Source organism: Hemitrygon akajei, chromosome 2 (genome assembly GCF_048418815.1).
Source record: "Hemitrygon akajei chromosome 2, sHemAka1.3, whole genome shotgun sequence".
Classification (NCBI taxonomy): Eukaryota; Metazoa; Chordata; class Chondrichthyes; order Myliobatiformes; family Dasyatidae; genus Hemitrygon; species Hemitrygon akajei.
Genome location: NC_133125.1, coordinates 212,222,572 through 212,799,287, shown reverse-complemented (window position 1 = coordinate 212,799,287; position 576,716 = coordinate 212,222,572). Strand labels below are relative to the sequence as shown.

Sequence of the window (576,716 nt, the reverse complement as noted above, 5' to 3'; positions counted from 1 at the left end):
AACACGTGACTGCAGGACAAAGTAAAGGACAGGACATCAGGGTGAAAAAAATCAGCTTTTGGTGAAGTCCTTATTTCTCCGCCCTTCCTGTGAAAAAGCATTCTGACATTTCCCCCATGTCCGCCTGGGCTCCATTGGAAGGCCATCTCTCCCTTACTCTGGACACTGGCGACAAGTTAAATTATTTTATCAGAATGCATTTTATTCACAATAAAATATTCACAAGAATACTCTGAACCGTTCCATAGCTTTCCTTACGTATTCACACAGTTATTGTGTTACGTAGTTTTTACTACATTCATTAAGAACAATCGGGCTGTTGTATCTCACACGGCTCCCGGGGGTGTTCACTACTGCAGTAATTGAGGTGCTTCCTCACCCAACCAGGCCGCTCCCTGTCCAGAGGCGGAAACCCCCTATACTGTACCTTCAAGGCGTTCCACGGCACCTACTCCTACATTCTTCATGCGCCAGTCGCCAGCATCCTCTAGATGAACAAGTTTCGGGCAGACCAAAGGGCGTCATTCACCGAGCTGACACTGGATGTCGTTTTTCTGTGCGTCGCTGGAAAACAGCCCCTAGATTAGAGTGCCCTCTGTCACGCATCTTCTCGGGATGAACCGTAACACAGGCCCCGCATCTCTCTCCACATCCTGTATGCAAAGCTCCAGTCGGGAAAGAGGTGAGCGACCGTCCTTTCCCTGCTATTGTCATCTCGGGGCAGCGCATAGTGGGCGATGCTTCGGGCCTGCAGCGTGGACCAGACTGGGGGGGAGGGTCCCTCACCACCAGCCAGGCAAGGTCTTGGTGCCATTTTGACGATGAGGCGTTTTGACAGATGATCTGGACAGGCTGCTGTGGGAACTAACACGCTGGCACCAGAACATCTGCAGATGCTGGAAATCCAAGCAACACACGCAAATTGCGAGAGGAACTCAGCAGGCCAGGCAGCATCTGTGGAAAAGAGTAAAGAGTCGAGGTTTCGGGCCGAGACCCTTCATCAGGACTACCACACTGTGTCAATCGAGTCATTCTCCTGGCTTGTCTGCAGGATGTTCGCTGCGCACACAAAACGCTGGGAATCTCAGCATCTAAGGAGAACAGACGACGTTTCGTCAGTCGTCAGGACCGGAAGCTCGGCTGTTTACTCTTTTCCACAGCTGCTGCCTGACCTGCTGAGTCCCTCCTGCATCTTGCAGGGATTTCTGTGATGCGCGGGTTTCCATCACCTGCTGATCCGTCTGGATGTGCCGAGCTGACCACTTCCTGAATGACAAGTGGCCGAATGTGTTGGCCCGGAGCAACTGCGACCAAGTTCATTAACGCAACCTTCACATCCAGGAGGCAACGTTACTGCCCGGAACTTGCTCTAATTCTGAGAACAAACTCGGCGCTTCCATCAGACTGAAATCTACGGTCCGTCACTCAGGCATATTCAGAGCCGAGGAGTGAGCCCCTCCCAGTGTCAGTGGGCTGAGCGTTTGGAGTGAACAAGGGCCGGAGTTTGCAACCGGCAGCGAGTGGGTCTGGGGGGAGGCCGGAAATCGGGAGTGGCGTCTCGGGCAAAATTCATCTACACGGAAGATAGCCGGCTTCTGTTTTCCACCGCGAAAAGGGCCTGTTTTCTGCAGCCGCCTCCTGCTGCTGGGAGCGGCCGTGCTCTCACCGATCCCCTGTGCAAGCCGACAGACTGGAGGGCAAGGCAGAGCAAGCCGAAAAGGTAAACACGTATTTAAGGAATTAAATTTTATTCACAATTAGCATATCTACAAAAGATTGAAACAGTTCAAACGGCATTTTAAATTCTTAGTGCCAGATGGTCAACACATTAACACTATTTAAACCATTGCCAATCAGCTAGTCTCGGGGTAGCCGAAGAGATTGTGGAGACATTATTGGTGATCTTTAAATTTTCACCGGATTCCGGAGTGGTTTCGGAGGACTGGAAAATTGCAAAAGCCAGGAAATTAAAGGCCGGTTCTTCTAACTTCACTGGTCGGGAAGACGCCGGACTCCGTTATTAAGCACAAAGTATCGGGCACGTAATAGGTTGGACTTCAGTCCAGCATTCCACACAATCGTCCCTCAGAAACTGATTGGAAAGCTGAGCCGACTGGGCCTGAACACCTCCCTCTGCAACTGGATCCTAGACTTTCTGACTGGGAGACCTCAGTCAGTCTGGATCGGGAGCAGCATCTCCAACACCATCACACTGAGCACGGGGGCTCCCCAGGGCTGTGTGCTCAGTCCACTGCTGTTCACTCTGCTGACCCACGACTGTACTGCAACACACAGCTCGAACCATATCATCAAGTTCACTGATGACACGACCGTGGTGGGTCTCATCAGCAAGAACGACGAGTCAGCTTACAGAGAGGAGGTGCAGCGGCTAACGGACTGGTGCAGAGCCAATAACCTGTCTCTTAATGTGAACAAAACAAAAGAGATGGTTGTTGACTTCAGGAGGGCACAGAGCGACCACTCCCCGCTGAACATCGACGGCTCCTCGGTAGAGATCGTAAATAGCACCAAATTTCTTGGTGTTCACCTGACGGAGAATCTCACCTGGTCCCTCAACACCAGCTCCATAGCAAAGAAAGCCCAGCAGCATCTCTACTTTCTGTGAAGGCTGAGGAAAGTCCATCTCCCACCCCCCATCCTCATCACATTCTACAGGGGTTGTATTGAGAGCATCCTGAGCAGCTGCATCACTGCCTGGTTCGGAAATTGCACCGTCTCGGATCACACGACCCTGCAGCGGATAATGAGGTCAGCTGAGAAGATCATCGGGGTCTCTCTTCCCGCTATCACGGACATTTACACTACATGCTGCATCTGCAGAGGAAACAGCATTATGAAGGACCCCATGCACCCCTCATACAATCTCTTCTCCCTCCTGCTGTCTGGGAAAAGGCTCCAAAGCATTCGGGCTCTCACGACCAGACTATATAACAGTTTCTTCCCCCAAGCTATCAGACTCCTCAACACCCAGAGCCTGGACTGACACCAACTTACTGTCCTCTACTGTGCCTATTGTCTTGTTTATTATTTATTGTAATGCCTGCACTGTTTTTGTGCATTTTATGCAGTCCTGTAGTCTAGTGTAGCTTTGTGTTGTTTTTTGTTTTATGTAGTTCAGTCTAGCTTTTGTACTCTGTCATGTAACACCATGGTCCTGAAAAACGTTGTCTGGTTTTTACTATGCACTGTACCAGCAGTTATGGTCGAAATGACAATAAAAGTGACTTGACTTGAAGCAGCATTATTTTCCTAAGGGGAAATCTTGCCTGACAGATCTGAAGAAGGGTTTCAGAATGAGGTTTAATATCACCGGCATATGTCGTGAAATTTGCTAACATCGGCGACAATACAATGTAATACATGATAATATATGTATAAAATAAGTAAATCAATTACGGTATATATTAAATAATTAAATTAAAAATGCAAAAACAGAAAAGTGAGGTAGTGTTTATGGGTCCATTTCAGAATTGGCTGGCAGAGGGGAAGAAGCAGTTCATGAATCGCCGTGTGTGCCTTCTCCCAAGAAGACCCCCTTCCTGACGGTAACAATGAGAAGAGGGTATGTCCGGGGTGATGGGGTCCTTTCTGAGGCACCGCTCCTTGAAGATGTCTTGGATACTACAGAGGCTAGTACCCAAGACGGGTCTGACTAATTTTGCAACTTTCAGTAGCTTGTACAGTAGCACCCCCCCCCCACCCCGACCTCCCCAGACCAGACAGGGATGCAGCCTGTCAGGATGCTCTCCACAGTACATCTGTAGAAGCTTCAAGTGTTTCAGACGACATACCAAATCTCCTTAAACTCCAAATGAAATGTAGTCGCTATCTTGCCTTCTTTATAGCTGCATCGATATGTTGGGACCAGGTTAGATCCTCAGAGATCTTGACACCCAGGAACCTGAAATTGCTCACACTTTCCAGTTATGATCCGTCTATGAGGACTGTTATGTGTGTGCCCCACTCTCATCATAATCAGCTTTTTGGTCTTACTGACGATGAGTGCAAGGTTGTTGCTGTGACATTGCCTAGCTTGCTGGTAGATCCCACTCCTGTACAACCACTTGTCTCCATCTGAGATTCTGCCAACAATGGTTGTATAAACAGTGAATTTATATATGGCATTTGAGCTATGCCTAGCCATGCAGTCCTGGGGATAGACAGAGTAAACCTAGGGGCTGAGCACCTGTGTTGATTGTCAATGAGGAGGAGGTATTATTACCAATCCACACAGATTGTGGTCTTCTGGTTTGGAAGTCAAGGATCTAATTGCAGTGGGAGCTACAGAGGCCCAGGTTCTGTACCTTATTGATCAGGACCGTAGTAGTGATGGTGGTAAACACTGAGATATAGTCAATGAACAGCATCCTGATGTAGATGTTTGTATTGTCCAGGTGATCTTGGGCCATATGAAGAGACATTGAGATTGTATCTGCCACAATTGGCAAATTGCAGTGGGTCCAGTTCATTGCTGAGGCAGGAGTTAATTCTGGCCATCACCAGCCTCTCAAAGCATTTCATCACTGTAGGTGTGAGTGTTACTGGATGATACCCATTAAGGCAGCTCACACTACTCTCCTTGGGTACTGGTATAATTGTTGCCCTATTGAAGCAGGTGGGTGCTTCCAACCACAACAGTGAAAGGTCGAAAATGTCCTTGAGTACGCCTGCCAGTTGGTTGGCACAAGTTTTCAGAGTCTTACCAGGTACTCCATCAGGGCCTGCTGCCTGGTGAGGGTTCACCATCCTGAAAGACAACCTGATATTATTGGAGTATAAATTTTGCTCAGTTCTGAGTTTGCTATTTGCTATGCATGTATCCTAAAAATGTAGAAGACAATGGTGTGTTAATGAGAGGTAGCTAAGAGATGTAGATTAGAACATGATTAAGTCAATGGGTAAAAACAATAGGGGCAAGATGTACGTGTGGTACGTGTGATACGCACCTATAGATCGATTACATATGCTAATGCAACTGGACCAGGAGATTGCTATAAAAAATGCTGGGTCCGAGGATCGGTGGGCAATCAGCGACTAGCTCAATGACTGTCTCAGCTTTGATTTGCAAATTAAAGTTTAACCCTTCTTGAAGAATCTTCTGTGTCTCTTGGTCATTTGTGAGGCACGAGAAACCACGACAAAATTGGCGACTGCGGCAGGACCGGAAAGAGACCCGCGGAAGGGAAACGGCAGATTGGGGATGCTTCCCAGTCCTCTAGGGACCCCCACAAGGCTAACAGAATTAAGGGTGCACCCAAACAAAAGGTAAGCACTTTTTGCGACAATTTGGACTAAGAATTCTGTTGGCTTTGGGGAGGTCTGGGAGTCTCAGAAGTGTGGAACCACTGCCGAAGGGTCTCTCCGGTCCAAAGAATCTGGCAGAATTGGGGGTTAACAGGAGGCTCAGAGGATTGATCAAGAACACTGCAGTGAGGGTAAGTACAAATAAGTTAATAAGAAGTTAAGTTAAGAAAAATTCCACGTGGTGTTGGTAAATCCCTGTGGGTACCGCTTCATATGAAACGAAGGGCTGAACGGGCAGGGAAAGGAAAATAGAATAGAATTAGAGTAGAAAATCCTCGTGGATACCGCCTTAAGAGATAAGGGTCTGAACAGACGAGGTGCAAAGAGCAAGTTCTGTGGGTACCGCTCTGAATAGAGGTCTGTACGGGCAGAACAGAATAGGAAACAAGGACAGTCCAATATATAGTTTAAAGCGCTGGTAGATAGACGATAGACTAGGCATAGAATTAGAGTAAATATTATCCAGTAAACGAACTGTGAATCTCTGAAATACCTTAAAAGAGAGAATAACATGACAGGTAAAGGAACGGCAGTAGAGATTCTGAGCAAAAAATTCCGATAAATAAATGTGAGATCACAAAAACTTCAGAAAAATGGGAAAAAAGAACCAAAAACCTGGTCACAAAGTGGCCAAGAGAAGGAACGTTTGATGTAAGCTTGTGCGAAGAAATGGAGGGACTAATTAAAAATTACAAACCAAAAGATAAATCTAAAAAAAGGGCAAAAAAGAGAACGAGAAATGGAAGTGCTAAAACTCTTCAGAACGGAGGGAGAAAGGCTGAGGAGGACAGGTAGAATATTGATTACAAGCGAGGAAAACACTAAGGTGCTGGAGAAACAGCCTGTTAGAGAGAGAGGGAGGTACAGTGAGAAGCTGGCTTCAGATCCGTACCCGGATGCGAAAGAAGCAGAAAGACCCCCTCCCTATAATGAGGAAGGAACCCCTAAGCAGTGCCCCCTGCTGACGGGAACAGTAAACATGCAGGGAGAAGTCCAAGTTTGGGATAATGAGGAGGAAAAAAACAATACGAGAAGGAAAAAGCGGCGATATGGAAGGAGATACAGGCAGAAAGGATAAAGGTGGAACAGGCACAGAGAGAAATGGAAGAAGGGATTGAACGGATGAAATACTTAAGAGAGGAAAAGGAGTATGAGGAGTATCGGTTATACTATAGAAATAAACAGACTAGAAAGGAAAGTGGCTCATCAGGGCAGGAAGAGATGAGGCATTCAAGAGGAAGTGGAAAAAAGATAGGAGATGAGAGTCTTGGAGAAACACAAGAGAGAAGGGAATCAAGCACAAGTAAGGATCATGAGGAGTCCCTGCCACAGGTGTACAGACACGGACAGGAAGAAAGAGAAAGTGACTCATTGGAGGAGCAAGAGTTAAGTGGAGAGAGAGAGAGGATGTGAGAATTTGTGGGGAAGAGGTAGGAGGCAGAAACCTAGAAGAGGAGAAGGAGGCAGTAGGGGAGCAACTTGCGGAAGTAGAGAGAGAGCTAGATAAGTTACTGAGAGGGGATTGCCAGAAGAGATGCGAAAAATACTCCAGGGGCCAACCAAGTATTGAATCAGGACAGAAAGGAAGGACTCCACAGGGAGACCGAGGGAAGAAGAGGACCCCGGAGACATTTGTGTGGGAGGCAGTAAAGACATACCCTGAGACAGATGGGGAGTCAGGTGAGGAGGAGAGCCAGGGAAGGTGGGAAGAAGGAGGAAGAATGATGCCGTTGTTAGTAAAAGGATCAGGACAAGTGCAGTATATCCCTTGGGGATCCCAGGACCTAGAAGGGCTGAAAAACACTCTGCACAATCTACATGAAGGAGCAGGGAAATGGATTAGAGCCTTTGAAGAAGGAACAGCGGGACGATTATTGGCTATGGGAGATTTGAAGGCACTACTGATAAGGTTGATGGGAACCTCCAAATTTAATGAACTAATGGAAATGGCTGGCATAGTAAACTCGAACGACCCAAGAACTGATGGAGATGGGTTTGACAGAGTGAGGCAGAGGGTATGGCAGGCCCTCAGAAAGCTTTATCCACCCAAAGTGGACCCCAAAGCCTTAAAAGGGGATCCACTGGGAGACACTGAAAACCCAGCAGCCTACGTAGAAAACCAGTTGAAAAGGTGGAGACTGGAGACTGAGCAAGAGGTGGAGAATAGCTTATTTATGACCTCACTGTTCCAACATCGCATTTTGGATGCAATGCCTCCACAAGTAAAATCCAAACTGGAGGAAGTGGTTGGGCTGACGTCAATGACCCCACAAGAATTTAAAGACCATGTAGTCCATGCGGTTGAGAAATACCGGAAAGACAAACGAAGGTTGGCTGAGCAGCAGGAAGAGGTGCAAAGAAAGTTAATACAAATGCAGCTCGAAGAACTCAAAAAGAAGGAAAAAGAGAAAAACAAAAAGATGCTGCCAGCAACCACCGGTCCGAGTACAGCCATCGAACTGGACAAAGCACTGCTATATGGAGGGACCGATCATACTGTAAGTCAAGGGCTGGAAAACCCCATGCCAATAATTGTCTTTGGGGGAGCATTCCCACAAATGCCCTATCAGGAACAGACTAAATTCAAACAGCCCAGACAGGACTGGAAGTCCCAAGGAGGGGGACAGAGGAGCTATGGGCAAAGGGGACCAGTGAGGAAACAAGGGGAAAGAGAGGTAGAGAGATTGTGCTGGGAATGTAATCAGCCAGGTCACATGAGAAGAGATTGTCCGTTTACACTATGGCCTGTCACATACCAGCAGGAACCGATAAGAAGGGAACCAAAGTTTAGCCAAGGACCAGCCCCCACAGGCCCAAGCGGACCTGTGAACCCCTATGCAAGGTATTAGGGGTGCCCCGAGAACTTGAGTGGGAAGGGACATTACCCAATGATAACAAGGGAGGCAGATGAGGAACCCATTATTCAGGTTATGTTAGAAGGACAACTGACACCAATGATGATAGATACTGGAGCCACGTACACTTGTGTACAGCCACAGTATGCCCTTCACCTTCCCATGTCAGGAAAGTTTATTAAGACGGTAGGGTTCTCAGGGAAAACACAGTTGACACAGTGCACGGCTCCAGTGCGGTTGAGAATGGGAAATAAAGAAATTGTTTTGCCGGTGCTAGTATTTAAAGGAACTCCGATTAATTTGTTAGGCAGAGATGCCTTATTGAAACTGGAATTAAAATTAGAATGCACCAGAAATGGGCTGAGTGTGGAAAGAGCAGGGGCTCAATTGATAGTGCGATAAGACAAGAAGGCTAATGTCTTTTGGATAGGAGACATCGCAGATCAAATTCAGGAAACCTGGGAAAAATGGAAAAAGGGCGTGCAGGCTATATTACCCTGGGCTGTAATGCCCAAATCTGAGCTACATTGTACAGTGATTTTTGACGAGACTCAGAACAGGGAGTTAGAGGAGAAATGGCACCTGGAGGCATGTACCCAGCAGCACCTGGAAGGGGAGGCTGTGATAATTGGAAAGCAAGGGGCAGCTTTACAAGTTAAGTGGAACACCTTTTTAGAAAAATGGTACAGGATACCGGAGGCTGCGCCCCACGTAACGTTGTTGGTAAATAAGGGATATCAGTCTAAAGACTTAGGACCTTTAGTTAAGAGTGCTGAAACCGTAACAGTGTGGAGGAAAATCACGCCAGAGGTGTGAATATCAGAAGACAACAATTGTATTAAAATAATGGTAAGTGTAGATATGGTAGGGACAGTGAGAGAGGTCGAAATAACTCCCCAACCACACTTGCCCGTGCTGGGAAAGGAAAGAGGCCAGCAGAAAGATAAAAGTTGAGATGAGTTGCCGTCTATTCTGTGGTCACAGCATGACACGGACGTAGGGAAAATAAAAACAGCTAGTCCAGTGGAAATAAAGCTGAAAAGGGGAGCAATTCCACCCAGGAGACCACAATACCCTCTTAAGACCAGAAGCAGAAGGGGGAATAGCATCGACAGTGCAGGGGTTGCTTGAAATAGGAGTGCTTAAAAGAACAAACAGTCCATGCAATACCCCGTTGCTGCCGGTCTTAAAAGCAGATAAATCTAAGTGGAGATTGGTGCATGATTTGCGAGCGGTAAATGATGTGGTAGAGGACTGGCCAGCGGTAGTCCCCAACCCACACACGCTTTTGACTAATGTTCCACCAGAAGCAAGTTACTTTTCAGTGATTGATTTGTGTTCGGCTTTCTTCAGCATTCCTCTAGCCGATCAGTGTCAGTATTTGTTTGCATTTACTTACAGAGGTGCTCAGTATACCTATACCAGAATGCCGCAAGGATTTAAACATTCACCACACATTTTTAATCAGGTATTGAAGGCAGACCTAGAGGGCATGCCATTGGAAAGTACATTGTTACGGTATGTGGATGACCTGTTGATTTGCTCCCACAGCGAGGAACAGTGTGAGCAGGACACTATAACTCTGTTAGAGAAGCTAGCGCACGGAGGACATAAAGTATCCAAAAAGAAACTGCAATTCTGCACGCAGCAAGTGGAATACTTAGGCAGGGTAATATCCAAGGGAGTGAAGGCGATAGCACCAGATCAGATTGAGGCAATAACTAAGGCCCCAAAACCCCAGACTGTAGGGCAGATGATGACGTTTTTGGGAATGGCAGGGTACAGCTCAGATTGGATAGGAGAATATGCTGAGATTGTGGCACCTTTGAGAAAGATAATGAAAGAAGCAGGACATACAAATTTGAAGAACGGCTTACAGTGGAATGGAGAGGCGGAGATAGCTTTCAATACTATTAAGCAGGAATTGCAGTCAGCACCAGCATTAGCTTTGCCTGACTACGAGAAGGTTTTTTATTTGTATGTATCCAACCGACAGGAGGGTTCTGTCACAGCGGTTCTAACACAAGAGACAGGCACAGGAAAAGCAAAGCAGCCGATAGCATACTACAGTACGAGACTAGATGAGGTGGCTCAGGGGTACCCACCCTGTTATCAGGGATTGGCGACGCTGTACTATGCATATGAAAAGGCATCATCGGTAACCCTGGGCTATCCTGTGACTCTGTACACACACCACAAAGTAGCAGAATTGCTAGAAAGGGGGAAATTTGTGCTGACACCAGCCAGGGATAACAGCGTATCAGATGCTATTGACATTTCCAGATATAACTATACAGAGATGTACTACCAGTAATATAGCCGATTTTGTCCCTTTGGGCTATGAAGGAGAACCCCATGATGGTGTAGGGAAGATGATGGCTTTTGCCAAATTGAGAGCAGATTTACGGTCAGAACCACTAGAGGATATAGATAAAAAGGTTCTGTTCGTAGATGGCTCTTGTTATAGGGATTATGATGGAAATCACGCAGGGTTCTCAGTAGTGCAGCAGGATCAGTCGAGCTATAAGATTATTAGGATGGAGTCCTGTCCCCAACCGTGTTCCGCCCAACTAGCAGAAATCAAAGCCCTGACAGCTGTGTGTGAAATGATGAAAGGTGAGAAAGTAGACATCTATACTGATTCGGCATATGCTCATGGAGTATGCCATTTGTTCGGGGCAGTGTGGAAGCAGAGAGGTTTTAAAAAAAGTAGCGGAGATCCCATACAACATTGTCAGCAAATTCTAGACTTAATAAAAGCCATAATGAAACCTAAAGCATTGGCTATAGTAAAATGCCAGGCACATAAAAAGGGAAATGATGTAATAACAAAGGGAAATCAAGCTGCGGACGAGGCAGCCAGAAAAGCGTCTGGATGTACATCAGCTGTCATTGCCCCCCAGGTAAGCCTAACTCCAGAACCTGAGGTAGAGGACCTAATTGAAATACAAGGTAAGGCAACTTTGGCAGAACAGACAATGTGGAGAAAAAGGGGGGCCAAGCAGAACCCGGAAGGCTTGTGGAGCACGGAAGACGGTTTGTTAGTAGCACCCACCCCTCTACTGACGATTCTGATTTCAGAAGCACATGGGATGGACCATTGTGCAAGGGGGGAAGTGATAAAGAAAATAAAGAAGGATGGTTTTTGGTCACCTTATTTACAGGCTTCAGTGGACTTTGTCTTGTCACAGTGCGAGGTATGCGCACAGAATAATGTTCGGAAGGGAATTACAACCCCAATAGGTCACATTCCTGTACCCGAAGGACCATTTAAACATCTAGTGATCGATTACATAGACATGATAAAGACAGTGAGAGGGAAAAGATACATGCTGGTAGTAATTGATCGAATTAGCAGATGGGTGGAGGCGGTACCTTCAAGAGATCAAGGGGCAAAGACAGTGGTAAAATTCCTGACAAATGAAGTGATCCCAAGGTTTGGAATACCTACAGAAGTTAGCTCAGACAATGGTTCAGCTTTTATCCAGAAAGTGGTCAAACTGGTACTCAGGCACTGAGGATAAAGCAAAGATTTGGATGTGTATACCACCCTCAGTCGCAGGGCATGGTAGAAAGAATTAATGGAACCCTGAAAGCCAAACTAAACAAAATTTGTGCAGACACTAAACTTAATTGGGTCGATGCTTTACCGTTAGCATTGATGAGTTACCGCATGCAAACTAATCAAATAACATGCCTGACACCGCATGAGATGCTCACTGGGAAGCTATCATACCCGTGATAGGGGTAAGCAAAAATGTTGAATGGATAAACTATATATACTACAATCAACAGAGATTCATCAACTACACCGATGATGCACTGGAGGCCTTAGGGCAACAGCTGGATGCAACTAGCAGGATGGCGTGGCAAAACAGACAGGTACTGGATTGGCTTTTGGCAGAGAAAGGGTGTGTGTGTGTAATGTTTGGAGAACAATGCTGCCCAGAAGGGTCTTTCACCAGAGCAATGAATAAATTAAAGAATCTGCGGACGGAGGTCAAACAGAATGCAGGGTTCGGACATCAGTTCTTTGATTGGTTAGAAAGTAGACTCGGAGGATGGGGAGCATGGCTGACTAAAATAGCAATAACTGTCAGTATTATATTGTTGAGCTGTGCGTTTGTGCTGTGCTGTTTTCTTCCTTGTCTCAAATCTCTTGTAGTGTGTGCTGCAACCAAACAATTTCCAATGCTCGTGGCAATTACTGAAGCAAGCTTAGTGGAGAAAGAAACACCGAAAATGTATCGTTACAGCCTACAACACCTGCAGGATGAACAAGAGCAAAACGACAGTGTGGGAGTAGATTGTAAGGGCTGCTGAGTCTTTTTCCCTGTCTCAGATACAGAGGGACAGGTTTTTGGCTCAGTGGCCCAGGGTAACAGGGAGAGAATACTTTGAGGTCTTGGCGCAGAAAATTATAGTTTAACCCGAGATTTGGGAATAAGTGCTTGAGTTTATTGGGGCTTTTGTGCGCGGACTCTTAGTCTTTTCTCTGTGTGAGACCCTCTGGGTCTCAAAGGGGGATATATTGGAGTATAAATTTTGCTCAGTTCTGAGTTTGCTATTTGCTATGCATGTATCCTAAAAATGTAGAAGACAATGGTGTGTTAATGAGAGGTAGCTAAGAGATGTAGATTAGAACATGATTAAGTCAATGGGTAAAAACAACAGGGGCAAGATGTACGTGTGGTACGTGTGATACGCAACTATAGATCGATTACATATGCTAATGCAACTGGACCAGGAGATTGCTATAAAAAATGCTGGGTCCGAGGATCGGTGGGCAATCAGCGACTAGCTCAATGACTGTCTCAGCTTTGATTTGCAAATTAAAGTTTAACCCTTCTTGAAGAATCTTCTGCGTCTCTTGGTCATTTGTGAGGCATGAGAAACCACGACAATATCAGCCTCTGAGACAGAGATCACAGGATCACCGGATGCAGCAGGGGTCTTCACAGGTACAGATATATTCTTCCTTTCACAGAGGGCATAGCAGGTGTTGAGCTTGTCGGGTACAGTACTGAAGCATTGGTGCCATTCATGCTATTGGGTTTTGCTTTGTAGGAAGTAATGGAATGTAACCTCCTACCTCGCTCAGACTTGTTACTTTGCTCTTGTAATAGCCTTTCATAAATCATACCTGGTTTTCCTGTACAGATCTGGGTTGCAAGATTTAAATGCCTTAGAATTAGCCCTCAAGCGGCTCTTGGTTCACCCATGGCTTTGGGACTGTACAGCAAGTTTTTTGTAGGCACCCACTCACCCACACAGGTTTCAACTGTGGCATACTCGTCCAGATTCGAAGATGAATCCCTGAATACTGTGGGGACCAAGAAGGTATGGACAAGGGAAGCTCAGGCGCGCTTACAGGACTGCTTTGAATAGGAGGGCTAGACAGTATTCAGGGATTCATCTTCGAATCTAGTACAACCAGGTGATCAGACTTTCCGAAGTGTGGTGTGGAATAGTACGACAATTCCTTTTGATCTTAGTGTAACAGTGCCGTAGTTTCCTCTGTTACTACAAGTGATTTGTTGATGATAATTATTTAGTGATTTTTTTCAAGCTGCCCTGGTTAAAATCCCCCAAAATGTTGGGGAAGGTGTAAGGTTCTGCTGTTTGGTGCATGTTGATCACATTGTTGAGAACATCTGGGAGCCTGTTTTACATTGCCCTGAAGTGAAATGTACAACGTGACCAAATTCACCACTGAAATCTGCCACGGCGGATAAAATGGCCTGCGCTTGATTGAGAGATATTCCAGGTCTGATGAACAGAATTGAGACATCACTGAAACATTTGTGCACCAAGGGGAGTTTTTTAAATGCACTTGTCGCCCAAAGCAGCAATATTTCTGATGAGAAGTCGTCCTTTGTTGGATTTAGACAGTGATAGATTGTTCTATTGCATTAAAATGCATTTACTAACTTTACAGACCTTGGATGCAGTTGTGATTCTCTATAGCAGGAATATTTAATTGCATCCTTTGAGCTGAGCCACTTCAAGTTCGCCATTGAAGGGGACCCAGAAGGTCCAAAACGATGACTGCTTACTCGTTTCCATAGATGCTGCCTGGCCTGCTGAGTGGGTGTGTTGCTTTAGATTACCATCATCTGCAGATGTTCTTGGGCTTGTGACAAACCTATTGCACTCTTGTGGAAATAACAGGCAGGATAGACAAAAGAGAATCAGTCGATGTTGTTCACTGGGATGTTCAGAAGGCATTTGACAAGGAGCCACACATGAGGCTGTGAAACATGGTACGACCCCATGGTATTACAGGAAAGATACCAGCATGGAGAGGAGATTGACTGACTCTCAAGAGGCAATGATTGGGAATAAATGGGGACTTTTCTGGTTGGCTGCTGGTGCCTAATGGGATTCACTGTGGTCTGTGTTGGGATATCTTTTCATGTTTTATGCAAATGATATGGATGGCAGAATTGATGGTTTTGTGGGCAGGTTTACAGATAATATAAAGATAGCTGGTGCTCAGGAAGCAGGAAGTCTGCAGTAGGCCTTAGACAGATTAGCAGAATGGTCAAGGAAGTGGCAGCTGGTATATCGTGTAGGGAAGCTGATGGTGATGCATGTTGGTAGAAGGAACAAAGGTACAGACTATTAAATGGGTAGTGAATTCAGAAATCGGAGGTGAAAGGGGTCTTGTGTTGATGCACCATCAATAACTCTCGCAGACGGGAGGCAAAAGATAGGCTTTTATTAGCTGCACATTGACCACAACATCTTGGAGACTGAGGGAGGAGCAGTGCTTCCAATCGCCTTTATACAGGGGTCTGTGGGAGGAGCCACAGGAGCAGTCAGCAGAGGGGTGTGTCCAGACAGGTATACACAGAGTTTACCACATGGGCATTATTACCTAAAGGTTAACATGCAGGTTGCAAATACAATGCTCACGTTAATTTTGAAATGACTGGAATGTAAAAGAAGAGTTTGAATGCCGAGTCTTTATAAGGAGGTGGTCAGACCACATTTGGAATGTTGTGAGTAGTTTTGGGCTCCTTATATAAAACAGAATGTAATAGGAATGGAGAAGGACCAGAGGAGGTTCAGAAGGATGATCCTGGTCAGGAACGGGTTAGTTATGAGGAGCATTTAATGGCTCTGTGCCTTTATATACTGTAGTTTAGAAGAATGACAGGGTATCTCAATGCGACCAATCAAATATTGAATGGCCTACATAAATAGATGAGAGGATGCCTCCAATAATGGGAGAGACTAGGATCAGGGGGCACTGACTCATAATACAAGGACATCCCTTTAGTACAGGGGTGAGGGGGAGTTTCTTCAGCTAGGGAATTGTTAATCTGGAATTCATTGTCAAAGGCAACTGTGGAGGACAAGTCATTTGAGTCTATTTAAAGTAGAGGTTGGTAGGTTCTTGATTTGTAAGGGAGTTGAAGATTACAGGAAGAAAGCAGGAGAATGGGGCTGAGAGGGGAAATAAATTTGAGTAGCAGAGCAGATTCGATGGCCTGAATAGCCTAATTCTGCTCCTATGTTCTATGGTCCTATTATCAAGTGCTGTTTGATCCTGTCAGTCATAAACTTTTGCGTCACTGATATTTGGCTGAGCCCCAGTTCCCTGTCTCCGCAGCCTCTTGTGTGACCTCACCAGAGTTTCATACAGCCACAAGATGGCGCCAGTGAACCACGGTGCCGTTGTGATGGCTGCAGACAAGACAATGAACCCTGACGAAGGGTCTCGGCCCGAAACATCGACTGTACTTCTTCCTATAGATGCTGCCTGGCCTGCTGCGTTCCACCAGCATTTTGTGTGTGTTGCAATGAATCCCTCAATTGTATATGTTGACATTTTATGTACTTTGATAATAAATTTACTTTGAACTTGCCAACTTCCACACTCAACGCACTGACTGATGAAGGCAAGCATGCCCTACACCTTCCTGACTGCACTCTAACTTGTGTCGCCACATTGAGAGAGCTGTGGACATGGATCCCAAGATCCCTCTGTACATCAATGCTCTGACAGTGCTGCCATTTGCTGTGAACTTTCCCCTTACATTTAACTTTCAATAATGCATCCTCTCTCACATGTCCAGGCTAAACTCCATCTGCTACTTCAAAGGTTTCAATAGTACATTTAATGTCAGAGAAATGTATGCAATATACATCCTGAAATGCTTTTGCTTCGCAAACATCCACAAAAACAGAGGAGTGCCCCAAAGAGTGAATGACAGTTAAATGTTAGAACCCCAAAGCCCCCCCAGCTCCCCTTCCCATGCACAAGCAGCAGCAAAGCAACGACCATCCCCCCTCCTCCACCAGCAAAAAAAAAGCGTCAGCACTCCCCACCGAGCACTCAAGCATGCAGCAAAGCATCAATAAAGACACAGACTTGCCGTACCCCAAAGACGACTCGTTCACCCGGTATTCGACATAACACAGGCTCTCACTCCCTAAAAAGGGAAAAAGGGGTGTCCTCGTTTCGCATCGAGAGGGGAGACAACAAACAACGTGCTGATTTACAATGTTAAAATTCTGTTGCGTTGCTTTTTCTGCTTTTTCTCCTCTGCCATGGAATTTCTGAACAGTCCATGAACCTACAAACACTACCTCTCTATTTTGCTCTCTTTTACAGCATTCATTCATTTATTCACTCTCCTTGTATTTACTAATCTACCTATTTATTGTCTGTCTACTTATTTGTCTATTTATTTATTTTTATTATTGTAATTACTTTTTATGTATTACTGTGTATTTCAGCTGGAAAACAACAAATTCTGTGCGATACTGTAAGTCAATGATAACAAACCTGTTCACAAAGGAAAATCTGCAGATGCTGGAAATCCGAGCAACACACACAAAATGCTGGAGGAACTCAGCAGGCCAGGCAGCGTCTATGGAAAAGAGTACAGTCAATGTTTTGGGCAAACCTAATTCTGATTCTGACACACTGGCTGTGGTGAACTACATTCACCTGTCTGGACACGCCCCCCCCCGCTGACTGCTCCTGTGGCTCCTCCCACAGACCCCTGCTGACTGCTCCTGTGGCTCCTCCCACAGACCCCCCGCTGACTGCTCCTGTGGCTCCTCCCACAGACCCCTGCTGACTGCTCCTGTGGCTCCTCCCACAGACCCCTGCTGACTGCTCCTGTGGCTCCTCCCACAGACCCCTGTATAAAGGTGATTGGAGGCACGGCTCCTCCCTCAGTCTCCAGGATGTCGTGTGGGGATCTCTTGCTGCTGACTGCTCTCTTCCAGCGAATAAAAGCCTATATCTCGCCTCACGCCTCCAAGAGTTATTGATGGTGCATCACTGGATACTGGGGGTTGAAAATGAAGCTGAAAGCAACAATGAGGAGGAAAACTCCACCTTGACCTTTATTGCAAAAGGATTTGAATCCGGATCGAACTTAGACTACATTAGTCTATTTATGAAAAAATTACATAATTCAAACATGTTTCTGATCTGACAATGAGGAATTGTGGTTCATTGCATCAAAGCAGGGCTGTAAGAGATGAAGTCAGGTAGTTTTCCTGTGTCTGAGTAATCCCAGTGTATCCAACATCTTACAATGTCATGTTGTCTCCAGACGGCCCTTTTTATTGTAATTGTTTGCATGCATTTTACACTATTTAAATCACAATTCCCCAAACATTATACTTAACCACTTTTTCACCCTCCTGCCTGACTCCTCTATGTATACCCCTGCCACACGTATCTTCCCTCAGTTCAGTCTGTCCCCTGATCTGAAGAACATCAGGAACAGAAACAAGAGGAGGCTATTCAGTTCCTCACACCTGCTGTCTATTAAATAACGTCAACACCATTTGCCTGTGTTGATGTCATTTCCATGATTTCCTTTGCTATTAAGAAAATCTACCACTGACTCTCCTGAACATACTGGCTCTCTAAAAATCCCCACACCAAACCCACACCTGGACCATGAGCTCGAAATATTCACTCCTTCTTGGTGAATTAATTTATCATCTTCGGAATGGTCATCCCCTCACTGTGACCCCTCCTTCTAGATGCTCCAGAAACCAGAAACATCTTCCCTGTGAAGTCAGGAAGAAGTTTGTAAGTTTCAGTTTGATGGCCACACAATCTTTGAAATTATAGTTTGTGTGATTTTGTTCCTGACAGTCCAACAGAAGAGGTACATGGGGATGTGGCCATCACCTTAGGCATGCTCCACTCCCCACTCACGCCACACACACACACCTGGGCTGAGGCACAGAAAACATTACCCACTGCCTCCCCTCTAACTCTCCAAAACTTGATCCTCCCTCTGACTCTTCCCTACCCCTCAATCAACCGTCCTCTTTCCTACATCTCCACATCCCACATTCCCCAGCACAGGCCCTCATTCCCTCTGCCCCCCACCTTGATCCTTGGCGCTCCCCTTTCCTCTCTGCATCCTCTCTCACCCCACCTCCATGCACTCCACAACCCCAGTCCTTTCCATTCACTCACTCTCCAGCTCTGAGAACTCGACTCCATTTGCCAAAAGGCCCCTACCAGGGAGTCAAAGGTCTTCACACACTCCTCCCAGTGTGGGTTTCTTTCTGCCCCTCTGACTCTCAGATTTCCAGCGCCTTGTCCTCTCCATCTGGGACAGTGGGACACAAGATTGTGATTGAATAACTGTACCAAAACAATTTTAATGGATGGCCAGGACTGGCAGCACAGCAGCCTCAGGTGTGATAGAAATGGAGACCAAAGATTGGGGAGCAGGCAGGTCACGATGTTGGTTAGGGAGTGCATCACTTTACAGCTTACAGAGATATTCCTGCGGGAATGTGCAGTGAGGTTAAATTGGTCGGTTAAAAATAAGAAGGAGGCAAACATTGAAGCAACTTTCTCTACAGTATCTCAAGAGATATACTTCGGAATGCATCCAGCGAGACTATATTGGTCGAAGTCAGAAATGAGAGGAGGAGTATCACTTTGTTGGGATTTAAGTATAGGTACCCAAAAGTCAGTGGGAATTGTGAGAACCCAATTGAAGGGAGATGGCAGATAATTTTTGGAATAATAAAATTGCAATCAGAGGTGATTTCAACATCCTTAATATTGACTGGGACAGACATAGTGCTGAGGGATCTGCCAGGGCACAATTTGTAAAATGTGTTCCTGAAATTTTGACAAGATATATGTAGATAGTTCAACTAGAGAAGATATTACACTTGACTGCCTCCTAGCTGGGGAATGGTTAGTCTGTCAGTGGGAAGCGTTTTGCCCAAGTGAGCTTCTTTTTGTGAGTTTTAAAATAATTATGGAGAAAATGGGCTTGTGCTGAACCTGCATCTACCTGGAAAGACTCACTCACTCACTCTCTCTCTCTCTCCCTCTCTCTCTCTCTCTCTCTCTCCCCTCTCCCCTCCCCCTCCTCCCCCTCCCCCTCTCCCCTCCCCCTCCCCCTCTCCCTCTCCCCCCCTCCCTCTCCCCCTCCCTCTCTCTCTCTCTCTCCCTCCCTCCCTCCCTCCCTCCCTCTCTCTCTCTCTCTCTCTCTCTCTCTCTCTCTCTCTCTCTCTCTCTCTCTCTCTCTCTCTCTCTCTCTCTCTCTCTCTCTCTCTCCCTCTCCCTCAGACAGACACACACACCATGTGAGCTCAGGCACCTACCTTTATCCACAGCCTCATCTTCACGTGCTTACACGCAGTCTCACCTGAACCTCCCTCAGCACTGATCCCTCCTGTCCTTTCCTTCAGTGTTTCTCTTGGCCCTCCTCCGTATGCCCTTCCTCAGACCTCATGCCTCCAACACTTCCCCATCCCTCCCTTTGCTGCACTCTGTGCTACCTTCCTGTGGCCCCTGCGTTGGGCTCTCCTTCCCACCCAGGTGGGTGACACGATCCTTGCTTGGGTGACCCAACTGTCCCAAATGATCATGTGAGTGAGGCTGAGTGATGGATGGAGCGAAAGGGGCAATGAAACACTGAGTGAAGGAGGGGCAGAAAAAAATCCACATTGAGAACAGCGAGTGACCTTTGATCCTTCACTCCCTGCTCTCCCAGGGCTGGACGATGGGTGAGAGAGGAAAGGGGTTTCCATGTCACCCACACCTCATTCATCTTTGTTCATGCTTGAATTCAGGACTCTGCCAATCCAGCTCATAAATGTTTCAAAAGGTCAGTTCATGGCAGCACCGCGTTCAACCAGAAGATGGCGATAGAAGGCTGCCCAAAGTTTCACGACGAGAATCCCTGCCTCGGGCCGGGATCCTTTGTCAGGACTGAAGAGAGGGGGCAGGGACCCTATAAAGAAGGTGGGGGGAGGGTGGGAAGGAGAAAGCTAGTAGGTGCCAGGTGAAAAACCAGTAAGGGGAAAGATCAAGGGGTGGGGAAGGGGAGAGGGAGTGAATAGGCAGGAAAGGTGAAGAAGGAATGTAAGGGGAAAGCACTTCTTCCTGCACTCGATCTTTTCATCTCTAAACTGTAACCATCGCGGAGACATCAACCATCTCAACTTCACCACTCCTCTCTCCTGTTCCAACCTCACTCCTGAACGCACTGCCCTCTGCTCTCTCCACAGTAATCCTAACCTCACCATTAAACCTGCAGACAAAGGTGGTGCCGTAGTAGTCTGGCAGACGGACCTCGACCTCACTGAGGCCAAACAACTGCTCTCTGACAAGGACACCACCAAAAAACATCAAACCATTGTCTTCCGTACCATCACCGCCCTTATCAACTCCGGAGACCTTCCATCCTCAGCCAAATAACTCATAATTCCAACACCCCGCACTGCTCGGTTTTACCTCCTCCCCAAGATTCACAAGTCTGACCGTCCTGGTAGACCCATAGTTTCAGCCTGCTCCTGCCCACCAAACTTGTATCTGCCTACCTGGACTCCATTTTGTCACCCATAGTTCAGTCCTTCCCTACCTACATCCGGGATACATCCCATGCCCACCACCTCTTCAATAACTTCCGGTTCCCCGGTCCTGACCGCTTCATTTTCACAATGGATGTCCAATCCTTATACACTTCCATTCCCCATCAAGAAGGCCTCAAAGCCCTCCGCTACTTTCCTGACAATAGACCTCACCAGTTCCCCAACACCAACACACTCCTCCGGTTGACGGAACTGGTACTCACACTTAATAACTTCTCTTTTGGCTCTCCCCACTTTCTTCAGACCAAGGGTGTAGCTCTGGGCACTCGCATGGGTCCCAGTTATGCCTGCCTCTTCGTGGGTCATGTGGAACAGTCTATGCTCCAAATCTATACTGGTACTGCTCCCCAACTTTTCCTTTGCTACATTGACGACTACATTGGTGCTGCTTCCTGCACCCATGCTGAGCTCGTCAATTTCATCGACTTTGCCTCTAACTTCCACCCAGCCCTCAAATTCACTTGGTCCATCTCGGACACTTCTCTCCTCTTTCTCGATCTCTCGGTTTCCATCTCTGGAGACAGACCATCCACTGATATCTTCTATAAACTTACTGACTCTCATAACTACCTCGACTATACTTCTTCACACCCTGCCAAATGTAAAAATGCTATTCTCTATTCCCAGTTCCTCTGTCTCTGCCACATCTGCTCCCAGGATGAGGCTTTCCGTTCCAGGACATCTCAAATGTCCTCTTTCTTTAAGGATTGTGGTTTCCCTTCTGCCGTCATTAATGATGCCCGCACCCGCATCTCCTCCATTTCCCGCACTTCAGCCCTCACCCCATCCTCCCGTCACCACAACAGGGACCGTGTTCCTCTCGTCCTCACCTATCACCCCACCAGCCTCCGGATCCAGCATATTATCCTCCACAACTTCTGCCACCTTCAACAGGACCCCACCACTAAGCACATCTTTCCCTCTCTACCCCTCTCCGCTTTTTGCAGGAATCATTCCCTCCGCGACTGCCTGGTCCACACGTCCCTCCCCACAGATCTCCCACCTGGTACTTATCCCTGCAAGTGTAAGTGTATCCCTACACCTCCTCTCTTACCACCATTCAGGGCCCCAAACAGTCCTCCCAGGTGAGGCAGCACCTCACTCGTGAGTCTGTTGGAGTAACCTATTGCATCCGGTGCTCCTGGTGCAGCCTCCTCTACATCAGTGAGACCCGACGCAGACTGGGGGACCGCTTCGTCGAGCACCTCCACTCCGTCCACCACAACAGACAGGATCTCCTGGTTGCCACCCACTTCAACTCTGCTTCACATTCCCATTCGGATATGTCCATACATGGCCTCCTCTACTGCCATGATGAGGCCAAACTCAGGTTGGAGGAGCAACACCTCATATACCGTCTCGGTAGTCTCCAGCCCCTTGGCATGAACATTGAGTTCTCAAACTTCCGGTAATTTCCTCCCCCTCCCTTCCCCCATCCCAGTTTCACTCAGCCTCTTCCAGCTGCCTATCATCTCCCTCATGGTTCCATCTTCTTCTACTACTTATAGTGCTTGCCCCTTACATTCCTCCTTCACCTCTCTTGCCTGTCCCCTCCCTGCTTCCCCTGCCCCACCCCTTGATCTTTCCCCTTACTGGGTTTTCACCTGCCACCTACCAGCCTTCTCCTTCCCACCCTCCCCCACCTTCTTTCTAGGCCCCTGCCCCTCCCCCTCCAGCCCTGACGAAGGGTCTCGGCTGAAACATTGTCTGTTTGTTTCCACGGATGCTGCCCGACCTGCTGAGTTCCTCCAGCGTGTTGTGCGTGTTGCTTTGACCCCAGCATCTGCAGAGTATTCAGTGTTGCTGCTGGAAACCGGTACTGCAGGAAGAGCCGAAAAAATGTCGCAACTCTGCTGGAACAGGAGTGGGAATTTGATTATGGAATGTGGGCATCGGCAACAGGACCAACACTTACTGCCCACCGACTGCCCTTGAGAAGTCGAAATGAGCAACCTCAACTGATGCAGTCAGTGCTGTGTCATCTATTTAGATCAGATCTTCGACTCGATGGGCCGAATGGTCTGCTTCTGCTCCTATATCTTGTGGTCAATACCTCAATAATAGTGCTTACTGGAGCTAGTGTTCCATTAACGGCAGAAGTCATTACATAATTAGCAAGACTATTAGTGCAATTTACTATCCCAACTTCAACACCAATCAGCCTGACAATATCCACCAACCAATAACTTTGTTCTTCCCTGTGACTGTGTGGTTTTATTCTGGGGGCTCCGGATTCCTCCCATGGTACAAAGTCATATGGTTAATAGTCCACTGTAAATTGTTCTGTGATGAATTGGTTAAATGCGTAGGCTGCTATTTGGTGCTGCTCACGTGTTGGAATGAGACAGTCCTCACCATGGGATCAGAGGTGGGGAGGGTTAGCAACTCTAAATTTCTAGGTATTACTTTTTCAGTGAACTTGTCTTAGGCCCAGCATGTAAGTGTAATTACGAAGAAAGCACAGCAGTGCCTCGAATTCCTTAGGAGTTTGTGTTGTTTCTGCATGATATTTAAAGCTTTGACAGATTTCTATAGATGCGAAATGGAGAGTATATTGCCTGGCTGCATCACAGGAAGGTACAAAAGTCCTAGGACTTGCACCATCAGATTCAGGAACAGCTGTTACACCTCAATCATCAGGCTTTTGAACAAAAGGGGATAATTTCACTCAACTTCACTTGCCCCACCATTGAAATGTTCCACAATGAATGTACTGGCATTCAATGACTTTTTACCTCATGTTCTCCTTATTTATTGCTATTTATTTATAATTTCTTTTGCACAGTTTGTTGTCTTCTGTACTCTGGTTGAACACCTTAGTTGGGTGGTCTTCCATTGATTCTGTTATAAGACCATAAGATACAGGAGCAGAATTAGCCCATCTGGCATATCAAGTCTGCTCTGCCATTCAATCATAGCTGTACTTTTTTTTCTCTTCCTCAACCCCAGTTCCCGTCCTTCTCCCCATAGTCTTTGATGCCATGTCCAATCAAGAATCTATCAATCTCTTCCTTAAATACACCCAATGACCTGGTCTCCACAGCTGCATGTGGCAACAAATTCCACAAACTCACCACCCTTTGGCAAAAGAAATTTCTTTGCATCTCTGTGTTGAAAGGGTGCCTCTCTATCTTGAAGTTGTGCCCTCTTGTCCTAGACTCTCCCACCATGGGAAACGTCCTTTCCACATCTACTCTGTCTAGGCCTTTCAACACATGAAAGGTTTTGATGAGAACCTCCAAATCCTTCTGAATGCCAGTGAGGACAGACCCAGAGCCATCAAATGTTCTTCGTATGATAACCCCTTCATTCCTGTAATCATCCTTGTGAACCTCCTCTTGACCCTCTCCAATGCCAGCACATCTTTTCTAAGATGAGGGGCCCAAAACTGTTCAGAATACTAAAGGTGAGGCCTCACTAGTGCCGTATAAAGCCTCAGCATCACATCCCTGCTCTTGTACTCTAGACTTCTTGAAATGAATGGCAACATTGCATTTGCCTTCCTCACCGTTGACTCAACCTGCAAGTTAACCTTCAGGGTGTTCTCCACAAGGACTCCCAAGTCCCTCTGCATCACAGATTCCTGTATTTTCTCCCCATTTAGAAAATACTCCACACATTTATTTCTACTACCAAAGTGCATGACCATGCATTTTCCAATATTGTATTTCATTTGCAACTTTCTTGCCCATTCTCCTAATCTGTATAAGTCCTTCTACATCCTACCCATTTCCTCAACACTACCTGCACCTCCACAAATCTTTGTATCATCTGCAAACTTGCCAACAAAGCCATCTACAAACACTTGTATTTCATCATCCAAATAATTTATATACAGCATAGAAATAAATGGTCCCAGCACTGACCCCTGCAGAACACCACTAGTCACGGGCAGCCAACCAGAAAAGTATCCTTTTATTCCCACTCACTGCCTCCTACCAATCAGCCAATGTGCTAAACACGTTAGTAACTTTCCAGTAATACCATAGGCTCTTAGCTTGGTAGGCAGCTTCATGTCAAAGGCCTTCTGAAAGTCCAAATGTACAACATCCACTACATCCCCTTTATCTATCCTACTTGTAATCTCCTCAAAGAAATCCAACAGGTTCATCAGGCAGGATTTTCCCTGACGGAAACCATGCTGACTTTATACTATCTTGTCCTGTGTCACCAAGTACTCCATCACCTCATCCTTAACAATTGACTCAAACATCTTCCCACCCACTGAGGTCAGGCTAACTGGTCTATAATTTCCTTTCTTAAAGTGTGGAGTAGTGACATTTGCAGTTTTCCAGTCCTCTGGCACCATGCCACAGTCCAATGATTTCTGAAAGATAATTTCTAATGCCAGCACAATCAATAACAGTACTTCTTTCAGAACCCTAGGGTGCAGTTCCTCTGGTCCGTGTGACTTATGTACCTTTAGTCTTTCAGCTTTTTGAGCACCTTCTCTCTTGTAATAGTAACTGCACCCACTTCTCTTCCTTCACACACTGCAACATCAGGCATACTGTTAATGTCTTCCATAGTGAAGACTGATGCAAAATAGTTATTTAGTTCACTGGCCATTATTGGAGTATATAATATTATGGAGTATAAAACTTGTATTATTTGCTGTGTAACCAAAACTATGTGAAATGCTGAAGACAATGGTGTGTTAATATATGCTAATGAGAGGTAGTCAGCTTTGAAGTTTGCTATGTGCTCTGCATGTATCCAATTGAATGTAGATGACAATGGTGTGGTAATAAAAGGTAGCTAAGAGATGTTTTGCTTTGAACTTGTCTGCTGTGTAACTAAAGCTATGTAGTCAGCCTTGATGTAGATTATGTAGTTTGAACTTGTTATTTGAAATCTTAAGAATGTAGGAGACAATATGTGTTAATAAAAGGTAGCTAAGAGATGTAGACTAGAACATGAATAAGTCAATAGGTAAAAACAATAGTGGCGGATGTACTTGTGATATGCACCTGTAGACCGTTTGGATATGTTAATGCAGCTAAACCAGGAGATTGCTTTAAAAAGCTGCTGTGTCCGAGAATCGGTGGACAATCAGCGACTAGCTCAATGACTGTCTCAGCTTTGATTTGCAAATTAAAGTTTAACCCTTCTTGAAGAATCTTCTGCGTCTCCTGGTCATTTGTAAGGCACGAAAAACCACGACACCATCTCCTTGCCCTTGTTATAATTTCCCCTGCCTCATTTTCTAGTGGTCCTATATCCTCTCTCATTTCTCTTTTATTTTTAATATACATGAGAAAACTTATACCATCCACTTTGATATTATTTGCTAAATGCTTTCATATTTAATCTTTCCCTGCAAATGATTTTTTAAGTTGCTCTCTGTAGGTTTTTAAAAACTTCCCAATCCTCTATCTTCCCACTAATTTTTGCTTTGTTTTATGCCCTTTCTTTTGCTTTTACAATAGCTTTGACTTCCCTTGTTGGTTGTACTATTTTACCATTTGAGTATTTCTTCGTTTTTGGAAGAAATGAAGAAATACTCATGTCCTGCACTTTCCTCATTTTTCCCATAGCTTTGACTTCCCTTGACAGCCATTGTTGTGCTATTTTACCATTTGGAATACACATGTCCTGCAGCTTCCTCATTTCCCCAGAAACACACACCATTGCTGCTCTGCTGACATCCCTGCCAGCAGCTCCTTCCAATTTTCTTTGAGCAACTCCTCTCTCATAGAAACATAGAAAATAGGTGCAGGAGTAGGCCCTTCGGCCCTTCGAGCCTACACCGCCATTCAGTATGATCATGGCTGATCATCCAACTCAGAACCCTGTACCTGCTTTCTCTCCATACCCCCGATCCCTTTAGCCACAAGGGCCATATCTAACTTCTTCTTAAATATAGCCAATGAACCGGCCTCAACTGTTTCCTGTGGCAGAGAATTCCACAGATTCCCCACTCTCTGTGTGAAGAAATTTTTCCTCATCTTGGTCCTAGAAGGCTTCCCCTTTATTCTTAAACTGTTACCCCTTGTTCTGGACTTCCCCAACATATCACTGTAATTTCCCTTACTCCACTGAAATACTGCTACAACAGAATTTATTTTCTCCCTATGAATTTTCAAGTTGAACTCAATCATAATGTGATCATTGGTTCCTAAAGGTTCTATTACCTTAAGTTCCCTAATCGATTCTGGTTCATTACATAACACCCAATCTAGTATAGCTGATCCACGAGTAGACTCAATGACAAACAGCTTTAAAAAGCCATCTCTTAGGTATCCAACAAACTCACTCTCTTCAGATCCATTACCAACCTGATTTTCCCAAATGACCTGCATGTTAAAATCTCCCATGACTACCATAACATTGCCCTTTTGGCTCACCTTTTCTATTTCCTATAGTTACAGTTATAATTCTGTAGATTTGTTGAGTATTCCCAGAAGCAAATTAATTTCAGGGTTGTATGCAGTGACATTTATGTACTTTGATAATAACATTTGATTTGAACTTTGAAATAACCCTCTTCACTGTCCACTATATCAGCAATTTTAGAGTCCTCCACAAACCTACTAAATATGCCACCTACAATCTCTTTCAAATCAATTCCTGCAGTACACCACTGTTCGGAGACCTCCACCTAACTAATTCTGTATCCAATGAGCCAATTCATACTGTATCCCACGTGATCTTACTCTGTGGGGTAGCCTACCATGAGATACCTCATTAAATACTTCCCTGAAGTCCATGCAGACAATGTCTACTGCACTTCTATTATCCATCATCTTTGTTACATCTTCAGGAAACTCAGTCAACTTCATGAGACATGACTCTCCATGCTGAAAGCCAAACTGGGTGTCCCTAATTAGTCCTTGCCTTTCCAAATGACTGTAGATCCCATCTCTCAGAATCCCTTCCTTTAATCTATGCACCACCAATGGTTTGGAGGGTGGCTCAGTTTGAGGCCTTAGCTAAGAAGGGATGGAAGGTCCTACCAGGGAACTCCAAGCTGTCATCAGTGGTGGGAAAGTTTCTGACAGTTATGATCAAACTGATTAGGGACTGTTATGCATGGGAAATCATGTCTCACAAATTAAAGTTGTTTGAAGAGGTAACAGTGAGGATTGATCAGCACAGGGTGTAGTGATCATCCACATGACTTCACTAATTCTGTTGACGTTGATTGTGGACCACACTTGGAGTATTGTGTGCATTTCTGCTTCCCTAACTATGAGAAGAATGCCATTGCACTGGACAGGAAGCTTCAGGAGGAAGTTACCAGGACTGGAGGGATTGGGTCAAAAGGATCTGGATAAGCTGAGGCTATTTCCTTGGAGAGTAGAATGTTGAGGCAATATCCCTTTTCGAGGTATATAGGTTAGGTGTAAGCTCATGGTCTTTGTCCCAAAACAAGGGAGTCCAACCAGAGATCATATATTAGAGGTGAGTGGGGAATGTTTAACAAGAGATCTGCAGGGCAACCTTCTCACTGTTAGGAAGGTTGGTATATATAGAATTTGCTGCCAGAAGAAGTTGTAGAAACAGGCATAATTAACAAAATATGTAATAATTTTTTCTAGGTACACGGATAGAAAATGGTTCGAGGGAAATGGAACAAACCCATGGAAACAGAACTTCCTCAAGAAGACATCTTAGTCCGGATGGATGAGTTGGGCTGTGGATTAAACATCTGCCAAACCCCTTCCCAGATCATCCTCCTGAGGAATCTCACCCTGGAGCCTGGCTGTGAACTGTTGATGTGATGTCAGTTCAGAGGGCAGTTCATGGTACAGAGAGACTGGATATGGCTGGCAGATTCCATATCTAACAAGAGATTTGTGTCTGTGTCCCGGACTGTGTGTCCCACTCTGATGGAGTGTGTGTGTGTGTGTGTGTGTGTGTGTGTGTGTGTGTGTGTGTGTGTGTGTGTGTGTGTGTGTGTGTGTGTGTGTGTGTGTGTGTGTGTGTGTGTGTGTGTGTGTGTGTTTGTCTGTCTGTATGTATTCAGGACTATTGCCAGGGATTTTATCTGGGCCCACAGCTTTTGCAGTATCCACTGCTCTCAGCCATTTCTCGATATTACATGGAGTGAATCGGATTGGCTGCATTCTGACATCAGGGACGCTGGGGACTTCTGGAGGAGGCCGAGCTGGATCATCTACTCGGCCCTTCTGGCAGAAGATTGGTGCAAATGCCTCAGCCTTATCTCTTACACAGGTTTGCCTGGCTCTTCTGTCATTGAGGATGGTGATATTTGTAGAGCCTCCTTCTCCAGTGAGGATGTGGCAGGACTAGAGCTTAGATCTGATCCGTTGGCTGTGGGACCACTTAGCTCTATCTATTATTTGGGGTGCATGGGGTGTCAGGGAGGGATAGCACCTCTGATGGGGGAACATGTTGTGTCCTTTTCAGGGCGGTTTGTCCACCTTTGGTCCCCACCTGGCACTCAGCTCTCACCTGTGGCTCCCTGTAGCTGTTTACATGCGACAGCGGCCACACCCCGGGCAACGGCTTCGACAAGCCGGCTAAATCAGGTGAGGGTAGCTGAGGGGTCTCAAACCCTCAGTGAGATAGGGAGATGCTTATCCCAGCATGTGAAGACAGACTCTGGCGGATTGAGCGGACGAGACCAAGGGAAGGTCCAACGATTGAGAAGACGGTCTCTGCAAGCATCGTGGAATGTGTGGAGCAGGACAAGACACAGAAGACGTCCTGGTCATCCACTGTACCTGGTCCCATCTCCAGCCGTCTCGACTCATCTTGCCACTGGATCCAGATGGGAATTGGGAAGAGACAGTGAGGCTGATGCCGCGCAACTCTCCCTCACTTAAATCCAATTCAAGTGCTAGTTCATCGATGACGATGGACAAATCCCTATCTGTTACTTGCTGCTTATGGTGTTTGGCATGCAAGTAGTCCTGTATTGTACCTTCACCAGGGTGTTGCCTCATAATGATGTATGACTAGTATTGTTCTTGGCATGCCCTCCTGCACTCTTCATTGAACCAGGGTTGATCCCCTGGCCTGCAGGTAATGATAGAGTGGGGAATATGCCGGGCCATGAGGTTACAGATTGTAGTTGAGTACAATTCTGCTGCTGCTGATGGCCCACAGTGCCTCACAGGTGCGAGTCTTGGGCTGTTAGATCTGTTCGAAGTCTATCCCATTTAGTGGTAGTGCCACACAGCACGGTGGAGGGTTTCTTCATTATGCAGACAGGATTTAGTCTCCACAAATACTGTGCGGTGGTCACTTGTACCAATGCTGTCATGGACAGATGCTTCCACGGCAGGCAGGTTGGTGAGAATGAGGTGATGGACATTGATGTCCCCTACCCAGAGTAGCTTCTATACCGTTGCCACCCGCAATGCCTCTTCCAAGTGCTGCTCAACATGACGAAGTACTTATTCATCAGCTGAGGGAAGATGGTACCTGGTAATCACTGGAGGTTTCCTTGCCCATGTTTAACCTGGTGCTGTGAGACTTCATGGGGTCTAGAGTCGATGTTGAGAGCTGCCAGGGGAATTTACTCTCTACCATATACCACTGTGCCACCATCTCCGCTAGGGCTGTCCTGCCAGTGAGACGGTACATACCCAGGAATGGGGATGGTGGAGTTCAGAATGTAAGGTCTGATTCTGTCAGTACAACTATGTCAGGCTGTTGGTTGACTAGTCTGTGAGACAGCTCTCCCAACTTTGGCACAAGTCCCCAGATCTTACTAAGGAGGACTTTGCAGGGTCAACAGGGCTGGTTTTACAGTTGTCATTTCCAGTGCCTAGTTCAATGCTGGGTTATCCATCCGGGTTCATTCCTTACTATTTTCTCTTTAGCTGATGGTGTATGGGGGATTTCAATGTGCAGGTAGATTGGCAAAATCAGGTTGGTGCTGGATTCCAGGAGGGGGAAGTTCAAGAGTGCTTGCGAGATGTTTTTTTAGAGCAGCTCATGGTTGAGCCCAATAGGGGATCAGCTATTCTGGAGCAGGTGTTGCGCAATGAATCAGAATTGATTATAGAGCTTAAGGAAACAGAACCCTCAAGGGAAAGTGATCATAATATGATTGAATTCACCCTGAATTTTGAGAAGGAGAAGCTGAAGTCAGATGTATCAATATCACAGTGGATTAAAGAGAATTACAGAGGCATGAGAGAGGAGCTGGCCAGAATTGATTGAAAGAGAACATTGGCAAGGAGGACAGCAGAGCAGCAATGGCTGGAATTTCTGGAAGCAATTCAGAAGGCACAGGATTGATACATCCCAAAGAGGAAGAAGTATTCAAAGGAAAGATGACACAACAGTGGCTAACAAGAGAAGTCAAAGCCACTTTCAAGTCAAAGTCAAAGTCAAAGTAAAAGCCAAAGAGAGGGTATATAATAGAGCAGAAAACAGTGGGAAGTTAGAGGATTGGAAGCTTTTAAAAACAACAGATGTCATCTAAAAAGTCATTAAAAAGATAAAGATGGAATACAAAAGTAAGCTAGCCAATAGTATTAAAAGGATGACAAGAGGTACTTCAGATATATAAATTATAAAAGAGAGGTGTCAGTGGATATCGGACCAATTGAAAATGATGGAGGGGCAAACAAATAGTGGAGGAACTGAATTAAGTATTTTACATCAGTCTTCACTGTGGAAGACACTGGCAGGGTGGTGGAAGTTTCAGCTATCAGGTCATGAAGTGTGTGAAGTTATCATAACTACAGAGAAGGGTCTTGGGAAACTGAAAGGTCTGAAGGTAGATAAGTCACCTGGAGCAGATAGTGTACGCCTCAGGGTTCTGAAATAGGTGGCTGCAGAGATTGTAGAGGCATTAATAATGACCTTCAAAAATCACTAGATTTTGGAATGGTTCCAGAAGACTGGAACATTTCAAATGTCACTCCATCTTCAAGGAGGGAGAGAGGTAGAAGAAAGACCAGTTGATCTGACCTTCATGGTTGGGAAAATGTTGGAGTCAATTATTAAGGTTGAGGTCTTGGGATAATTGGAGGCACATGATAAAATAGGCCATAGTCAGCATGGTTTCCTCAAGGGAAAATCTTGCCTGACAAACCTGCTGGAAGTCTTTGAAGAAATAACAAGCAGGATAGACAAAGAAGAATTGGTTGATGTTGTGAACTTGGATTTTCAGGCCTTTGACAAGATGCCATATATAAGCCTGCTTAACAAGGAAAAGCCCATGGTATTACATGAAAGATTCTGACATGGATAAAGCAGTGGCTGATTGGCAGGAGGCAAAGAGTGGGAATAAAGGGAGCCTTTTCCGGTTGTCTGCCAGTGACTAGTGGTGTTCCACTGGGGTCTGTGTTGGGACCAATTCTTTTCATATTATATGTCAGTGATTCAGATGATGGAATTGATAGCTTTGTTGTAAGGTCTGCAGCTGATATGAAGACAAGTGGAGGGGCAGGTCGTTGGTAGACGACTGTTTACAAGAAAGGAATGAACAGATTCTATTTCCTAAGAATCCTGAGATCCTTCATTGTGTGCAGCGGGATGTTGGGGACCTTTTATCATCTGTTGTAGCGAACAGGAGAGTGTCAAAGAAGGCTCATGAAAATCATTCCAAGATTGAATGCCTTGTCACATGAAGTGCATCTGATGGCCCTGGGCCTGTGTTCACTGGAGTTTTTGACTAGTTGCTCTATCACATCTTACAATGAATGCTTTAATGTGGTGGTTTGAAAACAGTGAAGCTTGCAACCCTAGCAGGGGGCAGACCTGAGTCACAGAGTCTGCAGTCACAGAGATCAGACAGGGTGAGCGTGGCAGGAAGGATGGTGACAACCCCTGTCACCATAGTGATGCCAGTTTTTATCCCCTTTAATGGCATTAATTGCAGAACTACTGTATTAGGATTCACACTCACGCAATGGCACGTTTGTCCAGCACCAATGGGATGGCTACAGTGGTTCACTTAACAGTCATAAAAATTCATCAGGAACCTACATTTCTCTGTAGTATTTGACCTCAGAATCAGAATCAGGTTTATTATCACCAGCATGTGTCTTGATATTTAGGAATCAGATGGCAGAGGGGAAGAAGCTGTTCCTGAATCGCTGAGTGTGCTTCTGTACCTCGTACCTGATGGTAACAATCAGAAAGGGCATACCCTGGGTGCTGGAAGTCCTTAATATGGACACTGCCTTTCCGAGACAAAGCTTCTTGACGATGTCCTGGGTAGTTTGTAGGCTAGTACCCAAGATGGAGCCAACTAAATTTACAACCCCCTGCAGTTACTTCTGGTCCTGTGCATTAGCACCCACCCTACCCCTCCATACTAGACAGTGATGCAGCCTGTCAGAATGCTCTCCATGGTACATCTACAGAGGATTTTGAGTGTATTTCTTGGCATACCAAATCTCTTCAAACTCATAATTGACATCTGCTGCTACATTCTTCCTGTATTGATGTATGGCTGTGAGTCATGGACCATCACAAATCCAGTGGAAAAGAGAGTCGATGCAGCAGAGATGTGGTTCCTCAGAAGAATGCTCTGCACATCATAGATGGACAGGATAAACAATGAAGAAATTCTACAGAGAACGAAAACAAAACGTACGTTACTTAAGAAAATCAGAAAACAGCAATCAAAATTCTTTGGACACATCATGCGAAGAGAGACAATAGAACATTTAGTTACGACTGGAAAGCTGGAAGGAAAAAGAAGCAGAGGCAGACAGAGAATGAGAATGAAGACGGATTAACATCACGGTTAGAAACAGGGGGAGGCAACAGCTACAATTCGGAGGGTCAGGGACCGTGATGGTTGGAGAGACATGATCACCCATGCCGAACGACAAGGCACCTGAACTAAATTATCTCAATCTGACTGACAACCATTTCTCAATGCTCTCTGTAATTTACTGTTTTCACTTCTGATCCTGTTTTTCTGCCGTGACTCTCCTTATCTGATGATAAACTCTCCTGCCGGTCTGCAATCCAAACTCCACCTGTTTATTCAGAGAAATTCAAAGACCGGCAGAGGAGGACAAAGGGCTTAATTAGGAAAGGGAAAAATGATTATGAGAGAAAGCTGACAGGGAACATAAAAACTGACTGTAAAAGCTTTTATAGATATGTGAAAAGAAAAAGATTGGTCAAGACAAATGTAGGTCCCTTACAGTCAGAAACAGGTGAATTGATCATAGGGAACAAGGACATGGCAGACCAGTTGAATAACTACTTTGGTTCTGTCTCCACTAAGGAGGACATAAATAATCTTCCGGAAATAGTAGGGGACAGAGGGTCTAGTGAGATGGAGGAACTGAGGAAAATACATGTTAGTAGGGAAGTGGTGTTAGGTACATTGAAGGGATTAAAGGCAGATAAATCCCCAGGGCCAGATGGTCTGCATCCCAGAGTGCTTAAGGAAGTAGCCCAAAAAATAGTGGATGCATTAGTGATAATTTTTCAAAACTCCTTAGATTCTGGATTAGTTCCTGAGGATTAGAGGGTGGCTAATGTAACCCCACTTTTTAAAAAAGGAGGGAGAGAAAAACTGGGGAATTATAGACTGGTGAGTCTGACATCGGTGGTGGGGAAAATGCTAGAGTCGGTTATCAAAGATGTGATAACAGCATATTTGGAAAGAGGTGAAGTCATTGGACAAAGACAGCATGGATTTGTGAAAGGAAAATTATGTCTGACAAACATTGAATTTTTTGAAGATGTAACTAGTAGAGTGCATAGGGGAGAGCCAGTGGATGTGGTATATTTAGATTTTCAAAAGGCTTTTGACAAGGTCCCACACAGGAGATTAGTGTGCAAATTTAAAGCACACGGTATTGGGGGTATGGTATTGATGTGGATAGAGTATTGGTTGGCAGACAGGAAGCAAAGAGTAGGAGTAAACGGGACCTTTTCAGAATGGCAGGCAGTGACTAGTGGGGTACCGCAAGGCTCAGTGCTGGGACCCCAGTTGTTTACAATATATATTAATGATTTAGATGAGGGAATTAAATGCAGCATCTCCAAGTTTGCGGATGACACGAAGCTGGGCGGCGGTGTTAGCTGTGAGGAGGAGGCTAAGAGGATGCAGGGTGACTTGGATAGGTTAGGTGAGTGGGCAAATTCATGGCAGATGCAATTTAATGTGGATAAATGTGAGGTTATCCACTTTGGTTGCAAGAACAAGAAAACAGATTATTATCTGAACGGTGGCCGATTAGGAAAAGGGGAAGTGCAACGAGACCTGGGTGTCATTGTACACAAGTCATTGAAGATGGGCACGCAGGTACAGCAGGCGGTGTAAAAGGCAAATGGTATGTTGGCATTCATAGCAAAAGGATTTGAGTACAGGAGCAGGGAGGTTCTACTGCAGTTGTACAAGGCCTTGGTGAGACCGCACCTGGAGTATTGTGTGCAGTTTTGGTCCCCTAATCTGAGGAAAGACATTCTTGCCATAGAAGGGAGTACAGAGAAGGTTCACCAAATTGATTCCTGGGATGGCAGGCCTTTCATATGAAGAAAGACTGGATCGACTAGGCTTATACTCACTGGAATTTAGAAGATTGAGGGGGGATCTTATTGAAACGTATAAAATTATAAAGGGATTGGACAGGCTAGATGCAGGAAGAATGTTTCCGATGTTTGGGGAGTCCAGAACAAAGGGTCACAGTTTAAGGATAAAGGGGAAGCCTTTTAGGACCAAGATGAGGAAAAACTTCTTCACACAGAGAGTGGTGAATCTGTGGAATTCTCTGCCACAGGAAACAGTTGAGGCCGGTTCATTGGCTATATTTAAGAGGAAGTTAGATATGGCCCTTGTGGCTAAAGGTATCGGGGGTATGGAGAGAAAGCAGGTACAGGGTTCTGAGTTGGATGATCAGCCATGATCATACTGAATGGCGGTGCAGGCTCGAAGGGCCGAATGGCCTACTCCTGCACCTATTTTCTATGTTTTCTATGTTACCTTTGATCCAGTGAGCTTCACTTTGCTGACTGAACACGTCCACAGTCTAATCACTGCACCGACTGTCATATCGTCACCTTTCAGTGACCTTCTCTCTTGGTCTAATTTTACCATAATTTCCCAAAATATAAGCACCTAGTTTAAACATATTACACACTTTCCCAATTCTCATGATTCTCAGAGATCCCTCCCTCAGACATCACTGCCTGACACTGTGTGGTGTGATTGTCACTTGCCTCCTATCAGCCCAGGCCTGGATATTGTCCAGGTCTTGCTGCATTTGTGTTGTAGGCTGCTTCATTACCTGAGGGGTGGTAGATGGTGCTGAACATTGTGTTGTCATCAGTGACCATCCCGACCTCTGACCTTACGATGGACAGAAGGTCGTTGAGGAAGCAGCTGAGGGTGTTTGGGTCGAGGACTCTGTCCTGAGGAGTTCCTGCAGAGATGTCCTGTGGCTGAGATGATCGGCTCCAAACACCACAACCATCGTCTTTGTGCCGGGGATGACACACAGATTCCCACTGATTCCCCCATTATTCCTTCACTTGCATTATTTATTTTATAATTCATAGTGATGTTATGCCTTTGGTGTCAAAGTGGTCATTGTGATGAGCTTAGTGTGGTAGTGTAGTGGTAGTGCTTTTAGCTCTCACTTTCAGCTTCCACCACGGGCTGGCAATTGTGTGAAAAGGAGAGCTGAATGTGTAAGTTTCTCCCTGCCAATACAGAGCCTCTCCAACAACAAGTCTTCTGTAGCAAGTCCATCACCGTCCTTATCAACTCCAGAGACATTCCATCCTCAGCCAAAAAAACTCATAATTACCGCACCCCACACTGCTCGGTTTTACCTCCTCCCCAAGATCCACAAGCCTGACTGTCTCGGTAGACCCATCATTTCGGACTGCTCCTGCCCCACTAAACTTGTATCTGCCTACCTGGACTCCATTTTGTCACCCATAGTTCAGTCCTTCCCCACCTACATCTGGGATACATCCCTTGTCCTCCACCTCTTCAATAACTTCCAGCTCCCTGGTCCTGACCGCTTCATTTTCACAATGTATGTCCAATCCTTATACACTTCCATTCCCCATCAAGAAGGCCTCAAAGCCCTCCGCTACTTTCCTGACAATAGACCTCACCAGTTCCCCAACACCACCACACTCCTCCGGTTGGCGGAACTGGTACTCACACTTAATAACTTCTCTTTTGGCTCTTCCCACTTTCTTCAGACCAAGGGTGTAGATCTGGTCACTCGCATGGGCCCCAGTTATGCCTGACTCTTCGTTGGCTATGTGGAACAGTCTATGCTCCAAATCTATACTGGTACTGCTCCCCAACTTTTCCTTTGCTACATTGATGACTACATTGGTGCTGCTTCCTGCACCCATGCTGAGCTCGTCAATTTCATTGACTTTGCCTCTAGCTTCCACCCACCCCGCAAATTCATTTGGTTCATCTCGGACAATTCTCTCCCCTTTCTCGATCTCTCAGTCTCCATCTCTGGAGACAGACCGTCCACTGATATCTTCTATAAACTTACTGACTCTCATAACTACCTCGACTATACTTCTTCACACCCTGCCAAATGTAAAAATGCTATTCTCTATTCCCAGTTTCTCTGTCTCCACCGCATCTGCTCCCAGGATGAGGCTTTCCGTTCCAGGACATCGCAAATGTCCTCTTTCTTTAAGGATTGTGGTTTCCCTTCTGCCATCATTAATGATGCCCTCACCCGCATCTCCTCCATTTCCCGCACTTCGGCCCTCACCCCATCCTCCCGTCACCACAACAGGGACCATGTTCCTCTCGTCCTCACCTACCACCCCACCAGTCTCCAGATCCAGCACATTATCCTCAGCAACTTCCGCCACCTTCAACGGGACCCGACCACTAAGCACATCTTTCCCTCTCTACCCCTCTCCGCTTTCTGCAGGGTTCGTTCCCTCCGCGACTGCCTGGTCCACACGTCCCGTCCCCACAGATCTCCCACCGGGTACTTATCCCTGCAAGCGCAAGGGCTACACCTGATCCTACACCTCCTTTCTTATCACTATTCAGGGCCCCAAACAGTCCTCCCAGGTGAGGCAACTCTTCACTTGTGAGTCTGTTGGGGTCATCTATTGCATCCGGTGCTCCTGGTGCGGCCTTCTCTACATCAGAGAGACCCGACGCAGATTGGGGGACCGCTTCGTCGAGCACCTCTGCTCCGTCCGCCACAACAGACAGGATCTCCCGGTTGCCACCCACTTCAACTCTGCTTCACATTCCCATTCGGATATGTCCATACATGGCCTCCTCTACTGCCATGATGAGGCCAAACTTCGGCTGGAGAAACAACATCTCATATACCGTCTAGGTAGTCTCCAGCCCCTTGGTATGAACATCTAATTCTCCAACTTACGGTAATTCCCTCCCTCTCCCTTCCCCCATCCCACCTTCACTCTCTCTCCTCTTCTAGCTGCCTATCACCTCTCTCATGATTCTGCCTTCTTCTACTACCCAGAGTGCTTTCCGCTTACATTCCTTCTTCACCTCTCCTGCCTATCCCCTCCCCCACCCCTTGATCTTTCCCCTTACTGGGTTTTCACCTGGCACCTACCAGCCTTCTCCTTCCCACCCTCCCCCACCTTCTTTATAGGCTCCTGCCCCCTCCCTCTTCAGTCCTGACGAAGGGTCTCGGCCCGAAATGTTGACTGCTCATTTCCACAGCTGCTCCCTGACCTGCTGAGTTCCTCCAGCTTGTTTTATGTGTTGCTTTGACCCCAGCATCTGCAGTGTACTTTGTGTTTAAGTCTCATGTAGTGCCCCTCGCTGGTGACACACAGAAACTAAACTCCTTTCAGACTAAGGCTGAACAACAGGGAAGAGGTCTGGCCCCTACAAATGTAGCTCGCAGGCTGCCCGGTGGCTGGACACGCCCTGGTGCTCATGAACCAGATCCCCAGCCTTGTGGGCAGCCTCAGGAAAAATGAAGAACATCTGGAGTGGAGCCCGAATTGCGGCCGGATGTCATTGAACATCCTTCCGGCAGCTCCTGCAGCCAAGCTTGTGCCAAACAGATTGCTTCATAAGCTCTTCTTTGGTGAGGCCGAGAGGGGGATCTTAACAACTGGACTCATAGGATCTCCATACTTTCTGCCCAGACTTGTGATGATCATCACCATCACCCATGGTCCTTCCAGACAGATGAATGCCAACAAAGTATGTCTTTGCACTGCACTGCTGCTTCTAAGCGACTCATTTCACATCATATAAAACAGAGATAACAAACCCGATTCTGATTCTGTTTCTGCAGATTCGTCAGGCCCAGTGACCTGTCTGATCTGACCTCTCCCAACCAAGTGTGTAAACCCCTCCCAACAGCCCGATAATCTCTCCATCTGTCCGTCAGATCACCCCAGCCCCTGCACAACTCCTCTCCTCCACAACAGTGGGGTATTACAGAAGACAGGACCCTCAAGTGAGATCAGGGGTCCTACGGGGTGTAACATTTCAGCCTCCCTCTCAAAATGAGACCTGCCGCCCTCAGTGCAGATGTTCCTGTTTCCGGTGATCTCAGTGTCATTGAGTCATTCAGCATGGAAACTGCTGCTGGAAGATCATCAGCTTAGAGAGGGACGATCTTTGGTCGGCCCGAAACCTGTTGGTCTCTCAGCACAGCGAGATGTCCGTCAGGGAATGCCGCCAGCTGGCACAGTCCAGGCGACAGAAGAAAGTGCTGAGGGATGAACTAAATCTCAGTGTAGCCAAAGCAAAAACTCTGTGGAAAAAGACCTTAATTGAGGCTCCTTCTGCTACCAGACATGGAGGGGTTAATTCAAGTGGCGAAGCTCCACAAGCATTGAAAAGTTGCATCACCTCTGAGGCAACCTGAGTGACAATGGTGCAGTGAGTCAGGAATACAGAAAAACCTACAGCACAGTACAGGCCTTTCGGCCCACAAAGCTGTGCCAAACTTGTCCTTACCTTAGAAATTACCTAGGGTTACCCATAACTCTGTATTTTTCTAAGCTCCATGTACCTATCCAGGAGGCTCTTAAAAGACCCTGTTGTATCCGCCTCCACCACCATCGCTGGCAGCCCGTTGCACGCTGTGGTGAACTAGATATACCTGTCTGACTGCTCCTGTGGCTCCTCCCACAGACCCTGCTGACTGCTCCTGTGGCTCCTCCCACAGACCCCTGTATAAAGGCGACTGTGGGCTGCTGCTCTCCCTCATTTTCCCCAGGATGTAGTGTTGTTTATTCTTCCAGTCAATAAAAGCCGATATCTCACTTCCTAAGTCTCAGCGTGAGTTATTGATGGTGCATCAATTTTATTGACTGGAAGTTAAAACATGGAAACCGTTTTACGCCCAGAACGCTTAGATTTGGACCCCCAAGACCCTGAAGCAGCTCTTACCTTTGAACACTGGCTTGTATGCTTCCAATCATACTTGAAGGAGGTTCGTGCCACCGACTCAGCTGTTAGGCTCAGACTTCTCCTCTCGAGGGTCGCCCCAAAAGTTTATTCATTCATCAGGGACCTCTCGACCTATGAGGGGGCGCTTGACGCCCTCAAAAGACAGTACCTGCGGCCGGTGAATGCAGTTTATGCCCCGCATCGCTTGGCAACACGAAAACAGCGGCCTACGGAGTCGACTGCTGAATTTCTCCGAGCTCTACAGGCACTCGTGCGGACTTGTGACTGCAAGACGCTCACAGCGGAACAGCATGCGGAACTCTTGGTCCGAGACGCTTTTGTGACTGGAGTCAGGTCAGTGTATTTGCGCCAGCGGCTGCTGGAAAAAGCTGATCTTACCTTACGCTCAGCGATAGAGACGGCTGATACGTTGGAGGCTGCACAGCTGTACGCCGAGGCGGTCCAGCCGCGCGATTCCCCGGTTCCGAGCGAATTCGCCAACGCCGCTGCCAGTCGCGGTATCACGAACTCCTCGAATTCGCCAAGCATAAAACTCTGTTACTTTTGTGGGCTTCAGAAACATTCCAGAAACAGCTGCCCGGCTCGCGAAGCGACTTGTTCCAGCTGCGGGAAGAAGGGCCATTTCGCCAAGGTCTGTAAATCTAAACCGCGCCCGGGGTCGAGCAGCGCTGCGTCTGAGACCTGGGGGCCGCCATTTTGCATGCCCGGATGTGGACAACCATCTTTGCCGGCGTCACCATGCCCCGCCCCTACCTACCCGTGTGCGACCTGGGAGCCGCCATCTTGCATGCCCGGATGTGAGCGGCCATCTTTGCCGGCGTCACCAGGCCCCGCCCCCGACTCGCCATCTTGCATGCCCGGATGTGAGCGACCATCTTTGCCGGCGTCACCAGGCCCCGCCCCCGACTCGCCCCGTTCAACGCTGGCTTCCGTGACCCTCGACCAAAGCGCTCCGCACCAGCTCGCAAGGTCAATGATGGACATCCTGGTGGAGGGGCACAGGACTAGCTGCCTGTTTGACACGGGCAGCACTGAGAGTTTTATTGACCCGGCCACAGTGAAACGCTGCGGACTCGTGACACGGCAGAAGATCACCTTGGCTTCAGGGTCGCATTCCACAGACATCCGGGTGGGTTGTGTAGCGACATTGGTGGTGCAGGGCACAGAGTATCGGAACTTTGCGTTCCTGGTCATGCCTCGACTGTGCGCACCTGTGCTGTTGGGGCTCGACTTCCAGAGCCATCTCAAAAGTGTGACTATGGCATATGACGGGCCCCTCCCACCACTCACTGTCAGGAATCCTCAGTTTGGTGGGACTTCGCCATATACTCCGTTACCACACGCACATACACACCGAACCACACATCCCGCCCAGCACCATGCCGATAGCTGTGCTACTGACACTACTTGCAGCCTCTCCACCCTCAAGATCCCTCCCCCATCGCTGTTCACCAACCTGACCCCCGACTGTAAACCGGTGGCGACTAAAAGCAGGAGGTACAGCGCAGGGGACAGGGCCTTTATTCATTCAGAGGTGCAGCGGCTGCTCGGGGAGGGGATCATTGAGCCGAGCACAAGCCCATGGCGGTCCCAGGTGGTTGTTGTTCGGACTGGGCAGAAAAATAGGATGGTTGTGGACTATAGCCAGACCAACAATAGATTCACGCAGCTTGACGCGTACCCCCTACCCCGCATCGCGGATATGGTCAACCAGATAGCTCAGTACAAGCTGTACTCGACAATAGATCTGAAATCCGCTTATCACCAGCTCCCCATCCGCCCAGAGGACCGCCCCTACACCGCCTTCAGGTGGGTGGCAGGCTCTATCACTTCCTGCGCGTCCCATTTGGTGTCACAAATGGGGTCTCAGTCTTCCAGAGGGAGATGGACCGGATGGTGGACCAGTAGAAACTGAAGGCCACATTTCCCTATCTAGATAACATCACCATCCGTGGTCGCGACTGGTCGGATCACGACGCCAACCTCCAACGATTTTTCCAAGTGGCCGAAGCTTTGAACCTCACTTATAACAAGGACAAGTGTGTGTTCAGAACCACACGACTCGCTATCCTTGGGTATGTCGTGGAGAACGGAGTCATTGGCCCTGACCCCGACCGTATGCGCCCCCTGTTAGAACTCCCTCTTCCCACCACTCTCAAGGCCCTCCGGCGGTGCCTGGGGTTTTTTTTCCTATTACGCCCAATGGGTCCCCCATTACGCAGACAAGGCCCGCCCCCTGGTCAGGTCTACCACATTTCCCCTCTCTGCCGAGGCCCGCGCGGCCTTCAGCTGCATTAAAGGGGACATTGCCAAAGCAACGATGCATGCGGTGGACGAGACCATTCCCTTCCAAGTAGAGAGTGACGCCTCTGACGTCGCGCTGGCTGCTACCCTCAATCAGGAAGGCAGACCAGTGGCGTTTTTTTCTCGTACCCTTCAAGGCTCTGAACTTCGGCACTCCGCGGTGGAGAAAGAAGCCCAGGCCATAGTGGAAGCTATTAGGCACTGGAGGCACTATCTCGCCGGCAAAAGGTTCACCTTGCTGACCGACCAGCGCTCGGTTGCGTTCATGTTCAGCAACCAACAGCGGGGCAAAATCAAAAATGATAAAATTTTGCGATGGAGAATAGAACTCTCCACCTACAATTATGATATCCTGTACCGGCCTGGCAGGCTCAATGAACCCTCTGATGCCCTATCCCGGGGAACGTGTGCTAGTGCACAGCTCGACCAGCTGTATGCCCTTCATGCCCATCTTTGCCATCCGGGGGTCACCCGATTTTACCATTTCATTAAAGCCCGGAACCTGCCGTACTCCCTGGAGGACATCAGGACGATGACCAGGGACTGCCAGATCTGCGCTGAGTGCAAACCGCACTTCTACCGTCCTGACACTGCGCAGCTTGTCAAGGCCACCCGCCCTTTTGAGCGACTGAGTGTTGACTTTAAGGGCCCCCTTCCCTCCACCGACCGCAATGTCTATTTTCTCAGTATTATTGACGAGTACTCGCGATTCCCCTTTGCCGTTCCCTGCCCCGACACTACTACCACGTCGGTCATAAAAGCCCTGCGCCAGCTCTTCACTCTGTTCGGATATCCCTGCTATGTCCACAGTGATAGCGGGTCCTCCTTTATGAGTGACGAGTTGCGCCGGTTCCTGCTTGCTAGGGGCATTGCTACTAGTCGCACCACGAGTTATAATCCCCGGGGGAATGGCCAGGTGGAGAGGGAGAATGCCACAGTGTGGAAGGCCACACTTTTAGCCCTTAAGTCAAAAGGGTTGCCGGTCTCCCGATGGCAGGAGGTCCTCCCTGAGGCACTCCACTCTATCCGCTCCCTGTTGTGTACGTCCACTAATGCCACCCCTCACGAACGCCTATTCTCTTTTCCCAGGAAGTCTGTCACTGGGACCACTCTACCAGTTTGGCTGACGTCCCCGGGGCTAGTGCTGCTACGTAAACATGCGAGGAGTAATAAATACTCCCCGCTGGTCGAGAGGGTTCACCTCCTGCATGCTAATCCCCAGTATGCCTACGTGGTCTTGCCTGATGGGCGGGAGGACACGGTCTCTGTCCGCGACCTGGCGCCCGCCGGAGCAGCAGACCACTACCCGAACATTCCACGGTAACTATGCACCCTGTACCCGAGGTGACACCGCACACACCGTGCCACACCCAGACTCCTCACGACGCTCATGTACCGGGCATCTCGTACGCGTCTATTCCGGGGACCTCGCACACACGCGAGGGATCCCTGACACCTCCAGTTGGGACAGAACCAACCCACTCTCCGCCTCCGGTGCAAACACCACCTCCGGCACCTGTGCAATTGCAGCCGGAGCTACGTAGATCGCAGCGAACGATTCGACCACCTGATAGACTTAACCTGTAAATATACTTGGGGACTTTTTTAAAACAAAGGGGGGCTGAATGTGGTGAACTAGATATACCTGTCTGACTGCTCCTGTGGCTCCTCCCACAGACCCTGCTGACTGCTCCTGTGGCTCCTCCCACAGACCCCTGTATAAAGGCGACTGTGGGCTGCTGCTCTCCCTCATTTTCCCCAGGATGTAGCCGATATCTCGTTTCCTAAGTCTCAGCGTGAGTTATTGATGGTGCATCACACGCACTCACCACTCTCTGCGTAAAAAACTTACCTGACATCTCCTCTGTATCTGCATCCGAGCTCCTTAAAACTGCGCCCTCTCACGCTAGCCATTTCAGCCTTGGGCCTGACTATCCACACGATCAATGCCTCTCATCATCTTATACAACTGTATAAATATGACTGAATGTTTTGACCAGATGGCACTCAGAATGTGAAACAGTTTTCACATCAGGTTTAATACTTTTATTACGAATAAAGCTGAGATACAGGCCCTTTCATCACCAAGTCTCATCAACCATAAACCACACAGGTACTAATCCCACACTGCAGATCCCACATTGGCCTCATCCGTCACCTCATTTCTGGAGTGGAATCGAGTCATCCTCAACATCAGGAGACTGCTGGAGAAGGCGCATTTCCCTGTGTGAGGAAAGAGTTAATTGTGATTCCTCCCTGGCACATGCCAAAATAAAATGGAAGTTTGAAGACAAAATGGCATCAGGTTGGAATGTGATAATGGCCTATTTTCCCTCATATTGACCAGTGTCTTGCCTCAATGTTGAATGCACATCATTAAGATACTGACAAAGAAAGTTTTCCTCTTTACATACCTGTTGTCGTCGTCTTCCAAAATTGTGTGTCTGGGCTGAAGGTTGTAAGAGATAAGAGGGTGCAGCAGGTCCCACCAAGGTATGGAAAAATACTGGGCTGATAATTATTTAAAAACGCAAACACGAGGAAATCTGCAGATGCTGGAAATTCAAGCACACACACAAAATGCTGGTGGAACACAGCAGGCCAGGCAGAATCTATAGGAAGAAGTACAGTCAACGTTTTGGGCCGAGACCCTTCGTCAGGACTAACTGAAAGAAGAGATAGTAAGAGATTTGAAAGTGGGAGGGGGAGGGGGAGATCCAAAATGATAGGAGAAGACAGGAGGGGGAGGGATGAAGCTAAGAGCTCGAAATTGATTGGCAAAAGGGATACAGAGCTGGAGAAGGGAAAGGATCCTGGGACGGGAGGCCTAGGGAGAAAGAAAGGGGGAGGGGAGCACTAGAGGGAGATGGAGAGCAGGCAAGGAATGCTTGTGAGAGGGACTCAGGGCCCCAGACAGTCCTTCCAGGAGAGGCAACACTTCACCTGTGAGTCGACTGGTGAGGTATACTGCGTCCGGTGCTCCCGGTGCGGCCTTCTATATATTGGTGAGACCCGACGCAGACCGGGAGACCATTTCGCTGAACAACTACGCTCTGTCTGCTAGAGAAAGCAGGATCTCCCACTGGCCACACATTTTAATTCCACGTTGCAATCCCATTCTGGTATGTCTATCCATGGCCTCCTCTGCTGTCAAGATGAAGCCACACTCAGGTTGGAGGAACAGCACCTTATATACCGGCTGGGTAGCCTCCAACCTGATGGCATGAACATTGACTTCTCTAACTTCCGTTAATGCCCCTTCTCCCCTTCTTACCCCATCCCTGATATATTTAGTTTTTTCCCCTCCTTTTTCTCTCTCTTTCTGCCCATCACTGCCTGCTCTCCATCTCCGTCTGGTGCTCCCTTCCCCCTTTCTTTCTCCCGAGGCCTCCCGTCCCATAATCCTTTCCCTTCTCCAGCTCTGTATCCCTTTTGCCAATCACCTTTCCAGCTCTTAACTTCATCCCACCCCCTCCGGTCTTCTCCTATCATTTTGGATCTCCCCCATGTCCCTCCCCTTCCCAAATCTCTTACTAACTCTTCTTTCAGTTAGTCCTGATGAAGGCTCTCGGCCCGAAATGTCGACTGTACTTCTCCCTATAGATTCTGCCTGGCCCGCTGCGTTCCACCAGCATTTTGTGTGTGGGCTGATAATTATGTTATGATTTGAAGGACTTTTAAATGGTGTTAAAAGGGTACATCCTTTGTGGAATTTTGTCTGTGGCTGGGTCACAGGCATGATCAATCTACAGGGGCCACAAACAATGCCACCTATGGCAATCAGTCTCTGCTTTTCCTTTGAATTCATCATGAGCAGCGTGGCGGGAGCCTGCTGCACAGGCAACAGCTTGTGTACCGTATCATACAGCCCTGTCTTGCACACCGGCATGTGAAAGATAGGATACACAGGCAACAGCTTGTGTACCATATCATACAGCCCCGTCTTGCACACCGGCATGTGAAAGATAGGATACACAGGCAACAGCTTGTGTACCATATCATACAGCCCCGTCTTGCACACTGGCATGTGAAAGATAGGATACACAGGCAACAGCTTGTGTACCATATCATACAGCCCCATCTTGCACACCGGCATGTGAAAGATAGGAAGCAAATTCCATGGTCGACCTCGACCAACAGAACAACTCTCTTATTGTAACTTACAAGTTTTTAAAATCTTGCGCTGTACTTCTGTCACTAAAACATTTCACAGCCTAACAATGATAAAGCTGATTGTGATTCTCATTCTCACTTCCTTTCGTGCCTTGACAATATCCTTTCAAAACACAGCTTCTACAGGTGGCAGGGACCTTCCCACATCCCCCTTATCCCTCACCTTTCACAAAAGGTGTCAACATTTCTTTGGGGCATTGGGATGTGCAATAAATACTGGCCCCATGATGCTATAAGACCATAAGATATAAGAACAAAAGTAGATTATTTGGCCCACCAAGTCTGCCCAGTCATTCAATCCTGGCTGATTTATTACCCCTCTCAACCTCATTCTCTTGCCTTCTCCCAGTAACCTTTGACACCCTGACTATTCAAGAACCTACCAACCTCCGCTTTAAATAAACTCAGTGACTTCACTTCCACAGCCATCTACGGCAATGAATTTCTCAGATTCACTGCCCTCTGGCTAAAGGAATTCCTTCTAATCTATGTTTTGAATTGATGCCCCTCTATTCTGAGGCTGTGCCCTTTTGGGCCTAGACTAACATTATAGGAAATACCGCCAGTCTGGTTCAACACGTGTGGATGAGGCCCACATGGTGTGACAACCTCCCAGGATGGGACGCCAAAGGCAGTGTAGGAAACAGCAGGTGTCCATGCTGGGTTGGGAGATGACCCCTCCCATTGGCTCTGCTCTCCGCCCGGTGCGAGGCGAGCTGATTTGCGTTTGTCTGCTGAACCGGTGTGGGATGAGGAACTGCTGAGTGCTTGTTCTTGGAGACACATGGCTCAAGGCCAGCATCCCATGCACCAACAACCTACAGGCCATGCCACTCACAGACCTGGGGTGAATTATTTGTTGTGACTGTTTTCCTGCTAGTGTACTGACATGTGCATTGTGCTGTGTGTGACTGTATGTTCCGTTTTGCAGAGAATGCCATTTCGATTGGCTGTATTCCTGTGTAAGGCTGAATGACAATGAATGGAATTTGAAACTGCTCACTCTTTCCACTGCTGAACCCTCGATGACGAGCCGGTGTGTGATCTTCTTACTCCCGGATGGGGTGGAGTGGGGTGATTTGAGAAGCTGGGATTTGACGGGCAGAGGAGGCTGAGGAAGGACTCTGACAGGAGAGGACAGTGGACCTTGGAAGAAAGGGAAAGAAGTGGGAAACCAGGGGGAGGAGATAAGCAGGTCGTGTCACTGGGAGAAGGCCATCAGAATACAGGAAATCAAAGGGAGATAAACAATGTGGCCGTGAACCTGTACCTGTGGTGTGCTGTTCTGTGAGCTAAACAGATTCTACCATTTACCTGCGCACTATTCCCAGTCCTGATGAAGGGTCTTGGCACGGAACATCGACTGTTTATTCATTTCCTTAGATTCTGCCTGGCATCCAGCACTTTGCGTGTTACTCTGGATTTCCAGCATCAGCAGAATCTCTGGTTTTGTTTCATAGAACATTACAGCACAGAAACAGGCCTTTTGGCCCTTCTTGGCTGTACCAAACCATTTTTCTGCCTAGTCCCACTGACATGCACCTGGACCATATCCCTCCATACCCCTCTCATCCATATACCTGTCCAATGTTTTCTTAAATGTTAAAAGTGAGCCTGCGTTCACCACTTCAGCTGGCGGCTCATTCCACAGTCCCACCGCTCTCTGTGTGATGAAGCCCCCCTAATGTTCCCTTTATACACAGAGAATTGAAACTTCGATTCCAACTAATCTGAAAAGGAGGATGTTCTTGAAATTAACATAAGTTTAACTGTAAGAAACAAAGTTTGCGTGTCTGTGGACCCTGCTCCGTCCCTATCACTAGTATGCTTTCACTTTCCCTGACACGCCTTGGCCAGTGGAGAAGCGGCCGCTCCCGGGTTTGATCGGGTGAGTGGGGCTGGGGAGGCGCCGGGACAAAGAGGGTCACCTTCAAGTTTCCCAGCGGGGCTCCGTGAAAGGGAGACCCGCGGTCTCCCCCCTTCCTCCCCCCGAAGGCGGCTCTGGCCGAGACTTCGCTTCGTTCGCAGAGCTGGGAGCTGCCCAGTGTCAGGGAGGCGGAAGTCGGGCACTAGATTGTGCAGAGATCGCGGCGCAGAGTTTCAGTCTGGGCTGGGAGGATTTTCGCTGAGAAGCCGCGATGGCGTTGATCCACTCGGTGACTGGGAAGAGCGGGTGGAAGGGCTTTTAACCTGTAAAGTGGTAAGAGTTGAGGAGTTGTAGTGAGTGCGGGAGGGTGGTGATACTGCGCAGACTCCAACGTTTCGGTTCAGGAGCACCGCAGTAAAAAAACAAGTAACTTCAGACGGGCTGGCGAGAGAGTGGGAACAAAGTTGTGTTTTTAATGAACATCAAAAGAAAGTTTATTTAAATCAAATATAAAAGGAAGAAACAGTGAAAAGATTTCATAGCGCACACACAAAATGCCGCAGGAAATTGAGGAAGTCAGGAAGAAACTATGGAGGGGAATACAAAGTCGACGGTTCGGGGCCGATACCCTTCATCAGGGCTGGAATAGAAGGGACCAGAAGCCCGAATATATAAGTGGGGTGCGGGGAGAGTGAGGAGTACAAGCTAGCAGGTGAGGGGAAAGGTGGAGGGATGGGTTAGTGTGAGGAGGGAGGAAGGGGGGAGTGTGGTGAACTAGATATATCTGTCTGACTGCTCCTGTGGCTCCTCCCACAGACCCCTGTATAAAGGCGACTGTGGTCTGCTGCTCTCCCTCATTTTCCCAGGATGTAGTGTTGTTCTTCAGTCAATAAAAGCAGAGATCTCACTTCCTAAGTCTCAGCGTGAGTTATTGATGGTGCATCAATTAGGGAGGGAGACGGGACGAAATAAGAAACTACGAGATGATTGGACCATTTCCGATACCCCTCCCCTTCCTTGATATCTCTGTCTGTCCCTGGGGACAGATTACCTACTAATCTATTACAAACACACGGACTCTCATCGCTACCTGGACCGTACCTCCTCCCACCCTATTGTAAAAATGCTGTCCCCTTCCCTCAATTCCTCTGTCTCCGCAGTATCTGCTCTCAGGATGAGGCTTTTCATTCCAGAACAACTGAACTTGCTCAGGTGTCAGATCTCTCAGTGAGAGAGCATTTTGGAAATAGTGATCACAGTTCTATCTCCTTTACCATAGATTTAGAAAGGGACAGGAATAGACAAGTTAGGAAAGCATTTAATTGGAATAAAGGGAAATATGAGGCTACCAGGCATGAACTTGGAAGCATAACTTGGAAACAAATGTTCTCAGGGAAATGTACGGAAGAAATGTGGCAAATGTTCAGGGGCTATTTGCATGGAGTTCTGCACATGTACTTTCCAATGAGACAGGGAAAGGATGGTAGGGTACAGGAACCATGGTGTACAAAGGCTGTTGTTAACCTGGTCAAGAAGAAAAGAAGAGCTTACGAGAGGTTCAAAAAACCAGGTAATGATGGAGATCTAGAAGATTATAAGGCTAGCAGGAAGGAGCTTAAGAATGAAATTAGGAGAGACAGAAGGGGCCATGAAAAGGCCTTGGTGGACAGGATTAAGGAAAACCCCAAGGCATTCTACAAGTTTGTGAAGAGCAAGAGAATAAGACGTGAGAGATTAGGACCTATCAAGAGTGATAGTGGAAAAGTGTGTTTGGAGCTGGAGGAGGTAGTGAAGGTACTTAATGAATACTTTGCTTTAGTATTCACTATGGAAAGAGATATTGGAGACTGTAGGGATGGCTTACAGCAGACTGAAAAGCCTGAGCATGTAGATATTAAGGAAGAGGATGTACTGGAACTTTTGGAAAGCATCAAGTTGGATAAGTCACCAGGACCAGACGAGATGTACCCCAGGCTACTGTGGGAGGCGAGGGAGGAGATTGCTGAGCCTCTGGTGATGATCTTTGCATCATCAATGGGGATTGGAGAGGTTCCGGAGTATTGGAGATTTGCGGATGTTGTTCCCTTATTCAAGAAAGGGAGTAGAGATAGCCTAGGAAATTATACACTAGTGAGTTTTACTTCAGTAGTTGGTAAATTGATGGAGAAGATCCTGAGAGGCAGGATTTATGAACATTTGGAGAGGCATAATATGATTAGTAATAGTCAGCATGGCTTTGTGAAAGGCAGGTCGTGCCTTATGAGCCTGGTTGAATTTTTTGAGGATGTGACTAAACACATTGATGAGGGTTGAACAGGAAATGTAGTGTATATGGATTTCAGCAAGGCATTTGATAAAGTACCCCATCCAAGGCTAATTGAGAAAGTAAGGAGGTATGGGATCCAAGAGGATGTTGCTTTGTGGATCCAGAACTGGCTTGCCCACAGAAGGCAAAGAGTGGTTGTAGATGGGTCATATTCTGCATGGAGGTCAGTGACCAGTGGTGTGCCTCAGGGATCTGTTCTGGGACCCCTACTCTTGGTGATTTTTATAAATGATCTGGATGAGGAAGTAGAGGGATGGACTAGTAAATTTGCTGATGACACAAAGGTTGGGGTGTTGTGGATAGTATGGAGGGCTGTCAGAGGTTACAACAGGACAATGATAGGATGCAAAACTGGGCTGAGAAGTGGCAGATGGAGTTCAGCTCAGATAAGAGTGAGGTGGTTCATTTTGGTAGGTCAAATGTGATGACAGAATACAGTATTAACGGTGAGACTCCTGACAGTGTGGGGGAATCAGAGGGATCTTGGGGTCCAAGTCCATAGGACACTCAAAGCTGCTACTCAGCTTGACTCCGTGGTTAAGAAGGCATACAGTGCGTTGGCCTTCATCAATTAAGGGATTGAATTTAAGAGCCGAGAGGTAATGTTGCAGCTATATAGGACCCTGGTCAGACCCCACGGTGCTCAGTTCTGGTCACATCACTATAGGAAGGATGTGAAAACCATAGAAAGGGTGCAGAGGAGATTTACAAGGATGTTGCCTGGATTGGGGAGCTGCTTTATGAGAATAGGTTGAGTGAACTTGGCCTTTTCTCCTAGGAGCGATGGAGGATGAGAGGTGTCCTGATAGAGGTGTACGAGATGATGAGAGGCATTGATCATGTAGATAGTCAGAGGCTTTTTCCCAGTGCTGAAATTGCTAGAACAAGAGGGCACAGTTTTAAGCTTCTTAGGAGCGGGTACAGAGGAGATGTCGGGGTAAGGGTTTTTATGCAGAGAGAGGTGACTGCGTGGAATGGGCTGCTGGTGACGGTGGTGGAGGCGGATACGATAGGGTCTTTTAAGAGACTCCTGGATAGCTACATGCAGCTCAGAAAAATAGAGGGCTATGGGTAACCCTGGGTAATTCTAATGTAAGGACATGTTCGGCACAGCTTTGTGGGCCGAAGGGCCTGTATTGTGCTGTTGGTTTTCCATGTTTCTATATTTCGTAACAAAGGAGATGTCCTCCATCTTAAAAGAACTGGGATTTTCTTCCTCGCCATCAATGCTGCCATCAACCGCATCTCTTTTATTTCATACACGTCTGCTCTCACTCCATCCTCCCGCCACCGTATCAGGGATAGGGTTCCTTTTGTCCTCACCTACCACCCCACCAGCCACCACAACCAGCATATAATTCTCCATAACTTCCACCATCTCCAACGAGATCGCACCACAAAACATCTTTCCCTACCCCCTCTCCCACAATTTCTGCTCTCCGCAGGGATCCCTTATCTATTACAAGACCCTTATCTATTTGTCCCTCCCCACTGCTATCCCTCCTGGCACTGATCCTTGCAAGCAGAACAAGTGCTACATCTGCTCCCTCACTACCCTTGAGGGCCCCAAACAGTCCTTCCAGGTGAGGCCACACTTCACCTGTGAGTCCATCAGGGTCATATACTTTGTCCAGTACACTCAGTGTGGCCTTCTGTATATCAATGACACCCAACACAGACAGGGAGACTGTTTCACTGAGCGGGATCTCCCAACAGCCACCTATTTTCATTCCACTTCCCATTTCAGTTCCGGTATGACCATCCGTGGCCTCCTACACTGTCGTGATGAGGCTGCTAATTTTTGGACCTTTGCTGTTTCCTAGCCTTTGGCCCTCCCTCTCTGATATCACTGTTGCCCATCTCTTCCCCTTGATAAAAATAATGCCTTTTGTTTTCAGCAAACATGCTGTGATAGAAAGTGAATGGCGATGGATTTGTAAAGTTAGAAAAACAAATGCAGAACATTAACACAGACAAAATTTGGAATGTTTGTGAATATTATTGAACAAGGTTTCTAAAGGTTGTTGTCATTCAATTACACATTGCACAAGATAAGATAATAGTAATATCTGTATGTTAATGTATGCAAAATATAATGATTCATATTCAAAAACCATGCAATTTTTTTTACTAGGGGATCTTTGTTTTCCACCCATCTCACAAACATGGAACAAATATATCTCGCTGTGTGATTACTTCCTGTGGTTCTCTATTCTGCACATGGTAAGCACCTCTGGCATTTATTTATTTTACATTATTAGTGGACAGTGTTTCAAAGTCTAACGAATAATTGAGTCATAGTGTTACAGAACACTGCAGCAGAGAAACAGACCCTTCGACCCATCTGATCTCTGCCACACTGTTATGCTACCTAGTCCCATTGACTGAACATGGAGCAAAACCCTCTATACCCCTCCCATCCATTTATGTGTCCAAATTGTAAAAATATTACAATCCAACCTGCATCCACCACTTCTCTGGTAGCTCATTCCACACTCGCGCCACCCTCTGAGTGAAGAAGTAGTTTCCACTTAAATATTTCACCCTTCACCCTTAGCAGATGACATCTAATTCTAGCCTCACTACACCTCAGTGGAAAAAGCCAGCTTGCATTTACCCTCTGTGTACCTCACAATTTTGTATGTCCCTGTCAAATCTCCAATCATTCTCATCTGTTCCATGAAAATAAGTCCTAACCTATTCACTCTATCTCTAACTCATGGCCTTGAGTCCTGGCAACATCTCTGTAAAAGTTTCTCTGTACTCATTCAGTCTTATTGATATCCACGACCAGAACTACACACAATAATTTTGCCTTACCAACGTCTTATACAACTTCAACATGACACCCTATATCCTTTTCTCAATACTCTCCATATTAAGACCCTATCGTGCTGCTGCCATCAGGTAGAAGGTAGAAGAGCTTCAGGACTCGCACCACCAGGTTCAAGAGTAGTTACCACCCCTCAGCCTTCAGGGTCTTGACTAAAAGGGAATAGCCACACTCAACCTCACTTGCCCCATAATTGAAATGAACCCACAACCAGTGATCTCGCTTTCAAGGACTTTTTATCTCATGTTCTCAAAGTCAAATTTATTGTCAGAGTACATGCAAGCCTGAGATTCATTTATTGATTCTATTTATTTGTATCTGCAGTTGCACAGTTTGTTACCTTCTGCACTCTGGTTTATTCTTCATTGATCCTGTTACAGAATCTGAATGAGATTATCGCCAGCGTACGTAGAGAAATTTGTAAACTTTGCGGTAGCAGTACAATGCAATAGCAGGGGCATCGAGATGGAGCTCTTCAGAGACCGTGTTAGAGAGCTGCAGCTCGATGACCTTCAGCTTGTTAGGGAAAGTGAAGCAGTGATAAACAGAAGCTACAGGGAGGTAGTACCCCAAGGTTACAGGAGACAGATAACTGGGTGACTGTCAGGAGAGGGAAGGGAAGCACCCCTAGGGCCGTACCCCTCAACAATAAGAACTCCATTTTGAGTACTGTTTGGGGGGGTGGAACCTGCCTGGGGGAAGCAACAGTGACTGTGCCTCTGGCACAAATTCTGGCCCTGTGGCTCAGAAGGATAGGGAACCAAAGAGAATGGCAGCAATAATAGCGGACTCGATAGTCAGGGAGACAGATCGGTGATTCTGTGGATGCAAAAAGGACACTCGGATGGTAGGTTGCCTGCCAGGTGCCAGAGTCTGCCACGTTTCTGACGCATCCACAATATCCTGAAAAGGGAGGTGGAGCTGCCAGAAGTTGTGGTATATATTGGTACTAATGACATAAGTAGAAAAAGGAAGGAGATCCTGAAAAAAGAATACAGGAAGTTCAGAAGGAACATATAGTACAGCACTGTATAGGCCCTTCGGCCCACAATGTTGTGCCAACCCTTAAACCCTGCCTTCCATATAATCCTCCACCTTAAATTCCAACATATATCTGTCTAGTAGTCTCTTAAATTTCACTAGTGTATTTGCCCCCACCACTGACTCAGGCAGTGCATTCCATGCACCAACCACTCTCTGAGTAAAAAACCTTCCTCTAATATCCCCCTTGAACTTCCCACCCCTTACCTTAAAGCCATGTCCTCTTGTACTGAGCAGTAATGCCCTGGGGAAGAGGCACTGGCTGTACACTCTATCTATTCTGCTTAATAACTTGTATACCTCTATCATGTCTCCTCTCATCCTCCTTCTCTCCAGAGCGTAAAACCCTAGCTCCCTTAATCTCTGATCATAATGCATACCCTCTAAACCAGGCAGCATCCTGGTAAACAACACACACAAAGTGCTGGTGGAACACAGCAGGCCAGGCAGCATCTTTAAGCAGAAGCACTGTCGACGTTTCGGGCTGAGACCCTTCATCAGGACTAACTGAAAGGAAAGATAGTAAGAGATTTGAAAGTAGTGGGGGGAGGGGGAAATGCGAAATGATAGGGTAGACCGGAGGGGGTGGGTTGAAGCTAAGAGCTGGGAAGGTGATTGGCGAAAGTGATACAGAGCTGGAGAAGGGAAAGGATCATGGGACGGGAGGCCTCGGGAGAAAGAAAGGAGTGGGGGGGAAAACAGGGAGATGGAGAACAGGCAAACAACTAAATATGTCAGGGATGGGGTAAGAAGGGGAGGAGGGGCATTAACGGAAGTTAGAGAAGTCAATGTTCATGCCATCAGGTTGGAGGCTACCCAGCCGGTATATAAGGTGTTGTTCCTCCAACCTGAGTTTGGATTCATTTTGAGAACAGAGGAGGCCATGGATAGACATATCAGAATGGGAATGGGATGTGGAATTAAAATGTGTGGCCACTGGGAGATCCTGCTTTCTCTAGCAGACCGAGCGTAGGTGTTCAGCGAAACGGTCTGCCAGTCTGCGTCGGGTCTCACCAATATATAAAAGGCCACACCGGGAGCACCGGACGCAGTATACCACACCAGCCGACTCACAGGTGAAGTGTCGCCTCACCTGGAAGGACTGTCTGGGGCCCTGAATGGTGGTGAGGGAGGAAGTGTAAGGGCAGGTGTAGCACTTGTTCCGCTTACAAGGATAAGTGCCAGGAGGGAGATCGGTGGGAAGGGATGGGGGGGACGAGTTGACAAAGGAGTCGCGTAGGGAGCGATCCCTGCAGAAAGCAGAAAGAGGGAGGGAGGGAAAGATGTGCTTGGTAGTAGGATCCCGTTGGAGGTGGCAGAAGTTACGGAGAATTATATGTTGGACCTGGAGGCTTACTATCTTTCCTTTCAGTTAGTCCTGACGAAGGGTCTCGGCCTGAAAGGTCAACAGTGCCTCTCCTTATAGATGCTGCCTGGCCTGCTGTGTTCCACTAGCATTCTGTGTGTGTTGTTTGAATTTCCAGCATCTGCCGATTTCCTCGTGTTAGCATCCTGGTAAATCTCCCCTGTCCCCTTTCAGATGCTTCCACATCCTTCCTATAGTGAGGCGACCAGAACTGGACACAGTACTCCAAGTGTGGCCTAACTAGAGTTTTATAGAGCTGCATTATTACCTCATGACTCTTAAACTCTACCCCTTGACTTATGAAAGCTATCACCCAATAAGATTTCTTAACTACCCTATCTACCTGTGAGGCAACTTTCAGGGATCTGTGGACATGTACCCCCAGATCCCTCTGCTCGTCCACACTACCAAGTATCCTGCCAATTACTTTGTACTCTGCCTTGGAGTTTGTCCTTCCAAAGTGTACCACCTCACACTTCTCCGGGTTGAACTCCATCTGCCACTTCTCAGCCCACTTCTGCATCCTATCAATGTCTCTCTGCAATCTTCGACAATCCTCTACACTATCCACAACATCACCAACCTTTGTGTCGTCTGCAAACTCCGCCCTTCTACCCCCACATCCAGGTCGTTAATAAAAATCACAAAAGCAGAGGTCCCAGAACCGATCCTTGTGGGACACCACTAGTCACAACCCTCCAATCCGAGTGTACTCCCTCCACCATGACCCTCTGCTTTCAGCAGGTAAGCCAGTTCTGAATCCACCTGGCCAAACTTCCCTGGATCCCATGCCTTCTGACTTTCTGAATAAGCCTACCTTTTGGAACCTTGTCAAATGCCTTTCTAAAATCCATGTAGATCACATCCACTACACTAACCTCATCTATATGCCTGGTCACCTCCTCAAAGAAATCTATCAGGCTTGTTAGGCACGATCTGCCCTTCACAAAGCCATGCCGACTGTCCCTGATCAGACCAGGATTCTCTAAATGCCTGTAGATCCTATCTCTAAGAATCTTTTCCAACAGCTTTCCCACCACAGATACAATGCTCACTGGTCTATAATTACCTGGATATCACAACTACCTTTTTTGAAAAAGGGGACAACATTTGCCTTCCTCCAATCTTCCGGTACCATTCCTGTGGACAACGAGGACATAAAGGTCCTAGCCATAGGCTCAGCAATCTCTTCCTTCACCTTGTGGAGCAGCCTGGTGAATATTCCATCAGGCCCCGGACACTTATCCGTCCTAATGTATTTTAACAACTCCAGCACCTCCTCTCCCTTAATATCAACATGCTCCAGAACATCAACCTCACTCATATTGTCCTCATTGTCATCAAGTTCCCTCTCATTGGTGAATACCAAAGAGAAGTATTCATTGAGGACCTCGCTCACTTCCACAGCCTCCAGGCACATCTTCCCACTTTTATCTCTAATCGGTCCTATCTTTACTCCTGTCATCCTTTTGTTCTTCACATGATTGAAGAATGCCTTGGGGTTCTCCTTTACCCTACTCGCCAAGGTCTTCTCATGCCCCCTTCTTGCTCTTCTCAGCCCCTTCTTAAGCTCCTTTCTTGCTACCTCAATAGACCCATCTGATCCTTGCTTCCTAAACCTCATGTATGCTGCCTTCTTCCAGCTGACTAGATTTTCCACCTCATTTGTCACCCATGGTTCCTTCACCCTACCATTCTTTATCTTCCTCAGTGGGACAAATTTATCCCTAACATCCTGCAAGAGATCCTTAAACATCGACCACATGTCCATAGTACATTTCCCTGCAGAAACATCATCTCAATTCACACCCGCAAGTTCTAGCCTTATAGCCTCATCATTTGCCCTTCCCCAATTAAAAATTTTCCTGTCCTCTCTGATTCTATCCTTTTCCATGATAATGCTAAAGGCCAGGGAGTGGTGGTCACTGTCCCCAGATGCTCACACACTGAGAGATCTGTGACCTGACCCGGTTTGTTACCTAATACTAAATCTAGTATGGCATTCCCCCTAGTCGGCCTGTCAACATACTGTGACAGGAATCCATCCTGGACACACTTAACAAACTCTGCCCCATCTAAACCCTTGGAACTAATCAGGTGCCCATCAATATTATGGAAGTTAATGTCAGCTATGATAACAACCCTGTTATTTTTGCACCTTTCCAAAATCTGCTCCTCTGTATCTCTACTGCTACCAGGGGTCTTATAGAATACTCCCAATAGAGTAACTGCTCCCTTTCTGTTCCTGACTTCCACCCATAATGACTCAAGAGAGGATCCTGCTACATTACCCACTCTTTCTGTAGCTGTAGTAATATCCCTGACCAGTAATGCCACCCCTCCTCCCCTTTTCCCCCCTCTCTATCCCTTTTAAAACACTGAACTCCAGGAATATTGAGAATCCATTCCTGCCCTGGTGCCAGCCAAGTCTCTGTAATGGCCACTACATCATAATTCCATGTTTGTGTCCAAGCTCTCAGTTCATCACCTTTGTTCCTGATGCCACTTGCATTAAAGTACATGCACTTTAGCCCTTCTGCCTTACTAACTTTACACCCTTTATTCTGCTTCTCTTTCCTCAACGCTTCTTTATAAGTTAGATCTGGCTTTACTCCATGCATTTCTTCCACTGCTCTATCGCTCCGGGTCCCATCCCACTTGCAAATTGTGGCACTCCCGAACCATGCTAGCAAACCTACCAGCAAGGATATTGCTCCCCCTCAAGTTAAGGTGCAACCCATCCAATCTGTACAGGTCCCGCCTTCCCCAGAAGAGATCCCAATGATCCAAAAGTCTAAAACCCTGCCTCCTGAACCAACTCCTCAGCCACGCATTCAACTGCCATCTCCTCCAATTCTTACCATCACTATCACGTAACACTGGCAGCAATCCTGAGAACGCCACCCTTGAGGTCCTGTTCTTCAGCCTTCTGCCTAGTTCCCGAAACTCACACTTCAGGACCTCATCCTTCTTCCTGCCTATGTCATTGGTCCCAACATGTATCACGACTTCTGGTTGCTTTCTCTCTCGTACCAGGATGTTGTGCACCTGGTCAGAGACATCCCAGACCCTGGCACCCGGAAGGCAACAAGCCTTGCAGGTGTCCTTCTCACGTCCACAAAATCTCCTGTCTGCTCCCCTGACTATAGACTCCCCAATGACAACAGCTCTCCTCTTCTCCATCCCACCCTTCTGCACCACAGGGTCAGACTCAGTGCCAGAGGCCCTGCCACTGTGGCTCACACCTGGTAGGTCATCCCCGCCAACTGTATCCAGGACGGTAAACTTATTATTCAGGGGAATTGCTACAGGGATGCTCTGCACTACCTGTCTACTCACCTTCGCTTTTCCCCTCTGACTGTCACCTAATGACCTGCTTCCGGCAGCCTAGGTGTGACTACCTCCCTGTAGCTCTCATCTATGACAGCCTCATTCTCCCTTATGAGTCGAAGGTCATCCAGCTGCTGCTCCAGATTCCTCACACGGCCTTCCAGATCACCCAGCCGCAAGCACTTCTGGCAGATGTGACTCTGCTGAGCTATTCAAATCTGGATTGCACAGTCCCACTGTCAAAACTTCCAGAATCTCTCAAGTCAAAGCCTCAGAGCTCCAGTCCTTCACTGGCCCACTCACTCACTGGCTGCTTTCCACTGAGAAGCAGGACCTCAAAGGTAGTAATCTCGTGATTTCTGACTGTGCCATGAGACAGTGAGGATAGGAGTAAAAGGAGGTGGCAGATAAATGCGTGGGACTTGTGCAAGAGGGACGGGTTGCACTTGAATCCAAGGGAACCAATATTCTTGCAAGCTGACTTATTACAGCTGTTGGGAGTGATTTAATCTTAATACGGCAGGGGAATGGGAACTAGTATGTTAGAGCAGAGGATGAGCTGGAAGATTTACTAGTAGATGATGGATATAAGGAAGGACAAGCCAATGAGAGGGTACAAATGCAGAGCAAAGAGGTAAGTTGTACCACAGAGGCAAAATTCAAAAGGGCGAAGAATAGAGGACATTAAAGTGCTGTATTTAAATGCACATAGCTTTTGGAATAAGGTGGACGAACACATGGCACAATGGTCGATATGATGTTATGGGCATCACTGAGTCGTGGCTGGAGGAGGACCATAGTTGGGAGCTTAACATCAAAGCATATACTTTGTATGGAAGCAGCAGGCAGGAAGGCAAAGGCAGTGGTGTAGCTCTGTTGGTACATCATTAGAAAGGGGTGATATCGGGCCAGAGAATGTTGAATATTAGTGGGTGGGGTTAAGGAACTGCAAGGGTAAAAAAACTTTATGGAAATCATATATAGGTCTCCAAATAATAGCCAAGATGTGGAGTTGAGATTGCAAAGGGAGCTGGAAAGGGCGTGTAATAAGAGTAATGTCACAATTGTAATGGGGGACTTCAATATGCCAGGAGGTTGGGAAAATCAGGTTGGTGTTGGATCACAAGAAAGGGAATTTGTTGAATGCCAATGAGACGGCTTTTTGGAGCAGTTTATGCTCGAGCCTACTGGGGAAAGGCTATCTTCGACTGGGTGCTGTGTAATAACCCAGATGTTATTAGTCAGCTGCATGTAAAGGAAACTCAGGAGGCAGTGATCATAATATAATTGAATTCGTACTGCAATTTGACGGGGAGAACCACATCTCACACGTATTAGTATCACAATAAAATACAGAGAATTACTGAGGCATGAGAGAGGAGATGGCCCAGGTGGATTGGCCGAGGATACTGATGGGGATGACAGCAGAGCAGAGGTGCCTGAAGTTTCTGGGAATGGTTGACAAGGCATGGGATAGATATGTCCCACAGAGGAAGAAATTCTCAAATGGCAGGGATAGGCAGCCGTGGCTGACAGGGGAAGTTAAGGACTGCATAAATGCCAAGGAAAGGGTGTACAAGGTAGCAAAAGTTGGATGATTGGGAAGCTTTTAAAATCCAACAAAAGGCAATTAAAAAAGTGGTAAGAAGGGGAAAAGATGAAATATGAGGGCAGACTAATGAGTAATATAAAGCAGGGTACTAAAAGTTGATTTTTTTCAGCTATATAAAGAGTAAAAGGGAGGTGAGAGTTGATATTGAACCACTGGAAAATGATGCTGGTGAGGTAGTAGAGGAGGACAAAGAAATGACAGATGAACTTAATGGGTACTTTGCATCTGTCTTCGCTGTGGAAGACGCTAGGAGTGTGCCAGTGGTCCATGAGTGTCAGGGAGCAAGAGTGAGTGCCATTGCTATTATAAAGGTAAAAGTGCTGGGCAAACTCAATGGTCCTAAGGTTGATGAGACACCTGGACCAGATGGACTACATCCCAGAGTCCAGAGGGAGGCTTGGAAGAGATAACAGATGCATTGGTCATGATCTTTCAAGAATCACTTGATTCTGGCATGGTCCCATATGACTGGAAGATTGCAAATGTCACTTCACTCTTTCAGAAGGGAGGAAGGCAAAAGAAAGGAAATTACAGGCCAGTTAGCCTAAACTCAGTGGGTGGAAAAGTGTTGAAGGCCATTTTTAAAGATGAGGCTTTGGGGTATTTAAAGATTAATGATAATTATGTCGAAGGCTTCTGTGAAGGAAAGTCTTGCCTAACAAATCTATTTGAGTTCTTTGAGGAAGTAACAAGCAGGTGGACAAAGGAGAGGCAGCGGATGTCACTTACTTGGACTTTCACAAAGCTTTTGATAAGCTGCCACACATGAGGCTGCTTAAGATAAAATCCTGTGGCGTTACAGGAAAGATTCTGGCATAGGCAGAGGAATGGCTGACAGGCAGGAGGCAGCGAGTGGAGTAAAAGGAGACTTTTCTTGTTGGCTGCCAGTGACTAGTGGTGTTAAAACATAGAAACATATATGCAGTGCCGAACATATACTTACTCTAGAAATTACCTAGGAATACCAATCTCCCTCTGTTTTTCTAAGCTCCATGTACCTATCCAGGAGCCTCTAAAAAGACCCTATTGTGTCCGCCAATAGGGTCTTTTAAGACCTATAGTGTTTCTCAGGGGTCAGAATTGGGAACCGCCGCTTTTCACATTGTTTGTCAATGGTTTGCATAATGCAGTTGATGGATTTGTGGCAAAGTTTGCAGACGATGATATGAAGATAGGTGCAGGGGTAGGTAGTGCTGAGGAAACAATGCGATTGCAGCAAGACTTCAACAAATTGGAAGAATGGGCAAAAAATGTGGCAGATGTTGGGAAATGTATGGTGATGCATTTTATTAAAAGGAGCAATAGTTTCTCAATGGGAAAAGGTTCAAACATCAGAGGTGCAGAGGGACTGAGGAGTCCTCATGCACATAAATAAAGATATGGAACAGTTTAGAGTATCTTTGTGAATATTTTATTGTGAATAAAGTGCATTTAAAAAATTTTTTTTATTTAATTGCATTTTTAATTGATTACAAGTGTAGAAAAAAAAGTATGTGTCCCTCCCCCCTAACTTCCCTATATAAAAAAAATTAAGAAAGAAAGAAAAAAAAGAAAGAAAGAGTGCCTGGTTGTTGGAAGGTCTCCACATGCTCCATGGAGTTCTTAATAACTTTAGTATATATATTTATTTCTTTCCCCAAGTAACCATTAATTTCCTCTTCAGAGCACCTATATATTTAATCCTGTCTTTTGTAAATAAGGGCCCCAGATTTTCAAAAATGTTTCATATTTATCTCTTAAATTATAAGTAATTTTTTCTAATGGAATACAGCCATAGATTTCTTTTTTCCAACAATCTATACTTAAATATGTATCTGATTTCCAAGTAATTGCAATAGCCTTTTTGGCTACAGCCAGTGCAATTTTTATGAATTCTTTCTGATATTTATTGAGTTTGAGTTTCGGTTTTGTCCCTTCAATATCACCTAGTAAAAGTAATATTGGATTATGAGGAAGTTTTAATCCCGTAATTTGTTCCAATAAAAGTCTTAAATTTGTCCAAAAAGGTTGAATTTTAGAACAAGACCATGTAGAATGTAAAAATGTACCAGTTTCTTGTTTACATCGGAAACACTGATCAGATAAACTTGGATTTAATTTATTTATTTTTTGTGGTGTAATATATAATTGATGTAAAAAGTTATATTGCACTAATCTTAACCGAACATTTATTGTATTTGTCATACTATCAAGACATAGTCTTGACCAATTTGTTTCTTCAATTTTAATATTCAAATCACTTTCCCATTTTTGTCTTGACTTATGGACTCCTTGTTTAGTTGCCTGTTTTTGAATCAAATTATACATACAAGATATAAATTTTTTAATATTTCCTTTTTGAATTAAAATTTCTATTTCTTTAGATTTCGGCAATAACATTGTTTGACCTAGTTTTTCTCTTATATAAGCCCTTAATTGAAAGTAACAAAATAAAGTGTTATTTGATACTTTATATTTATTCTTTAATTGATCAAATGACATTAATATACCTCCTTCAAAACAATCTCCTATGTATTTAATCCCTTTTTGAAACCAATTATATAAAAGTTGATTGTCCATTGTAAAAGGAATGTCTATTTTGAATTAAAGATCTCTTTGCTAATAAAGATTTTTTTGTCTCATCATCAACACTTATCTTATTCCATAAATCAATCAAATGTTTTAATATAGGAGATTCTTTCTTTTCCCGTATCCATTTAGATTCCCATTTATATATAAAATCTTCTGGTACGTTTTCTCCTATTTTGTCTAGTTCTATTCTAATCCATGCCGGTTTATCTTTCTCAAAAAAAGATGCAATAAATCTAAATTGATTTGCTTTATAATAATTCTTGAAATTTGGAAGTTGTAACCCTCCTAGATCAAATTTCCATGTCAATTTTTCCAACGATATTCTTGACATCTTACCCTTCCAGAGAAACTTCCTCACATATTTGTTTATCTCTTGAAAAAACTTCTGGGGTAATTGTATTGGTAATGATTGAAATAAATATTGTAGTCTCGGGAATATATTCATTTTTATAGTATTTACTCTACCTACTAATGTTATTGGTAATGCCATCCATTTATCAAGATCCTCCTGAATTTTTTTCAAAAGTGGTGAATAGTTTAATTTGTATAAGATTTTAATGTCATTGTCAACTCTTATACCTAAATATTTTATACCATTTGCCGGCCATCTAAATTGAGTTATTAATCGACATTGACTATAGTCTCCATTAGTAAGAGGTAAAATTTCGCTTTTATCCCAATTTACTTTATAACCTGATATTTTCCCATATTCTTCTAATCGATAAGATAATTTACCTAATGAATGTAATGGATCTGTTAAATAAAGTAGAACATCATCAGCAAATAAATTAATCTTATATTCTTCCTGATTAACTCTGAAACCCTTAATATCTGGGTCCATTCTAATTAATTCAGCTAATGGCTCTATAGCCAACACAAACAAAGCAGGTGATAATGGACAACCTTGCCTAGTTGATCTTGTTAACTGAAATGGTGTCGAAATTTGACCATTTGTCACTACTTTTGCTTTGGGATTAGTATTTAAGGTTTTAATCCATCTTATAAATGATGTTCCTAATCCATATTTTTCCAATACCTTGAATAAAAAATCCCATTCCAATCTATCAAATGCTTTTTCTGCATCTAAAGCAACTGCCACACTCATTTCCTCCCTCTTTTGCGCTAAATGGATTATACTAATTAACCGGGTTACATTATCTGCCGATTGTCTATTTTTGATAAATCCTGTTTGATCCATATGCACTAATTTTGGTAAGCATTTAGATAATCTATTAGATAAGATTTTTGCTATTATTTTATAATCAGTATTTAATAAAGAAATAGGTCTATGTGATGCTGGTTTTAAAAGGTCTCTATCTTTTTTTGGCAATACTATTAAAACAGCTGTTGAAAAAGATTCTGGAAGTCTATGCGTTCTTTCCGCTTGATGTATTAACTCCATAAAGGGAGAAATTAATAAATCTTTAAACTTTTTATAAAATTCAGGCGGAAAACCATCTTCTCCTGGGGATTTATTACTTTGAAGTGATCCTAGAGCTTCTTCAACTTCCTTCACTGTAAAAGGCATACCTAATCCCTTCTGTTCTTCCATATCTAATTTTGGAAGAGTTATTTGTGCTAAAAATCTTTCTATCTTAACATCATCATTTTTTGATTCTGATTTATACAACTCAGAATAAAAGTTCTTAAAAGCCTCATTAATTTCTAGAGGCTTATAAGTAACTTTATTCACTTTTGTTCGGATTGCATTTATTGTTTTAGAAACCTGATCTGTTTTTAACTGCCATGCAAGGACCTTATGTGATCTTTCACCTAGTTCATAATATCTCTGTTTAGTTCTCATAATTGCTTTTTCTGTTCGATATGTCTGGAGTGTATTATATTTTAACTTCTTATTGATAAGTTGTCTTCGTTTTTCTTCTGTCATATTTCTTTGAGATTCTTTTTCTAATTTTATCTCTTTTTCCAATTGATCTATTTCTATCATATATTCCTTCTTAATTTTAGAAGTATAACTTATTATCTGACCTCTCAAATATGCCTTCATTGCTTCCCACAATATAAATTTATCATCAACTGAATGTAAATTTGTATCTAAAAAGAACTGAATCTGTTTTTTCATAAAATCACAAAAATCCTGACGTTTTAGTAAAATTGAGTTAAATCTCCATCTATAAATTGATTCCTCTTTATCTATCATTATCATTGTCATTATTAAAGGAGAGTGATCAGACAATATTCTTGCTTTATATTCCACATTTTTCACTCTATCTTGAATATTCGTTGATAATAAGAAAAAATCTATCCTTGAATATGTTTTATGTCTATTTGAATAAAATGAATAATCTCTTTCTTTTGGATTGATTCTTCTCCATATATCAATCAAATTTAGGTCTTTCATCAATGATAGAGTTAGTTTTACTACTTTTGATTTTGTAATAGCCTTTATTGATCTATCTGAAACTGGATCTAGACAAAAATTAAAATCTCCACCTATTAATATTTTATCATGTGCATTAGCCAAATTCAAAAAGACCTCCTGTATAAATTTTACATCGTTTTCATTTGGTGCATAAATATTCATAAGAGTCCATAGTTCTGAAAAAATTTGACAATGTATAATTAAATATCTTCCTGCCGAGTCAATTAATACATTTTGTATTTTAATTGGTAAGTTTTTATTAACCAATATTGCAACTCCTCTCGCCTTTGAGTTAAATGAAGCTGCAATAACATTTCCAACCCAGTCTCTTTTTAATTTCTGATGTTCTATGTCCGTTAAATGAGTTTCTTGTAGGAAAGCTATGTCTATTTTCATTTTTTGAATATATGTTAAAATTCTTTTTCTTTTTACTGGTCCATTAAGCCCATTAACATTAAAACTTAAAAAATTCAATAAATTAGTCATTATTTTTAATTATGTTACTCCAATCTATAATAATACCTAATCTTTCAACTTTCATGGTATCCTGGGAAATCTTTTTAGAAGTCTCCATGTTGCTATGTGTGTCCCCACCAATCATCCAGGCAAAAAAGTAAAAGAAAAATAGAGTATAAGGAAAAAAACAAAATACCCCCCTACTAATGTTGTGAAAGAAAAAAAAACACAACATTACCCCCCTCTGTTGTACGGGTCATGGCAATCGCCATGATTACACACGTGAATCCCGTAGTAACCAATTCAAAGCTCCCCATCCCCCCCGCAACGTAAAAAATGTATATATAAGAAAAGGAAAAAAAAAACAAAAAACATATTCTTCTCAATTAACATTTCTAAAATTTTACTTTTCTCCCTTGTATCATCCTTAAATGTCCATCAGTTCCATTCGCTGTCTCTGTCTTCGTCTTTAACCATTACGTTTATAAGTCTCTACGTTTAATTAGTGAGTAGATGGAAGTTTTTGTGCGAACACCTCCGCGTCTCGATAATCGGAAAAAAAATTTTTTCCCTCTTCCAGAAAAATTATCAATGTTGCTGGGTGGCGCATTAAAAATTTATAACCATTTTCCCATAAGACTTTTTTTGCTGAATTAAATTCTTTCTTTCTCTTCAAAAGGTTATAACTTATATCAGGATAAAAAAGAACTGGTTTCTCTGCTATCATCAATGGACCCTTTCTTCTTTTGGCACCTTGGGCAGCCGCCCTCAAAATCTTTTCTTTATCCTGGTATCTTAAACATCTTATCAAAATTGATCGCGGATTTTGTTCATCTTGAGATCTTGGTCTTAAAGCTCTGTGCACCCTTTCAATCTCAATTGAAATTTCTTCCCCCATTTCCAATTTTTCAGGGATCCATTTTTGAAAAAATTTTATTGGGTCTTCTCCTTCAATACCTTCTTTAAGACCAACAATTTTGATATTGTTACGTCTACTAAAATTTTCAAGTTTATCAATTTTTTCCACGAGTTGTTTTCTTTCTGATGTCCAGGCAATATTATCAACTTCCATTTCCTTCATTCTTCCATCCATGTCTTCCATTTTCATTTCCAAATCTGTAATTTTCTTTTCCATTTTTTCTTGTTTCTTTGTCATATTATCAAACATAGCCTCCATACTCATTATTTTTTCTTTAATTACTTTTTGGTTACTTTTAATTACTTTTAATGCATTTAATTTATGCATTATTTGCCTCAAAGTCTTTTGTATATTTTCAGAGGAATTCTCATCTCCATCTTCACCTGATTTATCCAGAGAGTCTGATTCTCTCTCAGAGTCGCTGTCACTTTCAGTTGAAGTCCCTGTTGGGATTTGTAGTTTTTGTTGCTCTCGTTTGCGCATGCTCGCTCCTTTACGCTTGCGCAGTTCTCGTTGATCTTTTCCTTTCGAAATGGCCGATGTTGCAGCAGTTTCCTGTTCTGTTTCGCCAGTAGTGTGTTGTACCTGAGTCCGCGGTTCTTCGGTAGAAGTAGGCCTTGATTCTTTTCGAACTTGAGCTGTCTTCGCGGTAGTATTTTTCTTCGTCCTCTGTCTATGAGGCATAGCTTAAAACAATCCAGAGTAATTTATAAGTAACCTTATGAAAGCATTGGCTAATTTTTCTTCATTTAAGCATTGATTTATTGATTTTTTACGGGAGGGCTGGGTTCCAGCGTCTCGATCCTACGTCATCACGTGACGTCCCCCAATAAAGTGCATTTTGATAAAATAATTAAACTTGTCGGCAGTGTCCAGTATAGGGGAGAACTGGCCTTCCAGTGGAGCCAAGACAGATATGGGGGGGCATGCGGGGAGAAGTCAGAACGCTTTTTCACAGGAAGGGTGGAGAAATCAGGACAACCAAGAATTAATTTTTTTCCACACTGATGGATAATGTCCAGTCCTGTACTTTGTCCTGCAACCACCTGTCAGTCATCGCCACCTCTCCTCACAACACAATATTCACTCTACATCTCCAAATTGCATGGAATTATATTCTAGTCTGACTCTCATTAGCTCGCGATCAAAATAAATAAATAAACAAACAAATAAGTAAACATAGAAAACCTACAGCACAACACAGGCCCTTCGGCCCTTAATGCTGTGCCAAACATGTAATTACTTTAGAAATTACCAAGGGTTACATATAACCCTCTATTTTTCTAAGCCCCATGTATCTATTCAGGAGCCTCTTAAAAGATGCTATTGTGTCCACCCCCACCACTGTCGAAGGCAGCCTATTCCACTCACCACCCTCTATGTAAAAAAACTTACCCCTGACATCTCCTCTGCATCTACCTCCAAGCACCTTAAAACTGTGCCCTCTCATGTTAACCATCTCAGCCTTGGGAAGAAGCCTCCGACTATCCACATGATCAATGCCTCTCATAAATTTATACACCTCTATAAGGTCACCACTCATCCTCAGTCGCCCCAAGGAGAAAGACTGAGTTCACTCAACCTGTTTTCATAAGGCATGCTCCCCAATCCAGGCAACATCCTTGTAAATCCACTGTGCACCCTTTCTATATTTTCCACATCCTTCCTGTAGTGAGGTGACCAGAACTGAGCACAGTACTCCAAGTGGGGTCTGACTAGGGTCCTATACAGCTGCAACATTACCTTTCAGCTCTTAAACTCAATCCTATGATAGATAAAGGCCAATGCACCATATGCCTTCTTAACCACAAAGTCAACCTGCGCAGCAGCTTTGAGTGTCCTTTGGACTCGGACCCCAAGATCCCTCTGATTCTCCACTCTGCCAAGAGTCTTACAATTAATACTATATTCTGCCTTCATATTTGACCTACCAAAATGAACCGCCTCACACTTATCTGAGTTGAACTCCATCTGCCACTTCTCAGCCCAGTTTTGTATCCTATCAATGTCCTGCCGCAATCTCTGACAGCCCTCCACACTATCCACAACACCCCCAACCATTGTGTCATCAGCAAATTTACTAACCCATCCTTCCACTTACTCATCCAGGTCATTTATAAAAATCATGAAGAGTAAGGGTCCTAGAACAGATCCCTGAGGCACACCACTGGCGACCGAACTCCAAGCAGAATATGACCCATCTACAACCATTTTTCGCCTTCTGTGGGCAAGCCAGTTCTGGATCCACAAAACAATGTCCCCTTGGATCCCATGCATCCTTACTTTCTCAATAAGCCTTGCATGGGGTATCTTATCAAATGCCTTGCTGAAATCCATACACACTACATCTACTGCCCTACCTTCATCAATGTGTTTCGTCACATCCTCAAAAAATTCAGTCATGCTCGTAAGGAACGACCTGCTTTTGACAAAGCCATGCTGACTATTTCTCATCATATTGTGCCTCACCAAATGTTCATAAATCCTGCCTTTCAGGATCTTCTCCTTCAACTTACCAACCACTGAAGGAAGACTCACTGGTCTATAATTTCCTGGGCTATCCCTCCTCCCTTTCTTGAATAAGGGAACAACATCTGTAACCCTCTAATCCTCCGGAACCCCTCCCATCCTCATTGATGATGAAAAGACCATTGCCGGAGTCTCAGCAATCTCCTCCCTCACCTCCCAGAGCTGCCTGGGGTATAGCTCATCCAGTCCCGGAGACTTATCCAACCTGATGCTTTCCAAAAGTTCCAGCACATCCTCTTCCTTAATATCTACATGTTCAAGCATTTCAGTCTGCTGTAAGTCATTTCCCTACGATTGCAAAGATCCTTTTCCATAGTGAATACTGAATCAAAGTATTCATTAAGTACCTCTGTTATCTCTTCCGGTTCCTTACACACTTTTCTACTGTCACACTTTATTGGTCCTATTCTCTCATGTCTTATCCTCTTGCTCTTCACATACTTGTGGAATGTCTTGGGGTTTTCCATAGTCCTGTCCACCAAGGCCTTACCATGGCCCCTTCTGGCTCTCCTAATTTAATTCTTAAGCTCCTTCCTGCTAGCCTTATAATCTTCTAGATCTCTATCATTACCTAGTTTTTTGAACCTTTCGTAAGCTCTTCTTTTCTTCTTGACTAGATTTGCAACAGCCTTTGTACACTAGGGTTACCATCCTTTCCCTGTCTCATTGGAACGTTCCTATGCAGAACTCCTCGCAAATATCCCCTGAGCATTTGCCACATTTCTTCCATACATTTCCCCGAGAACATCTGTTTCCAATTTATGCTTCTAAATCCCTGCCTGATAGCCTCATATTACCCCTTACTCCAATAAACGCTTTATTTCCCCTTACTCCAATTAAACACTTGGTTCTTGCAAGATTATTACTAATCTCTTCAGCCACCACTTTCAGAACCATCTGACCAGATGACTTGTCTACCTCCAGACCTTAAAGTTTCCTGAGAATCTTCTCTAGTTCTGGTAACTTAATACACTTCATCACCCCACCACCTGGAACTTCCACCAAACTGCTAGTGTCTTCCACAGTGAAGACTGACTCAAATTATTTATTCAGTTTGTCCACCATTTTATTGTACCCAATTATTCCCTCCCCAGCATTGTTCTCCTGTATTCCAGTATCTGCTCTCCCCTCTCTTTTATACTTTATGTATCTAAAGAAACTCAGAGTATTATAGGACTCACATGATAAACAGAGGGCTGTGGGTAACCCTAGGTAATTTCTAAGGTAAGGACATGTTCGGCACAGCTTTGTGGGCCGAAGGGCCTGTATTGTGCTGTAGTTTTTCTGTGTTTCTATAAATGCAGAATTTTTTTTTGTCTGGGGTGTCCACAACCACGGGTCACAATAAAGGAAAGTTCATTCTTGGCAAAGGCAAAAAGAATTATTTTCCTCTCACAGGCAGGGTGGTGATAGTTTTGAAATATGCACCCAAGAGGGTTCTGGTAGAATATTTAAGCCATAGGTTCAGCCATGACCTTATAGAATGATAGAGCAGATATGAGGGGCCAAATGGCCTACTACAACCATTTCTTACATTGTTATGTGTGTAACACACACAAAATGCTGGAGGAACTCAGCAGGCCAGGGTCTCGGTCCAAAACGGCAACTGTACACTTTTCAGTCGATGGTACCTGGCCTGCTGAGTTCCTCCAGCATTTTGTATGTGTGGCTTGGATTTCCAGCATCTGCAGATTTTATGTTGTTTGTTTTTACATGGGTACTGCAATTTGTCTTACTGTTCCCATTCCAACGTGCCTGTCCATGGCTTCCTCTACTGTCACAGTGAGGCCACTCGCAGGTTGGATTAGCAACACCTCATATTCCATCTGGGTAGCCTCCAGCCCGATGGTATGAACATTGATTTCTCCAGTGACGGGTAAGTTCTCCCCACTCCACTTTCTCCCTTTCCCATTCCCCATTCTGACTCCCTTCATTCCCCTTCTTCTTACATGCTCATAACCCTCTATCTGTTGCTCTTTCTCCAGTCCTTTCTCCCATGGTCCACTATCCTCTCCTCCAAGATTCATCCTTCTTCAGCCTTTATCTCTTACATGAATCTTCTCCCAGTATCTTGCTTCATCCCCTCTCACCCGGCCACCTAATCTCACCCATCATCTGCTCGCCAGTGCCCTTTCCCCTCACCCCACCTTCTCATTCTGGCTTTTTCACCCTTCCTTTCCATTCCTGATGAAATGTCTCAGCATAAGATGTTAACTGCTTATTCCCCTCCATAGATGCTGCCTGACCTGCTGAGTTCCTCCAAAATGGTATGCATGTTGCTAATGATTTCGAATATCTGCAGAACCTCATGTTTATGGTTGCTTTCCTCTTTTGTCTCTCAGATTGGTAGAGAAATATTTACCAGACAAACTTGTAGAATCTTTCAGGTTAATTTTGATGCATTTAAAGTAGAAATATTTACCAGCTTGAGCCCATAATCATTTTGAGCAAAGGTATATTTTAGTTTTCCCCCAAATTAAAGATAATTATAATTAATTAATAATATATTCAGGTGTGATAGAGTAGGAGGGGCCAGAGGAGGAGGTGTTGCATTGCTTGTCCGAGAAAATCTTATGGCGGTGCTTTGGAAGGATAGATTACAGAGCTCCTCTAGGGAGGCTATTTGGGTGGAATTGAGGAATGGGAAAGGTGTAGTAACACTGATAGGAGTGTATTATAGGCCACCTAATGGGGAGCGTGAGTTGGAAGAGCAAATGTGTAAGGACATAGCAGATATTTGTAGTAAACACAAGGTGGTGATTGTGGGAGATTTTAATTTTCCACACATAGATTGGGAAGCTCATTCTGTAAAAGGGCTGGATGGTTTAGAGTTTGTGAAATGTGTGCAGGATAGTTTTTTGCAACAATACATAGAAGTACCGACTAGAGATAGGGCAGTGTTGGATAGGGAATGCGATAGGTCAGCTGACAGATGTATGTGTTGGGGAGCACTTCGGGTCCAGTGATCACAATAGCATTAGCTTCAATATAATTATGGAGAAGGACAGGACTGGACCTAGAGTTGAGATTTTTGATTGGAGAAAGGCTAACTTTGAGGAGATGCGCAGGGATTTAGAGAGAGTGGATTGGGTCAAGTTGTTTTATGGGAAGGATGTAATAGAGAAATGGAGGTCATTTAAGGGTGAAATTATGAGGGTACAGAATCTTTATGTTCCTGTTCGGTTGAAAGGAAAGGTTAAAGGTTTGAAAGCGCCATGGTTTTCAAGGGATATTAGAAACTTGGTTCGAAAAAAGAGGGATGTCAACAATAGATATAGGCAGCATGGAGTAAAGGAATTGCTCGAGGAATATAAAGAATGTAAAAGGAAACTTAAGAAAGAGATTAGAAAAGCTAAAAGAAGCTACGAGTTTGGTTTGGCAAATAAGGTGGAAGTAAATCCGAAAGGATTCTACAGTTATATTAAAAGCAAGAGGATAGTGAGGGATAAAATTGGTCCCTTAGAGAATCAGGGTGGTCAGCTATGTGTGGAGCCGAGGGAGATGGGAGAGATTTTGAACGATTTCTTCTCTTCGGTATTCACTAAGGAGAAGGATATTGAATGGTGTAAGGTGTGGGAAACAAGTAAGGAAGTTATGGAACCTATGACAATTAAAGAGGTGGAAGTACTGGCGCTTTTAAGAAATTTAAAAGTGGATAAATCTCCGGGTCCTGACCGGATATTCCCCAGGACCTTGAGGGAAGTTTGTGTAGAGATAGCAGGAGCTCTGACGGAGATCTTTCAGATGACTTTAGAAACGGGGATTGTGCCGGAGGATTGGCGTATTGCTCATGTGGTTCCATTGTTTAAAAAGGGTTCTAGAAGTAAGCCTGGCAATTATAGACCTGTCAGTTTGACATCAGTGGTGGGTAAATTAATGGAAAGTATTCTTAGAGATAGTATTTATAATTATCTGGATAGACAGGATCTGATTAGGAGTAGCCAGCATGGATTTGTGCGTGGAAGGTCATGTTTGACAAACCTTATTGAATTTTTTGAAGTAGTTATGAGGAATGTTGACGAGGGTAAGGCAGTGGATGTAGTCTATATGGACTTCAGCAAGGCCTTTGACAAAGCTCCACATGGAAGGTTAGTTAAGAAGGTTCAGTCGTTAGGTATTAATGCTGGAGTAATAAAATGGATTCAACAGTGGCTAGATGGGAGATGCCAGAGAGTAGTGGTGGATAATTGTTTATCGGGATGGAGGCCGGTGACTAGCGGGGTGCCTCAGGGATCTGTTTTGGGCCCAATGTTGTTTGTAATATACATAAATGATCTGGATGATGGGGTGGTAAATTGGATTAGTAAGTATGCTGATGATACTAAGGTAGGAGGTGTTGTGGATAATGAGGTGGGTTTTCAAAGCTTGCAGGGAGATTTATGCCGGTTAGAAGAATGGGCTGAATGTTGGCAGATGGAGTTTAATGCTGAGAAGTGTGAGGTTCTACATTTTGGCAGGAATAATCCAAATAGAACATACAGGGTAAATGGTAGGGCATTGAGGAATGCAGTGGAACAGAGAGATCTAGGAATAACAGTGCATAGTTCCCTGAAGGTGGAGTCTCATGTAGATTGGGTGGTGAAGAAGGCTTTTGGAACGCTGGCCTTTATAAATCAGAGCATTGAGTACAGAAGATGGGATGTAATGTTAAAATTGTACAAGGCATTGGTAAGGCCAAATTTGGAATATTGTGTACAGTTCTGGTCACCGAATTATAGGAAAGATATCAATAAATTAGAGAGAGTGCAGAGACGATTTACTAGGATGTTACCTGGGTTTCAGCACTTAAGTTACAGAGAAAGGTTGAACAAGTTAGGTCTCTATTCATTGGAGAGTAGAAGGTTGAGGGGGGATTTGATCGAGGTATTTAAAATGTTGAGAGGGATAGATGGAGTTGACGTGAATAGGCTGTTTCCATTGAGAGTAGGGGAGATTCAAACGAGAGGACATGATTTGAGAGTTAGGGGGCAAAAGTTTAAGGGAAACACGAGGGGGTATTTCTTTACTCAGAGAGTGATAGCTGTGTGGAATGAGCTTCCTGTAGAAGTAGTAGAGGCCAGTTCAGTTGTGACATTTAAGGTAAAATTAGATAGGTATATGGACAGGAAAGGAGTGGAGGTTTATGGGCTGAGTGCGGGTAGGTGGGACTAGGTGAGATTAAGAGTTCGGCACGGACTAGGAGGGCCAGAATGGCCTGTTTCCGTGCTGTGATTGTTATATGGTTATATGGTTATATTAATGAGTGTAAGATATTTGCTGAAATTGGTCTTTCTTTTATATGTAACAGGTAAATTCCAAGTTATTGGCCCAGAGCGTCCTGTCATAGCCATCGTGGGTGAAGATGTGAGGATGGACTGTAAAGTTGTGCCAACGGAATCGAGTCACAGCATGGCACTCCAGTGGCTTAAAACAGACCTCCACTCTGCAGTTCACGAGTTCCGAGACGGAAGAGATGCAACTGCTAATCAAGATCCTGCTTACAGAGGAAGGACTGAGCTGTTCAAAGACCAAATAGATAAAGGAAATGTGTCCCTTCGAATAAAGAACATCCGAGTAGCTGATGAAGGGACATACATCTGCTCAGTTGATAATGGAATTGATTTTGAAGAAACATCTATTGTCTTGCAAGTTGCAGGTTAGTGGGCATGTCTAAAAAGTGAAAACTCATCCGTACAGATGCAATGAAAAACTTACTTGCATCACAACATCACAGAGACACAGCATCACGTAAGCAGCATTTGTCAGTAACACACCAGTTGGACAAAAATTATCCAAAACTTTTACAAGAAGAATACAGTTAGATCAAAATAAATCTCCATTTTACTGTATGGTGATCAACGTGTTCACAGTATTGCAAAACTGTGGGATTTGGGTTGTACCTGTAGGTTGGTGAGAGCAGCGTGGTAGCATAGTGGTTAGTGTAACGCTATGATCAGATCCTGGTTCAAAGGTTAAATGTCCGTTGCAGTCTGAAATGAGTTTATACGTTCTCTCTGTGACCATGTGGGATTGCACCCACATTCCAAAGGAACGTAGATTAGTGTTAGTGAATTGTGGGCATACTATGTGCCACAACAGTACACTCACTCTGTGAGTCATAGTAGTAGCTACATGCCTGTCTGATAGTCTCTTAAGTGACCCAAACATATCTGTCTCAACCCCCATCCTGGCAGAGCATTCTACACATCCACTACTCTCTTAAAAAAAACAACTACCCCTGAGGACATCTCCCCTATACTTTTCTGTTACTTAAAGTTAGGCCCTCTTATATCAGCCAACTTAATATTCATTCAGAAACATTTAAGAGGCTTGAAAGTTGGCAAAGCTGGGAGATTTTATTGGTAGTTCTGCATCAGGTTCACCCTAATACATTGTTGAAGGTACATGCACGACACAGAAAATCACTACTGAGCTCCACAGACCGTTTCAAAGTTCAAAGTAAATTTATTACCTAACTACATATATGCCATCCTGAGATTCACCTTCTTGCGGAGATTCACAATAAGTAGAAAGAGACCTGCACACAACCGAGACAGACAATCAATGTGCAAAAGACAACACAATACACAAATAATAAAATAAGTAAAAACAAACAAAATAATAATAAATAAATATGTAAGCAATAAATGAGATGAAGAGTCCTTGAAAGTGAATTCATCAATTGTGGGAGCAGTTCAGTATTGGGGTGAGTGAAGTTATCCCTTCTGGTTCAAGAGCCTACTGTTTGAGGGGTAATTAATGTTCCTGAACTTGGTGGTGTAGATCCTGAGGCTCCTGGCCTCCTTCCTGATGGCAGCAATGAGAAGAGACAGACAGAAAGAACAATTGTTTTGGGTTCAAACTTGGCAAACTGGGGCAGTGAGAAAGCACAGCAGAGAGTGCACAGAGTGGATCTAAACTGACAACCTCGTGCTGAACGTTTCTCATGTTTTACACAAAGAGCAGTTCATCACAAATATTATTTCTAAATTTGTTTGTTGATTCTTGCAGCTTTGGGATACGAGCACTGGATCAACATTGGAGGATATAGAAAAAATGAAATTCAACTTGTCTGTGAATCTAATGGATGGTATCCTAAACCACTGATACAATGGATTAGTGGTGATAAAAAGAATTTGACTTCAAAGTCTGAAATAAATTACAACCAGGATTCCAAAGGCCTGATAAATGCCAAGAGCAAGATTTTTGTATCAAAAGATGCAACCAACAGGTCCAGGTGTATCTTAGAGAATCAAGTACTGAAGAAAGGACAAGAAGCAACTATCGAGATAGCAGGTTTGTAAACTACCTAATGTAGTTAATCACAATTGATTTGTATAGCTAATAAATTGAACGATGAGAGACAACAAAGTAACTACACTGCCAAGATAATCTCACTCTACAAACAATCCTGTCTGCCCTTGATGGTTTTGTCTCATGCCTAATGAGGATAGGTTGAGTGAAATAGGGCTTTCCTGTTTGGAGTGAAGGAGGATAAGAGGTGACTTGATAGAGGGCCGAAGGGCCTGTACCATGATGTAATGTTCCATGTTCTGTTTTCCACAGGAAGGCTCTATAAGTAGGTTGGTCCTGGATATCAGCTCAGAGCTGAAATGTGGTGTGGTGGGATTTCTTGATTTGGATCCCTCCAGATTATTGAAGAGGGATTGTTCACACATGGACAGTGGCTAGTTGTGTCATTTATAATGTTTCCTCTGCCCATTCCAGACTGACCAGGAATAATCCCAGGGTGATGAGTCCTTGAAGCAATTGTATGAATATTTTTAACGAGCTGTTCCCCATTTGGAGCAGTGAACACGGAACATGCAATGTAGAGCAATACAGCACAGTACAGGCCCTTCAGCCCACATTGCTGTGCTGACCATTTCACTCCGTGACTAATCTAACTCTTCCCTCCCACATATCCCTCGATTGTCATATTTCCCAGGAGAATCTAGGACACTGATCATCCCTTCTGTAAAGGAACTCTTTGTGATGTACTGAACTAATTATTTTGTGACTTCCAACACCATCATTTTATGTTTCTTTACAAACTACTCCTTTGTATGATCATCATAAGTTCTTACTCCTTGGTCTAACTACACCACTGTGCAGCTGGGCATTGGTCTTCCAAACTAACAGACCTTGGATAGTCAGGATGCATAACAGCAACTCCCTCCCCATCATCCTCAAGAGGGGTAACCCCCAGCACTGTGCACTGAGCCTTTCTCTGTACACTCTGCTCACACACAACTGCCCAACCAAACACCCGAACAATCACATTGAGCACCCACGAACCCACCCCTCCACGCCCCACTGCTTTATTATTTCCTGTCACTCACCATCTGTATGACACTCCTATGGCTGGCATCACTTTATGGACATACAATCTGTTTTTGCAAATAAGCTATATTATAACCATATAACCAGATAAAAATTACAGCATAGAAACAGGCCATCTCGGCCCTTCTAGTCCATGCCGAACGCTTACTCTCACCCAGTCCCACCTACCTGCACTCAGCCCATACCCCTCCATTCCATTCCTGTCCATATACCTATCCAATTTTTTTTTGAATGACAAAATCGATCCTGCCTCTACCACTTCTACTGGAAGCTCATTCCACAAGGCTACCACTCTCTGAATAAAGAAGTTCCCCCTCGAGTTACCCCTAAACTTTTGCCCCTTAACTCTCAAGTCATGTCCTCTTGTTTGAATCTCCCCTACTCTCAATGGAAAAAGCCTATCCACGTCAACTCTATCTATCCCCCTCATAATTTTAAATACCTCTATCAAGTCCCACATCAACCTTCTGCGCTCCAACGAATAAAGACCTAACTTGTTCAATCTTTCTCTGTAACTTAGATGCTGAAACCCAGGTAACATTCTAGTAAATCTCCTCTGTACTCTTTCTATTTTGTTGAAATCTTTCCTATAATTTGGTGACCGGAACTGTACACAATACTCCAATTTTTGCCTCACCAATACCTTCTACGATTTTAACATTACATCCCAACTCCTATACTCAATGCTCTGATTTATAAAGGCCATCGTACCAAAAGCTTTCTTCACCACCCTATCCACATGAGATTCCACCTTCAGGGAACTATGCACTATTATTCCGAGATCACTCTGCTCTACTGCATTCTTCAATGCCCTACCATTTATCATGTATGTCCTATTTGGATTATTCCTACCAAAATGTAGCACCTCACACTTAACAGCATTAAACTCCATCTGCCATTTTTCAGCCCACTCTTCTAACTGGCCTAAATCTCACTGCAAGCTTTGAAAACCTACTTCATTATCCACAACGCCACCTACCTTAGTATCATCTGCTTACTTACTAATCCAAATTATCACCCCATCATCCAGATCATTAATGTATATGACAAACAACATTGGACCCAGTACAGATCCCTGAGGAACACCACTAGTCACCGGCCTCCAACCTGACAAACAGTTATCCACCACTACTCTCTGGCATCTCCCATCCAGCCACTGTTGAATCCGTTTTACTACTTCAATATTAGTACCTAACGATTGAACCTTCCTAACTAAGCTTCCATGTGGAAACTTGTCAAAGGTCTTACTGAAGTCCATATAGACAACATCCACTGCTTTACCCTCGTCAACCGCTTCAAAAAATTCAATAAGATTTGTCAAACATGACCTTCCACGCACAAATCCATGTTGACTGCTCCAAATCAGACCCTGTATGTATATATATTCATATTTATTGTGTTAAGGTGTTCTTTATATTTGGATTTTTCTTATGCTGCATTGGATTCAGATTAACAGTTGGTTCAATCTCCTTGTGTACTGGAAATGCCATTAAGCAATCTTGAATCCTGAATTTTGTGTGGAAACAGGCCCTTCTGCCCAACTGGTGCATGCCAACCAAGATATCTATCTATGCTGGTTCCATTTGCCCATGTTTGCAGTTTAAATCCACCCAGTCCATATCTAACTGTTATTCTCCACAGTTCCATCAACCTGCACCTAGACCATAGCCCTCCAAACCCTGTTCATCTGTGTATTTCTTAAAACTTCTCTCAAATGTTGAAATCAAACCCACATTCGCTGCTTCTGCTGGCAGCTCACACCATCCTATAAGCTCCTTCTCAAGTTTCCCAAAAATATTTCACCTTTCACCCTTAATCCAGGACCTCTAGTTCTAGTCTCACCCAACTTCAGTGGAAAAGCCAGCTTCTGTTTGTCCTATCTATACCCCTCATAATTGTGTATATCTTCATGGAATTTCCTCTTTATTCTCCTGTGTTCCAGGGCACAAAGTCCTAATCTCGTTAGCATTTCACTGTAACTCGGGACCTCACTTTCTGGCAGCATCTTTGTAAACTTTCTCTGCACCCGTGCAATTTTATTCATATCTTCCCTTGTGGCTTTAGAAATACAGGACACTTCCTAAAGTAGCCATGCACTTTCAGCCTTATTTTTCTTAAATAGAAAATGAATGATGTCTGTGGGTTATTTTCAAGGCAATGTTGTCTAATCATTGGCATTTGCTTTTCAGATGTTTTCTTCCCAGTTGTCTCGGGCTGGCTGGTGTTCTTGTGTCTGCTCCTCTGTCTTCTGTTGATAGCTCTTGGTCTTGGCATTTTCTGGACCTTAAGAAGACGAAAATACATGAAAGGTATGGTCTTGGTCTCACGCAGCCATTGGGCAACACCAAGTCACAATTTAACCCACTTTATTTTTCATGTTACCAATGAAATTAAAACACACCCAGTGGCTACTTTATTTGGTACAGGAGTGGAACCCGGTGTTGTCTTCTGCTGCTGCAGCCCATCTGTTTCAAGGTTCGATGTGTCATGTGCTCAGAAGTGTTCGTCTGCACACCACTGTTGTAACGCTTGGTTATCTGAATTACAGTCAGCTTGAACAACTCTGGCCACTCTCCTCGGATCTTTCTCAATAACAAGCCTTTATTAGTTATTTGCATTAATGAGCAGGTGTACCTAATAAAGTGGCCACATCGTGTAGCTTGAAATAAGTAGGGGAAGCGGCATGTGTGCAGAAATAGTCTGACACTCTTTTGGATCTTTGCAAACCATGAAATCCCGATATTTTGGGTTGAGGTTGGTTGATGTAGGGGTGGGGTTCCTGTGGGAGAGAATTCAGAGAGGCCCATGTAGCAATTGGCTTCGAAGTGGTTAGGTGTCTGCAGGCCCAAATCCATGTGGGCTGGATGCTTGTCCTGGGGTTGAAGGACGGTGAATGTGACTGTGGGAGGAAGGAGTGCAGCTCCTTTTGCTGTTTGTTTTGTTGCTTTTTGTGTTCTGTGTTGTTCTGCTGAACATTGTCTGATATGTTGGAGATGGAATGTGGGGTAACACGTGCGGGCTGCCCCCAGCACATCCTTGGGTCGTGTTGGTTGTTAACACAAATGATGCATTTTGCTGTATGTTTTGAAGTCAACGTGATGGACACCACGGTAATGTAGCATGGTACTATTAAAGCACAGAGCATTTCTTCCACGCTTCCCTCAAGTTTACCTGATCCCTTTCCGACACCTCCCTCCCCTTTCTCAATCTCTCTGCCTCTATGTCTGGAGACAGCTTATCTACTGATGTCTGTTATAAACTCTCTGACTCCCACTGCTACCTGGACTATACCTCTTCCCACCCTGTTACTTGTAAAAATGCCATCCCGTTCTCTCAATTTCTCCATCTCCTCTGCAACTGCTCTCAGAATGAGGCTGTTCATTCCAGAACTAAGGATATGTCCCTGTTTTTCAAAGAAAGGGGTTCCCTTCCTCCACCGTTAACACTCCTCTCAACCATATCTCTTCCATCTCATACATATCTGCTCTCACCCCATCCTTCTGCCACCCCACCAGGGATTGGGTTCCTCTTGTCCTCACCTACCACTCCACCAGCCTCCACGTCCAGCAGCTAATTATCCACAACTTCTGCCATCTCCAGTGGGATCCCACCACCAAGCACATCTTTCCCTCCCCACTGATCTCCCTCCTGGCACATCCTTGCAAGCAGAACAATTGCTACACCTGTCCCTACACCTCCTCCCTCACTACCATTCAGGACCCCAAACAGTCCTTCCAGGTGAGGCGACACTTCACCTGTGAGTCTGTTGGGTTCATCTATTGTATCCGGTGCTCCCGGTGTGGCCTCCTGTATATCGGTTAGACTGGACGTAGATTAGGAGACAACTTCGCCGAGCACCTACGCTCCATCCACCAGAAAAAGCGGGACTCCCAATGGCCACCCATTTTAATTCCACTTCCCATTCCCATTCCAACATGTCAGCCCATGGCCTCCTCTACTGCACAACGAAGCCACACATGTTGGAGGAGCAACATCTTATATTCCGTCTGGGTAGCCTCTAACCTGATGGCATGAACATTGATTTCTCAAACTTGCAGTCACACCTCCGACCCTCCTTCATCATTCCCCATTCCCATTTCCCTCTCCCTCCTTACCTGCCCATCACCTCCCTCTGGTGTTCCTCACACTTCATCATTCCCCATTCCCATTTCCCTCTCCCTCCTTACCTGCCCATCACCTCCCTCTGGTGTTCCTCGCACTTCATCATTCCCCATTCCCATTTCCCTCTCCCTCCTTACCTGCCCATCACCTCCCTCTGGTGTTCCTCGCACTTCATCATTCCCCATTCCCCTCTCCCTCTCCCTCCTTACCTGCCCATCACCTCCCTCTGGTGTTCCTCACACTTCATCATTCCCCATTCCCATTTCCCTCTCTCTCCTTACCTGCCCATCACCTCCCTCTGGTGTTCCTCACACTTCATCATTCCCCATTCCCATTTCCCTCTCTCTCTTTACCTGCCCATCACCTCCCTCTGGTGTTCCTCACACTTCATCATTCCCCATTCCCATTTCCCTCTCCCTCCTTACCTGCCCATCACCTCCCTCTGGTGTTCCTCACACTTCATCATTCCCCATTCCCATTTCCCTCTCTCTCCTTACCTGCCCATCACCTCCCTCTGGTGTTCCTCACACTTCATCATTCCCCATTCCCATTTCCCTCTCTCTCCTTACCTGCCCATCACCTCCCTCTGGTGTTCCTGGCACTTCATCGTTACCCATTCCCATTTCCCTCTCCCTCCTTACCTGCCCATCACCTCCCTCTGGTGTTCCTCACACTTCATCATTCCTCATTCCCCTCTCCCTCTCTCTCCTTACCTGCCCATCACCTCCCTCTGGTGTTCCTCACACTTCATCATTCCCCATTCCCATTTCCCTCTCCCTCCTTACCTGCCCATCACCTCCCTCTGGTGTTCCTCACACTTCATCATTCCCCATTCCCATTTCCCTCTCTCTCCTTACCTGCCCATCACCTCCCTCTGGTATTCCTCACACTTCATCATTCCCCATTCCCATTTCCCTCTCTCTCCTTACCTGCCCATCACCTCCCTCTGGTGTTCCTCACACTTCATCATTCCCCATTCCCATTTCCCTCTCTCTCCTTACCTGCCCATCACCTCCCTCTGGTGTTCCTCACACTTCATCATTCCCCATTCCCATTTCCCTCTCCCTCCTTACCTGCCAATCACCTTGCCTGAAGCATTGACTGTTTCATTTTTTCCTTCGATGCTGCCTGGCCTGCTGAGCTCCCCCAGCATTTTGTGTGTGTTGCGGACACATTTCACTGTCTGTTTCGACATAATGAAATAAACAAATCTGAATCGGAATCCATTCTGTTTCTGAAGTGGCCTAGCAAGCTGCTCAGTTGTGCTACATCCAGTGTTAAAGCAAAAGAACGATATAAGCTGATACTCCACCTGGTGTCAACCCACGTGCTGAATTCTGACATCGTCAGTTCCAGTCCAGTTGTCCTTGCAAAGGTCTCCCGGAGGACATTTGAGGACAGTTGTTTGTATTTTCAGAGATCCCCCACAAAAGGGATCTGCTGGCCATTTAAAGCAAATTTAGTCCACTCAGCCCTTCTACCATGCCATCCTGTCTAATTTATTATCCCTCTCAACCACGTTCTCCTGCCTTCTCTCTGTACCCTTTGATGCCCTGACTAATCAAGAATCTATCAACCTGTCCTGTAAATATACCCAATGATGGTCTCCACAGCCATCGGTGGCAATACCTCCTCATCTCTGTTACAAGGAACATCCTTCTATTTTGAGGCTGAGTCCTCTCATTCTCGTCTCCACCACTATTGGAAACATCCAGTCTATCGAGCAATATTCAATAGCTTTCAATAAGAGCCCACCTCATTCTTCAAAACACCAGTCAGTACAGGCCCAGAGCCATCAAACTATCCCCACGCGTTAACCCTTTCATTCCTGGAATCACTCTCGTGAAAATCCTCTTGACCCTCTTCAATGCCAACACATTTTTTCTTAGAAAAGCAGCTCAAAGCTGCTCTCCGTATTCCCGGGTTGATGTGACCAATGCTGTGTAAAACCTCAGCATTACATCCTCGACTTTGTATTCTAGTGCATGCCATTGGAAGGTTGGGGTACAGTTCCTGCCACTCTCTGTAAGCAGTTTGTACATTCTCCCTGTGAAATACAGTATTCTGATTTTTTTCCCACATTCCACACATGAGCTGTTAGGGTCAGGATGAGTGAGTTCTAGTCATGCTGTGTTAGCACAGCATCACTTGCGGGCTGCCCCCAGCTTTTCACAGACTGTATTGGTCATTGATATAGACAATGTACCTCACTGTGTGTTTTAATGTACAGGTGATAAACAAAGCTAATCTGTTATACTGACCAAGGCAGCCCTTGTAGGCAATATTCTGGAGTTGACTGCTGTTGTTGTTAGGTACTCCCTGTCCTGCTGGCAAAACTGCCCCAGCAGTGAGACCGATACTTATGGGAGCAGGTAGCACTGGAGTCCGAGCATTGACTACCGATCCCGTAATATCCAGTAGAATTGGGTTCAACATGGACATGGACATCTCCTGCCAACTACCCAGCAGTGACCTTCTCAGCCAATGGAACCGTACTGCTCAATGTTCAACATGTATGAAAGAAGCACTGAAAATAGTAATTGTACAAAACAAACCCTGGGTAGAGGGCCTCTCCCTTCAGGAATCACTTGGCAGCATGGTCACTGATCAAAGTGGTCAAGGCACGAAGGACCAGGATGCCATATTAGGATGGTAGTGATTAGCGCAATGCTGTTACAGCTCGGGGCATCGGAGTCCAGTCCGGTGTTCTGTGTCCTCCCTGGGGAATGTGTGGGTTTCCTTTCGGTGCTGCAATACCCGTTAATAGATTGATTGGTCATTGTAAATTATCCTGTGATTAGGCTCGGGTTAAATTGAGGATTGCTGGCAGCACTCCTCGAAGGGCAGGAAGAGCCTATTCTGTGCTGTATCTCTAAGTAAATAAAAATAAGTCTAAAAAAATTGGATCCGCAAGTGGAAATGTGCAAACAATCGTGAGGGGATGAACTTACTTGATTGGCAAGAATGACATCTCCCTATGGCAAATGGATCTGTCCATGGCCACATTACAAAACTGACCACGTATGGTGTTTCTGGAGATAAGGTGACACCTTCACACTGGAAACTCTCCCCATTGTCCCCGAAGCCTGGAGATCAAGTTAATGCTCAGTGTTGCCAGATGGTGCCTGGTCCTGTAGAACTAAAGTCTAACAGGAGTAGAGCTCATTAATCTAATTTGTCTTCCTCCCAGGATTCCCTCCATCCCAGAAGTCAGTTGTCAGACAATAGGATTCACCCCATGGGATATCAAATAATGACTGATAGCTTTGGATACAGCAATAGTTATGGACCTGACATTCCTTCTGTAGTACTGGAGTTTGCACTCGCTGGTGCAATTACTCGTTCAGTTTTGAAATGCAGAATTCACTCTATTCATTCATAATTATAAGCAAAAATAGATGTTAATGAGAGCTGCTGGTGTTTATATTAACTACAATTCCCTTGTTGAATTTTCTAGGTCTAGAAGATGATGAATCCGTCAAACAGTATGGTGAGTGTATAATAACTGAAATAAATGCACTATAACAATGAATAAACTCCCAGCTCTTGTAGATGTGCCTTGTAATGAATTACTAAGGTATAGTAATTCATTAGGCCATTCAGGCCATCGAGTCTGCTGCACCATTCCATCTTGGCTATTTTATTATCCTTCTCAACCCCATTCTCCTGCCTTCTCCCTGTATCCTGGCTAAAGGAATTCCTCCTCATCTCTGTTCTAAAGGGACGTCCTTAATTTTTTTGAGGCTGTGCCCTCCAGTGCTAGACTCCTCCACTGTTGGACACATCTAATCTACCTCAGCCTTGCAGTATTTGACAGGTTTCAGTAAGGCACCAGCGGCTGAAGCTGCAGTACAGGGTTGTTAAATGAAGTACTGAAAATTGACAGAACATTTAGACCATAAGATATAGGAGAAGAATTAGGCTATTTGGCCCATCAAGTCTGCTCCACCATTTCATCATGGCTGATCCATTTTCCCTCTCAGCCCAAATCTCCTGTCTTCTCCCTGTATTCTCTCATGCCCTGACTAATCAAGAATCTAACAACTTCTGTCTTAAATATTCTCAGTGTCTTGGCCTCCTCAGCCACTTGTGGCAATGAATTCCACAGATTCACCACTCTCTGGCTAAAGAAATTTCTCCTCATCTCTGTTCTAAATGGATATCCCTCTATTCTGAGGCTGTGTCCTCTGGTCTTTAGGCTCCCCATCATAGGAAACATCCTCACCACATCCACTCTGTCCAGGCTTTTCAACATTCAATCAGTTTCAATAAGGTCATTCCTCATTTTTATGAATTCCAGTGAGTAGAGGCCCAGAGCCATCAAATGCTTCTCATATGACAAGCCTTTCCGATCCGGAATCATTTTTGTGAACCTGTTTGAACCCTTTCCAATGTCAGCACATACTTTCTTAGTTATGAGGCTCAAAACTGCTCACAATACTCCAAATGAGGCCTCACCTACTGATTCTTGAAAGATCATTATATGTGCCTTCACAATATCTTCAGACACCCCTTTCAGAACCCTGGGATGTATACCATTGGTTTAAGTGACTTATCTACCTTCAGTTTCCCAAGAGCCTTCTGCCTGTTAATGGCAACTTCACACACTTCTGCCCCCTGACACTCTGGAACTTCTGGCACACTGCTGGTGTTTTCCACAGAGAAGACTGATGCAAAATACTTAATCAGTTCATCCACAATTTCCTTGCCCCATTACTACCTCTCCAGCTTCACTTTCCAGCGGTTCGATATCTACTTTTGCTTCTCTTTTACACTTTATCTGTCTGAAGTATCCTCTTTAATATTATTGGTTAGCTTACCTTCTGGTAAGTATCTGGGAGTACAGTTAGACGAGAAGCTAGACTGGACTGCCAACACAGATGCCTTGTGCAGGAAGGCACAGAGTCGACTGTACTTCCTTAGAAGGTTGGCGTCATTCAATGTCTGTAGTGAGATGCTGAAGATGTTCTATAGGTCAGTTGTGGAGAGCGCCCTCTTCTTTGTGGTGGCGTGTTGGGGAGGAAGCATTAAGAAGAGGGATGCCTCACGTCTTAATAAGCTGGTAAGGAAGGCGGGCTCTGTCGTGGGCAAAGTACTGGAGAGTTTAACATCGGTAGCTGAGCGAAGGGCGCTGAGTAGGCTACGGTCAATTATGGAAAACTCTGAACATCCTCTACATAGCACCATCCAGAGACAGAGAAGCAGTTTCAGCGACAGGTTACTATCGATGCAATGCTCCTCAGACAGGATGAAGAGGTCAATACTCCCCAATGCCATTAGGCTTTACAATTCTACCGCCAGGACTTAAGAACTTTTTAAAAGCTATTATTAATGCTTTTTGAGATAGTGATTTAGATGCATATCATATTTTTTACTGAGTTAAGTATTGTATGTAATTAGTTTTGCTACAACAAGTGTATGGGACATTGGAAAAAAGTTGAATTTCCCCATGGGGATGAATAAAGTATCTATCTATCTATCTATCTATCTATTCTATCTTTTCCTTCTTTATGATTTTTTTAGTTGCCGCCTTTTGGTTTTTAAAAGTTTCCAAATCCTCTAACTTCCCACTAATTTTTGCTCTATCATGTGGCTTCTCATTACACATCGGTGATTATATAAAATTATAAGCAAGCATAGGAAAGGTAAACGACAAGAAAAATATCAGCTCTACACTCCAATCCCACACATGCAATGTCAACTCTTTACAGTAACAAAACATGACAAAGCCCTATTCTCCTACAACATCCAGCTAAAAAGCTTGGTGGTTAGCTAAAAGGTTTGCTAAAAAGCTAAAAAGTGGAGGGAGATTTGTAAGATTACTTAAACACACAGCCTCTGTTTGTAAAGGATAAGGAGATCTGTATCCCAGAATAATGCATTTGAGGTAATGCATCACCTCAAATATAGAGGTGAGTCATTTAGGACTGAGGGTCTGTTAGTTCTCTGATCATCTGAATTTGATTAGAACATAGAACCTACGGTAGAACAGTATAGCACAGTACAGGCCATTCAGCCCACAATGTTGTGCCAACCATTTACCTACTTCAAGATCAATACAACCCTTCTCTCCCACTTAACTCTCATTTTTTTCTTTCATCCATGTGCCTATCTCACAGTCTCTTTAATGCTTCCAATATGTCTGCCTCTACCAGCACACCTGGCAGTGCCGAGGTGTATGCCGAGGAACTTAAAGCTGTTCAGGCTCTCAACTCCAGATCCGTTTACGTCTATAGGGTTTACCCTGTCTCCATTCTTCAAGCAGTCCGCAACATTGAGGGAGAAGTTGTTTTCTTGATACCACTGTGTCAGGGTGATGACTTCTTCTCTGTAGGCTGCCTGGTTATTATTTAATCCAACTCTGTAACATCAGTGTGGATCTGTAAGTACCAACCTTTGTTTCAAGATCTGTTTCTTTGTGAGATATTGCATGGGGAAAGGCTCTTTCAAACTGTACAAAGATGTGACATTCAATTTAGTCACACAGCAAACACAAACCGTTTTTGCTTGAATTTACATAATATAAGTGACTTGCATCTTTTCAAAATGGGGAATAAAGGAAGAACAACCTGATGTTCATTTCCCATGCCTCCAGAGTCATAAAAAGAATCACAGAGCACTACAGCACAGATACAGCGGGACATTGATAGCGGCAGCTCAACAAGCTTTTTGAGGATGTGACTAAACACATTGATGAAGGAAAAACTGTAGATGTAGTGTATATGGATTTCAGCAAGGCATTTGATAAGGTACCCCATGCAAGGTTTATTGAGACAGTAATGAGGCATGGGATCCAAGGGGACATTGCTTTGTGGATCTGGAATTGACTTGCCCACAGAAGGCAAAGAGTGGTTGTAGACAGGTCCCATTCTGCATGGAGGTCAGTGACCGTGGAGTGCCTCAGGGATCTGTTCTGGGACCCTTACTCTTTGTGATTTTTATAAATGACCTGGATGAGGAAGTGGAGGGAGGGTTTAGTAAGTTTTCTGATGACATAAAGGTTGGAGGTGTTGTGGATAGTGTGGAGGGCTGCCAGAGGTTACAGCGGGACATTGATAGGAAGCAAAACAGGGCTGAAAAGTGGCAGATGGAGTTCAACCCAGATAAGTGTGAAGTGGTTCATTTTGGTAGGTCAAATATGATGGCAGAATATAGTATTAATGGGAAGACTCTTAGTAGTGTGGAGAATCAGAGGGATCTTGGGGTCTGAGTTCATAGGATGCTCAAAGCAGCTGCACAGGTTGACTCTGGGGTTAAGAAGGCATGCGATGTATTGGCAAGCGGTAATGTTGCAGCTATATAGGACCCTAGTCAGACCCCTTGGAGTACTGTGCTCAGTTCTGGTCGCCTCACTACAGGAAGGATAGGGAAGCCATAGAAAAGATGCAGAGGAGATTTACAAGGATGTTGCCTGAATTGGGGAGCATGCCTTATGAAAACAGGTTGAGTGAACTCGGCCTTTTCTCCTTGGAGTGACGGAGGATGAGAGGTGATCTGATAGAGGTGTATAAGATGATGAGAAACATTGATCATGTGGATAGTCAGAGGCTTTTTCCCAGGGCTGAAATGGTTGCCACAAGGGTACACAGGTTTTGAAGTGCTGGGGAGTAGGTATGGAGGAGATGTCAGGGATAAGTTTTTTACTCAGAGAGTGGTGAGTGTGTGGAATGGGCTGCCAGCAACGGTGGTGGAGGTGGATATCATAAGATCTTTTAAGAGACTTTTGGATAGGTACATGGTGTTTTAAAAAAAAAAAGAGAGCCCAGTAATTTCTAAGGTTGGGACATGTTCAGCACAACTTTGTAGGCCGAAGGGCCTATATTGTGCTGTAGGTTTTCTATGTTTCTAACCGTTAGTTTTTAAAGTTAGGTTTAAAGGCTTCTGCGTGTCCTAGCTCACTGAGATGTAGATGTCTTTCTTAAGGAAAGACACTGGCTCATGTATGGTCACACAAACATCAGTATTAACCAGATATGTTGAAGGAGTACAAACCAGTGTAGGCCTTGCACTGAGGATGGTTGGGCACTGAAGAGTGTGGGAGAACAGCAGGATCTCCTCCCTCGGAGTGTCAGACACCTACAACTCCTCCCTTGGAGTGTCAGACACCCTGAGCCCATAGGCTGGTCCTGGACTTATTTCCACTTGAAATGATTAACTTATTATTATTTAATTATTCATGGTTTTATATTGCTATATTTCTACACTATTCTTGGTTGGTGCGGCTGTAACGAAACCTAATTTCCCTCGGGATCAATAAAGTATGTCTGTCTGTCTGTCTGTCTGGGAAAATAGATCCATGATTTCTTGAAAGTGGCATCACAGACAGACAGGGTCATCAAAAGATCTTTGGAAAATTGCCCTTCTTAAATCAGAGTATTGAGTGTTGAAGCTGGATGTCATGTTGAATTTGAATAGGGTGCTGGTGAGGCTGAATTCGGACTGTTGTGTGCAGTTCTGATCACCCACCTACAGGAAAGATATCAATAAGATTGAAAGAATACAGAGAAAGTTTACAAGGATGTTGTCAGGACTTCAGGATCTGAGTTGTAGGGAAAGTGTAAATAGGTTAGGACTTAATTTCCTGGAGCACAGGAGAATGAGGGGAGATTTGATAGAGGTAAACAACATTATGAGTGGAACATATAGAGTAAACCAAGCAGGTTTTTCCACTGAGGTTGCATGAGACTACAACTAGAGTTCATAGGTTAAGGGTGAAGGGTGAAATATTTAAGGGAGAAACTGAGGGGGAACTTCTTCATCAAAGGGTGGTGTGAGTGTGGAACGAGCAGCTAGCAGAGGTGCTGGACGTAGGTTGAATTTCAACATTTAAGAGCAGTTTAGGTAAGTACACGGATGGGAGGGATATGGAGTGCAGGTTGATGGGATTAGGCTGACTGACGTTTTGTGGACTAGATGAGCTGAAGGGCCTGCTTCTATGCTGTAGACACAGAGAACTCTGTGGAGATGTCGACTGCAGGATATCAACTGACCAACAAACCGAGAGAATGACCCTGTTATGTTTCGCTCCAACTGAGAAAGCGCAGTCTGGGCCTCCATTTAATATTTCTATGAAAAGATCACTTCTCCATCAGCACAGCACCCCACGGCATTGCATTGAAATGGAGTCTGTACGTTGAGCCTGAGTCTTTCACTTACGTTCACCTCCTCTGCCAGGGAAGTGAGGTTACCCACCCTGACCTTGGGCTATCATAGAAAATGACCAATAACTTTGCACCAATATGGTTATTAAAGTATATTTTTCTTAATTTTTTTAGGCCACTGGAAACCTCTTGTTGAGTCAGGTAAGTCATAATATTTAACAGAAATGTTATGAAAATGTTGAGGAACGTAGATTCCCTGTGCACCATCAGTTTAAACTCCTCTAAGCTGCAGAATGGTGAAACTCAGAACAAACAGTGGCAGGGCATAGTTAGAGAGGGTGGGAAGTAGGTTGGAGGGATATCACCAAGGAAGACCATCTCAGTGTTATCATATGATAGACGTCTGAGTCAGTGAGCCCTCTGGAAGCTGGAGGCCAGACATGTCCTGAGGCTGGAGGACTGACTGTGAGTGAGTGGGTGGATGGGAACGGGGGAGCAATGGCCTGGCTTTACTGTTATTGTTGTTGTTGTTAGTGGAGGTGGTGTTGGTGGAGTTGGTGTTGGTGCTAATATTCTTGTTGCATGTGTTCTTCTGAACATTTTGGTCAAATTATGTTGGCCCTGGAATGTGCAGTGACACTGGTGGGGTGTCCCCAACATATCCACAGGATGTGCTGGTTGTTAACACAAGTGAAGCATTTCACTGCATGTGTCAATGTACATGTGATAAATAAATGAATCTGAATGTAGTAATGGGGGATGTTTGTGAATAAAACTGAAATGTTGAAAATAATTAACAACAATATGATGTAAGAGCATAAAGAGGCCATTTGGCCCTTCGGTCTGATCCACCATTCCATCATGGATGATTTATTATCCATTTTAACCCTACCGACTCTGTGTAACATTTCACCCTGACTGATCAGGAACCTATGAACCTTCATTTAAAAATACCCAATGACCTGGCCTCCACAGTTGTCTGTGGCAATGAAATCCACAGATTCACCACAACCCTGCTGAAGAAATTCCTCATCGTCTCTGTTCTGGGGGGATGTCCTTCTATTCCTTCTCCCCTTTATGTGAGCCTTTCAAGATGTTAGAGATTTCATTGAGATTCTCTCTCCCCCACCTCCTCCAACACACCTATTCTTCCAACCCCCTGCGAATACAGCCTCAGAGGCATCAAACACTCCTCATGTGTTGACCCTTTCATTCCTGGAATCAGATTATATTTCAGTCCCTTTGCACCCATACAACTTCTGATTTTTTTAGAACAGTGTCTGTGCTGGGGTTGTTTACTTTGGAAATCAGATTCGGGTGAGACTTCAACTTTACGTGCCCCCAGTTAGTGTAATTATGCAGTCTGTTCTACACCCTTCAACCTAGTTATAACATGACCTACCTCGGGGGCGACCCAGCTAAATCCAATTTCAAATTTGATCGTTGCTCTCTCAAAGAAAAATGAAGATTAGCTTTACTTGTCACATGTACATCAAAAACACAATGAAATGTGTCCTTTACATCAAATCGAATCAGTGAGGATTGTGTTGCCCCTTAACTCAAATGATGTATTTCACAGTATGTTTTGATATAAAAATGATGAATTAGTTGTGGGCATGCTACACTGGCACCGGAGCATAACGATGCTTGCGAGCTGTGCCCAGTACATCAGACTGTGTTGGTCACTGATGCAGAGGTGCATTTCACTTTGATTTCATGTTTTGATGTACATGTGACAAATAAAACTAATCATAAACTTCCAATTAAAATGAAGGTTGAACATTATGAGGAGAATTGCATGGTAATTCAATGTACAGGGAAAGTTTTTCCATACTAACTGGCTGTTTTTGTTTCCAGATTGGGAGATCATGTGTAAAAATCCAGGTAAGATATTTGATTGATTACGATGGGTATTTTGGCTCCATCTGATGTCGCATCAGAATCAGAGTCAGGTTTGTCTACATCTGCGGCGTATGTTGAGAAACTGTGGTCTTGTGGCAGCAGTACATTCCAATGCATCATAATAAAAAACCTATAAGTATATATATATATATATATATATTAGACAAATTAAATAAGTAGTGCAAACAGAGAGGGAAAATAGTTGAGGTAGTGATCATAGGTTCACTGTCCATTCAGAAATCTGATGGCAGTGGGGAAGAAGCTGTCCCTGAATGTTGGGTGTGTGTCTTCAGGCTCCTGCACCTCCTCCTCCTCTGACGGTAGCAATGAGAAGAGGGCAAGTCCTGGGACATGGTGCTTCCTATGATGGATGGTACCTTTTCAAAATTCAAAGTACATTATTATCAAAGTATGTACATGATATACAACCTTGAGAGTCAACTACTTGCAGGCAGCCACAAAACAAAGAAACACAATAGAACCCACTGAAAGAAACCGCACAGAACAAAGACCATCAAACACCCAATGTGTGAGAAAAGATCAAATTCTGCCAACAGTAAAAACATAAACAAATCACAGGTCGAGTCTCCGAAAGTGAATCCACAGCCACGGAGCCAGTTCAGCAGCACAACTGCATCACCTTTATATCTCCGTGATGGTGAGGAGGCTGGTGCCCATGATGGAGCTGGCTGAGTTTACACATTTCTGCAGCTTTTTTCCCATCCTCTGCAGTGGCCCCTCTACCAGACAGTGATGCAACCAGTTTGAATATTTTCCACAATACCACTATTGAAATTTGCCAGTGTCTTTGGGAACATACCAAGTCTCATCAAACAAAAGAAAGATAGTCATTGTCAGACAGACAGACAGACAGACATACTTTATTGATCCCGAGGGAAATTGGGTTTCGTTATAGTTGCACCAACCAAGAATAGTGAAGAAATATAGCAAAATAAAACCAGAAGTAATTAAATAATAATAAGTAAATTATTCCAAGTGGAATTTAGTCCAGGAGCAGCCTATTGGCTCAGAGTGTCTGACACTCCGAGGGAGGAGTTGTAAAGTTGTAAAGGAAAATCCTCTTTTCAGACACCACCGTCAGAGAGTCCAGTTCCACCCCACAACATCACTGGCCTTGCGAATGAGTTTGTTGATTCTGTTGGTGTCTGCTACCCTCAGCCTGCTGCCCCAGCACACAACAGCAAACATGATAGCACTGGCCACCACAGACATGTAGAACATCCTCAACATCATCCAGCAGATGTTAAAGGACCTCAGTCTCCTCAGGAAATAGAGATGGCTCTGACCCTTCTTACAGACAGCCTCAGTGTTCTTTGACCAGTCCAGTTTATTGTCAATTCATATCCCCAGGTACTTGTAATCCTCCACCATGTCCACACTGACACTGGATGGAAACAGGGGTCACCGGTGCCTTGGCCCTCCTCAGGTCCACCACCAGCTCCTTAGACTTTTTCACATTAAGCTGCAGATGAATCTGCTCACACCATGTGACAAAGTTTCCCACCGTAGCCCTGCACTCAGCCTCATCTCCCTTGCTGATGTATCCAACTATGGTAGAGTCATCTGAACACTTCTTAAGATGGCAAGACTCTGTGCAGTAGTTGAAGTCCGATGTGTAGATGGTGAAGAGAAAGGGAGACAGGACAGTCCCCTGTGGAGCCCCAGTGCTGCTGACCACTCTGTCTGACACACAGTGTTGCAAGCGCACGTACTGGGGTCTGCCAGTCAGGTAATCAATAATCCATGACACCAGGGAAGCATCCACCTGCATCACTGTCAGCTTCTCACCCAGCAGAGCAGGGCAGATGGTGTTGAATGCATGGTGTCAAAAAACATGACCCTCACAGTGCTCGCTGGCTTGTCCAGGTGGGCGTAGACATGGTTCAGCAGGTAGACGATGGCATCCTCAACTCCTAGTCGGGGCTGGTAGGTGAACTGGAGGGGGTCTAAGTGTGGCCTAACCATAGGCTGGATCTGCTCCAGAACAAGTCTCTCCAGGGTCTTCATGATGTGGGAGGTCAATGCCACCGGTCTGTAGTCATTGGAGCCACTGAGGCACGGCCTTATTTGCCTTATTTGTAACTGCATCAAGCTGTTGGGCCCAGGCTAGACCTTCCGAGAAATAGACACACAGGAACTCGAAACCGCTCACCCTTCCCCCACTGATTCCTCAATGGTGGGTGTTCTCTCAACTTCCTCTTTCCAAAGTCTACAATCAATTCCTTAGCCTTACTGACAATGAGTGCAAGGTTATTGTTGTAACACCACTCAACCAGCTGATCTCTCACTCCTGTGCTTCTCCTCATCACCATATGTAATAGTTGTGTCATCAGCAAATTTACAGATGTTGTTTGTGCTGTGCCTAGATACATATTAATGGATGCAGAGAGACTAAAGCAGTGGGCTAAGCACATGTCCTTAAGGTGCACCAACGCTGTTGATTGTCCACGAGGAGGACAATGTTATTTCCAGTCTGCACAGGCTTTTGGTCAAGGATCTAGTTGCAGAGGAAGGTCCAGGGTTTGGAGCTTGTTGATTAGAATGAAGGATATGCTTTTGTTGTAATCAATAAACAGCAGCCTGACGTAAGTACTACTATTGTTCAGATGACCTAAGGCTGATTGGAGAACCAGTGAGATTGCATCTACTGTAGACTGATTATGGCAATTGGCAACTCTCAGTGGGTCCAGGTCCCTGCTTAAGCAGGAGTTGATTCTAGTTATGACCAATCTCTCAAAGCACTTCATCACAGTAGGTGTGAGAGCCACTTGGAAATAGTCATTACCAGTTCACCCTGCTCTTCTTGGACACGGGTATGATTGTTGGCCTTATGAAGCAGATGTGAAACTGACTGCAGCAGTGAGAGATCAAAGATGTCCTTGAACACTCCCACCGGTTGGTTGGCACAAGTTTTCAGAGCCCTACCAGGTACACCATCAGGGCCTGACACCCAAAGTGTTCTCACCCTCTTGAAAAATGTTCTGACATCAACTTCCTAGGTGGAGATCACAGGGTCACCATATGCTTTATGGATTTGCACAATTGTAGTTTAATTCTCCCTTTCAAAGCATGCATAAAAGTCATCAAGTTCTTCTAGCAGTGAAGCATCACAGCCACACATGATGATAGCTTTTGCTTCATGGGAAGTAATGCCCTGCAAACCCTGCCAGAGATGATGTACATCTGATTCCATCTATAACCTCAATTGGAATTGCTTTTTTGGTCTTAAAATAGGCTTCCATAGGTTGTACATGGACCTTGAATAATTCTGGTTCATCATTCTTGAATGCCAGAGATCTGGTCCATATCCAGTATGTTCTTGAAGGCATACACTCATCCATTAAGGTCTTGATGAAGTTGGTGACAACTGTGCCGTACTCATTCAGATTCAAAGATAAATCCTTGAATATTGTCTAGTCCACTGACTCAAAGCAGTCCTGTAAGCACTCTTCTGCCTCTCTTGTCCATGCATTCTTGGTCCTCACCACTGTTGCTGTTAGTCTCTGTCTATACACTGGAAGTAGAAGTACAGTCAGGTGATCAGACTTTCCAAAGTGTGGTTGTGAGTGGCATTGTAAGCATTCTTCATGGTGGTATAACAGTGGTCATATTTGTTGGCTCCTGGGGTGCCACAGGTGATATTTCGGTGGTAGTTATTCAGAGACTTCTTCAAGTTGGCCTGGTTAAAGAACCAGGGACAATGACTGGGATGGCACTGAGGTGTCTTTTTGTGCTTGCTGAGTATAGAGCTTAGCTCCTCCAGTCATTCCCTGACATTGGCCTGAAGTGGAATGTACACAACTACCAGAATTTTGGTAGAAAATTCCCTCGGCAGATTAAAATGATGATACTTGACAGCCAGATGTTCCAGGTTGGGTGATCAGTACTAGGATAGAACTACCACCTTTGTGCACCACAATGAGTTAATCATAAAGCATATTCCACCGCCGCTGCTTTTAAATGACAGAACAGTCCTGTCTTTGCGGAGAATGGTGAAGCTGCATCTAAAATGGAGGGTGGTAGCCATGTTTCTGTGAAGCAGAGTACACAGCAGTCATTCCCTGATGTCCCTCTGGTACAGTAACCTTGCTCTGAGGTCTTCAGTTTTATTTTCCAGAAACTGTACTTTCACCAGCAGGATAGTCAGCAGTGGAGCACTAAAGCTCTGCATTTTAATCCTATCTGGGTAGACCAGCTCGGCTTCTGCAGTCTATTTTCTGAAAGGGGAAATGCACTCTTGACCTGGCTCTGCATTCTGGGATCCACCAATTATGAGTCTCTACAGAATTTTTACGTGTCTTAAAATGATGTGATTACTGAAGTACCTGTGGCTGTGGATTTCAGCTGTGGTAGTCTTGAATGGGAAAATTTGACAATTCCAATTAGAGGTGCACACAAAGAGTCGCCGAATATTGGCAACATCTTGATGATCCATTTTGATCCATAAGCACCAGAATATGTATTTGAAAAGATGCCTCTCAACCCCCATGATGGGTACTTTGTAGTTTCTGATTTAGTGCTGCTGAAGGGGCTTCAGACACAGTTGGTATAAAAGGAAACAGGATATGCACCATCTGAATGTTCCAGCTGGAATGAACGGCCAGTTGATGGCAGCTGCAGGGATGTAATATTGCCAGGAGCCAGAAATGAAGAGCTGCAACACCAGCTCTTAATAACTCTGGGATTTCCCTGCAGTGAGAGTGAGACCCACCCACAATGTGCCTCAGCATCTGTCATCCTCTCTCTGCCTGACTCTTGTTGCCCTCCATTCCTTCCAGGTTGCATTCTTGTTTCTATTGATGTCATTCACTGATCACGTTGCTACTCAGTCTCTTTGGATCTCAGCTGCTCAGCAACATTTCAAATGTCATCTCTTTCCAAATTACCTCTGAGCTTTGTCTCCAACTACCAGACTGTGTCCATTTTTTCCCTTGCAAGGAGCAGGAATGCATAATGCCTCATCAGTCTAACCCCACCTCTCCTATCATTTCCTGTTGGTGACTATCTATGTCAGTGTCAGGCCACTCATCCTGAGAAGTGAGATCCTAGAACGCTGCCTTTCTATGACTCCAGGTTCCTCTTTCTCAGACTATCAGTGTAGAACAGTTGGATCCAATTCCTGATTCCCTCCTAAAGCCTGTTTTGGAGAATTTACCCATCCCATTCATGTGTGTGCCCTGGCAAAGGTGTTCTCCTAGTCCAAGCTGACCAGGCAAGTATCCGCCCACTCTCTTGCACGTAGGTAGTTTGTATCTCTGAGGATTACATAGAACATAGAACAGTACAGCACAGGAACCAATTAAATTAGTAATCGAGTGACCAACTGAACGAATCTCTTCAGCCAACATAATGACCATATCCTTCCACTTTCCTCACTTGCAAAAGTCTATCTAAACAACCCTAGAAAGTATGTAAACGTTATTTTTGTAAGTCATTTTCAATATGAATAAAGTATATTTTAATCCAAAAACGTATCAGGACTACAAAGTAATAGTATGAAGGGGACTGGGACTGATTGGGATTGCTCTGCTGGAGCCTGACACAGTCTGAGGATCACAATGAGGAACTGCAAACAGTCCTTTCAGGTGAGGCAACAAGCATGTCCACACCATCTGCCAAAAGTGGGATTTCCAGGTGGCCAACTGTTTTAATTCCTATTCCCACATGTCAGTCCATGGCCTCCTCTTCATTACGATGAGACTGATCGCTCTCAGGTTGGAGGAGCAACACCTCATATTCCATCGATTTAGCTCCAACCTAATGGTATGATTATCAATTTCTCCAACTTCTGGTCATTTGTTCCCCATAACCCTTCCCTCATCGTCAATTTCCTGTGCTGGCCTCATAAATAGATTAAAATTATTTATTTATTCTCCTCACCTGCCTATCACTCCTCCTGGGTTCCCTCTTCCTTCCCTTTCTCACAAGTTCCACTCTATTCTCTCAGATTCCTTCTCCTCCAGCCATTTACCATTATCACCTATCACCTCCCACCTCCTTATTTCCTGCCACTGCCCTACCCACCGACTCCACCTATCAAGTTCTAGCTTCCCTGACAACAAGTTTCCTGTCTGATCCTTCACTTACTGACCTGGTGCTCTGGTTCCCATCCCCCTGGAAAACTGGTATAAACCGTCCCGAGTGGCATTAGCAAACCTCCTGGCCAGGATATTGGTTCCCTTCCCATTTCAGTTCAGGTGCAACCCACCCATCTAGTACTCTAGCCTAATTACAGGACAACTTTTAAAATGACCAATTAACCTACTAACCAGTTAATGGGGAGAACGTACAAACTGCTCCCAGACGGCGCTGGAATTAAACGCTGAACTCTGTAATGCCCTGAGCTGTCATAGTGGTGAACTAATTGCTATACTACTGTGACAAATATGTAATTTGATAATAAATTTGCTTTGAATTTGACGTTTTAATTGAATGTTGCTGCTGGTTACTCTTAGCTTATAACCTACATTATAACTGTTATCAATTTTTCCCATTTCTTGCAGCCTCTATAAAACTGGACCCAGAAACAGCACATCGACAGTTGGAGATATCTAAGGATCAGAAGAGTGTGAGACTGACGAACTCCCAGACAGATGTTCCTGAAAATGAGGAGAGGTTTACAGCCTGGGAATGTGTGTTGGGATCAGATGGATTCACATCAGGGAAACATTATTGGGAGGTAGAAGTTGCGGGAAATCACAAGTGGTCTCTGGGAATTGCTGGAGAGAATGCAAATAGAAAGGGTGACCTTACATTAAAACCAAAGAATAAATTCTGGTCCATTGGGCAAAATGAGAAAGAGATCCATGCGAACGCTAATGATAAATTGGATATCTCTTATCAAGAGATTCCCAGGAAGATAGGAGTTTATGTTGATTATGATACAGGGGTAGTTTCATTTTATGATGCAAACACCAAGTCTTTCCTCTACACATTCAATGAGAAATTCTCTGAGAAGCTTTACCCTTTCTTTCACACAACACATCAGAAGAGATGGCTGAAAATCTGTTCCAAGCAGGAATCAAAACCCAGTAATCATTCTAAAAATAATGTCATTTAACACAGCAGGTCTGTGCAATATGGATCAAGTATGTGTGGCTGAGAAGCTGGGGCAGGGGCAGGGCTCGGGTTCTTGGATCATTGGGATCTCTTCTGGGGGAGGTATGATCTGTACAAAAGGGGTGGGTTGCACATGAACCTGGGGGGGGCAATATTTTCATGGGTGGGTTTGTTAGAGCTGTTGGGAAGGGTTTAAATTAATTTAGCAAGGGGGTGGGAACCAGAATGAAGGGACTCAGGTTAGGACAGATAGCAAGAAAGCAAAGATGGCATGCAGTCAGACCGTCAGGAAGATGATAGGACAAAATTGCAGACGGCAGGGTGAGTATCAGTGCATTAGGGGAGCAGAATCAAAAAGGGTAGCAAATACGGTACTCAAAGTGTTATATCTTAATGTACGGAGAGTAAGAAATAGGGTGAATGATCTTGTTGCACTATTACAGGTTGTCAGGTATGATGTTGTGGCCATGACTGAATCGTGGTTGCAGTTGGGAGCTGAATGTCCAAGGTTACACACTGTATCAGAGGGATAGGAACGTAGCTGGAGGGGGTGGAGTGGCTCTTCTGCTAAAGAATGGCATCAAATCAGTAGAAAGATGTGACAAAGGATTGGAAGATGTTGAACCCTTGTGGGATGAGTTGAGAAACTGCAAGGGTTAAAGGACGCTGTTGACAATTTTATGCAGGCCTTCCAACAGTAGCTGGGATGTTGAATACAGATTTCAACGGGAAATTAAAAAAAGGCATGTCAAAAGGGCAATGTTATGATAGTCATGAGAGATTTAAACCTGCAGGTGTATTGGAAAAATTAGGTTGGTAATGGATCTCAAGAGAGTGAGTTTGTTGAATGCTTACAAGATGGCTTTTTAGAGCAGTTTGTCATTGAGCCTACGAAGGGATCAGAAATACTGGATTGGGTGCTATGTAATGAACCAGAGGCAGTTAGGGAGCTTAAGGTAAAAGAACCCTTAGGGGCCAGTAATTAAAATATGATTAAGTTCAACTTGAAATTTGATAGGGAGAAAGTAAAGTCTGATGTAGCAGTATTTCAGTGGAGTAAGGGAAATTACAGTGGTATGAGAGAGGAGTTGGCCAAAGTAAATTAGAAGGAGCTGCTGGCAGGGATGACGGCATAGCATAGCTTGAGTTTATGGGAAAAATGAGGAAGGTGCAGGACAGATGTATTCCAAAAACAAAGAGATACTCAAATTGCAAAATTGTACAACCGTGGCTGACATGGGAAGTCCAAGCTAATGTAAAATCAAAAGAAGGGGCATACCACAAAGCAAAAATTAGCCGGAAGATAGAGGATTGGGAATCGTTTGAACACCTACAGAGTAACTAAAAGAATCATTAGAAGGGGAAAGATGAAATGTGAAAGCATGCTAGCAAACAATATCAAAGTTGATAGTAAAAGCTTTGTCAAGTACGTAAAAAATAAAAGAGAAATGAGAGAGGATATAGGACTGCTGGAAAATGAGGCCATAGAAATAATAACGGGGGACAAGGAAATGTCAGATGAACTAATTGAGGATTTTGCATCAATCATCACTGTGGAAGACACTAGCAGTGTGCCAGGTGTTGTAGTGTGTGAAGGAAGAGAAGTCAGTGCAGTTACTATTAAAAGGAAGAATATGCTCAAAGTGCTGGAATACCTAAGGGTACATAAGTCACCTGGAGATGAACTGCACCCTAGGGTTCTGAAAGAGGTAGCTTTAGAGATTGTGGAGGCATTAGCAATGGCCTTTCATAAATCATTGGACTCTTGCATGGTGCCAGATGGCTGGAAAATTACAAATGTCACTCCACTCTTTAAGAAAGGAGGAAGGCAGCAGTAAACCTGACCTCAGTGGCTGGGAAGATGTTGGACTCAATGTTAAGGATGAGTTTATGGAGTACTTTGTGACACAGGACAAGATAGGACAAAAATCTTGCCTGACAAACCAGTTGGAATTCTTGGAGGAGATTGCAAGTAGGATGGATAAAGGAATGCAGTGGATGTTGTATTTTTGGACTTTCAGAAAGTCTTTGGCATGTTGCCACACATGAGGCTGCTTACCAAGTTAAGAGCCCATGGTATTACTGAAAAGTTACTAACATGGTTATAGCATTGGCTGATTGGTAGGAGTTAGTGAGTGGGAATAAAAAGATCCTTTTCTGGTTGGCTGCCAGAGGCTAGCAGTATTCCACAGGGGTCGGTGTTAGGACCACTTCTTTTTATGCTGTATATCAATGATTTAGATGATTGAATGGCAAATGAAATACAATGTTGGAAAATGAATGGTCATGCACTTTGGTAGTAGAAATAAATGTGCAGACTATTTTCTAACTGGGGAGAAAATCCAAAAATCAAAGAGGCAAAAGGACTTGGGAGTCCTTGAGCTGAACACCTAAAGGTTAACTTGCAGGTTGTGTCAGTGGTGAGGAAGACATTGCAATTTTAGCATTTATTTCAAGAGGTCTGGCAGACAAGAGCAGGGATATGTTGCTGAGACTTTATAAGGCACTGGTAAGGCCTCACCTTGAGTATTGTGAACAGTCTTGGGCTCCTCATCAACAAAAATATGTGCTGGTATTGGAGAGGATCCAGAGGATGTTCACAAGGATGATACCAGTCATGAAAGGGTTATCAGAGAAGGAATATTTGATGGATCTCAGTTTGTACTTGCTGGAATTTTGAAGGATGAAAGGGGATCTCATTGAAACATTTCAAATGTTGAAAGGCCTAGACAGAGTAGATATGGAAAGGATGTTTTCCATCGTTCAGGAGTGTAGGACAAGAGGGCACAGCCTCATGATAGAAGGACGTACATTTAAGGTACAGATGCGGAGAAATTTGTGAATTTGTGGAATTTGTTATCACATGCATCTGTGGAGGCCAGGTCGTGGGTGTATTTAAGGCAGAGATTAATAGGTTCCTGATTGGACATGGCATCAAAGATTACAGGGAGAAGGCTGGGGAATAGGGCTGAGGAGGGGGAAAAAAGGATCAGCCTTGATTGAATGGTAGAGTAGACTCAATGGGCCAAATGGCCTACTTCTGCTCCTATGTCTTATAGCCTTATGGTCTTATAAATATGTAAATATGGGAGTTCTTTGAGCAACACACACAAAATGCTGGCACCATCTATGGATGGGAATAGATGGGTGACATTTTGGACTAAAGCATCATCAGGAATAGAAAGGAGGGAGGAAGACAGAATAAAAGATAGTCTAGGGGGAGGAGTACAAACCGGCAGGTGATCGGTGAGACTAGGTGAGGTCATATTCCATCTGGGTAGCCTCCACCCTGACGACATGAACATCAATGACTCTAAATTCCAATATTTTCCCCCTTCAACTTTTCTTTTGCTCCATTTCCCATTCTGTCTCCCCTTTTACCCTTTCCCTTCTCTTCACATCATAAAATTAAGGTAACCAATAGAAAACAGTGAGGTGATATTAATGATAGATTTTAAATATTAAAGATTAGCTTCATTTGGTGCATGTACATTGAAACATATTCACTGTACTCAGTGATGCGTTGTTTGAATCAAGGACCAACACAGTGTGCTGGGGACAGGGGCACCATGTCTCTGGCGGCAGCAACACATGCTACTAACCCCATCGCATACATCTTTGGAATGAGGTAGGGAACTGTATCAAGACTGATGAAGGGTCTCAGCCCAAAACATCGACTGTTTACTCTTTTCCATAAATGTTGTCTGGCCTGCTGAATTCCTCCAGCATTTTGTGTGTGTTGCTTCATCGAAACTATCACTTATTTTATTATTCTGTTTCACAAAGTTTACTGCCTCCTCTGTAAGCAACAGTAAGATTCTATTTTATAAATCGAAATAAACTTTTTTAATAATAAAAATATTTACAAAAATAAACCATGCAATGTCTTTAAATTCTTACATTCATAGTCAATGCATTACACATTGTTTATTGCATTCCTTACAACCAATAGGACTGGGGTGTTAACTGCTACAATAATTGAAGAGCTTTCTCATCCAACCCAGACTTGTCCTGTCCAGTAGGGGAAGAACCCTATACGGTACCATGATGAGGGCAACATCAGATGTGTTTTTGCCCCTGTTGTCCAAGGACTTACCCACTGTGACCCATCTGACTCACTCCATTTTGCATCCCAAGGCAGTTCTGGGGATTCCCAGCAGGAGGATTGGAGGATGTTTCACAGTTGCATCAAGTACAGCATCCCTGAGAGCACCTCACACCTGATGGGTGTTCTTCCCAGTTATCGACAAGGAACACCCTCCCACAGTTCCAATTTCTCTTCTACCTTCCCAATGCACTCCAGCCAGTACTTGTTGTGTTGGTCCAATTGCCAAAGAGCATGGCCTCACTCTTCATTCAGTTAACCCTGGCCCCCGATGCCAACTCAAACCAATCGCAGATGCTGATCAATTTGTGAACTGACCTTGGATCTGACCAGAAGATGGTGATGTCATGTACTGGGAGGATGGGTTACTTGGCCAAGTAATAATGACCTGTGCTGATCAACTGACTACGGTATTCACTACAATCTTTAACCTCTCGCTTCAGCAGTATGTGGTACCCACCTGTAATCAGTATTACAGTTGAACAAAGGGGACTATGGAGCTATGAGGGAGGAGCTGGCCAAAGTTGACTGGAAAGATACCCTAGCTGCAATGACAGTGGAACAACAATGGCAGGTATTTTTGGGAATAATTCAGAACGTTCAGGGTCAGTTCATTCCAAAGAGGAAGAATGATTCTAAGGGGAGTAGGGGGCAACCGTGGCTGACAAGGGAAGTCAAGGACAGTATAAAAATAAAAGAGAAGTATAACATAACAAAGATGAGCGGGAAGCCAAAGGATTGGGAATGTTTTAAAGAGTAACAGAAGATAACTAAAAAGGCAATATGAGGAGAAAAGATGAGGTACGAAGGTAAGGTAGCCACGAATATAAAGGAGGATAGTAAAAGCTTCTTTAGGTATGTGAAGAGGAAAAAAATTAGTTAAGACCAAAGTTGGGCCCTTGAAGGCAGAGATGGGTGAATTTATTATGGGGAACAAGGAAATGGCAGACGAGTTGAACAGGTACTTTGGATCTGTCTTCACCAGGGAGGACACAGACAATCTCCCAGATGTAATAGTGGCCAGAGGACCTAGGGTAATGGAGGAACTGAAGGAAATTCACATTAAGCAGAAAATGGTGTTGGGTAGACTGATGGGACTGAAGGCTGATAAATTCCCAGGGCCTGATGGTCTGCATCCCAGAGTACTTAAGGAGGTGGCTCTAGAAATCATGGACGCATTGGTAATCATTTTCCAATGTTCTATAGATTCAAGATCAGTTCCTGAGGATTGGAGGGTAGCTAATGTTATCCCACTTTTTAAGAAAGGAGGGAGAGAGAAAACAGGGAATTATAGAGCAGTTAGCCTGACATCAGTGGTGGGGAAGATGCTGGAGTCAATTATAAAAGATGAAATAACGGCACATTTGGATAGCAGTAACAGGATTGGTCCGAGTCAGCATAGATTTACGAAGGGGAAATCATGCTTGACTAATCTTCTGGAATTTTTTGAGGATGTAACTATGAAAATGGACAAGGGAGACCCAGTGGATGTAGTGTATCTGGACTTTCAGAAAGCCTTTGATAAGGTCCCACATAGGAGATTAGTGGGCAAAATTAGAGCACATGGTATTGGGGGTAGGGTACTCACGTGGATAGAAGATTGGTTGGCAGACAGGAAACAAAGAGTAGGCATTAACGAGTCCTTTTCAGAATGGCAGGCAGTGACTCGTGGGGTACCGCAAGACTTGTTGCTGGGACCACAGCTATTTACAATATACATTAATGGTTTAGATGCAGGGACTAAAAGTAATATTAGGAAATTTGCAGATGACACAAAGCTGGGAGGCAGTGTGAAATATGAGGAGGATGTTATGAGAATGCAGGGTGACTTGGACAGGTTGGGTGAGTGGGCAGATGCAGTTTAATGTGGATAAATGTGAGGTTATCCACTTTGGTGGCAAGAACAGGAAGGCAGATTAGTATTTGAATGGTGTCAAGTTAGGAAAAGGGTAAGTACAATGAGATCTGGGTGTCCTTGTTCATCAGTCACTGAAAGTAAGCATGCAGGTACAGCAAGCAGTGAAGAAAGCTAATGGCATGTTGGCCTTCATAACAAGGGGAATTGAGTATAGGAGCAAAGAGGTCCTTCTGCAGTTGTACAGGGCCCTGCTGAGACTACAGTTGGACTATTGTGTTCAGTTTTGGTCTCCAAATTTGAGGAAGGATATTCTTGCTATTGAGGGAGTGCAGCATAGGTTCACAAGGTTGATTCCCAGGATGGCATATGTCGAAAGATTGGAGCGACTGGGTTTGTATACACTGGAATTTAGAAGGATGAGAGGGGATCTGATTGAAACATGTAAGATTATTAAGGGATTGGATGCGCTAGAGGCAGGAAACATGTTCCTGATGTTGGGGGAGTCCAGAACCAGAGGCCACAGTTTAAGAATAAGGGGTAGGCCATTTAGAACAGAGTTGAGGAAAAACTTTATCACCCGGAGAGTTGTGGATCTGTGGAATGCTCTGCATCAGAAGGCAGTAGAGGCCAATTCTCTAGATGCTTTCAAGAAAGAGTTAGATAGAGCTCTTAAAGATAGCGGAGTCAAGGGATATGGGGAGAAGGCAGGAATGGGGTACTGATTGTGGATGATCAGCCATGATCACATTGAATGGCGGTGCTGGCTCGAAGGGCTGAATGGCCTACTCCTGCACCTATTGTTTATTGTTTATTGTCACCTACTTCAAGCAGGTTTCAATTATACCAGTGGCCAAGAAGACATGGGGAGTCCTCTTGCGCTTATATCCACAGTGATGAAGCATATTAGCTCCTGCCTAAGAAGCAGCTTAGATCCGCTCCAATTTCCCTTCCATCACGCAGATCCACAGTACATGCCATCTTATTGGCACTTCACTCAACCCTGGAACATCTGGACAGCTAAAATGCATACATCAGCTTGTAGGCAGCACGGCACACGGCAGCAGCGGCCTTTCAGATCTGGTGCTACTTTAATTTAGTTTTTTAATTTAATTTAATTTAAATTAAATTTACCACATTGATGTTGCCCTAATCTCTGAAGTTAGAAACATAGAAAAACTACAGCACAATACAGGCCCTTCGGCCCACAATGCTGTGCCGAACATGTACTTACTTCAGAAATTACCAAGGGTTACCCGTAGCCCTCTATTTTTCTAAGCTCCATGTACCTATCCAGAGACCCTAACATATCTGCCTCCACCATCTTTGTCGGCAGCCCATTCCACACACTCACCACTCTGCGTAAAAAAACTTACCCCTGACATCTCCTCTGCACCTACTTCCAAGCACCTTAAACCTGTATCCTCTCGTGATAGCCATTTCAGCCCTGGGAAAAAGCCTCTGACTATCATGAATGAGTGAATGCCTCTCATCACCTTATACACCTAAGTTGTGTTCTTTAGCCTCTTCTATGACTTAGCTTTCAGTCTGTGATGCGTGGTAATTGGCTGCAAGGATGAGAGCACCGAGTGTAGTGTATCTACATTTGCTGATGATACTAAATTGAGTGGAAAAGCAAATTGTGCAGAAGATTCTGAGGGTCTGGAGAAGATATATATAGGTTAAGTGAGTGGGCAAGGGTCTGGTAGACAGAGTACAATGTTGGTAAATGTGAGGTCATCCACTTTGGAAGGAACAATGGAAGAGCAGATTATCATTTAAATGGTAAAAAATTGCAGCATGCTGCTCTGCAGAGAGACTTGGGACTGCCTGTGTAAGAATCACTGGAGGTTGGTTTACAGGTACAGCAGGCTATCGAGAAGGCAAATGGAATGCTGGCCTTCATCGCTGGAGGGATTGATTCTAGGAGCTGGGAGGTAATGCTGCAAATGTACAGGGTACTGCTGAGGCTGCACCTGGAGTACTGTGTGCAGTTCTGGTCTCCTTACTTGAGGAAGGATATACTGGCTTTGGAGTCGGTGCAGAGGAGGCTCACCAGGTTGATTCCAGAGATGAGTGGAGTTTAGAAGAATGAGAGCAGATCTTAAACATACAAAATTATGAAAAAGCTAGATAAGATAAAGGCAGGAAAGTTGTTTTCACTGGTAGGTGAGACTAGAACTCGGGGACATAGCCTCAAGATTCGGGGGAGTAGATTTAGGTGGAGATGAGGAGGAACTGCTTTTCCCAGAGAGTGGTGAGTCTGTGGAATTCTCTGCCCCAGGAAGCAGTGGATGCCACATCAGTAAATATATTTCATACAGGGTTGGATAGATTTTTGCATAGTAGGGAATGAAGGTTTATGGGGAAAAGGCTGGTAGGTGGAGAATCAGCCATAATCTTATGGAATGGTGGGGCAAGCTCGAATGGCCAGATGGCCTACTCCTGTGCCTATTTCTTATGTTCTTACATTCTGACTGTGACTAACCAACATTTCCCAGCTACAATTTCCATTGGACTTACCCAGCGATGGTCAGTGTTGTTGAAGTTTCTCAGCAGTTTCACTGGGGAATCTTCCAGAGAAACTGAAATAAACCCACACAGGAACAATATTTTTACTAATATGATACTGTAATGCTTGTACCTTTATTTTATTGAACACTATACTGTTTTGGAGTATGTAATAAACTTTACTAATCTAATTATAGAAACCTTGACAATAATTCCACTTTTTTAATACAAGTTTGTTGGTTAGAAATGTTCCCTACATTTCTAAAGTGAGGTGGGGTCTCCGTGCTGAACCTGGTGCTGCTTTGCCCAGTAACTTGATCCCACCTTGTGTGGAGAGGCCAAGGGCATTTTTCACAGGTTATTGGGAGTGGGGTTGGTGAACATTGGTGCTGAGGATAGTGGGGGAGGGGATGCTCACAACTTCCCACCACTGACAGGACTATTCTCTCTTTCTCTCTCTCTCCCTCTCTCCTCTCTTTTCTCTCTTCTCTCTCCTCTCTCTTTCTCTCTCTCCCCTCCCCTCACCCTCTCTCCTTTTCACCCCTCCTACTCCCCCTCACTGCCACCATCACTCCTCCCCCTCTCCCAGCTTCTCAGCCTCTCGACTCTTCTGCTGTTACTTCCTTCACGTCTGGCATTCACCAGAAGTCCAAGGAAGCAAAACATCAGCACGTCCTCAAGAATAATTGATGTAACAGTCTTGTAAATTGAGAAAGCAAAGTTTGGTTTGCATCCAGCAATATTTGTGAGTCTAGGTCATCATTAGGCTGTATGCCAAATTGATGGCGTATAAATGATATGATCCTGCAAAGGAATGTTAAACAGGGTGTGAACAGCAATTCAGGAACATCTTGTTTCAAACACCCTTTACTGTAAAATCTGCAGTTTGGGTTCTGTGCGTCCGAAAGTCGAGCTTCCATACAAATCTATTAGAGAACACTGTAGGTTTTCACAAATAAAAATAGTGAAGAAGCCATTTTATGTTTAAGAAAAGCCATAACAACTCATTTATTATACTCCAAACCCTGAACACAAAGTGTGGTTAAAAAAAATTACATAATTATATCAGACCAGCCTCTTAAAGTGAAACGCCAACTCAATATCAGGGGTTGTGAATTATATATGTTTCCATTAATTACATTACACTACACAGCCTTCCCCCTCCACATAATTCACTAAAACCGGCATTGTGAACCTGTCCGGAGTTTGGACGAGCCTCCCAGCTCAGGTTCTGTGTTCCATGGGAGGAGGAACAGCAGGTGCCTCGGCTCCTCCAGAGGAGTGTCATGTGATGCAGGCCGTGCTAGTGGAATTCTTGGTGGGTCTGTTTAAGGCGATCTATGGAAGTACATTCAGGATTACCCCTCTTCTCTATGATAAAAAGTGTCTTCTCCCCATTCAAAATGGGCCATCATAAGGGCGTCTAAGGGGATGCTGGTGTGCATCATGGCAGGCTAAAACAAACGAGGTGGAATGTAGGTCAACAGGAACCCAAGAGTGCTGTACACCATGATGGGAGGTAGGAATAGGTGGAAAGGAATTGAATTTACTGAGGAGGGTGGAACGCTTTGAATGGCCGACAAGGCAGTTGTGGTGTCAGGAGTGAAATCTCCTGGGTCTCGTAACGGTGCCCTTATACCAACAGCCGTGGGTGACAGCAGGCCCTATTTCAGAGCTGTTCTGAGCCCCGCAGATGATCATTCCCACGAGATAATATAGTATAATATATTCACATACTATATTGTATATTACTAAACTATTACTATACTATAGTATAGTATAATACATAGTATAGAATATGGTATTAATGGTAAAACTCTTGGCAGTGTGGAGGATCAGAGGGATCAGGGTCCAAGTCCATAGGACACTCAGAGCTGCTGCACAGGTTGACTCTGTGGTTTAGAAGGCATACAATGCATTGGCCTTCATAAACCGTGGGATTGAGTTTAAGAGTCAAGAGGTAATGTTGCAGCTATATAGGACCCTGGTCAGACCCCACTTGGAGTACTGTGCTCAGTTCTGGTCGCCTCACTTCAGGAAGGATGTGGAAACTATAGAAAGGGTGCAGAGAAGATTTACAAGGATGTTGCCTGGATTGGGGAACACGCCTTATGAGAATAGGTTGAGCGAAGTTGGCCTTTTCTCCTTGGAGCGGCAGAGGATGAGAGGTGACCCGATAAAGGTGTACAAGATGATAAGAGGCGTTGATTGTGTGGATAGCCAGAGGCTTTTTCCCAGGGCTGAAATGGCTAACGTGAGAGGGCATTTTTTAAGGAGCTTGGAAGTAGGTACAGAGGAGATGTTGGGGTAATTTTTGTTACTCAGAAAGTGGTAAGTGCATGGAATAGGCTGCTGGCGATGGTGGTGGAGGCGGATATGATAGGTACATGGAGCTTAGAAAAATAGAGGGCTATGGGTAGCCCTAGGTAATTTCTAAAGTAGTTCGGCACAGCTTTGTGGGCTGAAAGGCTTGTATTGCGCTATAGGTTTTCTATGTTTCCATGCCAACATCCATCGGTCAGGGAGGCCCTGAGACCAGCTTTTAAGAAGAGCTGAGACAGCTCACTTAGGCTACTGGGGTGTGGGGATCCGCTGTGGTGAGAGACACCATCTCTGCTAAATTCATCAGGAACTTGCAACTATCTAATTCTGCTATTTATCTCCAAGCAATCAGTCATAGAAGAAAATGTCACGCAAATACTTAGAGCAGCCTTTCTCAAACTTTTGGCCATGGAGGCAACGTTGAAATAATTTTTAGTTCTCAGTGAACCCCTGCATAAAAATTATATCTACAGCTCATGGTACGTTAGTGTAATCAGTAAGTTGTTGATATAATAAATCAAAAATAATTGTCAATGCTCTTTTGAGCAGGGAATGAATGTTCAGCTGACCTTTCTTGAAAATATAACAGATCATTAAGCTTAGCTTACCTTTCTTGAAATTAATCTTTCCTTCCATTTCATAAATTTTAAAATCCCATAAGGCAAACATAATAAAGTTCTCAATTTTTGGTCGAACTTGAGATAAGCACACCTTCAACTGAAATAAGAGTATTTCTATCCTTGCTTTTGTTGCTTATTAAACAAGAAAAGTCTTGCTCACACATGTAAGAAGTTAAAAGCCGAAGCAAAATGTTCATTGCTTTCCGATGAATGGCAGGATACTCTTCTACAGAAATCCAGAACTTGTCCAGGGTCAGGTCAGTAAATCTAATCTTGAGTGCATGATCAGAGTGCAGCTCACAAAGTTCATCCTCTTCTCTCAAAGTCAGGTTCACAGGCTGAGCAGAAGATTCAGAGAAAGATTCCCTCAACCAGTCATACTCTTGTGTTGAAATGGAGAGAAATGACTGTTCAATTTTGTTCTGCAGTTCTTCCAGGTGGTTTTCAACAAGATTCGAGACTTTCTGATATCCTTCCTCACTCTCAAATCCAAACAGCAATGGAAACATTACAAGATCTGCTTTTGCAACATGATTTTTCCAAAGATTCAATTTCCTTTTAAATCCAAGAATCTTGTCACCTGAAGTCAAAACATTTCCTTCAGGACATTGCAGACGTTCAATTGGTTCATTTGATGGAAAATGTCTGTTAAGTAGGTTAGTTTCTGCAGACATTCTTCATCTGCAGAGCACTCAGCAAAATCTGGCCTACTATCTTCTAGAAAGTACACCTGCAATTCGCCTTTCACTCAAACACCCCGTTGTGCTCTCTTCCTCTGCTCAGCCACCAGATTTCTGTATGTAGCAGGAGATCGGTGTGCTCTTTGTCCAGGGTTTCACACAGTTCTTTAAACATTCTCCAGTGAACTGGTCTTAAAGCTACTGAGTGACGTGCTTCCTGAACTCTTTAAATGACTGTGACTTTATTTTCAAAAGCTTTAATCTTTTTTTATTGAGATTCCAAATGGTTTTTTAAAATAATCAGCACAATTATGTGTCAAATGGCTGTGATCTGTAGTTAAGTGTCTTTTCAATGTTTCTGGAGCCATTGCTGCATTTGTAAGTTGTTTGTTACAGACTAGGCTCAATGGAATTGGACAACGTGGATCACCAGTCCATGTAAAACCCATTGATGAGCAGCTCTCATTGTATAAACGGACTTTTGTGTGCCCACTGTTGCTCTACCGCAGTGAAATGACTCAGAAGATTGTAATTCCGCATCATTAACCTTATCAGAAATGACCATAGGCCTAGGCCAAGTATCCTCTTCCATCTCACACATCCTCTCAAAAATCGCCACACTGCACCGACTTCAGAATGAAAATTTCCCTCAAGTTTCCATCACACCAGTAGTTTGTTCGCTCCCAAAAATCAGTTGGCAGCACGTAAGGGGAAATCAGGGGAGGTAATTCGGGAGGGAGAGGCTGACATTACAGCCTGTTGGGCAGGTCCATTCAATGCTCGGAAGAAACACATCATGCTCCTCCCCTCCGTGAGCTCTCCAGATATTAACGGCCTCCCCATCTCACATCAAAAACTGAGATGGATTCTTCCAAATAAACACAGTCCTACTGCCCACTGCCATACTGGACTGAGGTTGCTAATGGGGCTGCTCGGTCACTGCCCACCACGGTGGGCGCTAGCATCATGATCTCTCACGGATCCCCTAAGGACCTCCAATGGAACACTAGGGATCTGTGGAACCCTGGCTGAGAAACCCTGATTTATAGAAATGAGTTTGGAGCCACGGTTCCCAGCCCACCCCTTCAGCCTACAATTTGATCCAAACTGATCAAACTGTAACCATCTGCAAGTGTTCTCTGGTTGAAGTACTTGGCTCAGGGTGATGAGCTCCAAACACTTCAATACATCGGGGAGAGTTGACATGATATTCCAGGAGGCAGTCACACCCTTCAATTCCCATCACTGAATTGGTGAATGATCAGGGACAGGAAGATGTGACTGTAGAAGAGTGGGGTAGAGGATCTGGATCAGATGGCAATCAGTGGGCATCGGGGTTTTATTTCTGTTTGGCATGATGCCGGGAGTGATGTTTGATTGGGGGTAGTGATAGAGCTTCAGCTTTTTTGCAGTTTATATTAAAAAATAAATGATGACTGGACAATGAGAATATAAAGACGTTACTTCAACCCTCAAAAGTTGGACTTTAAGCACTTGGAATGCAATAAACTTTTCTCATCAATTGTCTTGTTTGTAATTTGGGCTTTTCTGTCCAGCTGCCACCTGGTTGGATTTCACATAGAGATTTCCGTGCTGAGTTCCACCCACACCATTACCCACCCTCAGACCCAAACCATCCCTTTCTTCATGCCTGTTGGGTGGGTTGTGGTGGAGTAGCTGTGGGATGTTATTTTCCACCCCGGTGCTCTGTGGGATGCCAAAACTATTTTGATGGTTAGAGGGGGTGGGGTAGAAGAGGGGCAGAACCAATATTCTTTAACATTGTTATTATAATCTGCAGTAAATTTATATACAAACTTGTGTTAAAACCAGCTACACACTTACCCATTTCAATTTGATCGTTTGTAATCAATATCGTAATACTTGTTGAGATTCTTTTCATTTGAGTTCACAGTCCTGGTTGTGTTGTAGTTGAACTGTATATTGGGTAACAAGTTCCTTATCAATGTTCAATATGGGTTCCTTGTCTTATCAATTATTTCTCTCCAGGTGATTTTATCCTACTTGTACCCGAGGAGCCTTTTGTAGCCATTGCAGGTGAAGATGTTGTACTGGAATGTGAGCTGCTCCCACCAACCTCTGCCAGCAACATGGCAGTGCAGTGGCTGAAATCCGGTCTCAGCTCACCCATCCACGTGTACAGACATGGACAAGATGACCCCCTCGCTCAACACCCGGATTACAGAGGAAGGACAGAACTCTTTAAAGATGAAATCACCAAAGGAAACGTTTCTCTCAGAACGTAAGGCAGGATGATGAAGGGCGATATTCCTGTTCAGTTGAAGACAGAACTGACTTCGAGCAATCTGCAGTTGAACTACGTGTTCTCGGTGAGTATTATTGCCATTTGTACCAAGGTATAGTGGGAAGCTTTTGTTCTGCATGCCATCCTGATAGATCATTTCATACACGAGTATATTGAGATAGTAAAAAGAAAACAATGTGGAATATGGTGCTGTTGCAGAGAAATTACAGTGCAAGTAATTACACAATTACACAATAATGTGTGATGGCTGCATTGTGTTAGACTGGAGGGTACGTGTTCATATTTTAGAGTGTGAGAGGTCTATTCAGGAGTTTGATAACCGTGTCATAGAAACTGTCCTGGAGTCTGGTGGTTTGTTCTCTTGGGGCTTTGTATCTCCTACTCAATGGGAGAGGATAAAAGAGAGAATTACCAGAGTGGGTTGGATCTGTGATTATATCAGCCACTTTCCCAAGCCAGTGGGAAGTGTGGAGAGAATCTGGTTTGCATGAAGGACCAGGCTTTGTTCACAACTCTTCAGTTTCTTCTCAAACCTTAGTCACAGAGTCATAGAAAAGTACAACACAGAAACAGGCCCTTTGGCCCATGTAGTCCATGCTGGATCATTTAAATTGCCTACTCCCATCGACTTGCACTGGGACCATGGCCCTCCACACCCCTGCCAACCATGTACAGTCCCTAACCAAACTTCTCTTAAACATTGAAATTGACCTTGCATGCTCTGCTTGTGTTGGCAGCTTGTTCCACACTCTCACGAACCTCCGAGTGAAGAATTTTCCCCTCATAAGCCCATTAAACTTTTCACCTTTCACCCATAACCCATGCCTCCCAGTAGGTCATTCCCCCAACACCACTCAGAGTGGTATACTAGTTATTGAGGGGAATGGCCACAGGGTTACTCTGCACTGTCTGTCTACTCCCTTTCCCTCTCCTGACAGTCACCTCACTACCTGCCTCCTGGAACTTTGAGCAGCCTCCATCACAGAGGTTGAAGCCTGAGAAGGGGTGGTTCACTCAGGTTCACCAATTGAGTAGAAAAGACAGCGACTTGTGACAGATTGGAGCTTTGAGCAGCACAGTGCCCAATCAGTGGGATTGATTGACAGAAAGAAACTAAATGTAAGGCAGCGAAAAGTGGAGCAGCCATTGTTGGAATGACCGTCGATGGAGTGGACGGAGATAAGAACATAAGAACAGAAGAAACAGGAGCAGAAGTAGGCCATCCGGCCCATCGAGCCTGCTCCGACATTCAATAAGATCACGGCTGATCTGTCCGTAACTCAGCTCCATCTACCTGCCTTTTCCCCATTACCCTTAATTCCCCTACTATGTAAAAATCTATCCAACTGTATCTTAAGTATATTTAGTGAAGAAGCCTCAACTGCTTCCCTGGACAGAGAATTGCACAGATTCACCACTCTCTGGGAAAAATGGTTTCTCCTCATTTCCATCCTAAATCTTCTCCCCTGAATCTTGAGGCAATGTCCCCCTGTTCCAGACTCATCTACCAATGGAAACAACTTTCGTACTTCTATCTTATCCATCCCTTCCAAAATTTTGTATGTTTCTATAAGATCCCCTCTCATTCTTCTGAATTCCAGAGAGATTAGTCCCAGGTGGCTCAATCTCTCCCCATAGGTTAACCCCTTCATCTCTGGAATCAACCTGATGAACCTCCTCGAGCCTCCTCCAAAGCCAGTATATTCTGCCTCAAGTATGGAGACCAGAACTGCACACAGTACTTCAGGTGCGGTTTCACCAGTACCCTGTATAGTTGCAGCAAGACCTTACTGCTCTTGAATTCAATCCCTCTAGCAATGAAGGCCAACATTCCGTTTGCCTTCTTGATAACCTGTTGCACCCTCAAGCCAACTTTTTGTGATTCATGCACAAGCACCCCAAATCCCTCTACACCACAGCATGCTGCAATCTCTCACTATTTAATAATAATCTGCTCTTCTATTATTTCTTCCAAAGTGGATGAACTCACATTTAACAAGCAACACACACAAAATGCTGGTGGAACACAGCAGGTCAGGCAGCATCTATAAGGAGAAGCACTGTCAACGTTTCGGGCCGAGACCCTTTGTGAGGACGACAATCTGTATTCCATCTGCCAGACCTTGGCCCACTCACTTAACCCATCTATACCGCTCTGCAGACTCTCCACATCCTCTGTACAATTTGCTTTTCCACTCAGATGAGTGTCATCAGCAAATTCTGCTACACTACACACAGTTCCCTCTTCCAAATCATCAATGTAAATGGTAAACAGCTGCAGGCCCAGCTCTGACCCCTGCAGCACCCCACTCACCACCGACTGCCAACCGGAGAAACACCCATTTATACCAACTCACTGCCTTCTATTGGTCAACCTTCTATTGGTTGACCAATCCACTATCCATGCCAATACACTTCCTCTGACTCTATGTATCTGTATCTTATTTATCAGTCTCTTGTGCAGCACCTTATCGAACGCCTTCTGGAAATCCAAGTATACGACATCCACCTGTTCCCCTCTATCCACTGCACTCATTATGGCCTCAAAGAACTCCAGTAAGTTTGTCAAACAGGACCTGCACTTTCTGAATCCATGCTGCGTCTGTCTAATGGAACCACTCCTTTCTAAATGTTTTGCTATTTATTCCTTAATGACAGCTTTAAACATCTTCCTGACTGGAGATGTTAAGCTAATTGGCCTATAGTTGCCCATCTTTTGCCTACATCCTTTTTAAAAAAAGTGGCATGACACTAATTAGGGAGAGTATCACAGTTGCAGAAAGGGAGAGTGTCATGGAGGGATTGTCTACTGAGTCAGTGAGGGGGGAGGTTTGAAACAGGAAGTGAGCAATCCCTCTATTTGGAGCATTCTATATACCCTCAAAAAGCAACAAAAACACTGGGGAACAGATTGGGAGGCAGATATTTAAATGGTTGAAATATAACAGGGTTGTTGTCATGGGAACTTTAATTGCTTAACATTGATTGACCTAGTGCAAGAGGATTAGATGGGTGAATTTGTTAGATGTATCCAGGAAGTTTTAGTGCACAGTCTGTGAACAGGCTGACTAGAGACACTCGCTGAGGAGGGAGCTCAGGGAATTTGGTTGATTGTTGGGATGAAGGGCTTGTCTTCTGAGGAAAGATTGATCAGGTTGGGCCATGGTCCCTGGAAAATGAGAATATTTGGCAGTGAAACAAGACTCTGAGGTAAGAGGACCAAATCACAAACGAGAAAATCTGCAGATCCTGGAAATCCAAGCAACACACACAAAGTGCTGGAGGAGAGCAGGCCAGGCAGCATCTATGGGAAAAAGTACAGTTGACATTTCGGGTGAGGCTGTGCTGAGAATGTTGTGCAGAGCTTTGTTCTTGTTACCTAAAATGAGATATAGTAACAATGCAGTCTGTCCAAAGGTTTGGTAGGCTTACCAGATTAATAACTGTGAGAGTTATCACAGCACGAGAGATCAGATAGTTTAGTTACTTTTTCCCTTGCAATTTAGAAAAGAAAGATTGACTTGTGTACATATTCAAGTAACATCCTAATTGTGCAGAGGTTTCCATTAAATAGCTGTACAGCACAGAACAGGCTCCTTGGACAACAATATCAGTGTCAACCAAAATGCCTAATACAACCAATCCCATGTAATTGCCTGTGTTTCATATTCCCCATTCCCTGCTTGTTCTTCTTCCTGTCAGAATATATTTTAGATATTTTGTTTGTACCCACTCCTCTCAGTTACCTTGTGACACATTCCTGACAATTTCCTGCTTCACCCTCATCCCATGTCCTCTAGTACTTGAGATTTCCACCTGGGAGGAGAAAGCTCTGACTAGCTAGCCTATGTATGCCTATCATATTTAAAATACTGTACTTCAATCAGGATACCCGTTGGCCTCCAACACTCCAGAGTAAACAATCTTTTTGTCCGACTTTGTGCTGCAGTTGAGACTCTGAGACAACATTCTGTTAAACCATTCTGCCCTCTCTCCTCTACTGCCCCCACATACCTTCTGTAATGGGGCAAACAGAATATTCCAACATTGGCCTGACTAAAGTTTTGTGCAGCTGCAACATGACTTCCCGACTTTTCTGCTCGACGTCCCAACAGGTGAAGGCAACGATGCTGTAAGCCACCTTTACCACCCTATTTACCTGTGTTGCCACTTGCAGGGTGCTGTGAATTTGCACCGTAAGATTGGTCTGCACATCAATGCTTTTGAAAACATGAAATACTACAGATTAGGAATGAGATTTTTGGCTCTCAGCATCTAAGCCAAATTAAGTTAATCTTTCCCACTTGTACATGATCCACATCCCTTCATTCCCTGCACATTCTTATGTCTATCTGCAAGTTGCTTGGATGTCACTGTCATAACTGCTTCCAACACTATCCCTATCAGCCTCTTTCAGGCACATAGTTTAAATAAAAACAATGTCCTGCATATCCCTTTAAACTTTTTCCTCTCAACATCTGATGTTTCTACTGAGAGAACAATATTCTGACTGCCTTCCTTATCTATGCTTCTCAGAACTTTTTAAGCTTCTGACAGGTACCCCTCCTGCCAACGATACTCCTATGAAAGCAATCCAAGTTTGTCCAAACTCTCCTTGTAGCTAATACCCTCTAATCCAACCAGCGTCCTGGTACACCTCTTCCACACCCTCTCCAAAAACATCATATCCTCCCTGTAATGGAACAGGCAGAATTGCACATAAGGTTCCAAGTACTGTTGAGATAAAGTTTTCTTCACCTTCTTTTTCTTCTTCTGACTTTTAATGGCGGTTGGCAGTCCAAATTAAAGGTGCATTCCCACCACCAACTGGACTGGAGTGTGGAATAGAAAGTTGGGAAATAAAACCCCTTAGTTCTTTATCAAATGAAAACTAAATTATCCCAAAGAGCACTATTGCTTCTAAATAATGAAAGACAATATTGTGAATTAAATTCCAGTCACTTCTATAACTTAGTAAAGTTTTCAAATGAAAGTAGTAATGCAGCCTGCATTTGCTTTCTTTCAACCTTATGTGTTTCATATTGTATCACGCACCATTTTTGAAATCACTTATGTTTATTATTACAATTCATAATTCAAGTCAATTAAAATGTTGCCTACAATATAAGCTGGAAAGTTTCCTATCTTGTCCAGGCATGCTTGGGCATGCTTAGGCAAAGCGGCTGCTGCATGGCAGGACAGGTTTTAGGAATAATTATTGGGTTCAGGACTGTAAGGATGGAATTTGCTATCACCAGGCACAAAAATTTTTATGAAGGATTTTGATATTTGAGACAGATGCTTCCCAGAATAACCGATGCCATGATTAAGGAAAGCATTTTTGTTGGTCCACAAATCAAACAGGTCACCAATGACAGGCAATTTGAAGAATTCCCAGTGGGACCGGAGAAAATCATATGGAAGGCATTCAAGGAAGTTGTTGAAATTTTTCTCGGCATCTACAGAGCACCAAACTGCACGCAGCTGGTTGAAAGCATGCTTCAAGCATATAAAACCATGAAATGCAACATGTCACTAAAGATTTATTTCCTGCATTCCCATTTAGACTTCTTCCCTGCAAATCTTGGTGCTGTCAGTAACGAGCATGGTGAAAGGTTTCACAAGTACATTGCGGTCATGGAGAAAAGATACCAGGGCATCTGGTATCCATCAATGCTGGCAAATTATTGCTGGACACTTAAGCGAGAAGCCTCAGACACTGAGTACAGATGAAAATCATTAACAAAATATTTTTAATTTAATTGAACTATTGCAAAGCATCAGCACCATTATGCAATTAAACACATTATATTCAATAAAAGTTAATTTGTTGTTTCTCCAAATTCCTACATGATACAAGTAGTCTGAAATTATATTTGTGTTCATCTTCAAGCAGTCTATCATAAACAAAAAAAATTCTGAGGAAGCAACACTTTTGAAAAAAATTTGTTGTCCAGATCCTGATTCTGATTCTCACTGAAAAAAGAATTCTAGTCCAAGTTCACATTCGAAATGCAGAAAACTTGGGCAACACCCTCCAGGCACAGCGGCAGGCCTTTCCCTCTCTGGCAGCGAGCGATCCAGAGACAGGCAGCCGGTGCTCACCCTCCACATTCACCTCAATCTTAATTATCCGGATCAACCCACCATGAGAGGCCATTCAGTTTCCTTCCCATGTAGTCAACATCCACTACTCCACTGTTATAAATCACCTTCTTCACCTCCTCCAAAACCTCAATCAAATTTGCAAGGCATCCAAATGCAAGCAAATCCAATCCCAGAGAATACTCTCCAATAGCTTTTCTATCACTGATGTAAAACCCATGGGCTATCACTCCTAGATTATTCCTATTTCCCCTTCTTGAACATTCACTATCTCCAATTCTCCAGGACTTCATTTATGGCCAGCATTTCACCATTATCCCCATTATCACCATTATCTGGAGAGTATGACATCGGTAGCAGAGCGAAGGGCGCTGAGTAGGCTACGGTCAATCATGGAAAACCCTGAACATCCTCTGCATAGCACCATCCAGAGACAGAGAAGCAGCTTCAGCGACAGGTTGCTATCAATGCAATGCTCCTCAGACAGGATGAAGAGATCATTACTCCCCAATGCCATTCGGCTTTACAATTCAACCGCCAGGAGTAAGATATGTTAAAGTGTCGGGGTTAGGACTGAGCTTAAGTCACCATTCAATGTATTTTAGTAAACTATTTAAGAACTTTTTAAAAGCTATTTATTAATGGTTTTTTTTTCTTGAGAGGGTGATTTTAGATGCATATCATATTTATACTGAGTTAATGTATTGTATGTAAGTAGTTTTGCTACAATAAGTGTATGGGACACTGGAAAAAAAATGTTGAATTTCCCCATGGGGATGAATAAAGTATCTATCTATCTATCTATCTATCTATCTATCTATCTGATTTCAGAGGGCAAGACAGAGCAAAGAGTTTTGTCAAAATCCCAGAAAACCTCAGAAATTTTCTCTCTTGACTCTCTCAGTTACTGGTTGTGATGAATCAGCATACGGAGGGAAATTGAAAATTTGGCTGAGTGGTATCACAACAACAACCTCTCTCTCAATGTCAGCAAGACCAAGGAACTGATTGTAGACTTCAGAAGAGGGAAAGCAGAGGTCCATGAGCCAGTCCTCATTGGTGTATCGAGGTGAGAGGGTTAGCAACTTTAGATTCCGGATTATTACTATTCTGGAGGACATGTCCTGGACCCAGCAAGCAAATGTATTTGTGAAGAAAGCATGGCAGTGCCTTTTCTTCCTTAGGAGCGTGCAGAGATTCAGCATGACAGCAGAAATTTTGACAAAATTCTATAGTTGTGTGGCAGAAAGTGTATTGACTGGCAGCAACATGGCCTGATGTGATGTGGGAACACAAATGCCTTTGAACAGAAAGTGGATTTGGCCCAGTATATCATGGGTAAAGCCCTCCCAATCATTGATCACATCTACATGAAATACTGTCTTAGAACAGCAGCATCCATCATCAGAGATCCTCACCACCCAGGCCATTCTCTTTTCTCACTGCTGCCGTCAGATAGAAGGTACAAGAGCCTCAAGACTCACACCACCATGTTCAGGAACAGTTATGAGCCCTCAACCATCAGACTCTTGAACAAAAGGGGATAACTACACTCACTTGCCCATTCATTGAGATGTTCCCACAACCAATGATCTCTCCTTAAAGAGTCATGTTCTTGTTATTTATTGCTATTTATATGTTTTTGCATTTGCACAGTTTGCTGTCTTCTGCACTATACTTGATCTTTCATTGATCCTGCTACAGTTACTATTCTGTAGGTTTACTGAGTATGTCTGAAGGAAAGTGAATCTCGGGGCTGATATTGTCATGGTCTGGTCCATGAAGTCCATGTTCCGGTTCACGGTCCGGTCTGTGATACTCCGGACTCCGAGTCTTCTGGCTGTCCATTGTTTCAGTTGGGCTTGATCACAGGCACCTGATTCTCATATTGGGGCTGGAATGTAAGTGGCCCTGGATTCAAGTGTGGTGGCTGGTTCGTCTCGTCAGTATCCTGTCCTCGCCTCTGTGGGGTAAGTCAGGCCGTTCTTGCCATTACCCTACAGTGGGATCTGTCCCTTCCTGTCCTTGCTTCCGTTGGGTAAGTCAGGCCATCCTTGCCATTACCCTACTGTGGGATCTATCCCTTCCTGTCCTTGCCTCTGTTGGGTAAGTCAGGCTGTCTTTGCTGTTGCCCTGAGGCTGGACTGTTCCCTTCCCTCCCTCTGAAGCCCTGCCTGCAACCTACGCATGTAGCCCTGCCGGCTACCCACGCCTGAAGCCCTGCTGGCAACCTCGCCTGCATCCTCGCCTGTATCATCATCAAGTTCAGCCGCTGGAGTGAGACTGGAGCCTTGCCATGCTAACAGAAGGAACTATCTGTCGTTGAACTTGGAACTGTCTCTTTGTGTCCCTGTGTTTAGTGTACGTGTATGAGTCCCGGCCCTATGTCCTGTCCCCAAGGAGGGGTCCCAGCTCTGTGTTCTGTGTTCCTGTGCTCCAGTCCAAGGCTCTGTGGAGGTTCCAGTCCGTGTCCAAGGCTCCGAGGAGGATCCATTCCGTGTCCAAGGCTCCGAGGAGGTTCCAGTCCATGTCCAAGGCTCCGAGGAGGTTCCAGTCCGTGTCCAAGACTCCGACGAGGTTCCAGTCCGTGTCCAAGACTCCGACGAGGTTCCAGTCCGTGTCCAAGGCTCCGACGAGGTTCCAGTCCGTGTCCAAGTTGTCGCCTAGGCCCTGAGTCCTGGTCTCGTCCAGGGCTAGTGTCCGTGTCCAGCTACGCCTCTCCCCACTTCTGCTTTGCTGTCCCTCGATCTATGCTCTGCGTTCCTGCTCTCCCTCGATCAAGACCAAGTCTGAGCTTCATGTCCTCGTCCAGCCCTGGAGTCCCGCGTCCTGCCCCCACGTCCAGTCCTGTTGCCTTGCCACGTCCAGTCCTCCCCTGGATCCGGAGTCCGATCCTGAGTCAAGACCCAGGTTCCAGGTCTCTGTCCAGTCATTGGCTCGGATTCCTTGTCCACGTTCCTAGTTCCCAGTTCCCAGTTCCTAGTTCCTCGTCCAGGTCCCACTTTCCTACTCTAGTCCTAGCCTGTGCCCTGTCTCCTAGTCTTGTCCAGGGCCTGTGTCTTGTCCAACGTCATTTCTTCCCCACTTCCCTTGCTTTCCTCTCTCCAGTACTTCAGTGTCTGTGTCTTGTATTTGGGTCCGTTCCCAACGTCAACCTTATGACAGATATATGTACTCTGATAATAAAATTTACTTTGAATCCCATTGGATTTGTCCACCTTATTTCTCTTTGAAAGACCCAAAGCACCTTCTTCTTTATTTCAAAATGTCTTGGCACAGTAGGATTTCCCAGAGTGATTTCACTATCTTTCATAATCAAATCCTAAGCAAATAACTGTCATTAACTGCAGGTTCAGGGAGTGAACCTCGGATTCAGTTGGAGTGATACCGTGGAGAGGGAATCCAGCTTGTGTGTAAATCCAGTGGATGGTATCCTGATCCAGAGATCCAGTGGATCAGTGGGGATGGAAATGCATTAACAGAGGCTGAGACAAAACACCACAGAGACTCGGGTCTTGTAAATGTTGAGAGCAGTGTTGGAGTAATGAGGCAATCATCGGGCAAACTGAAGTACATTATCAGGAGCAAACGTTTGAAAATTGAACATACGGCAATTATTACAATACAGTATCAGGTTTGTAAATTATGATGTTTGATCATTGAAGGGCAAAGGTGGTCTAATCTCTACTGAAAAACTAACTACCAAAGAATAGTTTGTCTCCATAATGTCTTTGCCGAAATCTTATGCCTGCTGAAGATTGTCCCTTGTTTTTAAACAAAGTCTGTTAGTGACAGTTTTGCTATTTGTGCACCTTTTAAATCTAGCACACCATTAAAGGCCAGTTGAATCCAGAACTTGTCCATTTGGGTTGAACGTCAACACAGATATTTTCAATCCGTTGATACGCTGGTGAAAATTAAATTTTCTCTCAGTGGATAAAACTTGGAACATTCAAAAAGCATTGGCATTACAAAACATTTCCAAAAGCATTAGCATCTGCTATATTGACCTACCCGTGAACCATTGACATTGCTATGCTCAAGATGAAAGTTCTGTTGCTATCACAGGTATGGTCCAATTGAAAATTAACAACCATAAAAATAAGTGCCCAGATTACTACTTGAAAATTTCATAAGTTGGCACAAGGCAAATACGATCAGAGCAGAATTCCTGGTACAATGATCAGTGTGGGAAAACCCCTCATAATTTTGTATAACTCTATGAAATCTCCCCTCAATCACCTACATTCCAGTAAATACTCAAAGCAATTCAAACACCACATCTTATTCAGTTTCAACCAAACATTCCCCTCTGCTGTACTTAATACATTGATGTATGAAGGCCAATCTGCCAAAAAGTTTTCTTTATGACCCTATCTACTTGTGACACCACTTTCAAAGAATTATGGACTGTATTCCCAGATCCCTCTGTTCTACCACACTCCTGTTCCCTACCACTCACCGTGTAAGACCAACTCTGGTTGGTTCTACTGAAGTGCAACGCCTCACACTTGTCTGTATTAAACAGCATCTGCCATTTTTCATCCCATTTTTCCAGGTCTTCCAGATCTGCTGTAAGTTCTGATTGTCTTCCTCAATGTCCACTAAGCCCCCCCCCCCCCAATCATGATGCCATCTCTAAATTTGATGATGCAGTTTACTACATTATCATCCAGTTTGTTGATATGGATGACAAACAACAACGTACCCAGCACTGATCCCTGCAGCAGTCCACTCGACACAGGCCTCCAGTCAGAGAGGCAGCCATCTACAATGCTCTCTGGCTTCTAATGAGAAATCAAAGTTTATTGCAATCTTGAAGGCCAAGCAACTGAACCTTCTTGACCAAACTACCATGTAGGATTGTCTCAAAGGCCTTGAAGAGGTGCATGTAGACATCGTCCACTGCCATGACTTCATCAACTTTCTTTGTAACTTCCTCAATAAACACTATAAGATTGGTTAGACAAATATGTGGAAAGTCAAAATCACTCACTACCACAAACATTTGTTTCTAGTAACAATGTGAAGCCTGTCTACAAATTTGCTACTCTACATTATAGTCATAGAGAGAAGTACAGCACATCTAGTGCATGCTTAAAATATTTAAATTGCCTACTCCCATCAACCTGCAATGGGACAATAGACTTCCATATTACTACTATCCATGTACCTATCCAAACTTTTCTTAAACATTGGAATTGTGATCACATGCACCACTTGTGTTGGCAGATCATTCCAAAATATTATGACCATCTGAATGAAGAAGTTTCATCTCATGTTCCCCTTAAACTTCTCACCTTTCACCCTGAATCCATGACATTTGGTTGTAGTCCCACCTGCATTCACTTTATCTATACCCCTCAAAATTTTGTACACCTCTGTCAAATCTCATCTCAATCTTCTATGTTCTAAGAGTACAGTCTTAAGCTATTCCATCTTTCCTTATAACTTGGGTCTTCCAGATGCGGAAACATAGTTGCGAATGTTCTCTGTACTCCTTCAACCATGTTTACATTTTTCCTGTAAGTATAGTAGGTGACCAAAATGAAAACATTACTCCAAATTACACCTCACCAATGACTTAAAGAAGTTCAACATAAAATCAATACTCAATGTATTCAATGCATTGATTTATGAAGGCCAATGTTGCAGAAGCTTTCTTTATGGCCCTATCTAACTGTGACATGACTTTCAACAAATTATGTGCCTGTATTTCCAGATCCCTTTGTTCTACCTCACTCTTCAATGCCCTTCCATTCTCTGTGTAGGTGCTACCCTGGTTAGTCCTACTGAAGTACAAAACCTTGTATTTATCTGCACTAAATTCCCTCTGCAAGCCATGATAGCCTTCCACACAGATCACTATAACCCCAATCTGACCGTCATCCGAAAATATGTTGATCCAGTTAGCCACATTATCATCTAGATCATTGATATACTGTAGATTGCAAACAGCAAAGGACCCAGCACCGATCTGCAGGTACACCACGAGTCACAGGCCTCCAGTCAGAGAGGCAACTCTCTGCTACCACTCTCTGGCTTCTCCCACACAGCCAATGTCTAATCTGATTTACTACCTCATCCTGAATACCAAGCAACTGAACTTTCTTGACTTTCCTCCCATGCGGGACCTTATCAAATGCACTGATCAACAGGAAAGACTCTTTCATGTAAAGTGAAGGCAAATTTCTACAAATTGGCCTAATTTTATTTCAATTATTACAAAATTGAAATACAAATTGGCCTAAATTTATTTCAATTATTACAGAATTGATCATAGGGAACAAAGACATGGCAGACCAATTGAATAAATACTTTATTCTGTCTTCACTAAGGAGGACATAAATAATCTTCCGGAAATAGTAAGGGACCAAGGGTCTAGTAAGATGGAGGAACTGAGCAAAATACATGTTAGTAGGGAAGTGGTGTTAGATAAATTGAAGGGATTAAAGGCAGATAAATCCCCAGGGCCAGATGGTCTGCATCCCAGAGCGCTTAAGGAAGTAGCCCAAGAAATAGTGGATGCATTCGTGATAATTTTTCAAAACTCCTTAGATTCTGGATTAGTTCCTGAGGATTGGAGGGTGGCATTTCCCACTTTTTAAAAAAGGAGGGAGAGAGAAACCGGGGAATTATAGACCGGTTAGTCTGACATCGGTGGTGGGGAAAATGCTAGAGTCGGTTATCAAAGATGTGATAACTGCACATTTGGAAAGAGCTGAAATCATCACACAAAGTCAGCATGGATTTGTGAAAGGAAAATCATGTCTGACGAATCTTATAGAATTTTTTGAAGATGTAGGAGTAGAGTGGATAGGGGAGAGCCAGTGGACGTGGTATATTTAGATTTTCAAAAGGCTTTTGACAAGGTCCCACACAGGAGATTAGTGTGCAAACTTAAAGCACACGGTATTGGGGTTATGGTATTGATGTGGATAGAGAATTGGTTGGCAGACAGTAAGCAAAGAGTGGGAGTAAACAGGACCTTTTCAGAATGGCAGGCAGTGACTAGTGGGGTACCACAAGGCTCAGTGCTGGGACCCCAGTTGTTTACAATATATATTAATGATTTAGACAAGGGAATTAAATGCAGCATCTCCAAGTTTGCGGATGACACAAAGCTGGGTGGCGGTGTTAGCTGTGAGGAGGATGCTAAGAGGATGCAGGGTGAGTTGGATAGGTTAGGTGAGTGGGCAAATTCATGGCAGATGCAATTTAATGTGGATAAATGTGAGGTTATCCACTTTGGTTGCAAGAACAGGAAAACAGATTATTATCTGAACGGTGGCCGATTAGGAAAAGGGGAGGTGCAATGAGACCTGGGTGTCATTGTACACCAGTCATTGAAGGTGGGCATGCAGGTACAGCAGGTGGTGAAAAAGGCAAATGGTATGTTGGCATTCATAGCAAAATGATTTGAGTACAGGAGCAGGGAGGTTCTACTGCAGTTGTACAAGGCCTTGGTGAGACCGCACCTGGAATATTGTGTGCAGTTTTGGTCCCCTAATCTGAGGAAAGACATTCTTGCCATAGAGGGAGTACAGAGAAGGTTCACCAGATTGATTCCTAGGATGGCAGGACTTTCATATGAAGAAAGACTGGATCGACTAGGCTTATACTCACTGGAATTTAGAAGATTGAGGGGGGATCTTATTGAAACGTATATAATTCTAAAGGGATTGGACAGGCTAGATGCAGGAAGATTGTTTCCGATGTTGGGGAAGTCCAGAACGAGGGGTCACAGTTTAAGGATAAAGGGGAAGCCTTTTAGGACCGAGATGAGGAAAAACTTCTTCACACAGAGAGTGGTGAATCTGTGGAATTCTCTGCCACAGGAAACAGTTGAGGCCGGTTCATTGGCTATATTTAAGAAGAAGTTAGATATGGCCTTTGTGGCTAAAAGGATCAGGGGTATGGAGAGAAAGCAGGTACAGGGTTCTGAGTTGGATGATCAGCCATGATCAGACAGAATGGTGGTGCAGGCTTGAAGGGTCGAATGGCCTACTCCTGCACCTATTTTCTATGTTTCTAAAATAATTGATTGCACAATTACTTTCCCCCTTCAAAACTCCCCAAGCTCTGTCAATTTATATGGTGATTATCAGTGAACAGCCATTTTCAAGTCCAGCCACAAACTCTCAAATGTGGTCTAGACTCTGACTTGGCCACTTCAGGACATTAACTTTGTTGTTTTTAGGCTATTCCAGAGTAGCTTTGGCTTTATGCTTGCGGTCATTGTCTTGGTGGAAAACAAATCTCCCAAGTTGCAGTTCTCTTGCAGACTGTATCAGATTTTCTTCCAGGATTTCCTTGTATTTTGCTGCATTCATTTTACCCTCAACCTTCACAAGCCTTCCAGGGCCTGCTGCAGTGAAGCATCCCCACAGCATGATGCAGCCACCACCATGCTTCACGGTCGGGATGGTGTGTTTAGTCTGATAGCCGAAAAGCTCAATTTTGGTGTCACTGGTCAATAGAACCTTCAGAATCACAATCAGGTTTATCATCACCAGTACGCGTCGTGAAATTTGTTAACTTAGCAGCAGCAGTTCAACATAATATATAATAAAGAAGAATAAAATAATATTATAATAAATAAGTAAATCAATTACAGTATACATATCAGGTGGGTGGGGGAGCAGGGGGAGCAAATCAAAATCAGAATATAAAACTCACCACTCCGTTCGGGGTACAGCAGCTTAGAGATATTGCTAAGGATATCTGGACATGTGTGCTCAGAGACCATCCTCGAGAGCTTTTCCAAGCAACTAGTCATTAGAGAATAATACACGGCCTAGACGACTCTGAGGAAAGGAAACTGATTATAATGTGTTTACACCCAAATATACATAGAAACATAGAAAACCTACAGCACTATACAGACCCTTCAGCCCACAAAGTTGTGCCAAACATACCCCTACCTTAGTAACTACTAGGCTTACCTGTAGCCCTCTATATTACTAAGCTCCATGTACCTATCTAAAAGCCTCTTAAAAGACTCTATCGTATCCGCCTCCACCACCGTTGCTGGCAGCCCATTCCACGCACTCACCACTCTCTGAGTAAAAAACGTGCCCTCTGATATCTCCTCTGTACTTATTCCCCAGCACCTTAAACCTGTGTCCTCTTGTGGCAACCATTTCAGCCCTGGGAAAAAGCCTCTGACAATTAAAGAGGTGGAAGTACTGGCGCTTTTAAGAAATTTAAAAGTGGATAAATCTCCGGGTCCTGACTGGATATTCCCCAGGACCTTGAGGGAAGTTTGTGTAGAGATAGCAGGAGCTCTGACAGAGATCTTTCAGATGTCATTAGAAACGGGGATTGTGCCGGAGGATTGGCGTATTGCTCATGTGGTTCCATTGTTTAAAAAGGGTTCTAGAAGTAAGCCTGGCAATTATAGACCTGTCAGTTTGACATCAGTGGTGGGTAAATTAATGGAAAGTATTCTTAGAGATAGTATTTATAATTATCTGGATAGACAGGATCTGATTAGGAGTAGCCAGCATGGATTTGTGTGTGGAAGGTCATGTTTGACAAATCTTATTGAATTTTTTGAAGTAGTTATGAGGAATGTTGATGAGGGTAAGGCAGTGGATGTAGTCTATATGGACTTCAGCAAGGCCTTTGACAAAGTTCCACATGGAAGGTTAGTTAAGAAGGTTCAGTCGTTAGGTATTAATGCTGGAGTAATAAAATGGATTCAACAGTGGCTAGATGGGAGATGCCAGAGAATAGTGGTGGATAATTGTTTATCAGGATGGAGGCCGGTGACTAGCGGGGTGCCTCAGGGATCTGTTTTGGGCCCAATGTTGTTTGTAATATACATAAATGATCTGGATGATGGGGTGGTAAATTGGATTAGTAAGTATGCTGATGATACTAAGGTAGGAGGTGTTGTGGATAATGAGGTGGGTTTTCAAAGCTTGCAGGGAGATTTATGCCAGTTAGAAGAATGGGCTGAACGTTGGCAGATGGAGTTTAATGCTGAGAAGTGTGAGGTTCTACATTTTGGCAGGAATAATCCAAATAGAACATACAGGGTAAATGGTAGGGCATTGAGGAATGCAGTGGAACAGAGAGATCTAGGAATAACAGTGCATAGTTCCCTGAAGGTGGAGTCTCATGTAGATAGGGTGGTGAAGAAGGCTTTTGGAACACTGGCCTTTATAAATCAGAGCATTGAGTACAGAAGTTGGGATGTAATGTTAAAATTGTACAAGGCATTGGTAAGGCCAAATTTGGAATATTGTGTACAGTTCTGGTCACCGAATTATAGGAAAGATATCAATAAATTAGAGAGAGTGCAGAGACGATTTACTAGGATGTTACCTGGGTTTCAGCACTTAAGTTACAGAGAAAGGTTGAACAAGTTAGGTCTCTATTCATTGGAGCGTAGAAGGTTGAGGGGGGATTTGATCGAGGTATTTAAAATGTTGAGAGGGATAGATAGAGTTGACGTGAATAGGCTGTTTCCATTGAGAGTAGGGGAGATTCAAACGAGAGGACATGATTTGAGAGTTAGGGGGCAAAAGTTTAAGGGAAACATGAGGGGATATTTCTTTACTCAGAGAGTGAAAGCTGTGTGGAATGAGCTTCCTGTAGAAGTAGTAGAGGCCAGTTCAGTTGTGTCATTTAAGGTAAAATTGGATAGGTATATGGACAGGAAAGGAGTGGAGGGTTATGGGCTGAGTGCGGGTAGGTGGGACTAGGTGAGATTAAGAGTTCGGCACGGACTAGGAGGGCCGGAATGGCCTGTTTCCGTGTTGTGATTGTTATATGGTTATATGGTTATACACACGATCAATGCCTCTCATCATCTTATACACCTCTATCTGGTCACCTCTCAATCTCCATCGCTCCAAGGAGAAAATGCCGAGTTCACTCAAACTATTCTCATAAGCCATGCTCCCCAATCCAGGGAACATCCTTGTAAATCTCCTCTGCACCCTTTCTATGGCTTCCACATCCTTCCTGTAGTGAGGCGACCAGAACTGAGCACAGTACTCCAAGTGGGGTCTGATCAGGGTCCTATATAGCTGCAACATTACCTCTCACTCCTAAACTCAATTCCACAATTGATGAAGGCCAATACACTGAACGCCTTCTCAACCTGCGCAGCTGCTTTGAGTGTCCTATGGACTCGGACCCCAAGATCCCTCTGATCCTCCACACTGCCAAGAGCCTTACCATTAATACTATATTCTGCCATTATTTTTGACCTACCAAAATGAACCACTTCACACTTATCTGGGTTGAACTCCATCTGCCACTTCTCAGCCCAGTTTTGCATCCTATCAATGTCCTGCTGTAACCTCTGACACCCTCCACACTATCTACAGCACCTCCAACCTTTGTGTCATCAGCAAACTTACTAACCCATCCCTCCGCTTCCTCATCCAGGTCATTTATAAAAATCACAAAGTGTAAGGGTCCCAGAACAGATCCCTGAGGCACACCACTGGTCACCGGCCTCCATGCAGAATATGACCCATCTACAACCACTCTTTGCCTTCTGAGGGCAAGCCAGTTCTGTATCCACAAGGCAATGTCCCTTGATTCCCATTCCTCCTTACTTTCTGAATAAGCCTTGCATGGGGTACCTTATCAAATGCCTTGCTGAAATCCATATACACTACGTCTACTGCTCTACCTTCATCAATATGTTTAGTCATATCTTCAAAAAATTCAATCAGGCTCGTAAGGCACGACCTGCCCTTGACAAAGCCATGCTGACTAATGCTAATCATATTATACCTCTCCAAATATTCATAAAACCTGCCTCTCAGGATCTTCTTCATCAACTTACCAACCACTGCCAAGATTCACTGGTCTATAATTTCCTGGGCTATCTCTACTCCCTTTCTTGAATAAGGGAATAGAAGGAAGAAAGAGAAAAGGCAAGCACAGTTTGTGAGAGATCCATTCAGCTTCACCAGGACTCTTCTCAGTCAACAAAAATCTGATATACTATCCAGCTCGAAGCAAGAGGTAGAGGAGTTCCTGCAGGAGGCACACAGCGACCCACGGAGGGATCAGGGACTAGGAACCAATCGGGCTGTGCGTAAACCGGAAAATCCATCAATTGAGCTGAATGTGAAGGAGCCTACATGGCAGGAAATCCAGGACATCATCCAGAAAGCTGAAGCATCACTGCCCCAGGCCCAAGCAGCATACCTTATAAGGTGTATAAAAAATGCCCAAAACTTCTTCAGAGGCTGTGGAAGGTCATGAGATAGATCTGGGCCAAAGGTACTATTCCATCAGGTTGGAAATTGCCAGAGGGATGCTTTACTCCAAAGGAAGAGGGTTCTTCCACAATCGCCCAGTTTAGGACAATTACTCTCCTGGTTGTGGAATGTAAGATTTTCTTTGCTGTACTTGTAAGAAGGCTGACGTCTTACATGATGCAGAACTGTCGGGCGGCCTATAAAAAACACACAATAAAGTTATTGACCCCCTCCTGTTCCTAAACTACACCCACAGAGACTCCGTAGACAATCCCTCCATGGTGTCCACCTTTTCTGCAGCCATGACACTACCTCTGATCAACAGTGCCATGCCCCCACCTCTTCTGCCTCCCTCTCTGTCCTTTCTGAAACATCTAAAACCCGGCACTTGAAGTAACCAATCCTGTCCTTGAGTTATTCAAGTCTCTGTAACTGCCACCACATCATATCTCCAAGTACTGATCCACACTCTAAGCTCATCCGTTTTGTTCACAGCACTCCTGGTCTTAAAATAGACACATCTCAAAGCTTCAGTCTGAGCGTGTCCCTTCTCTATCACCTGCCTATCCTCCCTCTCGCACTGTCTACAAGCTTTCTCTATTTGCGAGCCAACCTCTTCTTCCCCAGTCTCTTCATTTCGGTTCCCACCCCCCAACAGTTCTAGTTTAAACTCTCCGCAGTAACCTTAGCAAACCTCCCTGGAGGATATTGATCCCCCAAGGATTCAAGTGCAAATCGCCCTTTTTGTACAGTTCACACCTGCCCCAAAAGAGGTCCCAATGATCCAGAAATCTGAATCCCTGCCCCCTGCTCCAATCCCTCAGCCATGCATTTATCCTCCACCTCATTCTATTCCTATACTGACTGTCACGTGGCACAGGCAGTAATCCCGAGATTACTACCTTTGTGGTCCTGCTTCTCAACATCCTTCCTAACCCCCTGTAGTCTTTTTCTCAGGACCTCCTCCCTTTTGCTACCTATGTCATTGGTGCCAATATGTACCATGACCTCTGGCTGTTCTCCCTCCCACCGCAGGATATCTTGGACACGATCAGAAACATCGCAGACGCTGGCACCTGGGAGGCAAACTACCATCCGAGTTTCCTTCCTGCCAGAGGCACGGACACTGTTGCTTCCCCCAGGTAGGCTGTTGCCCCCAACAGTACTCAAACAGGAGTACTTATTGTCAAGGGGTACAGCCACAGGGGTACTCTCTAGTATCTGACTCTTCCCCTTCCCCCTCCTGACTGTGACCCACTTGCCTGTCTCCCGTGGCCCCGGTGTGACACATGCCTGTAACTCCTTTCTATCACCTCCTTGCTCTCCCTGACCAGGTGAAGGTCATCAAGCTGCATCTCCTGTTCCCTAACTCGGTCTCTTAGGAGCTTCAGATATGGCCGTCCGGGAGTTTAGGAGACTCCAGAACCTCCCATATCTGACACCGAGCACAGAAAACCAGTCTCATACACATAAAAACACAAAATGCTGGCAGAACTCAGCAGGCCAAACAGCATCTATGGGAGGAGGTAGTGACGACGTTCCAGGCCGAAACCCTTTGCCGGAAATGTCATCACTACCTCCTCCCACAGATGCTGTCTGGCCTGCTGAGTTCTGCCAGCATTTTGTGTTTTTATTTATTTCCAGCATCTGCAGATTCACTCGTGTTGCCTCATACACATACTTCCTCCTTTCCACAAGTAACACAGTTAAACCTACCTCGCCTTGTCTCGTTACCGCCTAAGCCCGATCACTCTGCTGCCTCTCACTCCGCTGCCTGCTGGATAAGACTGTCTTCTTTTTAAACCTTTCGTGCTCCAAATCTGATGCACCATCAATAACTCACGCTGAGACGTAGGAAACGAGATATCGGCTTTTATTGACTGGAAGAATAAACAACATTACATCCTGGGGAAAATGAGGGAGAGCAGCAGCCCACAGTCGCCTTTATACAGGGGTCTGTGGGAGGAGCCACAGGAGCAGTCAGACAGGGGTCTGTGGGAGGAGCCACAGGAGCAGTCAGCAGGGGTCTGTGGGAGGAGCCACAGAAGCTGTCAGCGGGGGTCTGTGGGAGGAGCCACAGGAGCAGTCAGCAGGGGTCTGTGGGAGGAGCCACAGGAGCAGTCAGCGGGGTTCTGTGGGAGGAGCCACAGGAGCAGTCAGCAGGGGGTCTGTGGGAGGAGCCACAGGAGCAGTCAGCAGGGGGTCTGTGGGAGGAGCCACAGGAGCAGTCAGCAGGGGGTCTGTGGGAGGAGCCACAGGAGCAGTCAGCAGGGGTCTGTGGGAGGAGCCACAGGAGCAGTCAGACAGGTATATCTAGTTCACCACAAAATCAAAAACCGTTGAAGATTCCTTGCCTTTTTAAACCTTTCGCCCTCTACTGGCTGACGTCATGCACCTGTGCAGTCTCACCTTTCTTTTGCCCCGAGTAGTAAAAAACTCACTTCGCTCCAAAAATCAGCCAGTCACTCGCAGCCTTCTTGCTCTGAATACACTTAGTATTGTCAGATATACAACACAATAATGACTGTTATGGGTGTTAACTCTACAAAGCTCTGGTGAGACCACACTTGGAGTATTCTGTTCAGTTCTGGTCACCTCATTATAGGAAGGATGTGGAAGCTATGGAGAGTGTGCAGAGGAAATTTACCAGGATGTTGCCTGGTTTGCAGAACAAGTCATATGAAGCAAGGTTAGCAGAGATGGGACTTTTCTCTTTGGAGAAAAGGATGAGAGGGGACTTGATAGAGGTCTACAAGATTATGAGAGGTATAGATAGGGTGGGTAGTCAGTACCTGTTTTCCAGGGCACCAATAGCAAACACCAGAGGGCATATGTACAAAGTTAAGGGAGGGAAGTTTAGGGAGACATCAGGGGTAAGTTTTTACACAGAGGGTTGTGAGTGCCTGGAATGACTTGCCAGGGATGGTGGTGGAGGCTAAAACATTAGGGGTAGTTAAGAGCCTCTTGGACAGGCACATGGATGAAAGAAAAATGGAGGGTTATGGGGTAGTGTGGGTTTAGTACTTTTTTTAAGGAATATATGGGTTGGCACAACATCGAGGGCTGAAGGGCCTGTACTGTGCTGTAGTGTTCTATTCTAGTGTCTAGTGTCTAGGGGACCCGGTAGACGCACTAGCCAAATGAGGAGAGGTGAACATCCCACTGCTTATGCACCCCGTTTATGGACTGTGTTCCAAGGGGTTTAATGGACAGCATTAAAGCGGGCCCATTTAGGACCAGAGGCCTCAAACAGATGGTTGAGGACACTGGTGTCTCATTGTACCGATGACTCTAAAAAGGCTCTGGAAATGTTTGATTCTTCTGAACCCACAATACGGAGGCATGGGTACTGAGGAAAATGTGTAGAGTGTGGGAAAAGGAGATACAAAGACCAACTACACTCCCCAGTGGGAGGTGACACCTATTAGAAGTCAGACACTTGCCTGGAGAAATGAGGGCAGGGGACCCACCCTGAGGAACTGCCTGCCACACTATCAAGGGGCAGCTAAGGGCAGAGGAAATGGAACAGGGCCAGGAACAGGGAGAACTGAAGGTGGAGTAATTAAATGCTTTTACTGTGTTCAGGAAGGGCACATTAAGAGAGAATGTCCAGACCTGAGACGAGAAAGAGCAGAGCAGTGCGGTTTCACCTTGGAGGGTCCAGAAAGACGGAGCCCACAATAACATGATGGAGACACCACCATCCAGGGAATTGTACCCTGAGCTTCAGTGACGGTGTCAGGCCTCACCAACATGGCTGTGTGACGCAAGGTGGGATGAAACTGGAAGACCGCTGGTGAGTGATTCGGAGCAAGAGGGCTGTGAGTGAACGGCTGTTTTCCGGAGTGAAGGCAGTTGTTTTAACTACTCGGGGTAAAAGAGAGACAAGACTGTGCAGGCGTGTGACGCCAGCCAGTAGAGCGCGAAAGGTTTAAAAAGAAGTCGGCCATATACAGTGGGCAGCAGAGTGATAGGGCTTTGGCTCAATAGGCTTAGGCAGTTATGGGACGAGGCGAGATAGGTTTAACTGTGTTATTTGCAGAAAAGAGGAAGTATGTGTATGAGGCCAGTTTTCTGTGCTCGGTGTCAGGTGTGGAAGGTCCTGGAGTCTCCCAACCTTCCGGACAGTCATATCTGCACCAGGTGTGTTGAGCTGCAGCTCCTGAGGGACCGTATTAGGGAACTGGAGATGTAACTCGATGACCTTCGCCTGGTCAGGGAGAACGAGGAGGTGATAGAAAGGAGTTATAGGCAGGTGGTCACACCGGGGCCACAGGAGACAGACAAGTGAGTCACAGTCAGGAGGTGGAAGGGGAAAAGTCAGGTACTAGAGGGTACCCCTGTGGCTGTACCCCTTGACAATAAGTACTGTTGCGGGGGACAGCCGACCTGGGGGAAGCACCAGTGGCTGTGCCTTTGGCACAGAGTCTGGCCCTGTGGCTCAGAAGGGTAGGGAACGGAAGAGGAAGGCAGTATTGATAGGGGACACTATGGTTAGGAGGTCAGACAGTCGATTCTGTGGATGCAGGAAAGAAACTCGGATGGTAGTTTGCCTCCCAGGTGCCAGCGTCCGGGATGTTTCCGATCGCATCCAAGATATCATGCAGTGGAAGGGAGAACAGCCAGAGGTCGTGGTACATATTGGTACCAATGACATAGGTAGGAAAAGGGAAGAGGTCCTGAAAAAAACTTCAGGGAGTTAGGAAGGAAGTTGAGTAGCAGGACCGCAATGGTAGTAATCTCAGGATTACTGCCTGTGCCATGCGATAGGAATAGAGTGAGGTGGAGGATAAATGTGTGGCTGAGGGAGCAGGGGGCATGGATTCAGATTTATGGATCATTGGGACCTCTTTTGGGACAGGTGTGACCTGTACAAAAAGGACGGGTTGCACTTCAATCCCGGGGGACCAATATCCTGGTGGGGATGTTTGCTAAGGCTCCCGGGGAGAGTTTAAACTAGAATTGTTGGGGGGTGAGAACGAACTGAAGAGACTGGGGAAGAAGAGGTTGGCTCACAAATTGAGAAAGCTTGGGAGTGCGAGAGGGAGGATAGGCAGGTGATAGAGAAGAAACACGTTCAGACCAAAGGTCTGAGGTGCGTCTATTTTAATGCAAGGAGTGTTGTGAACAAAGTGGATGAGCTTAGAGTGTGGATCAGTACTTGGAGCTATGATGTGGTGGCCATTACAGAAACTTGGATGGCTCAGGGACAGGAATGATTACTTCAAGTGCCGGGTTTTAGATGTTTCAGAAAGGACAGGGAGGGAGGCAAAAGAGGTGGGGATGTGTCATGTTGATCAGAGATAGTGTCACAACAGCCAAAAAGGTGGATGCCATGGAGGGATTGTCTACGGAGTCTCTGTGGGCGGAGGTTAGGAACAGGAGGGGTTCAATAACTCCACTGGGTGTTTTTTTATAGGCCACCCAATAGTAACAGGGATATCGAGGAGCAGATAGGAAAACAGATCATGGAAAGGTGTAATAATGACACAGTTGTCATGATGGGAGATTTTAATTTCCAAAATATCGATTGGCATCTCCCTAAAGCAAGGGGTTTAGATGGGGTGGAGTTTGTTAGGTGTGTTCAGGAAGGTTTCTTGACCCAATATGTAGATAAGCCTACAAAAGGAGAGACTGTACTTGATTTGGTATTGGGAAATGAACCTGATCAGGTGTCAGATCTCTCAGTGGGAGAGTATTTTGGCGATAGTGATCATAATTCTATCTCCTTTACAATAGCATTGGAGAGAGATAGGAACAGACAAGTTAGAAAAGTGTTTATTTGGAGTAAGGGGAATTATGAGACTATCAGGCAGGAAATTGGAGGCTTAAACTGGAAACAGATGTTCTCAGGGAAAAGTATGGAAGCAATGTGCCAAATGTTCAGGGTATATTTGTATGGAGTTCTGCGTAGGTACGTTCCAATGAGACAGGGAAAGGATGGTAGGGTACAGGAACCATGGTGTACAAAGGCTGTAATAAATCTAGTCAAGAAGAAAAGAAATGCTTACAAAAGGTTCAGAGAGCTAGGTAATGTTAGAGATCTAGAAAATTATAAGGCAAACAGGAAGGAGCTTAAGAAGGAAATTAGGAGAGCCAGAAGGGACAATGAGAAGGGCTTAGCGGGCAGGATTTAGGAAAACCCCAAGGCATTCTACAAGTGTGAAGAGCAAGAGGATAAGACGTGAAAGAATTGGACCTATCAAGTGTGACAGTGGGAAAGTGTGTATGGAACCAGAGGAAATAGCAGAGGTACTTACTGAATACTTTACTTCAGTATTCACGGTGGAAAAGAATCTCGGTGATTGTAGTGATGAATTTCAGCAGACTGAAAAGCTTGAACATGTAGATATTAAGAAAGATGATGTGCTGGAGCTATTGGAAAGCATCAAGTTGGATAAGTCTCCGGGACCGGGTGAAATGTACCCCAGGCTACTCTGGGAGGTGAGGGAGGAGATTGCTGAGCCTCTGTTGATGATCTTTGCATCATCAATGGGGACTGGAGAGGTTCCAGATGATTGGAGGGTTGCAAATGTTGTTCCTTTATTCAAGAAAGTGAGTAGAGATAGCCCAGGAAATGATAGACCAGTGAGTCTTAACTCAGCGGTTGGTAAGTTGATGAAGAAGATACTGAGAGGCAGGTTTTATGAACATTTATAGAGGTATAATATGATTAGGAATAGTCAGCATGGCTTTGTCAAGGGAAGGTTGTGTCTTACAATCCTTATAGAATTTTTTGAGGATGTGACTGAACACATTGATGAAGGAAGAGCAGTAGATGTAGTATATATGGATTTCAGCAAGGCAATTGATAAAGTACCCCATGCAAGGCTTATTGAGAAAGTAATGAGGCATGGGATCCAAGGGGACATTGCTTTGTGGATCTGGAATTGACTTGCCCACAGAAGGCAAGGAGTGGTTGTAGACAGGTCCCGTTCTGCATGGAGGTTGGTGACCAGTGGTGTGCCTCAGGGATCTGTTCTGGGACCCTTCCACTTTGTGATTTTTATAAATGACCTGGATGAGGAAGTGGAGGGAGGGGTTAGTAAGTTTGCTGATGACACAAAGGTTGGAGGTGTTGTGGATAGTGTGGAGGGCTGTCAGAGGTTACAACAGGACATTGATAGGATGCAAAACTGGCTGAGAAGTGGCAGATGGAGTTCAACCCAGATAAGTGTGAAGTGGTTCATTTTGGTAGGTCAAATATGATGGCAGAATGTAGTATTAATGGTAAGACTCTTGGCAGTGTGAAGGATTGGAGGGATCTTGAGGTCCTAGGCATTAGGACGCTCAAAGCAGCTGCGCAGGTTGACTCTGTGGTTAAGAAGGCGTTCGGTGTATTGGCCTTCATCAATTGTGGAATTGAGTTTAGGAGCGAGAGGTAATGTTGCAGCTATATAGTACCCTGATCAGACCCCACTTGGAGTACGGTGCTCAGTTCTGGTCGCCTCACTACAGGAAGGATGTGGAAGCCATAGAAAGGGTGCAGAGGAGATTTACAAGGATGTTCCCTGGATTGGGGAGCATGGCTTATGAGAATAGTTTGAGTGAACTCGGCCTTTACGCCTTGGAGCGACGGAGATTGAGAGGTGACCAGATAGAGGTGTATAAGATGATGAGAGGTATTGATCGTGTGTATAGTCAGAGGCTTTTTCCCAGGGTTGAAATGGTTGCCACAAGAGGACACAGGTTTAAGGTGCTGGGGAGTAGGTACCGAGGAGATGTCAGGGATAAGTTTTTTACTCAGATTGGTGAGTACGTGGAATGGGCTGCCAGCAACGGTGGTGAAGGCGGATACGATAGGTTCTTTTAAGAGACTTTTGGATAAGTACATGGAGCTTAGAAATATAGAGGGGTATAGGCAAGCCTAACAGTCATTTCTATGGTAGGGACATGTTCAGCACAACTTTGTGGGCCAAAGGGTCTGTATTGTGCTGTAGGTTTTCTGTGTTTCTATGAGTGGTAGGGTTGGAGGCCACCCTGTTACCTTTTTATGGGTTACTGAAGGATCCCAAACCACCATCAACACCGCTAATATAATTAATGTAAATTGGGAGATACAAGGTAAAATTAAGTGGATTAATGGGACATTCACAAGTGGGACATGTGAGTGTACCATTGGAAGTCAGAACAGGAGACATAGCATTGAAACATTCAATAGTGTTGGTGGAATTACCCAGGAGACAGGAACATATACTGGGGAGTTATTACATGGCCAAATCGGGCTTTGTTTTGACCCAGTTAATTGTATGATTTGGCAGATGCTAACTGGGATGAATAACATGCACAACATATAGATCCTAGCAGGAGAATATAAGGATAGAATATATATAATGGGTAAAATTTGGATAAAACCAGAGGAGATGAGCAATGATCAGATGGTGTAGCAAATCATTGCACAGAACTCGGGGGCATTTGCAAGGCACAAGCATGACAGTGGAAAGATGGCTGGCAGTGTATGCATACAATGTCCAGTCCCTGTTATGAGCCTGTGGACTGTGTCTTTCAGAGGGCCTAAGTGAGGCAGGACTGTGACATCAGTGACTGACTGCTTACAGCTACAGCTTGCTTTACCTAAGAAGAACAAGGACACAGACAGACAGTCAGAAGAAAGGAGAGAGAGAAAGAGAGAGCAAAACATAAAAGCTAGTGACTGCTGGTCACTGTTCGGATCTCTCCTCTGCCCAAAACGTTTGGGTTAATTGACGATACTATGAACAACGAATATGTGGCTGTCACTTAGTATAATCCAGAGAAGTGGATTCTGGAATATCCTGTGGGATCACTTAGTGTTTAACCCTTGTCTGGGTATGTTGTGTGGTTACCACTCGAGGACGATATTCCTGTGATAGATCACTTGGTGATAATTCGTATGTGGATTCGCAAGGATTCGATGGACAAGAACTTCGGTGATTATTTTCGTGAAACCTGTGGAATACTTTGTAATTACCCTCTCTCTCTGCATTATCTCTGCATCATAACGTGGTTACAAATATCTCTCCATTCATTTATTCCCTGGATTGCTGAGCTTTAGTAATTTGTCATCTGAAGACTTTAACAACTATTCCTAAGCTTGATAGTTATACACACATAACACTGTTAACTGTCATTTCTCTTGTTAAGTTGCTATATTCTGAGTAGATACTAATAAAAATAGTGCTTTTAACATTAAAACCTGACTCAGTGTGAAATCTCTTGCTGCTGGGTTGTTTCTAAACCATTACAGTACGTAACAAATTGGGGGCTCATCCCGGAAAGAACAAATTTGGGGGCTTATTTATTGATTAATTATTGATTTGACTGGGTAAAGGGAAATACCCAATCCCTTTTGATTTGCTTGTGTGCGGAAATCAGCAGCAATGGATGTTAGGGGATTTTTGGCATTGCCAACTCCTGAGGCATTACAGAAAGCCAAAAAGGATGATGTGCTAAAAATTGCTAAAGAGCTGAAGCTTACTGAGATAAAGCAGGTTATGAAAAAGCCAGTGATTCAGATGAAAATAGTTGAGTACTATATACCTAAGAAGGAATTTGATGAAGAGGGGGTTAAAGAGGTTTCTTGTAAGTACAGAGGAAATCCAGTTACGATTGGAACAAATTAAGTTTGATAGACTTAGAAGCTGAGGAAAAAGAAAGACAGAGGCAAACTGATGCGAGTGAAACAGACAAATGGAGGGAAGAAGCAGGAAAAGAGAGGGAGTTCGAGCTAGAAAAGATAGAGAGATTGCAGCGAAGGGGTCTAGTGTTAGACTCTGGTGATAAGTTTGTGGCCAGTCAGGAAGTAAAATTAGTCCCTTCATTTAATGAGGCTGAGGTTGATAAATACTTCCAGCATTTTGAGGAAGTTGCTCAGAATTTACAGTGGCCAAAAAGAAGTAGGTCTCTTCTCTTACAAAGTGTAATTAAAGGTAAAGCACAACAAGCTTATACTGTGTCATCTGTTGAACAGGCAGCTAATTATGACATTGTGAAACAGGCTGTGCTGAAAGCTTATGAAGTGGTTCCAGAAGCTTATAAACGAAGAGTTAGAAATTTGAAGAAATCTGTGAACCAGACTTATGTGGAATTTGCTAATGAAAAATCTGTGTTTTGAAAAGTGGTGCACATCTAAAAATGTGGATGATGATTTTCACAATTTGAAAGACTTGGTTCTAATTGAGGGATTTAAAAGGTGCGTTCCTAATGACGTAAAGGCATATTTAGATGAGAAGGTTGCTGCCACATTACAAGAATTTGCTAGATTAGCAGATGAAACATAGAAAACCTACAGCACAATACAGGCTCTTCGGCCCACAAAATGGTGCCGAACATACCTTAGAAATTACTCGGCTTACCTATAGCCATCTATTTTACTGAGCTCTGTGTACCTGTCTAAAAGTCTCTTAAAAGTATCCGCCTGCACCACCGTTGCTGGCAGCCCATTCCACGGACTCACCACTCTGAGTAAAAAACTTACCCCTGACATCTTCTCTGTACCTATTCCCCAGCACCTTAAACCTGTGTCCTCTTGTGGCAACCATTTCAGCCCTGGGAAAAAGCCTCTGACTATACACACGATCAATGCCTCTCATTATCTTATACACCTCTATCTGGTCACCTCTCAATCTCCATCACTCCAAGGAGAAAAGGCCGAGTTCACTCAAACTATTCTCATAAGCCATGGCAATCCAGGGAACATCCTTGCAAATCTCCTCTGCAGTCTTTCTATGGCTTCCACATCCTTCCTGTAGTGAGGCAACCAGAACTGAGCACCGTTCTCCAAGTGAGGTCTCATCGGGGTCCTATATAGCTGCAACATTACCTCTCAGCTCCTAAATTCAGTTCCACGATTGATGAAGGCCAATACACCGTACGCATTCTTAACCACAGAGTCAACCCGCCCAGCTGCTTTGAGTGCTTTGCATCATCTTCACTGTGGAAGACACTAGCAGTGTGCCAGAGGTTTGTGAGTGTCAGGGAACAGGAGTGAGTGCCATTGCTGTTACAAAGGGATAAGTGTGAGGCAAGCTCATAGGTCCTCAGGTGGATAGTTCACCCGGACCAGATGGACTACATCCCAGAGCCCTGAGAAAGGTTACTTAAGAGATAATGGATGCATTGGTCATGAACTTTCAAGAATCACTTGATCTTGGCCTGGTTGCAGACTGGGAAATTGCAAATATCACTCCACTCTTTAAGAAGGGAGGAAAGAAAAAGAAAGGAAATTATAGTCCAGTTAGTCTAATATCATTTGTTGGGAAAGTTTTGGAATCTATTATTAAGGTTGAGGTTTCGGGGTACTTGGAGACTCATGATAAAATAAATCAAAAGACAGCATGGTTTCTGTGAAGGGAAATAGTTCCTGGCAAATCGTCGAGGAAGTAACAAAAGGCTGGACAAAGGAGAGGCAGTGGATGTGATTTACTTGGACTTTTAGAAGGCCTTTGATAAGGTGCCACACATGAGGCTGATTAACAAGATAGTATCCTCTAGCGTTGCAGGAAAGGCATGGATAGCGGAATGGCTGACAGGCAGGAGGCAGCGAATGGGAATAAAGGGGGCCTTTTCTGGTAGGCTGCCAGTGACTTGTGGTTTCCTCTGGGGCCAGTATTGGGACCACTGCTTTTCACATTGTTTGTCAATGATTTAGAATGGAATTGATGGCCTTGTGGCAAAGTCTGTGGATGATATGAAGATAGGTGAAGGGGTAGGTAGTGCTGCAGAAGCGATGTGATTCCAGCAGGACTTAGACAAATTGGAAGAATGGGTAAAAAGATGTCTGATGAAATGCATTGTTGGGATGTACGAGAATGCAGTTTTGGTAAAAGAACAGTAGCACAGACTATTATCTCAATGGGGAGAAGGTTCAAACATCAGAGGTGCAGAGGGACTTGGGAGTCCTCGTGCAAGAATCCCAGAAGGTTAATTTACAGGTTGAGTCTGTGGTAAAGAAGGCAAATGTAACTTTGACATTTCTTTCAAGGGGAATAGAGTGTAAAAGCAGGGAAACCATGCTGAGCCTTTATAAGACACGAGCCAGGCCGCATTTAGAGTATTGTCAACAGTTTTGGGCTCGGTATCTCAGAAAGGATGTGTTGTCATTGGAGAGAGATCAGAGGAGGTTCAGGAGGATGATTCCGAGGATGAAGGGGTTAACATGAGTGTTTGGCAGGTTGGGCCTGTACTAACTGGAATTTAGAAGTATGTGGGAGGATCTCATTGAAATCTACCGAATGTTGAAAGGACTAGATAGGGTGGACGTGGAGAGGATGTTTCCAATGCAGGGGGGTCCACAACGTGAGGGCACATTCTCACAATTGAGTGGCCGCCCTTTCGAACAGGAGCAATTTGTTTGAGCCAGAGCCATAAATCTGTGGAATACTCTGCCATGGACTGTGTTGGAGGCCAAGTTCGTGTGTATATTTAAGTTGCAAGTTGATCGTTTTCTGATCAGTCGGGGCATTGAGAAGGATATGGCAAGAAAGCTGGCTTGTGGGACTGAGTGGGATTCGGGATCAGCTGTGTTGGAATGGTGGAACAGACTCAATGGGCTGAATGGCCTAATTCTGCTCCAATGTCTTGTGGCCTTACTGTCAAAAGGCAGAGAAACACCAGTGTTAAATTCCTGACGGCTGATACAAATGAGGAGTATCTGTATGATAATGATGAGGGCTGTGCCTATATTAAACTGACAGGAGACTGAAACTCCAGGCTTACACTCGCAGGATAAATGGAGGTTTATTGCAATCCTGCAGCGGATGCTACAGATTTTAGTTTTCCCAGAGTAGAGAGCACCACACTGTGAGCACTGAACACAACAGATCTACTCCAGTGACCAGAGCTTAGCACAAATAGCTGAAGCTTGTCACAAGGGGATTTGACTTTTAAGTCAGCTTTGAAATTTGCCTACAAGGGTACCAAGGAGCTGGTACGCCACTCTAAACCAGGGAGGTGCTGTTCAAAAAGTCCACACAGCACCCTGATGCAACGTGTGATAAACATTGAAACCGACCTCCGGCACTTTACCAGCAACTCCGGGTTCTCAGAAACATGAAATGCAAATGAAGGCCATGTGACACAAGCATATTCATGCTGTGCTGGAAACCACCAGCAAATGTTCTGTGGGTTTCATCAGTAAAGGCGATGGGGTTTGGACAAATGTCCACACAAAGTGTGTAAAAGTGCACAGTGCTGTGTTTCTGCAAACTATGTGATTGACATCAAACCCAACAATGAACTGTTAAGAATTAACTGTCTACACAACAGTGAAAGAACTTATTTCTGCATTGACCTGGCATGAAAGTTAGTACGATGCTGAACATCGGGCATCTGTGTCACTCAGGCCAGAGCACATTTACAAGGAGAGACTGACCACCTGTCTCTTGCAGCCAAAATGCTTTCACTGCTTGTCACTTATGGACCCAGATTTCCTGTTGTGGAGGAGTTTCATTTCCAGTGAAATGAAGAGCAGAGGCAGTAAATGGATGCTGCACCTGGTGGGAGTTAAGGGGCAGACTTGTATCACAGGGTAAAACTGGGTAAAAAGTTCACCTTAAACTCAGAAAACATATTCAGCTCAGAAAGGAAGGAAGGTGTTTGACTCCAAACCCCCCACCCCCCACAACCAAATTTAAAGGATTTCAATGTGAAGATCCATGTGGAAGTACAAGCCACTCACACCTTCCACAAGACCCAAACTCTTCTCTGAATCTCAAAAGAAGCAGTTGTGCATGAACTGGGCTGTCTGAAGAGACATGGTATTCTGTCCCATTTGAGCAGTGATTGGGCCGCTCCGATTTCCAGTCATTCCAATGCAGGGTGAAACTGTGATGCTGTGGGATGAAAATGCTACATGGAATTTGTCCCCAATCTAAATAATTTCTGCTTTGGATCCTCCCACTTCCATCAAACAAAAGGGGCTGCCATGGGCATGATGCACCATCAATAACTCACTCTGAGACGTAAGAAGTGAGATATCGGCTTTTATTGACTGGAAGAATGAACAACACGACATCCTGGAGAATGAGGGCCGGCCTCAGGCCTCATTCGCCTTTATACAGGGGTCTGTGGGAGGAGCCACAGGAGCAGTCCAGACAGGTATATGTAGTTCACCACAGGGCACTCCCATGGGTCCCAGCCATGCCTGCCCATTTGTCGGCTAAGTGGAAGAGTCTGTGTTGCAGTCCTGTGCTGAACTCGTTGATTTCATCCACTTTGCCTCCAACTTCCACCCAGCCCTCAAATTCACCTGGTCCATTTCTGACACCTGCCTTCTTTTTCTCGATCTGACTGTCTCTATCTCTGGAGACAGCTCATCCACCAAGGTCTATAATAAACCAACGGACTCTCACAGCTACCTGGACTATACCGCCTCCCAGCCTGCTACTTGTAAAAATGCCATTCCCTTCTCTGAACTCCTCCACCTCCACTGCATCTGCTCTCAGGATGAGGCTTTTCATTCTAGAATGAAGGAGATGTCCTACTATTTCAAAGAAATGGGATTCCCTTCATCAACCATCAATGCTGCCCTCAACCACATCTCTTCCATTTTATGCATGTCTGTTCTTACCCAATCCTCCCACCACACTACCAGGGATAGGGTTCCTCTTGTCCTCACCAACCCCCCCACCAGCTTCCACATCCACCACATAATTCTCCAAAACTTCCACCATTTCCAACTGGATTCCACTACCAAACACATCTTTCCTCCCCCCAACTTTCTGCTTTCCACAGGGATCTCACCCTACGTGACTCCCTTGTCCATTTGTCCCTCCCCACTGAGCTCCCTCTTGTCAATTACGCTTTCAAGCAGAACAAGTGCTTCACCCACCCCTACACCTCCTCCCTCACTACCATTCAGGGCCCCAAACAGTCCTTCAAGGTGAGGTCACACTTCACCTGTGAGTCTGTTGGGGACATATACTGTATTGGGTGCTCCAAGAGTGACCTCTTGTACATCGGTGAGATCCGACGTAGACTGGGGGTTTCTTCGCTGAGCACCTATGCTCCATTTGGCAGAACAAGCAGGGCCTCCCAGTGGCCACCCATTTTAATTCCACCTCCCATTCCCATTGCATTATGTCCATCCATGGCCTCCTCCACTGTCGTGATGAGGCCACACTTAGGTTGGAGGAGCAACACCTTGGGTAGCCTCCAACCTGATGGCCTGAACATCGATTTCTCCAACTTCCAGTAATGCCTCCACTACCCCCGCTTCACCATTTCCCATCCCCTTGTCGCTCTCTCATGTTATCTCCTTGCCCGCCTCCCTCTGGTGTTCTTCACCCCCCCCCCCCTTCTTCTTTCATCCATGGCCTTCCGTCTCTTTAACCAATCAACCTCCCAGCTTTTGTATCATCCCTCCCTCTCCAAGTTCACCGATCACCTGGCATTTCCCTCTCTCCCTCCCCGCTCCCCCCACCTTTCAAATCTACTCCTCAGCTTTTTTCTCCAGTTCTGTCGAAGGGTTTTGGCCTGAAATGTCGACTGTACTTTTTTCCGTAGATGCTGCCTGGCCTGCTGAGATCCTCCAGCATTTTCTGTGTGTTGCTCGGATTTCCAGCATCTGCAGATTTTCTTTTGTTTGTGCTATTATCAAAGTACCACCTTCAGCTGATTCAGCCAAACTCAGGTCATTCTGGAGTTTTTTTTTAAATTGTTAGATATTTCCTCATCAACGTGTCAGCCTTCATGCGACCATTTCAGGAGTCAACATGGCCAGAGGCCAGATAGAATTGGTCTCCTGCATTGCTGAAAAGCATTAGCTTTTACAGGTGACTGGTACACGACAGTTCAGAGACGTGTTGCTGAGGCCGTATAAATGCAGATTGCTCAACTGCTGTGCAAAATCATCCAGGAAGAATCAGATTCAGATTCACCTGTTCATCACCTATACATCTGTAATGAAAAATTTAAATGTGATTCTTCCTTGACTATATGTTAATATGTCAATTGAAGCAAGAGGCTGAGAGTGGAAGACTGAAGCATTCTGGAGGGAAGGTTGTTTTTCTTTAACTGATCGGGGAAAAGAGGCTAGACTGCGCAGACGCGTGATGTAGCGTGCCAAGGGTTAAAAGAAAGAACACCATATACAGTGGCCATCGTTGGAGTGGACTGATTTGGAGTGGGACGGCTTTGGCTCAATCAGGCTTCAGTGAGAAACAGGCAGAGGCGAGGATAGGTTCCGGTGAGTTTCTGTTTTTCCTTTTTGTTTTGTTCAGACTAGAGAATATGCCAGGCAGGATGTTGGAATGCTCCTCTTGCAGGATGTAGGAAGTCAGGAAGACCTTCAGTGTCCCTGACAACGATACCTGCAAGAAGTGCATCCAGCTGCAGCTCCTAACAGACCACGTTAGGGAACTGGAGCAGGAGCTGGATGACCTCCGAATCATTCGGGAGACTGAGAAGTTTATAGATAGTAGCTTCCAGGAGGTAGTTACACCTAAGGAACAGGGCACGGTTAATTGGGTTACCGTCAGGCAAGGGAAGGGGAAAGGGCAGGTAGTGCAGGGTTCCCCTGTGGCCATTCCCCTCCAGAACAGGTATACTGATTTGGATACTGTTGGGGGGGGATGGCTTACCTGGGACAAGCTACAGCAGCCGGATCTCTGGCACTGGGTCTGGTTCTACAGTGCAGAAGGGAGGGAGGAAGAAGAGGAGAGCGGTAGTGATAGGGGACTCCATAGTCAGGGGTACAGACAGGAGATTCTGTGGTCGTGACAGAGACTCCCGGATGGATTGTTGCCTCCCGGGTGCCAGGGTCAGGGATGTCTCTGATCGCGTGCACAGCATTCTGAGGTGGGAGGGTGATCAGCCAGATGTTGTGGTACACATCAGTACCAATGACATAGGTAGAAAGAGTCAGGAGGTCCTGAAGAGTGAGTACAGAAAGCTTGGTAGGAAGTTGAAAAACAGGACCTCGAGGGTAATAATCTCCGGATTGCTGCCTGTGCCACGTGCCAGTGAGGGTAAGAGTAGGATGCTCTGGCAGATGAACACGTGGCTGAGAATCTGGTGTAGGGGGCAGGGCTTCAGATTTCTAGATCATTGGGACCTCTTCTGGGGCAGTCTTTTACGGGTTACACCTGAACTACAAGGGGACCAATATCCTTGCAGGGAGGTCCTCCACATGCCAGAGAAGTGAGATGCAGAGCAGGAGTAGTTCCGTCCAGGCTATGGAGCCACTCTGTTAAATAGCTTAGAGCTTCCCAATCTGGAGGAGAGTACGGGGAAAAAGACATATGACGTGTTGGGCAGCAGATCAAGAGCCCAGTCACACTCACTGCAATTATAAGCAAATGCTTTGAGAGGCTGGTTAAAGACTACACCTGCAGCTTGCTACCACCCACACTGGACCCCCATAAAATTCGCCTACTGAGAGAACCGGTCTCCTGATAATGCCAGAGCCACAGCACTACGCACCACCTTCACTCACCTGGGGAAGAGGGGTGCATACGTTAGAATGCAGTTCCTGGACTACAGTTCAACATTCAACTTCATAATTCCCTCCAGATTTGACAGGAAGCTCAGAGACCTTGGCCTGCACCCCACCTTGTGCAGCTGGATCCTGGACTTCCTGTCAAATTGCTGACAGTTGGTAAGGATTGGCTCCCTCACCTCTGCACCTCTGACCCTCAACACAGGTGCCCCCCAGGATTGTGTCCTGAGCCCCTCCTCTACTCCCTTTACACCCACGACTGTACTGCCACACACAGATCCAATCTGCTGATCAAGTTTGCAGATGACACAACTTTGATCGGCCTTATTTCTAGTGGTGATGAGACAGCCTACAGAGGAGAGGTTGACACCCTGACACAGTGGTGCCAGGATAACAACCTCTCCCTCAATGTCCAAAAAACAAAAGAGCTGATTGTGGATTACATAAGGAACGGAGACAGGCTCGGCCTGATCAACATCAATGGGTCTGCAGATGAGAAAAAATGATTTACTCTGCAAACTATGCAATGGCTTTTCATTCTGTGGAGAGTTGCACAGAGAGCATCAGGTCTCCTATTCCAGTCCCTCCCTCTCCTCGTACATAGAACAGCAGACAAACACCGCACCTGGTTTGCAGGCAGCTTCAGTCACTGGAAAGCCAGTGTACAGGGGTGGAAACGCACTGCATTAAGTTCAGTCACAAATAAATTTACAGCAACAGGTCAAGAGAAGAGCTTCATGGAGAAACCAGCTGCCTATTTTAAATCGGGTCTCGCCCAGATCTGGAAATATGACAGGTTGACTCCTGCCACAATAGCAACGATTGAACTATAGTTGGACATAATTCAGGTCCTTCAATGCCAATTCTTTGCACGAGTGCAGATCAAGTCCATACCCTGCAGGGTTTGCAGAAATAACCAGTTGTTGAGGGAGCCCACAAGTAATACAACCGGATAATGGGTCTCATTTCTCAAGTCATGCCACAAACAACTGGCTGCAAAGGCAGTTATTGTCAAAGTAAATTTTATTATAAAATACGTATCAGGGAGAGCCTTGTTGGCAGCTGATGGAGTAACATCGTTTGAGATTGCTCCTACCCTATTTACTTCATTGTCTCCTACCAGTTGTTTTTGAAACCTTATTATAATACTTTAATACTGCTCTCCTATGGCTGGGGAAATAAACAAAAGCTTCTGCAAAAGGAAGGGAAACAGAAGATGAATCCCCAGTCACTTTCGATTCAACCAGTGACTTCCTTAAACGGCAAAAATCAGAATTTTCTGAGGAGTTTAAATGACTTATTGGCAAATTGGATACAATCCAACAAACTTTAACTGAGCATGAGAACTGAATTCAGGAAAATACTGCAAAGCTGTTGACACTTGAAGAGGATGTTGAAGATACAATTAAACTCTGCAGAGAGTTATTTTTATCCAATGAAAAAATAATGAAAAGGATTATCAATCTAGAAAATAGAAAAAGGAGAAATAACTTGCGAATTCTGTGTCTTGAAGAATCAATTTAATGCGTTGACCCTAAGAAGTTCTTTGCAAACTTTCTGAAGCAGTTATTCCCTGTTTTATTCACTTCTGAGCCTAAGCTTGATCGAGCGTATTGCTCACCGACTTTGAAGCCACTGTCATCGGCAGCGAGACCTAGATCGGTCATTCTAAGTTTTCATGAATTTCGTATTAAGGACCTTTTAATTCACCATACCCGTCGACAAGGAATGATAGATTTTCATGGTTACAAGGTCAGATTTCTGGAGGACTATTCGCCTGAAGTTATGGCTGATCATATGAAATATAAAGCGGTAATGTCGGAACTTTACAATAAAGAATTTAAACCATCTCTTCGTTTTCCCGCCCGTCTGAGTATTGTTTTGAAGAACGGATTGCAAAAAAGAATAAAGTCAGTTGAAGATGCAACAGAATTTCTGAAGTCTGAGGTCTAATACCATTATATTTCTTATTTGATCAATTTTTTCTTCTTTTAATATGAATTTGAAATAAGGTTTCAATAAGCTTACATTTTGGCTGTTCATATATTGTTTTTTGTTTTTTTTTGATACTTTTTTATTATATCCATTTTTGAGGCTTTATTTTAATATATCTTGCTTTGAATTTGTTTAAATTGATCCTTTTATATTTTTGAATACTGAGTTATTTTGCTTTTTATGTTATGTCTTGGTAGGGATATAATTGACCTTGAAGGACCGGAGTTTCTGTCAACAGGATTTTTTGGGGAGGGAACTTTTTAGTTGTTAGCTCGCTGACTATCTATTGGTCGGCCTTCTGGCTTTGGGTGGGGGAGGGGGTAGGCCCTATTTCTCTCTGGGAGCTGTGTTGCGTTGATTATATGATTGTCTGTTTGACTACCTTACCCTATGGTTTGCTTTCTAGTTTTAATAACTTATGGCCAGATCTTTTAATTATATGATGGTTGGTATTTAAAATGGTTCAAAAAATTAACTTAATTAGTTTGAAAGTGAAAGGGATGAATCACCACATTACACGGAACAAAGTGTTCGCTTATATTAAAAAATTAAAAGCACCCCTTATTTTCTTACAAGAAACACACATATGCAGCTGTGTTAGCTTGCGGTTTTTTACTCGGTGCAAGGGTATGCAATTCCATTCTTCGTTTAATGCAAAATCAGGTGGAGTTTCGATTTTTGTAGTTAATACAGTTTCCTTTGTTCAGCATAAAGTTGTTTTGGATCCTAATGTTGATTTATTATTGTATCAGGGAGTTTAGACAGTAAATTGATTGTTTTTGCTAATGTATAGGTGCCCCCAATGTAGACGACCCAGGAATTTTTGAACGTCTATTTTCGTTTTTGCCAGATTTGTGTACTTACTCTCTTGTGATGGGAGGAGATGTTAAATGCTGCTTAGATACAGGTTTAGATCGCTCGTCTGTTAAACCATCCACACTTAATAAATCAGCTTTATTTATTCAGTCCTTTCTAATTAAATGTGGTATAGTTGATGCTTGGCTTTTTCTTCATCTGACGGACAGGGAGTATTCTTTTTCCTCTGATATCCATCATTCTTATACCAGGATTGACTATTTTTTTTATTAACAGTCAAATTATTCCATTGGATCGATCGATCAAATATAAAGAGTTTACTAATTCTGACCACTTTCCTGTACTTTTATTTTTAAATCTTCCTGGTCCTGTCCCTATGAGTAGATTTTGGTGATTTAATTTAATTCTGTTATCCGATGAGGACTTTTTAAAATTTATGGAGAATTAAATTACTTTTTTTTTAAGAAAATACGTTGTAAGAGATGTCTAGTCTTATTATTTGGGATACTTTTAAAGCATATATCCGTGATCAAATGATTTCCTATACAGCAAACATCATTTAAAAAGTTAACAAAGAGAGAAATGAACTAGCTAATCAGTTAAAACAACTGGACTGTAAATCTGCTTCGGTACCCGATCCTGAAACATATAAGAGACATAATGAAATCAAAACTAAATATGATCTTCTTTTAACGTATCCAATTGAAAGAGAGCTTTTAAAAGATAGAAGTCAAATTTATATTCACGGAGATAAAACTGGTAAGCTACTGGCTAATCAATTGAAGACATTTATAGCCAAGCGGCAGATTAAGGAAATACGTAAAATTAATGGGGACTTGACAACTGACCACTTTGAAATTAACGACACTTTTAGGGAATTTTATTCCAAAATGTATAGTTCTGACTCTGTTAATGATAATATTGCAATGAATATTTTTAGATCAATGAAATATTCCTAATTATTCAATAGATGATCGTAGGCATTTGGATCAACCTATTTCCCAGGAGGAAATTTCTCAGGCTATTCAAGAATTGCATTCTGGGAAATCCCCAGGACCGAATGGATTCTCTGGAGAGTTTTACAAGGCTTTTTGCTCCTTGCTTATACCACATTTATGTTCTACCCTTACAGATTCCTTTAAGGTAGGAAGGTTACCACAGTCTTTTTACGAAGCTTCCATTTCGCTTATTCTTAAAAAGAATAAGAATCCTACTGAATGTTCTTCGTATAGACCTATCTCTTTACTCAATTTTGATACTAAAATTTTATCTAAATTGTTGGCTTGCAGACTTGAAAATATTATATTATGGTGTCCCACTTTCCAGCACACTCGAACCGGCTCACAAAATGGCGCGCGCCAGCAGGGAGGCCGGCCCCAAAAAGGGCGCCAGGCTTTCTTCACCGGCAAGGGGAAAAGCCCGCGTGCGGGAAGGGACTGTGAATATGCGCCCCTACAGCATTCCCGCCCGGGGAGGGCGGAAATGGGAAGGCTTAATAGCGAGGCCCCGAAGTTTGAATAAATCTTTAACGCAACTGCAACTCACCATCTGCGTGTCGTTATTCCAGCGCTGTGTATAGCACTCCACTACAATTGGTGACCCCGACGGCCCGAACAATATTTGGACCAGAGGTGAACGACGCAGCATCTGTTCATGCAGTTTCATTAAAACTGACAAGCTTCAGGACGCTGTGACCTCACCTATGGTTCCAACAAGCAGAAGCCCAATTCCACGTTCGGCAGATAACCTCGGATTCCACACGTTACTACTACGTGGTGAGCACCCTCGACCAGGAGACAGCCGCCCAGGTTGAGGAATTCATACAATCGCCCCCAATGGACGGCAAATACACAGCATTCAAAGCCCTGCTCATAAGGAATTTCGGACTCCCACTGCGCGAGCGAGCTGCCCGCTTACTGCACCTGGATGGTTTGGGAGACAAGTCGCCATCGGCTTTGATGAACGAGATGCTGGCCCTGGCTGGAGGACACAAGCCCTGCCTCATATTTGAGCAGGCGTTCCTAGAGCAGCTGCCCGAGGACATACGCCTGCTGCTGTCCGACGTAGATTTCAGCGACCCCTGGAAGGTGGCGGCCTGGGCAGATGTGCTGTGGAAAGCCAAGAAGGAGAGTGGGGCGTCCGTCGCACAGATCACCAAGCCCCGCGCCCAACAGCAGACCAGACCAGGCCCAGCAGCAGAGCCCACAAAACCCAGAGGCAGGAGTGTGGAGGCCAACGAACATTGGTGCTTCTACCACCAGCGGTGGGGCGCAGAAGCCCGCCGCTGTAGCCCGCCGTGCAAGCTCCCGGGAAACGCCAGGACCAGCCACCGCTGATGGCTACGGTGGTTGGCCATCAGGATAGCCTCCTGTATGTCTGGAACAAACAGTCGGGACGCCGCTTTTTGGTCAACACCGGGGCCGAGATCAGCGTCTTACCTCCAACGAGTTATGACACCCAAAACAGAGAACCGGGTCCCACCCTGCGGGCCACAAATGGCAGCGAAATACAGACCTACGGCACCCGTACGGTGCGGCTACAGTTTGGCTCCAGTCGGTTCACGTGGGACTTCACACTGGCTGCCGTGGCCCAACCACTCCTGGGGGTGGACTTTTTTGCGAGCTCACAGCCTGTTGGTCGACCTGCAAGGGAAGAGACTAGTCCATGCCAAGACTTTTCAAATGTTCTTCCTGGGTGAAGCCAAGTTGACTTGGTGCAGCCGGTCGGGGCTCAGGCACCGCGGCACAGAGGCAGACCTCCCAAACAGAGACCGACTCAGACTGTGGACATTGGGCAGTGTATCGCCAGTTCTGGGGGAGGGGGTTATGTAGTGACCCACTTCCCAGCACACTCGAACCGGCTCACAAAGTGCCGCGCGCCGGCATTGAGGCCGGTCCTGAAAAGGGCGCCAGGCCTTCTTCACCAGCAAGGGGAAAAGCCCACGCACGGGAAGGGACTGTGAATACGCGCCCCCTACAGCATTCCCGCCCGGGGAGGGCTGAAATGGAAAGGCTTACAAGCGAGACCGCGAAGTTTTAATAAATCTTTTATGCAACTGCAACTCAGCGTCTGCGTGTCGTTATTCCAGCGCTGTGTGTAGCACACCGCTACAGTATCGTCTATAGTTTCGGATGATCAGACAGGATTTGTTAAAAATCGATATTCCCATTTTAATATACGGCGTTTGTTAAATGTTATGCATTCTCCATCTAAGGAAATATCGGAATGTGTGGTCTTTGACAGAGTTGGATGGAATTATCTTTTTACATCCTTAGAAAAATTTAACTTTGGACCTAATTTTATTCATTGGATTAAATTACTTTATTTATTTCCCTCTGCTCGGGTTCTTACTAATCTTCAGAATTCTAAACTCTTTAAATCCAACGTGGGACTAGACAAGGTTGTACTTTGAGCCCTCTGCTTTTTGATTTGGTATTAGAACCCTTAGCAATTGCTTTTCGAGAGTCCAAAGAGATTACTGGTATTTTAAGGAGAGGTATTATTCATAAAGTGTTGCTTTATGCTGATGACATTGCTTCTTATATCTAATGTTACAACCTCTTTACCATTTGTGTTCCGTTTACTGACTAATTTTAGTCAGTTCTCAGGATATAAATTAAATTTACAAAAGAGTGAACTGTTTCCTTTAAACAGATAGACAGACAGACAGACATACTTTATTGATCCCAAGGGAAATTGGGTTTCGTTACAGTCGCACCAACCAAGAATAGTGTAGAAATACAGCAATATAAAACCATAAATAATTAAATAATAATAGGGAAATTATGCCAAGTGGAAATAAGTCCAGGACCAGTCTATTGGCTCAGGGTGTCTGACACTCTGAGGGAGGAGTTGTAAAGTTTGATGGCCACAGGCAGGAATGACTTCCTATGACGCTCAGTGTTGCATCTCAGTGGAATGAGTCTCTGGCTGAATGTACTCCTGTGCCTAACCAGTACATTATGGAGTGAATGGGAGAATTTAATACCAACTGATATTAACCTTCCTTTTAAAATTTTAAGAAAACAATTTACATATTTAGGAGTAACAATTACTAAGAATTATAAAGATTTATTTAAGGAAAATTTTTTAACTTTAATGAATTAAGATAAAAATACACTTTCTAATTGGTCGCCTCTCTCTTTATCACTGATTGGCCAAATTAATTCTATTAAAGTGAATATCTTACCTAAATTTATATACCTTTTTCAAGCTGTGCCTGTTTTTATTCCTAAATCTTTTTTTGACTCTTTGGATTCAATTCTTTCTTCCTATATATGGAAGAATAAAAAACCTCGAATAAATAAAACTCACCTTCAAAAAACCAAACAGAATAGAGGCTTTGCCTTATCCAACTTTAGGTTATATTACTGGGCAGTTAATATACGAAATATTACATTCTGGATATATTACATTAACCATGAGAATTATCCAATATGGGTCTCTTTGGAAGTCAACACTGTTATGAAATTTTCCATTATTTCTTTACATGGATCCTCACTTCCTTTATCTTTAAATAAAGTAACTGACAATGTGGTGGTCAAACATACTTTGAAGATTTGGTTACAGTTTAGAAAACATTTATTGAGATTGTCCCTCTCGAGTCCCATCTTTTCTAATTGTTTTTTAAAACCATCTATAATTGACTTATCTTTTAAAGAATGGGATAGATCGGGTATTAAACAATTTCAGGATTTATTTGATGGAGGGAATCTGTCTTCTTTTGTGCAACTTTCAATGAAATTTAACCTTTCCAATACCCACTTTTTTCATTACTTACAGATTAGAGATTTTTTAAGATTTCAATTACATACATTTCCTACAAGTCCAGATAAGAATATAATAGATACAATTTTTAATCTGAAACCCTTTGACAACGGCTCAATATCTTACATTTACGGTCTGCTGTTGGACTGAAAAAAGCTTCTTTCGATAAAATTAAAGGAGACTGGGAAAAGGATTTACAGATTTTCATATCTGAAGGGAGCTGGAAGATTATTTTAAAATTGATTAATTCTTCATCGTTATGTGCTCGTCATTCTTTATCAAAGTGGTACATCGAGTTCATAAGTCTAAAGACAAGCTCTCTCGTTTCTACACAGATATTTCACCTTACTGTGATAGATGCACTAAAGGAGTGGCCACACTAATTCATATGTTTTGGACATGTCCGAGCCTTGAAAACTTTTGGAAAGATGTATTTCAAACCTTTTCTGTACTTTTCAATGTTACTTTTAAGCCCAAACCCTTGACTGCCATGTTTGGTATTGTTGAGGATAGTGCTACAATACTGAAGCATCTAATTTGCGGGTATCGGCCTTTATGTCTCTTATGGCCAGGAGGGCGATCTTGCTCAAGTGGGAGGGGGCCGCCCCGCCCACATGCTCAATGGCTATCTAATCTTATGTTATGCCTAGATCTAGAGAAGATTCGTTGTTCTATTTCTGATTCTAAACCTGATTTTCTAATGTATGGGGACCCTTTCTGAGTTATTTTCATAATCTTTGAACTGTTATTAAAGTATGGATCTGAGCCATTATTATTATTTTAATATTATATGGTGAGGTTTTTTTTTCTTCTCATTTTTTTTTCCAACCAGCTTATTTTGGTAGTGGGGGTAGACATTTTTTAATAAAATAAAATAATTTTATTTTATTTCAATTCATAATCCAACCTTTTTTTCTACCTGATTGATTTGGAATATGGGATACTGTGATCATATTACTGTGATCTAAATGTGATGTAATTCATATTACTTACTTGTATCCTTATGAATTTTGTATTTGTATTCAGCAATTTATATAATTTTAATAAAAATATTGAAAGAGAAAAATACATGTATGTCATCATATACTGTACAATAGATGACCTCAACAGACTCACCAGTGGAGTGTTGCCTCACCTGGAAGGACTGTCTGGGGCTCTGAATGGTAGTGAGGGAGGCATGTAGGGGCAGGTGTAGCACTTGTTCTGCATGGAAGGATAAGTACCCGGAGGGAGATCAGTGGGGAGGGACAAATGGACAAGGGAGGTGCATGGGGTGAAATCCCTGCGGAAAGCAGACAGTGGAGGGTGGGGAGGGAAAGATGAGCTTGGTGGTGGGATCCCACTGGAGACGCCAGAAGTTTCAGAGAATGATGTGTTTGACACAGACACTGATGGGGTGGTAGGTGAGGACAAAGGAAGCCTACCCCTGGTGGGATGGTGCTTGCAAATATCTGTAGGGTCTTTATTAGACTGATAGAGTGAGAGGTTGTTGCATTGCTGAATAACTCTCACTGCAATCTGAAGAATGGAATTTCCTTTTCAGCAATGTAATTTTAGATCAACTTAATGATCTACAGATTTCACAATCTCACAGACTTAGCTCTCAAGCAAGCAGGTACGGCACCTTTACAGTAAGTGGATGAAGGTTCTCGCCATGGTGAGCAAACGTGCAGTTGCTGAAGAACAACTTTGAGGACTCGTGGCAAGATCGCTGTAAAGAAGGACAACCAGGGACTCTTGTATTCTATGTTTGAACGAGACATAACTTACTAACAGGGTGCCAGGTACGGTGATCAGACCTAAAGGCTGCTTGATTCACAGGATGGACTGAACTGCTGATTCAGGAAAGGCAAAAGGTGGAGATGTGTGTTTCATGACAAACTCTCGTTTGTGCTCCAGTGTGGCAGTTTTGTGACCTCGTGTCCACCGACCTTGAACACCTAACAATCAAATGCCAATTGTTCCATTTGCCTAGAGAATTTTCATCTATGATCCTAACCACAGATTATATACCACCAGTGGCCAATTATAATCAGTTGCTTGAGATACTGCATGATGCCATCTCCAAACAAGAAACAGTCCATCCTGGTGAATCTCAAATCATTGTTGAATATTTCATCCAGGCTTGCTTGATGAAAACCCTGCTCAATTATCATCAGCATATAACCTGTAGCACCAGAGGCCACAACAGACTAGACCACAGCTATACTAGGATGAGGAGTGCCTACCACTCCATGCCCTGAATGTATTTTGATAACTCTGGTAACTTGACTACATACCTACATACAGGGAGAGGCTAAAGAGCAGAACTCCGGAGATTAGGATAACAAAGAGGTGGTCATTGGAGGCAGAGGAGTGGCTATGGGATTGTTTTGAATTGGTGGACTGGGCCTTGTTCAGGACACATCTGTGATCTGAATTAATACACCATGGCTGTAATTGACAGTTGTAGATGAGTGTGTCCCCACAAAAGTATTCAAGTCTTCCCCAACCAGAAGGCCTGGATGAACCACAATCTACTGAGAGCCAGATCAGAGACATTCAGATCTGGTGACCAAGAAAGTTTGTTACGAGCCTGCGGTCTCGTTTACTGTGACTGTTACTTTAAGAGCGCCTGAGTGAGGCGGGACTATGACGTCAGTCACAGGCTGTTGCAGTCTGTGTAGATTTAAACACATGCAGGGAGGGAGGGAGGGAGAGAGAGAGAGGAGAAGGAGAAGGAGAAGAAGAAGAAGAAGAAGCAGCTAGTGGCACTTCTGCTTATCACTGTCTGGAACTCTCCTGTGCCCAAACGGTTGGGTTGATCATCGGATGCAGTGCACAATGGATATGGGACTCTCACTTTGTATAATCCATATGTGTGGATTTTGTGGAGTTTCTCGAGTGGTATCACTTTTGTTAACCCTTAATCGGGGTGTTATGTGGTAACCACTGTGAAGACGATATTCCTGTGTGACTGTCACCTGCTGTTATTCCTGAGTGGATCCGGAATGACTCGACGGACAAGATCTTCGACGATCGCTATTTTGTTTTACCAGCGTGGTACCTGTGGAATTCGACGTAATCACTCTCTCTCTACGTTCTACTCTGGATTACAAATCTCACTCCTATCACTTTTTCTGTGGATTACTGAACCTTACCAAGTTGCCATCTTGAGACTTTAATTACTATTACTAATGAGGAGGAGGAGAAAATGGCGACGCCACGCAGCGTGAATGATGAATCTCTGGAGATGGATATCTGTTTCGTGTTCAGTAGGGATCCGTGCACAATCCTGATTTGATGGAGACAGACCTCGGCTTTGCTTGTTTCGGCGGCCGGGATGAGGTCAAAGGCGCTCGGCAGAGGATGGCGCTCGGGAGGCTGTATCGGAGCCTCAAAGTTTTCGGACGGACTCAGAGTCTGCTGTCGTCGGGTGCTTCCAAGTCAGTGCCTGGAAGTTTATGGCAGGGAGAGTTTCTCCCTTTTGCTGCCTGATATCGGGACTACTGGAGTCGATCGGGACTTGAGACTTTTTCTTTTAACCGGGCCCATGGTCTGCGTTTATCGAATTATAGTATTGCTTTGGACTGCTGTAACTATATGTTATAATTATGTGGTTTTGTCAGTGTGAGTCTTTGGTTTGTCCTGTTTTTTTTTGTGATATCACTCTGGAGGAACATTGTATAATTTCTTAATGCATGAATTTCTAAATGACACTAAATGAGGACTGAGTGTCCTCATAATCTAATCTATTCCTAAACTTGATAGTCAATCACACACAATAACACTGTTAACTTTTGTTTATCTCATTAAGTTACTATATTATGAGTAGATTCTAATAAAAGAAAGTGGTTTTAACATTAAAACCTGACTCCGTGTGAAATCTCTTGCTGCTGGTTCGTTTCTAAATGTTACAAATACGTAACAAGCTACAAGAGGTCCAAGTACAATCCGATGTCTGCAAAACCATCTCACCAATGAAGTTGCAATTCCGGACCAAGTGAAGGTTGCTCGACAGTGTGGCAGGGCTTGAATAATGTCAGCTCATAAAATTAAATCAGGTGACATAGGTGGCAACAGAGATTCGCTTCCAAATGAGCTCAAAGCCTTCTCTGCTCACTTTGATGATCAAAACATGGAGAAAAAATCACAAATTCTCACAGACCCCGATGATCCTGTGATTCCAGTCTGCGGCCGATGTGCAAGCGATGTTCAGGAGGTTGAACCCGTGTAAAGCATTTAGCCCAGATCGTTACCTGGCCAATTATTATAGACCTGGGTTGATAAACTGGCTGGAGTAGTCACTGAGATCTTTACCCTCTCATTCTGGCAGTCTGCTTCAAGCAGGCTTCAATTATACCAGTGTCTAAGAAGAACGTGGTAACTTGCCTCAGTGACCAGACCAGATGAATGGCACCCCAGGGTTCTGAAAATGGTAGTGTTAGAGACTGTGGAGGCATTAGCAATGATCTTTCGAAAATCATTGGACCCTGGCTTGGTGCCAGAGGACTGTAAAATTGCAAATGTCACTCCACTCTTTAAGAAAGGAGGGAGGCAGCAGAGAGGAAATTACAGAATCAGAATCATGTTTATTATCACCGGCATGTTTTGTGAAATTTGTTAATTTAGCGGCAGCAGTTCGATGCAATATATAATATAGAAGAAAAAGAACAATAATAAATAAATAAATAAATACATTTACAGTATATATATCGAATAGATTAAAATTGTGCAAAAACCAGCAGTTTTACTATTGGGCAGTTAATATTAGATATTTGATATTTTGGACAAGAATCGATTATAGTATCTTGCCCACAATGGGTAAATTTGAAATGTAAATCTGTACAAGACTTTTCATTGTTTTCTATTTTAGGATCTTCGCTTCCTTTTGCTTTATCTAAATTGAATAAACAAATAACCAATCCTATAGTTAAACATACATTACGAATATGGTTTCAATTTCGTAAATTCTTTGGCTTGAATAAGTTTATCTTGTCAAGCCCTATTATATCTAACTTTTCTTTTCGGCCCTCTTTTATGGATCAAGCCTTTGTATTATGTAAAACAGAAGGTATAACATGCTTTCGCGATCTATTTTTAGATAACAGTTTTATGTCCTTTGAACAGCTATCTAATAAATATAATTTGCCTAAAACTCATTTTTTTAGATACTTGTAAGTTAGAAATTTCTTGAATAATATGTTACAGTTTTTTCTGAAATTATGTCCAATGGACATTACAAAAAAAAATTAGCTCTGAATCCTTGCCAGAAGGGTTTAGTAGCCATCATTTATAATATGATCATGAAAATACAGCCAGAAGTATCAGGAAAAATTAAGAAAGAATGGGAAAATGAACTTCATTGTCTTATACCCACTGAGCAGTGGGAGAAAATTTTACAATTAGTCAATTCTTCTATTTGTGCTAAACATGCCTTAATACAATTTAAGGTTATACATAGAGCTCATATGTCTAAGGATAAACTTGCTCAATTTTATTCTTATGTTAATCCAACTTGTGACAGATGTCATTCTGAAGTTGCTTCGTTGACCCACATGTTCTGGTCTTGCCCCTGCTTGCAAAATTATTGGAAAGATATTTTTGGTATTATTACAAAAGTTCTGAATATTAAATTGCAGCCGCATCCTATTACTGCAATTTTCGGTTTACCAATGGTGGATAATAGTTGCTTATCCCCCTCAGCCCGGCGGATGATTGCATTTGTTACGTTAATGGCTAGAAGATCTATCCTATTGAATTGGAAAGAAATCAATCCTCCAACTATATTTCAGTGGTTTTCTCAAACTATTTCTTGTTTGAGTTTAGAAAAAATTAGAAGTGTTGTTTTTGACCCTTCAATTAAATTTGAAGAAACTTAGAGACCATTTATTCAACATTTTCATATAAGCTAAACTGACTTTTCCTAAATCTTACTTTTATTATCCTTAATTATTTGGATGGAGGTATGGAGTTATTGACGCTGCTGTGTATGTTTGACATAACACAATGGCCCATGTTGGTTAGGTTTTTTTTTGGAGGTTTTTTTTCTTATTTACTCCTTTTTTCGTAATTACTATGAGTTTGGGAGGTTATTATATATGGATTATCATCTATTTGTGTTTATACTTTAACCTATTAATTATGTACTCTCAAACTCTCTGTAACCATGTTTCTCTTGTTAGTTTAAAATTAATAAAAAGATTTTAAAAAAAGAAAACAGCAATGATGTATATTTAAAAAAATGAGCTAGTGTTCATGGGTTCAATGCCCATTTAGGAAACAGATGGCAGAGGGGAAGAAGCTGTTCCTGAATCACTGAGTGTGTACCTTCAGGCTTCTGAACCTCCTACTTGATGGAAAATGTGAGAAAAGAACCTCAGTGGTTGGGAAGATGTTGGAGTCAATTGTTAAGGATGAGGTTATGGAGTACTTGGTGACACAGGACCAGATAGGACAAAGTCAGCATGGTTTCGTTAAGGTAAAATCTTCCCTGGTGAACCTGTTGGAATTCTTTGAGGAGAATACAAGTATTTTAGATAAAAAGGATGTTGTATATTTGGACTTTCAGAAAGCCTTTGAAAAGGTGCCACACATGAGGTTGCTTACCAAGTTGGGAGCTCATGGTATTACTGAAAAGTTACTAACATGGTCAGAGCATTGGCTGATTGCTAAGAAGCAGTGAATGGGAATAAAAAGATCCTTTTCTGGTTGGCTGCTAGTGACTAGTAGTGTTCTGCATGGGTCAGTGTGGGGACTGCTTCTTTTATGCTGTATATCAATGCTTTAGATGATGGGATAGATGGCTCTGCTGCCATGTCTGCAGATGTTAGGATGCTTGGTAGAGGGGTGTTGAGGAAACAGGTAGGCTGCAGAAGGACATACAGATTAGGAGTATGGCCAAGAAAGTGGCAAATGAGATACAATGTTGGAAGATGCTTGGTAATGCACTTCGGTAGTAGAAATAAATGTGCGGTCTATTTTCTAAATAGGGAGAAATTCCAAAAATTTGAAATGCAAAGGGATTTTGGAGCCCTTGAACCAAACACCCTAAAGGTTAGCTTGCAGGTTGAGTTGGTGAGTTGAGGAAGGCAAATGCAACGTTAGAATTCAAGAAGTCCAGAATACAAGGGCAAGGATGTGATGCTGAGGCACTGGTGAGACCTCAGCTCGAGTATTGTGAACAGTTTTGGGATCCTTATCTACAAAAGATAGTGCTTGTGTTGGAGAGGATCCAGAGGAGATACACAAGAGTTATCGTATGAGGAATGTTTGATGGTCTTGGGTCTGTACTCACTGGAATTTAGAAGAATGAAGGGGAATCGCATTGGAGCTTTTCAAAGGTTGAAAGGCCGAGAGAGTAGATGTGGAAAGGATATTTCCCCAGGTGGGGGAGTCTAGGACAAGAGGGCACAGACTCAGGAGAGAGGGGAGTCCATTTAAAATGGAGATGCAAAGAAATTTCTTTTGCCAGAGGGTGGTGAACTTGTGGAATTTGTTAACACATGCAGCTGTGGAGGCCAGGCCTTTGGGTGTATTTAAGGCAGAGATTGATAGGCTCTTCATTAGACATGGCATCAAAGGTTACAGGGAGAAGACTGGGGATGGGGTTGAGGAGGGGAAAAAGGGATCGGCCATGATTGAATGGTGGAGCAGACTCGATGGGCCAAATGGCCTAATTCTGCTCCTATATCTTATGGTCTTATGACTATCATCCAGTAGCACTGACATCCACAGTGAACAGGTGTTTTGAGAGGGTGGTGATAAAGCATATCAACTCCTGCCTGAGAAGTGAATTGTATCCACTCCAGTTTGCCTACTGGAGCAAATGCAAATTTCATCTCATTGGCTCTCCACTTAACGCCAGACATTTGGACAGCAAAAATGAGATCCCCCTTCATCCTTCCAAAGATGCATACAACAAGATTCTCTTTATTGACTGCAGCTCAGCATTTAAAACCAATTTCCCCTCAGTGAGCTTCAGACATTGCTCTCACCTCCTCCTTCTGCAGCTGAAGCCTCAACTTCCTCAATTACAGACCAGTCAGTCTGGATTGGGAACAACATCTCCTTCAGGATTTCCATCAGCACAGTTGCACCACAATACTGTGTGCTCAGCCCTTTAGTCTACTCGCTTTACAATGTGTGGCTAAGCACAGCTCCAATGCCACATTCAAGTTTGCTGATGACATCACTGTCATACGTCGAATCAGATAATGAATCAACATATAAGAGGGAGATTGACAATCTGGCTGAGTGGCACCAGAACAACAACCTCTCACACAATGTCAGCAAGACCAAAGAGCTGATTCCTGACTTCAGGAGGAGTAAACAAGAGGTCCAAGAGCCAGTCCTCATCAGAGGATCAGAAGTGGACAGGGTCAGCAAATTCCTCGGTATTAATATTTTTGAGGATCTGTCCTTGGCCCACTTTGCAAGTTCAATTACGAAGAAAGCACAGCAGTGCCTCTAAGTCCTCAGGAGTTTATGAAGATTTATATGGCATCTACAACTCTGACAAACTTCTATTGTGTTAGAGGAGAGTATATTGACTGGCTGCATCAGAGCCTAGTATGGAAACACCAATACCCTTAAACAGAAAATCCTCCAAAACGCACTGGATACAGTCCAGTCAATCACAGGTAAGTCCTCCCCACCAGTGAGCATATCTACATGAACCAATGTCACAGGAAAGCTGCTTCCATCAGGAATAAGGTACAGGAGCCTCAGAATTCACACCACCAGGTTGAGGATCAATTATCACCTCTCAACCATCAGGCTCTTGAACCAAAGTGGGTAACGTCATTTGCCCCATCTTTGAAATGTTCCCCACAACTAATGGATCACCTTCAAGGACTCTTCATCTCATGTTCTCACTATTTGTCACTTATTTATTATTATTTGCACAGTTTGCACACTGGTTGAATGCCAAAGTTGGTGCAGTCTCTCATTGATTCGCTATGGTTATTTATTTAAATATTTATTGAGATACAGTGCAGAATAGGCCCTTCTGGCTCTTCGAGCCACACTCCCCAGCAGCACACTGCCCAATGTAATCCTAGCCAAATCATGGCACAGTTTACAATGTCCAATTAACCTCCCAACTGGTCTGTCGTTGGACTGTGGGTGGAAACCAGAGCACCCAGAGGAAACCCACTCGGTCATGGGAAGAACATATAAAATCCTTGTATCTGGGTCACCTGTACTGTAAAGCATCGTGCTAACCACTGTGCTAATGTGCCAGTGATGGATTTATTGAGAATGCCTGCAGGAAAATGGAACTCACGTGTGCATATGGTGACGTATATTGATTTTGTTTCAGCACCATTCAGCCAGGTTCCCTGTGCCACTCCTGTACACTGACTCATCAACGGCTGGGATTCATCATGATATAATTGGCAAACTTGTTTAAACGTGTGAGGAACCATTTCAAAGAAACTTTTGTTTTCCAGCCTCGCTGACAAGCTCCGTGACACAGACTCCGCCTCTGAACTTGAGTTTTATCGGACTTTGACTTTCAACAATAAAACAGGCGAGTCCTCACAGGCAATAAACACACACAAAATCCTGGAGGAACTCAGCAGGCCAGACAGCATCTACGGAAAGCGTACAGTCAACGTTCTGGGCCTAAACCCTTCGGTAGGACTGGGAAAAAAACCCGAGGAGTAGCTTTATGTGGTGGGGGGGGGGGGGGGGGAGAGAAACATGCAAGGTGAGAGGTGAAACCTGAATCGGGAGGGATGAGGTAAAGAGCTGGGAAGTTGATTGGTGAAGGAGACAGAGGTCCATGGAAGAAATAAAAGGGGGGAGGGGGAGAGGAGCACCAGAGGGAGGCAATGGGTGGGTAAAGAGAAAAGGTGAGAGAGGGAAAAGGGGATGGGAAATGGTGAAGGGGAGGGGGTTATTATCAGGTTTGAGAAATGATGTTCATGCCATCAGGTGGGAGGCTACCCAAACAGAATATAAAGTGTAATTCCTCCAACAAAGTGTGGCCTCATCACAATAGTGGAGGAGCTCACGGATAGACATATCAGAATGGAAATGGGAAGTGGAATTAAAATGGGTGGCCACTGGGAGATCCCGCTTTTTCTGGTTTTTTATATTTATTTATTTATTTATTTATTAAATTTTAGAAAATTACAAAGAATAAATGTGATGATAAAATAGTGAGAAAAATAATATTAACCCTCCCCCCTTAACCCTTATCTAAAGAAAGAAAAAAAGAGAAAAAGATTGCCTGGATATCGGAGGATCCCCACATGCTCCATGGAGTTCAAAATAATTTTAATATTTATTTTTACTTTCCCCAATTACTTTATAATTTTATCTTCAAAGGACCTATGTATTTAATCCTATCTTTTGTAAGTATGGGAGCCAAATTTTCAAAAATATATCATATTCATTTCTTAAATTGTATGTAATTTTTTCAAGTGGAATACAACTATATATTTCATTATTCCAACAATCCATAGTTAAATATAAATCAAATTTCCAATTAACTGCGATAACTTTTTTGGCTACTGCCAATGCAATATTTATAAATTTTTTCTGATACTTATTCAATATTGTTGAATTAAGTTTCGATATTGTCCCTTCAATGTCTCCTCATAAAAATAATACTGGACTATGTGGGAATTGTACTCCAGTAATTTGTTCCAATAAAAGTCTTAAATTTATCCAAAATGGTTGAATTTTAAAACAAGACCAAGTAGAATGTAAAAAAGTACCAATTTCTTGATTACATCGAAAACATTGGTCAGACATATTTGAATTTAATCTATTTTCTGTGGTATATATAATTGATGTAAAAAATTATATTGTATTAATCTAAGTCGAACATTTATTGTATTTCTCATACTATCAGAACATAATCTTGACCAGTTTTTTTCCATCAATTTTAACATTCAAATCAGATTCCCATTTTTGTCTTGATTTATGAATTCCTGATTTAATTGTCTGTTTTTGAATCAAATTATACATACAAGATGTAAATTTTTTAATTTTTCCTTTTTGAATTAATATGTCTATTTCACTAGGTTTTGGCATCAACATTGTTTGTCCCAGCTTTTCTCATCAATAAGCCTTTAATTGAAAAGAACAGAAAAGAGTGTTATTTGATATTTTATATTTATTTTTTAATTGATCAAACGACATCAATATACCTCCTTCAAAACAATCACCTATATATTTAATCCCCTTTTGGAACCAATTATGTAAAAGTTTATTATCCATTGTAAAAGGAATAAGCCTATTTTGAATTAAAGTTCTTTTTGCTAATAAAGATTTCTTTATCTCATCGTCCATATTTACCTTATTCCATAAATAAGGTTACTATCGATGCAATGCTCCTCAGACAGGATGAAGAGGTCAATACTCCCCAATGCCATTAGGCTTTACAATTCAACCGCCAGGACTTAAGAACTTTTTTTTAAAGCTATTATTAATGCTTTTTGAGATAGTGATTTAGATGCATATCATATTTTTACTGAGTTAAGTATTGTATGTAATTAGTTTTGCTACAACAAGTGTATGGGACATTGGAAAAAAGGTTGAATTTCCCCATGGGGATGAATAAAGTATCTATCTATCTATCTATCTAAATCAATCAAGTGTCTTAATATAGGAGATTTTTTTTCCCCCCGTATCCATTTGGATTCCCATTTATATATAAAATCTTCTGGTATGTTTTCTCCTATCTTATCTAATTCTATTCTAATCCATGCCGGTTTTTCTTCATCAAAAAAAGACGCAATAAATCTAAATTGATTTGCTTTATAATAATTCTTAAAATTTAGAAGTTGTAACCCTCCTAAATCAAATTTACATGTCAATTTTTCCAATGATATTCTTGACATCTTTCCTTTCCAAAGAAATTTCCTTACATATTTATTCAGTTCTTGAAAAAACTTCTGAGGTAATTGTATTGGTAAAGTTTGGAATAAATATTGCAATCTAGGAAATATATTCATTTTTACAGCATTAACTCTACCTATTAATGTTATTGGTAACATCATCCATTTATCAAGATCCTCTTTTATTTTTTTTAATAATGGCAAATAATTTTGTTTATATAAATTTTTTACATCATTATCAACTCGCTTTTTCTGGTTGATGGAATATAGGTGCTTGGTGTTGGGTCTCACTGATTTACAGGAGGCCACACCTGGAGCACCGGACACAGTATATAACCCCAACAAACTCACAGGTGAAGTGTCACCTCACCTAGAAGGACTGTTTGGGGCCCTGAATAGTAGTGAGGGAGGAGTTGTAGGGCAGGTGTAGCACTTGTTCCGTTTGCAAGGGTAAGTGCCAGGAGGGAGATCAGTAGGGAGGGACAAATGCACAAGGAAGTCGAACAGGGAGCGATCCCGACAGAAAATGGAAAGTGGGTTAAAAGGTAGGGGAGGGGAAAGAGAAACACACGGTGACAGATGAAACCGGGAGGGGGAGCGTTTAAGGAGCTGGGAATTTGATTGGTGAAAGAAGTACAGAGCTAGAGAAAGGGGAATCTAATGGAGAGGGCAGAAGGCCAGAGAAGAAAGAAAAGGGGGAGGAGCACCAGAGGGAGTTGTCAGGCTGGTATTGTCCTCTCCAATCCCCTACACAGTTTCACTCTTTCCGTCCCGCCCATCTAACTGCATCCATTTTGAGGAAAAGTACAATAGTTTTAATTTTTCCTCTGGCAGCTGCCGTGACGCCGACTTTGTGGTGCTCCACACCGAGGAAGTTCTGGTCTGAGGTCGCTTACTCCACGTTACTGCTGAGCGCTCGTTACAAACTTCCCCACCAGGAGTGGGGAGGGGGATCCGCCTGATGAAGTTAATCCGGTGAGTGGGGCTCAGGAACAGGTCACCGCACGGGAGCCACCTGGACAAAGTGGGTCACTTTCCTCTTTCCTAGCGCAGTCAGTGAGAGGGAGACCCGCCGCTACCGGCCGGCCCACGACCCCGAGATTGGCTCCGCCTCGTTACCGGAGCCGGAGCGGTGAACCTGTCTGCTCCGGAGAATGGGGAGAGCGAGAGCTCGGCCGGTCAGGGAGGCGGAAGCCCTTAAGACCCTAAGACAAAGGAGCAGAATCCATCATGGGTGATCCCGGATCCCACTGAACCCCACACTCTGCCTTCTTGCCGTACCCTTTGATACCCTGACCAATCAGGAAATTATCAACTTCCGCCTTTAATATACCCACGGACTGGGCCTCCACGGCAGTTTGTGTCAGAGCATTCCAGAGATTCACGATTCTGGCTATATAAAAAAAAATCCACCTTGCCTCCGTTCTAAAAAGTCGCCCCTCAGTTTTGAGGCTGTGCACATCCTCTCCTGAGACAATGAACATCCTCTCCACATCCACCTGATCTGGTCATTTCCACATTCGGTAGTTTTCAATGAGATTCCCTCTCCTCTCCCCGCATTCTTCTAAATTCCAGTGACTCCAGGCTCAAAGCTGCCAAACGCTCCTTGTTTGTTAACCCCTTCATTCCCGGAATCATCCCCGTGAACGTCCTCTGGACTCTCTCCAATGACAACCCACTCTTTCTGAGGTACCCTGAAACCTTATTCTTAATAATAAACTCCAACCCTTTCCCAACCACTGAGGTCAGGCTAACTGGCCTATCATTTCCTTGCTTTTGCCTTCCTCCCTTCTGAAAGAGTGGAGTGACAGTTACAATTCTCCAGTCCTCTGCAACCATGTCAGAATCAAGTGATTCTTGAAAGATCATGTCTGCTCTCTCTTCAGCAACCTCTCAGGATTCTGGGATATTGTCCATCTGGTCCAGGTGACTTATCCACATTAAGATCATTGAGTTTGCCAGCACTTTTTCCTTTGTAATACTAATGACACTCACTACTGCTCCCTGACACTCATGGACCTCTGGGACACTGCCAGTGTCTGGCACAGTGAAGATTGATGCAAAGAACTCATTAGGTTCATCTGCCATTTCTTTGTCCCTCATTACTACCTCACCAGCATCATTTTCCAGTGGTCCAGTATCAACTCTCACCTTCGTTTTACTCCCCATATAACTGAATAAATATTTCTAGTATCCTGCTTTATGTTATTGGTTAGTTTGCCCTTGTGTTTCATCTTTTCCCCTATGGCTTTTTAAATTGCCTTTTGTTAGATTTTGAAAACTTCCCAGTCATCCAATTTCCCACTCACTTTTGCCCTTTCCTTGGCTTTTATGCAATCCTTAACTTCCCTTATCAGCCACGGTTGACTACCCCTGCCATTTCAGAGCTACTTCTTCTGTGGGACGTATCTATCCTTTGCTTTGTGAACTATTCCCAGAAACTTCAACAATCTCTGTTGTCATCCCTGCCAGTATCCTCCTCCAATCCACCTGGGCAAGCTCCTCTCTCATGCCTCTGTAATTCCCTTTATTCCATTGTGATACTGATACATCTGACATGCTTCTCCCTCTCAAATTGCAATATGAATTCAATCATATTATGATCACTGTTTCCAAAGTATTCCTTTACCTTAAGCTTCATAATAAAATCTGGATTATTAAATAACACCCAATCAAAGATAGCCTTTCCCGTTGTAGGCTTAAGCACAAGCTGCTCTAAAAGGTCGTCTTGTAGGCATTCAACAAATTCCCTTTCTTGTGAGCCAACACCAACCTGATTTTCCCAATCGCCTGGCATATTGAAGTCCCCATTACAATTGTGACATTACTCTTATTAGATGCCCTTTCCAGCTCCCTTTGAAAACTGGATGGATCCTGGGGTTTGTTTATTTACAGCAGTGACTTTCAAAGTTCAAAATAAATTTATTATTGAAGTACATATTCACCATATACAACACTGATTCATTTTCAAGTGTCCATCTTCAATAAAACCATAGAATAATAACTATAACTGGTTGAACACACCCACTGGGCATTGAACCAGTGTGTAAAATACAACGATCTCTGTAAATACAAAGAGATAGAAATATCATACGAGGAATGTTTGATGGCTCTTGGTCTGTACTTGCTGGAATTAAGAAGGATGGGGGGTGGGGAATCTCATTGAAACCTTTCGAATGTTGAAAGACCAAGACAGAGTGGATGTGGAAAGGACGTTTCCCATGGTGGGGGAGTCCAGGACAAGCGGGGACAGGGGACAGCCTCAGTATAGAGGAGTGCCGATGTAAAACAGAGATGTGGAGAATTTTCTTCCGCCAGAGGGTGATGCATCTGTGGAATTTGTTACCACATATCATCGTGGAGGCCAGGTCGTGGGGTGTATTTAAGGCAGAAATTGATAGGTTCTTGATTGGCCACGGGATCAAAGGATACGGGGAGAAGGCTGAGGGATGGGGTTGAGGAAGGGGAAAAGAGGATCAGCTGTGATTGAATAGTGGAGCTGACTCGATTGGCCAAATGACCTAAGTCTGCTCCTATATCTTATGGTCTTACAATAAATAAGCAATAACTATAAAGAACATGAGTTATCTGTGTGATTTTGTGGGGACACAGCTGCTTTTTACAAACTCCATGACAACCATGGCGTATTCATTCATATCCACAAATGAGTCCTTGAACAGGGCCCAGCCTGCTGACTCGAAGCAATCCTGTAGCCGTTCCTCTGTCTCCAGCGACCACCTCTTTGTGGTCCTAATTTCTGAAGCCTTGCTCTTCAGCCTCTTCTGTGACAGCTTTCAGACTGTGACGGGCACTAACTGGCTGGAAGGAGGAAGGAGAAAAACTTTCTGTTCCCCGCGCTGAAACTCATTGGCAGGGCTGTGGGGGCTTCCCGGGTCTGGGTGTCGGGGCAAACTGCACAGTTCATTGGAGAGATCCCACTCCTCCCTCCGCTTTCACTCTTGTTATTTGTGTTTCCGGGGCTGTCTTGTTGCATATTTCATATTTCCATCGCTTATTGATTCAGTCGGAGTTTGGGACAGGGTCTTGTTGGAAGTCTTTAAAATCTCATACAGGAGATTGATGGTTAGAGATGAACTGGATATTGTGTGCTGAGAAGAGGAGGACGGCAGGAAGCATGTACACCGACAGACTGTTTGAGATGATTGTCTTAATGTCCTGTTTTACTGACTAAAGTGTGATTTGAATTTTCGGAACCTCATATTTTATTTGTTACGAGGGGAGGCCATTTGGGCCAGGGAGTCTATGTGGAATCCAACAGCAGTGACTTTTGTTCTATTTCCCCGGAAACTTATTACTGTTGAGTGCCAAATGAAGAAGGGGAACTTCCAGCAGCCAGTTAACCTATCAACCAACCCAACTCTGGGATGTGGGAGGACACTGGAGCTCCCAGGGGAAACCCATCAGTCTCAGACTGTGCAACTCCCAACAGACAGTCCCAGACAGGTCAGGATGGAGCCAGTGTCATTGATTGAAGTGAAGAAGCAGCACCATTACTCTTTATAATCTAAAAGTTGCAAGCAATTGTCTCCCAGGACTCTCAGTCCTGTTAGTCACAGTCAGTCTGTGGGAAGCTTTTCCAGACATTTTGAGTGGACACAAATTGCGACCGGCAGACGTTGTTTGTCCGCAGGCAGTTCCACACGTGGGGGGGGGGGTGGGGGGCTTGGAGAGGGGGATTTTCAGCAGCTTGACAAAACACTGACTCTCAAATTCTCCATCGTGATCTAGTCATGGCCAAGAGTTGGTCTGAAATATGAGGGTGATACTCAGTAACCGTTTCCTCAACCTCAGAGAGTCCAAATGGAGAACCCCACTGGATACAGTCCTGATCCGTAAATCGCTGATCCTTCTTATCAAAAGGTCACAGCTCAGGATATTGCTCTTCCCTATTGAAATTAAATCTAAGCTTTTTGAAAGGACATGATTCCATATTGTTTCTTTGGAAAATTTGTTTGCTGATGGCCTTAGCAACACGTCTCTGAACTGTAGTGTGCCAGTCACCTGTAAAAGTTAGTGCTTTTCTGCAATGCAGGGGACTAATTCTATCTGGCCTCTGGTCACGTTGACTCCTGAAATGGTTGCATGAAGGTTGATATCTAATAATTCAACAAACTCAAGACTGACCTGAGTTTGGCTGCATCAGCTGAAGGTGGGACTTTGATAATTGCATCAGCTTTGCTCTGAGGCCTTGAACTTGAGCATCAGTTTGACAGGCCACGTAATGCTTTAATATTTGTGGAGATTGGCATTTTGCATGCTGACACTGATTCCATTGAACTACAGTCTGACCGTCACTACTCCTGGTAGCTCCATACTGAAACCAGGATTTCACAGATGAAGCAAAGAACATAATCAGCTGATCCAAAATCTCATCTGTGGTACAGTGCATAAACTCTGGTGCTGTTTAACCTCCACACGCCCTTTGTGTGTGTTAATTGTGGAACACGCCAGTCACTGGATTCAGACCCATCTGCTGTTTGGTGATGGATGAATTCATCTTACTGAATTCAATCGCCTGTCAAGGTTGCATTAAAATTGAGTTATGTGTATGAACATTCATGAAGCAATTTAGTCCCACAGCATCACTGTTTCACCCTGCATTGGAATGACTGGAAATAGGAGCGGCCCAATCACAGCCCAAATGGGACAGAATACCATGTCTCTTCAGACACCCCAGTTCATGCACAACTGCTTCTTTTGAGATCTGGAGAAGAGTTTGGGTCTTGTGGAAGGTGTGAGTGGCTTGTACTTCCACATGGATCTTCACATTGAGATCCTTTAATTGGGAAAGAGAGCTCAATCTTATTATTCCTATTGAGAATTGGGATAGAATTCTTCAATTAGTTAATACATCATCTATATGTGCCAAACATTCATTAATACAATTTAAGGTTGTACATAGGGCCCATATGTCCAAGGATAAATTAGCTCATTTTTATTCTTATATAAACCCTATTTGTGACAGATGTCAATTGGAAATCGCGTCTTTAACTCATATGTTTTGGTCATGTCTGCTTTTGAAAAAATATTGGAAAGATATTTTTGATATTATCTCTGCGGTACTGAACATCGATTTACAACCCCATCCTATTACCGCAATTTTTGGTTTACCGATGATGGACTCACTCCATTTATCTCCTTCCGCCTGTCGAATGATTGCTTTTCTCACTTTGATGGCTAGAAGATCAATTTTGTTGAATTGGAAGGAAATTAATCCTCCCACGGTATTTCATTGGCTTTCTCAAACTATGTTATGTTTAAATTTAGAAAAAATTAGAAGTGGTGTATTCGATACTTCTATTAAATTTGAAAAGATATGGAGACCATTTATTCAATATTTTCATATGATGTAATACGACCCTGTGCCAAGCTTATTGGTTTTTTCAGCTTTAATCATATTTATGTTGAGAGGATCGGAGTTGACGACATTGATGTTTATGTATTCTTATGAGATACTATAAACAGCCCTTTTTTTCTCTTTTTTTTAGTTTTTCTTTTTTTGCTTCCTTTTTTTCCCTTAGATTCTAGATTAGTAGGTTAGTCAACTTTGCATATTTTTTTATATTATATATTATGAAATATCTAGATTTACCTTGTTCATATATATACTATATGGTTCATGTTTCGGGAAAACTTATTTATACTGTATTCATTGCTTATGTATTCTTTCATGTGTAATGGGAATTTGTATGTTTGTAATCCCTTTTAATATATTAATTGTATTTTGTTCATAATATTATTAATACTAATAAAAAGATTGAAAAAGAAAAAGAGATCCTTTAAATTTGTGTTTGTGTGTGGTGGCTACTCCATTTGGTGGGGGTCAAACACCTTCCTCCCTTTTTAAGCTGAATATCCTTTCTGAGTTTAATGTGAATCCAGTTTAATACCCTGCCCCACTGGCGTCTGTGTTTTCAAACTCCCGGATTATCTCAGTGATGCTGCTCTGTGAATCTAGACACAGCCTCTCATCATTATCATACAGATACTCCTCATTCGTATCAGCCATCGGGAATTTAACACTGGTGTTTCTCTCCCTTTTGACAGTACTAACTGTTTTTTCAGTAATAGTTCTGATAACAAATCTGATCTGCACCCAATCACAGTCATTATACCTTCTCTCCACTGTAGAGGACTTAGCAACTTAAAGCAAACTTGTCGTATTTTTGCCATTCTGATGAAAGGTCCTTGGCTCAAAATATTGACTCTTTTTCTTTGCAAATATGCCCTGGCCTGCTGCATTCTTCAGAAATTTGGTATACACCACAATAAATTTTACTTGTATATAATATTCCACTTCTGAACAACAGTAAGTTGTTGAAATGAACAATTTTGTCAAAGTTCTTTTGTTTCCACAATTTTACCCTTTATTCCCTGCCATGTATTAAAAGCCTAGAGTGCACTTAGCTCTTCTGGAGTTAATCAATACTTGGCCATTTGTTTAAACTTTGGGGGAATTTCTCCTTGTGTATGTTTTATGGAAAGCAAGAAATAACACAAAATACATTAAGTGCAATTTTTGACAGTGGAAGTCTTGATTGTACTCTGCCACTGTTTGCAGCCTGGTTTTTCAGTTGCTCCATCACTTGCTGGCCCTTTGTGAGAAATGTTGCTGCATATGTTGGTCATGACAAACTTTGTGGTTCATATAGTATTATTGGTTCAGAGTTTAAATGACCAAGTTGTGATCCTGACCTCAGGTCTTGTTTGTGGAGTTTACACATTTTCTCTGTGACTGTGCAGGATTGCCCTGCATGCTTAGTTTCCTCATACATCCCATAAACTCTCAGATTGGTAGGCTAATTGGTTGCTGTAAATACTGTAATGACTGGAGGAACATTTGGGGAGTTGATGTGAATGTGAGGAGAACAAAATGAATGAGGGAAGGATTAATGTCAGTGGGTGTTTGGTGTTAACACAGACTTTGTGGACCAACTGGCCTGTTTCCATCCTGTTCCATTTTCTAAATCTATCAAAGTCAATAAAATATGCTAGTTAAAAGGATCTAGTGCTTTTGTGGCATATATGATGAATAAACTCTCCACACAGGAGGGAACAGGAATCCCAAATTTCCTGACAGCTCCTCAGCAACATTTCCCAGTTACAATTCCCATTGGACTTGCCCAACGCTGGTCAGAGTGTTGTTGAATCTTAACGAACAACTGGTTTAAACATGTACAGGAACAATATTTTTACTAATATGATACTGTGATGATTGTACCTTTATATTACTGAACATTATACTGTTTTGAATTAAGCAAATACATTTTACAAATCGAATTATTGAAACCTTGACAATAATTTGACTATTTGAAATCAAGTTTGTTGGTTAGAAATGTTTCCTACATTTCCAAGGTGAAGTGGGGTGTTCCGTGCTGAACCTGGTGCCCCTTTGCCCAGTAACTTGTTCCCACCTCGTATGGAGAGGCCAAGGGCATTTTTTACAGGTTAATGGGAGAGGGGTTGGTGAACATTGGTGCTGAGGACAATGGGGGAGGGGATGTTCACAGCTTCCCTCAAATGATAGAACTAACATCTCTCTCTCTCCCCCCCTCCCCCTCTCTCCCCACAACCCCTCTCCTTCTCCCCACAACCCACCCCCCTTCTCTCAGCTTCTCAAGTCTTCTGCTGAGATGAGAGTGATTCACTGCACGCTGCTGTTACTGAACGGGATTCTCATCTCACTCCAGGGTAATTATCACAAAATCTTGTTTGATGATGCTTCTTTATCACAGAGTAGATACTTGGAATCAGAAGATGAAGCTTTTTATATTTAGAACCTTATGAACCTTATATTATGAACACTACTTAATTGCAATAAATGAATGTCCCATTCCTATCCTTGAAAGTGAGATTATAGATGTCTGTAATTACAAAAAAGTTTTCAAGTGCCTCTTATTTGGTTAAAAAATATAAATTGCTGATATTTATATGAATTAATTTGTGAGATAGATAAAATGTATGAGAGCACTGAGTTTAGTTTTTGGTGTGTATCTAATCATTTCTGCTACAACTCCCAATAAACATCTAGACACACACATGTGCCGACAAACACGCGCACACACAAACACAGACACGCAGACACACAATTCTGCGGGTACTGGAAATCCAGAGTAACTCAGCAAGTGCTGGAGGAATTCTGACAGGTCAGGCAGCATCTATGGAGAAGAATTAGAAGTCACTGTTTCGGGCTGAGACCCTTCATCAGGACTCCAGTGGTCCGGGATTCCTACGATTCCTTGCTGGAACTTTCCCTTTTCACCAGCATTGCGTTTGGTGGATCAGACACACCCTGTATAGGAATCCCTTCCCCAGCAATGTCTGAATGGCAGAACACCCTCCCCAGAAACACTGGGAGGCATTTACCAGAAGTAACGGGGCAGTTCAAAGAAGGAAAACATCGGCACATCATTAGGCTCTGTGCCAAATTCATGGCGTATAAATGATATGATATCTGTAAAGGAATGTTAAACAGGCAGTGAACAGCAAGTCAGGAACATCTTGTTCAAACGCCCTTCACTGCAAAATCTGCACATTGTAGGATCTGTGCATCCGAAAGTCGACCTCCCATCCTAAAGCTTTTCCTCGGTGCAGTCTCCCTTTAGAGAACACTGTAGGTTTTCACAAATAAAAATGGTGAAGGTATTTTATGTTTAAGAAAAGCTGTAACAACTCCTTTATTGTACTTCAAACACTGAACACAAAGCATGGTTAAAAAACAACGTATTTAATTGAGACCTACCTTTTAAAGTGAAGCTCCAACGCAATGTCAGTAGTTATGCATTACGGATATTTCCACTAATCACACTAAAATTCACTAAAACTGGCATTGTGAACCTGTCCGGAGTTTGGACGAGCCTCCCAGCTCAGGTTCTGTGTTCCATGGGAGGAGGAACAGCAGGTGCCTCGGCTCCTCCAGAGGAGTGTTGACACACTCATGGTCATGTTGTGACACCAGGTGCATGGTAGCAGAATCCTCCAAATCCTGGTGGGTCGGTTGAAGGCGATCTACCAAAATATGTTCAGATTTACCCCTCTTATCTGTGATAAGTCTTTTCTCCCCATTCCAAAATGTGGAACGGGCCATCGTTAGGGTTCTAAGGGGATGTTGGTGTGCATCACATTGGACGAACACAAATGAGGCAGAATGTAGGTCAACAGGAACACAAGAGTGCATTACACCATGAGGGGAGGTAGGAATAGGTGGAAAGGAATTGAATTTACTGAGGAGGGTGGAACACTTTGAATGGCTGACAAGGCAGTCGTGATGTCAGGAATGAATTCACCTGGCACTCGGAATGGCTGTCCTTATACCAACAGCCATGGATGACTGCAGGTCCTCTTGGAGCTGTTCTGAGCCCCAGGAGGACCCACGGGAGATGATCATGCCAACACCCATAGGTCAGGGAGCCCTCAGAGCAGCCTTTCAGGAGCGGTGAAACCACTCACATAGGCCATTCGACTGTGGGGATACGCTGTGGTGTGAGGAACCATCTCTGCTAAATTCCAGAGTGTGTTGGTAACTTGTCATCAGGAACTTGCATCTGCCTAATTCTGGTTTATATCTCCAAGCAATCAGTCACAGTGGAAAATTGTCATGTAGATATTTAGAGCAGCCTTTCTCAAACTTTTTCCCTGGAGGAACTGTGAAATATTTTTTATGTCTCCAGGAACCCCTGCATAAAAATTATATCTACAGCTCACGGTACCTTAGTGTGATCAGTAGGTTGTAGATAAAATAATTCAAAAATAATTGTCAATGCTCTTTTGAATAGAGAATGTATTTTTAACTGACCTTTCTTGAAAAGAAAACAGACAGTTAAGCTTAGTTTACATTTCCTGGAATTAATCTCTTTCTTTCCCTTCCATAACTTTTAAAAACTCATAGGCAAACAAAATTAATTTTTCAATTCTGGGTCAAACTTGAGATAAGCACACATGGATTTCACCGTCAACTGAAATGAGACAATTTTTATCCTTGCTCTTGTTGCTTGTTCAGCAAGAAAAAGTTTGCTCACACGTGTAAGAAGTTGAAAACTGCAGCAAGATGTTCATTGCTTTCCGATGAATGGCAGGATACTCTTCTACAGAAATCCAGAACTTGTCCAGGGTCAGGTCAGTAAATCTAATCTTGAGTGCATGATCAGAGTGCAGCTCACAAAGTTCATCCTCTTCTCTTAAGGTCAGGTTCTCAGGCTGAGCAGAAGATTCAGAGAAAGGTTCCCTCAACCAGTCATACTCTTGTGTTGAAATGGAAAGAAATGACTGTTCAATTTTGTTCTGCCGTTCTTCCAGGTGGTTTTCAACAAGATTCGAGACTTTCTGATATCCTTCCTCACTCTCAAGCCCAAACAGCAGTGGAAACATATCAAAAATAATTTTTTTGCAGTGTGATTTTTCAAAAGATTCAGTTTCCTTTTAAATCCAAGAAACTTGTCATGAAGTCAAAACATTTTCTCCAGGACATTGCAGAGCCTTGTTCAACTGCTTCATATGATGAAAAATGTCTGTTAAGTAGGCTAGTTTCTGCAGCCATTCTTCATCTTCAAAGCACTCAGCAAAATCTGGCCTACTATCTTCTAAATTTGCCTTTCAGGTCCAACACGCTGCTCAGCCACCAGATTTCTGTATGTAGCAGGAGCTCGGTGTGTTCTTTGTCCAGGTTTTCTCACAGTTCTTTAAGACATTCTCCAGTGAACTGGTCTTAAAGCTACTTAATAACGTGCTTCCTGAATGCTTTAAATGACTGACTTTATTTTCAAAGCTTTAATCTTTTTTTTTGAGATTCCAATAGCTGTTTAAAATAATCAGCACAATTATGTGTCAAATGGCTGTGATCTGTAGTTAAGTGTCTTTTCAATGTTGCTGGAGCCATTGCTGCATTTGTAAGTTGTTTGCCACAGGCTCAGCACAATGGAATCGGACAACTTGGATCACCAGTCCATGTAAAACCCATTGATAAATAGCTTTCTTTGTAAAAACGGACTTCTGTGTGTCCATTGTTGCACTACCGCAGTGAAATGACTCAGAAGATTGTAAATCTGTATCATTAACCTTATCAGAAATGACCATAGGCCTAGGCCAAGTATCCTCTTCCATCTCACACCCCCTTTTCAGAAATCGCCACACTGGACTAACTTCAGAGTGAAAATTTCCCTCCAAATTTCACCCCATTCAATGCTTGGAAAACACATCACGCCTACCGTCCACTTCTCTGTGCGCTCACCAATTATCAACAGCCTCCCGATCTCACGTCAAAAACTGAGAATGGACTCAACCAAATAAACACTGTCCTACTGCGCACTGCCATACTGGACTGAGATTGACAATGAGGCCACTCGGTCACTGCCCACCACTGTGAGCGCTAGCATCACGCATCACGCGAAGTTCAAAAAACTTTTTTTTTAACATCATGATCTCTTGCGGAACCCTAGTGATCTGCGGAAACCCGGATGAGAAACCCTGCAAGTGTCGGAGATGATGAGGATCCGGAGCAGTTGGCATCAGGGTTTTATTTCTGTTTGCCATGATGCCAGCAGTGATAGAAACATAGAAAACCTACATCAGAATACAGGCCCTTTAGCCCACGATGTTGTGCCTGACATTTACTTACTTTAGAAATTACCTAGGGTTACTCATCGCCCTCTAATTTTCTAAGCTCTGTGAACCTATCCAAGAGTCTCTTAAAAGACCATTTCGTATCCGCCTCCACCACCGTTGCTGGCAGCCCATGCCTCGCACTCACCACTCTCTGCGTAAAAAAACTTACCCCTGACGTCTCCTCTGTACCTACTTCCAAGCACCTTAAATTGTGCCCTCTCATGTGAGCCGTTTTAGCCCTGGGAAAAAGCCTGACTATCCATACGATCAATGCCTCTCATCATCTTATACACCTTTATCAGGTCATCTCTCATCCTCTGTCACTCCAAGGACAAAAGGCTGAGTTCGCTCAACCTATTCTCTCAAGGCCTGCTCTCCAATCAAGGCAACATCCTTATAAATCTCCTTTGTACCCTTTCTATAGTTTCCACGTCCTTCCTGTAGTGAGGTCACCAGAAATGAGCACAGTACTCCAAGTGGGGTCTGACCAGCGTCCTATAAATCTGTAACATTACCTCTCGGTTCTTAAACTCAATCCAACAGATGATGAAGGCCAATGCACTGTATGCCCTCTTAACCACAGAGTCAACCTACACAGCAGCTTTGAGTGTCCTATGGACTCGGAGCCCAAGATCCCTCTGATCCCAACGATTAATACTGTATTCTGTCATCATTTTTGACCAACCAAAATGAACCACCTCACACTTATCTGGCTTGAACCCCATCTACCACTTCTCAGCCCAATTTTGCATCCTATGGATGTCCCGCTGTAACCTCTGACAGCCCTCCACACTATCCACAGCACCTCCAACCTCTGTGTCATCAAGTTCAATTGAGAGTAGTGACGGAGCCTCAAGATACCAGGAGTAATGTTTGATTGGGACTACTGATGGATCCTCAGGTTTTTGCGGTTTATCTTAAAAAAAAATGATGACTGGACAAAGTCAATATAAAGTTGCTTCTTCAACCCTCAAAAGTTGGACTTTCAGCACTTGGAATGCAATAAACTTTTTTCATCAATTGTCTTGTTTGTAGTTTGGGCTTTTCTGTCCAGCTTCGGCCTGGCTGGATTTCACATAGAGATTTCCGTGCTGAGTTCCACCCACACCATTACCCACCCTCAGACACAAACCATCCCTTTCTTCATGCTTGTTGGGTGGGTTGCAGATGAGTAGCTGTGGGATGTTATTTTCCACCCCGGTGCTCTGTGGGATGCCAAAACTATTTTGATGGTTAGAGGGGGTGGGGTAGAAGCAGGGCAGAACCAGTATTTTTTAACATTGTTATAATCAGTAGTAAATTTAAATACAAACTTGTGTTAAAACCAGCTACACACTTACCCATTTCAGTTTGATCGTTTGTAATCAAAATCGTAATACTTGCTGAGATTCTTTTCATTTGAGTTCACAGTCCTGGTTGTGTTGTAGTTGAACTGTATATTGGGTAACAAGTTCTTCATCAATGTTCAATATGGGTTCCTTGTCTTATCAATTATTTCTCTCCAGGTGATTTTATCCTACTTGCACCCGAGGGGCCTTTTGTAGCCATTGCAGGTGAAGATGTTGTACTGGACTGTGAGCTGCTCCCACCAACCTCTGCCAGCAACATGGCAGTGCAGTGGCTGAAATCCGGTCTCAGCTCACCCATCCACGTGTACAGACATGGACAAGATGACCCCCTCGCTCAACACCAGGATTACAGAGGAAGGACAGAACTGTTTAAAGATGAAATCACCAAAGGAAACATTTCCCTCAGAATAAAGAACGTAAGGCCAGATGATGAAGGGCAATATACATGTTCAGTTGAAGACAGAACTGACTTCAAACAATCTGCAGTTGAACTGCGTGTTCAAAGTGAGTATGATTGCCATTTGTACCAAGGTATAGTGGGAAGCTTTTGTTTTGCATGCCATCCTGATAGATCATTTCAACATAAGTATATTGAGGTAGTAAAATGAAATCAATGTGGAATATGCTGCTGCTGTTGCAGAGAAATTACAGTGCAAGTAATTACACAATGACACAATAAGGTGTGAGGGCTACATTGAGTTAGACTGGGGGTACAAGTGTTCAAATGGTAGTGTGTGAGAGATCTATTCAGGAGTTTGATAACCGTGGCATAGAAACTGCCCTCGAGTCTGGTGGTTCGTTCTCTTGGGGCTTTGTATCTCCTACTCAATGGGAGAGGGGAAAAGAGAGAATTACCAGGGTGGGTGGGGTCTGTGATTATATCGGCTGCTTTCCCAACCCCGTGGGAAGTGTGGAAAGAATCTGGTTTGCATGAAGGACCAGGCTTTGTTCACAACTCTTCAGTTTCTTCTCAAACCTTAGTCACAGAGTCATAGAAAAGTCTAACACAGAAACAGGCCCTTTGGCCCATGTAGTCCATGCTGGACCATTTAAATTGCCAACCCCCATTAACTTGCACTGAGACCAGGGCCCTCCACACTTCCGGCCAACCATGTACTGTCCCTAACCAAACTTCCCTTAAACATTGAAATTGACCTTGCATGCTCTGCTTGTGTTGGCAGCTTGTTCCACACTCTCACGAACCTCCGAGTGAAGAAGCCCTCATGAGCCCATTAAACTTTTCACCTTTCACCCATAACTCATGAACTCTGATTGTAGTCCCACGCAACCTCAATGGAAAAAGACTGCTTGCATTTACCCCATCTATATGTCTCATAATACTGAATCCCTCTGTCAAATCTCTCAATCCTCTGCGTTCCAAGGAATAAAGTCCTATCCTATTCAATCTGTCCTTGTAACTCAGATCCTCCAGACTTGGCAACATTCTTGTAACTTTTCTCTGTACTCTTTCAAACTTATTTACATCTTTCTTGTAGGTTGGTGACCAAAACTGTACACAATACTCCAAATTATACAACTTCAATATAGCAATCCATCTCCTGTAGTCAAAACTTTGATTTATAAAGGCCAGTGTGCCATAAATTTTCTTAGTGACCCTTTCAACCCATGACACTGCTTTCAACAAATTCTGGACCTGTGTTCCCAGATTCCGTTGTTCTACCACAATCTTCAGTGTCCTGTCGTTCACTGTGTGAGACCTATCCTTGTTGGTCCTATGAGGAACAACACTTTGCACTTGCCTGTATTAAATAGCACCTGCCATATTTCATTTCATTTTTCATCTGGTCCAGATCCCACGACAAGCCATGATAGTCTTCCTCATTGTCCACTATACCCCCAGTTTTGGTGTCATCTGCAAATTTGCTGATCCAGTTTACCACATTATCATCTAGATCATTGACAGAGATAACAAACAACAACGTACCCAGCACCGATCCCTCTGGCACTCCACTAGGCACAGGCCTCCAGTCAAAGAGGCAACACTCTACTACAAAGCTCTGGCTTCCCCTACAGAGCCAATGTCTAATCCAATTTACTACCTCATCTTGAACGCTGAGTGACTGAATTGTCTTGACCAACCTCCCATGTAGGATCTTGTCAAACGCTTTACTAAAGTCATTGTAGACAACATTCACTGCAACTCCAGTTTAAACCCCCCTGCCCGCTCCTCCCCTGTTCCTCACTCACTCCCACCCCCGCCATGTGAAGCACGAGCAAACCTTCCTATTAGGATGGTAGACCTCTTCCATCTCCAGTACAGTTCACCTCTTGTGTAGGTCCCACCTTCCCTAGAAGAGAACCCAATGATCCAAACATCTTGTGCCCTCCCTCCTGCACCAACTCCGTAGCCACATGTTAAAGGGTGAAATCTTCCTATTTTTGTTCTCAATAGCATATGGCATGGGAAGCAATCCTGAGATCAGAAACCTGGATGTTCTGCCCTTTAACTTGGCACCTAACTTCCTGATCTCACTTTGCAGAACAGCTCCCCACTTCCTACCTGTGTCATTGGTACCGACATAGACCACAACCTCTGGCTGTTGACCTTTCCACTTTGGAAAGCTGAGGACTCGATCCAAGATGTCATGGAGCTTGTCACCCGGGACACAGAATACCATCCAGGAATCTTGTTTTCATCCACAGAACCTCTTTTCCGTTCTCCTCAGTAAAGTATCCCCTATCACCACAAGTTGCCTCTTCTACTGCCCCCCCCCCCCCCCCCCCCACCTTCTCATCTGCTAGGTCACCACTCAGCACAGTAACCAAAGTACCCGTTGTTGTGGTGGATGGCCGTTGGGGTACTCTTGTACTGGCTGTTTAACCCCTTTCCCCTTCTCACCCAGTCTCCTGTGCTGCACCTTGGGTGTAACTAGCTCTCTAATTATCCGATCTATCGCCCCCTCAGTCTCCCAAATGATCCAGAGTTCATCCAGTTGCAGCTCCAACTTAACACGGAGTGTTAGAATCAACAGCTGGATGCTGGATGCACTTCTCATAGTTGTAGTCATCAGGGACACTGCAGGACTCCCTGTCTTTCCACATCCTGTAAGTGGAACATTCACCTATCCTGCCTGGCATCACTACTGTTCTATCTGAGCAAATATAAAGAAAGAAAAACAATAATAATCTGTGGGGAAATAATTACCTACAGATTTTCACTTTCTCTCACTCAAGCCTCTCCTCAGTGACACCTCGAAGAGCTGAAGCATCAAAATCCCAATTCTCTCTCCGTCCACTCCACCAACGGTCATTCCAACAATAGCTGCTCCACTTGCCCCTCCCTGCCTTACTTTCATTTCTTTCTGTCAATCAATCCCACTGATTGGGCGCTGTGCTGCTCAAAGCTCCAATTTGCCACAAGTCACTGTCTTTTCTACTCAATTGGTGAACCTGAGTGAACCACCCTTTCTCTGGCTTCGATCTCTGTGATGGAGGCTGCTCAAAGTTCCAGGAGGCAGGTAGGGAGGTGACTGTCAGGAGAGGGAAAGGGAGTAGACAGACAGTGCAGAGTAACCCTGTGGCCATTCCCCTCAATAACTAGTATACCACTCTGAGTGGTGTTGGGGGAATGACCTACTGGGGGAAAGACACAGTGACCAGGGCTCTGGCACTGAGTCCGATTCTGGGACTCAGAAGGGGAGGGGGTAGAGGATGAGTACAGTAGTGATAGGGGATTAGGGCTGAGGATGGTGCAGTTGCTATACAAGCAAAGGCAGTGTGTAATAAAATTTCAGGAAGGACAGACAGATAACAGGGCAAAATTTCAGTCAGTGCAATGAGTTGCAGTGTAACAGGGGTCGAAATTGAAAAGGATTATGAATACAGGACTGATGGAGTTATTTCTGAATGCATGCCGTATATGAAATAAGGTGAATGATCTTGTAGGTCAATTAGAGATTGGCAGGTATGACATTGTGGGCATCACTGAGTCATAGCTGAAAAGAAGATTATAGTGGGGAACTTATCATCCACGGATTGACATTGTATTGAAAGGAAAGGCAGGTAGGCAGAAGAGGTGGTCTGCTGATAAAAAAAAATGTAATCAAATCCTAAGAAAAAGGTGACATAAGATCGATGTGGGTAGAATTAAGCAAATCATAAGGCACAGGATTGAAGTATTGTAAAAATGAGATGACACAACCATGGCACATCCAAAGCAAAAGAGAGAGCGTATAATAGAACAAAATTATTGGAAAGCTTTTAAAAAACAACCTTTTAAAACAAGCTTTTAAAACTCTTTAAAAAGAGTTTAACATCGGTAGCTGAGCGAAGGGCGCTGAGTAGGCTACGGTCAATTATGGAAAACTCTGAACATCCTCTACATAGCACCATCCAGAGACAGAGAAGCAGTTTCAGCGACAGGTTACTATCGATGCAATGCTCCTCAGACAGGATGAAGAGGTCAATACTCCCCAATGCCATTAGGCTTTACAATTCAACCGCCAGGACTTAAGAACTTTTTAAAAGCTATTATTAATGCTTTTTGAGATAGTGATTTAGATGCATATCATATTTTTTTTTACTGAGTTAAGTATTGTATGTTATTAGTTTTGCTACAACAAGTGTATGGGACATTGGAAAAAAAGTTGAATTTCCCCATGGGGATGAATAAAGTATCTATCTATCTATCTATCTAAAAGAAAGCAACTGAAGTAGACATAAGGAACAAAAAGATGAAATATGATGGTAAGTGAGCCAATCATATCAGAGGATACCAAAAGTTGTTTCAGATATATAAAGGGTAACAGAGAGGTGAGAGTAGATATTGGACTGCTGGAAAACTACTCTGGAGAGGGATTATTGATGGAAAGGGAAATGATAGATAAACTGAACAAGGATCTTGCATCGGTCTTCACTGTGGAAGACCCTAGCAGTATGCTGATTGTTTGAGACTGTCAGGGGCACAAGTGAGTGAAGTTGTCATTACGAGGGAGAAGGTGCTTTGGGAACGTGAAAAGTCTGAAGGTAGATCATCCCTTGAACCTGCTGGACTACACTTGGGGGTTCCAAAATAGGTAGAAACATTAAAATATAGAAAACTTACAGCACAATACAGATCCTTCGGCCCACAATGCTGTACCAAATATGTACTTAATTTAGAAATTATCTAGGGTTACCCATAGCCCTCTAATTTTCTAAGCTCCATGTACCTATCCAAGAGTCTCTTAAAAGACCCTTTTGTATCCACCTCCACAACCTTTGCCGGCAGCCCATTCCTCGCCCTCACCACTCTCTGCATAAAAAAGTACCCCTGAGATCTCCTCTGTACCTACTTCCAAGCACCTTAAATTGTGCCCTCTGGAGTCCGCCATTTTAGCCCTGGGAAAAAGCCTCTGACTATCCACACGATAAGTGCCTCTTATCATCTTATACACCTCTATCAGGTCCTCTTTCATCCTGTGTCACTCCACAGAGAAAAGGCTGAGATCACTCAACCCAAGGCCTGCTCCCCAATCCAGGCAACATCCTTATAAATCTCCTCTGCACCCTTTCTATAGTTTCCACGTCCTTCCTGTAGTGAGGTCACCAGAACTGAGCAGTACTCCAAGTGGGGTCTGACCAGGGACCAATAAAGCTGTAACGTTACCTCTTGGCTCTTAAATTCAATCCCACGGTTGATGAAGGGCAAAGCACCATTTGCCTTCTTGACCACACAGTCAACCTGCGCAGAGGCTTTGAGCGTCCTATGGACTTGGACTCCAAGATCCCTGTGAACCTCCACACTGCCAAGAGTCTTCCCATGAATCCGATATTCTTCCATCATATTTGACCTACCAAAACGAACCAGCTCACACTTATCTGGGTTGAACCATCTGCTACTTCTCAGCCTAGTTTTGCATCCTACTGATGTCCCACTCGAACCTCTGATAGCCCTCCACACTATCCACAACACCTCCAACCTTTGTGTCGTCAGCAACTTTACTAACCCATCCCTCTACTTCCTCATCCAGGTCATTAATAAATCACAAAGAGAAGGGGTCCCAGAACAGATCCGTGATGCACACCACTTGTCACCGGCCTCCATGCAGAATATGACCTGTCTACAACCACTCTTTGCCTTCTGTGGGCAAGCCAATTCCGGATCCACAAAGCAATGTCCCCATGGATCCCATCCCTCCTTACTTTCCAAATAAGCCTTGGATGGGGTACCTTATCAAATGCCTTGCTGAAATCCATATACACAACATCTGCTGCTCTACCTTCAGCAATGTGTTTAGTCACGTCCTCAAAAAATTCAATCGGGCTCGTAAGGCCTTTTCTGATTGGCTGCCTGTGACTAGGTGTGTTCTGCAGGGGTCGGTGTTGTATATCAGTGCTTTGGATGATGGAATTGATGGCTTTCTGGTCAAGCTTTGCAGACGATAAGGAGATGGGTGGAGGGGCAGGTCATGCTGAGGAAGCAGGGAGGCTGCAGATGGACTTGGACAGATTTGGAGAATGGGCAAAAAGCAGCAGGTGGATCAGTGTCGGGAAGTGTATGGTCATGCACTTTGGTTGAAGAAATAAAAGAGTAGACTATTTTCTAAACATGCAGTAAATTTAAAAAAAATGAGGTGCAAAGGGACTTGGAGGTCCTTGTGCAGGATTCCTTATAGGTTAACTTGAAGTTTGAGTCTGCGGTGAGGAAGGCAAATGCAATGTTAGTATTCATTTCAAGAGAACTGAAATATAAAAGCAAGGTTGTAATGCTGAGGCTTTATAACACATTCCAGTTTGGGCCCCTTATCTAAGAAAGACATTGGAGAGGGCTTTAAGAAAGGTCACAACACTGATTCCTCAAGTGAAATGCTTATCATACGATAGGCGTCTGATGGCTCTGGGCCTGTACTCCTGTAAATTAGGAGAATGAGTGGAGATCTCATTGAAACATACCAATTGTTAAAATGCCTGCTAGAGTGGATGTGGAGAGGATGACTTCTATGGTGGGGGGGGGGGGGGGGGGGGCTAGGGCCAGAGGGCGCAACCTCAGAAAAGAGGAACATCAATTTAGAATGGGATGAAGAATTTCTTTTGCAGAGTGTGGTGAATTTGTGGAATTTGTTTCCACAGGTGGCTGTGGAGAGCAGGTCATTGAGAATAATTGAAGCAGAGGTTGATAGGTTCTTGGTAAGTTAGGGTGTGAAAGGTTACAGAGAGAAGGCAGGAGAATGGGGTTGAGAGGGAAATGGAAAAGTGACACTCAAGGCGAAACAGACTTGGTGGGTCAAATGGCCTAATTCTGCTCCGATGTCTTTTAGGATTCAGTAGTTAGGAGAAAAGACAAGAGTAACGTCAGAAGTATTGGGAACAAACATAGAAACATAGAAAACCTACAGCATAATACAGGCCCTTCGGCCACAAAGCTGTTCCGAACATGTCCTTAACCTTAGAACTACCCAGGCTTACCCATAGCCCTCTATTTTCCTAAGCTCCATGTACCTATCCAGAAGTCTCTTAAAAGACCCTATTGTATCCGCCTCCACCACCGTTGCTGGCAGCCCATTCAATGCACTCACCACTCTGTGTAAAATACTTACCCCCGACTTCTCCTCTGTACCTACTTCCAAGCACCTTAAAACTATGCCCTCTCATGCTAGCCACGGGAAAAAGCCTCTGACTATCCACATGATCTTGTCATCTTATACACCTCTGTCATGTCACCTCTCATCCTCCGTCGCTCCAAGGAGAAGAGGCCGAGATCACTCAACCCAAGGCCTGCTCCCCAATCCAGGCAACGTCCTTATAAATCTCCTCTGCACCTTTTCTATAGTTTCCACATCCTTCCCGTAAGAACTGAGCAGTTCTCCAAGAGGGGTCTGACCAGGGTCCTATATAGCTGCAACATTACCTCTCGGCTCTTAAACTCAATCCCACGATTGATGAAGGTCAATGCACCGTATGCCAGTCAACCTGTGTAGCAGCTTTGAGTGTTCTATGGATCCGGCCCCCGATCTCTCTGATCCTCCACATTGCCAAGAGTCCTACCATTAATACTATATTCTGCCATCATACTTGACCTACCAAAATGAACCACCTCACACTTATCTGGGTTGACCTTCATCTACCAATCCACAGCCCAGTTTTTCATCTTATCAATGTCCCACTGTAATCTCTTGACAGCCCTCCACATTATCCACAACACCCCCAACCTTTGTGTCATCAGCACATTTACTAACCCATCCCTCGACTTCCTCATCAAGGTCAATTATAAAAATCACGAAGAGTAGGAGTCCCAGAACAGATCCCTGATTCACACCATTGGTCACCGACCTCCATGCAGAATATGACCCATCTACAACCACTCTCTGCCTTCTGTGGGCAAGCCAGTTCTGGACCCACAAAGCAATGTCCCATTGGATCCCATGCCTCCTTACATTCACAATAAGTCTTGCATGGGGTACCTTATCAAGTCCTTTGCTGAAATTCATATACACTATATCTACGGCTCTACCTTCATCAATGTGTTTAGTCACATCCTCAAAAAATTCAATCAGGCTCGTAAGGCACGACCTGCCCTTGACAAAGCCATGCTGACTGTTCTTAATCATATTATGCCTCTCCAAATGTTCATAAATCCTGCCTCTTAGGATCTTCTCCATCAACTTCCCAACCACTGAAGTGAGACTGTCTGGTCTAGAATTTCCTGGGCTATCTCTACTCCCTTTCCTGTATAAGGGAACAACATCCGCAAACTTCCAATCCTCTGGAACCTCTCTTGTCTTCTTTGATGATGCAAAGATCATCGCCAGAGGCTCAGCAATCTCCTCCCTTTCTTCCCACAATAGTCTGGGGTATATCCCGTCTGGTCCCGGAGACTTATCCAACTTCCTGCTTTCCAAAAGCTCCAGCCCATCCTCTTCCTTAATATCTACATACTCAAGCTTTTCAGTCCGCTGCAAGTCATCCCCAAGATCCTTTTCTGTAGTGAATACTGAAGCAAAGTATTCATTAAATACCTCTGCCATTTCCTCTGGTTCCATACATACTTTTCCACTGTCACACTTGATAGATCCGATTCTCTCAAGTCTTATCCCCTTGCTCTTCACATACTTGTAGAATGCCTTGGGGTTTTCCATAGTCCTGTCCGCCAAGGCCTTCTCATGGCCCTTCTGGCTCTCCTAACTTCATTCTTAAGCTCCTTCCTGCTAGCCTTATAATCTTCTAGATCTCTATCATTACCCAGTTTTTTGAACCTTTCGTAAGCTCTGCTTTTCTCATTGACTAGATTTACAACAGCATTTGTACACCACGGTTCCTGTACCCTACCATCCCTGTCTCATTGGAACATACCTATGCAGAATTCCACGCAAATATCCCCTGAACATTTGCCACATTTCTTCCGTATGTTTTCCTGAGAACATCTGTTTCCAATTTATGCTTCCAAGTTCCTGCCTGATAGTCTTATATTTCCCCTTACTCCAATTAAACATTTCCCTAACTTGTCTGTTCCTATCCCTCTCCAATGCTGTGGTAAAGGAGATAGAATTGTGATCACTATCTCCAAAATGCTCTCCCACTGAGAGACCTGACACCTGATGAGGGTCATTTCCCAATACCAAATCAAGTACAGCTTCTCTTCTTGTAGGTTTATCTACATATTGTGTCAAGAAACCTTCCTGAACACACCTAACAAACTCCACCCCATCTAAACCGCTCACTTGAAAGAGATGCCAATCAATATTTGGGAAATTAAAATCTCCCAACACAACAACCCTGTTATTGCTACACCTTTGCAGAATCTGTCTCCCTATCTGCTCCTCGATGTCCCTTTTAGTATTGGGTAGTCTATAAAAAAAACACCCAGTAGAGTTATTGACCCCTTTCTATTCCTAACTTCCACCCACAGAGAATCTGTAGACAACCCCTCCATGACTTCCTCCTTTTCTACAGCCGTGACACTATCTTTGATCAACAGCGCCCTGCCCCCACCTCTTTTACCTCCCTCCCTGTCCTTTCTGAAGCATCTATAGCCTGGCACTCGAAGTAACTATTCCTGCCCGAGCCATCCAAGTGTTTGTAATGGCCACAAAATCATAGCTCCAACTGCTGATCCACGCTCTGAGCTCATCCACTTTGTTCATATTACTCCTCGCATTAAAATAGACACATTTCAAACCATTGGTCTGAGTGCATCCCTTCTCTATCACCTGCCTATCCTCCCTTTCGCACTGTCTCCAAGGTTTCTCTATTTGTGAGCCAACCTCCCTTTCCTCCGTCACTTCAGTTTGGTTCCCACCCCCCAGCAATTCTAGTTTAAACTCTCCCCAATAGCCTTAGCAAATCTCCCCACCAGGATATTGGTCCCCCTAGGATTCAAATGCAACCCGTCCATTTTGTACAGGTTACACCTGCCCCAAAAGTGGGCCCAATGATACAGAAACTTGAATCCCTGCCCCCTGCTCCAATCCCTCAGCCACGCATTTATCTTCCACCTCATTCTATTCCTATACTCACTTTCACGTGGCACAGGCAGTAATCCCGAGATTACTACCTTTGAGGTCCTGCTTCTCAACTTCCTTCCTAACTCCCCGTAGTCTGTTTTCAGGACCTCCTCCCTTTTCATACCTATGTCATTGGTACCAATGTGTACTACGACCTCTGGATGTTATCCTTCCTACTTCAGGATATCATGATTGCGATGAGAAACATCCCGGACCCTGGGACCTGGGAGGCAAACTACCATCCGCGTTTCTTTCCTGCGTCCACAGAATCACCTGTCTGACCCCCTAACTTTCGAATCCCCTATCACTGCTGCCATCCTCTTCCTTTCCCTACCCTTCTGAGCCACAGGGCCAGACTCTGTTGCTTCCCCTGGTAGGCCATCAACCCCAACAGTACTCAACCAGGAGTATTTATTGTTAAGGTGGACAGCCACTGGGGTACTCTCTGCTTCTTGCCCTTCCCTCTCCTGACTGTTACCCACTTATCTGTCTCCCCAGGCCCCAGGATGACTACCTGCCTATAGGTCCTCTCTATCACCTCCTCACTCTCCCTGACCAGACGAAGGTCATCGAGCTGCATCTCCAGTTCCCTAACGTGGTCCCTTAGGAGCTGCAGCTCGACACACCTGGTGCAGATATGGCCATCCGGGAGGCTGGGAGACTCCAAGACCTCACACACCTGACACCGAGCACAGAAAACCGGCCTCACTCACATACTTCCTGTCTGTATTCTACAGATAACCTACCTCGCCTCGACCCTTTATCACTAAAACCCCGTTGAGCCAAAGCCTTCCTACTCTGTCTCTCTCTACTCTGACGCGCGCTGTATAAATCTGTCTCGTTTTTAAACACTTCTCACCATTCTCACTGGCTGACCTCCACGCGCTTGCACAGTCGCGCCCCGTTCAAACCGCTAAGAAGTAACAAGGCTGATGAGCTTCGAGCATGGGTGAGTACATGGAACTACAATGGTGTGGCCATCACAGAGACAGAGACTTGGCTGTCACCAGGGCAAGAATGGTTGCTGGATGTTCCAGTGTTTAGATATTTCAAAAGGGGCGGGGGGTGGTAAACGAGGTGGGGGAGTGGCATTGCTAGTTAGGGATAGTATCACAGCTGCAGAGAGGGAGAGTGTCATAGAGGGATTACTACTGAGTCAGTGAGGGGGGAGGTTTGAAACAGGAAGGGAGCAATCCCTCTATTTGGAGCATTCTATAGACCCTCAAAAAGCAACAAAGACTCTGGGGAACAGATCGGGAGGCAAATTTTTAAAAGGTGCAAATATAACAGGGTTGTTGTCATGGAAACTTTAATTTGCTTAACGTTGATTGGCACCTGCTTCATGCAAGAGGATTAGATGAGGTGGAATTTGTTCAGTGTGTCCAGGAAGGATTACGGCACAGTCTGTGAACAGGCTGACTAGAGATACTCACTGAGGAGGGAGCTCAGGGAATTTGGTTGATTGTTGAGATGATGGGCTTGTCTTCTGAGGAAAGATTGATCAGGTTGGGCCATGGTCCCTGGAAAATGAGAATATTTGGCAGTAAAACAAGACTCTGAGATAAGAGGACCAAATCACAAACAAGAGAAAATCTGCAGATACTGGAAGTCCAAACAATACACAAAGTGCTGGAGGAGAGCAGGCCAGGCAGCATCTATGGGGAAAAGTACAGTCGACGTTTTGGGTGAGGCTGTGCTGAGAATGCTGTGCAGAGTTTTGTTCTTGTTATCTGAAATAAGAGATACTCAGTGTAGTCTGTCCAAATGTTTGGTAGGCTTACCAGATTAATAACTGTGAGAGTTATCACAGCATGAGAGATCAGATAGTTTAGTTACTTTTTCCCTTGCAGTTTAGAAAACAGTGATTGAACTTGTCTGTTCAACTAATGTCCCAACTGGCTTCACAGGGCAGGTACAGAGGTTTCCATCAGATAACAGAACAGTACAGCACAGAACAGGCTCTTTGGCCAACAATATCAGCAGCAACCAAAATGCCTAATACAACCAATCCCATGTAATTGCATGTGATTCATATTCCCCATTCCCTGCTTGTTCTTTCTCCTGTCTGAATATATTTTAGACATTTTGTTTGTACCCACTCCTCTCAGTTACCTTGTGACACATTCCAGACAATTTCTTCCTTCACCCTCATCCCATGTCCTCTAGTACTTGAGATTTCCACCTGGGAGGAGAAAGCTCTGACTAGCTAGCCTATGTATACCTGTCATATTTAAAATACTGCACTTCAATCGGGATGCCCATTGGCCTCCAACACTCCAGAAAAAACAACCTATTTGTCCATTTTTTGCTGCAGTTGAGACTCTTAAGCCTGGTTTATGCTTCTGTGTCGAATCTTCACCATAGGTATGGCATAGCCACGTTCCCTATGCCGTACCCTACGCCTAGCTTGACGCGCTCTTCTCCAAAATGTAACTATGAATCGCGGCGACACAGACTACAACAACTGTGATTGGTCGGCTTGGTAGCATCGCATTTCCTGTCTCTTCTTCAACGCCATTTTCGAATTGAGAGAGAGGAAAGAAGAACGCGAGTTGGCAAATGGACCAAATCGAGGAGAGGTTAATTGAAGAAGTCTGAAAATATGTACATTTATATGACTCATCATCACCACGCTATAAAGACTGCCAAATGACATCAAATTCGTGGAAACAAATTTCCACAAACATCAGTTTGGACTTTTCTGCATTGCAGTAATTTCAATAAAAGTTACCCTGTTCAACATTTACTAGCAACCAACACGATACGCTCGGTTTCAGTCGCCATTGTTTGAAGTACACAAAGAAACTCAACACAGTGGCATAGAAACCCCACCGCCAACTAGCGTTTTGACGGTGAATTGCAGAGCGACACAGACACACCAACACACAGGTATAAATGCTCACAACGGAGTCGGCACCTTGCGTAGGCTACAGTGTGGGGTCCATGCAGACGCATAAACCAGGCTTAAGAGAACATTCTGTTAAACCATTTCTGCCCTCTCTCCTCCACTGCCCCCACATACCTTCCGTAATGTGGCACACAGAATTTTCCAGTTGTGGCCTAACTAAAGTTTTGTGCAGCTGCAACATGACTTCCCGGCTTTTCTGCTCGATGTCCCAACAGGTGAAGGCAACGGTGCTGTAAGCCACCTTTATCACTCTATTTACCTGTGTTGCCACTTGCAGGGTGCGGTGAACTTGCACCATAAGATTGCTCTGTACGTCAATGCTTTTGAAATCATGGAACAGTACAGACTAGGAATGAGTTCTTTTTACTCTAAATATCTATGCCCAGTTAAGCTAATCCCTTCCACCTGTACATGGGCTACATCCCTTCATTCCCTGCACATTCATATGTCTGTCTGAAAGTCTCTTGGATGCCACTGTTATAACTGCTTCTGACACTCTACCTAGCAGCCTGTTTCAGTCACATGCTGCTCTCTGTTTAAAAAGAAATGTCCTGCATATCCCTGTAAACTTTTTCCTCTCACTATTTGATGCTTCTGTAGAGAGGACAAGATTCTAACTGCCTTCCTTATCTATGCCTCTCATAACTTTTTAAACCTCTGCCAGGCATCCCTCCTGCCAATGATACTCCAAAGAAAGCAATCCAAGTTTGTCTAACCTCTCGTTATAGTTCATACCTTCTAATCCTGGCAATAGGTACATTTAATGTCAAAGAAATGTATACAATATACATCATGAAATTCATTTCCTTCACAAACATCCACAAAAAACAGAACAGTGCCCCAAAGAACGAATGACAGTTGAATTTTAGAACCCCAAAGCCCCCCCAGCTCCCCCTCCCACGCATAAGCAGCAGGAAAGCAACGACCATCCCCCCTCCCCCACCAGCAAAAAAGCTTCGGCAACCCCACCGAGCACTCAAGTGTGTAGCAAAGTGTCAATAAAGACACAGACTGGCAGTACCCCGAAGACTACTCACTCACCTGGTATTCGACACACCACAGGCTCTCCCTCTCCCTAATAAGGGAAAAAAGAGGTGTCCCTGTTTCACAGTGAGTGGGGAGATATTACAAAGCAACTCGCCGATTTATGGTGTTAAAAGTCTGTTGCGTTGCTTTTTTTGAACTCTGTGCCCAAAGGACTCGGGTCTCTGGGCACACACAGCCAGCAGCCAGAACGCTGCTTTCGATCTTCCATCTCCCACGATACCAACTTCGAGTCCGCCCGCCTCCAGAGCCATGAAAATCCGCCACCCTGAAGTGGTGCTAGTCTTCTAGGCCGCGTCCTTGGAATATCGCTCTCTTCTCCTTGTAGTTAATACCTTCTAATCCAGACTGCATCCTGGTACACCTCTTCCACATCCTCTCCAAAGACACCATATCCTTCCTGTAATAGGGCAGGCAGAATTGCACATCAAATTCCAAGTACTGCCTAGACAAAGTTTTATAGACCTTCTTCTACTTCTTCTTCTGACTTTCATGGCGGTTGTCAGTCCAACTAAAGGTGCATTCCCACCACCAACTGGACTGGAGTGTGGTGTAGAGAGTTGGGAAATAAAACCCCTACTAGTTCTTTATTAAATGAGAACTAAATTACCCCAAAGAGCCCTATTGTTTGTAAATAATGAAAGGCAATATTGTGAATTAAGTTCAATTCAACTCCATAACTTAGTAAAGTTTTTAAATGTAAATTATCAACCCATGAAGCTCGTAGTGCAGCCTGCATTTGCTTTCTTTCAACCTTATATGCTTCACATTGTAAAAGAACATGTTCAACTGTTTCATAGTGATAAAATCTACACATCCCAGAGTGATGTTTTCCAACAAGGAAGAATTAAGCATAGTATGTCCAATTCTAAGTCAATTTGATATAATTCCTTCCCTTCTTGTTTTACCCCCTTCTCCCATCAATCCAACAGTTTGGTGTATTCTGTATTAATAACTTATGCCCATCCCATGTCTTGCCATAATCCCCTAATTCTTAACCCCACCAACTCCTTAACTTCTGATTTGCTAAGTGGAAGGTCGATATCCACAGGTGAACTTTTAACAGCTTTGTTGGCCAAACAATCAACCCGCTCATTCCCCTCAACACCTCTATGCGCAGGGACCCATAAGCAGAAGACATGTAGACCAATGCTTTGAATATGAAATAAAGTTTGAAGAGCTTCCAGCGGTAAATCTGACCTACTGCTGTTATAAGAAAAAGAATCTGAACAAATTATAACTTTGCAAGGACAAATGTCCTCCACCCACTCTCAGCCCAAAATGATGGCAACTGATTGTGTTGTATGTACTGATAAATGGTTAGTGAGATGTTTCTTTATTGTTACCTGTGATGCAGGCACAGAAAGAGCCATACCAGCATTCCCTGTTAAATTATATTTTGATCCATCAGTAAAAATGGTGAACATATCACAATAATTTTCCTTAACATATTGATGAATCAACAGACTCTCAGGCATAACAGGATGTTGCAACCTAATAAAGCCATTGGAAAATTGAAGTTGGGGTTACTGAGAAAGCTACAGTGGGACATATTGTGTAATACAGAAAACCTATTCCTAGCGTGACAAGAACCCAGCCACCCAAAACTAAAATCACTCTTCTAGTGATGTTCCCAACAGTCTTCCAGCACACTTTTAACAGTGTGATTATCCCTCTGCCCCCTCACATTAATCCAGTATGTTAGCAACAACTTCAACCTACACACTGTAAGGGTAATTGTCTCATTTCAACCAGTAAAGCTGAAACAGGGGACGACCTTACCACACCTGTGCTTGTATCACATCCAAACATTTCAAAGTTGAAGATGAAGCTGATCCATAAGCCACACAGCCAGAATCAAGCACAGATCTTATTAAGTTTTATAGAGCTGCATCATGACTTCCTGACTCCTGTACTGTATGCTCCTAGCGATGAAGGCAGGCATTTCATACACATCTTACCCATGAAACCATGAAAGAAAAGAAAGGCAGCATGATCCTCAAACCCCCAATCCCTCCTCCCCTCACAAAAAAGTGAACAAACACAGAACAAGCACATCAATCTCCAACTCCCTCCTCCCACACAAAAAAGTGAACTTTCCCTCTCTGGCAGCGAGTGATTAAAAGACAGGCAGCCGGTGCTCACCCTCCTCATTCACCTCAATCTTAATCACAGGGATCAACCCACCATGAGAGGCCATTCAGTTTCCTTACTAAACCCATACAGTCAACATCCACTTCTCCATTGTTATAAATCACCTTCTTCACCTCCTCAAAAACCTCAGTCACATTTGCAATACATAACATGTACTCCACACAAAGCCATCCAAATGTGAGCAAATCCAGTCCCAAAGAATACTCTCCAATCGCTTCTCCATCACTGATGTAAAATCCATGGGCTGTCATTCCTAGATTATTTCCTTCTTGAAATATGGAACAACGTTCGCTGTCTCCAATCCTCCAGGACTTCATTTCTGGCCAGCATTCCACCATTATCCTCTGTCTTCTGTGGGCAAGACAGAGCTAAGAGTTTTGCCAAAATGCCAGGAATCCCAGAAAACCCCAGAAATTCCCTCTCTTGCCTCTCTCAGTTACTGGTGATGATGAATCAGCATGTGGGAGGGAAATTGAAAATTTGGCTGAGTGGAGCCACAACAACAACTTCTCACTCAATGTCAACATTATAGACTTCAGAAGAGGGAAAACAGAAGTCCATGAGCCAGTCCTCATTGGTGGATCAGAGGTGAGAGGGTTAGCAACATCAAATTCCTGGGTGTTACTATTGTTGAGGACCTGTCCTAGACCCAGCAAGCAAGTGTAACTGTGTAAAACCCTCCCAAACACTGAGCATGAAACACCTTTGTATAACACCAGCATCGATCATCAGAGCCTCACCGCCCAGGCCATGCTCTTTTCTCACTGCTGCCATCAGGTAGAAGGTACAAGAGGCTCAGGGCCCACACCACCAGGTTTAAGAACAATTGTCAGCCCTCAACCATCAGACTCTGGAACAAAAAGGGATAACTACACTCACTTGCCCATCCACTGAAATGTTCCCACAACCAATGATCTCTCCTTAAAGATTGTTTTGTTAGTTCATGTTCTCATTGTTTATTGCTATTTATATATTTTTGCATTTGCACAGTTTGCTGTCTTCTGCACTCTACTGGATCTTTCATTGATCCTGTTACAGTTACAATTCTGCAGGTTTGCTGAGTATGTCCGAAGCAAAATGAATCTCGGGGCTTATATATTTACTCTGATAATAAAATTTACTTTGAACTTCGAACTTCGGATAGATCCGAATCAGAATCAGGTTTATTATCATCGGCATGTGTCGTGACATTTGTAAATTTAGCAGCAGCAGTTCAATGCAATACATAAAGTAGAAAAAGAGGAAAAAATAATAAATAAATCCATCCATTACAATATACGTATATTGACTAGATGAAAAGATCATGCAAGAAACAGAAATAATATGTATTAAAAAAGTGAGCTCGTGTTAACGGGTTCAATGTTCATTTAGGAATCGGATGGCAGAGGGGAAGAAGCTGTTCCTGAATCGCTGAGTGTGTGCCTTCAGGTTTCTGTACCTCCTGCCTGATGGTAACAGTGAGAAAAGGGCATGCCCTTGGTGTTGGAGGTCGTTAAAATGGACACTGCCTTTTTCAGACGTCGCTCCTTGAAGATGTCCTGGGTAGATGTAGGCTAGTACCCAAGATGGAGCTGACTAAATTTACAACCCTCTGCAGCTTCTTTCAGTCCTATCAGTAACCCCCCACCCCCCATACCAGACAGTGATGCAGCCTGTCAGAATGCTCTCCACTGTACAACTATAGAAGTTTTGTTGACATACCAAATCTCTTCAAACTCCTAATGACGTATAGTCACTGTCTTGCCTTCTTTATAACTGCATCGATATGTTGGGACCAGGTTAGATCCTCAGATATCTTGACACCCAGGAACCTGAAACTGCTCACTCTCTACAGTTCTTTTTTTTTTTTTTTAAATTTTATTTAATTAAATTTTTAAATGATTACAAGTGAAGAAAAAAAGATATGTGACCCTTCCCCCCTCCCCTTAATCCCTCCCCCCTAACTACCCTATATATAAAAAAAAAATTAAGAAAGAAAGAAAAAAAAAGAAAGAAAGAGTGCCTGGTTGTTGGAAGGTCTCCACATGCTCCATGGAGTTCTTAATAACTTTAGTATATGTATTTATTTCTTTCCCCAAGTAGCCATTAATTTTCTCTTCAGAGCACCTATATATTTAATCCTGTCTTTTGTAAATAAGGGCCCCAGATTTTCAAAAATGTTTCATATTTATCTCTTAAGTTATAAGTAATTTTTTCTAATGGAATACAGCCATAGATTTCTTTTTTCCAACAATCTATACTTAAATATGTATCTGATTTCCAAGTAATTGCAATAGCCTTTTTGGCTACAGCCAGCGCAATTTTTATAAATTCTTTCTGATATTTATTAAGTTTGAGTTTTGGTTTTGTCCCTTCAATATCACCTAGTAAAAGTAATATTGGATTATGAGGAAGTTTTATTCCCGTAATTTGTTCCAATAAAAGTCTTAAATTTGTCCAAAAAGGTTGAATTTTAGAGCAAGACCATGTAGAATGTAAAAATGTACCAGTTTCTTGGTTACATCGGAAACACTGATCAGATAAACTTGGATTTAATTTATTTATTTTTTGTGGTGTAATATATAATTGATGTAAAAAATTATATTGCACTAATCTTAACCGAACATTTATTGTATTTGTCATACTGTCAAGACACAGTCTTGACCAATTTGTTTCTTCAATTTTAATATTCAAATCACTTTCCCATTTTTGTCTTGACTTATGGACTCCTTGTTTAGTTGCCTGGTTTTGAATCAAATTATACATACAAGATATAAATTTTTTAATATTTCCTTTTTGAATTAAAATTTCTATTTCTTTAGATTTCGGCAATAACATTGTTTGACCTAGTTTTTCTCTTATATAAGCCCTTAATTGAAAGTAACAAAATAAAGTGTTATTTGATATTTTATATTTATTCTTTAGTTGATCAAATGACATTAATATACCTCCTTCAAAACAATCTCCTATATATTTAATCCCTTGTTGAAACCAATTACATAAAAGTTGATTGTCCATTGTAAAAGGAATAAGTCTATTTTGAATTAAAGATCTCTTTGCTAATAAAGATTTTTTTGTCTCCTCATCAACATTTATCTTATTCCATAAATCAATCAAATGTTTTAATATAGGAGACTCTTTCTTTTCCCGTATCCATTTAGATTCCCATTTATATATAAAATCTTCTGGTACGTTTTCTCCTATTTTATCCAGTTCTATTCTAATCCATGCCGGTTTATCTTTCTCAAAAAAAGATGCAATAAATCTAAGTTGATTTGCTTTATAATAGTTCTTAAAATTTGGAAGTTGTAACCCTCCTAGATCAAATTTCCATGTCAATTTTTCCAACGATACTCTTGACATCTTACCTTTCCAAAGAAACTTCCTCACATATTTATTTATCTCTTGAAAAAACTTCTGGGGTAATTGTATTGGTAATGATTGAAATAAATATTGTAGTCTAGGGAATATATTCATTTTTATAGTATTTACTCTACCTACTAATGTTATTGGTAATGCCATCCATTTATCAAGATCCTCCTGAATTTTTTTTAAAAGTGGTAAATAGTTTAATTTATATAAGTTTTTTATGTCATTATCAATTCTTATACCTAAATATTTTATACCATTTGCCGGCCATCTAAATTGAGTTATTAATCGACATTGACTATAGTCTCCATTAGTAAGAGGTAAAATTTCGCTTTTATCCCAATTTACTTTATAACCTGATATTTTCCCATATTCTTCTAGTCTATAAGATAATTTACCCAATGAGTGTAATGGATCTGTTAAATAAAGTAGAACATCATCAGCAAATAAATTAATCTTATATTCTTCCTGATTAACTCTAAAACCCTTAATATCTGGATCCATTCTAATTAATTCAGCTAATGGCTCTATTGCCAACACAAACAAAGCAGGTGATAATGGACAACCTTGCCTAGTTGATCTTGTTAACTGAAATGGTGTCGAAATTTGACCATTCGTCACTACTTTAGCTTTGGGATTAGTATTCAAGGCATTAATCCATCTTATAAATGGTGTTCCTAATCCATATTTTTCCAATACCTTGAATAAAAAATCCCATTCCAATCTATCAAACGCTTTTTCTGCATCTAAAGCAACTGCCACACTCATTTCCTCCCTCTTTTGCGCTAAATGGATTATACTAATTAATCGGGTTACATTATCTGCCGATTGTCTATTTTTGATAAATCCTGTTTGATCCATATGCACTAATTTTGGTAAACATTTAGATAATCTATTAGATAAGACTTTTGCTATTATTTTATAATCAGTATTTAATAAAGAAATAGGTCTATATGATGCTGGTTTTAAAAGATCTCTATCTTTTTTTGGCAACACTATTAAAACAGCTGTTGAAAAAGATTCTGGAAGTCTATGTGTTCTTTCCGCTTGATGTATTAACTCCATAAAAGGAGAAATTAATAAATCTTTAAACTTTTTATAAAATTCAGGCGGAAAACCATCTTCTCCTGGGGATTTATTACTTTGAAGTGATCCTAGAGCTTCTTCAACTTCCTTCACTGTAAAAGGCATACCTAATCCCTTCTGTTCTTCCATATCTAATTTTGGAAGAGTTATTTGTGCTAAAAATCTTTCTATCTTAGCATCATCGTTTTTTGATTCTGATTTATACAACTCAGAATAAAAGTTCTTAAAAGCCTCATTAATTTCTAGAGGCTTATAAGTAACCTCATTCACTTTTGTTCGAATTGCATTTATTGTTTTGGAAACCTGATCTGTTTTTAATTGCCATGCAAGGACCTTATGTGATCTTTCACCTAGTTCATAATATCTCTGTTTAGTTCTCATAATTGCTTTTTCTGTTCGATATGTCTGGAGTGTATTGTATTTTAACTTCTTATTGATAAGTTGTCTTCGTTTTTCTTCTGTCATATTTCTTTGAGATTCTTTTTCTAATTTTATAATCTCTTTTTCCAATTGATCTATTTCTATCATATATTCCTTCTTAATTTTAGAAGTATAACTTATTATCTGACCTCTCAAATATGCCTTCATTGTTTCCCACAGTATGAATTTATCATCAACTGAATGTAAATTTGTATCTAAAAAGAACTGAATCTGTTTTTTCATAAAATCACAAAAATCCTGTCGTTTTAGTAAAATTGAATTAAATCTCCATCTATAAATTGATTCCTCTTTATCTATCATAATCATTGTCATTATTAAAGGAGAGTGATCAGACAATATTCTTGCTTTATATTCCACATTTTTCACTCTATCTTGAATATTCGTTGATAATAAGAAAAAATCTATCCTTGAATATGTTTTATGTCTATTTGAATAAAATGAATAATCTCTTTCTTTTGGATTGATTCTTCTCCATATATCAATCAAATTTAAATCTTTCATCAATGATAGAGTTAATTTTACTACTTTTGATTTTGTAGTAGCCTTTATTGATCTATCTAAAACTGGATCTAGACAAAAATTAAAATCTCCACCTATTAATATTTTATCATGTGCATTAGCCAAATTCAGAAAAACCTCCTGTATAAATTTTACATCGTTTTCATTTGGTGCATAAATATTCATAAGTGTCCATAGTTCTGAAAAAATTTGACAATGTATAATTAAATATCTTCCTGCCGAATCAATTAATACATTTTGTATTTTAATTGGTAAGTTTTTATTAACCAATATTGCAACTCCTCTCGCCTTTGAATTAAATGAAGCTGCAATAACATTTCCGACCCAGTCTCTTTTTAATTTCTGATGTTCTATGTCCGTTAAATGAGTTTCTTGTAAGAAAGCTATGTCTATTTTCATTTTTTTAATATATGTTAAAATTCTTTTTCTTTTTACTGGTCCATTAAGCCCATTTACATTAAAACTTAAAAAATTCAATAAGTTAGTCATTATTTTTAATTATGTTACTCCAATCTATAATAATACCTAATCTTTCAACTTTCATGGTATCTTGGGAAATCCTTTTAGAAGTCTCCATGTTGCTATGTGTGTCCCCACCAATCATCCAGGCAAAAAAGTAAAAGAAAAATAGAGTATAAGGAAAAAAACAAAAAACCCCCCTACTAATGTTGTGAAAGAAAAAAAACACAACATTACCCCCCTCTGTTGTACGGGTCATGGCAATCGCCATGATTACACACGTGAATCCCGTAGTAACCGATTCAAAGCTCCCCATCCCCCCCGCAACGTAAAAAGTGTATATATAAGAAAAGGAAAGAAAAAAAAACACATTCTTCTCAATTAACATTTCTAAAATTTTACTTTTCTCCCTTGAATCGTCCTTAAATTTCCATCAATTCCATTCGCTGTCTCTATCTTCGTCTTTAACCATTACATTTATAAGTCTCTACGTTGAATTAGCAAGTAGATGGAAGTTTTTGTGCGAACACCTCCGCATCTCGATAATCGGAAAAAAATTTTTTCCCCTCTTCCAAAAAAACTATCAGTGTTGCTGGGTGGCGCATTAAAAATTTATAACCTTTTTCCCATAAAATTTTTTTTGCTGAATTAAATTCTTTCTTTCTCTTCAAAAGATTATAACTTATATCAGGATAAAAAAGAACTGGTTTCTCTGCTATCATCAATGGACCCTTTCTTCTTTTGGCACCTTGGGCGGCCGCCCTCAAAATCTTTTCTTTATCCTGGTATCTTAAACATCTTATCAAAATTGATCGCGGATTTTGTTCATCTTGAGATCTTGGTCTTAAAGCTCTGTGTGCCCTTTCAATCTCAATTGAAAATTCTTCCCCCATTTCCAATTTTTCAGGAATCCATTTTTGAAAAAATTTTATTGGGTCTTCTCCTTCGATGCCTTCTTTAAGTCCAACAATTTTAATATTGTTGCGTCTATTAAAATTTTCAAGTTTATCCATTTTTTCCACGAGTTGTTTTCTTTCTGATGTCCAGGCAATATTATCTACTTCCATTTCCTTCATTCTTCCATCCATGTCTTCCATTTTCATTTCCAAATCTGTAATTTTCTTTTCCATTTTTTCTTGTTTCTTTGTCATATTATCAAACATAGCCTTCATACTCATCATTTTTTCTTTCATTACTTTTTGGTTACTTTTAATTACTTTTAATGCATTCAATTTATGCATTATTTGCCTCAAAATCTTGTATATATTTTCAATGGACTTCTCATCTCCATCTTTACCTGGTTGTTCCAGAGAGTCTGATTCTCTCTCAGAGTCGCTGTCACTTTCAGTTGAAGTCGCTATTGGGATTTGTAGTTTTTGCAGTTGTCGTTCGCGCATGCTCACTCCTGTAAGCTTGCGCAGTTCTCGTTGATCTTTTCCTTTCGAAATGGCCGATGTTGCTGCAGTTTCCTGTTCCATTTCGCCAGTAGCGTATTGTACCTGAGTCCGCGGTTCTTCGGTAGAAGTAGGCCTTGATTCTTTTCGAACTTCAGCTGTCTTCGCGGTAGTATTTTTCTTCGTCCTCTGTCTATGAGGCATAGCTTGAAACAATCCAAAGTAATTTATAAGTAACCTTTTGAAAGTATTGGCTAGTTCTTCTTCATTTAAGTATTAATTTATTGATTTTTTACGGGAGGGCTGGGTTCCAGCGTCTCGATCCTACGTCATCACGTGACGTCCCCCACTCTCTACAGTTCTGATCCCTCTGAGGATCGGTATGTGTTTGTTTGTCTTACCCTTCCCGAAGTCTGCAATCAGCTCCTTCGTCTTACTGACGTTGAGTACAAGGTTGTTGCTGAGACAACACTCCACTAGTTGGCGTATCTCGCTCCTGTACGCCCGGTCATCTTCTGAGATTCTACAATGACAGTTGTATCATCAGCAAATCTATAGTTGGTATTTCAGCTATGCAGTCATGGGTATAGAGGGTAGCGCAGTGTGCTAAGCACACCCCTGAGGTGCACCAGTGTTAATCATCAGCAAGGAGGAGATATTATCACTAATCCGCTGTTGTGATGGAAAATAGAGCGGCCGGAGAAGCATGGTCAAGTGGGGAATCTGCTGCCGCCAATAGCCCAGGAGCCCCACGAATCTCTGTGTGTCAGTTTTATTCGAGGGGACGGCAAAATTTAAAATTTTATTTTTGGCGGCATTGGGTATGCTTCTGTGCCCGGAGTTCCATTGTACTCCGAGGAAAATGACACCCTGGCTGGGGCCCTGTATCTTTTCCATATTAATGGCCCAGCCCCGTCCCCTGAGGGATTCGATTAGCATGTGAAGGGCCTTTGACACAATGGTCTCAGAAGGACCTTGGAGAAGGATATCGTCTATATAATGGGCAATCGAAATCTCCGGTGGGAATTGGATGTTGTGTAAATCGCGGGAGACAAGGCCATGGCAGATAGTGGGGCTATGAATATAGCCTTGGGGCAGGCGATTAAATGTGTATTGTCTGCTATCCCAAGTAAGGCAAACTGGTCTTGGCTATCGCTGAGTGCAGGGGAATCGAGAAAAATGCATTCGCTAAATCGACAATAGCGTACCAGGGTTTATGGGGACGGCCTGCTATGTCTTCAATAAGGGTGACAATGTCAGGTACAGCGGCGGCGAGGGGGGGTTGCAGCCTTGTTCAATTGCCCATAATCAACGGTCATCCGCCAGGAGCCGTTCCTCTTACGGACGGGCCAAATGGGGCTATTGAAAGGCGAGGCAGCGGTTCTAATAATTCCCTCCAATAACAGGGCTTGAATGGAGTCTGCAATTTCTTGGCGCCCCCCCCCCCCCCGGCACTCTGTACTGACTGTTACAGATGATCTTGGGGGAGGGGGGGGAATAACAATTGGCTCCCACTTAGCTGCCCCGACAATAGTGGCTCGCGCGATGCCGAAGGTGAACTTGCCCCTGTTTGTTTCAAGTGATTGTCCCTTTAAAACATTGATCCCGAGGATACATTCCGGGGAGGAGGCAATAAGGACTTGTACACGTCTGGGGGAATGGTTGCCTATGGCTAGGCGAAGGGTGACCTCCCTAGCTGGTAACAGGGAGCCCCCCAGTCCCTCTATCTGCATGTCCGTACCCCTCCATAAGGCAGGATTGCCTGGGATAATCGTGTGCTGGGCGCCTGTGTCGACAAACGCCATCCTCCTCTGTGTTTCCCTTTCCCCAATGTACTGTGACGGGTATATGTGGCCTCAGGTCCCCCGGGCAGGAAAGGGCGAGAGAGCAAATGCGCCGGGGGCCCTGGCCTTCATCCTATGGGAGGGGGGAAGAGGGCTGCCACGCCGGGGGTGAGGCACTTTGCTGGTGGAGGTGGGACATTTCCTGCCTGACGAGCTGTCTGAGTTCTGCTTCGAGGGCCTTCGAGACAGTTTCGGGCAGGGAATGCGCGGAGGGTGGCTCGGTGTGGGTGGTCTTTTTGTAAGTAGTCTTCCCCCTGCAATGCTCCTTCCACAGGGCATATAGGTTGGGGTGTGGGGATGCCATCTATATTGTTACGATCCACCCCTGCACGCAGCAGGTCCGTGTACAGCTGCCTCCGTGTATATCTGAGAGGGATAGTGTCTAGGGCCCTTGTCTCGGTCTTCCGGACCTGCGCAGGTGCCCCCCTCTGCATATATTCTAATCCCTCCAGGAGGGTGATGGCATCCCGTACGGTCCTACCGCTAGCTGGTGCCATGAGGGGCAGGATTACCAACTTCAGATCGGAGCGTGCGGTAGTGACCAAGTATCCCACTAGGGCACCGGTCACTCGTGTGTTTTCAAGGAAGTTACGGTCGCAGGAACCTTGATAGATGCCGTTGACCAGTGCCCATTCCCTGATAACCCGGGTGCCCTCACTGACCGTACCCCATTGCGGGCGCCCGTGTAGATCCCACTCCAGAAGTGTGGGATAGCGAGCTTGTACCGCGGTCACTACCTGATGCACCATCAATAACTCACTCTGAGACGTAAGAAGTGAGATATCGGCTTTTATTGACTGCAAGAATGAACAACACTACATCCTGGAGAATGAGGGCCGGGCTCAGGCCTCATTCGACTTTATACAGGGGTTTGTGGGAGGAGCCACAGGAGCAGTCCACACAGGTATATGTAGTTCACCACACTACCCGATCCCACAGGGTTTTGCCGTCGCGGATTTCAGCTTGTGGCGCCCGCAGCGCATTGTTTATGCTCTGCTGGTCAGAGAGGCTTCCCAGGGCGGTTGTCTCATGATAGGAGAGGCTGAGGTTGGGCCCCCCCCCCCCCCCCCACAGCCGGAGCAGCCAGGCCGCGAGGTGCTCGCCTATCCGCCAAATGGGTCAGCTCCTTGGGGGAGAAGTCCCGGGTCTCCGTGGTCTCGGAGTGACTAGGGGAAGGTCCGGCCGTCTCCCCCTCGTCCCCTTCCTCCCTGCGGTGAACCTGGGACCGCGTGGTGACGGGTCGGGCATGTTGGAGCTCGGGTGAGAAGGGGGAAGGGTGATTGTGGGACCTTGGTTCCTCGGGCACCCCCTCATCGTCACTATCCAGCCAGATGTCCCCATCCCCCAGCCATGCGTCCAGCTTGTCGCCACGCTGGACTAAGGCTCGAATCTTTAATGGGTCCGGCTGCTAGCCAGACCGACAGGCTGCCCTGGCCTGCTGAAGTTTTATGAGGCGACAGGCAAGTTCAGTTCCCCTATCTTCAAGGTCATTGGCTCGGGCCTGGGCAGCCTGTGCTGCTTCCTTCAGCGTACAACAACGCTGACTGAGGTCTTCAATTTCCCTGTCCTTCTGACCACACAAGTGCTGCAGGTGATCAGTAATTCTAACCTGGCGTCTCAGCAGGGACGCAAACAACCAGAAGGCACCCCTTGGACTCCCCTTGGCTTTGGGGAACCCTGATTCCTTCAGGAGGGAGACCACATGATGGTCCAGCTTCGCTCCACGGGTCTCTAACTGCTCAGACCAGTCCACTGGTTTTCTGCAGTCTGCCAGCATGCTGGCCAGACTCTCAAATCCCTCCCTTTCATCAGCCCACCCGGGGATCTTATCCTGGGTGCCTGCACTGGCTTGCTTCCCCTTATTCCAGAACATTTCCACTTCATTACTCTTTGAAAGATGCAAAACCACCCTCTTCTTTATTTTCAAAAAGTCCTGACATAGAAGTATTTTCCAGATTTATTTCACTATCTTCCATAATCTAATCGTAAACAAACAACTTTTATTACCCTTTTGCTTTTAATATACATAAAAAATGCCTTGGTATTTTCTTTAATCATAATTGCCAATGGCATTTCATGTCCACTTTTTACCGTCCTTATTCCTTGCTTGTGTTCTTTCTGGCTTTCTTTATATTCCTGAAACATCCTGTCTGAATTCAACTTCCAAATATTTAACGTGTTTCATCAGGTAGCATCTGTGGAGAGAAAAACAGTTAACGTCTCAAGTTGATGAACTAGTAAAGGCTAGAAATCAATAAACGTGATTGCAAGCAGTTTTAATACATGCTTTATGGATTCATGTTTCATTTTTCCTAATGACTATTATTTCTCCATCTGTCATTAACTACAGGTTCAGGGAGTGAACCTTGGATTCAGTTGACGGGATACCATGGAGTGGGAGTCCAGTTTGTGTGTAAATCCAGTGGATGGTATCCTGAGCCAGAGATCCTGTGGATCGGTGGGGATGGAAATGCATTAACAGAAGCTGAGACAAAGTACCACAGAGACTCGGGTCTTGTAAATGTTGAGAGCAGTGTTGGAGTAACGAGGCAATCGTCAGGCAAACTGAAGTGCATCATCAGGAGCGAACATTTGAAAATAGAACATACGGCAATTATTACAATATCAGGTTTGTAAATTATGATGTCTGATCGGTGAAGGGGAAAGGTGATCTAATTTCTCCTGAAAAACTAACTACCAAAGAATAGTTTGTCTCCATAATGTCTTTGCCAAAATCTTATGCCTATTGAAGACTGTCCCTTATATTTAAACAAAGTTGACTGTTAGTGACAATTTTGCTGTTTGTGCATCTTTTAAACCTGGCACACCATTAAAAGCCAATTGAATCCACAACTTGTCCATTTAGGTTGGACATCAACACAGATATTTTCAATCCTTTGATACTCAGGTGAAAATTAAGTGGATACAACTTGGAACATTTCCAAATCATTAGCATTACCAAACATTTCCCAAAGCATTGGCATCTGCTGCATTGACCTACCTGTGAACTATTGACATTGCTATGCCCAAGACAGAAGTTCTGTTGATGTCGCAGGTGTGGGCCAATTGAAAAAAAAATCCAGAAAAATAATCATCCCCATTCCTACTTGAAACCTCTATAAATTGGCCCAGGGCTGATACAATCAGAGCAGAATTCCATGATCAGTGTGGGAAAACCCCTCTTAATTTTGTTTACCTCTGTAAAATCTCCCCTCAGTCATCTACATTCCAGTGAATAAAGTTCAAAGCAATTCAGTCTTGTCCCATAGCACGGGGCTCAGTTTTCAGTAACTTCCTTATACATTTTCTCTGCATTCTTTCAATCTAGGTAGGTGATCAAAACCGGACATAATGCTTCAACTTAGGCTGCAAAACATCTGATTCAATTTCAAGCTAACATTCCACTCGAATACTCAATACGTTGATGTATGAAGGCCAATATGCCAAAAAGTTTTCCTTATGACCCTATCTACTTGAAACACCACTTCCAAAGAATTATGGACTGTATTCCCAGATCCCTCTGTTCTACCATACTCCTGTTCCCTACCACTCACCGTGTAAGACCAACCCTGGTTGGTTCTACTGAAGTGCAACACCTCACACTTGTCTGTATTAAACTGCATCTGCCATTTTTCATCCCATTTTTCCAGGTCTTCCAGATCTGCTGTAAGCTCTGTTCATCTTCATCACTGTGCACTAACCCCCAATCATGATAGATAGATAGATAGATAGATACTTTATTCATCCCCATGGGGAAATTCAACTTTTTTTCCAATGTCCCATACACTTGTTGTAGCAAAACTAATTACATACAATACTTAACTCAGTAAAAAAAATATGATATGCATCTAAATCACCGTCTCAAAAAGCATTAATAATAGCTTTTAAAAAGTTCTTAAGTCCTGGCGGTAGAATTGTACAGCCTAATGGCATTGGGGAGTATTGACCTCTTCATCCTGTCTGAGGAGCATTGCATCGATAGTAACCTGTCGCTGAAACTGCTTCTCTGTCTCTGGATGGTGCTATGTAGAGGATGTTCAGAGTTATCCATAATTGACTGTAGCCTACTCAGCGCCCTTCGCTCAGCTACCGATGTTAAACTCTCCAGTACTTTGCCCACGACAGAGCCCGCCTTCCTTACCAGCTTATTAAGACGTGAGGCGTCCCTCTTCTTAATGCTTCCTCCCCAACACGCCACCACAAAGAAGAGGGCGCTCTCCACAACTGACCTATAGAACATCTTCAGCATCTCACTACAGACATTGAATGACACCAACCTTCTTAGGAAGTACATTCGACTCTGTGCCATCCCTAAATCTGATGATGCAGTTTAACACATTATCATCCAGTTTGTTGATATGGCTGACAAACAACAATGTACCCAGCACCGATCCCAAGTCAGACCACTAGTCACAGGCCTCCAGTCAGTGAGGCAGCCATCTACACTGCTCTCTGACTTCTGAAGAAAATCAGGGTCTCTTGCCATCTTGAAAGCCAAGCAACTGAACGTTCTTGACCAAACTACCATACAGGATGTTCTCAAAGGCCTTGCTAAGGTGCATGTAGACAACATCCACTGCCTTGCCTTCATCAACATTCTCCAGGCTGATTTATACTTCTGCGTAGTAGCCTACGCCGTAGCCTTCGTAAGTGGCCTGTGCCGTTGTGAGCATTTATACCTGTGTGTTGGTGTGTCTGTGTCGTTCTGCAATTTACCGCTAAAACACTAGTTGGCAGTGGGGTTTCTATGCCACTGTGTTGAGTTTCTTTGTGTACTTCAAACAATGGTGACTGAAACTGAGCGCATCATGTTGGAGTTGGAGCTAATAAATGTTGAACAAGGGTTTTGTTGAAATTACTGCAAAGCAGAAAAGAGAGAAGACATTGGAGGAGATGGTATGTACAACCATTGAACGGATTGAGGCAGAAGGAGGGTGAATTTTCTGTGCTTGTCTGGCCACTGAGAGACATGGACAAGGAAATGCATTTCAAATATCTTCAGATGTTGGCAGGTAGATTTGACAATTTTATTCATCATCTCCAACCATTTATTTCGCATCAGTGAACGCAGAGTATGCCTATAGACAGGAGGATATGTGATGCTACCCAGCGGACCAGTCACACTTGTTGCTGTCTGTGTCGTCGCAATGTGCAGTTACCTTTTTGGAGAGGTGTGCGTCAGGCTATGGCGTCGGGCAGGTCATAGGGTACAGCGTAGGTTACGCAGTTATGCCATACTTACAGCGTTTATTTGATGCAAAAGTATAAATCAGCCTTCAGCATTCTCCAAAAATTCTATAAGATTGTTTAGACAAACTTATCACACACGAAGCCGTGTTGGCTATCCCTCATCAGTCACAGTCTATCCAAATACTTTTATATCTGGTCCTTTAGAATACTTCCCAAAAACTTTCCCAGTACTGATGTCAGGCTCAGATGCCTATGATTTCCTGGCTTATTCTTCAACAGCAGAACATTAGCTATCCTCCAATCCTGTGGCACCTCACCCGTGGCCAAAGATGTTTAAAATATCTCTGCTGGGGCCCCTGCAACTTCTGCATTAGCCTCCCACAGGGTCTGAGAGAACATCTTGCCAGGACCTGTGATTTATCCACCCTAATTTGCTTCAAGACAGCAACACCTCATCCTCCATAATCTTTATAGGGTCCATTACCTCGTTACTGCACAGCCTCACATCGATAGTCAAGTCAAGCCAAGTCAAATTTATTTATATAGCACATTTAAAAACAACCCACGTTGACCAAAGTGCTGTACAGATCAGAGCAGAATAGCTAAAATCACAAATACGAGAAACACAGACATAACTGACAAGGCAAACAGCTGAAAGGCACAAAAGAAACAACACAAGGGCCGAGGCACAAGCCAAAAATCAGCCACATCAGGAGGGTTCAAACGCTGGTGAATTAAAGTAAGTTTTGAGCCTGGATTTAAGAGAGTCGATGGAGGGGGCAGATCTGATAGGGAGGGGAATGCTGTTCCACAGTCTAGGGACTACAATAGCAAAGGTGCGGTCACCCCGAGCTTAAGTTTAGATCGTGGGACAGCCAGGAGCCCCAAGTCAGCCGACCTGACGGACCTGTAAGTAGAATAAGGGGTTAGAAGGTCTGTGATATAAGGGGGGGGGGGCAACCCATTTAGGGCTTTTTTAGCAAACAGGAGAACCTTAAAATCAATTCTGAACTGTACTGTCAGCCAGTGGAGGGAGGCCAGGATAGGAGTATTATGGTCCCTCTTCCGGGCAGTTCATGAGGCTGACTAGATTTGACTGGTCGTTTGGTTTTAGTGGGAGATGAAGCTATGTGTCATCAGCATAACAATGGAAAAAAATGTCACATTTTTGAATGATTTGGCCAAGGGGAAGCATATATATAGAGAAAAGAGTGGGACCTAGGATGGAACTTTGAGGGACCCCACAGGAGAGACTAGCTGGGGAGAAGAAAATTTGCTTATGTTGACGGAGAAGCTTCTATTTTTGAGGTAGGATGTAAACCAGTTCAAGGCAGTGCCATCAACACCAACCCCGTCCTGGAGACGGTCTATTAAAATGGCATGATCCACAGTATCGAACGCTGCGCTGAGGTCAAGAAGAATTAGAATGGCAGAGTCACCTGAGTCGATAGTGAGGAGCAGGTCACTGTACACTTTCAGCAGGGCAGACTCTGATATGATAAGCCTTAAAACCTGAGTGAGATCTTTCCAAGATGTTGTTTTGGTGTAGGTAGGGCAGCAATTGACTGAGAATAACCTTTTCAAGAACCTTTGACAGGAATGGAAGTTTAGAAATAGGTCTGTAGTTACTAGGTAAGGTAGGGTCTAAGTTGGGTTTTTTCAGGGGGGCTGGACCACGACACGCTTGAAGCAGGTTGGAACGGTACCAGTGGCCAGAGCTGTTGATAATAGAGAGGATGCTGGGACCGGCTATGTCAAAGATGTCCTTCAGGAGGGCAGAGGGGACAATGTCAAGGGGGCAGGTTGCAGGTTTCATGGTGGACACAACCTTTGTAAGAAAGGGAAGCGTGATGGGTTGGAAACAGTCCAGTTTAGATGAACAGACCAGTGAGACAGCTAGGTCATGGGTGGGGGGGGGGGGGGGCGGGGAATGTTCATTCTGATGTTCTCAACTTTGCTAAGGAAGAATTTAAAAAATTCTTCTCACTTAGCAGGGGGACACATTTAAGCTAGGGGCGGGACAAATGACAGAACGTATGGCACTGAGTAAAACCTTGGGATTATGAGAGTTGTTAGAAATCAGGTCAGAAAAGTATTTTGCTCTTGCAGCTTTAACTGTTTCCTGATATTTGTGAAGATTGTTTCTCAAAATCTCCAAAGAAATTTGAAGCTTATCACACTTCCACTTTCGTTTGGATTTTTTTGCTCTCCCTCCTCAACGCTCTGGTGGTGTCATTAAGCCAAGGCAAACCTTTAGGCTTAGACATTTTCACTTTAACATTAGATTCTGTCTCTCTCTCTCGAGTAAATACTGATGCAAAAATCCATTTAAGATCTCCCACATTTCTGTCAGCTCCATACATGGATACCACTCTGATCTTCCACATGTCTTCTTTCAGCCCTCCTGATTTTCTTCTTGCATTTCTTTCACTCCTCGAGTACCTCATTTGTTCCTGCCTGCCTATACCTGTTATGTACCTCTTTTTTCTTAACTAGTTTAATATCTCTGAAACTCAGTGTTCTTTAAACCTGTTATCCCTGCTTCTTATTCTGACAGGGACATGCAATCTCTGTGCTCTCAAAGCTTCCCTTTTGAATGCCTCTCTCTTAACAAGTACACCATTGCCAGAAAACAAGTTGTCACTATCCACACTTGCCAGATCCTTTTTGATACTTTTTGATACCAATATAACTCGGAGTCCTGCCATGTGCAGAAGTTCGCTGATGACACGGCCATAGTGGGGTGTGTCAGGAATGGACAGGAGGAGGAGTATAGGAAACTGATACAGGACTTTGTGATATGGTGCAACTCAAACTACCTGCGTCTCAATATCACCAAGACCAAGGAGATGGTGGTGGACTTTAGGAGATCTAGGCCTCATATGGAGCCAGTGATCATTAATGGAGAATGTGTGGAGCAGGTTAAGACCTACAAGTATCTGGGAGTACAGTTAGACGAGAAGCTAGACTGGACTGCCAACACAGATGCCTTGTGCAGGAAGGCACAGAGTCGACTGTACTTCCTTAGAAGGTTGGCGTCATTCAATGTCTGTAGTGAGATGCTGAAGATGTTCTATAGGTCAGTTGTGGAGAGCGCCCTCTTCTTTGTGGTGGCGTGTTGGGGAGGCAGCATTAAGAAGAGGGATGCCTCACGTCTTAATAAGCTGGTAAGGAAGGCGGGCTCTGTCGTGGGCAAAGTACTGGAGAGTTTAACATCGGTAGCTGAGCGAAGGGCGCTGAGTAGGCTACGGTCAATTATGGAAAACTCTGAACATCCTCTACATAGCACCATCCAGAGACAGAGAAGCAGTTTCAGCGACAGGTTACTATCGATACAATGCTCCTCAGACAGGATGAAGAGGTCAATACTCCCCAATGCCATTAGGCTTTACAATTCTACCGCCAGGACTTAAGAACTTTTTAAAAGCTATTATTAATGCTTTTTGAGATAGTGATTTAGATGCATATCATATTTTTTACTTAGTTAAGTATTGTATGTAATTAGTTTTGCTACAACAAGTGTATGGGACATTGGAAAAAAAGTTGAATTTCCCCATGGGGATGAATAAAGTATCTATCTATCTATCTATCTATCTATCTATCTATCTATCTATCTATCTATCTATCTATCTATCTATCGATGCAATGCTCCTCAGACAGGATGAAGAGGACAATACTCCCCAATGCCATTAGGCTTTACAATTCAACCGCCAGGACTTAAGAACTTTTTAAAAGCTATTATTAATGCTTTTTGAATAGTGATTTAGATGCATATCATATTTTTATTGAGTTAAGTATTGTATGTAATTAGTTTTGCTACAACAAGTGTATGGGACATTGGAAAAAATGTTGAATTTCCCCATGGGGATGAATAAAGTATCTATCTATCTATCTATCTATCTATCTATCTATCAACACTGGCCTTTCTCCAATTTGGAATATCAACCCAAGGACCAGAACTGTCTTCCATTATTACTTTGAGACCAATGGCATTATGATCACTAGATGCAAAGTGTTCTCCTACAGAAACTTCTGTCACCTGCCCTGTCTCATTCCCTAATAGCAGATCAGGTATCACACACTCTCTCATTTGGACTTCCACGTAATGATTAAGCAAACTTTCTTGAGCACATTTGACAAACTTTTTCCAGCTGTGTTACAGTATGGGAGTCCCAGTCAGTATGAGGAAAGCTAAAATCACCCACTATCACAATAATTTGTTTCTTGCAGCAGTCTGCAATCTCTCTACAAATGTGCTCCTCTACATTATAGACTTATAGAGAAGTACAGCACAGAAGCAGGTCCTTTGGCCCATCTAGTGCTTGCTATAAATATTTAAGTTGCCTGCTCCCATCGACCTGCACAGGGATGATAGCCCTGCGTATCCCTACTATCCATTTACCTACATAGAAACCCTACAGCACGATACAGGTTTTTCAGCCCACAATGCTGTGTCGAACATGTACTTACTTCAGAAATTACCTGGGGTTACACATAGCCCTCTATTTTTCTCAGCTCCATGTACTTATTCAGGAGTCTCTTAAAAGAACCTGTCGTATCCACAAACACTACCATCGCCGACAGTCCATTCCACGCCCTCACCACCCTCTGCATTAAAAAAAATTAACCCTGCTATCTCCTCTGTACCTACTGCCAAGCACCTTAAAACTATGCCCTCTCACGTTAGCTATTTCAGCCCTGGGAAAAAGCCTCTGACTATCCACACAATCAATGCCTCTCATCATCTTATACACCGCTATCAGGTCACCTCTCATACTCCATCGCTCCTAGGAGAAAAGGCCGAGTTCACTCATCCTATTCTTACAGTGCATGCTCCCCAATACAGTTAACATCCTTGTAAATCACCTCTGCACCCTCTATATGGTTTGCACATCCTTCATGTAGTGAGGTGACCAGAACTGAGCACAGTACTCTAAGTGGGGTCTGACCAGTGTCCTACATAGCTGTAACATTACCTCTTGACTCTTAAATTCATCCCACGGTTGATGAAGGTTTCTTAACCACAGAGTCAACCTACGCAGCAGCTTTGTGTGACTTATGGACTTGCACACCAAAAACACGCTGATCCTCCACATTGTCAAAAGCCTTACCATTAATACGAAATTCTGCCATTATATTTGACCTACCAAAATGAACCACCTCACACTTATCTGGGTTGGACTCCATCTGCCACTTCTGACTATTCCTAATCATATTATGCCTCTCCAAATGTTCATAAATCATGCCTCTCAGGATCTTCTCCATCAACTTACCAACCACTGAAGACTCCACGGTCTATAAATCCCTGGGCTATTTCCTGGGCTTTGACTACTCCCTTTCTTGAATAAGGGAACAACATCTGCAAGCCTCCAATCCTCCGGAATCTCTCCCGTCTCCATTGATGTTGCGAAGATCATTGTCAGAGGCTCAGCAATCTCCTCCGTTGCTTCCCACAGTAGCCTTGGGTATATCTCGTCCAATCCGGGTGACTTATCCAACTTGATGCTTTCCAAAAGCTCCACTACATCCTCTTGCTTAATGTCTATATGGTCAAGCTTTTCTTTCCACTGTAAGTCATCCCTACAATCACCAAGGACTTTTCCATAGTGAATACTGAAGCAAAGTATTTATTAAGTACCTCTGCTATCTCCACTGGTTCCATGCAGACTTTTCCACTGTCCACTTGTTTGCCTATTCTCTCACGTCTTATCTTCTTGCTCTAACTAACCATTCCAGCCTTTGAGCCATCTAAGTCTGTAGTGGCCACAACATCATAGCTCCAAGTACTGATCCACGCTCTAAGCTCATCCACTTTGTTCATGATGTTTTTTGTGTTAAAATAGACACATCTGAAACCGTCGGTCTGAGCGTGTCCCTTCTCTATCACCTGCCCATCCTCCCTCTCACACCACCTACAAACTTTCTCTATTTGTGAGCCAACCACCTCTTCCTCTATCTCTTCAGTTCGATTCCCACCCCCCAGCAATTCTAGTTTAAACTTGCCCCAATAGCCCTAGCAAACCTCCCTGCCAGGATATTGGCCTCAAATTCAAGTGCAGCCTGTCCTGTTTGTACAGGTTCCACCTACCCCAAAAGAGGTCCCAATGATCCAGAAATGTGAGTCCCTGCCCCCTGCTCCAATCCCTCAGCCACGCATTTATCCTCCACCTCACTCTATTCCTATACTCACTGTCACGTGGCACAGGCTGTATTCCTGAGATTACTACCTTTGAGGTCCTGCTTCTCAGCTTCTGCCTAACTGCCTGTAGTCTGTTTTCAGGACCTCCTCCCTTTTCCTACCTGTGTTGTTGGTACCAATAGGTACCACGACCTCTGCTGTTCTCCTTCCCACTTCAGGATACTGTGAACATGATTGGAAACATCTTGAACCCTGGCACCTGGGAAGCAAACTACCATCAGTGTTTCTTTTTTGCGTCCAAAGAATCGCCTGTCTCACCCCCTAACTGTAGAGTCCCCTATCACTGCTGCCATCGTCTTCCTTTCCCTACCCTTCTGATCATCAGGGCCAGACTTTGTGCCAGAGGCGCGGCCACTGTTGCTTCCCCCAGGTAGGCCGCATCCCCCCCCCCCCCCCCGCCCCCAACAGTACCACTATTCAAGCAGGAGTACTTATTGTTAAGGGGGACAGCCACAGGGGTTCTCTCTTGCCTCTGACTCCTGCCCTTCCCTCTCCTGACTGCTACCCACTTACGTATCTGTCTCCTGAGGCCCCAGTGTGACTACCTGCCTATAGCTCTCCCTATCACCTCCTCACTGTCCCCAGCCAGACGAAGGTCATCGAGCTGCATCTCCATTTCCCTAAGGAGCTGCAGCTTGATGCACCTGGCACAAATGTGGCCATCCGGGATTCTGGGAGTCTCCCTGACATCCCACATCTGACACCCAGTACCGAACACTATCCTCACAGACACATTTCCTATTCCTATTCTTCACAAGTAATTTACCTCGCCTCTACCATTATCACCAAAGCCCCGTTGAACCAAAGACCTCCTACTCTGTCACCCGCTCTATAATAGCGTCTTCTTTTTAATCCTTCCCACTGGTCTAACTCGCTGACATCCACATGCTTGTGCAGTCATACTTCAAGCTAAACTTTTCTTAAACATTGAAACTGTGATCGCATGCACCACTTGTGTTGGCAGCTCATTCCACTTTCTCATGACCCTCTGAATGTAGAAGTTTCCCCTCCTGTTCCCCTGAACTTCTCACCTTTCACCCTGAACCCATGACATTTGGTTGTAGTCCGACCCAACCTCTGGAAAAAGCCCACCTTCATTTACTTTATCTATAGCCTCGTAATTTTGTACACCTCTGTCAAATCTCATCTCAATCTTCTATGTTCTAAAGAATACAATCCTAACCTTGCAAAGATTCCATCTTTCCTTATAATTTGGGTCCTCCGGATGTGGCAACATCCTTATGAATTTTCTCTGTACTTTTTCAACCATGTTTACATCTTTCCTGTAAGTAGGTGACCAAAGTGCACACAATATTCCAAATTAAGCCTCACTAGCGTCTTAAACATTGTCAACATAACATCCCATCTCCTGTACTCAATACATTGATGTATGAAGGCCAATGTTGCAGAAGCTTTCTACCTGTGAGATGGCTTTCAAAAAATTATGTATCTGTATTCCCAGATCCCTGCATTTACCAACAATCGTCCGTGCCCTACCATTCACCGTGTAAGACCTACCCTGGTTGGTCCTACGGAAGTGCAAAACATTGTACTTATCTGCACTAAATTCCCTCTGCCATTTTTCAGCCCATTTTCCCAGCTGATGCAGATCCCATTCGAAGTTATGACAGCCTTCCTCACACTCTCAATCTGGGTGTGATCCACAAAATTGCTCATCCAGTTAACCACATTATCATCTAGATCATTGATATACTGTCAGTGGCAAACAGCAAAGGACTCAGCACTGATCCGGTGGCACCTCACTAGTCACAGGCCTCCAGTCAGAGAGGCAACCCTCTGCTACCACTCTCTAGCTTCTCTCATAAAGACAATGTCTAATCCAGTTTACTCCATCATCCTGAATACCGAATGACTGAACCTTCTTGGCCAGCCTTCCATGTGGGCCCTTGTCAAATACATTACTAAAGTCCGCATGGACAACATCAACTGCCTTACCATCATCAATTTTCCTTGAATAACTCTTTATGTTTGGTTAGACATGCCCTACCACATATGAAGCCAGGCTGACTATCCTTAATCAGTCCATGTCTATCCAAGTACAGTGCCTATCAAAAGTATTCCCCCCCCCCGAAGTTTTCATGTTTTATTAGATAGATAGATAGATACTTTATTCATCCCCATGGGGAAATTCAACATTTTTTTTTCCAATGTCCCATACACTTCTTGTAGCAAAACTAATTACATACAATACTTAACTCAGTAAAAATATGATATGCATCTAAATCACTCTCTCAAAAAGCATTAATAATAGCTTTTAAAAAGTTCTTAAGTCCTGGCGGTTGAATTGTAAAGCCTAATGGCATTGGGGAGTATTGACCTCTTCATCCTGTCTGAGGAGCATTGCATCGATAGTAACCTGTCGCGGAAACTGCTTCTCTGTCTCTGGATGGTGCTATGTAGAGGATGTTCAGGGTTTTCCATAATTGACCGTAGCCTACTCAGCGCCCTTCGCTCAGCTACCGATGTTAAACTCTCCAGTACTTTGCCCACGACAGAGCCCGCCTTCCTTATCAGCTTATTAAGACGTGAGGCGTCCCTCTTCTTAATGCTTCCTCCCCAACACGCCACCACAAAGAAGAGGGCGCTCTCCACAACTGACCTATAGAACATCTTCAGCATCTCACTACAGACATTGAATGACGCCAACCTTCTAAGGAAGTACAGTCGACTCTGTGCCTTCCTGCACAAGGCATCTGTGTTGGCAGTCCAGTCTAGCTTCTCGTCTAACTGTACTCCCAGATACTTGTAGGTCTTAACCTGCTCCACACATTCTCCATTAATGATCACTGGCTCCATATGAGGCCTAGATCTCCTAAAGTCCACCACCATCTCCTTGGTCTTGGTGATATTGAGACGCAGGTAGTTTGAGTTGCACCATATCACAAAGTCCTGTATCAGTTTCCTATACTCCTCCTCCTGTCCATTCCTGACACACCCCACTATGGCCGTGTCATCAGCGAACTTCTGCACATGGCAGGACTCCGAGTTATATTGGAAGTCTGATGTGTACAGGGTGAACAGGACCGGAGAGAGTACGGTTCCCTGCGGCGCTCCTGTGCTGCTGACCACCGTGTCAGACCTACAGTCTCCCAACCGCACATACTGAGGTCTATCTGTCAAGTAGTCCACTATCCAATCCACCATGTGAGAGTCTACTCCCATCTCCGTTAGTTTGTGCCTTAAGATCTTGGGCTGGATGGTGTTAAAGGCACTAGAGAAGTCAAGGAATGTAATCATCACAGCACCACTGACCCCATCTAGGTGAGAGAGTGATTTGTGCAGCAAATACGTGATAGCATCCTCCACTCCCACCTTCTCCTTATACGCAAACTGAAGAGGATCCCGGGCGTGCCTGGTTTGTGGCCTCAGATTCTGTATTATCAGCCGCTCCATGGTCTTCATCACGTGCGACGTCAAGGCAACAGGTCTGAAGTCATTCAACTCCTTTGGTTGTGGTTTCTTCGGTACCGGGACAATACAGGATGTTTTCCACTGTCTGGGTACTCTTCTCTGCTCCAGGCTCATGTTGAAGATGCGCTGTAGTGGTTCTCCCAGCTCAGTCGCACAGGCCCTCAGTAATCGTGGGGAAACTCCATCCGGTCCAGCCGCCTTGCTGGTACAGATCTTCCTCAGTTGACCTTCCACCTGTGCAGCCGTAATCCTGGGCGTGGGCAAGGGCAATGTTTTATAACATTGAATATCAGTGGATTTAATTTGGCTTTTTTGACTCTGATTAACAGCAAAGACTCTTTCATGAAAAGTGAATGCAAATTTCTACAAACAGGTTTAAATTTGTTCCAATTATTACAAAATAATTGATTGCGTAATTACTCAACCCCTTCAAAACTCCTCAAGGTCTGTCAGTTTCCATGGTGATCATGAGTGAACAGCCCTTTTCAAGTCCAACCAGAAATTCTCAATCGGATTGAGATCTGGACTCTGACTTGGCCACTTGAGGACATTAACTTTGTTGTTTTTAAGCTATTCCTGTGTCGCTGTGACTTTATGCTTGGGGTCATTGTCTTGGTGGAAAACAAATCTCCTAAGTCACTGTTCTCTTGTAGACTGCATCAGATATTCCTCCAGGATTTCCTTGCATTTTGCTGCATTCATTTTACCCTCAACCTTCACAAGCCTTCCAGGGCCTGCTGCAGTGAAGCATCCCCACAGCATGATGCAGCCACCACCATGTTTCACGGTCGGGATGGTGTGTTTAGTCTGATGGCCAAAAAGCCCAATTTTGGTTTCATCAGACAATAGATCCTTCTTCTAGCTGACTTCAGGGTCTCTCACTTGCCTTCTGACGATCTCTCGATGAGATTTCATGTGTTTTTTAACAGTGGCTTTCACTTTGCCACTATCCCATAAAACTACGGCTGGTGAAGCACCCGGACAACAGTAGTTGTATGCACAGTGTCTGCCATCTCAGCCACTGAACTCCAGAGTTCTCATAGGTGTCTTGTTGGCCTCTCTTTACACAGTGGCTGTGTTTTTGAATTGAATTGAATTGATCATTACATCCTCCATGTACCCGAGGAGTAATAATCTTTACGTTACATCTCCGTCTAAGTGTGCAACGTGCAATTTATAGTAATTTGTAATAAATAGTATGTACACCAGGACAGTCAGTATAACATAGAATTACAATTCTATCAGCGTGAGTTAATCAGTCTGGGGATGGTGGTGGAAGAAGCTGTCCCGGAGCCTGTTGGTCCTGGTTTTTATGCAGCGGTACCGTTTCCCTGAGGGTAGCAGCTGCAACAGTTGCGGCTTCAAAGATGCTTATGAACTGCTGTGTAAAGAGAGTACAGAGTACAGCAACGTTATGTTCCTGTTAGAAGGAAGGATGGTGATGGAACGATAAGAGAACCTTTGATGTCCATGGAGGTGATGAATTTAGTCCAGTAAAAAGGAATCATATGTCAAGCTTTGGAAGTTAGGATCAGACGAAGCAAATGAGGTGTATAAAGAAGCCAGAAAACAACTAAAGAAGGGAATTAGGAAACTGGAGGGGCCATGAAAAGCCCGTGGCAGGTTGGATTAAGGTGGATCGCAAGGCATTCTATCAATATGCCAAAGGCAAGAGGATAACTAGGGAAATTGACCACTCGGGGATTAAGGGCGAACATTTGCTTGGATGTGGAGAATGTGAGTGAAGTACTTAATACTTTGCTTCAGTATTCACTAAGGAAAAGGATGTGGAGCACCAGGAGATCAGTGTTTCAGAATCAAGTTTAATATCACCGGTGTCAGAAACGAGCCACGCTCCCGAATAATGGCTTCAAGACAAATTCAAGGAAACAAAGTTTATTAACAGTTCTGCAGAGCTGGGCCCCCTCAGAGAAGGGAACCCTGAACCTTACAGGGCAGCAGGTTTTATCCTTCTTCCTTACCACCCCCCTCCCTGACTCGGGAGGTACACAGTGTTTTCCCATTCCATATTTGGAGTTGTTTTTTTACACGTTTCTGTAAAACAATAGTCCATATCTCAGGACTTCAATGATTCCACAAACAGTTAATCTTGTCAGGGCTTCTGCATTCATAATTAAATCACATTTGTTTACAGACTTTAACCCAGACATAATTACATCACATTTGTCCCCGGACATAATTAAATCACCTTTGTCCTCTGACTTTAACCCAGACATAATTAAATCACATTTGTCCCCAGACATAATTAAATCACATTTGTCCTTTGACTTTAACCCAGACCTCTTTCAGAAACGCACATCTTAATTTTGAATCTTACAATTCCACCCTTTTTCTTTTTAAGATGTGCGTTTCAGCTAGCATTTCTCTCACTCCCAGGGGGCCCACCATCCTTCCTCCGCCCCCCGTGGAGGGTCAACTTTCTTCTTTAATAGCATAAGTTTTAGCTCGTTTGTCCCATGTTGGGATATCGCTACTGCCTGGAGCTGGGACACGTTACGCCTGACCAGTGCCTGTATACAAGGAATCAAGCACGGCAGGATCAAGAGAATCATTAGACCCCCGCCTGCTACGAGGAGAGCGGTACGCCACCAGCTCCCTCCTAGTAGCCCGTCTAGCCAACTCATGTTCCCCAGGGATCTCCAGGTTTGTACTGGCACGTGGGCCAGCTTCCGAATTTTGTCGGATATTTTTAACACGGCCTTTCCACTGTCGTCTATCTTAAGGCAACAGTTTGTAAGATTGAACTTCCCACATACCACGCCTTCAGAGGCCAATAGGTAATCCATAGCCAGCCTGTTCTGGTATATTGCTGTTCGCATCTGGCTCTGCTGTTTTGCCAACAGCTCCAATACCAGTGCCGTTTGATTGGTTATCACTTCCACCACCGCCTGCAGTCTAATAATTCGGTTTAACATGTAGACAGGAGTGCGATACCCCCACGACCCATCCTGGGCCCAGGTCGCTGGCCCATAGTATTCAATGATGCGAGCCGGTGGCCACTCATCACCCCACTCGCCCACCTTTATCTCCCGTGTTTCTCTCCTTAATGAATCAAACAGCTTAATTCCCAGCTTCCGGTCACCCTCCTGAGGCAGGAGGAAGAACTCCGGTCTTATGAGACCCAGGAAGCAAACACCCGCCCAGTCCCACGGTAGTTTGGTATACGCCTGATTACCGCAGATCCAGAATAACCCCTCTGGGGCAAATCCTCCTTTCTTTGCTTCCTTCCATACTTCCCTGACCCTGGGGACCCCTTCGTACGGATTCGTTCCGCTGCACTTCCAGAATTTAGAGCCGTTTCCTACGGCCTCGCAACTGCCATTCGGTTCTCTGGTTATGTACCATGCTGGCTCCTCTGGCCACCAGGTAACATTACCTTCCCTCTTTGCTAATTTAATGCTTCGACAGGGACGTTCTCCCACCTTTACTTTCCCTTTCCTTTCAACACATACTTGTCCCTCCGGGTAATTGGTCAATTTCCACCTTTGCTTCTTCCGGTCTGGGACATTTGTCCAATTGTGCGCAAGCAATTCCCACACACTCAAGCTCTCACCCCTCCACGGCCACTGTTCACTCATGTGCGGTCCTCCACAGACCCAACAACCACTCACATTTAGGCTCGTGGCAATCCGAGTCGCTAAGTCTATAAAGAGGTTCTCTTTAACATCGGGGAGGACTATATCTTTCTCTATCTCCTGATATATAGACGGGTCCGTGGAGACCACTGCCGCCTTCCTTTGCTCGCGCTCTTCCGCCTCCTTTTTCTTCTCATCCTGTATTATAATCTCCTTTACCTTATCTGCATGTTCCTTAACCAGTGTAGATGGGATGTCCCACTGCCCTCCCTTGTTTATACACAACCACCGGTCTTTCCTGGGACAGCTGAGACTTCTCATGGTCCCCCCCTGTCCCATGTATCCTTTATTATAGACTTGGTAATAAGGTTTACTATTCTCCCAACATGTTTCTCTCTTGCTTAGATCATAGCATCGATCATTCACATGCGAGTGTGACACAAATGATCCTGGGAACACCCTCTGCCCCACTCGTACCACGGTTCTGCACTTGTCACATTTCCCTTCAATTTCCCCGACATATAGAATCAAATATATTACAGTCAATAATGTTACAGTCCACATAGAGTTCATTTTTGCTGCCTTTTTAGCCTCACCACCATCGGTTCTTCACCGGGAACACAGGTCCACTCAGTGCGGCTTTCGGGCTTCACCAGTCCTTTTACCCTGGATGCGTGCGTCCACCCTTTTTCTTTTGTCCGTACAGCCGTCTCTGTTGTTAGCAGGACTTGGAAAGGGCCTTCCCACTGTGGCTGTAACTTCTCCGGCTTCCAGGTCCTTACCAGAACCCAATCTCCAGGCACGATCTGATGTAAAGCAAAGTCGAGCAGCGGAGTCTGGGCCAAGAGACCCTTTTTCCGAGATAGTGCCAGTAAATAGTCCCTTACAAAGATATCACCCCCTTGTAGCGTGGGGTACCCTTCCACCTTATTCCAATACAGGAGTCCGAACAACATCTCATATGGGGATATTCCTATGTCCTTGCGGGGCGCTGTTCGTATTCTTAAAAGGGCAATAGGGAGACACTTAGTCCATGGTAGTTTGGTTTCTAACATCAACTTGGTCAGTTGTGCCTTTAGGGTGCTGTTCATTCTTTCTACTCGTCCCGAACTCTGGGGATGCCACGGGGTATGGTATTTCCATTGGATACTCAGTGCATCACAAATTAACTGGTGCGTCTTGGAGGCAAAGTGTGTCCCTCTGTCCGAGTCTATAGACCCCATGATCCCATATCTGGGAATTATGTTCTCAAGTAGTATTCGGGCTACCGTAGGCGCATCAGCTTTGGTAGTCGGGTATGCTTCCACCCAGTGGGTAAAGTGATCCACTATTACTAACAGGTACTTCCATCTCTGCACTGGGGGTAGCTCGGTAAAGTCGATTTGGACTCTATGGAACGGTCTCATGGCCAGTGGCTGGCCACCTTTTGGAGTAGATCGCATCACTTTCTTGTTTATCCGCTGGCATGTCGGACATCCAGTTACCTCTTGCTGGGCCAGTGTGTATATTCCTTTGCATACATAGTCCCTCAGAATTGTATCACACATGGCCTGTACTCCCCAGTGGGTTTGATGGTGCAACTGTTGGAGGATGTTGCGGGTTACTTCCTTATTTAGTACCTGTCTCCCATCAGGGACCCTCCATTTACCATCAGTGTCTTTTCGGGCTCCTAGTTGGTTCATGCTATCAATCTCCATTCGAGTAAACACAGGTTGTTTAGTAAGTCCTTCCCTCACTGGTATCAAGGTCAGGAGCTGTATCGGTTCTTCAACTGCTGCTCGTTTGGCCTCCCCGTCTGCTAGACGGTTCCCCACCGCTTCAGGTGTTGACCCTTTTTGGTGTCCGGGTACATGTACTACTGCAATCTCAGTTGGTAAGGCCAGGACTTCCAGTGTCATACTTATCATTTGTTCATGTGCCAGTCCCTTTCCCCTGGCCGTTATCAGTCCTCTTTCTTTCCATATCTTCCCAAAGGTATGTACTATCCCATAGGCGTACTTAGAGTCAGTGTATATGGTTCCGATTCTCTTCTCCAATATCCTCAGAGCCCTCTGGAGTGCGTATAGTTCGCACGACTGGGCCGACCAATTTCCCGGTAATCTCCCGGACTCCACTATTCTTTCCGTTTCTCCGTCGATGATGGCATATCCGCTATGCCGTATCCCATCAATACATCGAGACGATCCATCTATATATAGCTCTTGCCCTTCTCCCAGAGGAGCTTCCTGTAAGTCTTCCCGACTTTTCGTTTGCAAGTCCAGAAGTTCAATGCAGTCATGCTCTGACTCCTCTTCCTCCAGTCCTCCATATAGGAACTGGGCTGGGTTGCAACTGGAATCTTTTGCGAAGTTCAGGTCTTCTCCGGTCATCAGGATAGTCTCGTACTTTAAAATGCGAGAGTCAGTCAGCCACCGGTGTGCCTTCTGGGCCAGTAAGGTGCTGACCGAGTGTGGAGAATGCACTGTGATCTTCCCTCCAAAGGTTAGTTTCCGGGCTTCCTCTACCAATACCGCTGTCGCTGCCACTGCCTGGATACAGGTGGGCCATCCACGCGATACCGGGTCTAACATTTTTGACAGGAAGGCCACGGGTTGCCGCTTTCCTCCTTTTAGTTGGGTGAGTACCCCTTGGGCCATTCCTTCGGCATTGCTGACATACAGTTGGAATGGTTTTTCCAGGGCTGGTAAGGCTAACACCGGAGCACGGATCAATTGCCCCTTAATGTGGTTGAACTTTTGTTCTTCCTCCTTAGTCCATTTTACCGCTTGCTCATCCTGTCCCAGCTTATCGTACAGAAATTTCACCAGGGGAGTATAATTCTCAATCCAGATTCGACAATACCCCACTAACCCCAGGAACTGTCGTATCTCCTTCTTGGTACGTGGTAGTGACATTCCTGTTATTCCAGCTATCCTTTCTGGGGTAATGCATCGCTGTCCTTTACTGACCCGGTGTCCCAGATACCTTACTTCCTTTTCTACAAATTGCAACTTTTTCTTTGAGACCCGTAGCCCCTGCTTCCCCAGGAAGTTCAGTAGTCTGATGGTGTCTTCCTGCACCCCTTCCTGTGTTGGTCCAGATAGTAATAGATCGTCCACATACTGTAACAGTTGATTCTCTGGAGCACTTTGGAATTCCGCTAGTACTTGCTCCAAGACCTGTCCGAATAGGTTAGGTGATTCGGTGAACCCCTGGGGCAGGACTGTCCACCGGAGCTGTCTCTTCCGCCCCGTCGTTGGATTTTCCCATTCGAACGCAAACATGTCCCGACTGCTCTCTTCTAATGGACAACTCCAGAAGGCATCTTTTAGATCTATAACACTAAACCATTCATGGTCAGGGGAGATCTTACTCATCAGTGTGTAAGGGTTGGGCACTACCGGGTATCGGGTCTGGACAACTGCATTTAGACCCCGCAGGTCTTGTACCATCCGATAAGTCCCATCTGGCTTGCGCACCGGGAGTATTGGGGTATTTTACGGTGACATACATTCCTCCAGTAGTCCGTCAGCGATCAGTCCTTCAATCACCGGCTGCAGCCCTTTTCTTCCCTCCATCGCGATGGGATACTGCTTCCTCCTCACTGGGCGACCGTCCGGTAGCAAGGTGATCTGTAAAGGGCTGATGTTCAATCATCCCCTGTTTCCCTCTCTATACCATACCTCGGGCTCTATTTTCTGATCGTCCTCTTCTTTTAATGCGAATAATTTTACTATTATCTCTCCATTGCTTGGCACAGTTCCAATACCCAACTGAACTTGCAGATCCCTTCCTAATAGGTTAAACCCCACCGAGGGTAGCAGGAGAAGGTCTTGCCTTGTTGCTCTATCTTCATATCCGACTTCCACATTGCCCACAATGGGCACTTGTATTGTCTTTCCTCCGATACCGGATACCCCCATTACTTTTGTTCCTGTCCGGGCGCCGGGGGGTATCTGGATTACGCTAGATCTTTCGGCACCCGAATCTACCATAAAAGTTGTATCTGACCCTTGGGGACCTAATTTCAGATTTACCAGGGGTTCCTGTTGATAGTTTCTTTTCCCCAAGGGTAGGAACCCCCGACCCCCCTAGTCTTCGTCTTCCATCATGGCATACGAGCGCACTTCCCGTCGGTATTTGGGGCACTCGTGCCTGAAATGTCCCTCCTCGTTGCAGTGAAAACATCTAGAGGTCCTCTTAGGTTCCCTACTTCGGTCTTGGCTACTGCTTCGTCCCGGCCAGGGTTCTCTTCTTTCTCTTTTGTCTGCAGTCACCTGTTGGACCGTCTGGACCATTATCCTGACTGCTTTCTTTTGTTTCTCCTCGTCTCTTCTAACAAAGACCTTCTGTGCCTCATGGAGTAATTCACTCAAGGGCTTGCTATTCCAATCTTCTATTTTCTCCAACTTTTTCCTAATGTCTGGCCAGGCTTTAGACACAAACTCCACTCGTATTAACTGTTGTCCCACCTCTTTCTCTGGGTCTACCCCGGCATATTGTTGCATATTTTTCCGAATCCTATCCAGGAAATCGGTCGGGGTCTCATCGGGGTTCTGGTGGTTCCTGAAGGCTTTGGTGAAATTGTGTCCTTTGGGGACCGCCTGCCTTATCCCCTTTATTAGGAATTCTCGCATATCCCTCATATTTTTCCGGCCCCCCTCCGATTGCTTATCCCAGCCTGGGTCCACAAGAGGGAATTTCTGTTGTGGCTCTGCTTCGTTTGGCCATTCCTTTTCCCACGTTACTATGGTCGCCTGTCTTATCATTTGTCTTTCTTGGGTGGAAAACAAGGTTCCCATAATTGAGTACATTTCATCCCAGGTATAAATGTTGGGTCCTAGGAATTGATCCAACTGTTCGGCCAGGCCCATGGGGTCTTCTAATAGGCCTTTCATTTCCTTTTTAAAATTCCGTACCTCAGCACTGGTCAGGGGAACATTAACATACCCCGTCCCTCCAATTGCTCCTCCCATAGGCACTTCTCTCAGAGAATATAGTCTGGCGGTCTGTTCGACTTCCTCTTTGTGATTTTTAGCTGTTTGTGACCTGGTTTGCACCCTCCTAGCTTCTACACCCCGCGGTTTTGCACGCTCCGTTCCCTCTTCACCCTGGTCTGCATCTTCTCCGGCTGCAGCTGCCGATTCATTTTCACTTTCCCTTGCCTCAAGGTCATCGATTTGCGGAGCGGTAGGGGGCACATATGGGGGCGGCAGGTGGTTGAGCACCTCCCATGTATTCTTTTTCTGTCCCCCTTCATTTATCGTTTTCAACTTATAACTATTTGTCGTTGGTAACCAGCATAGGGCATAATCACTTTCTTCGGGTTTAACGTTAGGTTTTGAATTCACGTACAGATTAAGGGCTTGTTGTACCCAATCCTCGCTAGACCCGAATTTAGGCCACCACACAGCCGACCCTTGGATCGGCTGGCGGGACCAGAATTCACAGTACTGTATCATCCTTCTCTTTGACTTCCCTTTTCGCCTCCTGTAATCCCAATTTTTTAGCATCCGTCCCAACGGACTATCAGGGGGTACCCCAGGGTATTTTTCATCATTGGCGCCTGGATTTCCTTTACCCTTTTCTCTCTTAGACCCCTTATTCCCCATCTCGAGGACTTGCCCGGTTCCAATCCACCCGCAGGCACCCCGTAATTCCACAATTCTCGTGCACTACGTCTCTGCAGGAATTTAATTTGAATGTGACCCACCTAGCTCGGTCACTCCTGTCTAATTCCGGAACCTGTATTCCCGCGATCGCCCAGGAATTCACCTGCAGGCACCCCGCAGTTCCACAATTCTCGTGTACTACGTCTCTACAGGAGAAATCACCTGCAGGAACCCCGCAGTTCCACATTTCTCGTGTACTACGTCTCTACAGGAGAAATCACCTGCAGGAACCCCGCAGTTCCACAATTCTTGTGTACTACGTCTCAACAGGAATTCAATTTCTTACCTGGGTCCTGTGCACAGAAATTACTCGATCGCTCACTGTCTCAACTGCCTCGACAACCCCTCTTTGTTTCCTTAAGTCCGCCGGATATCACTCGCTCAAGCCGCGCGGGGCGACGAGCAAGGAATCAGGGACTGCCGAACTCGGCAGGGTGCACCTTCTCTGATGTCCTTCCTTGCCCCCCTCACGGCTGGAGTGTGGATCCCGGACGAGCACCCCAAGTTGTCAGAAACGAGCCACGCTCCCGAATAATGGCTTCAAGACAAATTCAAGGAAACAAAGTTTATTAACAGTTCTGCAGAGCTGGGCCCCCTCAGAGAAGGGAACCCTGAGCCTTACAGGGCAGCAGGTTTTATCCTTCTTCCTTACCACCCCCCTCCCTGACTCCGGAGGTATACAGTGTTTTCCCATTCCATATTTGGAGTTGTTTTTTTTACACGTTTCTGTAAAACAATAGTCCATATCTCAGGACTTCAATGATTCCACAAACAGTTAATCTTGTCAGGGCTTCTGCATTCATAATTAAATCACATTTGTTTACAGACTTTAACCCAGACATAATTACATCACATTTGTCCCCGGACATAATTAAATCACCTTTGTCCTCTGACTTTAACCCAGACATAATTAAATCACATTTGTCCCCAGACATAATTAAATCACATTTGTCCTTTGACTTTAACCCAGACCTCTTTCAGAAACGCACATCTTAATTTTGAATCTTACAACCGGCATAGGTCAAGAAATTTATTAATTTAGCAGTAGTAGTAGTACAATGCAATACATGAAAATAAAGAAAAAATAAATAAGAAAATCAATTACAGTGACTGTATACTTGTAATGAATTGAATTGACTTACATCCTTCATATACATGGGGAGTAAATGTTCAATGTGCAATTTATAGTAATTTATAATGAATATTCTCTGCAAACAGAATAGTCTATATAACATAGAAATACAGTTGCATCAGCATGAGTTAATCAGTCTGATGGCCTGGTGGATGAAACTGTCCCGGAGCCTGTTGGTCCTGGCTTTTATGCTGCGGTACCATTTCCTGGATGGTAGCAGCTGGAACAGCTTGTGGTTGAGGTGGTTCTGGTCCCCAATGATTCCTCAGGCCCTTTTTACACACCATTTTTGTAAATGTCCTCAACAGTGGGAAATTCACATCTACAGAAACGCTGGGCTGTCTGCACCACTCTCTGCAGAGTCCTGTGAATGAAGGAAGTACAGGTCCCATACCAGTGATGCAGTCAGTCAGGATGTTCTCAATTGTGCCCCTGTGGAAAGTTCTTAAGATTTGGGCCCATACCAAACTTCTTCAAGGTTGTCCGAGGAGAAAGAGGTGCAGTTGTAATTTTTTAACCGCACAGTCGGTATGTATGGACCACGTGAGCTCCTCAGTGATGTGCATGCCAAGGAACTTAAAACTGTTCATCCTCTCAAACCCAGATCCATTGATGTCAATGGGGGTTAGCCTGTCTCCATTCCTCCTGTAGGCCACAACCAGCTCCTTTGTTTTTGCGACATTGAGGATGGCCTGCTGTGGGCAGATTTGCAGCTGTGCCATATTCTCTCTATTTCTTGATAATTGACTTAACTGGACTCCAAGGGATATTCAGTGAGTTGGAAATTTTCTTATATCCATCTCCTGACTTGTGCTCTTCACTAACCTTTTTGCAGAGTTGCTTGGAGTGTTCTTTTGTCTTCATGGTGCAGTTTTTGCCAGGACGCTGACACCAGCGGTTGGTCCTTCCAGATACAGGTGTCTTTTTTTCCCTACAATCAATTGAAACACTCGACTGCACACAGGTCTCCAAAAACATATTTCCGTTTAACTAACTGTGATTTCAAAAACCAATTTCCCTTACCAGTGATGATTTGATAGGTCATAAGACAGGGGCTGAATACTTACGCAATCATTTATTCTGTGTTTTATATTTGTAATAAACTTAGATCATTTTGTAGAGGTCTGCTTTCACTTTGACACGGAAGAGTCTTTTCCTGTTGATTAGTGTCAATAAATGGCAAATTAAATCAAATCTGATTCAATGCTGTAAAACAGTAAGATATGAAAACTTCTGGAGGGGAGTGAATACTTTTTATAGGCACTGTACTTACATATCTGATTTCTTACAATATCTTCCAATAACTTTCCCACAACTAACATCAGGCTCACTGGTCTATAATCTCTTGGTTTGTGTTTAGAGCCTGTTTGAAAAAACGGAACAACATTGTACTGTACTCCAATCCTCTCTTACCTCTCCTGTTGTGAAGGATTTTTATTTTGCTAGGGCCACAGCAATTCTTGCACACCTCCTGTAGGGTCCGAGGGAACATCTTGTCAGGCCCTGGGGATTTATCCACCCTGATTAGCTTCAGGGTAGCAAACACCTCCCCCTCTGTAAACTGTACAGGGTCCATGAAGTTGATGCTGTTTTGCCTTACTTCTGACGACTCTGCATCCGTTTCCTGATTCAATAGAGATGCAGAGTTCATTTAAGATCTCCCCCATCTGTTTTGATTCCACACATGGATTACCATTCTGATCTTCCAGATGACCAATTTAGTCACTAGTAGTCCTTTTGCACTTAAACATATCTGCAGAATCCTCCTTCACATTGTCTGCTAGAGCAACTTCATGCCTTCTTTTCACCTTCCTGATTTCTTTCTTGTGTTTTCTTGCATTTTGTGTCCTCCATAAGCACCTCATATGTTTCTTTCTTCCTCTACCTGCTATGCACCTCCTTTTCTCTCTTATATCTCTTGAAAACTAAGGTTCCTTGCACCTGTTATCTTTACCTTTTATTCTTACAGGCAAGTACAATCATTTTACTCTCAAAGTTTGGCTTTGAAAGCCTCCTCTTTCAAAGTACACCTTTGCCAGAAAACAGTCTGCCCCAATCCACACTTGTCAGATGACATGAAAATTGGCCTTTTTCCAATCTAGAATCTCAACCCACAGAACAGATCAATATTTTTACATATTCACTTTGAAATTAATGACGTTGTGGTCAGTGGACGCAAACTGCTCCACTACACGAACTTCTGTCACCTGCTCTGTCTCATTCCCGAATAGCAGATCCAGTATCACACGCTCTCTCATTGGGACTCTGACATACTAATGAAGGAAACTTTTCTGAACACATTTGACAAACCCTATCCCACCTAGTCCTGTGAGAGTATGGGATTCCCAGTCAATATGTTGAAAGTTAAAATCACCAACTACAACAACCTTGTTTTTCTTGCAACAGTCTGCAATCTCTTTACAGGTTTGTTGCTTTAAATCTGTTGGCTTGTTGTGTGGACTGTGATATAGCCCCATTAGCATGGGCAGTTCCACCCATAACATCTCACTAGATGAGTTCTCCAATCTTTCCTGATGGAGCACTGCTATGATATTTTTCCTGACGAGTAATGCCATCTGCCCTCCTTTTAGCTCTCCGGCTCTGTCATGTCTGAAACAATGGAACCCTGGAATATTGAGCTGCCAGTCCTGTCCCTCCTGCACCTGAGTCTCATTAATGGCCAGATTGTTGGGTGTATTTAAGGCAGAGATTGATAAGTTCTTTATTTGACATGGTACCAAAGGTAACGTGGAGAAGGCCAAGGAATGGGATTGAGGAGGGGAGAAAAGGATCAGCCATGATTGAGTGGCAGAGCAGAATTGATGGGCCAAATGGCCTAATTCTGCTGCTATATCTTACTGTTTTATTATCATAATTCTGGTGTTGATCCATGCCCTGGACTCATCCACCTTTCCTACGATACAGTGCTCAGCCTGTTGTTGCTTTTTCATGAGAATTAACAGGAAATTGTTAAGTGTTTGCTGATGACACGAAAATAACACTGGGCAGCAAATTGTTTTGTAGTGTTGCTTCATCAGATATTTGATTGTGTATGATAGACCACATGATGCTGAACATAAATGTAATTTCAGACTTGCATCATGCAGGAATTTGGAGAAACAAGATTTTTATTGACTAATGCATTTAATTGCATAACGGTGCTGATGCTTTGCAGAAGTTCAACTCTGCTAAAAATGTTTTCTTGATTATTTTCATTTGTGGTCAGTGTCTGAGGATTCTACTTAGGTGTCCAATAATAGTCAGCTAGCATTGACAGATTCCAGTTGCCCTGATACCGTTTCTCCATGACCGCAATATCCTGGTGAAACCTTTCACCATACTCATCGCTGACAGCACCAAGATTTGCAGGGAAGCATTCTAAATGGGAATCAGAAAATGAATCTTTAGTGACATGTTGCACTTCACGGTTTTGTTTGCTTGAAGCTTGTTGTCAACCAGCTGCATGTATTTTGGTGCTCTGTAGTTGTCAAAAAAAATTTCAAAAACATGATTTTCTCCGGTCTCACTGGAAGTTCTTCAGATTGCCTGCCGTTGATCATCTGTTTGATTTGTGGACCAACAAAAATGCCTTCCTTAATCTTGGCATCAGTTATTCTGACTTGAGTTATGAATTGAAATAACAAATATAGTTGATTTCAAGAAAATGTACATGATAGGGAAATTTCATGGTGAACTTCGTGATTAGCAGCTCAAAATTCATAAGATACACCCAAAAGTATTCAGGACGCAAAATGTTTGTTGTCCAGGTGTAATTGGTATGGTAAACAGTGAAAAAGATTACCAAAAATTACAGAGGGATAGTTTCAGAGGGATATGTATCTGCTGAATGAGTGGGCTGAAGGTCAACGGAAGGAACTTAATTCAGATAAGAGCTTGCTATTTCAGTTTGGAAAGTCAGATCAAGGTGGGGCATACACAGTGAATGATAGGGCCTGGAGGAGTGCTGCAGAAATTGGTTGATAAAGGGAGCTTTTAGCACACTGACCTTCATCAGTAGGGGATTAGGTATAAAAATTAGACGATCATACTGCAGGTGTATAAGATGCTGGTGAGGCTGCACTTGGAAGTATTGTGTTCTGCTTTGGTCAGCCTGCTATTGGAAAAAGTTCAGAAATACTTACAAGGATCTTGCTGGGACTTGAGGGACTGAGTAATGGGGAGAGGTTGCACAGTCTAGGACTTTATTCCTTGGGGTGTATGAGTCTGAGAGTTGATCTTTTGAGGCCCTTCCATTGGTTGGGGTCAAACATGGATATCACTTCTGAGCGATGTTTCGGGTTGAGACCCTTTGTCAGATCTGATGAAGGGTCTCGGCCCAAAATGTTGACAGTGCTTCTCCTTATAGATGCTGCCTGGCCTGCTGTGTTCCACCAGCATTTTGTGTGTGTTGTTGTTTGAATTTCCAGCATCTGCAGATTTCCTCATGTTTGCTACATGATTATATATTCAGGTACAAGCCAGGGCAATATGATATAGAGAGTAAACTATTGTTCATGCAACAGGTTTCCGTTCTCCAAACAGCTGACACAGCAGAAACCAATACAGTTCAGCATCAGTGGTAGGACTCCAACTTTGGATTTTTCCTCAGGATTTACTCCTGAACCCATCCCCATGACTAGGTTTGGCCACAAAACAGCGGAGGTTTGATGTCAGTTTTCCTTTTGCAAGATGATCTGCCAGCCACAGCTGACAAGCCCCTTCTACTCAAAGTGACTCATTTTAAGCTGCCAGTAACCTGCTTTTGGCCCTTCTCCTGACAGTAGAAACCATTTCACCAGGCACGAAGGCCAGGAGCTGGACTTGGTTGTCAGAGGCTATTTGAGATGCTCACCATTTGAAACATTAAATAGGTCATGGGAGCTCATCCCCACAGTCTGGCCTGGCTATAACAAACTGAAGGAACTAGTGATCTTATAGAGATGGATAAAATATTGATGGGCATAGAGAGGAAGAATTCACACAGTTTTCCCCATCGGTTAAAGTATCAAGAGACTGTAAGATATAGGAGCAAAATTAGGCCAATTGGCCCATTGCTCCACCATTTCATCATGGCTGATCCAATTTTCCTGTCAGCCCCGATCTCCTGCCTTCTCCCGTATCCTTCATGCCCTGACCAATCAAAACTTATCGACTTCTGCCTTAAATATACCGAAAGACTTGGCCCCTGCAGCTGCCTGTGGCAAAGAATTCCACGGATTCATCACTCTCTGGCTAAAGAAATTCCTCCTCATCTCCATTCTAAAAGGACATCCTTCTATTCTTAGGCTGTGTCCTCTGGTAATAGACTCTCCCACCACAGGAATAATCCTCTCCACATCCACTCTATCAAGCTCTTCACCATTTGATTGGTTTCAATGAGGAATATCAAGCAGTAGTAAGTCAAGGCAACTGGACTTGCTGTGTTGTCTGATCCACGGTGGGTAATTTTCTGGTTTATAATAAGCTGGAAAACTACCCACCCTGGATTAGAACTGAAGGAGTCTCTCGGATGAGTGGCAAAATGTCTTCTAGGGCAACACGGCAAGCCCAGTTGACTCAATTTACTACTGATTGATACACAATGACCAATGTACTGTATTTAAATGCAAGTAGCATTCAGAATAAGGTGGACGAACTTGTGGCGTAATTAGAGATTGGTTGCTATAACGGTGTGGGCATCACTGAGTCGTAGCTGAAAGAAGGCAATAGTTGGGAGTTTAACATCCAAGGAAGTATTTTGTATCAAAAGGAAAGGCAGGAAGGCATTGTTGGTGGTGTGGCTCTGTGTGTAAGAGATGGAATTGCATCCTTAGAAGCAGGTGGCATAAAGTCAGAGAATGTTGAATCTTTGTGGGTGGAGTTAAGAAATTGCAAGGTTAAAAAGTCCATTGTGGGAATCATATATAAGCCTTCAAATAGTAGCCAAGATGTGGGGTTGAGATTGCAGAGGGAGCTGGAAAAGGGTCATAAGGGTAATGACACAATTGTAATGGAGTACTTAAATATGCAAGGGGATTGGGAAAATCAGGTTGGTGTCAGATCACAAGAGAGGGAATTTGTTGAATGCCTATAAGATGGCTTTTTAAAGCAACTTATGCTTGAGCCTACAGGGGGAAAGGTTATTTGAGATTGGGTATTGTGTAATAACCCAGATCTAATCAGGGAGCGTAACATAAAGGAACCTTTAGGAGGCAGTGATTACAATAGGATTGAATTCATAATGCAATTTGAGAGGGAGAAGCATAATAGACAATAGACAGTAGGTGCAGGAGTAGGCCATTCGGCCCTTCTAGCCAGCACCGCCATTCACTGTGATCATGGCTGATCATACACAATCAATACCCCGTTACTGCCCTCTCCCCATATCCCTTGACCCCGCTATCTATAAGAGCTCTATCTAACTCTCTCTTGAATGCGTCCAGAGACTTGGCCTCCACTGCCTTCTGGGGCAGAGCATTCCACATATCCACCACTCTCTGGGTGAAAAAGCTTTTCCACATCTCAGTTCTAAATGGCCTACCCCTTATTCTTAAACTGTGGCCTCTAGTTCTGGATTCACCTATCAGTGGGAACATGCTTCCTGCCTCCAGTGTGTCCAATCCCTTAATAATCTTATATGTTTCAATCAGATCCCCTCTCATCCTTCTAAATTCCAGTGTATACAAGCACAGTCGCTCCAATCTTTCAACATATGACAGTCCCGCCATTCCGGGAATTAACCTTGTGAACCTACGCTGCACTCCCTCAATAGCAAGAATGTCCTTCCTCAAATTTGGAGACCAAAACTGCACACAATACTCCAGGTGGGGTCTCACTAGGGCCCTGTACAGCTGCAGAAGGACCTCTTTACTCCTATACTCAATTACTCTTGTTATAAAGGCCAGCATGCCATTAGCTTTCCACACTGCTTGCTGTACCTGCATGCTTGCTTTCATTGACTGATGTACAAGAACACCTAGATCTCGTTGTACTTCCCCTTTTCCTAACTTGACTCCATTTAGATAGTAATCTGCCTTCCTATTCTTGCCACCAAAATGAATAACCTCACATTTATCCACATTAAACTGCATCTGCCATACATTTGCCCACTCACCCAACCTGTCCAAGTCAGCCTGCATTCTCATAACATCCTCCTGACATTTCAAACTGCCACCCAGCTTTGTATCATCAGCAAATTTGCTAATGTTACTTTTAATCGCTTCATCTAAAGCATTAACGTATATTGTAAACAGCTGCGGTCCCAGCACCGAACCTTGCGGTACCCCACTGGTCACAGCCTGTCATTCCAAAAGGAACCTGTTAATCGCTACTCTTTGTTTCCTGTCAGCCAGCCAATTTTCAATCCATGTCAGTACTCTGCCCCCAATACCATGTGCCCTAATTTTGCCCACTAATCTCCTATGTGGGACTTTATCAAAAGCTTTCTGGAAGTCCAGGTACACTACATCCACTGGCTCTCCCTTGTCCATTTTCATAGTTACATCCTCAAAAAACTCCAGATGATTAGTCAAGCATGATTTTCCCTTCATAAATCCATGCTGACTCGGACTGATCCTTCTACTGCTATCCAAATGTGTCGTAATTTCCTGTTTTATAATTGACTCCAGCATCTTTCCCACCACTGACGTCAGGCTAACCGGTCTATAATTCCCTGTTTTCTCTCTCCCTCCTTTCTTGAAAAGTGGGACAACATTAGCCACCCTCCAATCAGCAGGAACTGTTCCTGAATCTATAGAACATTGGAAAATGATTACCAATGCGTCCACGATTTCTAGAGCCACCTCTTTAAGTACCCTGGGATGCAGACCATCAGGACCCGGGGACTTATCAGCCTTCAGACTCAACAGTCTATCCAACACCGTTTCTTGCCTAATATAAATTTCCTTCAGTTCATCCTTTACCCTAGTTCCTTTGGCCACTATTACATCTGGGAGATTGTTTGTGTCTTCCCTAGTGAAGACAGATCCAAAGTTCAACTCGTCTGCCATTTCCTTGTTCCCCATAATAAGTTCACCCGTTTCTGTCTTCAATGGCCCAGTTTTAGTCTTAACTATTTTTTTCTATTCACATACGTAAAAAAGCTTTTAATATCCTCCTTTATATTCTTGGCTAGTTTACCTTCGTACCTCATTTTTTCTTGGCGTATTGCCTTTTTTGTTATCTTCTGTTGTTCTTTATAAGCTTCCCAGTCCTCTGGTTTCCCGCTCATCTTTGCAATGTTATACTTCTTCTCTTTTATTTTTATACTGTCCTTTACTTCCCTCGTCAGCCACGGCCGCCCCTTACTCCCCTTAGGATCTTTCTTCCTCTTTGGAATGAACCGATCCTGCACCTTCTGCATTATTCCCAGAAATACCTGCCATTGTTGTTCCACTGTCTTCCCTGCTAGGGTATTGTTCCATTGAACTTTGGCCAGCTCCTCCCTCATAGCTCCATAGTTCCCTTTGTTCAACTGTAATACTGACACATCCGATTTTCCCTTCTCCTTCTAAAATTGTAGATTAAAACATATCATATTATGGTCACTATGTCCTAATGGTTCCTTTACCTCGAGGTCCCTGATCAAATCCGGTTCATTACACAACACTAAATCTAGAATTGCCTTCTCCCTGGTAGGCTCCAGTACAAGCTGTTCTAAGAATCCATCTCGGAGGCACTTCACAAACTCCCTTTCTTGGGGTCCAGTACCATTCTGATTCTCCCAGTCTACCTGCATGTTGAAATAACTCACATGTATCCGTATGGCAGTGGAATAAAGGGAATTGCGGGTGCATGAGGAAGGAGATTACCCAGGCGGATTGGAGGAAGATATTGGGAGGGATGACTCTGGGATGTCATCTTATGGGGATTTATATGGGTGACTTTTGGGATGACAGCAGAGCAGAGATGGCTGAAGTTTCTGGGAATAGTTCACTAAGCACAGGATAGATATGTCCCACAGAGGAAAAAGCTCTCAAATGGCAGGGGTAGGCAACTGTGGATGTCAAAGGAAGTTAAGGACTGCATATATGCCAAATAAAGTGCATATATGACAGCAAAAGTGAGGGGGAAGTTGGGTGATTTAAAATCCAATAAAAAGGCAACTAAAAAAGCTAAAAGGAAAAGATAAAATATGAATGCAGACGAGCCAGTAATATAAAGCAGAATACCAAGTTTTTTTTTCAGTTAAATAAAGAGTAAAAGGGAGATGAGAGTTGATATTTGACCACTGGAAAAGGAAGTTGGTGAGGTAGTAATGGGGGACAAAAAATGGCAGATGTACTTAATGGGTACTTTGCATCAGACAATAGCAGTTTCCCCGACATCCGTGCGTGTTAGGGTGCAGGAGTAAGTGCCATTGCACTTACAAAGGAAAAAGTGCTAGGCAATTTCAAAAGTCTTGAAGTCCGTAATACAGATTCCTGAGAGAGGTTGCTGAAGAGATATCGGATGCATTGGTCGTGACCTTTCAAGGATCACTTGATTCTGACTTGGTCCCGGAGGACCGGAAAATTTCAAATGACTTCACTCTTTAAGAAGGGAGGAAGGCAAAAGAAAGGAAATTATAGGCCAGTTGGCCTGACCTCAGTGGCTGGGAAAGTGTTGGAGTCTATTATAAAGAATGAGGTTTCGAGGTACTTGGAGAATAATGATAAAATAAGTCAAAGTCAGCATGGTTTCTGTGAAGAGAAATCTCGCCTGACTAATCTGTTAGAGTTCTTTGCGGAAGAAGCAGGGTGGACAAAGGAGAGACAGTGGATGTCATTTACTTGGATTTTCAGAAGGCATTTGATAAGGTGCCACACATGAGGCTTCTTAACAAGATAAAATCCTATGGCGTTACATGAAAGATACTGGCATGGATAGAGCAATGGCTGACAAGCAGGAGGCAGTGAGTGGGAATAAATGGGGCCTTTTCTGGTTGGCTGCCGGTGTCTGGTGGTGTTCCTCAGGGGTCAGTATTGAGACCACTACTTTTCACATTGTTTGTCAGTGATTTAGATAATGGAATTGATGGTTTTGTGGCAAAGTTTGTGGACGATACGAAGAGAGGTGGAGGGGTAGGTAGTACTGAGGTAGCAATGTCGTTGCAGCAGGACTTGGACAAATTGGAAGAATGGGCAAAAAATGGCAGATGGAATGCAGTATTGTGAGGTGTATGATCGTGCATTTTGGTAAAAGGAACAATAGTGTGGACTATTATCTAAATGGGGAGAAGGTTCAAACATCAGAAGTGCAGAAGGACTTGGGAGTTCTTGTGTAACACTCCCCGAAGGTAATTTACAGGTTGAGCCTGTGGTAAAGAAGGCAAATGCAATGTTGGTATTTATTTCAAGGGGAATAGACTATAAAAGCAAGGGGATAATACCTAGCCTTTATAAGACACTGGTCGGGCCACAGTTTTGGGCCCCGTATCTCAGAAAGAATGTGTTGTCATTGGAAGGAGCCAAGAAGAGGTTGACGAGGATGTGTCCAGGAATGAAGTGGTTAATATATGAGGAGCGTTTGGCAGCTTTGGGTGTGTACTCACTGGAATTTAGAAGAATGCAGGGGGATCTCATTGAAACCTACCGAATGTTGAGATTGCCAGGATACTGATTCACCAGCAGTTGGTCCTTCCAGATACAGGTCTATTTTTACTGCAGTCAATTGAAACACCTTGACTGTACACAGGTCTCCAAAAACAGATCTCTGTTTAATTAATTATGTGACTTCTAAAAACCATTTTGCTGCACCAGTGATGATTTGGAGTGTCATATTAATGGTGTGAATACTTATGCAATCAATAATTCTATGTTTTATGTTTGTAATAGATCATTTTCACTCTGACACAAAATCTTTTTCCGTTAATCGGTTTCAAAAATTGTTGAATTAGGTCACATGTGATTCGATGTTGTAAAATAGGAAAATCTGAAAACTTCCAAGGGGGGGTGAATCCTTTTTATAGCCACTGTACTTATATATCTGGTTCCTTTGAATAACTTCCAATAACTTTCCCACAACTAATGTCAGACTCACCAGCCTATAATTTCCCTGGTTTATATTCAGAGCCTGTTTTAAACAACATAACAACATTGTCTATACTACAATCCTCTGGTACCTCTCCTGTTGCAAAGGATATTTTAAATACCTCTGCTGGTGTCCCAATAATTTCTGCACACTTCCTGTAGGGTCTGAGGGAACACCTTGTCAAGCCCTGGGGATTTAACCACCCTGATTTAACCATATAACCATATAACAATTACAGCACGGAAAAAGACCATCTCGGCACTTCTAGTCCGTGCTGAACGCTTACTCTCACCTAGTTCCACTGCCCCGCACTCAGCCCATTACCCTCCATTCCTTTCCTGTCCATATTCCTATCCAATTTTACTTTAAATGACAATACTAAACCTGCCTCTACCACTTCTACTGGAAGCTCGTTGCTTCAGGGTAGCAAATACCTTCTCCTCTGTAATCTGTACATGGGCCATGAAGTTGATGCTGTTTTGCCTCCTTTCTATAGACTCTGTGTCCATCTCCTGAGTAAATAGAGATGCAAAGAATTAATTTAAGATCTCCCCCATCTGTTTTGATTCCACACATGGTCTACCTACCATTCTGATCTTCCAGAAGACTAATTTTGTCCCTAGCTGTCCTTTTACACAACATATCTGTAGAATCTCTAAAGATACTCCTTCACGTTATCTGCTGGAGCAACTTCATGCCTTCTTTTAACCTTGCTGATTTCTTTCCTAAGTGTTTTCTTGCCTTTTGTGTCCTCCGTAAGCACCTCATATGTTCCTACCTGCCTATTCTTGCTATGCAACTCCTTTTCTCTCTTAACCTGAGCCTCAGTAACTTTTGAGATCTAAGGTTCCCTACACCTGACATCTTTACCTTTTAATCTGACAGACAAGTACAAGCTTTGCACTGTCAAAATTCAGCTTTAAAAGCCTCCACTTTCAAAGTACACTTTTGCCAGAAAGCAGCCAGTCCCAGTCCACATTTGCCAGATCATTTCTGATGAGATGAAAATTGGCCTTTCTCCAATTTAGAATCTCAACTCGCAGACCAGACCTATATTTTTACATATTTACTTTAAAAATCCAAGTACACATCAGCTAATTCTCCTTATCTATCCTGCTTGATACTTCTTTAAAGAATTCCAACAGATTTTTCAGGCAAGATTTTCCCTTGAGAAAACCATGCTAACAACAGACTCTTTTATCATTTTGTCACGTACCCCATGACCGGGTTAAAGAACCAGCAGAAATGGAAAATACATTGGAGTCTGGTATTGCTAATAACTAATAGTGTTTATTAGTAAACTATGCAATACAGTACTATAAATGCAAATATATGAAACAGGTTAGCAATGATATATATACAGAAGTGTGGAAATAGGAACCAAAACTAGGCTCTTTCAAACCTAGGGGTGAATGAATAGAGTCTTACGATGGTGAAGAGGTTTCAGTTCAGTTCGAGGTAGTTAGTTGAGTAACGTTTGAGAGAGAGAGAGGTGAGAGGTGATGCCGTCGATCTTCCCGTTGTCTTCTGAAGTCCCGTTGTGGTCACTGACTACGACCATGACACGTACGACCATTCTGCAGTGATGGAATTATCACCCAGGCGAGGGTGGACACACAAGTAATTCCCCACCAGTCGCACCTTTTCACACTGTAAGCCACTGATTGATTTCCCCGAATCGATCCTCCAAAAGCCCCACCTTCCTGTGGGTGCAACAAAGCTCATTCAGTGTCCGAAACTGCGTATCTCGTGGTGTGTCCCAGCAGACCTGGCTTTTACCTCCATGTGTTGGACACCAGCTGTCTGTCAACCTGCTCCTCCCTCCCCTCTCTCTGCAAGAACTTTACAAGCAGGCAAGTGTCCTTGCGGAAAGGTAAACAACTTGTAGAAAAACCATAACATCAATCTTTCGAGTGGTTTCTGTCTCTCTCTCTCTCATTGTGTTGGGCACCTCCCTCTCTCTCTCTTTGTAACAGCTCAAACAGTGTCCAAAAGCCAGTCTCATTCTCCCGACGTTTTAAAGTGATTGTCCACAGAAAATATGAACCCTAGGGGTACATAACAATATGCATCCAGGTACCCTGAGACCTCCTCTTTAAAAATTAACTCCAACTTCTTCACTGAGGTCAGACTAACTGGCTAATAGTTTCCTTTCTTCTGACTCTCCTTCCTTGAACAGTGGAGTAACATTTGCAATTTTCCAGTCTTCCATTGTGGAATCTAGTGATTCTTGAAATATCATTATTACTGCATCCATGATCTCTTCCGCCACCTCTTTCAGCACTCCAGTTGTACACTATCTGGTCCAGTGACTTACCTACCTTCAGTCCTTTCAGTTTCCCATGAACTTTCTCTCCTGTTATGATAGCTTTACACACTTCATGACCTCTGACACCTGGAACTTCCTCCATACTGCTGGTGTCTTGCACAGTGAAGACTGATGCAATATAACCATATAACAACTACAGTACAGAAACAGGCCATCTCGGCCCTTCTAGTCTGTGCCAAATGCTTACTCTCACCTAGTCCCACTGGCCGGCACTCAACCCATTACCCTCCATTCCTTTCCTGTCCATATACATATCCATTTTTAATTTAAATGACAATATCGAACCTGCCTCTACCACTTCTACTGGAAACTCGTTCCACACAGCTACCACTCTCTGAGTAAAGAAATTCCCCCTCGTGTTACCCTTAAACTTTTGCCCCCTAACTCTCAAATCATGTCCTCTTGTTTGAATCTCCCCTACTCTGAATGGAAAAGGCCTAGCCACGTCAACTCTATCTATCCCCATCATAATTTTAAATACCTCTATCAAGTCCCCTCTCAACCTTCTATGCTCCAAAGAATAAAGACCTAACTTGTTCAGCCTTTCCCTGTAACTTAGGTGCTGAAACCCAGGTAACATTCTAGTAAATCTTCTCTGTACTCTCTCTAATTTGTTGGCATCTTTTCTGTAATTCAGTGACCAGAACTGTACATAATGCTTCAATTTTGGCCTCACCAATGCCTTGTACAATTTTAACACTACATCCCAACTCCTATACTCAATGCTCTGATTTATAAAGGCCAGCATACCAAATGCTTTCTTCACCACCCTATCCACATGAGATTCCACCTTCAGGGAACTATGCACCATTATTCCTAGATCACTCTGTTCTACTGCATTCCTCAATGCCCTACCATTTACCATGTATGTCCTATTTGGATTATTCCTACCAAAATGTAGCACCTCACACTTATCAGCATTAAACTCCATCTGCCATTTTTCAACCCACTCTTCTAACTGGCCTAAATCTCTCTGCAAGCTTTGAAAACCTACTTCATTTTCCACAACACCACCAATCTTAGTATCATTTGCATACTTACTAATCCAATTTACCACCCCATCATCCAGGTCATTAATGTATATGATAAACAATATTGGACCCAGTACAGATCCCTGAGGCACACCACTAGTCACTGGCCTCCAACCTGACAAACAGTTATCCGCCACTTCTCTCTGGCATCTCCCATCCAGCCATTGTTGAATCCATTTTACTTTCTTTCTTTTCTTTTTAAATCTTTTTATTAATTTTAAACAAACATAAATAAAACATGAATACAGAGAGTTTGAGTGTACATAATTAATAGGTTAAGTATACATTCAAATAGATGATAATCCATATATAATATCCTCCCAAACTCATAGTAATTACGAAAAAAGGAAAAAATAAAAGAAAAAAACCCCCAAAAAAGAAATTTTAAAAAACCTAATCAACATTGTCCATTGCATTATGTCAAATATACACAGTAGCGTCAATAACTCCGCACCTCCATCCAAATAATTAAGAATAATAGAAGCAAGGTTTAGGAAAAGTTAGTTTAGCTCATATGAAAATGTTGAATAAATGGTCTCCAAGTTTCTTCAAATTTAACTGAAGGATCAAAGACAACACTTCTAATTTTTTCTAAGCTCAAACAAGAGATAGTTTGAGAAAACCACTGAAATATAGATGGAGGATTAATTTCTTTCCAGTTCAATAGAATAGATCTTCTAGCCATTAATGTAACAAATGCAATCATTCATCGAGCTGAGGGGGATAAACGAAGAGTAGCGGTGAATGGGTGTTTCTCGGAATGGCAGGTGGTGACTAGTGGGGTGCCACTAGGTGGCTCGGTATTGGGACCACAGCTGTTTACAATTTACGTCAACAATTTGGATGACGGCATTGAAAATAACATCAGCAAATTTGCTGATGATACTAAGCTGGGTGGCAGTGTGACATGTGATGAGGATGTTAGGAGAATTCAGGGTGACTTGGATAGGCTGGGTGAGTGGGCAGATACTTGGCAGATGACGTTTAATGTGAATAAGTGTGAGGTTATCCACTTTGGGAGTAAGAACAGGAAGGCAGATTATTATCTGAATGGTGTAGAGTTAGGTAAGGGAGAAATACTAAGAGATCTAGGAGTCCTTGTTCATCAGTAACTGAAGGTGAATGAGCAAGTGCAGCAGGCAGTGAAGAAGGCTAATGAAATGTTGGCCTTTATTACAAAGGGAATTGAGTACAAGTGCAAGGAAATCCTCTTGCATTTGTACAGAGCCCTGGTGAGACCACACCTGGAGTATTGTGTACAGTTTTGGTCTCCAGGGTTAAGGAAGGACATCCTGGCTGTAGAGGAAGTGCAGCGTAGATTCACAAGGTTAATTCCTGGGATGTCTGGACTGTCTTACGCAGAGAGGTTAGAGAGACTGGGCTTGTACACGCTGGAATTAAGGAGATTGAGAGGGGATCTGATTGCAACACATAAGATTATTAAGGGATTGGACAAGATAGAGGCAGGAAATATGTTCCAGATGCTGGGAGAGTCCAGTACCAGAGGGCATGGTTTGAGAATAAGGGGTAGGTCATTTAGGACAGAGTTAAGGAAAAACTTCTTCTCCCAGAGAGTTGTGGGGGTCTGGGATGCACTGCCTCGGAAGGTAGTGGAGGCCAATTCTCTGGATGCTTTCAAGAAGGAGCTAGATAGGTATCTTATGGATAGGGGAATCAAGGGATATGGGGACAAGGCAGGAACTGGGTATTGATAATAGTTGATCAGCCATGATCTCAAAAAGGTGGTGCAGGCTCAAAGGGCCGAATGGTCTACTTCTGCACCTATTGTCTATTGTCTATCCACCATTGGTAAACCGAAAATTGCAGTAATAGGATGTGGTTGCAATTTAATATTCAAAACTGTTGAAATAATACCGAAAATATCTCTCCAATAATTTTGCAAACAAGGGCAAGACCAAAACGTGTGTCAATGAAGCAACTTCAGAATGACATCTGTCACAGGTTGGATTAACATAAGAATAAAATCGAGCAAGTTTATCCTTGGACATGTGAGCCCTATGTACAACCTTAAATTGTATTAGGGCATGTTTAGCACAAATAGAAGAGGAATTGACTAAATGTAAAATTTTCTCCCACTGCTCAGTGGGTATAAGACAATGAAGTTCATTTTCCCATTCCTTCTTAATTTTTTCTGATACTTCTGGCTGTAATTCATGATCATATTATAAATAGTGGCTACTAAACCCTTCTGGCAAGGATTCAGAGCTAAAAAAAATTTCCGTAATGTCCATTGAACATAATTTTGGAAAAGACTAACATATTATTCAAAAAATTTCTAACTTGCAAATATCTAAAAAAATGAGTTTTAGGCAAATTATATTTATTAGATAGCTGTTCAAAGGACATAAAACTATTATCTAAAAATAGATCACAAAAACATGTTATACCTTCTGTTTTACATAATACAAAGGCTTGATCCATAAAAGAGGGCCGAAAAAAAAGTTAGATATAATAGGGCTTGACAAGATAAACTTATTCAAGCCAAAAAATTTACGAAATTGAAACCATATTCGCAATGTATGTTTAACTATAGGATTGGTTATTTGTTTATTCAATTTAGATAAAGCAAAAGGAAGCGAAGATCCTAAAATAGAAAACAATGCGAAGTCTTGTACAGATTTACATTCCAAATTTACCCATTGTGGGCAAGATGCCATAATCGATTCTTGTGTCTAAAATATTAAATATCGAATATTAACTGCCCAACAGTAAAATCTCAGGTTTGGCAAAGCCAAACCACCCTCCTTCTTAGGCTTCTGCAAATATTTTTAGCTTAATCTAGGATTTTTATTCTGCCACACATAAGAGGATATTTTAGAGTCAATAATGTCAAAAAATTATTTTGGAATAAAAATTGGTAATGCTTGGAATAAATATAAAATTTTGGGTAACACTATCATCTTAATAGCATTAATTAGACCAACCAATGACAAAGATAATGGAGACCACATGGTAACAAGTTGCTTAATTTGGTCAATTAAAGGTAAAAAATTAACTTTAAATAAATCCTTATGTTTCTTAGTAACTTTAATACCCAAATAAGTAAAATGATCTGTGACAACTTTAAATGGTAAGTGTTTATAAATTGGAACTTGCATATTTAATGGAAATAATTCACTCTTATTAAAATTCAGTTTATAACCAGAAAAGCTACTAAACTGAGCAAGCAAGGACGAAATAGCAGGAATAGATCTCTCAGGGTCAGATATATATACGTAGTAACAAATCATCAGCATATAATGATAACTTATAAGTCCCTTCTCCACGGGTAATACCCAAAATATTAGGTGATTCACAAATAGCAATAGCTAAAGGTTCCAAAACAATGTCAAATAGTAAAGGACTTAAAGGATAGCCTTGCCTCGTACCACAGAATAAAATTAAAATGCTGCAACGTATTAAATAAATATGGCCATTCAACTCTTTCAAATGCTTTTTCAGCATCTAAGGAAATGACACACACTGGTATTTTGGATGAAGAAGTATAAATAATTAATTTTCTAATATTAAAAGATGAATAACGATTTTTGATAAATCCAGTCTGATTTTCAGAGATAATTCGAGGTAATATATTTTCTAATCTAGTGGCCAAGATTTTACTAAAAATCTTAGAGTCCGTATTCAGTAAAGCTATAGGTCGATAGGATGCACATTCAGTGGGGTCTTTATCTTTTTTAAGAATTAAAGAATAGAGGCATCATAAAAAGATTGTGGTAATTTACCTACAGTTAACACATCTTTAAAAATTTTACAAAGCCAAGGAGAGAGTATAGAGAAGAAGGATTAAGAAAATTCTGCAGTATAACCATCCGGACTAGGGGCTTTACCTGAATTCATCGAAAAAATAGCCTCTTTTATTTCAGTTTCCGTAATAGGTGCGTCTAGAAGTACCCTATCTTCTGTTGTTAATTTTGGGATATTCAATTTTCTTAAGAATTCATCCATTATAGAAGAATCCTCAACAAATTCTGATTGATATAAAGAATTATAAAAATCTTGAAAGGCCTTATTTATCTTTTTATTATCAAACGTCAAATTGCCATCTCGTTTGCGAATCTTAGTAATTTGTCGTTTAACCGAAGCAGTTTTCAATTGATTAGCTAATAATTTGCCAGGTTTATCTCCATGTACATAAAACTGGGTTCTAGATTTAATTAACTGATTTTGAATCGAAGAGGATAATAACAAACTATGCTCCATTTGAAGTTCAACTCTTCCTTTGTAAAGTTCTTTGCTAGGGGTCACTGAATAAATCTTATCAATTGCTTTAATTTTATCAACCAATGATAATATTTCAAAATTAGTTCGTTTCCTAACTCCAGCAGAGTATGAAATAATCTGTCCACGAATAAATGCTTTAAAAGTCCCTTAATGTTCCACTAGAGATCTCTTCTGTAAAATTTGTTGAAAAAAACAAATCAATTTGCTGTTTAATAAATTTAAGAAAGTCTGAGTCCTGCAATAAAATACAGTTGAACCTCCAAGATCTAGCATTAGAAGATGAATCCATTGTCTTAATAGATAGCTTCAAAGGTGCATGGTCAGAGATGGTAATGGAATCATATTTACAATCAATAACATCTGTAAGTAAACGATAATCAATAAAGAAGTAGTCAATTCTTGAATAATTATGATAAACATGAGAAAAGTATGAAAATTCTTTGTCATTGGGGTGTAAAAAACGCCAATTTTCGGAAATTCCAGAATCAACCATAAAGGAATTAATGAGCAAGGCTGATTTATTTGGAAGAGCTTGGGTGGGCTTAGATCTATCCATCAAAGGGTTTAAGCAACAGTTAAAATCCCCACCCATTATCAGCATGTACTGATTCAAATTAGGAAAGGAAGTAAATAGACACTTAAAAAATTCAGGACAATCAGTATTTGGAGCATAAACATTAACTAAAACAACTTTTTGATTAAAAAGTAAACCAGTAATAAGCAAAAATCTACCTTGTGGGTCCGAAATTGTTTCACAGTGTATGAAAGAGGTTCAAGAATCTATAAAAATGGAAACGCCTCTTACTTTGGCTTGGGAATTTGAGTGATACTGTTGGCCTTTCTAAAACCTAAAAAAAATTGACTATCCACCTTCCTCACATCAGTCTCTTGTACAAAGATAATATTAGCATTCATTCTGTGGAATACTTTGAATACTTTTTTCCGTTTGATCGGATGATTTAAACCATTAGTATTCCAAGAAACAAAATTAATAATCTTATCCATATTGCCAATATTTATTACAATTAACACATAAGGTTAAAAAATAGATGAACTCATGAATCCGGAAGTAAGTTCAAGGAGGAACTGGAAGTCATAACACTGCAACCATTTTTGTAGTTTTGAATCAGCCCATGAAGTAAAACTAAGCATGAAGCAAAGCAAAAAAAGAATCCCCCTCCCTCCACCCTCAAAACCCCAGGAAAAAAGCCAGAAAGAGGCAAGCAAGCAATCTAATAATATGTATAAAACAAATGGATTAAAAGAAAAAAAACTAAAATGTTGAAACCCATAAATGGATAATATTGTATTAGTATTTTAAAAGAAAGTCCTTAAACTTATTCAGACACATCCAAACGGATGTGACATATCCAAGCACTAAGGTCTTTTGGGGAAAAGAAACGACATCTAAGAAAAGTTTTTATTTTAAAAAACCTTAATATTTAAGCGTTAAAAATATTTTAAAAAGTGTATATTAACTTAAAAGAAAAACCTAATAAGTTACTTTCAAAACTAACAGAATAATAATATAAAAAGAACAAACTCAGGATAAACCAAAAAAAACGGACCTTTACCGTGGGTAAGAAATACACTGTTAGCCAACATGTAAAAATCATCAAATTATAAAAGAACCAAATCTATAAGTTAATTATTAGCCTGAAGAGAAAGAAAAAAAATTAAATACAAGCAGTAAAATTACAATACATTGGTCAACTCGTAATAAAAAAAAAGTATAATTCTTCAAGGAATCTTTGAGCATCCGCTGGAGATTTGAACAGCCGTTGAGTCCCATCTTTGAGAGTAACTCTCAATTGTGCTGGAAATAACAGCGCTTGCTTGTAGCCATTCTGATGAATTTCCGACATGACCGATTTAAAAGCCATTCTTGCCCTTAAAACTTCAGGGCTATAGTCTTCCAGAATACGAAATTTGAAATTCTGAAAGCTGATCATACCCTTTTTCCGGGCAGCCCGAATCAAACGTTCTTTGGTGTGAGGATAATGAATCCGGAGAATCACTGGTCATGGTTTCATACCTGGAGCTGGTTGAAAATGAGAAATGCGATGTGCATGGTCGATTATTGGAGGAGTATCCAGTACTTCCGAGCCTAAGACGTCCATTAAAAATTTAGAAAAAAATAGTCAAATCACTGTTCTCAATTTTTTCCGGAAACCCAGTTATCCAGAGATTTTGTCTACGAGAGCGATTTTCAAGATCAGAGATTTTAGATTTATAATAATCCAGCAGTTGAAAAGTCGAAGCTTGCTGTTGTTGCAGAATTTCAATTTTGCGATCTCTCTGGCGAGCGGCATCTTCAAGAACTAAAGATCTTGCTTGTTGTTGTTGTAAATCCAGTGCAATTGATTGAAGTTTTGCATCAACTGTCTTTAAGATTTCATCAAGCGTAGAAAGCTTTAGGGTTAATTTTTTCTCCAGTTTTTCAAGTCTCTCATCCATAAGTTTTGCCATTGCTTCCAAAGTTAACGGTTCTTTCGTCCGTTTCGATTCCTTAGGTTCTCGTGGTTTAGACATTTTAACGAGTTGAAAATAATTCAAACAGTTAAAAAAATTTCATAAGTATGAACCCCTTTAAAATAGATATAAACAGGTCAATTAGGGGGTGCTTGTAGGTAGAAAAAAGTAAAAGGATTGGAGTGAAGCCTAAAACAGTCTCACTCCATAAGCGCCATCTTGAGACCTCCATTTTACTACTTCAATATTAATACCTAACGATTGAACCTTCCTAACTAACCTTCTGTGCGGAACCTTGTCAAAGGCCTTACTGAAGTCCATATAGACAACATCCACTGCTTTACCCTCCTCAACTTTCCTAGTAACCTCTTCAAAATATTCAGTAAGATTTGTCAAACATGACCTTCCACACACAAATCCATATTGTCCGCTCCTAATCAGACCCTGTCAATCCAGATAATTATATATACTATATCTAAGAATACTTTCCATTAATTTACCCAACACTGACGTCAAACTTACAGGCTGAAAATTCCTAGGTTTACTATTAGAACCCTTTTGAAACAATGGAACTACATGAGCAATGCACCAATCCTTTGGCACCATCCCCATTTCTAATGACATTTGAAATATTTTTATCAGAGCCCCTGCTATTTCTACACTAACTTCCCTCAAGGTCCTAGGGAATATCTTGTCAGGACCCGGAGGCTTATCCACTTTTATATTCTTTAAAAGCTTTGGTACTTCCTCTTCTTTAATCATCATAGTTTCCATAACTACCCTACTTGTTTCCCTTACCTTACACAATTCAATATCCTTCTCCTTAGTGAATACCGATGAAAAGAAATTGTTCAAAATCTCCCCCATCTGTTTTGGCTCCACACATAGCTGTCCACTCTGATTCTCTAAGGGACCAGTTTTATCCCTCACTATCCTTTTGCTATTAATATAACTGTAGAAACGCTTTGGATTTATTTTCACCTTACTTGCCAAAGCAACCTCATATCTTCTTTTAGCTTTTATAATTTTTTTTCTTAAGATTCTTTTTACATTTTTTATATTCCTCGAGCACCTCATTTACTCCATACTGCCTATATTTATTGTAGATCTCTCATTTATTCTGAACCAAGTTTCCAATATCCTTTGAAAACCATGGCTCTCTCAAACTTTTAACCTTTCCTTTCAACCTAACAGGAACATAAAGATTCTGGTACCCTCAAAATTTCACCTTTAAATGACCTCCATTTCTCTATTACATCCTTCCCATAAAACAAATTGCCCCAATCCACTCCTTCTAAATCCTTTTGCATCTCCTCAAAATTAGCCTTTCTCCAATCAAAAATCTCAACCCTGGGTCCAGTCCTATCCTTCTCCATAATTATACTGAAACTAATGGCATTGTGATCACTGGACCTGAAGTGCTCCCCAACACATACCTCCGTCACCTGACCTATCTTATTCTCTAACAGGAGATCCAACACTGCCCTTCTCTAGTTGGTACCTCTATGTATTGCTGCAAAAAACTATCCTGCACACATTTTACAAACTCCAAACCATCCAGCCCTTTTACAGAATGGGCTTCCCAGTCTATGTGTGGAAAATTAAAATCTCCCACAATCACAACCTTGTGCTTACTACAAGTATCTGCTATCTCCTTACAAATTCATTCCTCTAATTCTTGGTCCCCATTAGGTGGTCTATAATACACCCCTATAAGTGTTACTACACCTTTCCCATTCCTCAATTCCACCCAAATAGCCTCTCTAGACGAGCCCTCTAATCTATCCTGCCAGAGCACCACTGTAATATTTTCTCGGACAAGCAATGCAACACCTCCCCCTCTTGCCCCTCCGATTCTATCACAACTGAAGCAATGAAATCTGGGAATATTTAATTGCCAATCACACCCCTCCTGCAACCATGTTTCACTAATAGCTTCAACATCATATTTCCAGGTATCAATCCATACTCTAAGCTCATCCACCTTCCTTACAATGCTCCTAGCATTAAAATAGATGGATATAAGAAACTCTCCACCTCTTCCTCTCTGTTTATCCCTAACGGTGCAATCAACTTTATTATCTTTTTCTTCCTTCTCCCCTACATCTTCGGTCTCAGTGCTCCCCTTCTCTATCACCTGCCTATCCTCCCTCACACACTGTCTACTAGCTTTCTCTATTTGTGAACTAACCTCCTCTCCCCTAGTCTCTTCAATTGATTTCCACCCCCCAACCATTCTAGTTTAAAGTCTCCTCAGTAGACTTAGCAAATCTCCCCACCAGGATATTGGTCCCCCTAGGATTCACGTGTAACCTGGCCTTTTTGTACAGGTCACACCTGCCCCAAAAGAGGTCCCAATGATCCAGAAACTTGAATCCCTGCTCCCTGGTCCAATCCCTCAGCCACTCATTTATCCTGCACCTCATTCCATTCTTACTCTCACTCTCACGTGGCACAGGCAGTAATCCCGAGATTACTACTTTGCAGTCCTTCTTCTCAACTCCATTCCTAACTCCCTATATTCTCCTTTCGGGACCTCTTCCCTTTTCCTACCTATGTCATTGGTACCTATATGTACCACGACCTCTGGCTCCTCACCCTCCCACTTCAGGATATCTTGGACGCAGTCAGAAACATCCTGGACCCTGGCACCAGGGAGGCAAACTACCATCCAGGTCTCTTGACTGCATCTACAGAATCACCTATCTGACCCCCTAACTATCGAGTCCCCTACAACTGCCTTCCTCTTCCTTTCCCCACCCTTCTGAGCTACAGGGCCGGACTCTGTGCCGGAGGCACGGCCACTGTTGCTTCCCCCGGGTAGGCTGTCCCCCCCCCAACAGTACTCAGACAGGAGTACTTATTGTCAAGGGGTACAGCCACTGGGGTACGCTCTAGTACCTGACTCTCCCCCTTCCCCCTCCTAACCGTGACTCCCATAGCCCCAGTGTGACCGCCTGCCTGTAACTCCTCTCTATCAACTCCTCACTCTCCCTGACCAGACGAAGGTCATCGATCTGCAGCTCCAGTTCCCTAACACGGTCCCTTAGGAGCTGCAGCTCGGCGCACCTGGTGCAGATGTGGCTGTTGGGAGGCTAGGAGACTCCAGGACCTCCCACATCCGACACCGAGAACAACAAGCTGCCCTCACACTCATACTTCCCCTTTCCTCAAATAACAGGAAAAACTGAAACCTAAACCTACCTTGCCTTGCCCATTTTCACCTAAGCCCGTTGAGCCAAAGCCCTTAAGCCTTCACTCTCCCGGCTCACTCCACTGCCCGCAAATGACGCTGCCCGCTGTATAAGGCTGTGTCCTTTTAAAATTTTCCCCACTTCACTGCCCGACGTCACACGCCTGCGCAGTCCCACCTCTCTTAACTCCGATGAGAATAAGAAAAAATCAAAATGGCTCCCGGCGCACTCCCATTCTGATCCTCCGACTTCCTTCTCCAAATGAAACCCGATTCAGGATTTCTGCCCATTTTTAAATTAAGGCCACATCCCTCCTGCTGCTTGGGGGTCTGTATATAACTTCCATCAGGGTCTTTTTACCCTTGCAGTTCCTTAGCTCGATCCACAATGATTCAACACCTTCCGACCCTATGCCACCTCTTTCTGACTGTATAATTTTTATATAACAGAGCAATGCTGCTCCCTCTGCTTTCCTGCCTGTCCTTTTGATACAATGTGTATCCTCGGACATTATGGTCCCAGTTAAAATCTTCTTTCAGCCATGATTCAATGATGCCTATGACATCCTACCTGCCAATCTGTAACTGTGCTACAAGTTCATCTACCTTATTCCGTATACTGCACACAATCAAATACAACACCGAATGTCCTGTGTTCACCCTTTTTGATTTTGCCCACCTTTTAGATTGCAACTCCCTTGTTGACTGCAATTTTGCCTAATCAACAGCCTCTCCTCACTTCACACTGCCGCTGTTTGTAAACCAGCCACCTCATCTTCAGCACTATTATCCACCTTTCTACGATACTTCTTGCATTGAAACATACGCAGCTCAGAACACTAGTTGCACCATGCTCAGCCTTTAGATTCCTAACTCCGTCTGAGGTCTTTCCAACATTTGTCACTCCAACTTCTCCACTAACGGTTCTGTTGTAGAGAGCCGAGTTTTAAGGTGAGGGGCAGAAGATTTAACGGCAACCTTTTTTCCACTGCATGAGCTTTCAGACAAAGTGGTTGAGACAAGCACAATAATAACAATTATAAGAATATTCATTATCCTGGCTGGTTGTATCATGATCTGGTCTGGCAATCCGAATGCCGGGAATGTAAGAAGCTGCAGAGAGAAGTGGACTCAGCCCAGTACATCAGGGGCAAATCCCTCCCCACCATTGGTAGTATTGGAGGAGGTGCTGCCTCAAGAAGGCAACATCCATCATCAAAGATTTTCACCATTCAGCCATGACATCTCCTTGCAGTGACCATTAGGCAGAAGCTACAGAAGCCTGAAGTCCCCACACAACCAGGTTCAGGAATAGAAACTGTTCAGTTCATGAACTAACTCACAAAACTCTAATCACTACCTCAGTACAACACTGTGACAACCTTGATCACTTTGCACTGCAACAGAGATTTTTTTCAATCTGATTGTGTTTTTTCGTGTAAAAAATTATGTATAATTTATGTTTTCCTTGTGAGTGCTGCCTCTGTGACTCTATAGCCTACAACGTTGCTGCAAGTGTGTTTCTTGTTTGAGCTGGTGCTTACATGGACTTGTGCATATGACAATAAACAACATTGGAACTTTGAAGAGACAATTTGTCAGGCACATGGACAAGGAAGGTTTAGAAAGATCTGGGCTAAACCCTGGCAAATGGGACTAGTTTGGATGGGGCATGTTATTCATCATGGACCAGTTGGGCTGATGGACCTGTTTCTGGGCTGTATATCTCTACAATTAAACATCAGTGAGAGTGATGAAGTCTCAGAGCATCCATTATAACAGTCCATTGCAGCCATTTCTGGTTCTTCCAGTAAACACCTATTGACGTGACAGGAGGAGGCTGCTTGGGCAGTTGTGGACTTTCCACCTCATGGAATTTTACTGAACTAATTCCGCTGGGGAGCATTGCAGAGTTTTTCATTGTCTCATTCACTGATCTTTATTCTACAGATGATCTCTTCCCTGCAGTTCTTCAATGGGCCCTGCTACTGGTCACCATTTGTGTTCTAATTGCTGCTAATTCCACTGTGATTTATTGGAATGTGAAACAAAACAGACGCATAAAAGGTACGTTTCTGCAATATTGTGAAGCATTGGCCTGGAAATCCAGTGGAAAATCTCCCAGTTTCCCTCTGAAATTTCCGTGGCAAGCCAGAGCATTTTCTGGAGATATCATGTAAAGTCCACATTTCCCAGCAGGCTCTGACATTCCAGCAGTGAACGTTGTCTCTGGAAAGAATATTTGTAGCCATAGAGATGGGAAGTAAGGAAGGAAACTGCCCGATGTTGCATCTCCTGTGTCTGCATGGTGACGTCCCCGGAGGTTCAACTGGTCACTGATTCACCTGCTTCCTGTAACTAGGTTCCCAATGTTTAGGCTCCTCTGCAGTGGTGAAACCAGGTACAGTTTGTACAATAACTTTGTTTAATAGCACAAACCAAATTTTAAAACTACGCATTTTGATTCTGTAACCTATCCCACTCTAAGCTCTCCACTCACAGTGTCCTAAAATGGTCTAAAAGGCTTAACAGAGAATGAAGAACAGAACTTCATCTTTTAAGTAGTAAAGCACAAAAATGCTGGAGGAACTCAGCATCTGTGGAAAGAAATAAACAGTCACCGTCTCAGACCAAGACCCTGGACTGGAAAGGAAGGGTGAAGAAGCCAGCAAGAACATGGGTGGAGGGGACGGAGTACAATCCAGAGGCTGGTAGGTGAAGGCAGGTGAGGGAAAAGAGTGGTGGATGAGGGAGAGAATTGAAGTATGAAGGCGGGAGGTGATAGATGGAAAAGTTAAAGGGATGAAACAGAAGGAATCTTGTAGGAGAGGAGCGTGGATCATGGGAGATCAGGAAGGAGGGGGGAGCTGATAGGCAGGGTAGGAGAAGCAGTAAGAGGGAAGTCAGAATGGGGCATGGAAAAAGAGACAAGAGGGAGGGCATCAGAGGGAGGTGATAGGCAGGTTATGAGAAGAGAAGTGGTAAAGGGGGAGTCAGAATGGGGAATGAGTAAAGAGAGGGGGAGGCAGGAGAAATTGATATTCATGCCATCAGGTAAGAAGCTACCCAGACAGAATATCAGGTGTTGCTCCTCCAACATGAGAGTGGCCTCATTGTGCCAGGAGAGGAGGCCATGGACCTGTGTGTTGGAATGGGAAAGGGGATTGGCATTAAAATGGCTGGCCACTGGGAAGTCCTGTTTGATGGTGCTGACCAGACGGTCCCCCAGTCTATATTGACGAATGCAGAAGAGGTCACACTGTGAGCACCATATACAGCTGGTAGCTCACAGCATTTCAAATTCAACACTGAGTGTAACCACTTCAAACCATGATCACTCTGTTCATGTTTTCCTACAGCAACTGTTGGAAATGGTTTTTGTGTCGTCATTTAAACTTTGACCCTAACATAGACCCACCGTGTATTTCCTCATTGGCTCTTCTGTCTGACATCTGTCACCACTTCAACATTTTTTTGTCTGTGATGGGAGACCGTCAACCATGAGTTTGATTATCCTCTCCGCAGCTGTCTGACCCTCTGAGTGTTCCCCATTCTCTCAGATCTCCAGCGTCTGTAGCGGAATCATCGTCCTGAAAATTTGTTGTTGTTCTAATATACCACTGGTCTGTCTTTTCAGAGCTGGAACTTCAGAAATTCATCATAGAATCTGGTAAGAGTTCAATATTGAAATATTCAGAAACTACAAGAAATAGCCATTTTATTTAATAAAATCAACGTTTTCTTCTGTGAGGATGAATTATTTAAATTCTTCATGACATAGCTCTGTTCAGAGATTCATAAATTAAGAATAATAAACTAATTCCCTGTATTTTACAACCAAGGCTCCTTGAAATAATCTTGATCAAATACAAGAGACCTTAGAATAGGAGCAAGCAATCTTCTCTGGGAACAGTGGCTTAAGCATAATCTGTCGGGGTTATAACCATTAGCATGATGGTTGGTGAGGGAAGGTATTTTTCACATTTAGGTAAAAACTACATCGACTGGATGTTTTGGGTTGAAACTCTGCATAAAGACTGATGCAGGATTTTGACCAAATATATTAAAATTTCACTTCACTCCCCCCAACATTCCCCCTGCGAGATGCTGCTCACTGATTTCCTCCACCCGTTGTTCTTTGTTGTGTGAATGAAATGCTCTGGGTGGAATTTTCCAAGCCCTTGTGCTTTGGGTGCTTCACCCCAACCTCGAGAACATGGTGGCAAATTCCCAGAACTGCGTTTGTATTTCTGCACCGAAGATCAGTCACCACTCTGACGCAGGCTGGAATATTACAGGGTCAGATGCTGCTGACCCCAGCCCACACTCACCCTGTGTCTGCACCTGAGTTCTGCAGCCCGACAGTCCCGAAAGGTCCAGTCAGTGTCATTTGTTTATCATTGGACAACACACCAATGTCACGAAGAACAACTCAGTCACAGATGTTGGAGTCACTGACTGCTCTGACAACACAGACACACGAAATGTGTTTAATATATTGCCAGTGTTCTTGTGTCATTAAAGTAAATCTTAGTTTTTATTTATAAAGTTACTTTTATTAATGTGTTTCCATCATGGTTTGCCTTTATATATTTTTTAGGACAATGGAAACCCCTCATGCAGTCAGGTATGTGTCCTCACTCCTCTCTCTCTCTCCCCCCTCTCTCCCCTTCCACCCCTCTTTCCCCCTCAGTCCCCCATCTCTCCCCTCCTCTCTCTCTCTCCTCCTCTCTCCCACCCCACTCTCTCCCCTCCCTGCCCCTTCCCTCTCCCCACTCCCCCTCACTGCCCTACATCCCTCTCCCTCCCTCCCTGAATGAAGATCAAGGCCGGATGATAGGACACAACCCTCCCCTTTCACTGTCGCTCTGTTATCCCACACTCCCCCAAACCCTTCTCCCCACATTCCACCACTCCCCCTCACCACACCTCTCTCCCCATCTTGACCCCCTCTCCTTCCCCTCCATCCCCCCCTCTCTGCTCCCCCACCCCCTTTCTCCTCCCCATCCCCCTCCCTCTTCCCTGTTCTCTCCCTTTTCCCCTCGAATGATCAAGGCCAGATGATGGGACACAACTCATCCCACCAGGAGAAGGGCAAACGTCAGTCATTTCCTGATGAAGAAAGCGAGGGATCGGAGTTGGTTCAGGAGTTCGGTGTACTTGGGTCAGTGAACCCTCCACCAACGTTCTGTCTGAAACCGGCAGGATCCACTCTCCATGCGGCAGCAATAGCTCGTGACAATTCTACAGCTCACACTCTTTGATAATTTCTCCCATTGGTGGTGAGATTGGTAAACTTTCCCTGCACTGGGAGGGAATTACTGCATCACCCGTCCACTCCCAGACAAGATGATAGTGGACTTGGTTAAGCCCAGGGATCCTGGCTCATCAGACAGCAAAGCCTCCTTTGCCAGTGATCTACAGCAGGATGTCCAATGTTCACCATCCATATTTTCAGGTAGTTGTGTAAATAAGTGAGTGACTTTTTCCCTCCCAAATCCTGTCAGCAAGTTTCCATCAGCAGGTCCAAACTTTAACATGGATTTGGCTGAATTCTGCAGTGACAATCATTTACCATTAGAGGATCTCAGGCTGAATTCTTTTTATGATCCACATTCTCAGCTTCAGCCGTCCGGCAGCTGAGCTTTACCTGTGAGATGGACTGACGTGTAAATTTGGTCAGGATTTTCTGTTCAGAACTGCATGGATGAAAATTGAATTGAAATTAGTGTATTGCTATAACAAACGCCAGAATTTTGTCTTGCATGCTGTTCGTACAAATTAATTAATGACACCGTGCATTGATAGAACGAGGTAAAACAACAACATGCAGAGAAAGTGTAACAGCTCCAGAGCAGGTGCAGTGTAGGGAAATGATAAGGAGCAAGATCATATTGAGGTAGATTGTCAGATCAAGAGTGCATCTGATTGTACTAGGAAATCATTCAATAGTCTTATCAGAGCAGGGTAGAAGCTGTCCTTCAGACTGCTTCAGGCTTTTGTATCTTCCACCCCTTGGGAAATGGTAATGCTGGAGACTGAGACTCTGGGAAAGTTACTGACATGGTCCTTGATGATAAACATTTACCTTCTGACCTACAAGTGGTGATACAGAATTAGGAGCTTCTATTATGTATCTAAAGCTGTTTCCTGTGAAATTAATTGCACACTAAATCCACAAGAGATTTCTCCCATCCTCCTCCACTCTAAACCCTCGCTTCCCTCTTTTCTCCCACACCTCTCTCTCACCCCCTCCCCTTTCCCTCTTCCGTTTCCCCCTCCCCCTCCCTCTTCCCCTTCCCTCTTCCCCTTCCCTCTTCCCCCCTCTCTCTCTTCCCCGTCTCCACCCCCTCTCTACCCCCCCTCTCTCAAACGTCAGTCATTTCCTGATGAAGAAAGCGAGAGATCAGAGTTGGTTCAGAGTTCGGTGTACTTGGGTCAGTGAACCCTCCACCAACGTTCTGTCTGATACCGGCAGGATCCACTCTGCATGCGGCAGCAATAGCTCGTGACAATCCTACAGCTCACACTCTTTGATAATTTCTCCCATTGGTTGTGAAATTGGTAAACTTTCCCTGCACTGGGAGGGAATTACTGCATCACCCATCCACTCCCAGACAAGATGATAGTGGACGTGGTTAAGCCCAGGGATCCTGGCTCATCAGACAGCAAAGCCTCCTTTGTCAGTGATCTACAGCAGGATGTCCAACGGTCACCATCCATATTTTCAGGTAGTTGTGTAATAAGTAAGTGACTATTTCCTCCCAAATCCTGTCAGCAACTTTTGATCAACAGGTCCAAACTTTAACATGGAGTCAGTGACAATCATTTACCATCAGTGGATCTCAGGCTGAATTCTTTTTATGATCCACATTCTCAGGTTCAGCCATCCGGCAGATGAGCTTTACCTGTGAGATGGACTGACGTGTAAATTTGGTCAGGGCTTTCTGTTCAGAACTGCATGAATGAAAATTGAATTGAATTGAAATTAGTTTATTACTGTAACAAGCACCAGAAATTTGTCTTGTATGCTGTTCATACAGATTAATTAATGACACAGTGCATTGATAGAACGAGGTAAAAGAATAACATTCAGAGAAACGTGTAACAGCTCCAGAGCAAGTGCAGTGTAGGGAAATGATAAGGAGCAAGATCACACTGAGGTAGATTGTGAGATCAAAAGTGCATCTTACTGTACTAGGAAATCATTCAATAGTCTTATCAGAGCAGGGTAGAAGCTGTCCTTTAGACTGCTTCAGGCTTTTGTATCTTCCACCCCGTGGGAAATGGTAAAGCTGGAGACTGAGACTCTGGGAAAGTTACTGACATGGTCCTTGATGATAAACATTTATCTTTTGATCTACAAGTGGTGATACAGAATTAGGAGCTTCTATTATGTATTTAAAGTTGTTTCCTATGAAATTAATTGCACACTAAATCCAAGAGAGATTTCTTCAGTCTTGTCTGTTCTTTCTGTTTTCAGTGTGGAAGAGGATATGTGGCCATGAAGGTAAGATCTTGTGTTACTAGACTGAGAGGTTTAGTATAAACAGCTTTTTGAAAATAAGTCAGTCTCGGTGTAATGGGAGGTATTCAGGAGGTTGAAGGAGTTCAGGGTGATGTATTCTCACAATGGTGGAAAAGTCATGTGGCATGATTGCATTCACAGGACGAAGCATAGAATATAACAGTTTGTATGTTTTGTTTGCAAGTGGGACGATTTGCTGGTACTGCTCTGGGTTGGTGGGGTGGGGTGGAGTGGTGTAAACTAGTCTTGCAGGGGGATGGGAACCAAAGTGCCAGAGCAGATATGGAGCGGTTGTGGGAAAAGATGCTGTTAACACTACGTACAAAGACAGCAATTGAAAGGTTGAGTATGGTGGGAAGAATGTTCTGAGTTGCATCCATTTCAATGCAAGAAGTATTGTACGTAAGGCGGGTGAGCTTAAAGCATGGATCAGCACGTGGAATTATGACATTGTAGCCGTTGGTTGGAGGAGGGGCAGGACCAGCAGCTCAGTGTTCCGGGTTCCATCGTTTTAGAAAAGTTTTTAAACGTGGGAGCAAAATTGTCAAATATGATAGAGCACAAGAGATTAAAGGGGGAAATCTGATATTACCAGCCAGGGAGAAATGTTACTGCAGTGCTCAGACAAGACAGACTGGAAGGCTCGTCTACTGAGGTATATGGGTGGAACTGAGGAATCAGAAAGTTATGACCACGTTAATGGGATTATATTACCGACCACCCTACAGTCCGCAGGATTTAGAGGAGCAAATTCACAGAGAGATCGCAGACAGTTGGGTGGGATAGAGATCATTAAATGTGTCAGGAAAGTTTCCTCAACATGTAGCTGTCCCAAGTAGAGAGAATGCAATACTGGATCTCCTATCAGGGAATTAGGTGACAGGAGTGTGTGACGGGATTTGGATCCACTGATCACTGAAGAGGATATCAACAAGTTTTATGAAGATCTCGACAGTGCTTATGAGCAATGTAAATCTCAGGATATAAAACTATTCATGGGAGATTTTAACTCCAAAGTTGGACAGGGAAGGGTTGATAACATCACAGGACCTTTTGGATTAGGGGAGAAAAATGAAAATGGAGAAAGGTTTACTGATTGGTGTGTCAGAAACAACCAAGTGATCACCAATACTTGGTATAAAAACCATCCACATAAACTGTGTACTTGGATTAGCCCTGGAGATAGAACACAGAATCAAATAGATTTCATTACCATGAATGAATGCTTTAGAAATAATATCACAAATTCTAAAGCCTACACAGGAGCAGACTGTGGTTCAAAGATCACCATCCAGTAATAGCTACCATCAAAACAAAATCAAAGAAACTGAAACGTGGAACAAAGAGAAAGAAGTATATGTTGGGAGAACTTAAAAATGATCGCATCCTTAAGCAACAATTCAAAACAGCTGTAGAAGAACACCTCAACGAAAACGAAACAACACCGATTTGGGACAGATTTAAATATGCTATACAGCAATCAGCAGGGGAGATAATCCCAGTACAAGAAATCCAACACACCAACAAGGGGTGGATAACCCAAGAAATTCTAGATCTAATGGAACAAAGAAGGTTAGTGAAGAATAATGAAGTGCAATACAGAGAGCGAGACAGACAGACCAGACAATTGTGCAATATTGCAAAGGAAGAATGGCTGAATCAAAAATGCAATGAAGTAGAAGGCCACATTAACAACAGCAAAGAAATGCACAAGAAAATTAAAGAAATTACTGGAATTAAAAAACCTCCTCTACAGGATACATAAGATCAGCAGACGGATCGATACTAACAGATCCAGATAAAGTATGTGACACAGCAGGTCGGGCAGTATCCATGGAAACGAGCAGTCAACGTTTCGGGCTGAGACCCTTCGTCAGGACTGAAGAGGGAGGGGGCAGGCCCTATAAAGAAGGTGGGGGGAGGGTGGAAGGTGTCAGGTGAAAAACCAATCAGAGGAAAGATCAAGGGGTGGGGGAGGGGAAGCAGGGAGGGGATAGGCAGGAGAGGTGAAGGAGGAATGTAATGGGAAAGCACTATGGGTAGAAGAAGGCAGAATCATGAGAGAGGTTATAGGCAGCTGGAAGAGGAGGCAGAGTGAAACTGGGATGGGGGAAGGGAGAGGGAGGGAATTACCAGAAGTTGGAGAATTCGATGTTCATACCAGGGGCTGGAAACTACCCAGACGGTATATGAGGTGTTGATCCTCCAACCTGAGTTTGGCCTCATCATGGCAGTAGAGGAGGCCATGTATGGACATATCCAAATGGGAATGTGAAGCAGAGTTGAAGTGGGTGGCAACCGGGAGATTCTGTCTGTTGTTGCGGATGGAGCGGAGGTGCTCGACGAAGCGGTCCCCCAATCTGCGTCGGGTCTCGTCGATGTAGAGGAGGCCGCATCGGGAGCACCGGATGCAATAGATGACTCCAACAGACTCACAAGTGAAGTGTTACCTCACCTGGAAGGACTGTTTGGGGTCATGAATGGTGGTAAGAGAGGAGGTGTAGGGTCAGGTGTAGCACTTACGCTTGCAGGGATAAGTACCAGGTGGGAGATCTGTGGGGAGGGACGTGTGGACGAGGCAGTCGCAGAGGGAACGAACCCTGCAGAAAGCGGAGAGGGGTAGAGAGGGAAAGATGTGCTTAGTGGTGGGGTCCTGTTGAAGGTGGCGTAAGTTGCGGAGGATAATATGCTGGATCCGGAGGCTGGTGGGGTGATAGGTGAGGACAAGGGGAACTCGGTCCCTGTTGTGGTGACGGGAGGATGGGGTGAGGGCCGAAGTGCAGGAAATGGAGGAGATGCGGGTGAGGGCATCATTGATGACGGCAGAAGGGAAACCACGATCCTTAACGAAAGAGGACATCTGAGATGTCCTGGAACGGAAAGCCTCATCCTGGGAAAAGATGCGGCGGAGACGGAGAAACTGGGAATTGGGAATAGCATTTTTACATTTGGCAGGGTGGGAAGAGGTATAATCGAAGTAGTTATGAGAGTCAGTGGGTTTATAGAAGATGTCAATGGACAGTCTGTCTCCAGAGATGGAGACCGAGAGATCGAGAAAGGGACCTTCAACAGGACCCCACCACTAAGCACATCTTTCCCTCTCTACCCCTCTCCGCTTTTTGCAGGGATCGTTCCCTCCGCGACTGCCTGGTCCACACGTCCCTCCCCACAGATCTCCCACCTGGTACTTATCCCTGCAAGTGTAAGTGCTACACCTGTCCCTACACCTCATCTCTTACCACCATTCAGGGCCCCAAACAGCCCTTCCAGGTGAGGCAACACTTCACTTCTGAGTCTGTTGGGGTCATCTATTGCATCTGGTGCTCCCGGTGCGGCCTCCTCTACATCGGCGAGACCCGACGCAGATTGGGGGACCGCTTCGTCGAGCACCTCCGCTCCGTCCGCCACAACAGACAGGATCTCCCGGTTGCCACCCACTTCAACTCTGCTTCACATTCCCATTCGGATATGTCCATACATGGCCTCCTCTACTGCCATGATGAGGCCAAACTCAGGTTGGAGGAGCAACACCTCATATACTGTCTGGGAATTTTCCAGTCCCTGGTATGAACATCGAATTCTCCAACTTCTGGTAATTCCCTCCCCCTCCCTTCCCCCATCCCAGTTTCACTCTGCCTCCTCCTCCAGCTGCCTATCACCTCTCTCCTGATTCTGTCTTCCTCTACTACCCATAGTGCTTTCCCCTTACATTCCTTCTTCACCTCTCCTGCCTATCCCCTCCCTGCTTCCCCTCCCCCACCCCTTGATCTTTCCTCTGATTGGTTTTTCACCTGACACCTACCAGCCTTCTCCTTCCCACCCTCCCCCCACCTCCTTTATAGGCCCCTGCCCCCTCCCTCTTCAGTCCTGACGAAGGGTCTCGGCCGAAACATTGACTGCTCGTTTCCATGGATGCTGCTCGACCTGCTGAGTTCTTCCAGCGTGTTGTACGTGTTGACTTGACCACAGTATCTGCAGTGTACTTTGTGTTTACTAAAGTATGTGAGAGGTGGATTCAGTATGTAGAGCAGCTTTTTGAAGATAATAGAGGGGAACCCCCAGATATTAAACACCCTAATTCTGGCCCAGCTATTACCAAAGAAGAAATAACTAAAGCAATGAAAAGCATGAAACAAGGTAAAGCCACTGGACCTGATGAAATTTCAGTGGAAATGATACAAGCCCTAGAAGATCTGGGCATAGATATTCTTTTTGAACTGTTTAATGGCATATATGAGTCTGACGATCTCTTAAAATCAGTATTTATAACTCTGCCAAAAATTCCTGGAACTATTGATTGTGAAAATTACAGAACAATCAGTCTTATGAGTCACATAATAAAGATTTTGTTCTGAGTCGAATTAAAAACAAGTTAAGGCCAGAAAGTTCTAAACTGCAATATGAGTTTATTGAGGCTAGAGGAACTAGGAACGCAATTTTCATACTACGAATGCTTTCAGAAAGGGCAAGTTTTGCGAAGGCTGAGGAAAGTCCATCTCCCACCTCCCATCTTCATCACATTCTACACGGGTTGTATTGAGAGCATCCTGAGCAACGGAATCACTGCCTGGTTCGGAAATTGCACCATCTCGGATCGCAAGACCCTGCAGCGGATAGTGAGGTCAGCTGAGAAAATCATCAGGGTCTCTCTTCCTGCCATCACGGACATTTACACTACACGCTACATCTGCAAAGGAAACAACATTATGAAGGACCCCATGCACCCCTCATACAATCTCTTCTCCCTCCTGCCATCTGGGAAAAGGCACCGAAGCATTCGGGCTCTCACGACCAGACTATATAACAGTTTCTTCCCCCAAGCTATCAGACTCCTCAATTTCTGAAGCCTGGACTGACACCTTGCCCTACTGTCCTGTTTATTATTTATTGTAATGCTGTTTTTGTGCACTTTATGCAGTCCAGTGTAGGTCTGTAGTCTAGTGTAGCTGTTTCTCTGTTTTTTTTTTGTTACGTAGTTCAGTCTAGTTTTTTGTACTGTGTCATGTAACACCATGGTCCTGAAAAACATTGTCTCATTTATACTATGCACTGTACCAGCAGTTATGGTCAAAATGACAATGCAAGTTGACTTAACTTGACTTGAATTGAATATCAAAATAATGTCATTTTATATTTTATCGATTTCACTAAAGCATTCGACAAAGTGTATCACGAAAAATTATTTCAAATTCTCGCTAAACTAAACATAGACAGAAGGGACCAACAACTGCTTCAAAATTTATATTGGACTCAAACGACGGCGGTAAAATGTGACGATAGTATAAGCAGTTGGACTAAAATTCAAAGAGCAGTTAGACAGGGATGCGTTGCCTCACCAGAATTATTTAATATCTATAGTGAAATGATTCTCAGAGAAATAGAGGACCTGGATGGGATAAAAATCGGAGGTGTTAACATCAACAATATAAGATATGCAGACGATAGCACCCTAACAGCAAGTGCTGCTGAAGATCTACAAATCCTCCTGGACAAAGTAGTACAAACAAGTGCAGATTTTGGTCTAACCATCAACTGTAAAAAAAACAAATGTATGGTAATATTGAAACAGCAGGATACTCCCAACTGCCAATTGTACATCAGTAACCAAGAGATTGAACAAAAGACCGGCTTTAATTACCTTGGTAGCTTTATATCACAAGATGCTCGAAGTAAAGTAGAAATAAAAAGAATTGCCATTGCCAAAACCAACTTCCAGAAACTGAAACCCATTTTTACCAACAGACACATTTCTATGACAACAAGGCTGAGGCTACTAAAATGTTACATCTGGTCAATCTTGCTGTATGCTTCCAAAACATGGACTATAACACCAGAACTCCAAAGAAACTTAGAAGCAACAGAAATGTGGTTTCTTAGAAGAATGCTGAAAATATCATATCGAGATAGGATAACTAATGAGACGGTACTCCAACGTGCCCATACAAAAAGATCTTTAATGAGCACAGTAAATGAGAGGAACTTTAATTCCTGGCCCATGTCTTCAGAAAGGAGAAATAGAATTACAAGGCTGTATGCCTGGGAAACGCAGAAGAGTCAAGTCAAGTCAAGTCGCTTTTTATTGTCATTTTGACCATAAACTGCTGGTACAGTACACAGTAAAAACGAAACAATGTTCCTCCAGGACCCTGGTGCTACATGAAACAACACAAAACAACACTAGACTATGTGAGACAACTCAAGGCTACACTAGACTACGTAAAACAACACAAAAACTACACCAGACTACAGATCTAAGCAGGACTACATAAAGTGCACAAAACAGTGCAGGGCAGTACAATAATTAATTAATAAACAAGACAATAGGCACAGTAGAGGACAAATTTCAATATAATAATAGATGATGTAGATGTCAGTCTGGACTCTGGGTATTGAGGAGTCTGATGGCTTGGGGGAAGAAACTGTTGCACAGTCTGGTCGTGAGAGCCTGAATGCTATGGTACCCTTTCCCAGATGGAAGGAGGGAGAAGAGTTTGTATGAGGGGTGCATGGGGTGTGAGGAAGGCAAAGAAGAAAATATATGGACACTGTGAAAAAACTAACAGATCTAAGTGTGCGAGATATCATTGACGCTGCGAGGGATCGTTCGATGTGGAGAGCCATGATGGCCCAAGTGTGTAACCCACAAGGCACATGAAGAAGAAGATCATAATTCCATTAATTACAGAGAAGGACAAGTCTAACCCTCAGACTGAGATTCTATACTGGTAAAAGGCCAATTTGATGGCATCAGAAAGGATCGGGTAAGTGGGAAGCCTTCAAAAATTTTGAGAGTACAGAAATTGTATGTTCCTGCAAGAATAAAAGACAAGGCTAAAAGGTTTGGGAAACCTTTTTTGCGGGGGAGAAATGAGGCTCTGGTTAACAGGACGGAGCAGGTGCATCACAAGTGTAGGCAGCGAAGAACAAATGAGGTACTTGAGTACAAGAAATACAAACAAACACTTGAGAGGAAATCAGGAGGGCTAAAATAAGCCATGAAGTTGATCCAGCAGACAGGGTGAAAAAGACTCCCAAGGACTTGAGAGAGACTGGAACTAGAGAGCACAGGATGAGAACTATCCTCCATAATTATCCTGAAACTAATGGAATTATGATCACTCGATCAAAAGTGTTCCCCTACACACACTTCTGTCACCTGCCTTGTCTCGTTCCCTATCACACAATCTCCAGTTGCAACTCTATATATTGATTAAGGAACGTTTCCTGAACACAGTTGACAAACTCGGTCACATCCAGCCCTTTCACAGTTGGGAAATCCCAGACAATATTAGGAAATATAAAATCACTCACAATCAATTGTACTGGGTAATGAACCAGGGCAGGTGACAGATCACTCAGTGGGTGAGCTTTTCGGAGACAGTGACCACAACTCCCTCACTTTTCCCATAGCCTCGGACAGGGATTTGAGCAGCCAATGTAACTGGAGGATGGTGAGTTATGATGTTATTAGGTGGGAACTTGGGATTGTTGACTGGGAATGGTGGTACATAGGGAAATGCACAATGTAGATATGGTGTTTGTTTAGGGAGAACTTGCATGGGTTCATGGACAGGTTTGTCCCATTGAGACAGTGAAAGGGTGGGAGGGTGACGAAACCATGGTTGACAGGACATGTGGAACATCAGGGCAAGAGGAAACAGGAAGTTTACTTCTAGTTTTGGGAAGCAAAGATCAGACGGGGCTCTAGAGAGTTACAAGGTAGCCAGGAAGGAGCTGAAAACTGGACTGGGGAGAGTTAGAAGACACGAGAAGGCCATGGTGAGTCGGATTAAGCAAAACCCCAAGGCATTGTACACATACGTGAAGAACAGGAGGATGACTAGAGTGAGGGTAGGACAGATCAAGGATAGAAGTGGAAACATGCCTGGTGACAGAGGAGGTTGGAAAGGTCTATAATGAAGACTTTGCTTCAATATTAACTACTGAAAAAAAAATATTAACTACTGAGAGAGAGAGAGACTATGATTTTTCAGAGAAGAGCACAAAACAGGCTGATACGCTAGAACGTCAACATTCAGAAAGAGGATGTGCTGGTTTAGTAAAGTATTAGGATGGATAAGACCACAGTCTATATCACAGGTTACTCTGGGAAGTGAGGGAAGGGATTTCTGTGCCATTGGCGGTCATCTTTGTCTCCTCATTTGTCACAGTAGTGGTGCCATATGCCTGGAGGGTGGCATATTAAACTAATTTGACAGGGGGATGGGAACCGGAGAGATCGTGCTGAGGATGAGGTAGTTGGTTTACCAACAGATGCAGTGTGTAGTGAGACTCCTGGCAAGGAGAGGCTGATGACAGAGGAAATTGCAGTCAACAGGACGAGTTCTAATGCAAAGGTGGACAAAATCAAAAAGGTTGAATACAGGACTGAAGGTGTTATATTTGAATGTGTGCAGTATACGGAATAAGGTAAATGAACTTGTAGTACAGTTACAGATTGGCAAGTATTATGTTGTAGGCATCACTGATCATAGCTGAAAGAAGATTATTGCTGTGACCTTAATGTCCAAGGATGCACATTGTATCAAAAGGACAGGCAGGAAGGCAGAGGGGGCTCCATGGCTCTGTTGGTAAAAAAAAATGAAATCAAATCATTAGAAGAAGAGGACATCAGATCAGAAGGTGTTGAATAATTGTGGGCAGAGCTTTGGAACGGCAAGGGTGAAAAGACCCTGATGGGAGTTGTATACAAACCCCAAACAGTAGTAAGTGGTCTGCAAGCTACAACAGGAGATAGAAGGTGCATCCCAAAAGGGCAATGATACAAGGGGGGTTTCAATATGCAGGTAGATTGGGAAAATCAGATTCCAAGAGAGGGATTTCTAGAATGTCTAAGAGAAGGCTTTTTAGAGCAGTTTGTGGTTGAGCCCACTCGGGGATCAGCTGTTCTCGACTGGTGAAATGAACTGGAATTGATTAGAAAGCTTAAGGTAAAAGAACCCTTCGGGGAAAGTGATCGTAATATGATCGGATTCACTCTGAAATTTCAGAAGGAGAAGCAGAAGTCAGATGTATCGTATTACAATGGAGTAAAGGGAATTACAGGGGCATGAGAGAGGAGTTGGCCAGAATTCACTGGAAAAGAATACTGGCAGGGATGACGGCAAAGCAGGAATGGCTGGAATACGATACCAAAAATCACCTTTAAACTCCTTCCTCCCACCTCAGACATGTGACCTCTTGTATTTGATCCCACTCCGGTGGGGAGAAGATTTCAACCATCTGCTCAATCTAACCCCTCATAACCTTATCTATTTCTGTCAGATCACCCATCGGCTCATTTACCTGTATTTGGCCCGTATCCTTCTAAACCTTCCCTGTCCCAGGCCTCAACTCCTCTTCTGTGCCAGTTCCAGAGGGCTCTCAATTCCCCCGTGTTACAGAAGATGATCGACCTCATTTTCTACCACATTACAGAAGCAAATGTGCTGCAGGTCCTAAGATGCAGAAATGTCGATAAATCCCCAGGTCCTGATCAAGTGTATCCCAGGACATTGTGGGAAGCTCAGGAGGAGAGTGTGGAGCCCATTTTGGAGATATGTGAGTCATTGATAGCTACGGGTGAGGGGCCAGAAGACTGGAGGGAGACTAATGTTGAACATTTATTGAAGATCGGCTGTAGGGAAAAGCCTGGGAAGTACAGACCGGTGAGCCTAACGTCAGTGGAGGGAGCATTAATGAAGGGGATTCTGAGAGACAGGATCTACATTCATTTGGAAAGACAATGACTAATCAGAGATACCCAGCTTGGCTTTTATAGAAACATAGAAACAAATAAAACTTACTGCACAATACAGGCCCTTCAGCCCACAATGCTGTGCCGAACATGTACTTACTTTAGAAATTACCTAGGATTACCCATAGTCCTCTCTTCTTCCAAGCTCCATGTACCTATGCAGGAGTCTCTTAAAAGACCCTATCCTATCCATCTCTACCACCATCACCTGCAGCCTATTCCACGCACTCACCACTCTCTGTGTAGAAAACTTACCCCTAACGTCAGTTGTGGGAGCACTAATTGAGGGGATTCTGAGAGACAGGATCTACATTCATTTGGACAGGTGAGGACTGATCAGGGACACCCAGCTTGGCTTTCTGCATGGATGGAGATGATGGAAGTGCAGTAGACATTCTCTACATGGACTTTAACAAGGGATTTGACAAGGTACTTCACGGTCGACTATTCCAGAGAGTTGGACCACATGGGCTACACTACGATCTGGGCCATTGGACACAGAATTGTCTGGGTGGAGTCCTGTGCCCAGTGGTTGTTCTGCTGGGTCCACTGTTTTTCATCATTCATATGAATGATTTGGAGAGAATGTAGGTGACGTGTTTAGTAGGTTTGTGGAGGACTCTAAAATTGGTGGTTTCATGGACAGTGAAGCGAGTTACTTAATTATTAATTTTCATATAGTGTGAAAAGGGCCCTTTCAGCTCAGCAAGTCACACACCCAGCAACCGAGCTATTTAACACCAGCCTAATCACAGAACAATTTACAATGACCAGTTAACCCACTAACCAGCACCTGGACAAAACCCCTGCAGTCGTGGGGTGAACAGAGACCCTCCTTACAGACGGTGCCACAACTGAACCCCAAACACTGGAAGGTCCCAGGGTGTAATAACGCTGCACTATCCACTACGTTACCATGACAACCCTGACCGTCATGCCCGTGGTTTATCCAATATTACAACGTGATCTTCATCAGCTGGGCAGTGAATGGCAGATGGATTTTAATTCAGAGAGATGTGGGTTTTGGGAAGGCAAACCAGGACAGGATTTACACAGGAATCAGTGGGTCCCTGGAGAGTGTTGTGGAACAGACAGACCAGGAGGTGATTGTCTTCATCCATCAGAATACTGAGTGCTGGAACTGGGATGTCACACTACGTGTGTACAAGACATTGGTAAGGCCACATTTGGAGCAATGTGTACAGTTCTGGTTACCTTCCGAAAGGAAGGCTGTCATTGAACTGAGAGGGAGTAAAACAGATTTACAAGGACGTTACCAGGACTGGAGGGTTTGGTTTACAAGGAGAAGCTGGGACTTTCCCTGGAGCTGAGGAGTCTCCCAGAGGAAGTTTAAAGGAATAATGGGTACATACAGGCAAGTGGGACAAGCTCGTTGAAGCAAGTTGGTCAGGATGAATGAATTCAGCTGAACAGCCTCCCTGACCTCCTCTTTAAATGCCTCCAGTTTTTACTCTGTCCGTCCTCATCTGGATCCAGTTGTTGCCTCTCCCTCTCCTCACACCCGTTTCCACTGGCAATCTCCTCTTTCTCACCATCCTTGATGCTGGCTTTCAGCCTCAAACATCGACTGTCTATCTCCCTCCACACACGCTGCTTGACCCGCTGAGATCCTCCACAATGTCAGTGTGTTGATCTAAAAAACTCCACTGTCCCGGTGAAAAAACCTCGGGAAGATGCTGGTTGTCCATCCGCTGTGTTTGGGTAAAACCCCGGGAAAGGGTCCTGTCGGCCACCCGATCCCCGGGTCCGCGCTGCCCGAGTCTCCCCCCCCCGGTCCCCGGGGCCGCGCTGCCCGAGTCTCCCCCCGATCCCCGGGACCCGCGCTGCCCGAGTCTCCCCCCGCGCTGCCCGAGTCTCCCCCCGATCCCCGGGGCCCGCGCTGCCCGAGTCTCCCCCCGATCCCCGGGGCCTCGCAGCCCGAGTCTCCCCCCGATCCCCGGGGCCGCGCTGCCCGAGTCTCCCCCGATCCCCGGGGCCGCGCTGCCCGAGTCTCCCCCCGATCCCCGGGGCCGCGCTGCCCGAGTCTCCCCCCGGTCCCCGGGGCCGCGCTGCCCGAGTCTCCCCCGATCCCCGGGGCCGCGCTGCCCGAGTCTCCCCCCGATCCCCGGGGCCGCGCTGCCCGAGTCTCTACCCCCGATCCCCGGGGCCGCGCTGCCCGAGTCTCCCCCCGATCCCCGGGGCCGCGCTGCCCGAGTCTCTACCCCCGATCCCCGGGGCCGCGCTGCCCGAGTCTCCCCCCGATCCCCGGGGCCGCGCTGCCCGAGTCTCTACCCCCGATCCCCGGGGCCGCGCTGCCCGAGTCTCCCCCCCGATCCCCGGGGCCGCGCTGCCCGAGTCTCTACCCCGATCCCCGGGGCCGCGCTGCCCGAGTCTCCCCCCGATCCCCGGGGCCGCGCTGCCCGAGTCTCCCCCCGATCCCCGGGGACACGCTGCCCGTGTCTCCCCCCCGATCCCCGGGGACGCGCTGCCCCGAGTCTCCCCCCCGATCCCCGGGGCCGCGCTGCCCGAGTCTCTCCCCCCCCCCCCCCCCCGATCCCCGGGGCCGCGCTGCCCGAGTCTCTCCCCCCCCCCCCGATCCCCGGGGCCGCGCTGCCCGAGTCTCTCTCCCCCCCCCCTCCCCGATCCCCGGGGCCGCGCTGCCCGAGTCTCTCCCCCACCCCCCGATCCCCGGGGCCGCGCTGCCCGAGTCTCTCTCCCCCCCCCCCCCCCCCCCGATCCCCGGGGCCGCGCTGCCCGAGTCTCTCCCCCCCCCCCCCGATCCCCGGGGCCGCGCTGCCCGAGTCTCCCCCCCGATCCCCCGGGCCGCGCTGCCCGAGTCTCCCCCCCGATCCCCCGGGGCCGCGCTGCCCGAGTCTCCCCCCCGATCCCCCGGGGCCGCGCTGCCCGAGTCTCCCCCCCCGATCCCCCGGGGCCGCGCTGCCCGAGTCTCCCCCCGATCCCCCGGGGCCGCGCTGCCCGAGTCTCCCCCCGGTCCCGGGGCCGCGCTGCCCGAGTCTCCCCCCCGATCCCCCGGGCCGTGCTGCCCGAGTCTCCCCCCGATCCCCGGGGCCGCGCTGCCCGAGTCTCCCCCCGATCCCCGGGGCCGCGCTGCCCGAGTCTCTCTCCCCCCCCCCCCCCCCGATCCCCGGGGCCGCGCTGCCCGAGTCTCTCCCCCCCCCCCCGATCCCCGGGGCCGCGCTGCCCGAGTCTCCCCCCCGATCCCCCGGGCCGCGCTGCCCGAGTCTCCCCCCCGATCCCCCGGGGCCGCGCTGCCCGAGTCTCCCCCCCGATCCCCCGGGGCCGCGCTGCCCGAGTCTCCCCCCCCCGATCCCCCGGGGCCGCGCTGCCCGAGTCTCCCCCCGATCCCCCGGGGCCGCGCTGCCCGAGTCTCCCCCCGGTCCCGGGGCCCGCGCTGCCCGAGTCTCCCCCCCGATCCCCCGGGCCGTGCTGCCCGAGTCTCCCCCCGATCCCCGGGGCCGCGCTGCCCGAGTCTCCCCCCGATCCCCGGGGCCGCGCTGCCCGAGTCTCCCCCCGATCCCCGGGGCCGCGCTGCCCGAGTCTCCCCCCGGTCCCGGGGCCGCGCTGCCCGAGTCTCCCCCCGATCCCCGGGGCCGCGCTGCCCGAGTCTCCCCCCGATCCCCGGGGCCGCGCTGCCCGAGTCTCCCCCCGATCCCCGGGGCCGCGCTGCCCGAGTCTCCCCCCGATCCCCGGGGACTCTCTAATTCTCTGCTTCTCCCCCCAGTCTCTGTCACCCTGGATGTGGAAACGGTGAATCCGGAGCTCGAGGTGTCTGAGGATCGGAAGAGTGTGAGATGGACCGGGACCCGGAGGGATCTCCCTGACACCGGGAAGAGGTTCACAAACTTCGCTTGTGTGCTGGGATCGGAGGGATTCACATCGGGGGGGACATTACTGGGAGGTGGAGGTGACGGGGAATCGGTGGTGGGATCTGGGAGTCGCCGCAGAGTCTGTGAAGAGGAAGGGAAAGTTCACACTGAGTCCGGAGACCGGATTCTGGAGAATCGCGCGGATTGATGACGTGATGTGGGTTCTCACCTCCCCTTTGTCCCGTCTCCCTGCCGCTCCCATCCCCGGGAGGGTGGGAGTTTATCTCAGTTACGAGTCCGGGACAGTTTCATTTTACAACGCGGAGACCAAGTCCCATCTCCACACCTTCACTGGGAATAAATTCACGGGGAAACTTTATCCTTTCTTCGGGTTTGGATATAAAAACGAGTGGCTGAGAATCTGCTCCGGTTCCGCTCCGGGTCTGTAAACGGGTCGGGTCCGGGACCGGCGTCGGGAGTAAGTCAGTGTAAATATAAATGTGTGGAGAGTGAAATAAACACGATGTGAGAATTATCGATCCATTAATTTTAACTCGTTCACTGCATCCGTCAACGGAACAGAAACACTGCGGATTCAGCAGCAGCCGCGGGCGGCGGGTCCTGAGCTCCCCGGCTCCCCCGGGTGCTAAAGTCCACCGGAACTGACAGGGTAACTGGGGCAAGTGGTGGTGGTGCTGACTGGGAGACGGAGGTCAGGGTGAATCTTGGTAACACGGGACATGTAGTGGTGGTAACACACAAAGTGCCAAAGAATTGGTGCAGAAAGGTGGAAGGAAGGGGGAGTAAAAGCTGACAGCTGATCCGGATGAGGGAGGGGTGGAGTGTGGAAATGTGTCAGAACCGGGGAGGGGAGAGGTGGGACAGACAAAGATGATGGAATCTGGTTGGAGAGGAAAGTGGAGACTGGACTAAAGGGAGGGAGGTGGGGATGAGTGTGTGGAGGATGGGAAGATGGAGAGGTTGGGAAAGAAAATGGCCACAAGCTTCCTGTGGGATTATAATTGTGGAATTGGGTTCCTATTCCCTTAATCTTCCTGGTGCCCTCCAGGATTTGATCTGTGAAGTGAGTTCTGTTGTCCTGATTCATCTTGTATGTAGGAGCAACATTCTTGTCCAATCTGGGCACACGTGGTTCCTTTCTCGGATGAAACAAAGTCCAAATCCGTTTGGATTTGCAATGCCACTGTATGGACTGGCACCAATTCTGCCGACAATTTGGATATTGTTTATTGGCTTGAATCGAGAGCATATGCAGTTTAATTTACTAACTTTCACAGTGCTAATGTCATGTTAATCAGTTCCTGTGCTGGTTTACCGGCTCCCTAGGCAGGTGTTACATTCTCCAGGGGCAACGCTGTCCTTTTTACCCTGGGGTTATTGTCTTACAGAGGTATATACCATCCTCTGAAACACCGGTTGTTTCCAAATTTACATCCCATATCCACAGTGACATTCTGGCCATCCAGTAAGTGGATGAAGGGGGTCGATGTTTCTGAGTCCCATCATCACAGTACCAGAAATACCCGGGGCTGAGGGCTTGGAAAGTCACAGTCCATCTCTGTTTCGGTGAAGGACACATCCATTTCTACATGTGCCGGGACAGCCATACACACCCAGCAGCTTGAGTGTTGGTGGCAGGGAAAGGACACGATCTAATCCAACCGCCATGGTTAGACACCGTCTTACAGTGAGAGGTGTGAATCCACGACGGTTTGTCTCTGACCTTGATGGCTGTGTTAGTGACCAGCAAAACCTGAAATGGTCCTTCAAATCGAGGTTGCAAACAGTTCTTTCTTTTAAATGTCCACACCACCAGGTGGTCTCAGGGTTCAATGTCATGGCATTTAAGGCCACACGACTGGTTTCTGGGCTTTTACCTGTTGATGATATTTAGTGACGCTGCCCGGCTTTCATTTCTCTCGTAGCTTCAGCAGTCGACCGAGTCCTCTCGTAGTGCAGCCGACACCTGAGGCCAAGTTATGCACAGAAAGATCCCAGGTAGCCACCATGGACAGTCCCCAGTCCGGCTGCAAAAGGAGGAGGGTTGGGCAGGGGGAAAGTAACCTCATTCTGTAAAATCCCAGAGCTACAGAAACACCAACAGAAGCTCCAAAGATCTCATCACTGGGAGAGGAAGGATCTTCGAAGATGGTCTACATCGAGGAACAACGTGAAAGACTGTCCTCGGACCAAGGACTCTGGTGAGCTGCTGTTGGTGGACTCTGCCCCAGGAGGGGTGATGGGCTTCAGGAGAAGGTCCCACGAATTCCAGTGTGACAACGAGCATTTCCAACTGAGACAGGAACACTGTCCGGGAGTGCGGTGTGAGACAACCGTCTCTCCCACCCAATCGGGAAGCTGTGGATTACTCACTCACGGTCCCCAGCCTCTCCCCCACCACCTTTTCCTTTCCACACAACCCCACAAGTATTACCGGATCAGATCCCCTCGACTGTTACAGTTGAATGAATTTCCATCCGACTAAGATCTACAGATGCAGAAACCATTTCTTTCTCCTCCGCCATCTTCCCCCCATTAAACCACTTACTGCCTTATCTTCTACTGGAAACTATCCTCTGTTAAACTGTTCATGATGTGAAACTCCTCCGTTCACTCTCCCCTCATCCTTTCCTGCACCACTTTCTTCACTGCCTTGTATAATTGATGTAGAATTTAAGTTTTCTGCTGTTGTATGTCTGTGATGCTGCTGCAGGCAAGTTTTTCATTGTAACACCTGAGCTGCTGGATGGTGGGGGTGTCTGGGTTCTCACTGGGTGGGGTGGGGGGCTCTGGCAGCTTCTATGGAGGGAGATGGACAGTCGACATTTCCCCCTCGAACCTCTTCCTCTGAACAGTCTGTTTCCCTCCACTGACACTGCCTGGCCCGTTGAATTACCTCCAGCATTTTGTGTGCATTGGTCATGATCTTTCAAGTGTCACTTGATCCTGGCCTGGTCCCAGAGGACTGGAAAATCCACAATGGGTTTGTTTGATCCTCACCATCCAGGACTGCCCTCTTCTCACTGACCCATCAGGGAGAGGTACAGGAGCCTGAAGACACACTCAGTGTTTTAGGAACACCTTGTTCTTTCCACCATCAGATTTCTGAACGGATCATCAACAGTACCAGACGAGTTTGCACCATGTAACATGTAGTAAAACTATTGACTGCACTGTCCTGCAGCCCCAAAACAATAAATTTCACAACATAAATCAGTGATAATAAACCTGATTCCGATTCTAATTCTTGACCCACACTGGGAAATCCTGTCTTACATCATTACAGCTCCTTGTGTGGGTCAGGTCTATCTGACTATAATTCTATCTCGTTGCCTTCTCATTCTAATCTTGACATCCTTTGAAACTATAAAAGCCACTCTTTGACAGCCAGTTTCAACTCAGCTGCTAACCAGGTTTCTTTTCAAAGCCTTTTCCTGTTGTACTCCAGGGTGATCGCTCTGCTTGCCTGGCCCACTTTGTCTCCCCTGGGCCACGTGACTTGACGATCATCTCAGTGGGTCAATCTCGGGGACGACCACATTGACAAGAATCTGAAGTCACGTCCAGTCCAGAGGAGGTACAGAAGGCTGATGTCCTCCCCTCAGTATCAGTCGTGAATTTAAAGTTAACAATTAGCTTTGCTAGTCACACGTACATCAAAACACACAGTGAAATGGGTCGTCATGCATCAATGGCCAACACAGTCTGAGGATTGTCCTGGGCGCTGGCCACAAATGCTGACACACTTCTGGTACCAATGTAGCATGCCCGAAACTTACTGACCCCAACCTATACATCTTTGGAATGTGGGGGGAGGATCCGGAGCATCCGGAGGAAAATCACACAGTCACAGGAAGAACATGAAAACTTAAAGACAGCAGCGGGAATTGACCCCGGGCGTTACACTAACTGCTGGGCTACCGTGCCACCTGAATTGGATGGATTTTTACAACAATCCTGTAAAAATGTCACCGTCACTGATGCTAGTGTTTAAGTCTGGATTTACTTGATATTTCAAGTTACATCCTGAGTCGTTGGTGATAAGGTTCGAACTCTTGTGACAGTTTTAATTAGCCGGACCCATTTTTCCCCGGACTGGGGAATCAAGAACTAATCGGTATAAAGTGAGAAGGAAAGGATTTAACAGGAATTTTCACACAGAGGGTGGTCATGCATAGGAAGTATTTCCCGGGGCAGCAACAGCTAAAAGGAGGGGGCATAATGTTAAGAGATTGGAGGAAAGTACGGGGGGTTGTCAGAGGTAGATTTTTACACAGAGAGTGGAGAGTGCGTGGAACGCTTTGTAAGGGTGGTGGTAAGACAGAAACAAAATGTAACTGCTCGTTAACATTTTTATTTTTATTGAACACAAACAAAAACAGAAACAGTAAACATATGCTAACAAAGCAAGGGAATCACACATAAGCAGCAACAAATATATAACTATTAACTTTAAATATACAAATAAACAAGAAAATCCACTCTAAATACTGTTGGACAGAAGGTGAACTATATCTAAAAGTAGTCACAAAACAGAAACATTTACAGAGATAACCCAAAACATTGACAGATCTGTACAGTCTTTACAGCTTTCTGGTTATGGGAAGTTTTCAGAGTATTAACGTATAGTTTGAAGTCTGACGTAAAAAATATAAATGAAGGTTTCTTATTGCTGTATTTGCATTTATGGATATAAAATTTGCTGTAAATTAACAGAAGAATTATGATAAAGAAATGATCCCCATGAGATTTGCTATTATTAGTAAACCCAAATTAGACATTTTCAAAACAAAAAGTAAAATCTGCATTGATCTATATATATTGATATATTGATCTATAAATTGACAAACATCAACCCAAAATGTTTTAACTCATTCACAATCCCAAAACAGATGAAATAAATCCTCTGGATATAAACCAGAAAAAGAACAAACATGAGGAAATCTGCAGATGCTGGAAATTCAAACAACAACACACACAAAATGCTGGTAGAACACAGCAGGCCAGGCAGTATCTATAGGGAGAAGCGATGTCGACGTTTCGGGCCGAGACCCTTCGTCAGGACTAACCGAAAGGAAAGATAGTAAGAGATTTGAAAGTAGTGGGGGGAGGGGGAAATGTGAAATGATAGGAGTAGACCGGAGGGGGTGGGATGAAGCTAAGAGCTGGAAAGGTGATTGGCGAAAGTGATACCGAGCTGGAGAAGGGAAAGGATCATGGGACAGGAGGCCTCAGGAGAAAGAAAGGGGGGTGGGGGCGGAGCACCAGAGGGAATGGAGAACAGGCAAACAACTAAATATGTCAGGGATGGGGTAAGAAGGGGAGGAGGGGCATTAACAGAAGTTAGAGAAGTCAATGTTCATGCCATCAGGTTGGAGGCTACCCAGCCGGTATATAAGGTGTTGTTCCTCCAACCTGAGTTTGAATTCATTTTGACAAAAGAACAGTTAGTTTCAATATCAGAATTAAACCTTGTCAAATAAACATTGGATAATATCTATGTATAATTTTAAATGAAATTTCATTAATTTTATTCCTCAATAAAAAATTATTAAATAGGCCCCAAATACTCCTCCACCTCAGATTCCCCAAGCGACTATTCCAAAAACTAACAGCCATAGGAACAGAAGTAATGTCCTTTTTCAACAAACTTCTAATACCTTTATTATTTTTTTAAAAGACGGAGGATAACAAATCTTTCCTACAGCTGTACTGGATGGATCCAAGTTGGGTAATTCAACTACCGAATATGATGTACAACCCCATTTCCAGAAAAGTTGGGATATTTTCCAAAATGCAATAAAAACAAAAATCTGTGATATGTTAATTCACGTGAACCTTTATTTAACTGACAAAAGTACAAAGAAAAGATTTTCAATAGTTTTACTGACCAACTTAATTGTATTTTGTAAGTATACACAAATTTAGAATTTGATGGCTGCAACACACTCAACAAAAGTTGGGGCAGAGTTAAAATAAGATTGAAAAGTGCACAGAATGTTCAAGTAACACCGGTTTGGAAGACTCCACATTAAGCAGGCTAATTGGTAGCAGGTGAGGTATCATGACTGGGTATAAAAGTAGCGTCCATCAAAGGCTCGGTCTTTGCAAGCAAGAATGGGTCGTGGCTCACCCCTTTGTGCCAAAATTTGTGAGAGAATTGTTAGTCAGTTCAAAAGGAACATTTCCCAATGCAAGATTGCAGAGAATTTAGGTCTTTCAACATCTACAGTACATAATATTGTGAAAAGATTCAGAGAATTCAGAGACATCTCAGTGCGTAAAGGGCAAGGTCAGAAACCACTGTTGAATGCGTGTGATCTTCGAGCCCTCAGGCGGCACTGCCTAAGAAACCGTCATGCTTTCTTTCTTTTCAAATCTTTTTATTAATTTTTTTAAAAAAACATAAGTAAAATATAAGTACAAAACATTTGAGAGTACATAATAGATTAATTAACAATCAGATATGTATTAATCAATACATAAAGTCTCCCAAACTCATAGTATTAATGTAAAGGAATTAAGAAAAAAAGAATCCCCCCCAAAAAAAACAAAAAAAAAACTAAAAAAAAACTAACCAACATGGGCAATTGCATAATGTTAAATACATACAGTAGTGCCGATGACTCCCAACCTCCATCCACACAATTCAGGATAGTAACAATAAGGTTCAGGATCAGACCATTTAATTCATATGAAAATGTTGCATAAATGGTCAACAAGTTTCCTCAAATTTAACTGAAGAATCAAAAACCACACTTCTAATTTTTTCTAAACTCAAACAGGAAATAGTTTGAGAAAACCACTGAAATATAGTTGGAGGGTTAATTTCTTTCCAATTCAGTAAAATAGATCTTCTAGCCATTAGTGTAACAAATGCAATCATACGTTGGGATGAAGCGGATAAACGCTTATTATCTATCATTGGTAGACCAAAAATTGCGGTAAAAGGATGTGGTTGGAGATTAATATTTAAGACTCGAAATAATATTAAAAATATCTTTCCAATAGTTTTGTAAACAAGGACAAGACCAAAACATATGGGTCAACGAAGCAATATCAGAATGACATCTATCACAGGTTGGATTAACATAAGAATAAAATCGAGCAAGTTTATCTTTAGACATATGAGCTCTATGTACAACCTTAAATTATATTAGAGCATGTTTAACACAGATAGAGGATGAGTTTACCAATGATAAAATTTTTTCCCATTGCTCAGTAGATATAGGGCAATGCAATTCTTCCTGCCATTCCTTCTTAATTTTTTCTGATATATCTGGTTGTACATTCATAATCATATTATAAATGATAGCTACTAAACCCTTTTGACAAGGATTGAGAGCTAAAATTCTTTCTGTAATGTCCAATGGACATTCTTTCGAAAAAGAAAGTTCATTATATAGAAAATTTCTAACTTGTAAATATCTAAAAAAAATGGGTTTTAGATAAATTATATTTATTAGATAACTGTTCAAAGGACATAATGTTATCATCCAAAAACAGATCACGAAAACATGTTATACCTTTTGTTTTCCATAAAAGAAAAGCTTGATCTATAGATGATGGTCAGAAAAGTAGTTAGATATTATAGGACTTGACAGCATAAACTTATTCAAACCAAAAAATTTACGAAATTGAAACCAGATTCGTAATGTATACTTGACTATAGGATTAGTTATCTGTTTATTCATTTTGAATAATGAAAAAGGAAGTGAAGATCCTAAGATTGAGATCAATGAGAAATCTTGCACAGATTTACATTCCAAATTTACCCATTGTGGGCCAGCAACTGTAGTCGATTCTTGTGTCCAAAATATCAAATACCGTATATTAACTGCCCAATAGTAAAATCTTAAATTTGGTAGAGCCAAGCCGCCCTCCTTCTTAGGCTTCTGTAAATATTTTTTACCTAGCCTAGGATTTTTGTTCTGCCACAAATACGAAGATATTTTAGAGTCAACCATATCAAAAAAAGATTTAGGAATAAAAATTAGTAATGCTTGAAATAGATATAGAAATTTAGGTAGTATCATCATCTTAATGGCATTAATTCTGCCTACCAAAGACAAAGATAGTGGGGACCACCTATTAGCAAGTTGCTTAATTTGATCTATTAAAGGTAAAAAATTAGTTTTAAATAAATCTTTATGTTTTTTAGTAATTTTAATACCTAAATAAGTAAAATAATCTGTAACAATTCTATATGGTACCTGATTATAAATTGAAGTATGCATATTTAATGGAAAAAGTTCACTCTTATTAAAATTCAATTTATATCCAGAAAAATTACTAAATTGAGCAAGCAAAGAAGAAATAGCAGGAATAGATCTTTCAGGGTCAGATATATATAATAACAAATCATCCGCATATAATGATACCTTATACATCGTCTCCCCACGGGTAATACCTAAAATATTGGGTGATTCACGAATGGCTATAGCCAAGGGTTCTAAAGCAATGTCAAATAATAAAGGGCTTAAAGGACAACCTTGCCTTGTACCCCGAAATAACTGAAAAAAAGGGGGTCTTTGATTATTGGTGAAGACCGAAGCTAAAGGTTTCTGATATATTAATTTAATCCATGATATAAATTTTGAACTAAAATTAAAATGTTGCAATGTATTAAATAAATATGACCATTCGACTCTATCAAATGCTTTTTCGGCATCTAAAGAGATGACACATTCTGGGATTTTAGATGAAGAGGTATAAACAATATTAATTAATTTTCTAATGTTAAAAGATGAATAGCGATTTTTAATAAATCCAGTCTGATCCTCAGAAATAATCTGAGGCAATATATTTTCTAATCTAATAGCCAAAATTTTACTAAAAATCTTAAAATCCGTATTCAGCAAAGATATAGGCCAATAGGATGCACATTCAGTAGGGTCTTTATCTTTTTTAAGAATTAAGGAAATAGAAGCTTCATAAAAAGATTGTGGTAGTTTACCTATACTTAATGCATCTTTAAAAATTTTACAAAGCCAAGGAGAAAGTATGGAAGAAAAGGATTTAAAAAATTCTGCAGAAAAACCATCTGGACCCGAAGCTTTACCCGAGTTCATTGAGAAAATAGCCTTTTCTATTTCAGACTCCGTAATAGGTGTATCCAAAAATACACTATCCTCAACAGTTACTTTTGGAATATTCAATTTCCTTAAGAATTCATTCATTATAGAAGAGTCCTTAGTACATTCTGATTGATATAAGGAATTATAAAAATCTTGGAAGGCTTTATTTATCTCTTTATGATCAATCGTCAAAGTACCATCTTGTTTGTGAATCTTAGTAATTTGTCGCTTATCCGAAACAATTTTCAATTGGTTAGCTAGTAGTTTACCAGACTTATCTCCATATGTATAGAATTGAGCTTTCGATTTAATTAACTGACTTTCAATCGAGGAGGTTAATAATAAACTATGCTCCATTTGAAGTTCCACTCTTTCTTTATAAAGTTCTTTACTAGGGGTCAATGAGTAGATCTTGTCAATTGCCTTAATTTTATCAACTAATGTTAATATTTTAGAATCAGTTCGTTTCCTAACTCCGGCAGAATATGAAATAATCTGTCCACGAATATATGCCTTAAAAGTATCCCACAAAATTCCACTAGAGAACTCTACTGTAGAATTTATTGAGAAAAACAAATCAATTTGCTGTTTAATAAAGTTAACAAAGTCAGAGTCCTGCAGTAAAACAGGATTAAACCTCCAACCTTTAGTACTAATATATGAATCCGTCACCTTAATAGATAACTTCAAAGGTGCATGATCAGATATAGCAATAGAGTCATATTTACAATCCATAACATCTGTAAGTAAATGCTGATCAATGAAAAAGTAATCAATTCTTGAATAATTATGATACACATGGGAAAAGTATGAGAACTCTTTGTCATTAGGGTGTAGAAAATGCCAAATTTCACAAATAGCTGAATCAATCATAAAAGAATTAATAAGAGAAGCCGATTTGTTCGGAAAAGTTTGAGTGGGCTTGGATCTATCCATCAAAGGGTTTAGACAACAATTAAAATCCCCGCCCATTATCAATGTATATTGATTCAGATTGGGAAAGGATGTAAATAAGCATTTAAAAAATTCAGGACAGTCAGTATTTGGAGCATAAACATTAACTAAAACAACTTTTTGATTAAAAAGTAAACCAGTAATAAGCAAAAATCTACCCTGCGGATCTGAAATTGTTTCATGATGTATAAAAGCAGTTGATGAGTCTATAAAAATAGAAACACCTCTCACTTTGGCTTGCGAATTTGAGTGATACTGTTGGCCCTTCCAAAACCTAAACAACCGCTGACTATCCACCTTCCTTACATGAGTCTCTTGTACAAAAATAACATTAGCATTCATTCTATGGAATACTTTGAATACTTTTTTCCATTTGATCGGATGATTTAAACCATTAGTATTCCAAGAAACAAAGTTAATAGTCTTATCCATATTGACAATATATATTACAGTTAACACATAAGTTTGAAAGAAAAGTGAACTCATGAACCAGGAAGAAGGAAGTAAGTTCAAGGGGAAACCGGAAGTCACAGCACTGCAGCCATTTTTGTAGTTTCATATAAGCCCATGAAATAAAACTAAGCAAAAAGCAAGCGAAAAAAAGAAAAAAAAGAAAAATCCCCCTCCCACCACCCTCAAAACCCCAGGAAAAAAGCCAAAAAGAGGCAAGCAAGCAATCTAATACTAAAATTACCCCCTTGTCTCAAGACGGCAACTCGAACGTAACAAAGTTAAAAAAAATACAAACAACCCACATTATAAAAAAGGGTTGATATAGCAAAAGTTAAAATATAAAATTAGTGTTATAAATGTATATAAACAAAAGGGTTAAAAAAAAGAATTAAAACAATAAATGAAAGTTTAAAACTTTCAAACACATCAAAACAGTTATGACGCTGCAAACACTGGAGTCTGTCGGGAAGAAGAAACGCCATTTTATTTTTTTTCCCCAATCGTAATATTCAAATGTTAAAAGTGTAAAAGAGAGCATATATCGATTTAAAAAAAGAAAAGCAAAAAAGAAGAAAAAACCCTAATAGGTTTTTTTCAACGCTAATAGATTAATAATATATATAAAAAATATATAAAGTCAGAATAAACCCAGCAGAAAAAAAGAGCTTTAACCGTATGTAAGAAATACATGTAAACCGTATCAAAAAAAAAACAAATGTCAATCTATAACAGATCCAAATCTATAGGCTAGATTACATTGGTCAGCCCGATAGAATGTCATTGTTCCAGGAAAACTTGAGCATCCGTTGGCGATTTAAACAGCCGAACAGATCCATCTTGGAGAGTGACTCTCAGATGTGCTGGAAATAGCAGCGCTTGCTTGTAGCCTTTCTGGTGAAAATTCGACATAACCGATCTAAAAGCCAGCCTAGCCCGTAAGACCTCCGGGCTATAATCCTCCAAAATGCGAAAATTAAAATTTTGATAGGTTATCATGCCTTTTTTACGAGCTGCCCGGATCAAGCGTTCTTTGATATGAGGATAATGGATTCGGAGAATTACGTGTCGTGGTTTCAGACTTGAATCTGCCTGAAATCTGGAGACCCGATGTGCCCGATCAATTACCGGGGGAATATCCAGTACCTCTGAGCCCAGGACATCCACTAGAAATTTAGAGAAGAAAACGGTAAGATCACCACTTTCAAATTTTTCCGGGATCCCAATTAACCGAAGATTTTGTCTTAGAGAGCGATTTTCCAAATCAGTAATTTTAACTTTATAGCGATCCATCTGTTGGAACGTCGAAGTTTGCTCTTCTTGTATTTTTCCGATTATACGATCCTTCTTAAGAGCGGCTTCTTCAAGAGCCAAAATACTTGCTTGTTGTTTTTGTGATTCCAGTGAAAGGGTCAGGAACTTTTCTTCAAGTGATTTCAAACGTTCGTCATACTGTGAAAACTTTGCGAATATTTTTTTCTCCAGATCTTCAAATTTGACTTCTATAAGCTTCACAACTGTTTCTAAAGTTATCGGTTCTTTCGTCTGTTTCGGTTCTTTTGCTTTAGACATTTCAGCAAGTTGAGAATAATTCAAATAGTTTAAAAAGAAGAATTCTGTATGTTTAGACCCCTTTAGAATAAGTTGAAGGGGTGTTTGTAGGTTAAAAAGATGTAAAAGGTTTGGAGCAAAGCCTAGATGCGGTTTACTCCATGAGCGCCATCTTGAGACTCCACCGTCATGCTACTGTGACAATTATAGCCACCTGGGCTCGGGAGTACTTCGGAAAACCATTGTCACTTAACACAGTCCGTCGCTGCATCCAGAAATGCAACTTGAAACTGTATTACGCAAGGAGGAAGCCATACATCAACTCTATGCAGAAACACCGGCGAGCTCTCTGGGCCCGAGCTCATCTCAGATGGACCAAAAGACTGTGGAACCATGTGCTGTGGTCAGATGAGTCCACATTTCAGCTAGTTTTCGGAAAAAACGGGCTTCGAGTTCTCAGTGCCAAAGATGAAAACGACCATCCTGATTATTATCAACGAAAAGTGCAAAAGCCAGCATTTGTGATGATATGGGGGTGCACCAGTGCCCACGGCATGGGTGAGTTGCATGTATGTGAAGGTACCATTGACTCTGAGGCGGATATTAGGATTTTAGAGAGACATATGTTGCCATCAAGGCGACGTCTCTTCCCAGGACGTCCATGCTTATTTTAGCAGGACAATGCCAGACCACATTCTGCATGGGCTACAACAGTGTGGCTTTGTAGACACAGAGTGCGTGTGCTTGACTGGCCTGCTGCTTGACAGTCCTATTGAAAATGTATGGCGCATCATGAAGAGGTGAATCAGACAACAGAGACCATGGACTGTTGAGCAGCTGAAGTCTTATATTAAGCAAGAATGGACAAAATTTCCAATTGCAAATCTACTACAATTAGTATATTCAGTTCCAAAACAATTAAAAAGTGTTATTAAAAGGAAAGGTGATGTAACACAATGGTAAACATGCCTCTGTCCCAACTTTTGTTGAGTGTGTTGCAGCCATCAAATTGTAAATTTGTGTCTATCTACAAAATACAATTAAGTTGGTCAGTAAAACTATTGAAAATCTTTTCTTTGTACTTTTGTCAGTTAAATAAAGGTTCACGTGAATTAACATATCACAGATTTTTGTTTTTATTGCATTTTGGAAAATATCCCAACTTTTCTGGAAATGGGGTTTGTATTTCTAAACAACATAATTACACCAGAGGAAATTGCATCCATAACAACAGCAAATTCTTTTGGAGTCACAGGAAATTCAAAGGTGGATAAAAACTCAGTATAACTCAATAAAGTACCGCTTGAAAGAAAAAACTGTTTAACTAACAAAATATTATTATCAAACCAACCTTTATAAAACAAAAGATTTATTCTTGTAAGTTATGTTGTGGTTATTCCAGCTAAAGTAACTATGTGGAGAAAAATTGTGTTTGTAAATGAAAGACCAAGATAAAAGCATCTGTTTATGAAACTGAGGTAAACGGAGAGGAACTTTGTCTATTTTGTAATTACATAAAAGAAAAAAAAATTCAATCCACCAACCTGGGAAAAGACAAAGAAGGAAAACAATTCCATATAGAAGTAGGATTACATAACAATTGTTTCATCCAATTAATTTTAAAAGTATTATTAAGACTGTCAAAATCTAGAAAATTTAGACCCCCCCCCTTGTCATAACTATTCATGACAGCAGATATTTTTATATAATGAACTTTGTTTTTGCATAAAAAGTGAAACAACATGATGTCTGTCAATTTACAGATTTTTTTATAGACGTTTGAGGGGGGAGTTATATATGTAACCCTGGAAAGACCTTCTGCTTTACAAAGCAAAACCCGGCCTTTCAAAGATAAGACCCTTTGAAACCACTGGTTTAATCTTTTTTTTTGTTTTGTCTATAAGAGGTTGAAAATAATCATCAACTTAAAAAAAAAGTCAGCTGAAATTGCTCGATTCAACCTTTTCAAGGGCAGTCGATGGGCAGTAAATGTTGTTCCTGCTGCCGACGCCCACATTCCAGACACAAGAAATTCTTGGTGGAACACAGCAGGTCAGGCAGCATCTACAGGGAGAAGCACTGTCGACGTTTCGGGCCGAGACAAAAGGGTCCTGACGAAGGGTCTCAACCTGAAACGTCGACAGCGCTTCTTCCTATAGATGCTGCCTGGCCTGCTGTGTTCCACCAGCATTTTGTGTGTGTTGTTTGAATTTCCAGCATCTGCAGATTTCCTCGTGTTTGCCACAATAAATTCTAGTGCCAGTTCCCAGCGATTACATTTTGTTTCTGCTCCTGCAGTACCGGTTTCCAGCAGCAGGTGGCGGTCGGTCCTGCACCGTGAAACTGACCTTTGGGCCGTTCGCCATCCCCGCCCTCTGGTTGAAAGCGGTACTGCAATACACTGAATTTCCTTCCAGTAGATCCCGAAAAAATTGAAAAATATACAAATACCGTTGTAATGTGAGCATTATAAAAATAAGTAAATTCGGATAATAGTAAAACAGCAATACTCCCGCTACTGAAAGCTTTTGGTAAAGAGAGATTGTTTTCGGGTTGCGGAGTTCCGTTCTTTCTGTCCAGTGCGCATGTGTGTGTAGTCCTACCATGCCCCGGCCTAGAAAAGACCGGAAGTAAAACTGCAAACCCGAAGCAACCTCTCTTTACAAACACCTTTACGTAGCGGGAGTATTGCTATATTACCGTTATGCTAATTTGTATTAACTTATCTTTATAATGCTCACTTTACAACACTTCTCCCCCTGTAATTTCCAAAATTCGCCAAATGTAAATAACTGATGTCAGAAACGAGCCACGCTCCCGAATAATGGCTTCAAGACAAATTCAAGGAAACAAAGTTTATTAACAGTTCTGCAGAGCTGGGCCCCTTCAGAGAAGGGAACCCTGAACCTTACAGGGCAGCAGGTTTTATCCTTCTTCCTTACCCCTCCCCTCCCTGACTCGGGAGGTACATAGTCTTATCCCATTCCATATTTGGAGTTGTTTTTTTACACGTTTCTGTAAAACAATAGTCCATATCTCAGGACTTCAATGATTCCACAAACAGTTAATTTTGTCAAGGGTTCTGCATTCATAATTAGATCACACTTGTTTACAGACTTTAACCCAGACATAATTAAATCACAGTTGTCCCTAAACATAATTAAATCACATTTGTCCTTTGACTTTAACCCGGACCTGTCAGAAACGCACATCTTAATTTTGAATCTTACAATACCACCCTTTTTCTTTTTAAGATGTGCGTTTCAGCTAGCATTTCTCTCACTCCCAGGGGGCCCACCTTCTTCTTTAATAGCATAAGTTTTAGCTCATTTGTCCCATTTGCCTGGAGCTGGAATATACTGCGCTTGATCAGTGTTCGTATACAAGGAATCAAACACGGCAAAAGTAAGAGAATCATTAGACTCCCGCCTGCTACTAGGAGAGCGGTGCGCCACCAACTACCTCCCAGTAGCCCGTCTAGCCAACTTATGTTCCCCAGGGATCTCCAGGTTTGTACTGGCACGTGGGCCAGTTTCCGAATTTTGTCGGATATTTTTAACACGGCCTTTCCACTGTCGTCTATCTTAAGGCAACAGTTTGTAAGATTGAACTTCCCACATACCCCGCCTTCAGAGGCCAATAGGTAATCCACAGCCAGCCTGTTCTGGTATATTGCTGTTCGCATCTGACTCTGCTGTTTTGCCAACAGCTCCAATGCCAGTGCCGTTTGATTGGTTATCACTTCCACCACCGCCTGCAGTCTAATAATTCGGTTTAACATGTAGACAGGAGTGCGATACCCCCACGACCCATCCTGGGCCCAGGTCGCTGTCCCATAGTATTCAATGATGCGAGCCGGTGGCCACTCATCACCCCACTCGCCCACCTTTATCTCCCGTGTTTCTCTCCTTAATGAATCAAACAGCTTAATTCCCAGCTTCCGGTCACCCTCCTGATGCAGGAGGAAGAACTCCGGTCTTTCCTGGGACAGCTGAGACTTCTCATGGTCCCCCCCCCGTCCCATGTATCCTTTATTATAGACTTGGTAATAAGGTTTACTATTCTCCCAACATGTTTCTCTCTTGCTTAGATCATAGCATCGATCATTCACATGCGAGTGGGACACAAATGATCCTGGGAACACCCTCTGCCCCACTCGTACCACGGTTCTGCACTTGTCACATTTCCCTTCAATTTCCCCGACATATAGAATCAAATATATTACAGTCAATAATGTTACAGTCCACATAGAGTTCATTTTTGCTGCCTTTTTAGCCTCACCACCATCGGTTCTTCACCGGGAACACAGGTCCACTCAGTGCGGCTTTCGGGCTTCACCGGTCCTTTTACCCTGGATGCGTGTGTCCACCCTTTTTCTTTTGTCCATACAGCCGCCTCTGTTGTTAGCAGGACCTGGAAAGGGCCTTCCCACTGTGGCTGTAACTTCTCCGGCTTCCAGGTCCTTACCAGAACCCAATCTCCAGGCACGATCTGATGTAAAGCAAAGTTGAGCAGCGGAGTCTGGGCCAAGAGACCCTTTTTCCGCAGTTCTGCAAAGGAACGGGACAAGGCCAGTAAATTGTTCTTTACAAATAAATCACCCCCCTGTAGTGTGGGATACCCCTCTATTTTATTCCAATATGGCAGTCCAAAGAGCATATCATAAGGAGATATTCCTATATCCTTGCGGGGTGCAGTTCGTATTCTCAAAAGGGCAATAGGGAGACACTTAGTCCATGGTAGTTTGGTTTCTAACATCAACTTGGTCAGTTGTGCCTTTAGGGTGCTGTTCATTCGTTCTACTCTTCCCGAACTCTGGGGATGCCACGGGGTATGGTACTTCCATTCGATATCAAGTGCATCGCAAATTAACTGGTGCGTATCTCCTTCTTGGTACGTGGTAGTGACATTCCCGTTATTCCAGCTATCCTTTCTGGGGTAATGCATCGCTGTCCTTTACTGACCCAGTGTCCCAGATACCTTACTTCCTTTTCTACAAATTGTAACTTTTTCTTTGAGACCCGTAGCCCCTGCTTCCCCAGGAAGTTCAGTAGTCTGATGGTGTCTTCCTGCACCCCTTCCTGTATTGGCCCGGATAGTAATAGGTCGTCCACATACTGTAGCAGTTGGCTCTCTGGAGCACATTGGAATTCCGCTAGTACTTGCTCCAAGACCTGCCCAAATAGGTTAGGTGATTCGGTGAACCACTGTGGCAGGACCGTCCACCGGAGTTGTCTTTTCCACCCCGTCGTAGGATTTTCCCATTCGAATGCAAACATGTCACGACTGCTCTCTTCTAGCGGGCAACTCCAGAAGGCATCTTTTAGATCTATTACACTGAACCATTCATGGTCAGGGGAGATCTTACTCATCAGTGTGTTGTAAGGGTTGGGCACTACCGGGTATCGGGTTTGGACTACTGCATTTAGGGCCCGCTGGTCTTGTACCATCCGATAAGTCCCATCTGGCTTTCGCACCGGGAGTATTGGGGTATTATACGGTGACATACATTCCTCCAGTAGTCCGTCAGCGATCAGTCCTTCAATCACCGGCTGCAGCCCTTTTCTACCTTCCATTGAAATAGGGTACTGTTTTCTCCGTACTGGCGAACTGTTAGGTAATAGTGAGATTTGCAAGGGGGGACGTTCAAACCCCCCCAGTTCCCTTCCTGGTACCATACCTCTGGGCTTATTTTCCTATCGTCTTCTTCCCTGAGGGCAAACAGCTGTACCATTATCTTCCTGTTCCTGGGCACAGTCCCGATGCCTAGCCTGACTTGCAGATCCCGCCCGAGCAGGTTGAATCTCGCAGAGGGTAACAAAAGTAGGTCCTGTCCCGTTACCCTATCCTCATGTTCAATTTTCACGTTTTCTATAACAGGTACTTGTATTATTTTGCCTCCAATACCGGATACTCCCATTACCTTTGTTCCGGTTCGGGCGCCGGGAGGTATCTGGATTACGCTAGATCTTTCGGCACCCGAATCTACCATAAAGGTTGTATCTGACCCTTGGGGACCTACTTTTAAATTTACCAGGGGTTCCTGCCGGTAATTCATCCCCAAGGGGTGGAACCCCCGACCCCCCCTAGTCTTCATCTTCCATCATGGCATACGAGCGCACTTCCCGTCGGTATCTGGGGCACTCGCGCCTGAAGTGTCTCTCTTTGTTGCAGTGAAAACATCTTAAAGCCTTCCTTAGCCCTCCTCCTTGCTCCTGGCTACTACCTCAATCCAACCATGGTCCCTGTCTCTCTCTACTATCTGCGGTTACTTGTCGCACTGTCTGGACCATTATCCTTGCCGTTTTCTTTTGTTTCTCTTCATCCCTTCTTACAAACACTTTCTGTGCCTCCCTAAGTAGTTCACTTAAGGGTTTAGTATTTCAATCTTCTAGTTTTTCCAGTTTTTTTCTTATATCTGGCCATGCTTTCGATACAAATTCAACACGAATCAGCTGTTGGCCAACCTCCGTCTCAGGGTCTTCGATTTGCGAAGCGGTAGGGGGCACATATGGGGCGGCAGGTGGTCGAGCACCTCCCATGTATTCTTTTTCTGTCCCCCTTCATTTATCATTTTCAATTTATAACTATTTGTCGTTGGTAACCAGCATAGGGCATAATCACTTTCTTCGGGTTTAACGTTAGGTTTTGAATTCACGTACAGATTAAGGGCTTGTTGTACCCAATCCTCGCTAGACCCGAACTTAGGCCACCACACAGCCGACCCTTGGATCGGCTGGCGGGACCAGAATTCACAGTACTGTATCATTTTTTCTTTGACTTCCCTTTTCGCCTCCCATAATCCCAATTTTCTAACATCCGTCCCAACGGACTATCAGGGGGTACCCCGGGGTATTTTTCATCATTGGCGCCTGGATTTTCTTAACCCTTTTCTCTCTTAGACCCCTTATTCCCCATCTCGAGGACTTGCCCGGTTCCAATCCACCCGCAGGCACCCCGTAATTCCACAATTCTCGTGCACTACGTCTCTGCAGGAATTTAATTTGAATGTGACCCACCTAGCTCGGTCACTCCTGTCCAATTCCGGAACCTGTATTACCGCGATCGCCCAGGAATTCACCTGCAGGCACCCCGCAGTTCCACGATTCTCGTGTACTACGTCTCTACAGGAGAAATCACCTGCAGGAACCCCGCAGTTCCACGATTCTCGTGCACTACGTCTCTACAAGAGAAATCACCTGCAGGAACCCCGCAGTTCCACGATTCTCGTGCACTGCGTCTCTACAGGAGAAATCACCTGCAGGAACCCCGCAGTTCCACGATTCTCGTGCACTACGTCTCTACAGGAATTTAATTTCTTACCTGGGTCCTGTGCACAGAAATTACTCGATTGCTCACTGTCTCAACTGCCTCGACAACCCCTCTTTGTTTCCTTGAGTCCACCGGATATCACTCGCTCAAGCCGCGCGGGGCGACGAGCAAGGAATCAGGGACTGCCGAACTCGGCAGGGTGCACCTTCTCCGATGTCCTTACTTGCTCCCCTCACGGCCGGAGTGTGGATCCCGGACGAGCGCCCCAAGTTGTCAGAAACGAGCCACGCTCCCGAATAATGGCTTCAAGACAAATTCAAGGAAACAAAGTTTATTAACAGTTCTGCAGAGCTGGGCCCCTTCAGAGAAGGGAACCCTGAACCTTACAGGGCAGCAGGTTTTATCCTTCTTCCTTACCACCCCTCCTCCCTGACTCAGGAGGTACACAGTGTTTTCCCATTCCATATTTGGAGTTGTTTTTTTACACGTTTCTGTAAAACAATAGTCCATATCTCAGGACTTCAATGATTCCACAAACAGTTAATTTTGTCAAGGCTTCTGCATTCATAATTAGATCACACTTGTTTACAGACTTTAACCCAGACATAATTAAATCACATTTGTCCCTAAACATAATTAAATCATACTTGTCCTTTGACTTTAATCCGGACCTGTCAGAAACGCACATCTTAATTTTGAATCTTACACTGGGAAACAAAAAAGTGGTGCAATGATGTTGCGAACCGCTGAAACTTGTACAAGTGTCTCAATAACGGTTTACCAATCAAAACACCTGAAAAACGTGGCAGGTTCAACATTCAGTCTAACAAAGGAAACTGTCCATTCAAATATTCAGTCTGTCAGGAGGTTTGCGAGGGCGCTGTGTTGCAACAGATGAACATTATGAAATCTAAGTATGTAGCTGTCTTAGTGACAGACATTTCACAGACTGTCTCAGACTGGCTGTCTGTAGTTATGAGTCAAATGTCAGGGAACTAGCAGAAAGTATTCAGCCCCAGTCATCATACTGAGTGCAACACTTCAATTTTTATTCATTTATTTATAGACAATAGGTGCTGAAGTAGACCATTCGGCCCTTCAAGCCTGAACCGCCATTCTGAGATCATGGCTGATCATCTACTATCAATACCCGGTTCTGTTGTTCCCATATCCCTTGATTCCCCTATCCATAAGATACCTATCTAGCTCCTTCTTGAAAGCATCCAGAGAATTGGCCTCCACTGCCTTCCGAGGCAGTGCATTCCAGACCCCCACAACTCTCTGGGAGAAGAAGTTTTTCCTTAACTCTGTCCTAAATGACCTACCCCTTATTCTCAAACCATGCCCTCTGGTACTGGACTCTCCCAGCATCTGGAACATATTTCCTGCCTCTATCTTGTCCGATCCCTTAATAATCTTATATGTTGCAATCAGATCCCCTCTCAATCTCCTTAATTCCAGCGCGTACAAGCCCAGTCTCTCTAACCTCTCTGCGTAAGACAGTCCGGACATCCCAGGAATTAACCTTGTGAATCTACGCTGCCCTTCCTCTATAGCCAGGGTGTCCTTCCTTAACCCTGGAGACCAAAACTGTACACAATACTCCAGGTGTGGTCTCACCAGGGCCCTGTACAAATGCAAAAGGATTTCCTTGCTCTTGTACTCAATTCCCTTTGTAATAAAGGCCAACATTCCATTAGCCTTCTTCACTGCCTGCTGCACTTGCTCATTCACCTTCAGTGACTGATGAACAAGGACTCCTAGATCTCTTTGTATTTCTCTCTTACCTAACTCTACACCGTTCAGATAATAATCTGCCTTCCTGTTCTTACTCCCAAAGTGGATAACCTCACACTTATTCACATTAAACGTCATCTGCCAAGTATCTGCCCACTCACTCGGCCTATCCAAGTGATGCACCATCAATAACTCTCTGAGACGTGAGGCGAGATATCGGCTTTTATTGGCTGGAAGAAAGAACAAGCAGCAATTGACCACCATACTACATCCTGGAGAATGAGCCCAGGGCTGTGTCTCCAATCGCCTTTATACTGGGGTCCTTGGGAGGAGCCACAGGAGCAGTCAGCGGGGGGGGCCTGTCCAGACAGGTAAATGTAGTTCACCACACAAAGTCACCCTGAATTTTCCTAACATCCTCATCACATGTCACACTGCCACCCAGCTTAGTATCATCAGCAAACTTGCTGATGTTATTCTCAATGCCTTCATCTAAATTGTTGATGTAAATCGTAAACAGCTGTTGTCCCAATACCGAGCCCTGTGGCACCCCACTAGTCACCACCTGCCATTCCGAGAAACACCCATTCACCGTTACCCTTTGCTTTCCATCTGCCAACCAGTTTTCTATCCACGTCAATATCTTCCCCCCAATGCCATGAGCTCTGATTTTACCCACCAATCTCCTATGAGGGACCTTATCAAATGCCTTCTGAAAATCGAGGTACACTACATCCACTGGATCTCCCTTGTCTAACTTCCTGGTTACATCCTCGAAAAACTCCAATAGATTAGTCAAGCATGATTTGCCCTTGGTAAATCCATGCTGGCTCGGCCCAATCCTATCACTGCTATCTAGATATGCCACTATTTCATCTTTAATAATGGACTCTAGCATCTTCCCGTGTTGACTTTCTCGTGTTGAATTAAAATTAAATAATGAAACACAGAATTAAAGGTATTGTAATGTGAGTATTATAAAAATAAGTACTTCTAATTATGATCATTGTAATATAGCAATACTGCCACTACGGAAAGCAGTTTGTAAAGAGAGGTTGTTTCCGGGGTTGCGGGGTTTTACTTCCGGTCTTTTCAGCCCGGTGCGCATGTGTGTGTCTAAACCATTTAGTAGGTCGATCTTGCTTTTCACTACGGCCGAGGTTGGGGATCTTGGGCTTAAAAAGGTTGGCGACCACTACACCAGAGGGAGGTGACGAAAAGAGAAGGGGTGAGAGGGGAAACAGAATAGGCAGTGGCAAAGGAGAGATGGGAAGGAGGAGAAACTGCCGAAAGTTAGAGAAATTAATGGTGCTGAGTTCCTCCAGTATTTTGTATATGTTGCTTCGGATTTCCAACATCTGCAGAATTTCTCGTGTAGACAGATGGACGTCATGCTATAAAGCTGGAGGCTACCCAGAAAGAATATAATATCAAATATATTTAATATCAAATAATATCAAAGAGGATACTAAAAGCTTTTTCAAGTATATAAAGAGTAAAAGACAGGTGAGAGTAGATATAGGACTGATAGAAAATGATGCTGGAGAAATTGTAATGGGAGATAAGGAGATGACGGAGGAACTGAACGAGTATTTTGCATCAGTCTTCACTGAGGAAGACATCAGCAATATACCGGACACTCAAGGGTGTCAGGGAAGAGAAATATGCACAGTCACAATTACGAAAGTACTCAGGAAGCTGAATACTCTAAGGGTAGATAAATCTCCCAGACCAGATGGAATGCACCCTCGTGTTCTGAAGGAAGTGGCAGTGGAGATTGCGGAGGCATTAGCAATGATCTTTCAAAAGTCGATAGATTCTGGCCTGGTTCCATAGGACTGGAAGATTGCAAATGTCACTCTGCTATTTAAGAAGGGGGCAAGGAAGCAAAAAGGAAATTATAGACCTGTTAGCTTGACATCGGAGGTTGGGAAGTTGTTGGAGTCGATTGTCAAGGATGAGGTTACGGAGTACCTGGAGGCATATGACAAGATAGGCAGAACTCAGCATGGTTTCCTTAAAGGAAAATCCTCCCTGACAAACCTAGTGCAATTTTTTGAGGAAATTACAAGTAGACTAGACAAGGGAGATGCAGTGGATGTTGTGTACTTGGATTTTTAGAAGGCCTTTGACAAGGTGCCGCACATGAGGCCGCTAAACAAGATAAGAGCCCATGGAATTATGGGAAAGTTACAACGTGGATAGAGCGTTGGCTGATTGGCAGGAAACAGAGAGTGGAAATAAAGGGATCCCATTCTGGTTGGCTGCCGGTTACCAGTGGTGTTCCACAGGGGTCCGTGTTGGGGCCACTTCTTTTTCCGTTGTATATCAACGATTTGGATTATGGAATAGATGGCTTTGTGGCTAAGTTTGCTGATGATACAAAGATAGGTGGAGGGGCCGGTAGTGCTGAGGAAACAGAGAGTCTGCAGAGAGACTTGGATAGATTGGGGGAATGAGCAAAGATGTGGCAAATGAAATACAATGTCGAAAAGTGTACTGTCATGCACTTTGGTTGAAGAAATAAACAGGCAGACTATTATTTAAATGGAGAGAGTATTCAAAGTTCTGAGATGCAACGGGACTTGGGAGTCCTCGTGCAGGATACCCTTAAGGTTAACCTCCAGGTTGAGTCGGTGGTGAAGAAGGCGAATGCAATGTTGGCATTCATTTCTAGAGGAATAGAGTATAGGAGCAGGGATGTGATGTTGAGTCTCTATAAGGCTCTGGTAAGACCTCACTTGGAGTACTGTGTGCAGTTTTGAGCTTCTTATTTAAGAAAGGATGTGCTGACATTGGAGAGGGTTCAGAGAAGATTCACTAGAATGATTCCTGGAATGAGAGGCAGTGGAGGCCAAGTCATTGGGTGTATTTAAGGCAGAGATTGATAGGCATCTAAGTAGCCAGGGCATCAAAGGTTATGGTGAGAAGGCGGGGGAATGGGACTAAAGGGGAGATTGGATCAGCTCATGATGAAATGGCAGAGCAGACTCGATGGGCCGAATGGCCGACTTCTGCTCCTTTGTCTTATGGTCTGATTGTTTAATATGAGGTGCTCTTCCTCCAACTTGAGTGTGGTCTCATTGTAGCAGTTGTGGAGGCCATTTACTGACATGTCAGAATGGGAATGGGAAGTCCCATTGAAATGTGAGGCCACCGGGATATTCTGGGTTTTTTAGCAACAGATGGAATGAAGTGCTTGACAAAGCATTCTCCCAGTCTATTAGAAGCCACACCAGGAACACTCAATACAGTCGATGACCCCGATAGACTAACAGGGGTAATGATGTGTTGGATATGGAGGCACGTGGGGTAGTAGGTAGAGACAAGGGGAACAGTGAACAGTGAACCATATTCCCTCGCGTGTTTCTCCGGCTTCCCCATTCGGTCTCTGCTGCCAGTTTCAACCACACCTGTGGCAGCGAGTTTTGCATTCTCTTTCCTGAACTTACTGCATGATCTATTGAAGCCTGCCTTACATTTTATCTTTGGCTGAAGGCATCCACATACATTCTTTATCTTCTCCCACCCTTTAATACATGCATAATGTTAAATATCCGTCTGATCACCTCAATGTCGTACTCGGGTGAGAAAGTATCATCCCTGATATTATAAATCTCTCAAGCTTTCTTTGCACTATGTCTGGTGGCCCTACGTCATTTCTACAATGACCTTTTTAAAATCTGTGTGCCAGCAGGAGTGAGTTCGGAAAAGGAAATATTCAGTGCCATGCAATAATTGGCACAAAATTCCTGTTGTAGGACGTCCAGTCTCCGTTAATTCAAATCTGTGTTTCATTTATTTTAGGAAGAAGATCATGAGAAGAGCAGGTAGGACATCTCTTGACAAAATTCATTCATAAAATAATTCAAAATTGGCTGATGCTCCGTTTATAACAGCTGTTTAACATTCGCAGTGTTGGCGATGAAGCTCCAGTGTTGTCAGTGACAGATGGTACCCTGACAATGGAGAAATTCGATCACCTCTTCTCACTAAAAACATTGTTGAAAGAAACTTATGTTGCCATTAAGCAAGGTAAAACTTGTACAGTTTCCTTTGTCCTTGCACCGTTAAATAATAATTAGAAGGAAAAAATGACTTTCAATATCATTTGGGGGGGACTGACCTCCTTGGTCTAAGATTGTGTCTCAGGGGAAGTGTGGACATCCTAACTAATCTGGTAAAGATTCTGGCACCAAACCCCTGCATCCTCAACCCATTTACACTGAGCAAACACAAAATATGAGTATGAATTCCACTTTAGAACTAAGGCTGAGGTAGGGGGATCTTGGGCTTCAAAAGGTTGGCGACCACTAGACATTAAGAGAGAGGATGAGCTGGAGCTTTTGAAAATTATTAAGTCACCGGGACCGGATGAGATGTACCCCAGGCTACTGTGGGAAGTGAGGGAGGAGATTACTGAGCCTCTTATGATGATATTTGCATCATCAGTAGGGACGGGAGAGGTTCCAGAGGATCGGAGGGTTGCAAATGCTGTTCCTTTATTCAAGAAAGGGAGTAGAGATAGCCCAGGAAATGATAGACCAGTGAGTCTTATCTCAGTGGTTGTTAAGTTGATGGAGAAGATCCTGAGAGGCAGGACTTAGTAACATTTGTAGAGGTATATTATGATTAGGAGTAGTCAGCATGGCTTTGTCAAAGACAGGTTTTGCCTTATGAACCTGATTGAATTCTTTGAGGATGTAACAAAACACATTGATGAAGGTAGAGCAGTGGATGTAGTGTATATGGATTTCAGTAAGGCATTTGATAAGATTCCCCATGGGAGGATCCTTCAGAAAGTCAGGAGGCATGGGATCAAAGGAGACGTTGCTTTGTGGATCCAGAATTGGCTTCCCCACATAAGATAAAGGGTGTTTATAGATGGTCCGTATTCTGCATTGAGGTTGGTGACCAGTGGTGTTCTGCAGGGATCTGTTCCGGGACTCCTCCTCTTTGTAATTTTTATAAATGACCTGAATGAAGTGTCACCCGGTTCGGATATGGCCCAAGGCCGAAAGCAGACGGGAAGAAAGCATTGCTGTGCTGTGTCCAAGTCTCGACAAGCACTGCGACGGATTGAATGGAGTTAAACGTTATCACAATGGAATAATAATTAGCTGACACGTGCAAATCCACAAGTTCAATTTCTGTATCTGCTGCTTTGCCGAATCCGTGGTTGTGACAGGGTCCCCTTCTCTAGGCGCAGCCCCTGAGGCACAACAGACCTGTGTCCGCTGGTAGTGCTGGATCAGCGACTTGTCCAAGATGTCCTTCACCGGGATCCAAGTGAGTTCTTCTGGGCCAAACCCTTCCCATCCACAAGGTACTGGACATTACCACCTACCCAGCGAGATGCCAGGAGGCGTCGCACAGTATTGACAAGGGAACCGTCTACCAGGCGGGGAGGAGGGGGAGGTGGGGTGACTGGGGCCAAGGAGAGGTAGTAACTGGCTTGAGCTGGGGAACATGGAATACTGTGTGGATCTTCAGTGATCCTGGCAGATGTAATCTATAGGACACTCTGCTGACAGCCTTTTCCACTACAAATGGTCTCACGTAGCGTGGTGAAAATGTCCGGCTCTTGATTTCCGGGGAAGATCCCTTGATGCCAACCAGACCTCCGGCTCTGGCTTGAACGGGCTCACCTGTCGACGGAGTTGATCAGCCTTCCGGGAATGTTATTTCTGGGTGCGCAGCTGAGAAGCCCTGGCCCATCTCCAGGTGCATTTGTGGCACTGGATCAGCCGTTCAGCAGCAGGAACTCCTACGAAACCCAATTTCCCTCAGGATCAATAATGTCTGTCTGTCAATCTCCTGTCGCAACCATGGATTTGGCAGAGCAGTAGATACGGAAACTGCGCTTGTGAATATGCACGTGTCAGCTAATTGTTATTTCATTGCAATAGTATTAAACTCCATTCATTCCATCGCACTGCTTGTTGAGACTTGCTGTCAGCCGGTTTGGATGTGGCCCAAGTGCGGAGTGAGAGACACTGACACAGGCCGATAGTTCACAGACTTTAATGCGAACAGTGTTAAAGGGAAAAGAAAACAATAAACGCTAGGCCAAACAGGGCCGTTAACTAAAATTCTCAATTGGAAAACGAAGCCCACACTCTGGCTGAAAAGAACAACTCAATATAAAAGGAATACCACTAGTCTTCAGAGTCATTGACTCGACTGTCCCATTTCTCAGGCAAGGCCGAAAGCAGACGGGCAGCGAAGTGTTACTGTGCTGTGTCCAAGTCTTGACAAGCACTACAGTGGAATGAATGGAGCTAAATACTATCACAATGAAATAATAATTAGCTGATATGTGCATATTCACAAGCGCAATTGCTGTATGAGACTATCGTACGAAATATGAGACTATCAGGCAGGAACTTGGAAGCAGAATTGGAAACATGTTCTCAGGAAACTGTGTGGAAGAAATGTGGCAAATGTTCAGGGGATATTTGATTGGGGTTCTGAGTAGGTACGTTCCAATGAGACAGGGAAAGGATGGTAGGGTACAGCAACCATGGTGCACAAAGTCTGTTGTAAATCTAGTCAAGCAGAAAAGAAGAGCTTACAAAAGGTTCGAAAAAACAGGTAATGATAGAGATCTAGAATGTTATAAGGCTATAAGGGGTCATGAGAAGGCCTTGGCAGGAAGGATTAAGGAAAACCCCAAGGCATTCTACAAGTATGTGAAGAGCAAGAGGATAAGACGTGAGAGAATTGGACCAATCTAGTGTGACAGTGGAAAAGTGTGTATGGAACCAGAGGAGATAGCAGAGGTGCTTAATGAATGCTTTGTTTCAGTATTCACTATGGAAAAGGATATTGGTGATTGTAGGGTTGACTTACAGTGGACTGAATAGCTTGAGCTTGTAGATATTAAGGAAGAGGAAGTACTGGAGCTTTTGGAAAGCACCAAGTTGGATAAGTCACTGGGAATAGACGAGATGTACCCCAGGCTACTGTGGGAAGCGAGGGAGGAGATTGCTGAGCCTCTGGCAATGAACTTTGCATCATCACTGTGGACAGGAGAGGCTCTGGAGGATTTGAGAGTTCTGGATGGTGTTCCCTTATTCAAGAAAGGGAGTAGAGATAGCTCAGGAAATTATAGTCTTCAATGGTTGGTAAGTTGATGGAGAAGATCCTGAGAGGCAAGATTTATGAACATTTGGAGAGGCATAATATGATTAGGAATAGTCAGCATGGCTTTGTCAAAGGCAGGTCGTGCCTTATGAGACTGACTGAATTTTTTGAGGATGTGATTGATGAAGGTAGAGCAGTAGATGTAGTGTATATGGATTTCAGCAATACACTTGATAAGGACAAGGCTTATTAAGAAAGTAACGAGGCATGAGATCCAAGGGAACATTGCTTTGTGGATCCAGAACTGGCTTGCCCACAGAAGGCAAAGAGTGGTTGTAGACGGGTCATATTCTGCATGGAGGTCGGTGACCAATGGTGTGCCTCAGGGATCTGTTCTGGACCCCTACTTTATTTTTATAAATTACCTGGATGGGGAAGTGGAGGGATGACACAAAGGTTGGGGGTGTTGTGGATAGTGTGGAGGGCTGTCAGAGGTTACAGCAGGACATTGATTGGATGCAAAACTGGGCTGAGGAGTCGCAGATGGAGATCAACCAAGATAAGTGTGAGGTTGGTCATTTTGTAGGTCAAATATGATGGCAGAATATAGCACTAATGGTAAGACTCTTGGCAGTGTGGAGGAACAGAGGGATCTTGGGGTCTGAGTCCATTGGACACTCAAAGCAACTGCGCAGGTTGACTCTGTGGTTAAGAAGGCATATGGTGTATTGGCCTTTATCAATCATGGGATGGAATTTAAAAGCTGAGAGGTAATATTGCAGCTATATAGGACCCTGGTCAGACCCCACTTGGAGTTCTGTGCTCAGTTCTGGTCCCCTCACTACAGGAAGGATGTGGAAACCATAGAAGGGATGCAGAGGAGATTTACAAGGATGTTGCCTAGATTGGGGAGCATGCCTTATGAGAATATGTAGAGTGAACTCGATCTTTTCTGCTTGGAGCAATAGAGGATGAGAGGTGACCTGATAGAGGTGTATAAGATGATGAGAGGTGACCTGATAGAGGTGTATAAGATGATGAGAGGCACTGATCGTGTGAATAGTAAGAGGCTTTTTCCCAGGGCTGAAATGGCTAACACGAGGGGGGCATAGTTTAAGGAGCTTGGACATAGGTACCGAGGGGGTGTCAGGGGGTAAGTTTTCCACACAGAGAGTGGTGGGTGCATGAAGTGAACTGCCGGTGGTGGTGCTGGAAGCAGATACAACAGGGTATTTTAAGAGCCTCTCAGATAGGTACATGGAGCTGGGAAAAATAGAGCACTCTGCACTGGGGAAATTGTAGGCAGTCTCTGGAGTCAGTTACATGGTCGGCACTACATTGTGGGCCGAAGGGCCTGTAATGTGCTGTAGGTTTCTATGTTCTATGTATATAATAGTTACATTGTATCACTGCCACAAAGTGAACAAAATTCACAACATAAACGATTCTGATACTGCTGCTGGCAAACAATAAATTCAACATTACACTGTAAGTCAGTGATAATGACCCTGATTCCGATTCTAACTCACTGGATATCTCACTGGGGGTTGAAAATGAAGCTGAAAGCAACAATGAGGAGGAAAACTGTACACTGGCCTTAATTGCAAAAGGATTTGAATCTGGATCAAACTTAAACTACATTGGTGTAATTATGAAAAAAATTACATAATTCAAACATGTTTTCTGATGGGATAACGAGGAAGAGGGTTCCTCACATCAGAGCAGGACTACACAGGGGTGAAGTCAGGAAGTTTCTCTCCAGCTGTGACTGAGTAATCCCAGTGTGTCCGACATCTCACAACATCACGTTGCCTCCGGATCAACCTTTTTATTGTGAAGATTGTTTTCATGCAGTTTAAATTATTTGAATAAGAGTTCGTCAAGAATTATATTTAACCAATTTTTCACCTTACTGCCTGACACGGTTACATACACCCCGGCCCCTTCTGTTCTCCCTCAGTTCAGTCTGTCCACTGCTCTGAAGAGCATCAGGAATAGAAGCAAGAGGAGGCCATTCAGCCCCTCACACCTGCTTTCCCATTAAATAACATGAACACCACTTCCCTGTGCTGATGTCATTTCCACGATTTCCCTTATTGAAAAATCTAACCATCTCTCCTGAACATACTGGCTCTCCAAATATCCACTGGCTCCACACCACACCCAGCTCGAAATGTTCACCTGCTTGGTGAATTAATTTATCATCATCAGAATAGTCATCCCCTCACCGTGACCCCTCCTTCTAGATGTCCCAGAAACCGGAAACGTCAGCCCTGCATCATCCCTGTGAAGTCAGGAAAAAGTCTGTAAGATTCAGTTTGATGGCTAGATGTTCTTCTAAATTATGGTCTGTGTGATTTGGTCACAGACAGTCCCACAAAAGTTGAAAGTTCACACTCTCTTTCCCCCCCCCCCCCACACACACACAGAGCTGGGCTGAGGCACAGAGAAATTACCCACTGACTCCTCCTCACTTTCCCCAGCCTCCCCTCTAACTCTCCAAACCTTGATCCTCCCTCTGACTCTTCCCTACCCCTCAATCACCATTCAGCCTCCCTGAGACCCTCACTCCCACATCTCCACATTCTGTCTCTTCCTCCTGCATTCCCTCACAGACCCTCACTTCCACTCTACCCTTCGAGCCTTGGCACTCCCCCTCTCTCTGCATCCTCCCTCACCCCACCTCCATACATTCTGCAACCCCTGTCCTTTCCACTCACTCACTCTCCAGCCTTGTGAACCCGGCTCGATTTGCTAAGAGGCCCTCACTGGGGAGTGAAGGGTCAAAGGTCTTCACACACTCCTCCCAGTGTGGGTTTCTCTCTTCCCCTCTGACTCTCAGATTTCCAGTGCCTCGTTCTCTCCATCTGGGACTGTGGGACACAGGATTCTGATAGCATATTGTTATCAAAATGATTTTAATGGAAGGTCTGGACTGGCAGCTCAGTGTTCTGGAGTACAGGTGCTACAGGAGTGATGGAGATGGAGGTAAGAGAGGAGGGGGTCATGATGTTGGATACAGTGATCTTCACTGGAGGACTCAGGAATATTCCTGGGGGAATGTGCAGTAAGGCTCAATTGGTAGAAATTATAAGTAGGAGGGGTACAAACACAGTAACAATTTTCACTGCAGTACTTCAAGCGATAAAGCTGGGAGTGCATCCAGTGAGACTATATTGGTTGAAGTTATGAATAAAAGGAGGAGAACTATTCTTTGGGGATTTAATTATGGGACCAAAAATCAGTGGGAATTTGAGAGCCCAATTGTAGGGAGATTGCAGATTACTGTAGGAATGTTAAAATTGCAATAAGAGGTGATTTCAACATCTTTAATATTGACTGGGACAGCCATTGTGCTGAGGTATTTAACAGGACACAGTTTACAAAATGTGTTCCTGAAAGTTTTGACAAGATATATGTAGATGGCCCAACTAGAGAAGGGATTCCCTTTGACCACCTCACAGTAAGTGAGGCTGGGAAGGTGGTTAATGTGTCAGTGGGAGAGCCTTCGCCCCAGTGAGCATCTTTCTATTCATTTTGAAATAATTACGGAAAAACTGGACAAGTGATGAACGTGCATCTCCATGGAAAGCTGAGAAGTCTTCGACTCTCTCCTTCTCTGTCACTGATAGTGATTGCCCCTTTCCTGTTTCTGAATTCCACCCACACAGACACAATAGACCATCTCTCCATGACTTCCTCCTTTTCTGTAGCCGTGACACTATCCCTGATTAGCAATGCCACCTTTTTTGCCTCCCTCTCTGTTCTTTCTGAAACATGTAAAGCCCGGCACACACAGCAGCTCCTGAGACATCCAAGTCTCTGTAATGGCCACAATGACACAGTTCCACGTATTGATCCCCACTCTAAGTTTATTTGCCTTGTTTATGATACTCCTTGCATTAAATTAGACACATCTCAATCCATCTGGCTGAGTACATCTTTGCTCTATCATCTGTCTCTCCTTCCTCACAGACTCCCTACAGACCATCTCTACTTGTGTGTTAACCGTCCCATCCTCTGCCTCTTCACTTCGGTTCCCAAACCTCTGCAAATCTAGTTTAAACCATCCCCAATATTTTTATTATAAATTACTATAAATTGCACATTCAGACAGGGATGTAACATAAAGATTTTTACTCCTCATGTATGTAAAGGATGTAAGTAATAAAGTCAATTCAATATTTAAAAATATAGAAAAAAATATTTATTAACAATGTGTAGGTGGGGTAGACTCCTTCCATTTAAGCAAGATTGCTCTTCTTGCTAAAAGAGAGGTAAAAACTAAAACCTGTAGGTTAGGAGTATTTAAAGTTATATCTTCATTTGCAATAATACCAAACAAGGCAGTAAGGGGATTTGGGTCAAATTGGACCCCAAAATGTTGAGAGAAGGTATGAAATACTTCCCGCCAAAACTTTTCAATTGTAGGGCAAAACCAAAACATATGAATTAAAGAGGCATCAGCAGAGTTGCATTTATTACAAAGTGGAGAAACATTCGGGTAAAAACTGGAGAGCTTCTGTTTAGAAATGTAAGCTCTATGAACCACTTTAAATTGTAGAAGAGAATGACGAGCACAGAAAGATGATTTATTAACCCGTTTAAGAATTTTATTCCATCTACCATCAGAAATCTGACAATTTAGGTCATCCTCCCAAGCTTTTTATATTTTATCTAAAAAGTCTTGTCTAGAATCAATCAACAAGTTATAGATACCGGTAACAGAACCATTAACAAAAGGTTTTAAATTTAAAAGATCGTCCAGGAAATTTTTATCAGGACCTATAGGAAAAGTAGCTAATTGGAAACATAGAAAATCTCTAATTTAAAGGTATCTGTAAAAATGTGATTTTGGGAGTGCAAATTTATTTGACAATTGGTCAAATGAAGCAAGAGATCCTGAGATAAACAGGTCCCAAAAACACTTAATACCTAATTCATCCCAATCTTTAAAGACTTTATCAGTCATGGAAGGGATAAAAAAAATAGTTATGAGAATGGGAGATGATAATGAAAACTTCGTTAAACCAAAAAATTTTCTAAATTGAGACCAGATCCTTAAAGTTTGCTTAACAATTATGTTATCTGTTGTTTTATTTGCTGAAAAAGAAGAGTATGATCCAAGAAGAGAGACAATAGAGGAATCTTTTACAGAATTAACTTCTAAGGAGACCCATGATGGGCAATCTTTACGATAAATATAATAGGACCAGAAAGTAATATTCCTTATATTGGCAGCCCAATAGTAAAACCTAAAATTGGGTAGGGCTAGTCCACCCATCTCTTTATTTCTTTGTAAGTAAACTTTACTTAAACGAGCTTGTGTATTATTCCAAATATAAGAGGTTAAAATTGAATCTAAAGAATCAAAGTACATCTTAGGAATAAAACTAGGTAAGGCCTGAAAAAGACATAAAAATTTAGGAAGAATCTTCATTTTAATTGAATTAATTCGGCCAATTAGGGATAAAGAAAGAGGGGACCATTTAGAAAGTGTCTTTTTCACATAATTCAATAAGGGGTTTAAGTTTTCTTTGAATAAATTCTTGAAGTTTTTAGTAATTGTTACACCTAAATATGTAAATTGTCTTTTAACAACTTTGAATGGAAATTTGGCATTTGATGACATTAGGTCATTTAAAGGAAATAGCTCACTTTTATGTAGGTTCAGCTTATATCCTGAAAAAGAACTAAACTGGAAGATTAAAGAAAGAACCAAAGGTAAAGAAGTTTCAGTGTTAGAGATAAAAAGTAAAATATCATCAGCGTATAATGAAATTTTATGAGACATACCTTCCCTTAGTATACCAGAAATGTCCTTAGCTTCTTGAAGTGCTATTGCTAAGGGTTCTATAGCTAAAGCAAAAAGTAAAGGACTAAGAGGACATCCTTGTCTAGTTCCCCGCTGTAATTTAAAGGGCTTAGAAATTTGGGAGTTAGTAATAACCTGAGCGGTAGGAGACAAGTAGATTAATTTAACCCAACGAATAAAATTAGGCCCAAAATTAAACTTTTCTAAGGTCTTAAAAAGATAATTCCACTCAATCCTATCAAAGGCTTTTTCTGCATCATATTTTTTTGGATGGTGAATATATCACATTCAATAACTGACGTATATTAAAATGTGAGTAACGATTTTTAATAAATCCTGTCTGGTCATGTGATATAATAGATGGTAGAATATTTTCAAGTCTTCGAGCTAAGATTTTGGCTAAAATTTTTGCATCAACATTTAATAAAGAAATCGGTCTGTATGAAGAACATTCAGCTGGATTTTTATTTTTTTTAAGAATAAGAGAAATAAAAGCTTCATAAAAAGATTGAGGGAGTTTACCTGATTTAAAGGACTCTGATAAAACAGAGGATAAATAAGGTGTAAGTAATATAGTGAAAGTTTTATAAAACTCCCCAGGAAAGCCATCAGGTCCTGGGGTCTTACCAGAATGTAAAGCACGTATAGCCTCAGCCACTTCTTCATTGGAAATAGGCTGATCTTACTGTGTTAGACTATCAGCAGACAATGTAGGAATGTTGACATTACTGAAAAAAGCATTCATATAGGTATCATCTGAAGAAGAGTCAGACTGATACAACTTAAGGTAAAAGTCTTTAAATACGTTGTTAATTTCAGAATGGTCAGATGTCTTAGTTCCATTATCTTTAAAAATTTCTGTGATTTGACGATTAACTGTAAAAGATTTTAAGCGATTGGCTAATAAACTACCAGTTCTATCCCCATGAATGTAAAATTGAGTTTTATCTCTCAACAGCTGTCATTCAATTGGGTAAGTCAGCAGAAGATTATACTTGGATTGGATTTCAATACGCTTATTATATATACTTGGATCTGGAGACGGCATACTTTCGATCAAGATCTTTTAATATCGCTGCTAGGTCAGACCTTCCTTTGTCAGCTTTTTTCTTTATATAGGTAGAGTAAGAGATAATTTCTTCACGGATATATGCTTTAAAAGTATCCCAGACTATATTACCAGCAGTATCTCCTTTAAAATTTTCTCTAAAGAAAAAAGTAATATGGTTTCAAATCCACCAACTATTTAACATTTCTCTGTAACTCAGCTCTCTTCACAAACACTTCTACCTGTGATCCACTTCACAGTTCCTCCATCTCCGCTGCTTCTGCTCTCCGGATGAGGCTTTTCATTCCAAGACATCTGAGGTGTCCCCCTTCCTCAAAGAAAGGGGCTTCATTGCTGCATCGTCAACACTGCACTCACCAGTATCTCTTCCATTCCTCACATATCTGCACACACTCCATCCTCCCCTGCCACACCAGGGATAGGGTGGTCCTCACCTACCATCCCATAGGCCTCTGTGGCCGGCACATAATTCTTCATAATTTCCACCATCTCCCAACAGGATCCCACCAGCAAGTACATCCTCCCCCATCCTCTCACCTTCTGCAGGGATTGCTCCCTACTCATCTCCCTTATCCACTCATCCCTCCCCACTGATCTCCCTCTTGATATCCCTGCAAGTGGAACAAGTGCCACACCTGCCCCTACGCCTCCTCCCTCACTACCGTTGTCCTTCCCGATGAGGCGACACTTCACCTCCGAGTCTGTTGGTGTCATCTACTGTATCCAGTGCCGCTAGTGTGGCCTCCTATATATTGGTGAGACCCGCAATAGATTGGGAGACAGCTTCACTGAGCAGCTTTGTTCAGTCCGCTACAAAAAGCGGAATCTCCCGGTGGTCATCCATTTCAATTCTACTTTCCATCCCATTCCGACATGTCAGTCCAAGGCCTCCTCTGCTGCCACGATGAGACCACACTCAGTTTGGAGGACACCTTCTCTTCCATCTGGGTAGCCTCCAGTCTGATGGCCTGAACATCAATCTCTCAAACTTCCGGTAATTGCCCCTTCCCCCTTCATCATGCCCCATTCCTGTTTCTCTCTCTCACCATATCTCCTTACCTGCCCATCAGCTCCCTCTGGTGCTCCTCCACCTTCCCTTTCTTCCATGTTCTCTGTCCTTTCCTATCAGATTCCCCCTTCTCCAGCCTTTATCTCTTTCACCAATCAACTCCCAGCTCTTTGCTTCACCTATTACCCCTCTCCCAGTTTCACCGATCACCTGCCCCCTTCTACTTCTTGCTCCCCTCCCCCCAACTTCTTACTCTGAGTTCCTCCACCACCCCCCCCTTTCCTTTCCAGTCCAGAAGAAGGGTCTTGGTCTGAAATATCGACTGTTTACTCTTTTCCACAGATACTGCCTGGCTTGCTGTGTTTCTCCAGCATTTTCTGTGTGTTGCTTCGAATTTCCAGCATCTGCAGATATTCTTGTGTTTGTGATATCTACCTGTCACTCCGCTTTCAAGGAATTATGGATCTGCATTCCAAGATCCATTTGTTCCACCACAGTGCCCAGTGCCCCATCACACACCGTGTCAGTCCTAGGCTGGTGTTTCCCCCCGAAGTGCAACACCTCACACTTGGTCGCGTAAAATCCCATCGGCCATTTTCCAGCTCATGTCCCAGCTGGCCCAGCTCCCACCGTCTTTCTTGCTGTTCACTACATCCCCAAAATGGTGTCATCCACAAATTTGCTGAAAGGTTCACCATGTTATCACCCAAATTATTAATATAGATGATAAAGTACAATGGATCGTTCACGGATCCCTGTGGCACCCCACCAGTGACAGGCCTCCAGTCAGAGGGGCAACCATCCTACTGTGCACTTTTATCTGGAGAAGTCAGTGCTTTGTACACTGAAGGACTTGCTTTGTCTGTAATTTCCTAGGACCCTGCAAACCTTGGATTTAAAAATGAGGTGGGCTGATGTATTCTAATCATCACTCTTTGTCCTGGGCTTATTTCTATGGACTGACGTTTGAGTCAAAGTAGGCTTTACTCTGTTGCTTCTTCTTTCCTGTTTGGTGGGCTGCCACATAATCGGCCTCTTTCACTGTCTCTACCAATTGTTGTACCCACTTTTCTGACACAATCCCATCTATTTTAGGTTCTGACAAATTTAATCCTAACAACTCCTCTAATACTCTCACATCCCTTCTGGTCATGAGTTTATACGGGGTGTAACCTGTAGAAGATGCCACTGTATTCCTTATTATCATCAGTACATAAGGCAAAACGACCTGCCATGTTGTTGCACCTGAAACCCCCGGTTTCCTTGGTTACGTAAGTCTAGGGAAGACAACCTGTGGCCCCGCCAAACCCGTGAGATTGAGGTGCTCTCCCTCCCCAAACCCCACTCTGTGTGGATGCGGTGTAACTTGCCACCCTGTCACAAATTGGTGCCATGAAATAACAGACAGTACACTGCATACGATTAAAGGGTTAAAGGGTTAGTCAGAATAACAAAAAGACAAGGCCACATTCTAATTAAACAGTCAAATATGCACAAGTTGGAGCTCATCTTGAACTTCTCTGTCACTCACAAGCTGGACCCTCGTCAGCATGAACGCCCACACCACATTCTGAACGTCGCTCGCGATCCATCGTGAACAAATGGGTCTCCCACCGGATTGTATACTACGACCGGTTCTCCCCACATCTCTCTTCATTTCCCATCGAACAAAAACCCAATACTGTAGCGGAGTGCTACACACAGCGCTGGAATAACGACACACAGACGGTGAGTTGAAGTTGCGTTAAAGCTTTACTCAAACTTCGCAGCCTCGCTTTTAAGCCTTCCCGTTTCCGCCCTCCCCGGGCGGGAATGCTGCAGAGGGCGCATATTCACAGTCCCTTCCCGTGCGCGGGCTTTTCCCCTTGCAGTTGAAGAAGGCCTGGCGTCCTTTTTGGGGCCGGCCTCCCTGCCAGCGCACACTGTTTTGTTAGCCGGTTCGAGTGCGCTGGGAAGTGGGTCACCACATAACCCCCTCCCCCAGAACCGGCGATACACCTCTCCCCAATGTCCACAGTTTGGATCAGCCTCTGTTTGGGAGGTCTGTCTCTGCGCCACGGTGCCGGAGCCCCGGCCGGCTGCACCAAGTCCACATGGGCCGGTTTGAGTCGGTCCACCGTGAAAACCTCCTCTTTCCCCCCAATGTCCAGCACGAACGTGGACCCTTTGTTCCTGATCACCTTAAATGACCCCTCATAGGGCCGCTGTAGTGGTGCCCGATGTCCGCCCCGGCGTACAAAAACAAACTTACAGTTCTGCAGGTCTTTGGCTACGCAGGTCGGGTTCTGCCCATGCTGCGAAGTGGGTATGGGGGCCAGGTTACCGAGCCTCTTGCGTAATCTGTCCAGGACTGCTGCGGGTTCTTCCTCTTGCCTCCTTGGGGCTGGTATGAACTCTCCTGGGACGAGAGAGTTGGGTGCGCCATACACCAACTCGGCCGACGAGGTGTGCAGATCCTCTTTGGGCGCCGTGCGGATTCTGAGCAGGACCCAGGGAAGTTCGTCCGCCCAGTTAGGCCCTTTGAGGCAGGCCATGAGAGCCGACTTCAGGTGACGGTGAAACGTCCCACTAGTCCGTTCGACTGTGGGTGGTAGGCAGTTGTGTGGTGTAGCTGTGTCCCCAAAAGGCTGGCCATAGCTGACCACAGGCTGGAGGTGAACTAGGCGCCTCTGTCGGAGGTAATGTGGGCCGGTGCACCAAAGCGAGATACCCAGGTGGCGATCAGTGCCCGGGTGCAGGATTCGGAGGTGGTGTTGATGAGCGGGACCGCCTCTGGCCATCTTGTGAACCGGTCCACGATAGTGAGGAGGTGCCGTGCTCCTCGCGACACTGGCAGGGGGCCCACGATATCCACATGAATGTGGTCGAAACGCCAGCGGGTGGGGGGGAACTGCTGCGGCAGGGCTTTGGTGTGCCGCTGTACCTTGGCTGTTTGGCAGTGCGTGCACATTTTGGCCCATTCACTGACCTGCTTGCAGAGTCCATGCCAAACGAACCTGTTTGAATCCAAACGGACGGTTGGAGAGGTGCGCTAAGCTGTGAATGGAGTTGAAAACTCGCCACCGCCAGGCTGCCGGGACGACGGGGCGGGGTTGGCGGGTAGCTACGTCACAGAGTAGGGTCCTATCACCTGGGCCTACGGGGAAGTCCAGGAGCTGCAAACCGGAGACTACAGTCCTGTAACTAGGGATCTCATTGTCTGCCAGCTGCGCCTCCGCCAGCGCTGCATAGTCCACCCCCTGGGACAGGGCTTGGATGGTAGGTCTGGATTGTGCGTCCGCCACGACATTGTCCTTTCCCGAGACATGCCGGATGTCTGTCGTGTATTCAGAGATGTAGGACAGATGTCGCTGCTGGTGGGACGACCAGGGATCGGACGCCTTCATGAACGCAAAGGTGAGCGGTTTGTGGTCCGTGAATGCGGTGAAGGGCCTACCTTCTAAGAAGTACCTGAAATGCCGGATTGCCAGGTATAGTGCTGGTCGAAAGCACTGTATTTGAGTTTGAGTGGTCATAGGTGTTTGCTGAAGAACGCCAGGAGTTGTCAGCGACCCTCAATGAGTTGTTCCAGCACTCCACCGACTGCTGTGTTGGATGCATCCACTATGAGGGCGGTAGGGACATCTGTTCTGGGGTGCACTAACATCACGGCGTTTGCCAAGGCTTCTTTGGTTTTAACGAAAGCGGCTTCGCTTTTAAGCCTTCCCGTTTCCGCCCTCCCCGGGCGGGAATGCTGTAGAGGGCTCATATTCACAGTCCCTTCCCGCGCGCGAGCTTTTCCCCTTGCTGGTGAAGAAGGCCTGGCGCCCTTTTTGGGGCCGGCCTGCCTACCGACGTGCACCGTTTTGTGAGCCGGTTCGAGTGCGCTGGAAAGTGGGTCGCCACAAGACCAACCTTATTGTCCCTCACCAAGAAAATCTCCCGGTAATTGGATGGCACACATTCCACATCACCCCTCGTTTTCAACAGTAACCCAAACAAGCTGAAAACAAACTGCTCTTACAGAACTGCCAAAGTGAAATACACACAGCATAACAGTGAAAATAGGAACCAGAGCTTTACACGCCATTTTGCAATCATAACTTTTAGTGTTCAGTTCACCTTTTCTATAATTTCACTAGACTGTGGCCTTTTGGGTAAATGAAATCTCTGCTTGATCCTTAACAGCGCCATGACATCTTGCATTATCTGGGCTGTGAGACGAGTGCCTTTATCCAATTCGATACTCCGGGGTCGTCCCCAGCGAGTGAGTATCCTTTCCAATAAGATTGTTGCAGTGGTCTTTGCTGGGTTTGTTTCAGCCGGGAAAGCTTCCACCCACTTCGTAAAGGTATCTATTACTACCAGAATATATTTGTACCCTCGGGGTGGGCGGGAAGGGACCAACATAATCTATCTGGAAATTTGTCCAAGGCCCTTCCTCTGGTCTGGTGTGTCAAAGGGCTCCTTTCTTTACATGTCTGCCAGGGTTATATTGTGCACAATTGAATCTATTTTTTACATAATGCTCCACATCATCCTTCATCTTAGGCCACCAGCCCACTTCCTTGGTCTTTTCCAGGGTACTTTTGCACCTCTGGTATCCCCATACATCATGGTACCAATGGATCATCTGGTTTCTTCCTCCCTCTGGAACCACAAGCTTTCCTTCATGAAGGACAACTCCATCTTTGACAAACACTCCTTTGTGCTCTTTGTACATTTCAGACCCTGCACCTTCTATCAATTTTTAACAAATCTTTATTTTTCTTCAGCTCCTCTGTTAAATCTATAACCTTAATCTGTTGCTTTTTCTGCTTCTCAATCTCCCCAATCTGTGGCTGCCATTCCTGCCCAAATAAAGCACTTTGCCAATTCGTTAGCCTTTCTATTTCCCTTAGGAGATAATTTAGACTGGTCTTTCACTCCATATTCTTTTCCCTTTGTCTTCTCAAATATATATTGTAATAAAGCAGCAGATGGAGGGGCTTCCCATCAGCTGAAACAAACCCTCTGGCTTCCCACAGAGACAAATGTTCTGTAAGGCTGTTACAAATGTTCATACTATCAGAGTGTATGACTGACCCTGGAGGAAAACATTTAGTGTGGCTAACCACATGTGCTACAGATGCCAATTCTGCTGCCTGTGCACTCATGGTTTTGAGTAACTTTAAAGCTACACTATACCTTTCCTGGCCAAGTTCACCCTCTACATATACGCCACACCCGTTTTCCTCTCACCATCCTGTACTGATGAGGAGCCATCTACAAAAGTTTTAAAGTAAGGTTTTTCTTTTTCCTCTGTGTCTTTGTTCTCAGTCATTACTTTATCTGATCTGCTTCCACCCCTCCATTTTGTTTTGATAACAATGAACCCTTGTGGTTACAATGAGTGTAACCTTGTGACACTCGTGTACACCAGGTTATCGGCCGACATTGAGGTAGTGTTTACTCACATGAATATTTCTTCCTTGCAACAGCAGTGTCCTTCTAGCTATTTTGTTTTGGCTTAGTGAACCGTCTTTAATCCTTCCATCTATCAGTAATTGTATGGGGGTATGTTCTGTCAGTATTGTAAGTGGATTAAGCCCCACTACGGAGGCAAAATGTTGTACAGCCCAGAAAACTGCTGACGAGTGTTTTTCTCATACAGTATACCCTTGTTTTACTGGTGAGAGCATGCATGATGCATACGCTACTGGTCTTAACTTCCCATGCGTCACCTGTGACAGCTCTGCTGAGAGGCTGGTGTCAGATGTAGCCACTTCCAATGAGAATAGCTCTTTCAGATTTGGCGTTTTTCAAGAAGGAGCAGTGGCCAACCCTTGCTTCAGAGCTGTGATGGCCTGGATATGATCTGATTTACATTCCCACGCCACATTATTTCTCAGTAACTCTATTAAAGGAGCTGCATTAGTGGAAGATCGTTCGATGTAATCCCTACAGTATCCTCCCAGCCCCAGAAAGGACCACAGCCCTTTCAGGTCTTGGGGAATAGACAGTTTCATAACCGATTCTACTCTTCGCTTATCAATTTCTCTTTTTCCCAGTGTCAAGATCATTCCCAAATAACTAACTTCTTGTTTTATCACCTGTGCTTTTTTAGGGTTTATCTTTAGTCCCAATGCAAGTAATAATTGCAGCAGTTCTGTCAATAGCTGATGATGTTCCTGCTTGGTTTCAGTCTGCAGGAGTACATCATCTACATATTGTACCAAGTACTCGGGTTTTGACAGCCATTGTAACCCTTCACCTAAGCATTGGTGAAATATAGACGGGGAATTATAGAACCCCTGTGATAGGGCAGTCTATGTATGCTGTTGTCCCTGAAAGGTAAATGCAAACTTGTATTAACACTCTCGTTCTACTGGAATGGACCAAAACCCATTATTTATGTCTAAAGCTCTTTCATTCTGTTTGACCGTCTCCGGGTTGGTTGCTACAGTTGGGGCTGTTAACAGGGTTACTTTATTCGGCTCTTGATAGTCTATTATAAACCTCCAACTACCACCAGGTTCCCTCACTGGCCATATGGGTGAGTTATTAGTAGAGGCTACTGGCCTCAGTACCCCTTGTTGTACCAAACTCTGTATTACCTTACCGACATCTTCCTCTGCTTTTTGGGAAACCTATATTGCTTTTGTTGTTTGGCGTCTGGACCTTGTATGTACACGTTGCCAGCCATCTTTCCACAGTCATGCTTGTGTCTTGCAAATGCCCCCGAGTTCTGTGCAATGATTTCCTGTACCATGTGATCGTTGCTCATCTCCTCTGGTTTTATCCACATTTCACCCATTGTGCATATTCTGTCCTGATATTCTCCTGCTGGGATCTGCATGTGATGTTTGTTATTCATATCAGTTGGCATCTACCAAATCATACAATTAACTGGCTCAAAACAAAGTCCCTCTTTGGCCATATAATCACCCCCCAGTATATGTTCCTGCTCCCTGGGTAATTCCACCAATACTACTGAATGTTTCAATGCTATGTCTCCTGTCCTTACTTCTAATGGTACAGTCACATGTCCGACTTGTGAATGTCCTGTGAATCCACTTTGGATAATTTTACCTTCTATCTCCCGATTTGCGTTACTTACATTAGTGGTGTTGTCAGTGGTTCGGGATCCTCCAGTGTCCCATTAAAAAGGTAACAGGGTGACCTCTGACCCTACCACTCACTAGAGGTCTTCCGGTTCATCCCACCTTGTGTCACACACCCATGTTGGTGAGGCCTGACACCGTCATTGAGGTTCAGGGTACAATGCCCTGGATGGTGGCATCTCCACCATGTTATATTGTGAGCTCCATCTTTCTAGCCCCTCCAAGGGCAAACTGCATTGCTCTGCTCTTTCTTGTTTCAGGTTTGGACATTGTCTCTTAACCACAGGGCCCTCTTAGCCCATCTTAACCACAGTTATAGCATTTAATTACTTCACCTCCAGTTCTCCCTATTCCAGGTCCAGTTCCACTTCCTCTGCCCTTCTCAGCCCCTTGATAGTGTGGCAGGGAGGTCCTTGGGTTGTGTCCCCTACCCTCATTTCTTCAAGCAGCCTGACTTTTGACATGCATCACCTTACAATTAGAGGATTTAGTTGGTGCTTGTATCTCCTTTTCCCACGCCCTGCTCATTTTCCTCAGTACCCATGCTTCAGGAAGTGTGGGTTCAGAAGGATCAAACATTTCTGATGTCTTTTTAAATTCATCGGTACAGTGAGACACCAGTGTCCTCAGCCATCTATTAGAGGCCACTGGTCCGAAATGGTCCTGCTCTAATGCTGTTCAATACACCCATTGGAACACAGTCTATAAATGGGATGCATATGTAGTGGGATGTTCACCTCTCCTCTGGTAACATTTGGCTAGTGCGTCTACCGGGTCCCATCTGTTAACGCTCCTAACAATCATTATTGCAATCTTCCACTTCCTCACTTGTTCCCCCGCCATGTCGTTGTATATCAGGCAAAGCTGAGTGTATACTTGGATGTAAACACATTATAAGACCGTAAGACAAAGGAGCAGAAGTTGGCCATTCGGCCCATCGAGTCTGTTCTGCCATTTATCATGAGCTGATCCAATCTCCCCTTTAGTCCCATTCCCCTGCCTTCTCACCATAACCTTTGATGCTCTGGCTACTCAGATACCAATCAATCTCTGTCTTAAATACACCCAATGATTTGACCTCCATTGCCGCCCGTGGCAACAAATTCCACAGATTCACCACCTTCTGGCTAAAAATTTTTTTTCGCATCTCTGTTCTGAATGGGCGCCCTGCAATCCTCAAGTCATGTCCTCTCGTACTAGGTTCCCCCACCATGGGAAACAACTTTACCACATCCACTCTGTCCATGCCTTTCAAAATTCGAAATGTTTCTATGAGGTCCCCCCTCATTCTTCTAAACGCCAAGGAGTACAGTCCAAGAGCGGTCAAACGTTCCTCATATGTTAACCCTCTCATTCCCGGAATAATTCTAGTGAATCTTCTCTGAACCCTCTCCAACATCAGCACATCCTTTCTTAAATAAGGAGCCCAAAACAGTACTCCAAGTGAGGTCTTACCAGTGCCTTATAGAGACTCAACATCACATCCCTGCTCCTATACTCTATTCTTCTAGAAATGAATGCCAACATTGCATTCGCCTTCTTCACCACCGACTCAACCTGGAGGTTAACCTTAAGGGTATCCTGCACGAGGACTCCCAAGTCCCGTTGCATCACAGAACTTTGAATACTCTCTCCATTTAAATAATAGTCTGCCCATTTATTTCTTCTCCCAAAGTGCATGACCATACACTTTCCAACATTGTAATTCATTTGCCACTTCTTTTCCCATTCCCCCAATCTATCCAAGTCTCTCTGCAGACTCTCTGTTTCCTCAGCACTACCAGCCCCTCCACCTATCTTTGTATTATCAGCAAACTTAGCCACAAAGCCATCTATTTCATAATCCAAATCATTGATATACCTGTAAAAAGAAGTGGCCCCAACACGGACCCCTGCAGAATACCAGCAGTAACCGGCAGCCAACCAGAATGGGATCCATTTATTCGCACACTCTGTTTCCTGCCAATCAACCAACGCTCTATCCATGTATGTAACTTTCCCGTAATTCCATGGGCTCTTATCTTGTCTAGCAGCCTCATGTGCGGCACCTTGTCAAAGGCCTTCTGAAAATCCAAATACACAACATCCACTGCATCTCCCTTGTCTAGTCTACTTGTAATTTCCTCAAAAAAATTGCACTACGTTTGTCAGGCAGGATTTTCCTTTAAGGAAACCATGCTGAGTTCTGCCTATCTTGTCATATGCCTCCAGGTACTCCATAACCTCATCCTTGACAATCAACTCCAACAACTTCCCAACCACCGATGTCAAGATAACAGGTCTATAATTCCCTTTTTGCTTCCTTGCCCCCTTCTTAAATAACAGAGTGACATTTGCAATCTTCCAGTCCTCCGGAACCAGGCCAGAATCTATTGACTTTTGAAAGATCATTGCTAATGCCTCCGCAATCTCCACAGCTACTTCCTTCAGAACACAAGGGTGCATTCCATCTGGTTTGGGAGATTTATCTACCCTTAGACTATTCAGCTTCCTGAGTAATTTCTCTGTCGTAATTGTGACTCTGCACACTTCCCTGACACCGTTGACTGTCCAGTATAACCATATATAACCATATAACAATTACAGCATGGAAACAGGCATCTCGGCCCTTCTAGTCCGTGCCGAATGCTTACTCTCACCTCGTCCCACCTACCTACACTCAGCCCATAACCCTCCATTCCTTTCCTGTCCATATACCTATCCAATTTTTAAAAATGACAATATTGAACCTGTGTCTACCACTTCTACCGGAAGCTCGTTCCACACAGCTACCACTCTCTGAGCAAAGAAGTTCCCCCTTGTGTTACCCCTAAACTTTTGGCCCCTAACTCTCAACTCATGACCTCTTGTTTGAATCTCCCCTACTCTCAATGGAAAAAACCTTTCCAGATCAACTCTATATATCCGCCTCATAATTTTAAATAGCTCTATCAGCATGTATGCTGCTGATGTCTTCCTCAGTGAAGACCGATGCAAAATCTTCATTCAGCTCTTCTGCCATCTCCTTATCTCCCATTACAATTATGGTTGTAACTCCCGTTACAACCATAACCTACTGGTCAACCCCAACGCTTTGCAATTCGCCTACCAGAGCAACAGGTCAACGGCAGATGCCATCTCTCTGGCACTACATTCCTCCTTAGAACACCTTGAGAATAAAGACACATATGTAAGGCTCCTTATCATTGACTACAACTCTGCCTTTAATAACATCATTCCAAATAAACTGACTCCTAAGCTCCAGAACCTGGGTCTTAGCACTCAGATCTGCAGCTGGATCTTCAGCTTCCTCACAGACAGGACCCAGGGTGTAAAAATAGGGGACAAGCTCTCCTCTACAATCACTCTGAGCACCGGTGCCCCACAAGGCTGTGTACTCAGCCCCCTGCTGTACTCACTGTACACCCATGATTGTGTAGCCAAGTTTCCATCGATCTCAAGATATAAGTTTGCTGATGACACCACAATTGTAGGCCGTATCTTGGGTAATGATGAGTCTGAGTACAGAGAGGAAATTAAGAACCTGGTGGCATGGTGCGAAGACAATAACCTATCCCTCAATGTCAGCAAGATGAAGGAAATGGTTGTTGACTTCAGAAGGAGTAGCGGACCGCACAACCCCATCTACATCGGTGGTGCGCAGGTGGAACAGGTCAAAAGCTTTAAGTTCCTCGGGGTGAATATCACAAATGACCTGACTTGGCCTAAGCAAGCAGAGTCCACTACCAAGAAGGCCCTCCAGCGCCTTTACTTCCTGAGAAAGCTGAAGAAATGTGGCCTGTCTCCTAAAACCCTCACTAATTTTTATAGGCGCACCGTAGAAAGCATTCTTCTAGGGTGCATCACAACCTTGTATGGAAGTTGCCCTGTCCAAGACCGGAAGAAGCTGCAGAAGATCGTGAACCTAGCCCAACACATCACACAAACAAATCTTCCATCCTTGGACTCACTTTACACCACACGCTGTCGGAGCAGTGCTGACAGGATAATCAAGGGTAAGTCCCACCCAGCCAACACACTTTTTGTCCCACTTCCCTCCGGGAGAAGGTTCAGGAGCATGAAGATTCGTACGGCCAGATTTGGGAACAGCTTCTTTCCAACTGTGATAAGACTGCTGAACAGATCCTGACCCAGATCTGGGCCGTACCTTCCAAATATCCGGACCTGACTTGCACGACCTTACTTTCTCTGTTCTATTTTCTAATTATGATTTATAATTTAAATTTTTATTATATTTACTTCGATTTGTACTCCAGGGAGTGTGAAGCACAGAAACAAATATCGCTGTGATGATTGTACGCTCTAGTATCAATTGTTTGGTGACAATAAAGTAAAGTAAAGCCACTGCTGCTCTGCGGTCCTCCCCGCTAGTGTCCCTTTCCAGTCGACCTCGGCCAGTTCCTCTCCCTTTCCAGTCAACCTTGGCCAGTTCCTCTCCCTTTCCAGTCAACCTTGGCCAGTTCCTCTCCCTTTCCAGTCAACCTTGGCCAGTTCCTCTCCCTTTCCAGTCGACCTCGGCCAGTTCCTCTCCCTTTCCAGTCAACCTTGGCCAGTTCCTCTCCCTTTCCAGTTGACCTTGGCCAGTTCCTTTCCCTTTCCAGTCGACCTCGGCCAGTTCCTCTCTCATGCCACTGTAATTTCCTTTACTCCACTAAAATACTGACACATCGGATTTCAGCTTCTCTTTCTCAAAGTTCACAGTGAACTCAATCATGTTGTGATCACTGTCTCCTAAGGGTTCCTTCACCTCAGTCTCTCTAATCACCTCTGGGTCATTACACAATACCCAATTACAGTACAGCCGATCCCCTTCTGGGTTCAACAACAAACTGTTCTAAAAAGCCATCTCATAGACTTTCTTCAAATTCTCTTTCCTGAGATCCAGTGCTGACCTGATTTTCCCAATCTACTCGCATGTTAAAATCCCCTACAATTATCATAACACTGCCCTTCTGGCAAGCCTTTTCTATTTCCTGTTGTAATTTGTAGTCCACATCACTGCAGCTGTTTGGAGGCCTGTAGATAACTGCCATCAGGGTCCTTTTACCCCTGCGATTTCTGAGCTCAACCCATAAAGATTCTGCACCTTCCGATCCTATGTCACCTCTTTCTAATGATTTAATATGATTTCTTACCATTAAAGCCACACCACCCCCTCTACCTACCTGACTATCCTTCTGATACACCGTGTATCCTTGGACTTTCAGCTCCCAGAGACGTGCATCCTTTAGCCACGTCTCAGTGATGGCCACAATATCATACCTGCCAATCTGTGCTGTACGACAAAATCATCCACCTTATTCCTTATGCTGCGTGTATTTAAGTATAACACCTTAAGTCCAGTATTTGGTACTTTTTGCTTTGATTGCACTGCAGCTTATCCCAATGGCTGCAAATTTGCCGCATCACCTACCTGCCCTTCCTGACATCTTTACTTCTCACTATCTTAGATTTATTTCTGTTTTTCCCCTCATCTGCTCTAGTTTAAACCCTCCCTAACAGCCCTACTAAACCTTCCCGCCTGGATATTGGTCCCCTTCAGGTTCAGGTGTAACCCGTCCTTTTTGAACAGGTCATACTTCCCCCAGAAGAGATCCCAATGATCCAATAATCTGAAGCCCTGCCCCCTGCATCAGTCTCTCAGCTACGCATTCATCTGCCCGATCCTACTATTCTGGCCCTCTCTAGCACGTGGCACAGGTAGCAGTCTTGAAATTACTACCCTGGAGGTCCTGTTTCTCAGCTTCCTTCCTAACTCCCAGAAATCACTCTTCAGGACCTCCTCCCTTTTCCTATCTATGTCATTGGTACCAACATGTACCAAGACAGCTGGCTGCTCGCCCTCTCCCTTCAGAATACTCTGGACCTGATTCGAGATATCCCATACCCTGGCACCTGGGAAGCAACACCATGCCAGTATCTCTATCAGGTTCACAGAATCTCCTGTCTGTTCCACTGACTATGGAATCCCTATGACTACCGCATTCCTCTTCTCCCTCCTTCCCTCCTGCACAACAGCTCCAGGCTCAGTGCCAGAGACCCAATCACTGTGGCCATTGCCTGTCAGGTCATCTCCCTCAACAGCATCCAAAACTATCTACTTGTTGCTTATAATTAATTTCCTTTCCTCAGAGTCATCTAGGCAATGTATTACTCACTGATGAGTAGTTGCTTGGAAAAATTCTTGAGGATTGTCTCCAAGCACACGTCCCAATATCTTTAGCAATATCCCTAAGCTGTTGTACCCCAAACAAGGTTATATTCTTATTTTTATTTGCACCCCCTCCCTCTGATAGAAACTAGGGAGTGCCAATCATGCACACGGTAACACTGGTTTCCGTTGGTAGGGTGTCAGTGGGAGTTCCTCAGGAAATGGTGTTTTGTAATTATCCTAACCTTATCTAGCGGCTTCATCTGCTAAATCATGCCAATCAGTGTCTCCATATTCACCTTTACAGATTCAAAAGCATGTATTATTCCTCGCTGTGCAGCAAGTTGCTCCTGCTTTGTATTTGCTTTGAACACTTTGCATGATCGCCAGCGTTACTATTCCTTTCCTGTGCAGATTTCTGCATCACATTCACAGCCGTCATTAAATCACTGCACTGTTTCCTTAATCCTTCCACTTCATCCTTCGCTAGTTCGGCGGCTTCCTCTTATTTACTTTTTTCTTTAAGTAATTTCTCACACTTTAACTGAAACTTGTTCATATGCATCAAATCCATTCCCCTCTTACCTGTAGATCAGTAACCCTTTCTCTAAAGGTTTCTACCTTCGTTTGTGTTCTCCGTCTAGCCTATCTCACTCCGCTTCTGCTTTTCACCGACATTCGTTTTCTGTTTTCAATCTGTGCCATTCTGCCTTAGCATTCTGTCATATTTCTATCAAATCCTCAATTAAACAGCCAACTGCTACTGGGTTTTGTAATTGTTTAAACTTCCTGCTCGACAGCTTCCCTTGGGCGATTTTCCACAGGGCATCCCCAGAAGTTTTCCCTTCCAGCTTGGGTGACCGACAAACTCCTCATATTGTGGCCATTTTCCCAACATGTATTTCTGGAGGTATCCACTCCAATCAAAACAATCCACGTCCTTTGGACTTGTATAATTTCCTGAATTCTTCATCCTGGGTTAGTAACTGCTAACTACCCAGCCCTAGATCTCTCACTACCATTTGGTCCGACTCGAGTATCCCACTGAACAAATCCTAGAACACCCAACAGTGACGCCAAATCTGTTACAACAATCACCTCTTGTAATAATGATCAGTGACGTACAGAGAATCTGTATTTACCGATGAATAACTTTTATTGTTTCAACTGAAAAGCACGTGGGTTCACAAACTATCTACCTGTGTGTACCCTACTAGAATTCCCTGATCCTCTATGAACAGTCACTGAAGAGTGTCACGTACCCCGTGACCGGGTTACCAAACCAGCAGAAATGGAATAAAACGTTGGAGTCTGGTATTACTGTAACTAATAGTGTTTAATAGTAAACTAAGTAATACAGTACTATAAAATACAAATATATACAAAACAGGTGAGCAATGTTATATACAGAAGTGTGGAATTAGGAATCAAAAACCAAGCTCTTTCAAAGTCTCAGGGTAAATGGATAGTCTTACGATGGTGCAGAGTCGTGCACGGCCTGCAGAGTTCACCAGGCACGACCAATCTTCAGTGGAAAGTCTGTCACCCAGGCAAGGGTGGACACACAAATAAGCCCCCACCAGTCGCACCTTCACACACTGTGAGCCACTGATCGATTCCCTGAATCGATCCTCCAAACCCCCACCTTCACTTGGGTGCACAACACTCTTTCAGTGTCCCGTGGTGTGTCTGCTTATGTCTTCGCAGACCTGCTTTTTATCATCACTTGCAGGGCACCGGCCGTCCATCACCTGGTCTTGCCTTGTTGTCTCAGCAAGAATCTTACAAGCAGGCAAAGGAAATGTCCTTGCAGCAAAAGTAAATAATCAGCAATGGATCTCTCTCTCTCCCTCACTCACTCACTCTCACTCACACAGTCACTCACACACTCACTCACACACACACTCACTCACACACACACTCACACACACACTCACACACCACCCCCTGCACTGGGTGCCTCCCCCCTCTTCTTCTCTGTCTCTCGTTAGCAGCATAGTTCACAGGGGGGTCAACTCTGGACCACATCTCAGCTTGCTTTGCTCATCACAAAAGAAAAGGAATTACCTGGGAAAGTAGTCTACGCTGGCCAGGCGTTCCTTGCGGTTCCCATCTCCACATGTCCGCTGGGTCCTTCTTATCCACGATGGACTGTGGGGAGGGCGGGACCATCATGCACAAGTCCCTGGACAACGGGGGCAAAAACATCCCCAATGTCACCCTCACCCTGATGGCCAGCTTCGTGTGTGGCTGCATCAGGTTGTGTGTGGATCCCAGGTACGTGGGCACCAAGTACCACTACCTGCCCAGGTTCTACCTGTCGCCCTGGCTATGAAGGGTGGGTCTGGCCCCTTTCCTGCGCAACACCCCTGTCAGCTGGTCGTTGCCGCCATACCTGTCCTTCGTAGAGAAGTTCTTTCAGGTCAACGCCTTTGACCACAGGGCCATCAGGCAGTGGTCAGCACGTAAGGTCCTGCAGGCACTGCAGGAGAAGGACGTGATGGACACAGTGAGGTGGTTCCCTGAGCAGACCGTCCAGTTCATCTGGCAAAATGCCTCATCGCCAGACCTCACCAACAGGCACCAAGACCTCGCCTGGCTGGCAGTGAGAGGTGCCCTCCCAGTCCGATCCCTCCTGTACGCCCGGAACGTCGTCTCCACACCCCTCTGCCCACGGGAGGACTGCAGAGAGGAGGAGTCGGTGACCCACCTCTTTGCACACTGTGGGTTCGCGGAGAAGGTGTGGAGGAGGATGGAAGGGGCTGTGTCGAGGTTTATCCCCAGCAGCTGCGTAACAGAGGACTCTCTGATCTACGGGCTGTTCCCGGGGACGCACACCGAGACCAACATCCGGTGCTGCTGGCAGATCATCAACTCGGTGAAAGACGCTCTTTGGTCGGCCCAAAACTTGATGGTCTACCAGCACACGGAGATGTCCGTGGGGGAATGCTGCCGACTGGCACATTCTTGGCTGCAGGAGTACGTGCTGAGGGACGCACTCAAACTCGGTGCAGCCACCGCAAGGGCCCGGTGGGGAAGGACCACAGTCTAGGGTTCTTCTCCCGTGGGAGTTGAGGGGTAGGGGGGCGGGGTGTTTACCCCTGAACAAGTGTATGTAAATATGAAGTAACAGAGTGCCACCTGGGTGGCAAAAGTGTGGGAATGTAAAGACTGTAATGGAAACATTTGTAAAGGACTGAGAGTCATGGAATGGTTTATTGTACATAATTTTATTTTTGAATCAAGTATATTTTGTTAATGAAAAAAAAGATAGTTGATCAATGGTTGCTGGAAAGTTATCACCCTTGCGGATTTGGAGCTCCTGAGTCTTATACTGTACCTCTTCATTGAACTGTTGGATCTTCATGCCATTGGTTCAATGTCAGCTGACCTTCCTGGGTCGCCTTGTTACTGGTCATTGTACACAGCTAAAACCAACATTGTTTCATTATACTGCCCATTCTAGCCTTGTGTTTTTGAGTCTTTCAACTCTAGCTGGTCCAAACCAGTAAAATGAGGCAACCCAGACAGAGTCTAACAGGATTACAGGTTTTTGGTAAATCTGGAATTTTACATAATAAGTAGCTACTCCTCTGAGAATGGTCTCAGATTTATCAGGTCGTTACCTGAAGTTCCTTGTGTCCACATTCAATGGCTCTGATTAGATTGCCCCAGAGCAAGAATTAGCTCAGAGTCCACACCCTTTATAACAAACAGCTACTTGATCGAGAATGGTCTCAGGTTTCGCAGGTCATTATCTGAAGCTCCTTGTGTCTGTGTCCATATTCAATTGCTCTGATTAGATTATCCAAGAACAAGAATCAGTTCAGACTCTACAAAATGGGGGGAGGAGAAGACAACTGATTTGTCTGCTTTCCCTGTCCTTGATTAGACTGTAGTTTCTTCTGACCAACACATCCTTGCTTTTATAGTCTAGTCCTCTTGAAATGAACACTAAAATCACATTTGCCTTCCTCACCACAGATTCAGTCTGCAATTTAATCTTCAGTGAATCTTGCACCATTTGCACCTCGGTAATTTTTGTATTTTTCTCTTTGTAGAAAATAGTCAACCCTTTCATTTCTTCTTCCAAAGTGCATGACCAGACATTTCCTGACACTGTGCTCCATCTGCCACTTCTTTGCCCATTCTCCTAATCTGTCTAAGTCCTTCTGTAGCCTCTCTACTTGAGTTGAGAGTTAAGGGGCAAAAGTTTAGGGGTAACACGAGGGGGAACTTTTTTACACTAGAAGGGCTGAGATGGCCTGTTTCCGTGCTGTAATTGTTATATTGTTACTTCCTCAAAATATCAGCCTCTCCACCTCTCTTTGTATCATCTGCAAGCTTGGTCACAAATCCATCATTGCCATCATCCCCATTATTGACATATTGCCAACTCAGTAGAACACCACGTCATCAGCAGCCAACCAGAAAAGGCTCCGTTTGTTCCTGCTCTTTGCCTCCTGTCAACCAGCCAATGTTTTATCCACACTAGCTTGTAGGCTCTTGTTAAGCAGCCTCACATGTGGCACCTTGTCAAAGTCCCAGTCTTCTTCTGAATATCCAAGGAAACAACATCTACAAATTCGTCTTTGCCTATCTGCTTGTTATTCCTTCAAAGACTTCCAACAGTTTTATCGGGAAGATTTTCCCTTGAGGACACCATGCTGATTAGAGCCTGTTTTATTATCTTCCTTCAAGTAGCCTGAAACCACGCCCTTAACAATTGACTCCAATATATACCCAACCACTGAGGTCAGACTAACTGGCCTGTAGTTTACTTTCGTCTGCATCTTCCCCTTGAAGAGTGGAGTGACGTTTACGATTTTCTATTCCACTGGAACCATGCCATAATCCATTGACTCTTGAAAGATGATTACTATTGCCTCCACATTCTCATCCACCACTGCTTTCAAAACCCTGAAGTGTACACCATTTGTCCCATGGAACTTATCTGCCTTAAGACTTTTCAGTTTCCCCAAGAACCTTCTCCTTAGTAATGGCAATCTCGGCCACCTAACACTCTGGCAACTGCGAGGCTCTTCCAAGGTGAAGACTTTTCAAAATACTTATTTGGTTGATCGACCATTTCCTTTTCCCCCATTACTACCTCTCCAGCATTATTTTCCGATATCAACTCTCACCTCTCTTTACACTTCATGTCTCTGAGAAACGTTTGTTATCTATTATTATTGGCTAGCTTACCTTAGTATTCCATCTTTTCCTTTATTATGACTTTTTCAGTTGCCTTCTGTTGATTTTCAAAAGCTTCCCAATCCTCTGACTTCACTCTAATTTTTGCTTATTATGTGCTCTCTTTGGATTTCACTTCTCTTGTCAGCCACGGCTGTGTCATCTTGCCTTCGGTATACTGCTTCCTCTTTGCGATGTATGTATCCAGCGCCTTCCAAATTGCTCCAAGAAATTTCAGCCATTGCTGGTCTGCTGTCATCCACCATAGTGTTCGTTTCCAATTAATGTTTGCCAGGCTCCTCTCCCATGCTCCTTTAATTCTCTTTACTCCACTGTAAGATTGATACATCTGACTTTAGCTTCTCTTTCTCAAATTGCAGTGTTCATATTATGAACCTTGGCCCCTAAGCGTTCCTTTATACTGAACTCTCCAATCAATTCAGCTTCATTGCACACTACCCAATCCTAAATAGCTAATCCACTAGCTTCATGAGCTACAAATTTCCCTTCTTGGAATCCAGCACCAACCTCATTTTCCCAATTTATCTGCATATTGAAATTCCCCCATGACTGCCATAACATTGCCTTTTTGACATGCAGTTTCTATCTCCCACTGTGCTTTGTAGACCACATCTTTACTACTGTTTGGGGAGATCTACATATAACTCCCATCAGTGTCTTTTTACCCTTGCTGTTCCTTAGTGATTAAATATCTTCTGATCCTATATCACCTCTTTCAAATGACTTGATTTTTAATTTTTTACAACAGAGCCACCCTACACTCTCTGCCTACCTGCCTGTTGATACAATGTATATGCCTGGATGTTAAGCTTCCAACTATAAGCTTTTTCAGCCACAATTCCGTGATGCCCACAACGTCACACATGCCAATCTGTAACTGTGCTACAAGTTCATCGATCTTATTCTGTATACTGTGCGCATTCAAACACAACATCTTCAGTCCTGTATTCATCCTGTTTGATTTTGGCCCCCTTTTATATTGTCTTTCATCCAGTTGACTGCAATTTGCCCCATCATCAGCCTGTCTTTCCAGTCTCACGACACACTGCCGCTGTTTGTAAACCAACTACCTCATCCTCAGCACTATCGTCCAGTTCGTATCGCCTGCCCACTTTAGTTTAAACCCTCCTGAACAGCAATCCCAAAACTACCCACAAGGACTTTGGTCCCCCTCGGATTCAGGACCCCTGTCCATTTTGTACAGCCATACCTTCTGCAGAAAAGATCCCAATGATCCAGAGATCTGAACCTCTAGCCCCTGCACCAGTTCCTCAGCCGCGTATTCATCTGTCAAGTCATCCTATTCTTTATTGAGTGCATTGCACGGGCAGCAATCCAGAGATTCCTATTTTGGAGGTCCTGTTTTTCCAGCATTCTACCTAGGTCACTGTTGTAAGTGAGGAAACAGATTTGGTAGGTCTCAAAGGCGCAGACTCTGGACACACAGTCTTGGTAGCAAAGGATTTTATTTACAGAAGGCAAACGTGGGAAAATGGCAACAGAAGCAACACGCACACCCGCACAATTTACAGCAGTCAGATCGGCAATAAAACACATGCAGACAAATACTTTTTCTTTTTCAGTCTTTTTATTAATTTTCAAATTCATATGCATAACAGCATTAATAGTGCAAAAAGAGTGGGATTACATTATTGATAAATGCATATATAAATATAAACTAGAAAAAACTAAACATACTAAGCCTCGCAAACTCTTAATGTAGATTAAACATGATAAAAAATATAAAAGTGAAAAAATATCAAAAGAAAAAGAAATCAAAATTGAAAAAGGAAAAAAACTAAACTGAACAATACTAAACTAAACAAAGCTGGGCTATTATATTACATTGGATAAAATAATTAATGTTGTTAGTTCCACTCCTCTATCCATACACTTAAGGTTGATAATAGGAATTCGGAAAGGTCAAGTTACATCATATGAAAATGTTGAATAAATGGTCTCCAAGTTTCTTCAAATTTAAACGAAGGGTCAGAAGTGACACTTCTTATTTTTTCTAAACTTAAACATGATATAGTTTGGGAAAACCATTGAAGAATAGTAAGAGGGTTAATCTCTTTCCAATTTAACAAAATAGATCTTCTAGCCATCCATGTAGCAAAAGCAATCATCCGATGAGCTGAGGCAGATAAATAAGTATGTTCCAACATTGGTAAACCAAAAATTGCAGTAATAGTTGCAAATCAATATGCAAAACTGTTGAAATAGTATCAAAAATATCTTTCCAATATTTTCCCAAAAGCGGACAAGACCAGAGCATGTGAGTCAAAGAAGCTACCTCAGACATGATTTGAGAGTTAGGGGGCAAAAGTTTAAGGGAAACACGAGGGGGTATTTCTTTACTCAGAGAGTGATAGCTGTGTGAAATGAGCTTCCTGTAGAAGTAGTAGAGGCCAGTTCAGTTGTGTCATTTAAGGTAAAATTGGATAGGTATGTGGACAGGAAAGGAGTGGAGGGTTATGGGCTGAGTGCGGGTAGGTGGGACTAGGTGAGATTAACAGTTCGGCACGGACTAGGAGGGCCGAGATGGCCTGTTTCCGTGCTGTGATTGTTATATGGTTATATGTTATATGGTTAGAATGACATCCATCACAGACAGGATTTATATAAGAGTAAAGATGAGCTAGTTTATCTTTAGACATGTGGGCCCTATGCACCACCTTAAATTATATTAACGCTTGTTTAGCACATATAGAGGAAGAGTTAACTAACTGAAGAATTTTCTCCCAATTCTCTATCGGTAATACAGGCTGAAGTTCCCTTTCCCATTCATTTTTAATTTTATCAGATATACCTGGCTGTATTTTCATAATCATATCATAGATAGTAGTTAGTAAACCCTTCTGATAAGGGTTTAAACCTAACACTTTTTCCATGATATCAATTGGATATGAAGTCGGGAAAGTACATAATGCAGTATTCAGAAAGTTTCTTATTTGTAAGTATCTAAAAAAATGGGATCTAGGCAAATTGTATTTATTAGACATTTATTCAAAAGACATGAAACAGTTATCCAAAAATAAGTCACAAAAACATATTATACCCTTCATTTTCCATATCAAGATCCATAGCAGAGGGTTGGAAAAGAAAATTAGATATAATCGGGCTTGTTAAGGTAAATTTATTCAAACCAAAAAAATTCCGAAACTGAAACCATATTCGTAGTGTATATTTAATTACTGGATTAGCCATTTGTTTATTCAGCTTATTTATTTATTTATAAAGAGCAAAGGGAAGTGAAGTCCCTAAAATAGTAACCAATGAAAAGCCTTGTACTGATTTACATTCAAGGTTTACCCATTACGGGCTTGGAGTTTTTCTCCAAATCCTGTGTCCAAAATATTAAATATAGGATATTAATTGCCCAATAATAAAATCGTAAATTTGGTAATGCCAAACGACCATCCTTTTTAGATTTCTGTAGGTATTTTTTACAACCTAGGATTTTTGTTTTGCCATATATATGAGGAAATCTTAGTATCAAAACAGTATCAAAAAAGGATTTAGAATAACTTAACCAGCCCGAAATATATATCTTGGATTAAATTGATATACTATACCCCTTTGGCTATGGTATTTACTAATAATCAAAGATCTCCCTTTTTTCAGTTGTTTCAAGGCACCAGTCAGGGCTGTCCTCTTAGCCCATTACTATTTGATATTGCCTTAGAACCCTTAGCTATTGCTATTCGAGACTCACCTAATATACTTGGTATTACTCGTGGGAATGAGATAAATAAGCTATCACTATATGCAGATGATTTGTTCCTATATATATCTAATCCTGAGAAATCCATCCCTGCAGTAATATCCCTGCTCGCTCAGTTTAGTAATTTTTCTGGCTACAAACTGAATCTTAGTAAGAGTGAACTTTTCCCATTAAATAAGCAGGTTCCAATTTCACCATTCAGATTGGTTACAGACTATTTTACTTAACTGGGTGTTAAAATTACTAAGAAACATAGGGATTTATATAAGGTCATTTTTTTTATATACCTTTAATTGATCAGCTAAACAAATGCTAACTAAATGGTCCCCATTGTCTTTTTCACTGATGGGTCGAATCAATGCTATTAATATGATTATTCTACCTAAATTTTTATATCTATCTCAAATGGTACCAATTTTTATTCCTAAATCCTTTTTTGATACTGCAGACAATTAATGATGAACATGGGAAAATCCTGTGGGAACAAAGTACACACACATACAACCAAGGGAAAAGTCAGTACAATACCTACCACCCTTTGACTCTCTGCAGGCATGGCTCTTTGCTTTTAGGGACAACAACACTATTCAATGCACAACTCGCCAATAATTTCTCCAGTGCTACCCCACAGTTCTCAGACTGGAGTGAAGCAGGGTGATCCCTCAGATGGTAAAAAGAGAAAGAATTCAGTAAGCCATGGCACCCTTTATAGTGCAGTGAGGCTGTAGGGTCCCACCCAGGTAATTCACAGGGAAGCCAATGGCTCAGTGCCAGCAGAGATAAGCTGATTACAAAGGCCAATTGCCCGAGGCTAAGTACAAGGCTAACGAAAGGTGTGCATTTATGGGCGAGGAGGGGTCAAACTTTGATTGGCAGGTGGCATGTCTTTCGACCAGGTAATGGGCAGTGCTGTCACGTGACAGTCATGACCCCTCCAATTCAGTCACTAGGCTCTCTCTTCAGGTCCTCCTCACCTTTCCTATTTATGTCATCAGTGTTGTTAAAAACTTCTGGCTGCTCACTCTCCCCCTTTAGAATGGACCGATCTGAGACATCCCTGACCCTAGTGCCTGATAGGCAACATACCACACCCACACAATCTCAGCTCTGTTCCAAAGCCACTCCAAACACCGGCCCACTCACAACAATAGACACTCCACTTGTGCTTGCCTTATTTGTATCCACCCGCTCTAGTGAACCCTGCTCTGTGATTGGTCGCTGCCCAACTCCAAATAACTGCTGCGAAGTTCTGCCTTTTTAATCTTTGACATCCTGATTAATCAAGAACCTATCAACCTCTGCTTTAAATATACTAAATAGCTTGGCATCAAAGCCCCTGGTTCCAGACTCTCCCACTATGGGAAATATCCTCTCCATGTTCACTCTACGCAGTCTATTCAATATTTGTTTTTTTGACAATGAGAAACTCCCTCATTCTTCTGGACTCCCAGCATATGCAGGGACAGAGGCATCAAATGCTCCTCATTATGAACCTAGATTATTCTTGGGAACCTCCTGGACGCTCTCCAATGTCAGCATATCCTTTCTTATATAAGGAGCACAAAACGGTGACAATACTCCTAATGTGGTCTGACCAATGCCTTATCAAGACTCAGCATTACATCTTTTCTTTTACGTTCTAATCCTCTTAAAATTAATGCTAACATTGCATTTGCTTTCCTGACTACTGACTCAACCTACGTATTAACCTTTGGGTAAAACTGCACGAGGACTCTCAAGTCTCTTTCCACCTCCGATTTCTGCATTTGCTCCTTGTTTAGAAAATAAGTCTATGCCTTTATTGTAACCACCAAAGTGCATCACCATGTACTTCCCAGCATTACATTTCAGCTACTACATCTTTGCCTCTTCTCCTAATCTATCTAAGGTCCACAGCAGACTCCCTGCTTCTTCAACACTACCTACCCATCAACCTGTGCTTGTATCATCCCCAAACCTGGCCAGAAAGCCATCAATTCCACCATCCAGATCATTGATTACACCATGAGAAGAAGCAATCCCAACACTGATCTCTGCGGACACCAATAGTCTCCAGATCCAACCAAAATAAGAACCCTTTGTTCCCACTCTTTGCCTCCTGACAGTCAGTCAATCTTCTATCCATACTAGTATCTTTCCTGTAATACCATTGGCTCTAATCGTGTTTATCAGCCTCATTCTATGGCTCCTTGTCAAATGCTTACTGAACACCCAAGTAAAAACATCCATTGACTCGCCTTTGCCTATCCTGCCTGTGATTTCCATAAAGAATGTAACACATCTGTCATGCCAGATTTCGCCTCAGGAAACCATGCTGACCTCACAATCATGTGCCTCCAAGTATCTGGAAACGTGTTCCTTAATCATGGACTCTAGTATCTTGCCCATCTGTGAAGTCAGAATTGGCCTATAGTTTCCTGCCTCCCTACCTTCTCAGAGAGTCGAGTGAAATTTGCAATTTTACAGTCCTGCAAAACCACTCCAGAACCTCATGATAATTGAAAGATCACCAATAATGTCTCCATGATCACTTCAGTTACTTCTTTAAAAACCTTTGGGTGTCGTCCAGGTGACATGTTTACTTTCACACCATTCAGCCTCCCACCTTCCTTGTACTTAGTAATGGTGACTACACTCACTTCTGTGCCCTGACACTTTCAAATGATTCTACAGCGAAGACTGTTACAATGTATTTATTGAGTTCATCCACAATTTCTTTGCTCCTTGTTAAAAAAACTCTCCAATGTTATTTCTTCAGCGGTTTGAACCGGGCACAAGTGTGTAAGCACGTGGAGGTCAGACAATAGATAATAGACAGTAGGTGCAGGAGTAGGTCATTTGGCCCTTCTAGCCAGCACCGCCATTCACTGTGATCATGGCTGATCATCCACAATCAGTACCCCGTTCCTGCCCTCTCCCCATATCCCTTGACTCCTCTAACTTTAAGAGCTCTATTTAACTCTTTCTTGAGAGCATCTAGAAAATTGGCCTCCACTGCCTTCTGAGGCAGAGCATTCCATAGATCCACAACTCTCTGGGTGAAAAAGTTTTTCCTCAACTCCATTCTAAATGGCCTACCCCTTATTCTTAAACTGTGGCCTTTGGTTCTGGACTTCCCCAACATCGGGAACATGTTTCCTGCCTCTAGCGTGTCCAATCCCTTTATAATCTTATATGTTTCAATTAGATTCCCTCTCCTCCTTCTAAATTCCAGTGTATACAAGCCCAGTCGCTCCAATCTTTCAACATATGACAGTCCCGCCATCCCAGGCATTAACCTCGTGAACCTACGCTGAACTCCCTCAATAGCAAGAATGTCCTTCCTCAAATTTGGAGACCAAAACTGAACACAATACCCCAGGTGTGGTCTCACCAGGACCCTGTACAACTGCAGAAGGACCTCTTTGCTCCTATACTCAACTTCTCCTTGTTATGAAGGCCAACATGCCATTAGCTTTCTTCACTGCCTGCTGTACCTGCATGCTTACTTTCAGTGACTGATGAACAAGGTCACCTAGATCTCGTTGTACTTCCCCTTTTCTGAACTTGACACCATTCAGATAGTAATCTGCCTTCCTGTTCTTGCCACCAAAGTGGATAACCTCACATTTATCCACATTAAACTGCATCTGCCCATTCACCCAACCTATCCAAGTCACCCTGCATTCTCCTAACATCCTCCTCATATTTCACACAGCCACGCAGCTTTGTGTCATCTGCAAATTTGCTAATGTTACATTAATCCCTTCATCTAAATCATTAATGTATATTGCAAATAGCTGTGGTCCCAGCACAGAGTTATGCGGTACCCCACTAGTCACTGCCAGCCATTCTGAAAAGGATCCTACTCTTTGTTTCCTGTCTGCCAACCAATTTTCTATCCATGTCAGTACCCTACCCCCAATAGCATGTGCTCTAATTTTGCCCACTAATCTCCTATGTGGGACTTTATCAAAGGCTTTCTGAAAGTCTAGCTACACTACGACCACTGGCCCTCCCTTGTCCATTTTCATAGTTACATCCTCAAAAAATTTCAGAAGATTAGTCAAGTATGATTTCCCCTTCATAAATCCATGCTGACTCAGACTGATCCTGTTACTGCTATCCAAATGTGCCACTATTTCATCTTTTATAATTGACTCCAGCATCTTCCCCACCACTGATGTCAGGGTAACTGTTCTATAGTTCCCAGTTTTCTCTCTCCCTCCTTTCTTAAAAAATACGATAACATTAGCTACCCTCCAATCCGCAGGAACTGATCCTGAATCTATAGAACATTGGAAAATGATTACCAATGCGTCCATGATTTCTAGAGCCACCTCCTTAAGTACCCTGGGATGCAGACCATCAGGCCCTGGGAGTTTATCAGCCTTCAGTGCCATCAGTCTACCCAACACCATTTTCAGCCTAATGTGAATTTCCTTCAGTTCCTCCGTTACCCTAGGTCCTCTGGCCACTGTTACTGTTACTGGGAGATTGTTTGTGTCTTCCCTAGTGAAGAAAGATCCAAAGTACCTGTTCAACTCGTCTGCCATTTCCTTGTTCCCCATAATAAATTCACCTGTTTCTATCGTCAAGAGCCTAACTTTGGTCTTAACTATTTTTTTCCTCTTCACATACCTAAAGAAACCTTTACTATCCTCCTTTATATTCTTGGCTAGCGTACCTTCGTACCTCATCTTTTCTCCCCATATTGCCTTTTTTGTTATCTTCTGTTGCTCTTTAAAAGTTTCCCAATCTCCTGGCTTCCCGCTCATCTTTGCTATGTTATACTTCTCTTTTATTTTTATACTGTCCTTGACTTCCCTTGTCAGCCACGGTCACCCCATACTCCCCTTAGAATCATTCTTCCTCTTTGGAATGAACTGATCCTGCACCTTCTGTATTATTCCCAGAAATACCTGCCACTCTTGTTCCACTGTCATCGCTTCTAGGATATCCTTGCAGTCAACTTTGGCCAGATCCTCCCTTATGGCTCCATAGCCCCCTTTGTTCAACTGTAATACTGATTTTCCCTTCTCCCTCTCAAATTGTAGATTAAAGCTTATCATATTATGGTCACTACCTCCTAATCGCTCCTTTACCTGGAGTTCCCTTATCAAATCCAGTTCATTACACAACACTAAATCCAGAATTGCCTTCTCCCTGATAGGCTCCAGTACAAGCTACTCTAAGAATCCATCTCGGAGGCACTCCACAAACTCCCTTTCTTGGGGTCCAGTACCAACCTGATTTTCCCAGTCTACCTGCATGTTGAAATCCCCCATAACAACCATAGCATTACCTTTGCGACATGCCAATTTTAACTCTTGATTCATCTTGCACCCTATATCCAGTCTACTATTTGGGGGCCTATAGATCACTCTGATTAGGGTCTTTTTGCCCTTACAATTTCTCAATTCTATCCATACTGACTCTACATCTCCGGATTCTATGTCACCCCTTGCAAGGGACTGAATTTCATTCCTCACCAACAGAGCCACCCTTCCTCCTCTGCCCACCTGTCTGTCCTTTCGATAAGATGTATACCCTTGAATATTCAATTCCCAGCCCTGGTCCTCTTACAGCCATGTCTCTGTTATTCCTGCAACATCATACTTGCCAATTTCCAACTGAGCCTCAAGCTCATCCACTTTATTTCTTATACTTCATGCATTCATATATAATACTTCTAATCCATTACTCCCCTCACCTCTCACATCGATTCCTATTGCACTTGACCATACTCTCCGATCCCTTCCTGAGCTTTCTGCCCCATTAATTCTGTTGTCTTTCTTAACTTTTCTGAATCTCTCTTTCCCTTTAACTCCATCCTTATATTTCCAGTTTGTCTCCTCACCCCCCCCCCCCAGTACTTAGTTTAAACACACCCGTGTAGCAGTGGCAAACCTGCCTGCCAGAATGCTGGACCCCTCCTGTTAAGGTGCAACCCATCCCTTTTGTACAGTTCATCCTTACCCCAAAACAGATCCCAGTGGTCTAAGAATCTGAAACCCTACTTCCCGCACCAGCTCCTCAGCCACACATTCAGATCCCCTATCTCCCTGTTCCTGCCCTCACCAACATGAGGAACTGGAAGCAAACTGGAGATAACCACCCTGGAAGTCCTGCTTTTCAGCCTTTTTCCACATTCTCTGAAGTCACGCTGCAGAAATTCTTTCCTCTTCTTCCCGATGTCATTTGTGTTGACATGCACTACCACTTCCAGCTGTTCACCTTCACCCTTGAGGATTCCCTGCAATCGGTCCGTGATGTCCTGGATCCTAGCACCAGGGAGGCAACATACCATCTGTAAATCTCGCCTGTTGCCTCAGAAACCCCTTTCTGTACCTCTCACTATGGAGTCCCCTACTACCATGGCTCTGCCTGATGTCTGTCTCCTCGGCTTTGCTTCAGTGCCAATTTTTGACTCGCAGACCTGTCCGCCTCTCACACTGGCAGTGTCGTCTGTCCCAACAGCTTCCAAGAGGGTGAACCTGTTTTCAAGAGGTACATCCCCCGGGGTCTCCTGTACTCCAAGCATCCATCCCTTCCTCATCGTTGCTCCCCTTCTTTCTTGCGGTATCTTTGGTGTAGCAATCTCGCTGTAGGTCCTGTCCAGAAAACTCTCCTTTTCTCGGATGAACCTGAGGTGATCCAGTTGCTTCTCCAGTGCCCCAACATGGTCCTTCAGGAGCTGAACCTGGACACACTTTAAAGTTCTACCTTTTAAGCCGATATAGGGGTTTCAAAAGATCCTTGTTCAATAACTCTGGAGTCAGTGACAACAGCATATCCTGAGCATCATTGACCAGTGGGGCTGACAAAAGAACTGCCATCAACATAGAAGTGGAGGTCGGCATTGGACAATGGTCGGTCAGTCAAATCTTCTCGTGTGGTGGTGAAAATACGATTTTGTAATAGGCAGTCATGTGCCGGAGCGTTCAAGGGTTGTGGTGGGTCATCCAGGAAGGTAGCAGGGTTCAGAGTTGTGCAGCGGGAGAAAGTCATTAGAGGAATATTCAGGAGAGCCATCTCGTATCGGCTTTGCCGGGCTTGTGTCAGATGCCGAGTCTGGCGAGTAGTGAGGAGTTCCACCGTGGAATGTGGCGTGAGCACAGTAACAGGTTGGTGTAAGGTAATATTTGGTGCAGCTGGTACAAGTGTGTATACAGCTGGAAAAATCTGTGTACACAGTGGTAATCCTGCTGCCACGGGATATAATTCAGTAGAATAATAGGCTACTGGGCGCTGTCGGTCACCGTGTTTTTGAGTGAGTACTGCAGTATCACAACCGTCCTTAATGGTGACGTATAGTTGAAAGAGACGACCGTAGAGGGGTCGTCCCAAAGCAGGGGCTTGGAATAGACTGTCTTTTAATTACTGACAGCCTCTTTTTGTGCAGCACTCAGAGTGGAGGTAGGTGGAGTGTTTGGGGATGCCAATGGAGATAGCTGGCGGGTGTAAATACAATATTCGCAATCCACTGTCTGCAAAAATTCAGTAGTCCCAAAAAGGCCCTCACCTGTTTCGACGTAGTTGGAATGGGGGCGTCTGCAATCGGTCGTATTCGGTCCTCTGTCAGTCTTGGTTTGGCTGCTGAGAGCAAGACCCCTAAAAACTTCCCTTCCTTCTGGGAATGCATCACCTTAGGAGGCGGGATCACGTAGCCCAATGAGTGAAGAAAGTTCAGTTGCATCATCGTGTCGGTTTTGCGCTATCGCTGGCAATCAGTAAGTCATTTACATACTGTACCAAAGTTGAGCTTCAGGGTAGCTGCAATTCGTGCAGTTGGCACTGGAGAGTCCAGGTAAATAGTGTTGGAGACAAATGAGTCCAGGTGTATTGTTGTCCTTTGTATGTAAATGCAAACAAACATTGTGAATCTGGATGTATTGCAACAGCAAAAAATGCATGTTGTACATCTATTATTGTAAATATACAGGCGGCTGCAGGTATATAACTTAAAATAGTTGCAGAGTTCGAGACAAGGGCATGTATGGGTGTCACGATTTCATTTATCTCAGGTCTTGTACTAGACGTCATTCTTTTCTTTCTGGCTTTGGAACAGGGAAGGTTGGGATATTGCAAGGTGATTGGCAAGGCACCACAATTCCCTGAGCCAGAAAGGAGAGTTATAAGGGCTCACACCCCTTCTTCTGCTTTTGTGGTCGTTGAACATACTCAGTCTTTACTTGGGGTTTGGAAAGTGATTTGGACTCACTTTGTCTGCTCCAATAATAAACAACAGCTCGTCTCATCTGGGTTCGAGTATTGTCAGAGCAATCCATATTGTTAGTCTGGATCATATGTGGAACACTGGGAGGAACACACTGCAATAACATTGCATTAAACAGGGGTGAATCTTGTCCTTGGTTAAAAGCTGAATCACCAGCAAAGGTTCCGTAACAGGCAACAAAATGTTCCCAATACTGACTTCCTATCTCTCCAGGTTTGGACTTGCATTCCAGCACCCTACTAACATTTACTGGTTGTAGAAGGGCTCGCTCCAGTGCTTGAATCAAATGATTAGTTCAATTATCATGATCAGGGACCTTTTGCTCCAAATCCTCATGAGTTCAAACCGGTCCTGTATCATCAATCATTTGTCCCAACCATTCACCTTTTTCTTCTGGGGAGAGGATAATAAAGCATAGCCCAAATAGGTCATTAGTAGTAGCCCCACACATTTGAATAGTACTCCGGATATACTGGGCTAATTGAGCTGGCTTTTCCTTATGGTTTGGGGCTTGATTCATTATCATAATCATCTTTTGGGGTTTCCAAGGGACATAAACCCCAACAGTCGTTTCATTATTTCCTTGTGCTCTTGTTCATGGATTAGGCAGTTTTCCAACCGGTATTGCCCCGAGGGGTTAATTTGGACTTCCTCTATTTGTTGAGTAAGCTCTGACACTTCTTCCTCCTGGTCCCTATCCTGTGCTTCCTTGCAACTTTTATCTTTTGGATTTACTTTTTCTCGCTCCCTTATACCTGATCCCTCAGGGTATCGATAAGGATGTACGGAATTATAAGGCAGAGGGGGTGCTGATGGACACGGGGTTGGACCAGGGGGTATCAGGACTCTGGGAAGTAATCCCCATTCCTCATCCCTATCAGTTTCTTCTGAATCCTCAAGCAGGGTCAGTATGCCAGACATAGGATCAGGATCCTGGGACCCTTTTTTCTCTTGTTCACAGGGCTGTTGCCTTAATCCCTCCTTTCTATTTTTTTCAGCCTTTTGCTGTTTTTGCTGTTGCTCTTTTTCCCTTTTCCTTCTACCGTCTACCCATTCACATTCAGCTTTAAGGGTTTCCCAACTCTTAGGAATTCCGTCAACAGCACATAACACTATTCCTCTATCGCATGCATTGTTCCTCCAACTGGCCAGTAAAGTATTAGTCAATATTACATCTGCTTTATATTTGCATTCCTTAATCAGGAATTTCCATTTCTTTCCACAGTTCTTTTTCCAGATTAAATTAACCATTTGTTCCATAACTCTACTTCCCAAGTTCCCCCTGGGGGGCCAAATATCAGATCCCAAATGTTTAGTAAGTGCAAAACTTAATCTTCATAAATTGTCCTCTGATTTAGGTAATTTTTCACACATACTTTGGAGTGGAGTTCCCTTTCCAGCTGTATCAAGGGCCTGTCCCATTATTGCCCTTATTATATTACCAGTTGTTCTTTTTTATGCCACTGGGTGAGAAATTTAGCCAGCCTGCCTCTCCCTTAATCAACTTTAACCGGCCATGTTATCAGGAAGCAGCTGACGTGGTCAAATCCCTCAGGTAGCAGTGGCCGCTTCTCCTGACCAGGGTCCCCAGTCTCGACTCAACAGATGGAATCATGATACTGTAGCCATTAGTGAGACTTGGTGTCTGGAGGGGCAGGACTGGCAACTCAACATTCTGGGGTTCGGTTGTTTTGGATGCTACAGAGTGGAGGGATTAAAGGAGGAAGGGTGTTGTGACTGTCAGTGAAAGCCACCAGAGACAGACAGTGCTGGTAGGATAAACGTCTTTATTTGGCTCAGGGCGTCTATCCCTATGATAAAACCTTCATTGTCTGGGCACATCCGGAAATCTACAGAAAGCTGCACTCCCTCAAGCTCAAGTACCTGGGGTTGATCTCTCTGCAGTCATTGTTTCATCTCTTGTGGTCATGTAAATCACCTGTCCAATTATCAATACGGATGACTCCATGTCCACTAACATTTCACATTGCTGTTCCCCTCATAAACATCTTGTGTATGTCCGTGGATGACAACAATAGAGGCTGCTGCCAGTCGTTTGACTAATCTGGATGCCTACTTCACCAGCTCTGTGACTTGGTGGACAGTCAAATTGGAAACAAAAGGCGCTGCTGTGGATTTTGTCTGCTTTGGTGAGAGATCCTCAAACCTTTCTCTCTTTTCAAGACACTGCCTCCAACAATGGCCTGAGAGGTCACAGCTGTACCAAATCATCTTCTTTACCTTTCCACATCTTCCTTGCTAGGTGTCCTGGACAAAGCAACTCCTCTGTACTGTAACAGATTCCCCATCAGTTGAAGGGATTGAAAAGAACAAATTTGCAGATGGAGCACAGACAGTTGCAAGAAACATAAGGTTATCATAGTACGAGATTTTAACTTCTCACATATTGACTGGGACTCCCATACTGTAAAATGACTAGATGGGATAGAGTTTGTCAAATGTGTTCAGTAAAGTTCCCTTCATCAGATCATAGAAGTCCCAAAGATGGAGCTGCTATTAGGATATGAGATAGGGCAGTTGACAGAAATTTGTGTGGAGGAACATTTTGCATCTAGTGACCACAATGTCATTAGCTTCAAAGCAATTACACAAAAAGTTCGGTCTGGTATATGGGCTGAGATTCTAAATTGGAGAAAGGCCAAATTTATGGTATCAGAAATGATCTGGCATGTGGGTTTGGGCAGACTTTTTTTGGCAAATGTGTACTTGGTAAGTGGGAGGCCTTCAAAAGTGAAATTTTGAGAGTGCAAAGTTTGTATGTGACTGTAAGAATAAAAGGCAGAAATAAGAGGTTTAGAGAACCTTGAATTTCAAGAGATATTGAGGCCCTCATTAAGAAAAAAGGAGGTGCATATCCGGTATATGCAGGTAGGAACAAATGAGGCGTTTGTGGAGTATAAGAAATGCAAGGGACCACGTAAGAAGGGCTAAAAGAAGGCATGAGGTGCCCTAGCAAACTAGTTGGAGGAGAATCCTGAGGGATTTTAGAGATATGTTAAGAGCAAACAGATTGCAAGGACAAAATTCATCCTCGAAGTCAGAATGGTAATCCATGTGTGTTGTCAAAAGAGATGGGGGAGAGATTAAATGAACATTTTGGATCTGTATTTACTCAGGAGATGGACACGGAGTCTGTAGAAACGATGGAAGGTGGCATCAGCTTTATGGACCTGTTTATTTTCTGATCTATAGGGTTCTTCCAGGAGTCAGAAATGGCGTGCAGTCTTACTTCTAATGATTGTTTATTTTAAAGTCCATGCAGACATACAAATACCAAGCAAAGTAAATAAAGAGCTGAGAAATGATGCTAAGAGGTAAATTAACAGCAAAGAACGCGAAAACAAAAAGAAGCAAAGATGATGCCTCTGAAGAAGCCATCACCTTTTATAATCTAGACAACCGAAATTCCTTGGATAGAAATAAACTCATTCATAGGCTACAGAGTTAAAACAATTACATCACATAAGTTATGTGCTAACACTTGGCCAATAAAAATGAGAAAGATGAAAAAAGTCAGGTTACTGCTTTCTGCCAAACCACCACATACTGTGAAAAATACACGTGTTTGCTAAAATATACAAATTGTATTAAAAGTATTATTTTTTTTAAATTATAGTTTAGACAGAACCTATACAGATTAGAGGAGGAGGCGTTTGTTGCTTTGAGGCAAATTAGACTGCATAGATCACTGGGGCCTGACAAGGTGTTCCCTCAGACCCTGTGGGAGGCAAATGCAGAAACTGCAGGGGCCCTAGCAGAGATATTTAAATCATCCTTAACGACAGGTCAGATACCAGAACCAGAGGATTGGAGTATAGTAATGTTGTTCCATTGTTTAAGAAATGCTCTAAAAATAAACCAGGAAATTATAGTTCAGTGAGCCTGACATCAATAGGAAAAAAGTGGCCAAATGTGAGTATTTGGATGAACATGGACTGATTAGGGATAGTCAGCATGGCGTCCTGTGTGGTATGTCATGTCTAAACATTCTTACAGAGTTTGTCAAGGAATGAATTCGGCTGCCTTCCCTCCTCTTTAAATGCCTCCAGTATTCACTCACCCCATCCTCATCTGGATCCAGTTGTTGCTTCAGCCCTTCCTCATATCCGTTTCGACTGGCTATCTCCCGTCTTTATTTCCATTCCTGAGGAAAGGTCTCAACCTCAAACATTGACTATCTATCTCCCTCCGCACATGCTACTTGACCTGTCGAGTTCGTCTAGAATTTTGTGTGTGTCGATCGGGAGAACTCCGCTCTCCGGGAAAGCCTTGGGAATGGTCTGGTTGTCCATCCGCTGGAGTCGGACTAAACCCCGGGAAAGGTTTTTGTCAGCCTGAGCCCTCGGTCCCAGGGATTCTCCAATTCTCTGCTTCTACCCCCAGTCTCTCTCAAACTGGATGAGGATACGGCGAATCCAGCGCTCGTGTGCTTGTGTGCTGGGATCGGAGGGATTCACATCGGGGAGACATTACTGGGAGGTGGAGGTGACAGGGAATCGATGGTCGTGTCTGGGAGTCGCCGCAGAGTCTGTGGAGAGGAAGAGAGAGGTCAGACTGATTCCGGACACCGGATTCTGAATCATCGGGTGGTTTAATGACGAGATGAAGGTTCTCACCTCCCCTGGATCCCATCTCCCTGCCGGTCCCATCCCCGGGAGGGTGGAAGTTTATCTCAGTTACGAGACCAGGACAGTCTCATTTTACAATGCAGAGACCAAGTCCCATCTCCACATCTTGACTAGGAATAAATTCACGGAGAACCATTATCTTTTTTTCTGGACTGGGGATAAAAACAAGTGGATGAGAATCTGCTCCGGTTACGCTCCGTGTCGGTAAACAGGGCGGGTCCCGGGACCGGTGTCAGTATGTGGAGAGTGAAATAAGCACAATATGAGAATAATTGATCCTTTAATTTTAATGCGTTAACAGCCTCATCAACGGAACAGAAACACTGGATTCAGCAGCAGCCGCAGGTGGCGGATCCTGAGCTCTTCCAGGTCCTAAAGTCCACCGATACTGATGTCGGTTAGCCGGGGCAAGTGGTGGTGGTGCTGAATGGAAGAGGGAGGTCACAGTGAATCTTGGTTCGGCGGGACATGGCACGGTGGTAACACACAAAGCGCCAGAGAATCTCAGCAAAACAGGCAGCATCATGGAGGGAAATGGACAGTTGACATTTCAGCTCAAGACCCTTCATCTCCACTGAAAGTAAGAGCGGAGTTAGTAGGTATAGAAAGGTGCAAGGAAGAGTGGAGTAAGAGCTGGCAACTGATCCGGATGAGGGAGGGGTGCAGTGTGGAAATGTGTCAGAAGCTGAGAGGTGAGAGGTGGGAGTGACAAAGATGACGGAGTCTGGTCGAGAGGAAAGTGGAGCATGAAATAGAGGGAGGTAGGGAGGAGTGTGTGGGGGATGGGCAGATTGAGAGAGTGGGGGAGGAGGGGAAAGAGAGAGGGTGATGGGGTGTGGTAGATCAGGAGGAGTGAAAAGAGCAGAATCAAAATGCTGTAACTCTGGTCTGGAACAGGGACAATAATTTATTGTTTATGAACTTTCGAGGGGCCATAGGACCATAAGATATAGGAGCAGAATTAGGTCATTTAGCCGATCAAGTCTGCTCTGCCATTCCATCATGTCTGATCCCGGGTCCCACTCAACCCCATACAAACACCTTCTCGCCATATCCTTTGATGCCCTGATCAATCAGGAAACAATCAACTTCTGCCTTAACTATACCCACCCACTAGATTCTCTTTCAGGACCTCCTCTCTTTTCCTACCACAACTCCTGGCTGCTCACACACACTTTCAGGTTATTGTGGATGCCTTCAGAAACATTAGGGACCCTGGCACCTGTGAAGCGAACTACCATCCATGTTTCCTTTTCACATCCACAGAATTGCCTATCTGTCCTCCTGAATATTACCGCTGCCATCCTCTTCAGTTCCTTACTCTTCAAGATGCACAGGAGCAGAATCAGTACCAGAGGCTCAGCCGTTGTTGCTACCCCCCCCCCCCCCAGATAGGTCCCCACCCCAAATGGTACTCAAAATAGAGTACTTATTGTTGAGGGGGACGGCCACAGGTGTGCTTTCCACTATCTGAGGTTTCCCCTTCTCCCTCCTGACAGTCACCCATTTATTTAGCTGTTGTAGCCTTGGGGTGTCTACCTCCCTGTAGCTCCTGTCTTTCACCTCTTCACTTTCCCAAACAGTCCATAAAACCATAAGATATTGGAGCAGAGGTAGGCCATTCGGCCCACTGAGTCTGCTCCGCCATTCAATAATGGCTTGATCCAATTCTTCCAGTCATCCCCACTCCCCTGCTTTCACCCCATACCCTTTGACGCCCTGGCAAATCAGGAACCTATCGATCTCTGCCTTAAATACACTCAATGTCTTGGCCTCCACAGCCGCTCATGGCAACAAATTCCACAGATTTACCACCCTCTGACTAAAGTAATTTCTCCACATTTTTGTTCTAAAAGGACGTCCTTCAATCCTGAAGTCGTGCCCTCTTGTCCTAGACTCCCCTACCATGGGAAATAACTTTGCCATATCTAACCTGTTCAAATCCCCTTGGGATTCTCCTTCACTTTGTCTGTTAGAGAAATTTAATTCCTCCTTTTTGCATTTCTTGTTTCTTTCTTAAGTGTTCACTTGTATTTCTTATTCTCCATATGTACCTCATTTGTTCGTACCTGCCTGTACCTGCTATGCACCTCCTTTTCCCCTTCAACTAGTGCCTCAAGACTTTTAAAAACCAAGCTTTACTTAGACTTGCTATCTTTACTGTTTACTTGAAGTATTTACATTAAGGCTTGATTTACTTGATATTTGAAGGTACATTCTGAGTCGGTAGTGATAAAGTTCGAACACTTGTGTCCAGCTTAATTGGCCAATCCTGAAGAAAGGTCTCAGCTGGGTTTATTAATTTCCATGGATGCTGCTTGACCTGTGTTCCTCCAGCATTTTGTGTGTTTTACAAGGAGGCATAATTTTAAGGAGATTGGAGGAAGGTATAGGGGAATGTCAGATGTAGAATTTATGAGAACTATTGTTACGTACCCTTGGGTAGCTTGTACTTGTCACGTGACAGTGGTGTCGAAGAGGTGCTGGACTGAAGGTAATGGTCTTGTGATGGTGGAGTGACATCATTTTCCCACTAGTAGAGGTCATGTGACAGGTTTTCTTTACAGGGTATAAAAGGAGGACCCCTCCCTATGAGGAGGGGCAGTTCGTGGCTGGATTTGCCATTTTGACTCCATGCTACTGCGTGGTCCAATATTATGATGCAGTTTGGTTGAAAGGTGGAGTTTTATTTAATGCCTAAAGTTTAAAAGGTCATTGCCGGCAGTTTCTTTATAATACTGCCAGTTAAAAATCAGTGGAGAGTGAAGATCGGAGTTCAGGAGCTAAAAGATCGAGGAAAGTTGATTTCAACGGTGAAGCAGGTTCGACATTGTTTGATCCTCATTCGGAAGGAATTCGTTGGCTGTGTCCATGTTAACCCCTGAAAATAATAGCAGAAAGGGTTGGGTACAGTTTTGTAAAGGAAAGGTCAGTGCCTTTACGCTGTTTCATTTTCGTCTTTGTAAATTCTCCGGGAAAAATACAGTTCGACTGGGAACCGCAGAAACACGACGTTAAAGAGAATTTAAATAATCTAAAAAGTCTCGTCTTTAATGGACTGTAAGCATTTTGAACTTTTGCAGTACTACTTTGAAGAACTGTTTTTGCTACATCGCTTTAAGAATTGCGTTCGCTTTATTCCTTTAAGAACTGTTTAAGCTTTATCGCTTTAAGAACTGTTCAAGCTGCCGCACAGCAGCTGATTTCCGGTTGTGTTAGTCGTTTGTTTACTTTTGGGGTTTGTTTTTCAGTGTTTAATAAATGTTTTATTTGTTATAAAAAACCCTGCTTCACTTATATACTTATTGTTGCAGAATCCGTAACACTATACATAAAAAAGACTGAGAACTAATCGAAGTACAAAAGATAAATTGTTCAAATAAAAAAATATACTGGGAACATTACTTGTAAAGAGTTCTTGAAAGTGAGTCTGTAGGTTTTGGAATTTGTTCGGAGTTGTGGTGAGTGAGTTATCCATGCTGGTTCAGGAACCCGACTGTTGTCGAGTAACAGCTGTCCCTGAACCTGGTGATGTGGGACCTACAGCTTCTGTACCTCAGCCTAATGTAGTTGCAGTGAGAGAGCATGGCCTGGGTGGTGGGGGTCCTTGATGATGGATGCTGCTTTCTTGTGACACCATTCCATGTAAATATGCTCATTGTTGATGATCCCTGCCACCCATCCCACAATCTCTTTGACCACTACCATCAGGCAGGGGTACAAAAGCTTCAGAACTAAGACTGTCAGCCTGGGTAACAGCTTCTTCCCTCAGGCTGTGAGACTATTGGCTACTCGAACTCATATCAGGACAGCGAGCTGTTTACTGTTTACCTCTGCTGTGGTTCACTGCTTGCATTTTGAATTATTTTTTGTAAAGGTCATTGCAGTTTAATATTTTGGTTTATGTGTTGTGCGTGATATATATTTTGGGGGTGCATTGTGGTCCGGAGCAACATTGTTTTGTTTGGTTATATATATGTACAGTCAGTTGACAGTAAACCTGAAGGGGCGTGACAAATTTCTCTAGCCTCCCAAGGTAGGAGAGGTGCTGGTGCACTTTCTTGGCTGTATCCCCATCCCACAAATAGCTTCCACTGATCTAACCCAGTTACTATTGTCCCCGCTATGAGCATTTTCTCTCAAGCTTCATTGTGATTGGGAACAGAAATCCGGTTTGTCTGACGCTCTGAACTACTGTCACCCACCACAAGGGGGCGATGAGGGACCGTTCTGCACATTACCGTCCCGTTAGATTTGGCAGGACAACTGTAGGACCAGGAGACGCGGCTGGCAACGCTTCTGAGTCTGACTGTGTCTCGGGATGGTGGTGGGCGGGCGGGGTGGTGGTTTGCTCCGAAGAAAGCGGCAACGGCAAAGCACCCTCGGTAAGTCAAGCCCCTCAGCGAGAAAGTGCTGATGATGTGTTTCCAAAAGTGAGAGAGACGCTGACAACGGCAGCTGTACAAGCATGTGGACAATGCACAGGATATTTACAATAGACAGTTACAAGTTCTGGTAATTATTCACCTCTTCGGCCTTCTCTCTTTTTCCATTCCCCACTCTGGCTCCGCTGTCACCCCTTAACAACATAACAACAATCTCTTACTTTATCCTTTCTTCTAGACTGAGCATCAAAACCAGTGGCGGATAACTATCAGTGATTAATTAGCATAAAACAAGTGGCTGATAACTAACAATGATTAATTTTATCGCCTTCACTGCATACGCCAATGGCTGGGCATTCAGTAGCAGCCGTCGGCGACAGATCCTGAGCTACCAGACTCTCCTGGGTCCTCAAGTCCACACACAATGTGACGGGTTAAGTTGGACAAGTGGTGGTTTTGCTGATATGAAGGTGAATCTCAGGGAATGGGGCAGCTTGTGGTGAAAACACAGAAGCACCGGAGAATCTCAGCGAGTCAGATAACTGTGGAGGGAAACTGACTGTTGGTGCTTCAGCTCGGGACCCTTAATCTTAGCTGAAAAATAGAGCGGAGAGAGTTGGTATAGAAGGTGAGAGGAAGGGTGGAGTATGAGCTGTCAGCTGATCCAGATGAGGGAGGAGTGGAGTGTGGAATGAAGGGGTGAGGCGGGGTGGAGTCTATGGGTGATGGACAGATGGAGAAAGTGGGGGAGGAGGGGAAGAGTGGGTGATAGGGCTGGTGAATGAAATGGAGAGAAGAAGAGCAAATGGAATTGAGGCGGGATGGAAATAGGGTGATGGGGGATGGTGGAAATGAAACGTGACAGAGGAGAAGTGACTACCCCTCTGAAAATTCGATGTTCCTGCTGCCAGTTTGCGGGCTGCCTGCTGGAATATGAGTAGCTGTTCCTTTAATTTACGAGACAAGTAGAACCGGGATCCCAAATGGTCTCCAAATGGATCAGTCAGTTATTCTGCTTTGGACCGTCCTTAGGGTAGAACAACCACAGGAGGTCCGTCAGCATCCACGGAGAGAGGAACGGAATTTGCATTCCACATCGATGACATCTTCCAGAATTTATATAAATGCTGCCTGGCCTCTGCGGATTTCATAGAGACTTAGAAAATAGGTGCAGGAGTAGGCCATTCGGCCCTTCGAGCCAGCACCACCATTCAGTAAGATCATGGATGATCATCCAACTCAGAATCCTGTACCTGCTTTCTCTCCATACCCCCTGATCCCTTTAGCCACAAGAGCCATATCTAACTCGCTCTTAAATATAGCCAATGAACTGGCCTCAACTGTTTCCTGTGGCAGAGAATTCCACAGATTCACCACTCTCTGTGTGAAGAAGTTTTTCCTCATCTCGGTCCTAAAAGGCTTCTCCTTTATCCTTAAACTGTGGCCCCTCATTCTGGACTTCCCTAACATCGGGCACAATCTTCCTGCATCTAGTCTGTCCAATCCCTTTAGAATTTTATACGTTTCAATAAGATCCCCCCTCAATCTTCTAAATTCCAGCGAGTATAAGCCTAGTCGATTCAGACTTTCTTCATATGAAAGTCCTGCCATCCCAGGAATCAATCTGGTGAACCTCCTTTGTACTCCCCCTATGGCAAGAATGTCTTTTCTCAGATTAGGGGACCAAAACTGCACACAATACTCCAGGTGTGGTCTCACCAAGGCCTTGTACAACTGCAGTAGAACCTCCCTGTTCCTGTATGCGAATCTTTTTGCTATGAATGTCAACATACCATTTGCTTTTTTCATCACCTGCTGTACCTGTATGTCCACTTTCAATGACTGGTGTACAATGACACCCAGGTCTCGTTGCACCTCCCCTTTTCCTAATCGGCCACCATTCAGATAATAACCTGTTTTCCTGTTCTTGCAACCAAAGTGGATAACCTCACAATTATCCACATTAAATTGCATCTGCCATGAACTTGCCCATTCACCTAACCTATCCAAGTCACCCTGCATCTTCTTAGCATCCTCCTCACAGCTAAGACTGCTGCCCAGCTTCGTGTCATCCGCAAACTTGGAGATGCTGCATTTAATTCCCTCATCTAAATCATTAATATATATTGTAAACAACTGGGGTCCCAGCACTAAGCCTTGCGGTACCCCACTAGTCACTGCCTGCCATTCTGAAAAGGTTCAGTTTACTCCCCTCTTTGCTTCCTGTCTGTCAACCAATTCTCTATCCACATCAATACCATACCCCCAATACCGTGTGCTTTAAATTTGCACACTGATCTCCTGTGTGGGACTTTGTCAAAAGCCTTTTGAAAATCCAAATATACCACATCTGCTGGTTCTCCTCTATCCACTCTACTAGTTACATCCTCAAAAAATTCTATAAGTTTCGTCAGACATGATTTTCCTTTCACAAATCCATGCTGACTTTGTCCGATGATTTCACCACTTTCCAAATGTGCTGTTATCACATCTTTGATAACTGACTCTAGCATTTTCCCCACCACCGATGTCAGGCTAACCAGTCTATAATTCCCCGGTTTCTCTCTCCCTCCTGTTTTAAAAAGTGGGGTTACATTAGCCACCCTCCAATCCTCAGGAACTAATCCAGAATCTAAAGAGTTTTGAAAAATTATCATGAATGCATCCACTATTTCTTGGGCTACTTCCTTAAGCACTCTGGGATGCAGACCATCTGGCCTTGGGGATTTATCTGCCTTTAATCCCTTCAATTTACCTAACACCACTTTCCTACTAACATGTATTTCCCTCAGTTCCTCCATCTCACTAGACCCATGGTCTCCTACTATTTCCAGAAGATTATTTATGTCCTCCTTAGTGAAGATAGAACCAAAGTAGTTACTCAATTGGTCTGCCATGTCCTTGTTCCCCATGATCAATTCACCTGTTTCTGACTATAAGGGACCCACATTTGTCTTAACCAATCTTTTTCTTTTCACATAGCTATAAAAGCTTTTACAGTCAGTTTTTATGTTCCCTGCCAGCTTTCTCTCATAATCTTTTTTCCCTTTCCTAATTAAGCCCTTTGTCCTCCTCTGCTGGACTCTGAATTTCTCCCAGTCCTCAGGTGTGCTGCTTTTTCTGGCTAATTTGTATGTTTCTTCTTTGGAATTGGTACTACCCCTAATTTCCCTTGTCAGCCACGGGTGCACTACCTTCCCTGGTTTATTCTTTTGCCAAAATGGGATGAGCAATTGTTGTAGTTCATCCATGCAATCTTTAAATTCTTGCCATTGCATATCCACCCTTTAAGTCAATCCTTTAAGTATCATTTGCCAGTCTATCTTAGCTAATTCACGTCTCATACCTTCAAAGTTACCCTTCTTTAAGTTCAGAACCTTTGTTTCTGAATTAACTATGTCACTCTCCATCTTAATGAAGAATTCCACCATATTATGGTCACTCTTACCCATGGGGCCTTGCACGACAAGATTGCTAACTAACCCTTCCTCATTGCTCAATACCCAATCTAGAATGGCCTGCTCTCTAGTTGGTTCCTCGACATGTTGGTTCAGAAAACCATTCTGCATACATTCCAAGAAATCCTCTTCCTCAGCATCCTTACCAATTTGGTTCACCCAATCTATATGTAGATTGAAGTCACCCATTATAACTGCTGTTCCTTTATTGCACGCCTTTCTAATTTCTTGTTTAATGCCATCCCCAACCTCACTACTACTGTTAGGTGGCCTGTACACAACTCCCACCAGCGTTTTCTGCCCCTTAGTGTTATGCAGTTCTACCCATATCGATTCCACATCCTCCAGGCTAATGTCCTTCCTTTCTATTGCGTTAATCTCCTCTCTAACCAGCAACGCTACCCCACCTCCTTTTCTTTCCTGTCTATCCCTCCTTTCAAGCATTTTCTGTTTATTTTTTTCGAGCATTTGATTCAAACAAACAGGCAACAACAACAACAAATGGATTTGACACAAGAAGTTCTACCGATGCTGGAGGAAAAAAAAAACAAAATGCTGAAGGAACTCAGTGGTCCGGGCAGCATTTATGGAAAGAATAAACAGACGATGTTTCCCGCTGAGAACCTTCATCGGGACTGGAAAGGAGGGTGTCGAAGTCAAAATAAGGTGGGAGAGGGTAAGGTGCAGAAGTGACGTATGATAGGTACGCCAGGTGAGTGGGCGGGGGAGGGAGGGAGGGAGCGTGAAGGAAGAAGCTGGGAGGTGACAGGTGGAAAAGGGTAAAGGGCTGAAGAGTATCCGATGGGAGAAGAGATGGACCCAGAATAAAGGGAAGGAGGAGGGGTTCCAGAGGGAGATGATTGGCAGGTGAGGAGAACAGAAGGAGTGGTAGTGGAACCAGAATCGGGAATGCAAAAAAGGGGAGAAATTACTGGGAACTGGAAAATTGGATGTTCATGTCCTCAGGTTAGAGCTACCCAGGCGGAGTTAAGTGTTTTTCCTCCGTCCTCATGGGCCGTCATGTCGGAATTGGAATGGAAAGTCGAATTGTAATGAGTGGCCACCGGGATATTCCCGGTGGATAGAGTGGGAAGGTGCTCGATGAATCAGTCTCCCATTCTACGCCGGATCTCACTGATTGATATTGGAATCGTGTAGAGAGCGATCCCTGTGGAAAGCGGAGGCAAAGATCCCGACAGAAATCCGATGTTCTGCCGTTGTGTAAACATGTATGGTCGTTGTGCAGCACGGTAATGTAGCGGATAAGACAATCTGGTTATAGCGCCAGTGATCACTGATTGCAGTTCAATTCCTGCCGCTGTCTGTAAGGACTTCGTACATTCTTCCCGTGGCCGTGTGAGTTTACTCCAGGTGCTCCCGCTTTCTCCCATATTCCAACGACGTACGGAACCGAGCATGGAGAATGGGATGATCCCGATGTCTGATTCCTTCACCGGCCTGGGAGGAGAGGCTATGACAAGAATTCCATCCAGGATTCCGAGAGAAAGGGACATGAGAGAGAGCATACTGATTAGTCGGTGGGGATTTTCCTACTGATTGGGTGTGGAATTTGGGAGAGTAAATTACACTGATAGTCTTGTTAATTATCCAACAACTCCTTCCGTTAATAGAATACCAACCTCAATAAACACTATTATTAAATGGATGGCGTCACACGGACTGCAGAAGCTGAGTCGCTCGTTTCAACCTTCTCCCATTCTACGCCGGCTGTTGGGGGGCAATAAATGTTGGTCCTGTTGCCGATGCCCACATTCCGCTCACAATAAATTCTTACACCCGTTCCAGTAGAGTTGCAGCATTTTGCTTTGGCTCTTCCTGCATTACCGGTTTCCAACAGTAGGTGGCGGTCCTGCACCGTGAAACTGATCATTGGGCTGCTCGCCATCTCCACTCGCCGGTTGCAAGCGGTACTGCAATGGACTGAACTTCAAATCTCCATCATCTGGATTGGCGAAGTGCAACAAAAGATGCTTGAGTCTGAGGGTCACTTGTATGTGTACCACTTCTTCTCTGTCACCCCTTCTCCATGTGATCCTCAGCCTCAGTTATTTCCACATTCACTCTCCAACCCTGTAAACCTCACCCGAAGTCAAATGTTCCCCACCAGGGAATGAAGGGGTTAAAGTCTTCACACACTACCCATAATGTGGATTTATTTCTGACCCTTCTTCGTTCCATCAGGCACTTCTGGTGATCCAAGATGGAGCGGGTCAAACGGACCACCATGCACAAGTCCCTGGACAACGGGGGCAAAAACATCCCCAATGTTGCCCTCACCCTGATGGCCAGCTTCATGTGTGGCTGCATCAGGTTGTGTGTGGATCCCAGGTACGTGGGCACCAAGTACCACTATGTGCCCAGGTTCTACCTGTCGCCCTGGCTATGAAGGGTGGGTCTGGCCCCTTTCCTGCGCAACACCCCGGTCAGCTGGTCGTTGCCGCCATACCTGTCCTTCGTAGAGAAGTTCTTTCAGGTCAACGCCTTTGACCACAGGGCCATCAGGCAGTGGTCAGCACGTAAGGTCCTGCAGGCACTGCAGGAGAAGGATGTGATGGACACAGTGGGGTGGTTCCCTGAGCAGACTGTCCAATTCATCTGGCAAAATGCCTCATCGCCAGACCTCACCAACGGGCACCAAGACCTCGCCTGGCTGGCGGTGAGAGGGGCCCTCCCAGTCCGATCCCTCCTGTACGCCCGGAACGTCGCCTCCACTCCCCTCTGCCCACGGGAGGACTGCAGTGAGGAGGAGTCGGTGAACCAACTCTTTGCACACTGTGGGTTCGCGGAGAAGGTGTGGAGGAGGATGGAAGGGACGGTGTCGAGGTTCATCCCCAGCAGCTGCGTGACAGAGGACTCTCTGATCTACGGGCTGTTCTCGGGGACGCACACCGAGACCAATATCCGGTGCTGCTGGCAGATCATCAACTCGGTGAAAGACGCTCTTTGGTCGGCCCGAAACTTGATGGTCTACCAGCACACGGAGATGTCCGTGGGGGAATGCTGCCGACTGGCACATTCTCAGCTGCAGGAGTACGTGCTGAGGGACGCACTCAAACTCGGTGCAGCCACCGCAAGGGCCCGGTGGGGAAGGACCACAGTCTAGGGTTCTTCTCCCGTGGGAGTTGAGGGGTAGGGGGCGGGGTGTTTACCCCTGAACAAGTGTATGTAAATATGAAGTAACAGAGTGCCACCTGGGTGGCAAAAGTGTGGGAATGTAAAGACTGTAATGGAAACATTTGTAAAGGACTGAGAGTTATTGAATGGTTTATTGTACATAATATTATTTTTGAATAAAGTATATTTTGTTTAATAAAAAAAATTCCGTCACTCAGCCTCGCTCACAGAATCATTTGGGACATGTGCCACCTGAGCAAAGATTGTGCACCCACTTTGTGTGAGAAGAAGAGCCCAATGCAGGGGTCACAGGAAGGTGAACGGTGCTGCAAAGGGAGGGGTGGGAAAATGTTGGAGGTATGAGGTCAGAGGAAGGGTGCACAGAGGGTAAGGGACAGGGGAAATCCTGAAGGAGAGGACATACAAGTCCGAGACTGATCAAGGTTGAGGGAGGTGCAGGTGAGACGAGGACGAGGCCGTGGATAAAGGAAAATGTCTGAGTTCGTGTAGGTGTGTGCATTCGTGAGTGAGCGTGAGGGAGACAGAGGGAGAGAAGTTCTGCGACTTGTCACTTTCCAGGTAGGTGTGCATTCATCACCTGTCTGTTTTTCACAGTTATTTCAAAACTAATGGAATAATGCTCACAGGGTAAAGTTTCTTCCACTGACACATTAACCACTTTCCCAGCCTCACTTACTGAGGTGGTCAAGTGTAATCCCTTCTCTAGTGGGGCCACTTACATATATCTTGTCAAAACTTTACAAATTCTGCCATGTCAAATCCTTCAGCACTATGCCTGTCCCAGTCAATATTAAGGATGCTGAAATCACCTCTTATGGCAATTTTAATGATCCAGTAGTTATTTGCATTCTCCCTGCCAATGGGCTCTCATCATTTACTGTTGGGTTCATATAATTAACTCTCAGCAAAGTGATTATCTTCCTTATTTATAACTTCGATCAATAAAATCCCACTGGATGCACTCCCACGTTTATATCTTGATGTAGTATGGTAAAAATTGTTCGAGTGTTCGGCTCCCTCTTCTTTTTAGCCTCAATGCACATTCCCTTGGGAATATTTCTCTAAATTCTGTGATTATACTCTCCTGAAACACCATCATGACCCCCCCCTTCCTCTCTTTTCTCCATTTCTACTACACCTGTAGCACCTGTACACCAGAATACTGAGCTGCTAGCGGAAGGAGGCTGCAGAAAGGAAATTATAGCCTGACCTCAGTGGTTGGGAAGATGTTGGAGTCAATTATTAAGGATGAGGTTATGGGGTAGAGTGACACAGGACAAGACGGGACAAAGTCAGCATGATTTCCTTAAGGGAAAATCTTGCCTGATGAACCTGTTGGGAATTCTTTGAGGAGATTCCATATAGGATAAATAAAGAGGATGAAGTGGATGTTGTATATTTCAACTTTCAGAAGGCCTTTGACAAGGTGCCTCATGTGAGGCTGCTTACCAGGTTTAGATCCATGGTACTACAGGAAAGTTAGTGGCATGATTAGAGTATTGGCTGATTGGTAGGGGACAGCAAGTGGGAATAAAAGGATCCTGTTCTGGTTGATTGCCTGTGACCAATGATGTTCCGCATGGGTCGGCGTTGGGAACACTTCCTTTTGAGCTGTATATAAATGATTTAGATGATGGAGTAGATGGCTTTGTTGCCGAGTTTGCAGATGATGCGAAGACTGGTGGAGGGACAGGTAGTGTTGAGGAAATGGGTAGACTGGAGAAGGGCTTAGACAGATTAGAAAAATGGGCAAGAAAATGGGAAATGACAGATTATGAAAATGGGCAAGAAATTGGCAAATGAAATACAATCTTGGAAAGCATTGCACTTTGGTAGTAGAAATAAATGTGCAGAAAATCCAAAATTCTGAGATGCAAAGGGACCTGGAACACCCTAAAGGTCAACTTGCAGGTAGAGTCGGTGGTGAGGAAGGCAAATGCAATGTTAGCATTCATTTCAAGAGGTCTGGAATACAAGCGCAGGTGTGTGATGCTGAGGCCTCACCTTGAGTATTGTGAACAGTTTTGGCCTCTTCATCTCACAAAAGATGTGCTGGCATTGGAGAGGTTCCAGAGGAGGTTCACAACGATGATTCCAGAAATGAAAACTTTATCATACGAGGAACGTTTGATGGCTCTGGGTTTGTACTCGCTGGAATTTAGAAGGATGAGGAGGGATCTGATTGAAACTTTTCTAAAGTTGAAAGGTGTAGACAGGGTAGAAGTGGAAAGAGTGTTTCCCATAGTGATGGTGTCAAGGACAAGGAGGCACAGACTCAGGATAGAGTGGCGTCCATTTATACAGAGGTGCAGAGAAATTTCTTTAGCCAGAGTGTAGTGAATTTGTGAAACTTATTACCATTGGCAGCTGTGGAGACTAGGTAATTGGGTGTATTTAAGGCAGAGCTTGATTGGTTCCTGATTGGACACGGCATCAAAGGTTATGGGGAGAAGGCCGGGGAGTAGGCTGAGAAGGGGAAAACTATCAGCCATGATTGACTCAGAGCAGACTCAGTAGGACAAATGGCCTAATTCTACTCCTATGGCTTATGGTCTTAACAGAGTTTGGAAGGGTTTAGGATCAACATGTTCCTTGTAGAGTGAAGGCCAATGCTGATGAGATTAGCGGGCCTGGCTTACCAGGGTTATTGAGGCTCTGGTCAGGAACATGATGGAGTCGTTTATCAAGTGAAAGTAACTGAGGTTAAGCAATTCACTTGAGGAATAGAAAGAAAGTCTTCTCTGCTGACTGTTACCTTGTGGTGGTGGAAAAGCTTGCGTGGTCCTGAGATTCTGAGAGCGATGCTGTCTGGAGCTGTGCTCCTGGTAGGGTCATCCACGGTGGTAAGGTCGAGGGTGAGGTCTCTGACGAAGAAAAATCCAACCAAGACCTCAACGATGGAACAGACGGACAAAGTTGCTTCGAACTCAACGGTTGTGAAGGCGGATGAAGGCTGCAACAAATCCATCAGCTCCATTCATCGTGGTGTCCATGCCATTGGAACCAGTTGGTTGATTTATGAAAGATTATGTGCTTCTTAGAGTGCAACATCAGGTACACATTAAACAAATACACACACAGGCGTCTTCGCTCTGTGGAAATGGAACAAAGACCATCATCCTCAGCCTCCAGGGATAGCCACGACAAGAAAGAAAGTAGGAAGATGAAAGTGGGGTCGCAGTGATGGACAAGCATTCCAAAGTTAATGAGTTAAGTCAGCAAGCAGGAGTGAACATTTCAAGGTGGGGGTGGTGTCGGTTCTGTGGATGTTTACAAAGCCAGTATGTTCATGAGAGACAGGGGTAGATTTTTCAATAAGAAGGGGAATCATGGAAATGGCATCAGCACAGGGAAGTGATGTTGATGTTCTTTAATAGGACAGCAGGTGTAAGGGCCTGAATGGCCTCCAGTTGTTTCTGTTCCTCATGTTCTTCAGAGCACTGGAGGAGAGAAGGGGCCGGGGTATACATAGAGGTGCCGGGGAGGAGTAGAAAAAATGGTTAAATATAATTTTTGAGTAGCTGTGATTACAATAATTTAAACTGCATGCAAACAATCTTCTCAATAAAAAGGTCGACCAGTAGGCAACAGAACATCTTGAGAGGCTGGACACACTGGAATTACTCCGACACAGCTGCAGGAAGCCTTCCTGACTTCATCCCTGTCCAGCCCTCCTCTGTTGTGAGGTACCCTCTTGCTCACTGGCAGAACAGAAAACAGATCTGAATTATGTATTTTTTCTTTAGTTCAAGTACAACCCGGATTCAAATCCTTTTGGAATAAAGGCCAATGTACAGTTTTCCTCCTCATTGTTGTTTTCAGCTTCATTTTCAACCCCCAGAAAAAGGGAGATATCCAGTGAGTCAGAATCAAAATCAGGGTTATTATCACTGACTTACTGAAATTTGTTAACTTAGCAGCAGTGGTTCAGTGCAATACATAATATAAAAGGAAGAAAAAATAATCAATAATACATAACATAATTAATAAATAAACAACAGAAAACATATAATGAATAGACTAAAAATTGTACAAAACATAATTAATACATATTTTAAAAGTGAGGTAGCGTTCACAGGATCAATGTCCATTGAGGAATCCAATGGACAAGAGGAAGAAGCTGTTCATGAATCGCTGCGTTTGTGCCTTCAGACTTCTGTACCTCCTTCCTGATGGTAACAGTGAGAAAAGGGCATGCCCTGGGTGCTGGAGGTCCTTAGTAATGGATGCTGCCTTTCTGAGACACCGCTCCTTGAAGATGTCCCGAGTACTTTAGAAGTAGCTTTTCCTGAAACCTGGTGATGTGGAACTGAAGATTTCTGTATTTCTTGCTCTATAGTTGCTGTCAGAAGTTGGCATTACCCAGATAATGGGTGTTACCTTCTTGAAGCCTCCTATAGATATGATCGATGGGGAGGGAGGTACCTGTGATGCTTTGGGCTGAGTTCACTGTATTCTGAATTACACTAAATTACATTCTAAGGCACACTAAATTCCACCATGGGTTAATATTTACAGAATTAACCACTACGTTCATGGTGCAGGAATTAGGATGTAATGGATAGGGTCGGGTGCACAGAAATATGATATTGGGGTAGTTTTGTGGTGGTGGATGGGGTGGTGTGTTGGGTATCTATCTTTGCCTTCAGATTGGAGAAAGACCCTGTTTTCACCCATTTTTAAGGAAGCGAGCTCTTCATGAGAGCTCTGAGGGAGAAAAAGTTTTACCCCATCTCCATTTGAAGTGATCTGCCCCCTATTTTCCAACACGAGTGAGCTACCTCTCCTCATCCGCCCTATCACCATCTTCCATGTTTCAATCATCTCCCTTTGCTGTTCTAAACCCAGCAAGTACAAGCCCACTTTGTTCAAACCTGCTTCATGGAGTCACTGAGTATGACAGCACTCTGTGACTCTTTGGCCCATCTAATCCATGTCTAGTCCCATCAACTCACAGCTGGACCATATACCACCAGACCCATCTCATCCAAGCACTTGTCTAAACTTCTCTTAAATGTTGCAATTCAACTCAAATCCACCACTTCCACAGATGGTGTGTACCACACTAGCTCCACCTCTATGTGAAGATGTTCCATCTCTGATTCCCCTTAAACAATTAACCTTTCAATAGACAATAGACAATAGAAAATAGGTGCAGAAGTAGGCCATTCGGCCCTTCTAGCCAGCACCGCCATTCACTGTGATCATGGCTGATCATACACAATCAGTACCTCATTCCTGCCCTCTCCCCATATCCCTTGACCCCACTATCGATAAGAGCTCTATCTAACTCTCTCTTGAATGCATCCAGAGACTTGGCCTCCACTGCCTTCTGGGGCAGAGCATTCCACATATCCACCACTCTCTGGGTGAAAAAGTTTTTCCGCATCTCTGTTCTAAATGGCCTACCCCTTATTCTTAAACTGTGGCCTTTAGTTCTGGACTCACCCATCAGTGGGAACATGCTTCCTGCGTCCAGTGTGTCCAATCCCTTAATAATCTTATATGTCTCAATCAGATCCCCTTTCATCCTTCTAAATTCCAGTGTATACAAGCCCAGTCACTCCAATCTTTCAACATATGACAGTCCCGCCATTCTGGGAATTAACCTTGTGAACCTACGCTGCACTCCCTCAATAGCAAAAATGTCCTTCCTCAAATTTGGAGACCAAAACTGCACACAATACTCCAGGTGGGGTCTCACCAGGGCCCTGTACAGCTGCAGAAGGACCTCTTTACTCCTATACTCAATTCCTCTTGTTATAAAGGCCAGCATGCCATTATCTTTCTTCACTGCCTGCTGTACCTGCATGCTTGCTTTCATTGACTGATGTACAAGAACACCTAGATCTCATTGTACTTCCCCTTTTCCTATCTTGACTCCATTTAGATAGTAATCTGCCTTCGTTCTTGCCACCAAAGTGGCATTTATCCACATTATCCACATTAAACTGCATCTGCCATACATTTGCCCACTCACCTTACCTGTCCAAGTCACCCTTTCAACCATAACCAAAGAGGGAAAAGGCTGCTGCATTTCTCATAAGTATCCCGTTCATAATTTTGTACCACTCTATCCTACCTCATTCTTCTACATTCCAGGGAAGAACAGTCCTATCTATTCAACCCCTCCCTATAGTTCAGCTCTCTTTACAAATGTATCTACCTGTCATCACCTTCTCTCAGTTCCTCTGTCTCTGCTGTTTCTACTCTCAGGATGAAACTTTTCATTCCAGAACAACTGAAATGTTGTTCTGCTTCAGAGAAACAGACTTCCTTTCCTTCACCATCAGCTCTGCCCACCTCGCATCTCCTCAAATTCTTACACATCTGCCCTCATCCCATCCTTCTACACCACACCCGGGATAGGATTCCTCTTGTCCTCATCTACCAACACACTAGCCTCTACATCCAGCACTTCAGGGTGCATCTGCGTCCAAAAACTGTACATATGTTTAGCCATCTCCATAGGGGTCCCACCACCAAGCATATGTTTCTGTCCCCCCCACCCCCCACCTCCACTTTCTGCTTCTCATAGGGATCACTACCCTACACAACTCCTTTGTCAATTCATCCCTCCCCACTGATCTCCCTCCTGGTACATATCCTTGCAAGTGGACAAGTGCCACATCTGCCCCTACACCTCCTCCCTGACTACCATTCAGTGCCCCAGACGGTCCTTCCTGGTGAGACGACACTTCACTTGCGACTCCATTGGTGTCATCTACTGTATCTGATGCTCCCGGTGTGGCTTCTCGTATATTGGTGAGACCTGACATAGATTGGGAGACCACCGCCAAGAACCTTTGTTCAGTCTGCAACAAAAAGTGGGATCTCCCATTGGCCACCCATTTCAGTTCTATGTCCCATTTCCATTTCAATATGCCAGTCCATGGCCTCCTCTACTACCACAATGAGGCCACACAGGCCAGAATCAGAATGGTACTGGGCCCCAAGAAAGGGAGTTTGTGGAGTGCCTCCGAGATGGATTCCTAGAACAGCTTGTACTGGAGCCTACCAGGTAGAAGGCAATTCTAGATTTAGTGTTGTGCAAAGAACCGGATTTGATCAGGGACCTGGAGGTAAAGGAACCATTAGGAGGTAATGACCATAATATGATATATTTTAACCTACAATTTGAGAAGGAGAAGGGAAAATCGGATGTGTCAGTATTACAGTTGAACAAAGGGAACTATGGAGCTATGAGGGAGGAGCTGGCCAAAGTTCAATGGAACAATACCCTAGCAGGGAAGGCAGTTGGAACAACAATGGCAGGTATTTTTGGGAATAATGCAGAAGGTGCAGGATCGGTTCATTCCAAAGAGGAAGAAAGATCCTAAGGGGAGTAAAGGGCGGCCATGGCTGACAAGGGAAGTAAAGGGCAGTATAAAAATAAAAGAGAAGAAGTATAACATAGCAAAGATGAGCAGGAAACCAGAGGACTGGGAAGCTTTTAAAGAGCAACAGAAGATAACAAAAAGGCAATATGCAAAGAAAAAATGAGGTACGAAGGTAAACTAGCCAAGAATATAAAGGAGGATAGTAAAAGCTTCTTTAGGTATGTGAATAGCAAAAAAATAAAGACCAAAATTGGACCATTGAAGACAGAAATGGGTGAATTTATTATGGGGAACAAGGACATGGCAGACGAGTTGAACAGGTACTTTGGATCTATCTTCGCTAGGGAAGGCACAAACAATCTCCCAGATGTAATAGTGGTCAAAGGAACTAGGGTAAAGGATGAACTGAAGGAAATTTATATTAGGCAAGAAACAGTGTTGGATAGACTGTTGAGTCTGAAGGCTGATAAGTCCCCGGGACCTGATGGTCTGCTTCCCAGGGTACTTAAAGAGGTGGCTCTAGAAATCATGGGTGCATTGGTAATCATTTTCCAATGTTCTATAGATTCAGGAACAGTTCCTGCTGATTAGAGGGTGGCTAATGTTGTCCCACCTTTCAAGAAAGGAGGGAGAGAGAAAACAGGAAATTATAGACCGGTTAGCCTGACATCAGTATTGGGAAAGATGCTGGAGTCAATTATAAAAGATGAAATTACAACACATTTGGATAGCAGTAGGAGGATCAGTCCAAGTCAGCATGGATTTATGTAGGGAAAATCATGCTTGACTAATCCTCTGGAGTTTTTTGAGGATGTAACTATGAAAATGGACAAGGGAGAGCCAGTAGATGTAGTGTACCTGGACTTCCAGAAAGCTTTTGATAAAGTCCCACATAGGAGATTAGTGGGCAAAATTAGGGCACATGGTATTGGGGACAGAGTACTGACATGGATTGAAAATTGGCTGGCTGACAGGAAACGATTAACGGGTCCCTTTCGGAATGGCAGGCTGTGACCAGTGGGGTACCGCAAGTTTCGGTGCTGGGACCGCAGCTGTTTACAATATACATTAATGATTCAGATGAAGGGATTAAAAGTAACATCAGCAAATTTGCTAATGACACAAAGCTGGGTGGCAGTGTGAAATGTCAGGAAAATGTTATGAGAATGCAGGGTGACTTGGACAGGTTGGGTGAGTGGGCAAATGTATGGCAAATGCAGTTTAATGTGGATAAATGTGAGGTTATCCACTTTGGTGGCAAGAACAGGAAGGCAGATTACTATCTAAATAGAGTCAAGTTAGGAAAAGGGGAAGTACAATGAGATCTAGGTGTTCTTGTACATCAGTCAATGAAAGCAAGCATGCAGGTACAGCAGGCAGTGAAGAAAGCTAATGGCATGCTGGCCTTTATAACAAGAGGAATTAAGTATAGGGTTAAAGAGGTCCCTCTGCAGCTGTACAGGGCCTTGGTGAGACCCCACCTGGAGTATTGTGTGCAGTTGTGGTCTCCAAATTTGAGGAAGGACATTCTTGCTATTGAGGGAGTCCAGCGTAAGTTCACAAGATTAATTCCCGGAATGGCGGGACTGTCATATGTTGAATGACTGGAGCGACTGGGCTTATATACACTGGAATTTAGAAAGCTGAGAGGGGATCTGATTGAAACATATAAGATTATTAAGGGATTGGACACACTGGAGGCAGGAAGCATGTTCCCACTGATGGGTGAGTCCAGAACTAGAGGCCACAGTTTAAGAATAAGGGGTAGGCCATTTAGAACAGAGATGCGGAAAAACTGTTTCACCCAGAGAGCGGAATACGTGGATTCCACATGGATACGTGGAATGCTCTGACCCAGAAGGCAGTGGAGGCCAAGTCTCTGGATGTATTCAAGAGAGAGTTAGATAGAGCTCTTATAGATAGCGGGGTCAAGGGATATGGGGAGAGGGCAGGAACGAGGTACTGATTGTGTATGATCAGCCATGATCACAGTGAATGGCGGTGCTGACTAGAAGGGCCGAATGGCCTACTCCTGCACCTATTGTCTATTGTCATCCTACCTCCTTACCTGCCCTCTGGTGCTCCTCGCTTTCCCTTTCTTCCATGGTCATCTGACCTCAAATATCAGATTCTCCCTTCTCCAGCCCTTTATCTCTTTCATCAATCAACTTCCTAGCCCTTTATTTCACCCATTCCCTCTCTCCCAGTTTCACCTATCACACACCATAGAAACATAGAAACCTACAGTACACTATAGGCCTTTCAGCCCACAAAGTTGTGCTGAATATGTCCCTACCTTAGAAATTACTAGGCTTTACCCATAGCCCTCTATTTTACTAAACTCGATGTACCTATCTCAAAGACTCTTAAAAGACCCTATCATATCCACTTCCACTACCATTGCCAGCAGCCCATTCCATGCACTCACCACTCTCTGAGTAAAAAACTTACCCCAACACCACCTCTGCACTTGTTCCCCAGCACCTTAAACCTGTGTCCTCTTGTGGCAACCATTTCAACCCTGGGAAAAAGCCTCTGACTATCCACACGATCAATGCCTCTCATCATCATATACACCTCTATCAGGTCACCTCTCATCCTCCATCACTCCAAGGAGAAAAGGCCGAGTCACTCAACCTATTCTCATAAGGCATGCTCCCCAATCCAGGCAACATCCTTGTAAATCTCCTCTGCACCCTTTCTATGGCTTCCACATCCTTCCTGTAGTGAGGCGACCAGAACTGAGCACAGTACTCCAAGTGGGGTCTGACCAGGATCCTATATAGCTGCAACATTACCTCTAGGCTTCTAAATTCAATTCCACAATTGATGAAGACCAATACACCATACGCCTTTTAACCACAGAGTCAACCTGTGCAGCTGCTTTGAGCATCCTATGGACTCAGACCACAAGATCCCTCTGATCCTCCACACTGCCAAAAGTCTTACCATTAATGCTATATTCTGCCATCATATTTGACCTACCAAGATGAACCACTTCACACATATCTGGGTTGAACTCCATCTGCCACTTCTCAGCCCTGTTTTGCTTCCTATCAATGTCCCACTGTAACTTCTGACAGCCCTCCACACTATCCACAACACCTCCAACTTTTGTGTCATCAGCAAACTTACTACCCACCCCTCCACTTCCTCATCCAGGTCATTTATAAAAATCACAACGAGTAAGGGTCCCAGAACAGATCCTTGAGGCACTCCACTGGTCACCGGCCTCCATGCAGAATATGACCCATCTACAACCACTCTTTGCCTTCTGTTGGCAAGCCAGTTCTGGATCCACAAACAATGTTCCCTTGGATCCCATGCCTCCTTACTTTCTCAATAAGCTTTGCATGGGGTACCTTGTCAAATGCCTTGCTGAAATCCATATACACTACATCTACTGCTCTTCCTTCATCAATGTGTTTAGTCACATCCTCAAAAAATTCAATCAGGCTCGTAAGGCACGACCTGTCCTTGACAAAGCCATGCTGACTACTCCTAATCATAATATACCTCTACAAATGTTCCTAAATCCTGCCTCTCAGGATCTTCTCCATCAACTTAACAACCACTGAGGTAAGACTCACTGGTCTATAATTTCCTGGGTTATCTCTACTCCCTTTCTTGAATAAAGGAGCAACATCCGCAACCCTCCGATCCTTGGGAACCTCTCCAGTCCCCATCGATGATGCAAAGATCATCGCCAGGGGCTCAGCAATCTCCTGACTCACCTCTCACAGTAGCCTGGGGTACATCTCCTCCGGTCCCAGTGACTTATCCAGCTTGATGCTTTCGGAAATCTCCAACAGATCCTCTTTCTTAATATCTACATGCTCAAGCTTTTCAGTCTGCTGAAAATCATCACTACAATCACTACGATCCTTTTCCATAGTGAATACTGAAGTAAAGTATTCATTAAATACCTCTGCTATTTCCTCCAGTTCCATATACACTTTGCCACTGTCACATTTGGTAAGTTCTATTCTTTAACATCTTATCCTCTTCCTCTTTACATACTTGCAGAACGCCTTGGGGTTTTCCTTAATTCTGCCCGCCAAGGCCTTCTCATGGCCCCTTCTGTCTCTCCTAATTTCCTTCTTAAGCTCTTTCTTAGTAGCCTTATAATCTTCTAGATCTCTAATATTACCTAGCTCTCTGAACCCTTTGTAAGCTTTTCTTTTCTTCTTGACGAGATTTATTACAGCCTTTGTACACCATGGTTCCTGTACCCTACCATAACTTCCCTATCTCATTGGAGCTCTACACAAATATCCCCTGAATATTTACCACATTTCTTCTGTACTTTTCCCTGAGAACATCTGTTTCCAATTTAAGTCTCCAATTTCCTGCCTGATAGCCTCATAATTCCCCTTACTCCAATTAAACGCTTTTCTAACTTATCTGTTCCTATCTCTCTCCAATGCTACTGTAAAGGAGATAGAATTATGATCACTATCTCCAAAATGCTCTGCCCCCACTTTCTCACTCTGACTTTTCCCCTTCCTTTCCAGTCCTGAAGAAGGGTCACGGCCTGAAATATATACTATTTACTCTTTTCCACAGATGATGCCTGACCTGCTGAGTTCCTCCAGCATTGTGTGTGTGTTGCTTTGGACTTCCAGCATCTGTAGATTTTTGTGTGTTTGTGATATCTACCAGGAATAATATCTACCAGGAATTATGGACCTGCATTCCCAAATCCATTTGTTCTACTGCCCACCTTGGGTTGATTTGGAATTGAATGTTGTGAAACAGTTTCACTGAACCTCATTATTCGGAGCTCCTCTTCCTGTACAACTGGCCAAAATTACTCATTTAAATTTATACCCTGTGATTAAGCAGTCATTACGAATTTGGTTCCAGTTTTGTAATGTTTGTAATCTCAATAAATTTAAACTTTTTAGTTTAATTTATCGAAATTATTTATTTAAACCTTCATTAAGTGATCCTAACTTTCTTCTTTGGAGGAATAAAGAAGTGTATTCCTTCATGGATCTGTTCCAAGATGGCTGATTGAGAAAATCGCCTTTTGAGGAATTAGTAACTAAATACTGTCTCTCGTATTCACATTTCCTGCAGGAGGAGGAGTATAGGAAACTGATACAGGACTTTGTGATATGGTGCAACTCAAACTACCGTACCTGCGTCTCAATATCACCAAGACCAAGGAGATGGTGGTGGACTTTAGGAGATCTAGGCCTCATATCGAGCCAGTGATCATTAATGGAGAATGTGTGGAGCAGGTTAAGACCTACAAGTATCTGGGAGTACAGTTAGACGAGAAGCTAGACTGGACTGCCAACACAGATGCCTTGTGCAGGAAGGCACAGAGTCGACTGTACTTCCTTAGAAGGTTGGCGTCATTCAATGTCTGTAGTGAGATGCTGAAGATGTTCTATAGGTCAGTTGTGGAGAGCGCCCTCTTCTTTGTGGTGGCGTGTTGGGGAGGCAGCATTAAGAAGAGGGATGCCTCACGTCTTAATAAGCTGGTAAGGAAGGCGGGCTCTGTCGTGGGCAAAGTACTGGAGAGTATAACATCGGTAGCTGAGCGAAGGGTGCTGAGTAGGCTACGGTCAATTATGGAAAACCCTGAACATCCTCTATATAGCACCATCCAGAGACAGAGAAGCAGTTTCAGTGACAGGTTACTATCGATGCAATGCTCCTCAGACAGGATGAAGAGGTCAATACTCCCCAATGCCATTAGGCTTTACAATTCAACCGCCAGGAGTAAGATATGTTAAAGTGCCGGGGTTGATTGTATTTAATGTATTTAAGTAAACTACTTAAGAACTTTTTAAAAGCTATTATTAATGCTTTTTGAGAGAGTGATTTAGAGGCATATCATATTTTTACTGAGTTAAGTATTGTATGTAATTAGTTTTGCTACAACAAGTGTATGGGACATTGGAAAAAATGTTGAATTTCCCCATGGGGATGAATAAAGTATCTATCTATCTATCTATCTATCTATCTATCTATCTATCTATCTATCTATCTATCTATCTATCTTCAGGTCAGACACTTCTTACAAGAATATTTAAGTAATTTTCCATATATACAGGATTCTGACCTGTTAGATATTATTTTAAAAATGAATCCTTTAGTGAAGGGTTTTACTGGGAAATTTTATAATTTATTGTTACAACAGCACAATTACCCTTCACTTAAGATTAAGCAAGATTGGGAGAGAGAGCTTAACATGACCTTGATAACAGAGGATTGGTTGCTGATTTTGAAGTTGGTTAACTCTTCTTAGATCTGTTCTAATCACTCTTTAATTCAATTTAAAATAGTACATCCTAACTATTTGACAAAGGAGAGGCTGTCTAAAATGTTTCCTAATGTTGATAGTCAGTGTGATAGATGTAAAACCGAGACAGCCAGATTGACACATATATTTTGGTCGTGTTCTGTATTGAACCGTTTTTGGAAATCTATTTTCTCTACAATTTCTAAAGTTTTAAAAATTAATTTACAACCTAATAAATTGACAGTTTTATTTGGTATAATCCCTCAATATACTCATGGTATTTCTCCATCATGTGATTGCATTTGTTACATGATTGGCCAGAAGGTGTATTTTGTCAAAATGGAAAGATGCTTCTGCTCCTACTTTGATACAATGGTTTTCTTAGGTGATGCTCTGTCTTAGTTTGGAGAAAATCAGAAATCGAATTTTTGATCCTCGGTTTGATTTTGAGAAAAGGTGGGGTTCGTTTTCCCACTACTATCATCTGATTTGAGTTCATTAATATGCTTTCCTTCCAATTTTTCTTTAAATGGATTTGAGTTGGCGGATTGATGTGTTTGTTTTATGGAAGTTTGTATGATGTATAGCTCTGGGGTTGTGCTCCCAATGGGTTTTATTTTTTTCGGTGTTTTTTTTAGTTAGTAGGGTTTTTTTTCTCTCATAGTTAGTAGGGGTTCTTTTTTTTTTCAAAACAAAAATTCTTAAAACTTTTATTTTTTATTATTATTATTGACATATTGCTTAGCTTTGTTAATCAGTTATTTGCTAATTTAATTCTTCATTGTACATAATTGACTTGATGTATTTTTGTTGATCTTCAATAATAATTAATAAAAAATAAAATGAAAATGTTCTACTGCACTCCTCAGTGCCCCATCGCACTCCGTGTAAGTCCTACCCTGATTTTCACTCCCAAAGTGCAACACCTCACACTTGTGAGCATTAAATTCCATTTGCCATTTCCATCCTATTTCCCAGCTCATCCAGCTCCCATTGCCTTTCTTGCTGTTCACTGCACTCCCAAAATGGTGTCATCCACAAAGTTGCTCATCCGGAATCATCCAAATTATTAATACAGATGTATTAACAAAGTACAGTGGATCTAGCACTAATCCCTGTGGTACAGCACTGGTGATGCGCCTCCATTCAGACAGGCAACCATCCTACTACCACTCTGACTTCTCCCGCTAAGATAATGTTCAATCCAATTCACTACTTCATTCTGAAAGCCTGGCAGCTGAACCTGCAAGACCAGCCTCCCATGTGGGAATTTATCAAAGGCCTTTCTAATATCGATGTGGACAGTGCTCACTACCTTTGCTTCACTAACTTCAGTAAGCTCCTCGAAAAACTCTAAGATTGGATAGCTATGACTAACCCATCAAAGAAATGTCAACTATCCCTTATCAAGCCCTGTGAATGCAAATACTTATATATTCTGTCCCTCAGAATACCTTCCAATAATTTACCCACTACTGATGTCAGGCCAACCAGCTTATAATTTCCCATTTATTCTTAAAGCCATTCTTGAACAATGGAACATCAGCTAACCTCCGATACCTCACCTGTGGTTAAGGACATTTTAAATCCCTCTTCCAGGGTCCCTGCATTTTCAGCACTAGCCTCACACAAGGTCTAAAGGGTCAGTTTATCAGGTTCCGGGGATTTACCCACCCTAATTTGCTTCAACTCCTAATTTGCAAGCAATTCCTTTTCTGTAATCCGGATATGGTTATAGAATCTTTCTGAATTCTCCTATCTTACTTGCCAAAGTTATTTGGTGTTCCCCTTTTGCCATCCTGATTTCCTTCTTCAGCATATTCCTACATCCCTTCCACTCCACAAGGGATTTTATCTCAGCTGCTTTCAACTGAGACATGACTCCACCATTTCCTGACCAGAGCCTCAATAACCCTCGTCAGCCAGGGTTCCCTCCTCCTGATAGTCTTCGCCTTCATTCCAACAGTGATGAGCCGATCCTGAACCCTTCCAAATTCGGTTTTAAAAGACTCCCGTGTGTGAGATATGTGAACCTCTACCAATCTGCCTTTACAAGTTGCCTTCTAATACCATGGGAATCAGCCTTCCTCCAGTTTAGGGCTCTACTTGCAGACTATAGAACCATAGAACGTTACAGCACAGAAACAGGCCTTTTGGCCCTTCTTGGCTGTGCTGAACCATTTTTCTGCCTAGTCCCACTGACCTGCACCTGGGCCATATCCCTCCAAACCCCTCTCATCCATATACCTGTCCAAGTTTTTCCTAAATGTCAAAAGTGAGCCCGCATTCACCACTTCATCTGGCAGCTCATTCCACAGTCCCATCACTCTCTGCGTGAAGAAGCCCCTCAATGTTCCCTTTAAACCTTTCCCCTTCACCCTTAACCCATGACCTCTGTTTTATTTCTCCCCTGGCCTCAGTGGAAAAAGCCTGTTTGCATTCACTCTATCCATACCCGTCATAATTTTATACACCTCTACAAAATCACCCCTCATTCTCCTACGCTCCAGGAAATAAAGTCCTAACCTATTCAACCTTTCTCTGTAACTCAGTTTCTCAAGTCCCAGCAACATCCTAGTAAACTTTCTCTGAACTCTTTCAACCTTATTAATATCCTTCCTGTAATTATGTGACCAAAACTGCACACAATACTCCAAATTCAGTCTCACCAATGTCTTATACAACCTCACCATTACATTCCAACTCTTATACTCAATACTTTGATTTATAAAGGCCAATGTATCAACAGCTTTCTTTACAACCCTAGCTACTTGTGATGCCACTTTTCGGGAATTATGTATCTGTACTCCCAGATCCCTCTGTTCTACTGCACTCCTCAGTGTCCTACCATTTACCTTGTATGTTCTACTTTGGTTTGACCTTCCGAAGTGCAATACCTCACACTTGTCTGCATTAAACTCCATCTGCCATTTTTCTGCACATTCCTCCAACTGGTCCAAATCCCTCTGCAAGCTTTGAAAACCTTCCTCACCGTCCACTACACTTCCAATCTTTGTATCATCAGCAAATTTGCTGATCCAATTTGCCACATTATCATCCAGATCATTGATATAGATGACAAATAACAATGGACCCAGCACTGATCCCTGTGGCTCACCACTAGTCACAGGCCTCCACTCAGAGTAGCAATCCTCCACTACCACTCTCTGGCTTCTTCCATTGAGCCAATGTCTAATCCAATTTACTACCTCTCCATGTATACCTAGCAACTGAATCTTCCTAACTAACCTCCCATGCGGGACTTTGTCATGGCCTTACTGAAGTCCATGTATACAACATCCATTGCCTTCACTTCATCCACTTTCCTGGTAACTGCCTTGAAAAACTCTAATAGATTGGTTAAACATGACCTACCATGCACAAAGCCATTCTGACTGTTTCTAATAAGTCCCTGTCTACCTAACTACTTGTAGATCCCATCTCTTAGTATTCCTTTCAATAATTTACCTTCTACCAATGTCAAACTTACCGGCCCATAATTTCCTGGCTTACATTTTGAGCCTTTTTTAAACAACGGAACTACATGAGCTATCCTCCAATCCTCTGACACCTAACTCGTGGATATTGACATTTTAAATATTTCTCCCAGGGCCCCTGCAATTTCAACACTAGTCTCTCTCAAGGTCCGAGGGAATACCCTGTCAGGTCCTGGGGATTTATCTACTCTGATTTGCCTCAAGACAGCAAGCACCTCCTCCTCTTTAATCTGTATAAGTTCCATGACCTCCCTACTTGTTTGCCTTTTTTCCATAGACTCCATTCCAGTTTCCTTAGTAAATACAGATGCTAAAAACCCATTTAATATCTCTCCCATTTCTTTTGGTTCCATACATAGCCGACCACTCTGATCTTCAAGAGGACCATTTTTATCCCTTACTATCCTTTTGCTCTTAACATACCTGTAGAAACTCTTAGGATTATCCTTCACCCTGACTGCCAAAGCAACCTCATGTCTTCTTTTAGCCCTCCTGATTTTTTTCTTAAGTATTTTCTTACACTTTTTATACTCCTCAAGCATCTTATTTCCTCCCTGTTGCCTATACATGTTATACATCTCCCTCTTCTTCTTTATCAGAGTTCCAATATCCCTCAAGAACCAAGGTTCCTTTTTCTTATTTGTTTTCCCTTTAACCCTGACTGGAACATACAAACTCTGCACTCTCAAAATTTCTCCTTTGAAGGCACTTACCAATCTCATCCTTGCCAGAGAACAAGCTGTCCCAATCTATGCTCTTTAGATCCTTTCTTATTTCTTCAAATTTGGCCTTTTTCCAGTTTAGAACCTGAACCCAAGGATCAGATCTATCTTTATCCATGAACCAAACAACAAATATTTTAGATTGAGTAGATGACGGTCACTAGTCCCAAGGAACTCCCCCTCTGGCACATCAGCCACTTGTCTGGGAAATGATGCCATCATTCCAGCATGAACTAAAGGCTTCTGTATGGTTCTTTTAAGGAATAGACTTGAGGATCTCAGTGCAATCCTAAAATCTCATTCATCGCCTGGAGCAGTTCTGGGCTGGGGATTCCCAGGGGTCTTTGAGGAAATGTTTGAATGTTTTCCTCTGTACACCTGGTTGTCCCTGAAACTCTGTTCAGTTTCAGTACATTCCTGGAGTCTGGTCTCAAGCACAATGACTTGTACTGCCCAGCAGAACGTACAGGCTCTTCTAATCCACACTGTCTTTGAGGTTCTATAGTCAATTCCAACAAAGTGTTCACCCCTCTCATTTATAAGCTGCCCATATAGCCTGACTGTGGCACAATAAAGGCCAATGTAACGTTTCCCCTGATAATGGTTATTTCAAGTTCAATTTACAAATTCCTTTAATGAGAAGGACGTGGAAGTTGGAGAATTTAGGGAAGAGAATAGTGATGTCCTGAAACATGACAAAGGAAGGTGCAGGCAGCTTAAACACATAAAGCTGAATAAATCCCTGGGGTCTGAACAAGTCCATCCTAGGTCATCCTGTTCCAATTGCTTGAGGTTGACCATGGATAGTGTGTCTTGGCTGTCTACGTGATACACAAGCCAGGGAAGTCCGATAGGGAGAGCAAGCTGTTACCCATGCAGCAGGCTCCCCCCCCCTCCACAAAGCTGATGAATCCAAAGGAACAGCAGAGAAAGATAAAGTTTGGCATCAGTAGTGTCGTACGAGTAGCCAGTCAGTGTTGAATTCAATGTAGGCCTGCATTAGGGACTCCACCTCTGATTTTTTTCTTCAGATTTTATTCATGGAGGCTTTCCCATGAGTGGATACAACTTCAATGATGTGAAGGTTTTAGATCAGAGTTTTCATTCTTCTAAGTGAATTGTCAACAATGTCTGACGGGCTTGTCCATCTGCCCAAAGCAAATGGTTTAAATATGCCAGTAAACCACCTTTGCCCTTTCTGCTGCCAATTGAAACGGTTCTGCTGGGCTAAGTATCTAAACCACATTTAAAGCTTGGACTTGGTTGTCAGAAGCTCTTTGAGAACATTTTTTGAGGGAGCTTCTGCTCACTACCTCCATGGCCATGATAACCTTAAGGAACTCCATCCGGGACCTTGTGGGAAACTAGGGAAGAAATTGCTAGAGGCACAACTGGGATATTTAGAAAACTGAACATAGAACAGTGCAATCTTTTACTACCATCCGGTTCAGAAATGGCGCAAGTGCAGAGTGAGACACTGACACGGGTCGATAGTTCAGACTTTAATGCGAACAGTGTTAAAGAGGAAAAGAAAACAATAAATGTTAGGCCAAACAAGGCCATTAACTAGAACTCTCAAGTGGAAAATGAAGCCTGCACTGCGGCTGAAAAGAACAAATAAATATTAAACAAATACCACTAGTCTTCTGAGTCAGTTGACTCGACAGTCCAATTTCTCAGGCAAGGCCGAGTGCAAACAGGCAGCAAAGCATTGCTGTACTGCGTCCAAGTCTCGAGAAGCACTATGACAAAATGAATGGAGTTAAGTACTATCACAATGAAATAATAATTAGCTGACACGTGCATATTCACGAGCGCTATTGCCGAATCTGCTGCGCTGCCAAATCTGTGCTTGTGACAGCCCCCACCCCACCACCCCCAGACGCAGCCTCTGAGGCACCACAGACCTGTGTCTGCTGGAAGTCCTGAATGAGGGACTTGTCCAAGATGTCCTTCAGTGATGCTGGTAGATAAGTGCCATGGTGTGCACTGCCAATATCGGAGTCAAAAACTTCCATGTAGGGACAGAACCACGAGCTTTTACAAAGGTAGCTCGACCAAGTGATACCGTGAGACGGATCATTCTGAAAATGAGGACCCTCCGATTGGAGCTAATCAGGCATCTGCTTTAACAATAAAACTAACAGAATCCCTGAGCCTATCAAAATAAACTTAAACCGAAAGCACCAGGAAACCGCATTACAAAGAGTGAGTCGCTCGAGAAAAACACACGGTACTCTTAAAACTTTAATAACTGTTGTTAATTAATTCATCCCCAGTAACATCGTTGTACATCTGTTTTGCAACCTCTCCATCTTAATAACATCTTTCTGTTGCAAGGTAACCAGAGCTGTAAACAATGCTCCAAATGTGATCTCACCAACGTTTTGTACACACGTAACGTTACATAGCAGCTCCTACTCAGCATTCTGATTGGTGAAGGTGGGAAACTCAACCACACCCCCCCCCATACTGTAACACTCTCCTGGGGCCCACCAATTACTGTGTAGGTCCTGCCCTGGCTTTTGTCCCAAAACATAGCACCTCGTGTTCCTCTAAGTTTAACTCAATCTGCCATTCTTCAGTTCCACTGGCTCAGTTGATCAAGGTGCCATTGTCATCTAAGATAACCTCATCACTGTCCAGTTTACTGTTGAGCATTTGTCAATGGAACTAGATTAGGAAACTCACTGCGCAATTTGTAATTAATCGAAGCTCATACTTTATTGTCTCTGCACAAGCAACAATGTAACAATATTGATCCTGGGCCGACATCTTAAACCATGAATTCTACTGTTCCCTCTGTATCAATATTCACTCAGACAACTTGCTCAATTCATAACACCGTAATAGGGGATCTCCGTTGGCCAGACTATCGATCCTTCCTTCTCCCAGTCCCTGGCGTGGGAGTTCTTTCTCGCAATGGTGATTCTCCAGAGTTATTGCTGTGACCACATTTATATTCATTTCTCATCAATTCAAACATAGCACTCCAGTGTCATTAACACCTTTTTGTTGGCTCTGTTCCAGGCCAGCATCCATTAATGACCTCTTCCCAGCAAGTGACATTGGTAATTCATGGCTTTTTGTACTCAATGAGCAACGAGTTTGATTCATGCAAAATAGATACTGACTCCAACAGTCAAAAACCTGCAAGTTATATCCAACCAAAGAATATCTCACAAATCGAACACTTGTCAAGCATTTGGAGAAGTACAGTCTAAGCATTTGGAGAAGTACAGTCTACTCATGGATAGTCAACATGGCTTTGTGAAGTGAAGATGGTGCCTCACGAGCCTGACTGAATTTTTTGAAGAGGTAACTAAAGAAATTGATGAGGGTAGGGCAGTGGATGTGGTCTACATGGACATTAGCAAAGCATTTGACAAGGTCCCTCATGAGAGACTCATCCAGAAAGTCAAGAGGCATGGGATCAGTGGAACCTTGGCTGTTTGGATAAAAAATTAGCTGAAAGGAAGAAAGCAGAGGGTAGTTGTGGAAGGAAAGTATTCTGCCTGGAGGTTGGAGACTAGTGGAGTGCCGCAAGGAACTGTCCTGGGACCCCTCCTATTTGTGATTTTTATAAATGACGTGGATGTAGAGGCGGAAGGATGGGTGAGTATGTTTGCGGATGACACAAAGATTGGAAGAGTTGTGGCTAGAGCTGCAGGTTGTTGAAGTTTACAAGAGGATATAGACAGGCTGCAGAGTTGGGCAGAAAAATGGCAGATGGAGTTCAATCCGGACAAGTGTGAGGTGATGCATTTTGGAAGGATGAACCAGAAGACTGAGTACAGGGTTAATGGTCAGTTACTTAAGAGTGTAGATGAACAAAGGGACCTTCGGGTTCAAATCCATATATCCCTCAAGGTCGCTGCACAGGTTGATAGGGTAGTTAAAAAGGCCTATGGGATGCTAGGCTTCATTAACAGAGGGATTGAGTTTAAGAGTAGAGAGGTCATGTTGCAACTCTACAAATCTCTGGTGAGACCGCGCTTAGAGTATTGTGTTCAATTTTGGTCACCTCATTATAGGAAGGATGTGGAAGCTATGGAGAGGGTGCAGAGGAGATTTACCAGGATGTTGCCTGGATTGGAGAACAAGTCATATGAAGCAAGGTTAGCAGAGCTGGAACTTTTCTCTTTGGAGTGTAGAAGAATGAGAGGGCACTTGATAGAGGTCTACAAGATTATGAGAGGCATAGATAGGGTGGACAGTCAATACCTGTTTACCAGGACACCAATAGCAAACAATAGAGGGCATAGGTACACAATTAAGGGAGGGAAGTTTAGGGGAGACATCGGGGTAAGTTTTTTACACAGAGGGTTGTGAGTGCCTGGAATGACTTGCCAGGGATGGTGGTGGAGTCTAAAACATTAGGGTATTTAAGAGCCTCCTGGACAGGCACATGGATGAAAGAAAAATGGAGGGTTATGGGGTAGTGTGGGTTTAGTACTTTTTTCTTAAGGATTATATGGGTCGGCACAACATGGAGGGCTGAAGGGCCTGTACTGTGCCGTAGTGTTCTATGGTTCTAAATGACTTTTTATTCCAAATTAACTCTAGTCCAGCAGATTACCTGAAGCATCATTATGTCTTCTATAAAACACTGATCAAGTCAAGCAGCTAACACAGACGTAAAACAGTTCCACAAAATGGCGGCCTCCATCTCCAAGCACATGACAGGAACAAAAACAATTGATCTGTCTACTTTCACTGTCCTTGACCCATTCGAGTTCGATGCTTTCTTACAGATTTCAAATCCGCCATGGCCAACCTTTATCCAATCTGTCGATTTGTATTGCCATGTGCTCATGATTGTTTTCATGCCCCATGTGCTCCTGTCCCCGTCCGTGCAGCCCAATGTATCACTGATTACTCCGCCCCTCACCTGTTTCTCATTATTACCTGTATTGCTGCCAATTATGTCTCATTGTTTTCTACCTATCATCTGCCTCTCTGTTTATTGCACAGTGTATTTTAGTCCTGTTTGTATGTCCTGTAGTATGGAATGCCATACTAGATCTAGTATTAGGTAATGAACCAGGTCAGGTCAGGTCAGGTCAGGTCAGGTCAGGTCAGGTCAGGTCAGGTCAGGTCAGGTCAGGTCAGGTCACAGAATCTCTCAGTGGGAGAGCATCTGGGGGACAGTGATCACTGCTCTCTGGCCTTTAGCATTATCTTGGAAAAGGATAGAATCAGAGAGGACAGGAAAATTTTTAATTGGGTAAGGGCAAATTATGAGGCTATTAGGCTGGAACTTGCGGGCATGAATAGGGATGATGTTTTTGCAGGGAAATGTACTATAGACATGTGGTCGATGTTTAAGGATCTCTTGCAGGATGTTAGGGATAAATTTGTCCCGGTGAGGAAGATAAAGAATGGTAGGGTGAAAGAACCATGGGTGACAAGTGAGGTGGAAAATCTAGTCAGGTGGAAGAAGGCAGCATACATGAGGTTTAGGAAGCAAGGATCAGATGGGTCTATTGAGGAATGTAGGGTAGCAAGAAAGGAGCTTAAGAAGGGGCTGGGGAGAGCAAGAAGGGGGCATGAGAAGGCCTTGGCGAGTAGGGTAAAGGAAACCCCCAAGGCATTCTTCAATTGTGTGATGAACAAAAGGATGACAGGAGTGAAGGTAGGACCGATTAGAGATAAAGGTGGGAAGATGTGCCTGGAAGCTGTGGAAGTGAGCGAGGTCCTCAATGAATACTTCTCTTCGGTATTCACCAATGAGAGGGAACTTGATGACGATCAGGACAATATGAGTGAGGTTGATGATCTGGAGCATGTTGTAATTAAGGGAGAGGAAGTGTTAGAGTTGTTAAAATACATTAGGACGGATAATTCCCCAGGGCCTGACAGAATATTCCCCAGGCTGGTCCATGAGGCGAGGGAAGAGATTGCTGAGCCTCTGGCTAGGATCTCTATGTCCTCGTTGTCCACGGGAATGGTACCGGAAGATTGGAGGGAGGCGAATGCTGTCCCCTTGTTCAAAAAAGGTAGTAGGGATAGTCCGGGTAATTATAGACCAGTGAGCCTTATGTCTGTGGTGGGAAAGCTGTTGGAAAAGATTCTTAGAGATGGGATCTATGGGTATTTAGAGAATCATGGTCTGATAAGAGAGTCAGCATAGCTTTGTGAAGGGCAGGTCGTGCCTAACAGGCCTGATAGAGTTCTATGAGGAGGTGACCAGGCATATAGATGAGGGTAGTGCAGTGGATGTGATCTACATGGATTTTAGTAAGGCATTTGTCAAGGTTCCTCTCAGTAGGCTTATTCAGAAAGTTCGAAGGCATGGGATCCAGGGAAGTTTGGCCAGGTGGATTCAGAATTGGCTTGCCTGCAGAAGGCAGAGGGTCATGGTGGAGGGAGTACATTCAGATTGGAGGGTTGTGATTAGTGGTTTCCCACAAGGATCTGTTCTGGGACCTCTACTTTTTGTGATTTTTATTAACCACCTGGATGTGGGGGTCGAAGAGTGGGTTGGCAAGTTTGCAGATGACACAAAGGTTGGTGGTGTTGTAGATAGTGTAGATGATTGTCAAAGATTGCAGAGACATTGATAGGATGTAGAAGTGGGCTGAGTAGTGGCAGATGGAGTTCAACCCGGAGAAGTGTGAGGTGGTACACTTTGGAAGGACAAACTCCAAGGCAGAGTACAAAGTAAATGGCAGGATACTTGGTAGTGTGGAGGAGCAGAGGGATCTGGGGGTACATGTCCACAGATCCCTGAAAGTTGCCTCACAGGTAGATAGGGTAGTTAAGAAAGCTTATGGCGTGTTTGCTTTCATAAGTCGAGGAATAGAGTTTAAGAGACGCAATGTAACGATGCAGCTCTATAAAACTCTAGTTAGGCCACACTTGGAGTACTGTGTCCAGTTCTGGTCGCCTCACTATAGGAAGGATGTGGAAGCATTGGAAAGGGTACAGAGGAGATTTACCAGGATGCTGCCTGGTTTAGAGAGTATGGATTATGATCAGAGATTAAGGGAGCTAGGGCTTTACTCTTTAGAGAGAAGCAAGATGAGAGCAGACATGATAGAGGTGTACAAGATATTAAGAGGAATAGACAGAGTGGACAGCCAGCACCTCTTCCCCAGGGCACCACTGCTCAGTACAAGAGGAGGGAAGTTCAAGGGGGATATTAGAGGAAGGTTTTTCACTCAGAGAGTGGTTGGTGCGTGGAATGCACTGCCTGAGTCAGTGGTGGAGGCAGATACACTAGTGAAGTTTAACGGACTACTAGACAGGTATATGGAGGAATTTAAGGTGGGGGGTTTATATGGGAGGCAGGGTTTGAGGGTCGGCTCAACATTGTGGGCCGAAGGGCCTGTAATGTGCTGTACCATTCTATGTTTCTCACCTGTGTTTTGCCAGATTGTGCCAGTGAGTATTTCTGAGCCTTTCCAGCATTCATATGTAAACTCTGTCTTTCTGAATATCGACCCTGTCTGCTTGTTGACCCTAATTTTGCCTGTTTATCCTGATTGTACTGGTTTTTGACTCTGCTGTTTCCTGATTCTGATTTTTGCTTTTTTTTTATCTCCGCCTGAACTTTGATGCTGACTTCGTTTGCCCCTCTGGATTTATTACTCAATAAATATCACAATGTGCACAGTACTTGGTCTGTGATTGGGTCCCATTTTCCAGCATCATGACACCAATTTCTTTTTCTAAACAGGGAACAGAGAACATGGGGATAAAAGGATGCTGATAGCAGTTATATTGACAGTCCTCCAAACAGTAGCTGAGATATGGGCTACAGATTACAATGGGAGATCAAAAAGGAATGTAAAAAGGACAATGTTATAATAGTCAGGGGAGATTTTTTATCATGTAGGTCGATTGGGAAAATCAGGTTAGTAATGGATCGCAAGAGAGTGAATTTGTAGAATGCATATGAGATGGTTTTTTAAAGCAGGTTGGTGTTGAGCCTATTAGGGGTACAGCTATGTGGGTTTGGATGTTACATACTGTTATGTAATCAATTGGATCAGCAAATTTGCTGATGATACAAAGAATGGAGGTGTAGTGGACAGTGAGGAAGGTTTTCAAAGATTGCAGAGGGATTTGGACCAGCTGGAAAAATGGGCTGAAAAATGGCAGATGGAGTCTAGTACAGACAAGTGTGAGGTATTGCACTTTTTGGAAGGAAAAACCAAGGTAGAACATACAAGGTAAATAGTAGGGCACTGAGGAATGCAGTAGAACAGAGGGATCTGGGAATACAGATACAAAATTCCCTAAAAGTGGTGTCACAGTTAGATAGAGTAGTAAATAGTGCTTTTGGTACATTGGCCTTTATAAATCAAAGTATTGAGTATAAGAGTTGGAATGTTATAGTGATGTTGTACAAGGCATTGGTGAGGCCAAATTTGGAGTATTGTGTGCAGTTTTGGTCACTGAATTACAGGAAGGATATTAATAAGATTGAAAGAGTGTAGAGAAGGTTTACAAAGATGTTGCCGGGACATGAGAAACTGAGTTACAGAGAAAGGTTGAATAGGTTAGGACTTTACTCCCTGGAGCAAAGAGGGGAGATTTGATGGAGATATATAAAATTCCGGTGGGTATAGAGTGAATGCAAGCAGGCTTTTTCCACTGAGGCTAGGGGAGAAAAAAAAACAGAGGACATGGATTAAGGGTGAAGGGGGAAAAGTTTAAAGGGAACATTAGCGAGGGCTTCTTCACAAGAGAGTGGTGGTAGTGTGAATGAGCTGCCAGATGAAGTGGTAAATGCGGGCTCACTTTTAACGTTTAAGAAAAACTTGGACAGGTACATGGATGGACGGATATGGCCCAGGTGCAGGTCAATGGGACTAGGCAGAAAAATGGTTCAGCACAGCCAAGAAGGGCCAAAAGGCCTGTTTCTATGCTGTAATGTTTTATGGCTCTGTCGTTCTAACTGGAGAGGATTAGAGAGCTTAAGGCAAAGGAATCCTTAGGAGACAATGATCACAATATGATTGAGTTCGATTTGAAATTCGATAGGGAGAAAGTGAAGTCTGACATAGCAGTATTTCAGTGGAGTAAAGGTATCTACAGTGGTATGAGAAAGGAGCCGGCCAAAGTAAATTGGAAACAGATGCTGGCGGGCATGGCAACAGAGCAGCAATGGCTTGAGTTTCTAGGAAATGAGGATGGTGCATGATAGATGTATTCCAAAAACAAAGAAATACTCAAATGGCAAAATAGTGCAACCGTGGCTGACAATGGAAGTCAAAACTAATGTAAAAGCAAAAGAGAGGGCATACAACAAAGCAAAAATTAGTGGGAAAATAGAGGATTGGCAAGCTTTCAAACCTGTACAAAAAAGAACTAAAAGAATCTTTAGTAGGGGAAAGATGAAATATGAAATCAAGCTAGCAAACAATATCAAAGTGGATAGAAAAGCTTTTTCAAGTGTATAAAATAAAAGAGAAATGAGAGTGGATATAGGACACCTAGAATACGAGGGAAAAAATAACGGAGGTCAAGGATATAGAAGATGAACTAAAGGAGTATTTGCATCAGTTTTCACTGCAGAAGACACTAGCAGTGTGCCAGGAGTTGAAACGTCTGATGAAAGAGAAGTGAGTACAATTACTATTACAAGGGAGAATGTGCACAAAAGGCTGTAAAAACTGAGGGTGCTTAAGTCACCCAAACCAGACGAACTGCACTCTCGGGTTCTGAAAGAGGTGTTCTGGATTGTGGAGACATTAGTAATGATCTTTCAAAAATCAATGGACTCTGGCATGGTGCCAGAGGACCGGAAAACTGCAAATGTCACTCCACTCTTTAAGAAAGGAGGAAGGCAGCAGAAAGGAAATTATAGACCAGTTAGCCTGACCTCAGAGGTTGGGAAGATGTTAGAATCAATTGTTAAGGATGAGGTTATGGAGTACTTGATGACACAGGACAAGATAGTACAAAGTCAGCATGGTTTCCTTCATACAAAATCCTGACTGATGAGCCTGTTGGAATTCTTTGAGGAGATTACAAGTAGGAGAGAGAAAAGGGATGCAGTGGATTTGTATATTTGGATTTTTTGAAGGCCTTTAACAAAGTGCCACACATGAAGCTGCTTACCAAGTTAAGAGAGAATGGTATTGCAGGAAAGTTACTAGCATGGTTAGAGCATTGGCCGATTTGTAGGAGGTAGCGAGTGGGAATAAAAGGATCACATTCTGGTTGGCTGCCGGTGACTAGTGGTGTTCCGCATGGGTCGGTGTTGGGACCGCTTTTTAAGCTGCCTATCAATGATTTAGATGATGGAATAGATGGCTTTGTTGCCAAGTTTGCAGATGATATGAAGATTTGTGGAGGGGCAGGTAGTGTTGAGGAAGCAGGTAGGCTGTAGAAAGTCTTAGACAGATTAGGAGAATAGGCAACAAAGAGGCAAATGACAGATTTGGTGATTGGGCAAGAAAGTGGCAATTGAAATACAATGTTGAAAAAATGCAAGGTCCTTCACTTTGGTAATAGAAATAAATGTGCAGGCTATTTTCTAAACGTGGAGAAAATTGGAAAATCTGAGACACAAAGGGACTTGGGAGTCCTTGTGCAGAACACCCTAAAGGTTAACTTGCAAGTAGAGTCGGTGTTGAAGAAGGCAAATGCAATTAGCATTCATTTCAAGAAGTCTGGAATATAAGAGGCTTTATGTGATGCTGAGACTTTAAAGGTAAGGCACTGGTGAGGCCTCACCTTGAGTACTTTGAACACTTTTGGGCTCCTTATTTACGAAAAGATGTGCTGAAGAGTTCAGAGGAAGTTCTCGAGGATGATTCCGAGAATGAAAGGCTTATCATATAAGGAACTTTTGATGGCTCTGTGCCTGTAACCCATTGAACATTTGCGGCAATATAACGTTCATTTCTTGAGACTGCAGCGCGTCTAGTGGACGATCGCGGTACTGCAGAGTTTCAGCAATTGAGAGCAAAAACATTTTGAACCAGGAAGTGCCGGAAATTAACATGGCTTCGAAAGGACCGGACGAGGGTTTAACCGAGGAGGTTATTTGTCACGTCTGCCTGGATTTCTTCACCGATCCGGTTACACTGGAGTGTGGACACAACTTCTGCCGCTCCTGTATCACACGCTTTTGGGAAAGGGAGGAGAGAAACTCCTGTCCGGAATGTAAAGCGCAGTTTGCAGACCGGACCCTCAGGTCCAGTCGAATTTTAGCAAGACTGGCTGAGAAGGCTCGAAAACTGCACCTGAAGCCGAGAGAGAATGAAAGTAAACTTCACTGCGAGGAACATGACGAAGAAATGAAGCTGTTTTGTGAAACGGACAAGAAGCTGATCTGCGTGATTTGTGCAGTTTCGCAGGAACACAGAGAGCACCGCTTCCTGTCGATTAAAGAAGCTGTTGAACTCTGCAAGGTAAATATCAACCGATTTCAATCAGCTGTTTACCTTATTGTGTCTGCATTGTCTAATTCCTTTACTCTCTGGTTCTCAGGACCAGATTAAATCTTCTATAGAATCCCTCACAAAAAAGAAATCAGACTTTCAGCAAATGGAGCAGCAACAGATACAGAAGATTTCCGGAGTTCGGGTGAGGCCTGCCTGTGCGCAATTTCTGATCTTATTGTTTAGTTTTCGTTTCCTGTGTGGATGGCAGCTCCGTATCGCAGCAGGTAGTGCTACTGTTTTACAGATTCAGTGACCTGGATTCGATCCTGATCTCTGGTGCTGCCTACGTGTAGTTGCCCCTTCTCCCTAATGACATAGACGGGTTTCATGCCAATCACAGACACGCCGGCTGAATGGGTAGGATGAAGAAGGATTTAGACAGTTTAGGAGAATGGGCAAGAAAGTGGCAAATGAAATACAATGTTGGAAAATGCATGGTCATGCACTTTGGCAGCAGAAATAAATGTGCGGACTACAGTATTTTCTAAACAGGGAGAAAATCCAAAAACCTAAGATGCAAATGGACTTGGGAGTCCTTGTGCAGAACACCTTGAAGATTAACTTGCAGATTGAACCAGTGGTGAGGAAGGCAAATGCAATGTTAGCATTCATTTCAAGAGGTAGAGAATTCAAGAGCAGGGATGTGATGCTGAGGCTTTATAAGGCACTGGTGAGTATTGTGATGAGTTTTGGGCTCTTCATCTTAGAAAATATCTGCTGGCATTGGAGAGGGTCCAGAGGAGGTTCACAAGGATGATTCCAGGAATGAAAGGGTTATCGCCTGATGGTTCTGGGTCTGTACTCACTGGAATTCAGAAGGATGAGGGGGGATCTCATTGAAACCTTCTGAATGTTGAAAGGCCTAGACAGAGTGTATGTGGAAAGGATATTTCCCATGGAGCGAGAGTCTAGGACAAGAGGGCACAGCCTCAGGATAGAGGGGTGTACTTTAAAAACAGAGATGCAGAGAAATTTCTTTAGCCAGAGGGTGGTGAATTTGTGGAATTTGTTGCCAGATGCAGCTGTGGAGGCCAGGTCGTTGGGTGTGTTTAGGGCAGAGATTGATAGGCTCTTGATTGGCCATGTTATCAAAAGTTATTGGGAGAAGGCCAGGAACTGGGGTTGAGGGGCTGATAGAAATCAAGGATCAGCCATGATTGAATTGTGGAGCAGACTTGATGGGCCAGATGACCTAATCCTGCTCCTATGTCTTATGGTCTTATGGTCTTATAGAATTGCTAAATCACGATGATGTGGGTGGTCTGGGAATTGACTGGGAGTTAATGGGTGTGTGATGGATTTCTTGGACTGAAGGACTGGGACTGGTAGGATTGCTCTGAAAATAGGCATAATTTTTAAGGACTAAATGAACAATTTCAGTGTCGTGGTGCAGTCACGTAATATCTTAACCATCATGGTCATTTGACAGGAACAGTCTCATCAACTTCAGTACCATGTCTCCGCCCAGTTTGCTGAACTGCACCAGATTCTCACTGAGAAAAAGCAGCACTTCCTCAGAGATCTCAGAGAAGAAGAGGAGAGGATTTTAAATCCTATGGAAAAAAATCTCCGAGCGATCCAAGAGAATTTAAATTGTATTCGGGAGGAAATTTCAAGGTTACAAGAACAGATGGATCTAACAGACAGTGTGAGGTTTCTCAAGGTGAGAGACAATATTATGAGCACAAGAGATTCTGCAGATGCTGGTGTTTGAGAAACACAACCAATGCTGGAGGAACTCAGCTGATCAAGCAGCGTCTGTGTGGTCGACATTCCAACAGGGAATCTTCATCAGGACTGGACAGGAAAGAGGCAGGGGCCAGAATAAGGTGGGGGAGGGAAAGAAGTACAAGCTGGCAGGTGACAGGTGAAACCAGGTGAGGAGAAAGATAGGTGGGTGGAAAGGGGGATGAATTAAGAAGCTGGAGACAACAGGTGGAAAGGCTATCTAATAGGAGTATGAAGGAAAGGAAGGATGGGGGCACTAGAGGGAGGTGATGAAAAGAGAAGGGGTGAGAGGGGAAACAGAATAGGCAATGGCAAAGGAGAGATGGGGAGGAGGAGAAACTGCCAAAAGTTAGAGAAATTGATGGTGCTGAGTTCCTCCAGCATTTTGTATATGTTGCTTCAGATTTCCAACATCTGCAGAATTTTTTGTGTAGACAGATGGATGTCATGCTATAAAGCTGGAGGCTGCCCAGAAAGAATATGAGGTGCTCTTCCTCCAACTTGAGTGTGGTCTCATTGTAGCAGTTGAAGAGGCCATTTGCTGACATGTCAGAATGGGAATGGGAAGTCCCATTGAAATACGAGGCCACCGGGATATTCTGGGTTTTTTAGCAACAGATGGAATGAAGTGCTTGACAAAGCATTCTCCCAGTCTATTAGAAGCCACACCAGGAGCACTCAATACAGTCGATGACCCCGATAGACTAACAGGGGTAATGATGTGCTGGATATGGAGGCACGTGGGGTAGTAGGTAGAGACAAGGGGAACAGTGAACAGTGAACCATATTCCCTCGCGCGTTTCTCCGGCTTCCCCATTCGGTCTCTGCTGCCAGTTTCAACCACACCTGTGGCAGCGAGTTTTGCATTCTCTTTCCTGAACTTACTGCATGATCTGTTGAAGCCTGCCTTACATTTTATCTTTGGCTGAAGGCATCCACATACATTCTTTATCTTCTCCCACCCTTTAATACATGCATAATGTTAAATATCCATCTGATCACCTCAATGTCGTACTTGGGTGAAAAAGTATCATCCCCTATGTTATAAATTTCTCAAGCTTTCTTTGTACCGTGTCTGGTGGCCCTACGTCATTTCCACAATGACCTTTTTAAAATCTGTGTGCCAGCAGGAGTGAGTTCGGAAAAGGGAATATTCAGTGCCATGCAATAATTGGCACAAAATTCCTGTTGTAGGACATCCAGTCTCCGTTAATTCAAATCTGCGTTTCATTTATTTTAGGAAGAAGATCATCAGAAGAGCAGGTAGGACATCTCTTGACAAAATTCATTCATAAAATAATTCAAAATTGGCTGATGCTCCATTTATAACAGCTGTTTAACATTCGCAGTGTTGGCGATGAAGCCCAAATGTTGTCAGTGACAGATGGTACCCTGACAATGGAGAAATTCGATCACCTCTTCTCGCTAAAAACATTGTTGAAAGAAACTTATGTTGCCATTAAGCAAGGTAAAACTTGTACAGTTTCCTTTGCCCTTGCACCGTTAAATAGTAATTGGAAGAAAACAATGACTTGCAATAACATTTGGGGGTGTGGATTGACCTCCTTGGTCCAAGATTGTGTCTCAGGGGAAGCTACACAGACTAACCTATCGTACGCAAACACACACACACCCCTCCCCCAACCCTACAACCCCGAGTCTGTAACCATTCTACCCCACTTTCCTGCCATGTTCAATGCATCCCCTCCCTCTGTGTCGCCAATCATTCCAGAAAATAAAACAGCGACAGGAGTAGGTCACCTGGACCATCACATCTGCTCCCTTTCAATATGGTCATGGCTTCTCTACGTCAGAAACCTCCTGTGCCAGATTACTCCTAATTCTCTAGCATTAAAGAAAATTAACTGTCTCCTTTCAATATCTCCAGTAACCGCTCACATCAGTTCCCTCCATCGTCAATTTGCCTCCCATTGCATGACCCCAATGGAAAAGTTCCAGATATTGCGCACAACCACTTTACCTCCACCCATCCTCCTCTCTTCTTCCTGCCGTTTCTGTCCGCACGCCTCTGTCCCCTCCCGGCAAACCCAGGAAAATCTCGTCTCCATCCCGGCGAAGATGCTCGCGAGAAGTTTCTTTTCCATTTATCCCGAGAATAGTGACTGCTGCCGTTCGATTGTGCCTGAGGCCGAGCGGTTTGAACCCCGGTCCCAAGGCTGCCCAATCCACGGGGACTCTCTAATTCTGCTTCCCACCTCTCCCCCCAACTCTACAGTCTCTGTGACTTTGGATGTGGAAACAGCGGGCCCGGGACTTGAGGTATCGGCCAACCGGAAGAAAGTGAAATGGACTCGGTCCCCACCGCATCACTCTGACACTGAGAAGAGGTTTACAGTCGGGGCTTGTGTGCTGGGATCGGAGGGATTCACATCAGGGAGACATTACTGGGAGGTGGATGTGACGGGGAATCGGCGCTGGAGGCTGGGAGTCGCTGCAGAGTCCGTGGAGAGGAAGAGAGGGATCAAACTGAAAACAGACAATGGATTCTGGATCATTTGGCGCCGGGATGATGAGCTCAATGTGAACACTTCCCCTCCAACTCGTCTCCCGGCCGATCGCAACCCCGGGAGGGTGGGTGTATATCTGAGTTATGAGACTGGGACAGTTTCATTTTACAACGCAGAGACCAAGACCCATCTCCACACCTTCACTGGGAATAAATTCACAGGGAAACTTTATCCTTTTTTTGGAACTGTGGATGAAAACAAGTGGGTCAGAATCTGCTCTGTTCCCCTGCGGATCTGTAAACGGGACAGGTCCAGGCATCCGCGTCAGATGCTGGGCTCAGGGGCTGTGGAAAATATCAGTGACAATAGATTGGCGCTGAAAGGGTCCCTTTTAATCCCCAAATTCCACACTGTGGTGATCCAATGAGCATGGAAGTAGAATTGGTGTCTAAATAAATGTGGGAAAAGTGGATTAAACAAGAATTACTGAAATAAATAAAAACTACCGATCCATGAAGTTTAATGTGTTAACTGCATTGTGAACATAACACCAATATTTTTTGTGAAATTATAAAGATTGAATCAATCACCCTTCACTTGAGCTCAAATCAGCAGCAATCGCGTTTCGCAGGTCCAGAGCTCCAGGCTCCCCAGGGTCCTGAGGTACAGAGAGAAGTGTGAATTTTGTAAATGGTGATGCACCAGCTGGCATAGGTGAGTCAAGGGTAGTTGTAAATGGGTGGGAGGGATCAAATTCTAAATCACCATAAGTGAAAGAAGACAAAATAAATGCTGAGGATGTGAGAATGGCTGGAATTCAAATAGTTTGAATTCACTGTTGAGTCCTGAGAACTAATGTGTGATATATATACATATATACACACACACATATATGGAGAGAGATGAGTGAGGGTCGGGAACTCACAGACTGAAGGGCTGGGGAAGGCACAGACCCTGGGCACCCTTAAGCATCTCCCTGATGTACTCGACGAGTCGTGACCTGCAGAGTTACCAGGTATGGAGGGTGGTGACAAATGAACACACTGTGGAACCATTTGTGAATCAAGCAACATTTCTGGGGAAAGAAAAATCAGTGATGGTTGATCGGGGTGTTGTACATCTGATGTAATCGATAAATTCTCTGCACTGTCCCAAATAAAATCACAGTTCTGGCTGGCATAGTGTAACATCCGCTACTCCCAACTCCAACTCCAGCGACCTGCATTTGATCCTGACCTGAGGATCTGGAGACCTCACGTTCTCCCTGTGACCACACGAATTCCACTCTGAATACTCCGGTTTTCTGGCATATCCCAAAGACAAGAAGCTTGCTCGAAAGTACCCAACTATCACACAGTGCGGGCATGGCTGGAAAGGGTAATTGGGTGGGGGAGGGAAGCTGATAGCTGAGAGAGAGAGAATAGGGTAGACGGAAGTGAGTGGAGGTGTGGGACTGATAGAGTGAAGGAATGCAGTGACCTGATGGGCCAAATGGTTCTTCAAATGTAAGGAAAATAACGGTATTTCTCAGCTTTAACTACAGGACTTCAAATTCAATCGATTTCTTGCTTATATTCTGTCCGAGTGCCGTCCAACTTGATGGCATGAATATCAATTTCTCAACCTTCCGGAAGTTGCACCCCCACCACCCCATTCCTGTTACCTTCTCTCACGTTATATCCTCACTTCCCCATCACCTCCCTCTGGTGCTCCTCCCCCTTCCATTTCTTCCATGGTCTTCTACCCTTTCCTATCAGATTTCCCCTCCTCCTGCCCCTTATCTCTTTCACCAATCAGCTTCCCAGCTCTTTACTTCACCCCTCTCCTGGATTCACCTATCACCTGCCACCCTCTACTTCTTCGACCCCTCCCCCCACCTTCCTCCTCTGACTCCCCATCGTTTTTTTCAGGGCCGATGAAGTGTCTCAGGCTGAAACATCAACTGTTACTCTTTTCCACAGATGCTGCCTGGCTGCCGAGTTCCTCCAATGTTTACAGCATCAGCGGTCTGTAATCGGGATTCGATCCCCGCTGCTTTCTGCCCGGAATTTGTACATTCTTCCTGTGACCGCATAGGTTTCTTCCCACATTCCGACGACATACGGAATCTGGAGCCTGGTTCGTGCTAATTTCTGCTGATAGAATACCAGCCTCAATAAACAATATTGAACATTATTGATAGGGTGTTGTTTTAAATGGATGACAACACAGACTCAGCAGCTGAAGTTGCATGGTTCGACCTTCACAAGGGCAGTCAGTGGGCAGTAAATGCTGGCCCTGCTGCCGATTTCCCCCTTTCCGTAAGCAAATATTTGAAGGGTCTCGGCCCGAAATGTAGACTGTCTACTCTTTACCATGGATGCCTGCTGAGTTCCTCCAGTGGTTTGTGTGTATTACTTTGATTTCCAGCATCTGCAGATTTTCTCATTTGAAATAGAGATACAACATTTTGTTTCTGTTCTTCCTGCATTACTGTTCCCACCAGCAAGTGGGGATCCTCGCCGTGAAACAGATATTTGGGCCTCTTGCCATCCCCATCATCTGGGTGATAACACATTGTAATGAACTGATCTTCCAAACATTCCTTGGTTGGACTGGCGGAGTCCTGAATTCAGGGCGTTAACAGCAGATGATTGAAGACGAGGGTCACGTGGAGTTATACCCCTTTCCCTCTCTCTTTCATTCTCCAGGTGATCCTCAAACTCTGTCTGGTTTGATCCTCAAACTCTCTCTGACGTACATAAATTGGTACGTCACCTGATCAAGGATTGAGTCAGCTACCCAGGTGGGAAGGAGAACTCTGCATTGATCACAGGAGCAAACAGGGTGCAGGAAAGGGTGGGGGGAAAATGTACTGGAGGAAACAGATCTGAGGCAGGGTGTACACCATAAGGGTCAGGGGAATCCCTGAAGGAGAGGACATGCATTTCTCTCATAACTGCAGGTGACTAGTAGCACTCCACAGGGATTCATAGTAGGACCATTTTCACATTATATGTCAATAGTTTGGATGATAGAATTAATAGCTTTTGGGCCAAGTTTACAGACAATACAAGGGCAGGTGGAAGGGCGGGGAGCAGGAAGTCTAGTTACACATATCGGGAGAATGGGAAAAGAAGTGGCAGATGGAACATAATGTAGGGAAGTGTATGGTCATGCACTTTGGAAAAAGGTGTAATGTGTACTTCACTTTTAATTTAAGTAAGGCTTACGCATATGACATGGGTGGTTTGATGATATATGCCATTCACATACTTCTACATAAAACACATAGTAAATTATTAAAGTAGCAAAGAATGTTTAATTAAACAATATATTTACAAATTTACTCAAATATTACAAGAATATTAAATACACAACTCTCCTCCCTTCTTAGCTATAAACTTCCAACTCAATATAGAATGCATCTCATATACTATACAGACATTAACAGAGGAGTAAATTTAAAATTGTCCCATTTTAAAGACTTAATCGCTCAGAAAGATTACCCTTGTGGGACAGCATCTTTCCTGCCCAGGGAGGTTCCTCTACGGTGAAACAATCTCAGATTCCAGGGCCTCCTTCATGGTGTTTGAGGGGTTAACTCGGGCTCTACAGGAAATGACTCTTACAGCTCTGAATAGCTTTCTGTTGAATGCAATGGCATCCCGACCAGTGCACGGCAAGCTGCTCAATCTGTTGATCTATCCCCGGCCATCAGACAAAGCTCTGAGCAAACGTTTTCATTCTGACCACACCTAGAAGTCTGGCATGTAGCTCCTTGAACACTTCAGCTCTCAGCTTGGATGGTACAACATTCTCAAACCCACATGAGGCAAACCACGTCAAGGCAAGTTGATCACAGTGCTGGTGAAGGTTGGGGAACTGGAGTTTCTGTTGTCCATTCCAACCATTCTGGGTGGCCATGTAGATCTGAGACAGTTTTTCTGGTTTTCTTTGGAAGATCCCTGTTGTGATAGGGAGACTTTTAGTTTTCATTAGAGAGAAGATATCAAGAAGAGTGATGTGTTCTCCTTATTTGTTTTTGTTTGTAATTTTTCAGATATTTCTTTTTCTGAGGCTAAATTGAACAATCCATCAGCATTTCCATGATTAGTTCTCTTCTGAAACCCTTCTGTGGATTGAAAATGGAAAATAATCAGTAATGAGGGTAAACTCTCGCATACATAGAACATTACAGCACAGAAACAGCCCTTCTTGGCTGTGCCATGCCATTTTTTCATGCCTAGTCCCACTGACCTGCACCTGGGCCATTACCTCCAAAACCCTCTCATCCATATACCTGTCCAAGCTTTTTCTTAAATGTCAACAGTGAGCCCACATTTACCACTTCATCTGGCAGCTCATTCCACACTCCCACCATTCTCTGCATGAAGAAGCTCTCCCTCATATTCCCTTTAAACTTTTCCCCCTTCACCCTTAACCCATGACCTCTGGTTTTTTTTTCTCCCCTGGTCTCAGTGGAAAAAGCCTGCTTGCATTCATTCTATCTATACCCATCATAATTTTATACACCTCTATCAGATCACCCCTCATTCTCCTACACTCCAGGGAATAAAGTCCTAACCTATTCAACCTTTCTCTGTAACTCAGTTTCTCAAGTCCCGGCAACATCCTTGTAAACTTTCTTTGCCCTCTTTCAACCTTATTAATATCCTTCCTGTAATTCAGTGACCAAAACTGCACACAATACTCCAAATTCGGTCTCACCAATGTCTTATACAACCTCACCATTACATTCCAACTCTTATACTCAATACTTTGATTTATTAAGGCCAATGTACCAAAAGCTCTCTTTACAACCCTATCCACTTGTGACACCACTTTTAGGGAAATATGTATCTGTACTCCCAGATCCCTCTGTTCTACTGCACTCCTCAGTGTCCTACCATTTACCTTGTATGTTCTACCTTGGTTTGACCTTCCAAAGCGCAATACCTCACACTTGTCCACATTAAACTCCATCTGCCATTTTTCTGCCCATTCCTCCAACTGGTCCAAATCCTTCTGCAAGCTTTGAAAACCTTCCTCACTGTCCACTACACCTCCAATCTTTGTATCATCAGCAAATTTGCTGATCCAATTTGCCACATTATCATCCAGATCATTGATATAGATGACAAATAACAATGGACCCAGCACTGATCCCTCTGGCTCACCACTAGTCACAGGCCTCCACTCAGAGTAGCAATCCTCCACTACCATTTTCTGGCTTCTTCCATTGAGCCAATGTCTAATCCAATTTACTACCTCTCCATGTATACCTAGCGACTGAATCTTCCTAACTAACTTCCCATGCGGGACCTTGTCAAACGCCTTACTGAAGTCCATGTATACAACATCCACTGCCTTCCCTTCATCCACTTTCCTGGTAACTTCCTCGAAAAACTCTAATAGATTGGTTAAACATGACCTACCACACACAAAGCCATGCTGACTGTTTCTAATAAGTCCCTGTCTATCTAAATACTTGTAGATCTTACCTCTTAGTATTCCTTCCAATAATTTACCTACTACCGATGTCAAACTTACCGGCCTATAATTTCCTGGCTTTCTTTTTGAGCCTTTTTTAAACAACGGAACTACATGAGCTATCCTCCAATCCTCTGGCACCTGACTCATGGATATTGACATTTTAAATATTTCTGCATAATTAGGGCCCCTGCAATTTCAACACTAGTCTCCCTCAAGGTCCGAATGAATACCCAGTCAGGTCCTGGGGATTTATCTACTCTGATTTGCCTCAAGACAGCAAGCACCTCCTCCTCTTTAATCTGTATAAGTTCCATGACCTCCCTACTTGTTTGCCTTTTTTCCATAGACTCCATTCCAGTTTCCTTAGTAAATACAAACCCAAAAAACCCATTTAATACCTCTCCCATTTCTTTTGAATCCATACATAGCCAACCACTCTGATCTTCAAGAGGGCCAATTTTATCCCTTACTATCCTTTTGCTCTTAGCATACCTGTAGAAGCTCTTAGGATTATCCTTCACCCTGACTGCCAAAGCAACCTCATGTCTTCTTTTTGTCCTCCTGATTTCTTTCTTAAGTATTTTCTTACTCTCTTTATACTCCTCAAGCATTTTATTTCCTCCCTGTTGCCTATACATGTTATACATCTCTCTCTTCTTCTTTGTCAGAGTTCCAATATCCCTTGAGAATGAAGGTTCCTTATTCTTATTCATTTTGCCTTTAACCTTGACAGGAACATACAAACTCTGCACTCTCAAAATTTCTTCGTTGAAGGCCTCCCACTTACCAATCACATCCTTGCCAGAGAACAACCTGTCCCAATCTACGCTTTTTAGATCCTTTCTCGTTTCTTCAAATTTGGCCTTTTTCCAGTTTAGAACTTCAACCCAAGAATCAGATCTATCTTTATCCATGATCAAGTTGAAACTAATGATGTTGTGATCACTGTAACCAAAGTGTTCCCCTACACACACTTCCGTCACCTGCCCAAACTCATTTCCTAATAGGAGATCTAATATGGCATCCTCCCTAGTTGGGACATCTATATATTGATTTAGAAAACTTTCCTGAACACATTTCACAAACTCTAACCCATCTAGACCTTTAACAGTATGGGAGTCCCAATCAATGTGTGGAAAATTAAAAATCCCCTACAATCACAACTTTCTGTCTCCTGCAGTTGTCTGTTATCTCTCTGCAGATTTGCTCTTCCAATTCTCACTGACTATTGGGTGGTCTATAATACAGGCCTATTAATGTGGTCATACCTTTCCTGTTTCTCAGCTCCACCCATATGGCCTCAATAGACAAGCCCTCTAACCTTTCCCGCCGAAGCACTGCTGTAATATTTTCCCTGACTAGCAAAGACAACTCCCCCCCAACCCTTCATCCCTCTGCCTCTATCACGTCTGAAACATCAGAACCCTGAAACATTGAGCTGCCAGTCCTGCCCCTCCTGTAGCCAAGTTTCAGTAATGTCTATGATGTCATAATTCCATGTGTCACTCCAAGCCCTCAGCTCATCTGCCTTTCCCACAATACTACTCGCATTGAAATATACACACCTCAGAAGATTGTTACCAGCACACACAACCTTACTATTTATGGATTTGCATGAACTACTAACATCATTTATTTTTACCCCCGTTCCACTATCTACTCTGGCACTCTGGTTCCCATCCCCTTGCAAGTCTAGTTAAACCCTCCCCAATAACACTAGCAAACCTCCCTGCAAGTATATTGGTCCTCTTGTAGTTCAGGTGTAACCTGTCTCTCTTGTTCATCTGCTAGAGCAGCCTACTCTTACCCTCACTGGCACGTGGCATAGGCAGCAATCCAGAGATTACTACCCTCGAGGTCCTGTTTTTCAACTTCCTACCAGGCTCTCTGTACTCACTCTTCAGGACCTCCTGACTCTTTCTACCTATGTCATTGGTACCGATGTGTACCATGACATCTGGCTGATCACCCCTCCCCCCCCCCACCTCAGAATGCTGTGCACGCGATCAGAGACATCCCTGACCCTGGCACCCGAGAGGCAACAAACCATCTGGGAGTCTCTGTCATGACCACAGAATCTCCTGTCTGTACCCTTGACTAGTGAGTCCCCTATCACTACCGCTCTCCTCTTCTTCCTCCCTCCCTTCTGCACTGCAGAACCAGACCCAGTGCCAGAGATCCGGCTGCTGTAGCTTGTCCCAGGTAAGCCATTCCCCCACAACAGTATCCAAATCAGTATACCTGTTTTGGAGGGGAATGGTCACAGGGGAACCCTGCACTACCTGCCCTTTCCCCTTCCCCCGCCTGACGGTAACCCAATTACCTGTGCCCTGTTCCTTAGGTGTAACTACCTCCTGGAAGCTACTATCTATAAACTGCTCAGTCTCCCGAATGATCCGGAGGTCATCCAGCTCCTGCTCCAGTTCCCTAACGTGGTTTGTTAGGAGCTGCAGCTGGATGCACTTCTTGCAGGTATCGTTGTCAGGGACACCAGAGGTCTCCCTGACTTTACACATCCTGCAAGAGGAGCATTCCAACATCCTGCCTGGCATATTCTCTAGTCTGAACAAAAAAAAACATACCAGAACCTACCCTCGCCTCTCTTGTACTGCTTGAAACATTTTATACCCCAAACCAGACTCATGGTCTCTCTGTCAATCTGTGCATCATTTTCCTCTGCAGCCGTAAGGGCAATGGTGACCTTAAGATCTTCCTAGTGTTACAAACCCCGTAACTGGGTCACTTACCAGCATAGGTAGAGAGGTCTGTTGAAGTCTGATGGTACTATTTTAACAGTATTTATTGAGAAAAATACACAAAATAATATCAATGCAAACATACAGATAATATACGTCATCAATACTAAATCTAAACGCGCGGGTATAATAATAATCAATAAGAAATAGCTCTATCATTGTCTAGGGGATAATGTATTGTCCAATGGAAATATAAAAGTCACTCAAGTTCATTCAAGCTGCAGCTGTTTGGTTTGAGAGAAAGACAGATTTAAAACTTGCCCAGTCCTTTTATGATGTCAATCCTTTGAGTCGTTGGGAGTGGGTTTCCCCGTTGTTAGCTAAAAGCCGTTTTTCCATGGTAAAGGGCACCGGTTCCGGGGCAACTGGAACCGAACGCACATGGCCTCCCCACTGGCTTCCGCTATTACGGGATCGCTAGCGTTTCTTCTGGTGCGTCTGAAGGGGCTGTTCCCACAGACCCTCTTTTATCCTGACTCACAGGGTCTCAGATGTCAATCAGCTTGGGGGTGATGCAATCCCTCCCTCAACCAGCCCACTTTGCCTGAGGGCTTCCACGTAGCACAGTATTGTAATACACAAGTCCGTCTCCGAGAGACAATGGCCGTTTCCCGTAGCTTTATATCGCCGGGGGGTCAAGACATTCCGCACGTCTCTCTCTCATTTCCTGGGTCTCCTGACCCAAATCAATAGTAATCTTGCGATTCTCACAAAGGAGGGGGCTACCCCGCACCCTTTGGCCCCTCAGAGCTGTGGTACATTCATAACACTAGCTAGTGGGACCACTGGCATTCGCCACATGCTCCGCTCAAATTTAGGAAGAATTTCATGCTATCTACTGAAGGTCACTGGATACTTTATCATGGATGGTATAAAGAACTGGTCAGGCTTTGTAAAACATGCACATTGGTGTGGCATTTTTATTTAACACTATTTTACCCTTTATATGTTTGATTTTTCCAACGCCATCCTTGAAGACTATTGTGGCATCATTCAGTATCTTTCTCAATTCACTTTCATTTGACTCTTGCAGGGGAAGTGGCATGAAGATGTGGTTGGATCTCCAATCAAGTTGTAATTGTCTCAGTCACTCATAACTACACAATGCTGGCCCTCCTGTTTATGTCACATACAGCTGTTCATTGTTGTATTTCACTGTCACAAATGTTATTCCCTGGCCGAGCCAGTGCCCAATTCCATTTTAATTAATTTGCCATTCACTTCAGGTGTAAGCCTGAAGCCTGAAGCCTGAAGGTGTAAGCCATATTGTCTCTTTGAGTGACAGTCCTATGTCACTATCATCATTATCATATTTTTCATCAACAGTATGCAGGTTAGTGCTTATTTTGAAATTCCAACTTGAATTTTTATCTTTTTCTCTTCTCTGTGCAGTCCATTTATTTTAGTCTGCCTGACGTGCTTTTTGTACATGCCCTACTTGTTGCATTTTCTGAAAGTTTTTGCTTTAAACCAGGTTGGCCTTGTGTACGTGAGCCCCTGCCAGACTGATACCACAATATGTTTGAACAGACAGGTTTCCATTTAGATGTTGCACTTTTGTTCATGCTCAGTTTCATGCCTGACTGCAACTCAATTGTACGTCTGCTGCATCCATTGATACAGCAATTTCAACTGCTCTTTTCAATGAATTGTGCTTCAGTTAGGAGCTGTTCTTGAATGCTCTCCTGTTAGATTCCACAAGCTGAATGATCTACCAATGTACCATTAAGCCCAGTAATGAACTGACAATGGTCAGACAATTCAGCCACGTCACTTGATTCTACTTTATGAAACCAAAAATGATCTGCAATCAACAATGGTTTTGGTTCTAAGTAACTGTATTACTTTCACATAATCAGCAAAGCTCATTTTGGTTGGGTTGCGTGGTGCATTTAAATTCAAAGCAAACTAAGCTCTTCCACCAATTGCACTCAGCAAAACTGGAACTCATTTCTCACTGGCTATTTCATTTGCTGCAAAATACTGTTCAATTCACTCAGTATACAGCACAAAATCTAGTTATTGGTTCTGCAATTGAATGTATCTAACTTTCCAATGCAGCCAGCCGTTTCTGCTTTTTTTAAAATTATTATTATCACCTAGTACTGACTGATTTTCAGCCCATGAATTTGATCTGTGTTCTATCTCTTTATTTAACTCAACCATCTTTTTCTTCCCCTTGCAAAGAAACAAAAGTGTCGTGCTCTTTAGCAATTTGTACATCTTGCTGCAGTTGTCTTCTATGCTCTTATTTAGTCTTTCATTGATCCTGTTATAGTTACTATTCCATAGAGTTACTGAGCATACCCACATGAAAAACTCTCATCGAGTTTAAGGTGGTGATATATGTACTCTGAGAATAAAATTTGCTTTGCCTTATTACGTTAAGTGAGGTGTGTTGTGGTGGTGTGATGGTGTGTTTATGGCCTAAGGTAGAAGGAGTCAATTTTAGAAAACCTAGCATATTTATTTTTCAACGCCTGCATTTACACACTTAGTCCAGAGGTTGTGGAGCATACGGATCACTTCTTTGTAGAAGTCAGTGTCTTCGACCTCAAGAAAGTGGTCCACAGAAAGGGTGATTGATAAGCTGATTGATTGTGGCCTACAGTGGAAGGAGATGAGTTATTAACTTCAAACTTTCTGCATAATCACTCAAAGAGTTGAACTGCACGTGCATGTAATGAGAGCTGTACAACTCTTGCTCCCAGATTTATCGACCTACTTCTTCCAGTCAGCACCACCACCCAACATGCATTGGTGAGAGCAAACTTTAGAGCCCCGAGAAGCTGGGGAGCCCAGGACCCACGACTGCTGTAGAATCCGCAGAATTTCTGTTCCATTTGTGGATGCTGCAAATGCTTTAAAAATAATGGATTGATAACTCTCATGTTTATTTCACTTTCCTCATGTTTATATTTAGACTGACTTAGTCCTGACACCAATCCGGAAACTGACCTGTTTACAGACCTGGAGCAGAACCAGTGAAGATTTGCAGCCACTGGTTTTCATCCCAAGTGGCGAAGAAAAGTTAAAGTTTCTCAGTGAATTTAATGCCAGTGAAGGTGTGGAGTCCGCACTGTAAAATGAAACTATTCTGGACTCGTAACTAAGATAAATCCCCACCCTTCCCAGGATGGGATCAGCAGGGCGATGGGATTTAGGGGAGGTGTTCATATGAAGCATTGTAGCAGTTCAGCTGACAGTCCAAAATCCACTCTCCAATATTAGTTTGATCCTTCATGCAACATGCAAACTTCAGCACAAATTCCTTGCCACCTCCGCCTTCCACTCACTAAATGTCTCCCTGATGTGAATCACTCTGATCCCAAACCACAAACCCGGAATCTGACCCTCTTCCCAGTTGTAAGAGAGATCCTGCTGATTCCTGGTGTTCCTCACACTCTTTCAATCCTCAGACACCTTGAGCCACAGAGTTGCTGTCTCTGCATCTGTGGGGGTGGGGAAGCAGAGAATTAGAGAGCTCCTGATGATTGGTGGGGGGGGGGGGCAGAGTCAAGGAGACATTTTCCTGTGCTGCCTCCTTACCACCTCATTCCCTTCATATCCAGAATTTTGTCCAGCTTAATTTGAAATAGACAGCCATGGCCACAATCCGTCAGTGCAGAAACCTCTATACATCCACCAATCTCTGAAGTTTGAATTTATAGTCTCTGGACAGAGAAAGTCGTGATGGGACTGGACAAAGGATTGGCTGAATAGCAGGAGGCAAAGCATGGGCATAAAGGTTTTTCTGGTTTGCTGCCAGTGGATTGTGTTGGGAACACTTCTTTTCACATTATATATGAATGACTTGGGTGTTGGAATTGATGGCTTTGTGGCCAGGTTTGCGGTCGATACAAATGTAGTTGGAGTGGCAAGTATTGTTGAAAAAGCAGAGAGTCTGAGAAGGACTTTGACAGATTGGGAGACCATGCAAATACGTGTCAGATGGAACACAGTGTAAGGAAGTATGGTCATTCACTTTAACAGAACGAATAAAGGCATAGACTATTTTCTAAACAGGGATAAAATTCTAAATTCAGAAGTGCAAATCGACTTGGGAGTCCTTGTGTGGGATTCCCTCGCGGTTAACATGGAGGCTGAAATGATGGTAAGGTAGGCAAATGCAATGTTAGCAATCATTTCAAGAGGACTAGATTATAATGGCAAGACAGTAATGCTGAGGCTTTTTAAGGGGTTGGTCAGACTGCACTTGAAGTATTCTGAACAGTTTTGGGCCCCTTATCCAAGAAAAGTTGTGCAGGCATTGGAAAGGGTCTAGAGGAGATTCACAAGAATTGTTCCAGGAATGAAAAGGTTAGGATATGAGGAGCATTTATGGCTCTGGGTCTGCATTTACTATAGTTGAGAAGCCAGGGGAGGTGGGTGCAGTGGGGGGGGGGAGGATCTCATTAAAACATGTCGAGTACTGGAATGTCTAGACAGTGAATGTAGGGACAATATTTCCTATGGTGGGGAAGTCCAGGACCAGAGGACACAGCCTCAGATCAGAGATGAGGAGGACTTTCTTTAGGCAGTGAATCCATGCAAGTCACTGCCAGAGACAGCGATGTGGAGGCCAAGCCAGTGAATATACTTAAAGCAGTATTTGATAGTTTCTTGATGAGTCAGAGTGTCAATGGTTACAGGAAAAAGGCAAGGGAATAAGGTTGAGAGGGATATTAAATCAGTCATGATGGAATGCTGGATATGGACTGAAGGGAGTGGTATTGAAATACTGGACGTATCTGAATGAGGACAATAATTTTCTGTAGTATGACAGAATCGGGTGCCCTGTGGACTTGGCTCCTAGAAAAATAAGCATCTTTACCTCACAAACAACTCACTGTGATGCTGTATTTTATTGTCCACCTACACTGCACATTCTCTGCATCTGTTGCACATTATTCTACATTCTGTTATTGTTTTACCTTGTACTGTCTCACTGCACAGTGCAATGAACTGATTTTCATTAACAGTGTACAAGACAAGCTTTGAAGTGTACCGCAATACCTGTGACAATGATAAAACTATCAATCAAACAAACAGTGAAGACAATGATTTGGTAAATTACTCAATGCACGGACTCTGAACACGAGGACATAAGAAATAGAAACAGGATCCAACTCTTTGTGACCCGCGGTCCACCAACCATACCCAAACCTTTTACTGAGGTGTATGGCCACAGGGCTATACTGAGTTATCTAACTATTTTCTTTCCCTATCCTTACAGTCCACCCAGCAGCCTGCCTCCTGCAAATTCGATGTGACTACCACCATGTAGCTCCTATCAATCATCTTGTCATTCTTTTATATGTATTAAGGTTCATCTAGCCAGAGGTCTAGCTCCTTAACACAGTCTAAAAACAGACAGCTTCCCCATCAGGTCTGGAGTCAGGTAAGGCTGCCCTCTCTCCCCTGTCTTGTTCGTGTGCTGCATAGAACCCTTTGCCGAAGCCATCAGGAGGGATGAGGGCATAAGAGGGGTGACGCTGCCAGGCAGCGGAGGGACATAAGTGAAAACCTACCTGTACTTGGACGACGTCACCGTCTTCTGCTCCGATCCGAGGTCAGTTCGCAGGCCGATCAGCATCTGCGAACAGTTCGAGCAGGCGTCGGGGGCCAGGGTCAACCGCACGAAGAGCGAAGCCATGCTCTTCGGCAACTGGCCCGACCGATCCAGCGTCCCCTTCACCATCAGGGCTGATCACGTGAAGGTGTTGGGGATCTGGTTCGGAGGGGCCGAGACGTGCAACAAGAACTGGCGGGAGCGGACTGCCAAGGTGAAACAGAAACTGGGACTGTGGGGAGGATGCTCCCTATCGATAGCGGGCAGGAACCTGGTCATCAGGTGTGAGGTGCTCTCAGGGCTGCTGTACTTGGCGCAGGTGTGGCCAGTCCCCCGCTCCTTCAGCTCGGAGATCACCCGAGCCGTCTTCAGATTCGTCTGGGGATCCAAGATGGAGCGGGTCAGACGGACCACCATGCACAAGTCCCTGGACAACGGGGGCAAAAACATCCCCAATGTCGCCCTCACCCTGATGGCCAGCTTCGTGTGTGGCTGCATCAGGTTGTGTGTGGATCCCAGGTACGTGGGCACCAAGTACCACTACGTGCCCAGGTTCTACCTGTCGCCCTGGCTACGAAGGATGGGTCTGGTTCCTTTCCCGCGCAACACCCCTGTCAGCGGGTCGTTGCCGCCATACCTGTCCTTCGTAGAGAAGTTCTTTCAGGTCAACGCCTTTGACCACAGGGCCATCAGACAGTGGTCAGCACGTAAAGTCCTGCAGGCACTGCAGGAGAAGGACGTGATGGACACAGTGGGGTGGTTCCCTGAGCAGACTGTCCAATTCATCTGGCAAAATGTCTCATCGCCAGACCTCACCAACAGGCACCAAGACCTCGCCTGCCTGGCGGTGAAAGGGGCCCTCCCAGTCCGATCCCTCCTGTACGCCCGGAACGTCGTCTCCACATCCCTCTGCCCACGGGAGGACTGCAGTGAGGAGGAGTCGGTGACCCACCTCTTTGCACACTGTGGGTTCGCGGAGAAGGTGTGGAGGAGGATAGAAGGGACAGTGTCGAGGTTCATCCCCAGCAGCTGCGTAACAGAGGAGTCTCTGATCTACGGGCTGTTCCCGGGGACGCACACCGAGACCAACATCCGGTGCTGCTGGCAGATCATCAACTCGGTCAAAGACGCTCTTTGGTCGGCCCGAAACTTGATGGTCTACCAGCACACGGAGATGTCCGTGGGGGAATGCTGCCGACTGGCACATTCTCGGCTGCTGGAGTACGTGCTCAGGGACGCACTCAAACTCGGTGCAGCCACCGCAAGGGCCCGGTGGGGAAGGACCACAGTCTAGGGTTCTTCTCCCGCGGGAGTTGAGGGGTAGGGGGGCGGGGTGTTTACCCCTGAACAAGTGTATGTAAATATGAAGTAACAGAGTGCCACCTGGGTGGCAAAAGTGTGGGAATGTAAAGACTGTAATGGAAACATTTGTAAAGGACTGAGAGTCATTGAATGGTTTATTGTATATAATTTTATTTTTGAATAAAGTATATTTTGTTTAATAAAAAAATTAAGAAACATAGAAATGTAGAAAAACCTACAGCCCACAAAGTTGAGCCGAACATGTCCCTACCTTAGAAACTACAAGACTTGCCCATAGCCCTCTGTTTTTCTAAGCTCCATGTATCTATCTAAAGTCTCTTAAAAGACCCTATCGTATCTGCCTCCACCACCATTGCCAGCAGCCCATTCCTTTTCTTTTCAAATCTTTTTTTATTATTATTATTATTATTATTATTATTATTATTATTATTATTCAAAAATAGCACAAGTACTTCAAAGTAACAACACTTACAATGCCTCAAAAAAGAAAAAAATATCTTAAGGATTGAAAATTTTTTTGAAATAAAAAAAACTCATGCTAAGCAAGAGAAGAGAAGGGAAAAAAAACCCATTGGAGGTACAACCCCGGAGCCATGCGTCATACAAAAATCTTCTAAAGATAAACATCAAACCGCCAGCAAGAACAAAACATATATAAAAAAATTACATTTAAATCATGGAGGAAATCTATCAGTTAACTGAAATGATGGTAACGAGCAAATGAGCCCCATCTCTTCTCAAAATCAAATAAAGGTACAAAGGTTCGACTTATCATTTTCTTCAAGCTAAGACACAGCATCACTTGAGAGAACCATTGTGACAAAGTAGGAGCTGACATATCCTTCCATTTCAACAAGATGGTCCTCCTAGCTATCAATGTAACAAACGCAATAACATGTTGGTCAGACACAGAAATACCATAGATATTTTGAGGAATTATTCCAAAAAGCACAGTCAGTTTGTTAGGTTGTAAATTGATTCTGAGTGCTTTAGAAATTGTCGAAAAGACTGACTTCTCGAACTGTTTTAACATAGAACATGACCAGGTGTTAGTGTGGCTATCTCAGTTTTACATCTATCACAACACTTGTCAACTGTTACAAATCAGCAACAATGAGTATATAATTGAGACAGGTTTCTTAAAGCGAGAATGCAAAAACAGTTCTTAGAAGTTGTAATGCGAAAGTCCAAAGTTTTACCCAGTGGCTTAGGAGAGGCTGCTTGAAAATGATTTAAATTCTCTTTCGTGGCGTTACTGCTGATTCCAGCTGCAGTATGCTTTTCCCAGAGGTTTTACGATGAAGAAAGTTGAACGGCTTAAGGGCACTGACCTTTCCTTGACGAAACTTTGTACCCAACCCTCTGCTTTTCTGGCAAAGCAGGAGTTATCATGGATACTCGGTACTAATTCCTTGTGCGAAGATTAAACAGAGGTCGAATCTGTTTCACCGTCGACATTAATTTTCCCGATCCTTCGGGATTTCCGAACTCCTTTAAAATCTTCACTCTCCACAGACTGGACTGGCAGTATTGGAGCGGAACTGCCGGCAATAAACTTTGAGACTTAAGGCAGAAAATAAAACTCCACTTTAAAATAAAACTGCGTCATACATCGAAATACGCAGCAATGCTGAGTCACTAGTGAAATCAACTACCGAATGCCCTGCGTCCTTTTACACCCTGTTGAAAAACTATCACATGACCTCTCACTGGTAGGAAAATGACGTCACTCCCCATCGCAAGACCATTACCTCATGCCCAGCATAGCCTCGATTACATCACAGTCACGTGACAGGTACAAGATACCCATGGGTACGTAACACAACATTGGGAAATATTTTAGAAAGTCTCTCCTTCGTCAAATCATAACGATGTACAATTTAAAATTGAATCAGTGAATGACTAGCACAGATCAAAGAAGAGTTAAGCAGCTTCAGAATCCGTGTCCAATCCTCCCATTTAAAAGTCAAATTGAGTTCCTTCTCCCAATCCTGTTTAATCTTAAGTAAAGGACGCTTATCCCATTGTAATAATAAATTATAAATTATTCCAACAGAACCTTTCAACGAGGGGTTCATATTCATAATAGTATTTAACAAGTCAGCCTCCAATATGCAAGGAAAATTACTGAAATATTTTGTAAAAAATGTCTAACGAAGATATTGTAAAAAGTGTGAATATGAGAGAGAATACTTATTGACTAATTGTTCAAAAGACATCAATCTGCCTGCTATAAATAAACCCAAAAAAGAATTAATACCATTATTTTTCCAAAGTAAAAAATTGGATCGTTCCAAGAAGATTTTAAAAAGTAATTACGATAAATTATACTACAAAGTTTAAATTTTATAAGATTTTAAATAATTGCAGAACTAGAGCCAAATTTGTAAAGAGTGCTTAACCACAGAATATAGGTTTAAATTAGCAACTTTAGCTAATTGTATAGGTAGAGCAACACCTAATAACGAAGTTAAATAAAACTGTTTCACAGCTCTCAGTTCCAGGTCTACCCAAACTGGCCGATCATTTCTATCACCCTAATATAACCGAAAGGACATATACCGCAAATTAACAGCCCAATAATGCATTCTTAGATTAGGCAAAGCGAGACCTCCATCCTTTTTCAACTTCTGCAAATGACATTTACCAATTCTTCGTCTTTTATTATCCCAAATAAAAGATAGAATAATAGAATCAATCTGATCAAAAAACTTCTTAGTCAAAAAAACATGAATATTCTGAAATAAATATAAAAATTTTGGTAAAATCATCATTTTAACTCCATGAATACGACCAACAAGTGAAAACGTAAGTGGGCTCCATCTACTAAAGGAATACTTCATAGAGTCCACTAAAGGAGGAAAATTGGCTTTATAAAGATCCTTATTTTTTTTTTAGTAATCATAACACCTAAATATCTAAAAGAATCCGTAACTTTAAAAAGGAATATTATCTTATATAAAGACAGATTCATTTAAAGGAAGTAATGTAGCGGTGTGCTACACACAGCGCTGAAATAACGACATGTAGTCGGTGAGCTGTAGTTGCAAAAGAGGTTTATTCAAACTTTGCGGCCTCGCTTTAAAGCCTTCCTGTTCCCACCCTCCCCGGGCAGGAATGCTGTAGGGGGCATATATTCATAGTCCCATCCCGTGCGTGGGCTTTTCCCCTTGCTGGTGAAGCAGGCTTGGCACCTTCGTTGGGACTGGCCTCAATGCCGGCGTGCGCCACTTTGTGAGCCGGTTCGAGTGCGCTGGGGAGTGGGTCGCCACATAACCCCCCCGCCCCCCAGAACCGGTGATACACCCCCCAATGTCCTCAGTCTGGGTTGGACTCTGTTTGGGAGGTCTGCCTCTGCGCCGCGGTGCCTGAATCTCGACCGGCTGCACCAAGTCCACATGGGCCGGTTTGAGTCGGTCCACTGTGAAAACCTCCTCTTTCCCCCCAATGTCCAGCACGAATGTGGACCCGTTGTTTCTGATCACCGTGAACGGCCCCTCGTAGGGCTGTTGTAGCAGTGTCCGGTGTCCACCCCTTCGTACAAAAACAAACTTACAGTTTTGCAGGTCTTTGAGTACGCAGGTCAGGTTCTGACCATGCTGTGAAGTGGGTATGGGGGCCAGGTTACCGAGCCTCTCGCGTAGTCTGCCCAGGACTGCTGCGGATTCTTCCTCTTGCCCCCTTGGGGCTGGTATGAACTCTCCTGGGACGACCAGGGGTGCACCGTACACCAACTCGGCCAACGAGGTGTGAATATCCTCTTTGGGCGCCGTGCGGATTCCAAGCAGGACCCAAGGAAGCTCGTCCACCCAGTTAGGCCCTTTGAGGCGGGCCATGAGAGCCGACTCCAGGTGACGGTGGAAACGTCCCACTAGTCCGTTCAACTGTGGGTGGTAGGCAGTTGTGTGGTGCAGCTGAGTCCCCAAAAGGCTGGCCATAGCTGACCACAGGCTGGAGGTGAACTGGGCGCCTCTGTCGGAGGTAACGTGGGCCGGTACACCAAAGCGAGATACCCAGGTGGCGATCAGTGCCCGGGCACAAGATTCGGAGGTGGTGTCGGTGAGCGGGACCGCCTCTACCCATCTCGGGAACCGGTCTACGATAGTTCCATGGTCTACGGCCCACGATATCCACATGAATGTGGTTGAAACAATAGACAACAGACACTAGGTGCAAGGAGTAGGCCATTCAGCCCTTCTAGCCAGCACCGCCATTCACTGTGATCATGGCTGATCATACATAATCAGTACCCCGTTCCTGCCCTCTCCCCATATCCCTTGACCCCGCTATCTATAAGAGCTCTATCTAACTCTCTCTTGAATGCATCCAGAGACTTGACCTCCACTGCCTTCTGGGGCAGAGCATTCCACATATCCACAACTCTCTGGGTGAAAATTTTTTTTCTGCATCTCAGTTCTAAATGGCCAACCCCTTATTCTTAAACTGTGGCCTCTAGTTCTGAACTCACCCATCAACGGGAACATGCTTCCTGCCTCCAGCGTGTCCAATCCCTTAATAAACTTATATGGCTCAATCAGATCCCCTCATCATTCTAAATTCCAGTGTATACAAGCCCAGACGCTCCAATCTTTCAACATATGGCAGTCCCGCCATTCCGTGAATTAACCTTGTGAACCTACGCTGCACTCCCTCAATAGCAAGAATGTCCTTCCTTAAATTTGGAGACCAAAATTGCACACAATACTCCAGGTGGGGTCTCACCAGGGCCCTGTACAGCTGCAGAAGGACCTCTTTACTCCTATACTCAATATCTCTTGTTATAAAGGCCAGCATGCCATTACCTTTCTTCACTGCCTGCTGTACCTGCATACTTACTTTCATTGACTGATGTACAAGAACACCTAGATCTCGTTATACTTCCCCTTTTCCTAACTTGACTCCATTTAGATAGTAATCTGCCATCCTGTTCTTGTCACCAAAGTGGATAACCTCACATTTATCCACATTAAACTGCATCTGCCATACATTTGCCCACTCACCCAACCTATGCAAGTCACCCTGCAAGTCACAAGGCATAGAAAATAACATCAGCAAATTTGCTGATGATACTAAGCTGGGTGGCAGTGTGACATGTGATGAGGATGTTAAGAGAATTCAGGGTGACTTGGATAGGCGGGGTGAGTGGGCAGATACTTGGCAGGTGGCGTTTAATGTGAGTAAGTGTGAGGTTATCCACTTTGGGAGTAAGAACAGGAAGGCAGATTATTATCTGAACGGTGTAGAGTTGGGTAAGGGAGTAATACAAAGAGATCTCGGAGTCCTTGTTCATCAGTCACTGAAGGTGAGTGAGCAAGTGCAGCAGGTAGTGAAGAAGGCTAATGGAATGTTGGTCTTTATTACAAAGGGAATTGAGTACAAGAGCAAGGAAATCCTCTTGCATTTGTACAGAGTCCTGGTGAGACCACACCTGGAGTATTGTGTACAGTTTTGGTCTCCAGGGTTAAGGAAGGACATCCTGGCTGTAGAGGAAGTGCAGCGTAGATTCACGAGGTTAATTCCTGGGATGTCTGGACTGTCTTACGCAGAGAGGTTAGAGAGACTGGGCTTGTACACGCTGGAATTAAGGAGATTGAGAGGGGATCTGATTGAAACATATAAGATTATTAAGGGATTGGACAAGATAGAGGCAGGAAATATGTTCCAGATGCTGGGAGAGTCCAGTACCAGAGGGCATGGTTTGAGAATAAGGGGTAGGTCATTTAGGACAGAGTTAAGGAAAAACTTCTTCTCCCAGAGAGTTATGGGGGTCTGGAATGCACTGCCTCGGAAGGTAGTGGAGGCCAATTCTCTGGATGCTTTCAAGAAGGAGCTAGATAGGTACCTTATGGATAGGGGAATCAAGGGATATGGGGACAAGGCAGGAACCTGGTATTGATAGGAATTGATCAGCCATGATCTCAAAATCGCGGTGCGGGCTCGAAGGGCTGAATGGTCTACTTCTACGCCTATTGTATATTATATTATATTATATTATATTCTCATAACATCTTCCTGACATTTCACACTGCCACCCAGCTTTGTGTCATCAGCAAATTTGCTAATGTTACTTTTAATTCCTTCATCTAAATCATTAATATATATTGTAAACAGCTGCGGTCCCAGCATTGAACCTTGCGGTACCCCACTGGTCACAGCCCGCCATTCCGAAAGGGACCCGTTAATCACTATTCTTTGTTTCCTGTCAGCCAGCCAATTTTTAATCCATGTCAGTACTCTGCTCCCAATACCATGTGCCCTAATTTTGCCCACTAATCTCCTATGTGGGACTTTATCAAAAGCTTTCTGGAAGTCCAGGTATACTACATCCACTGGCTCTCCCTTGTCCATTTTCATAGTTACATCCTCAAAAAACTCCAGAAGATTAGTCAAGCATGATTTTCCCTTCATAAATCCATGCTAACTCGGACTGATCCTTCTACTGCTATCCAAATGTGTCGTATTTTCATCTTTTATAATTGACTCCAGCATCTTTCCCACCACTGACGTCAGGCTAACCGGTCTATAATTCCCTGTTTTCTCTCTCCCTCCTTTCTTGAAAAGTGGGACAACATTAGCCGCCCTCGAATCAGCAGGAACTGTTCCTGAATCTACAGAACATTGGAAAATGATTACCAATGCATCTACGATTTCTAGAGCCACCTGTTTAAGTACCCTGGGATGCAGACCATCAGGTCCCGGGGACTTATCAGCCTTCAGACTCAACAGTCTATCCAACACCATTTCTTGCTTAATATAAATTTCCTTCAGTTCATCCTTTACCCTAGTTCCTTTGACCACTAGTACATCTGGGAGATTGTTTGTATCTTCCCTAGTGAAGACAGATCCAAAGTACTTGTTCAACTCATCTGCCATTTCCTTGTTCCCCATAATAAATTCACCCGTTTCTGTCTTCAAAGGTCCAATTTTGGTCTTAACTATCTTTTTGCTATTCACATACGTTTATTCAGATAAATGCCGGCGGGTGGGACTGCTGCGGCAGGGCTTTGGTGTGCCGCTGCATCTTGGCCGTCTGGCAGTGCATGTACGTTTTGGCCCATTCACTGTCCTGCTTGCGGAGTCCATGCCAAACGAACCTGTTGGCTACCATCCGGACGGTTATCCTGATGGAGGGGTGCGCTAAGTTGTGAATGGAGTTGAAAACGCGCCGCGGCCAGGCTGCTGGGACGATGGGGCGGGGTTGGCCGGTGGTGACGTCACAGAGTAGGGTCCTCTCACCTGGGCCTACGGGGAGGTCCTGGAGCTGCAAACCGGAGACTGTGGTTCTGTAACTAGGGATCTCCTCGTCTGCCTGCTGCGCCTCCGCCAGTGCTTCATAGTCTACCCCTTGGGAAAGGGCATGAATGTTAGGGCGGGAGAGGGCGTCCGCCACGACATTGTCCTTTCCCGAGATATGCTGGACATCCGTCGTGTATTCGGAGATGTAGGACAGATGTCGCTGCTGGCGGGAAGACCAGGGGTCGGATGCTTTCGTGAACGCAAAGGTAAGAGGTTTGTGGTCCGTGAACGCGGTGAAGGGCCTACCTTCTAGGAAGTACCTGAAATGCCGGATTGCCAGGTATAGCGCCAACAGTTCCCGGTCGAAAGCACTGTATTTGAGCTTGGGTGGTCGTAGGTGTTTGCTGAAGAACGCCATGGGTTGCCAGCGGCCCTCGATGAGTTGCTCCAGTACCTCACCGACTGCCGTGTTAGATGCGTCCACTGTGAGGGCGGTAGGGACATCCGTTCTGGGGTGCACTAGCATCGTGGTGTTTGCCAAGGCTTCTTTGGTTTTAATGTAAGCGGCGGCGGACTCCTCGTCCCAGGAAATGTCCTTGCCCTTACCCGACATCAGGGCGAACAGGCGGCGCATGATTCGGGCTGCTGAAGGGAGGAAGCGGTGGTAGAAATTTACCATACCCACGAATTCCTGAAGGCCTTTGATTGTGTTGGGTCGGGGAAAATGGCGGACCGCGTCTACCTTGGCGGGCAGAGGAGTTGCCCCATCTTTAGTAATCCTGTGGCCCAGGAAGTCGATGGAGTCGAGCCCAAACTGGCATTTGGCCAGGTTGATCGTTAGACCGTATTCACTCAGTCGGGCGTAGAGTTGACGGAGGTGGGGCAGATGCTCCTTACGACTACTGCTGGCTATGAGGATGTCGTCCTAATAGATGAATGCGAAGTCCAGGTCGCGTCCCACCGCGTCCATTAACCGCTGGAACGTCTGTGCGGCATTCTTCAGGCTGAACGGCATGCGGAGGAACTCAAAAAGGCCGAACGGGGTGATGAGTGCCGTTTTGGGGATGTCGTCCGGATGCATCGGGATTTGATGGTATCCCCGGATAAGGTCTACCTTGGAGAAGATCCGTGCGCTGTGCAGGTTTGCTGCAAAGTCCTGAATGTGCGGCACAGGGTAGCGGTCCGGTGTTGTAGCCTCGTTCAGCCTGTGGTAGTCGCCGCATGGTCTCCAGCCCCCTGTCGCTTTGGGCACCATGTGCCGGGGGGAGGCCCATGGGCTGTCGGACCGCCGTATGATCCCCAATTCCTCCATCCTCTTGAACTCCTCCTTCGCCAGTCGGAGCTTGTCCGGGGGAAGCCGCCAAGCACGTGCATGGAGGGGTGGTCCCTTGGTCAGGATGTGGTGCTGTACTCGGTGTCTGGGTATGGCTGCCGTGAACTGCGGCGCCAGAACCGATGGGAAATCCTCTTGGACTCTGGTGAAGTCGTTGTCGGACAACGTGATGGAGTCTAGGTGTGAGGCCGGCAACTGTGCTTCACCCAGGAAGAACGTTTGAAAGGTCTTGGCGTGGACCAGTCTCTTCCCTTGCAGGTCGACCAGTAGGCTGTGAGCCCGCAAAAAATCTGCGCACAAGAGCGGTTGGGCTACGGCAGCCAGTGTGAAGTCCCACGTGAACTGGCTGGAGCCGAACTGTAGCAGCACTGTACAGGTGCCGTAGGTCTTTACTGTGCTGCTGTTCGCGGCCCTCAGGGTGGGACCCGGTTCTCTGCTGCGGGTGTCGTAACTCGTTGGAGGTAATACGCTGATCTCTGCTTTGGTGTCGACCAAACAGCGGCGTCCCGACTGTTTGTCCCAGATATGCAGGTGGCTATCCCGATGGCCAGCTGCTGTAGCCGTCAGCGGCGGTTGGCCCTGGCGTTTCCCGGGAACTTGCAGGTCCGGGCTACAGCGGCAGGCTTCTGCGCCCCACCGCTGGTGGTAGAAGCACCATTGTTCGTTGGTCTCCTCACCCCCGCCTCTGGGGTTAGCGGGCTCTGCGGCCGGGCCTGGTCTGGTCTGCTGCTGGGAGCGTGGCCTGGTGATCTGTGCGACGGACGCCCCACTCTCCTTCTTGGCTTTCCACAGCATGTCTGCCCGGGCCGCCACCTTCCAGGGGTCGCTGAAATCCGCGTTGGACAGCAGCAGGCGTATGTCCTCGGGCAGCTGCTCCAGGAACGCCTGCTCAAACATGGGGCAGGGCTTGTGACCTCCAGCCAGGGACAGCATCTCGTTCATCAAAGCCGACGGTGGCCTGTCCCCCAAACCATCCAGGTGCAGTAAGCGGGCAGCTCGCTCACGCTGTGAGAGTCCGAAAGTCCTTATGAGCAGGGCTTTGAATTCTGTGTATTTGCCGTCCTCCGGGGGCGACTGTATGAACTCCTCAACCTGGGCGGCTGTCTCCTGGTCGAGAGGGCTCACCACGTAGTAGTAGCGTGTGGCATCCGCGGTTATCTGCCGAATGTGGAATTGGGCTTCTGCTTGCTGGAACCGTAGGTGAGGTCGCAGCGTCCAGAAGCTTGGCAGTTTTAACAAAACTGCATGAACAGATGCGGCGTCGTTCATCTTCGGTCCAAATATCGTTTGGGCCATCGGGGTTACCAATTGTAGCGGTGTGCTACACACAGCGCTGAAATAACAACACGTAGTCGGTGAGTTGCAGTTGCAAAAGAGCTTTATTCAAACTTTGCGGCTTCGCTTTAAAGCCTTCCTGATCCCGCCCTCCCTGGGCAGGAATACTGTAGGGGGCTCGTATTCACAGTCCTGTCCCACGCGCGGGTTTTTCCCCTTGCTGGTGAACCAGGCTTGGCGCCCTTGTTGGGACTGGCCTCAACGCCGGCGCGCGCCACTTTGTGAGCCGGTTCAAGTGCTCTGGGAAGTGGGTCGCCACAGCAATTCACTTTTACTAAAATTTATTTTATATCCTGAAAAGTCTCCAAATTTGTCAAATAATTTTAGCAAAGCAGGAATAGATTATTCAAGCTTAGATATATATACCAATAAATCATCAGTGTAAAGAGAGATCTAGTGCATGGTCTCATTCATAAAAATCCCATGAATATTTTCGGGTTCCCGAAGAGCAATAGCAAGGGGTTCTAATATTAAGTTAAATAACAAAGGACTTAATGGACAGCCTTGTTTTGTCCCCCATGATAGCTGAAAATAAGGAGACCAACAGTTATTAGTGACAACAGTAGCAATAGGAGCCTTATATATCATTTAAATCCAATTATTAAAATTAATACCAAAACCAAATTTTTCTAAAAAATTAAATAAATATTTCCATTCAACTCAATCAAATGCTTTTTCAGCATCCAAAGATACAATGCATTGTGGAGTTTTAGAAGAAGGCGAATATATAATGTTAAATAATCTCCGAACATTCGTGAAAGAATAATGACTCTTTATAAAGCCTGTTTGATCTTTAAAAATGATTTTACCCAAAGTGCTCTCCAACCGATTGGCCACTATCTTTGAGAGAATCTTAGCATCAACATTCAATAATGAAATATATCTGTATGAGGCACAATCAGTAGGATCTTTATCTGTTTTAAGAATTAAAGAAATAGAAGCTTCATTAAAAAGTACAGGGTAAATCACTTTTCACAAAAGAATCTTTAAACATCTCCAACATATATGGAGAAAGCAATTTTACAATTTTTTAATAAAATTCTACAGGATAACCATCAAGTCCCGGGGCCTTACCAGATTGTATTGAAAAATAGCTTTATGAATTTTGGATTCAGTAATTTGGGCATCAAGTGTTTCGTGATCCTCACAAGAAATTTTAGGAAAAGCAATCTTTCGTAAAAAAAAATCATGCATTTCAGAAGAGTCTACTGGACATTGAGTTTTATGAAGTTCAGTATAAAAATCTTGAAAAATCTTATTAATTTCTTCATAATACCGAGCCATGGTACCATCTTTTATACAAATTTTCAAAATTTGCCTCTTGGCTCCAGCCGGTTTTAATTGCGATGCAAGTAGTTTATTATTTTTATCTCCAAACATATAAAATTGGCTCTTTAACTTAAGTATATAACCTTCAATTGGATGAGGTTATATTGTGATTGAAGTTCCACCCTTTTTTAAATAAGTCAATATTAGGGGAAGTCGCATTGATATTATCTAAATCTTTAATTTGTTTTGAAATTTTATCTAATTCTGCTTTAGTCTGTTTTTTAAGTTTAGGTGAATAAGAAATAATTTGACCACATAAAAATGCTTTGAATGTATCCCATATGATGAATTTAGACATACCTCCTATATCATTAAAAAGAAAAAAATTATTTTATCTGGCTTTCGATACAACTGATAAAGTCAGAGTTTTGCAACAAAGTCTGAGACATGCGTGGCGACCAAAAATGACATTGTCAAATTCAAAGGCGCATGATCAGATATAGCAATAGTGTCATATTCACTGTTTTTAACATTAGGCAAAAGGCGGGGATCAATTATAATATAATCAATCCTCGAATATTTTTTATAAACATGTGAAAAAAAGGAATATTCTCTGTTATCAAGGTGTAAATGCCTCCATAATTCAATCAACCCAAAATCGGTTAATAACTGACGCAGAACGATTTGGAAGTCGCTGATTAGTTGAGCTCTTGTCAATCATAGAATTTAAACAACATTTAAAATCCCCACCCATTTTCAACATATACTCATTTAAATCTGGCAGTAAAGCAAATATTTTTTTTAAAAAGGATAACCTAAATTAGGATCATAAAAATTAACCAAAACAACCTTTCTATTAGAAATCACTGCTTTAACAATTAAAAATCTACCATTAGAATCTGATTCAATATCCTCTTGAGTAAATATATTAGATTTAATAAAGACAGACGCGCCCTTAGTTTTGCTCTAAGAAGTAGCATGGAGTTGTATCCCATTCCACCAGCGAAAAAATCTATTTTGATCTCCTGCCCTGATATGTGTCTCCTGAGCAAAAATTATATCAGGTTGGAATTGATTAATAATTTTAAAAGTCTTTTTTCATTTGATAGGATGATTCCAACCACATACATTCCAACTTATTACATTAATCCGTTTAACTGCCATACTATAATTTTATTCTAATTTACTTTATACATGTGCAGAGCACATACCAATACGGGATTATCAAAGATGGCGGTGATGAGGAATACAACCATATAGAAAACACGCATGCTCCAGAACAACCCAATGGGAAAAAACTCCTAACTCTAAACCCACTCACCCTCCCAAAAGCCCAAAAAAAGGCAAGTGAACTAAGATAGAATACAAAGCCAAGGGCCACTCTGTCGGTCTCCTCTCTCCCTCCCCCCAGCCAGCACACAAAAAAAATGACCTTGCAAGAAAGACAGTAACGTCTTGACAAAGGAGAGTGTTTACATTCCATCATGTATTAAAAAGAAACAGAACCAAAATAACATAATCTCTTAGGGAGAAAAACCAGCGCCATCTTAAGTTTAGCTTTAAATCCCTAAGAAAACTTTAAATTTGGCTATAGGGCGCTATAATAAAACAGATTTTAAAAAGGTCAATAGTATATTTAACCAAACTAAATTTACAAAAATATTAATTAGTAATATCATAGAAACTAAACCCTCCCAGATATATATATATAAATAAACCCTATTGGTAGGGGAAAAAAACTACCAGTTAATAAGTTAAGAAACAACAAAAAAATCAAAATAAATATTAGATAAAAAGAACAAATCCTTTTATGGTCTTTGCTCAGTCAAATATGTAATTAACCATTTAAACAGTCAAACTTGAACCGTAAATCTCCTTGGAAAAAAAAATCCAATAGGATGTAATGATGAACAGGTTTTCTTATCTTCTTTTATTAATCTGTCAATGAAATATCCAAATAGCCTTCATATATCTTCTTTTTGAAAATGAGTAATATACAGATAATCAAACAGCTTTTCAGATAGTTCATTCAGTAGTAACGTCAGTGGGGGTGACAGCTATAGCCTGGACAAAATCCAGCGTGATTTTTGGGTCAAAGAAAGTATGTGGGGAAGAATTAGGAGGAAAAACTTTAATTCTTGTCGGGTAACTCAAAGAGGGAAATAGTTTCTTATCATATGCTTGTTTAATTATCAAAGCAAATCTTGCTCTTTGTTCCATTACTTCTTTCGGATAATCTTCATAAAAACGGAGCTCAGACTCGTTGAATCTGAAAACTCTGTTTTCTTGCCTGTCGCATTATTTGATCCTTAATTTTGGTCAGCAGAGTGAACAGCAGTGGACTGAACATGCAACCATGGGGAGCCCCCGTGCTCAGTGTGATGGTGTTGGAGATGCTGCTCCCCATCCGGACTGACTGAGGTCTCCCAGTCAGGAACTCTAGGATCCAGTTGCAGAGGGAGGTGTTCAGACCCAGTAGGCTCAGCTTTCCAATCAGTTTCTGAGGGATGATTGTGTTGAATGCTGAACTAAAGTCTATGAACAGCATTCGAACGTATGTGTCTTTTTTGTCCAGGTGGATTAGGGCCAGGTGGAGGGTGGTGGCAATGGCGTCATCTGGTGAGCATTTGGGACGGTACGCAAACTGCAGGGGGTCCAGTGAGGGGGGCAGCAGGGTCTTGATATGCCTCATGATGAGCCTCTCGAAACACTTCATGATGATGGATGTAAGTGCAACAGGATGGTAGTCATTTAGGCAGGACACTGAAGACTTCTTCGGCATGGGGACGATGGTGGCGGCCTTAAAGCACATTGGAACGGTGGCGTTGCTCAGGGAGATGTTGAAGATGTCAGTGAGAACATCTGCTAGCTGGTCTGCACATCCTCTGAGCACTCTACCAGGGATATTATCTGGTCCAGCAGCCTTCCGTGGGTTGACCCTGCACAGGGTTCTTCTCACATCGGCCACAGAGAGACACAGCACCTGGTCATTCGCAGGAGGGGTGGACTTCCTCGCCGCCACGTCATTTTCCGCCTCAAACCAGGCGTAGAAGTTATTCAGCGTGTCTGGGAGGGAGGCATCACCTGCACAGTCAGGTGATGTTGTCCTGTAATTGGTGATGTCCTGGATGCCCTTCCACATGCGCCGCGTGTCGCCGCTGTCCTGGAAGTAACTGTGGATTAGTTGGGCATGTGCACGCTTTGCCCTTCTGATGGCTCGGGACAGTTTGGCCCTTGCTGTTGTTAAAGCTGTCTTGTCGCCTGCTCTGAAAGTGGAGTCACAGGACCTCAGCAGCGCACGCACCTCTGCGGTCATCCACGGCTTCTGGTTGGCACGTATAGTGATGGTCTTGGACAGAGTAACATCATCAATGTACTTGCTGATGTAGCTGGTCACTGATGCTGTGTACTCCTCTAAGTTGGTAGAGTCGCCATTGGTTGCAGCCTCCCTGAACATGTGCCAGTCAGTGTTCTCAAAGCAGTCTTGAAGAGCAGAGATTGCTCCTGCAGGCCAGGTTTTCACCTGCTTCTGAACTGGTCTGGAGCGCCTGTCTGTATGATGGGATTAGCATAACAGAGATGTGGTCTGAGTAATTGAGGTGGGGGCGGGTCTCTGCCCGGTACGCGTCGGGGATGTTTGTGTAAACCAGGTCCAATGCGTTCTGCCCCCTCGTTGCAAAGTCCACATATTGATGGAATTCGGGGAGCACTGACTTAAGGTTCGTGTGGATAAAATCACCGGCGACAATAAACAGACCATCAGGGTGTGCATTCTGCAGTTCGCTAATAGCCCCATACAGTTCACAGAGCGCCTCCTTAGCATTAGCGCTGGGGGGGAACGTAGACACCGAATATAAGGACAGAGGTGAATTCCTGTGGCAAATAAAATGGTCTGCATCGAACTGCCACAAGCTCCACTAGCAATGAGCAGTGTCTGGAATCCAGCACAGAGTTCTTACACCATTCTGTGTTGATGTAAACACACACACCACCACCGCGAGTCTTACTGGAGACAGCTGCATCCGTGTCTGCTCGAAACAAGGCTGGCCCGTCTAGCTGGTGATGCACCATCAATAACTCACTCTGAGATGTAAAAGCGAGGTATCAGCTTTTATTGACTGAAAGAAGGAACGAGCAGTGAGTGACCACCAGACGACATCCTGGAGACTGAGAGGCCGGGCTCAGACCTCCATCACCTTTATACAGGGGTCTGTGGGAGGAGCCACAGGAGCAGTCAGCAGGGGGCGTGTCCAGACAGGTAGATGTAGTTCACCACAGCTGGATGGCAGCGTCCGAAATTCCATCAGTGAGCCATGTCTCTATGAAGACAAACGCGGAGAAAACTCTGTACTCCCGCTGATTATTACGTTGGAGTCGGATGTGGTCCATTTTATTGTCCAGGGAGCGGACATTGGACAGCTGAATTGACGGGAGAGCCGGCCGGCTAGGGTTTGCTTTTAGCCTGACATGGACCCCTGCCCGTTTGCCTCGCTTCTGCTTCCTCGCACATCGCTTTCGACGTCTCCATCTCCAGCTACCAGCAACAGGCAAGTCCGAGGAATGTAGGCCCGCTCCCCTCAGCAAGCCGAGGTCACGTCATTCAGCCAGCAGATCTTTGTGAAGCAACACACACAAATTGTTGGTGGAACACAGCAGGCCAGGCAGCATCTATAGGAGAAGCACTGTCGACGTTTCCGGCCGAGACCCTTCGTCAGGACTAATCTTTGTGAAGGTTTTTTTCTGGGCGATCTCTATATAAAGACAAAACATCAGTTATCGCAGTGTCCTGCGATTGAGGTGTTGGCCAGAAAGAATAACGGTTTACAAATCAGTGTATTCAAATGAATCAAGGTCAGTGGAATCAGACAGACTAATTGTCTTTATTCTTGTTATGTGCTTGGGGATGGAGGCTGCCATTTTGTTAAGACACTGTTCTCCATTTTGTGAACTGGACGTGCTGGGCTTGATCAATGGTTTAAAGAAGACACAATGATACTTCAGGTAATCTGCTGAACTGGAGATCATTTCCAAATAAGAAGTTATTTGTAAGATGTTCTTTGGTTGGATATAATATGCAGGTTTGTGAATGTTGGGTTTGTTCCCTGCATGCAGTGTTTTGAGCTCATTGCTGATTGAGAACAAAGAGACGTAAATTATCAACTGTCACTTGATGGATGCTGGCCTGGAGCAGAGTCAATAACAAGGTCTTAAAGGGCAGACACTTGAACTTTGGCCAATGACACTGGAATGTGATATTGGAATTGATAAAGAATGGATATAAAAGTGGATGTTTTGTGTGCCTGCAGCGGTTACTGAATAACCATTGTAGATATAACGTGGAACATGTGGCGAGAGAATCAAAGGAATGGCTGACCAGTGTAGACTCCTTTGCCCGGGTACTGTAATACCTTTGGTATTCTGATTACTCCAGAGAGTTAGGGATACCTAGTGAGTGTATTTAGTGCATAAATTCACATTGTTACGTACCCCGTAACTGGGTTAACAGACCAGCAGAAATGGAATGATGCGTTGGAGTCTGCTGGTACTGTAACTAAAGGTGTTTATTAGTAAAATAACCATACAGTATCAAAAATGCAAATATACATATAAAACAGGTTAGCAATGATAAATACAGAAGTGCAGGAATAAGAATCAAAACCAAGCTCTATCAAAGTCTAGGGGTACATGAATTGTCATAAGAGAATATACGGTTCAGTTCAGTTCTTGCTGAGGTAGTTGGTGTTGTGTTGCAATGTTGGAGAGAGAGAGGGAGAGAGAGCAAGAGATGAGCAGCTGCAGCAGGCAAACCTTCCGTCGTCTTCTTGTTCCGTCGTACCATTGGGGTCAACGTTTATGACACTTCTGTTCCAGGCTAGACCATTCTTCAGTGATGGACTTGTCACGCAGGCAAGGGCGGACACACACAAGTCCCCACCAGTTTGCCTTCATCCACCGTGCTCTGGAATGATTTTCCTGAACCGATCCTCCAGGACCCCAACTTCCTGTGGGTGCACAACACTCTTTCAGTGTCCACTGGTGTGTCTGTGTGTGTCTTGACAGATCCCTCTTTTATCTTCCCTTGATGGGGTATCAGCCGTCTATCAACTCAACATATCCATGTCCATCAAACTAGGCCACTCCCTACTGTCTCAGCAAGAATGTTAACGAGCAAAGAAGTGTCCTTGCAGCAAAAGATTGTTTACCTTTCCATCAGTGAAGAAGCCATAATACTTAAATCATCTGTCCCTCTCTCTCTTATCTGTAGCAGGTGCCTCTACATCTGTTCTTCATCTCTGTCTCTCTCATTAGCAGCATAATTCCCAAGGGGGGGTGGGGTCAGCTCTGGACGCCATTTCCATCTGGTTTGTTCAGCACACATAACAACGTACTTGTTAGTTTAAACAATCAAGGTACTTGTCAGTAAATGCAGATCTCTCTGTGCCTCACTAATTATTGTTGTAAGGGGTAATTTTTACACAGAGGGAAATACAGTTCCCATACCAGGCAATGATACAACCAGTCAGGATGCACTCAATTGTGCCCCTATAGAAAGTTTTTAGAATTTGGGGGGCCATACCAAACTTCTTTAACAGTCTGAGGTGAAGAGGCACCGGTGTGCCTTTTTCACCACACAGACGGCATGTACAGACCATGTGAAATCCTCAATGATGTTTATGCCAAGGAACTTAAAGCTGTTCACCCGCTCAATCCCAGATCCATTTAGGTCAATAGGGTTTACCTAGTCTCCATTCCTCCTGTACTCCACAACCAGCTCCTTTGTTTTTGCAACATTGAGAGAGAGGTTGTTTTCTTGACACCACTGTGTCTGGGTGATGTGATCATACGTTCAGATGAAATAAAAACCACAATACCATAATGGCCACATGTAATTCCAATCAATATTACAAGTTATGCTGGAGTTACTGATGCCAGATATGAGATTCTCACATTTTAAACATTATTTTAAAAACATGAATTGGTATTTTGGAAAACAGGATGGGAATGAGTGGAGAGTTATTCACTTGATTCTGGAGTGAGGTTTAAAAGTAAAAATAGAATAAAAACATGATAAATAAACTCTTCTCAGGCTTCCAGCCAGGTACAGATATCAATTTTAACTGACTTTTCAATGACAAATTCTGGATCTTCATCAGGAATGATACCTGGGCATGTCTAGTTGGTGGTATGCCAGAGTTTGTCATCAAAATGGTGGTTAAAATCGATACCTGTACCCCGCTGGAAGTCTGAGAAGAGTGTATTTGTCATATACGCTGGGAAAGCACTAGATCCATTTATAACTAGTATATTTCATTTACCTAGATAGATTAACAAAATGGAACAGCATGGAAACAGGCCAGCTGGTCAACAAAATTTCTGTTCACACCAACCACCCACTGACATTAATCCTGTCCTAATTCATTTTATTCTCCTCACATTGACATCAACTCCCCAAATGTTCCTCCAGTCATTCCAGCATTTACAGCAACCAATTAGCCTACCAATCTGAGAGTTTATGGGATGCATGAGGAAATTAAGCACGCAGGGCAATCCTGCACAGTCATGGAGAAAATGTGTAAATTCCACAAACAAGGCCTGAGGTCAGGATTACAACTTGGTCATTTAAACTCTGAACCAATAATACTATATGAGCCACTGTGTTGCTTTTGGTTTGAGGTACATGAGTAATTTCCCCAGTTGTAACTGATTAAACTCCTGGATTTCCTTTGATCAACTGACAGTTCCTATGAAAGCACCTCTGGTGTTAGCATCTGTGTTTCTTCAACAGGCCACGGCTCCCCTCACAATGTTAACTCTGTACCTCCTGCGACACAAAGTTTGTCATGACCAACATATGCAGCAAGATTTCTCACAAAGGTCCAGCAAGTGATCGAGCAACTTCAGGCAATGAGAGATCTGGCTGTAAACAGTGGCAGAGTACAATCAAGACTTTCACTGACAGAAAGTTGCAGTTAATGTATTTTATGTTATTTCTTCTTTTCTATAAAATATACACAAGGAGCAATTCTTCCAAAGTTTAAACAAATGACAGTACTGATTAACTGAGGAAGAGTTAAATGCACTCTAGGCTTGGAATAAATGGCAAAAAATTAAAGGTTAAAATTGTGGAAACAAAAGAGAACTTTGACAAAATTGACCAGTTGAACAATTCACTTTTTGTTCAGAATTGGAAAACTATACTTTAGTAAAATATATTGTGGTGCATACCAAACTTCTGAAGAATTCAGTAGGCCAGGCAGCATTGTCAATATCTTGGGCCAAGGACCTTTCATCAGAATGGGAAAAATAAGAAGACAAGTTTGCTTTAAGTTGCACAATCCTGTACAGTGGAGGGAAGGTATAATGACTGTGATCGGGTGCAGACCAGGGTTGTTATCAGAACTATTACTATAAAAACAGCTAATACTGCAATTTCAGAGGGAGAAGCATTGCAGTATTGCAATGAAATAAAGGGGATTGCAGCGGCATCAGAGAGGAGCTTGCCCAGGTTTATTGGAGGAGGATACTGACAGGGATGACAGTAGAGCAGTGATGCCTGAAGTTTCTGGGAATAGTTCACAAGGCGCAGGATAGATATGTCCTACAGAGGACGAAGTTCCCCAATGGCAGGGATAGGCGACAGTGGCTGACAAAGGAAGTTAAGGAACACATAAAAGCCAAGGAAAGGGCATCTCAAGTAGCAGAGGTGAGTTGGAGGTTGGATGATTAGGAAGCTTTTAAAACCCAATAAAAAGAACTAAAAAAGCTATAAGAAGGGAAAAGATTAAATCTGAGGACAGAATAGCCAATAATAAAGCAGGATACTAAAAGTTTTTTCAGTTAAATCAAGAGTAAACAGGAGGTAAGAGTTGATACTGGACCACTGGAAATGATACTGGTGAGGTAGTAATGGGGAGAAAGAAATGACAGGTGAACTTAATGCGTACTTTGCATCATCTTCACTGTGGAAGACACTAGCAGCGTTCCAGAGATCCATGAGTGTCAGGGAACAGGAGTGAGTGCCATTGCTATTGCAAAGGTAAAAGTGCGGGGAAAGCGCAAAGGTCTTCAGGTGGATAAGTCACCTGGACTAGATGGACTACTTCCCAGAGTCCTGAGAAAGGTTGCTTAAGAGATAACAGATGCATTGGCCATGAACTTTCAAGAACAACTTGATTCTGGCCTGGTTGCAGACTGGGAAATTGCAAATTTCACTCCGCTCATTAAGAAGAAGGAAGGCAAAAGAATATAAGTTATAGGCCAGTTAGTCTAACCTCAGTTGTTGGGAAAGTGTTGGAGTCTATTATTAAGGTTGAGGTTTCAGGGTACTTGGAGACTAATGATAAAATATGTCAAAAGTCAGCATGGTTTCTGTAAAGGGAAAGCATTCCTGACAATTCTGTTACAGTTCTTCGAGGAAGTAACAAGCAGGTTGGACAAAGGAGAGGCTGTGGATGTCATTTACTTGGATTTTTAGAAGGCATTTGATAAGGTGCCATGCATGAGGCTGATTAACAAGATAAAATCCTCTGGTGTTGCAGGAAAGGTACTGGCATGGATAGCAGAATGGCTAACAGGCAGGAGGCAGTAAGTGGGAATAAAGGGGACCTTTTCTGGTTGGCTGCCAGTGACTAGTGGTGTTCCTCAGGGGTCAGTATTGGGACTGCTGCTTTTCACATTGTTTGTCAATAATTTAGAATGGAATTGATGGCCTTGTGGCAAAGTCTGTGGATGATATGAAAATAGGTGAAGGGGTAGGTAGTGCTGCAGAAGGGATGTGATTCCAGCAGGACTTAGACAAACTGGAAGACTGGATAAAAAGATGGCAGATGGAATGTGTTGTTGGGAAATGTACGATTATGCATTTCTGGTAAAAGAACAGTAGCACAGACTATTATCTCAATGGGGAGAAGGTTCAAACATCAGAGGTGCAGAGGGGACTTGGGTGTCCTCATGCAAGAATCCCAGAAGGTTAATTTACAGGTTGAGTCTGTGGTAAAGAAGGCAAATATAACTTTGGTATTTCTTTCAAGGGGAATAGAGTGTAAAAGCAGGGAAACCATGCTGAGCCTTTATAAGGCACTAGCCAGGTCAGATTTAGAGTATTGTCGACAGCTTTGGGCTCCATATCTCAGAAAGGATGTGTTGTCATTGGAGAGAGTTCAGAGGAGGTTCCTGAGGATGAAGGTGTTAACATGAGAGCTTGGCAGGTTGGGCCTGTACTCACTGGAATTTAGAAGTATGCCGGGGGGGGGGGGGGGCGAGTCTCATTGAAACCTATGGAATGTTGAAAGGACTAGATAGGATGGACGTGGGAAGGAGGTTTCCAACGCAGGGGAAACCTCCTTCCCACATCCACCCTATCTAGTATCTAGGGAAATGTGCCACAATGTGATGGCACATTCTCACAATTGAGTGGCGACCCTTTAGAACAGAAGTAAGAAGGATTTTTTTTTTGAGCCAGAGAGTAGTAAATCTGTGGAATGCTCTGCCACAGACTCTGTTGGAGGCCAAGTTTGTGTGTATATTTAAGGTGGAAGTTGATCATTTCCTGATCAGTCGGGGCATTGAGAAGAATATAGTGAGAAGGCTGGTTTGTGGGGCTGAGTGGGATTCAGGATCAGCCATGATGGAATATAGTGAGAAGGCTGGTTTGTGGGGTTGAGTGGGATTCAGGATCAGCCATGATGGAATATAGTGAGAAGGCTGGTTTGTGGGGTTGAGTGGGATTCAGGATCAGCCATGATGGAATATAGTGAGAAGGCTGGTTTGTGGGGTTGAGTGGGATTCAGGATCAGCCATGATGGAATATAGTGAGAAGGCTGGTTTGTGGGGCTGAGTGGGATTCAGGATCAGCCATGATGGAATATAGTGAGAAGGCTGGTTTGTGGGGCTGAGTGGGATTCAGGATCAGCCATGATGGAATATAGTGAGAAGGCTGGTTTGTGGGGCTGAGTGGGATTCAGGATCAGCCATGATGGAATATAGTGAGAAGGCTGGTTTGTGGGGCTGAGTGGGATTCAGGATCAGCCATGATGGAATGGTGGAGCAGTCTCAATGCCAGCATTAAATTCCCAGCGGCTGATATGAATGAGGAGTATCTGTATGATAATAGTGAGGGCTGTGCCGAGATTCACAGAGCAGCAACATTGAGGTAATCTGGGAGTTTGAAAACACAGAAGCCAGTGGGTCAAAGTATTAAACTGACAGGAGACTGAAACTCCAGGCTTACACTCAAATGGAGGTTTATTGCAATCCTGCAGAGGATGCTACAGATTTTAGTTTTCACAGAGTAGAGAGCACCACACTGTGAGCACTGAACACAACAGATCTACTCCCGTGACCAGAGCTTAGCACAAATAGCTGAAGCTTGTCACAAGAGGATTTGACTTTAAAGTCAGCTTTGAAATTTGCCTGCAAGGGTACCATGAGCTAGTACGCCACTCTAAACCAGGGAGGTGCTGTTCAAGAAGTCCACACAGCACCATGATGCAACCTGTGCTGAACATTGAAACTGACTTCCTGCACTTTACCAGCAACTCCGGGTTCTCAGAAACATGAAATGCAAATGAAGGCCATGTGACACAAGCATATTCATGCTGTGCTGGGAACCACCAGCAAATGTTCTGTAGGTTTCATCAGTAAAGGCGATGGGGTTGTGGACGATTGTCCACACAAAGTGTGTAAAAGTGTGCAGAAGCCCTGTGCCTTCTCTATGAGCATCTTATCCAATTAGTCCAGTTCTTACATGGCCCTGTGATTCTTTTCTTCTTGATCTTCTTTTCGATCTGTAATCAGTATTCTGTAAAGTGTTCTGCAAACTATGTGATTGATATCAAACCCAATAATGAACTGTTAACAATTAACTGTCTACACAACAGTGACAGAACTTACTTCTACATTGACCTGGCATGAAAGTTAGTACAATGCTGAACATCGGGCGTCTGTGTCACTCGGGCCAGAGCACATTTACAAGGAGAGGCTGACCACCTGTCTCTTGCAGCCAACATGCATTCACTACTTGTCACTTATGGACCCAGATTTCCTGTTGTGGAGGAGTTTCATTTCCAGTGAAATGAAGAGCAGAGGCAGTAAGTGGATGCTGTGCCCAGTGGGAGTTAAGGGGCAGACTTGTATCACAGGGCAAAACTGGGTTAGAAAGTTCACCTTAAACTCAGAAAAGATATTCAGCTTAGAAAGGAAAGAAGGTGTTTGACCCACACCCCACACACAAACACAAATTTAAAGGATTTCAATGTGAAGATCCATGTGGAAGTACAAGCCACTCACACCTTCCACAAGATCCAAATTGTTCTCTGTATCTCAAAAAAGCAGTTGTGCATGAACTGGGCTGTCTGAAGAGACATGGTATTCTGTCCCAAGTTTAGCTGTGACTGGGCCACTCCGATTTGCAGTCATTCCAATGCAGGGTGAAACAGTGATGCTGTGGGACTAAATTGCTACATGGAACTTATCCTCAATCTAAATAATTTCTGCTTTGGATCCTCCCACTTCCATCAAACAAAAGGTGTTGCCATGGGCACTCCCATGGGTCCCAGCCATGCCTGCCCGTTTGTTGGCTAAGTGGAAGAGTCTATGTTGCAGTCCGTGTAGGACTGGTGTAGGACATGGTGACCGCCCCACACTTTCCTACGCTACATCAACAACTGTATTGGTGCTACTTCCTGTACCCGTGCTGAACTCGTCGATTTCATCCACTTTGCCTCCAACTTCCACCCAGCCCTCAAATTCACCTGGTCCATTTCTGACACCTGCCTTTCTTTTCTCGATCTTACTGTCTATATCTCCGGAAACAGCTCATCCACCAATGTCTATTATAAACCAACGGACTCTCACAGCTACCTGGACTATACTGCCTCCCAGCCTGCTACTTGTAAAATGCCATTCCCTTCTCTGAACTCCTCCGTCTCCACTGCATCCTACTTTTTCAAAGAAAGGGGATTCCCTTCATCAGCCATCAATGCTGCACTCAACCACATCTCTTCCATTTTATGCATGTCTGCTCTTACCCAATCCTCCCACCACACTACCAGGGATAGGGTTCCTTTTGTCCTTGGCTACCACCCCACCAGCTTCAACAACCAGCACATAATTCTCTGAAACTTCTGCCATGTCCAACTGGATCCCACTACCAGATACATCTATCCCTGCCCCTGACTTTCTGCTTTCCGCAGGGATTGCTCCCTACACGACTCTGTTGTCCATTCGTCCCTCCTCCCTGAGTTCCCTCCTGTCACTTACCATTTCACGTGGAACAAGTGTTTCACCTGCCCCTATACCTCCTTCCTCATGAACAGTCCTTCCAGGTGAGGCAACACTTCACCTGTGAGTGTGTTGGGGCCATGTACTGTGTTGTTTGCACCAAGAGTGACCTCACCTATATCTGTGTGACCCAACGTAGACTGGGAGACTGCTTCGCTGAGCACCTACACGCTGTCTGCCAGAACAAGCAGGATCCCCCTAGTGGCCACCCATTTATTTCCACTTCTCATTCCCATTCCGATATGTCCATACATGGCCTCCACCACTGTTGTGATGTGGCCACACTTCGGTTGGAGGAACAACACCTTATATTCCGTTGGGGTAGCCTCCAACCTGATGGCATGAACATCGATTTCTATAACTTCCAGTAATGCCTCCACCAACACCCCCCCTTCACCATTTCCCATCCCCTTGTTGCTCTCTCATGTTATCTCATTGCCCGCCTCCCTCTGGTGCTCTTTCCCCACCCCGCTTACTTCTTTCATCCATGGCCTTCCGTCTCTTTCACCAATCAACTTCCCAGCTTTTGCATCATCCCTCCCCCTCCAAGTTCACCTATCACCTGACATTTCTCTCTCCCCCTCCCCACTCCCCCCACCTTTCAAATCTACTCCTCAGGTTTTTTTCTCCAGTTCTGCCGAAGGATTTCGGCCTGAAATGTTGACTGTACTTTTTTCCACAGATGCTGCCTGGCCTGCTGAGATCCTCCAGCATTTTCTGTGTGTTGCTCGGATTTCCAGCATCTGCAGATTTTCTTTTGTTTGTGCTATTATCACAATACCACCGTCAGCTGATTCAGCCGAACTCAGGTCATTCTTGAGTTTTTTTGACTTGTTAGATATTTCCTCATCAATGTGTCAACCTTCATGCAACCATTTCTGGAGTCAACCTGACCACAGGCCAGATCGAATTGGTGTCCTGCATTGCTGAAAAGCATTAGCTTTTACAGGTGACTGGTACACCACAGTTCAGAGACGTGTTGCTGAGGCCGTATAAATGCAGATTGCTCAACTGCTGTGCAAAATCAACCAAGAAGAATCAGATTCAGATTCACCTGTTCATCACCTATACATCTGTAATGAAAAATTTAAATGTGATTCTTCCTTGACTATATGTTAATATCTGTATCAGCAATAAGACATAATGGAGTTAGCCTGGGGTGTGAGATTGTGTTGAGAAAGTACAAAGGAACAAGTTCACAGCCATGTTCCAAGAACCTTATGTGAGTATCAGTGCATTGCCTTGAGAGCAGAAAATGGTGAAGGACACCTTTGTCTGGGAAAGTACGAGGGAAAATACTGTGATAGATGTTTGAAGGGATCTGAAAGGATATAAAAAACAACAAACGGGAATTTTCTCTCAGGCTGTGCCATGACCCTCGCTAAGACTTGGGGATAGAGATGACAGGGATAGAGTGAAAGAAAGAGAGGCGGAGATTGAGGGAAAGCCATCGAGCATCTTTGGTTCCCTCTGACAGTGTGTTGTGTAGCAAGGTTTAGTGATTGGTTGATAAGTATTACTTTGTCCCTTGTACTGCTTTATTAACCATTATTTCTTTCTGTATTTTATTCTTTATATAACTCAAAGTGATTTTCTCTCACCTTTAACATGTGTACAGTACCTCCTCTGTTTGCGGATACCTCTCGCTGCTGATTCAGAAAAGAGCAAGAAACAAATAGAATATTTTCATTGCACAACTGGTATCATCAGCAGGAGTCAGCATACTGGGGGCTATGTTTTACAAACCACAGGACGTACCACAGGTAGGGTCCTGGGTGTATGAACATCACCCATGGTTTCAGAGCAGTGGCCAAAATATTGTCCGTGTTGTCCTCCACATGCCAGAGAAGGACGATAGAGAGCAGGAGTAGTTACTTCCAGACTCTGTTAAATAACTTAGAGCTTCCCAATCCGGGGGAGAGTAAGGGTACGACCTGAATTGAATTGACTTTATTCCTTGCATCCTTCACATACGTGAGGAGTAAAAATCTTTACATTATGTCTCCATCTAAATGTGCAATTATAGTAATTTATAATAATCAATAATAAATAGAACAGTCAGTACACTCAAATCAGCATGAGCTTATCAGTCTGATGGTCTGGTGCAAGAAGCTGTCCGGAGACTGTTGGTCCAGGCTTTTATGCTGCGGTACCGCTTCCCGAACGGTAGCAGCTGGAATAGATTGTGGTTGGGATAACATGGGTCCCCAATGATCTTTTTGCACACCTGTCCTTGTAAATGTCCCAAATCATGGGTAGTTCACATCTGTAGATATGCTGGGCTGTCTGCACCACTCTCTGCAGAATCCTGCGATTAAGGGAGATGCAGCCAGTCAGGATGCTCTCAATTGTGTCCCTGTAGAAAGTTCTTACCACACCAAATTTCCTGAACCATCTGAGGTGAAAGAGGCGCTGTTGTGCCTTTTTCACCACACAGCTGGTGTGTACAGACCACGTGAGGTCCTTGGTGATGTGGATGCCAAGGAACTAGAAGCTGTTTACCCTCTCAACCCCAGATTCATTGACATCAATAGGGGTTAGCCCATCTCTATTCCTCCTGTAATCCACAACCAGCTCCTTTGTTTTTCCTGAAAGGTCATGCTATGGAAAAAGACATAGGACATGTTGGGCAGCAGATCAAGATCAGGCAGCATGCCTGAACGATTAGCGCCCTGGTACACTCACCTCAATTATAAGCAAATGCTTTGAGAGGCTGGTTAAAGACTACATCTGCAGCTTGCTACCACCCACACTGGACCCCCTACAGTTTGCCTACCAACAGAACCTGTCTCCTGATAATGCCATAGCCACAGCACTACACACCATCTTCACTCACCTGGGGAAGGGGGTGCATACGTTAGAATGCAGTTCCTGGACTACAGTTCAGCATTCAACTCCATAATTCCCTCCAGATTTGACAGGAAGCTCAGAGACCTCGGCCTGCACCCCAACCTTGTGCAGCTGGATCCTGGACTTCCTGTCAAATTGCTGACAGTTGGTAAGGATTGGCTCCCTCACCTCTGCACCTCTGACCCTCAACACACGTGCCCCCCAGGATTGTGCCCTGATCCCCTCCTCTATTCCTTTTACACCCATGACTGTACTGCCACACACAGATCCAATCTGCTGATCAAATTCGCAGATGACACAACTTCGATCAGCTTTATTTCTAGTGGTGATGAGACAACCTACAGAGTCGAGGTTGACACCCTGACACAGTGGTGCCAGGATAACAACCTCTCCCTCAATGTCCAAAAAACAAAAGAGCTGATTGTGGATTACAGGAGGAACGGAGACAGGCTCGGCCTGAACAACATCAATGGGTCTGCAAATGAGAGGGTGAGTAGGTTCAAGTTCCTTGGTGTACACACCTGCAATAATTTCACCTGGACTGTACACACCGGCTTTGTGGCAAAAAAAAACACAACAGCATCTCTTCCACCTCAGGCAACTGAAGAAGTTAGGCATGGGCCCCCTAATCCTCAAGACCTTCTACAGGGACACCATTGAGTGTACGCTGACTGGCTGTATCACCACCTGGGAAGGAAACTGTACCAGCCTCGATCACTGACACTACAAAGTGTGGTACGGACAGCCAAGCACATCTGTGGATGTGAACTTCCCTCCACTGAGGACATTTACAGCAGCAGGTGCATAAAGAGGCCTGGAAGATCATCGAGGACACCAGTCACCCCAACCATAAACTGTTTCAGGTGCTTCCCTCTGGCAAACAGTAACACAGCATTAATGCCAGGACCAACAGGCTCTGGGACAAGCCAGTAGACTTCCTTCTACATCGTACATTGCAATGGAGTCATAACACAAAGATTTTTACTCACTCACATTGTGGGATGGATGCAAGATTTAAATCAATTCTAATTCTAATTCTAAAAGTGCCACCCTAACTGAGGAAGTGGTAAGCCTGGAACAGCAGAATGTGACCTTGCCTGAACTGACCAAGTCAGCCATGAACAGGCTGACAAAGCCGAGACCCAGCAAACCATTCTAATATATCAGGAGGATTTGGTAAGATGGAGGGATCAGGATCCAGATGTCAGAGTAAGGGAGCTGATGCCTCAGGATGGGCAGTCGGAAACTTGGGATGGCAACGTTTCGTCAGAGACTGGGACGCCGTGTGGAGATGGTCCTCAGGGATCTCCACTGAGCAGAGTTTCATACATGAGAATCGATAGCTAAATCTGTCCTGTGATGGTTCGCAGCTGTAAAACAACAACGGTCTTGGATGGTGAACAAATGGTATACTATTTACAAATGGAAAAAAGTGATGAGGGTGTGGAAGACTGAGGAGAAGGGGGCTATGCAGGAGACAGATATGCAAGAGACTGGGAAGTACCCTGCTGCATGGTTTATTCGATTAATGGATACAGGTGTTGGCAATGATTGATGGCAGGGATGTGGGGATTGGTTCGGAGTGGTGCAGTCTTCTCCAGCCTGCTTTTTTAAACAAAATAAACATTATTCATAATGAAAAATGATTTACTCTGCAAACTATGCAATGCCTTTTCATTCTGTGGAGAGTTGCACAGAGAGCATCAGGTCTCCTATCCCAGTCCCTCCCTCTCCTCGTACATAGAACAGCTACCTGAAGCAGACAAACACCGCACCTGTTTTGCAGGCAGCTTCAGTCACTGGAAAGCCAGTGTACAGGGGTGGAAACCCACTGCATTAAGCTCAGTCACAAATAAATTTACAGCAACAGGTCAAGAGAAGAGCTTCCTGGAGAAACCAGTTGCCTACATTAAATCTGGCCTCGCTCAGATCTGGAAATATGACAGGTCGACTCCTGCCACAACAGCAACAATTTAACTATAGTTGATCATAATTCAGGTCTTTCAATGGCAATTCTTTGCACGAATGCAGATCAAGTCCATACCCTGAAGGGATTGCAGAAATAACGAGTTGTTGTGGGAACCCGCAAGTAATACAACTGAATAATGGGTCTCATTTCTCAAGTCATGCTGTGAACAACTGGCTGCAAAGGAATTATTGTCAAAGTAAATTTTATTATTAAGATACGTCTATGTCATCATATACTGTACAATAGATGACCCCAACAGACTCACTGGTGAAGTACTGCCTCACCTGGAGGGACTGTTTGGGGCCATGAGTGGTAGTGAGGGAGGTGTGTAGGGGCAGGTGTAGCACTTGTTCTGCATGCAAGGATAAGCACCCGGAGAGAGATCAGAGGGGAGGGACAAATGGACAAGGGAGGTGCATGGGGTGCAATCCCTGCGGAAAGCAGACAGTGGGGGGTGGGGAGGGAAAGATGAGCTTGGTGGTGGGATCCCACTGGAGATGTCAGAAGTTTCTGAGAATTATGTGCCCAACACAGACATTGCTGGGGTGGTAGGTGAGGACAAAGGAATCCTATCCCTGGTGGTGTGGTACTCACAAATATCTGTAGGGTTTTTAATTAGACTGATGGAGTGAGAGGTTGTTGAATTGCTGAATTACTCTCACTGCAATCTGCAGAATGTAATTTCCCTTTCAGCAATGTAATTCTAAATCAACAATGGTCTACAGATTTCACAATCTTCAGAAGGTCTTGCAGAATTAACTCTCAAGCAAGCAGGTATGGATGAAGGTTCTCACCATGATTAAAAACGAGGTAGGAGGGAGTGGGGAGCAAGGACTCCAAGCCAGGATGAAATGCACAGGGATGAGGCCCCTCTACCCTGCATTTTCTGTGCAAATGTGCAGTTGCTGAAGAACAACATTGAGGACTTGTGTCAAGATTGCTGTAAAGAAGGACAACCAGGGACTCTTGTATTCTATGTTTATATAGAATGAGATATGACTTACTAACAGATATGACTTACTAACAGTGTGCCAGGTACAGTGACGAGACCCAAAGACTTCTTGATTCACAGGATGGACTGAACTACTGATTCAGGAAAGGCAAAAGGTGGAGGTGTATGTTTCATGACAAACTCTCGGTTGTGCTCTGATCTGGTGGTTTTGATGATTTTGTGTGCACAGACCTTGAACACCTAACAATCAAATGCCAATTGTTCTATTTGCTGAATGAATTCCCATCCATAATCCTAACCACAGATTACATACCACCAGTGGCCGAATGTAATCAAGTGATTGGGATACTGTATGATGCTGTCTCTGGATAAAAAAAAGTCTGTCCTGGTGAATTTCAAATCATTGTCGAGGACTTCATCCAGGCTTGCTTGATGAAAACCCTGCCCGATTATCAGCTGCATATAAGATGCCCCGGATGCCCCAACAGACTAGACCACAGCTATACAAAGGAGTGCCATTCCATGCCCAGGTTGTATTTGGTAAACCTGATCATGCGACTGTCCTTCTCCTACCCACAAACAGGGAGAGGTTAAAGAGCAAAACTCCAGAGATTAGGATAACAAAGAGGTGGTCATTGGAGGTAGAGGAGTGGCTACAGGATTGCTTTGAATCAGTGGACTGGGCCAAGTTCAGGACACATCTGTGGGTCTGAATTAATACATCATGGCTGTAATGGACTTTATTAAAACAGTTGTAGATGAGTGTGTCCCCCCAAAATCATTCAAATCTTCCCCAATCAGAAGGCCTGGATGAACCATGAGATCTACAATCTACTGAGTGCCAGATCACAGGCATTCAGATCTGGTGACCAAGAAAGCTACAAGAGGTCCAAGTACAGTACGATGTCCAGAAAACCATCTCAACAGCGAAGTTGCAATTCTGGATTAAACTTGAATCAATGACGCATGCTCGACAGTTGTGTCAGGCCTTAAATATTGTCACCTCTTATAAAATTAAATCAGGCGACATAGGTGGCAACAGAGCTTTGCTTCCAAATGAGCTCAAAGCCTTTTGTGCTCATGATCAAAACATGGAGAAAACATCACAAACCCTCACAGCCCCTGATGATCCTGTGATTTCAGTCTCTGCGGCCGACGTGCAAGCAGCCCATTTGGCCCAGATCATTACCTGGCTGATTACTAAAGACTTGTGCTGATAAAGTGGCTGGAGTAGTCACTGAGATCTTTACCCTCTCATATTGGCAGTCTGCTTCAAGCAGCCTGTCTAAGTAGAATGTGGTAACTTGTCTCAATTACTAAGGTTACATGTTGCCCAGACCAATGAATGGCAGCCTAGAATTCTGAAAATGTAGCATTAGGGACTGTGAGGCATTAGCAATGATCTTTCAAAAATCATTGGACCCTGGCATGGTGCCAGAAGACTGGAAAACTGCAAATGTCACTCCACTCTTTGAGAAAGGAGGAAGGCAGCAGAGGAAATTATAGAATCAGAATCAGGTTTATTATCAATGGCACGTGTTGTAAAATTTGTCATCTTAGCAGCAGTTCAATGCAATGCATAATATATAAGAAGAAGAAAATAGATATAATAATAAATAAGTAAATCAATTTATAGTATACGTATATCCATTTTATCAAAATCATGCAAAAACAGAAATAATGTATATTTTAAAAATGAGGTAGTGTTCACAGGTTCAATGTCCATTTCGGAAATGGATGGCAGAAGGGAAGAAGCTGTTCCTCAATTGCTGAGTGTGTGCCTTCAGGCTTCTGTACCTCCTGCCTGATGGTAACAGTGAGAAAAGGACAAGTTCATCTGAACTCAGTGGGTGGGAAGATGTTGGAGTCAATTGTTAAGGATGAGGTTATGGAGTACTTGGTGACACAGGACAAGATAGGGCAAAGTCAGTATGGTTTCCTTCAGGGAAAATCCTGCCTGATGAACCTGTTAAAATTATTTGAGAATATTACAAGTTGTATATTTGAAATTTCAGAAGGCCTTTGACAAGTTGCCACACATGAGGCTGCGTACCAAGTTAAGAGCCCATGATATTACTGAAAAATTACTAACATGGTCAGAGCATTGGCTGATTAGTGGGAGGCAGTGAATGGGAATAAAAGGATCCTTTTGTCTGGCTGCTAGTGTTGTCCTGCATGGGTCTATGAAAAACGGTTTGGTTTTATGCTTTATATAAATGATTTAGATGATGGAATAGATGGCTTTGTTGCCAAGTTTGCAGATGATATGATGATTGATAGAGGGGCAGGTAGTGTTGAGGAAACAGGAAGGCTGCATAAGGACATACAGATTCAGAGAATGGGCAAGAAAATGGCAAATGAAATACAATGTCATGCACTTTGGTGGTAGAAATAAATGTGTGGACTATTTTCAAAATGGGGAGAAATACCAAAAATCTGAAACGCAAAGGAACTTGAGAGTCCTTGCACAGAACACCCTAAAGGTTAACTTGCAGGTTGAGTCAGTGGGGAGGAAGGCATTGCGATGTTATCATTTATTTCAAGAAGTCTACAATACAAGGGCAAGGATGTGATGCTGAGGCACTGGTGAGACCTCAGCTCGAGTATTGTGAACAGTTTTGGGCTCCTCTTCTACAAAAAGATGTGCTGGCACTGGAGAGGATCCAGAGATACACAAGGATGATTCTGGGAATGAAAGGCTTATCATACGAGGAACATTTGATGGCTCTGGGTCTGTATTCACTGGAACTTGGAAGGATGAAGGGGAATCTCACTGAAACCTTTCAAAAGTTGATAGGCCGAGACAGAGTAGATGTGGAAAGGATGTTTCCCAATGTTGGGGAGTCTGGGACAAGAGCGCACAGACACATGATAGAGGGGAGTCCATTCAAAAAGGAGATGCAAAGAAATTTCTTTTGCCAGATGGTGGTGAATTTGTGGAATTTGTTTCCACATGCATCTGTGGAGGCCAGGTTACTTGGTGTATTTATGGCAGAAATTGATAGGTTCTTGGTTGGACACGGTGTCAAAAGCTACGGGAAGGAGGCTGGGGAATGGGGTTGAGGAGGGGAAACAGGATCAGCCATGATTGAATGGTATGTCTTATGACCATCATCCAGTGGCACTGACATCCACAGTGAAGAGGTGTTTTGAGAGGTTGGTGATGAAACATATCAACTCCTGCCTGAGAAGTGAATTGTATCCACTCCAGTTTGCCTTTGGGAGCAGCAGGTCCACAGCAGATTCCATCTCATTGACTCTCCACTTAACCCTGGAACATCTAGACAGCAAAGTTGCACACATCAGGATACTCTTTATTGACTACAGCTCAGCATTTAATACCATCATCCCCCAAAATGAATCAATAAGCTTCAGGATCTTGGTCTCAACACCTTCTTGTGCAGTTGGATCCTCAATTTCCTCAAGTACAGACCAGTCAGTTTGGATTGGCAACAACATGTCCTTTGTGATCTCTAACAGCACAGATGCACCACAATACTGTGTGCTTAGCCCTCTTGTCTGCTTGCTTTACAATGTGTGGCTAAGCACAGCTCCAATGCCACATTCAAGTTTGCTGATGACATCACTGTCATACGTCAAATCAGATAATGAATCAACATATAAGAGGGAGATTGACAACCTGGCTGAGTGGCACCAGAACAACAACCTCTCACACAATGTCAGCAAGACCAAAGAGCTGATTCCTGACTTTAGGAGTAAACCAGAGGTCCAAGAGCCAGTCCTCATCAGAGGTAGGGAGGGTCAGCAACTTTAAATTCCTTGGTGTCGTTATTTTGGAGGATCTGTCCTCGGCCCAGTATGCAAGTGAAATTACGAAGAAAGCACAGCAATACCTCTACTTCCTTAGGAGTTTGCATAGATTTGTATGGCATTAATAACTTTGACAAACTTCTACAGATGTTAGAGGAGAGTATATTGATGGGCTGCATCAGAGCCTAGTAAGGAAGCACCAATACCCTTAAACAGAAAATCCTGCAAAAAGCAGCGGATACAGCCCAGTCCACCACAGGTAAGTCCTCCCCAGCATTGAGCATATCCACATGGGCATCGTCTCAATAAATCAGTTTTCATCATCAGAGACCTCCACAACCGAGGTCCTGCTCTCTTCATGCTGTTTCCATCAGGAATAAGGTACAGAAGCCTCAGGACTCACACCACCTGGTTGAGGATCAATTATTACCTCTCAACCATCAGGCTCTTGAACCAAAGTGGATAACTTCACTTGCCCCATCTTTGAAATGCTCCCCACAACCTATGGGATCTCCTTCAAGGACTCTTCATCTCATGTTCTCAGTATTTATCATTTATTTATTATTGTTTATTTATTTTTATTTGCACACTGGTTGAATGCCAAAGCTGGTGCAGTCCCTCATTGACTCTTTATGTTTATTTATTTATTTGTTTAAAATTTTATTGAGATACAGCGTAGAATAGGCCCTTCTGGCCCTTCAAGCAACATTGCCCAGCAACCTCCAATTTAATCCTAGCCAAATCCTGGTACAATTTACAATGACTAATTAAACTGACAACTGGTCTGTCTTTGGACTGTGGGTGGAAACCAGTGGAAACCCACTCGGTCACGGGGAGAACATACAAACTCCTTGTATCCAGGTTGCCTGTACTGTAAAGTGATGTGCTAACCACTAACACTAATGTGCCTATGACAGATTTATTGAGTATGCTCACAAGAAAATGAATCTCAGGTTTGCATTTGGTGACATATATGTACTTTGATAATAAATTTACTTTGAACTTGTTGCAACACCACTCAACTGGATTCCCCATGTCACTCCTATACGCTGACCCATCATCAGCTGTGATTCATCCAGTGATATGATTGGCAAAATTGTATAAACTTGTGTGAGGAGCCATTTCAAAGTGTTATGAAACCAGTAACTGGTTTCACTTACCAGCAAAGATAGATATGTCAGTTGAAGTCCAATGGTACTATTTTCAAAAGTTTTATTAATAAAGGGGCACAAAAATTAAGGTTAATACAAACATTCAGATAACATGCGTCAATACTCAATCTAAAACGCAGGTACATTAATAATCACTCAGAAATAAGCTCTTTCGTTGTCTAGGGTATAATACTGAGTCCAATTGGAAATATAAAGAGTCACTCTGAAGTCTGCAGGCTTTTGGTTTCACGTGTTGGAGAGAGAGAGATTAACGGAAAAACTTGCCCAAAACATCCATGGAATCAGGGGAGCGATCTTCCCCGTTGTTAGTTAAAAGCGATCTTCCGTTGGTTCCAGCCACAAACCCCGCATTCGGAATTTAACGCACGTGGCTTCGTTCAAAATGGCTTCCCGTTCCCACGGGAAGCGGTATCGTGCTTCTTGGTGTTTCTTCTTGGTGCGTCTGAGGGTCGTCCTCTTTCAGACCCTTCTTTATACTGCCTCACGGGATCTCAGGTGTCAATCAGGTTGCAGGTGATGCAATCTCTCTCTCAACCAGCCCACTTTGCCCGAGGGCTTTACAATGTCCCTGCGAGTTGGCACGTCTGCAGTTCCCAGGTGTCTCCTGAGAACAATGCCACAGTCGCCAGCTTTTGTCCCAGTGGAATGCGGTATCCAGCACGTCGCTGTCTTTCCATTTCCTGTGTCCATTCAGCCTGTCTCTCTCTCTCTCGCTCTCTCTCTCGGGTCATTGACCCCCCTTTCACTAGGGCTCTTGCAATTCTCACAAAGGAGGGGGCTGGTATCATAACACCTCCCCTCTTAAAGGTTTTTTACCAGCGGAAAAAAACACAGAGTGGTACAGAGTCTTACAGAAATTTTGAATCTAACACAATACAGAAGCTTTTCTTTTCACTACAGAGTAATACAGTTATACATTCAAGTCAGCATCTAAACAGTTAACAATTACAGTGCCCCCTTTAGTTAATATCTTAACATTGCGTACCGTACTAAAGTCTTGTAACATCAGACTTCAATTCAATAACCACCTATTTATTTATTGTTTTCAGCAACAAAACTGCGGAGGTGTGATCTTAGCTTAGGTGCATCTACAAAAGTTTATGCGAATACTAATCGTTTCGGTCGGTTTACTTCGCCGGCAGGTCTCCAAAGGTCTGTCTTTATTATTCACAGGCTTTGGCTCAACCCGTAAAACCTGCTTTGCTGTTTAAAAAAAATGGCATCCCCATTAACCGTCACCTCTTTTCTGGCGAGTCCCCCCGTTGGGACTTTGAGTAATTTGGCGTGGTGAACTCCCGCCCGCCTCGTTCATCGGGGCTATTTTTTTCAACACCATGCCCCAAACTGTCAAGACCCTTCAGGCTATTTGTTTTTAATTCCAACTCCTCTTTCAGGTAGCATTTCGAATGCAACCTCTTCACACCCCACCCTGGCGTAACAATAGAGTGGGGGGCCCCGCTATTTCCCGACTCACTCTGTGAGCGATCTGCCAGGTTTAAAATTTCTTCCTTCGACTTGGGAACTACAGACTTTCCGTTTCCTTCAATAACAATCCTCATTCCCCCCTTAAATTCGGCATTAACCTTGGCCCCACTCTCGAATACAAACACCGTGGAACTCACACTTCCCACGGTTACCAAGGTTAACCCTTTTCCTACTGAACCAACCCTATCTGATCCACAAAGACGGCCGCCCCGTCCCCCTGAATCAAACACCTCAGACTTCCCCTGAGCTCTGTTACCAGGTTCAGCACCACGTGCTTGGACACACTCAAACGGGACATTGGCCCCTTCCAGGCTTTCAATACCCGTACCTTTTTCAAATTCTAACGTCCCCCGATCCTTCCAGTTACTCTCTAGGCAGCCCCCCGTTGGGGAAGGCGCAACCCTGCGAGCTGAAACAACCTCCTCGGCCATTTCAGCTGACTTCTCCACAGCAAGGATACCCTTCCTCTCTAAGACTGCCCTCATTTCACTCTCGGGACCATCGAGAACACCTTTAGAACTCTGAACTTCTTCAAACAATTCTGCCAAACCAGACAGATTAACCATGTCCAACTCTGGACATTTTAACAACTTTATCCGTTTCTCAACTTTAGTTCCTACCTCTAGGACCTTTCTCTTCACTAAGGGCAGGGCTATTTCCTCTCCCTTACCCCCTTTTACTTTACTGCTTTCTGTTTTACCACCCTCGGAACCCTCATGGTACAGGGTCGGTAAAAACATCTTGGCCAGATCACCGCTGGCTTCATTTAAACTGTCCTCTTTCTCAGCCGCTTTTTCCGACAGGCTGCGAGTGACCGCGCATGCGCGATAGCTTTGGGACTCTAGGGGCGGGGCCACCGTACTCGCCAGTCTGCGGGTCGGCATCATGGCTGCCCAAATCCTCCCTCCTGCTAACACACTTTGTAACAACGCGACCCACTGCTCTTGTGGCCACTTCTGGTTCACTGCCACCTTTTCAAAAAGCAAGAAATAACTATCAACATCCGTCTCTTCGAACGGAGGTACTACTCTCAGCTCCCGACTAACATTAAACCGCTCTCTCCTTAGCTCCTCCCTCTCTCTTTCTCTCCCCGCTGCCGCTCTCTCTCTGATCCGAATTTCATGCTGTCTTTGCCTCTCAGCTTGATCCTGCTCGTTTTCCATCTCTAACCCCTTCGCCAAATTTAACAAGTCTGATTTGGCGCTCACCTCTAGCGCCGCCACAGTCGCGTTTTTCATAAATTCACACACGTCCATCTTTGCTGGTTTTCTGTCTGGCTACCTGCGAAACCAGATTTAAGTTTGGACTTACAGCCCGATTGACTGACCTCCCCCTTTTTGGTGTCAAATCCCGGACGAGCCCCCACTTGTTATGAAACCAGTAACTGGTTTCACTTACCAGCAAAGATAGATATGTCAGTTGAAGTCCAATGGTACTATTTTCAAAAGTTTTATTAATAAAGGGGCACAAAAATTAAGGTTAATACAAACATTCAGATAACATGCGTCAATACTCAATCTAAAACGCAGGTACATTAATAATCACTCAGAAATAAGCTCTTTCGTTGTCTAGGGTATAATACTGAGTCCAATTGGAAATATAAAGAGTCACTCTGAAGTCTGCAGGCTTTTGGTTTCACGTGTTGGAGAGAGAGAGATTAACGGAAAAACTTGCCCAAAACATCCATGGAATCAGGGGAGCGATCTTCCCCGTTGTTAGTTAAAAGCGATCTTCCGTTGGTTCCAGCCACAAACCCCGCATTCGGAATTTAACGCACGTGGCTTCGTTCAAAATGGCTTCCCGTTCCCACGGGAAGCGGTATCGTGCTTCTTGGTGTTTCTTCTTGGTGCGTCTGAGGGTCGTCCTCTTTCAGACCCTTCTTTATACTGCCTCACGGGATCTCAGGTGTCAATCAGGTTGCAGGTGATGCAATCTCTCTCTCAACCAGCCCACTTTGCCCGAGGGCTTTACAATGTCCCTGCGAGTTGGCACGTCTGCAGTTCCCAGGTGTCTCCTGAGAACAATGCCACAGTCGCCAGCTTTTGTCCCAGTGGAATGCGGTATCCAGCACGTCGCTGTCTTTCCATTTCCTGTGTCCATTCAGCCTGTCTCTCTCTCTCTCGCTCTCTCTCTCGGGTCATTGACCCCCCTTTCACTAGGGCTCTTGCAATTCTCACAAAGGAGGGGGCTGGTATCATAACAAAAGAAACTTCTGTTTTCCAGCCTCACTGACAGGTCCTATGACCACAAACGCCACCTCTGAACTTGAGTTTAATCAGACATTGACTTTCAACAGTAAAACAGACAGATACTCACGGCCAAGAAACCCACACAATATACTAAAGGAACTCAGCAGGCCAGGCAGCATCTATGGAAAAGAGTACAGTCAACGTTTCAGTCAAGACCCTTCAGCAGGACTGGAAAAAAAAGATGAGGAGTCAGAGTTCACAAACGAAAAAATCTTCAGGTGCTGGAAATCGAATCAACACACACAAAATCCTGAAGGAACACAGCAGGGCAGGCAGCATCTACGGAAAGCGTACAGTCGATGTTTTGGGCCAAAACCCTTCGGTAGGACTGGAGAACAAAACCTGAAGAGTAGATTTGAAAGTTGGGGGAGGGGAGGGAGAGAGAAACACCAGGTGAAAGGTGAAACCTGGAGGGGGAGGGATGAAGTAAAGAGATGCTGAAAGGCATAGAAGACCATAGAAGAAAGAAGTGAGGAATACCAGAGGGTGACAATGGGTGGGCAAGGAGATAAGGTGAGAGAGGGAAAAGGGGATGGGAATTGGTGAAGGAGAGGGGGGTGGGGGATATTATCAGAAGTTCAAGAAATCAATGTTCATGCCATCAGGTTGGAGGCTACCCAAACGGAATATAAGGTGCTGTTCCTCTGACCTAACTGTGGCCTCATCATGACATTGGAGGAGGACATGGATAGATATATTGGAATGGGAATGGGAAGTTGAATTAAAATGGGTGGACATGGGGAGATCCCGCTTTTTCTGGCTGAGGGAGCATAGGTGCTCAGTGAAACAGTCTCCCAATCTATGGTCTCACAGAGAGTTACACCGGGAGCACCGGGCACAGTATATGACCCCAGTAGACTCAGTATTGCCTGGAAGGACTGTTTGGGGCCCTGAATGTAGTGAGGCTGGTGGTGTAGGGGCAGATGTAGCACTTGATCTGCTTGCAAGGATAAGTCCCAGGAGGGAGGTCAGTGGGGAGAGACAAATGGACAAGGGAGACACATGGGGTGTAATCCCTGCGGAAAGCAGAAAGTGGGGGGGGGGGGGTGGAGGATGAGCTTGGCGGTGGGATCCCGCTGGAGATGTCGGAAGTTTTGGAGTTCGCTCAACACGAACGCTGGTGGGGTGGTCGGTGAGGACAAAGAAATCCTATCCCGGGTGGGAAGGTGCTCGCAAATATTTGTAGGGTCTTTAATTAGACTGATGGAACGAGAGGTTGTTGAATTGCTGAATCACTCTCACTACAATCTGCAAAATGCAACTTCTCGTAAGAAAAGCAGAAAGCGGCTTAAAAGGTGGGGGAGGGGAGAAACGCAAGGTGAAAGGTGAAACCGGGAGGGGGAGGGGTGAAGTAAAGTGATGGGAGGTTGATTGGTGAAATAAATACGGGCTAGAGAAGAAAGAAAAGGGGGAGGAGCACGACAGGTAGTTGTTGGACAGGTATTGTCCCCTCCAATCCCCTACAGTTTCACTATTTTCGTTCCGCCCATTTTTGCAGAAAAGTACAATTAGTTTTACTTTTTCCTCTGGCAGCTGTCGTGACGCCGACTTTGTGGTGCTCCTCACCGAGAAAGTTCTGCTCTGAGGTCGCTTACTTCACGTTACTGCTGAGCGCTCGTTACAAACTTCCCCACCAGGAGTGGGGAGGGAGTTCAGAGTGAGGAACCTCTCGATTGCTAATCGGGTGAGTGGGGCTCAGGGACTTGTCACCGCACGGGAGCCACCTGACAAAATGGGTCCCTTTCCGATTTCCTAGCGGAGTCAGTGAGAGGGAGACCCGCTGCTACCGGCCGGCCCACGACCCCGAGATTGGTTCCCGAAACCGGAACGGTGAACGTGTCTGCTCAGGAGAATGGGGAGAGCGAGAGCTCGGCAGGTCAGGGAGGGGGAAGTCCTTAAGACCCTCTGATGAAGGAGCAGAATACTCAGCCATTCCATCATGGCAGAACCCGTATCCCACTCGACCCCATACACCCGCCTCGCCTTACCCTTTGATGCCCTGACCGATCAGGAAAGCATCAACTTCCACCAAACATACTCCACGGCAGTCTGTGGCTAAGCATTCCACAGATTCACCACTCTCTGGCTTAAAAAAATCCTACTTATATCCGTTCTGAAAGCTCGCCCCTCAGTTTTGAGGCTGTCGTTCTGGACACGCCCATCACAAGGAACATCCTCCCCACACTCACCTTATCCAGTCATTTCCGCATTTGGTAGGTTTCAATGGGACTCTTTCCCCCCCCCCCCCCCACCCCGTATTCTTCTAAATTCCAGAGAATACAGGCTTAGAAATCATCCTCGTGAACATAGAAACATAGAGAACCTATAGCACAATGCTGTGCCGAACATGTCCTTAGAAATTACCTAGGCTTACCTATAGCCCTCTTTTTCTAATCTCAATGTGCCTATCCAGGGGGTCTCTCAAAAGACACTATCATATCTGCCTCCACCAACATCGTGGGCAGCCCATTGCATGCACCACTCTCTGCCTTTTAAAAAAAACTTACCCTTGACATCTTCTCTGTACCTACTTCCAAGCACCTAAAAACTATGCCCTCTTGTGCTAGCCATTTCAGCCCTGGGAAAAAGCCTCTGACTATCCACACAATCAGTGACTGTCATCACCTTGTACACCTCTATCAGGTCATCGCTCGTCCTCCGTCGCTCCGAGGATGAGAGTTCACTCAACCTATTCTCATAAGGCATGCTCCCCAATCCAGGCAACATCCTTGTAAATCTCCTCCGCACCCTTTCTATGGTTTCCACATCCTTCCTGTAGTGAGGCGACCAGAACTGAGCACCCTACTCCAAGTGGAGTCTGACCAGGGTCCTAGATAGCTGCAGCATTACCTCCTGGCTCTTAAACTCAAACCCACAATTGAGGAAGGTCAATGTACCATATGCCTTCTTAACACAGAGTCAACCTGCACAGCAGCTTTGAGTGTTCTATAGACTTGAACCCCAAGATCCCTCTGATCCTCCATACTGCAAAGAGTCTTACCATTAATGCAACATTCTGCCATCATATATGTACCTCCTCTGGACTCTCCAATGATAACCCATTCTTGCTGAGATATGGGGACCAAAACTTTTGACAATACTCCAAGTGCAGCCTGACTATTGTCTTACAAAGCTTCAGCATTATCTCCGTTTTTATATTCTATTCCCCTTGAAATGAATAACAACATTGCATTTGCCTTTTTTACCACAGGCTCAACCTGTAAACAAACCTTTGAGAGTCTTGCACAAGGACTCCTAAGTCCCTTTGTACCTCTGATGTTTGAATTTTCTTCCCATTTAGATAATAATCTGTACTTTTGTTCCTTTTATCAAAATGCATTATCATAGATTTCTCAACATTGTATTCCATCTACCACTTTTTCCCCATTCTTCCAATTTGTCTTAAGTCCTTCTGCAGTCGCATTGCTTCCTCATCACTACCAACCCCTCCGCCTATCACCTGCGAGCCATCAATTCCATTATCTAAATCATTAACAATGTGAAAAGTAGTGGTCCCAATACTGACCCCTGAGGAATACCACTAGTCACTGGCAGCTAACCAGAAAAGGTCCCCTTTCTTCCCATTCGCTGCCTCCTGACTGTCAGCCATTCCTCTATCGATGTCAGTATCTTTCCTGCAGTGCCATGGGCTTTTATCTTCTTAAGCAGCCTCATATGTGGCACCTTATTTCAGGTATTCTTTCAGGTAGCACCATGATCCTGAAAAACGTCTTGTTTTTACTGTGTATTGTACCAGCAGCAATGGTCAAAATGACAATAAAAAGTGACTTGTCTTGACTAGAATTATCAAATGTTTCTGAAAATTCCAGGAAGTTGCTCTCCTTTGTCCACCCTACTTGTTACTTCCTTAAAGAACTCTAACAGATTTGTCTGCAAAGATTTCCTTTTACAGACACCATGCTGACTTTATTTTATCATTAGTTTCCAAGTAGCCTGAAACCTCATTCTTAATAATAAACTCAGATACTTACCCAGCAACTGAGGTTAAACTAACTGGCCTATGATTTCCTTTCTTTGGCATTCCTCCCTCCTGAAAGAGTGGAGTGACATTTGCAATTTTTTGTTCCTCTGCAACCATGCAGAATGAAGTGATTTTTGAAAGATTGTATCTGCTTTCTCTTCAGCAACCTCTCTCAGCAGTCTGGAATGTAGTCCATCTGGTCCGGGTGACTTATCCACATTAAGATCTTTGAGTTTGCTGAGCACGTTTTCCTTTGTAATAGCAATGGCACTCACTCCTGCTCCCTGACACTTGTGGACCGCTGGCACACTGTTAGTGTCTTGCACAGTGAAGATTGATGCAAAAAACTCATTAAGTTTCACCATTCCTTTGTCTCTCATTACTACCTCATCAACAACATTGTCCACGGGAATGGTACCAGAGGATTGGAGGGCGGTGAATGTTGTTCACTTGTTCAAAAAAGGTAGTAAGGATACTCTGGGTAATTATAGACCAGTGAGCCTTGCGTCTGTGGTGGGAAAGCTGTTGGAAAAGATTCTTAGAGATAGGATCTATGGGCATTCAGAGAATCATGATCTGATCAGGGACAGTTCAGCATGGATTTGTGAAGGGCAGATCGTGCCTAACAAGCCTGATAGAGTTCTTTGAGGAGGTGACCAGGCATATAGATGAGGATAGTGCACTGGATATGATCTACATGGATTTTAGTAAGGGATTTGACAAGGTTCCACATGGTAGGCTTATTCAGAAAGTTAGAAGGCATAGGATCCAGGGAAGTTTGGCCAGGTGGATTCAGAATCAGCTTGCCTGCAGAAGGCAGAGGGTCGTGGTGGAGGGAGTACATTCAGATTGGAGTTTTGTGACTAGTGGTGTCCCACAAGGATCTGTTCTGGGACGTCTACTTTTCGTGATTTTTATTAACGACCTGGATGTGGGGTTAGAAGGTTGGGTTGGGAAGTTTGCAGACGACACAAAGGTTGGTGGTGTTGTAGATAGTGTAGAGGATTGTTGACGATTGCAGAGAGACATTGATAGGATGCAGAAGTGGGTGGAGGAGTAGCAGATGGAGTTCAACCCCTAGAAGTGTGAGGTGGTACACTTTGGAAGGACAAACTCCAAGGCAGAGTACAAAGTAAATGGTAGGATACTTGGTAGTGTGAAGGAGCAGAGTGATCTGGGAGTACATGTCCACAGATCCCTGAAATTTGCCTCACAGGTAGATAGGGTAGTTAAGAAAGCTTATAGGGTGTTAGCTTTCATAAGTTGAGGGATAAAGTTTAAGAGTCGCGATGTAATGATGCAGCTCTATAAAACTCTGGTTAGGCCACACTTGGAGTACTGTGTTCAGTTCCGGTTGCCTCAGTACAGGAAGGATGTGGAAGCATTGGAAAGGGTACCAAGGAAATTTACCAGGATGCTTCCTGGTTTAGAGAGTATGGATTATGATCAGAGATTAAGGGAGCTAGGGCTTTGTTCTCTGGAGAGAAGGAGGATGAGAGGAGACATGATAGAGGTGTACAAGATATTAAGAGGAATAGATAGAGTGGATAGCCAACGTCTCTTCCCCAGGGCACCACTGCTCAATACTAGAGGACATGGCTTTAAGGTAAGGGGAGGGAAGTTCAAGGGGGATATTAGAGGAAGATTTTTTACTCAGAGAGTGGTTGGTGCGTGGAATGCACTGCCTGAGTCAGTGGTGGAGGCAGATACACTAGTGAAATTTAAGAGACTACTAGACAGGTATATGGAGGAATTTAAGGTGGGTGGTTATATGGGAGGCAGGGTTTGAGGGTTGGCACAACATTGTGGGCTGAAGGGCCTGTAATGTGCTGTACTGTTCTGTGTTCTATGTTCAACATTTCCCAGTGGTCCAATATCAACTCTCAGCTTCCTTTACCTGTTTATGGAACTGAAAAAAAAATTTAGTATCATATAACCATATAACAATTACAGCATGGAAACATGCCATCTCGGCCTTTCTAGTCCGTGCCAACACTTACACTCACCTAGTCCCAGTGGCCTGCACTCTGCCCATAACCCTCCATTCCTTTCCTGTCCATATACCTATCCAATTTTACTTTAAATGACAATACCAAACCTGCCTCTACCACTTCAACTGGAAGCTCATTCCACACAGCTACCACTCTCTGAGTAAAGAAATTCCCCCTCGTGCTACCCTTAAACTTTTGCCCCTTAACTCTCAAATCATGTCCTCTTGTTTGAATCTCCCCTACTCTCAATGGAAAAAGCCTATCCACGTCAACTCGATCTATCCCCCTCATTATTTTAAATACCTCTATCAAGTCCCCCCTCAACCTTCTATGTTCCAAAGAATAAAGACCTAACTTGTTCAGCTTTTCCCTGTAACTAAGGTGCTGAAACCCAGGTAACATTCTAGTAAATCTTCTCTGTACTCTCTCTATTTTGTTGATATCTTTCCTATAATTCGGTGACCAGAACTGTACACAATACTCCAAATTCGGCCTTACCAATGCCTTGTACAATTTTAACATTACATCCCAACTCCTGTACTTAATGCTCTGATTTATAAAGGCCAGCATACCAAAAGCTTTCTTCACCACCCTATCCACATGAGATTCCAGCTTCAGGGAACTATGCAACATTATTCCTAGATCACTCTGTTCTACTGCACTCTTCAATGCCCTACCATTTACCATGTATTTCCTATATGGATTATTCCTACCAAAATGTAGCACCTCAAACTTGTCAGCATTAAACCCCATCTGCCATCGCTCAGCCCACTCCTCTAACTGGCCTAAATCTCTCTGTAAGCTTTGAAAACCTACTTCATTATCCACAACGCTACCTCCCTTAGTATCATCTGCATACTTACTAATCCAATTTACCACCCCATCATCCAGATCATTAATGCATATAACAAACAACATTGGACCCAATACAGATCCCTAAGGCACACCACTAGTCACCGGCCTCCAACCTGACAAACAGTTATCCACCATTACTCTCTGGCATCTCCCATCTAGCCACTGTCGAATCTATTTCACTACTTCAATATTAATACCTAATGATTGAACCTTCCTAACTAACCTTCCGTGTGGAACCCTGTCAAAGGTCTTACTGAAGTCCATATAGACAACATCCACTGCTTTACCCTCATCAACTTTCCTCGTAACCTCTTCAAAGAATGCAATAAAATTTGTCAAATATGGCCTTCCACATACAAATCCATGCTGACTATTCCTAATCAGACCCTGTCTATCCAGATAATTATATATACCATCTCTAAGAATACTTTCCATTAACTTACGCACCACTGACATCAAACTGACAGGCCTATAGTTGCTAGGTTTACTCTTAGAACCCGTTTTAAGCAATAGAACCATATGAGCAATACACCAATCCTCTGGCACCATCCCCGTTTCTAATGACATCTGAAATATTTCTGTCAGAGCCCCTGCTATTTCTACACCAACTTCCCTCAAGGTCCTAGGGAATATCCTATCAGGACTTGGAGATTTATCCACTTTTATTTTCCTTAAATGTGCCAGTACTTCCTCCTTTTTAATCGTCATAGTTTCCCTTACCTTACACAATTCAATACCTTCTCTTTAGTGCATATCAAAGAAAAGAAATTGTTCAAAATCTCTCCCATCTCTTTTGGCTCCACACATAGCTGTCCACTCTGATTCTCTAAGGGACCAATTTTAGCCCTCACTAACCTTTTGCTATTAATATAACTGTAAAAAAAACATAGAAACATAGAAAATAGGTGCAGGAGTAGGCCATTCGGCCCTTTGAGCCTGCACCACCATTCAGTATGATCACGGCTGATCATCCAACTCAGAACCCTGTACCTGCTTTCTCTCCATAACCCCTGATCCCTTTAGCCACAAGGGCCATATCTAACTGTAGAAACCCTTAGGATTTATTTTCACCTTACCTGGCAAAGCAACCTCGTATCTTCTTTTAGCTTTTCTAATTTCTTTCTTAAGATTCTTTTTACATTCTTTATATTCCTCGAGCACCTCATTTACTCCATGCTGCCTATATTCATCCTGCTTTATGTTATTGGTTAATCTGCCCTCATATTTCATCTCTTCCCTTCTTATGGATTTTTTAGTTGCCTTTTGTTGGATTTTAAAAACTTCCCACTCACGTTTGCCCTTTCCTTGGCTTTTATGCAGCCCTTAACTTCCCTTGAACTTTATGCAGTCCTTAACTTTCCTTGTCAGCCACAGTTGACTACTTCTGCCATTTCAGAACTACTTCTTCTGTGAGACATATCTATTCTGTGCCTTGTGAACTACTCTCAGAAACATTGGCCATGCTGTACTGTCATCCATGCCAGTATTCCCCTCCAATCCACCTGTTTTAAATGGGCAAACTCCTCTCTCATGCCTCTGTAATTCCTTTTATTCCATTGCAATACTGATACATCTGACTTGTGCTTCTCCTTCTCAAATTGCAGTATGAATTCAATCCTATTAAGATCTCTGCCTCCGAAGGATTCCTTTACCTTAAGCTCCATAATAAAATCTGGATTATTACATAACACCCAATCTAAGATAACCTTTCCCCTTGTAGACTCAAGCACAAATTGCTCTAACAAGCCGTCTTGGAGGCATTCAACAAATTCCCTCTCTTGCAAGCCGTCACCAACCTGATTTTTCCAATCCCCTTGCATATTGAAGTTCCCCATTACAATTGTGACATTACCCTTATTATATGTCCTTTCCAATTCAGTTTGCAATCTCCCTTTGAAGACTGGATGGATCCTGGGGTTTGTTTCAAAATTCAAAGTAAATTTATTATCAAAGTACATATACAATGCTGAGATTCATTTTCTAGTGTCTATATTCAATAAAACCATAGAATAATAATCATTACTGGTTGAACACACGGATTGGGTATTGAATCAGTGTGCAAAATACAAAAAACTGTGTAAACATAAAAAGAAAGACAGGATGTTTGATTGCTCTTGGTCTGTACTTGCTGGAATTAAGAAGGATGATGGGGGATTTCATTGAAACATTTGAATGGCTAAGACACAGTAGATGTGGAAAGGATGTTTCTCATAGTGGGGGAGTCGAGGACAAGAGGGTTCAGCCTCAGGATAGAGGAGTGCCCATTTAAAACAGGGATCTGGAGAAATTTCTTTAGCCAGAGGGTGATGCATTTGTGGAATTTGTTACCATGTACAGCTGTGGAGGCCAGATCATTGGGTATATTAAAGGCAAAGATTGACAGGTTCTTGATTGGCCACTGGATCCAAGGTTACATACAGGGAGATGACCGAGGAATGGGGTTAAGGAAGGGAAAAAAGCATCAGTCATGATTGAATAGTGAAGCAGATAAATGGCCTAATTCTGCTATATTTTATGGTCTTACAATAAATAAGCAATAAATATCAAAAACATGAGTTATCTGAGCGATTTTGTGGTGACACAGCTGTTTTTTTTATAAACTCCATGATAACCATGTCGTATTCATTCATATCCACAAATGAGTCCTTGAACAGGGCCCAGTCTGCTGACTCGAAGCAATCCTGTAGCAGCTCCTCTGTCTCAAGCGACCACCTCTTTGTGGTCCTAATTTCTGAAGCCTTGCTCTTCAGCCTTTTCTGTGACAGCTTTCAGACTGTGACGCGCACTAATTGATGGAAGGAGGAAGGAAGGAAACATTCTGTTCTCCGCGCTGAAACTCATTGGCAGGGCTGTGGGGGCTTCCCGGGTCTGGGTGTCGGGGCAAACTGCACAGTTCATTGGAGAGTTCCCACTCCTCCCTCCGCTTTCACTCTTGTTATTTGTGTTTCCAGGGCTGTCTTGTTGCATATTTCATATTTCCATCGCTTATTGATTCAGTCGGAGTTTGGGACAGGGGTCTTGTTGGAAGTCTTTAAAATCTCATACAGGAGATTGATGGTTAGAGATGAACTGGATATTGTGTGCTGAGAAGAGGAGGACGGCATGGAGCATGTACACCGACAGACTGTTTGAGATGATTGTCTTAATGTCCTGTTTTTCTGACTAAAGTGTGATTTGAATTTTATTTGCTATGAGGGGAGGCCATTTGGGCCAGAGAGTCTGTGAGGAGAAAACAGCAGTGACTTTTGTTCAATTTCCCTGTTATTTTCCCCTGAAACTTATTATTACTCAGTGCCAAATGAAGAAGGGGAACTTACAGCAGTCAATTAACCTATCAACCAACCCAACTCTGGGATGTGGGAGGACACTGGAGCTCCCAGGGGAAACCCATCAGTCTCAGACTGTGCAACTCCCAACAGACAGTCCCAGACAGGTCAGCATGGAGCCAGTGTCATTGATTGAAGTGAAGAAGCAGCACCATTACTCTTTATAATCTAAAAGTTGCAAGCAATTGTCCCCAGGATTCTCAGTCCTGTTTGTCATAATCACTCAGTGGGAAGCTGTTCCAGACATTTTGCATGAACACAAATTGCAAACAGCAGACATTGTTTGTCCGCAGGCAATTCCACACATGGAGTGCCTTTGGAGAGGTGGATACAAGGGTAATACTCAGTAAGTCTTTCCTCAACCCCAGAGTGTCGTAATCGAGAACCCCTCTGGATACAGTTCTGATCTGTAAATTGCTGATCCTTCTTTCAAAAAGTCACAGCTCAGGATATTGCTCTTCCCTATTGAGATTAAATCTAAGCTTTTTGAAAGGACATAATTCCATATTGTTTATTTGGAAAATTTGTTTGCTGATGGCCTTAGCAACACGTCTCTGAACTGTAGTGTGCCAGTCACCTGTAAAAGTTAATGCTTTTCTGCAATGCAGGGGACTAACTCTATCTGGCCTCTGGTCACGTTGACTCCTGAAATGGTTGCATGAAGGTTGATATCTAATAATTCAACAAACTCAAGACTGACCTGAGTTTTGCTGCATCAGCTGAAGGTGGGACTTTGATAATTGCATCAATTTGCTCTGAGGCCTTGAACTCGAGCATCAGTTTGACAGGCCATGTAATGCTTTAATATTTGTGGAAATTGGCATTTTGCATGCTGACACTGATTCCATTGAACTACAGTCTGACCGTCACTACTCCTGGTAGCTCCATACTGAAACCAGGATTTCACAGATAAAGCAAAGAACATAATCAGCTGATCCAAAATCTCATCTGTGGTCCTCCACACGCCCTTTGTGTGTGTTAATTGTGAGACATGCCAGTCACTGGATTCAGGCCCATCTGCTGTTTAGAGATGGATAAATTTCTTTCTCAATCCATTTGCCTGTCAAGTTGCAAAAAAATTGAGTTATGTGTATGAACGTTCATGTAGTAATTTTGTCCCACTGCATCACTGTTCCATCCTGCTTTGGAATGACTGGAAATAAGAGTGACCCAATCACAGCTCAACATGGGACAGAATACTCTGTCACTTCAGACAGCCCAGTTCATGCACAACTGCTTCTTTTGAGATCTGGAGAAGAGTTTGGGTCTTGTGGAAGGTGTGAGTAGTTTGTACTTACACTTTCAATGTGAAGATGTGTGTGTGTGTGTGTGTGTGTGTGTGTGTGTGTGTGTGTGTGTGTGTGTGTGTGTGTGTGTGTGTGTGTGTGTGTGTGTGTGTGTGTGTGTGTGTGTGTGTGTGTGTGTGTGTGTGTGTGTGTGTGTGAGATCAAATACGTTCCTTCCTTTCTAAGCTGACAATCCTTTCTGAGTTTAATGTGAACCCAGTTTAATACCCTGCCCCACAGGCTTCTGTGTTTTCAAACTCCCAGATTCTAAGCACAGCCCCTTATCATTATCATACAGATACTCCTCATTCATATCAGCTTTTGGAACTTAATGGTGGTGTTTCTCTCCCTTTTGACAGTATTACCTGTTTTTTCAGTAATAGTTCTGATAACAACCCTGATCTGCACCCTATCACAGTCATTATACCATCTCTCCACTGTACAGGAATTTGCAAGTTAAAGCAAAATTGTCTTCTTGTGGCGACCCAATTACTAGCACACTCGAACCGGCTGACAATTAGCCAGAGCCAGAGACAAAGATATATAGCCTCAGGGAGTTTCAGTTACGTGCCTCTCCAAGTTTCGAGTGGGGGGAGACAGGCTTTTAAGCAAGACTGTGTTTGTGAAATAAACTTATTCCGTGGTTGCAGTTTACCGACTCCGTGTCGTAATTTCAGTGCTGCGCGTAGCACACCGCTACATTGGTGACCCCGACGGTCCAACCGTTTTTTTGGACCGGAGATGGCAGACTCTGCGTTTGTTAACGCGGTTTCTTTGAAGCTGCCAAGCTTCTGGTCGCTACAACCTCACCTATGGTTTCAGCAAGTAGAAGCCCAATTCCATGTTCGGCAAATAACCTCAGAGGACACCCGTTACTACTACGTGGTGAGCTCCCTCGACCAGGACACAGCGGCCCAGGTCGCAGAGTTCGTACAGTCTCCCCCGGCAGACGGCAAGTACATGGAATTCAAAGCCCTGCTCATAAGGACTTTCGGGCTCTCCCGCCGCGAGCGAGCTGCCCGCTTACTGCACCTGGATGGCTTGGGAGACAGGCCTCCATCAGCTTTGATGAATGAGATGTTGTCTCTGGCCGACGGACACACGCCCTGCCTCATGTTTGAGCAGGCATTCCTGGAGCAGCTGCCCAAGGACATACGCCTGCTGCTGTCCGACGCGGATTTCAGCGACCCCCGGAAGGTGGCAGCCCGGGCGGACGCGCTGTGGAACGCCAAGAAGGTGAGTGGGATGTCCATCGCACAGATCAGCAGGCCATCCCAGCAGCAAACCAGTCCAGGCCCGGCCGCAGAGCCCGCTAAACCCAGAGGCCGGGTTGTGGAGCCCAACGAACACTGGTGTTTCTACCACCAGCGGTGGGGCGCAGATGCCCGCCGCTGTCGCCCGCCCTGCCAATTCCACGGGAAATGCCAGGGCCAGCCGTCGCTGATGGCTACGACGGCTGGCCTTCGGGATAGCCTCCTGTATGTCTGGGACAAACAGTCGGGACGCCGGTTTTTGGTCGACACCGGTGCCGAGATCAGCGTCTTACCTCCGACGAGTTACGACACCCGCAGCAGGGCGCCAGGTCCCCCCCTACGGGCCGCGAACGGCAGCACAATAAGGACTTATGGCACCCGTCCGGTGCAGCTACGGCTCGACTCCAGCAAGTTTACGTGGGACTTCACACTGGCCGCCGTAGCCCAACCGCTTCTGGGTGCGGATTTCTTGCGGGCTCACAGCCTACTGGTCGACCTGCCCAGGAAGAGACTGGTTCACGCCGAGACCTTTCAGACATTCCCCCTGGGTGCAGCCCAGTTGCCAGCCCTTCACCTCGGCTCCATCACGCTGTCCGGCAACGACTTCACCAGGGACCAGGCGGATTTCCCATCGGTTCTGGCACCACAGTTCACGGCAGCCATGCCCCGACACGGTGTACAGCACCACATCCTGACCCAGGGACCACCCCTCCATGCCCGCGCTCGGCGGCTTCCCCCGGACAAGCTCCGACTGGCGAAGGAGGAGTTTACACGGATGGAGGAATTGGGGATCATACGGCGGTCTGACAGCCCATGGGCCTCTCCCCTGCACATGGTGCCCAAGGCGACAGGGGGCTGGAGACCGTGCGGCGACTACCGCAGGCTGAACGAGGCTACAACACCGGACCGCTACCCTGTGCCGCACATTCAGGACTTTGCAGCCAACCTGCACGGCGCGCAGATCTTCTCCAAGGTAGACCTAATCCGCGGATACCATCAAATCCCGATGCATCCAGACGACATCCCCAAAACGGCTCTCATCACCCCGTTCGGCCTTTTCGAGTTCCTCCGCATGCCGTTCGGCCTGAAGAATGCCGCACAGACGTTCCAGCGGTTGATGGACGCGGTGGGACGCGACCTGGACTTCGCATTCATCTATTTGGACGACATCCTCATAGCCAGCAGCAGTCGTCAGGAGCATCTGTCCCACCTCCGACAGCTCTTTGCCCGGCTGAGTGACTACGGTCTAACGATCAACCTGGCCAAATGCCAGTTCGGGCTCGATACCATTGACTTCCTGGGCCACAGGATTACTAAAGACGGGGCAACCCCTCTGCCCGCTAAGGTGGATGCGGTCCGTCATTTCCCCCGACCCACCACGGTCAAAGGCCTGCAGGAATTCGTAGGTATGGTCAATTTCTACCACCGCTTCCTCCCTTCAGCTGCCCAGATCATGCGCCCCCTGTTCGCCTTGCTGTCCGGTCCGGGCAAGGACATTACCTGGGACGAGGTGTCCGCCGCCGCTTTCATTCAAATGAAGGATGCCTTGGCGAATGCCACGATGCTAGTGCACCCCAGAATGGACGTCCCTACCGCCCTCACGGTGGACGCCTCTAACACGGCAGTCGGTGGGGTACTGGAGCAGCTCATCGCGGGCCGCTGGCAACCCCTGGCGTTTTTCAGCAAACACCTGCGGCCACCCGAGCTCAAGTACAGTGCTTTCGACCGGGAGCTGTTGGCGCTATACCTGGCAATCCGGCATTTCAGGTACTTGTTAGAAGGTAGGCCCTTCACCGCGTTCACGGACCACAAACCGCTTACCTTTACATTCACAAAGGTGTCCGATCCCTGGTCGTCCCGCCAGCAGCGCCATCTGTCCTACATCTCTGAATACACGACGGACGTCCGGCACGTCTCGGGTAAGGACAATGTCGTGGCGGATGCGCTCTCTCGTCCTAACATTCACGCCCTTTCCCAAGGGGTAGACTTTGAGGCGCTGGCAGAGGCACAGCTGGCAGATGAGGAGATCCCGAGTTACCGGACCGCAGTCTCCGGTTTGCAGCTCCAGGACCTCCCCGTAGGCCCAGGTGAGAGGACCCTACTCTGTGACGTCGCCACCGGCCAGCCCCGTCCCGTCGTCCCGGCACCTTGGCGACGACACGTGTTCGACTCCATTCATAACTTGGCCCACCCCTCCATCCGCACTACCGTCCGGATGGTCTCCAGCAGGTTCGTTTGGCACGGACTCCGCAAGCAGGTCCGTGATTGGGCCAGAACGTGCCTGCACTGCCAGACGGCCAAGGTGCAGCGACACACCAAGGCCCCGCCGCAGCAGTTCCACCCCACCCACCGGCGTTTCGACCACATTCATGTGGATATCGTGGGCCCCCTGCCTGTGTCACACGGGGCGCGGCACCTCCTGACTATCGTGGACAGGTTCACAAGATGGCCAGAGGCGGTCCCGCTCACCGACACCACCTCCGAATCTTGCGCCCGGGCGCTGATCGCCACCTGGGTGTCCCGCTTTGGTGTCCCGGCCCACATTACCTCCGACAGAGGCGCCCAGTTCACCTCCAGCCTCTGGTCAGCGATGGCCAACCTGTTGGGGACTCAGCTGCACCACACCACTGCCTACCACCCACAGTCGAACGGACTGGTGGAGCGTTTCCACCGCCACCTGAAGTCGGCTCTCATGGCCCGCCTGCGAGGAGCTAACTGGGCGGACGAACTTCCCTGGGTCCTGCTCGGCGTCCGCATGGCGCCCAAAGACGATCTGCACGCTTCGTCGGCCGAGTTGGTGTACGGCGCGCCCCTGGTCGTTCCTGGGGAGTTCATACCAGCCCCAAGGGGGCGAGAGGAAGAACCCGCAGCGGTCCTGGGCAGACTACGCGAGAGACTCGGTGCCCTGGCCCCCATGCCCACTTCGCAGCATGGACAGCACCCGACCTGCGTACCCAAAGATCTGCAGAACTGTAAGTTTGTGTTTGTACGCCGGGGCGGGCATCGGCCACCGCTGCAACGGCCCTACGAGGGGCCATTTACGGTGATCAGAAACGACGGGTCCACGTTCGTGCTGGACGTTGGGGGGAGAGAGGAGGTTTTCACGGTGGACCGACTCAAACCGGCCCACGTGGACTTGGCGCAACCGGTCGAGTTTCCGGCACCGCGGCGCAGAGGCCGACCTCCCAAACAGGGCCCGGCCCAGACTGTGGACATTGGGGGGTGTACCGCCGGTTCTGGGGGGGGGAGGGGTTATGTGGCGACCCAATTACTAGCACACTCGAACCGGCTGACAATTAGCCAGAGCCAGAGACAAAGATACATAGCCTCAGGGAGTTTCAGTTACGTGCCTCTCCAAGTTTCGAGTGGGGGGAGACAGGCTTTTAAGCAAGACTGTGTTTGTGAAATAAACTTATTCCGTGGTTGCAGTTTACCGACTCCGTGTCGTAATTTCAGTGCTGCGCGTAGCACACCGCTACATTCTTATTTTTGGCATTCTGATGAAAGGTCCTTGGCTCAAAATATTGACTCTTTTTCTTTGCAAATGTGGCCTGGCCTGCTGAATTCTTCAGAAATTTGGTCTACACCACAATATATTTTACTTGTATATAATTTTCCATTTCTGAACAAGTTGTTCAATTTCATAAGTTGTATACAATTTCTGAACAAGTTGTAAGTTGTTGAAATGAACAAATTTGCCAAAGTTCTCTTTTGTTTCCACAATTCTACCCTTTATTCGTTGCCATGTATTAAAAGCCTAGAGTGCACTTAACTCTTCTGGAGTTAATCAATACTTGACCATTTGCTTAAACTGTGGGGGAATTTCTCCTTGTGTATGTTTTATGGAAAGCAAGAAATAACACAAAATGCATTCAGTGCAATTTTTGACAGTGGAAGTCTTGATTGTACTCTGCCACTGTTTGCAGCCTGGTTTTTCAGTTGCTCCATCACTTGCTGGCCCTTTGTGAGAAATCTCGCTGCATGTGTTGGTCATGACAAACTTTGTGGCTCAAAAAGTATTATTGGTTCAGAGTTTAAATGACCAAGTTGTAATCCTGACCTTAAGGCTTGTTTGTGGAATTTATACATTTTCTCTGTGACTATGCAGGATTGCCCTGCATGCTTAGCTTCCTCATGCGTCCCATAAACTCTCAGATTGGTAGGCTAATTGGTTGCTGTAAATACTGTAATGACCAGAGGAACATTTGGAGAGTTGATGTGAATATGAGGAGAATAAGATGAAGGCATTGAGAATAACATCAGCAAATTTGCTGATGTTACGAAGCTGGGTGGCAGTGTGACATGTGATGAGGATGTTAGGAGAATTCAGGGTGACTTGGATAGGCTGAGTGAGTGGGCAGATACTTGGCAGATGACGTTTAATGTGAATAAGTGTGAGGTTATCCACTTTGGGAGTAAGAACAGGAAGGCAGATTATTATCTGAACAGTGTAGAGTTAGGTAAGGGAGAAATACAAAGAGATCTAGGAGTCCTTGTTCATCAGTCACTGAAGGTGAATGAGCAAGTGCAGCAGGCAGTGAAGAAGGCTAATAGAATGTTGGCCTTTATTACAAAGGGAATTGAGTACAAGAGCAAGGATATTCTTTTGCATTTGTACAGGGCCCTGGTGAGACCACACCTGGACTATTGTGTACAGTTTTGGTCTCCAGGGTTAAGGAAGGACATCCTGGCTATAGAGGAAGTGCAGCGTAGATTCACGAGGTTAATTCCTGGGATGTCTGGACTGTCTTACGCAGAGAGGTTAGAGAGACTGGGCTTGTACACGCTGGAATTCAGGAGATTGAGAGGGGATCTGATTGCAACATATAAGATTATTAAGGGATTGGACAAGATAGAGGCAGGAAATATGTTCCAGATGCTGGGAGAGTCCAGTACCAGAGGGCATGGTTTGAGAATAAGGGGTAGGTCATTTAGGACAGAGTTAAGGAAAAACTTCTTCTCCCAGAGAGTTGTGGGGATCTGGAATGCACTGCCTCGGAAGGCAGTGGAGGCCAATTCTCTGGCTGCTTTCAAGAAGGAGCTAGATAGGTATCTTATGGATAGGGGAATCAAGGGATATGGGGACAAGGCAGGAACTGGGTATTGATAGTAGATGATCAGCCATGATCTCAGAATGGCGGTGCAGGTTCGAAGGGCTGAAGGGTCTACTTCTGCTCCTATTGTCTATAATAAAATGAATTAAGGTAGGATTAATGTCAGTGCCTGTTTCAATCCTGTTCTATTTTGTTAATATATCAATGTCAATAAAATATGCTAGTTATCAAGGATTTGGTGTTTCTGTGGCTTAAATGATGAATACATTCTCCACACATGAGGGAACAGTAATCCCAAACTTCCTGACCGCACCTCGGCAACATTTCCCAGCTGCAGTTCCTATTGGATTTGCCCAGCACTGGTCAGAGTGTTGTTGAATCTTCGCAAACAACTGGTTTAAACATGTCCAGGAACAATATTTTTACTAATATGATACTGTGATGATTGTACCTTCATATTACTGAACATTATACTGTTCTGAATTCTGTAAATACATTTTACAAATCTAATTATTGAAACTGTGATAATAAATTGACTATTTTAAATCAAGTTTGTTGGTTAGAAATGTTCCCTACATTTCTAAAGTGAGGTGGGGGCTCCGTGCTGAACCTGGTGCTCCTTTGCCCAGTAATTTGTTCCCACCTTGTGTGGAGAGGCCAAGGACATTTTTTCTCAGATTATTGGGAGTGGGGTTGGTGAACATTGGTGCTGAGGACAGTGGGGGAGGGGATGCTCACAGCTTCCTCAAATGACAGGACTAACATCTCTCTCTACCCCCCCCCCCCCACTCCAATACTACCCTACTCCCCCTCCACACAACCCCTCTCCTTCTTCCAGCTTCTCAGCCTCTCGACTCTTCTGCTGAGATGAGAGTGATTCATCACACTCTGCTATTACTGAACGGGATTCTCATCTCACTCCAAGGTAATAATCAAAAAATTTTGTTTGATTATGTTTCTTTATATTACAGAGTAGACACATGGAATCAGAAGATAAAGCATTTTATATTTAGTAACTTATGAAATTGTTCACACTACTTAATTGCAATGAATGAATGTCCCATTTCTATCCTTGAAGTGAGATTATAGATGTCTGTAATTACAAAATTTTTCAAGTGCCTCTTATTTAGTTAAAAACTTTATTGTCAAAATAAAGAATCTAACCCCTACCAAGATTGAAGCTGTTTATTAAGTAGAAAAAAAGGTAAATACTTTCTCATATAACAAAAAATAATAATAACCAATATCTGAATTTAAACAATGACTTGAAGGTTTTGAAAATAAATCAAAAAATGTCCCCACAATGTTTGAAAGTCCTGATGAGATTCAGAAATTGAACAACAAATCTTCCCTAAATCTAATCATGACATAACGTCGCATAACCATTGAGAATGGGTAGGAGGAAAAACATCTTTCCATTTAAACAAAAGCGCTCTCCTAGCTATAAGAGAGCTAAAGGCCAAAATATGTAAATCAGATGTCTTCAGCTTGATATCTTGTCCTGCAACAATACCAAATAGGCTGTCAGAGGGTTAGGCTTAAAATTGACTTTGAAAAGTAAAGAAAAAGTTTGAAAAACTTCCTTCCAATATTTTTCGAGACTCAGACAACTCCAAAACATATGAATTAATGAAGCTTCTCCATTATTACATCTGTCACAGTAGGGAAATATATCCGAATAAAAACGAGATAGCTGATCCTTAGTCAAATCAGCTCTGTGTACCACCTTAAATTGTATGAGGGAACGACGAGCACATAACGATAAAGTATTAACCAGTTGAAAAATTTCATTCCAAGTTTCCTCAGATACTGATGTCTGTAATTCTTGTTCCCAGAGATTCTTAATTTTGTCTAAAGGAACAATCCTTGAAGATGAACTTTATTTAATCGAGGATGTTTATTTTTCCATATATATGAGGATAAAATAGAATTAAGGGAGTCAAAAAAGGATTTAGGAATAAAAATGGGTAAAGCCTGAAAAAGGTATATAAATTTAGGTAGAATATTCATTTTAATAGAATTAATTCGTCCAATCAATGATATTGAAAGAGGTGACCAATTTAATGATATCCTTTTTACATGGTTCAATAAAGTAAGAAAGTATTCTTTAAACAGGTGTTTGTAATTCTTAGTGACTGTTACACCCAAATAAGTAAATTGATTCCTTACAATTTTAAAAGGGAGATTAGTGTTAATTGATACCAAATTATTTAAAGGAAATAATTCAATTTATATCCTGAAAACTGGCTAAAATGGGAGAGTACTGAAAGTACGCAAGGTAACAAGGTCTCAACATTAGAGATAAAAAGCAATATGTCATCAGTGCAAAGTGAGATTTTGTGAGTAATGCCTCTCCTTAAAATACCACAGATATCATTAGATTCTCGAAAAGCAATGGCTAGGGTTTCTAAAGCTAGATCAAAGAGCAAAGGACTCAACGGACAACCTTGCCTAGTTCCAAGGTGAAGTTTAAATGGTTTGTAATTTTGAAAATTAGTAAGAACCTGAGCAGAAGGAGATAGATAAAGTAATTTAATCCATTGAATAAAATCTGGTCCAAAATTAAATTTTTCTAAGGTTTTAAATAAATAATTCCATTCAACCCGATCGAAGGTCTTCTCAGCATCTAAGGATATCACACATTCCGATATCTCCTGAGAAGGAGAGTAAATAACATTTAATACACGGAGTATATTAAATTGGGAATGTTGGTTTTTAATAAATTAAGTCTGATCATCAGAAATAATAGAAAGTAAAATATTTTCAATCCTCCCAGCCAAAACTTTGGAAAGGATTTTAGTATCAACATTGAGTAATGGAATTGGTCTATATGAAGAGCATTTAGTTGGGTCCTTGTTCTTTTTTAGGATAAGCAAAATGGAAGCTTCATAAAAAGATTGAGACAAGCTACCCAATTTGAAAGAATCCAAAAAAAACTAAGCATAAATGCGGTATAATTAATTAGGAAAGAGCCTAATTCTCCAGAAAATCCATCTGGACCCAGAGCATTCCCCAAGTGTAATGAACATATAGCCTCGGCAATTTCCTCATAAGAAATGTGTTGATCCATCTGTTTGCAATTAATCTGCAGAAAGTACAGGGATAATTAATTGATCTAGAAAATTGTTCAGTACAGTACTATTTTAGGGGAATCAGAACTGTAAAGTTTAGAATACAGTTCTCCAAAGGTATCATTTATTTCAGAGTTATCAGTTGTCCTATCACCATTAGTTTTACAAATTTCTTTAATTTGTCATTTAACTACAGAAGTTTTTAATTGGTTGGCCAATACTTTACCTGATTTATCTCTGTGAATGTAAAATTGAGTTTAGTCTTTAAGAAGTTGAGTTTCAATTGGATATGTTAACAGAAGATCATATTTAGTTTTGACTTCAACATGTCTTTTATATAAAACAGGATCTGGACCTATAGCATATTTTTGATCTAATTTATTCAATTGATTGGCTAATTTAATTCTTTCTTTATTAGCTTTATTCTTAACACTCTTAATATAAGAAATAATTTGTCCTCTAATATAGGCCTTGAAAGTATCCCATACAATAAGATTAGAAGTCTCTTCCTTTTTATTCTCTTCAAAAAACAAAATAATATGCCTCTCTAGAAATTTTTTAAATTCCTTATCAGATAACAAAGTTGTATTAAAATGCCAAAATCTGTTTGTTTGAGGAAGACCGGGAAGATTTAAAGATAGAAATATGGGAGCATGATCTGAGACAGCAATCTCTTTATATTCACAGGAACAAACTGATGAAATCATTTGACTATCAATAAAAAATAATCAATCCTGGAAAATGTATGATGAACATGGGAAAAAATCAGTACTGTCTAGCTAAAGGATGTAAAAAATGCCAAACATCAACAATACCACATTTCAATAAAAAAGATTGAATAAACAAAGCTGCTTTATTAAGAGATACTGGTTTAGAAGGTGACCAGTTTAAAACTGGGTCTAGCCAACAGTTAAAATCTCCTCCTGTCACCAGAGAATAAAGACTCAGATCTGGCAAAAATGGAAAAAAAAATGCTCAAAGAATCCTGGATCATCTACATTTGGGGCATACACATTGGCAAATACTATTAATTTATTATCTAATTTTCCTGATGCTATAACAAAATGTCCATTGGTATCAGACACTACTTACATTGAACAAAGGATAGTGTATTATCTATAAGAATTGAAACTCCTCTAGATTTGGCCTGAAAAGAAGAATTGAAAACAAAGTGCATTCCAACGGCTAGATAAACATAAATTATCACATTTGCGTATGTGAGTTTCTTGTAAGAAAATAATACGGACCTTAAATTTCCTAATATAAGCAAACATCTTATTACATTTAACAGGTTGATTTAACCCTTTCACGTTAAAACTGAGTAAATTAATAGTTTGGTCCATTTTTAATATTATTTAAAGGAAGGGTTAAAACCAATGCATAAACCTTGAGAAATGGTAACCAAGCAACAAGTTGGCTAAAAATTCGAAAACAGCTCAGAGGGGGAAAAAAAAACTCAAAGAAAGAAGGCTGACCAATAGAAAGCCTGCATCTACAACTATGGACAACCTTCCAAAAAACCTGGTGATCGCTCCAATTAGTTTCAAGGTTACTTATATTCCAACCTGGACAAAACAATGTCCAAGCAAGTAATTCAATTCTCATATATTAAAAATACAGTATTAAAAAATACAACAGGAGATTAGTTACAAAGGTTTACCAAAAGTAACAGATGCAATTATTCATAAAGAAAGACATTACACATTAGTCTTATCTTCATGAAAAAAACAGACTAAGCAGTTAGCCTTCAAATTTTAAAAAATCTTTGTGCTTCAGTATTCAAATAAAACCATTTGAAGGATCCAATTTTTAATGAGATTCTCAGTCAAACAGGGTAGCCAAGGGATGGCTTGAAAGCCTTGTTAAAAAAATATTTCAGCAAAGCTTCTTTAAACTTAGCACGTTCCTGCATAACCTCAAGCGAAAAATCTTCGGGTCTTAATATTGCAACCTATGACCAATCACGCCCCTTCAACAGGATCCACAAATTAAATCTTTCTCATTTAATCTTATGTCTTCATGTAAAAACACACAAAACAGCTAGCCTTCGGATTTTGAAAACCTTTGTGCTTCAACAGTCAAACGAAACCATTCGAAAGATCCATCTTTAAGTGTGATTCTGAGTCGGGCTGGGTAGCAAAGAGATGGTTTGAAACCCTTGTTTAAAAACTCGGACATAGCTCCTTTGAACTTAGCATGTTCCTGCATAAGCTCAGGCGAGTAATCTTTGACAATTCTAATCTTACAACATTATAGTCAATCATGCCTCTTCGATGAGATTCGCAAATTAACAGTTCCTTTGTTTTAAATTCATGAAAACAGATTATTATTGATCTTGGTCTATCTCCCTTAGGAGGTCTAAACAGGGGAGATCTGTGAACTCGATCAATCATAGGCAAAGATGTCAAAATTTCCAGAAACAATTTTTGCAAAAAGTTTGCATAAAATTCCATAGGATGATTACCTTCGATTAATTCTTCGAGACCCAGAACCCGTAGGTTGCTTCTTCTACTTCTATTTTCTAGGTTGATAATCCTCTGTCTTAATTTTTCATTGGACTAAGAGTGCTTTTCACAAAGCTTTTGTAATTCATCCATTTCCAGAGACTACAAAATTGCCTAATTATTTTTATACGTTTATCGTGTTCATTAAGAGTTTGTTGAATAGAATCCAATTTACCATCTATTTGTTTAAATTCAGAGCTGAAATGTTGAAACGTCTCAGAGGCTTCTCATGTATGACTGCAGCAAATCCATAATAGAATCCAAAGAAGCAGGGATATCATCCTTTTTAGTACCTCTGGCACCCCTTGTAGCCATAATGAAAGAATATCACACTTAAAAAAGGAGTTTCAAGACAGGTTGGAAATAGTAAGTTAATGAGAGTTGGAGAAACGGCAGATTGCTGTTACTCCATCAGCCACCACCAGGAATCTCCATATTTCTCAATACTGGGTCGAACTTGTGATAAGCACACTTGGATTTCAGCATCAACTGAAATGAGATGATTTTTATCCTTGCTCTTTTTGCTTGTTCAGCAAGAAGAAGCTTGCTGAAGTTTCAACTTTGCTGAGGTTGAAAACTGCAGCAAAATGTTCATTGCCTTCAGATGAATGGCAGGATACTCTTCTACAGAAATCCAGAACTTGTCTGGAGGCAGGTCATTAAATCTAATCTTGAGTGCACGATCAGAGTGCTGCTCACAAAGTTCTTCCTCTTCTCTCAAAGTCAGGTTCTCAGGCTGAGCAGAAGATTCAGAGAAAGATTCCCTCAACCAGTCATACACTTGTGTTGAAAGGGAGGAAAAATACTGTTCAGTTTTGTTCTGCAGTTCTTCTAGATGGTTTTCAATAAGAGTCAAGACTTTCTGATATCCTTCCTCACTCTCAAACCCAGATGTGGAAACCTTTCAAGATTTTCTTTTGCAACATGATTTCGCCAAAGGTTCAGTTTCCTTTTAAATCCAAGAATCTTGTCACATTAAGTTGAAACATTTTCTCCAGGAAATTCAGAAACTTGTTCAACTGGTTCATATGATGAAAAATGTCTGTTAAGTAGGCTAGTTTCTGCATCAGGGTTTTATCTCTGTTTGGCATGATGCCAGGAGTGATAGAAACATAGAAAAGCAACAGCAGAATACAGGCCCTTCAGCCCACGATGCTGTCCCAAACACACTTAATTTAGAAATTACCAAGGGTTACCCATGGCCCTCTATTTTCTTAAGCTCCAAGTACATATCCAGGGGTCTCTAAAAAGGCCCTATCGTATCATACCACAGTTGCCGGCAGCCCATTCCATGCACTCACCACTCTGCATTAAAAACTTACCCCTGACATGTCCTCTGTACTTACTTCCAAGCACCTTAAATTGTGCCCTCTTGCATTAGCCATTTCAGCCCTGGGAAAAAGCCTCTGACTATCCACACGATCAATGCCTCTCATCATGTTACACACCTCTATCAGGTCACCTCTCATCCTCTGATGACAAAGGCCAGGTTCACACAACCTGTTTTCATTAGGCCTACTCCCCAATCCAGGCAACATCCATATAAATCTCCTCTGCACCCTTTCTATGGTTTCCACATCCTTCCTGTGGTTATGTGACCAGAACTGAGCACAGTACTCCAAGTGGGATATGAACAGGGTCTTCTAAAGCTGTAACATTACCTCTCGGCTCTTAAACTCAATCCCACAGTTGATGAAGGCCAATGCACCTTATGCCTTCTTAACCACACAGTCAACCTGCACAGCAGCTTTGAGTGTTCTATGGACTTAGACCCCAAGATCCCTCTGATCCTCCACACTGCCAAGAGTCTTATCATTAATACTATATTCTGCCATCAAACTTGACCAACCAAAATGAATCACCTCTCACTTATTTGGGAGAAATTCCATCTTCCACTTCTCAGCCCAGTTTTGCATCGTATTGATGTCCCGTTGTAACCTCTGATAGCCCTCCACACTATCCACAGCACCTCCAAACTTTGTGTCATCATGTTCGATTGGGGGTAGTGATGGAGCCTCAAGATGCCACGAGTGATGCTCGATTGGGGGTAGTGATGAAGCCTCAAGATACCAGGAGTGATGTTTGATTGGGAGTAGTGATGGGGCCTCAAGATCCCAGGAGTGATGTTTGTTTGGGAGTAGTGATGAAGCCTCAAGATACCAGGAGTGATGTTTGATAGGGAGTAGTGATGGAGCCTCAAGATACCAGGAGTGATGTTTGATTGGGAGTAGTGATGGAGCCTCAAGATCCCAGGAGTGATGTTTGATTGGGAGTAGTGATGGAGCCTCAAGATGCCAGGAGTGATGTTTGATTGGAAATAGTGAAGGAGCCTCAGCTTTTTGCAGTTTATTTTTTTTAAAAATAAATGATGACTGGCCAATGTCAATATAAAGTTTCTACTTCAGCCCTTAAATGTTGGTCTTTGAGCACCTGAAATGCAATAAACTTACCTCATCAAATTTTTTGTTGTAATTTGGGCTTTTCTGTCCAGCTTCAGCCTGGCTGGATTTCACATAGAGATTTCCGTGCTGAGTTCCACCCACACCATTACCCACCCTCAGACCCAAACCATCCCTTTCTTCAAGCAACACACACAAAATGCTGGTGGGACACAGCAGGCCAGGCAGCATCGAAGGGTCTCGGCCTGAAACATCGACAGTGCTTCTCCTTATAGATGCTGCCTGGCCTGTTGTGTTCCACCAGCATTTTGTGTGTGTTGCTTGAATTTCCAGCATCTGCAGATTTCCTCGTGTTTGCCTTTCTTCATGCTTGTTGGATGGGTTGCGGTGGAGTAGCTGTGGGATATCATTTTCCACCCCGGTGCTCTGTGGGATGCCAAAACTATTTTGATAGTTAGAGGGGGTGGGGTAGAAGCAGGGGCAGAACCAATTTTTTTTTTACATTGTTATTATAATCCATAGCAAATTTATATACAAACCAGCTACCAACTTACCCATTTCAATTTGATAGCATGTAATCAAAATCGTAATACTTGCTGAGATTCTTTTCATTTGAGTTCACAGTCCTGGTTGTGTTGTAGTTGAACTGTATATTGGGTAACAAGTTCCTCATCAATGTTCAATATTGGTTACTTGTCTCATCAATTATTTCTCTCCAGGTAATTTTATCCTATTTGTACCCAATGAGCCTTTTGTAGCCATTGCAGGTGAAGATGTTGTACTGGAATGTGAGCTGCTCCCACCAACCTCTGCCAGCAACATGGCAGTGCAGTGGCTGAAATCAGGTCTCAGCTCACCCATCCACGTGTACAGACATGGACAAGATGACCCCCTCGCTCAACACCAGGATTACAGAGGAAGGACAGAACTGTTTAAAGATGAAATCACCAAAGGAAACGTTTCCCTCAGAATAAAGAACGTCAGGCCGGATGATGAAGGGCGATATACATGTTCAGTTGAAGACAGAAATGACATCAGACAATCTACAGTTGAACTGCGTGTTCTCAGTGAGTATTATTGCCATTTGTACCAAGGTATCATGGGGAGATTTGTTTTGCATGCCATCCAGATAGATCACTTCGTACATTAGTATATTGAGGTAGTAAAAAGAAAACAATGTGGAATATAATGCTGTTGTTGCAGAGAAATTATAGTGCAAGTAATTACACAATAAGCTGTGAGGGCTGCATTGAGTTAGACTGGGGGTACAAGTGGTCAAATCGTTGTGTCTGAGAGGTCTGTTCAGGAGTTCGATAACCGTGGCATAGAAACTGTTCTCGAGACTGGTGGTTGGTGCACTTGGGGCTTTGTATCTTCTACTCAATGGGAGAGGGTAATGGCAAAGGTGGGTGGGGTCTGTGATTATATCGGCTGCTTTCCCAACCCCGTGGGAAGTGTAGAGAAAATCAGTGGAAGAGTCTGGTTTGTCTTGCTCGCCTTGTTTCGAGCGGACAGGGATGCAGCTCTCTCCGGTGAGACTTGCGGTGGTGGCTTGTGTGTTTACATCAGTACGGAATGGTGCAAGAACTCTGTGCTGGTCTCCAGATATTGCTCGTCACTAGTGGAGTTTGTGGCTGTTAGATGCAGACCATTTTATTTGCCATGGGAATTCACCTCTGTTCTTATATTTGGTGTTTACATTCCCCCCCAGCGCTAATGCTAAGGAGGCGCTCTATGAACTGTACGGGGCTATTAACGAACTGCAGAACGTACATCCTGATGGTCTGTTTATTGTCGTCAGAGATTTTAACCACGCGAACCTTAAGTCAGTGCTCCCCAAATTCCATCAGTATGTGGACTTTGCAACGAAGGGGGAGAATGTGTTGGACCTAGTTTACACAAACATCCCTGACGCGTACTGGGCAGAGCCCCGCCCCCACCTTGGATACTCAGACCACATCTCTTTTATGCTTATCCCAGCATACAGACCGTTCATCAGGCACTCCAGACCAGTTCAGAAGCAGGTGAAAACCTGGCCAGCAGGAGCCATCTCTGACTGGCACATGTTCAGGGAGGCTGCAACCGATGGTGACTCTACCAACTTAGAGGAGTACACAGCATCAGTGACCAGCTACATTAGCAAGTGCATTGATGATCTTACTCTGTCCAAGACCATCACTATACGTGCCAACCAGAAGCCATGGATGACCGCAGAGGTGCTTGCGCTGCTGAGGTCCCGTGACTCCGCCTTCAGAGCAGGCGACAAGGCAGGTCTAACAATAGCAAGGGCCAAACTGTCCCGAGCCATCAGAGGGGCAAAGCGTGCACATGCCCAGCTAATCCACAGCCACTTCCAGGACAGCGGCGACACGCGGTACATGTGGAAGGGCATCCAGGACATCACCAATTACAGGACAACATCACCTGACTGTGCAGGTGATGCCTCCCTCCCAGATGTGCTGAATAACTTCTACGCCCGGTTTGAGGCAGAAAATGACACGGCTGCGAGGAAGTCCACCCCTCCTACAAAAGACCAGGTGCTGTGTCTCACCCTGGCCGATGTGAGGAGAAGCCTGTGCAGGGTCAACCCACGGAAGGCTGTGGACCAGACAACATTCCTGGTGGAGTGCTCAGAGGATGTGTAGACCAGCTAGCAGATGCTCTTACATCTTCAACATCTCCCTGAGCAGCGTCACCGTTCCAACGTGCTTCAAGGCCGCCACCATCATCCCCGTGCCGAAGAAGTCTTCAGTGTCCTGCCTAAATGACTACCATCCTGTTGCACTTACATCCATCATCATGAAGTGTTTCGAGAGGCTCGTCATGAGGCATATCAAGACCCTGCTGCCCCCCTCACTGGACCCCCTCCAGTTTGCCTACCATCCCAACCGCTCAACAGACACACTGTTGTCATCACCCTCCACCTGGCCCTAACCCATCTGGACAAAAAAGACACATACGTTCGAATGCTGTTCATAGACTTCAGTTCAGCATTCAACACAATCATCCCTCACAAACTGATTGGAAAGCTGAGCCGACTGGGTCTGAACACCTCCCTCTGCAACTGGATCCTAGACTTCCTGACTGGGAGACCTCAGTCAGTCCGGATCGGGAGCAGTATCTCCAACACCATCACACTGAGCATGGGGTCCCCCAGGGCTGTGTACTCAGTCCACTGCTGTTCACTCTGCTGACCCACAACTGTGCTGCAACACACAGCTCGAACCACATCATCAAGTTCGCCGATGACACGACTGTGGTGGATCTCATCAGCAAGAACGACGAGTCAGCTTACAGAGAGGAGGTGCAGCAGCTAACGGACTGGTGCAGAGCCAACCACCTGTCTCTGAATGTGAACAAAACAAAAGAGATGGTTGTTGACTTCAGGAGGGTATGGAGCGACCACTCCCCGCTGAATATTGATGGCTCCTCGATAGAGATCGTTAAGAGCACCAAATTTCTTGGAGTTCACCTGGTGGAGAATCTTACCTGGTCCCTCAACACCAGCTCCATAGAAAAGAAAGCCCAGCAGTTTCTCTACTTTCTGCGAGGGCTGAGGAAAGTCCATCTCCCACCCCCCATCTTCATCACATTCTACAGGGGTTGATATTGAGAGCATCCTGAGCAGCTGCATCACTGCCTGGTTCAGAAAATGCACCATCTTGGATCGCAAGACCCTGCAGCGGATAGTGAGGTCAGCTGAGAAGATCATCAGGGGTCTCTCTTCCTACCATTATGGACATTCACACTACACGCTGCATCCGCAAAGCAAACAGCATTATGAAGGACCCCACGCACCCCTTATACAAACTCTTCCCCCTCCTGCCATTTGGGAACAGGCACCAAAGCATTCGGGCTCTCACGACCAGACTATGTAACAGTTTTTTCCCCCCAAGCTATCAGACTCCTCAATACTCAGAGCCTGGACTGACACCTTACTGCCCTATTGTCTTGTTTATTATTTATTGTAATACCTGCACTATTTTGTGCACTTTATGCAGTCCTGGGTAGGTCTATAATCTAGTGCAGTTTTTTTCTGTGTTTTTTTTTTATGTAGTTCAGTCTAGTTGTTGTACTGTGTCATGTAACACCATGGTCCTAAAAAATGTCTCGTTCTTACTATGTACTGTACCAGCAGTTATGGTCGAAATGACAATAAAAAGTGACTTGACTTGCATGAGGGACGAGGCTTTGTTCCCAACTCTTTAATTTCTACTCACACCTTAGTCACAGAGTCATAGAAAAGTCCAACACAGAAACAGGCCCTTTGTCCCATGTAGTTCATGCAGGACTATTTAAATTGCCTACCCCCATCGACTTGCACTGGGGCCATAGCTCTCCACACCCCTGCCAACCATGTGCAGTCCCTAACCAAACTTCTCTTAAGCACTGAAATTGACCTTGCATGCTCTGCTTGTGTTGACAGCTTGTTCCACGCTCTCACGAACCTCCGAGTGAAGAAGTTTCCCTTCATGAGCCCATTAAACTTTTCACCTTTCACCCTTAACCCATGAACTCTGATTGTAGTCCCACACAACCTCAATGGAAAAAGACTGCTTGTTTTTACCCCACCTATACCCCTCATTATATTGAATCCCTCTGTCAAATCTTCTTTCAATCTTCCGCATTCCAAGGAATAAAGTCCTATCCTATTCAATCTTTCCTTGTAACTCAGATCCTCCAGACCCCGCAACATTTTTGTAAATTTTCTCTGTAGTCTTTTAAACTTATTTACATCTTTCCTGTAGGTGGGTGACCAAAACTGTACACAATACTCCAAATAATATAACTTCAACATAGCAACCCATCTCCTGTAGTCAAAATTTTGATTTATGGAACATATTGTGCCCCCCCCCCTACACCGGCTCCATTGTCACGTGTTAAAGGGTGTAATCTTCCTATTATTGTTCTCAATAGCATATGGCATGGGAAGCAATCCTGAGATCATAACCCTGGATGTTCTGCCCTTTAACTTGGCACCTAACTTCCTGAACTCACTTTGCAGAAGAGCATCACTCTTGGTACCTACATGGACCACAACCTCTGGCTGTCGACCATGGAATACTGAGAACTCAATCCAAGATGTCCCGGAACATACCATCCAGGAATCTTGTTTTCATCCACAGAACCTCTTTTCTGTTCTCCTAAGTATTCCCTATTGCCACAGCTTGCCTCTTCTACTGCCCACCCCCCCCCCCCAACTTCTCTTCTGAGTTAAAGGGCCAGACTCAGTGCCAGAAACCTAACCGCTGTGACTTGCCTCTGCTCGGTCACCACTCGGCACAGGAACCAAAGTACTTGTTGTTGCAGTGGATGGCCACAGGGGTACTCTTGTACTGGCTGTTTAATCCCTTTCCCCTTCTTGACTATCACCCAGTCTCCTGTGCTGTACCTTGGTTGTAACTACCTCTCTAATTATCCTATCTATCACCCACTCATCTCCCAAATGATCCAGAGTTCATCCATTTGCAGCTCCAACATCTTAACACGGAGTGTTTGAAGCAACAACTGGATGCACTTCTTGTAGTTGTAGTCGTCAGGGACACTGCAGGACTCCCTGTCTTTCCACATCCTGTAAGTGGCACATTCACCTATCCTGCCTGGCATCACTACTGTTCTATTTGAGCAAATATAAAGAAAGAAATACAATAATAAACTGTGGGGAAAAAATTACCTATAGCTTTTCACTTTCTCTCACTCAAGTCTCTCCTCAGTGAAGCCTCAAAGAGCTGAAGCATCAAAATCCCCATTCTCTCTCTGTACGCTCCACAGACGGTCATTCCAACAATGGCCGCTCCACTTGCCCTTGCCTTACTTTAGTTTCAATCAATCCCAAATGCTGATTGGGTGCTGTGCTGCACAAAGCTCCAATCTGCCACGAGTCGCTGTCTTTTCTACTCAATTAGCGAATCACTCCCCTCAATAACTAGTATCGCACTTTGAGTGGTGTTGTGGGAATGACCTGCTGGGGGAAAGACACAGTGACCAGAGCTTTGGCACTGAGTCTTGTTCTGGGACTCAGAAGGGAAGTTGGTAGAGGATGAGTACAGTAGTGATAGGGGATTAGGGCTGGAGATGGTGCAGTTGCTATACAAGCAAAGGCAGTGTGTAATAAAATTCCAGGAAAGACAGACAGATAATAGGGCAACATTTCAGTCAGTGCAATGAGTTACAGTGTATAAGGGGGATGAAATCGAAAAGGATTATGAATATGGGACTGATGGAGTTATATCTGAATGCATGCAGTATATGAAATAAAGTAAATGATGTTGTAGCTCAGTTAGAGATTGGAATGTATGACATTGTGGGCATCATTGAGTTGTAGCTGATAGAAGATTATAGTGGGGAACTTATCCATGGATTCACATTGTACTAAAAGGAAAGGCAGGTAAGCAGAAGGGAGGTGGTGTGGCTCTGCTGATTTTAGAAAAAATGAAATCAAATCCTTAGAAAAAGGTGATATAGAATCGATGTGGGTAGAGTTAAGGAACTGCAAGGGTAAAAAGACTATGTTGGGAGTTATATACAGGCCTCTGTCCAGTAGCCAGGATATGAGCTACAGTGGAGTAAAGAGTATTACAGAGGCATAACAGAGGAGTTGGTCAGAGTTGATTGGAATGGGACACTAGCAGAGATGATGGCAAAGCAGCAATGGCTGGAGCTTCTGGGAGCAAATCAGAAGGCACAGGATTGGTACAGTACATCCCAAAGAAGTATTGTAAAGACAGGATGACACAACCATGGCACAAAAAAAACTAAAGAGAGGGCATATGACAGAACAAAAATTATTGGGAATTTAGAGGATTAGAAAGCTTCAAAAAATGAACAGAAGGCAACTAAAGAAGACATAAGGAACAAAAAGATGAAATATGATGGTAAGTGAGGCAATCATATCAGAGGATACCAAAAGTTGCTTCAGATATATAAAGAGTAAAAAAGAGGTGAGAGTAGATATTGGAACACTGGAAAACTACTCTGGAGAGGGACTATTGAGGGAAAGGGAAATTATAGATGAACTGAACAAGGATTTTGCATTAGTCTTCACTGTGGCAGACCCTAGCAGTATGCTAGATGTTTGAGACTGTTGGGGACAGAAGTGAGTGAAGTTGTCATTACGAGGGAGAAGGTGCATTGGGAACATGAAAGGTCTGAAGATAGATCTGTCCCTTGGACCAGCTGGACTACACTTGAGGGTTCTAAAATAGGTAGAAACATAGAAAACCTACAGCACAATACAGACCCTTCAGCCCACAATGCTGTGCCGAACATGTACTTACTTAAGAAATTAACTAGGGTTACCCATAGCCCACTGTTTTCTTAAGCTCCATGTATTTATCCAAGAGTCTCTTAAAAGACCCTATTCTCCTCCACCACTGTCACTGGCAGCCCGTTCAATGCACTCACCACTCTCTACATAAAAAAGCTTACCCCTGACATCTCCTCTGTACCTATTTCCAAGCACCTTAAAACTCTGCCCTCTCGTGTTAGCCATTTCAGCCCTGGGAAAAAGCCTCTGACTACACGATCAATGCTTCGCATCATCTTCCACACCTCTATCAGTTCACCTCTCATCCTCTGTTGTTCCAGGAACAAAAGGCCGAGTTCACGCAACCTATTCTCATTAGGCCTGCTCCGCAATCCAGGCAACATCCTTGTAAATCACCTCTGCACCCTTTATATAGTTTTCACGTCCTTCCTATAGCGAAGTGAGCAGAACTGAGCACAGTACTCCCAAGTGGGGTCTGACCAGGGTCCTATATAGCTGTAACATTACCTCTCGGCTCTTAATCTCAATCCCATGGTTGATGAAGGTCAATACACCGTATGCCTTCTTAACCACACAGTCAACCTGCACAGCAGCTTTCAGTGTCCTATGGACTCAGACCCGAATAACCCTCTGATCCTCCACACTGCCAAAAGTCTTAGCATTAATACTACATTCTTCCATCATATTTAACCTCCGAAAATGAACCACCTCACACTTATCTGGGTTGAACTCCATCTGCTGCTTCTCAGACCAGTTTTGCATCCTATTGCTGTTCCGCTGTAAACTCTGACAGCCCTCCACACTATCCAGAACACCCCAAACATTGTGTCATCAGCCAATTTACAATTCCATCTCTCCACTTCCTCATGGAAGTCATTTATAAACATCAGGAAGAGAAGAAGTTCCTGAACAGATCTCTAAGGCATACCTCTGGTCACCGACCCCCATGCAGAATATAACCTGTCTACAACCACTCTTTGCCTTCTGTGGGCAAGCCAATTCTGGATCCACAGAGCAATGTCCCCTTCGATCCCATACCTCCTTACTTTCTCAATAAGCCTTGCACGGGGAACCTTATCAAATGCCTTGCTGAGATCCATATACACTACATCTACAGCTCTACCTTCATCAATCTGTTTAGTCACATCCTCAAGAAGTTCAATCGGGCTCGTAAGGCCTTTTCTGATTGGCTGCCTGTGATTAGTTGTGTTCTGCTGGGGTCGATGTTGTATATCAGTGCTTTGGATGATGGAATTGATGGCTTTGTGGTCAAGCTTTGCAGACGATAAAGAGATGGGTGGAGGGGCAGGTCATGTTGAGGAAGCAGATGGACTGACAGATTGGGAGAATGGGCAAAATAGCAGCAGGTGCATTACAGTGTCAGGAAGTGTATGGTTGTGCACTTTGGTTGAAGAAATAAAAGAGTAGCATATTTTCTAAACGTTCAGAAGAATTAAAAAATTGAGGTGCAAAGGGACTTGGAATTCCTCGTGCAGGCTTCCTTTTAGGTTAGATTGAAGGTTGAGTCTGCAGTGGGAAAGGCAAATGCAAAGCTAGCATTCATTTCAAGAGAACTGGAGTATAAAAGCAAGGATGTAATGCTGAGGCTTTATAGGGCATTGGTAAAGCCTCACAGGGTTTTGGGCCCTTTATCCCAGAAAGGATGTGTTAGCAACGGAGAGGGCTTTAAGAAGGTTCACAAAAATGATTCCTCAAGTGAAATGCCTGTCATACGATAGGCGTCTGATGGCTCTGGGCCTGTACTCCTGTAAATTAGGAGAATGAGTGGAGATCTCATTGAAACATACCAATTGTTAAAATGCCTGATAGAGTGGATGTGGAGAGGATGACTTCTATGGGGGCGGGGCGGGGGGGGGGGGGTGCTAGGACCAGAGGGCACAACCTCAGAAAAGAGGAACATCAATTTAGAATGGGATGAAGAATTTCTTTTGCAGAGTGTGGTGAATTTGTGGAATTTGTTTCCACAGGTGGCTGTGGAGAGCAGGTCATTGAGTATATTTAAAGCAGAGGTTGGGAGATTCTTGGTAAGTTAGGGTGTGAAAGGCTACAGAGAGAAGGCAAGAGAATGGGGTTGAGAGGGAAATGGAACAGCCACCTTCAAATGGCGAAACAGACTCGGTGGGTCAAATGGCCTAATTCTGCTCCAATGTCGTATAGGATTCAGTAGTTAGGAGAACAGACAAGAGACTCTGGATGAGAAATACATGGTTTGTTGCCTCCCAGGCCAGTGTCAGGGACATCTTGGGTTAGGTCCACAGCATTAAAGGGAGAGAGTGAGCAGCCAGAAGTTAAGGTACATATTGGTTCCAACAACATAGATATGAAAGCGGATAAGATCTTGAAGAGAGGAGGGGGCTAGGTAGAAAGCAGAAAAACAGGACTTCAATGATAGTTTTCTCTGGATTGCTGCCTTTGGCAAACACAGGTGAGAGGAAGAATTTAACAGATGAATATGTGGCTGAGGAATTGGTACATTAGGCAGTGTAGCAGATTTCTGGATCATTGGGATTCCTTCTTGGGGAAAGTACGACCTACACAAAAAAGACTAGTTACACCTGAACTTGAGGGTAATCAATTTCCCTGTTTACAAGAGCTGATAGGGAGTGTTTAAACTAGATTGACAGGGAAATGGGAATCAGAGTGATGCAGCAGGTGATTGAGTAGTTAGTGTAAAGGTAGATGCAATGTGCAGAGAGACAGAGGAAGAATACACAGTTGATTGGGCATAATTGCAGTTCGTGTGATGGGTTAATGTGTGTCTATTCTAATGTCAGAAGTATCAGGAACAAGGCCGATGAACTTCGAGCATGGGTCAGTACATGGAACTACAATGTTGTGGCCATCACAGAGACAGAGACTTGGCTGTCACAAGGGCAAGACTGTTGCTGGATGTTCCAGTGTTTAGATATTTCAAAAGGGGCAGGGGTGGTAAATGAAGTGGGGGAGTGGCATAGCTAATTAGGGAGAGTATCACAGCTGCAGAGAGGGAGGGTGTCATGGAGGGATTGTCTACTGAGTCAGTGAGGGGGGAAGTTTGAAACAGGAATGGAGCAATCCCTCTATTTGGAGCATTCTATAGACCCTCCAAAAAGCAACAACTTTGCTTGGAACAGATCGGGAGGCAGATATTTAAACGGTTGAAATATAACAAGGTTGTTGTCATGGGAACTTTAATTGCTTAACATTGATTGACCTAGTGCAAGAGGATTAGATGGGTGAATTTGTTAGATGTATCCAGGAAGTTTTAGTGCACAGTCTGTGAACAGGCTGACTAGAGACACTCGCTGAGGAGGGAGCTCAGGGAATTTGGTTGATTGTTGGGATGAAGGGCTTGTCTTCTGAGGAAAGATTGATCAGGTTGGACCATGGGCCCTGGAAAATGAGAATATTTGGCAGTGAAACAAGACTGAGATAAGAGAAATCCAAGCAACGCACACAAAGTGCTGGAGGAACTCAGCAGGCCAGGCAGCATCTATGGGGAAAAGTACATTCGACATTTCGGGTGAGGTTGTGCTGAGAATGCTGTGCAGAGCTTTGTTCTCATTATCTAAAACAAGATATACTCACAGCGTAGTCTGTCCAAAGGTTTGGGTGGCTTACCAGATTAATAACTGTGAGATTTATCACAGCATGAGAGATCAGATAGTTTAGTTACTTTTTCACTTGTAGTTCAGAAAACAATGATTGAACTTGTCTGGTCAACTAACACCCTAATTGGGCTTCACTGGGCAGATAAGGACATTTCCTTCAGATAACAGAACAGTACAGCACAGAACAGGCTCTTTGGCCAACAATATCAGTGGCAACCAAAATGCCTAATACAACCAATCCCATGTAATTGCCTCTGATTGATATCCCCCGTTTCCTGCTTGTTCTTTTTCCTGTCTGAATGTATTTTAGATATTTTGTTTGTCCCCACTCCTCTCAGTTATCTTGTGACACATTCCAGACAATTTCCTCCTTCACCCTCATCCCATGTCCTCTAGTACTTGAGAATTCCACTTGGGAGGTGAGAGCTCTGACTAGCTAGCCTATGTATGCCTGTCATATTTAAAATACTGTACTTCAATCAGAATGCCCGTCGACCTCCAACACTCCAGAGAAAACGATCACTTTATCCAACTTTGTGCTACAGTTAAGACTCTGAGACAACATTCTGTTAAACCAATTCTGCCCTCTCTCCTCCACTGCCCCCACATACCTTCTGTAATGTGGCAAACAGAATATTCCAGTTGTGGCCTAACTAAGGTTTTGTGCAGCTGCAACATGACTTCCCGACTTTTCTGCTCGACGTCCCAACAGGTGAAGGCAACGGTGCTGTAAGCCACCTTTATCACCCTATTTACCTGTGTTGCCACTTGCAGGGTGCGGTGAACTTGCACCATAAGATTGCTCTGTACATCAATGCTTTTGAAAACATGGAGTAGTACAGACTAGAAATGAGTTTTTTACTCTCGGTGTCTATGCTGAATTAAGCTAATCCCTTCCACCTGTACATGATCCACATCCCTTCATTCCCTGCACATTCATATGTCTGTCTGAAAGTCTCTTGGATGCCACTGTTATAACTGCTGACAACACTATCCCTATCAATTGTTTCCATCACATGCTTCTCTCTGTTTCTAAAAAAAATATCCTGCATATGCCTTTAAAGTTTTTCCTCTCACTATTTCACATTTCTACTGAGAGGACAAGAATCCGACTGCCTTCCTTATCTATGCCTCTCATAACTTTTTAAACCTCTGTCAGGCATCCCTCCAGCCTATGATACTCCAGAGAAAGCAATCCAAGTTTGTCTAACCTCTCCTTGTAGCTCATACCTTCTAATCCCGGCAATAGGTACATTTAATGTCAAAGAAATGTATACAATATACAGCATGATTTTTTTTCTTTGCAAACAACCACAAAAAACAGAGGAGTATCCCAAAGAACGAATGACAGTTAAATGTCAGAACCCCAAACTCCCCCCAGATCCCCCTCCCATACACAATCAGCAGCAAAGCAATGACCATTCCCCCTCCCCCACCAGCAAAACAGTATCGGCAACCCCACTGAGCGCTCAAGTGTGTAGCAAAGTGTCAATAAAGACACAGGCTTGCAGTACCCCGAAGACTACTCACTCACCCGGTATTCAACATACCACAGGCTCTCTCTCTCCCTAATAAGGGAAAAAAGAGGTGTCCCTGTTTCACAGTGAGAGGGGAGATATTACAAAACAACTCACTGATTTATGGTATTAAAAGTCTGTTGTGTCACTTTTTTTTAGCTCTGTGCCCAAAGGACTCGGGTCTCTGGTCACACACAGCCAGCAGCCAGCTCACTGCTTTCGATCTTCTATCTCCCACCTCACACCAGGTAGCAGCATCAACTCGTCCACCCACCTCCAGAGCCACAAAAATCTGGCACCCTAAAAGCATGCTAGTCTTCGAGGCTGCATCCTTGGCATATCTCTCTCCTTTCCTTGTAGCTAATACCCTCTAATCCAGGCAGCATCCTGGTACAGCTCTTACACATCCTCTCCAAAGATACCATATCCTTCCTGGAATGGGGCAGGCAGAATTGCACATAAAATTCCAAGTACTGCCTAGACAAAGTTTTATAGAACTACTACCACTACTACTACTTCTCCTCCTCCTCATCCTCGTTGTCGTCCTCCTCCTCACAGTTGGCAGTTCAACTTAAGGTGCATTCCCACCGCCAACTGGAGTGTGGTGTAGAGAGTTGGGAAATAAAACCCCTTCTGGTTCTTTATCAATTACCCCAAAACGTTTGTAAATAATGAAAGACAATATTGTGAATTAAATTCAAGTCACTTCTATAACTTAGTAAAGTTTTTAAAAATTTTCAACCCCCGCCCCCAAAGCTAGTAGTGCAGCCTGCATGTGCTTTCTTTCAATCTTATGTGCTTCACATTGTAAAATAATATGTTCTACTGTTTCATAGTGATAAAGCCTACACATCCCAGAGAGATGTTTTCTAACAAGATACAAGGAATAATTAAGCATAGTATGTCCGATTATAAGTCATGTCAATGTAATTCCTTCCCTTCTTGTTTTACCCCTTCTCCCATCAATCCAACAGTTTTGTGTATTCTGTATTCATAATTTATGCCCATTATCACATGTCTTGCCATAATCCCCTAATTCTTAACCCCACCAACCCCTTAACAGGGACCCATAAGCAGAAGACATGTAGACCAATGCTTTGAATATGGAATAAAGTTTGAAGAGCTTCCAGCGGTAAATCTGACCTACTGCTGGAATGAGCTGTTTTATGAAAAAGAATCTGAACAAATTATAACTTGGCAAGGACAAATTTCCTCCACCCACTCTCAGACCAAAATGATGGCAAACAATTGTGCTGTATATACAGATAAATGGTTAGTGAGATGTTTCTTTATTGTTACCTGCAATTCAGGCACAGAAAGAGCCATACCAGCATTCCCTGTTAAATTATCTATTGATCCATCAGCAAAAATCGTGAACATATCAGAATAATTTTCCTTTACATCAGGCATACCAGGATCCTTGGATTTCATTAAATTATGCAACCCAATAAAGCCATTGGAAAAAGTCAAGGTGGGGTTACTGAGAAGGCTACAGTGGGACATTTTGTGTAATACAGCAAACCTATTTCTAGTGAGACAGGAACCCAGCCAACAAAACTAAAAACACTCTTCTAGTGATGTTCCCAACAGTCTTCCAGCACATTTTTAACAGGGTGATCATTCCTTTGCCCCTCAAGTTAATCCAGTAAGTTAACAACAACTTCAACCTCAGCAACTGTAAGGGGACGACCTTACAACACCACACCACACCACACCACAACACAGTCTTAAATCCTGTGCTTGTATCACATCCAAACATTTTAAATTTGAGGATGAAGCTGATCCATAAGCCACACAGCCATAACCGAGTACAGATCTTATTAAGTTTTATGGAGCTGTATCATGACTTCCTGACTCCTGTACTGTATGCCCTTAGTGATGAAGGCAGGCATTTCATACACATCTTTTTTGCCACTCTATTTATTTGCATTGCCATCCTCCAAAATATTGAACTTGGACACAAAATTCCTCTGTACATCAATGCCAATAACTGTATACTTTCCATTTACACTTGACCTTCCGAAGAGCAACACCTCACTTGTTCAGATGAAACTCCATTTCCCATTTGTCTGCTCAGATCTCCAAATGATCTGTGTCCTACTGTATCCTTTGACAACTTTCTTCACAACCCACAATTCAACCAATATTTGTGTTGTCTGCAAAATTGCCAACTCACCTATCTACAACTTTGTCTCAGTCATTTATATGTTGTATATATACTGTGTGTCCTATTCCCCATGGATCCTGTGCATCTCAGAATGTTCAAATTTCACAACTCTGAAATTCTGCTTCTCCAGTTAGCCATGAAACCAGGAAAGAAAAGAAAGGCAGTATGATCATCAAAGCCTAAATCCCTCCTCCCCACGGAAAAAAGTGAACAAACACAGGACAAACACATCGACCCCCAAATCCCTCCTCCCACACAAAAATGAACAAAATGGGAACAGGCACATCAACCCCCAAATCCCCCTCCCTGCAAACAAAATTAGCAAGATCAGGCAAAAGACACAGAATATTAAAAAACTATGGGACTGAAAAAAAGTTCTAGTCCAAGTCCACATCCAAAGCACAGAAAACTTCGGTAACACTCTCCAGTCAAAGCGGCAGGCCTTTCCCTCTCTGGCAGCGAGTGATTAAAAGACAGGCAGCCGGCGCTCACCCTCCTCATTCACCTCAATCTGAATCATCGGGATCAACCCACCATGAGAGGCCTTTCAGTTTCCTTACTGAAGCCCATGTAGTCAACATCCACTGCTCCCATTATAAATCACCTTCTTCACCTCCTCAAAAACCTCAATCAAATTTGCAAGACATAACAACTACTCCACACAAAGCCATCCAAATGCGAGCAAATCCAGTCCCAGAGAATACTCTCCAATCACTTCTTCATCACTGGTGTAAAATCCATGGGCTATCACTCCTGGATTATTTGTTCTAGAGCTATGGAATAACATTCACTATCTCCAATTCTCAAACATTCCACGGTTATCCTCTATCTTCCGTGGGCAAGACAGAGCAAGGAGTTTTGCCAAAATGCCAGAATTCCCAGAAAATCCCTGAAATTTCCTCTCTTGCCTCTCTCAGTTACTGGTGGTGATGAACCAGCATACGGAGGGAAATTGAAAATTTGGCTGAGTGGTGTCATAACAACAACCTCTCACTCAGTGTCAGCAAGACCAAGGAACTGGTTGTAGACTTCAAAAGAGGGAAAACAGAGGTCCATGGTGGATCAGAGGTGAGAGGGTTAGCAACTTTAAATTCCGGGTTGTTACTATATCAGAGGACCCATCCTGGACACAGCATGTAAGTGTAGTTGTGGAGAAAGTATGGCAGTGCCTCTAGTTCCTTAGGCGCCTGCAGAGATTCAGCATGATATCAGAATCAGAATCAGAATCAGGTTTATTATCACCGGCATGTGACGTGAAATTTGTTAACTTAGCAGCAGCAGTTCAATGCAATACATAATCTAGCAGAGAGAGAGAAAAAAATAAATAAAATAAAACATAATAATAAATAAACAAGTAAATCAATTACGTATGTTGAATAGAATACATCGAAAATGTTGACAGAAGTCTCTAGTTGTGTGGCAGGAAATGTGTTGACAGGCAGCAACATGGCCTGATGTGGGAACACCAATGCCTTTCAACAGAAAATCCTGCAAAGGGTAGTGGATTTAGCACAGTGTATCATGGGTAAAGCCCTCCTAACCATTGAGCGCATCTACATGAAACACTTTCGTATAACAGCAGCATCCATCATCAGAGATCCTCATCGCCCAGGCCATGCTCTTTTCTCATTGCTGCTGTCAGGTAAAAGGTACAAGAGCCTCAGGACTCACACCACCAGGTTCAAGAACAGTTACTGGCCCTCACCACATCAGACTCTTGAACAAAAGGGGATAATTACACTCACTTGCCCATCCAGTGAGATGTTCCCACAACCAATAATATTTCCTTCAATTGTTTTTGTTATTTCATATTATTTATTGCTATTTATATACTTTTGCATTTGCACATTTTGTCTTCTGCACTCTACTGGATCTTTCATTGATCCTGTTACAGTTACAGTTCTGCAGGTTTGCTGAGCATGTCCGAAGGAAAATGAATCTTAGGGCCTATATACGTACTCTGATAATAAAATTTACTTTGTATAGATCAGAAACAGAATCAGGTTTATTATCAGCATGTGTCATGAGATTTGTTAACTTAGCAGCAGCAGTTCAATGTAATACATAATCTAGAAGAAGAGAAAAGAGAATCAATCAGTTAGAATACACCGTATGTTTATTGAATAGATGAAAATCATGCAAAAAACAGAAATAATATATATTCAAAAAGTGAGCTAGTGTTCATGGGTTCAATGTACAGTTAGGAATCGAATGGCAGAGAGGAAGAAGCTGTTCCTCAATCACTGAGTGTGTGCCTTCAGGCTTCTGTACCTCCTACCTGATGGTAACAGTGAGAAAAGGACATGCCCTGGGTGCTGGTGGTCCTCAATAAAGGACGCTGCCTTTCTGAGACACCACTCCTTGAAGATGTCCTTCCTGGGTACTTTGTAGACTCGTACCCAAGATGGAGCCATGAATAAACTAAATTTACAATCTTCTGCAGTTTCTTTCAGTCCTGTCAGTAACCGCCGCCCCCCCCCCCCCCCCCATACCGGACGGTGATGCAGCCTGTCAGAATGCTCTCCACAGTATATCTACAGAAGTTTTTGAGTGCTTTTGTTGACAGAATATTAAAAAACTATAGGACTGAAAAAAAATTCTAGTCCAAGTCCACATCCAAAGCACAGTAAACTTGGGTAACACTCTCCAGGAAAATCGGCAGGCCTTTCCCTCTCTGGCAGCGAGCGATTAAAAGACAGGCAGCCGGTGCTCACCCTCCACATTCACCTCAATCTGAATTATCTGGCTCAACCCACCAAAAGAGGCCGTTCAGTTTACTTACTAAAGCCCATGTAGTCAACATCCACTGCTCCACTGTTATAAATCAAGTTCTTCACCTTCTCAAAAACCTCAGTCAAATTTGCAAGACATAACAAGTACTGCACACAAAGCCATCCAAATGTGAGCAAATCCAATCCCAAAGAATACTCTCCAATCGCTTGTCTATCACTATCTATGGGCTATTATCTATGGGCTATGACTCCTAGATTATTTCCTTCGTGAAATATGGAACAACATTCGCTAACTCCAGTTCTCCAGGAATTCATTTCTGGCCAGCATTCCACCATTACCCTCTGTGTTCTGTGGGCAAGACAGAGCAAAGAGTTTTGCCAAAGTGCCAGGAATCCCAGAACATCGCTGAAATTTCCTGTATTGCCTCTCTCAGTTACTGGTTGTTACTGGTAGCACATGGAGGGAAATTGAAAATTTGGCTGAGTGGTGCCATAACAGCAACCTCTCAATCAATGTCAGCAAGACCAAGGAACTGATTATAGACTTCAGGAGAGGGAAAACAGAGGTCCATGAGCCAGTCCTCATTGGTGAGTTAAACGTGAGAGGGTTAGCGACTTCAAATTCCTGGGTGTTACTATTCCAGAGGACCTTTTCTGGACCCAGCATGTAAGTGTAATTGCAAAGAAATCGCAGTAGTGCCTCTGCTTCCTTTGGACCCTACAGAGATTCAGCAAATTTTGATGTCTATAGTTGTGTAGCAGAAAGTGCACTGACTGGCAGCAACACGGCCTGATTTGATGTGGGATCACCAATGTCTTTGAACAGAAAATCCTACAAAAGAAAGTTGAGTTGGCCCAGTATTTCATGGGTAAAGCCCTCCCAAACATTGAGCACAGCTACATGAAACACCGTCATAGAACAGCAGCATCCATTGTCAGAGATCCTCACCACCCAAGCCATGCTCTTTTCTCATTGCTGCCATCAGATAGAAGGTACAAGAGCCTCAGGACTCACACCACCAGGTTCAAGAACAGTTACAAGCCCTCAACCATCAGACTCTTGAACAAAAGGGGATAACTACACTCATTTGCCCACCCATTGAGATGTTCCCACAATCTCTCTTTAAAGATTGTTTGTGTTATTTCATGTTCTCATTATTTATTGCTATTTATATGATTTTGCATTTGCACAGTTTGCTGCCTTCTGCACTCTACTGGATCTTCCATTGATCCTGTTCCAGCTACTATTCTGTAGGTTTGCTGAGTATCCCTGAAGGAAAATGAATCTCAGGGCTTCTGACAATAAAATTTACTTGTAACTTTGAACTTTGTATAAATCAGAATTAGGTTTATTATCGTCGGCATGTGTCGTGAAATTTATTAACTTTGCAGTAGCAGTTCAATGCAATACAGAAGAAGGGGAAAAAATAAATCAATCAATTACAGAATACATATATTGAATAGATTAAAAATCATGCAAAAAAACAAATAACATATATTTAAAAAGTGAGGTAGTGTTCACGCATTCAATGTCCATTTAGGAATCAGATGGCAGAGGAGAAAGAAGCAGTTCCTGAATCGCTGAGTGTGTGCCTTCAGGCTTCTGTACCTCCTATTTGATGGCAACAGTGAGAAAAGGGCCGGTCCTGGGTGCTGGATGTCCTTAATAATGGACGCTGCCTTTCTGAGACACCGCTCCTTGAAGATGTCCTTCCTGGGTACTTTGTAGACTCGTACCCAAGATGGAACCAACTAAATTCATAACCCTTAGCAGCTTCTTTTGGTCCTGTCAGTACCCCCCCCCTCCCCCATACCAGACAGTGATGCAACCCGTCAGAATGCTCTCCACGGTACATCTATTGAAGTTGTTGAGTGTATTTGTTGACATACCAAATCTCTTCAAACTCCAAATGACATATAATTGCTGTCTTCCCTTCTTTATAACTGCTTCGATATGTTGGGACCAGGTTAGGTCCTCAGAGATCTTGAAACTGCTCACTCACTCCATTTCTGCTCTCTCTATGAGGAATGGTATGTGTTCCTTCATCTTACCCTTCCTGTGTCCACAATCAGCTCTTTCGTCTTACTGATGTTGAGTGCAAGGTTGTTGCTGTGACACCACTCCACTAGTTGGCATATCTCTCTCCTGTAAACCCTCTTATCTCCATCTGAGATTCTACCAACAATGGTTGTATCATGTTCTGAGTGCTGAACAGACCTGCTGGAAATGGGGTGCAGAGTTAACCATTCCCCCCCCCCTTTTTGAGAACTATGAACTATTGCTATTGCTATGCTGCTAATGAGAGAGAGAGAGAGAGAGATGAAGCACAGAGGCAGGAACATCTGCTACAGATAAGAGAGAGAGGGAGACACACACATTTGATTTATGTATTATGGCTTCTTCCTGGATTGTTTACCTTTTGCTACAAGGACGTTACTTTGCTCGTTAACATTCCTAAGGAAACAGCAGGAGTGGCCTGATTTGATGGACATGGTCATTTTGAGTTGATGGATGGCTGATACCCCGTCAATGGGGATAAAAGACAGGTGAGGGGAGATACCCTCAGACACACCAGTGGACACTGACCGAGCGTTGTGCACCCACAGGAAGGTGGGGGTTTAGAGGACCGAATCAGGAGATCGGTCACAAAGCTCACAGTGTGACGGCAGGGCCTTGTGTGTGTCCACTCATGCCAGAGTGACGAGTCCACCACAGATGAACGGTCTAGCCGAAGAATGGAGGAGTCATAACCGAATGACCACAACGGTACAACGGAATCAGAATACAACAGAAGGTTTCCTGGCTGCAGCTGCTCAATCTCTCTCTCTGTCACTCTCTCTCTCTCTCTCTCTCTCTCTCTCTCCAACAACATCCGCAACTACCTCAGCACACATGAACTAAACTGAACGCTATACTTTCTTATGATAATTCATTTACCCCTAGACATTGATAGAGCTTGTTTATTATTGTTGATTATTATTCCTACACTTCTATGTTTATTTTTGCTAACCTGGTTTATATGTATATTTGCATTTTTGATACTGTATTGTGTAGTTTACTAATAAACACCTTTAGTTTTCGGTACCACCAGACTCCCAACAGATTCTTCTATTTCTGTTGGTCTGTAAACCCAGTTACGGGGTACGTAACAATCATCAGCAAATCTATAGTGGGTGTTTGAGCTGTGCCTAGCCACACAGTCATGGGTCTATAGAGAGTAGAGCAGTGGGCTAAGCACACACTCCTAAGGTACACCAGTGGTGATCATCAACGAGGAGGATATAATATCACTAATCCACACAGATTGTGGTCTTCCGGTTAGGAAGCTGAGGATCCAATTGCAGAGGGAGGTACAAAGGCCCAGGTTCTGTAACTTCTCAGTCAGGATTGTGGGAATGATGGTGTTGAATGCTGAGTATAGTCGATAAACAGCATTCTGACATAGGTGTTTGTATTGTCCAGGTGGGCTAAGGCCGTGTGAAGAGCCATTGAGATTGCATCTGCCGTTGACCTATTGTGGCGATAGATCCCACAGGCCCTGGGGATTTATCCACTTTATTTCTCTTTGAAAGACTCAAAACCACCTTCATCATTTCAAAATGTCCTGGCATTGTAGAATTTCCCAGAATGATTTCACTATCTTCATTAATCTAATCCTAACCAAGCAACTTTTGTTACCCTTTTGCTTTTAATGTATGTAAAAAATGCCTTGGTATTTTCTTTAATCCTATTTCATTTCCACTTTTAACCCTCTTTATTCCTTGCTTGTGTTCTTTCTGGCTTACTTTATATTCCTGAACCATCCTGTATGAATTTGGCTTCCAAATACTTAAGTGTTTCATCAGGCAGCATCTGTGGAGAGAAAAACAGATAATGACTCAGGTTCAAGTCAAGTCAAGTCACCTTTTATTGTCATTTCGACCATAACTGTAGGTACAGTGCATAGTAAAAATGAGACAAAGTTTTGCAGGACCATGGTTTACATGACACAGTACAAGAACTAGACTGAACTATGTAATAAAAAAAACAACACAGAGAAAGCTACACTAGACTACAGACCTACACTGGACTGCACAATGTGCACAAAAACAGTGCAGGCATTACAATAAATAATAAACAGGACAGCAGGGCAAGGTGTCAGTCCAGGCTTTGGGTATTGAGGAGTCTGATAGCTTGGGGGAAGAAACTTTTACATACTCTGGTTGTGACAGCCTGAATGCTTCAGAGCCTTTTCCCAGACGGCAGAAGGGAGAAGAGATTGCATGAGGGGTGCATGGGGTCCTTCATAATGCTGTTTCCTTTGCGGATGCAGCGTGTAGTGTAAATGTCCGTGATGGCAGGAAGACAGACCCCAATGATCTCAGCTGACCTCACTATCTGCTGCAGTGTCTTGCAATCCGAGATGGTGCAATTTCCGAACCAGGCAGTGATGTAGCTGTTCAAGATGCTCTCAATACAACCCCTGTAGAATGTGATGAGGATGGGGGGTGGGAGATGGACTTTCCTTAGCCTTCGCAAAAGGTAGAGACGCAGCTGGGCTTTCTTTGCTATGGAGCTGGTGTTGAGGGACCAGGTGAGATTCTCCTTCTGGTGAACACCAAGAAATGTGGTGCTGTTTACGATCTCTACCGAAGAGTCGTCGATATTCAGCGGGGAGTGGTTGCTCCGTGCCCTCCTGAAGTCAGCAACCATCTCTTTTGTTTTGTTCACATTAAGAGACAGGTTGTTGGCTCTGCACCAGTCCGTTAGCCGCTGCACCTCCTCTCTGTAGGCTGACTCGACGTTCTTGCTGATGAGACCCACCATGGTCGTGTCATCGGCGAACATGATGATGTGGTTCGAGCTGTGTGTTGCAGCACAGTCGTGGGTCAGCAGAGTGAACAGCAGTGGACAGAGCACACAGCCCTGGGGAGCCCCCGTGCTCAGTGTGATGGTGTTGGAGATGCTACTCCCGATCCGGACTGACTGAGGTCTCCCAGTCAGGAAGTCTAGGATCCAGTTGCAGAGGGAGGTGTTCAGGCCCAGTAGGCTCAGCTTTCCACTCAGTTTCTGAGGGATGATTGTGTTGAATGCTGAACTAAAGTTTATGAACAGCATCCGAACATATGTGTCTTTTTTTGTCCAGGTGGGTTAGAGCCAGGTGGAGGGTGGTGGCAATGGCATCATCTGTTGAGCAGTTGGGTCGGTACACAAACTGCAGGGGATCCAGTGAGGGGGGCAGCAGGGTCTTGATATGCCTCATGACGAGCCTCTCGAAACACTTCATGATGATGGATGTAAGTGCAACGGGACAGTGAAGACTTCTTCGGCACGGGGACAATGGTGGCGGCCTTGAAGCACATTGGAATGGTGGCACTGCTCAGGGAATGTTGAACATGTCAGTGAGAACATCTGCTAGCTGATCTGCCCATCCTCTGAGCACTCTACCAGGGATATTGTCTGGTTCAGCAGCCTTCCGTGGGTTGACCCTGCACAGGGTTCTTCTCACGTCGGCCATGGAGAGACACAGCACCTGGTCATTCGTAGGAGGGGTGAGCTTCCTTACCGCCATGTCATGTTCAAGTTCAAACCGGGCGTAGAAGTTATTCAGCGCATTTGGGAGGGAGGCATCACCTGCACAGTCAGGTGATGTTGTCCTGTAATTGGTGATGTCCTGGATGCCCTTCCACATGCGCCGCGTGTCGCCGCTGTCCTGGAAGTAACTGTGGATTAGCTGGGCATGTGCACGCTTTGCCCTTCTGATGGCTGGGGACATTTTTGCCCTCGCTGTTGTTAAAGCTGCCTTGTCGTGTGCTCTGAAGGCGGAGTCACGGGACCTCAGCAGTGCACGCACCTCTGCGTTCATCCATGGCTTCTGGTTGGCACGTATAGTGATGGTCTTGGACAGAGTAACATCATCAATGCACTTGCTAATGTAGCTGGTCACTGATGCTGTGTACTCCTCTAAGTTGGTAGAGTCGCCATCGGTTGCAGCCTCCCTGAACATGTGCCAGTCAGTGTGCGCAAAGCAGTCTTGAAGAGCAGAGATGGCTCCTGCTGGCCAGGTTTTCACCTGCTTCTGAACTGGTCTGGAGCGCCTGACGAGCCGTCTGTATGCTGGGATTAGCATAACAGAGATGCGGTCTGAGTATCCGAGGTGAGGGCGGGGCTCTGCCTAGTACGCATCGGGAATGTTTGTGAAAACCAGGTCCAATGCGTTCTCCCCCCCCCCCCCCCCGATGCAAAGTCCACATACTGATGGAATTTGGGGAGTACTGACTTAAGGTTCGCGTGGTTAAAATCACTGGCGACAATAAACAGACCATCAGGGTGTGCATTCTGCAGTTCGCTAATAGCCCCGTACAGTTCACAGAGCGCCTCCTTAGCATTAGCACTGGGGGGAATGTACACACCGAATATAAGGACAGAGATGAATTCCCATGGCAAATAAAATGGTCTGCATCGAACTGCCACAAACTCCACTAGCGATGAGCAGTGTCTGGAATCCAGCACAGAGTTCTTACACCATTCTGTGCTGATGTAAACACACACACCACCACCGCGAGTCTTACCGGAGACAACTGCATCCGTGTCTGCTCGAAACAAGGCTAGCCCGTCTAGCTGGATGGCAGTGTCTGAAATCCTATCAGTGAGCCATGTCTCTATGAAGACATACGCGGAGAAAACTCTGTACTCCTGCCGAGTATTACGTTGGAGTTGCATGTAGTCCATTTTCTTGTCCAGGGAGCGGACACTGGAGAGCAGAATGGATGGAAGAGCCGGCCGGCTAGGGTTTGCTTTTAGCCTGACATGGACCCCTGCCCGTTTGCCTCGCTTCTGCTTCCTCACACATCGCTTTCGTCGTTTCCATCTCCAGCTACCAGCATCAGGCAAGTCTGAGGAATGTAGGCCTGTTCACCTCAACAAGCCGACGTCGCGTAATTCAGCCAGCAGATCTTTGTGAAGGTTTGTTTTTGGGTGATCTCTGTACTGTAGTAGTATCTGGTGATGGTAAATAGCCGCTCTGTTATCCATGTGCCCTAATCGAAAATTGTGTATCAAACTTAAAATAGACAATTAAATTAAAGAAACACCAGGTCTGAAAGGCCGCTACGGCCGTGCCACGCCGCCTCGTGGGAAATATCATGGGAAGGTTGATGAATTAGGAAAGGTTAGAAATCAATAAACGTGACTGCAAGCAGCTTTAATACTTAGGCTTTATGAATTCATGTTGAATTTTTCCTAATGACTATTATTTCTCCATCTGTCTTTAACTACAGGTTCAGGGAGTGAACCTCGGATTCAGATGACGGGATACGATGGAGAGGGAATCCAGCTTGTGTGTAAATCCAGTGGATGGTATCCTGAGCCAGAGATCCAGTGGATCGGTGGGGATGGAAATGCATTAACAGAGGCTGAGACAAAGTACCACAGAGACTCGGGTCTTGTAAATGTTGAGAGCAGTGTTGGAGTAACGAGGCAATCATCAAACAAACTGAAGTGCATTATCAGGAGCGAACATTTGAAAATAGAACATACGGCAATTATTACAATATCAGGTTTGTAAATTTGACCATTGTAGGGGGAAGGTGAACTAATTTCTACTGAAAACCTAAATACCAAAGAATAGTAATTGCTTAGCAAAAATCTTACGCCTGTTGAAGACTGTCCCTTGTATTTAAATAGTCTACTGTATTGTCAGTTTTGCTGTTTGTGTATCTTTTAAATCTGGCACACCATTAAAGGCCAATTGAATCCACAACTTGTCCATTGGGGTTGGACATCAACACAGATGTTTTCCATCCTTTTATACTCAGGTGAAAATTAAGTGCGTACAACTTGGAACATTTCCAAAAACATTAGCATTACCAAACATTTACCAAAACATTAGCATCTGCTGCATTGACCTACCTGTGAACTATTAACATTGCTATGCCCAAGATGAAAGTTCTGTTGATGTTGCAGATGTGGGCCAATTGAAAAAAAGATCCAGAAAAATAATAATCCCGGTTACTACTTGAAACCTCTATAAATTGGCCCAGGGCTAATATGATCAGAGCAGAATTCCTGGTTCCAAGATCAGTGTGGGAAAACCCCTCTTAATTTTGTTTACCTCTGTAAAATCTCCCCTCATTCTCCGTCTACATTCCAGTGAATAAAGTTCAAAGCAATTCAATTGGTCCCATAGCACAGGGGCTCAGGTTTCGGTAACTTCCTTGTAAATTTTCTCTGCATTCTTTCAATCTAGGTAGGTGATCAATACCAGACACAATATTTCAACTTAGGCTGCAAAACATCTGATTCAATTTCAAGCTAACGTTCCACTCGTGTACTCAATATGTTGATGTATGAAGGCCAATATGCCAAAAAGTTTTCCTTATGACCCTATCTACTTGAAACACCACTTCCAAAGAATTATGGACTGTATTCCCAGATCCCTCTGTTCTACCACACTCCTCAGTGCCCTACCACTCACCATGTAAGACCAACTCTGGTTGGTTCTACTGAAGTTCCACACCTCACACTTGTCTGTGTTAAACTGCATCTGCCATTTTTCATCCCATTTTTCCAGATCTTCCAGATCTGCTGTAAACTCTGGTCATCTTCCTCACAGTCCACTAACCCCAATCTTGATACCATCTCTAAATTTAATGATACAATTTACCACATTATTTTTCAATTTGTTGATATGGATGACAAACAAAAAGTACCCAGCACTGATCCCTGTGGTAGACCACTAGTCACAGGCCTCCAGTCAGAGAGGCAGCCATCTACAATGCTCCCTGGCTTCAAATGAGAAATCAGAGACTCTTGCCATCTTGAAAGCCAAGCAACTGAACGTTCTTGACCAAACTACAGTAGAGGACATTTTCAAAGGCACATTTCTAAGGTATATGTGGACAACATCCACCGCCTTGCCTTCATCAACATTCTTTGTAACTTGCTCAAACAATTCTATAAGTTTGGTTAGACAAACTTATCACACACAAAGCTGTGCTGGTGATCCCTAATCAGTTACTGAATATCCAAATACTTTTATATCCGGTCCCTTCAAACACTTCCCAAAAACTTTCCCATTACTGACATCAGGCTCATATGTCTATAATTTTCTGGCTCATTCTTAAGCAGCAGAACAACATTAGCTATCATCCAATCCTCTGGCACCACACTCGTGGCTAAAGATGTTTAAAATATCTCTGCTGGGGTCCCTGCAAATTCTGCATTAGCCTCCCACAGGGTCTGAGAGAACATCTTGTCAGGACCTGTGATTTATCCACCCTAATTTGCTTCAAGACAGCAACACCTCCTCCTCCGTAATCCTTGTAGGGTCCATCACCCCGTTACTGCACAGCTTCACATCAATAGATCCTCTCTCTCTCTCTCTCTCTCTCTCTCTCTCTCTCTCTCTCTCTCTCTCTCTCTCTCTCTCTCGTAAATACAGTCGGCCCTCCTTATCTGCTAATTCCGCATCCGCGATTTCAACTAACTGCGAATCCCAAAAACCGGGAAGTGCTCTTCCAGCACTTGTTGTTCGAGCATGTACAGACTTTTTTTCTTGTCATTATTCCCTAAACAATGCACTATAACAACTATTTTACATAGCATTTACATTGTATTAGCTGTTATAAGTAATCTAGAGATGATTTAAAGTATACAGGAGGATGTGCGTGAGTTATCGTGGATCAGGATCGGAAAAAATCGGAAGTTCTCTTACTAAGTAAGTCGGAACAAGACAATCCGGTAGTATTTAACGTTAGTTAGTCAAAAGTTTGCATTCATATATCTTATATATTTTACCTTTCTATGCATATAAAACACTTAAGAACGTATGTTTCAGCGCCGGGCTTGGGAAGTTCCCGAGTTCGATCTAGTGACAGATCGCTAATGAGTGCGCACTCCACCGTGCCGGGTTGATGTGGAAGATCAAAAACCCAAAACCCTAAAACCCTATAACTAAACCACTGCGTTGCTTGGTAATAATTGTAGCTTTCATCGGGGCAGGGCCTTTCACATGCTCCATTAAAATTGTTCCGATCGTTGACTGACTGTAGCCTAACGCTTTTCCAATGACCGATGGTGTTTCACCTCTTTTCCATCACTTTATTATTTCCACCTTATTTTCAATCATGATCGTGATTATTTTTGGGAACAGAAATACCGCGGATTCAGAGCTACACTGGGTCCTAATGTCCACCGCTCTGAACATGTTAAATAAAGTCCAGGGTTCCGCTGGGTCCTGAAGACCACCGAATTGATTCTGGTTAAATAAGGGACTTGACCATCCATGATTTTTGGTATCCACAGGGGGTCTCGGAACTAATCCCTCGCGGATAAGGAGGGTCGACTGTAGTAATACAAAAATCCATTTAAGATCTCCCGCATTTCTGTCAGTTCTATGCATGGATACCACTCTGAACTTCCACGTCTTCTTTTAGCCCTCCTGATTTTCTTCTTGAATTTCTTACACTGCTCAAGCACTTCATTTGTTCCTGCCTGCCTAAACCTGTTATGTACCTCCTTATTTTTCTTAACTGGGACCTCAATATCTCTTAAAATCAATGTTCTTTAAACCCGCTATCCCTGCCTCTTATTCTGACACGGACATACAATCTCTGTGCTCTCAAAGCTTCCCTTTTGAAAGCCTCTCACTTAACAAGTACACCATTGCCAGAAAACAAGCTGTCTCTATCCACACTTACCAAATCATTTTTGATATCACCAACACTGACCTTTCTCCAATTTGGAATATCAACCCAAGGACCAGAACTGTCCTTTTCCGTAATGACTTTGAGACCAGTGGCATTGTGATCACTGGATGCAAAGTGTTCCCCAACAGAAACTTCTGTCACCTGCCCTGTCTCATTCCCTAATAGCAGATCAAGTATCACACACTCTCTCGTTTGGACTTCCACGTACTGATGAAGGAAACTTTCTTGAGCACATTTGACAAACTTTTTCCCATCCAGCTGTTTTACAGTATGGGAGTCCCAGTCAATATGTGGAAAGTTAAAGTCACCCACTATCACAATAATTTGTTTCTTGCAACAGTCTGCAATCTCTCTACAAATGTGCTCCTCTACATAACAGAATCACAGCACAGAATTGGGTGTTTTGGTAAATCTAGTGCTTGCTATAAATATTTAAATTGCCTACTGCCATTGACCTGCACGGGGATGATAGCCCTCCGTATCCCTACTATCTATGTACCTACATAGAAACATAAAAAACCGACAGCACAATACAGGTCCTTCACAGCCCACAATGCTGTGCCAAACATGTATTTACTTCAGTAATTACCGAGGGTTACCCATAGCACTCTATTTCTCTAAGCTCCATGTACCTATCCAGGAGTATCTTAAAAGACCCTATTGTATCCACACAAGCTACCGTCGCCAGCAGTCCATTCCACGCCCTCACCACCCTCTGCATAAAAAAAAAATTAACCCTGGTATCTCCTCTGTAACTACTGCCAACAACTTTAAAATTGTGCCCCCTCACATTAGCCACTTCAGCCCTGGGGAAAAAGCCACTAACTCTCCACACGATAAATGCCTCTCATCGACTTATACACCTCTATCAGGTCACCTGTCATCCTCCATCACTCCTAGAATAAAAGGCCAAGTTCACTTAACCTATTCTCATAGGGCATGCTCCCCAAAACAGTTAACGTCCTTGTAAATCTCCTCTGCACCCTTTCTAGAGTTTACACATTCTTCCGGTAGTGAGGTGACAAGAACTGAGCACAGTCCAAGTGGGGTCTGACCAGGGTCATATATAGCTGTAACATTACCTCTTGGCTCTTAAACTCAATCCCATGGTTGATGAAGACCAATGCACTGTATGCCTTCTTAACCACAGAGTCAACCTGTGCAGCAGTTTTGTGTGTCCTATGCACTTGGACCCCAAAAACTCTCTGATCCTCCACACTGCCAAAAGTCTTCCCATTAATACTAAATTCTGCCATCGTATGTGACCTACCAAAATGAACCACTTCACACTTATCTGGGTTGAACTCCATCTGCCACTTCTCAGCCCAGTTTTGCATCCCATCGATGTCCTGCTGTAACCTCTGACAGCTCTCCACACTATCCACAACACCTCCAAACTTTGTGTCATCAGCAAATTTACTAATCATCCCTTCACTTCCTCATCCAGGTCATTTATAAAAATTACGAAGAGAAGGAGATGCAGAACCTCTGAGGCACACCGCTAGTCACCGACCTTCATGCACATGTGTCTACAACCACTCTTTGCCTTCTCTGGGCAAGCCAATTCTGGATCCACAAGCAATGTTCCTTTTGATCCCATGCCTCCCTACTTTCTCAATAAGCCTTGCATGGGGCACCTTATCAAATGCCTTGCTGAAATCCATATACACTACATCTACTACTCTTCTTTCATCAATGTGTTTAGTCACATCCTCAAAAAATTCAAACAGGTTCATAAGGCACGACCTGCCCTTGACAAAGCCATGCTGACTATTCCTAATCATATTATACCTCTTCAAATGTTCATAAATCCTGCCTGTCAGTATCTTCTCCATCAGCTTACAAACCACTGAGGTAAGACTCAGTGGGCTATAATTTCCTGGGCTACCTCTACTCCCTTTCTTGAATAAAGGAACAACATCCGCAACCCTCCAATCCTCCAGAACCTCTCCCGTCCCCATTGATGATGCAAAGATCATTGCCAGAGGCTCAGCAATCTCCTCCCTCGGCTCCCACAGTAGCCTAGGGTATATCTCATCCAATCCCAGTGACTTATCCAACTTGATGCTTTCCAAAAGTTCCACCATATCCTCTTGCTTAATGTCTATATGCTCAAGCTTTTCTTTCCACTGTAAGTCATCCCTACATTCGCCAAGGACTTTTCCATAGTGAATACTGAAGCAAAGTATTCATTAAGTACCTCTGCTCTCCTCCAGTTCCATACACACTTCTCCACTGTCACGCTTGATTGATCCTATTATCTCACGTCTTATCTTCTTGCTCTTCACTTACTTGTATAATGCCTTGGGGTTTAACTTGATCCTGCTCACCAGGGCCTTTTCATGTCCCTTTCTGGCTCTCCAAATTTCATTCTTCAACTCCTTCCTGCTAGCCTTATAATTTTCTAGATCTCTATCATTACCTAGTTTTTTTGAACTTTCGTAAGCTTTTCTTCTTGACTAGATTTACAACAGCCTTTGTACACCACAGTTCCTGTACGTGACCGTTCTTTCCCTGTCTCATTCAACGTACCAATGCAGGACGTCACACAAATATCCCCTGAACATTTGCCACATTTCGGTCGTACATTTCCCTGAGGACATCTATTCCCAATTTGTGCTTCCAAGTTCCTGCCTGATAGCTTCATATTTCCCCTTCTTCCATGGAAACGCTTTCCAAACTTCTCTGTTCCTATCCCTCTCCAGTGCAATGGTAAAGGAGATAGAATTGTGATCACTATCTCCAAAATGCTCTCCTGAGAGACCTGACAACTGACCAGGTTCCATTTCCCAATACCAGATCAAGTACAGCATCTCCTCCTGTAGGCTTATCTACATATTGTGTCAGGAAACCTTCCTGAACACACCTAACAAACTCCACCCCATCTGAACCCCTTGCTCTAGGAAGATGCCAAACAATAATATTGGTTGAGTGAACTCAGCCTTTTCTCCGTGGATTGACGGAGGATGACAGGTGACCTGATAGATGTGTATAAGTTGATGAGAGGCATTGATTGTGTGGATAGTCAGAGGCCTTTTCCCAGGGCTGAAATGGTTGCCTCAAGAGGACATAGGTTTAAGGTGCTGGGGAGTAGGTACCAAGGAGATGTCAGGGGTAAGTTTTTTACTCAGAGAGTGGCGAGTGCGTGGAATGGGCTGCCGGCAACGGTGGTGGAGGCAGACATGATAGGGTCTTTTAATAGACTTTTGGATACGTACATGGTGCTTAGAAAAATAGAGGGCTATGAAGAAGTCTAGTAAATTCTAAGGTAGGGACATGTTCAGCACAACTTTGTGGGCTGAAGGACCTGTATTGTGCTGTAGGTTTTCTATGTTTCTAATATTTGGGAAATTAAAATTTCCCACCACGATGACCCTGTTACTGTTACAGCTTTCCAGAAACTGTCTCCCCATATGCTGCTCGATGTCCCTGTTAATATTGGGTGCTCTTTAAAAACACCCAGTAGAGTTATTGACCCCTTCCTGTTCCTAAGTTCCACCCACAGAGACTCGGAAGACAACCCCTCCATGACTTCCTTCTTTTCTGCAGCCGTGACGCTATCTCTGATCAGCAGTGCCACACCCCCACCACTTTTGACTCCCTCCTTGTCTGAAACATTTAAAGCCTGGCACTCTAACCATTCCAGCCCTTGAGCCATCTAAGTCTTTAATGGTCACAACATCATCATCGACTACTGTATCCAGAGAGCCATGCCTGTCACGTGACAGCACTGCCCTCACCTGGTCGAAAGGCACACCACATGCCAGACAACATTTCACCCCTCCCAACTAATCAATGCACACTTTACCATTGGCCACCTTAATTGGGTTAACCCGTCTAGCAGCAAGCTGTTGGCACCCCCCCCTCCCCGGTGAATCACTTGGGCTGGACCTTCCAGCCCCCTGACCTATAAAGGGTGCTACATGTGCTTGGCTCTCTCTCTTTTTTTTTGGCCATCCTCGAGGGACAGCCCTGCTTTACTCCAGGCTGAAGACTGCAGAACAGCGCTGGAGACACGTGGTGAGCTGTGCACTAAGTAGCATTTTGGGAGCGTTCATTGTTGTCCCTGTAGCAGAGAGCCGTGCCTGCCCATAGTCAAGGGTTGGTGGGTGTCGTAGTTACTTTTCCCTTGCCTGTATGTGTACCTGCACTCTGTCCCCACACCGTTTTCTTGTGTAACGTACTGCAGACCTGACTTATCCCACGCTCGACTATACTAATACTTCCTAATGCTGTTCTTCACAAGTAATTTACCTCACCTCGACCCGTTATCGCCAATCCCCATTGAACCAAAGCCATCCTATTCTGTCACCCGATCTATAGAACTGTCTTCTTTTAAATCCTTCCCACCAGTCTAACTCACTGACGTCCACACACTTGCGTAGTCATGCCTCAATCTAAACTTTACTTAAACATTGAAATCATGATCGCATGCTCCACTTGTATTAGCAGCTCATTCCACATTCTCATGACCCTCTGAATGAAGAAGTTTCCCCTCCTGTTCCCCTTGAACTTCTCACCTTTCACCCTGAACCCATGACATTTGGTTGTAGTCCCACCCAACCTCGAGAAAAAGCCCACCTTCATTTACTTTATCTATAGCCTCGTAATTTTGTACACCTCTGTCAAATCTCATCTCAATCTTCTATGCTCTAAAGAGTACAATCCTAACTTATTCCATCTTTCCTTATAATTTGGGTCCTCCAGGTGTGGCAACATCCTTGTGAAATCTCTCTCTACTCTTTCAACCATGTTTACATCTTTCCTGTAAGTAGGTGACCAAAATGCACACAATACTCTGAATTAAGCCTCACTAATACCTTAAACACCTTCAACATAACATCCCATCTCCTGTACTCAATACATTGATTTATGAAGGCCAATGTTGCAGAAGCTTTCTACCAGTAAGATGGCTTTCAAAAAATTATGTATCTGTATTCCCAGATTCTGTTATTTACCCACAATCCTCCATGTCCTACCATTCACTATGTAAGACCTACACTGGTTGGTCCTACTGAAATGCAAAACATTGTACTGATCCGCACTAAATTCCCTCTGCCATTTTTCAGCCCATTTTCCCAGCTGATGCAAATCTCTCTGCAAGTCATGATAGCCTTCTTCACTGTCCACTACACTCCCAATCTGGATGTCATCCACAAATTTGCTGATCCAGTTAGCCACATTATCATCTGGATCATTGATATACTGTCAGTGGCAAACAGCAGAGGACCCAGCACTGATCCGGTGGCACACCACCAGTCACAGGCCTCCAGTCAGAGAGGCAACTCTCTGCTACCACTCTCTGGCTTCTCTCATAAAGCCAATGTCTAATCCAATTTACTACCTCATCCTGAATACCGAGTGACTGAACCTTCTTGGCCAGCCTTCCATGTGGGCCCTTGTCAAATGCCTTACTAAAGTCCATGTGGATAACATCAACAGCCTTACCATCATCAATTTTCCTTGAACAACTCTTTAAGATTGGTTAGTAATGCCCTACCACATATGAAGCCAGGCTGACTATCCTTAATCAGTCCATGTCTATCCAAGTACAGTGCCTATCAAAAGTATTTTCCTCCCTTCTGAAGTTTTCATGTTTTATTGCTTTACAACATTGAATATCAGTGGATTTAATTTGGCTTTTTTTTTACTCTGATTAACAGCAAAGACTCTTTCATGTAAAGTGAATGCAAACTTCTACAAATTGGTCTAAATTTATTCCAATTATTACAAAATAATTGATTGCGTAATTACTCACCCCCTTCAAAACTCCTCAAGGTCTGTCAGTTTCCATGGTGATCACAAGTGAACAGCCTTTTTCAAGTCCAGCCAGAAATTCTCAATCGGATTGAGATCTGGACTCTGACTTGGCCACTTGAGGTCATTAACTTTGTTGTTTTTAAGCTATTCCTGTGTCGCTGTGGCTTTATACTTGGGGTCATTGTCTTGGTGGAAAACAAATCTCCTAAGTCACAGTTCTCTTGCAGACTGCATCAGATTTTCCTCTTGGATTTCCTTGTATTTTGCTGCATTCGTTGTACCCACAACCTTCACAAGCCTTCCAGGGCCTGCTGCAGTGAAGCATCCCCACAGCATGATGCAGCCATCACCATTCTTCACGGGAGAATGGTCTGTTTAGTCTGATGGCCAAAATTTTGGTTTCAACAGACAATAGAACCTTCTAGCTGACTTCAGTGTCTCTCACTTGCCTTCTGTCAAACTCTAGATGAGATTTCATGTGGTTTTTTTCAACAGTTTCTTTCACTTTGCCACTGTCCCATAAAGCTACGACTGGTGAAGCACCTGGACAACAGTTGCTATATGCACCGTCTCTCCCATCTTATCCACTGAAGCTAGTAACTCCTCCAGGGTTGTCATAGGTGTCGGTGGCCTGTCTTGCACGTCCTTTTCTTACACAGTCGCTGAGTTTTTGAAATGAATTGAATTTACTTTATTATTACATCCTTCATGCACAGGAGGAGTAAAATATTTACGTTACGTCTCTGTCTAAATGTGCAATGTGCAATTTATAGTAATTTGTAATAAATAGTATGTACACCAGGACAGTCAGTATAACATAGAATTACAACTCTATCAGCGTGAGTTAATCAGTCTGGGGATGGTGGTGGAAGAACTGTCCTGGAGCCTGTTGGTCCTGGTTTTTATGCAGCGGTACCGTTTCCCTGAGGGTAGCAGCTGCAACAGTTGCGGCTTCAAAGACGCTTATGAACTGCTGTGTAAAGAGAGTACAGAGTACAGCAACGCTATGTTCCTGTTAGAAAGAATAGAAAGAAGGATGGCGATGGAACGATAAGAGATGCTTTGATGTCCATGGAGGTGATGAATTTAGTCCAGTAAAAAGGAAACATATGTCAAGCTTTGGAAGTTAGGATCAGATGAAGCAAATGAGGTGTATAAAGAAGCCAGAAAACAACTAAAGAAGGGAATTAGGAAACTGGAGAGGCCATTAAAAGTCCGTGGCAGGTTGGATTAAGGTGGACCACAAGGCATTCTATAAATATGCCAAAGGCAAGAGGATAACTAGGGAAATTGACCACTCGGGGATTAAGGGCGAACATTTGCTTGGATGCGGAAAATGTGAGTGAAGTACTTAATACTTTGCTTCAGTATTCACTAAGGAAAAGGATGTGGAGCACCAAGAGATCAGTGTTTCAGAATCAGGTTTAATATCACCGGCATAGGTCAAGAAATTTGTTAATTTAGCAGTAGTAGTGCAATGCAATACATGAAAATAAAGAAAAAATAAATAAGGAAATCAATTACAGTAACTGTATACCTGTATTGTATTGTATTGAATTGAATTGACTTTATTACTTAAATCCTTCATATACATGGGGAGTAAATGTTCAATGTGCAATTTATAGTAATTTATAAGAAATATTCTCCACAAACAGAATAGTCTATATAACATAGAAATACAGTTGCATCAGCATGAATTAATCAGTCTGATGGCCTGATGGATGAAACTGTCCCAGAGCCTGTTGGTCCTGGCTTTTATGCTGCGGTACCATTTCCTGGATGGTAGCAGCTGGAACAGCTTGTGGTTGAGGTGGCTCTGGTCCCCAATGATTCCTCAGGCCCTTTTTACACACCGTTTTTGTAAATGTCCTCAGCAGTGGGAAATTCACATCTACAGATAGCTGGGCTGTCCGCACCACTCTCTGTAGAGTCCTGTGATTGAGGGAAGTACAGTTCCCATACCAGACAGTGATGCAGCCAGTCAGGATGTTCTCAGTTGTGCCCCTGTAGAAAGTTCTTAAGATTTGGGGGCCTATACCAAACTTCTTCAAGGTTGTCTGAGGGGAAGAAGGCACTGTTGTACTTTTTTAACCACACAGCCGATACGTACAGATCATGTGAGATACTCAGTGATGGAACTTAAAACTGTTAATCTTCTTAACCCCAGATCCATTGATGACAATGGTGGATAGCCTGTCTCCATTCCTCTTGTAAGCCACAACCAGCTCCTTTGTTTTTACGACATTGAGGATGGCCTGCTCTGGGCAGATTTGAAGCTGTGCCATATTTTCTCTATTTCTTGATAATTGATTTAACTGGACTCCAAGGGATAATCAGTGAATTGGAAATTTTCTTATATGCATCTCCTGACTTGTGCTCTTCACTAACCTTTTTGCAGAGTTGCTTGGAGTGTTCTTTTGTCTTCATAGTGCAATTTTTGCCAGGATACTGGCTCACCAGCAGTTGGTCCTTCCAGATACAGGTGTCTTTTTTTTTAACATCAGGCAATTGAAATACTTGACTGCACACAGGTCTCCAAAAACATATTTCCATTTGACTAACTATGTGACTTCAAAAACCAATTTGCTGCACCAGTGATGATTTGATACGTCATAAGACAGGGGATGAATACTTACGCAATCATTTATTCTGTGTTTTATATTTGTAATAAACTTAGATCATTTTGTAGAGGTCTGCTTTCACTTTGACACAGAAGAGTCTATTCCTGTTGATCTGTGTCAATAAATGGCAAATTAAATCATATCTGATTCAATGCTGTAAAACAATAAGATATGAAAACTTCTGGGGGGGGGCAGTGAATACTTTTTATAGGCATTGTACTTGTATATCTGATCTCTTACAATATCTTCCAATAACTTTCCCACAACTAATGTCAGACTCACTGGTCTGTAATCTCCTGGTCTGTGTTTAGAGCCTGTTTTTTAAAAAAAAATGAAACAACATTGTCTATACTCCAATCCTCTGGTACCTCTCCTGTTGTAAAGGTTTTTTTGTTGCTGGGGCCACAGCAATTTCTGCACACCTCCTGTAGGGCAGAGGGAACATTTTTTCAGGTCCTGGGGATTTATCTGCCCTGATTAGCATCAGGGTAGCAAATACCTCCCCCTCTGTAAATAGTACAGGGTCCATGAAGTTGATGCTGCTTTTCCTTACTTCTGAAGACTCTGCATCCGTTTCCTGATTAAATAGAGATGCGAAGAGTTCATTTAAGATCTCCCCCATCTATTTTGATTCCGCACATGAACTACCATTCTGATCTTCCAGATGACCAATTTTGTTCCTAGTAGTACTTTTGCACTTAAACATATCTGCAGAATCCTCGTTTACATTGTCTGCTAGAGCAACTTCATGCCTTCTTTTTGCCTTCCTGATTTCTTTAAGTGTATTTTTTTACATTTTGTGTCCTCCATCAGCACCTTGTATGTTTCATTCTTCCTCAACCTGCTATGCAGCTCCTTTTCTCTCTTATATCTCTTGAAAACTAAGGTTCCCTACCCCTGATCTTTACTTTTTATTCTGGCAGGCAAATACAATCTTTTTACTCTCAAAATTAGGTTTTGAAAGCCTCCTCTTTCAAAGTACACCTTTGCCAGAAAACAGTCTGTCCCAATCCACACTTGTCAGATCATTTCTGATGACATGAAAATTGGCATTTTTCCAATCTAGAATCTCAGCCCATGGAACAGATCTATATTTTTACATGTTCACTTTGAAATTAATGACATTGTGGTCACTGGATGCAAAGTGTTCCCCTACACAAGCTTCTGTCACCTGCTCTGTCTAATTCACTGATAGCAGATTCAGTATCACATGCTCTCTCGTTGGGACTCTGACATGCTGATGAAGGAAACTTTTCTGAACACATTTGACAAACTCTATCCCATCTAGTCCTGTGAGAGTATGGGATTCCCAGTCAATACGTTGAAAGTTAAAAACACCAACTACAACAACCTTGTGTTTCTCGCAACAGTCTGCAATCTTTTTACAAGTTGGTTGCTTTAAATCCCTAGGCTTGTTGTGTGGTCTGTATTATAGCCCCATTCACATGGTCATACCTTTCTTATTTCTCAGTTCCACCCATAACATCTCACCAGACAAGTTCTCCAGTCTGTCCTGACGGAGCACTGCTATATCTTCCCTGACGAGTAATGCCATCCCTCCTCCTTTAAGCTCTCCCACTCTGCCATGTCTAAAGCAATGGAACCCTGGAATACTGAGTGGCCAGTCCTTCCCTCATGCCCCTGAGTCTCATTAATGGCCAGATTGTTGGGTGTATTTAAGGCAGAGATTGATAGGTTCTTGATTGGACATGACATCAAAGGTTATGGGGAGAAGGCCAAGGAATGGAATTGAGGAGGGGGGGAAAGGATCAGCCATGACTGAGTGGCAGAGCAGACTTGATGGGCCAAATGGCCTAATTCTGCTCCTATGTCTTATGGTTTTATTATCATAATTCTGGTGTTGATCCATTCCGAGCTCATCCACCTTTCATACAATACCGTGCTCAGTCTATTGTTGCTTTTTCATGAGAATTAACAGGAAATTGTTAAGTGTTTGCAGATGACATGAAAATAACACTGGGCAGCAAATTGTTTTGTAGTGTTGCTTCATCAGGTATTTGTTTGTGTATGATAGACCACATGATGCTGAACATAAATATAATTTCAGACTTGCATCATGCAGGAATTTGGAGAAACAAGAAACTATCTTTTATTGACTAATGCATTAAATTGCATAACGGTGCCTACACTTTGCAAAGGTTCAATTATGCTAAAAATATTTTGTTGATTATCTTCATTTGTATTCAGTGTCTGAGGCTTCTCACTTAAGTGTCCAACAGTAGTTAGCTAGCATTGACAAATTCCAGACCATTGACTCTTTGTTCCCTTCTAATTCCGTTTCACGTGTCCCTTGAAGCTTGGCAATTAAGGTGATCTACTCTCGACCCGAACCGGCAGCTTATAAGCCCCTGGCTTTAGCCGTTCAGGGCCAGAGTGTTAAGAAGCCTTAGCAAGTCGCCGTCGCTACGACAAGCCAGAGTTACCCAGCTCGAATCGGAGCACCAGCAATTCGCCTTCCTTCGCCAGAGTTGGTCCGGGCAAGGTCAATCTGTCAGGGGTGAGTTGAAGGCAGAGTTCCGGCTCAATGTTCATGCCCTGTGTCCACCTCTATCCCCTTGAAGAGGAGTCCCGGCTTGATCCCTGATCTGAAGGAGGAGTCCTGCCTCAAGGTTCCTTGTCCTCTGTTTTGGTGTTTCTGGCTGCAGCGATCCTTGGTGTCCAAGTTTCTGGCGGCGGTGAATCAAGGTCCTAGTCTCCTAGTCCAAGTTCTGCGGCTATCCATGTTCCCACTGTCCAAGTCCTAGGGCTGTGACGATCCATGTTCCCACTGTCCAAGTCATGGCCGTGGCAATCCCAGTTCCCTGTTTCCAAGTCCCAGGTCCGCGGCAATCCAAGTCCCCAGTCCCCTAGTCCGAGTTTCGTGTTCCTCTTTGTCCTCCTTGATTTCCCGATTTTTCTGTGTAGCAAGTAATAAACGCTATTTTATTGAACCTAAGAAAGACGTGTTTGTGTCCTGCGTGTGGGTCCTCTCCCAGCACCCTCTGTCCCCTCCTTGTGACAGATACAGTTTCTCCATGACCACAATATCCTGGTGAAACCTTTCACCATACTCATCGCTGACAGCACCAAGATTTGCAGGGAAGCATTCTAAATGGGAATGCAGAAAATAAATCTTTTGTGACATGCTGCACTTCATGAGTTTGTTTGCTTGAATCATGTTGTCAATTAGCTGCATGTAGTTTGGTGTTCTGTAGTTGCCAAAAAAAAAATTCAAAAACGTGATTTTCTCCGGTCCCACTAGAAGTTCTTCAAATTGCCTGTCATTGATGATCTGTTTGATTTGTGGACCAACAAAGATGCCTTCTTAATCTTGGCATCGGTTATTCTGACTTGAATTATGAATTGAAATAACAAATATAGGTGATTTCAAGAAAAGATACATGATAGGGAAATTTCATGGTGAATTTCATGATCAGCAGTTCCAAATCCATAAGATACACCCAAAAGTATTCAGGACGCAAAATATTTGTTGTCCCGGTGTAATTGGTATGGTGAACAGTGAAAAAGTTTACAAAAAATTACAGAAGGATAATTACAGAGCGATCTGCTGAATAAGTGGGGTGAAGGACAACAGAAGGAACTTAATTCAGATAAGTGCTCACTACTGCATTTTGGAAAGCCAGCTCAAGGGTGGTGGTACACAGTGAATGATAGGACCCAGAGGAGTGTTGGAGAATAGATGGACCTTGGAGCCCAAGTACATGGTCCCCAGAAAGTGGAGTCACAGGTGCCTGGGTTGATAAAGGCAGCTTTTACCACACTGACCTTCGTCAGTCAGGGCTCTGAGTATAAAAGTGTGAAGGTCATACTGCAGGTGTATAAGATGCTGGTGAGGCTACACTTGGAAGGATTGTGTTCTGTTTTGGTCACCCTGGTATTGGAAAGAGTTCAGAAATACTTACAAGGATCTTGCTGGGACTTGAGGGACTGAGTAATGGGGAGAGGTTGCACAGTCTAGGACTTTATTCCTTGGAGCATATGAGACTGAGAGTTGATATTATGAGGTCTTTCCATTGGTTGGGGTCAAACATGGATATTGCATCTGAACTGTTTACATGATTACACTAGCTGGTACACAAGCCAAGGCAGTATGATATAGAGAGTAAACTATTGTTCATGCAGCAGGTTTCCATTCTCCAAACAGCTGACACTTCAGAAACCAATACAGTTTGGCATCAGTGGTGTTGTAGGATCTCTGGGTTCTTCCTCAGGATTTACTCCCAAAGCCATCCCCATGACTGGGTTTGGCCACAAGACAGGGGAGGATTGAGGTCAGAGTTTTCCTTTTGCGAGATGATCTGCCAGCCACAGCTGACAAGCCCCTTCTGCATGTCACAAAAGATTTATTTTCTGCATTCCAATTTAGAATGCTTCCCTGCAAATCTCGGTGCTGTCAGCGATGAGTATGGTGAAAGGTTTCACCAGGATATTGTGGTCATGGAGAAACTGTATCTGTCACAAGGAGGGGACAGAGGGTGCTGGGAGACATGGCTGCAGGGAGATCAGACCTGGGAAATGAATGTACAAGGGTATACATGCTATCGTAGGGACAGAAATATGGGCAGAGGGGGTGGGGTGGCCCTGTTGGTGAGGAATGAGATTCAGTCCTTTGCAAGGAGGGACATAGGGTCAGGAGAAGTAGAATCTGTGTGGATAGAACTGAGGAACAGTAAGGGCAAAATGACCCAAATGGGTGTTGTCCAAAGGCCACCAAACAGTAGCATGGATATTGGGTGCAAGTTGAATAGGGAGTTAACATTGGCATGTGGCAAAGGTAATGTCGCAGTAGTTATGGGGGATTTCAACATGCAGGTGAACTGGGAGAATCAGGTTGGTGCTGGACCACAGGATAGGGAGTTTGTAGAGTGCCTACGGGATGCTTTCTTGGAACAGCTTGTATGAGAGCCGACCAGGGACAAGACTATTCTGGATTTAGTGTTATGTAATGAACAGGATTTGATAAGCGATCTCGCAGTAAAGGAGCCATTAGGAAGTAGTGATCACAATATGATCAGCTTTTATCTGCAATTTGAGAAGGACAAGGGCAGCTCGGAGGTGTCAGTGTTGCAGATGAACAGGGGAAACTATGGAGCCATGAGGGAGGAGCTGGCCAAAGTTGACTGGACGGATAGCCTAGCAGAAAAGATAGTGGAACAGCAATGGTAGGTATTCTTGGGAATAATGCACAAGGTGCAAAATCAGTTCATCCCCCAGAGAAGGAAGAATTCAAAGGGGGGAAAGGGGCCACAGTGGTTGACAAGGGAAGTCAGAGATTGCATAGCATTAAAAAAAAAAGGAAATATGATAGAGCTAAGGTGAGTGGGAGGACAGATGATTGGGAAGTTTTTAAGGAACAACAGAACATAACTAAAAAGACAATACGGGGAGAAAAAATGAGGTACGAACACAAGCTAGCCAGAAATATAAAGGAAGATAGCAAAAACTTTTTTAGGTATGTGAAGAGAAAGAAGATAGTTAAGAACAATGTTGGGCCCTTGAAGAATGAATTGGGTGAAATTATTATGGGAAACAGAGAAATGGCAGAAGAATTTAATGAGTACTTTAGATCTGTTTTCACTAAGGAAGACACAAGCAATCTCCCAGATGTATGGATGGGCCAAGTACATAGGGTAACAGAGGAAATGAAACAGATTGAAATTCAGAAGGAAACGGTGATGAGAAGACTGATGGGACTGAAGGCTGACAAATCCCCAGGTCCAGATGGTCTGCACCCTAGGGTACTAAAGGAGGTGGCCCTGGAAATTGCGGATGCATTGGTAATCATTTTCCAATGTTCCTTAGATTCAGGATCAGTTCCTGAGGATTGGAGAATGGCTAATGTTATCCCACTTTTTAAAAAAGGAGGGAGGGAGAAAACAGAGAACTATCAACCTGTCAGCCTGACATTGGTGGTGGGAAAGATGCTAGAGTCCATTATTAAGGATGAAATAGTGGCATATCTAGATAGCAGTGATAGGATTGGGCCAAGCCAGCATGGATTTACCAAGGGTAAATCATGCTTGACTAATCTGTTGGAGTTTTTCGAGGATGTAACCAGGAAGTTAGACAGGGGAGATCCAGTGGATGTAGTGTACCTCGATTTTCAGAAGGCATTTGATAAGGTCCCACATAGAAGACTGGTGGGTAAAATCAAAGCTCAGGGCATTGGGGGGAAGGCATTGACATGGATAGAAAACTGGTTGACAGATGGAAAGCAAAGGGTAGCGGTGAATGGGTGTTTCTCGGAATGGCAGGTGGTGACTAGTGGGGTGCCACAGGGCTCGGTATTGGGACCACAGCTGTTTACCATTTACGTTAACGATTTGGATGAAGGCATAAAAAATAACATCAGCAAATTTGCTGATGATACTAAGCTGGGTGTCAGTGTGACATGTGATGAGGATGTTAGGAGAATTCAGGGTGACTTGGATAGGCTGGGTGAGTGGGCAGAGGAAAAAAGTTGAATTTCCCCTGGGGATGAATAAAGTATCTATCTACTTGGCAGATGGCATTTAATGTGAATAAGTGTGAGGTTATCCACTTTGGGAGTAAGAACAGGAAGGCAGATTATTATCTGAACTGTGTAGAGTTGGGTAAGGGAGAAATACAAAGAGATCTCGGAGTCCTTGTTCATCAGTCGCTGAAGGTGAATGAGCAAGTGCAGCAGGCAGTGAAGAAGTCTAATGGAATGTTGGTCTTTATTACAAAGGGAATTGAGTACAAGAGCAAGGAAATCCTCTTGCATTTGTACAGAGCCCTGGTGAGACCACACCTGGAGTATTGTGTACAGTTTTGATCTCCAGGGTTAAGGAAGGACATCCTGGCTGTAGAGGAAGTGCAGCGTAGATTCACGAGGTTAATTCCAGGGATGTCTGGACTGTCTTACACAGAAAGGTTAGAGAGACTGGGCTTGTACACGCTGGAATTAAGGAGATTGAGAGGGGATCTGATTGAAACATATAAGATTATTAAGGGATTGGACAAGATAGAGGCAGGAAATATGTTCCAGATGCTGGGAGAGTCCAGTACCAGAGGGCATGGTTTGAGAATAAGGGGTAGGTCATTTAGGACAGAGTTAAGGAAAAACTTCTTCTCCCAGAGAGTTGTGGGGGTCTGGAATGCACTGCCTTGGAAGGTAGTGGAAGCCAATTCCACGGATTGGCAAAGAAATCCACGGATTCACCACTCTCTGGCTAAAGAAATTCCTCCTCATCTCCATTATAAAAGGATGCCCTTCTATTCTGAGGCTGTATCCTCTGGTAGTGGACTCTCCCACCACAGGAATAATCCTCTCCACATCCACTCTATCAAGCTCTTCACCATTTGATTGGTTTCACTGAGGAATATCAAGCAGTAGTAAGTCAAGGCAACTGGACTTGCTATGTTGTCTGATCCATGGTGGGTACTTTTTGGCTTACAATAAGCTGGAAAACTACCCACCCTGGATTAGAACTGAAGAAGCCTCTCGGATGAGTGGTGAAACGTCTTCTAGACAACACGGCAAGTCCAGTTGCCTTGATTTACTACTGCTTGATATACAATGACAAAGGTACTGTATTTAAATGTGCGTAGCATTTGGAATAAGATGGATGAACTAGTGGCACAATCAGAGATTGGTTGGTATAACGGTGTGGGCATCACTGAGTCGTAGCTGAAAGAAAGCAATAGTTGGGAGTTTAACATCCAAGGATGTATTTTGTATCAAAAGGAAAGGCAGGAAGGCAATGTTGGTGGTGTGGCTCTGTGTGTAAGAGATGGAATTGCATCCTTAGAAGCAGGTGGCATCAAGTCAGAGAATGTTGAATCTTTGTGGGTGGAGTTAAGAAATTGCAAGGTTAAAAAGTCCATTGTAGGAATCATATATAAGCCTTCAAATAGTAGCCAAGATGTGGGGTTGAGATTACAAAGGATTGAGAAAGGTTGAGATTGAGCTGGAAAAGGGTATTAAGGGTAATGTCAATTGCTTCAATATGCAAGAGATTGAGAAAATCAGGTTGGTGTCAGATCACAAGAGAGGGAATTTGTTGAATGCCTATGAGATGGCTTGTTAAAGCAGCTTGTGCTTGAACCTACTGGGGGAAGGGTTATCTGAGATTGGGTATTGAGTAATAACCCAGATTTTATTAGGGAGCTCTTAGGAGGCAGTGATTACAACAGAATTGAATTCATCATGCAATTTGAGAGGGATAAGCATAACTCACATGTATCTGTATGGCAAAGGAATAAAGGGAATTGCAGGTGCATGAGGAAGGAGATTACCCAGGCGGATTGGAGGAAGATATTGGGAGGGATGACTCTGGGATGTCGTCTTATGGGGATTTATGTAGGTGACTTTTGGGATGACGGCAGAGCAGAGAATGCTGAAGTTTCTGGGAATAGTTCACAAGGCACAGGATAGATATGTCCCACAGAGGAAAAAGTTCTCAAATAGTAGGGGTAGGCAACTGTGGATGTCAAAGGAAGTTAAGGACTGCATATATGCCAAATAAAGTGCATATATGGTAGCCAAAGTGAGGGGGAAGTTGGATGATTTAAACTCCAACAAAAAGGCAGCTAAAAAAGCTAAAAGGAAAAGATGAAATATGAAAGCAGTCTAGCCAGTAATATAAAGCAGAATACCAAAAGTTGTTTTTCAGTTAAATAACAAGTAAAAGGGAGGTGAGAGTTGATAATGGACCACTGAAAATGGACAAAAAAAAAATGGCAGATGAACTTAATGGGTACTTTGCATCAGTCTTCACTGTGAAAGACACTAGCAGTTTCCCCGACATCCGTGAGCAGAAGTAAGTGTCATTGCATTTACAAAGGAAAACGTGCTAGGCAAGCTCAAAGGTCTTAAGACAGATTCCTGAGAGAGGTTGCTGAAGAGATATTGGATGCATTGGTCATGACCTTTCAAGGATCACTTGATTCTGATTTGGTCCCAGAGGACTAGAAAATTTCAAATGACTTCACTCTTTAAGAAGGGACAAAAGAAAGGAAATTATAGGCCAGTTAGTCTAACCTCAGTGGTTGGGGAAGTGTTGGAGTCTGTTGTTCAGGATGAGGTTTTGAGGTACTTGGAAACCAATGATAAAAAGTCAATGTCAGCATGCTTTCTGTGAAGAGAAATCTTGCCTGACAAATCTGTTAGAGTTCTTTGAGGAAGAAGCAGGGTGGACAAAGGATGTCATTTACTTGGATTTTCAGAAGGCATTTGATAAGGTGCCAATCATGAGGCTGCTTAACAAGATAAAATCCTATGGCGTTACATGAAAGATACTGGCATGGATAGTGGAATGGCTGACAAGCAGGAGGCAGTGAGTGGGAATAAATGGGGCCTTTTCTGGTTGGCTGCCGGTGACTAGTGGTGTTCCTCAGGGGTCAGTATTGAGACCGTTACTTTTCACATTGTCAGTGATTTAGATAATGGAATTGATGGTTTTGTGGCAAAGTTTGTGGATGATACGAAGAGAGGTGGAGGGGTAGGTAGTACTGAGGAAGCAATGTTGTTGCAGCAGGACTTGGACAAATTGGAAGGATGGGCAAAAAATGGCAGATGGAATGCAGTATTGTGAGGTGTATGATCGTGCATTTTGGTAAAAGGAGCAATAGTGTGGACTATTATCTAAATGGGAGAAGGTTGAGCCTGTGGTACAGAAGGCAAATGCAATGTTGGTATTTATTTCAAGGGGAATAGAATATAAAAGCAAGGGGATAATACCTAGCCTTTATAAGACACTGGTCAGGCTATGGTTTTGGGCCCCATATCTCAGAAAAAATGTGATGTAATTGGAAGGAGCCAAGAAGAGGTTGACGAGGATGTGTCCAGGAATGAAGTGGTTAACATATGAGGAGCGTTTGGCAGCTTTGGGTGTGTACTCACTGGAATTTAAAAGAATGCATGGGGATCTCATTGAAACCTACTGAATGTTGAGATCGCCAGGATACTGATTCACCAGCAGTTGGTCCTTCCAGATACAGGTGTATTTTTACTGCAGTCAATTGAAACACCTTGACTGTACACAGGTCTTCAAAAACAGATCTCTGTTTAATTAATTATGTGACTTCTAAAAACCATTTTGCTGCACCAGTGATAATTTGGTGTGTCAAATTAATGGTGGTGAATACTTATCCAATCAATTATTCTATGTTTTATATTTGTAATAAACTTAAATAATTTTCATTGTGGCATGAAAGAGTTTTTCTGTTAATCAGTTTCAAAAATTGCTGAGTTAGGTCCCCTCTGATTCAATGTCGTGAAACAGTAAAATCTGAAAACTTCCAAGGGGGGTGAATACTTTTTATAGCCACTGTACTTACATATCTGGTTCCTTTCAATACCTTCGAATAACTTTCCCACAACTAATGTCAGACTCACCAGCCTATTATTTCCCTGGTTTATGTTCAGAGTCTGTTTTAAACAATGTAACGACTTTGACTACACTACAATCCTCTGGTACCTCTCCTGTTGCAAAGGATATTTTAAGTACCTCTGCTGGAGTCCAAACGATTTCTGCACACCTCCTGTCGGGTCTGAGAGAACACCTTGTCAGGCCCTGGGGTTTTAACCACCCTGATTTGCATCCATGAAGTTGATGCTGTTTTGCCTTACTTCTAAAGACTCTGCATCTGTCCCCTGAGTAAATGGAGATGCAAAGAATTAATTTAAGATCTCTCCCATCTGTTTTGATTCCACACATGGTTTACCTACCATTCTGATCTTCCAGAAGACAAATTTTGTCCCTAGCAGTCCTTCTACACAACATATCTGTAGAATCTCTAAAGATACTCCTTCACGTTGTCTACTGGAGAAACTTCATGCCTTCTTTTAACCTTCTTGATTTCTTTCTTAAGTGTTCTCTTGCTTTCTGTGTCCTCCATAAGCACCTCATATGTTCCTACCTGCCTATACCTGCTATGCAACTCCTTTTCTCTCTTAACCTGAGCCTCAGTTCTTTTGAGATCTAAGGTTCCCTACACCTGTTATCTTTATCTTTTATTCTGGCAGACAAGTACAAGCATTGCACTGTCAAAATTTGGCTTTGAAAGCCTCCACTTTCAAAGTACACTTTTGCCAGAAAACATTCTGTCCCAGTCCACATTAACCAGATCATTTCTGATGACATGAAAACTGGCCTTTCTCCAATTTAGAATCTCAACCCGCGGTCCAGACCTATATTTTTACATATTTATTTTAAAAATCCAAGTACACATCAACTAATTCTCCTTTATCTATCCTGCTTGATACTTCGTTAAAGAATTCCAGCAGGTTTGTCAGGCAAGATTTTCCCTTGACAAAACCATGCTGACTGCAGACTATTTTATCATTTGCATCCAAGTACCCTGAGACCTCATCTTTAAAAATTAACAACTTCTTCCCAACCACTGCGGTCAGACTAACTGGCCTATAGTTTCCTTTCTTCTAACTCTCCTTTCTTTTTTTTAAAACTTTTTTTATTGAGTTTTCAAATAATTACAGAAAGAAAAGAAAATATAGAAAAATATATATATACTCTTCCCCCCTCCCCTTAACCCCTTCCCCCTAACATCCCTATAGAAAAAGAAAGAAAGAGTGCCTGGATATCGGAAGATCCCCACATGCTCCAAGGAGTTCGCAATAACTTTTAATATATATTTATTTATTTCCCCAAATAACCAATTATTTCATCTTCGGAGCACCTATATATTTAATCCTGTCTTTTGTAAATAAGGGCGCCAAATTTTCAAAAATGTTTCATATTTATCTCTTAAATTATAAGTAATTTTTTCAAGTGGAATACCGCTATAAATTTCATTCTTCCAATGATCTAAACTTAAATATGCATCTGATTTCCAAGTAACTGCAATAGCTTTTTTGGCTACTGCCAGTGCAATTTTTATAAATTCTTTCTGATATTTATTCAATTTAGGTTTCGGTTTTATCCCTTCAATATCGCCTAGTAAAAATAATATTGGATTATGTGGAAGTTCTGTTCCAATAATTTGTTCCAATAAACTCTTAAATTTGTCCAAAAAGGTTGAATTTTAGAACAAGACCAAGTAGAATGTAAAAAAGTACCAATTTCTTGGTTACATCGAAAACACTGATCAGATAAATTTAGGTTTAATTTATTTATTTTTGTGGTGTAATATATAATTGATGTAAAAAATTATATTGCACTAATCTTAACCGGACATTTATTGTATTTGTCATACTATCAAGACATAGTCTTGACCAATTTGTTTCTTCAATTTTAATATTCAAGTCACTTTCCCATTTTTGTCTTGACTTATGGACTCCTTGTTTAATTGCCTGTTTTTGAATCAAACTATACATACAAGAAATAATTTTTTTAATCTTTCCTTTTTGAATTAAAGTTTCTATTTCATTAGATTTCGGCAATAACATTGTTTGACCTAATTTTTCTCTTAAATAAGCCCTTAATTGAAAGTAACAAAAAAGAGTGTTGTTTGATACTTTATATTTATTCTTTAATTGATCAAATGACATTAATATACCTCGTTCAAAACAATCTCCTATATATCTAATCCCTTTTTGAAACCAATTATATAAAAGTTGATTATCCATTGTAAAAGGAATAAGTCTATTTTGAATTAAAGATCTCTTTGCTAATAAAGATTTCTTTGTCTCATCATCAACATTTATCTTATTCCATAAGTCAATCAAATGTTTTAATATAGGAGATTCTTTCTTTTCCCGTATCCATTTAGGTTCCCATTTATATATAAAATCTTCTGGTGTATTTTCTCCTATTTTATCTAGTTCTATCTTAATCCATGCCAGTCTATCTTTCTCAAAAAAAGATGCAATAAATCTGTTGATTTGCTTTATAATAATTCTTAAAATTTGGAAGTTGTAACCCTCCTAGATCAAATTTCCATGTCAATTTTTCCAACGATATTCTTGACATCTTACCTTTCCAAAGAAACTTGCTCACATATTTATTTAACTCTTGAAAAAACTTCTGGGGTAGCTGTGTTGGTAGTGATTGAAATAAATATTGTAGTCTAGGGAATATATTCATTTTTATGGTATTTACTCTACCTACTAATGTTATTGGTAATACCATCCATTTATCAAGATCTTCTTGAATTTTTTTCAATAATGATAAATAATTTAATTTATATAAGATCTTTATATCATTATCAACTCTTATACCTAAATATTTTATACCATTTACTGGCCATCTAAATTGAGTTATTAATCGACATTGACTATAATCTCCTTTAGTAAGAGGTAAAATTTCACTTTTATCCCAATTTATTTTATAACCTGATATTTTCCCATATTCTTCTAATTTGTAGGATAATTTATGCAATGAGTGCAATGGGTTTGTTAAATAAAGCAGAACATCATCAGCAAATAAGTGAATCTCATATTCTTCCTGATTAACTCTGAAACCCTTAATATCTGGGTCCATTCTAATTAATTCAGCTAATGGTTCTATCGCCAACACGAATAAAGCAGGTGATAATGGACAACCTTGTCTGGTTGACCGTTGACTGAAATGTGTTGAAATTTGACCATTTGTCACTACTTTAGCTTTGGGATTAGTATTTAAGGTTTTAATCCATTTTACAAAAGATACTCCTAATCCATATTTTTCCAATACCTTAAATAAAAAATCCCATTCCAATCTATCAAATGCTTTTTCTGCATCTAACGCAACTGCCACACTCATTTCCTCCCTCTTTTGCGTCAAATGAATTATACTAAATAACCAAGTTACATTATCTGCCGATTGTCTATTTTTAATAAATCCTGTTTGATCCATATGTACTAATTTTGGTAAGTATTTAGATAATCTGTCAGATAAGATTTTTGCTATTATTTTGTAATCAGTATTTAATAAAGAAATTGGTCTATATGATGCTGGGTATAAAAGATCTCTATCTTTTTTTGGCAATACTATTAAAATAGCAGTCGAAAAAGATTCTGGAAGTTTATGCGTTCTTTCTGCTTGATGTATTAACTCCATAAAAGGAGGAATTAATAAATCTTTAAACTTTTTATAAAATTCAGGTGGAAAACCATTTTCTCCTGGAGATTTATTAGTTTGAAGTGATCCTAGAGCTTCTTCGACCTCTTTCAACGTAAAAGGCATATCTAATCCCTTCTGTTCTTCCGTATTTAATTTTGGAAGAGTTATTTGTGATAAAAATCTTTCTATCTTGTCTGGTCTGTTTTTAACTGCCATGCAAGGACCTTATGTGATCTTTCACCTAGTTCATAATATCTCTGTGTAGTTCTCATAATTGCTTTTTCTGTTCGATATGTCTGAAGTGTATTGTAACTTCTTGCTAATAAGTTGTCTTCGTTTTTCTTCTGTCATATATCTTTGAGATTCTTTTTCTAATTTTGTAGTCTCTTTTTCCAATTGATCTATTTCTATCATATATTCCTTCTTAATTTTAGAGTATAATTTATTATCTGACCTCTCAAATATGCCTCCATTGCTTCCCACAATATAAATTTATCAACTGAATGTGAATTTGTATCTAAAAAGAACTGAATCTGCTTTTTCATAAAATCACAAAAATCTTGATGTTTTAGTAATATTGAATTAAATCTCCATCTATAAATTGATTCCTCTTTATCTATCATTATCATTGTCATTATCAAAGGAGAATGATCTGACAATATTCTCACTTTATATTCCATATTTTTCACTCTATCTTGAATATTTGTTGATAATAGGAAAAAATCTATCCTTGAATATGTTTTATGTCTATTTGAATAAAATGAATAATCTCTTTCTTTTGGATTAATTCTTCTCCATATATCAATCAAATTTAAGTCTTTCATCAAAGATAGAGTTAATTTTACTACTTTTGATTTTGTGACAACCTTTGTTAGACGAGAAGCTAGACTGGACTGCCAACACAGATGCCTTGTGCAGGAAGGCACAGAGTCGACTGTACTTCCTAAGGAGGTTGGCGTCATTCAATGTCTGTAGTGAGATGCTGAAGATGTTCTATAGGTCAGTTGTGGAGAGCGCCCTCTTCTTTGTGGTGGCGTGTTGGGGAGGAAGCATTAAGAAGAGGGACGCCTCACGTCTTAATAAGCTGGTAAGGAAGGCGGGCTCTGTCGTGGGCAAAGTACTGGAGAGTTTAACATCGGTAGCTGAGCGAAGGGCGCTGAGTAGGCTATGGTCAATTATGGATAACTCTGAACATCCTCTACATAGCACCATCCAGAGACAGAGAAGCAGTTTCAGCGACAGCTTACTATCGATGCAATGCTCCTCAGACAGGATGAAGAGGTCAATACTCCCCAATGCCATTAGGCTTTACAATTCTACCGCCAGGACTTAAGAACTTTTTAAAAGCTATTATTAATGCTTTTTGAGATAGTGATTTAGATGCATATCATATTTTTTACTGAGTTAAGTATTGTATGTAATTAGTTTTGCTAAAACAAGTGTATGGGACATTGGAAAAATGTTGAATTTCCCCATGGGGATGAATAAAGTATCTATCTATCTATCTATCTATCTATCTATCTATCTATCTATCTATCTATCTATCTAAAACTGGATCTAGACAAAATTTAAAATCCCCACCTATTAATATTTTGTCATGTGCATTAGCCAAATTCAAAAAAACCTCTTGTATAAATTTTACATCATTTTCATTTGGTGCATAAATATTCATAACAGTCCATAGTTCTGAAAAAATTTGACAATGTATAATTACATATCTCCCCGCTGAATAAATTAATACGTTTTGTATTTTAATTGGTAAATTATTATTAACCAAAATTACAACTCCTCTCGCCTTTGAATTAAATGAAGCTGCAATAACATTTCCAACCCAGTCACTTTTTAATTTCTGATGTTCTATGTCTGTTAAATGTGTTTCTTGTAAAAAAGCTATATCTGTTTTCATTTTTTTTATATATGTTAAAATTCTTTTTCTTTTCACCGGTCCATTAAGCCCATTAACATTAAAACTTTAAAAATTCAGTAAATTAGTCATTATTTTTAATTATGTTGCTCCAGTCTATAATAATACCTAGTCTTTCAACTTTCATGGTATCTTGGGAAATCTTTTTAAAATTCTCCATGTTTCTATGTGTGTCCCCACCGATTTTTCAGGCAGAAAAATAGAGTATAAAGAAAAAAAAACAAAATACCCCCCTACTAATGTTGTGAAAAAAAAAGAACACAACATTACCCCCCTCTATTGTGTGGGTCATGGCAATCACCATGATTACACACGTGAATCCCGTAGTAATCAATCCAAAGCTCCCCAGCCCCCCCGTAGCATAAAAAAGTATATATATATATAAAAGAAGAAAAAAAAATACTATTCTCAATTAATATTTCTGAAATTTTGCTTTTCTCCCTGGTATCATCCTTAAATGTCCATCACTTCCATTCACTGTCTCTATCTTCATCTTTAATCCATTATGCTTGGAAATCTCCATGTATAATTAGCGAGTAAATGGAAGCTTTTGTGCGAATTCCTCCACTTCTCGATAATCGGTAAAAAATCTTCTTTTTCCCTCCTCCAAAAAGATTATCAGTGTTGCTGGGTGATGCATTATGAATTTATAACCCTTTTCCCATAAGACTTTTTTCGCTGGGTTAAATTCCTTCTTTCTCTTCAAAAGGTTATAACTTATATCAGGATTAAAAAGAACTGCCTTCCCTGCTATCATCAATGGCCCGTTTCTCTTTTTGGCACATTGGGCAGCCGCCTTCAGGATCTTTTCTTTGTCTTGGTATCTTAAGCATTTTATCAAAATTGATCGTGGATTTTGATCAGCTTGAGGTCTTGACCTTAAGGCTCTATGAGCCCTTTCAATCTCAATTAGAGTTTCTTCTTCAATTTCCAATTTTTCAGGGATCCATTTTTGAAAAAAATTTATTGGATCTTCTCCTTCTATATCTTCTTTAAGTCCAATAATTTTAATATTGTTTCGTCTACTAAAATTTTCAAGCTTATCAATTCTTTCCATAAATTGTTTTCTTTCTGATGTCCAGGCATTAATATCATCTTCCATTTTATTCATTCTTTCAACCATCTCTTCCGTTGTAGTTTCCAAATCTATAATTCTCTTTTCCATTTTTTCCTGTCTTTTTGTCATTTTATCAAACATAATCTCCATATTTATCACTATTTTTGATTACTTTTAATGCATTTAATTTTTCTAATTTATGCATTATTTGCATCAAAGTCTTTTCTATATTTCCTGAAGAACTTTTATCTCCATCTTCGTCTGATTTTCCCAGAGAATCTGGCTCTCCCTCAGATTCACTTTCACTTTCGGTTTCAGTCGTAACTGGGATTTGTAGTTCAGGTTGCTCTCGTTTGCGCATGCTCCTTCCTTCACTTTACGCAGTTCTCACTGGTCTTGTTCTTTAAAAATGGTCGATTTTGCTGCAGTTTCCTGTTCTGTATCGCCGGTGGTATAATGTACCTGAGCCTGCGTTTCTTTGGCAGAAGTGGGCCTTGATTCTGTTCAAACTTGCTTTGTCTTCACGGTAGTAGTTTTCTTCATCTTCTGTTTGTGAGGCATAACTTGAAACAATCCGGAGTAGTTTATAAGTAACCTTTCAAAAGTATTGACTAACTTTTCTTCACTTAAACATTAATTTATTGATTTTTTACGGGAGAACTGGGTTCCAGCGTCTCGATCCTACGTCATCACGTGACGTCCCCTAACTCTCCTTTCTTGAAGAGTGGAATAACATTTGCAATTTTCCAGTCTTCTGCACCCATTGTAGAACCTAGTGATCCTCGAAATATCATTATTAATGTCTCCATGATCCCTTCAGCCACCTCTTTCAGCACTCCAATTGTACACTATCTGATCCAGTGACTTACCTCCCTTCAGTCCTTTCAGTTTCCCATGAACATTCTCTCCCATTATGGTAGTTTCACACACTTCACGACCCCTGACACCTGGAACATCCACCATACTGCTGGTGTCTTGCATAATGAAGACTGATGCAATATACTTCTTCAGTTCATCTGCCATTTCGTTGTCCTCCATTACTACCTCTCCAGCATCATTCTTGCGTGGTCCAATATCCACTTTCACCTCTCTCTTACACTCTATATATCTGAAGAAACTTTTGGTATCCTCTTAAATATTATTGGCTAGCATACTTTCATATCCCATCTTTACCTTCTTAATTACTTTTTAGTTGCTTTTTAAAAGTTTCCCAATCCTCTAACTTCCCACTATTTTTGCTCTATTACATGCCCTGTCTTTGGCTTTTATGTTGGCTTTGACTTCTCTTGTTAGTCACGGTTGTATCATCTTTCCTTTAGAAAATTTCTCCTCTTTGGGATTGCATATATCCTGTGCCTTCTTATTGCTTCCAGAAATCCCAGGCATTGCTGCTCTGCTGTCATCTTTGCCAATGTTCTTTTCCAATCAATTCTGGCCATCTCCTCTCTCATGCCTCTGTAATTCCCTTTACTCTACTGTAATACTGATACATCTGACTTTAGCTTCTCCTTCAAATTCCAGGGTGAATGTTATCATATTATGATCGCACTCCCCAAGGGGTCCTTTTACCTTAAGCTCTTTAAACAATTCTGGTTCATTGCACAACACCCAATCCAGAATAGCTGATCCTCTATTGGACTCAACGAGATGCTCTGAAAAGCCATCTTGTTGGCATTCTAGAAATTCCCCCTGCACCGGCCTGATTTTCCTAATCTACCTGCATATTGAACTCCCCCATGACTATTGTAATATTGCCCTTCTGGCATGCAGTTTCTATCTCCCATTATAATTTGTAGGCCGCATCTTTACTATTACTTGGGGGTCTGTATGCAACTCCCATCAGGGTCTTTTTACCCTTGAGGTTCCTTAGCTTTATCCACAAAGATTCAGCACCTTCTGGCCCTATGTTACCTCTTTCTAATGATATCACTTTTTACCAACAGAGCAATGCTGCTCCTTCTGCTTTCCTGCCTGTCCTTTCAAGATAATATGTATCCTCAGACATTATGATCCCAACTATAATCTTCTTTCAGCCATGATTCAATACACAAAAATACAACTGCAGATGCTGTGGATCAAAAAAACACGTACACAATGCTGGAAGTCCTTCCAGGTGAGGCAACACTTCACTCGTGAGTCTGTTGGGGTCATCTATTGCATCCGGTGCTCCCAGTGCGGCCTCCTCTACATCAGCGAGACCCGACACAGATTGGGGGACAGCTTCATCGAGCACCTACGCTCCGTCCGTCACAATAGACAGGACCTCCCGGTTGCCACCCACTTCAACTCTGCCTCTCATTCCCATCTAGATATGTCCATACATGGCCTCCTCTACTGCCATGATGAGGCCAAACTCGGGTTGGAAGAGCAACACCTCATCTACCGTCTGGGTAGCCTCCAGCCTTGTGGTATGAACAGTGAATTCTCCAATTTCCGGTAATTCCCTTCCCCTATCCCAGGTCCCTCTCTGCCCCTCTCCCCTTTGAACTTTCTGCTTCTTTATCTCTACAGTTCTTTCATGCTTATCCCACCCCTCCCCCTTTTATCTTTCCTCTGATTGGTTTCCCACCTGGCACCTCTAGGCCCTACCCCCTCCCCTATCTCTATTACTGGGCTTCGGCCCTCTCTTCCCCCCCCCCCATTCCTGATGAAGGGTCTCGGCCCGAAACGTTGGCTACTCTTTTCTCGTTGTGTACGTAGCCATGATTCAATGATGCCTACGACATCATACCTACCAATATATAACTGTGCTACAAGTTCATCTACCTTATTCTGTATACTGAATGCATTCAAATACAACACCTTCAGTCCTGTGTTCACCCTTTTTGATTCTGCCCACCTTTTACATTGCAACTCCCTTGTTGACTGCAATTTTGTCCTATCTTCAGCACTATTATCCACCTTTCTACGATACTTCTTGCATTGAAACATACGCAGCTCTGAAAACTAGTTACACCTTTAGATTCCTAACTTTGTCTGAGGTCTTACCAACATCTGTCTCTGCAACTTCTGCACTAACTTCTGTTGTAGAGAGCACAGTTTTGGAATCTCCGTTTGGCAATCCATGGAGTAGGTTGCATGTGGCGCTGCTCCTTTGATAACCTACCTCACACTGCTAGATCTGTTTAAAGTTTGAATATTTATTATTTTTACTGAAGGTCTTACAGTTCAATTATGATGGCAGGGATTTAAAAAAAATCTGGAAAAACCGTTGCTGAATCTGACCTAACAGAGCAATCAGTGGAAGTCCTTACTTCAGAAAGAATTCTCTCTTTAATGGAAAATACGAATAATAAGATTGATAGCCTGGTGAAGGCTAATGAAAAGTTTGAAAAAATTATTTCTGTCTTCCAGGAATCTTGCAGCAATCTGGAAATCCAACTTGAGGTGCTTAAGAAGACTACTAACAGAACTAAAAGAGAACAGGAGGCAATGAATCAAGTTATTAAAGAACAAGAATTATAGATATCAGCTATGGAAAGAAAATTAATGAGGCTACTTTGGAACTATCGAGAATTAAGAAGAAAATGGTTGATCTGGAAATTAGAAGCTGCAGGATAAATTTATGCATACTGGGTTTGCCTGAAAATACGGAATCCAGTGAGCCATTAAAATATTTTACAGATATGTTACATTCACTTTTTAGTGAGATACTTGAAGTCCCTCTGATGATAGATAGAGCATATCACTCTCTCCATCCAAAGCCTTCACCTGAGAGGTAACCTCGTCATGTGATACTATACCTGCAAAATATTACAACTGAAGAAGAGATTCTTTGAGATGTGAGGAAGCAAGGGAAGCTAATCTTCAGTGGGGTAGCTATTCGTATAGTTGAAGATTTTTCTCCAGAGGTTTATGCTGAGTTAAATATCGGGAAGTGATGGCTGAACTTTATAAGAATAACTGTCGTCCTTCTTTGCACTTCCCAGCTCATCTGAAAATCTCTCCTATTGATCGCCCCAAATGGATTGACTCCCCAGAAGAGGGTTGGAGATTCATAAAGGAGTTCAAATCTATCTTGCAAGCAACTTGAATGATTAATGCTTAGCTGCAATTTGTTGAAACAATAAAATCCTTAATACTTAATATAGTTTTGGTTTTAATATACACAGATTTACTTACATTTTTATTGACTTGTAAGTGGCTAACACTACTCATAATTCATTAATTGGTTGTATTTACCCTTTTTTAAATATATGACTAACTTATTTTAAATGAATTTAAGATGGCCCATGTTAGTTAGGTTATAACCTCTGTTAGACATAACATCAAAATAATTGAAATTTTTTACTTCATTTTCATTTGTTTTGTCTTTAGTTAGTGGTGTTAATACATAACTGTCTGAGAAGAGCCTGCCAATCGGAGACAGGGGATAAGCGATAGTAGTTTAGCATGCTGTCCACCTATTGGATGGTTTTTGGGCTATGGGGGAGGGGTGGGGTTAATAGATTAGCTGTTTTCCGACTGGGCAATCCAGAGAGGATTTTGTGTTAATAATGTTGCATTTTTTTTTATTTCTGATTGAGTTCATGCTTTGTTTTTTTCTGGTAGATTTGATTTGTGCTTGTGCAATAACTTACTTTATAAAATCTTATATGAAAGTTTAAATATGCATGTCAATAAAATCAATATACTATCATGGAATTTTAATGGCATGAACCAACCTATTAAGCGGATATTATTTTTGTGCAGGAGACTCATGTTTGTAGGGAAGATGAAAATCATTTTTTTTAAATTTTGGAGATATAGAGTTTTTATCAGTAACTTAAATTAGAGGGGTATCTATTTTTATCAAATCTAAAATCCCTTTCATACATTTTAATGCTGTTACTGATTCAGTTGGAAGGTATTTAATTGTTACCGGTCTGTTATGTGAATAAAAGGTGGCTCTAGTGTGTGTTTATGCACCTAATATAAATAGTCCTGAATGTTTTAAGCAACTATTTTCGGCATTGTCAAATTTAACTGAACATAAGGTGATTATGGGCGGTGACTTCAATTGTTGTTTAAATCCTTCGATTGATAGGTCATCAACCAATTCGCTGCTTCCTAATAAGGCTGCGACTAGTATTAACTCTTGTTTATTGGAATATGGTTTGGTTGATATCTGGAGATTTATACATCCTAAGGATAGGGATTTTTCTTTCTTTTCGCATGTATAGCATAAATACTCAAGAATTGATTATTTTTTTGCTGGACACGTAATTGGTGGCTTTTGTTGCTGATTGCATGTATGATGTCATCACGTTGTCAGACCACGCACCTATGAAATTAACATTTAGATTTCCTAATAACTTTTTTTAATTCTTCTCAGTGGAGATTTAATACTACATTATTACAGGATTTAGCTTTTGTAAGTTTTATTAAAGAACACATTTCTTTATTTTTTGAATTAAATACAACTGAGGGAATGTCAAATTTGGTTATTTGGGATACAATGAAATCTCTTTTCAGGGGACAGATAATTTCATATTCAGTAGGTTTAAGAAGGAAAACCAAAATGGAACTTTTAGTGATTACTTACAGGGTTAAAGAAATAGATAAAGTTTATTCAGTAACACCTAATGAAGATCTTTATAAGGAAAGAGTGGAACTTCAAACACAGCATGATTTGCTTCTGACCTATCCCATTGAGCAACAACTTCTCAAATCAAAAAGTCAATTTTATGTACACGGGGTTAAGTCAGGAAATTGTTGGCTGGTCAATTAAAGGCAGATATGGCTAGAAGACAGATTTTGAAAATACGAAGAGCTGATAGAATTGAAACGTCAGATGGTCAGGAAATTAATAAGGTATTTCTGGATTTCTACTCTAACATTTATAAATCTGACTTTCCACACAACACTGCTTCTGTGAATAGATTTTTGCAAAAGCTGAATATACCTAAAATTTCTACTCAAGATATGAATACATTAGATTTGCCTATTAAACAAGAATAAATAACAAGGGCTGTATCCTCTCTTCAATCAAGTAAGGCTCTGGGACCAGGTGTATATACAGTGGAATTTTTTAGGACTTTTACTGAGATACTCACACCTCCTTTATGTCAAGTTTTCACTGATTCTATATCCTCTGGGATGCTCCCAAAAACTTTTTATGAGGCATTAATTTCACTAATTCCTAAGAAAGAAAAAGATTTATCTGACTGTGCCTCCTATAGACAAATTTCTTTTACTAAATATGGATTCTAAAATTCTTTCTAAAATTTTGGCTAATAGGATCAAGAATATTTTACCTAAAGTTATCTCTAATGATCAAACTGGATTTATAAGAATAGATATTCATACTTTATTATTCGGAGACTATTGAACATCATTTATTCCTTTCCATCCAAAGAACCTGAATGTGTCGTTTCTCTTGACGCAGAGAAAGCCTTTGATAGGGTGTAGTGGTTTAATTTATTTGAAATTTTAGAAAGATTTAATTCTGGTCCGGGTTTTATTTCCCGGATCAAATTGATCTATCAAGCTCCTGTGGCTGCGGTTATAACTAACAATCAGAAATCTCCCTATTTTAGACTATGCAGAGGTACCCGGCAGGGCTGACATCTTATCCCTTTGTTACTTAACTTGACTCTAGAACCTCTTGCTATTGCCCTTCGGAATTCCAATGGTATCCAGGGTATTAAGAGAGGGGATAAAATGCATAAGGTTTTGGTTGAATGCAGACAACTTGTTAATCTACATTTCAGATCCTTAGAAACCTATCTCTTCTATGTTATCCATATTCTCCGAATTTAGTAGTTTTTCTGGATATAAGTTAAATTTATACAAAAGTGAGTCATTTCCTATTAATAATCATTTGGATCAGTATGAGCAAATACCTTTTAGAATTGCTAAAAATCAATTTACTTATCTTGGTATTAAAGTTGCTAAGAATTTAAAAGATCTGTATAAATATAGTTTTCTCCCATTAATTGATTATACCCAACAAACACTTTCTAAATGGTTTCCTATGACGATATCATTAATTGGTCGAATTAATGCTATTAAAATGATAGTTCTACCGAAATTCCTATATATATTTCAAGCAGTTCCTTCATTTCTTCCTAAATGGTTTTTTGACAGAACAGACTCTAAAATTTTATCCTATATTTGGAACAATAGAAATCCTAGATTGAGTAAACATTTATTACAGAAATTAAAAAAGGACGGTGGTATGGCTTTGCCAGATCTTAGACTGTACTACTGGGCAGTTAATATTCGATATATTTCCTGTTGGATTCATTATTCGGACATACATGACTGTCCTTTATGGGAGGATTTGGAGAAAAACTCGGTGAAGGGGTATTCCTTGGCCTCTTTACTGAGTGCTCCTCTTCCTTGTCTGCTCTCTAAGATTGGTACACAAGACCTTAATCCTATTGTGCTGCCTTTATGGCAGTTATTTAGTTTATAATATTTTCGCATAGTAATTTGTTAGCATTTTTTAGTTAAAGTTAGGATTGTTTAAGTCAATTGATTTGTCTGTAATACATCGCGGCTGCGATGACGTCACATCCGGGTTCGCCGCGTCTTGTGGGGAATTACCGGTTTGAGATTCACGCAAGGGTGGGGGTCACTCTCATGTGCCACCATAACGCTGACTAGGGTCTCTCTATGCACCAAAGACACAGTGAAAGCAACGCTGTAAGTCATTAGATAATCGGTATTTTGAGTTAAAATGTTAACGCCGATTCTGTTAAAAGTAACGACGGTCGGTAAGGTTTACCTTTTCGTCAGTTAAAGAGTCGGGATAGTTTGTATTGAAGTGTATCTAAAGCAGCCAATGGAGCAGCTAGATTCTGACTGTATGCTGCACTTTAATGTAATGTAGTTATTGTAGTTTTACTTTTGCAAGTATTCACAATGTAAATGTGATATTTAGAAGGGAACAAACACTGTACCAATCTTGTATTGTTTTTCAACAGTTTTCACCATGCGTTAATGTGAAGAGTGAACAGTAAATGGTTAATCTTACTGCGGTCTCGTTTGCATTGATTCTGGTTTATCTCGACGTTTACCTCGGCGTTACTTCACACCCGAGCGAGAACGTTACAGTGAAAAAGCGGCATTATCAGGTGTTTAAAGTGCAGCCATGTCAACCCGATCCAGCATCAAGTCGTTGTCAAAGTCATCGTCATCCTGCGACAGGGCAGCAGGACTGTGGATCTTGGGAGGTAAAACACTGATCAATTCAGTACTTCATAAATGCGTAACCTGCAGGAAACTGCGAGGCGGTTTGGAAGTTCAACGTATGGCGGACCTCCCACCAGAACGCCTCGAGGTCTGTCCTCCTTTTACATATGTGGGGCTCGACGTGTTTGGTCCCTGGACTATCATAACGAGGCGTACCAGAGGGGGACAGGCAGAGAGCAAGCGGTGGGCCATTATGTTTAGCTGCATGAGTTCGAGAGCGGTACACATTGAGGTTATCGAATCTTTGGATGCCTCCAGCTGCATTAACGCTCTCAGGCGCTTCTTCGCACTAAGAGGCCCTGCAAAACAGTTAAGGTCTGACCGCGGCACGAACTTTGTTGGAGCATCAAAGGAGCTGGGGATGGATAAAACGGTGCAACAATACCTCAGTCAGCAGGGATGCAACTGGGAGTTCAACACACCACACGCCTCTCACATGGGAGGCGCATGGGAGCGGATGATTGGTATCGCCAGAAGAATTCTCGATTCAATGTTTCTGCAGCAAAGCACCCGACTGACCCACGAGGTACTGTGCACACTAATGGCAGAGGTCACAGCCATTATGAATGCACGACCACTCCTACCCGTGTCTTCTGACCCGGAAAACCCCTTCATACTGTCGCCATCAATGCTCCTTACGCAGAAGGCAGGAGCTGCCCCTCCACCAGGGGACTTCTCCGAGAAGGATCTGTACACGAAGCAATGGAGACAGGTCCAGGCCCTGGCAAATCGATTCTGGTCTCGTTGGAGACAGGAATATCTACCTTTGTTGCAACACAGACAAAAGTGGTCAGAAACCCGCAGGAACCTTCAAGTTGGAGATTTAGTCCTGCTCCGGGACAAGCAAATCGCCCGCAACTGCTGGCCAATGGCCAGGATCACTGCCACATTCCCCAGTAGGGATGGACACGTCAGGAAGGTTGAATTGAAAACTACCGACCAAGGCAATGTGACAATTTACCAAAGGCCCGTTACAGAAGTCATTCTACTTCTACCTAATGACTAACTTAGAGACTGAAGTTTGTATTATGTTCATTGTGACCTTACGAAGGCCAAGCGGGGAGTGTGCTGCCTTTATGGCAGTTATTTAGTTTATAATATTTTCGCATAGTAATTTGTTAGCATTTTTTAGTTAAAGTTAGGATTGTTTAAGTCAATTGATTTGTCTGTAATACATCGCGGCTGCGATGACGTCACATCCGGGTTCGCCGCGTCTTGTGGGGAATTACCGGTTTGAGATTCACGCAAGGGTGGGGGTCACTCTCATGTGCCACCATAACGCTGACTAGGGTCTCTCTATGCACCAAAGACACAGTGAAAGCAACGCTGTAAGTCATTAGATAATCGGTATTTTGAGTTAAAATGTTAACGCCGATTCTGTTAAAAGTAACGACGGTCGGTAAGGTTTACCTTTTCGTCAGTTAAAGAGTCGGGATAGTTTGTATTGAAGTGTATCTAAAGCAGCCAATGGAGCAGCTAGATTCTGACTGTATGCTGCACTTTAATGTAATGTAGTTATTGTAGTTTTACTTTTGCAAGTATTCACAATGTAAATGTGATATTTAGAAGGGAACAAACACTGTACCAATCTTGTATTGTTTTTCAACAGTTTTCACCATGCGTTAATGTGAAGAGTGAACAGTAAATGGTTAATCTTACTGCGGTCTCGTTTGCATTGATTCTGGTTTATCTCGACGTTTACCTCGGCGTTACTTCACACCCGAGCGAGAACGTTACACCTATTATTAAACATACATTAAGAATTTGGTTTCAGTTTCACAGATTTTTTGAAATGAATAATTTTGTCCTTTCTGGTAAAAAAAAAATATTGTTAAGTTTTTTTTAAAACGTCAATTTTAGATCAGGCTTTTTTAATTTGGAAAACCAAAGGAATAATAATTTTTTGGGGATTTGTTTATAGGAGATTGTTCAATCCCTTTTACTCAGCTAGCGGATAAATTTGATTTGTCCAGTGTACACTTTTTTAGATATTTACAAATTAGGAATTTCTTACGTTCTTTGCTTCCAAATTATCCCTCCGCTTATCCATCTAATATAATAGATATCCTCTTCCAGGTTAAACCACTCCAAAAAGGATTAACAGCTGCAATTTATAAATGGTTATTGAATTTACGAATGATATCTAACGATAAAATTAAAGCTGCCAGGGAATTGGAATTTCAAGAGTCACTTCCAGATAATCAATGGAGTAAATTTTTTTTATCTGGTAAATACTTCATCTATTTGTGCCCATCATTCCTTGATACAGTTCAGGGTAGTGCATTGGGCACATATGTCAAAGGATAAAGTAGCCCATATTTTTCCCAATATTAACCCTATCTGTGATAGTTGTAATATTCAGGTGGCCACTTTAACTCATATGTTTTGGTCTTGCATAAAATTGGAGAATTTTTGGAAAGATGTTTTTAAAACCTTATCAAAAATGTTGGATCTGGATTTGCAACCAAACTTATTTACAGCTCTTTTTGGGACTATTTCATTGGAAGCAGGTATATTCCTGCTTCTGATCTGCAGATGATAGCCTTTTCAACCTTATTGGCTAGGAAAGCCATTTTACTTAAATGGAAGGATCCTAACCCTCCTACTGCCTTTTATTGGTTTTCCTCTATTATGTCCTGTTTAAGTCGAGAGAAAATAAGAAGTCGGACATTGGACACATTCTTTAAACTTGAAGAAATCCGGCAACCTTTTATTCAATACTTTCATATGATCTGATTTTTGTACTGATTCTCCTCCAGCTATTTTTTAGAACCTTGGATTTGATCAGAGAGTCTCTCCTCTCCTGGTTTTTCTCTCAGGATGGACTGCCCAGACTTTTTTTCCTGTTTAGAAGAGTGAGGGAGTTTTTTCTCTCTTCTTTTATATAAAATTTCTAATTGTCCTTCCTTTCTTTATAAATTGATAAGAGGAGAATGAATTACATTCTTTTTTTCTGTATTATACATTCTATATCAAATTTATACTTTGTAGATCAACAATATGTGTGATTCTGATCATGTTTATTTTACCTTCTGTATGTACAGTTATTGATATATATACCAGGGATATTCTCCTCCTGTTTGTATACACACTTTTTTTAAATCAATAAAAACATTGAAAAAAGAAAGAGAGCATAGTTTTAAGGTGAAAGGGAAAATATTTAGCGACAACCATTTTTCTACTAAATTTGCTAAATGGAATGAGCTGCCAGAGGAAGTAGTTGAGGCGAGCACAATTATAATAATCAGTATCCTGGCTCATTGCATCAAGATCTGGTGTGACAGTCAAATGCCCGGGAACATAAGAAGCTGCAGGGAAAAGTGGACTCAGCCCAATTCATCAGGGAAAAATCCCTCCCCACCACTGGTAGTATCTACAGGAGGGGCAACATACATCGTCAAAGATTTTCGCCATTCAGCCATGCCATCTCCTTGCAGTGACCATTAGACAGAAGCTACGGAAGCCTGAAGTCCCCGCACAACCAGTTTCAGGAATAGAAACTGTTCAGTTCATGAACTAACTCACAAAACTCTAATCACTACCTCAGTACAACAACACTATGACAACCTTGATCACTTTGCACTACAAGAGATCTTTTTTTTTTCAATCTGATTGTGTTCTTTCTTGTAGATGTTATGTATAATTTATGTTTTCCTTGTGAATGCTACCTCTGTGATACTGTATAGCCTAAGATGTTGTTGCAAGTGTGTTTCTCTTTTGGCTTGATGCTTTCATGGACTTGTGCATATGACAATAAACAACGTTGAAACTTTGAAGATACAATTTGTCAGGCACATGGGCAACGAAGGTTTAGAAGGATCAGGGCTAAACACTGGTAAATGGGACTAGTTTGGATGGGGCCTGGTGGTCATCATGGACCAGTTGGGCTGATGGACCTGTTTCTGTGCTGTGTATCTCGACAATTAAACATCAGTGACAGTGATGAAGTCTCATTATAACAGTTCATTGCAGCAATTTCTGGTTCTTCCAGTAAACATGTATTGGTGTTACAGGAGGAGGCTTATTTGGCAGTTGTGGACTTTCCACCTTATGGAATTTTACTGAACTAATTCCACTGGGGAGCATTGCAGAGTTTTTCATTGTCTCATTCACTGATCTTTATTCTACAGATGATCTCTTCCCTGATGATACTGACTGGGTCCTGCCACTGGTCTTCACCATTTGTGTTCTAATTGCTGCTAACTCCACTTGGATTTATTGGAATATGAAACAAAACAGATGCATAAAAGGTACATTTCTGGAATATCGTGAAGTACCGGGCTGGAAATCCAGTCAGTTTCCCAGTTTCTCCCCGTTTCCCTCTGAAATTTCCTTGAAAGCCAGAGCATTTTCTGGAGAAATCATGTAAAATCCACATTTCCCAGCAAGGTTTGACATTCCAGCAGTGAACATTGTCTCTGGTAAGAATATTTGTAGCCATAGAGATGGGAAGTAAGGAAGGAAACTGCCCGAGTCGGCATGATGAAGTGCCAGAAGTTTCAACTGGTCACTGATTCACATGGTTCCTGTAACTTGGTTCCCGATGTTTAGGCTCCTCTACAGTGGTGAAACTGGGTACAGTTTGTACAGAAACTTTGTTTAATAGCTCAAACCAAATAGTAATACTATGCATTTTGATTGTGTAACCTATCCCACTACAAGCTCTCCACTCAGTGTCCTAAAATCTTCTAAAGAGGCTAAACAGAGGATGAAGAACAGAACTTCATCTTTTAAGCAGTGAAGCACAAAAAGTGCTGGAGGAACTCAGCATCTGTGGAAAGAAATAAACAGTCAACGTCTCAGACCAAGACCCTTGATTGGAAAGGAAGGGTGAAGAAGCCAGCAAGAACATGGGTGGAGGGGACGGAGTACAATCCAGAGGCTGGTAGGTGAAGGCAGGTGAGGGAAGCATTGGAGGATGAGGGAGGGAATTGAAGTATGAAGGCAGGGGGTGACAGATGGAAAAGGTAAAGGCATGAAGCAGAAGGAATCTTGTAGGAGAGGAGAGTGGATCATGGGAGATCAGGAAGGAGGAGAGAGCTGATAGGCAGGGTAGGAGAAGCAATAAGAGGAGAGTCAGAACAGGGCATGGAAAAAGAGACAGGAGGAAGGGCATCAGAGGGAGGTAATAGGCAGATTATGAGAAGAGAAGGGGTAAAAGGGGAGACAGAATGGGGAATGGAAAAAGAGAGGGGGAGGGAGGAGAAATTGATATTCATGCCATCAGGTAGGAAGCTACCCAGATGGAATATCAGGTGTTGCTCCTCCAACATGAGAGTGGCCTCATTGTGTCAGGAGAGGAGGCCATGGACCAGTATGTTGGAATAGGAAAGGGGATTGGTATTAAAATGGCTGGCCACTGGGAAATCCTCCTTGATGGTGCTGACAAGACAGTCCCCCAATCTACATCGGGTCTCACAAATGTAGAAGAGGTCACACTGTGAGCACCATATACAGCTGGTAGCTCACAGCATTTCAAATTCAACACTGAGTGTAACCACTTCAAACCATGATCACTGTGTTCATGTTTTCCAACAGCAACTGTTGGTAATGGTTTTTGTGTTGTCATTTAATCCTTGACCCTAACATAGACCCACAGTGTATTTCCTCATTGGCTCTTCTGTCTGACATCTGTCACCATTTCAATATTTTTTTGTCTCTGACGGAAGACCGTCAACCATGAGTTTGATTATCCTCTCAGCAGCTGCCTGACCCTCTGAGTGTTCCCCATTCTTTCAGATCTCCAGCGTCTGTAGCAAAATCATCGTCCTGAAAATTTGTTGTTGTTCTAATATACCACTGGTCTGTTTTTTCAGAGCTGGAACTTCAGAAATTCATCGTAGAATCTGGTAAGAGTTCAATATTAAAATATTCAGAAACTATAATGAATAACAGTTTTATTTTATAAAATCAAATTTTCTTCTGTTAGCATTAATTATTTAAATCCCTCATAACATTACTTTGTTTAGTGATTCATAAATAAAGAATAATAAACTAATACCCTGTATTTTACAACCAAGGCTCCTTGAAATAATCTGATGAAATAAAAGAGACCTTAGAATATGAGCAAGCAATCTTCTCTGGGAACAGTGGCTTAAGCACAATCTGTCGGGGTTATAACCATTAGCATGATGGTTGGTGATGGAATGTATTTTTCACATTTAGGGCAAAAACTGCATCAAGACTGGATGTTTTGTGTGAACACCCTGCATAAAGGCTGATGCAGGATTTTGACCAAATATGTCAAAATTTCACCTCACTCCCACAACATTCTCCACCCCCACCACCCCCTGAGATGCTGCTCACTGATTTCTTCCACCTGTAGTTCTTTGTCATGTGAATGAAATGCTCTGGGTGGAATTTTCCAAGCCCTTGTGCTTTGGGTGCTTCCCCCCAACCTCAAGAACATGGTGGCAAATTCCTAGAACTGGGTTTGTATTTCTGCACTGAACATCAATCACCACTCTGACGCAGGCTGGAATATTACAGGGTCAGATGTTGCTGACCCCAGCCCACACTCACCCTGTGCCTGCACCCGTGTTCTGCAGCCCGACAGTCCCGAAAGGATTGGTTTATCACTGGACAACACGCCAATGACATGAAAAGCAACTCAGTCACAAATGTTGGAGTAAGCCCAACCACTGACTGCTCTGACAACACAGACACATGAAATATGTTTAATATATTGCCAGTGTTCTTGTGTGTCATCAAAGTAAATATTATTTATTATTTATGTTACTTTTATTCATATGTTTCCATCGTGGTTTGCCTTTATATTTTTTAGGAGAATGGAAACCCCTCGTGCAGTCAGGTATGTGTCCTCACTCCTCTCTCACCCCTCTCTCCCCTCCATCCCTCATGCCCCACTCTCCCCTCCTCTCCCCCACCCCCTCTCTCCCACCCCCTCTCTGCCCCTCCCCTCTCCCCACACCCACTCACTCCTCCACATTCCCCTCCCCATCCTCCTCCCTCCCTGAATGAAGATCAAGGCAGGATGATGGGACACAACTCATCCCACCAGGAGAAGGGCAAACGTCAGTCATTTCCTGATGAAGAAAGCGAGGGATCGGAGTTGGTTCAGAGTTCGGTGTACTTGGGTCAGTGAACCCTCCACCAACGTTCTGTCTGATGCTGGCAGGATCCACTCTCCATGCGGCAGCAATAGCTCGTGACAATTCTACAGCTCACACTCTTTGAGAATGTCTCCCATTGGTGGTGGGTCTGGTAAACTTTCCCTGCACTGGGAAGGAATTACTGCATCACCCGTCCACTCCCAGACAAGATGATAGTGGACTTGGTTAAGCCCAGGGATCCTGGCTCATCAGACAGCAAAGCCTCCTTTGCCAGTGATCTACAACAGGATGTCCAATGTTCACCATCCATATTTTCAGGTAGTTATGTAAATAAGTGAGTGACTATTTCCTCCCAAATCCTGTCAGCAAATTTCCATCAGCAGGTCCAAACTTTAACATGGAGTCAGTGACAATCATTCACCATCAGTGGATCTCAGGGCTGAATTCTTTTTATGATCCACATTCGCAGCTTCAGCCGTCCGGCAGCTGAGCTTTACCTGTGAGATGGACTGACGTGTAAACTTGGACAGGATGTTCTGTTTAACTGCATGGATGGAAATTGAATTGAAATGGAATTGGTTTATTACTGTAACAAGCACCAGAAGTTAATTGCACACTAAATCCAAGAGAGTTTCTTTCAGTCTTGTCTGTTCTTTCTGTTTTCAGAGTGGAAGAGGATATGTGGCCATGAAGGTAAGATCTTGTGTTACTAGACTGAGAGGTTTAGTATAAACAGCTTTTTGGAAATGAGTCAGTCTCATTGTAATGGGAGGTATTCAGGAGGTTGAAGGAGTTCAGGGTGATGTGTTCTCACAAAGGTGGAAGAGTCATGTGGCATGATTGCGTTCACAGGCTGAAGCATAGAATAGATAGATAGATAGATAGATGGATAGATACTTTATTCATCCCCATGGGGAAATTCAACATTTTTTTCCAATGTCCCATACACTTGTTGTAGCAAAACTAATTACATACAATACTTAACTCAGTAAAAATATGATATGCATCTAAATCACTCTCTCAAAAAGCATTAATAATAGCTTTTAAAAAGTTCTTAAGTAGTTTACTTAAGTACATTGAGTCCTAACCCCGGCACTTTAACATATCTTACTCCTGGCGGTTGAATTGTAAAGCCGAATGGCATTGGGGAGTATTGATCTCTTCATCTTGTCTGAGGAGCATTGCATCGATAGCAACCTGTCGCTGAAACTGCTTCTCTGTCTCTGGATGGTGCTATGTAGAGGATGTTCAGGGTTTTCCATAATTGACCGTAGCCTACTCAGCGCCCTTCGCTCTGCTACCGATGTTATACTCTCCAGTAGGGTGAACAGGACCGGAGAGAGCACGGTCCCCTGTGGCGCTCCTGTGCTGCTGACCACCGTGTCAGACCTACAGTCTCCCAACCGCACATACTGAGGTCTATCTGTCAAGTAGTCCACTATCCAATCCACCATGTGAGAGTCTACTCCCATCTCCGTTAGTTTGTGCCTTAAGATCTTGGGCTGGATGGTGTTAAAGGCACTAGAGAAGTCCAGGAATGTAATCCTCACAGCACCACTGACCCCATCTAGGTGAGAGAGGGATTTGTGCAGCAAATACGTGATAGCATCCTCCACTCCCACCTTCTCCTTATACGCAAACTGAAGAGGATCCCGGGCATGCCTGGTTTGTGGCCTCAGATTCTGTATTATCAGCCGCTCCATGGTCTTCATCACGTGCGACGTCAAGGCAACAGGTCTGAAGTCATTCAACTCCTTTGGTTGTGGTTTCTTCGGTACCGGGACAATACAGGATGTTTTCCACTGTCTGGGTACTCTTCTCTGCTCCAGGCTCATGTTGAAGATGCGCTGTAGTGGTTCTCCCAGCTCAGTCGCACAGGCCCTCAGTAATCGTGGGGAAACTCCATCCGGTCCAGCCGCCTTGCTGGTACAGATCTTCCTCAGTTTGTATGTTTTGTTTGCAAGTGGGAAGATTTGCTGGTACTGCTCTGGGTTGGTGGGGGTGGGGTGGAGTGGTGTAAACTAGTCTTGCAGGGGATGGGAACCAAAGTGCCAGAGCAGATATGGAGCAGTTGTGGGAAAAGATGCTGTTAACACTCCGTACAAAGACAGCAATTGAAAGGTTGAGTATGGTGGGAAGAATGTTCTGAGTTGCATCCATTTCAATGCAAGAAGTATTGTACGTAAGGCGGGTGAGCTTAAAGCGTGGATCAGCACGTGGAATTATGACATTGTAGCCATTGGTTGGAGGAGGGGCAGGACCGGCAGCTCAGTGTACCGGGTTCCATTGTTTTAGACATGTTTTTAAACATGGGAGCAAAATTGGCAAATATGATAGAGAACAAGAGATTAAAGGGGGAAAGCTGGTAATACTAGCCAGAGAAAAATGTTACTGCAGTGCTCAGACAGGACAGACTGGAAGGCTCGTCTACTAAGGTATATGGGTGGATCTGAGGAATCAGGAAGTTATGACCACGTTGATGGGAATGTATTGTAGATCAGCCTAAAGTCTGCAAGATTTAGAGGAGCAAATTCACAAAGAGATTGCAGACAGCTGGGTGCGATAGAGATCATCAAATGTGTCAGGAAAGTTTCCTCAACATGTAGATGTCCCAAGTAGAGAGAATTCAATACTGGATCTCCTATCAGGGAATTAGGGGACAAAAGTGTGTGACGGGATTTGGATCCACTGATTATAATTCCATTAATTAGGGACAAGAATAAGTCTAATGCTCAGACTGAGATTCCATATTGGTAAAAGGCCAATTGGATGATATCAGAAAGGATCGGGTAAGTGGGAAGCCTTCAAAATTTTGAGAGTGCAGAATTTGTACGTTCCTGAAAGAATAAAAGACATGTTTAAAATGTTTAGGAAACCTTTTTTGTGGGGTGGGAAATAAGGCTCTGGTTAACAAGAAGGAGCAGGTGCATCACAAGTGTAGGCAGCGAAGAACAAATGAGGTACTTGACTATAAGAAATGCAAGCAAACACTTGAGCGGAAATCAAGAGGGCTAAAATAGCCATGAAGTTGCTCCAGCAGACAAGGTGAAAAAGAATCGCAAGGACTTCAAGAGTTTTGTTAAGAACAAAAGAATAGCACACGACAAAACTGACCCTCTTGAAGATCAGCATGACAATCCGTGCATGGAACCTAAAGAGACGGGGGACATCTTAAATGGATTTTTTTCCATCTGTATTTATTCAGAGATGGACAGAGGCTCTAGAAGTGAGGCAAAACAGGAGGGAGATCATGGACCATTTGGAGCTGACAGAGGAGGAAGTGGTTGCTGAATTAGGGTGAATAAACACCCAGGGCTTGACAAAGTCCCCCTTCAGACCATGTGGGATGTTAGTGCAGAAATTGCAGGGATCCTAACAAAGGTATTTAAAGCATCCTCAGCCACAAGGGAGGTGCCGGAGGATTGGAGGAGAGTTAATGTTGTTCCATCATTTAAGAAAGACTCTAAGAATAAGCCAGGAAATTATAGGCAGCTGAGTCTGCCATTGGTAGTGGGTAAGTTATTCTAAGGGACAGGATATTTCAGTATTTGGGTGGACAAGAACTAATTAGGGACTGTCTGCATGACTTTACCTGTGATAGCTCATGTCTAATCAATCTTACAGAGTCTTTCGAGGAAGTTACCAGTAAGGTTGTTGAAGGCAAAACAGTGGATGTTGTCTACATGGACTTTAACAAGGCCTTTGACAAGATGTCACTTGGGAGTTTATTCAGGAAGGTTCAGCCACTTCCCATTTAGGATGAGGTAGCGAATTGGATATGATTTTTGCTTCATGGCAGAAGCCAGTGAGAGGTAGTAAATGATGGCCTCTCTGACTGGAGCCCTGTGACTAGTGGAGTACTGCCGGGATTGGTGAGAGGTCCATTATTGTTTGTCTTCTGTATCACCGATCGTGATGATAATGTGTTAAACTACAACAACAAGTTTTCAGATGACACCAAGATTGTGGGTCTGATGGACAGGGAGGAAGGCTATCAAAGCTTTCACTAGGATGGACCAACTGGAAAAATGGGCTGAAAAATGACAGATGAAATTTCATGCAGACAACTGTTAGGTGTTGCACTTTGGAAGGACAAACCAGGGTAGGAATTGTAGGGTGAGGGGTAGGGCACTGAGGAACAGAAGGAGCTAGGAATACAGATCCTTAATTCCTTGAAAGTGGTGTCACAGGTTGTAAACAGAGTTTTGGCACATAGGCATTCATAAATCATAAATTGAGTACAGGAGTTGCAATGTAATATCGAAAACATTGGTGAGGCCAAGTCTGGAGTATTATCTGCAGTTCTGGTCACCCACCTAGAGGAATGATCAATATGATTGAAAACAAGTACACAGAAAACTTACACGAGGAAATCTGCAGATGCTGGAAATTCAAGCAACACACACAAAATGCTGGTAGAACACAGCAGGCCAGGCAGCATCTATAGGAGAAGCACTGTCGATGCTTCATCAGGACTAACTGAAAGGAAAGATAGTAAGAGATTTGAAAGTAGCAGGGGAAGAGGAAAATGCGAAATGATAGGAGAAGACTGGAGGGGGTGGGATGAAGCTAAGAGCTGGAAAGGTAATTGGCAAAAGGGATACAGAGCTGGAGAAGGGAAAGGATCATGGGACGGGAGGCCTAGAGAGAAAGAAAGGGGGAGGGGAGCACCAGAGGGAGATGGAGAGAAGGCAGAGTGATGGCCAGAAAGAGAGAAAAAAAGGAGGGGGAAAAAAAACTAAATATATCGGGGATGGGGTAAGAAGGGGAGGAGGGGCATTAACAGAAGTTAGAGAAGTCAATGTTCATACCATCAGGTTAGAAACTTCATTGGAAAATCAGAGAAAACTTGCACGGCTGTTGACAGGGCTTGAGGATATATCTGAGTTATTGGGGAGGGTTAAATGGGTTAGGACTTTATTTCACTGAGTGTAGCAGAATGAGGGGCAATTTGATAGAAGTATACACAATTATGAGGGGTATAGATAGGATAAATGCACACAGACACTTTCATGAGGTTAAGTGAGACTAGAACTAGAGAGCATAGGATGAGAATGAGGATGAGAACTATCCTCCATAATTATCTTGAAACTAATGGAATTTTGATCATCAGATGTTTCCCTCCACACACTTCTGTCACCTGCCTTGTCTCTTTCCCTATCACACAATCTGTAGTTGCGACCTCTATATATTGATTAATGAACATTTCCTGAACACAGTTGACAAACTCAGTCACATCCAGCCCTTTTACAGCTGGGAAATCCCAGACAATATAAGGAAATATAAAATCACTCACAATCAATTGTACTGGGCAATGAACCAGGGCAGGTGACAGATCACTCAGTGGGTGAGCTTTTCGGAGACAGTGACCACAACCCTCGCTTTTCCCATAGCCTCGGACAGGGATTTGAGCAGCCAATGTAACTGGAGGATGGTGAGTTATGATGTTATTAGGTGGGAACTTGGGATTGTCAACTGGGAATGGTGGTACGTAGGAAAATGGACAATTTAGATATGGTGTTTGTTTATGGAGTATTTGCATAGGTTCATGGACAGGTTTGTCCCATTGAGACAGTGAAAGGGTGGGAGGGTGGGAGGATAAGACATGAAAGAATAGGACCTATCAAGTGTGACAGTGGGAAAGTCTGTATGGAACTGGAAGCAATAGCAGAAGTACTTAATGAATAATTTACTTTAGTATTCACTATGGAAAAGGATCTTAGTGATTGTAGTGATGACTTGCAGCAGACTGAAATGCTCGAGCATGTAGATATTAAGAAAGAGGATGTGCTGGAGCTTTTGGAAAGCATCGAGTTGGATAAGTTGCCAGGACCGGAGGAAATGTACCCCAGGCTACTGTGGGAGGTAAGGGAGGAGATTGCTGATTATTGATCTTTGCATCATCAATGGGGATGGGAGAGGTTCCAGATGTTGTTCCTTTATTCAAGAAAGGGAGTACAGATAGCCCGGGAAATTATAGACCAGTGAGTCTTACCTCAGTGGTTGGTAAATTGATGGTAAAGATCCTGAGAGGCACCATTTATGAACATTTGGAGAGGTATAATATGATTAGGAATAGTCAGCATGGCTTTGTTAAGGGCAGGTCGTGCCTTACGAGCCTGATTTAAATTTTTGAGGATGTGACTAAACACATCAATGAAGGAAGAGCAGTAGATGTAGTGTATATGGCAAGGTGTTAGATAAGGTACCCCATGCAAGGCTTATTCAGAAATTATGGAGGCATGGCATCCAAAGGGAACATTGCTTTGTGGATCCAGAACTGGCTTGCCCACAGAAGACAAAGAGTGGTTTTAGACAGGTCATACTCTGCATGGAGGTCAGACACCAGTGGAGTGCCTCAGTGGATCTGTTCTGGGACCCTTACTCTTAGTGATTGTTATAAATGACCTGGATGAAGAAGTGGAGGGGTGACTGAAAGGTTGGAGGTGTTGTGGATAGTGTGGAGGGCTGTCAGAGGCTACAGCAGAACATTGATAGGATGCAAAACTGGGCTGAGAAGTGGCAGATGGAGTTCAACCTGGATAAGTGTGAAGTGGTTCATTTTGGTAGGTCAAATATGATGGCAGAATATAGTATTAATGGTAAGACTCTTGGCAGTGTGGACAATCAGAGGGATCTTAGATTCTGGGTCCATAGGATACTCATAGCAACTACGCAGGTTGACTCTGTGGTTAAGAAGGCGTATGGTCATTGGCCTTCATCAATCGTGGAATTGAATTTAGGAGCCAAAAGGTAATATTGCAGCTATATAGGACCCTGGTCAGACCCCACTTGGAGTACTGTGCTCAGTTCTGGTCGCCTCACTGCAGGAAGGATGTGGAAGCCATAGAAAGGGTGCAGAGGAGATTTACAAGGATGTTGCCTGGATTGGGGAACATGCCTTATGAGAATAGTTTGAGTGAACTCGGCCTTTTCTCCTTGGAGTGAAGGAGGATGAGCAGTGATCTGATAGAGGTGTATAAGATGATGAGAGGCATTGATTGTGTGGATAGTTAGAGGCTTTTTCCCAGGGCTGAAATGGTTGCCACAAGAGGACACAGGTTTAAGGTGCTGGGGAGTACGTACAGAGGAGATGTCAGGGTTAAGTTTTTTACTCAGAGAGTGGTGAGTGCGTGGAATGGGCTGCCGGCAATGGTGGTGGACATGGAAACAATGGGGTCTTTTAAGAGACTTTTAGATAGGTACATGGAGCTTAGTAAAATAAATGGCCACAGGTAAGCCTATTAATTTCTAAGGTAGAAACATGTTCGGCACAGCTTGGTGGGCCGAAGGGCCTGTATTGTGCTGTAGGATTTCTATGTTTCGATGTAAACCATGGTTGACAGGACATGTGGAACATCAGGTCAAGAGGAAGAAGGAAGTTTACTTCCAGTTTTGGGAAGTGAAGATCAGATGGGGCTCTAGAGAGTTACAAGGTAGCCAGGAAGGAGCTGAAAACTGGACTGGGGAGAGTTAGAAGACACAAGAAGGCCTTGGTGAGTCGGATTAAAGAAAACCCCAAGGCATTGTACACATACGTGAAGAATAGGAGGATGACTAGAGTGAGGGTAGGACAGATGAAGGATAGAAGTGGAAACATGCCTGGAGTCAGAGGAAGTTGGAAAGGTCTTTAATGAAAACTTTGCTTCAGTATTAACTACTGAGAGAGATAATGATTTTTCAGAGAACAGCACAAAACAGGCTGATAAGCTAGAATGTCAACATTCAGAAAGAGGATGTGCTGGTTGTTTAGTAAAGTATTAGGATGGATAAGACCACAGTCAATACCACAGGTTACTCTGCGAAGTGAGGGAAGAGATTTCTGTGACATTGGCAATTAGCTTTGTCTCCTCATTTGTCACAGTAGTGGTGCCATATGCCTGGAGGGTGGCATATTAAACTAATTTGACAGGGGGGTGGGAACCAAAGTGATCGTGCTGAGGATGAGGTAGTTGGTTTACAAACAGAGGCAGTGTGTAGTGAGACTCCAGACAAGGAGAGGTTGATGATCAGGGAAAATTGCAGTTAACAGGGTGAGTTGTAATGCAAAGGTAGACAAAATCAAAAAGGTTGAATACAGGACTTAAGGTGTTATATTTGAATGTGTGCAGTATACGGAATAAGGTAAGTTAACTTGTACAGTTACAGATTGGCACGTATCATGTTGTAGGCATCACTGAATCATGGCTGAAAGAAGATTATAGCTGGGACCTTAATGACCATGGATGCACATTGTATCAAAATGACAGGCAAAATGAGGGGGTGTCATGGCTCTGTTGGTAAAAAAATGAAATCAAATCATTAGAAGAAGAGGGGACATCAGATCAGAAGGTGATGAATAATTGTGGACAGAGCTTTGGAATGGCAAGGGTAAAAAGACCCTGATAGGAGTTGTATACAAATCTCCAATCAGTAGATACAACAGGAGATAGAAGGTGTATGCCAAAAGGGCAATGATACAAGGGGGGTTTAATATGCAGGTAGATTGGGAAAATCAGGTTGGTGTGGGATTACAGGAGAGGGAATTTCTACAATTTCTACAATGCCTCAGAGAAGGCTTTTAAGAGCAGCTTGTGGTTGAGCCCACCAGGGGATCAGCTCTTCTTGACTGGTGAAATTAACTGGAATTGATCAGAAAGCTTAAGATAAAAGAACCCTTCAGGGAAAGAGATCATAATATAATTGGATTCACACTGAAATTTAAGGAGAAGCAAAAGTTAGATGTCTCAGTATTACTGTGGAGTTATGGAAATTACAGAGGCATGACAGAGGAGTTGGCCAGAGTTCACGGGAAAAGAATACTGGTGGGGATGTTGGCAAGAGCGAATGGCTAGAATATGATACAAAAGGTGTTTATCTGTGGAATTTTCTGCACCAGGGGGCTGTAGAGTTTCAGTCATTCAGTTCATTTAAAGTCACAGAATCAATGTCATTCAGCATAGAAATGGGCCCTTCAGTCCATCACCTCTCTTCTGACCTATTTATTCATCTACACTCACCCCACTGGCTGGCATTAGTTCAGTCTCCTTCTGTGCCTTGTCTATTGAAGTGTTTGAGTGTCTCTGAAACACAGTGATTGTATCTGATTCCATCACCTCCTCTGGCAGCAAGTTCCAAAATCAACCACTCACTTCTCAAATAAACTCACCTTTAAACTCCTTCCTCTCACCTCAGACATGTGACCTCTTGTATTTGATCACCCTCCTGTGGGAGGAAGATTTCAATCATCTGCTCAATCTAACCCCTCAAGACCTTATATATTTCTGTCAGATCACCCCTCGGCCCATTTACCTGCATTTGGTCTGTACCCTTCTAAAGCTTCCCCACCATCATTTCTCTGTCCCAGGCCTCAACTCCTCTTCTGTGCCAGTTCCACAGGGCCCTCAATTCCCCCATGTTACAGAAGATGATCCAACTAATTTTCTACCACATTACAGAAGCAACTGTGCTGCAGGTCCTAAAATGAAGAAAGGTCGATAAATCCCCAGGTCCTGATCAAGTGTATCCCAGGACATTGTGGAAAGTTCAGGAAGAAATTGTGGGGCCCTTTTGGAGATATGTGTGTCATCGATAGCTACGGGTGAGGGACCAGAAGACTGGAGGGAGACTAATGTTGAACATTTATAGAAGATCGTCTGTAGGGAAAAGCCTGGGAAGTACAGACAGGTGAACCTAATGTCAGTGGTGGGTACATTAATGGAGGGGATTCTGAGAGACAGGATCTACATTCATTTGGAAAGGTGAGGACTGATCAGGGACATCCAGCTTGGCTTTCTGCATGGATGGAGATGATGGAAGTGCAGTAGACATTCTCTACATGGACTTTAACAAGGGATTTGACAAGGTACTTCATGGTCGACTACTCCAGAGAGTTAGATCACATGGGCTACACTACGATCTGGCCCATTGGATACAGAATTGTCTGGGTGGAGTCCTGTGCCCAGTGGTTGTTCTGCAGGGATCGGTGCTGGGTCCACTGTTTTTCATCATTCATATGAATGATTTGGAGAGAATGTAGGTGATGTGTTTAGTAGGTTTGTGGAGGACTCTAAAAGGTGTAGTGGACAGTGAAGTGAGTTATTTAATTATTAATTTTCAGATACAGTGTGAAACGGGCCCTTTCAGCTCAGCCAGTCACACCGCCCAGCAACCGAGCTATTTAACACTAGTCTAATCACAGAACAATTTACAATGACCAGTTAACCGACTAACCAGCACCTGGACAAAACCCCTGCAGTCTTGGGGTGAACAGAGACCCTCCTTACAGACAACGCCACAACTGAACCCCAAACCCTGGAAGGCCCCAAGGTGAAATAGCATTGCTGTATCTGCTACGTTACCATGACAACACTGAATGTCACCATCATGCCCGTGGTTTATCCAATATTACAATGTGATCTTCATCAGCTGGGCAGTGAATGGCAGATGGATTTTAATTCAGAGAGATGTGGGTTTTGGGAAGGCAAACCAGGACAGGATTTACACAGGAATCAGTGAGTCCCTGGAGAGTGTTGTGGAACAGAGAGACCAGGAGGTGATTGTCTTCATTGGTCAGAATACTGAGTGCTGGAACTGGGATGTCACACTACGTGTGTACAAGACATTGGTAAGGCCACATTTGGAGCAATGTGTACAGTTCTGGTTACCTTTCGAAAGGAAGGCTGTCACTGAACTGAGAGGGAATAAAACAGATTTACAAGGACGTTACCAGGACTGGAGGGTTTGGTTTACAAGGAGAGGCTGGGACTTTCCCTGGAGCTGAGGAGGCTGCCAGAGGAAGTTTAAAGGAATAATGGGTACATACAGGCAAGTGGGACAAACTCATTGAAGCAAGTTGGTCAGGATGAATGAGTTCAGCCGAACAGCCTCCCTGACCTCTTTAAATGCCTCCAATTTTCACTCTTCCCATCCTCATCTGGATCCTGTTGTTGTTCCACCCCACCCTCACACCCGTTTCCACTGGCTATCTCCTCTTTCTCACCATTCTTGATGCTGGCTTTCGGCCTCAAACATCGACTGTCTATCTCCCTCCACACATGCTGCTTGACCCGCTGAGGTCCTCCAGAATTCTGTGATCTGGAAAACCTCACACTCCATCCCGGTGGAAAAACTTCCTAAGATATTGGTTGTCTATCCGCTGTAGTTTGTAAAACCCCGGGAAAGATTTCTGTCGGTCACCCGACTGTGCCTGATGCCCAGCGGACTCTCCCCCGGTCCCGGGGCCGCGCTGCCCGAGTCTTCCCCCCCCCCCCCCCCCCGATCCCTAGGGTCACACTGCCTGACTCTTCCCTCCCCCCCCCCCCCGGATCCGCAGGAAATCTCTAATTCTCTGTTTCTCCCCCCAGTCTCTGTCACCCTGGATGTGGAAACGGCGCACCCGCTGCTCGAGGTGTCTGAGGATCGGAAGAGTGTGAGACAAACCGAGACCCGGAGGGATCTCCCTGACACCGGAAAGAGGTTCACAAACTGGCCTTGTGTGCTGGGATCGGAGGGATTCACATCGGGGGGACATTACTGGGAGGTGGAGGTGACGGGGAATCGGTGGTGGAGACTGGGAGTCGCCGCAGAGTCTGTGAAGAGGAAGAGACGGGTCACACGGAGTCCGGAGACCGGATTCTGGATCATCGCGCGGCGTGATGACGGGATGTGGGTTCTCACCTCCCCTGAGTCCCGTCTCCCTGCCGGTCCCATCCCCGGGAGGGTGGGAGTTTATCTGAGTTACGAGTCCGGGACAGTTTCATTTTACAACGCGGAGACCAAGTCCCATCTCCACACCTTCACTGGGAATAAATTCACGGGGAAACTTTATTCTTCATTCGGGATTGGATATAAAAACCAGTGGGTGAAAATCTGCTCCGGTCCCGCTCCGGGTCTGTAAATGGGTCGGGTCCGGGACCGGAACAGGCGTCAGGAGTCAGTCAGTGTAAATGTAAATGTGTGGAGAGTGAAGTAAACAGGTTGTGAGAATTATCGATCCATTAATTTTAACTCGTTCACCGCATCCGTCAACGGAGCAGAAACACTGCGGATTCAGCAGCAGTCGCGGGTGGCGGGTCCCGAGCTCCCCGGCTCCCCCGGGTGCTAAAGTCTACCGGGACTGACAGGGTAACTGGGACAAGTGGTGGTGGTGCTGACTGGGAGAGGGAGGTCAGGGTGAATCTTAGGGGACGGGACAGGCGCCGGTGGTAACACACAAAGTGCCAAAGAATTAGTACAGAAAGGGGGAGTAAAAGTTGGCGCTGATCCAGATGAGGGAGGTGTGGAGTGTGGAAATGTGTCAGAACCTGGGAGATGAGAGGTGGGAGAGACAAAGATGATGGAATCTGATCGGAGAGGGAAAGTGGAGACTGGAATAAAGGGAGCGAGGTGGCGAGGACAGTATGGGGGACGGGCAGATGGAGAGAGCGGGAAAGAAGATGGCCACAACCTTCCTGTGGGATTATAATTGTGGAATTGGTTTCCTATTTCCTTCATCTTCCTGGTAGCCTCTAGGATGTGATCCATGAAGTGAGTTCTGTTGTCCTGATTCATCTCGTATGTAAGTGCAACATTCTTGTCCAATCTGGGATACATAGAAAACCTACAGGTCCTTCGGCCCGACAAGTTGTGCCGAACATATCGCAACCTTGGAAATTACTGGACTTACCCATACCCCTCTATTTTTCTGAGCTCCATGTACCTATCCAAAATTCTCTTAAAAGACCCTATCATATCCGCGTCCACCACCATTGCCCGCAGCCCATTCCACACACTCACCACTCTCTGAGTAAAAAACTTACCCCTGACATCTCCTCTGTACCTACTCCCCAGCACTTTAAACCTTTGTCATCTTGTGGCAACCATTTCAGCCCTGGGAAAAAGCCTCTGACTATCCACACGATTAATGCCTCTCATCATCTTATACACCTCTATCAGATCACTGCTCTTCCTCTCTTGGTCCAAGGAGAAAAGGCCGAGTCACTCAACCTATTCTCATTAGGCATGCTCCCCAATCCAGGCAGCATCCTTGTAAATCTCCTCTACACCCTTTCTACGGCTTCCAGATCCTTCCTGTAGTGAGGCGACCGGAACTGAGCACAGTACTCCAAGTGGGGTCTGACCAGGGCCCTTTTGCTGCAACATTCCCTCCCATCTCCTAAATTCAACTCCACGATTGATGAAGGCCAATTCACCATACGCCTTCTTAACCACAGAGTTAACCTGGCAGTTGCTTTGAGCGTCCTATGCACTCAGACCCCAAGATCCCTCTGATCCTCCACACTGCAAAGTGTCTTACCATTAGTGCCATCATATTTGACCTACCAAAATGAACCACTTCACACTTATCCAGGTTGAACTCCATCTGTCACTTCTCAGCCCAGTTTTGCATCCTATCAATGACCCGCTGTAACCTCTCACAGCCCTCCACACTATCCACAACATCTCCAACCTTTGTGTCATCAGCAGATTTACTAACTCATCCCTCCACTTCCTCATCCAGGTCATATATAATAATCACTAAGAGTAATGGTCCCAGAATAGATCCCTGAGGTACACCACTGGTCACCGACCTCCATGCAGAATATGACCCATCTACAACCACTCTTTGCCTTCTGTGGGCAAACCAGTTCTGGATCCACAAAACAATGTCCCCTTGGATCCCATTCCTCCTTACTTTCTCAATAAGCCTTGCATGGGGTGCCTTATCAAATGCCTTGCTGAAATCCATATACGCTGCATCTGTTGCTCTACTTTCATCAGTGTGTTTAGTCACATCCTCAAAAAATTCAATCAGGCTCATAAGGCACAACCTGCCCTTGACAAAGCCATGCTGACTACCCCCAATCATATTATACTGCTCCAAATGTTTATAAATCCTGCCTCTCAGGATCTTCTCCATCAACTTACCAACCACTGAAGTAAGACTCACTGGTCTATAATTTCCTGGGCTATCTCTACTCCCTTTCTTGAATAAAGGAACAACACCCGCAACCCTCCAATCCTCCGGAACCTCTTCCGTCCCCATTGATGATGCAAAGATCATCGCTAGAGGCTCAGCAATCTCCTTCCTCACCTCCCACAGTAATCTGGGACACATTTCGTCCAGTCGCGGCGACTTATCCAACTTGATGCTTTCCAAAAGGTCCAGCGCATCCTCTTTCAAAATATCTGCATGCTCAAGCTTTTCAGTCTGCTGCAAGTCATCACTACAATCACCAAGATCCTTTTCCATAGTGAATACTGAAGTATTCATTAAATACCTCTGCTATTTCCTCCGGTTCCATACACACTTTCCCACTGTCACACTTGATAGGTCCTATTCTTTCACGTCTTATCCTCTTTCTCTTCACATACTTGTAGAATGCTTTGGGGTTTTCCTTAATCCTGCCCGCCAAGGCCTTCTCATGGTTCCTTCTGGCTCTCCTAATTTCCTTGAGCTCCTTCCTGTCGGCCTTATAATCGTCTAGATCTCTAACATTACCTAGCTCTCTGAAACTTTTGTAAGCTTTTCTTCTTGACTAGATGTATTACATCCTTTGTACACCACGGTTCCTGTACCCTACCATAACTTCCCTGTCTCATTGGAACGTACCTATGCAGAACTCCACACAAATATCCCTGATTATCAATTGTAAAAGGATATTTTGAATCAGAGGTCTTCTTGCTAATAAAGATTTCTTTATTTCATCATCAACATTTATCTTATTTCATAAATCAATCAAATGTTTTAATATAGGAGATTCATTCTTTTCCCGTATCCATTTAGATTCCCATTTATATATAAAATCTTCCGATTATTTTCTCCTATCTTATCTAATTCTATTCTAATCCATGCCGGTTTTTCTTCATCAAAAAAAGATGCAATAAATCTAAGTTGATTTGTTTTATAAGAATTCTTCAAATCTGGAAGTTGTATCCCACCTAAATCAAATTTCCATGTCAATTTTTCCAACGATATTCTTGACATCTTACCTTTCCAAAGAAATTTCCTCACACATTTATTTAACTCTTGAGAAAACTTCTGCGGTAATTGTATTGGTAGTGTTTGAAATAGATACTGTAATCCAGGAAATACATTTTTACAGCATTAACTCTACCCACTATTGTAATTGGTAACATCATCCATTTATCAAGAACTTCTTGAATTTTTTCAATAGTGATAAATAATTTAATTTATATAAATTCTTTATATCATTATCAACTCTTATACTAAATACTTTTATATGGATAATCAACTTTTATATAATTGGTACCAAAAAGGGATTAGATGTATAGGAGACTGTTATGAAGCAGGTATATTGATGTCATTTGAACAATTAAAGAATAAATATAAAATATCAAATAACACTTTTTTGGTTATTTTCAATTAAGGGTTTACTTAAGAGATAAACTGTGTCAAACAATGTTATTCCTTAAACCTAATGAAATTGAAACTTTAAGTCAAAAAGAATTTTTTTTAAATACTTCTTTTATGTATAATCTGATTCAAAAACAGACACTTAAAAATGGAATTGTCACGCAGGTGAGAAACTGCTAGAAAATTCAGCAGTCTAATGAACAAGGAGGCAATTAAGAGAGAGAGGACTCAGACTTGGTTTTGATAACACTTTTAATGGTGACCTTGACAGAGAGAGTACGGCGCCAGCTGAGACACGAGCTGAGAAGCCACCAGGGTAACAGCTCAGAGCAGTTGAGCTAACTCACAGTTGGAATTTGGAACGGATTATAAAAAGTTGAGGCGGTTGGTCTGATAATGGCAGAGAAGACACGACACAGGGGAATTGTGGAAGCTACCCGAGAAACCATTGGTGGAGTTTAAGACCACCACGAGGGTGGAGGCCACGGACTGATTAATTTTGACCCGTGATTACCAGTGCGGGTAAGGGCTTGCCTGTGGGGGTCTGCTGGTGGTGAACCCGTGCTGTTAGTTAGTAATCCGTGCCCTAGAAGGGGCTCTGTCCATCTGTGTCTGTGTGGGCTTCACACGAAGTGACTCTAAAGACTTCGGAAGCAAGAACAACTAAAGCTGCCAACTTAAACATCAACTCAATTAACTCTCTCTCTCCGTCAATTCAACTCGACACAACACAAAGTGAACTGAATTGCTTAAACTTACCTGACACCGTAAGACTGCTATCTACCTCTGGGGCTATTACCTTTGTATCCACACACACACATATTTAATAGTTTATAACCTGTATCAGATTATCCGGTTTTAATGATATTAATTCGTAGTAGTAATAAATATAGTCTTAATTTATAGTAAACCAGTCTCCAGGTGTGTTCCATTTCTGCTGGTCCTTTTCAACTTGTCACGGGATTCGTGACAAAATTGGGGTCTGCGTCCAGGTTCTGAACAAATTGTTTGGAGTCAATTTTCGAAATTCTGGGGGCTTGTCTTAATTAGGGAAGTCCCTTGTAATTAATCTGTGTGTGGAAAACAGCAGAAATGGAGGCTATTGAATTTATGGAGAACCCTACCCCTCTGTTTTTGAGGAGAGCCAGAAAGGAGGTTCTATGTGACATTTCTAAAAAACGGAAACTTCCCGGAATACAGAGGAGTAGGCAGGAATTCGGGGGAAAATAGCTGAATATTGTGTTGGGAAACAGTTATTTGAGGAGGAGTCACTACAGGAGTTTCCGATAGGTGATGAGGAGACCCTGTTACGACTGGAACAATTAAGAATGGAGAGACTTAAGTTCGAGGCTGCAGAGGCAGAGAAACAGAGGGAGTTTGAGAGGGAGATGCGACGTCAAGAGGTCAAGTGTCAGGCCGTGGTGGCGAGAGGGGCGTATCAATTAATGTCAGTCAGGAAATTAAGTTGGTACCTCCGTTTGCTGAAGGAGACGTTGATAGGTACTTCCTGCATTTTGAGAAAGTGGATCAGAACAGAAAGTGGCCGAGGGAGGACTGGGCAGTATTGCTGGAAAGTGTGTTCAAAGGGAACGCACAGCAAGCACATTCTGCCTTGTCTGTGACTGAGTCAGCTAATTATGATGCTGAGAAGGAGGCTGTGCTTAAGGTCTATGAAATGGTGCCAGAAGCGTACCGACAGAAGTTTCGGGGTTTGAGGAAGTCTGGGAACCAGACATATATAGAGTTTGCCCGTGAAAAGGAGAGGTACTTTGATCGGTTGTGTGCCTCGAAAGAGGTAGACGAGGACTACCACAAAGTGAGACAGCTGATGCTGATCGAGGAATTAAAAAGTGTGTCCCTAGTGAGATACGGACATACTTAGAAGAGAAAGAGGTGGAGACCCTTTCCGCGGCCGCTAGGTTAGCAGGTGAATTTGCCCTGATTCAGAAGATTAAGTTTTTCCCAAGCAAGGGTTATCAGAAGAGTTACGTGGATAATCCGCCGAGTAACACAGGAAAGAAGGCAGGAGCTAGTGACAGAGGTAAAGAGGAGGGGAAACCGACCAAAGTTAAGTTATCCAGTTTTACCTGTTACTATTGCAGGAAGCCTGGCCATGTGGCATCTAACTGTCTTATTCAGAAGAAAGAAATGGGAAAGGAGAAGGGGAAAACCCCCGACGCGTGTGCGCCAGCGGATGAGACCACACGAAGGGAGGTGGGTTCTGGCCAAGTTCAGGAAGGGATTGAGTGTTTTATTATCAAGGGTTTTGTGTCTGTGAAGGAGGGGTCACCCTTAGTTCCAGTGACAATCTGGCACGATACTGGAGCCCTTCAGCCACTGATATTAAGTGATGTCTTAGAAATTGGTGACGAGACAAAAACGGACAAGTGAAAATTCTGGAAGGTATTAGCAAGGGAACAGAGGTCGTGCCTTTGCACAAAATAATTTTGAAATGTTACTTAGTGTCTGGACCAGTTGAGATAGGGATATGACCTAAATTACCGATAGCTAACGCAGACGTCTTGGGAAATGACCTGGCAGGAAAAGATGTATACCCAGGGTTACAGCTAACAAGTTGGCCTGCTGTTAGTGAGACAAGAGCAGACAGTGAGCTTTACCCCACATGCACGGTCACAAGAAACATGACAATGAAGGTTGTAGAAGCGAAGTGATCTTGATGGGAGGGTTCAGGTGCCCGTGATAGCAAAGACAGGGGTACGGATCCTACTGACTTATCCGAAACTCTTCTACGGTCTGTGTTCGACCAGGACTCAGGTAGTGAGGTGGATAAGAGGAATTTGTCATTGTCCAGGCGGAAGCTTATGGAAAAGCAGGATAAGGATCCTGAGATTGCACTTTTAAAAGAGACTCTTACTGAGGATGAAATTCAAAGGGAATCAATGGGTTGCTATCTGAAGGACGGGGTATTAATGAGGAAGTGGAGACCATCGATAGTACCTGCCGATGAGGATTGGGCCGTGGTTCACCAGGTGGTGGTTCTGAAGGTTTACCGTAACAGAAATTTTCAAGATGACTCATACAATGCCTTTAGGGGGACATCTTAGAGTTAAAAAAAGACAGGGCACAAGATTATGAAAGAATTTCATTGGCCGGGTATGAGAAAGGATGTGGCGGTTTTTTGTAAAACCTGTCACACACATCAAGTGGTAGGGAAACCAAAACAGACTATCCCAAAGGCGCCACTTCGCCCCATACCAGTTTTTGGCAAACCTTTCTCCAGGGTCATTGTGGATTGTGTTGGCCCACTGCCAAAGACTGCAGGTGGCCATCAATACTTGTTAACCTTTGTGTGCGCTGTGTCTAGGTTCCCAGAAGCAATACCCCTCAGGAACCTAAAGGCTTAAACAGTGGTGAAGGCACTTATTAGGTTCTTCATGTTAGTGGGTTTGCCCAAGGAGATACAATCGGATCAGGGCAGTAATTTTACATCGGGTGTATTTAAAACAGATAGTTATGGCACTGGGAGAGAAACAAATTTTGTCCAAGGCATACCATCCCCAATCCCAGGGAGCGATAGAGAGGTTTCACTCTACCCTCAAACCCATGATTGAAACGTGCTGTATGGAAACCAAAAAACATTGGGATGAGAGTATACCTTTACTCCTATTTGCAATAAGAGATTCGATCCGGGAATCGTTGGGGTTCAGTCCGTTTGAGCTCGTGTTTTGTCATAGGCCTCGAGGACCCTTGACCTTACTGAGAGAGGAATGGTCTCAGAAGGAAGTGCGAATTGGGGTATTGGATTATATCTTAGAGTTTCGAGACAGGCTGAGCAGGGCTTGTGACCATGCGGAACAAAATCTCCAAGACTCCCAGGCTGATATGAAGCGTTGGTATAACAGACAGGTGAGGGACCGAAGCTATGAGGTTGGAGATAAGGTTTTGGTTTTGTTTCCCTTGGAGAATAACCCCCTCCAGGCTCAATTTAGTGGACCTTACGAAATAATGAGGAAAATTGATGAGCTGAACTGTGTTATCAGGACACCTGGTAGAAGGAAGGCCACTCAATGAGTGCATGTGAACCTAATCAAACCTTATTGTGACTCTAAATCCGTATTGGGGTCATGACCAAACAAGACCCAGCTGCAAAGACTAGCCCAGAGATAACGGTGGAGTGTAATGAGCAATGTCTGGTTTCAGCTCGACTCAAGAATGCCAGTGTTTTGGAGAACATAGACAGTAAAATTAAACACTTGGAACCGAAGCAACAACAACAGATAAAGGAGCTAATTGGCAAACATTCCAATCTATTCCCAGATACACCGAGGCAGTGTAGTATAGCTACACTGTAGTGTAGTAATGCCCCTGGGACATTACGACGTATGATAAACTCTGTGATTCAAGGCTTGAAGAATATTGGGGCATATATTGACGATTTAGTAGTATGGAATGACACGTGAGAGGAACACATTGTGACAGTAGAGAAATTTGACCGACTCTCTAAAGCTAATCTGACGGTGAACCTTGCCAAGAGTGAGTTTGGTCACGCCAGGGTCACATATCTTGGTTACGTGGTGGGTCAGAGTCAACTGGCTCCTGTGAAAGGGAAAGTTCAGGCTATCGCTGATGTACCCATTCCAACGGGTAAGAGAGCCTTGAGAAGGTTTTTAGGTATGGTGGGGGTATTATCGAAAATTTTGCAAGAACTTTGCTGCTATTGCCCTTCCACTGGAAAACCGTTGAGAAAGAGTGAACGATTTGTGTGGGATGAGCGTTGCCAAAAGGCGTTCAAACAGTTAAAGGATATCTTGTGTCACCACCCAGTGCTAAAGGCACCGGACTTCATGAAGCCATTCTCCCTAGCAACGACGCTAGCGATGAAGCTGCAGGGGCGGTGCTATTACAGAGGGGAGATGATGGTATTGAACATCCGGTGGCATACTTTTCCAAAAAGTTTAATGTGCACCAGAAAAATTACTCGATAATAGAAAAAGAATTGCTGTCCCTCATTTTGCATTACAACATTTCGAGGTTTACATCAGTGCTGCACAAAAGCCGTTAGTGGTGTACACTGACCATAACCCTTTGGTGTTTTTAGATAAGATTAAACTGGAGCCTGTGTTTACAGCAGTTTGATATCGAGATAAAACACTTGAGGGGTACGGACAATGTCATTGCAGATTGCCTATCCCGCTGTTAAAAAAAATGCTGATGAACCGTGTAAATGCTAAATGTACACTTTGTGAAGTAGAATGTAGTGCTTGGTGTGTAGAATCTGTGAGTGGGCAAAATTTTGCTCAAAGATCAAAATTTTCTCAAAGGGGGAAGGTGTCACGCAGGTGAGAAACTGCTAGAAAATTCAGCAGTCTAATGAGCAAGGAGGCAATTAAAAGAGAGAGAGGACTCTGACTTGGTTTTGATAACACTTTTAATTGTGACCTTGAGAGAGAGAGAGTACGGCCCCAGCTGAGACACGAGCTGGGAAGTCACCATGGTAACAGCTCAGAGCGGTTGAGCTAACTCACGGTTGGAATTTGGAACAGATTATAAAAAGATGAGGCAGTTGGTCTGATAACGGCAGAAGAGACACGACATGGGGTATTGCGGAAGCTACCCGAGAAACCACTGGTGGAGTTTAAGACCACCACGAGGGTGGAGGCCACGGACCAATTAATTTCGACCCGTGATTACCAGTGCGGGTAAGAGCTTGCCTGTGGGGGTCTGCTGCTGGTGAACCCATGCCGTGGGTTAGTAGACCGTTCCCTAGAAGTGGCTCTGTCCATCTGTGTCTGTGTGGGGTTCACACGAAGTTACTCTAAAGACTTCGGAAGCAAGAACAACAAAAGCTGCCAACTTAAACATCAACTCAATTAACTCTCTCTCTCTCCGTCAATTCTGACGTCAACTCTCCGTCAATTCTTTTTCTATTATCGTCAATTCAACTCGACACAACACAAAGTGAACTGAATTGCTTAAACTTACCTGACACCATAAGACTGATATCTACCTCTGGGGCTATTACCTTTGTATCCACACACACATTTACGGAGATATATATATATATATTTAATAGTTTATAACCTGTATCGTATTATCTGGTTTTAATGATATTAATTCATAGTAGTAAAAAAAAGTCTTAATTTATATCAAACCAGACTCCAGGTGTGTTCCATTTCTGCTGGTCCTTTTCAACTTTTCATGGGATTCATGACAAAATTGGGGTCTGCATCCAGGTTCTGAACAAATTTGGTTGGAGTCAATTTTCTACATTGTGGGGGCTTGTCTTAATTGCGGAAATCCCTTGTAATTAATCTGTGCGTGGAAAACAGCAGAAATGGAGGCTATTGAATTTAGCTCAACCGCTTTGTTCACAATACACCCTGCATTAAAATAGACACTTCTCAAACCGTCCGTCGCACATCCCTTCTCGATCACCTGCCTATTCTCCCTCTTGCACTGTCTACAAGCTTTCTCTATTTCTAAGCCAACCTCCTCTTCCCCAGTCTCTTCAGTTTGGTTACCATCACCCAACAATTCCAGTTTAAACTCTCCCCAATAGACTTAGCAAACCTCCCCGCCGGGATATTGGTCGCCCTGGGATTCAAGTGCAACCCCTCCTTTTTTTACAGGTCACACATGCCCCAAAAGAGGTATCAATGATTCTGAAATCTGAATCCCTGCCTCCTGCTCCAATCCCTCAGATACGCATTTATCCTCCACTTCATTCTATTCGTATACTCACTGTCGCGTGGCACAGGCAGTAATCCTGAGATTACTACCTTTGCGGTCCTGCTTCTCAACTTCCTTCCTAACTCCCTGTTGTCCTTTTTCAGGACCTCTTCCCTTTTCCTACCTATGTCGTTGTACCAGTATGTACCATGACCTCTGGCTGTTCTCCCTCCCACTGCAGGATATCACGGACGCGATCTGAAACATCCCGGACCCTGGCAGCTGGGAAGCAAACTACCATCCGAATTTCGTTCCTGCATTCACAGAATCGCCCGTCTGACCCCCTGACTATAGAGTCCCCTATCACTACTGTCTTCCTCTTCCTTTCCCTACCCTTCTGAGCCACAGGGCCGGACTCTGTGCCAGAGGCACGGCCACTGTCGCTTCCCCCAGGTAGGCTGTTCGTACCCCCCCCCAACAGAACTAAAACAGGAGTACTTATTGTCAAGGGGTACAGCCACAGGTGTACCTGATTCTTCCCCTTCCAGCTCATGACTGTGACCCACTTGTCTGTCTCCTGTGGCCTCGGTGTGACCACCTGCCTATAACTCCTTTCTATCACCTCCTCGCTCTCCTTGACCAGGCGAACGTCAACGAGCTGTATCTCCAGTTCACTAACTCGGTCCCTCAGGAGCTGCAGCTCGACACATCGAATGCAAATATGGCTGTCCGAGAGGCTGGGAGACTTCAGGACTTTCTACACCTGACACCGAGCCCAAAAAGCTGGCCTCACATACATACTACTTCCTTTCTGCAATTAACAAAGTTAAACCTATCTCGCCTTGTCCCGTTACCACCTAAGCCCGTTGAGCCAAAGCCCTAGCACTCTGCTGTCCGCTCGATATGGCGGTCTTATTTTCAAACCTTTCGCTCTCTACTGGCTGACGTCACGCGTGTGCGCAGTCTTGGCTCTCTTTTACCACGAGTAGTAAAACTGCCTTCGCTCCGGAAATCCTTAGCCGCTTACCCGCAGCCTTCGGGCTCTGAACCAAAACCCGTTCTTCCTCTTCTTCTCCTTGTTTTACGGCGGTTGGCATCCAGCTTAATGGTGCATTACCGCCACCTACTGCTCCGGAGTGAGCGATAGACTCACATTCTAAATCCCTTCACCTACACACACATTTTTCCCCCAAAAGTATACTTTATTCAGAAATATTACAATAAAATGATTCCAAAAACCACTCGTTTAATCTGAGTCTTTATTCACCAAATGAAGTTATCTACAATAAATCATGCCTTGACTCTGTCCTTATTCAAAATACAGATGCTTACAAAAAACATCGTTCGTTAACTCTCAAACCTTAGTCAAGAATAAAATCTATTTACAATAAAACCAGGCGTTAAGTCTCATTCTTTGCACATTTCCAGCCACTCCTGTGGCGCCATATTGATTCTTCTATCCACACCGCTGATGAAAGGTATACTCATCCCCACCCTACCCCTCCCACTCCTGCGGGTGACGGACCTTCGCCGTGGCTGCACCAAGTTTGAGCGCATCCTTCAGCACGTACTCCTGCAGGAGAGAATGTGCCATTCGGGAGCAATCAGCCACGGACATCTCCATGTGCTGGTACATCATCAGGTTTCAGGCCGATTAAAGAGCGTCCTTCACCGAGTTGATGATCTGCCAGCAGCACCGGATGTTGGTCTTCAGGTGCGTCCCCGGGAAAAGCCCGTAGATCAGAGAGTCCTGTTACGCAGCTGCTGGGGATGAACCTCGACATTGCCCCTTCCAACCTCCTCCACACCTTCTCCGCGAACCCACAATGTGCAAAGAGGTGGGTCACTGACTCATCCTCACTGCAGTCTTCCTGTGGGCAGAGGGTTGTGGAGACGACGTTCCGGGCGTACAGGAGAGATCGGACTGGGAGGGCCCCTCTCACCGCCAGCCAGTCGAGGTCTTGGTGCCTGTTAGTGAGGTCTGGCAATGAGGCAATTTGCCAGATGTACTGTACAAGACGCAACGCCCAGTACTCTTCAAATTGCGCACATTCAAGCACGCCGGTTTAATGTCCGCCATCATATAAAGTTCCTTATTTCAGCTGCACACCGTCCTTACCTTCGCAGTCCTGAGTCTTCATGCCCACCGCCTTTGTGAAGTCTTTCACCTTCTGTGGGCTCAGGAACTGCAGGTCGTCCACCCCTGGGTGTGGCTGTTCCGGTTCTGAGCCTGGGGGCTTGTTGTCTCCCGGGTCTGCCTCCCCTTCTGTCTGCGGGGCGCCAGATGTGACTCTGCTCCCGGACTCTGCTATGCTGGGTGTCTCTGCTGCTCTTCGCCTCCTGTGCTTGTACTTGGGGGGTGGCCAGCAGACTTTATCCGCTCTCTTTGCCCGCCGCTGCTGGCCTCTCCCACTGCCTCTTCCGAAGGGGCAGGTTACCGGAGGTTGTGTGGTCGCCTGCCCTTTTCTTTGCGTTCTCTTTCTGCTCCGCCCTCTGTCGTTTGGCCGAAGCCTTTTGGGGCCTTTTTGCGTTTGCCCACGATGCACCAGCCTTCCTCCTCCCCCCCCCCCCCCCCCCCCCGGCTCTCCACTCCTCCATGGACTCCTCCTTTTCCTGTGGCGGGTCCTGGAGGGTCTGCGAGGGAGTGAGGGCCCTCGGGGTGGTTGCGCCTTCTTCCCTGGTGGCGTTTAACGTTGTGTCGAGTGCCGCCTCTGCAGAGGTGGCGGGAACATCCAAATCTCCCGGGGCTCTTTCAGAGCCGGCACCTCCCTTGGTCGCCTGTGCGTAGGTGCCAGCACGTCTCGGACAGGCCCTGTACAGGCGGCCAGCCTGTCCGCAGAGGTTGCAGGACTTGGTCTGCGTACAGTCCTTGGTAAGGTGGCCCTCCGATTTACAGTTCCCGCAGATCACAGCCCTGCACTGGACTGCGACGTGCCCCGCCTTGCTACAGTTGCGGCACACCCTGGGTTGACCCGCGTACACCATGAAGCTGGGTTCCTACGATGGCGAAGACCGAAGGGGCGGATGGATGACGCAGCCGTTGGAGTCCACCCTCAGCTTCACCTTGACCTACTGCTTGCTGGTCCAGATCCCCAGGCTGTCCTTCGTCCAGACTAGTTCCTACGCTCTCCACATACCGAGCAAGGAATGTAAGGACGTCCACCACACCACCTCTATGGATTAAACACCAGCACCGTGACAGTTCGTTCCTGCTGGGCAGCGACAAAGAGGGGGCTGTGCTTGTAGCAGCGACAGTGGCGCCTCTCTCCCATTCTCTCGAACTTGCTGGTGCAGCCTCTGCCTCCCTGCGGGTTGTCAGAAGGTGACATCAAAGATGCCAGTGAAATGCTGCAAGCAGTAGATGTCCTCGGCCGTAAATCCACGACAGTCCATCTTCTCCCTGGTGAAGCCGGTGCCCTCGTTCTGGTTCCGCACTGTCATCCTGACAGAGTTCTTGATTCCCGGACTTCCGGCTGATGCGCTGGACTTTGCAGCCATCCTATTCACCGCTGTCGTCGCTGGAAAAGGGGTAGTTGATTAGCAGCATTAGAAATCCCCCCCTTGCGTCAGCGCGAAGTCTTCTCCTCCGCCTTCCGATCGCAGCGAATCCCCGAAGATACGACACTTGATCTTAGCCAAGAGTGACAAGAATCAGTATCCAAAGGAAGTGAAAGCACTGTTACGTACCCGTGACACGTGACAGTGGTACCCTTGTCACGTGACTGGGGTTGAAGTTATACTGGATTGAGGAAATGGTCTTGTGATGGTGGAGTGATGTCATTTTCCCGCCAGTAGAGGTCATGTGACAGGTTTTTTTTACAGGGTATAAAAGGAAGACCCACCCTGTCAGGTGGGGCAGTTCGTGGCGGAATTTGCCAAGATGACTTCATGTCCCTGCGTGATTTAATGTGATGACGCAGTTTAGTTAAAAATGAAGTTCTATATAATGCCTAAAGTTTAAAAGGTCATTGCCAACGGTTTCTTTGCTGGTGGAGAGTGAAGAAAAGTTTGGAAGGTAAAAATCGAGGGGAACCGATTTTCGAAGGTGGAAAAGTTCGACCTTATTTGATCCTCATTCGGAAGGATTTCGTTGACTATTCTCGCTGTTAATCTCTGGGATGACCAGAAAGGATTGAGAATAGTGTGGAAAGAAAGGTCAGTACCTTTAAGCCGTTATATTTTATAAAATTCTTCGTGGGAAAGTTCGACGCCGGGGAATCGAAGGACAACGACGTGGAAGGGAATTTAAATCGCCTTAAAAAAAACTCCTTTTAAAAGGACTGTGAGCTTTTGAACTTTCGGCATACCGCTTTAAAGAACTGTTTTATTTTCAATACCGCTTTAAAGAACTGTTTTTTTTCAATACCGCTTTAAAGACTGTTTGAACATGCAGCGCTATTAAGAACTGTGAATGTGTCGCACAGCAGCTGAGTTCCGATTACGTTTGGGTTTGTTTACTTTTGAGGGGGTTTGTTTCAGTGTTTAATAAACGTGTTATTTGTTATAAAAACCCTTGCCTATCTCATCTATATTTATTGTTGCCTGAATACGTAACAGCACAAGTAAAGGAATTGAGAAGTTTTATTGAAATGATGACGTCTCAGTATAAAAGAGAATACACAGTTAATGAATGAATTGCGATTTCTTCTCAAAGCCCTTAAGAAAAAGCCAACTCCAGAGTTTCAGTTCACTGATGCGGACCAGACAAAACAAGGAGAAAACGAAACACAAGAACTGTGTGAACCACGTAGGTCTGCTCGTGCTCATTGTTACGTATTCAGGCAACAATAATTATAGATGAGTTAGACGAAGGGTTTTATAACAAATAACACGTTTATTAAACACTGATAACAAACCCCCTTCAAAAGTAAACAAACCCAAACAATGACCCGAAACCAGCTGCTGGCAGCTGAATCAAACAGTTCTTAATAGCGTTGCAGTCCCAAACAGTCTTTAAAGCAGTATTGAAAAGAACTCAGTTCGTTAAAACGGTATGCCGAAAGAAAACAGACTTTAAAACGATATGCCGACAGTTCAAAAGCTCACGGTATTTTTAAAAGGAGAGACTTTTTAAAGCGATGTAAATTCTCTTCCACGTCGATGTCCTTCGATTCCCAGCGTCGAACTCCCACGTCGAATTTTATTAAATATAACAACTTAAAGTGACTGACCTTCCTTCCACAATATTCTCAATCTTCCGCTTTTTCCAGCGGAGACTATCATGAGAATAGTAAACGAAATCCTTCCGAATGAGGATCACACAAGGTCGAAGTCAATCCATCGAAAATCGATTTTTCTCGATCTCCATTTTCCAAACTTCTCTTCACTCTCCATCAGCAAAGAAACCGTTGGCTCTGACCTTTTAAACTTTAGGCATTATATAAAACTTCATTTTTAACTAAACTGCGTCATCACATTAAATCACACAGTAACATGAAGTCATCTTGGCAAATCCTGCCACGAACTGCCCCACCTGACAGGGTGGGTCTCCCTTTTATACCCTGTAGAAAAAACCTGTCACATGACCTCTACTGGCGGGAAAATGACATCACTCCACCATTACCTCATGTCCAGTATAACTTCAACCCCAGTCACGTGACAAGGGTACCACTGTCACGTGTCACGGGTACGTAACACCTCCCTCCAAAAAAAAAACATTTTTGGTCTGACAAGAACAAAAATTTTAACAATTACTTACAAGAAAAAAACCCAAAAAAAAACAAAGGTATAAATTATATAACATACACAATATACAATACAGTAGGAGTGTTACAATAAAAAAAAAACCACTCCAAAAAAAAACATTGTACATTCAACATCGAGATAGACAATCAGCAACCACATTATCTTTACCTTTAATATGAGTTATCACAATATTGTACTCTTGTAACATCAAACTCCAATTTAACAATCTTCTGTTTTTGTTTTTCATCTTACTCAGAAAAACTAACGGATTATGATCAGTGTAAACAATAAGTGGTTTTTGAGTTGTACCAACATATACCTCAAAATATTCCAAAGCTAAAACAAGAGATCACAATTCTTTTTCTATTGTTGAATAGTTTCTTTGATGCTTATTAAATTTCTTAGAAAAGTAAGCTACTGGATGATCAACCTCATCACCCTCATTCCTTTGCATCAATACTGCTCCCGCAGCTTCATCACTAGCATCTACAGCTAATGAAAAAGGTTTTTCAAAGTCAGGTGCCTTAAGCACAGGTTGTTGACATATCATTGTTTTCAATTTTTCAAATGCTTCCTGACAAAACACTGTCCACACAAACTTCACATTCTTCTGCAGAAGGTTAGTTAATGGAAGGGCAACATTAGCAAAATTCTTACAAAATTTTCGATAATATCCTACCATTCCCAAAAACCTTCTGAGAGTTTTTTTCCCCGTTGGAGTGGGAATTTCCAAAATTGCCTGAACTTTTGCCTGAACAGGAGCTACCTTACCTTGACCTACAACATAACCAAGGTAAGTCACAGTAGCATGTCCAAATTCACTCTTGGCTAAATTAATAGTCAAGTTAGCTTTTGAAAGCTTTTCAAACAATTTCTCCACCGCAATTATGTGTGCTTCCCAAGTATCATTTCCTGTCACTAAATCATCAATATAAGCATCAGTATCTTTCAATCCCTGAATCACAGAATTAATCATCCTCTGAAAAGTACCTGGGGCATTCTTCATCCCAAATGGAAGAACATTATACTCATATAACCCAGATGGAGTTACAAATGCAGAAATCTCTCTACCTCTGTCCGTTAACGGAACACACCAATACCCTTTCAATAAATCAATCTTTGTAAGGAACTTTGCTTTTCCAACCTTATCTACACAATCATCTACTCTAGGAATTGGATATGCATCTGTTTTCGTTACAGCATTCACCTTCCTATAGTCCGTACAAAACCTAATACTACCATCAGGTTTTGGCACCATTACACATGGCGAACTCCAATTCGAGTTAGAATGTCTAATAATATCATTCTCTAACATGTATTCAATTTCTTTCTCAGCAAGTTCACATTTTTCCATATTCATTCTATATGGATGTTGTTTAATAGGTTTGGCATCTCCAACATCTACATCATGTGAAGCTATAGTAGTCCTTCTCGGAACATCTGGAAACAAATCCTTATACTTAAAAATCAATTCCTTCATCTGTTGTTTCTGCTCTAGCTGTAAATGTGCTAATTTCTCATCCATATTTTCCAAAATAGTCGAATTAGGTAACCTAACAGAAACAATGTTAGATTTAGAATGAAAGTCAGATGAATCATCTATCATGTTCCCAGTTAAATCCAACTCATTCTCACTAACCACAACAGTCACAGTATCAGATTGTTTCTCAAAATATGGTTTAATCATATTTATGTGGCAAAGTTGTGTTGACCTTCTACGATCTGGAGTTTTTATTACATAATCCACATCATTAACTCTAGACACAATTTCATAAGGTCCATGAAATCTAGCTTGTAAAGGATTTGTCTGCACTGGGAAAAGAACCAACACCTTATCTCCAGGCTTAAACATCCTCATCCTAGCTTCCTTATCATACCAAGTCTTCATTTTCTCCTGAGCCAACTTTAAATTTTCCTTGGCTAAGCTACAAGCTCTATGTAACCTGTCCTTAAATTTCAAAACATAGTCCAACAAATTAGTATGCACTTCCTTACTAATCCACTGTTCCTTCAATAAAGCTAAAGGTCCTCTAACTCTATGTCCAAACACAAGTTCAAATGGACTAAACCCTAAAGATTCCTGTACCGATTCCCTCACTGCAAATAAAAGTAAGTTTATACTCTCATCCCAGTCACCTTCATTCTCCACACAATATGTCCTAATCATATTCTTGAGAGTAGAATGAAACCTCTCCAAGGCACCTTGCGATTCTGGATGGTATGCAGACGAAGTAATTTGCTTAGCTCCCAATTTATAAACTATCTGTTGAAACAATCCAGACATAAAATTACTACCTTGATCAGTTTGTATTTCCTTAGGCAATCCAAAATAAGTAAAGAATTTTATAAGAGCCTTCGTCACAGTTTTAGCTTTTATATTCCTAAGTGGTACTGCCTCTGGAAACCTAGACGAAGTACACATGATAGTCAACAAATACTGATAACCAGTTTTTGTCTTTGGTAATGGACCAACACAATCTACAATAACTTTAGAAAACGGTTCACCAAATGCTGGAATAGGTTGTAATGGAGCTACTGGTGTAACCTGATTTGGTTTACCCACAATTTGACAAGTATGGCACGTCTTACAAAACATCGCCACATCTTTTCTTAAACCAGGCCAGTAAAAATGTTTTAAAATCTTGTCCACAGTTTTCCTTACCCCTTGATGTCCACCTAAAGGCACACTATGAGCTAAAGTCAAAATCTCATTCCGATAAACTTTAGGAACAACCACCTGGTAAACAACATTCCATTCCTCACTTGCAGGAATTGTAGGCGACCTCCACTTCCTCATCAACACTCCTTTTTCCAAATAATATCCTACTGACACCTTCTCAATTTCACTACCTAGTAAAGCTTGTTCCCTTAATTTTACAATCTCAGGATCTCTATTCTGCTCTGCTATCATCTCCTTCCGAGACAGAGATAAATCTTCATAGTCAGACTTACTCCCAGAATCTTGTTCAAACAACGAAGGTAAGAAAGTCTCTGACACATCCTCAAAACTCAAATCCTGAGTTGAACAGTCATGAGTAACAACCTCATTCTGCACATCATTTTTTTTAGCCATAGCTCTAGTCACAACACAAGAAAAATCTGTGTTAGAATTCACCTCTGGTTCCTCTGATTCCATTGTCAAATGCACTTCAGGAAAAACTTGTCCACCTGCCAAGTCATTACCTAACAATAAAGAAATACCCTTCACAGGTAAGCTATGCTGTAATCCTACCTTAACAAATCCTGTAACTAACCCTGACTTTAAATTTACTTCATGTAAACGTACAGGCATAAAATCACTTCCAACACCTCTTATGTAATTTACCTCACCAGTATCACTCTCTTCATTAAACTTCAACACACTATCTAACATCAGTGATTGAGAAGCTCCAGTATCCCTAAGAATCTTTATTGGCACCAGAGTAGATCCTTCTTTCAAGGATACAAACCCTTCAGTTATAAAATGATCATATCCCTTTCTAACTTTGTCAGACTCTAACAAATCCTCATTTGTGTTTACCAAACCCTGTAACTTTACAGGTGCTTTAGTATGTTGCACACAAGCATCCGGAACTGCTTCCTTCTCTTTCTTTTTCAATTTGAAACAGTTAGCTATTACATGGCCAGGCTTCTTACAATAGTTACAAATAAGACCAAACAGTTTTTCCTTCACAGGTTTTCCTTCCTCCTTACCTCTCTCATTAACCTCTGATTTAATTTCTAATTTACCTGGAGTCTCCATATTATTTTTCCTCTTGAAAATTCTACCCTGAGGAAATTTATTCTTATGGATTAAAACATACTCATCAGCTAATCTAGCACAGTCCTGCAATTTATCAGTATCCCTCTCATTTAAGTAGGTCCTTACTTCAACAGGAATGCTTCTTTTAAATTCCTCCATCAAAATCAGCTCTCTCAATGTATCATAGTCCTCATTTACATTTTTAGAAGAAACCCATCTCTCAAAACACATAGCTTTATCATAGGCAAATTCCACATAAGTCTTTTCCACAGACTTTTTCAAACTCCTGAATCTTTCCCTGTACGCTTCTGGGACCAATTCATACGATTTGAGAATATTTTCTTTCACAATAGCATAATCTAATGCTTGCGCAGCAGTTAAAGCTGTGTAAACCTGTTGTGCCTTGCCTTTGATTACACTCTGTAATAACACTGACCATTTATCTTTCGGCCACTCTGACATCCGAGCAATAGTTTCAAAATGTTGAAAATATCTTTCCACTTCTGTTTCACTAAATGGAGGAACCAATTTAATTTCTTGGCTAGCAACAAACGGTTTTTTAGAATCAGCAGACTGTTCTACAGACCTTAATTTCGCCATTGCAGATTCAAAATCTCTCTGCTTTTGCTCAGCTTCCAATTTACACCTTTCTAACATCATTTGTTCAATTTGCAACTGCATCTCCAGATTACTTATTGGAAACGATTCTAAAATCGATTCTTCAAAATGACCCGAAGCCACAAAATGTGATGCGATTTTTCTCTGTATTACAGCTTTTGATGTAGTTGGCAAAATCCCTTTAAGATGCAACCGATTAGCAAGTTCAGAGACTTCAGTTTTTTTCGCCTTCGCTAACAAATCCGCGACTGGCGAATCCAGAAACTCATCAATATTCATCGTTGCCGAATACCACTCACAAGCCAAACAAACAAAAAGAATCGAGCAATCCCCGTTACCAAAACACCGATTCAAAATTCAAAAAGCTTATTAAACTCAAACAAATTCAATTCCGGACGTAGCCCCCATATTTATGTTACGTATTCAGGCAACAATAATTATAGATGAGTTAGACGAAGGGTTTTATAACAAATAACACGTTTATTAAACACTGATAACAAACCCCCTTCAAAAGTAAACAAACCCAAACAATGACCCGAAACCAGCTGCTGGCAGCTG

The 576,716-nt window shown here is 43.8% G+C and overlaps 5 protein-coding genes and 1 long non-coding RNA gene across 8 annotated transcripts; all 6 read left to right on the top strand.

Moving 5' to 3' along the window:
- Positions 1-72,325: 72,325 nt before the first annotated feature.
- LOC140722256 (butyrophilin subfamily 3 member A3-like) lies at positions 72,326-114,965 on the top strand. The gene is made up of 9 exons (XM_073037052.1): positions 72,326-72,345; positions 75,366-75,713; positions 77,069-77,353; positions 80,590-80,709; positions 85,980-86,012; positions 91,798-91,824; positions 93,481-93,507; positions 100,050-100,577; positions 114,709-114,965. Exons 2-9 carry the CDS (start codon positions 75,428-75,430, stop codon positions 114,963-114,965), a joined length of 1,563 nt encoding a protein of 520 aa, XP_072893153.1. The 5' UTR covers positions 72,326-72,345; positions 75,366-75,427.
- Positions 114,966-167,744: 52,779 nt separating this feature from the next.
- Positions 167,745-556,039, top strand: LOC140720542 (butyrophilin subfamily 3 member A3-like). 3 transcript variants are annotated; one of them, XM_073035384.1, is made up of 10 exons: positions 167,745-167,932; positions 170,980-171,120; positions 178,779-178,857; positions 184,272-184,619; positions 212,105-212,383; positions 261,161-261,277; positions 262,848-262,880; positions 263,811-263,837; positions 266,694-266,720; positions 555,492-556,039. In XM_073035384.1, the coding sequence occupies exons 3-10, from the start codon at positions 178,800-178,802 to the stop codon at positions 556,022-556,024; spliced, it is 1,422 nt and encodes a 473-aa protein (XP_072891485.1). In that variant the 5' UTR covers positions 167,745-167,932; positions 170,980-171,120; positions 178,779-178,799; the 3' UTR covers positions 556,025-556,039. The 3 variants fall into 3 exon arrangements, with proteins under 3 accessions (XP_072891485.1, XP_072891491.1, XP_072891495.1); XM_073035390.1 differs by lacking the exon at positions 167,745-167,932 and adding an exon at positions 170,616-170,690; XM_073035394.1 differs by lacking the exons at positions 167,745-167,932; positions 555,492-556,039 and adding an exon at positions 280,238-280,856 and having other exon boundaries at positions 170,881-171,120.
- On the top strand, positions 391,056-396,329 carry LOC140720523 (zinc-binding protein A33-like). Its single transcript, XM_073035369.1, has 6 exons — positions 391,056-391,587; positions 391,667-391,762; positions 393,050-393,283; positions 394,589-394,611; positions 394,698-394,816; positions 395,585-396,329. The coding sequence occupies exons 1-6, from the start codon at positions 391,177-391,179 to the stop codon at positions 396,241-396,243; spliced, it is 1,542 nt and encodes a 513-aa protein (XP_072891470.1). The 5' UTR covers positions 391,056-391,176; the 3' UTR covers positions 396,244-396,329.
- LOC140738266 (butyrophilin subfamily 3 member A2-like) lies at positions 451,349-532,933 on the top strand. Its single transcript, XM_073065434.1, has 5 exons — positions 451,349-451,528; positions 468,430-468,516; positions 476,285-476,632; positions 500,120-500,398; positions 532,250-532,933. Exons 2-5 carry the CDS (start codon positions 468,459-468,461, stop codon positions 532,279-532,281), a joined length of 717 nt encoding a protein of 238 aa, XP_072921535.1. The 5' UTR covers positions 451,349-451,528; positions 468,430-468,458; the 3' UTR covers positions 532,282-532,933.
- LOC140738262 (uncharacterized) lies at positions 536,266-536,854 on the top strand. Its single transcript, XR_012101341.1, has 2 exons — positions 536,266-536,524; positions 536,806-536,854. It is a non-coding gene; the product is annotated as an uncharacterized lncRNA (long non-coding RNA).
- LOC140738254 (uncharacterized) lies at positions 537,067-538,731 on the top strand. The gene is made up of 2 exons (XM_073065413.1): positions 537,067-538,401; positions 538,683-538,731. Exon 1 carries the CDS (start codon positions 537,132-537,134, stop codon positions 538,077-538,079), a length of 948 nt encoding a protein of 315 aa, XP_072921514.1. The 5' UTR covers positions 537,067-537,131; the 3' UTR covers positions 538,080-538,401; positions 538,683-538,731.
- Positions 556,040-576,716: the final 20,677 nt, after the last annotated feature.

Bases quoted from the DNA above. Each gene is read 5' to 3' on its own strand.
- LOC140722256 (XM_073037052.1), top strand. From the start codon at position 75,428: ATGGACTGTAAAGTTGTGCCAACGGAATCGAGTCACAGCATGGCACTC. The intron at 91,825-93,480 runs GTAAGTCATAAT...TTTTGTTTCCAG, and splicing joins GAAACCTCTTGTTGAGTCAG to ATTGGGAGATCATGTGTAAA. The intron at 100,578-114,708 runs GTAATCATTCTA...ATTTCTCTCCAG, and splicing joins CAAGCAGGAATCAAAACCCA to GTGATTTTATCCTACTTGTA.
- LOC140720542 (XM_073035384.1), top strand. From the start codon at position 178,800: ATGAGAGTGATTCACTGCACGCTGCTGTTACTGAACGGGATTCTCATC. The intron at 184,620-212,104 runs GTGAGTATGATT...CATTAACTACAG, and splicing joins AGTTGAACTGCGTGTTCAAA to GTTCAGGGAGTGAACCTTGG. The intron at 261,278-262,847 runs GTACGTTTCTGC...CTGTCTTTTCAG, and splicing joins ACAAAACAGACGCATAAAAG to AGCTGGAACTTCAGAAATTC.
- LOC140720523 (XM_073035369.1), top strand. From the start codon at position 391,177: ATGGCTTCGAAAGGACCGGACGAGGGTTTAACCGAGGAGGTTATTTGT. The intron at 391,763-393,049 runs GTGAGGCCTGCC...GTCATTTGACAG, and splicing joins AGAAGATTTCCGGAGTTCGG to GAACAGTCTCATCAACTTCA. The intron at 394,612-394,697 runs GTAGGACATCTC...TAACATTCGCAG, and splicing joins GAAGATCATCAGAAGAGCAG to TGTTGGCGATGAAGCCCAAA.
- LOC140738266 (XM_073065434.1), top strand. From the start codon at position 468,459: ATGAGAGTGATTCATCACACTCTGCTATTACTGAACGGGATTCTCATC. The intron at 476,633-500,119 runs GTGAGTATTATT...CTTTAACTACAG, and splicing joins AGTTGAACTGCGTGTTCTCA to GTTCAGGGAGTGAACCTCGG. The intron at 500,399-532,249 runs GTTTGTAAATTT...TCTGTCTTCCAG, and splicing joins GGCAATTATTACAATATCAG to GAATCTTGCAGCAATCTGGA.
- LOC140738254 (XM_073065413.1), top strand. From the start codon at position 537,132: ATGGCGGACCTCCCACCAGAACGCCTCGAGGTCTGTCCTCCTTTTACA.